Raw genomic sequence first — 478,490 nt, 5'->3', positions numbered from 1 at the left:
GGGATCGGTTGGTAGGACATGTTCTGAGACATGGAGGGATCACCAATTTAGTATAGGAGGGTAGCGTGGAGGGTAAAAATCGAAGAGGGAGACCAAGAGGTGAATACACTAAGCAGATTAAGAAGGATGTGATCTGCAGTAGGTACTGGGAGATGAAGAAGCTTGCACGGGATAGAGTAGCATGGAGAGCTGCATCAAACCAGTCTCAGGACTGAAGACCACAACAACAACGTGGGTGAGTGTTATTATTTATGACAAATTATTTATTATATGATTTGTATTGATAAACGTCTCTATACAAGACGGTTTGATCGGAAATTCCAGCTGTCCCTTTCAATTGTAAGCAGAAATCGATCGACCTAGCCACGGCAAAGAACAAAAGAAAGTAAGACAGGCAGGAATTCCCCCTGGAGTCCTGACTCCGAAGGTTCCAGTTAGTGAGCGTAGCATGCGCCCTGCCTACGGAGGCAGTCTCAAAGTAGTGTGTTGACTATGGTTACGGCCCAGTAAACAGGCAGGGGTGCACACCTCCACTGTCTTTTCGTTGTTTTTCATTCATTTTTGACACCGAACTTCTCCTTGGCTTTAATATTTTGTGCAGCCGTGTTTCTAGAACCGATGCTTGAGATCTTTCATTTCAGTCTTTGGTGATTTTCTGATCTCTGTAATAATTTGCTCGTCTTTTCTGTAAGAAGTAAAATTTTCATAGTGAGGTACAACTAAGTTCTTCTCCGACAAACGGAGGTATCGAATCATCTGCCGACAAAAAAGGAGGTACTGCTTGTATCGTTGGCGAGATCATCTCGATCACCTAAGTAGTGAGAAAGCTACTGCTTGTGTTAAAGGAAACTGTGTTCATCATGTAGTAGGCTTAAAGAATTTTATAAAGAAATCTAGAAAGTCTTAAAACGTTTCACTACATAATTATTTACTTGGTAAGATCACTGATAATATAATTATGGGAATACAGAAATAGAAAACGCGCAACTCTATAGCTTTTGTATGGTATTCTAAACATAACAATTTTTTTTCAGAATATGGTAGGTGTTGCGATCTAGGAAAGTGATAAACGTCTCAATGTCGAGCGTTTTACGTCCCAGTACACTCAATTGACGTGAGGCAACTGTAGAAAGAAAGGCTGAAACAGTCATCCTAACAATTTTCGACAGATGTATGTAGGATCCGTTTTCATTCTCTAGTTCTAGCAACAAATTAGCCTGTTTGACATTCGGATCTTCTCACTCAACTGTCAAATCAGGCTTCGACCGGAGGAGAAGGAAACCCAATTGCAAATATGGGTGACGGGATTTCCAGTACCGGCACTAGCTTGATAACCAAGGAAAGCCCCTCTCCCCCAGGAACTTGTTCTGAACAGGGAGATTGGGATTATTTCAATTATCTGTGACCAATGTTATTAATCATGTCAGAGAAAAAGTAAAATTTAGTCCGTGCATATGCGTGTGTATGTGTGTTTGAGTGTGTGTGTGTGTGTGTGTGTGTGTGTGTGTGTGTCCATGTGTGTGTTTGTGCGTGTGTGTCAGTGTGAGTGTGCTACGAGACTATGTAGTGTGTTTCGCAGGTGCCTTTTGATTACGTACTTATTGTAGGGGAGCGAGTATAATTGATGGATTCCGTAGCTATACTGCCTACCATGTTAAAATTAGTCTTGGAACAGTACATTGTAACGTTCTAAACCCGCTTACTCCAGTTCCGAAATGCTTTTGCCGCTACGTAGATTATAGTTCTAGAATACTTATATGGGATCTGAAGTGTGCTTAGGACGATTGTTGGTATTTACGTTTACTACACACGCGTCTGCTAGGGGTAAAGGGAAAAAGGGTGAGCTTTCCTCCCTCTTTTCATTTATATAAAAACTGTCAAATCTAGGAGATGTGTCGGCCTCCAAGTTGTGCACTGCCCCCACCAACCACCCACGCACTCTCACACACTCCAAATAAATTTGTACTGACACACACCCAGACTACAGCGATAATATGGTTATCGGCACCTTTCTGATTCAAAAATACGTTGCCTTGGAATAAAGTGCGAAATGTTTCCATTATGCGAAACTGCAAAGAGTTGTTTCGATCATGCTAACACGCAATGTGACAGCAACTACATATGATAACAATGTCAACATGTGTCTGAGAAATGTTAATCAAAATTACCAAATGAAAAGTGTGCTACATTAAAAAAGAAACGGGAAACGCATTTTGCCTTTCAAAGCCCAATAAGATATATAACACACAAGAGTGAAGAAGAATTAACAACACCGAAATTATTAAAACAGATATGTTGGTAATTTTCCATCCTGTAAAAAGTTCTAATAATCTTGTGAACATGATGTAGTATAAAGGGTGAATCAGGTAAGACACGTCATCTTATATGTATATGGAAACAGTAAACGTATCGAGCGATGGTTTTCGCAAAATTTTAGCGGAGAGTAAGGAAAATTTCTTGATGGACGCATGTCATTTTTGGCGTTTGTATGTGTCGAATTATGAAACTGATTTTCATTACTGAACTATATGTTCCTCTCTATGGCAATGCAAGAACCTTCGAAGAGAACTTCAACGACATAAAATGTGTAGAAATAGTAAGAACACGACAGTGCCGTAAACCATTGTCCCAACGTCAGGGAAAAAGCTCTCACAAACGCCTTTCTTACTGTACCAAATGTAACCATAGTTATAAATTGGGTACGGTTAATGTGTTTATTATTACGACTGTCACTCAGTGCGTTGACCTCGAACAATGAGATAATCCATAAGGCGATCCTGGACCGAGATTAATGCACACTGAATTTCATCTGGGCTAACAATAGCACATGCTCGTCTAACACATGATTTCATAACGTCGGATGTCTTGTTTTAATTTTTCTACACACGAAAATCGAAAAATGTTAAGTCTAGTGAGATTGTTTCCAAAATGACCAATCCTATTATCTCGAAATGTTTAGAATGACTGTAATTGTCTACGGCTAGTGGAGTGGACACGTTTCATGTCGGTGTTACATGGAATGCCTTAAGTTCAGTGGGATATCTTCCAATCATTGCGGCACCGTATGTGTTAGCAACTGCTGATGCAAAGGCCAGTGAAAACAAAACTAAACAGATTGAAAGAGGTAAGTGAACTGATTACACTACTGGCCATTGAAATTGCTTCACCAAGAAGAAATGCAGATGATAAACGTGTATTCATTGGACAAATATACTAGAACTGATATGTGATTACACTTTCACGCAATTTGGGTGCATAGATCCTGAGAAATCAGTACCCGGAGTAACCACCTCTGGGCATAATAAAGGCCTTGATACGCCTGGGCGTTGACTCAAACAGGGCTTGGATGGCGTGTACAGGTACGCTGCCCCATGCAGCTTCAGCACGATACCACAGTTCATCAGGAGTAGTCACTGGCATATTGTGACGAGCCAGTTGCTCGAACACCATTGACCAGACTTTTCAATTGGTGAGAGATCTGGAGAATGTGCTGGCCAGGGCAGCAGTCGAACATTTTCTGTATCCAGAAAGGGCCGTACAGGACCTGCAACATGCGGTCGTGTATTATCCTGCTAAAATGTAGGGTTTCGCAGGGATCGAATGAAGGGTACAGCCACAGTTAGTAACACATCTGAAATGTAATGTCCACAGTTCGAAGTGCGTCATTGCGAACAAGAGGTGACCGAGACGTGTAAGCAATGCCACCCCGTACCAACACGCAGGGTATGGCGATGACGAATACACGCTTCCAATGTGCGTTCACCGCGATGTCGCCAAACACGGATGCGACCATCATGATGCTGTAGACAGAACCTGGATTCGTCCGAAAAAATGACGTTTTGCCATTCGTGCACCCAGGTTCGTCGTTGAGTACACCATCGCAGGCGCTTCTGTCTGTGATGTAGCGTCAAGGGTAACTGCAGCCACTGTCTCCGAGCTGATAGTCCATGCTGCTGCAAACGTCGTCGAACTGTTCGTGCTGATGGTTGTTGTCTTGCAAACGTCCCCATCTGTTGACTCAGGGATCGAGACGTGGCTGCACGATCCGTTACAGCTATGCGGATAAGATGCCTGCCATCTCGACTGATAGTGATACGAGGCCGTTGGGATCCAGCACGGCGTTCCGTATTACCCTCCTGAACCCACCGATTCGATATTCTGCTAGCAGTCATTGGATCTCGACCAACGCTAGCAGCAGTGTCGCGATACGATAAGCCGCAATCGCGATAAGCTACAATCCGACCTTTATCAAAGTCGGAAACGTGATGGTACGCATTTCTCCTCCTTACACGAGGCAGCACAACAACGTTTCACCCGGCAGCGCCGGTCAACTGCTATTTGGGTATGAGAAATCGGTTGGAAACTTTCCTCATGTCAGCACGTTGTAGGTGTCGCCACCGACGCCAACATTATGTGAATGCTCTGAAAAGCTAATCATTTGCATATCACAGCATCTTCTTCCTGTGGGTTAAATGTCGCGTCTATAGCACGTCATCTTCGTCCCACAGCTGTTAATTCATTTATGGCAATATGAGGCAAGCCGGCCGCTGGTGGCCGAGCGCTTCTGGCGCCAAAGTCTGGAACCCCGCGACCGCTACGGTCGCAGGTTCGAATCCTGCCTCGGGCATGGATGTGTGTGTTGTCCTTCGGTTAGTTGCGTTTAAGTAGTTCTAAGTTTTAGGGGACTTTTGACCTCAGCAGTTGAGTCCCATAGTGCTCACAGCCAGCCACTGAGGCAAGACGATTAGTGCCTTCATGGAAAAATGTTAGCGGTTGTCTACGGACACATGATTGTACCCAGGCGTCCACCTCTTCGTTGGTTGGTTAGTTGATTTGGGGGAGGGGATCGAACAGCGAGGATATCGGTCCCATCCGAATAGGGGACGATGGGGGAGGAAGATGGCTGCACCCTTTCAAAGCAACCATCCTGACACTTGCCTGAAGCTATTTAGGGAAATCACGGAATACCTAAATCAGGGTGGCCGGGTGCGGTTTTGAACTGTTGTCCTCCCCAAAGCGAGTACAGTGTGCTAACCACTGCGCCACCTCGCTCGGTGCATCTCTTCGTCCGAAGCAACTCGACGGACACGGATGGCGAGAGACGGTACAATATAAAGGATACATAAGTGCTTAACAGCGAAACTTCTGCAGCGTAATCGAAATTGCCTTATCAACATTTGTGGGGGGGGGGGGGGGGGCGGGGAAGGGCCCCATTCTGCAACTGAATGAGGCTCCCATTCGTCATCACTGGGCGTTTAGGATTGATGGCGCACTTCAGTCAGGTTTAGCTGAGAAGCCCTTACACATCCTCCAAACAGTCCCTATCACTCGCCATGCGGTTTCCTTGCTTTTGGAGTTCTGAAGAGAGACATTCGTGGCCTCCAATTTGCTTCGGACGAAGAGTTGCACGCTTGGATACAATCTTGGCTCCGTAGACAAACGAAAAGATTTTTCAGTGTAGGAACTGCGCGCCATATAACGCAGTGGGTTAGAGGTATTAACACGTATGACGATTACTTTCGAAATAAAAACAGTTTACTTACGTTTTTTCCACTTATCTCGATTTCATTGGAATATTTACAGCACCCTCTATAAAACAGGCGCAACGACGTGATTCGTGAAAAGCACGCAGCAGACGTTAGCGGAACAAGGATTATACATCTGTCTCAGCGAGCGTGGGTGATCATCTGAATGTACGCGCCTGCACGCAGGATCTGAAACTAATAGCATGGCGTGCGAATAAAGGATAAGAGTAAAACCAGCGACTAAAAAGTATTTCACAAGTTGCGACATACACCTACATCTACATTTATACTCCGCAAGCCACCAAACGGTTTGTGGCGGAGGGCAATTCACGTGCCACTGTCATTACCTCCCTTTCCTGTTCCACTCGCGTACGGTTCGCGGGAAGAACGTCTGCCGAAAAGCCTCCGTGCGCGCTCTAATCTCTCTAATTTTACATTCGTGATCTCCTCGGGAGGTATAAGTAGGGGGAAGCAATATATTCGATACCTCATCCAGAAACGCACCCTGGACAGGAAGCTACACTGCGGAGCAGAACTCCTCTCTCGCAGAGTCTGCCACTTGAGTTGCCTAAACATCTCTGTAACGCTATCACGATTACCATATAACCCTGTGACGAAACGCGCCGCTCACCTTTGGATCTTCTCTATCACCTCTGCCAACCCGATCTGGTACGGATCCCACACTGATGAGCAATACTCAAGTATAGGTCGAACGAGTGTTTTGTAAGCCACCTCCTTTGTTGATGGACTACATTTTCTAAGGACTCTCCCAATGATTCTCAACCTGCCACCTGCCTTACCAACAATTACTTTTATACGATCATTCCACTTCAAATCGTTCCGTACGCATACTCCCAGATATTTTACAGAAGTAATTGCAACCATTCTTTGTTCCGCTATCATATAATCATACAATAAAGGATCCTTCTTTCTATGTATTCGCAATACATTACATTTGTCTACGTTAAGGGTCAGTTGCCACTCCCTGCACCTAGTGCCTATCCGCTGCAGATCTTCCTGCATTTCGCTGCAATTGTCTAATGCTGCAACTTCTCTGTATACTACAGCATCATCCGCGAAAACCGCATAGTCGCAGTAAGGTATTCCAGTGACGCAAGAAAATTTATTATAACTCCAGTCAAAGACCACAAACGTTTATCAATCTGACTGATAAACATTCACTGTCAGTGACTGGATTTATAATAAAATAATAAAGTACTTCACTTCCTCAGTGATTTAAATGGAAATTTGTTTATTCTGTTTTACTTGCCGAAATGTTAGCACACACAGAACTACGTCATTTGATAAACAACTTGAAGATGAGTTTGTGCGTTTATGGGAAGAGATGATAGATAGATAGATAGGTTCATAAAGAGAGAAAGAGAGAGAGAGAGAGAGAGAGAGAGACAGAGGCAAATCCATGAAATAAGAGTGGTGTCAGGAATAACTTTTTGTGGGTTTTTCTCTCGGAATTACTGCAGCCGTTGAAATAGCGCGTCGGTGGTAATGATTCACTCCGTCGGCGACTTCTGTAAAGACAGCTCCCGTAAAGATTCGCGTCGACGAAAAGGCTGATTGTTTCTAATTGGGATTTCTGTGTAGACACCCAAGAAACTTAAAGTTCCCTCCCGTCTCGTGGACTCCCCTTTTCTCAGAACCCTGCTGGCTCGCAACAAGTTCCACGCAATGGCAAATTTGGTAGAGGATTCCAAGGGAAAGAACGAAGACGAGGCCGCAAAGAAGAAAAAAAAAAAAGTTCTTCTCCTGCGCATCCTGCAGGTCGGTCGAAATTTGCTGCGCAGCGTGTATCCTGGAGATAGTCGGACCGAGCTGTAAGAAACGTTTCGCGGGAGAAGGAGATGGCTCCGGATGGGGTACGGATGAGAGGGTGACGAGTGTAGTAGGGGTGAAAGGGGAGTAGGGGGAAGCGTAGGGAGAGAGAGAGAGAGAGAGAGAGACGGAGAGAGGTAGCGATGGGGAGAGGGAAAGGAGAGAAACGGAAGCGTCTGGTCGTACGCCGAGGCAAGACTCTAGCGCGGTGTGGGCCCACGAACCAGTCGGTGATTGGACGTACTCGGCCGGAAGATAGCACCGACGCTGGGAGGGGGTTGCGGGGTGGGGGGAGGGGGGGGGGTGGAGCGAATTAAAATGACTGCTGGCTTCCGTCGTTACCTCCTAAAGTAAATACGAAATGTCTCCTCAGTAGCACTGCAGCCGTGTGACTCCGTCCTGAATGCTAGGAGACCGATTCGGAAGATGTGACAAGGCACAACGAGACTGTTCCGTTCATTTCCTTTAGAAAAGTCAAACACTTAACAGCACCCCTCGTCATTTTCTTCACCACCACCCCCTCCCTCCCTTCCTTTCACACTTACTCTCTCACCCTTCCACCTAAATCCACCAGGCGCCCAACAAAGGCTACGAGTGGGCAATTACATATTTCGTTTTGCAGCGTAGAAGGAGGCAAAGAAATGCATTGCACGGGTGGGGGCGGTTGGGGAGGGGAAGGGTTGCCAGAAACTGGCGCATTTCGGCCCTAATGAAAGCGCCGTCTATGGAAATTATTCATTCAGAAGCGTCCAGTGCCGGGAGTAAGAAGAGAGAGAGAGAGAGAGAGAGAGAGAAATGAAGAGAGAAAGACAGAAAGAGTTAAATTTACTGGCCTTTTTGTGTCTATTTTCCTCCCCTTCTGTGCGCCAGCGAGAACGGTCATTTTACGCGCCAGCTTTGGAGGACAATATTAACCGTTTAAAATGGCCCCTTTATTACGACAATGAAAAGCTGTTGATTACAAACTACTTTCCGGCAGTGGTCTTTGCAGCCAGATTTCTTTTGTATTCGCATATGGTACGCGTGCGCAGCTCGATCTGAATCGTATACTTTTGTCGGAATGACGAATCACACATACAAGTGTATTTGATGTACTTGCCGCCACACTGTGGTGCGACAGCACTAGCTGGTGTCGCTTTAAACTTGTCACGTTCGCAGACTTGCACATATACAGGGTGGTCCATTGATAGTGACCGGGCCAAATATCTCACGAAATAACCATCAAACGAAAGAACTACAAAGAAGGAAACTCGTCTAACTTGAAGGGGGAAACCAGATGGCGCTATGGTTGGCCCGCTAGATAGCGCTGCCAAAGGTCAAAAGGATATCAACTCGGTTTTTTTACATTTTCGTGTAGTACGTTAAGAAATACGAATGTTTTAGTTGGACCTCTTTTTTCGCTTTGTGATATATGGCACTGTAATCGTCACAAACGTATAAGTACGTGGTATCACGTAACACCCCGCCAGTGCGGACGGTATTTGCTTCGTGATACATTACCCGTGCTAAAATGGACCTTTTACCAATTGCGGAAAAGGTCGATATCGTGTTGATGTATGGCTATTGTGATCAAAATGCCCAACTAGCGTGTGCTATGTATGCTGCTCGGTATCCTGGACGACATCATCCAAGCGTCCGGACCGTTCGCCGGATAGTTACGTTATTTAAAGAAACAGGAAGTGTTCAGCCACATGTCAAATGTCGACCACGACCTGCAACAAATGATTATGCCCAACTAGGTGTTTTAGCTGCTGTCGCGGCTAATGCGCACATCAGTAGCAGACAAATTGCTCGAGAATCTGGAATCTCAGAAACGTCGGTGTTGAGACTGCTGCATTAACATCTATTGCAACCGTACCATATTTCTATGCACCAGGAATTGCATGGCGACGACTTTGAACGTCGTGTACAGTTCTGCCCTTGCGCGCAAGACAAATTACCGGACGATGACAGATTTTTTGCACGCGTTCTATTTAGCGATGAAGCGTCATTCACCAACAGCGTTAACATAAACCAACATAATTTGCACTATTGGGCAACGGAAAATCCACGATGGCTGCGACAAGTGGAACATCAGCGACCTTGGCTGGTTAATGTATGGTACGGCATTATGAGAGGAAGGATAATTAGCCCCCATTTTATCCATGGCAATCTAAATGGTGCAATGTATGCTGATTTCCTACGTAATGTTGTACCGATGTCACTACAAGATGTTTCACTGCATGACAGAACGGCGATGAACTTCCAACACGATGGATGTCCGGCACATTGCTCGCGTGCGGTTGAAGCGATATTGAATAGCATATTTCATGACATGTGGATTGGTCGTCGAAGCACCATACCATGGCGCGCACGTTCACCGTATCTGACGTCCCCGGATTTCTTTCTGTGGGGAAAGTTGATGGATATTTGCTATCGTGATACACCAATAACGCCTGACGACATGCGTCAGCGTATTGTGAATGCATGTCCGAACATTACGGAAGGCGAACTACTCGCTGCTGAGAGGAATGTCGTTACACGTATTGCCAAATGCATTGATGTTGACGGACATCATTTTGAACATTTATTACGTTAATGTGGTATTTACAGGTAGTCGCTGTAACAGCATGCGTTCTCAAACGGTTCGAATGGCTCTGAGCACTATGGGACTTAACATCTGTGGTCATCAGTCCCATAGAACTTACAACTACTTAAACCTAACTAACCTAAGGACATCACACACATCCATGCCCGCGGCAGGATTCGAACCTGCGACCGTAGCAGTCCCGCGGTTCCGAACTGAAGCGCCTAGAACCGCACGGCCACCACGGCCGGCAATGCGTTCTCAGAAATGATAAGTTCACAAAGGTACATGTATCACATTGGAATAACCGAAATAAAATGTTCAAACCTACCTACGTTCTGTATTTTAATATAAAAAACCTACCTGTTACCAACTGTTCGTCTAAAATTGTGAGTCATATGTTTGTGACTATTACAGCGCCATCTATCACAAAGCGAGAAAAGTGGTCCAACTAAAACATTCATATTTCTTTACGTACTACACGAATATTTAATAAAAATGGGGGTGCCTATTTAAAAAAAACGCAGTTGACATCTGTTTGACCTATGGCAGCGCCATCTAGCGGGCGAACCATAGCGCATCTGGTTTCCCCCTTCAAGCTAGACAAGTTTCGTTCTCTGTAGTTTTTTCGTTTGACGCTTATTTTGTGAAATATTTTGCCCGGTCACGATTAATGGATCACCCTTTATAGTCAGTTAAGTAAGATCGTAGTCGGGTTAGTCAGCATAAAAATGTATTTCACAACGTAAAAACCATATACGTATATCACATATGAACGTAAGAAAAATGCAAGTGCGTCCAGTCACCCTCAGAGTCGATAATTGCTTGGCATCTCCGAGGCATGCGGCATGCTTGAAACCAAGTTTTCCTCGTATGCACGTGAAAGAGACCTCCAAATGCGTCTAATCTGCGTTGGCAGCTGTTCCAAAGTGAACATATTTTTCCCTTACAACATCTTTTTGATGTAATATCATACTTTGTCAACAGAATCAGCGTCAGGCGACTGTGAAGCGCAATCGAAGGCCAATCCAGTACTGGGACAGCGTTCTGCTTTTCGTGGTCGCTGCAAAGCCTGCTGCAGTATCCAGCCTTCATTTTTGTCAATGAAGCAAAATTTGGCAGTCGACATGAAACATCTTTGGTAAACGCGATGCGTAAGCTGCGCTCGTGTCCCTTCTTGTGTACCTCAATCAAGAATTCAAAGTTAACTAATTATTTGTGGATACTGAATGAAGGACGAAAGTTTCCTCTGTTGGGTTGTGAAAGAACTGAGACGATATCTGTTACCGTCTGTGTGTAATGCTGACCACGCTCTTACTTAACAGACTGTGTTAACCTGAGGTGGGACACAGATTGGTTCTTAACGTGTACTACACTTAGAAGTAGCTGTATATTGAGATTTAGTTCATTTGATGTCAATTGTTATGAGAAGCTAGAGCGTTTCCGGCATTCGTGTGGGGTGATGGAAAGAAAGTACAGATAAATGAGGTCGGAATGGCGCACGAGGATTTGAGCGCTGTTCCTATGGAATAAGTTACTGCATGTAGAAAGAAAGATTAACTTGCCATGGACAACGATGTCAGTGGAGCGCAAACTGGGACAGAACAGGAAATCGGTCTTGCCTTTTCATAGGAACCGTTGCAGCATTCGCCTAGAGCAATTCTGTGGAGGAATGGAAAATATTTGATATTTATGTTCGATTTTATTTGAATCTTCTTTATCCCATAAAGGGTCCTTTGATTGGACTGCTATGTTATCTTTCACCAAAGCAATTCGTTGGTATGATCTGCACGAGAACTGAAGACATTCTCCGTTTCGAGCACAGACATTACATTTACTCATTGTTGTTCTTTTTCTCGATGAGAACGACTGTTATATGTAAGTGAATCTTTATGATAATCAGCAGCCTTTTCTTGTTTATCTATTCTATTCACTGGGTTTAATTTGCAACGTTTTTTCTACTATTTTTCCTTACATTTATTTGTTTCTACTACTATAGCTCTAACATTTACATGTCCGACCACATAAGTAAATGTAGTACAAGTTGCTTGCACGGGCAGAATTCACTACACAACTCTCCGACATTTGCAGTCGATGCTACTGACCTGCTTCGTTTTGCAATACTTTGTACCACTTTGCATTTAAATACTGTTTTAGTTGGGCCGGCCGGAGTGGCCGAGCGGTTAAAGGCGCTACAGTCTGGAACCGCACGACCGCTACGGTCGCAGGTTCGAATCCTGCCTCGGGCATGGATGTGTGTGATGTCCTTAGGTTAGTTAGGTTTAAGTAGTTCTAAGTTCTAGGGGACTTATGACCACAGCAGTTGAGTCCCATAGTGCTCAGAGCCATTTGAACCATTTTGTTTTAGTTGGTAAACATTGTGAGCAGTCACATTAGGTGATGGCTGCGCTGAATAAGTTAGTTGTTGCAATTTGTCTATCACACTGTGTAATTACTCAGCTGTATTTAAATTGTTATATTTTTATTCAATGCAACTGAACCAAATACCAGGAAAATGTGCTTGTCTTACATACTCACTCTCGAAAACGTACATAAAATACTCTCATAATACGGGTAGCAAACGCATGTAAATATTCCTTCTAGATATTGAGTAACCATGCTGCCGTGTTAAGTCATACCTTTGTTTTGTTCCTTTTCCAAAGATTGTTTTAAGATGAATGTTGACGCTGCTATCATAGTTTTGACTCCTTGTGAAGCCTGCATCACCCAATGATGGGACACAGCCACATGCCACGGAGAGGGCACTTGATGATGAACCGCTAAGCTTCGCGGCCCGATTGGCCCTGTTCGACGTTTATGTGCTGTCCATCCTCATGCGATTACTCCTTTCTCACATTATCATACAACACAAACATGGCACAATAGTATAAACACGCTCAGTACAGTCAACTACACTCACCAGATACACCTTAGGCACAATTCGCACACACGGTAACGAAAAGGGCCCATATGTTCGAAAAAACGAAACCCTTCCCAGTTATGCAGCTGAACCTATACCGTTGTTGTTTTGCGGGTAGCAATATAACACGACCCTTTCTTTCATGTCGCAAAATACCGATAATTCATTGCTGTCTCGTTGATTTCTGAGAGCTTTATCCGTTACGACGATGTAACCCACATGACTCGAAAGACAATACCAGAACAGTCGTAGCCCGAGTCAAAAAAATCTCCGCGACTTTCTAAGCTATGGCGGTCTAATGTTAAAATTACGTTAATGTAAATTTGGGAACCAGAACGAAAAATGCTCCTATCGTAGCCCAAAAAAAAAAGGCGAGTATGTCGTGGGAAAAGTTTGGTATGTGCAACAGGGCACTAGCTTTCCGACTTATCTGGCAGTTTCAAAGATATTTAAGTCAGATCAACTTGACGTATTAGCGCTTCTTTGAGAATCAACCACACTTCCCGAGAGCAGTGAACTCTCTTAGTTGCAAAGTGTTGGCGCTTTTGAATCTCGCAATTTGTAGGCTGAAGTTCCTGATCCTGTGCCCAAAATCGAGAAGATTCGTCAGCCGTAGTAAACAGTAGATAATATCATACGGCTGAAGAGCGTGCATGTGATAGGCAAAAGAGTTTTTTCTCGGGGTGGATGCATTATGTTACACGACATGAGTACTAATTCCAACAAGTAGAAAAGCGCGAATATGTAAACGTGTTTTGATTTAAATTCCTTTGAAGCTGCCAGATATGCCGAAAAGCTAGTTCCCTTCTTTTTTATCCGTAACCCCACCCCCCCACCCCCCTTTCCGGACAAGTTCGCGTTTTTTTTTTTTGTGTAATTCATGATGGGTATATTTTGCATTCTGGTTATGATCAGTTTTTCCAGGTGGGATGCAACAAATTAATTTCGTTATTGGATGAGGAATATGAGGACTGAAATTTCGTGGAAAGGCCTCACCGCAACGAGAATCACCTTCGTTTTAATGACTGCCAGTTCTGCTCCATATTATATCCGAGACATTGTCTCCAGTTTCTGTATTTTATAAGTAGTACGGCGGTTGGTATTCCTTTTTTCTACAACTTTATGACCAGTTGCATTCACATCTTGATTTCAGTGATGTATCATGTAGTACAGATGTCTTTTGTGATCATTCTGCAATTTGTGTTTGGTCTTCTGATGACTTTACTAGATGGTAAACATTAGCATCACCTGCAGATATTCTATATTGGCTACCAAGATTGTCTCCTAGATCGTTGAAATACACTATGTGATCAAAAGTATCCGAACAGCTGGCTGAAAATGACTTACAGGTTCGTGGCGCCCTCCATCGGTAATTCTGGAATTCAATATGGTGTTGGCCCACCCTTAGCCTTGATGACAGCTTCCAGTCTTACAGGCATACGTTCAATCAGGTGCTGGAAGGTTTCCTGGGGAATGGCAGCCCATTCTTCATGGAGTGCTGCACTGAGGATAGGCATCGATGACGGTCGGCGAGGCCTGGCACGAGGTCAGCTTTCCAAAACATCCGAAAGGTGTTCTATACTGTTCAGGTCAGGACTCTGTGCAGGCCAGTCCATTACAGGGATGTTATCGTCGTGAAACCACTCCGCCACAGGCCGTAAATTATGAACAGGTGCTCGATGGTGTTGAAAGATGCAATCACCATCCCCGAATTGCTCTTCAACAGTGGGAAGCATGAAGGTGTTTAAAATATCAATGAGGCATGTGCTGTGATAGTGCCACGAAAAAGAACAAGGGGTGCAAGCCCCTTCCATGGAAAACATGACCAAACCGTAACACCACCGGGTCCGAATTTTACTGTTGGCACTACACACCGTGTATTCGCCATACCTGCTGCCTGCCGTCAGATCGCCACATTGTGTACCTTGATTTGTCACTCCACACAACGTTTTTCCACTGTTCAATCGTCCAGTGTTTACGCTCCTTACACAGAGCTGGGCGTAGTCTGGCGTTTACCGCCGTAATTTGTGGCTTATAAGCATCCGCTCGACCTTGAAATACAGGTTTCCTCACTTCCCGCCTAACTGTCATACCACTTGCACTGGGTCCTTATGCAGTTTGGAACTGCTGTGTGATGGTATAGATAGATGTTTACGTATTATAGATTACGACCTTCTTTAATTGTCGGCGGTCTCTCTCAGTCAACAGACGAGGTCGGCCTGTACGCTTTTGTGCTGTACGTGTCCCTTCACGTTTCCACTCCACTATCACATCCGAAACAGTGGGACCTAAGGATATTTGGGAGTGTGGAAATCTCGCGTACAGAAGCACGACACAAGTGACACCCAATCACCTGACCACGTTCGAAGTCCGTTAGTTCCGCGGACGGAACTGCTCTCTCACGACCTCTAATGACTATTGAGGTAAATACTCCGCAATCCTCCATACGGTGCGTGGCGGTACCTCGTACCACAACTAGCATCTCTCCCTGTTTCACTCCCAAACAGAACGTGTGGTGTCACCGCCAGACACCACACTTGCTAGGTGGTAGCCTTTAAATCGGCCGCGGTCCGTTAGTATACGTCGGACCCGCGTGTCGCCACTATCAGTGATTGCAGACCGAGCGCCGCCACACGGCAGGTCTAGAGAGACTTCCTAGCACTCGCCCCAGTTGTACAATCGACTTTGCTAGCGATGGTTCACTGACAAAATACGTTCTGATTTGCCGAGACGATAGTTAGCATAGCCTTCAGCAACGTCATTTGCTACGACCTAGCAAGGCGCCATTATCAGTTGCTATTGATATTGTAAAGAATGTACAGACAAGAGCTACGTTCAACATTAATGGATTAAAGTTAAGTATTCCACCAAGTACCACCTTTTTTCTGAAGTCTAAATTCCTTGTCCTGTTCCAGACCTCACGCCAGCCTGCGTAAGCTTAAACGCGTGCCTTTCGGCTTCCTCCAAACTCCGTGGGTTGGCTCCTGCCAATCCACAACAGAACGAGGGAAAAATGACTGCCTATATGCCTCTGTACTAGCCCTAATCTCTCTTATCTTATCTCTGTGGTCTTTCCGCGAAATATAAAGTTGGCTGCAGTAAAATTTTACTGCAGTCAGCCACAAATGTAGGTTCTCCAAATTTCCTCAACAGGGATTCACGAAAAGAACGCCTCCTTTCCTCCAGAGACTCCCACCCGAGTTCCTGAAGCATTTCCGTAACACTCGTGTGATGATCAAACCTACCAGTAACAAATCTAGCAGCCCGCCTCTGTTTTGCTTCTATGTCCTCCCTCAATCCGACCTGATAGTGTATCCCAAACGCTCGATTAGTAATCAAGAATAGGTCGTATTAGTGTTTTATAAGCGGTCTCCTTTACAGATAAACCACATCTTCCCAAAATTCTACCAATGAACCGAAGACGACTATCCGCCTTCAGCACAAGTGCCATTACATGCTTGTCCCACTTCATATCGCTCTGCAATGTTACGCCCAAATCGACGTGACTGAGTCAAGCGCTACACTACTAATGGAGTATTCAAACACTACGGGATTCTTTTTCCTATTCATGTGCATTAATTTACATTTATCTATATTTAGAGTTAGCTGCCATTCTTTACGCCAATCACAAATCCTGTCCAAGTCATCTTGTATCCTCCTACAGTCATTCAACGACGACACCTTGCCGTACACCACAGCATCATCAGAAAACAGCCGCACATTGGTATCCACCCTATCCAAAACATCATTTATGTAGAAAGAAAACAACAGCGGACCTACCACACTTCCCTCGGGCACTCCAGATGATACCTTCACCTCCGATGAACACTCACCATCGAGGAGAACGAACTGGGTTTTGTTACTTAAGAAGTATTTGGGAACCAATCCCATATGCTCGTACCTTAGTTAGGATTCTTCAGTGGGGCAATGGAAGTCAAGGAATATGGCATCCGTCTGATACCCTTCATCCATGCTTCGCAAGATATCATGTGAAAAAAGGGCGAGTTGCGTTTCTCAAGAGCGATGCTTTCTGAAGCCGTGCTGATGCATGGACAGCAACTTCTCTGTCTCAAGGAAATTCATTATATTCGAACTGAGAATATGTTCGAGAATCCTGCAGCAAACCGATGTTAAGGATATTGGTGTGTAATTTTGAGGATCCGTCCTTCTACTCTTCTTATAAACAGGCGTCACCTGCGCTATTTTCCAGTCGCTCGGGACTTTACGTTGGGCTAGAGATTCGCGATAAATGCAAACTAAGTAAGGAGCCAATGGAGTAGAGTAGTCTCTGTAAAACCGAAATGGGGGTGTCCGCATTCTTTTGATCACATGGTGTAGATTATACAGATCAGAAAAAGCAGAGAGTCCGTAACACTTTTCTGGGGATTTTCATTTGGGATCGGCTACTCCATCTTAGTCCCAAATGCTTGGGGCAGCCTCTATGAACACTCTGCGGATGATGCTGTCTCGTATTAAGATATGACGAGGCGAAGCGATTTCATTTAGTACCGAAGAGGGAGTTGTGCCACAGTGTTCGGGCATCCGGCTGTAAGCAACATCAGAGGGCCCAGAAGAACAAGCCCAAAGGGCTGTTAGGCGCGCGTGTGCGCTGCAAGTCGCGGAGGAGGAATTTAATAAGCCGGCCATGACTGCTGGCACGGCGGCGCTTGGCGGCGGCGCGACCGATATGCAATAACAACTGCGGCGTGGCCTGTCCGCGTACTTGGCACCGGGCGCCGCTACTTGTCAGTTATTAAATTCTCCGCCCCCGCTCCTCGATATCCCCGGCCGCTCTGGCACACGTGGCGGCGATCGTTTCCGGTTCTGGCCTGCGCCGGACACGGGCCGTTTCTTTCCATTAACCCCCACCCGCAGTTCCACACACGACCGGCCCGTTCGCTCTCCACGCCGTCCCCTCAATATCCTCTACCTCAAGCAGTCGCTCACGTGTTTCCGTGTCTTGCTTTCTCTACGCTTTTAGATTAATGCTGAGTGAAATGTGTTTTTCGCAGAGTTGCCAACCACTATTGTGTTTGGGGTCCTTTAGATAATTACTACACTATTTCTCCCACCTCAATATTTCATTTCTCCTGGGCAGACTACTGGATAGCTCATGAAATAAGCCTGTCCGTGCAAGCCCTGTGATACGATATTTTACTTTCACTGAAGATCTTTTCTCCTTTCTTTTTTCGTGTAGTTTTTCTTCTGTTCCCATTCATTTGCACTGACAAATCACCCACTCTCTTCCCTAAATGCTCTCCTTTCCTTTTTCGAACCCGTTTACACTTGTCTCTTTCTTTCACACACTGCTCACACAATTTATTTTCTTAACTTTATTGCTTTTATTTCTCTCTCTCTCTCTCTTATGCATTTCTCTCCTTATTAATATGCGCTATACAGGGTGTTACAAAAAGGTACGGCCAAACTTTCAGGAAACATTCCTCGCACACAAAGAAAGAAAATATGTTATGTGGACATGTGTCCGGAAACGTTTACTTTCCATGTTAGAGCTCATTTTATTACTTCTCTTCAAATCACATTAATCATGGAATGGAAACACAAAGCAACAGAACGTACCAGCGTGACTTCAAACGCTTTGTTACAGGAAATGTTCAAAATGTCATCCGTTAGCATGGAATCCCTGATGCGCTGATGCAGCCCTGGAGAATGGCGTATTGTATCACAGGCGTCCACAATACGAGCACGAAGAGTGTATACATTTGGTACCGGGGTTGTATCGTACTTGTAAAGGCACATGTTCTAGCAGCACAAGTAAAGTATCCCGTATGAAATCATGATAACGTGCTCCATTGAGCGTAGGTGGAAGAACAAACTAAAATGAGCTCTAACATGGAAATTAAGCGTTTCCGGACACATGTACACATAACATCTTTTCTTTATTTGTGTGTGAGGAATGTTTCCTGGAAGTTTGGCAGTACCTTTTTGTAACACCCTGTATATAGTAATGTTTTTTTTTACTCTCCATTGTTCTTATACTTATCTTATAATTTGCGTGTATTAATAACTTCATTAGTTGATTTTTTTCTTTTCATGTTCGTTTGTAATTGCAACTTAACTCGGCCTTGTACACAACCTTCTATCATGACGCGACCGCTTCGGTCGCAGTTTCGAATCCTGCGTCGGGCATAGATGTGTGTGATGTCCTTAGGTTAGTTAGGTTTAAGTAGTTCTAAGTAACGTGTATCCACAGGACATGTGGCCTGTAATTGAAGAAGTGTCATGATGATCTCTCCATTGGCAAAAGATTCCGGAATGGTCCCCCATTCGGATCTCCGGGAGGGGACTGCCAAGGGAGAGGTTACCATGAGAAAAAGATTGAATAATCAACGAAAGGATAACTTTCTACGAGGCGGGGTGTGGAATGTCAGATGCTTGAACGTGGTAGGGAAACTAGAAAATCTGAAAAGGGAAATGCAAAGGCTCAATCTAGATATAGTAGGGGTCAGTGAAGTGAAGTGGAAGGAAGACAAGGATTTCTGGTCAGATGAGTATCGGGTAACATCAACAGCAGCAGAAAATGGTATAACAGGTGTAGGATTCGTTATGAATAAGAAGATGGGGCAGAGGGAGTGTTACTGTGAACAGTTCAGTGACCGGGTTGTTCTAATCAGAATCGACAGCAGACCAACACCGACAACGATAGTTCAGGTATACATGCCGACGTCGCAAGATGAAGATGAACAGATAGAGAAAGTGTATGAGGATATTGAAAGGGTTATGCAGTATGTAAAGGGGGACGAAAATCTAATAGTCATGGGCGACTGGAATGCAGTTGTAGGGGAAGGAGTAGAAGAAAAAGCTACAGCAGGATATGGGCTTGGGACAAGGAATGAAAGGGGAGAAAGACTAATTGAGTTCTGTAACAAGTTTCAGCTAGTAATAGCGAATACCCTGTTCAAGAATCACAAGAGGAGGAGGTATACTTGGAAAAGGGCGGGAGATACGGGAAGATTTCAATTAGATTACATCATGGTCAGACAGAGATTCCGAAATCAGATACTGGATTGTAAGGCGTACCCAGGAGCAGATATAGACTCAGATCACAATATAGTAGTGATGAAGAGTAGGCTGAAGTTCAAGACATTAGTCAGGAAGAATCAGTACGCAAAGAAGTGGGATACGGAAGTATTAAGGAATGACGAGATACGTTTGAAGTTCTCTAACGCTATAGATACAGCAATAAGGAATAGCGCAGTAGGCAGTACAGTTGAAGAGGATTGGACATCTCTAAAAACGACCATCACAGAAGTTGGGAAGGAAAACATAGGTACAAAGAAGGTAGCTGCGAAGAAACAATGGGTAACAGAAGAAATACTTCAGTTGATTGATGAAAGGAGGAAGTACAAACATGTTCCGGGAAGATCAGGAATACAGAAATACAAGTCGCTGAGGAATGAAATAAATAGGAAGTGCAGGGAAGCTAGGACGAAATGGCTGCAGGAAAAATGTGAAGACATCGAAAAAGATATGATTGTCGGAAGGACAGACTCAGCATACAGGAAGGTCAAAACAACCTTTGGTGCCATTAAAAGCAACGGTGGTAACATTAAGAGTGCAACGGGAATTCCACTGTTAAATGCAGAGGAGAGAGCAGATAGGTGGAAAGAATACATTGAAAGCCTCTATGAGGGCGAAGATTTGTCTGATGTGATAGAAGAAGAAACAGGAGTCGATTTAGAAGAGATAGGGGATCCAGTATTAGAATCGGTATTTAAAAGAGCTTTGGGGGACTTACGGTCAAATAAAGCAGAAGGGATAGATAACGTTCCATCAGAATTTCTAAAGTCATTGGGGGAGGTGGCAACAAAACGACTATTCACGTTGGTGTGTAGAATGTATGCTTCTGGCGACATACCATCTGACATTCGGAAAAGCATCATCCACACAATTCCGAAGACGGCAAGAGCTGATAAGTGCGAGAATTATCGCACAATCAGCTTAACATCTCATGCATCGAAGATGCTTACAAGAATAATATACAGAAGAATGGAAAAGAAAATTGAGAATGCGCTAGGTGACGATCAGTTTGGCTTTAGGAAAAGTAAAGGGACGAGAGAGGCAATTCTGACGTTACGGCTAATAAAGGAAGCAAGGCTAAAGAAAAATCAGGACACTTTCATAAGATTTGTCGACCTGGAAAAAGCGTTCGACAATATTAAATGGTGCAAGCTGTTCGAGATTCTGAAAAAAGTAAGGGTAAGGTATAGGGAGACACGGGTCATATACAATATGTACAACAACCAAGAGGGAATAATAAGAGTGGACGATCAAGAACGAAGTGCTCGTATTAAGAAGGGTGTAAGACAAGGCTGTAGCCTTTCGCCCCTACTCTTCAATCTGTACATCGAGGAAGCAATGATGGAAATAAAAGAAAGGTTCAGGAGTGGAAATAAAATACAAGGTGAAAGGATATCAATGATACGAATCGCTGATAACATTGCTATCCTGAGTGAAAGTGAAGAAGAATTAAATGATCTGCTGAACGGAATGAACGGTCTAATGAGTACACAGTTTGGTTTGAGAGGAAATCGGAGGAAGACGAAGGTAATGAGAAGTAGTAGAAAGGAGAACTGCGAGAAACTTAACATCAGGATTGATGGTCACGAAGTCAATGAAGTTAAGGAATTCTGCTACCTAGGCAGTAAAATAACCAATGACGGACGGAGTAAGGAGGACATCAAAAGCAGACTCGCTATGGCAAAAAAGGCATTTCTGGGCAAGAGAAGTCTACTAATATCAAATACCGGCCTTAATTTGAGGAAGAAATTTCTGAGGAGTACATCATTGTATGGTAGTGAAACATGGACTGTGGGAAAACCGGAACAGAAGAGAATCGAAGCATTTGAGATGTGGTTCTATAGACGAATGTTGAAAATTAGGTGGACTGATAAGGTAAGGAATGAGGAGGTTCTACGCAGAATCGGAGAGGAAAGGAATATGTGGAAAACGCTGATAAGGAGAAGGGACAGGATGATAGGACATCTGCTAAGACATGAGGGAATGACTTCCATGGTACTAGAGGGAGCTGTAGAGGGCAAAAAGAGGAAGACAGAGATTGGAATATGTGAAGGAAATAATTGAGGACGTAGGTTGCAAGTGCTACTCTGAGATGAAGAGGTTAGTACAGGAAAGGAATTCGTGGCGGGCCGCATCAAACCAGTCAGTAGACTGATGACCAAAATAAAACAAAACAAAAAGTTCTAGGGGACGAATGACCTCATCAGTTAAGTCCCATAGTGCTCAGAGCCATTTGAACCATTTTTTTTTTATCATGACTCGTCTGCAAAAGGGGTTCGGTTCTGGACAGTTGCATTCGTGCCCTATTTTGAGTAAATAGCCAGCCTAAGTACACCAGTGAATGAATTCAAGTATTTGTCTAAATCACGATCGTTGACAAATGATTTACACCGTCAACAGCTTAGAATGAAAACGTTTTTATTTTACTAAATCACATCCACAAAACAAACTGATGTCCAAGTGATACTATGTCGGCGGCTCTTAGCCGCACCGACGGGCCACGATCCAAAGACCGCGACCTTTGTCCCCTATCCTCTGTCCTGTGTCTGGTCACGTGACACTACATTAGTCAAATATATTATATCTAAAAATGGCCGACATGCATTTACAATGTTACAATATTAAAATAGGTAAAACTAAATAACTTATATTGTTTTCTAGACAATTATCAGATTATTTACATATTTAAGAGCACTCCACTTTTTTGGCAGTTTCACCCCTCTTCTTTGGTTTAATCACGTCTTTGCCTAAAAGGTGTGGCATACGAAATACTCATTTTGCTCTACATAGATCGAAAACTGAACAGTACCTTCCCAATAAATGGTAATAACTTATTATGCAGATGTTCTCAAATATCCTTACAAATTAATTTTTATATAAAACATGTTCTTTAATGTCCAAAATATTATCCCTGCTACTATGCTTTAAATTTGAGTTTTGAACTATTTTGAAGAGCTCTTATGTTTATGGAGTACTCCTATTTCAGTGATCAGATACCCAGGAAATCTAATGATTAGCAAGACAAGCACACCTTACATTATTAACATATGTACAAAGTTATGCACTGAGACACAGGCAATTATGTAACTAAGTAATTCAATGTGAAACTGTTATATGCTGCCTCCTCTCTTTATCAAGAAGGTACTCCATAAATATATTGACTTGTGCTTGCTACACCCCAACTGTTCTTCCACAGTAAACATTACCACATCCAGCAAATCAGTTATACTATTACAGTATTCCTTGTAACCTCACATACTTTTCTTTCGACTTACTTCTTTTCCTGTACTATTATTATTCTTTCTATTTGTTCCCTTTGCACTTTTCTCTTCATTTCCAACAGTCAGTCACACACATCTTCTTTTTAGAATTTTTTTATTCTCTGTTTCTTTTTATTCTCATGCCATAAACACAAACTTTTACTTGTTTGCTGTGATTTTACTTATCATTTCGGTCATTTCTCACTAACGTTCTTTGTTTTCTTTCTCTGTTCTTTTCAGACTTTTCTTTTTATTTACATGCGCTAATCATTCTTATAGTTCGGTTCTATTCTCCGCTCTCTGTATATCCACCATCATACAGATGGTTGCGGTATCTCGGGTGTTCAGTACAGAATGCCGAATAAAAATATTTTTGAGCCGTCCACATTACCAATCCTTAGTTTACTGTGCAATCACTATCGGCGATATATTACGCCGTCTTCAGGCCATCTGAACGTCGTGTAGGAAAATTCCCGCCTCTTGTACTTGACAGAGCGATGCCTTCGATCATCACTTGCCTCTAATGTCCGTAGTAAGCTGTGTAGTGAAACTACATTTGTTGTGCGATTGGCCAATATCGACTCTTAAGTTATTTTCCAGCATCTAAAAATCTACATGAACATTGATGAGTACTACATTAAAATATAAACTATGTGAAATATCGTTAACCATAACTGTAATTGTGGTTTCATTCCTCAGAGGCAGTGTTACTTGTTCAAAAGCAGTACGCTATACTCTCTACAGGTAGCGCCATAGAATCGGAAAACCCATTCCATATGATCATTCATACATGGAATGAAACATCTGCATTGCAATCTGAGAGCGAAAATGTCGTACTGTGAGCAAATAATCACTTCATTTCACGTGTAGATTACCAGACTTCTAGATTCAGACTGGCAGAAATCAGCTGTTCTAATATCCAGTAAAGAATACACTCAAAGATAAGATAAATGACTATAGGTAATGTACCTTTTTGTAGTATACGTGCTCTGCCACTAAGTGCAATCCAAACTTACGTCAAAAATAATTCTTGTGAAACATATGTTACAATTTCAAAATAGATTAGTGAACCATGTGTTACAGCCTCAAGATGTCATACTTAAAATACACGTAATAAAACACTATTTAAAGATACTGAAGGGAGAAAACCAATTATGCATCTTAAGTGACAAACATTACTAGGAGCTACAAAATGAAATAATGCACATAACGCTAATCTTATCAAGGCCAATAGCGATAGCAGAGTGATGCATATCTTCATATTCTTCAACTACAATGCAATATATACACCCATCTTATAGAAATACATCTGCTCAGAAAATTATAATAAATGAATATAATGTCTGTTTTCACCTGCACAGATTCCTGTTATTTCTCATTGTAGTATATTATAGGAGGAACCTATAGTTGAACTGTAGTAGTGTACATTCTTTGTTTACGAAAAAGGTGGGTTACGCAACTGTGGAAGAGCATTTAGTACAAACAGCACATGCCCTTAAAATAGGGCTTTGTAAGACATTCAGTAATTATACTTAAATAATATTTACAAAACACGTTTTTCTAATTATCCATTATATATGGGTTCAGCAAGTAATTTAAGGAAGTAAAGCCATAACATACTTACAGGAGTCATGAATAGTTATTTGTAGGTACATTTATAGCTGGAAGAGGATAAACATGCAGAGGGGGGAAAAGTGGGTCAGGCACATATACTACACCAACTCCACACCACTGAAGTACATTTTAGTCTTCAGCGTATTACCTACATGACATTTTCTAAGAAATTTTTGTTTCTTAAATCAGCTTGTTCCTTGAGCACGCGTTCTAGCTGTTTTGATAAAGGCAGTGAAGATTTCGATTTCTTCTTAAATGTTCATAAGTCTGCCCTTATTACGTAGGTGTAATACTTCTAATGTATCATCTTTGTTAGTTGTACCTTCACTAATACTTAGCTGATTACTGAATTAGGATTTATTATTTATACTGGCAATCGAAATTTCTCTCGGCCTCATAACAAAGCTTCTACCCGTTTGCCTTATATAGAACGTATTAAAATTGTCACATTTATCTTATAAATGCGTGACTCTGTAATAGATAGCAGTTTTTGAGTATCACAGTGCAGGATTTTTTCTTTTTCCATTCCCATTTCCTCTGATATACGTCCATAGAATAGCAATATCGCAATCTTAGCTTTGGTCGCTGGTTGTTCTTTTGTTACGGTAATTAGATCATCAGGTCTCATTTATACTACTCTGGTTTTTCTGGCACATTGTCTTAATCATTCCTTTTTCGTGCCCATTTCTAATCGCTGCTTCTTTCAGTGTACTTAATGCTTTGTGAGTTTCATTTGTGTTAAGCGGAACGATTAAAATCCTACCCACCAAGAAATGAAAGAGAGCTGTTTTATGTGATTGTGGGTGTCAGGAGTTGTTTTGGATAGTTGGATCCTTCGTCATTGGTTTACAATAAACTCCTAAGCGTTTTTTATACACGTGTTTATGGTACGTGGAGTTTAGAACCTAAATAACAATCAGCCAAATCAGTTTGATGTAATTCTCAATAGTGCTCAAGATAATCGACTTCAAGTCACTGAAGTGAAGTCTGTTTTCATGTTGGTAGCTTCAGAGAATGGTAATCGATGGTCCGAATTTTGCTGTGTTCTGTTTTCCGTTCAATTCTAATACCTACTGCATTTAAATATAAAATTTATCATATGTATTCTAATTAACACATATCTAAGCATTATTTAAGAAAAATTCAAGCCTCCTTGTTTCTAACTACATTTCACACTAATCGCAGATTTAAATTCTTCAATATTGATATTATCTGAAAGTTTGATAATAACTAATGTTTTATTAAAAACCTTTCTGAAGCTATTAACACTATTTTATAACGTATCAACAATTAAGCTTTTGTATAAGGTGTATGAAAAAGAATCATCCCATTTTAAAAAATCATAACTATTATGTTATTTGAGATATGTGCGTGAACAACATACGACGGTTACACATGAAACCATGCAAAATTCAGCTACTGCTAGCTCTTCGTGAAAGCCAAGAAGATTTAAAAAAGGATTTCTCAGCCCCTCTTTCTATCAATTATTAGAATATCTAGATTCAAGGATAGAAAATTTTTGTTAGCTGTGTCACAAGTAGCAGTGTTTCTATTATTCTGTAAATAGTATTTACACATGTAGCAAAATATTGTCTTTGAAAAATTATCATTGTTATCAAGTAAATATTAAGCTACTAACAGAAGGTAATCAACGGCTACATGATATAACTCAGAGGTAGCTACGTTTTTCTATGAATCAGTTTTATTTCTAAATCACTCGAGTAAATTTCGACACCATGAAGCTAAGCAATTTGTTGATAGTCAACTGATAATACAGTAGAGAGATAAACTGTGTACGATTTCTTGGTCTTTCGTTAGTGCATACATTGACTCATCCCATACCTGAAGTTTCTCCTTATTGATGGGACCCACGTAACGCAATGAAGGGATAATTAAATTAATTAATTAAAATGAGTAATATGAAGATTACCTCAGGGAGTCACACCTAGTGATTACGTGGTTGGCGACCACGGGGCCCCGAGCTGAGTCCTGGCATTGCTTCCACTTACTTATGCCAGGCTCCTCACTTTTATCTTTCCTGTCTGGCCACCCTCGGCCAGCTCTTGTTCTTTTCCGACCCTGACCCTATTAGGTTTCGAGGGCCAGGGGTCTTACATTTTCCAACCCACACTTCTCATGCAGCGTCTGACCTGGAGTGGGCGGCTGCAAAAGGCGTCTGTATCCCATGTTAGGGGCGGCCTCCAGAACTGCGGAAGGCAACGGAATACCACCGCAGATTATCTTCCCTGCATAATGCAGTCTCCATTTTATGCATAGAAATGGCTTCCTCTCATGTTAAATCAGTGTCCGGAGGTAAAATAGTCTCCCACTCTTTTCAACCTCTACTTGGAAAATATGATTGACCGATGCTCATTAGATGACAAAGGCGTAGAAATTGGAAGAAGAAGAGTAGGGTGTTTGACGTTTGTTGATGACATGGTCCTTCTAGCCACAGGGGAAAAAGAATTACAGGATTTGGTGGACACCATTGAAACCAACGGAAAAAATGGAATGAAAATTAACTCAAATAAAACAAAAGTATTGGCACTAGGAAGAAATAAGGAAATAAAAATTATGCTAAATGGAGAAATACTAGAACAGTTACAAAATTTTAAGTGTCTTGGAAGCAGGATAGACACCGACTGGAACTGCACAACAGAAATTAAAACAAGGATAGCAATGGAAAAAGAGACGTTTTATAAGAAAAGGAGAATTTTCTGCAGCGGTCTGGACAGAGAACTCAGGAAGAGACACTTAAAATGCCTTGTGTGAAGTGTTCCTCTATATGGCGCTGAAGCATAGACTATGAGGAAGAAAGACAGAGATAGGCTGGACGCTTTTGAGATCTGGACATGGGGGAGGATGGAAAGAATAAGTTGGATGGACAGGGTAAAAAATGAAGAGGTACTGGGAAGAGTGGGGGAGAAAAGACAGTTACTAAATGTAATAAAGAGAAGAAAAAGAAATTGGATTGGGCATATATTAAGAAAGAATGACGGACTGATAAAAACAGTTTTAGAAGGTTATGTAGAAGGGAAAAGGAAGCGAGGAAGGAAGAGGTTCCAGATACTGGATGACATGATGGACGGTACAACATACAGCAGCCTTAAGAAGAAAGCAATGGACCGCAGAAAATGGAGAGGGAAAGGACCTGCTAATATAGCAGGTAAATGATGATGAAGAATATGAAGATATAAAACATTTATCAGAAATGCAGTTAACGCAAACCTGCACATAGTTTGTAGCGGCATGGTGACGATAGAACTACAATTGCATCTTTCTTTCAAGCTATTTTAAAAGCTGCATACGCAGTCGAATCGCTGTAGCGCGCTGGATGTCAGAGCATCCGGATATAAAAGCTAGAGCCTGCCTCTCATACGTACTTGTTTGATCATTTTTATTTTTTCGCTCTTTCTCTCGGGAGCTCTGACTGTCCGTCGTGCGCCCAATCATTTGTCGTGTTTTGGAAACAATATGTCAGCCGGCTGTCGACTCTGGGCCAGGCTCTGCGCAGCGCTGAACAAAAAAAATTCTCCCTGACAGCGGCGGCGCCCCTTTCTGCCGAAACGCGAGGTGGTCGCGCACAGTGCGGCTGTGCTCTGGCGCCACGCTTCAGCGCTGACAGCGTTCTGTCAATGGCTGAAATCAGGCGCGACCGAGCCGAGTGCCTCGTTTTAACGCGAAATGTAATACGCGGTGCCCCACACGCTCTCCCGTCAACCTACACATCTAAACGCCCAGACAGGTTACAGAGCTAGAGTGGTACCCCATTACATTTATTTCCTGCACTACGGCCACCGCGGAACACATGAAAAGCTGTTTACCTTATGAAAAGCCGAAAATATATCTGCCTCATTGTTACACTACTGACCATTAAAATTGCTACACCAAGAAGAAACGCAGACGATAAACCGGTATTCATTGGACAAATATATTATGCTAGAACTGACATGTTATTACATTTTCACGCAATTTGGGTGCATTGACCTGAGAAATCAGTACCCAGAACAACCACCTCTGGCAGTGAAAACGGCCTTGATACGCCTGGGCATTTAGTCAAACAGAGCTTGAATGGCGTGTACAGGAATAGCTGCCCATGCAGCTTCAAAGTCATACCACAGTTCATCAAGAGTAGTGACTGGCGTATTGTGACGAGCCAGTTGCTCGGCCACCATTGACCAGACGTTTTCAGTTGGTGAGAGATCTGGAGAATGTGCTGGCCAGGGCAGCAATCGAACATTTTCTGTATCCGGAAAGGCCCGTACAGGACCTGCAACACGCGGTCGTGCATTATCCTGCTGAAATGAAGGGTTTCGCAGTGATCGAGTGAAGGGCAGAGCCACGGGTCGTAACACATCTGAAATGTAACGTCCACTGTTCAAAGTGCCGTCAATGCGAACAAGAGTTGACCGGGACGTGTAACCAATGACACCCCACACCATCACGCCGGGTGATACGCCAGTATGTCGATGACGAATACACGCTTCCATAGTGTGTTTACCACAATGTCGCCAAACACGGATGCGACAATCATGATGCTGTAAACAGAACCTGGATTCATCCGAAAAACTGACGTTTTGCGAATCGTGCACTCAGGTTCGTCGTTGAGTGATGTAGCGTCAAGGGTGACTGCAGCCATGGTCTCCGAGCTGATAGTCCATGCTTCTGCAAACGTCGTCGAACTGTTCGTGCAGATGGTTGTTGTCTTGCAAAATTCCCCATTTGTTGTCTCAGGGATCGAGACGTGGCTGCACGATCCGTTACAGCCATGCGGATAAGATGCCTGTCATCTCGACTGCTAGTGATACGAGACCGTTGGGATCCAGCACGGCGTTCCGTGTTACCCTCCTGAACCCACCGATTCCATATTCTGCTGAAAGTCATTGGATCTCGACCAATGCGAGCAGCCATGTCGCGATACGATAAACCGCAATCGCGATAGTCTACAATCCGACCTTTATCAAAGTCGGAAACGTGATGGTACGCATTTCTCCTCCTTACACGAGACACCGCAACAACGTTTCACCAGGCAACGCCGGTCAACTGCTGTTTGTGTATGAGAAATCGGCTGGAACCTTTCCTCATCTCAGCACGTTGTAGGTGTCGCCACCGGCGCCAACCTTGTCTGAATGCTCTGAAAAGCTAATCATTTGCATATCACAGCATCTTCTTCCTGTCGGTTAAATTCCGCGTCTGTAGCACGTCATCTTCGTGGAGTAGCTATTTTAATGGCCAGTAGTGTATATCCATCAATGACGACGCCAAAGACGAACTAAACAAAAAAAAAAAAAAAAAAAAAAAAAAAGAAATGGTAACAATGCTCTCTAAAATGTATAAGCTAGAGTCAAGGCTATTCAGAGGCAGAACGAATTTGTATTCCAACAGCTAGACAGAATATTAGTAATTTAATTACATGTAACACATTAGTTAGCGATACTTCTGTGCAAGATTCCTTTCCAAGAGTTAAATTTGAATACAAGGACTAGCTCGAGAATATTAACAAAATATGATTCGACCCTACGACCCTACGACTTATCTGAGAAGCTAGATTAAGAAAAGGCAAACCTACGTTTTTAGCATTTGCAGACTTAGAGAAAGCTTTTGACAATCTTGACTGGAATGCTCTCCTTCAAATTCTGGAGGTGGTAGGGGTAAAATACAGGGAGGGAAAGGTTATTTAGAATTTGTACAGAAACCAGATGGCAGTTACAAGAGTCGAGGGGCATGAAAGGGAAGCAGTGGTTGGGAAGGGAGTGAGACAGGGTTGTAGCCTCTCCCCTATGTTATTCGATCTGTATATTGGGCCAGCAGTAAAGGAAACAAAAGAAAAATTCGGAGTAGGAATTAAAATCCATGGAGAAGAAATAAAAACTTAGAGGTTCGCCGATGACATTGTAATTCTGTCAGAGACAGCAAAGGACTTGGAAGAGCAGTTGAACGGAATGGTCAGTGTCATGAAAGGAGGATATAAAATGAACATCAATAAAAGCAAAACGAGGATAATGGAATGTAGCCGATTTAACTCGGGTGATGCTGAGGGAATTAGATTAGGGAATGAGACACTTAAAGTAGTAAAGGAGTTTTGCTATTGGGGGAGCAAAATAACTGATGAGGTTCGAAGTACAGAGGACATAAAATGTAGACTGGCAATGGCAAGGAAAGCGTTTCTGAAAAAGAGAAATTTGTTAACATCGAGTATAGATTTAAGTGTAAGAAAGTCGTTTCTGAAAGTATTTGTTTGGAGTGTAGCCATGTATGGAAGTGAAACATGGATGATACATAGTTTGGACAAGAAGAGAATTGAAGCTTTCGAAATGTGGTGCTACAGAAGAATGCTGAAGATTAGATGGGTAGATCACATAACTAATGAGGAGGTATGGAACAGAATTGGGGATAAGAGGAGTTTGTGCTACAACTTAACTATAAGAGGGGATCGGTTTTTAGGACATGTTCTGAGGCATCAGAGGATACCAATTTAGTATTGGAGGGCAGTGTGGAGGGTAAAAATGGTAAAGGGAGACCAAGAGATGAATACACTAAGCAAATTCAGAAGGATGTAGGCTGCAATACGTACTGGGAGATGAAGCAGCTTGCACAGGATAGAGTTGCACAGAGAGCGGCATCAAACCAGTCTCAGGGCTGAAGACCACAACAACAACAACAACAACAACATGATTAGAAAATGCCAACGTCCTTGCCACAGTGGTAACAGTGGTTGCAGTCAGATCACTGAAGTTTAACGCTGTCGGCCTTGGCTAGCACTTGGATGGGTCACCGTCCAGGTCTGCTGAGTGCTGTTGGCAAGTGGGGAGCAATCAGCCCTTGTGAGGTAAACTGAGGAGCTACTTGACTGAGAAGTAGCGTCTCCGGTACCGAAAACTGGCAACGGCCAGGAGAATGGTGTGCTGACCACATGCCCCTCCGTATCTGCGTCTAGTGACGCCTAAGGTCTGAGCATGACACGGCGGTCGGTCGGTACTGTTTGGCCTTCAAGACCTGTCCAGACGCTATGATTCCAAAAAGGTGATGTCTAATTATCGAGTGCTGAATCAGAAATAACTGGACGATTAATGGGAGACAGACCGACGATGAGACTTTCAGAATTACAAGGGGAGGCCACGACGCTGTAATCACGGATTTACTTCAAATTTAATATACCTTTACTAAGCCACGAAGACAACCCTCCTGCACAGCGCGAACACTAACCACATGACCACAACGACTTCTTACAGCCAGTACCTTCGCACAGACACGTGATTTACCTAACAGACGCGTAAAAAATGGCTCTGAGCACTATGGGACTTAACATCTGAGGGCATCAGTCCCCTAGAACTTAGAACTGCTTAAACCTAACTAACCTAAGGACACCACACACATCCATGCACGAGGCAGGATTCGAACCTGCGGCCATAGCTGTCTTGCGGTTCCAGGCTGAAGCGCCTAGAACCGCTTCCGCTTGGCCACTCTGGCCGGCGACGCGTAAAATTTCTCTTGCGATTTTCTTGGAATTGCCGTGGTTCTGTAGTTCAGTACTTTCAGATTATGATTTTTAATGGCCTACGAAAGGTGTACAAAGTTTGAAGGAAGTCAGTGATCGAAACGTTGTGGCCTCGACTTGTTTGAAGAAGGATGTCAGATATCAATGTTCCGAAGCAATTCGATAACATTCCCGAGAATATCGACTTTACTGTTTTCTGACGAAGTTGCATTTACTAAAATTTAGGTGATTTTTCAAAACTGGACGTGGGCGTTTGGAAAATGGTAATTGGAGAATCAATAAATAACGGGTACGAATGTCTTTTCTTCTTTCGTTCTGTTAATTTCTTTCTGTTCGAATACCTACATAATTCAAATATAAAATTAATGCCCATATACATTTAACACATATCTAATAACATTTTGTTATGAAAAATGAATGTCTTCTGATTGAAATTACATATCATATGTAAAATTCAAATTTCTCATAGCAAATACAGGGTGCATCAATAAGAACCATCCCATATTTCTGAAACTAATAAACATATACAATGAATTTAATTTTCTGATAAACAGCAAACTCAAAATGTTTCTTTTTATATTTTTTCATAGCTGTTTAGTAGTCTTCCCTTGAGATGGACAGCATATGTCAAAGCGGTCCTCAAATTGTTTCCACACTACAGCGAGCATGTCTTGAGTTACAGCTCCTACAGCTGCTGTTATGCGATGTCTCAGTTCATTCGTTGTTGTGGGTAACGTAGGCACATAAACAGTCTGTTATAAGCCCCCACAAGAAATAATCACGTAGAGTCAGGTCCGATGACCTAGGAGTTCAATAATGCAAGGCTCAATCATCTGGCCCAGTGCGACCGATCCATCATTCACTTAAAAAATTCCCGCACTTCCAGATGCCACTGTGGCAGTGCTCATCCTGTTGGTAAATGAAATCGATTGAATCATCCTCCATCTGTGGGAAAAGAAAGTTCTCAAACATATCGAGGTATGTGCTTTTCAGCAAAGAAAAATGGACCATACACATTTCCCCGTGAAACTGCACAATACACATTACGCTTTTGAGAGTGCCTCTCGTGTTGTACAACTTTATGTGGTTGATCCGTACCTCATATTCACACATTATGACGATTCACCTTTCCATTTAAATGGACTGTTGCCCCGTCACTAAACACTAAGTGTGGAAGAAAACTGTCATCCTCCATCATGCTAAGAACGAAATTACTGAACTTCACACGTCGTTGTTTGTCGCCATCACGAAGAGCTTGCAGTAGCTGAATTTTGTATGGTTTCATGCGTAACCATCGTATGTTGTTCAGGCACATATCTCAACTAACATAATAGTTATGATTTCTTTTGTGTTAGCAGAAGAGCCAACACCGTGTTACAAGTGGAGGCCGAAATGCACGCGTTTTAGCTCACGCAGGCAGGCGTGAAGAGGGAAGAACTATACGGACGTGAGGTCTGGAACATGACAAGGAATGAGAATTCAGAAAGCGGATATAAATAGTTTGATACTTAACTTTAATCCATTAATGGTGAACGTCGCTCTTGACGGTACAGGATTCACAATATTATCTGTTCAGAATATATTCTTGAAGTAATTATAGTAACTTAATATGGTGCCTTGCTAGGTCCTAGCAAATGACGTAGCTGAAGGCTATGCTAAACTGTCGTCTCTGCAAATGAGAGCGTATATAGACAGTGAAACATCGCTAGCAAAGTCGGCTGTACAACTGGGGCGAGTGCTGGGGAGTCTCTCTAGACTAGACGTGCCGTATGGCGGCGCTCGGTCTGCAATCGCTGATAGTGGCGACACGCGGGTCCGACGTATACTAACGGACCGCGGCCGATTTAAAGGCTACCACCTAGCAAGTGTGGTGTCTGGCGGTGACACCACAATTTTTTTAAATGGGATGATTCTTTTTCATACACCTTGTACAAAAGCTTAATTGTTGATACGTTATAAAATAGTGTTAATACCTTCAGTGATGTGTCGACAGAAGTGCCGACATAGTGTGGTTTGAGGAGACCGAAATGCACGCTATAAGCTCACGCCGGATGGCGTGAGGTCCGAAACAGGATACGTAATGACTGCTATAAAGAAAAGTACGTAGCTTCTGGAATACTTAATTCTAATTCGTAATTGTAGAACATCGCTCTTGATGATACATGTTATAACCACAATATATATAGCAAAGGATTATGGCACCTTGCTAGGTCGTAGCCATTAACTTAGCTGAAGGCTATTCTAACTATCTTCTCTGCAAATAAACGAGGCTTCGTCAGTGTTGCATCGCTAGCTAAGTCGTCCGTACAACTGGGGCGAGTGCTAGTAAGTCTCTCTAGACCTGCCGTGTGGTGGCGCTCGGTCTGCTATCACTGACAGTGGCGTCACTTGGGTCCGACATGTACTAATGGACCGCGGCCGATTTAAAGCTACCACCTAGCAAGTGTGGTGTCTGGCGGTGACACCACATTCCTCCCCCGCAAATCGGCCAACGGTCGTGTTATAGGGCTTCCGGCCGCCGTGGAGAGGACCCCATGTTGGCGTATGCGATGAGGTGGGGAGCCTAACAACAGGCGAGGCTGTGCCACCCGCACCCGGCCATTCGGTCCGAGGGGAGCTAGGAAACGCCTGAAAACCTAGTCCAGGGTGCACGCCAACATGCGGTGTATGCGCCCGTAAAGAGACAGGAGGGGCCGAAGATTCGACCTCCATCGCGTCGGGGTACCCGACGCGCGAAGACGCCATGTGGTCCGGAGCGGGCAAGAGTTCCATGGCGGAGGACTGCTGGTCACGGGAAGCGATCGGCGGCGCGTGACCCAGGGAGGCGCCTGGCGGCTGCAGCGATGCGTCCACTGCGGGCGGCGCCGGCGGCGGCGCGTCGCCATGGGGCAAAATGGAAGGGAGCGTCCGTAACACCTGGGGATGAGGCGAGCCAGTAGATGGGTCCCCAGGGCGCTGACCGGACGGCACCGTCGCTGAGAGCAGACGGGGAGCGGCAGAACCCAGGCGACGACAGAGGCGCAGCTGATTGAGATGCCGACGCACCTCACCAGAGGCCCCCAAAACCAAATACATCGCGCTGCCGAGGCAGCGAAGAATGCGCCCTGCGAGCCAACGCCGTGAACCTCGATAGTTGCGATAGAATACAACGTCGCCTGGAGCAAAAAATGGAGTCTGCCGCTGCACAGGACGACCGTGGAGCAACTCAGCCGGCGAGCGACCATCTCGGGGCTGAGAGCGAGACGATGACAAAAAGAGCAACAACGCGTCCTCCCGAGAATGCGACTCTTTTAATTTCAACATCTGTGGCTTGAAAGTCCGGACCAATCGTTCAGCGGCACCGTTTGACTGAGGCGAAAACTGCGCGGATGTCAGATGTTGAATACCATTGGCCTTGCAGAATGACTGAAATTCTGCGGACTTAAATTGTGGGCCAGTGTCGGAAACAATAGTCTGTGGAAGACCTTCAATACAAAAGATAGCGGATAACGCTTGGATGGTGGCAGATGACGTCGTGGAAGACATCCGGACAACAAAAGGGAAATTACTGAAAGAATTGGAAGAGGCTTGCGGCACATAGTTAGTTTTCCCAGCACACTCTGTAGCTGCTTCAAATTCTGCGGCGAAGGCAAGTCTTGTATGGCACGGAGGTGCTCTGGACTGGGGTGTATGCCTTGGGCATTTGATTACATGTCCCAAATATAGTAAGTCACGAGCAAAAAACACACATTTGTCCTTCCGCAAGCGAAGACCATTTTGTCGCAAGACCAGAAATAATGTTCGGAGGTTGGCTAAATGTTCTACGTCGGTCTGTCCAGAGATCTCAATATCGTCCAGAGAGTTTGTTGCAGTAGGGACCGACGCATAAACAGTTTGTAAATATTGCTGGAACAATGCAGGGGCGGATGCACACCCGAATGGCAGTCTTTTGAATCTGTACAAACCAAGATGCGTGTTAACCACCAATACGCGCCGGGATTCTTCGTCCACCGGTATTGGCAAGGGCGCATCTGCGAGGCCCAACTTAGAAAAATATTTACCCGGGCACAGTTTGTCAAAACTTCCGGGCGGGGTAATGGATAAGTTGCAATCACTAGTTGTGGATTCACTGTTGCCTTGAAGTCCACACAAAGTCTCAATTTTCCGGAAGGTTGTGGCAAAATTACTAAAGGCGAGGCCCAGAGAGAAGCCTGCACACGTTCAATCACACCTTGTAATTCCAAATCGTGTAATGTTCTTGCGACCTCATCACGCAATGCGTGGGGAACATTGCGCGCTCTGAAAAATGTCGGTTGCGCGTTGACTTTCAGTTCCAAATGTGCTTCATAGTTCTTAGCGGAACCAAGGCCCGGTGCAAAAATGTCTGCAAATTCTTCACAAAGACGAGAAACACTGGCTGAAGGCACAGTCTGGGTCACTGATAGGACCTGATTTACGATAGACAAGTTAAACAACTGAAATAAATCTAAACCAAACAAGTTCACTGCAGAAGAACGAAGAACGTAAAATGACAAGTTTTGTTTGTCCCTTGTATGTTGCATGAAGGCTGCACTGTCGTAACACAGGGATCTTGTGACCTGAATATGTAGTTAGCTTAACATTGGCGGCAGGCAAGGGAGGTGTGCCCAGTTGTTTGTACGTGTCTTTATTGATCAATGAAACTGCAGCTCCGGTATCGAGCTGGAATGCTATCACGTTGCCGTTAATGTCCAAGTCTACAAAAAGTTTATTGTCCTGCTGACGACAAGAGCGACTGTTTTGTGCAACGTGAACAGACGCTGGTACAGAATCACTTGCGACGTGACGTGATTTCCGTCGATGTCGACGCACACTTTTTGTGGGACGAACACAGTCACTGTTAGAAGGAGTGGCACTGGGCGGAGTGGAATTAACTACATGAATGTCCACGGGCGAAGGTTCACGAGCCTGAGCAGTCTTGGTTCGATTCCGGCGCGAAGCAAAGGGCCTGGAATCGTTGTTTTTAGTGTCCGATCTGATCTTTTTCTGACAAACACGCTGAACATGTCCGTTTTTATTACAGAAAAAGCAAATAGCTTGGCGTGACGGGCAATTCTCACGCGAATGTCTAGTAGCACACCGCGGGCAGGACTTTAGTACTGCATTTGCATGCTGGCGCGGGAAACATGGCTGCGCGGATGTGCGCGAGGGCTGTTTACAGTTCCGTGCAGCTCGCCCGGCGGGCCGGTTAATGTGACACACAGCTGGCGAAGTTTCAAATGATTCCTGAGGAAAGTCAAGTGTGTCTTGCCTATCCAATATGTCCATCACTTGGTGAAGGGAGGGATTGACGAGTTTCAAAATTTGCTCCCGTATACGAACATCAGAAACGTTCTGTGCAATTGCATCACGCACCATAGTACCGAGCGAGGTGGCGCAGTGGTTAGCACACTGGACTCGCATTCGGGAGGACGACGGTTCAATCCCGTCTCCGGCCATCCTGATTTAGATTTTCCGTGATTTCCCTAAATCGCTTCAGGCAAATGCCGGGATGGTTCCTTTGAAAGGGCACGGCCGATTTCCTTCCCCATCCTTCCCTCACCCGAGCTTGCGCTCCGTCTCTAATGACCTCGTTGTCGACGGGACGTTAAACACTAATCTCCTCCTCCTCCACCATAGTATCTGAATAAGGGTGTCCACATTCACACTCAAAAGCACAATCCCTTGTAAGGCCTTGCAATGTTGCAACCCACTCCCGATTATTTTGACCGGCCGTACGTTTTGTACGAAAGAAAGTATACCTTTTTGCAACTACATTAACTGATTCCTTGAAATAGGCGTCTAAAGGAGACGAAATTTCTTCGTAGGACAGAGTTGCTACGTCGCGTCGGGGAAATAATTTCACTATCACACGGTACGTCTGCACCCCTACACACGCCAATAAATGAGGCTGCCGCTCGTTACCTTGAATTCTGTAGGCGGCGAGATGAAATCCAAATTGGCGTGACTACTCCGTCCAGCTTTCCATTGCCAGGTCAAATGGCCGGAACGGGGGTGCAACAGATGTTGTGGCTGCGGTAGCGGTGAAGCGGCGGCCGCCGCATCGGTTTGCATTGCACGTTGACCCTGGACTAGCTGTCCAAGGGCATCCAATAACGCCTGCGTCTGCTGATTCTGCAAGCGATAAAATTCGGACAGTACATCTGGAGCTAGTGGCGAAGCCATGACACAAATAAATTAGAGCAATACGAACACTAAATCCTCTTTTAAGCCTCGTCGCCAAAAATGTTGTGGACTGACAAGACAGCCAGTCCACAGTGACGGGTAACCGAAAGGCACGCACTTAAACTCACGCAGGATTGCGTGAGGTCTGAAACAGGATACGTAATGAATGCTATAAAGAAAAGTACGTAGCTTCTGGATACTTAACTTTAATTCGTAATTGTAGAACATCGCTCTTGATGATACATGTTATAACCACAATATATATAGCAGAGGATTATGGCGCCTTGCTAGGTCGTAGCCATTAACTTAGCTGAAGGCTATTCTAACTATCTTCTCTGCAAATAAACGAGGCTTCGTCAGTGTTGCATCGCTAGCTAAGTCGTCCGTACAACTGGGGCGAGTGCTAGTAAGTCTCTCTAGACCTGCCGTGTGGTGGCGCTCGGTCTGCGATCACCGACAGTGGCGACACGCGCGTCCGACATGTACTAATGGACCGCGGCCGATTTAAAGCTACCACCTAGCAAGTGTGGTGTCTGGCGGTGACACCACATTCAGAAAGGTTTTTCATAAAACATTAGTTATTAGCAAACTTTCAGATAATATAGATATTTAAGAATTTAAATTGGCGATTTGTGTGAAATGTAGTTAGAAACAAGGAGGCTTGAATTTTTCTCAAATAATGCTTAGATATGTGTTAATTAGAATACATATGATGAATTTTATATTTAAATATAATAGGTATTAGAATTGAACGGAAAACAGAACACAGCAAATTTCGAACCATCGGTTACCATTCTCTGAAGCTACTAACATGAAAACAGACTTCATCTCGGTGGCCGGCCGCGGTGGCCGTGTGGTTCTAGGCGCTCCAGTCCGGAGCCGCGCTGCTGCTACGGTCGCAGGTTCGAATCCTGCCTCGGGCGTGGGTGTTGTGTGATGTCCTTAGGTTAGTTAGGTTTAAGTAGTTCTAAGTTCTAGGGGACTGATGACCTCAGCAGTTGAGTCCCATAGTGCCCAGAGCCATTTGAACCATTTCATCTCAGTGACTTGAAGTCGATTGTCTTGAGCACAATTGGGAAGAGTTGATTTGGCTGATTGTTATATAGGTTCTAAACTACATGTACCATAAACACATCCATGACGAATGATGCAACTATCCATAACAACTCCTGACACCCACGATCACATAAAAGAGCTCTCATTCATTCCTTGGTGGGTAGGATTTTAATCGTTCCGCTTAACACAAATGAAACTCACGAAGCGTTAAGTACACTGAAAGAAGCAGCGATTAGAAATGGGCACTAAAAAGGAATGATTAAGACAATGTACCAGAGAAACCAGACTAGTATAAATGAGACCTGATGACCTAATTACCGTAACAACCAGAGACCAAAGCTAGGATTGCGATATTGCTATTCTATGGACGTATATCAGAGGAAATGGAAATGGAAAAAGAAAAAATCCTGCACTATGATACTCAAAAAATGTTATCCATGACAGAGTCATGCATTTATATGATTAAATGTGACAATTTTAATACGTTCTATATAAGGGAAACGGGTAGAAACTTTGGTGTGAGGACGAGAGAAATTTTGATTGCCAGTATAAATAATAAATCGTAATTCAGTAATCAGCTAAGTATGAGTAAAGATACAACTAAAAGGGATGATACATTAGTAGTATTACACCTACGTAAGGGCGAACGTAGACCATTTAAGAAGAAATCGAAATCTACACTGCCGGCAGGAGTGGCCGAGCGGTTCTAATCGCTACAGTTTGGAGCCGCGAGACCGCTACAGTCGCAGGTTCGAATTCAGCCTCGGGCATGGATGTGTGTGATGTCCTTAGGTTAATTAGGTTTAAGTAGTTCTAAGTTCTAGGGGAGTGATGACCTCAGCAGTTAAGTCCCATAGTGCTCAGAGCCATTTTTTTAAAATCTACACTGCCTTTAACAAACAGCTAGAACGCATGCTCAAGGAACAAGCCGATTTAACAAACAATAGTTTCTTAGAAAACTTCATGTAGGTAATACTTTGAAGACTAAAATGTAGTTCATTGGTGTGGACTTGATATAGTATATGTGCCTGACCCACTTCCCCCCCCCACCCCTTGCATGTTTATCCTCTTCGAGCTACAAATGTACGTACAAATAACTATTCATGACTCCTGTAAGTATGTTATGGCTTTACTTCCCTAAAATTACTTGCTGAACCCATGGATAATTAGAAAAACGTGTTTTGTAGATGTTATTTAAGTATAATTACTGAATGTCTTACAAAGCCCTATTTTAAGGGCATGTGTCATCAGTAACTAAATGTTCTTCCACAGTTGCTTAACTCACCTTCTTCGTAAATAAGGAATGTACACTACTAAAAATGGTTCAAATGGCTCTGAGCACTATGGGACTTAACTGCTGAGGTCATCAGTCCCCTAGAACTTAGAACTACTTAAACCTAACTAACCTAAGGACATCACACACGGCCGGCCGAACTGGCCGTGCGGTTAAAGGCGCTGCAGTCTGGAACCGCAAGACCGCTACGGTCGCAGGTTCGAATCCTGCCTCGGGCATGGATGTTTGTGATGTCCTTAGGTTAGTTAGGTTTAACTAGTTCTAAGTTCTAGGGGACTAATGACCTCAGCAGTTGAGTCCCATAGTGCTCAGAGCCATTTTTGAACATCACACACGTCCATGCCCGAGGGACGATTCGAACCTGCGACCGTAGCGGTCGCGCGGTCCCAGACTGTAGCGCCTAGAACTGGTCGGCCACTCGGGCCGGCTGTACACTACTACAGTTCAATTATACGTTCATCCTGTAATATACTACAATGAGAAATAACAGGAACCTGTACAGGTGAGAACAGACATTGTATTCATTTATTATAATTCACTAAGCAGATGTATTTCTATAAGATGGGTGTATATATTACATTTTAGTTGAATAATATGAAGATATCGATCCCCGTGCGATCGCTATTGGCCGTGATAAGATTAACGTTAAGTGCATTATTTCATTTTGTAACTCCTCGTAATGTTTGTCACTTAAAATGCATAATTGGTTTTCTCCCTTCAGTATCTTTAAGTAGTATTTTATTACGTGTATTTTAAGTATGCCACCTTGAGGCTGTAACACATGGTTCACTAATCTATTGTGACATTGTAATACATGTTTCACAAGAATTATTTTTAGACGTAAGTTTAGATTGCAGTTAGTGGCAAAGCATGTAATGTACAGAAAGGTACATTATCTATAGTCATTTATCTTATCTTTGAGTGTATTCTTTGCTGGATATTAGAGCAGCTGATTTCTGTCAATCTGAATGTAGGAGTATGGTTATTTACACGTGAAATGAAGTGATTATTTGCTCCTAGTACGACGTTTTCGCTCTCAGATTGCAATGCAGATGTTTCAGTCCATGCATGAATGAACATATGGAATGGTTTTTCCGATTCTATGGCGCTACACGTAGAGAGTATAGCGTACTGCTTTTGAATAATAACACTGCCTCTGAGGAATGAAAACACAATTACAGTTGTGGTTAACGATATTTCACAGCGTATATATTTTAATGTAGTACTCGTCCATGTTCATGTAGTTTTTTAGATGCTGGAAAATGACTTAAGAGTCGATATTGGCCAATCGCACAACAAATGAAGTTTCACTACACAGCTTACTACGGACAATAGAATCAAGTGATGATCGAAGGCATCGCTATGTCAAGTAGTAGAGGCGGGAATCTTCCTACACGACGTTCAGAGGGCCTGAAGACGGCGTAATATATCGCCGAGAGTGGTTGCACAGTAAACTAAGGATTGATGATGTGGACGACTGAAAGATGTTTCGATTCGGCATTCTGTACTGAACACCCGAGATACCGCAACCATCTGTATGAAGGTGGATATACAGAGAGTGCTAGAGACAATGGTTTCTTTCACAAAATTCTTTTAGCTTCTGGACCCACATATGAAAGGCAACCTTTTTAATCTCTGAGCTGCAATTGCAACCTATGTCCTCAATTATTTGTTGGACATATTCCAGGCTCTGTCTTCATCTGTGCCGGCCGACGTGGCCGAGCGGTTCTAGACGCTTCAGTCCGGAACCTCGAGACTGCTACGGTCGCAGGTTCGAATCCTGCCTCGGGCATGGATGTGTGTCATGTCCTTAGGTTAGTTAGATTTAAGTAGTTCCAAGTTCTAGGGGACTGGTAACCTCAGCAGTTAAGTCCCATAGTGCTCAGAGCCATTTTCTTCCTCTGTAGCTTTCACTCCCTACAGCGCTTTCTAGGACGATGGAGGTTATTCCTTGATGTCTTAAGACCTGACCTATCACCCTGTTCGTCCTTCTCGTCAGTGTTTTCCATATATTCGTTCCCTCCCCGATTGTGAGGAGAATGTCTTCATTCCTTACCCTATTGATCGACGTAATTTTCAACATTCTTTTGTAACAGTGCAACTCAAGTGCTCCGACCCTTTTCTCGTCCGGTTCTCCCAAGTCCATGTATCACTGCCATACAATTCTGTGCTCCAAACGTACACTGTCAGAAATTTCTTCCACAAATTGCGACCTATTGTTGATACTTGGTGACTTCACTTATCCAGGAATGCTGTTTTTGATAGTGCTAGTCTGCCATTTATGTCCTTCTTTCAAGGTCCATCGTGGCTTATTTTGATACCTAGGTTGCAGAATACCGTAACTTCGTCTACATGATCCCTTTTTCTGATGTTGTTTCTCGCTGTTATTTCTACTACTTCTCATTGTTTTCATTTTTCTTAGATTTACTCTCAATCCATATTCTGTACTCATTTGACTGTTCATTTCCTTCAACACATCCTGCAGTTCTTCTTCTCTTTCGCCGGCCAGAGTGGCCGAGTGGTTCTAGGCGCTACAGTTTGGAACCGCGCGACCGCTACGGTCGCAGGTTCGAATCCTGTCCCGGGCATGGATGTGTGTGATGTCCTTAGGTTAGTTAGGTTTAAGTAGTTTTCAGTTCTAGAGGACTGATAACCTCAGATGTTAAGTCCCATAGTGCTCAGAGCCATTTGAACCATTTTTTCTTCTTCTCTTTCACTTAAGATTGCAATGTCATCATCATAGAATCGTGCCGTCGATAACCTTTCATCCTCAATTTTAATACCACTTTGGAATCTTACTTTTATTTTAGTCACTGCTTCTTCGATGTATAGACTGAACAATTGCGGCGAAAGCCTAATCCCTGTCATACACCATTTATAATCCTAGCATTTCTCTCTTGGTTTTCCAGTCTTACTGTATCCTTTTGGTTCTTGTACAAAATGTACGTTACCTTTCTTTTCCCATGGCTTACTCCTACTTTTCTCACAATTTCGAATTTCTTGCAGCGTCTGACATTGTCGAACGCTTTTTCCAGGTCTACGAATCCTATGAACGTGTCGTGATTTTTCTTCTGTCGCGATTCCATTACAAACCGCAACATCAGAACAGCTCCACTCGTGCCTTTATCTTTCCTAACGCCAGAATGATCGTCATCTAACAGATCCTTAACTTCATTTTCCTTTCTCCAGTAGACTGGCTTTGGACGTATAAACTGTTAAGCTTATTGTGTGATAATTCTCACACATGTCAGCTTTTTCAATCTACATTGTTGTGTGGATGATCATTTTCTGAAAATCTAGTGGTATATCGCTAGTCTCATGCACCCCACACACCAACGTGAATAGTCGTCCTGTTGTCACCTCCTCCAATGATTTTAGAAATTCCGATCAAATGTTATGTATTCCTTCGATCCTAACTCGTCCAGAGCTTTCTTTAATTCTGGTTCTAATACTGGATCACCTATCTCTTCTTTCTCGACTCCTGTTTCTTCTTCTGTCACGTCATCAGACAACTCTCCCCCTCATAGAGGCCTTCAGTGTACTCTTTCCAGCTAGCCGCTCACTCCTCTGCATTTAACAGTGAAATTCCCATTGCTGTCTTAATGTTACTACCCTTGCTTTTAATTTCTCCGAAGGTTGTTTTCACTTTTCGATATGTTGAGTCAGCCCTTCAGACAATCATTTCTTTTTCGATTTCTCCACATCTTTCATGCAGACATTTCGGCTTATCTTCCCTTTACTTAACCCCGAAGCTTCCAAGCACTTCTTCTTTCTTTCAAGTGACTTGTAATTGTGTATTCCTAAACTAACTGACCATTTTTGTACTTCCTTTTTTCATCAATCACCTGAATTATTTCTTCTGTTACCCATGGTTCTTTGCAGTTACCCTCCTCGTTTCTACTTTTTCTACAAAATTCTGTGATTGCAGTAATGTCGATTCCTCTTCAACTGATCTGCTTACTGAGTTATTCATTATCGCAATATCTATAGCCTCAAAGAACTTCAAGTATATCTCTTCATTCCTTATTACTTTCGTATCCCACTTCTTTAGACACTGATTCTTCCTAACTAATCTCTTAAATTTCAGCCTACTCTTTACCATTACTAAATTGTGATCTGAGTCTATATCTGCAACCGGGTACGCCTTGCAACTTGGAATCCAATTTCTGACCATGATGTAATCTAACTGGACTCTTCCCATTTCTCCCGGCCTTTTCCAAGTGTACCTCTTCCTCTCATGTCTCTTGAACGGAGTATTCACTATTAATTGTTGATATTTATAGTGGAACTCGATTAGTGTTCCTCTTCTCTCGTTCCTACTACTAAGCCCGTATTCTTCAGTATACTTTCCTTCTGCTTCCTCCCCTACAGCCGCATTCTTATCCCCTACAATCATGAGACTTTCATCTCGGTTTAAGTAGTGAATTACCCCTTTAACACCCTCATATACTTTCTCTCTCTCTTCATCTTGCGTCTTCTGCTTGTATGCCTAAACTATCGTTGTGGGTGTTGGTTTGCTGTCAATGCTATAGAGAACAACCCTATCACTAGACGTTCACAGTAAAGCACTCTGTACCCTACCTTCCTATTCATATCGAATCCCACTCCCGTTGTACCGTTTTCTGCTGCTGTTGGTATTATCCTATACTCTGTGACCAGAAATATTGGTCTTGTTTCCATTTCACATCACTGGTCTCCACTATATCTGTACTGAGCCTCTGCTTTTCCCTTTTCTGATTTTCCAGCTTTGCTACCACGTTTAAACTTCTGGCAGTTCGCGCCCCGACTCGAAGAACGTTATCCTTTGGTTGGTGATGCAGTCTTTTTCTCCTGTTCACCACCGTGGCAGTCCCCTCCCAGAGATTCATAAGGAGATTGGTCATGAATCTTATGCCAATGGAGAGATTATCATGAACCTTTTCCATTTACAGTCCACAGGTGCTGCTGATATACGTGATACGTATGCAGTGCGGTGGTTTCCATTGCCATCTACATCGGCTTGCTGTTGATCACTGCTAATTCTTTCTGCCTTTTAGGGATAGTTTCTCCCCCAGGGAAAAAGAGTGACCTGACGAAGATAAAGTATTATGTTATGGCCACCGGTGCTGATGATATTTATTTAAAAGTTAACAGTAGCAATGTTCGAACACACCGTGCTCGTAGATCACATGTGTTTTTTTTTTCCTTTCTAAACGAAAAATAAATTTAAAAAGTTACAAAAATCCGATTGCCAAGCTACGTGCTTGTTACATAATTTTGATACACACATTATACTGACAATCTACTTTCACTGTCACAAAGTGTCAGTATGGTGTCATAAAATTATGAACAGCATTTCATAATAACCTCAGTAATCAACGAGATGCACTTAGAAATTTCTTTATTTTCAAATAAGTCTTTGAATTCTTTGGATGCTGTATACGAAATGTAGATGAGTTCCACTTCTGTTTAATCATTCTTCCTAAATTGGTACATTGTCAGCTAAACAGTCGTTATTTATTCAAAGTCACTGTATGCCACTAAATCACTTACACATTATTAATAGTACGGCACTAAATAATATACGATTAGTAGAAATTCAGTCAGCTTCATGCATATATCTAAATACGACTGATCGACACAGAGCTTGCTTCCATTACGCTTTATTCAAATTTTCAGAATTGCAACACTCACAGTGAATGGTTGTTAATGGGTGAAAAGTTAACTGCATAGTGATTAACAAACTGAAACTGGGGGAAGTTAGCCAATGAGAAACTCCTCAGTCTGCTGTAAGATCCGTGTACCACAAAATTTTGCTGGGTCCACACCCAGCTAATTAAAATTCAGAATAATTAATATAAAACAAAACTGCATTGATAAGAATCACTAACCTGCTAATATTAATAAAAAGATTCAAGTGAATAGGAGAAATAAGCATCTGGAAACGATTTAAGTACACACGATAAATCAAATAATTCAGAGCAAGCAGTAGGTTAAATCGCAGCAAAAAGTAAGATAATCAGACAATAATCGAGAAGTATCAGACCTGTCTTTTGCGCTCCACAAACGTCAGGTTAGATGTACTGAAAGAATCTTGCAAAAAGGGAGGTGTTTGTCTGAGAAACAGTCATCACAGCTTACTGAAAAAAATTTACAAAGTAGTTTTAAACTATGATTTGTTGTTGTCTGTTATTTAGTTATTTAACTCACTTGTAGTATTATTATACTGAGTGCTCAGTTATATTGCGCCGATAAAAAAAAGAAAGTCTTGGGCGTACATTGGAGAAGTTCATACAAACATGCACAATACACACACAAGCATAGAAATAAATAAAAAAAATGGCCATCACAATAAGTCAAAGACTCAGAGATTCGTCCCCATAGCTATGATTCTGTTATTGTGAATACTAACGCCAGGCAGCACTACCCGACATATAAATTTAACTGCATCGTCCTCCGCATGAAACGTGAAACACCCGCAGGCCCCGTGACCACTCAACAAAAAACATAGTTACTAAGACTCGCGAAAACTTCAAGAACACAAAATACATAAACCGCATAGACATAGTAGTGGAGTTATATCATGCGGTGTTAAAGATGGAACTTATGTAAGATGGTGCTGAAATTATACACAGTGAAATTGCAACCTCTTACTAAGTATTGAAAATGTACCCGTGACTAAATTAATAAATAAATAAGAATTCGAGTACCGAACTTGAAACTGAAATAGGAAATCAAAGTCGTATGTGAGTTAGAACAGCTAGACACCATCACACGTTAACACACTTACAAGGGCCAAGTTACTCTTATGTCTATCTTCGCTCACCTAGGGTTCAGTCTCGAGAGAGGAGAGCGCGGTCTCCCTGTAACGCACTTCCCCAGGTAGCTGGAAGAGACCAGAGGGGTCGTTTCCGCCACCAACTTAACTACGGCCGAATGGTTACCGAAAGGGTAGAGATCTCTTTGTGTAGAGAGAGAAAGTACGTTGGCTACACTGTTACTACCACAGCAGACAGCCAGATGCTGAGTGCTACCACATAAAAGACAGATGCAACATGGACACTCACTCAGTCATACACAGGACGAGAGAAAGAAAATTGGGAGCACGAGATGTAGGTAACATACATGGTATTGGGTACTTACTGAAAAAACTGGTACTTTAATGCAGCTTTATACTACTGAATGGGGACAAAGTAGAAAACTAAATCACAAATGACTGAATGGGAACAGCACGAAATACAAGCTAAATAATATGAAACGAATCTAATCGAGAGGCTTCAACAGTTTTTTGTGTGTTTTCACTCTCGGCGAAAATTTTGTTGCTGAGAAAATGATAAACTTTTTGATGATGTGTATTCAACCTTGCACAAGAGCATCGCGTAAATCTAGTTTTAAATTAATTTTTACCATACAATTTCAGCACAGCCTTACTAATCTCAAATACACTTATCTGAAACATACACACACACACACACACACACACACACACACACACACACGTACACACATCTTTTACGACCTCTTGCAGTGCGCCACCCTTGCTGAGCAATTGTCTTAGCGTGGGACGGCACGTGCAGCTTACTTTCTGAACTGTCTAGATGTACAGGGAGTGAGGCAGCTAAGACAATCCAACCCAAACATACCCACAATGAATAAATATATCTAAGTGCTTTTTCCGTGAAGTTACAGAGGAGAATATGGCGACTTTCCTGATGTTCGGCAGTAATTTTTAACATTTGTAGTCGCCGAATGACGACTCCGATTTTATTATTTTCTATTGGTACTGTGTAGTTTCTTTCTGTGACACTTGAACGAAGGTTCTAGGAGAAGTGACATCTATAGGACTCCACTGTCAGGAGAGAAAAAATTAGACAAACGTCTGCCCTATTGTACGAAATGTAAGTTCAGCCCTAATTATAAAATGCCCGAACTTAGAGTGCATCGCAGTATAGGCCTAACTGTGAGTGTTATGAACATCAAGTTACATGTTTACATAGCATCTTCTAGTGGGTTCCCTCAAATGATCGTGACATAGGTTTTTGAACTTGGAACACTTACGAAAGAAACTCACGAGCAAGCAGTGCACCCTCTATATTTAAGAACACAATGAATTCAGCATAAACGCTCTTCATTCACAGTCACAATCAAGTAAGAGCAAACGGGTAGATTATAATATTAAAATGAAAGTATAATCAACGTACACAATGATTAATTATTTTTTTCTCTTTACAATTTTGCGTGTTCGGATGAGCATGGGCCTGTTAAAGATGTGAGCAACAGACATGTAGAATTCTTCTAACGATTCTACTGTTCACCCCTAAGCACGCAGCTATTACTCGTTTATCAGCTGGATCTATATTTAACACAACTAGGATATCAGTGCTTTTAAGGTCACTAACATGTATTATGACTTGATTTGCTACGATTGTGGATAGGTTGAGCCTGGTCACTATTGCGAGTCCGTGGCTACGGTCGCCGAAGAGCGTGCCACGACCAGCACGGACGGCTTTCCCAAAGCCGCTCTACTTATTGGTATCCCTGGCGATACACTCCGAGTAGCAATCATATCAAGTTCCTTTTCTTTGAACATGCTTTTACTAAAAAAAAAAGATAAACAAAAAGAAAATGTACCGTCAAATTTCGAAATGTTAAACGAGACTAATAGCATTAGCAATGAAAAAACACATGTTACGCTGTCCATTGATAACGTTTTCCACTGACGTGGATTGAAAAATGTAGAGATGCGCCTTGCCGGGTGATGTTACTGAATCAGTTTTGAGATATCTTTTCAATGGAACTAATATTTTCCCATGTTCTCATTTGAAATTCTGATGATGAATTTGTATCAAAATTTCCAGCAGCTTCCAGACAATATAATGTTCGGCATTGTATTTGTTCCAAACCGGTTGCCCGAGAGAAAAAGTTCACGTACCGCTGATCTGAGGCAGCATGTAAAACACATCCGTGTGACACAACCAACGTTAGGACTCTCCTGTGGGATAATTTATTCCCCTTTAACTTCATTGTCTGCGTATCATTTGAAAGACTTGTAAGAACAGTTGTTAAGTTTAGCCCCAATTATAAAACGCCCGAACTTAGAATGTATCTCAGTACAGGCCTAACTGTGAGTGGTATGAATATCAAATTACATGCTTACGTAGCATCATCTAGTGGGTTTCCTTAAATAATCGTGACATAGGCTTTTGAAGTATCTGGAACTTGGAACACTTCCACAAGAAACACACAAGCATGCAGTTCACCCTCTATATTTAAGAACACAATGAATTCAACATAAACGATCTTTATTCACTGTCAGAATCAGGTAATAAACTATGTAACTAGTTCCTAACAGAAAAATAAGTTCACGAATAATTGCAAATACTTGGAATACAAGTATTTGTTGAGGAAATAACAGAACGAAAGCATCTACAGTTACAGTTCGTTCTCGACTACCAAATGTTTAAATCCTCGCTCTCGTTCAACAGAGCGCATTGGAACACGCACGTTAGGGTCTATACGAGTTCATAGTTTTTGCAGTCTTGCCAAATATTTATGACACAATACCAACAGATCCAAGAACACTTGCCGAGGTTTCTTTGGTGGCACAGGCGGCGTGCGGTCGACGAGGCTCGGGATCCGGGGGAGACTTCTTCCTTGGCTGGCTGCGTCTTAACTTCAGTGATCGATGAGCCGCGGTACTAAATACCAGCACGGCGGATGTGCACCTCCTGCTGACTGTCTGTACTTGACATTGGTGGATGCAGCAAAAGTTTCATGGCAGAAGCGACCTCTCTTGCTGATTTCAGAAATAGACGAGCCGGAACGTCGTGTAGTCGCAGGGGCTGAGTTGGCAACCAACCCGACAGCGGTGTATTACAGTGTGGCGTCAGCGCCTGACGGCTTTTACGGCGCGCCAGTTTTTACGTCTGATTTTCTGAGCAACCTTTTGCACTAGCTGTTAGGAAAAGGACAATGCAAAAATATTTTATTATATGGTTCAAAGCTGTTTCCCCGGCAAATACTTTCGCCCAGAGGTGTTATTCCAACAATGTATGCTGGAGCAATGTGGAATGTTGGAGATGTGCTGGTGGAGGTGAAGCTATGCATAGACACCCCAAAGCACTAGCCCAAGACAGGCAAGTGTCCCAGTCCGATACACAGTTTTAATGTGCTACACATATTGAAATAGTATACACATATTAAAATACTTTTTCGGATTCTGCCGCCAGACTTTGCCTCACGCTTCCTAGTGAATCACACGAACACAATTTTTGTGTTTAAAAAATATTAGCGAAAAGTTTCATTGCGGAAAGATAGCGACTGGTTGCTGCAATTTTTATATTTCAGTTGATGCTCAATTTTTGATTGGAAAATTTTTCCCAAATTGTTATATGGCTTTCAAAATTAAATGCTTTTATAAAGTAAATGAGGACATCTACTATCCTTCTTTACAATTGATCCTGGAAGTGCGTCACAGTTAGAGAAAAACATTAGGCAGAAAGACTGATCAGCGCCCAGCATTATTTTCGGAAACATAGCAAGAGGAAGGGAAGGCACTGTTATCATCAATCGCATTTTACTTCTAACGCGTGTTAAATCGCGCTACGATTTTCTCGGATTTGTTATTTAAGCGAGCTCTCAAGTGTTGGTATGCGCTGCTTAAATCCTTCATGTTATGTGGCAGTGATGATATTCAGCTACCTAACATTATTCTCTGAATTTCAATTATATGTCGATTCAGCGGTCGATAAAAAAATGGTTCAAATCGCTCTAAGCACTATGAGACTTAACATCTGAGGTCATCAGTCCCCTAGACTTAGAACTACTTAAACCTATCTAACCTAAGGACATCACACACATCCATGCCCGAGGCAGGATTCAAACCTACGACCGCAGCAGCAGCGCGGTTCTGGACTGAAGTGCCTAGAACCGCTCGGCCACAGCGGCCGGCTACGGTTGATAAACAAAATTGCTAGTACACCACGAAAGTGATCTGGCCATAGAGACTTAGTGCAGTCAGTGCAAAATCGAATGTGCTTCTTGTTTCTACATAACGTACAGGGCTCAGAGTAAAGTAGAATTTCTGCCAGACTACGCCACAGAATAGAGCGTGGCACTGCAGCGACGCGAAAGGGCACATACATACACACACACACACACACATACACACCACACACACACACACACACACAACCACGCACTCACACATACACACACACACACACACACACACACACACACACACACACACACACATAGACATACGCGCACATGCACAGTGATCATAAAAGTCTAGCCTGTATTGCACTTAGTGGCGAAAACTGAAAGTGACGCCGTAAAGTTTCAATAAAAAGTGATATATTTCGACCTGAAGTACAGTGCGTCCGAAAAGTCTGGGCTGCGTACTAAGAATATTGGTTACATTGGAGGTTCGAAACAAAGTTGACGGAACACAAGTGGCAGAACTGTTTTTTTGTTGGCATATGTTTGTCGTTTAGTTCTTTCTACTGTTGCGATACACTGGACTGTTTGGCTCTGTTGATGAATGCTACTGAATGAGACGTGTAGTGTTTAGATGTCCAATTAGTTTTAAATTATATTGATTTCAACTGGGGAACGTATTTTTCTTGTTGAAAAAGTGTTCCGACAAGGCGATAAATACACACATTTAGAGCAGAAGGCATTTGCTCAGTGGCCCCAGAAACAGCTGTACCACCATCGTAATGTGGCTCATCGAAGTACTGAGAAATTTCTAGAAACAGACTCAGTGTCAGATGCTGAAGGAAGTGAAAGACCACCGTAATCAAATGAAATTTTTTTAATATATTTCTGAGCCTGTGCAGCAGAGTCCAGCAAAATCATTCTATAAGTTGGCACAAGAAAAGGATGACAGTCTTTCGGTCCTGTATTAAGCAGTTTGACAAACTCTGAAATTGTTTCTGTATAAAGTGATAGCAGTGCACGCAGTAAAACATGCAGATCATGAAGAGCAATTCGCAAACATGTCTGACAGCAACAATGACAAAAAATTTCCAATATATGATGTACACGTCCAACCAGTTGGTGTTAATACACTGAACACATGATTATGGTCAATACGAAAACGTCGTGTTTTACTTGGGACGCCAATTCATGATCAGAAAATGAAAGTGTGGGTAACAACCTCCTGATCACTCATTATTGTACATTTATTTTTTGAAGACATCATGAACAGAGAGCGCTAGTGTTTAATGATCCACAGCTTTTTTTTGGCTAGCGAAAGGAAGACGAAATCAACTACTCACTGTTTGAACAAGGTGGTATTACTGCGCACACGGCTAACAAGACTATGCGTCTTCTTAAGAGGATTTTTGGGTAATCTATCGTCTCTAAAAATCTTTGGCGCCCTCGGTCGCCTGATTTTGTCCACCAGACCGTTCCTCTAAGAGCAAAAAATCTGTAGTGTATCACAATGGACCACACATGGCTTGTGACTTCATAACAGAAATAAGTGTGTACATGAGACTCATATCACAATCAGATCTGCAGCAAGTATTATACAATTAAATTAATCTGGTTCGTCTTGTATAGCCTCCCGTGGGCGTTATTTCCAACATGTACTGATCAGCCAAAACATTAAAACCACCTGCTTGACGGCTTGTTCGTCCGTATTTACAATCTATTACATCATTGATTCTGCGTTTCAGGAATCAGACAGTTTCTTGGTAGGTTTGTGTAGGTATGTGGTACAGGATGTCTTCACACAGGTTCTTTATATCGCAAAAATAACGGGCCGCTGAAGTGCGTACTCGGGATCGAACATGATAGCGACTCATAAAGGTTCCATAGGATTTACATGAGGCGAATTTGGTAGCCAACACATCAACGGGAGTTCACTCTAATACTATTCAAACCACTGTAACACGATTCTAGTTACAAGACACGGGCAATTATACGGCTGAAAAATGACATCGGAGTCGGGGAAGACATCAAGTATGAAGGGATGTGGGTGACTCGCAGCTGTCAGCATATTTTTTATTACTAGCACAGGTCATTTGCAAGCCCAGGAGAATGTCTCCCAGACCATAATATTGCTCCCACCAGCCTGCGTCCTTGGCGCACTTCTCGTTTCGCCTCGATGACGGCGTAAGTGTAGCAAAAATGTGATTTACGTGAAGAGCCAATACTCCTCCATTGATCGACACTCTAATCTCGATGGTCACGTGCGCACTGTAATCGTAATTGACGGTATCGTTGGGGTCAACATGTGTACACGTAGGAGTGGTGTGCTGTGGAGCTCCTTGTTCAACAATGTAGCATGAACGGTGTGCTCCAAAACACTTGTGCGTGCACCATCATTGTGCTCTTTCAACAGAGTTGCCACAGATCACGATCTACCATAGTTTACAGAGCAGACAAGCCTCTGAAACCCACGTTCCGTGAAGAGTCGTGGACGTGCAGCCTAGTGGTGGTTTCAGTGGCCTACTGTCTCGTTCTGTAAATGCTCACGACAGTAGCACGTGAACATTCGACCGCCTTCGCCGGTTTCGAAATACTTGTTCACAGGCATTACGTAATAATAACCTGTCCACTGTCAGAGTTGTTTATCTCAATGGATTTCCTGCCTCGCAGCCCATATCAGGGATAGGGTGATCCCCCGTTCGTGTCTGCTCCGCTTACACACATTTGTTTCCACATGACGTGTCCTCAAAGCCCCCAGGCACCATCCAACGCTACGGTGGCGGTGGACTGTGTTCATAATCTTTCCACTGATCTGTATACGTTATAACTGCACAATTAATTACCTAAAATTACTGAGAGTGGTGTCCCCTCGTGCCACCAGGTCGCGCCTGTGGGCGGCGACGGCGTCGGCGTCGGGGCGCGTGCATGGCGGCGGCGTCGGCGGGCGTCGGGGGGCGTGTCGAGCTCCTGACGGCGGGGCGGCAGCGGCGGCGGCGGCGGGGGCGGGGGCGGTGCCATGAGGCGGCCGTCGGCGCTGCTGCTGGCGGCGGCCGCGGCGCTGCTGGCCGCGTCGGCGTCGGGCTGCCCGCCGGCGTGCGAGTGCAAGTGGCGCTCGGGCAAGGAGGCGGCGTGGTGCCGCAACGTGACGGCCGTGCCCGCCGGCCTGGACGCGGGCACGCAGCTGCTCGACCTCTCGGGCAACGCGCTGGCGCCGCTGGCGGCGCGCGCCTTCGTGTCGCGCGGGCTGGCCCACCTGCAGCGCCTGCACCTGGCGCGCTGCGGGCTGCGCGCGCTCGCCGCCGCCGCGCTCGCCGGGCTCGCCAACCTGGTGGAGCTGGACGTGAGCGGCAACCTGCTGCTGGCCGTGCCCTCGGCCGCCTTCCAGCCCGTGCCCGAGCTGCGCGAGCTGCGCCTCTCCGCCAACCCGCTCGACCGCCTGCCCGCGCGCGCCTTCCACCTGCTGCCCCGGCTCGTGCGCCTCGAGCTCTCCAACTGCCGCATCAGCCGCATCGACCCGCGAGCCTTCGAAGGTGTCGAGTCCTCTCTCGAATGGCTGTGAGTATATCTTCGCTACAACAAGCTCAATACTTTGAACAACATAGCAAGTAGTAGTGGGAAGTTCAGTTCAACTACAAGAAAACTAACTGGTAGCGCCTAGCAAGAAAGTTTGTCATCTCGACATGGCCAGATAGTGATGAAGACATCGATAGGCACGCCGAAGAGCAAGTTGGAGCGATTACGAGAGCGGTGGAGGCAGCAGTACCAACCAGGAGGATGACCGTGGTGGCCTCCCCGTCACCATGGCCCGCTGAACTGCGGCAGATGCGTCAGTCTGTCAGGAGGTCGGGAAGGTACTACCAGCGAAGTGTCGTCTGGGAAGAGAAACAGCGATGACTGCAAATTTATAGGAACGCTAAGGAAGAATTCCAAAGGGAAAAAAAACTTCAGACTCCAAAGCTGGGAAAAGCCAATTGGCTATAGTCCCCTTGGGCACAGCCTAAAAAATAGTTAGAGAAAAGATTCGGTCGCCAATGGTACTTTCAACTGTCAGGGATTACAGGATTACAGGGTAATGGCAGGAAACCGCCGAGGTCCTCCTCCAGTCCCTGCTTCTGGACGACAAGGCCTAATTAGGTGGGCTCTTCAAGAAGAATATCAAAATAACAATGCAGTGTACCCATTCTCAGAGAACGAGGTGGTGACGCACATTAAATCACTTCAAAGAGGTAAAGCCTCAGTCAAGTCCTAGAGATCGATATGTCTGTTGGATCTGCTTGGGAAACTGCTGGAGCGGTTGCTGGCTGACAGGCTGATGGAACACCGCGTGCCCTGTGGGATGAGCAGTAGGCAATTCGGCTCCTGGCCGGGCGTTCTGCGTCTGACGCAGTCGCCATGGCAGCTGAGGTCTGCGGGTCGTCCACACATAAGTACGTAGTTGACATCATGGTGGACATCAGTGGCGCCTTCGACAACTTGTGGTGGCCTTCACTCTTCTCCCACTTGCAGGAGAAAGAGTGTCCAGGGCCGCTATACAGATGTCTTAGGAACTATTATACGGATAGGGAGGTCTGGCTATCAACCCCTAGCGGGAGAGTCTGCAAGAAGATAACGAGGGGGTGTCCACAGGGCTCTGTCCTGGGGCCACTCCTTTGGGATTTTAATATGAAGCTCTCCTTCACACCTTGTAGATCAGTGCAGATGTGTTAGAGGTGGTAGCCTACACTGATGCCTTCCTCCTGAAATAGAATGAAATATGACCATATTGTCGCAATCATGCCACAGGACCAATCTTAAAGTTGCACCAAATAAGTCAACCTATTTGCTCTTAATAGGTCAACTGGCCAGAAACCCAACCATCACGATTGAGGGCACACCGGTAATATGCCGTCCAGAGACACAATACCTGGGAGTTATACTAGATGAGAAATGGATCTCTGCCCAGTACATTGAAGTAACAACACATAGGTCGTTAGAGGTCCTAAATAATCTCATCATGATTGGACATAGGCGATTCCATCTTCCCCCACACCTCATCAAATTGTATCATAACACAATCCTCGCCTCCATTGTGGGCTACAGCCCCGGAGTCTGGGCTCACAGGCTCACGAGGGTCATTCCTGCTATGGCTGTGAGGAGAGTGCAGCGCAACATGCTGTTACGTTCGATCGGAGCCTACTGTACATCCCCAGGAGGAGCACTGCTGATTCTCATGGGGTTTTGCCCCCTAGATGTAAAAATCTTGGGGCAATCTGCATGGCATTGGATAAAAAGTGGACAGATTGAAAAAACTGAGAACATCATGGGGGTTCGAGTAGGGGATAAACCATCGATTGGCAGAAGGGGAGAGGAATTATGACAAGAGCTCTGGGATAGGGATGAGACAGGCAGGAGAACATGCCTGTTACTACCAAACATCCACGAACGTCTACGAATGAAACACTTTCAATCTAGTAAGGGACTGCAGCACTTCCTCACGGGGCATGGTTCGTATCCGGCATGTCTTTGCCGTTTCGGGAAAAGGGCGACTCCCACGTGAGACTGTGGTGTCGGGATAGGTACACCGGACCACGTGGTCTACGAGTGCCCCCAATTTTGATGATGTTGCCACGGATTTAAGGAACTTGCTGCCAAACACAGACACCTTTCATGTGATCAGGAATCCGGTTACCTTTACTATCATCGACAAACTTGCCAGCGAGGTATGCGCCAAAGTCCTGCGAGAATACCGCAGGGAGGTAGAATGATTGATGAGAAATAAAATGACATCACACACCTATCCCATTCCGCAGGGGCGCGTACTGACCGACCGCCGTGACGATCGGGATCCGTCGAGTCCAGGATTAGGGGGAGGGTGTGAACTTACCGCTGATAGACACCACACACTAATTATGACTCAGTAGTTAGAATTTATTAGTAGAAAATAGCTTTTAGGATACTCTTGAAAGACCTGCAGCGATTTTCAATTTTCAATTAATGATGACGTGGAAAATAGTGTGTGTAGACAAAGGACCATTCTTTCGTGTATGTAGTTCTCACCATGTTCAATAATGAATTGTTGAAGAAAAAAATGCGGTACGTTAGTTTTTGGGCAACCCTCGTATTACTGTTCACAGACAGAATGCGCTACAGTAGGGTACGCATTACCATCTGTAGCCAGAGTTGAAATCAAGTTGAATGTCTAACTGCAAGAAAGTCTTCATAACGAAGACGAAAATTACAGAATATCGTCAAAAATGACTGGAATTTCACTACGGCTCGCCTCAGTGTAGCGGCTGGGTCTCACCGTACTCATAACCTGCAAGCAGCGGCTGAAGAGGCTGCAAAATCAGCCATAGGTTTTGTACCAAAACTTGCATCTTCATCTGAGTTGAACTCAGCCAGATGAGAGCGTCTCGTCTCCGAAGTAAAGTGCACCCATTAAGGCTACTGCCAAGAAGTCTGCTGGAGGAGGAGTAACTTTCTGCAACGCGCTTCCAACAAGTAAGATTCGATTCTCTTCATTTTTCTAACGTCACGTAATTTTGGTTGGCTGAGGGAAAAATACTGCGAGTGCAAACCAGTAAGAAATTGTCTTAAAAGACGCTGTCCATCCATTACTAACATATCACGAGATTAAACAGTTACACAATTTGTTATATTTGGCACCACAGAACTGTAGGCTATTCTCCCCCTCGCTCCATCTATGTTCGTCTTCTGGTGAATAAAGGTGGACCTCTGTAAGGACAGCCATGTTCATATTCACACTTCTAGATTATTTAAGTTAACCTGTGGTAGCAGTTTCCACATTTCGTTCAACATTCTGTCTTATAAGAGCTGGTTGTGGCGTCAGTGTCTCATGGTTTTCAAACGTCCATAAAATTTTCTGTTCCCATTCCCATCTATAACACAATGTGTTTCGACGAATTCTGACTGCCTGCAAATATTTCTACAATAGGCGCTCTTCTGGGATTCTGCCAAAAACGGTACACCACCTCAGACCACACACGTCTCACTAAAATCAGTTTTCGTTGCCCCATCACAGTGTGAAGATATTATCTGCGTTGTGACTTTGGGGTGTCCGCCGCCAAGGCAGCTTCTTTCAAGGCACGCCGGTCGCTGTGACCGAGTGGTTCTAATCGCTTCAGTTCGGAACCGCGCGACCGCTACGGTCGTAGGTTCGAATCCTGCCTCGGGCATGGATGTGTGTGATGTCCTTAGGTTAGTTTGGTTTAATTAGTTCTAAGTTCTAGGGGACTGATGACCTCAGATGTTAAGTCCCATAGTGCTCAGAGCCATTTGAATCTTTCAAAGTACTCTCTGCTCCGACCTCAAGGCATGTTCCCTTCCGCTTGGGTGGGGCGAAGCTTCCACGAACTCTGCTGGAGACTTTTACCGAAGTCAGTTTTATGAGCTATGGTGCACCCAATCACAGACAGCCAAGTGCAACTGGATTTCATGGACACTGTTTGTTTTCGTGCACATGGAGCTCAGTGTTGGAATCTACATATCCAGGTACTGCTGATCTCGGTTTTTTTTTTTTTTTTTGGTCATCAGTCTACTGACTGGTTTGATGCGGCCCGCCACGAATTCCTTTCCTCTTCATTTCAGAGTAGCACTTGCAACCTACGTCCTCAATTATTTGCTTGACGTATTCCAATCTCTGTCTTCCTCTACAGTTTTTGCCCTCTAGAGCTCCCTCTAGTACCATGGAAGTCATTCCCTCATGTCTTAGAGGATGTCCTATCATCCTGTCCCTTCTCCTTATCAGTGTTTTCAACATATTCCTTTCCCCTCCGATTCTGTGTAGAACCTCCTCATTCCTTACCTTATCAGTCCACCTAATTTTCAACATTCGTCTATAGCACCACATCTCAAATGCTTCGATTCTCTTCTGTTCCGGTTTTCCCACAGTCCATGTTTCACTACCATACAATGCTGTACTCCAGACGTACATCCTCAGAAATTTCTTCCTCAAATTAAGACCGGTATTTGATATTAGTAGACTTTTTTGCCAAAGCGAGTCTGCTTTTGATGTCCTCCTTGCTCCGTCCGTCATTGGTTATTTTACTGCCTAGGTAGCAGAATTCGTTAACTTCATTGACTTCGTGACCATCAATCCTGATGTTAAGTTTCTCGCTGTTCTCATTTCTACTACTTCTCATTACCTTCGACTTTCTCCGATTTACTCTCAAACCATACTGTGTAATCATTAGACTGTTCATTCCGTTCAGCAGATCATTTAATTCCTCTTCACTTTCACTCAGGATAGCAATGCCATCAGCGAATCGTATCATTGATATCCTTTCACCTTGTATTTTAATTCCACTCCTGAACCTTTCTTTTATTTCCATCATTGCTTCCTCGATGTACAGATTGAAGAGTAGGGGCGAAAGGCTACAGCCTTGTCTTACACCCTTCTTAATACGAGCACTTCGTTCTTGATCGACCACTCTTATTATTCCCTCTTGGTTGTTGTACATACTGTATATGACCCATCTCTCCCTATAGCTTACCCCTACTTTTTTCAGAATCTCGAACAGCTTGCACCATTTTATATTGTCGAACGCTTTTTCCAGGTCGAAAATCCTATGAACGTGTCTTGATTTTTCTTTAGCCTTGCTTCCATTATCAGCCGTAACGTCAGAATTTCCTCTCTCGTCCCTTTACTTTTCCTAAAGCCAAACTGATCGTCACCTAGCGCATTCTCAATTTCCTTTTCCATTCTTCTGTATATTATTCTTGTAAACATCTTCGATGCATGAGCTGTTAAGCTGATGGTGCGATAATTCTCGCACTTGTCAGCTCTTGCCGTCTTCGGAATTGTGTGGATGATGCTTTTCCGATAGTCAGATGGTATGTCGCCAGACTCATATATTCTGCACACCAACGTGAATAGTCGTTTTGTTGCCACTTCCCCCAATGATTTTAGAAATTCTGATGGAATGTTATCTATCCCTTCTGCCTTATTTGACCGTAAGTCCTTCAAAGCTCTTTTGAATTCCGATTCTAATACTGGATCCCCTATCTCTTCTAAATCGACTCCTGTTTTTTTTCCATCACATCAGACAAAACTTCACCCTCATAGAGGCTTTCAATGTATTCTTTCCACGTATCTTCTCTCTCTTCTGCATTTAACAGTGGAATTCCCGTTGCACTCTTAATGTTACGACCGTTGCTTTTAATGTCACCAAAGGTTGTTTTGACTTTCCTGTATGCTGAGTCTGTCCTTCCGACAATCATATCTTTTTCGATGTCTTCACATTTTTCCTGCAGCCATTTCGTCTTAGCTTCCCTGCACTTCCTGTTTATTTCATTCCTCAGCGACTTGTATTTCTGTATTCCTGATTTTCCCGGAACGTGTTTGTACTTCCTCCTTTCATCAATCAACTGAAGTATTTCTTCTGTTACCCATGGTTTCTTCGCAGCTACCTTCTTTGTACCTATGTTTTCCTTCCCAACTTCTGTGATGGCCCGTTTTAGAGATGTCCATTCCTCTTCAACTGTACTGCCTACTACGCTATTCTTCATTGCTGTACCTATAGCGTTAGAGAACTTCAAACGTATATCGTCATTCCTTAGTACTTCCGTATCCCACTTCTTTGCGTATTGGTTCTTCCTGACTAATGTCTTGAACTTCAGCCTACTCTTCATCACTACCATATTGTGATGTGAGTCTATATCTGCTCCTGGGTACGCCTTACAATCCAGTATCTGATTTCGGAATCTCTGTCTGACCATGATGTAATCTAATTGAAATCTTCCCGTATCTCCCGGCTTTTTCCAAGTATACCTCCTCCTCTTGTGATTCTTGAACAGGGTATTCGCTATTACTAGCTGAAACTTGTTACAGAACTCAATTAGTCTTTCTCCTCTTTCATTCCTCGTCCCAAGCCCATATTCTCCTCTAACCTTTTCTTCTACTCCTTCCCCTACAACTGCATTCCAGTCGCCCATGACTACTAGATTTTCGTCCCCATTTACAGACTGCATTACCGTTTCAATATCCTCATACACTTTTTCTATCTGTTCATCTTCAGCTTGCGACGTCGGCATGTATACCTGAACTATCGTTGTCGGTGTTGGCCTGCTGTCGATTCTGATTAGAACAACACGGTCACTGAATTGTTCACAGTAACACACCCTCTGCCCTGCCTTCCTATTCATAACGAATCCTACACCTGTTATACCATTTTCTGCTGCTGTTGATATTACCCGATACTCATCTGACCAGAAATCCTTGTCTTCCTTCCTCTTCACTGACCCCTACTACATCTAGGTTGAGCCTTTGCATTTCCCTTTTCAGATTTCCTAGTTTCCCTACCACGTTCAAGCTTCTGACATTCCACGCCCCGACTCGTAGAACGTTATCCATTCGTTGATTATTCAATCTTTTTCTCATGGTAACCTCCCCCTTGGCAGTCCCCTCCCGGAGATCCGAATGGGGGACTATTCCGGAATCTTTTGCCAATGGACAGATCATCATAACACTTCTTCAATTACAGGCCACATGTCCTGTGGATACACGTTACGTGTCTTTAATGTAGTGGATTCCATTGCCTTCTGCATCCTCATGTCGTTGATCATTTCTGATTCTTCCGCCTTTAGGGGCAATTTCCCACCCCTAGGACAAGAGAGTGCCCTGAACCTCTATCCGCTCCTCCGCCCTCTTTGACAAGACCATTGGCCGAATGAGGCTGACTTCTTATGCCGGAAGTCTTCGGCCGCCAATGCTGATTATTTATCAAAATTTAGGCAGTGGCGGGGATCGAACCCGGGACCGAAGACGTTTTGCTTATGATTCAAAGACGCCACCCCTAGACCACGGGTACCTCCTGATCACGGTTACCGATAAACATTAATTTATTGCAGTTTACCGTGCATTTTTCATACACTTGTTACGTTAGTTTCAGGACAGTTTCGGGTAGACGATTGCGTAACACGTACTCAGTACTAAATTAACTTCTGATGCTTCTCCCAAGGAAGGCACAATTACAACATTTCGCTTTGGAACAATTATAATTGGCTTGCCCATCTGCAGGGGGGAACCAGTTCGATGTGACAATAGGGAGCGGATCATTTGTCTAATTGTTCTGACATGCGTGATCCCTAGTGAAACTATCCCATGGGGCATATTATGCATCGACACTTGAAGACATGCTCTATGTACTGTCATTTTTCTATGTGGCTTGTAGTTTTCACGTAGTCACCTTCTGAAACCGAGAGGTATTTATGAATAATAGCATATACGAGTAGAGCTAATACCTCTACACTCACTCTGTGTATTGTTTAGGTTAATTACTACACTAAGGATAAGTATAACAATTTAAGGCAACATGCCAGTCATCGGGCGTATTAGTTGAGGGAAAATATATTTTGCTCTCTCATTTTCAGAGGACATGTCCCCAGTAACGTGCGTTTGATACCTACATTGCTTCGGTAACCTTGTTCAGCACTTTCAAATAGATACTCCTATTCAGTATTGGATCTGTGAAGGTGAAGGAGCAAAGGCAACATCTGGAACACAATGGCACTAAGTGAATTATGATGATATAGAATTTTCCAAACTCGTTACCTTTGTTGCAAAACGAGTGAGGAGAAATGAAGTTTCGAATGAATTATTTTTACTCCTTCACTGATTATTGTCTTGACTGCATTTGTTAAATATAAGGGGCAATCAAACATTTTCCATTCGAAGGCCAGACTGATACCTGCCTACATATCGGTGCTTATATACCCGCATAGGAGTCACGCTGAGTTGCATTTACGTTGCAGCAACACCCACAGACGGAAACTTTTTGATCACCGCAATATATATCAGTTAATTAGTTTCGACCATAATGCGGACAGACGTCTGCGCAAGATATTTACTAGAACAAGGGTCTGACAAGTGGGTGACCTATTATGGAAACCAGGAATAATTAATCTGGTGCTGAAAGAAGCTGTAGTGAGGAAAAATAAGAATGGCACAGCAAGATGTAAGTATGCAAAGGTCATCATAGAGGATCTTTGGTTTATCAGATGTATAGAGATCAGTACCTTATTAAAGCACAGTAAAAGGTAAATAACAGTATGAAAACACCTTAGATTTAATAACGATCTGTGTAAGGTAAACTCGGGTAACGCCACGAGTAATGTACTCGTACTGGGAGCCACAGCCCGTAAAAACAACGGTAACATGCATCTGTTGCCCAAATGTGTGATTTATTGTACATAGTGTGTTTAGGGATGAAACAGTCACATTAACACTTCTTCAAATTAATGATCACAGCAAAAAATATCATGTTAGCTGTAAAAATATGTTGTCATACATACAAAATTCTCCATTACAAACGCCATGATAAAACGGTCATCGTTACAGAAAGTGCTTAAAACTCTCCCAGAACTCTACTAACAAAACTAACCAGCAAACACAATGAATTCTTAAGTTTTGTAAGCAAAATGAAGTATATAGGTGGCACCAAAGTTGAAAAAGCTCATATTTAAGGTTTAACTCCTTTGAAAAATATCAGTCAGTGGAAGGAAGAACGAAAATGATGCCCTTTAGATGACCTTCAGAAAAAATTGAACAAAATTAGCAAGACAGATCTGTTGTCATCGCTGGCGACTTCAGTGCAAGAGTTGGAAACATATCTATACAAGGAATGTTGGGTTATTTGGAGAAAAACTCTCAATAATAATAAGAGTCACATCAGTTTGCCACATTTAATAATTTTAAAATTACTAACACATTTTACAGAAAGAACGATATTATAAGTTTACATGGAATGCTCGAGGATCAAGGTCTGTGACTGGATTGTATATAAATAAATGCAGAGATGGAGAAACTTGTGTAAGTTTTACGTATTTATGGAGGAAAATACATAGGTAACGACCACGTCATTTTAGGCAGTAAGATGAAGCTACTATCAAAATAGAGGAAAACAAAGAAAGTCCAAAACAAGCGATAAAATGAGATGTTACGAAACTTTAGTAACACTACCACTCAATAAAGGCACCTGTATGTAACAGGATATTATTAATACCTGCATCATCGAAGCAGTCCTAGAAGCACTTCGTAATGGGAAGAAAGCAGGTGGGAAAAACAACTTAGATTTTGGACACTTGAATTACAGAAGAATATTATTAAAAAAACACAGAGTAATCCATGTGGCGTTTATCGACCCCGAGAAGGTTTTTGACCGTGAGAGCCTTCGAAATATGTGGAAGATAATGTGTGAATGTAGATATGCTTATCACCTGATAGAGGTTGTGGAAAGTCTTCAGAAAAATACACGCTTTATAACAAACGCAGTTTGAAATCAACAGGAAGGAGTAATTATGAATGAAAATGAAAGAGAAGTTGTGAACTATTAGCTACCAATTTTTTCAAATTTACGTTGGCTTCATTGTTCGTAAATGGAAACGTAAAGAAATCAAAGGATGTAAGTAAAACTGATGAATGCCTGGATATGCTTCTGCTGCAGATGATATTGTTATTTTTCACGTGAATGAAGATGACCTCCAGACATCATTGTACCGACTGAACAAAACAGGCAAAAAATACAAATTTAAAACATCCAGTAATAAAACGAAAATAATGGGATTCTGGTGAACTGTCGAGCCAGATCAAAAATTGTTTTGGGAAATTCAGTTTTAGACAGTGATACATGTTTTGATTTTGCCTCTGAAGTTGAAAATTACATTCACGAACTCCAATCTGTCTGTGGTACCATTAGCAGAACATTCACGCATAAAGCACAAAAAGAGACCATCATTAAATTCAGTGGGCTGATGGTGGCTCCTGTACTATAATGTAAAAGTCACAGCTGAGTTACAACAACGAAATAAGAAAATGAACTGAGACATCAGAGATGAGGTCCCGAGAGAAGGCTTGTACAACAGGAGATACGATTAGAACCAAAGATATTATAATAGAGTTAAATATTTCAATGAATGAGAAAAATTAAAGGTGTGATGAAGACTGGACAAGAAACCTCACGAGAATGCTAGGACACAGAATTCTCCAGAAAATCATGAAGTGCAAACCAATTGGGAAAAGACAGATAGGATGATCTCGAGAAAAATGGAAATGATTTTGTTTATCAGTTCAGAACAGGCAGCAGCCTGATCGTCGAAAGGAAGCTGATGATATTTTTTCTTTTGGCTTATTTTAGTTGATGTCTCGTAGGTTTTTGTTAATTGAGCTGATTTTTTTTCTATATCTGTAGTATCAAGCTAACACTACAGGAATATGAGTAATGATGCATTTTGTAAATAATTTTCGTCTATTTCATGGCACGATTCGCATAATCGGTCTTAGTTTTCCTTTAAATTTTGGTCCTTTAATTTCCAATATCAACTTATCGTTATAGGTATATTAATAAATACATTTTTTTGTATAATTTTTGTCTTTATTTCCTATTTTTTCGGGTACGCTGGATTGTCATTCAAGGGCGTAATTTCAGATTGTTGAATCAAAATGGTGACATCTATATTAGCATCCACACAAATGATATAAATGTGTGTATGTATTTTCCACATCTCCTGCTAAAGCATTTGATCGTTTCAACCAAACTGGGTACACATATCTTTCAGTGTCTGGAAAGAATCACCATGGGGGTAATAACAACCCACTTACCAAAGGGGTGAGGATGAACAGGCAGTGTAGTGGACGATGCGAGGATACATATATATTAGCATATCTGGGAATGAGAGCACTTAGAGAATTGTAATCAATCCGACACATAATTTCAAACCCTTACGAAATATTTTTCTCGCTGATGACCCTGAAAAATGACGCGTGACGTTTTAATTTATTACCCCATTTATTACTAACAGTGTTCGCATACACTATTCACACGTAACGCTGAAGGTACCAGGAAAAGTGCATTACTGCAAGACACTTAATTCAGTAGCTACGACGTCATAAACAGTTAACGTGTGGAAAGCTAGAGCATCATGCAAGACGTTTAAATTTATTACTTCGTTGCTAAAAACTCTATTTCCAGCACTTTTCACAGAGAGTATCAACATTTGCCACTAAATGTACCTGCAAAAATATGTCATTGTACGGCCTGTAGTCCAAGAGAATGAAATCATAAACGTTAGATGCGTGAGAAACTGACTCATCGTGCATGACGTTTTAATTTATAACTTCTTTACTGCTACCTCTATACACAACGCATTTCGAAGACAGTAGTCATATATACCACTGGATGTATCTAAAAAATTATATCATTTACAGCACATAGTTCAGAAGATACAATGTCATAAACGTAAATCTGCGTGAAAATGAAACTGCAGGGAGAAATTCGCTAGATGTAGAGGTAAAATACGTGACTAATAACGCGTGAAACATGAGAAGTATGAGTGGCATGTTTTTCACATGTGCGTATGCAAGCAAATCCGCAGGAAGAAGGCTCATACTAAATCCTTGGAACGATTTGAATCAAATTTAGTACAAATGTTAGTTACAGTCTAGAAAGAACGATGGTTGGGATAGTAACGTAGAGAGAGAAGGGAGGACAAAGGATGAAGAGAATGCGAGGGTGTTGGAGGAGACAGGCACAGGAGAGAGGAGGAGGAGGTGGAGAGAGAAAGAAAAGAGAGGAGCTGCATAGAGATAGCCAGAGAGAGGAGGGAGAAGGAGATGAAAAGACATAGGGGAGGAGGAAATGGACAAAGAGAGGGAAGAGGAGGAGATGGAAAGAGAGGAGAAGAGGAAGGTATAGGAGGAGATGAACAGAGGAAGAGGAAAAAATTTACAAAAAGGGGAGAGGTAAATATGTAATTAGGCGTGGGAGCAGGAGATGAACAGGAAAGGAAGGAGAAAATGGACAGAAAGGAGAGCAGCAGATAGAGAGAGGGGCAGGGAACAGATGCACAGAAAGAGGGGCACAAGGAGATGGACAGAATGGGGGCAGAGATGGAGTTCTGGAAATGTACTCAGAAATGGGGGGGGGGGGGGGGGGAGGTGATGGACAGGAACTAGGGGATGGATAGAGAGAGGAGGGAGGAGAAGTGGATAAAGTGTGTGGATAGGGACAGGGTGGAGAAGATGGACGGAGAGAGTGGGAAAGTGGTGGTGGAGAGAAAGAGGAGGGAGGAGGAGATAGACTAATAGAAGACTAGAATAAATAAATACTTGATGAATGCCGGGCTTGTCAGCTAGTTGCATACAAGTTTTTGATAGTTGCTGTCAAGTTTAGTTATCGGGACGCCTTTGTTGTGGATTGGCAAGAGGCCATCCACGGAGTTTGGAGGAAGCCGAAAAGGCACGCGTTTAAGCTCACGCAGGCTGGCGTGAGGTCTGGAACAGGACAAGGAAGTTAGACTAGAAAAAAAAGGATGTAACTGGTGGAATACTTAACTTTAATCCATCAATGTTGAACGTAGCTCTTGTCTGTACATTCTTTACAATATCAATAGCAACTGATAATGGCGCCTTGCTAGGTCGTAGCAAATGACGTAGCTGAAGGCTATGCTAACTATCGTCTCGGTAAATGAGAACGTATTTTGTCAGTGAACCATCGCTAGCAAAGTCGGTTGTACAACTGGGGCGAGTGCTAGGAAATCTCTCTAGACCTGCCGTGTGGCGGCGCTCGGTCTGCAATCACTGATAGTGGCGACACGCGGGTCCGACGTATACTAACGGACCGCGGCCGATTTAAAGGCTACCGCCCAGCAAGTGTGGTGTATGGCGGTGACACCACAACCTTAAATTCTCATAAAGAGTCATACAAAAACAGGTAGTTTTAGAATCTTGCCCCCTATTGGATAAATTTCAGTGGACGACCATATTGGTGGAGGACGCTTAACGGTTGCTGCCTGTGTAGGCGACTGGACGGCAACGAGCTGACCGGCACGGAGGCCGGTGCTGGTAGCGCCGGCGCGGCGCCCTCGGCCGCGGCGTCCACTGCCTCCGAGTCCGGGGTGTCGGCGCTGACGACGCTGCGCGCGCTGCACGGCCTGGCGCTGGCCGGCAACCCCTGGAACTGCAGCTGCGTGCTGCGGCCGCTGCGCAGCTGGCTCACCGAGCAGCGCGTGCCCCTGGGCGACGAACCGCCCGCGTGCCGCGAGCCGGCGAGGCTGCGGGGCCGCGCCTGGGACCGCCTGTCCGCCGACGACTTCGCCTGCCGGCCGCGGCCCGCGCCGCCGCCCCTCGTCAGCGCGCAGGAGGGCGGCGCCGCCCAGCTGCGCTGCCCCGTCAGCGCCGACCCGCCGCCCACCGTCAAGTGGCTGTGGCGCGGGCGGCCGCTCGTCAACAGGTGCGCGCTGCAAGTAACCAAAACAACTACTGCACTGTAACAACTTCGGCACAAGTACTGCGTTCCACGCTCCAGACACACACACACACACACACACACACACACACACACACACACATATATATATATATATATATATATATATATATATATATATATACACTCTGATACGTTCTTTATTGTTAGCTGGTACACTGGAATTAAAAATTCGTCTCATCCCATCTTCCTGTAAGCTTCTTCAAGGTGTTTCTCCTTAGTCAGGTGGGAAACGATATAGCTTTAAATTCCCTTTGAAATATTCCCATTTCGGATACCCTTTGCCTCATTCTCAGTCCAATGGCATACCAGCTTAACAGGATGAAGTTTTGTAAGTATCTTCCTGGATTTCATCATTGGGCAATCAAAAAACATAAGATCATTTGCAATATCGATAATGATGTTCACAGTAGACACCAAATGGGCTGTGAGGTTTTAAAAACTTTGAACAAAACACAGAAAGAGAAGGTACATACACATGCCGGTCAGAAACACCCTGAGAAACTAGTAAGTTTGTTCCAACGTAGGCTGCGCTGAGTTAATTTTTAAGAAAAAAATTATATACATTGCCCCATTTCTGAGGCAGTCTGCCCAGCCTACGACGTCCGACATCCGTAATGAAGGGTGACCAGCCAACTCGACGGCGTCTGGTCGTGGTTTCACCTTGGTTTCGCCACGTGTTGAAGAGATTCACCGTAGCACTCCTCTAACATCCGGCAAGTTGTGCTGTTTCCGAAACGCTCGTACCGAGCCTCCGGGCCATTGCAATTTGCCCTGTGCCGAACTCAGATATATTATGCGCCTTCCCCATTCTACATACGGACAGGATGCTCACTGATATTATATGCACCATGCGTGTGTCTGACTAGCAGTGATTCCTCGTCGGGTAACGCTGATATCGCCTGCAGGTGTGAAATATCGATTGTAGGTCGGTGGTCATAATGTTCTGGATGAGAGAGTACGTGTGTAATCGATTTGTGTCATATCTGACTTACATCACATCTGACTGATAATTTATATTTATGCTCGTAAACTAGTAATCCGGTTTATTGTTCCTGGTGCGCGTTACAACGTGCTGGTTTCATGTTTAACGGTTTTCAGGGCCAAAAAAATTGAGTTGTGTTTCATGTAATTATGGACTGAACTTAAAAATTTACAGTTCTATCAAAATCTACTCATTGAAAAGTATAGTCCTATGTTAAAGGTTTAAGACCGTTTGACAAGTATTACAGTTAGAAGCTGTGTAAATATTTACATCGACATCTATATTTATACTCCGCAAGGCACCCAACGGTGTGTGGCGGAGGGCACTTTACGTGCCACTGTCGTTACTTCCTTTTCCTGTTCCAGTCGCGTGTGGTTCGTAGGAAGAACGACTACCGGAAAGCCTCCGTGCGCACTCGAATCTCTCTAATTTTACATTCTTGATCTGCTCGGGAGGTATAAGGAGGGGGAAGCATTATATTCGATACCTCATCCAGAAAAGCACCCTCTCGAAACCTGGACAGCAAGCTACACCGCAATGGAGAGTGCATCTCTAGCAGTGTCTGCCACTTGAGTTTGCTAAACATCTCCGTAACGCCATCACGCTTACCAAATAACCCTGTGACGAAACGCGCCGCTCTTCTTTGGATCTTCTCTATCTCCTCTGTCAACCCGATCTGGTACGGATCCAACACTGATGAGCAATACTCAAGTATAGGTCGAACGAGTGTTTTGTAAGCCACCTCCTTTGTTGATACACTACATTTTCTAAGGGCTCTCCCAATGAATCTCAACCTGGCACCCGCCTTACCAACAATTAGTTTTATATGATCATTCCACTTCAAATCGATCCGTACGTATACTCCCAAATATTTTACAGAAGTAACAGCTACCAGTGTTTGTTCTGCTAATCATAAAATAAAGGTTCCTTCTTTCTATGTATTCGCTACTCATTACATTTGTCTATGTTAAGCATCAGTTGCCACTCCCTGCACCAAGTGCCTATCCGCTGCAGATCTTCCTGCATTTCGCTGCAATTTTCTAATGCTGCCACTTCTCTGAATACTACAGCATCATCTACGAAAAGCCGCATGGAACTTTCGACACTATCTACTAGGTCATTTATATATGTTGTGAAAATATGTCATAAGGCAGCGTAAATAACGGCGGGTAAATACCCAGACTGTATTCACCCTGGATTTGAGAACGAATATACCAAGTGACAAAATTTAAACATAATTCCCAACTTTTATCGGGCTTAGTCTTGGCGACCCTCCCCGACAATTGATGAAAGCAGTAATGTTAATCGCTTACTATATTTTCGCTGTTCACACAGTAAAACTTAAGCCGCAAGCATGACGTTCTGTTTTATTACTAATTTACTATTAATTCAATTTGTAGACAGTGTCCACAAATATAGACTGAATGTACAAGGAAAATTGTACCGTTTGGGAGATACCACATCATAAACATTGAGATGGGAGAAAAACTAGCTTTCCTTTAGAACTTTGTGTCAATTACCCAGACTGTGTTCATCCAGTGTTTGATAATGAGATGCGTCTTCCAACATGATTTAAACATAATTTCAAACCTTTTCTAAACTTTTTCTTGCTTACATGCTGAACACCATTTGTAACAGAATTTTAGAAGCTGTTTTACGCATGGGACCTCAGTTCTTTAAAGGTAATCAATACTGCTTCTGACAAAAGGACCTCCAACCTGGAAAGGACCCACCAGAGCAAGTGATCTCGGAATGCTGTGCATCAAACAGCTTAACGCAACTGAGTACATAACCCTACCAATAGAAACGAATAAAAATCAAAGTCTAGCTTATAAGATTGTACATTACACTACAGTGCACAATCTAATACACATTCATAAAAACTGAAGAAATAACTGTCAAGTTGCACAAGAAACCTCTACAAATAAAATCATGAATTACTATTGAATTACTGCCCAGTTATTTAACAAAAAAAAATAATGAATGATATTTCTCAGTGACTGATACTATCTTATATTTCTGCTTTCATTCTTTCATACCTGAACCTGTGTGATACTAGATAACCTTCTGTGGAAACGCTAGGTTAACTTACCATTTACTGTTTGCAGTAGAACCTTGAATAACAGAGATACACTAATGGAATCCACGATGCAGTCGCATCCCCAAAAGCAGGTGCTACCTATGTGCGTGAATGACGTACAGATCCCATCTTCCCACATTCAGTCAAATAAAAATCAATTAGCGTGACTTGAAAGCATTGAGAAATAGCTTGTACTCCGAAAGTCCGTCTTCTGCTCGTCGAGTTTACACTTCTCTAGGCGTTCTTACGGGTATGTCCATTAGACAAAGCACCTGTTACAATGATCACTAATAACGATTTCTAGCTCAAGATTACGAACTACTGTAACAATTTACATCCAGAAATTTCGCAAATATAGGTAACATTTCGGTTGAAAGATTCCATAGCCATCTCCGCAACACATGTAAATAATGCAGCCACAGTAACGCCACATCAGCTTACATAAAGGAATCAGAAGAAGAGTAACTGACTTGGTACATCTGTTTACAAAGCATAACATCCTCTGAAACTGTTTTTAATACAGTTGTGCAGTGCATAGCGTTAACATAATGAATGAGCAATAGCTAGCAATAGGCTAGGTGCCTCGTGGGTTCAGAAGAGGCACCGCCAAGAAAATGAATTGTAACAATTAATTTTTTGAATCCGATAACAAACGTTACTCAGAATAACAAGTTTGTTTGTGTGGCCATCCTCCGCAGCAAGCATGTAAATACTTGTTTTGTAAATAAAACTGCCTTTTCCTGCTAACTAGCAGCAGGAAAAGGCAGTTTTATTTACAAAACAAGTAGTTACTCAGAATATTCGACTGAGAGATTCTAACGGTAAAAAATGAAATAATAAGTTAATTCTCCTCTCCTGCGAAAACACCGCATGGAAAGAGTAATTACAGTAAACATTTAAGTCACGAGTAAACACCAGACTACTCTTCGCTGTTTCAGCAATACAAATAATTATTTAAATAAAAATGAACTTTAATATCTCTCGTTTTTAAATCTGGTTGAAATGTATAAAATAATCTCTTCTAACCACATACAGATTTCCAATGCTGTACAGATAGTCTTGAAAAACTGTGATTGTGAATTTTTAATAGATTTGAAAATACTTTTAAGATAGGAAACGTAAAACGTTGGGTACATACAACAGATAATCGTAAGGACGTGAACTATTCATAGATCATTTAGTAAGTATTGTAATAGTAAGGAGGTGAAATATTCATGCATCAATTATCTACTGCCAGGGCCCCACGTTTCTCGTTTTAAATTTATAAGTATTTTCAATCGTATTAAAAATCTACAATCACAAATTTGCAAAATTGTCTGCATGGGGAAAGGAGTCTGTATGGGTATAGGAAAAATTATTTAATAATTATCCAGTTTAAAACGTGGAGGATCAAAAATTAATTTTTATTTAAATCGTTATTTTCTGCCTTTTAGTTTTGTGTTTGTAATATTTTTCGGTCTATTTCAAGCATTTAGATGAGATTACAACAAGAACATGTGGTAAATTTCAACTTTGTAACTTAGTCTCAGTTTCTCTCCATCTGACCCAATTAATATTTTGCTTCCTCCTATGCATATCTCGTGAAAAGACACTGAAGGGAAAAATTAGAGAAACTAGAGGTCACACGGAAGTTTACCAGCAATCTTTTTTTCCCATGTACCATTCGTGACTGAAACAGCTACAGGGTGAAATCGCAGTGATACACAAGATACTCTCCACCACACACAAGAGTAGAAGGTTTGTCAACATTGTGTTGTCATTGTCAGGCCTGACCTATCTTTAAGGTTTGAAGTCTCTAGTTCATTGGGAAGTTAGTTTAATATCAGTTCGACAATTTGTACCGAATAGGCAGACAAGAAAGCGATAGCCATCTCATTCCTCCTCTACCTGCTCAACTTCGCCCGTCCGCTTGCATAGCTCCTTGAACGCAATTTAATACTTATCGCACAATAGACGGGGTATCAAAAAGAATAATCTGACTTCAAAACTCTGTATTTTTTGATAAAAATATACCACAAAAATGGGATGAATGGCAAAATACTCACAAAATCTTGAAGTCTTAGCTATGCTATTACAAGTACCCTAGAGGTCAACCGACAGCAGCTTGAACAACTTCTAGACACTAGCTAAATTAGTCATAAACTTTACAGAATGTAGATGCTTTTACAGATGTTATGCCGGCGGTTATTCAGTTCTTCACGTTTTTTCTGCATCAAGAGGTAAAGGAGAGATGAACGTACTTTCCTTTACATATCCGAACAACAACAAAAAAACGCATGGGGTCATGTCTGACGATCTTGGAGCCAGGGATGTAGGGCAGTATCTCGGGGTTCTGTGTTCCCTATCTGGCACTGAACTATCTTCAAATGGTGCAGAAATGATTTTTTCCAACAACTTCTTGAGAATCCGATCACTTAATTTTCCAACATGATGGAGCTTCACCACGCTGGCACAACGTTGGGTGGGGCGCACGGGATACTAAGACACTGCCCTGCATTTCTGGCCTCCAAGATCGTCAGACATGACCCCATGCGATTTTGTGTTGCGAGGATTTGTGACCGAAAGTGTCTTCATCTCCTCTTCACCTCATGACGCAGAAGAAGTGAAGAAAAAAATAAGTCCGCATAGCTTCTGTAAAGAAGCAGATGCATTATGTAAGGTTTATCTACATCTATATCTACATGGATACTCTACAAATCACGTTTAAGGGCCTGAAAGAGGGTTCATCGAACCACCTTCACAATACGTTATTATTCCAGTTTCGTATAGCGAGCGGAGAAAACGAACACCAATACCTTTCCTTGCGAGCTCTGATTACCCTTATTTATGGTGACCGTTACTTCCTAATTAGGTTGACGTCAACAAAATATTTTCGCATCCGGAGGAGAATGTGGGTGATTGAAATTTCGTGAGACGACTCCGCCGCAACGAAAAACGCCTTTGATTTAATGGTGTAAATTCCAAATCCTGTGTCATTTCAGTGACACTCTCTTCCCTATTTCTGGACAATAAAGCGATCAGTTCTTCTTTGAACTTTTTCGATGTGCTCTATCAATTCTATCTGGCAAGGATCCCACACAGCCTAGCATTATGCTAAAAGAGGACGGACAATCGTTGTGTTGGCAGTCTCTTTAGTAGATCTTTTAAATTTTCTAACTGTCCTGCCAATAAAATGCAGTCTTTGGTCAGCCTTCCCACACCTTTTTCTACCTGTTCTTTCCAATTTAAGTTCTTCATCTTTAGTTGAATTTACGGCTTTTAGATTTGACTGATTTATCGTATAATCGAAGTTTAACGGACTCCTTTTAGCACTCATGTGGATGACGTCACACGTTTCGTTATTTACGGTGAACTGCCAATTTTCGCAACATGTGAGCCTTGTTTATGAGGAATTTATTTAGCATCTGGTTGTTACTCGTGCTGCTGCTGGTGGACGCATACAGAATTTGTGTTAGCATAGTTAAAACTTAATTTATCCCATGTTTGTAGTTTGTTTCTATATATAAATATCGAGTTTTGATATCAGGTCATTCTTTTTGAAACACCCTGTGTTCACGGCCTGCAAGACAGCCAGGATGTCAGCCGTTACGAAACTTTTACACCTTCATTACCACAACTACCGAAAGGAGCGGAAAGGAGGGGAGTTAATATTGCTGCCTGTATCGCACCTGGACGTTATTTTGGAATCAATTGCAAAATTTGTGTCGAACTATCAAACAAAAAATCGATCTAATAAAAGCCATTTTTCGATTGGTGCCCTCTCACGCCAGCTACCTATCGTCACACACCTTCCACCTGACACGTGGCTTCCTAGCACGCCACTAGCATGCGACTGGCACACTTCCATATCTGTGACCCAAACGTTTTCCAGGCAGAGGGCAAAAATTTAAAGTTCCTTAAATGAAACGGAAGATCTTTCTGTTTACAATGTCAGTTTGGCACGAAGTATTGTACGAAATTATGAAAGTAGGCACAAATGATAAAAACAAATTTTGAAAATAATCTGTTTTCTTTTAATTTCATTTTTGCAAGTAGGTACCTCTCAATACATATAATGAATTTCTCAATATACGGAGGGATTTGTAATACATATATTTATTCTGCAGTGGACGATAAATCACTCTTACTGGTAACGATAAATGATGATGATAATAAACATGACCAACATAGATGAGGGCCAACATCGTGCAAAGAAGAAGTTCACGATTGGTGCCATCAGATATATTAAATTGAGGTACGCTATTATGGTCTGTATTATCTTATCATTTATTTCTTACTTCAGCAGACTTTTATATTCCTGTTTCCTAAACACATAATCCCTTAACTTTTTTACTGTATCTTCTAGATTTAGACGTTCAGCTGTCTGTTCACTTTAGTATTCTGTGTTATTAACCAGTTATTTCTCAAAGTGAGATGGTATAATGGTTATGTTACAAGAGTCTAAGTTTCACTGTCATTCTGAATTTACCTTTTTATCTAGAATATGCTTATAGTGTCGTTTAATTAATCTACGTATCACTCAGCAAAGTGGAAATTTTACCCGCTTGTGACGCATTTGCCTGGCGCAATGCAATACCACGATGCAATACCACGCGGGGAATTCAGAGTGCTGGAACTACTCCTCTTGACATACGAACTTTGTGTCGAGCACGTACCTGTGCTGTGGTCGAAAGCCGCAGCTTCGTGAAAAATTTCCAGTTTCATGTGGAAGCTTCTTTCAACTGTTTTTAGCAACCCAGAAACTCAATAACAGCACTCTGAGCTGCAGACGTGTGTCAAGAGCAGGCACAAAATTCTCCATCTATGTCCGGCAACAGAATAAAATTAATGCGGATCGGTAATGGCTGGAGTAACTTTACGCTTTATTTTACCCGTAAGATCTTACGAAATCCGTTTACGTTTGTAGGTGTGAGACTTACAAATGGCCGTATGGTTGACGATACGTAAAATAAAGTAATTACGATCCTTTAGAACAACGATCTGTGAGCATTTATACCAACCAGAACATCCATCAGCTTGAGAGATATCAAAATGAAGGCCTGCAGTTAATGTATCCCACTCGGAAGCCGGATTTATCATATCATGTGATTCACTATTTACAAATACCTTGTACAAGAAATGACCTGCAGGAAAAGGAGTGTGTTCTGAGCTCCTTTATATAAGCTATTGAGAAAAATAGCAGGCAACCGTTTTGTATCGAGAGTTGCCTTATATCGTGCCGAAAGTTGGACGCGACGGTAGAAAGAGAAGAAATACTTGGAGGTATTCGAAATGACGATTTGGAAAAGACTAGCTGGTGTGAAACATACAAATGAGGTAAGGAACGAAGTTGTATTACTAAGGAGGGCTGATAAAAGACAAAGGATATATACTGTTGTGACTTGGCAAGACAGCCAAGCCACTAGGAGGTAGCCGAAAGGCACGCGTTTAAGCTCACGCAGGCTGGCGTGAGGTCTGGAACGGTTAAAGGAGTTAAGTCTAGTAAAAAAAGTACGTAGCTTCTGGAATACTTAACTTTAATCCATAATTCGTGAACATCGGTCTGACGGTACATGCATCACAAGATAAATAGCAAATGGTAATGGCGCCTTGCTAGGTCGTAGCAAATGACGTTGCTGAAGGCTATGCTAACTATCGTCTCGGCAAATGAGAACGTAATTTGTCAGTGAACCATTGCTAGCAAAGTCGGCTGTACACCTGGGGCGAGTGCTAGGAAGTCTCTCTAGACCTGCCGTGTGGCGGCGCTCGGTCTGCAATCACTGACAGTGGCGACACGCGGGTCCGACGTATACTAAAGGACCAAGGCCGATTTAAAGGCTACCACCTAGCAAGTGTGGTGCCTGGCGGTGACACCACATATACAATTAAAAGATGGAAAGAAAATTATTTAAGATACTGGATCACGAGTGACTACATCAAGAAAGTTGGACTAGAAGGAATGATGCCTGCGAAAGGGACTAGAAGACGGCAGGGCTGGGGATGATGAATGTGCAATGATAGATACATGGGCAGAAATCATCATGATCGTGGTCATCATCATCATGTGTTGAAAGTCAACATTTAACAAAGTTCGATGATGTCCTAAGCACAAACGAACAACTACTCAACACTAGGTGACATATATTATTTAGCATGTAGAAACTTTGCAAAACCAGAAAGAATCACTCAAATGATATCTATAAATAGACTTAAAAGTCATGATCATGGCAGCTAGCAGTCATAGTAAGGGTTCCACGAGACGCAGAGTGCCCAGCGAACTATCTTGAATCATACCTGCTCAGAAAGTGACCGAATCGGTAGAAACAAATTTGTCTTGGTCACATCTCATTTGAACTCAGTAGGATTGATTTCTAATACCTTGGTGGCTGTAGAAGGATACACATGTTCGTGATCGGGGCCATCATATCGTTCTGGTACAATTCGTTTACGGTAAGACATTGTGTGGTCATATTCAAGGTACACTTACCTCCAGGGCGCACTGAGCGAAGAAACGGATACACATTATAAGGCAATGGGTTCTTATGAGGTTCTCCGATGACAGAATACGACAAACCTATCAGAAACCCGCTACCGAGAATCCTACCACCATCTACGTAAAGTGTACTCAGCTGGCAAACCTGATTCATCCCTACATGTGGTTTATTATTTACTTGTGCTTGTCATTGAGCGTGTCGCAACTGTTACCGCGATACATCTGTGCAGCCGAATTTGATTTTATGCTTCGAGTATCGGTGATTTCCCCTGCCAATCGCTGTACCATGAAATGTGCAGTGTGTAGAGGTGAACGTGCAGGTCTTGGCTTCTATATCCCATACGGTGGGCTGGTTCTGTATAGTATGACTGCTCGCACATTATTGTTGTGTTGCACAGTTCAGAAGTGACTATATACACTGTTGTCATTCATCCGAATCTACAAACTGTGATGGGCGAAAGAGAGCTCAGTATTTGATACATTTCTCCCAGTGCCGGCAGACTCTGGCAGCAACGTTTTTACCCTAATGGAGCTACTCGCGATATATTTCTGACACTATGCACTAGGCCCCCACCTTCACATTCGCTGTAGCGATAGTAGCATGTTGTCTCCGACGCAGCAAATATCGTTAGCCGAAATGATATCTTTAGCCGAAATGATGGTAAGAGTTTCACAAATTAATACAATGATGAAACTGTCTCAGGACTGTTTCCTGGTTATTCCTGTGTTCCATTGTTTTCTCTGGATTCACTTCATTTCTGCGTAGTTCCAATTCTACGGCTACAAACACCGAATGTATAGTTCCGATACAGACACTGTGGGTTCTTTGATTAGTCTGGGAGATACCTTATCAAACTAGAACACATGAACCATTAGTTCACTTTATTACATCAATAAATAAAAGATTTACTTAACTTTGACACACTACTTTTCCACAAGAATATGTAATTTACAAATGTCATTAGCATCACTTGCCATACTAATTAATAAACTGTTCTCCGAAAGCACTATGTTCGACATTTACAACAGTGAAACTTATCTGTAACTTTAACAATTCGTTGGTCCTACATTACGGTGGTGACTGCTGTAACTGAGACCTCGACTGTCTGAGCTTCTGCATATTCAACTCTGTACTGACTTCAACATGAGGATGTTGCTGTTGCAGGGAGGCGGGGGTGGTCTCCTAGAGCGTTGTTGATTGTAGCGATCCCTCCCTAATGGGTGTGATACACACTGAAGAACCAAAGAAACTGTTACACCTGCCTAATGTCGTGTAATGCCCCACGAGCACGCAGAATGATTGGACTAATGTCTAAAGTAGTGCTGGAGGGAATTGACCACATGAATCCTGCAGGGCTGTCTGTAAATTCGTAAGAGTACGAGGGGGTGGTGATCTCTTCTGGACAGCACCTTGCAAAACATCCCTGATATGCGCAATAATGTTCAACTCTGGGGAGTTCGGTGCCCAGAGCAAGTGTTTAAACTCAAAAAAAATGTGCCTGGAGCCACTCTGCTGCAATTCTGGACGAGTGGGGTGTCGCATTGACCTGCTAGATTTGCCCAAATTCATCGGACTGCGCAATAGACATGAAGGATGCATGTGAACAGAGAGGATGCTTAATTACGTGTCACCTGTCAGAGTCGTATCTAGACGTATCAGGGGTCCCATATCACTTCAACTGCACACGCCCCGTTTAATTACAGAGTCTCCACCAACTTGAACAGTCTCCTGATGACATGCATGGTCCGTGGATTTTTGAGGTTGTCTCCATACCCGTACACATCCATCCCCTCGATACAATTTTAAACGAGATTTGTCCGACCAGGCAGCATGTTTGCAGTCCTAAACAGTCCAATGTCGGTGCTGACGGGCCGAGGTAGGTCGTAAAGCTTCGTGTCGTGCACCCATTAAGACTACACGAGTGGCCTTCGGCTTCAAAAGTCCATATCGACGATTTTTCGTTGCATGGTTCGCACGCTGACACTTGTTGATGACCCAGGATTGCGCTTCTGTCACGTTGAACAATTCTCTTCAGTTCTTGCAGGATCTCTTTCCGGCCGCAGCGATGTCGGAGATTTGATGTTTTAGCGGATTTCTGATATTCACGGTACACTAGTGAAATGGTCGTACGGGATTGTGCTGTGTGTCTGCAGCACCACGTTCAAACTAACTTGAAACTTGATAGCCTGCAATTTTAGGAGCAGTCACCGATCCAATAACTGCGCCAGACACATATTGTCTTACATAGGTGTTGCCGACCACACGGCCGTATCTGCGTATTTAGATATATCTGTGTTGGAAAACGCATGCTAGTACCGTTTCTTTGGCGCTTCAGTGTACATTCGAGTTGCCGACTTTGGTGCGGCATCGAAATCTCTGGACGATAACAGAGAAACGATTGTTATGTAACACGATTATATATATCTGAAGATGATCCATAGACGTCGAAACTAAACACAGAGTATAAAAATAATGTGCAAATGGAAGCCGGCCGGTGTGGCCGTGCGGTTCTAGGCACTTCAGTCTGGAGCCGCGTGACCGCTACGGTCGCAGGTTCGAATCCTGCCTCGGGCATGGATATGTGTGATGTCCTTAGGTTAGTTAGGTTAAGTAGTTCTAAGTTCTAGGGCACTGATGGCCACAGTTGTTAAATCCCATAGTGCTCAGAGCCACTTTTGCAAATGGAACTGGAAAATAAAGGGTACATCATTTTTTTGTTATTTCAGATCAATTGATGGTCCCTCTCGGGCCAGTCTCTAGAAAAGAGTGTAACGTAATACTTTCTGAAGAAGGGCACCTGTTAAAGTAAGAAAGAAACATGAGAGGTTAACATCCTACCGTCACTGGAGACGGATTACAAAGTCACATTTGGAAAGAATAGGAATTTGAATGTGTCCTCTGAGTCTTTCGCGACGGCATACAGAATACAACGTTCTCGGTTTTCAAGCCACGTCAATTCGAATAAAATCCTCGAGCTTTGAATAACCATCTCCGCCATCGTCGTCAATAGTTCACTCACTGCCAGGGCTGCTACGTTTTCTCGCTTATATAGGCATGATGACATCATCAGCAGCCAATCAGATGGACCCAATGTGGCGCGAGTAAGACGATCCGAGCAGCTAGTGGAGCTATTGCCCGTGGCAGCACCGGTGAAGTCAGGTGGCACCATGGACAGGCGCCACGTTTGAAACTGCCGCTCCCGCGTCGCGCATCTGTCTCTACTTTCTTTCGATGTCTAACACTCGCCCCCATGCCCTGCTGAGTGTGTACTCCTGCTCTCTGATGAAATTGTTGTTGTTCAAACAAATCTCGGCCGTTTCCTTTATAACGGAGTCCCAATATGTGGATGCATGAGCCAACACTTTTGTATTTTCGAACTGTATTTTATGTCCGTTTTGTAGGCAATGCTCCGCTATGACCGACTTGTCAAGCTCCCTTTTCTTTTATGGCGCTTGGGCTCAGAACAACGCTCATGCATCCACATATTGGGACTCCGTTATAAAGGAAGCGGCCGAGATACGTTTGAACAACAACAATTTCACCAGAGAGCAGGGGTACACACTCAGCAGGGCATGGGGGCGGGCGTTGGACACCGAAAGAAAGCAAAGACAGATGTGCGACGCGGGAGCGGCAGTTTCAAACGTGGCACCTGCCCCTGGCGCCACCTGACGTCGCCGGTGCTGCCACGGGCAATAGCTCCGCCAGCTGCCCGGGACGACTTACGCGCGCGCGCCATATTGGATCGATCTGATTAGCTGTTGATGATGTCATCATGCCTATACAAGCGAGAAACGGTAGCAGCCCCGCCATGACTATTCCCGTGCCAACTGGAATGCCTATCGGAATACCCTCTCCACCCAGGTCGATAGCCACCCCTTCACCTACCACCACCCTGACGATGTAATCCATGCCGCCTCCTTTCTCCAGCAGACCTTGTCTGAGGCCGTGGAGGCCCACGTCCCTACTGTCGCCATTCACCCCCACCGTCCTACCTTACCCCCACAGGCCGTCCTCCTCCGTGGATCCCGCCGTCTCTACCGTGCCTTCCTCCACACGCGTGACCCGGACACACTACGACGCCACCGGCAACTCCAGCGACACATTCGTTATTTGCTCGCGGCTAAGAAACGCCGGGACTGGCGACAGACATGCACCCTTTTAAATGCTACCCTACCTATCAACTCGTCCAAGTTCTGGTCATCCTTCCGTCGCCTTACCGGAACTAAACCCTCCCCCTACTATCCTCTTCTCCATGATGATCACCCCTTCCCTGACACCCTTAGTAAGGCCAATCACTTTGCCTCCTACCTCTCCGATGTGTTTTCCATCCCCGATGATCCCCAGTTCGATTACTTCCTCTTCCCGGATGTCCGCGATCGAAGTGACACCACTGTCCCTCCCCTCGCACCTGGTTCCCAGTACTTGGACAACATTGCACACGTGGAACTCAATGCCCCTATCACTACACAGGATCTCATTGCTACACTCCGCACTAAACGCAACACCGCTCCTGGTCACGATCGTGTCACCTACCGTCACCTTCGTGAAGCTCCTGCCTCTTTCCTCTCCACTCTGGACAGGCTCTACAATGTAGTATTGTCCACCGGTTACTACCCCGACCTGTGGAAAACCTCCCATATCCTGATGTTCCTTAAACCTGGCAAACCGCCGACCGCCGTCTCCTCCTACCGTCCCATCAGCCTTACCTCGGTCTTCAGCAAGGTCCTTGAATCTATCCTCACTCGACGCATCCACCAGCATCTCCGCCAGCACCGCCTCCTTCCCGTTACCCAGTGTGGCTTTCGGCCATCCTTCTCATCCGTCGACCTTCTCCTTCACCTCACTCATCTCCTTTCCGACCAGCTTAATTCCCGTCGCTCCGCAATCTTCCTCTCCCTGGACCTCGAACGTGCTTATGACCACATATGGCATTCCGGTCTCCTCTTCAAGCTCCAAACCTTCGCCCTTCCCATTAACTACGTCCGTCTGATCGGCTCCTTTCTCTCCCGCCGTCCTTCCTGCGTCACCATCCATAACACAGATTCCTACACCTTTTTCCCCTCCACCGGTGTGCCCCAAGGCTCCGTCCTCTCCCCCCTTCTGTACCTTTTGTACACGGCGGACATGCCGCCGCCGTCACCCCCCGTCCACCTTCTCCAGTTTGCCGATGACACCGCCTTCCTTGTCCTTGCCACCACCCTGCAGCGCTACCAACACCTTCTCCAATCCCATCTTGACCAGTTCACCACTTGGTGCAACCAGTGGTTGCTCAAGTTCAATCCCTCCAAAACCCAGGCGATCATTGTAGGCAAAACCACCCCTTCCTTCCACCTCCTTGATTTCTATCTCACCATCTATGGCCATCCTATCACCCTCACTCCCACCCTTAAGCACCTTGACGTCACCCTCGACCGTCGCCTCTCCTGGACTCCCCCTCTCCGGACAATCCAAGCCAAGGCACGCTCCCGACTCCATCTCCTCAAGCTCCTTTCCGGCCGTACGTGGGGTCTGGACCCCTCCACCATCCTCCACACCTATAAATCCCTCATCCGCCCTATCATTTGTTATGCCCATCTGGCCTGGTTCTCTGCCCCCCTACCTTTTATAAATCCCTTCAAATCCTTGAATGCCATGCTCTGTGCCTCACCTATCGCATCCATCTCCCCTCCCCCACGTGGATCCTGTACGATATCATTCCGTTCCCCCACCTCCTCTCTTTCCTTGAAAGGATACGGATCCTGTACACCTCTCGCAAACTCGATCCTCCTCACCCGCTTGTCTCGCCCATCCTCTCCCAACCCACCCCCCCTGCCATGCCTGTATTCCCATGTCCCACCCGGTCTCCATCTCTCCACCCTCCTTACCCTCTCCCAAGGTGACGTCTGCCAGCTCCCCCTCCCTGATGATGTCCTCCTCCCATGTCCTCCTCCCCTCGATATACCCCTCCTACCAACTTTGATCCTCCCTCCCTCTTCCTGTGTCTGTTCCTTTGGGCACCCTCCCTCCCTCCTCCCTTTCTCCCCACTCCTCCCTGGGCGTCCCCTCCCCTGTCTCTCTACTCCTCAGCCATTGACATCTTTGTTCTCCCCTCTCCAGCCTCTCCAACCCCCCCGCCTCACCCTTCTTCCCCTCTTGAGAGCTCCCCAGACTCGCACACGCTAAGTGGACATTCGCGCGCCGGAGATCATCGCCATCAGTGTCTCATGTGTGTGACGTAATTTTGTGTTTTTAGTGTCCGCCGTCACGCTTCTACGTTCACTTGTGCCGTCGGATTCATCAGTGTTATGTGCGCCGTGTCAACGTGTTTTCAGTGTCGTTATCGTCGAGTGTGTATCTGTGACCACTATTTTTTTGCCCGTCACTATGTTCATTCTGATTCTCCATTCTGTGTTCTGTTAATGTCAACACTATGGCTGAAGAGCGGCGTAGCATGCCGCTGACAGCCTACCTGATTGTTCAGGTATTAAAATAACAATAAAGGAAAAAAAAGCAGCCCTGGCTGTCAGTGAACTCCTGACGACGATGGTGGAAATGGTCATCGAAAACTCGAGGATTTTATTTGAACTGACGCGGCTTGAAAACCGAGAACGTTTTATTCAGGAATTCAAATCACGAATGAAACTTTCACTGAGCTTGACATTTGCCTCAAGCGTTTTGGGCGAACCACAGGAAACCCAAATATGGATGTGCGGACAGAAGATGTGATCCATCGTCCTCCTAAGTACGGTATAACTGTGTTATCACTGCTTTACCTCGCTTGGCTCCCTGTTCAACACATGACGTGTATTCGTACTCTCCTACGTGCACTGTTGTTTGGCACTGTGTCTCCTAAACAGTGAGCTGCTAGTTTCTTCCCCGTTCCCGGTTTATCGTTCATGAGCACGTTGCAGCTAAGCACATCTAGGGAATCTAGCAATCTCAAAATTCATCTTAGACTACACTGCATATATTTTGAGCAATTTCTTTTTGCCAAGGAATAACCTCAAGGAGGATTTGCGTATAAGAGTGAAACATCCTATATACAGCAGCAGTTACTGGTAGAAGGCCGTACAGCTTCCTTGTGTATACCTGATACATGACTAACAAAACTCGTACTACCACTGAGGAAAAGTTACTATAATATTAGCTGAGAGTAGCTTTCGCAACTACTTGTGGTTCCAGAACGGAATTTATCTCCAAGAGAATGGTGTGGCAAAGGATTCACGCCTTGCATGCACTTTACCTGATATTTTCATAAACACTTTAGAAAAAAAAATTAGGAGGTTCTCCTGTGCAACTGGAAAAATACTTTATTATTGTAGGTGCAGTACATCGACAACATTCTAAACCTATTCTACGGCAAAGCATGACAGTCAATCACGATTCAGCAATTTACATCATAAAACTGAATTCCCTCTGGGAATATAAAATACAAAAGCATCAACATTTTCGATTTAAACATCTCACACATTCGATATTTTTCGTAAACCCATGAAAAAGACCTCATTATCCTCAACTGATCGTGCCATCCAAGTGCACATGAACAAACGTATTTTCACACTATGATACACAAGCAGGTCAGTTTGCCAATATCAAAAGAAAAAAAAACTGAACAACGAATATTTTCCGCAACGTAGCTACAAATAATGGTTTTCCAGTAGGCTTGGTGGACACAGTATTTAAAAAGAAAACCAATACGATGTGCCCCAACCCTGTACTAGAAATAACCTTAATATCAAATACAAGCGACCTAGAGAAAAACGAAGTTCCTTACGCCCTTTTTTAGGTATAATTTGGGACAAAATAGCTTTTTGTTTCAAGAACACAAAACTAAAATCTAGGTACAGGAACATTAAAAATTTACAAATCCTTCTGAGACATACCACGAAATCAACACTTTTTTCGCAATCAGGAATCCCAAAATTTCCTATTGGACAAATGGGAAGATAGATTAGTACTCGGATAAAGTACACACAACAATAAGCGAATGTAACCCCTCCACCTTTTCTGCACGTTTAAAAGACGCCAGTCGCAAAATACCGAATGTTGATAAATCACTACAGATCCTGAATAAAATACAGAAAGTTAAATTTATGGACGTGATGGAAGAGATAGAAATTTATGTCTTGTGAAAGAGAAAACACGCAACACTGGTGTAATATATTTCAATATTTATTATATTGTAATAAAGACCGGCTTTGGGGTCTCACGCCATCATTAGATACAAAGATAAATATGTGTGACTGTGAGATTTTTGAAGCAACGAAGGTTTCAACTAGTGCTTCCACACTGTATCCCTGTTGGTTCCCAAAGATAACTATTGTCAATGTTTGATTAGGACTAAAACGAGAGGAATTATTTGACTGAAAATGCGATGTATAGCTACTGAACTTAATCGAAATATGTGGCATTAAATAATGAACTATATAACAAATCACATGTTGAACAAATTACTCTTGTCTTCAACGGGTCCAGTATTTCAAACATCTGAAAATAAGCAGGGAGGTGAAGCAGCTACGAATATACAAAGGAAAACAACTGAGCTAGTGAAACTAAAGTAAATAAAGTAAAGAAAAAATTGTGCATGCCAGTAGGAGTAGTAGTTTGCAACATCGCCTGGTTCGGATTATGAGTGGTAACTGCAGTTAGAAGTAGCGAGTTATGAAACTGTCTGATAGTTTATTACCAAGTTTGGGCAAATGGACATACCAGTATGTTTATAAATTTCCTTTATTTCAACATAGTTCATCTTCCTCCTTTACAGATTTGACGCAATACGTCATGTTGCACCTTGTAACTCTGGCTTTCTTGAAACATATGGTCTGCAAAAGTACAGCCTTCTTTCATAAGTTTCCAACTTAATATACTGTTTTCTTCAAATGGGTCCATATTACCCTGCTGGACCGTCCTATACGGAATTGGCACAATTATAAGTGTCACTCTTTACCAAAGCTGAAGTGCTCTGTTCACCTCTGGGCTAAAAGTGACGAATAATAAATATTTTAGTCCATTGCTCCAGTGACGTGAGTGTTTCCTTCATAATGCATGAGATATTATATCCAGAACAGACTGGGCAGTCAATGAAGTTTATATCCATCTGAAGGACTAGTTGGACAGAATTTTACGCGAGCAAAAAGAACTACGCAGCGGAAAATTTCCAGACGGGTTTACGTTAGTTGTAGAGTCAAACCAACCCCAGTCAATGCTATTGCCATGAACACATACACCCACAATACGAACAAGATTATATAACCTTATAATACATGGTGACATTGTAATTTCACATTTTTCTTTCCTGTACCTTTAGTAATAGCGCAGTTTCAAATGTTTGTATACCGAAATCGTGAAGTGTATAGCGTTGCTTTATTTTAATCTACTTGATCTTACTACTTTTAAGTCGATATGGCAGAATAACACCAGTTATGCACCATCTATGTGCGTTGAATGTATCAGCTTTGTATATTTGAGCATTATCAGAATATTATGTGTACAATGACTTATCATTAGTGACTTGCTCCCATAATGACTGAGCTAACGTTTCCATTTTATCACAGGTACGCATAGTCCTAAAGCTTAATAACGAATTAAATATATGCAGGAACAAAATATTTCGTGGTATAATGCATCACAGACAATCTTCTGCAAAGTAAGTTGTAATTTTCCTAGCATATCCTAAGAACTGACAAGCTTCGTGTTTAATTCTTGACTAATCCTAACACATTGTGCATATAATGCTTCTAATTCAGGTACCTGAAAATCGTCTAGTTCAGAGAAGGGCAGCACGTTTTGTATTATTTCGAAAAGGGGGAGGGAGTGTCACTGAAATGACACAGGATTTATGGTGGACATCATCAAAAGAAAGGCGTTTTTCATTGCGGCAGAATATTCTCACGAAATTTCATTCGTCAGTTTTCTTCTCCGAATGCGAAAATGTTTTGTTGACGCCGACCTGCATAGGGAGAAGCGATCATCATAACAAAATAAGGGAAATCAGATCTCGCACGGAAAGATTTACGTGTTCGATTTTTCCGCGCGCTGTACGAGATTTGAATAATAGAGAATTAGTTTGAAGGTTTTTCGATGAACCCTCTGCCAAGCACTTAAAAGTGATTTGCAGAGTATCCGTGTAGATGTAAAGTAGAAGAAATAAAATGGAATGTAAGCTTAATGTCAAAATTCAGGAGCACTCTTTGAACGAAATTAAGCAATTCTGTTACCTTTGGAAGCAAAGTGAAACATAGCACATGAGATTATGAGCACATAAAAGCAGTTCACCGGTACAAAATGGGCATTCATGGCCAAGAGAAGTCTGCTTGTGACAAACATTGGCGGTTGTCTGAGTAAGAAATTTCTGATAATGTACTTTGCATGTTGGTGAATCATTAATAGTGCGAAAACGCGCACAGAAGAGAATCGAAACGTTTGAGATATGATGGTCTGCAAAGATCCTGAAACTGAGGTCGACTGAATAGATGAGGAATTGGCACGTTCTTCGCAGAATGGCCTGAGACAAAAACATATGGAAAACACTGATAAAAAGAAGTAGCAGGATGATGGAACGTGTTTTCAGACTTCTAGGGTAGCAGAGCGAGCTATAGAGGGTAAAATCTGCAGGGGAGGACTGTGAGATCCCCTGCTGTACCAGCAGGACAGCACAAATATTTTAATTTGTGGAAAGGGACCAAAATAAGTGGCTGTCAGTTGCACTCGAACATATTACTTTATTCATTTGACAAACATTACAAGAGTAAAGGAAACATTAAAAACAGAACAATCCAAACATTAATTCCCGGCTAAATGCGCCATTCAATCTCACGGATTAAGGGAAAAACAACATTAATTTAGAATCAGCTGAAGGCTAATAATTTAAGACTCAAAAACAGGAATTCGAATTTAAAAGCCAGAAGGCCTTATCTTAAAATATTTCTCTAAATTAGGCTGAAGGCCCAAACAATCTCATACCTTAAGGGCAAAACAACTATAATTTAAAATAGGCTGAAGGCCAATAACTTAAGACTCAAAAACAGAAATTTGAATTGAAAAGGCAGGAGGGCTTATCTTAAAACATTTATTAAAATCAGGCTGAAGGCCCAAACAGTCTCCCGCCTTAAGGGCAAGACAATTTTAATTTAAAATCGGCTACAAGCCATACATAAACAAACAACAAGGACAAATAAGAAAAGGCAGTACATCAAACGGCGCTTTGAAGTTGCCAAGGCTCGGCCTGGAATTAAAACAGTAACGCTCGCTTAGGTGAGACAGGCAGTCGACCCAACAATTCTCAATCCGACGGCAACCTAACCGACAGATATTCAACAGACCAAGCAACAGGATAACTTCCGCTCCACTCGACCAGCACACAACAGGGAGTTCAATGGAACACGCAGAAAGTATCGGCGCCCACAAGGAATTACACATTCAGCTGTCAAACTACACGACGTGCTGGACAGCCACAACAGGGCGAGGAAAATACATTGCCTGAATTTACGTCAACGGACAGGGCAGGTAGCCGGCCAGAGTGGCCGAGCGGTTCTAGGCGCTTCAGTCTGGAACCGTACGACCGCTACGGCCGCAGGTTCGAATCCTTCCTCGGGCATGGATGTGTGTGATGTCCTTAGGTTCGTTAGGTTTAAGTAGTTCTAAGTTCTAGGGGACTGATGACCTCAGATGCTAAGTCCCATAGTGCTGAGAGCCATTTGAACCATTTTGCACCAGGGCAGGTAACCGGAACGTTAACGGCCACAAGGCAGGAGATTCTGCTGGTGCAATTCAATTCATAAATAATCAAGTTAAGTTATGGGCCCAGTACGCTTCCACAAGATAATGAAGTTAAGTTGAACTCGACAGGAGGGCGGCTAGAATTTTGCCAACCTGTAAACACATGTTGTTGCTCGTGGGAATGTCCTAACAGCCCACAACGAAATTCAGCGACACAATGTGTATAGTTGGGGCTGGCTGGTAGATAAAGTAAAGACTCAACTTTCGTGTCCGAAATCGGAGAGCCATGGACCTCGTAGCAATGGGAACAGCCCCTCACATTCCGACCGTGCGTGGGCGCCGCCAGCGACCCCGGCCGAACTACGCGCCACGGGGACTTCCTCGTTGCTCCACGCCAATCGACCAACTGCCCAGGCCCGTAAACGGTAAAAGGACCAAATATACGGCGGCTGATGAGACGACCAACCGAACGACCAACCAACGGTCGTCCCCCGCTCCAATCTCCCTCCGTCGGACAGTTCATGTGTGTCGCCAGCTGTCTGCGAGCACTGTCTGTCCGCGCCTCATCGGCACTCCTTCCCCGACTATATTTCTGCTGCGTTCCGACTGCACATCTGGTCCGTCTTCAACTGACTGTCAGACACACAACGACCCGGAAATGCTATCGGTCGCTCCAGAGATGGTACGACAGTGCCTCGCTCCAGAGATGGTACGACAGTGCCCTTATCGATAGACGCTGCTGCTGCCGCTCACGGGCAAGTAAGGCAGGAATTTAGTGACGCCAGTAAATGGAACAAGAAAACGAGGCGGCAGTACCATAATGGAAGGTGACAAACAAACAATGGCATGAACGCAGCCGTGCAAGGCTCAGACTGAGATTGAAATAAATCAAACAAATAATTGAGGATGTAGGGTGCAAGTGCTACTCTAAGACGAAGAGGTTAGCGTAGGAGAGGAATTAGAGGTGGGCCGCATCAAACCTGTTGGAAGAATGATGACTCAGAAAGCAAAGAAACAATTAGAAGGAGAAACGGCGGCAAATGTAACCTTAGTCTTGAGAAGAACACAAAGATATACAAACATACAAACATTTTGCACCCTTTTTTTCGCAAACAGGACAGCATGACTAGCAAAAGGTCTGGAAAAAACGTTGTATGGGATTTGCGTTATGAAAGGTAATAGAATAAATACGATATAATGTTCGAAGAAGACCACTTTGTTTTAGAAAAAGCAAACTATATTGACCGTTTGGATTAAGAAATTAGGCATCTAAGTTAAATTGATCATTGGCGTATTAAGGGGAATCGTGGCTTCTACCAAAGCATAAAAGTGAAAGTGAGTGTTAACTGCTGCGCTTCAGTTGCTTCGTTTCTCTGCCTCGTGATGAGTGGGTGTTGTGTGATGTCGTTAGGTTAGTTAGGTTTAAGTAGTTCTAAGTTCTAGGGGACTGATGACCTCAGTAGTTAAGTCCCATAGTGCTCAGAGCCATTTGAACTTGCTTCGCCTTACGTACTACTTCGGAGGTCCATCAACTCGTCTGAGCGTCTTTAGCGCAGCGAATTTCGACAGAATCGAGTTCCTGAGAACGAAACAGATTAACAGCAGGCAAGTCTTGAGTGTTACCAACAGTCTACTGCTTCACGGAAGTAAGTATCAAATGTGCTGTTGTTAATGTAGCTTTATTCCGTCAGTCTGATCGGACAATTTACACACTATAATCTCCCTTAAATATCAACTTTAATTAGCCTAATTATACATAGAACATATTAACAAAGTCGTAATTGTTGCCCTTGCTGTAGGTTGTTGTTGTTGTGGTCTTCAGTCCTGAGGATGGTTTGATGCAGCTCTCCATGCTTCTCTGTCCTGTGCAAGCTGCTTCATCTCCCCGTACGTAATCCAGCCTACATCCTTTTGAATCTGTTTAGTGTATTCATCTCTTGGTCTCCCTCTACCATTTTTACCCTCCACGCTTCCCTCCAATACTAAACTGGTGATCCGTTGATGCCTCAGAACATGTCCTACCAACCGATTCCTTCTTCTAGTCAAGTTGTGCCACAAATTTCTCTTCTCTCCAATTCTATTCAATACCTGCTTATTAGTTATGTGGTCTACTCATCTAATCTTCAGCATTCTTCTGTGGCACCACATTTCGAAAGCTTCTATTCTCTTCTTGTCTAAGCTATTTATCGTCCACGTTTCACTTCCATATATGGCTACACTCCATACAAATACTTTCAGAAACGACTTTCTGACACTTAAATCTATACTCGATGTTAACAAATTTCTCTTCTTCAGAAACGCTTTCCTTGCCATTGCCAGTCTACATTTTATTGCTCCCCAAATAGCAAAACCCCTTCACTACTTTAAGAATTTCATTTCCTAATCTAATTCCCTCAGCATCACCCGAGTTAACTCGACTACATTCCATTATCCTCGTTTTGCTTTTGTTGATGTTCATCTTATATCCGCCTTTCAAGACACTGTCCATTGCGTTCAACTGCTCTTCCAAGTCCTTTGCTGTCTCTGGTGGTAGCTGGAAATGCCTCAATCCGTGCAGTGGCCCTGGTCCAGATCTAACAAACCACATGCTACACGATATCTGACTAAAAGCAATGTTGTGAGGCTGTGAACGTTCCCTCGCTCTCGTACACTGTGGTTATGGCTAATGTGGAGCCTAGTGGAGCAGGGGGAGCGACAGTCTTGGACAATAGCGAACGCTGACTCCCATGGAAATCGCCCTCTTGGAACGCTGCAGCGCAGATCGGGGGCGAAGTCCTGTTGCCAGTTCCGGCTGTGTGACGAAAAGGACGCTCTGTGCCATAAGGCTGCGGGGACCTTTTTGGTCAGCCTATGGCATTTGAAAGCTTTGCGGAAACATACTCCTCCTTGCAGCTGATGTACGATTGGGACATTTTAGTAGACAGACGGAGCGGTATCTGATTCATTCGTATTCATTCTGCTAGTCAGTTTGATTTAACCGGCGTTCTATGTAAAAATATTGTCTGAGGTAGTACCCCAGCTGGAAGAGTTCTAAGTCGGTGCCATTATTATCACATAGACTCAGTCTTCGGTAAAGTACGCGGCAGACTTTGTAGAATGCTAAAGAAATGCAAAAAGTCTATGATGGAGATTGCTTACAAAACACGTGTACCACCCACCCCAAAACGTCGTTTTGTTGTGTGTAGCCGAAAGTGGACCAAATAGGACTAACAGGGAGTGTTTAATGTATTCAAAAGTGAGCGGTACGAATGGTTAGAGGTTTGTTTGACCTGTGGTCGGGAGTGCTACGGAAATGCTGAAAAAAGTGAGCTGGCAGACGCTGGAGATAGACACAAATTACCCCGAGAAAGCCCAATTACGGAAACTTTCAAGAACCAATTTAAAGTGAAGAACCTAGGAATATACAACAACCACTTATATATCACTCCTGTAGGGACTGCGATAGCAAGGCTAATTGCAATGCACACACATGCGTATAAATAATCATTCTTCCCACGTTCAATTAGTGAAAAGGATGTGAAAAAGACCTATGCAATGCGAAGTACCTTTTGTTGTGCAGTCCACAGTGGATTGCAGGTTATGGCTGTAGACGTAAAGTAAGACTTTCTCGGGAGTAACAAGTCGGTGTAAGAACCCTGGGCAGGTCATCAGCCCAGCCTAACATTACTACTCAGTTAGTTAGATAAAAGTCCGCCCCCGGTAGCTGAGCGGTAAGAGAACTTCCACAATGTATAATCACAAAGCTCTTTGAGGCTGTGACACCCCATAGGCTGCACGCACCGAATGATGTGCGAAGGATTAATGCCCGCCTACAGTATGTGAGGAACCTTTCCCTCGAAGCAAGTTATCTTAGTGACGAAATCAGAAGCAACACATGTAACACAGCGCGCGACATCATACTTGAAAGGAAGTTAAATGAGGGCAGACACAAAATTGAAAAGAAATACCCTAATTGAGCCTGGAAGGCTGTATGGCGGAACATCAACTATTAACTATGCCGGCCTATCTACAGATTTTTTTTTTATTTTTTTTTTATTTGTTTTTTTTTTTTTTTTTTCATCAGTCTACTGACTGGTTTGATGCGGCCCGCCACGAATTCCTTTCCTGTGATAACCTCTTCATCTCAGAGTAGCACTTGCAACCTACTCCTCAATTATTTGCTTGACGTATTCCAGTCTCTGTCTTCCTCTACAGTTTTTGCCCTCTACAGCTCCCTCTAGTACCATGGAAGTCATTCCCTCATGTCTTAGCAGATGTCCTATCATCCTGTCCCTTCTCCTTATCAGTGTTTTCCACATATTCCTTTCCTCTCCGATTCTGCGTAGAACCTCCTCATTCCTTACCTTATCAGTCCACCTAATTTTCAACTTCGTCTATAGCACCACATCTCAAATGCTTCGATTCTCTTCTGTTCCGGTTTTCCCACAGTCCATGTTTCACCACCATACAATGCTGTACTCCAGACGTACATCCTCAGAAATTTCTTCCTCAAATTAAGGCCTGTATTTGATATTAGTAGACTTCTCTTGGCCAGAAATGCCTTTTTTTGCCATAGCGAGTCTGCTTTTGATGTCCTCCTTGCTCCGGCCGTCATTGGTTATTTTACTGCCTAGGTAGCAGAATTCCTTAACTTCATTCACTTCGTGACCATCAATCCTGATGTTAAGTTTCTCGCTGTTCTCATTTCTACTACTTCTCATTACCTTCGTCTTTCTCCGATTTACTCTCAAACCATACTGTGTACTCATTAGACTGTTTATTCCGTTCAGCAGATCATTTAATTCTTCTTCACTTTCACTCAGGATAGCAATGTCATCAGCGAATCGTATCATTGATATCCTTTCACCTTGTATTGTAATTCCACTGCTGAACCTTTCTTTTATTTCCATCATTGCTTCCTCGATGTACAGATTGAAGAATAGGGGTGCATGGCTACAGCCTTGTCTTACACCCTTCTTAATACGAGCACTTCGTTCTTGATCGTCCACTCTTATTATTCCATCTTGGTTGTTGTACATATTGTATATGACCCGTCTCTCCCTATAGCTTACCCCTACTTTTTTCAGAATCTCGAACAGCTTGCACCATTTTATATTGTCGAACGCTTTTTCCAGGTCGACAAATCCTATGAAAGTGTCTTGATTTTTCTTTAGCCTTGCTTCCATTATCACCCGTAACGTCAGAATTGCCTCTCTCGTCCCTTTACTTTTCCTAAAGCCAAACTGATCGTCACCTAGCGCATTCTCAATTTTCTTTTCCGTTCTTCTGTATATTACTCTTGTAAGCTGTAAAGCTGATTGTGCGATAATTCTCGCACTTGTCAGCTCTTGCCGTCTTCGGAATTGTGTGGATGATGCTTTCCCGAAAGTCAGACGGTATGTCGCCAGACTCATATATTCTACACACCAACGTGAATAGTCGTTTTGTTGCCACTTCCCCCAATGATTTTAGAAATTCTGATGGAATGCTATCTACCCCTTCTGCCTTATTTGACCGTAAGTCCTCCAAAGCTCTTTTAAATTCCGATTCTAATACTGGATCCCCTATCTCTTCTAAATCGACTCCTGTTTCTTCTTCTATCACATCTGACAAATCTTCACCCTCATAGAGGCTTTCAGTGTATTCTTTCCACCTATCTGCTCTCTCCTCTGCATGTAACAGTGGAATTCCCGTTGCGCTCTTAATGTTACCACCGTTGCTTTTAATGTCACCAAAGGTTGTTTTGACCTTCCTGTATGCTGAGTCTGTCCTTCCGACAATCATACCTTTTTCGATGTCTTCACATTTTTCCTGCAGCCATTTCGTCTTAGCTTCTCTGCACTTCCTATTTATTTCATTCCTCAGTGACTTGTATTTCTGTATTCCTGATTTTCCCGGAACATGTTTGTACTTCCTCCTTTCATCAATCAACTGAAGTATTTCTTCTGTTACCCATGGTTTCTTCGCAGCTACCTTCTTTGTACCTATGTTTTCCTTCCCAACTTCTGTGATGGCCCTTTTTAGAGATGTCCATTCCTCTTCAACTGTACTGCCTACTGCGCTATTCCTTATTGCTGCATCTATAGCGTTAGAGAACTTCAAACGTATCTCGTCATTCCTTAGTACTTCCGTATCCCACTTCTTTGCGTATTGATTCTTCCTGACTAATGTCTTGAACTTCAGCCTACTCTTCATCACTACTATACTGTGATCTGAGACTATATCTGCTCCTGGGTACGCCTTACAATCCAGTATCTGATTTCGAAATCTCTGTCTGACCATGGTGTAATCTAATTGAAATCTTCCCGTATCTCCCGGCCGTTTCCAAGTATACCTCCTCCTCTTGTGATTCTTGGACAGGGTATTCGCTATTACTAGCTGAAACTTGTTACAGAACTCAATTAGTCTTTCTCCTCTTTCATTCCTTGTCCCAAGCCCATATTCTCCTGTAAACTTTTCTTCTACTCCTTCCCCTACAACTGCTTTACAGTCGCCCATGACTATTAGATTTTCGTCCTCCTTTACATACTGCATTACCCTTTCAATATCCTCATACATTTTCTCTATCTGTTCATCTTCTGCTTGCGACGTCGGCATGTACACCTGAAGTATCGTTGTCGGTGTTGGTCTGCTGTCGATTCTGATTAGAACAATCCGGTCACTGAACTGTTCACAGTAACACACCCTCTGCCCTACCTTCCTATTCATAACGAATCCTACACCTGTTTTACCATTTTCTGCTGCTGTTGATATTACCCGATACTCATCTGACCAGAAATCCTTGTCTTCCTTCCACTTCACTGATCCCTGCTATATCTAGATTGAGCCTTTGCATTTCCCTTTTCAGATTTTCTAGCTTCCCTACCACGTTCAAGCTTCTGACATTCCACGCCCCGACTCGTAGAACGTTATCCTTTCGTTGATTATTCAATCTTTTTCTCATGGTAATCTCCCCCTTGGCAGTCCCCTCCCGGAGATCCGAATGGGGGACTATTCCAGAATCTTTTGCCAATGGAGAGATCATCATGACACTTCTTCAATTACAGGCCACATGTCCTGTGGATACACGTTACGTGTCTTTAATGCAGTGGTTTCCATTGCCTTCTCCATCTTCATGTCGTTGATCACTGCTGATTCCTCTGCCTTTAGGGGCAATTTCCCACCCCTAGGACAAGAGAGTGTCCTGAACCTCTATCCGCTCCTCCGCCCTCTTTGACAAGGCCGTTGGCAGAATGAGGCTGACTTCTTATGCCGAAAGTCTTCGGCCGCCAATGCTGATTACTTATCAAAATTTAGGCCGTGGCGGGGATCGAACCCAAGACCGAAGACGTTTTGATTATGAATCAAAGACGCTACTCCTAGACCACGGGTACAAAACATCTGCAGATACACGACATACAACAGTTAACAATGTCATCAGCACCAAAGAGAGACTATATGGGATCGGTTTAAACCAGACACACCTTTGTGGAAAATGCAATCTGGTGGTTACACTTATCCACAGATTCACCTGTGGCGGCAATGTGAATAACTGGAATTGGATCAGGCAACAAATCGCCTTTCTCACCAGATCCTAGACGGAATATATAACGCCATCGCTCCTCCTCACCAGACATGACGTACTTTCCGAAATTAAAAACCAACGCCATTAGCTGGTTACTGGGAAAATATGTTAGTTATGTTATCAACAAACTTGGGTTGGACAATGAGATAGAATTCCGAGTTTACATGAAGTGTGAATACGCAAAAATCAGCACGTATCGCAACCACAAGAAGCACTACGGCAACATGCTGAAGATCATTTTTGAAAGAATGGGTGTCGGTTAAATATGAGGAACCACTACAACACCATGAACGAGAACGAACAGAAGAAAATTAAAAGTCACTTGTCTTCTTATTATTATTTACTATTCCGAAACTTCTATGTTACACGAAGAGATTATTAAAAATATTTTGAGAATTACTCGTGTTCGACTTCCATAGTATTTGTGTGATTCAAGAATAATTATTACGTTCAGTGTTCAGTTTCTTCTCAGAGAAGAGGTTTCTTTGTCTTTCTTACATAGGAGAATGGGAGTTTTGTGTTAAGATTTCTGCACACTTGGTGCTATGTCCCAATAGGGGACATGAAAAATGGGGTAAAAAAATGATGGATAGAGCGTCTGCCATGTAAGCAGGAGATAAAAAAAAGTAGTTAAGGCGAAGTAAAAAAAAGTGTTCAGTGCGACGGACTGTCAATCCTAAGGGCCCGGGTTGGATTCCCGGCTGGGTTGGAGATTTTCTCCGCTCAGAGACTGGGTGTTGTGTAGTCCTAATCATCATCATTTCATCCCCATCGACGAGCAAGTCGCCGAAGTGGCGTCAAATCGAAAGACTTGCACCAGGCGAGCGGTCTACCACACGGGAGGCCCTCGTCGCACGCCATTTTTTTTTTTTTTACTTAGATAAAAAATTTTATTTGACTTTTGAAAACGAAAGATGTTTTTAATCATCCGGTGATTCCTTTGGAATGTAATCACAGTTTATGTCCCCAACAGTCAATATTCGATCGGAGAAGGTTAGAACAAGGCAACTGGAAGACCCAAATTAATTGTTGAATAATTAGGTCCAAGTTTCTTCGTCGCAATTAATAACCTGATGACATTTACACGTGACTTTCAGTTTATTCTTCACAGATGTGGCAGAAATATTCACAGTCCTAGCTTTTCTTTAACAGTCATTGGTTCTATCCGATGTTCGAGATTACTTAGTAACAGATTATGTGAGCGGTGACGTAATGACGAAGCAATGACTAACCGAACTGCCCTCGTGCCAAACTGCCCTCGTGCCAAGAATTGCGCCATACTAACTGACTGGTGAAGCTGATGAAGCTGCTTATATTTATAGAAAGTTAAAAAAAAATATCCAATACTTTGAGAGGTGATAGTACTCATCGAAACAAGAAACACAAGTCCAATAAACATGTGTCCGGAAACGCACGTGTTTATACGAAGAGCTGCGCGAAGCTTGGTGACCAACATTGGCACAAACGCTGAATTGGCGTTACGTCATATTTGTCGGCAGGGTGTTTCTCTGTATTACTCGCAGTGCTCTACCTACTATTAGGGGCTCTGCAGTCCGTTGTATGGTTCGAGTCATGTTATAGGCTACATTAGTTTGTGTGACTTATTGTGCAGTGCTGTCAACCCTGGCTACGTATCATGGTCTTTTATCTTCTCCCAAACGGGGACACACCAATGCGTTTAATGGTGCTGCGCTGTTTGTACGTAGAAATAGTGTAATACATTTATATTTACTCCCTTCCACAAACTTGTTGGCAGTGGGAGCCCACTACTCGACAAGTGAAATGACAGATACGAAAATTCTGCTATGGTTTAGAAAATTGACGTAGCCTGCGACCCCGTGCCCTCTATACTGAAAGATACCCACAGCACAGAGCGCCCTCTGATAAGCTGTTCTGCAGACTCTTCCAGCGTCTGAGAGACACAGGTACCCATGCACCTGTAAGACTGACAGTGGAAGACCCCGCACAGTCCGCACGACTGACATGGAGGTTCGTGTGCTACGTTCGGTGGAAGAAATCCCTGGGACCACCGTGCGACAATTAAAACCAGCAGATGGCGTGTTTCATTCTCTTTATCTGGAGGGGAGGGGGGGGGGGGGGGGTGTACATCATGGACAATTGCAGCACCCATATCGCCTACTGCGCCTTTCAGTCTTTCAAGGATCATCACGGCAGACGGCGGTTCTGTCAGTGGCAGTTGCAGAAGTGTACCAATGATCCACTGTTCACAACCAAGATTTTATACACCGATGATGCACGTTTCACAAGAAGAGATGGTGAGAATTTTCACAAGTCGCATGTATGGGCAGATGTAAATACCCAAGCAATTCAGGATAAAGGGCATCAACTCCGATTCTCAATCAATGTATGGGCGGGCATACTTAGCGATAGATTAACAGGTAAATCCGTGCTACCACAGAGATTAATTGAGCCGCACTATCTGCACTTTTGCATTAATGTGTTGTCTACCTTGCTGGAGGCTGTGCCATTGCAGCAACGAATGCAAATGTGGTTCATGCATGATAGCGCCCAGCACACTTTCATCACAATGTGCGCGAACATCTTACGCAGACATTTCGGGGCCACTGTGTTGGTTTGGGGGGGGGGGGGGGGCAGGGGGGAGAGGGGAGGGCACACCTTGGCCTGCACGTTCGCCAGCCCTCAATCCCCTAGACTTTTTGTGATGGGGACACTTGACGGAATTGATGTACGCCACGCCAATCAACGATATGCGGACACTACAGGGTCGAGTCTACAATGCGTGCCAGCAGGAATAATAACAACTGGGTGTACTTCAAAGGGTGCGTCGTTCCTTACACCGGAGGACTGGGGGCTGCGTTGTCATGAATGGGCGCCACGTTGAACGCCTACCGTAAACACGTGGACTTGTTTTTCTTGTTACGATTAGTATAATCAGCTCTCGAATTATTACCTGACGCTTTTTACGAACACCTGTATATACTGAAGCGCCAAAGAAAGTGGCTTAGGGATGCATATTCAAATACGTAAACAGGCAGAATGCGGCGCTGCAGTCGGCAACGCCTATATAAGACAACAAATGAGTGGCGCTATTGTTACATCGGTTACTGCTGTTACAATGACTGGTTACCCAGATTTAAGTGAGTCTGAACGTTGTGTTATAGTCGGTGCATGAGCGATGACCACAAGTGGGGATTTCCCCGTACACCATTTCACGAGTGTACCGTGAATCCGGTAGTTTGGCAGTTCCAGCAGGACAATGGGACACACCAACGTTCTGAATTGCTACAGAGTGGTTCCAGGAACACTCTTCTGTGTTTAAACACTTCTGCTGGCCACAAAGCTCCCCAGACGTGAAAATTATTGAGCGTATCTGGGGTGTGTTTCAATTTGCTGTTCAGATGATATTTCCATCCTTCGTACTCTAACAGATTTATGGACAGCCCTACAGGATTCTCGGTTTCCATTCCCTCCACCACTACTTCAGACATTAGTTGAGTCCATGCCACGTCATGCTGCGGCACTACTGCGTGCTCGCGGGGGCCCTACATGGTTTTACATTATATAGACAAAATAATCTAAGACCTTCTATATAAGAATCATAAAAACAGGTACTTTAGGTAACCCACAATGACAACTTACGATTTTCAAATGTGACAGTGCTCTCTACAAAAACAAGGAAAAGTCTTTGACGTCAGCTGAATTTTACGAAGGCTTGATATTCTAAGCTAAATTTAGAAAATTTTATCCCTATTGGTTTTCAAAACATCATATTCTGTACTCGTTATATAATTATATTAATTGCTAACGTTTAGACCACATCTCCCTCAGTAGTTCTTATATAGGCTGAGCTGGTTTTCTAGCATGTTTTGCTATATTCTAAAAACACTGTACTAATATTTCTTTGTCATTTCTCTCGAATATTCCAAAGGATAATTTTTACAAGAAAATATCTGCACTGCAAAACCGAAATCCCTCTTCTTATTTTTCTTTAATTTCCTCATAAAAACATTTTTATAAATTAATAAAATTTTGTAATAATGTCCAAGACACGGCCTTGCCGCAGTGGATACATCGGTTCCCGTGCGCTATTGCCATTTTTCGGGGTGCACTCAGCCACGTGATGCCAATTGAGGAGCTACTCGACCGAATAGTAGCGGCTTCGGTCAAGAATACCATCATAACGACCGGGGGAGCGGTATGCTGACCCCACGCCCCTCCTATCCGGATCCTCCCCTGAGGATGACACGGCGGTCGGATGGTCCCTGTAGGCCACTCGTGGCCTGAAGACGGAGTGCTTTTTTTTTAAGAATGTCAAAGACACGTGGTGTTTAACGTCAGTGGACATACGGTTCATTATTTTTTCATATATGTAGTCACGTAAGAATACCACAAACATCTTGTAATATTGATGCATTAATTTGTTCTGAAAGCGGTGCTGATATTCAAGACAATAAAAGCGGGTTAAAAGCTGTGAGCTATTTGGGGAAGTTAACCTTGCATTACTGAGCAGCTGTTTCACCAGGTATCCAGTCTAGCTTACCAAATTCCCAACCAGAGTAACATTAATTATAGTCTTTTAATAGTCATCTTACGACAACCGGTGATATATATATAAAAGAGAATTTAAATAAAAAGAAATAAATCAGTTTATATTTGGACATTTATTTTAACATTGATCACTGTTCCGTTAAAATTTTAGCATATTAAACATGATTCATAAGTAAACTGGTGTCTTATTTAGGATTGTGAAAATGTGAGTTTGTTATCTTACAGAACACATCAAATATGGAGCCAAGATTGGGATACTGCATACAACACTGCATTCATAAAATAACACACGAAGAACGTTGAAACATATGCAAGAGAAAATTAACCACAACCAACCGATTCAATTTTCACCCAAAGAAGTTACGTTCGTAGCGCAATCCTGTCCGTCATGAAATTACCACACACTGGTATACTAAATTCATACTGTCTCTGTGAAATCTTCCCGAAAAGAATAGCTGAGGACTATTCTGATGATTACACTAAATGCTTCACTTGGTCAACTTGGTTTACACAAAGAGTGTAACTCCACAATAATTTTGATAATTAAAATAAATTACATTGAGACACAAATTACAAAATAAAAACCTCGAACTGGTTACTATCGTCTTACTATTAACCTGATGGGTCAAACAATTGTATAAGCACGTGATACTGGTCTTACAAAGTACACCCCACGTGGGTTGAACATAAAGAAAAGTTGCTATATTGAAAAATATTGTCAAGACAAGACGTTATAATCTCACGCACATTCGCATTTAAGATTGATGATCTTAGTTAGAGTTACGGATCCTCAACACATGGTTCCACTTTACTCACAAAGTAGTGACGAAGCAACTACTGGAAGATATTCTGAACTTCACACTCGAATTACACTGCGTTGCAATTTAAGATAACATTAGATATTTTAGATCTAAACCTGAAATAAAGGTGATTAAATTTTCAGTTAGGCTGAATTTAAGAAATCCATTGTCCTTCGGACTTAGCAGAGACACGCTTAGCCGGAGATCTTACAACTTCAGACGCTCGCCGCGGACCGACAGCCCGTGGGCCCCTACCGAGGGTGCTTCCCGATACAAAACGGAAGTGACCAGAGAGGCAGCTTCCCATACCAATATGACAAGGGACGGACAGGACCAAACTAAGAATAGAAACCTCTTTGCTTTTATAAAGCGTAGCTACCTATTCTGACGTTGGTCCTGCTGTTCTCTAGCAGACAGGTTTGTCTGCTACCATCAAGCATGCAACTAGAAATACATTTGCTCACTCATCCTTTCACACAGAAGGGAAGGGGGATGACAGTATCTTATCATATACAGTATATAAAAGAAAGCGGATGTAGGTTCTGTATGAGACTGTGTGACATGAATTACATATAAACTGTGTTTTAAAGTGTAGTAGTGTGACAGATCGTTCTTGATTATGTGTAAAAGTAACACGTTCCACTGCTCAGTCTCCTCCCAGATAGAAACACCACAGTAAATTTTGAAGTGGAATGTATGCCGTAAATGACAAAAATTTTAAAAAATTAACATGAAAGGAATCCAACAGAGACCTTTCAATCTCAGTAAAGTGTATCATGTTGTTTATCGTGTAGCACTACACGTGAGTCTCAGTCAGTTAAATTACACCGCTTTGCCAGGTAGTACCCTTTGCTTTTGCTTTTTGGTGGAGGGGGAGGATTATATGTGATCCCTCACTTCTCGGTATTTATCATCTCGCATCGGTAGTTTCAGTAGTTGCTCCCGGTGAAAGATCTTTGAGAGGAATTGCAGCAGGTGTCGTGCTATGTTATTTCCCGTACTTCCCTGAGACAAGAAAAACCAAAGAAATTTTGGTCGTATGTAAAGTACACAAGCGGCAAGACGCAGTCAATACCTTCGCTGCGCAGTGCCGATGGTACTGTTACCGACGACTGTGCCGCTAAAGCGGAGTTATTGAACGCAGTTTTCCGAAATTCCTTCACCAGGGAAGACGAATGGAATATTCCAGAATTTGAAACACGAACAGCTGCTAGCTTGAGTTTCTTAGAAGTAAATACGTTAGGGGTTGCGAATCGCTTGATACGGGCAAGTCTTCAGGTCCAGATTGTATACCGATTAGGTTTCTTTCAGATTACGCTTATACAATAGCTTCCTACTTAGCAATCATATACAACCACTCGCTCACCGATAGATCTGTACCTACAGATTGGAAAACTGCGCAGGTCGCACCAGTGTTTAACAAGGGTAGTAGGAGTAATCCATCGAACTACACACCTATATCATTGACGTCGGTTTGCAGTAGGGTTTTGAAGCATATACTGTATTCAAACATTATGAATCAAATCGAAGGGAACGATCTATTGATACGTAATTAGCATGGTTTCAGAAAATCATCGTTCTTGTGCAACGCAGCTAGATCTTTATTCGCACGAAGTAATGGCCGCTATCGACAGGGGATCTCGATTCCGTATTTCTAGATATCCGGAAAGCTTTTGACACCGTTCCTCACAAGCGACTTCTAATCAAGCTGCGGGCCTACGGGGTATCGTCTCGGTTGTGCGACTGGATTCGTGATTTCCTGTCAGGAAGGTCGCTGCTCGTATTAATAGACGGCAAATCATCGAGTAAAACTGAAGTGATATGAGGTGTTCCCCAGGGAAGCGTCCTGCTACGTCTGCTGTTTCTGATCTATATAAATGACCTGGGTGACAATCTCAGCAATTCTCTTAGGTTGTTCGCAGATGATGCTGTAATTTAACGTCTAGTAAGGTCATCCGATGACCAGTATGAGTAGCAAAGCGATTTAGAAAAGATTGCTGTATGGTGTGGCAGGTGGCAGTTGACGCTAAATAACGTAATGTGTGAGGTGATCCACATGAGTTCCAAAAGAAAACCGTTGGAATTCGATTACTCGATAAATAGTGCAATTCTAAAGTCTGTCAATTCAACTGGGTGTTAAAATTACGAACAACTTCAGTTGGAAAGACCACATAGATAATATTGTGGGGAAGGTTGCGTTTCATTGGCAGGACACTTGCAAGATGCAACAAGTCCACTATAGAGACAGCTGACACTACACTCGTTTGTCCTCTGCTAGAATATTGCTTCGCGATGTGGGATCCTTACCAGGTGGGACTGACGGAGGACATCGAAAGTTTGGAAAAAAGGGCAGCTCGTTTTGTATTATCACGTAATAGGGGAGAGAGTGTGGCAGATATGATACGCGAGTTGGGATGGAAGTCATTAAAGGAAAGACGTTTTTCGTCGCGGCGAGATCTATTTACGAAATTTCAGTCACCAACTTTCTCTTCCGAATGCGAAAATATTTTGTTGAGCCCAACCTACATAGGTAGGAATGATCACCAAAATAAAATACGAGAAATCAGAGCTCGAACAGAAAGGTTTAGGTGTTCGTTTTTCCCGCGCGCTGTTCGGAAGTAGAATGGTAGAGAGATAGTATGATTGTGGTTCGATGAACCCTCTGGCAAGCACTTAAATGTGAATTGCAGAGTAATCATGTAGATGTAGATATAGACACGGGGTAGTGAGCGCAGTGCAGCGCCGTTTCGCCGGCAGGTCGTCGCCGGGCCGGTACGTGGTGAACGCGTCCGGGGGCGCGCTGACCGTGCTGCGGCTGGAGGCGTCGGACGCGGGCTCCTACCAATGCGTGGGCGAGAACCGCGCGGGCCGCGCGCTGGGCGCCGTCACGCTGGAGGTTCGCCGGCGCGCCGCGGCGCCGCCCCCGGCCGCCGCGCTGTCGGGCCGCGTGCTGGCGGCCGGCGTCGCCGTCGCGGCGCTGCTGGTGCTGGCCGCAGGGCTGCTGGCCGCCTGCGCGCTGCACGGCGCACTCGCCAGGAAGCGCCGCCGCCGCCGGCACGAAGCCGCAGAGGTCAGTGCGCGCCCCGCTCACCGCCAGCTGCGGTGGCAGGGCAAAGTACACTACTGGCCGTTAAAATTGCTACACTACGACGATGACGTGCTCCAGGCGAGAAATTTAACCGACAGGAAGAAGATTGTGTAACATACAAATGCTTAGCTTTTCAGAGCATTCACAATTGGTTGGCGCCGGTGGCGACACCTACAAAGTGCAGGCACGAGGAAAGTTTCCAACCGATTTCTCATACACAAACAGCAGTTGACCGGCGTTGCCTGGTGAAACGTTGTTATGATGCCTTCTGTAAGGAGGAGAAATACGTACCATCACGTTTCCGACTTCGATAATAGTCGGATTGTAGCCTATCGCGATTGCGGTTTATTGTATCGCGACATTGCTCCTCGCGTTCGTCGAGATCCGATGACTGTTAGCAGAACATGGAATCCGTGGGCTTAGGAGCGTAATACGGAACGCCGTGCTAGATCCCAACGGCCTCGTATCACTAGCAGTCGAGATGACAGACATCTTATCCGCATGGGTGTAACGGATCATGCAGCCACGTCTCAATCCCTGAGTCAACAACAATCTGACGAACAGTTCGACGACGTTTGCAGCAGCATGGACTTTCAGCTCGGAGACCATGGCTGCGGTTACCCTTGACGCTGCATCGCAGACAGGAGCGCCTGCGATGGTGTACTCGACGACGAACCTGGGTGCACGCATGGCAAAACGGCACTTTTTCGGTTTAATCCAGGATCTGTTTACAGCATCACGGTGGTTGCATCCGTGTTTGGCGACATCGCGGTGAATGCACATTCGAAGCGTGTATTCGTCATCGCCATACTGGCGAATCACCCTGCGTGATGGTATGGGGTACCATTGGTTACACGTCTCGGTCACCTCTTGTTCGCATTGATGGTACTTTCAACAGTGGACGTTACATTTCAGATGTTTTACGACCCGTGGCTCTACCCTTCATTCGATCCCTGAGAAACCCTACATTTTAGCAGGATAATGCTCGACCACAAGTTGCAGGTCCTGTACGGGCCTTTCTGGATACAGAAAATGTTCGACCGCTGCCCTGGCCAGCACATTCTCCAGATCTCTCACGAATTCAATACGTCTGGTCAATGGTGGCTGAGCAACTGGCTCTTCACAATACGCCAGTCACTACTCTTGATGAACTGTGCTATCGTGTTGAACCTGTATGGGCAGCTGTACCTGTATACGCCATCCAAGCTCTGTTTGACTCAATGCCCAGGTGTATCAAGGCCGTTATTACGGCCAGAGGTGGTTGTACTGGTCACTGATTTCTCAATGTCTATGCACCCAAAATGCGTGAAAATGTAATCACATGTCAGTTCTAGTGTAATATATTGGTTCAATGAATACCCGTTTATCATCTGCATTTCTTCTTGCTGTAGCTTTTTTAATTGCCAGTAATGTAAATCCGTACGGCAGCACAGGCTGGGATTCCCTCTAGAGCAGGCGTCACCAAACTAAGACCGTCAGGCTCGCCGACGATAGTTTAGTTTGCAAATTGCTTGATAAAACGTACGTATGAACACTAGACGTCCTAAAATTTAAAGTTCGCGCACACAAAGTACCAAATGGGCAGTCAGTTGGCGGAGCTGTCATTTTTACTGATGTGACTCATGTGAACAGGTTGCCAACGTGACTATGGCCGCACGACTTGAATTAACTGACTTTGAACGCGGAGTGGTAGTTGGAGCTAAACGCATGGGTCATTCAAGTATTGGAAATCATTAGGGAAATCAATATTCCGAGATATACAGTGTCAAGAGTGCGCAGGGAATACCAAATTTCAGGCAGTACTGGTCACCACTGAAAACGGAGCGGCTAACGCCATTCGCTTAACAACCAAGAACGGCGGAGTTTGCATAGAATTGTCAGTGATTACAGAGAAGCAACATTGTGTGAAATAAAGCAGAAATCAATGTGAGACGTACGACGAGCGTATACGTTTGGACAGTGCGTTGAAATTCGGAGTTATTAGGCTACGGCAGCAGACGATCGACTCGAGTGCCTTTGGTAACAGTACATCTCCTGTAGCGCCTCTAGTGGAGTCGTGACCGTATCGGATGGACCATAGACGATTGGAAAACCGTGCCATGATGAGATGAGTCCAGATCTCAGAGATCTCAGTTGCTAAGAGATGAAACTGTGGTTCGAGTGTGGCGCAGACGCCCGAAGCAATGAACCCAAGTTTTTCTGTTTTTTTTTTTTTTGTTTTTTTTTTTTTGAGTCGTTAGTCTTCTCACTGGTTTGAAGCGGTCCGTCACGAATTCCTCCCCTGTGCCAGTCTCTTAATCTCAGAGCAACACTTGCAACCTACGTACTCAATTCTTTGCTGGATGTATTCCAAATCTCTCTCTTCCTCTGCAGTTTTTAATCTCTGTAGCTCCCTCTGGTACCATGGATGTCATTCCCTGATGTCTCAACAAATGTCCTATCATCCTGTTCCTTCTCCATGTCAGCAGAACCCCGTCATTCTTTACCTTATCACTCCACCTAATTTTCAATATTCGTCTGTAGCACCACATCTCAAATGCTTCGATTTTCTTCTGTTCCGGTTTTCCCATAGTCCATGTTTCGCTATCCATACAATTCTGTCCTCCGAACATACATACTCAGAAATTTCCTCCTCAAATTAAGGCCTTTGTTTGACACTTGGAGAGTTCTCGTGGCCAGGAATGAACTTTCTGCCAGTGCTTATGTACTTTTCATGTCCTCCTTGCTCCGTCCGCCATAGGATATTTTGCTGCCTAGTTAGCAGAATTCCGTAACTTCATCTGCTTCGTGACCACCAATACTGATGTTAAGTTTCTCGCTGTTCTTAGTTCTGGTATTTCTCTTTCGTCTTTTTCGATATTCTGTACTCTTTAGACTGTTAGTTACCTTCATCAGGTCCTGTGCTCTTCTTCACTTTCACTGAGGATTGAAATGTCTTCGTCGAATCTTATTATTGATATCCTTTCAGCTTCAATTTTAATTCCACTTTTGAATATTTCTTTTATTTCCATCATTACCTCTTCGATGTACAAATTGAACAGAAGGAGCAAAAGACTACATCACGGTCGTACACAGTTTTTAATACGGGCACTTCATTCTTGGTGTTCCACTCTTGGCTCTTTTAAATGTTGTATATTACTTCTCTGTCCCTGTAACTTACCTCTGTTTTCCTCTGATTTTCTAACATCTTGCACCGTGTAATAATGTCGAACGCTTTTCCCAGGTCAACAAATCCTATGAACTTGTCTTTATTTTTCTTTAGTCTTGCTTCCATTATCAATCGCAACGTTGCAATTGCCTCTACGACGGGAATTAACAGACTTTGAATGTTAGTTGGAGCTAGACGCATAGGACATAACATTTCGGAAATCGTTAGGTAATTCAGTATTCCGAAAGCGACAGTGTCAAGAGTGTGCCGAGAATACCAAATTTCATGCGTCACATCTCACCACAGACAAAAAAGTGGGCGACGGTCTTCTCTTAACGACTTAGAGCAACGGCGTTTGTGTAGAGTTGCTAGTGCTAAGAGAGAAGCAACAATGCTTGAGAAAACCGTAGAAACGAATACAGGACGTTCGACTTACATATCCAGTGGACACTACGGTGAAATACGGGTATGGCAGCAGACACCCAACGTCAGTGCCTTAGCTAAAAGCACGAAATAGCCTTCAGCGCCTCTCCTGTTGTCGTGACCATATCAGCGGGACCCTACACGACTGGAAGACCGTGGCATGGTGAGATGAGCCACGATTTCAGTTGGTAAGAGGTGAAAGAAGAGTTCGAGTGTAGTGCAGAAACCACGAAGCCTTGGACCAAAGATGTCAATAAGGCTCTCTGCAAGTTGTTGGTACTTTGGGAGTAGGAATGGAACGAACGAGTTTCGTTGCCGGTATATCTTCATAAATTGATATCAGGACTAGCGTTAAGACTCACTGAAAAATTCCAATGCCTGACTATGATTCAATCTCACGTCCTTACGGTCTACGTTCTCGCACTTTACCGCTATTTTGTTTTATTCTGTCTCCTTATCTCTTCTTACAGCCGTTCCATTCGCTCAACTTTAGTTGCCTTCTCGACCTGATTTCTGTGATATTTATTTTGACTGTTAATTTGTAATAATTATCGCGTAAGGAATTAAGAGACATAACTATTTCCTGTCATATGGAAACTTCCTTTTTTATTTATTGAAATAAAGTCTCTTCTTAATTTTAAATTGAATGTCAAGGAAAATACAGCAGTTTGTTAAACTGAAACGTAAAGTAACATCCGCTTCTTCTGAAATCCTTTATCTCTCTTTGTTCTAAAAATGCTTTTTTATTAACGGAAATAGTTGTGATATTTTGAGTAAATTCGACTATTTGGTCATTTGTAAAAACTGATGTTGTTGTTAAGGAAGAGAAAATAAATAAAATTCTCCACTTCCGTGGTAGCTGTGGTCAAGAGCTCGTGAGTTACGTTTAAAATACAAGTAACGTAATTTGTCAGCCCGCCCGGCTAACCGCGCGGTCTAACAAGCTGCTTCCCGAGTGGGAAGGCCTGCCAGTTCCTGGCCAAATCCGCCCGGCAGATTAGTTTCGAGGTCCGGAGTGCCGGCCAGCCTGTGGATGGTTTTTAAGGCGGTTACGCTCGTCCGTTATGCGACATTCCTGGGGGGAGCGGAGGGGTGGGGGTGTTCTACTGTGGGCCGAACCACACAGTAGCCCTGAGTTCGGTGCGGGGCGGTTGGGCTGGGTGGACTGGTGTGGCCTGTTGTGGGGTTGAGAACCACTGAGAGCTACGACGGGACGAAGCATCTCCGTCGTCTCTAGGTCCCCGCTTTAATACACAGTATGTGGTGCCTTCCGGGGAACAGAGTGCCCTAGCCGCCCATCAGAGTTTCCTTCAAGTATCTAAACATTCTGCGTGGTGTCTGTTTGTTCTATATCGTGTCTCCCTACCACTTTCGCGCAACGACGCTCTGAGCGTGTTTTTTTAGGGAATTGACTAGTTTGTACCTGGGACCTGTTGCTGGTAAGGCGACGCCAGACCACACATGACATGTAGAATTCAGAAGAGGTCAGTGAGACTAGCGATGATATAACCAAATACTTAATGATTTCAGCGTCAGCTCTACTGCACTCCCTGTAAAAGAATCTTAATACTAACTAAATTTAGTGGAAGGGGTTCAAGGCTTTCCTATTTTTAGTTAGCTGGTAAAATAACGTCGAAAAAGCAGTTTACCACTGGAAATTTTATTCTTCTCACAAAACATCGTTTATAAATTCCACTATTGACAAAAGGAAATGTTTTAAAACAGGATGGTAAAAACCAACTGCGTTCAACAAAAATGTGAACGAATATTCCCTGAATGTGTTTCCAGGTTCTACAATGGATCGAAGAATGACCTATGCCATATCACATCTATAATCTAGGTTTAAATTAAGTCTCACAAAAAATCAAATTATCAAAATGGTCTACAGTAACCCTCAATTATCTTTAATTACTTATCTAACTTGTCATAAATTACAGTGGCTGATGTGGCTTCTCAGTAACTATATAACAGAAAAATCATCGCGTTTCAGATTTTTACTTCAAGTGGCAAATGTGAACACCATGAGCTTTAATTGACGATCGACACTAGTATTACGCAAAAAGGGGGTGTAACAGATGAGCCTTCTGCAGTTCTGAGTGAAGCCTTATGTGCTGTGATGCGGCATCCCGTGCGTTCATTACCTTGTCGGTGTTCGTCAGGGGGCGGCGGGCAGCACAGCTCCATCCAGCTCGCCCTCTCGGAATTAACTCTCTCCTAACTTCTCCTTACTAAAATTTACCGAAGTTGGTTTAAAAAAAACTATCTGACTGTGTTTTTATCTGACCAATCAGGGTCTCAATGTTACCCTTAAGCTCCGCCTACAAAAATTCTGTCTATCCAGTGAGAAACATTATACTTTTCGTGGTGGGGCAATGTTTTTTAAAGTTTGCAACGTAACTGAGACGCGAAAAGTCTCACGCTAAAACTTGCAGCTGGTGTGGTCCTTTAGTGTTATCGTTACATCTATACTGTTCTTTTGGAGGGCTCTATCTTTTAATATGGGCGGGGGGGGGGGGGGGGTTGTCCTAACGTAACAGAGACGCGAAAAAGTCTCACGCTAAAACTTGCGGGTGGTGTAGCCCTTTTTGTTTTATCGTAAGATCTATACTGTTCTTCTGGAGGGCTCGAGCTTTTAACATTGGCTGGTCTCTTTAATTTGCCTGCAGGCAGTATCTATCTTGCCCCTAGTGAGATAAGCCTCTACATCCTTACATTTATCCTCTAGCCATCCCTGCTTAGCCATTTTGCACTTCCTGTCGATCTCATTTTTGAGACGTTTGTATTCCTTTTTGCCTGCTTCATGTATTGCATTTTTATATTTCCTCTTTTCATCGGTTAAATTCAATATTTCTTGTGTTACCCTAGGATTTCTACTAGCCCTCGTCTTTTTACCTACTTGATCCTCTGCTGCCTTCACTACTTCATCCCTCAAAGCTACCCATTCTTCTTCTACTGTATTGCTTTCCTCCATTCCTGTCAATTGTTCCCTTATGCTCTCCCAGAAACTCTGTACAACCTCTGGTTCCTTCAGTTTATCCAGGTCCCATCTCCTTAAATTCCCACCTTTTTGCGGTTTCTTCAGTTTTAATGTACATGTCATAACCAATAGGTTGTGGTCACAGTCCACATCTGCCCCTGTAAATGTCTTACAATTTAAAACCTGGTTCCTAAATCTCTGTCTTACCATTATCTATCTGATACCTTTTAGTATCTCCAGGATTCTTTCATGTATACAACCTTCTTTCATGATTCTTAAACCAAGTGTTAGCTGTGATTAAGTTGTGCTCTGTGCAAAATTCTACCAGGCGGCTTCCTCTTTCATTTCTTACCCCCAATCCATATCCACCTACTATGTCTCCTTCTCTCCCTTTTCCTACACTCGAATTCCAGTCACCCATGACTATTAAATTTTCATCTCCTTTCACTATCTGAATAATTTCTTTTGTTTCATCATACATTTCTTCAATTTCTACGTCATCTGCAGAGCTAGTTGGCATATAAACTTGTACTACTGTAGTAGGTGTGGGCTTCGTATCTATCTTGGCCACTATAATGTGTTCACTATGCTGTTTGTAGTAGCTTACCCGCATCCCTATTTTCCTATTCTTTATTAAACCTACTCCACCATTACCCCTATTTGACTTTGTATTTATAACCCTGTATTCGCCTGACCAAAAGTCTTGTTCCTCCTGCCACCGAACTTCACTAATTCCCACTATATCTAACTTTAACCTATCCATTTCCCTTTTTAAATTTTCTATCCTACCTGCCCGATTAAGGGATCTGACATTCCACGCTCCGATCCGTAGAACGCCAGTTTTCTTTCTCCTGATAACGACATCCTCTTGAGTGGTCCCCGCCCGGAGTTCCGAATGGGGGACTATTTTACCTCCGGAATATTTTACCCAAGAGGACGCCATCATCATTTAATCATACAGTAAAGCTGCATGCCCTCGGAAAAATTTACGGCCGTAGTTTCCCCTTACTTTCAGCCGTTCGTGACGACATAGTACCATTTATTTCTTTGTTTACTCATGGTTCGAAACGCCTTAAGTTCACCACGTAAGGTGCGTGTAAGGGTTCGAACACTGGTTCGGCATAAAAGTTTTCATAATTTCAATTCAGGCTTTAGCATGAGCACACCTAACTGTTGATGGAAATTCGCTTTGGTTCTTAACGTTTCTTCATTCATTGTCAATATAAATATGTTATAGTTTCGACTCCCAGAGAGAGACAGAGCTTTTCGTCACATCAATTCAAATTCAAACTTGCCACTCCTAGCTAATGGTGAAAGACAATTAGATGAAGTGTCTTCTTGTGAAGTTAACAATGATATGGGGGGGGGGGGAGGGAGGGGTTCGATTTTTAATCGTCACTGTACTCTTCGTTACGCCACTCGTAGTTAAAACATGCGCACATCTTGCTTCTGACGAAAGAAGCTTATATTATATGTCCATTCTCGGCTGGAACACAATGACGACTGGTACCGAGTTCGAATCCTGGGAAGGCATAAATTATTAATTTTCTCGTTGCTCCAGTTATGGCTATGAGCACTGTGGGACTTAACTTCTGAGGTCATCAGTCCCCTAGAACTTAGAACTACTTAAACATAACCAGCCTAAGGACATCACACACATCCATGCCCGAGGCAGGATTCGAACCTGCGACCGTAGCGGTCGCGTGGTTCCAGCCTGAAGCGCCTAAAACCGCTCGGCCACTCCGGCCGGCTACTCCAGTTAGAAACATCTCGATACTGGTGAGAACATTCGATATCTGGCCTTTGTCTGTGCTTGCGTAACAGTCGGGTTTGGTGGGTTCGAATCACCATCCGACACATAAATTACGTCATTCCAAGTTTGTTACTTGGGATTGCAACCCTATTTAACATCTTTCATGGTTCGTTAATAGGGGCAACAAATGGTTCAAATGGCTCTGAGCACTATGGGACTTAACATCTATGGTCATCAGTCCCCTAGAACTTAGAACTACTTAAACCTAACTAACCTAAGGACATCACACAACACCCAGTCATCACGAGGCAGAGAAAATCCCTGACCCCGCCGGGAATAGGGACAACAGCTTTTAGATAGTTGTCCCGACACAGTACAAACATTCTGGAAAATATTTTAGAGAACAAAAGTTCATGAATGACTAGTGTGTTAGAGTTACGGTCATTACACGTGTCAGGAACTAGTGAGAGTGGTAACAATTTACAAATTTCGCTTCTTGTAATAAATCTGGGTTCACAAATTTCAAGAACTGAGTTGAGTATTCCCTGATATTTGTAGCAACGTAGTATTAATTTACATATTGAGTTATTGCCATATAAATCAGTTTTTTACAGTGGTAACTTGTGGTAACAATTTTGAGTCAAATGATTGTACCAAAACAAGATTAGAGAACCGGCAAGACACTTACGTTATGTGGGCTGTATGTAATTGAGGCGAAAACCAACACAGATCGTTCAGATACTTTTAAGCACGATAATACCTGAATAGTGCCATGAAAAATTTCTGTTCTAATGCGCCCAGCACTGTTCTAATGCGCCCTGCTAATATTAAATAGTAGCAAAATTATGGTAATGAACGTTCGAAAACATCTTCGCTGCGCTACATGTCTGTGAGAGGAGAGAATGATGTTTCTTGATATCACCTAACGCATCCATTTTGTTGCAATCTGTTTTTCGACGTGAACCGTTTTCATGAGAGTGATATTCCCGATATTGACTAAAGAATAGGTTTTCATTACAAAGAGACCGAAGCGGTACATCAGATTATTGAGTTAGTTTATCTATTCTTAGGGTCTATTAATATGCTAGAACCACTTCTATCAGTCTACAGCTTTGCAGACGAGAACATATCATTAAACTGCATTTTGATTTGCTGTGTTTTAGTAAGTTGCACTCCGTTGTTGCCTGTAGCAATAGATACCAGTTGTCGATATAAAGTAGCTTTCCTGGAGAACAGGACAGCTGCCTGATTGCTTCCATTTTCGGAAGCATTTTTTATAATATATACGGGGTGTCCCAGCTATCTTGTCCACCCAAAATATCTCTGGAACAATAACAGCTATTGGAAAACGACTTTCACCGGTATCATTATAGGGCTGGGGCCCATGAATGTACATATCTGGAAACATTCTAAAACGAAAGCATATGTGTTTTTTAACACAAACTTATGTTTTTTTTAAATCGACCTCCTATATTTTTTCTTCAGCAATCCATAGCATGACAAAGCACATACACAGTGGCGTTAATTGCATCGCAATATTCCCATTACATCCCGAGATACTGAGACGCGAAGTTGACGCTTGAAACACCCGACACCCGACACCCGACGTCCTGAGGCTCAGGCGTGAACCCCATGCTGCCCGTAATCGCGATGTGATTGACATGCGTAATCACACTTCCATACTTATCAAATGGTCCGAAACGAATAATACGGCTTGCTGCCATCCTGCATTAACGCCGTACATTCCAGCAGGTATTTATCCCATAGGCTAGGGGTGATGCGGTTCTGTAACATATCTGTGTACCGCAACGTTAGTCACAAAGTTAACTTCACTTATCGTAAATCCGTTACTAAAAAGGTAATGCTGTTCAACGTTAAAACTTTACTTTACTGTAGATCTAGCGCAAGTGAGAGTTAATCATTCACTCGTAATAGTAAAATTCATGTTGATGGTTTGAGTGAAACGAGCAAGTGGACTAAAAGTTTTACCGTTGTTTAGGTAAAATGTTTTGATTTGGGAAGTTCAGGTAGGACATGGAAGATGAATGTAAACATGTTTAACCAATTAGTTTTATTATTACATAATTATCAATGTTATGTTTATCTAATGCGTTAAATCACACATTGTTGCAATCAAATGTTTCTTAACATCACTGGGTAAAATGGCCCTTTGTAGAACCTTCCACTGTGATACCAGCACTACATACTAAACATAGCGTTCACATCTCATGCTCAAAGTGATGCCCATTGGCTTGCATACATAGGGTCAATCTGCGGATGAAGGATGCCCTACTTCGTGCTACTGTTTCCTCTTTGAAGGCTGTACAAACATCAATAATGCGTTGCTTCATGTCCTCTAGTGTTGTTGGTTCATGTTGGTAAATAGCATCCTTCACTGCTCCCCAAAGAAAATAATCCAGAGGTATAAGGTCCGGAGATCGGGCAGGCCACCTAACTGGGTCACCTCGTCCCATCCACCTACCAGGGAACTTACGGTTCAGAAGTCATCGTGGTCGTAAGGCGTTATGTGCAAGGCGTCCGTCATGCTGATACCACACGACCATTCTCCGGTTCAGAGGTGCGGTGTCCAAGAGAACAGAAAGAATGTGTCGTATAAATCTGGAGTATTGTCTGCCATTTTGGATGCCATTTATAAAGAAAGGTCCGATAATGGTATCGCCAATAATCCCACACCAAACATTAACTTTCCACGGACGTTGATGCTCTACCTGACGGAGCCATTTTGGATTGTCTGCGGACCAATAATGCATATTCCTCATATTGACAATTCCTTTGTTGGAGAATGATGCCTCGTCGGTAAAGAGAACATCTGCAAAAAATTTGGATTAGTCAGAAGTTTTTGCTGAGCCCACGAACAAAATGTTATCCTATTGCGGAAGTCATTTCCATGACGATCCTGGTGTAAATGAACATGGTAAGAATGAAATTTATGACGTTTGAGAATACGCTATGCACTTGTTTTCGACACACCAACTTCACGTTCAATTTGACTTGTGCTGATTTGAGGATTCACAGCTATGGTAGCGAGCATAGCAACTTCAGCACGTTCATCTGTGCGTGTTCTAGGACGATGTCGAGGTCTTGGATTTAAGCTTCCCGTTTCACGTAGACGAGATGTGAGACGACCAAACATCCGGTGGGAAGGCGATGGCTTGTCAGGGAATCGTCTTCTGTACAGTCGTTCTGCCTGAACAGCATTCCGTCCAGCTACAACAGGGTACAGTACAGGTATGTAGAGTAGGGTAGAAAACAGACATATTAACTTAATAATCATAATGTTCGCTAACAGTAATATCAACAAACAAGCAATCTCATAACGTATTTCCCGTCAACGTAGATTCTCCATAGATCAGCAGCATTTTACCATATCTTCATGTGTGTACATTATACTGTACACTATAAGTTCCACAACACAACGATTATTCACAATGTGTACCACCTCCGTGCCGTCACTAGATTACTCTGATGTACGACTACACTGGCAAGCGGTGTACTGCACGCCAAAGCAACAACAAATGGGATGCTCGGAGGGTGGTGGAGTGCAGGAGTTTGCATGGGTCGCAAATCATAAACAAGGCGAAGTGGTAACTGTGGCAGTAGTGGGAACTACGTTGGACACTTGACTAGGTAGAGCCAGGCCCTGCGCGACAGGCGCAATGGGTCATATAACGCATTAGATAAATCTTATTTTGGGTGTGCAGGATAAATAAGACAACCTGACGGGTGTACACCGATCGGTACTGGTTCATATTGTGTACGTAGATACGTAAAACGTGCAAGAGGGAAACCATTATGTGCTTATGAGAGTTGATGGCAGCAGACCGTATTATTCGTTTCGGACCTCTTGATAAGTATGGAGGTGTGATTACACATGTCAATCACATCGCGATTACGGGCAGCATGAGGTTCACGCCTGAGCTTCAGGATGTGCGCTAGCAGCGCATGTCGGGTGTTTCAAGCGTCGACTTCGCGTCTCAGTATCTCGGGATGTAATGGGAATATTGCGATGCAATCAACGCCATTGTGTATGTGCTTTGTCATGCTATGGATTGCTGAAGAAAAAATATAGGAGGTCAATTTAAAAAAAACGTAAGTTTGTGTTAAAAAACACATATGCTTTCGTTTTAGAATGTTTCCAAATATGTACATTCATGGGCCCCAGCCCTACATTGATACCGGTGAAAGTCGTTTGCCAATAGCTGTTATTGTTCCTGAGATATTTTGGGTGGACAAGATAGCTGGGACACCCTGTATATATTCCAAAGTTCACTACATCTCTGAAATACTTTCGATTGTTTAATGTTTGAGCTTTGTGACACTCGATTATCTTTAATAGATTCGGTCGATTAACTATTTATTGTTCAGTAGCTTCCCATTTCTCATTAAAGCTGACAGATAAAACGCGGCTGGGATATTATTTTACGGTTTTATTAAAGCGGGGCTTCATCGAAATACAGCAGCAAGACGCAGTTAAATTTTTATTAGCTATCTCATGTAAAAATTCTGTCGTAACTGAGCGGCGGACTTAAAGGGGTTGGGGTGAACAGAAACTGACTTCAGTATTCGCGTCTTGTTCTTTCCTTCTGCAAGCGTATCTGCAACGGGAACCTGTCTTCGTATTTTTCGATACGTTGTCCCATAGTTATTCATACTTTATAGACAGTAAAGTTACACGATTTACTATAAATGTCTGAGCATAGAATTTAAAAGAAAGTTAATTATTTTTGTCATCATAAGACATTATACGTAATGCGGAAGTAATTGAATGAATAGTACTTTTGAGTATTAGAGTAGGATAAGTTTAAGCAACAGCTAACAACGCTTTTGGTCGGATAGGTCCCATTATCACAACCCGATTGTGTTGCGGATTAAACATGTTTTCAACTTAATATTTTAAAGTAAATGAATAAAAAGTGAGTATAGTCAAAATGATTGTTGGCTTTGCTGTTGACTTTGTCATAAATCAGCTTAAAACGGGGCATGCTTAGCATTTCAGTGGAAGAAACGTATTTGAATGAGTTTCAAGTATATTTCAAGTAAGAAAACTTGTTATACGTTAACCTCTAGAGATACAAAAAACGTTTAATTTTTACGTATGCCTATTAGTTGGTACTATTGCAATTTACGGAAGAAAGAGACGAATGTAACAAAGGGGTGTACGATGATGGTGTAAAGTGAATAAATGAATTGAAGTTTGTACCACAGCAGGGACTTGAACCCAGGTGTCCTTGCTTAGTGCGGAGAAATGCTGAACATTACACAGCGGCAGCATTATGGCTAACATTGCTGCAGGGACTTCTAAGTCCAATGCCATCCCCAATACAAACTTCAGTTCATATCTTCGGCTTATTTACCCCTTAAATTGTCATTATTGCCAGGGATCTCTGCCATTGGAACAGTACTCCAGCGTTGGGCATAATGGGGAAATCCTGTACCTTAGGTGATCGTATAGATCTTATTATTAAATTTTCCTCGAGACATTTAAGTCTCATCTTTACCTACGATAATGGTGTAAGCCATTTATTCAGGTTACACCATGTCGTAGATGAAGATGAGACTTAAATGCCTGGAGAAAAATTTAAGTATAATATCTATGAACAGGTAGAGAGAAAGTTTGTTTGTATTCTGCAGTAGATGGCATCGAGTTATTCTGAAAATATTTTCCCGATTTAGCAGTACTAAAACATTGTCCAGCTTAGCCAATGTTTTCTGTACAGAATGTGATCAAAACCACAGAAGAAAATAGATACTCTGCTTACAAATATGAATGAACACAGTTCACGCTGTTGAAGATAATTTGTGAAATAAACGTTAGTCTTAAGCTGTACGAAAGAGTAACTATCGGTCGATTGTTCGTTAGCCCTTATATTTATTTCACTCTTTTTAGAAGTGCTTGGCGAAAACATTATTATTTTACACTTCATGAAACAAATATTTCACTCCCGCTACTGCTGATATACACCTAGAGGAAGACACCGCAGCTACTTTAAAAATTAAATTGCATCCCGCCTGAGATGCACAAGTAAGTAATATGTAGCTCTGTGTGAACATACCGTGGACGAGCCGATGTATATATGAAGACAATCAAGAGATGAATAAAAATTACTGTCCTGCTGAGACTATGGAGTACATGATAAAGTACTTAGCTTGACAGTAAATGGAAAGCACCCAGAAATGATGTTATTTCAGTTATTACAAATTCGTCTCAAGTCTACCAAGAACTTGTCTGTATGAACCCACTTATAAGTGTGGGTTGCAACACTTCTTGTCTGGAAGCATGTACCTGAATCCATAAGGTTATCGTAAAGCCGTTGTATTATCTTCAGATACAAACTGGTCCACCACTGATGAAATTTCTTCTTGATATCCTGGATATCGCGACTGGTACTGAATTAATGTCCGAGCTGAAACACATGTTCGATCGGTGACACATCTCCTGACATATGAAGTACCTCAAAATCACTCAGGCAGTTCATAGACACACGCGCTGTTTATGGACGAGCGTTATTCTGTTGAAAACAAATTATGACGGAGGTTGCCCTTGAGTCAGTGACTGTCAGTCCCGAACTCAGCCTTTCCCCTTGTAACTACGGCAGCCTGCGAATGGGATGGTGATTCTCTATTCCGGCTGCTGCTAAATTCCGTTGATGGTATGGAATGACACGTATTGTAGGGGGACCTTTACTTATTCTCGGATGGTAGGAGCAGTTTTGGAGGGGACACCATGCGTTTGATCCTACATTAAGGTTGTTGGACGTGATCACTCGGAACGTTGACAAAAAGTCTCCTTGCCCTTATGTTCCCACGCAGACCAACAATGCGCCACGGGGAAACCCGAATGCCCCACAAATGTGGATATTGGCCGATTCCACCACACGGCCAAATGGAGACCCAGAAATGAGACTTCTGTTATATTCTGTTAGGCGCCGATAACGCTGTCTCACCCGATTAATAGACATCTGCTTGTCTTTTACAAGTATCATTGTATATATGACACTGTTCACACTCCTTCATATACCCTACCACGCCTGGTAACAACATTAACGAGCTGCTAGTGGCCACCTGTTACAGAGTAGGTATTACAACTACGATCATTTTTTTAAAAAAAAAGTTCAAATGTGTGTGAATTCCTAAGGGACCAAACTTCTGAAGGCATCGGCCCCTAGACGTACACACTACTTTAACAAACTTATGCTAAGAACAACATACACACATCCATGCCCGAGGGAGGACTCGAACCTCCAGCGGGAGGGGCCGCGCAATCCGTGACATGACGCCTCAAACCGCGCGGCCACTCAGCGCGGTAATCAATTATATACTCACCCAGTGTGTGTATGTGTACAAAGATACATTGACATCCAACCATGTCTTCTGTGTTGTTCATCTTCTTGTCAGGCAGTGTATTTCGGTTTTAACAATCCGTACTGACGTAGGCATTTCTCATTCTTCAGATATAATAATTAAGATGATTGAGAAATCAACATTCCGTTTAAGGAGACGGTGATGGTCTTGTTGTAAAGTTTTGAATATGGACGAGACAATCACTTAGATGTTACACTCATAACCAGTTTCCGCCCTTAGTGGCCATCTTCTGGTGCTATGGGTAGCGTTTTGAGAACCAATGATCGCATTGTCAAACTTTGATAATACATGAGATTTTGTTCAGCGAATGCCGCCCACAGCATTTGGAATGGCCACTGCGTGCCGAAAACTGTCTAACAGATTATTAAAACACACACATATTTTTGGTTGACTGCACAGTAATTAATGAAAATACGCCGCTGTAGCTCCGTCGACCGTCCATTCGCCTGCATGTATGTTTTACCAACCTTCACGTCATTTGGTTCCAGCCATCAACACAACCCCTGAATAAAATGTGAATCACCAGAAGGGCAGGAGGAAACAACATGAAACTTCACAGGTAGAGAGGGTATTGATGTTATTTTAGTGGTAACAGAATTCAGACAAATTTAGAAAGAACTTGGCAGTAAGAGCCCACTAGTCGATGTAACTTGCAGACCATCTGACCCTAATGTCATAAACCTGTTGTATCCACGCCTGAGGCAAGCTGGCCAACAATTATTGTAACTGGTCGCTGATATACTGGCACTGGGACACCAGAGCTGCTGGTCAGATCTGGGATCCTTGCTAGTTATGCTTGTACTTCAACATCACACAGACATTTCATAGCGGCCAGTACTCCGTGTTAACGAGCGTAGGCCTATTACACTGAAGAAGCAAAGAAACTGGTTCACCTGAATAATACCGTGTAGGGCCCCCGCGAGCACGCAGAAGTGCCGCAACACGAAGTGGCGTGGACTATACTAATGTCTGAAGTACTGCTAGAGGGAACTGACACAATGAATCCTACAGGGCTGTCCATAAATCCGTAAGAGTAAGAGGGGGTGGAAATCTCTGCGGAACGGAACGTTACGAGACATCCTAGATGTGCTCCATAATTTTCATGTCTGGGGAGTTTGGTGGCCGACTGAAGTACTTAAACTCAGAAGAGTATTCCTGGAGCGACTCTGTAGCAATTATGGACGTGTCGGGTGTCGCACTGTCCTGCTGGAGTTGTTCAAGTTCGTCGTAGTGCACAATGGACATGAATGGATGCAGGTGATCAGACAGGATGCTTATGTACGTGCACCTGTCAGAGTCGCATCTAGACTTATCAGGGTCCCATACCACTCCAACTTCATACGCCCCATGCCAATACAGAGCGTCCCCAAATTTGAACTGTCTCCTACTGACATGCTGGGTAGATTGGTTTAATAAAGTTACCTTCATACCCGTTCTATACAATTTCAAATGGTTCACATGGCTCTAAGCACTATGCGACTTAACATCTGAGGTCTTCAGTCCCCTAGACTTAGAAGTACTTAAACCTAACTAACATAAGGACGTCACACACATCCATGCTCGAAGCAGGATTCGAACCTTCCATCGTTGCAGCCGCGTGGTTCCGGACTGAAGCTCGAAGAATCGCTCGACCACAGCGGCCGGCTTGATACAATTTGAAACGAGACTCGTCCGACCAGGCAACATGTTTCCTGTCGTCAACAGTCCAATGTCGGTGTTGAAGGGCCCATGCGAGGCGTAAAGCTTTGTGTCGTGCAGTCATCAAGGAAACAGGAGTGAGCCTTCGGCTTCGAAAGCCCATGTCGATGATGTTTCGTTGAATGGTTCGGACACTGACAGTTGTTGATGGCCCGGCACTGAAATCTGCGGAAGGGTTGCGCTTGTGTTACGTTGAAAAAATCTCTTCAGTCGTCGTTGGTCCCGTTCTTACAGGTTCTTTTTCCGGCCGCAGCGATGTCGGAGAATTGATGTTTTACCGGATTCATGATATTCACGATACACTTGTGAAATGGTCGTACGAGAAAATCCCCACTTCATCGCTACCTCGAGGATGCTGTGTCGCATCGCTCATGTGCCGACTTACACCATGTTCAAACTCACTTAAGTGTTGATAACCATCTATTGTAGCATCAGTAACCGATCTAACAACTGCGCCAGGCAGTTGTCCTATGTAGGCGGTGCCGACCCCAGTGCCGTATTCTGCCTGTTTACATATCTGTATTTGAATTCGCATGCATGTACTAGTTTCTCTGGCGCCTCAGTGTAAGAAATGACGCCACGTTACCTTCTGATACGAGGTAACACATGGGCAGGCTAGAGGTCCGTATCACACCATTGTGGTTTCAGAGTTCCCTCAATCACACTACCAGCCGTGATCTAAACTGATGCTTCCTGGTCACGAATCACTCCAAACTAAGCAGCCTGTGGCGTGGTCTTACCTGCAGCCTACGCATGTGGCGGTAATTTCCTAGTCCCGCTGGCCGGCCGTAGTGGCCGAGCGGTTAAAGGCGCTACAGTCTGGAACCGCACGACCTCTACGGTCGCAGGTTCGAATCCTGCCTTGGGCATGGATGTGTGTGATGTCCTTAGGTTAGTTAGGTTTAAGTAGTTCTAAGTTCAAGGGGACTTATGACCACAGCAGTTGAGCCCCATAGTGCTCAGAGCCATTTGAACCAACCTAGTCCCGCTGATGCTAGTCTCTGGCCAATGTTGCGCGATGACACAGAACATTTCAGGATGTCCATTACTTATTCTTGGGTGGCAGGTGGAGATCTGATAGGGTAAGGATGTGCTCTGTGCACAGTGCAGTGATCCTCCGTTGTCTTGATCAGACTTGGTCGAGCGCAGACTTGATGACCAGTGTGCTCACCGGAACAATGACAGTGCTGATAGCACTGTGTCTTACTTTTATGTGACGTCTCCGCGTCCTTCAAAGCGATCACTCAACATCTGACGTTACCGCGCGCACGATGTGTCTGCTTCCCAGCTAGGTAACAACACCATACACAAACATCACATCAGCACACAGCTGTCCGTTATAGCTGTCACAGAAAACTGCAGCTCTAGTGATTTGCCTGCCTGATGATTGTTTGGACATTTTACCATGTCTTGTGTGCGCTTCACTTTCTTCATGATTCTGTGTATATCTTCTACTGTGGTCTCTCTCCTGATCCATATGTTCGCTTTTCCGTTTGTCGCAACAGTAACTATAATGTATCTCTTCAGTGCTCATATTAGACATATTAGAGTGGTTCTCGCGTTAAAAGCCCATGTCTTCGACCCCTAAGTGAAACTGGTAAAAGCCCTGATAGTGAAATTTTAGTTTCAGAGACATCTAAAAATCTATTTACACTGAGGGGACAAAAGTCGTTGGGTAACGGTATGCACATAGATGGCGGTAGTGTCGTGTGAAACAGCTATAAATGGCTAGTGCATGAGCGGAGCTGTCATTTGCTTCTAGGTGATTAATATGAAACGGTTTCACGATGCGAATTTGCGGACCTTGAATATGGAATGGTCGTTGGAGCTAAACGCATGGCTCATTCAAATTTTGTCAGTAGTTAGCCAATTCAATTTCCGGAGAGCAACATTGTCAAGAGTGCGCCGGGAATACCAGATTTCAGGCATTACTTGTCACCATGGACCATACGGTGGCTTTCACTTAACGGGCGAGAACAGCGACATTTCCGTAGCGTTTCAAGTGCATACAGACAAGTAACACTGTGTGAAATAACCGCAGAAATCAGTAAAGGCTATACGACGAACGTCTCAGTTAGGACAGAACTGCGAAGTTTGGCGTTAATGGGCTGTGGCAGCCGACGACGGACGCGAGTGCCTTTGCTAACAGCACGACAGCATGTGCATCTCTTCTCCTGGGCTCGCCACCATATCGATTGGACTGTAGAAGACTGGAAAACTGTGGCCTGGTCAGACGATGTTACTTATAATCCATCTTGATTGCATAAAAGGTTTATTCACACAACCGGTTTCGGTTCCTCTAGAACCATCTTCAGATCTGCAATTTCGGTTACAGGAGCAACCCGTTACATGTGACGCACCATGTGAAGGTTGCTTTGTGTGGACGGGTTACTCCTTTAACCGAAATTGCAGATCTGAAGATGGATATAGATGAACCGAAACCGGTCATGTGAATAAACATTTTATCCAATCAAGACGGATTATAAGTAACATTGTAAAACCACTGATTGCGGTTATCCCATCAGACACTATGTCTGTTTTTGCTGGTCAGATGAGTCCCGATTTCACTGGGTAAGAGCTGATGGTATGGTTCTAGTGTGGTGCGAACCACACGAAGCCACGTCAAAAGGGCATTGTGCAAGCTCATAATGTCTCCATAATGGTGTGTGCTGTGTTGACATGGAACGGACTCGGTCCTCTGGTCCAACTGAAGCGATCATTGACTGGAAATGTTCATGTTTGGTTACTTGCAGCCGTTCAAGGACTTTGTTTTATGGACAATATGGGTGACTTCCGCTATGTCACCGGAGCATAGTGGTTCGCTTTTGGTTTGATGTACATTCTGGACAATTCGAACGAAGTATTTGGTCAGCCGGATCGCCCGACATTAATTCCATCGAACATTTCCGGGACATAATCTAGAGGTCAGTTCGTGCACAAAATCCTGCACCGGATACACTTTCGCAATTTTGGACAGCTATAGAGGTAGCATGGCTTAGTATTTCTACAAGGGACTTCCTACGACTGGTTGAGCGTACCACGTAGGGCTCCTGCGCAGCGCATGGCGGAAGGAGATCCGTCACGATAGTAGGAAGTATCCCAGAATCTTTGTCACCTCAACGTAATTTATCATACGGTTTGTAGACAATTTTTTTGTCTTGAGGCTCAGCCAGTAATAGTTTTCAATCTGCCGTAAATACAAACATGCACCAACACACCTCTGCGTATGTGGACTGCTACCAGCGCCACCGTGCGACGACCGTAGTTCAAAGGCACCACATGGTCTTACCCCGGGGTGATTTAAGCCAAAAAACCACCCACCAGAGCGTTGTTTCACCACGTATCAGCATTATACTTAATTTATGAGCATGAGTGTAGTGTCCTGAAGAAGCTATGGGCATGGCTGTGGAAGGCCGCATGATGAATTTGGAATTTCGGTTTGCTACTGACTAGGGTTTACATTGGTTTATCGCTGTGGCACTGCTCCTACCAGTTACTCTGGTAAGGAACTTGTTCAGTAGTATACCCTGTGGTATACCAGACTGCCACTGTACCATTTGTAGTGAGCAATGAGATGCTGCCTCATGGTAACGAAAGCATATTGTTATATTCTCGCTGACAACTGTGTAGCCCTCCGGTATCAACAGCGTACTTCATACCAGTTACTTCATGGCTGTTTTGTATGTTGGATGTTGCCGTGATTTTCATGATGATGCAGTAATGTTTAAGTTCTTCTTCCAATTTAGTGATTCCGCCCAGAGGCTGTACGCTAATCCTCAAAGATGGCGTAGCTTCTATTGATGTAGACAGTTTAGGGCAAATCAGCATCGAGGTTCTTAGCGCACTGCGTAGCTCTGAAACGGTGCCAACAACTATTTTTGATCACGTAGTGAGATGTAATATTGTAAGCAGTCTACTATTCTATAATGTGACCTAAAGTAGCAGACTGTGGTCTCACAGTTTAATATGCTCTGGTGACTTCGATCCACGCATCACCGAGCGTGACACAAGTCTACGTGGTAACGTTGCCTAGTTACTAATACCCGAGAAATAGGGTGGGTGCACTTTCTATACTAAAACTGATATTCCTGCTATTGCAAGGCGCAGTTTGGTTGAGATAGTTTGTGCAGTAACGTACTTAAACCTCGTTCCTTATGGCAGTAAACTGTGAAATGGGTAAACTGGAAGCTTGAAGGAGGATGAGTTAGGTTGTAACGTACCGTTGATGACGATGTTATGAGAGACAGCGCACGAATCCATCTTTCTTCGTGATCGCACATTTCGCTAAAGTGATGAACAATAGTTTCCGAGATGTTTCTAGGGAAGAAGGCAGGAAAACTGCTATAGATATTATCTGCAAGTTCAGAGTGTACTCGAAATAGTGTCAAGATCTAGATCACGTAATCCGGCGTTAAATAACGGCCGTAATAATATAAACACTAAGGCACTACGTGCAGCCCTTTATCTATTACAGCTAGATTAAACCACAATTTGCACTGCAACCTTGCGTCGGAATATAAATAGGGCAGCACTGAGTTATTATTACGAGAAAGAACAAAATAATCGATGGAAGATAGCACCCAACAAAGGTTTTCAATTTTTCAACTAATATCATAACTCTTTTTTTAGAATACGCTGCAGAAATTAAAATTTTTTCTCTCCCGTTCATCGTGTTTTATCGCCCTGGTGTATCACAGTCTTATTTCACGCGCTTTGCCACTGTTTAATTCTCCCTCCTATTCTGTGCTACAGTCCGTTATGAGCAACGCAGTTCAAATCAGCTAAAAGCTTTGTGATTCTAGCGAATACATGCTCCTGCCATGACGTAGATTCTATGTGAGGTTTTACTTCAGAATAGAATAGAGACTTGATGTTATTTGTTGAAGGGAAGATGTACTCCTTATTTATATGGGTGTTCTAAATAGTTTCTCATATTTTCAGGGAGGACAGTATTATTCAGAACTATAATATGTACAATCGTGAGTCTGCAACCAAATATGAAATATGGCCCATTTTACCCGTCGAAAGTCATCTGCCTGTCTGCTCTACAGGAGTTGCTCATACTGGTTTCCACTCCTTCATACTCTTACTTCGGCTCTACGTCTCAAAGGAACACATACTAGCGCGAACACACCTCGCTACTTTGGATTTACTCAAACGTATGGAAAACGTTCCTGTAACGCGTGTGTTTGGTCGAAGGGTACGACTCTCTTTAAACGTCCCTGTAGCCAGAAAACTAGGGAGCTAAATTTGTTTTCGGATACGTACCGCCTTGGGCAAATACTTTCTTTTTGTTGGTTTTACCCAGATACGTTTCAATGAAGTGACATTATTATCATATCTTTGTATTAAATAACTGACAAATTGCTGCTTACTGGTTGGTTGTTTTGGGGAAGGCGACCAGACAGTGTGGTCATCGGTCTCATCGGATTAGGGAAGGATGGGGAAGGAAGTCGGCCGTGCCCTCTCAGAGGAACCATCCCGGCATTTGCCTGGAGTGATTTAGTGAAATCACGGAAAACCTCAATCAGGATGGCCGGACGCGGGATTGAACCGTCGTCCTCCTGAATGCGAGTCCAGTGTCTAACCACTGCGCCACCTCGCTCGGTCTGCTGCTTACTCTTTGAACATATAGGATAAGGATAAAGTAAATGTGTCAGGTGTCAGTACCCGGATGGGGGCTCGGACTGTGCCAGACGAAGGTCACGTGTCTTCCCCCGCCCCATCTCTCTCTCTCTCTCTCTCTCTGTCTCTCTCTCTCTCTCTCTCTCTCTCTCTCTCTCTCAGATGTGACAAACCAAGATGGTGGTAAGCCACGACCAGCCAAGTACTCAACTGGCTGTTAAGCTTCAAGAGCCAACCATATCCCACTGATTTACCGTCCAATAAAACGAAACAGACAGTCACAGCCCAATACATTAACAGCCACTAAAACGAAACAGCAAAGCACAACGCAGTATTTTACCAGACATTAAACTGAAACAGACGAACAAATCCCCGTCCTTTACAACCCATTAAAACTAAACAGCCAGACATGCGGTACAGACGACGTGAACTTTGCGTCTGGTCCAAAGAACCCGATTATTTAACACAATACGTAAGGATACTCACCTACCGTATTTCCAAGTCAAAAATATGCGAGATTCTCTAATTTAAGAATTAAGCTGCACTTCTCAGCCAGCGTTGCTCGATTAGTTTACCGCACTCGGTGCAAGGCACAAATGAACGCTAAAATTTAATATTTACACATCTAAAGTGTTGTATTATTTGTTAAAATAATGCGACACTACTACTGATACAACTTACAGGTTAACCAGCTCATGTGGTAAGTGAAGTACGATCTGTGTAACACACTTGATGTAAGGCACATTTAAATATTACATCTACATTATCTTTCAAACTAGATAAGCATTTTATCTTATGCCTATTTGAGGCTATGTTCGTCATGGTACAACGGTCGATTGTAATCACCTCATGTTCTTAGAATGTTTTCAATAATGCATCACCTACGTAAACAGGATTTTAGGATGTAAGACGGTAAAAGCATCATGCGCTACAGTAGAAATAAATAATCGAACTGTGCTAAACACATGTGGCTGAAATAACGAGCTAAACTGTCACTTAATATTGCATCCTAGACGTGACAGGCATTGCACATTCAAGAATTGGCCAAGTCTGTAACTGTATAAAACATATGTGGTCAAAATAACTACCCTAAGAGGCAACCACACAAACAATTGTGGCATTCTGAATTTGTCTTCTGTTAACTGTCTGCTACCAGAAGAATGCAATTAATTTATGACACCGAAACATGACGTCACTCTAAATTAAATGCCACAGTACTCTTTCCGCGTCTATTTTGTTACGTAAAAATACTAAAACATGTGACTAAAAGTAAGGTGCTAAGCAGGCATTTTGCGCTTAAAAGAGGCTGTGTACCAAAGCGAAACTTATCAAGCCTGTAACTGTACTAAACATGGTGGTTAAAATTGCTAACAGGCAACCAGTGTTAGATGATACAAACAAACAGACGAGCTGAATTACTGTACAGTACCCGTCAGCTATTGGAAGAGTGCCATTAATGTGTGACGCTGCTGCGGGGTTCTTCAAAAATACCGGGTGATCAAAAAGTCACTATAAATTTGAAAATAAACCACGGAATAATATAGATAGAGAGGTAAAAATTGACACACATGCTTGGAATGACATGGGGTTTTATAAGAACAAAAAAAGCATTGTTAGATGCGTGAAAGATCTCTTGCGCGCGTCGTTTGGTGATGATCGTGTACTCAGCTGCCACTTTCGTCATGCTTGGCCTCCCAGGTCCCCAGACCTCAGTCCGTGCGATTCTTGGCTTTGGGCTTACCTGAAGTCGCAAGTGTATCGTGATCGATCCACATCTCTAGGGATGCTGAAAGACAACGTCCGACACCAATGCCTCACCACAACTCCGGACATGCTCTACATGTCTCGAACATTCGTCGTACTGTTCATACTAAATGTCTACCTACCTCAGTACGACTTCCCTTCATCCTGCAATCGTAAGTACTTAATAGACGGCGAAAAAGGAGAGTTGAAGAAAACTTCGCCTAATACCTACCTCGCTGAGTTCGCGTAACTTTAGTGGTGGAAACAGTTCCTGTAAGTTGCTATTTATCAAGATTTCGGGAGGTAACATGGTGCATTTTGACTGAAATAAGCGTCCTAAAATTTCAAGACCAGTAATGTTTATTGCTTAATAACACATGTTTATGGCTATCAAGTCCACATTTAGTGAGGTACTATTCTATGCTTCTCAGTTCCCAGTCAAACAACAAATTTCATGCGCAAAGCAGCCAAAAATCTACACACGTCCGACCTGTTCATGTTTGCAACCTCTCAGTCTCTGATTCACCACTATTTGCGATTTCTACGTTCGGTCTCACTCAGTGGTCTTATATAAAAGACCTGCTCGCCAAATACTCCATAAATGAATGCAGAATATGCCACGCAGATTTTCACTAAGGCCGAAAGTCCACACGCAAGTAACTTTCCAATAAAACAATCCAGAAACTTCAAACTTTCATAAAAACAGTGTAAGAGGTCCATGATTAAGGAATTTGTTGCTAGCGCACTCGAGCAGATGTAATTTCGATGGAATGCTCACGCGCTGCCTGCGGTATGTAAGCTGTAAGAGAATCTCAGACCAAAGAGCAGTGTTGGCTGCAGTGGGAACTGTGTAGCCCTTGTATTAGTAGCAGCGATCAGTCGTGTGTATCGAGTTGGCTGGGCCGGTCGTGGGGAGCGATGGCGGAGCCTGAGCGTTGTAGTATAAGGTAAAAGCAGCCTCGCGCATATGTAGTATTGTAATATCGAGTCCCATGTAAATCTTTAAAAAAAATCTCTTAATAATAATCTTTGTTATATATATATATATATATATATATATATATATATATATATATATATATATATATATATATATCATTCACATTCAGGGTAACTAGTGTAACCTCCCCACACTAAAAAATATAAGTATAATAATCACATTCAATGTAACTACCCAACAGACATATTCCGTAACCTACCAATAATAAAAATGTGACTAACCTAATTAAAAGTGTGGCTCACTTATAAACTTTCAATAATTGACTGGGAATTTAAACTGGTAATTTTTGGACGTCAGCAGTGGTGCGTCATGGCCCTGAAAGATCATTCTGAATAAATAGAAAATTCTTACCTCAATAAGGTCGCCGTATAACGCGTATATATCTGCACCTATAAGAAATTTTTCTGGCACAGCTCAGTGCAATGCTGGCCGATAGATTGGTCATGTAAAAAAAGAAACAATTGACTTTTCTTTTCAATATTCGGGATGACCATGGATTGGAGAAATTAGTAAAATCTTTAAATTGAGATGAATGATTGTCAAAAGTTAATTTTTATAGGAAAGATTATTATTAAGAATTTTTTAAAAACATATACATGGGATTTGATATAACAATAGTATATATGCGCGAGGCTGCTTTTACCTTATACTACAACGCTCAGGCTCCGCCATCGCTCCCCACGACCGGCCCAGCCAACTCGATACACACGACTGATCGCTACTACTACTATAATTGCTACAAAGTTCCCACTGCAGCCAACACTGCTCTTTGGTCTGAAATTCTCTTATAGCTTATATGTCGCAGGCAGCGCGTGAGCAATCCATCGAAATTACATCTGTTCGAGTGCGCTAGCAACAAATTCCTTAATCATGGACCTCTTACAACGTTCGAAACTGCGACATCTATAGTCACTACTCGTACTTAACGCGAGAACTCAATATTATTTCATTTTACACATAATGAGCACCGTGACTTTTACCATGACAATTAATAATTTTTTTCATAATGCGGGGCCACAGTCAGTATCGCCATTAGACAGGATTTACATGCCTGATGATACGTACATCATAAATATCTCTTCAAACATCACTGGTTAATTAATGAGTGAGTAGAATAAGTAATTGCACTGTATTGTATTAATTCTGAATTGAGGCAAATAACACAACTTAGAGATGGCCATGTGTTAATTTTACATACAAAGCTGTATATTTACCTACTAAAATGTACTTTAAAAAACATCAGTGACTAGCTGGACTGCTATATTTATGGACGCAGTGAATATTATCGAGAGGTTTGTTACTGTTTATGTTTATGAGCAGGCAACTTCATTTTATACTTAGGTAAACAGGTACTGCATTGATGTAACAACTATCAAAGAAAATAAATTGCTCCTAGCCTTTCCTATCCTATTGGACACTTAGTCCAAAAATTAAAAAAAGGTCACCTGCGTGTAACAGGAATTTGTTTGACCAAGACAATTTGACACGTAGCCAACTGTCATTCAGTCAAGATAGTGTACTCAGTAATGAAACAGAGCAGTGGGCTGTGGCAGAAATATCGACTCTTGGACAATGTGTCTAATAGTGTATTTTAATACGACAGTATGCCATCTTGGGCAATTTATAACACTTGTAAGTAAGCATTACAAATATGGATTCTTATACGGTTACATCCCTTGTTACGCATTTTACGTCTAACCTGCTTTCAGAAAACACTTGATAATGTCACTTTGAGCTGAAATAATGATTGTGTAAGTGTAAATGTGGCACTGTAATTAACAACAGTTTAATGGCAGTACTGACTTTAAAAATTTACCATGACCTTTCGCATCCGACAGCTGTGATCGTCTCTCTCAACGCCTACCCACTCTCTGCATATCTAAGTTTCTGCGCAGGGCAATAGCTTAATCCTGATTGGCTGATCAGTCTGACTGACCAATCAGAATGAACCTTCTAGATCATTCTTGCGGCCAAACTTGCCTCTGCCAACCACATTTGTGTCATTCTAAATGCAAATATTAATATAATGTTTAATAAAAAGACAGAAGAGAAAAATAATCTTGAAATTAATTTAGAAAGCGATTACACTTTAGATTGATATGCTGGCTGCCTTCTTACAAAAACAGTCACACCTTGACATATGTCATCAGTAATGTGGGTACAATACAGCTTTTCTACGAACCAATTGTGTAATGTTTTACAGAAAGTAATATCAAATTTTACGTATGTCCCACATACACACTCTCATTCAGTCCCATTGATTCACTCAATAAAGTAATTTAAAAAAAATATTAATTTTTCCTGAATTTCATACTTCGAAATGCAATGTAATTAATGTTTATGAAAATAAAAATCCCAATTACATGGTTCTACCCATTGAGAATTTTGGTTATGATTTCAAACGATAACAAAAGATAACCCGTTATTGTTCCTAACTGAATTTTACACCCTTAAGTTTCGGTTTTATGGTTTTAGGTAACTTTTTCTATCTCCGAAACTATAATAGAAAGCTGAAATTTTGATTAGATCTTCTACTGAATACCAAGTTATAAAACAATTGGATAATATTTACTATAGTTGATTTAGATAAACGTTCGTACTAGGTGACACGGTAGCCCGATCTCACGGCCACATAGCGTCAGCTGCGCGGTGATTCATAGCTGAGGCGTCTCCTTACCGCTTCCTTACAACCACCGGCTCCACATCTAATTATCTTACTGCAATAAATGTTATCCCGTAATAGCTTGCGACGTCACAGCGCTTAAAGCGTAACTGAGAATTCTCAAATCGAGCAGTAAAATGCTAATTCCAAGTCTGAATTGTCATATAACTATAGAAAGTACATGTGGCTAAAAGTAACATAAGTACCCACTACTGGCCATCATGAGCTCAGTGCCAAAGTACTGAACCTCCTTCGCTCGGTAGTTGAAGTGCCTTGCATTATGCCTAACAGAAAAAAGTCCCTCATGAATTTTCCTACCAGAAACTTCCTTTCGGAGGCTCTCTCCACTCGTGTTCCCCCAAGTCTTTAATGGGCGTGTCCAGACATCTGACAGGACCTCTCAGGTTTGTCTCGCCAGTAATCGACTTTCATATATATATATACAGGGTGAGTCACCTAACGTTACCGATGGATATATTTCGTAAACCACATCAAATATTGACGAATCGATTCCACAGACCGAACGTGAGGAGAGGGGCTATTGTAATTGGTTAATACAAACCATAAAAAAATGCACGGAAGTATGTTTTTTAACACAAACCTACCTTTTTTTAAATGGAACCCCGTTGGTTTTGTTAAGACATCTGAACATATAAACAAATACGTAATCAGTGCCGTTTGTTGCATTGAAAAATGTTAATTACATCCGGAGATATTGTAACCTAAAGTTGACGCTTGAGTACCACTCCTCCGCTGTTCGATCGTGTGTATCGGAGAGCACCGAATTACGTAGGGATCCAAAGGGAACGGAGATGGACCTTAGGTACACACGTGGTTTCCGTTTTCAATTACGGTGTGGAATTGAGTGTGTCCCGACACGTCAGGCCAATAGATGTTCAATGTAGTAGCCATCATTTGCTGCACACAATTGCAACCTCTGGCGTAATGAATGTCGTACACGCCACAGTACATGTGGTGCAATTTCGCCGCAGGCTGCCGCAATACGTTGTTTCATATCCTCTAGGGTTGTAGGCACATCACGGTACACATTCTCGTTTAACGTACCCCACAGAAAGAAGTCCAGAGGTGTAAGATCAGGAAAACGGGCTGGCCAATTTATGCGTCCTCCACGTCCTATGAAACGCCCGTGTACCTCACCCCTCACGGTAATGTACATGCGTGTCAGTGAAAAAGACCAATAAAAGGTGTTAGGATGAGGACGTAATGTGCTGTTCCAGTCTCTTCTGTACCTAAGGTCCATCACCGTTCACTTTGGATCCCTACGTAATCCGATACACACGATCGAACAGCGGAGGAGTGGTACTCAAGCGTCAAATTTAGGTTACAATATCTCCGGATGTAATTAACATTTTACAATGCAACAAACGGCACTGATTACGTATTTGTTTATATGTTCAGATGTCTTAACAAAACCAACGGGGTTCCATTTAAAAAAACGTAGGTTGGTGTTGAAAAACATACTTCCGTGCATTTTTTTATGGTTTGTATTAACCAATTACACTAGCCCCTCTCTTCATGTTCGGTCTGTGGAATCGATTCGTCAGTATTTGATGTGGTTTACGAAATATGTCCAGCGGTAATGTTAGGTGACTCACCCTGTATATAGTTACCAAGAAAGTTTATGTGTGAAAGCCTTTTTAGCGTTATCTGTAAGCGGTATTTTTTTTGTGCAAATGTTTGGAACTTGTAGTCAACCCACCCATGCGCCTGGCACGTGTCTAATCCACCCGGGTGGACAGTGGTTTCTGCAGGACCTCCTGGACCGATTTTCCCTATCAGTGGCAGGTTCCAGATGGACAGACCGCTCTCCCTCCCAGGCAACACATCAAAATATCCGTAGACCGATCCAGCATTCGTCAGACAAATGACTTTTGTTTTTATTTTCCTTCGTATCTGTATCTTGCTTTCTCGAGCGTCATCCATACTGTCAATAATTTAATTGCAGGTACCCACTATTATTTTTGTAACGACGTGCGAGGTCTACGAGCCAGGTCACAACTTTCTAACATATTCGCTACATGGAGATATCGTTCGGCGTTTGGGGATTTTCTCTGTACACGCCAGTTCTCGAAACGAATACTTTGGGTAGAGTAGGTGGTCCTCTTTGCGAAGGCCTGATTTAATATTAGGATGTATGGAGCTAAGGTATTTCAAGATACTGTGAAGTTTATTTACTTTCCAAGTGGTCATACACGAAGCGTGTCGGCCAAGGTCTCTATCGAAGTGAGAAGGGTCCAAAAGAGTTCCCTAAAATATTAGTCGTTCACAAAGTGCATCAAAAAAATTTCGAAAGCGGGCTTTTGTAAAGAGGGAGCCGTCGTCGACTCTGACCTCAGTGCCTTATACGGGAGTGACAACTGATTCAGGTTGTAAACAAATTCAGCAGAATTGGAAATTGAGTATTGGAAAGAGCCAATGCTGCTATTGGCTGGTGGAGTTTATTTTTACATTTGCGGCTGATTTACACAAATGATTGACGTCTAGTTTTGAAGTGAACATTTCAGCTGGAAAACAGAAGAAAGAACCAATGACAGAACTTTGAAATTGTATTTTAACTCAGTGTTTACTTTTAGTTACTGGTCAAAGTCGTTCAGAAAAAACCAGCGAACCACATATCACGTAATAAATAAAACGTACGAGGTGCGACAGTAAAGTAATGAGACTGTTTTTGTTTGCAAGATGTGGCAAACCTGCAGGTTTGCGTAGGCACAATACCTTTTACCATGGTCTATAAGCTGCTTCTAGTCCAAGCGGCACACCAATGCAACTGCTCAGTCATGAGTTATGCTGTAATAAGTTAACACGTGTTTGTGTCTCTCGTCACGGAAATGGAACCGCATAATATTCCGCAACGGCATGCCATTTCTTTTTGCGTTAAATTGGGTGAAAAAGCGACGACAACTTAAAGTAAGCTTCAGAAGGCTTTCGAAGAGGACGTTATGTCAAGAGCCCAAGTTTTTCGTTGGCATAAAATGTTTAGTGAAGGCAGAACGATTGTTGAAGATGAAGACCGCAGTGGACGACCACCAACCTCACAGGCGGATCTCAACTTGGCCAGGGTGTGTGAACTGGTACGATCTGATCGAAGATTATCTGTGAAAATGAATGCAGAAGAACTGAATATCAACCGAGAAACGGTTCGTGTAATAATAACTGAAAATCTTGGTATGAGAAAGATCTGTGCAAAAATGGTCTCCAAAAATCTCACACCACAACAGTGAGAAACACGGGAAAATGTGGCAGCCAATCTGTTAGAGCAAACGGAAATGAATCCAGAACTGTTGAGCCGTGTTATCACTGGTGATGAAAGTTGTTTTTTTCAGTATGATCCAGAGACAACACGCCAGAGATCACAAAGGGATCACCCAGACCAAAAAATCTAGTATGTCAAAGTCAAAAGTGAAATTCATGCTTGTGTGCTTCTTTGATTCCAAGTGAATTGTTCATAAAGAGTGGGTGCCTCCTGGACCAACAGTTAACCAATATTACTACAGAGAAATTTTAGAAAGACTTCGTAAAAGAGTTCTTCGTGTCCATGCCAACATAGCTGATAATTGGATTCTGCATCACGATAACGCGCCATCCCATACTGATCTGTCAGTACAGCAATTTTTAACCTCAAAACAAATTACAGTACTACCACAGACACCTTATTCACCAGATATCACTCCGTGCAACTTTTTTCTATTTCCAATAGTCAAAACGGCGGTCAAGAGAGACCATTTTCAAACAACTCAAGATGTCCAAAAATTCTGTGACGAGGGTCTCGGAGGATATTACAGAAGATGAGTTTCAGAAATGTTACCATCAATGGCAGAAGCGCTGGAAAAAGTGGGTGCAATCAGAAGGGAATTACTCTGAAGGAGACAACACTAAACTTGACTAAAACTGTAAGCAACATTTTTTTTTTCACATCAGTCTCATTACTTTATTGTCGTACCTCGTACCCCGCCACTTGATAAACATTTTTATAGATACCCCCTATCTACCTGTCCCACCTGTCAATTCTGATGTGCAGGCATATAACTCAAAAGTCATTTGTATAGGCTATGAGATGGTGCGTGTGGGAAAAGGTAAGTGCACAGTGCATGAAGGAGACCAAGAAAAGTGCAGGGAGCAGGAGTATGCAGTATTAGGTGTCAAAATTAAAGCCTTGTCAAGGGAGATGACTGAACTTTAAAATTAAAAACCAATAAAACTGATATGTAACACATCTTTGACACAAGTAAACACGTTCTAGGACCATAAAGTAGGCATGAGGTGTGTGACTCGTGTTTAACTGCCGGTGTACGCTAGATACAATCGCCATGCGACAACGCTGTCTTCGAGTGATGTGCGCGTTGCTAGAGTCTTCTAGGACTGAGTAAGGATGTCACGCGTTGTTTCTGAGTTCAGGAGCTGCTGCTGGACAAACCGTCTAAATACATCGTAAAATCTTTAAGGTCAACGGAATTTCTTGAAACACCATGGGTATTTGGTGTTTTGTGTGAGTTGTTCAATGGGTACCCAAAATTTCAAATTCTTCCAGAACGCTCGAACAAATTCTCTCTAAATCGCACAGTAAAATATCAAGATTTTTTTGCCCGGTTTGATGGAAGTCATCACCTATTCTTCTTCTGTGTTAAGTTTTCATCTGAGAATACCTGAGCGAAGTGGCGCAGTGGTCAGCACATTGGGCTCGCATTCGGGAGGAAGACGGTTCAAACACGCGTCCGGCCATCCGGATTTAGGTTCTTTGTGATTTCCCTGAAGAGCTTCGGGTAAATGCCGCGAAGGTTCCTCTGAAAGGGTACTGCCCACTTTCTTCGCCATCCTTACCTAATCCGATGGGACCGAAAATTTCGCTATTTGGTCCCCTCCCCCAAATCAATCAATCAGTCATCTGAGAATAGCACTTCCACTCATATGTAATATCCTCCTGTCCCTTCTTCTTGCCAATAGTTCCTCATCTTTCTCTCCTCACCGAGTCTGCGGACAACCTCTTTATTACATATCTTACCCGTCCACCAAATTTTCAACACCTTTGCATAGCACTACATATCAAACGCTTCTTATTTTCCAGTTTTCCAATCGTATTTCCAGAGAAAATTCATTTTCCTGTGAAGGTCTACTTTTCACGTCCTCCTCTCTCCGCCCGTCGTGGGTTATTTTTCTGCCTAAGTACCAGAATTCCTTAACTTCGTCTACTTATTTGTATCCAGTTTAGATGTTAAGTTTCTCGCTGTTCTCTTTTCTGCTACTTTCATCAGTTTCGTCTTTTTTTCGATCTACTCTCGGTCTATATTCTGTGCTCATTAGACAGTTCATTCCATTCAACAGATCCCGCAATTCTTCCACGCTTTCGCTGAGTATGGCAATGTCAATAGTGTAGTTTATCACTGATATCATTTTATCCTAAATTTATTCTCAATCCTGACTCTTATTTTTATTTCCGTCATTACTTCCTCGATGCAGTAAGAATTGGCAGTTGCCAAGAAAGACTGCGTCTCTGTCACACGTAATTTCTACTGTTAGCCCTTCGTTCTTGGTTCTCCATTCTCATTTTTCCTTTTTGGTTTTTACAGATATTGTGTATTATCCGTCTTTCCAATTTTTCAGTGAATTTCGAACATCTTACACCATTTGAGAATGTCGAACGCTTTTTGTTGGTCGGTAAATCCTATAAATGTGTCTTGATTTTCCTTAAGTCTTCCTCCCGTTAACAAGCGTAATGGCGTAGTGTCTTTCGGCTGCCTTTACCTTTGCTAAAGGCAAACGGATCATTCAGTCGTGTTTTGCTCCTCCGTTGTGCAACATGCCCTTAAAACTGATTTAGAAAATTATACCAGTCTCAGATTAACTATACTGGATTTACTGGACATGCGATGTAGTAAAATTGCACGTTCTTCCTGTTTTACCATCTGTTTTACACTGAGGTTACAAAAACCGTAGCGTACCTCCTGATATCGTGTTGGATCCTCTTTTGTCCGGCCTAGTGCTGCATCTCGATGTGGCATGGACTCAACAAGTCGCTGGAAGTTTCCTGCAGAAGTATTGATCCATGCTGCCACTGTCCATAATAGCGAATGTGTTGCCGGTGAAGAATTTTGTGCAGGAACTGTCTTTACGTCCCATGTCATGTTATCTGTGTTCTGGTTGGCAGGAGAGCCAACACCGTGTTACTAGAGGAGGTCGAAAGGCACGCGTTTTAGCTCACGCAGGCTGGCGTGAGGTCTGGAACAGGACAAGGAAATTAGAATTTGGAAAAACGGACGTAGCTGGTGGAATACTTAACTTTAATCCATTAATGATAAACGTCGCTCTTGACGGTACGTGATTCACAAATTCAATAGTAACTGATTATGGCGCCTTGCTAGGTCGTAGCAAATGACGTAGCTGAAGGCTATGCTAACTATCGTCTCGGCAAATGAGAGCGTATTTTGTCAGTGAACCATCGCTAGCAAAGTCGGCTGTACAACTGGGGCGAGAGCGAGGGAGTCTCTCTAGACCTGCCGTGTGGCGGCGCTCGGTCTGCAATCACTGACAGTGGCGACACGCGGGTCAGACGTATACTACGGGACCGCGGCCGATTTAAAGGCTACCACCGAGCAAGTGTGGTGTCTGGCGGTGACACCACAATCTGGGTGGCCAGTTCATTGGCTACAATTCTCTAGATCTTCAAACTAACACCGAAAAATTGTAGACAGTGACTTGACGCATTGTCATGTATAAAACTTCCATCCTTGTTTGGGAGCTGTAAGTCCATAAATGACTGGAAATAGTCTACAAGTAGACGAACATAGCCTTATCCAGTTAATGATCGGTTCACTTGGACAAGAGAACCGACTCCATTCCCCGTTCAGAGCCCATATCATTTTGGAGCGACTACCAGTTTCCACAGTGCCTTGTTGACAATTTGGGTTCATGGTTTCGTGGGATCTGCGCCATACTCAAGCCGTACGATCAGCTCTTACCAAGTAAAATCGGGACTCATCGTTTTCCTAATCGTCGGGAGTGCAACCGGTATGGTCACGAGCCCAGGAGAGACAAAGGTATTCTCGTTGGTCGTCTGCTGCCATAGCCCATTAACACCAGATTTCGCTGCACTATTCTAATGGATACGTTCGTCGTACGTCCAAAATTGACTTCTGTGCTTATTTCACGCAATGATGCTTGTCTGTTAACACTGACAACAGCCCGCAAACGCCATTCCAACGCGTTGTCCGTGGTGAGAGGGAATGGCTGAAATTTGGTATTCTCGACACACTATTGACACTGTGGGTTTGGGTATACTGAAATCCCAAACTATTTCCGAAATGGAATGACCGATGCGACTGGTTCTAACTACTATTCAATCTGTTAAGTCCTCTCGTGTGGCCATAATCGTGTCGGAAACCTTTTCACATGAGACTGACATGAGTGCGAATGGCACCTCCGCCAATGCACTGCCCTTATGTACCTTGTGTAGGCGAGACTACCGTCATCTGTACGAGGTGCATTCAAGTTCTAAGGCCTCCGATTTTTTTTCTAATTAACTACTCATCCGAAATCGATGAAACTGGCGTTACTTCTCGACGTAATCGCCCTGCAGACGTACACATTTTTCACAACGCTGACGCCGTGATTCCATGGCAGCGGCGAAGGCTTCTTTAGGAGTCTGTTTTGACCACTGGAAAATTGCTGAGGCAATAGCAGCACGGCTGGTGAATGTGCGGCCACGGAGAGTGTCTTTCATTGTTGGAAAAAGCCAAAAGTCACTAGGAGCCAGGTCAGGTGAGTAGCGAGCATGAGGAATCACTTCAAAGTTGTTATCACGAAGAAACTGTTGCGTAACGTTAGCTCGATGTGCGGGTGCGTTGTCTTGGTGAAACAGCAAACGCGCAGCCCTTCCCGGACGTTTTTGTTGCAGTGGAGGAAGGAATTTGTTCTTCAAAATATTTTCGTAGGATGCACCTGTTACCGTAGTGCCCTTTGGAACGCAATGTGTAAGTATTACGCCCTCGCTGTCCCAGAACATGGACACCATCATTTTTTCAGCACTGGCGGTTACCAGAAATTTTTTTGGTGGCGGTTAATCTGTGTGCTTCCATTGAGCTGACTGGCGCTTTGTTTCTGGATTGAAGAATGGCATCCACGTCTCATCCATTGTCACAACCGACGAAAAGAAAGTCCCATTCATGCTGTCATTGCACGTCAACATTGCTTGGCAACATGCCACACGGGCAGCCGTGTGGTCGTCCGTCTGCATTCGTGGCACCCTCGTGGATGACACTTTTCGCATTTTCGGGTCGTCATGAAGGATTGTGTGCACAGAACCCACAGAAATGCCAACTCTGGAGGCGATCTGTTCAACAGTCATTCTGCGATCCCCCAAAACAATTCTCTCCACTCTCTCGATCATGTCGTCAGACCGGCTTGTGCGAGCCCGAGGTTGTTTCGGTTTGTTGTCATGATGTTCTGGCTTCATTAAACTGTCGCTTCCACGAACGCACTTTCGACACATCCATAACTCCATCACCACATGTCTCCTTCAACTGTCGATGAATTTCAATTGGTTTCACACCACGCAAATTCAGAAAACGAACGATTGCACGCTGTTCAAGTAAGTAAAATGTCGCCATTTTAAGTATTTATAACAGTTCTCATTCTCGCCGCTGGCGGTAAAATTCCATCTGCCGTACGGTGCTGCCATCTCTGGGACGTATTAACAATGAACGCGGTCTCATTTTAAAACAATGCGCATGTTTCTATCTCTTTCCAGTCCGGAGAAAAAAAATCGGAGGCCTTAGAACTTGAATGCACCTTGAATATGTGCATATCGGTATCCCGTTGGCGTTTGTCACCTCAGTGGACGTTGAACACTTTATCGAGGGCGATAAATACTCTGCTTGATTTTTCTTAAGGTGTTGTTTGTGTTAACAAAGAGTAACGCGTAATATCGATATGCTGTCCTTATCTTTGCTAAAGGCAGACTGATCACCCAGTGGGGTTGTACTCCTCCGTTGTGCAGCACGCTTTTCGAATGCATTTTGAAAACTGTACCAGTATTAGATTCACTACACTGAATCTAGTGCCCGCTTTATACTGAAAATTTGGATTTTTCTCCAAAGCGACTAATTTAACATTTATGGGAAGGAACTCGCAGCCACATTTTTCGAAATGGCTACAGAGTTACACGTGACACTATTCCTTTACATTACCTACGGATTACACGGGCATTGATGAATATCAGTTGTGAACACTAAGAAATCTATTAAGTTTTCAAAATTCGGGAGATGGACTGTTCATAGCACTGTATATTTAAACAGGTGCTTATTGATATTTAATTTATGTATTTAGGTCGAGAAGGAAGGCTATAAATTACATCCCGTTAACAACGAGGTCGTGAGGGAGTTGTCACATAATCCCCACCGCGCTTTTGACTTTATATGCAGTTTATATGGCATAATATTTTAACTAACTGTATATCGCTTACTGTTGCGAGCATAACAGATAAAATGCGATTCTCACTATTAGTTTCTGCAGCTGAAAATATTTTAACTTTGTGCACCTTGATCTATTACGTGGGTATTCGCACAACACTAAAAGATTATGATCTTTAATTTGCAAACTATTTTTATACAACCCTGATCTGGCTTTTTATAAATGGAACACTGTATCATTACTGTAACTAATTATGAAATTAAACTTGTCCTTCGCTACTTTCATCTCAGAAATGCACTGAAAATTACGCTTATTACATGTACAGAAGTTACTGTATGCTATGTTCGCTAAACGTAAAAGCTGCAGTGGACTTTTTAAATAGATGAACATTATTGATTGCCACGAGTAACACGAGAGCATAAAACTAAAAATGAAATTTGATTTTTGTATTATTAGCCAGAACAGGTTTCATACAGCAGTCTTTGATATCACACAAGTAAAATTTTATTGCTCTGATTTACTTAAATTATTTACATAATTGATTTTCTATAAGCAGTTGCCCACGTCCACCTGAAAATGACATTATAAAAGTCACCATTCACATCTGATGTCTCCGGGAAGCTGAAAGAAATAATTTTATTGTACCGTTACCTGCCCGCTTAATTGCGGGAAAACTGTTTTCATTCAATTTAATTTGAATTTGCCGCGGCAGCGGCTCCCGCGATCCCTGCACAGCTCTGTGTCATGAAAATTCAAAATATGTTGAAAACGGCTAAAAATGTTCAATGAAATACTGGGTACAGAAATGAAATGATAATAATAATAACAATAATACAGAAAAATCTTTCTTTTTTTCGCATATAGGCCTATTACAACAACGATATTGTGAATGTCTTTCCAGGGAACATCACAGAATGATCTCCCGCCCGAGTGAGGAATACGTTGTATGACCGTACGCCACGTTTACTGAATAGAGTAAGCGCTCAGTAGCCGTGTAGTGATCTAATCCCGCTAGGGGAATGAACTAATTTACAGTCTGTGTCCGAAAATACACAATAAAAAGCGAGTACCTGAACGGATAACAGTGCAAGTCCAAATCGAAATCTAAAGCGGAAGTCCGAACCATGGTGAATGACTGTAACCAGGAGAAATTTGGAGGCGCACCGGCTGGACTGGAACTGGCAGCACAGATTTGATTGGGTGGTTGCTAGTGGATGATGGATGGTTACCGGCGAGACGCGTGGTGGTGCTGTTTGCGGCGCCCGCTTCTGACGTCGCATTTTGCAAGCAGCGGCAGACTATCGATATTCCATAGACATCGCAGCATCCGCTCGGTATAACACTTACCGCCACGGTATTCGTCTTAAGCGAAATAGGTAAATTGTGGATAACCTAAATAATGTTGGTCACCCGGGGATCTGAAACTCCGTCTTCGCTCGGTTTCTTTGTGAATGAAAATAATCATCAATAATTTGTGTAATTAAAGACTTTTGTTAAGATACTAGCAGAGTAAACCGGCGTTGTCCAGGTATTTATTTATAGCTGTGGATCCACGTCTGTACCATGCAACAACTGGTCTAGTGCTCAATGTGATGCCTCCTGAACTAGCAGTCGTACAAAGTTACAGTACTGTAGGTACATTCGGGTGCATATGTGGATACTGTCTGCGAAATTTATTGCGAACAGAATTAGCAGCAAAGAAAGTAATAAATTTAAAAGTCATGCATGAGGCGATACTGTTCCACGCATTTGCGCTTTCATTCAGTGGCATATGACTATGCAGTGCACGGTACTTTCAGCGCATGAACAGTGGAAGGGTAGTAAACGATAAATATTTTTCCCTTTCTCGATTCTGTAGGGTTTGTAGCAAATAACTAACTGATCTAATTCTCAAATACTGGCTGAATAAAATTTTGGGAATTTACGCGTCTCGGGCTTTGCTTCTATTTCACCCCTACCCCAACACCTTCGATAAGTCCGCAGACCTTTGCAATAGTGGCGCTACAGCTGATCGCAATGTAAATCTCCTAATTGGAATGAGTCATCGACATCATCTTCTTGAGTGCTTTCATTGAAACGATGTCTATCAATCAATAGATCTAAAATGCCCTACTGGCCTAAAAAACGACACCTTAGCACCTTCGCGGCTGGATGATTACAAAATCACGCATCTCCAGTACATTGTGCCACTTCCAGCATGAGTTTTTCACTGTACAGCGAAGTGCGCCCCGATATGAAAAGTCATGGCAGATAAGACCTGAGAGCCAGACTCGAACCCGGGACATATACACTCCGCGCGCAAATCCTCTACCAACTGTGCTACCAATGTACGACTAAAGACCCATCCTCGCGGCTTTACTTCCGCTAGTGCCTTATCTCCTACGTTGTGAACTTCACGGTAGTTCTCCTGCGTCGCTTGCGGAACTAGGACTCCTCGATGAAGCTTCTGTGAAGTTTGGAAGGTCGGAGATGAGATACTGCTGAAAATAAAGCCGTGAAGACGAGTCGTGAGTCGTCCTTGGAGATGTCATCTGGTAGAACATTTGCCTGCGAAGGCAAAGTCCCCAGACCGGCACAAGTTTTTATCTGCCAGGTCGTTTCATTGTTCCACTCTTTTTCTCTTAATAATTCGTTAATCGATGAAATGAGCGTTAATATCCTGCATGCCATTGTACAGTGCATCGCACCAATGTAATTTCCTATATTTACTTCCTATACAATACACGTGTTTAGCGACGGAAAAATTACTGTCTATGAACACGTGTATGCTCCTTAATTTCTCTCCTTTTTTTTCCCTGAAGTTTCCTACACGAGATATACGTGTGTGGAAATATAATGGTCGCGCAATAATTTTCGAACGCAGATTTTTGAGGTTTACAAGGTTCAAGGAAAAATACGTCGTCTTTCTTCCAAGGACACCAATTCCTCGAACATTTGCGTTACAGTTTTGCTTTAGTCATATCAACGTGTTACGAACCTAGCAGCGCATCTCTGATTTCATTCAATATCTGTTCTCATGCGTAGTAGATAAGGACACCAAATACTGGACCAATATTCTTGGAATTAGTCGCACTAGCGTTCGTGATTTCGATTTCTGATATACAGCATGTTTCCAGAGCCCTTTAAACACTTATCTGTCTTCCACTGACATCTATTTGCGATTTTACCTGATCCCCATCTTTCATATCCCATTTATTAATCTCCGTATTCAGATACCAAACGGTTATTTCTCTTTGACCTAGAGATTAATTTACATTTATCGACATTTAGAGAGAGCTTCTATCCATTACAACACATGTAAATTCTTTCCATGGTTTTTTGAAATTCTTTTGATCTTCCAACGACGGAACTTGCCTGCTCACAACTGCATAGTTAGCGAACAGTCTAATGGTGCTGTTGGTCATATCTGATACATGGTTTACATAAAGGGTGTTTGTTTTAACTTGAGACAAGGAAATGTCTCGAAAACGACACATCGTACGAAAAAAAAGATCTAGTTGAAAAGTTAATTTTAGAAAAGAGGAAATTGTTTGTGAAACAACTGTTCATTTCCTAACCACCTCTCCTGCGTGGCCGGATTCAAATTTGTATTTCAATTGGGACCGCCTCCCCCCCCCCCCCCCCCAATTTTGTAATCTATTCTGATTCTAAACCGAAAAATACGTACAATGTACCAAATCATTGTTTTACATTCGTTGTAGATCGCACTGTAATCGACAAATGTCAACTATGCCTGCTTTTGCAATTAAGAAATTACCTATCTGGTTCTACACTTAATTTACTTCGTAAGTATAAACCTTTGTGTTCTAACGGCTCGTATTGATATTAAAAATTTACTTCACAGTTGCAACTTTGATTGTGCGGTACAGTATGAGTAGCTGATTCAATGTCTGGTGTGAAACTACGTGTAGCTTGATCCAGGACCAACGACGTGGACGTAACAGTTTTCTGTTCCCATTGGGATACTTGACCCTCACTGTCAGGATGTTTGATTTCGGCGAATACCCTTGCCTCTCACCATTGGTGGTGGGGGGGGGGGGGCTTGATTTTAAGGAGCCCCTTCGCCTCTCACGCTCTAGATGATTGATTTCGGTGAGCCGCCTTGCCTTTCACCATCTGGGTGCTTGATTTCGTTGAGTATCCATGACAGGAGCGCATGTGAATATTACTTCATGTACATTTTACGGAAGTAAAATGACTGTCGCTTGTATCCCTCCGATAGCCGCAATTTTTTGCTCCAAAACTCAGTGACAGACGGTCGTCAGCGAGGTTGATCTATAATTCTTTTCAACTGACCATTTGTACTTTTTGTAAACAGGAATGACTTGTGCAGTTTTCCACTCATGTTGAATTAGTCGCTGTGCAAGGAGGTCTCGTTGAATGTGAACCGGCACTGAAGCTAACTCCGCAGCGTATTTGATGAAAAGTCTAAATGGATTCCGTCGGTGCCCGACGCCTAGTTACACTGTTGTTTAGCAATAGTGGGGCTGCTACTTTCAGTAAAGCTCATTCAAAGGGAACCACTTTTCTGCCGGTTACAGTGGAAGGAAAGCTGCAAAGTGCACCACAAAAGTTTATGTAGCCTATAACGATTAATACCCTAAACTCTCCCCGAGCAGCCCATGAAGGCCGAAAGGTACCGACCGGCCGCCGCGTCATCCTAAATCCACAGGCGTCACTGGATGCGGATATGGAGGGAGGGACATGTGGTCAGCACACCGCTCTCCCGGCCGTATGTCAGTTTCCCAGACCGGAGCCGCTACTGCCCGATCAAGTAGCTCCCAAATTTGCCTCACAAGGGCTGAGTGCCAACAACGCTCGGCAGACCGGATGGTCACCCATCCAAGTGCTAGCCCAGCCTGACAGCGCTCATCTTCGGTGATCTGACGGGAACCACTGCGGCAAGGTCGTTGGCATTACTACTCTAAGAGAAGACGCAAACTTTTTCTTTACCTACGACATCCGCTGTCACTTCCCGCCGATATAGAAGCTAATCGCTACTGTGCTAAAATAATTGGATCCACTGTCGTATTCATCAAATGATCATGACGCCAATCATATAAATGTATCAAGATGAGAATCCCCCCCCCCCCCGGAGAACCAGTTGTTACGCGATGGTTGGCTTGCACGCAGCATCTATACAGATCCGTCACAGGACTAAACAGCTTCAGTCAACACTTAAGAAAAAATAGATGGTAACGCAAATTAGTGACAATTTACGATGATTTATTTCTGCAACTAGTTGAGATAAGTCTTGAGGAACACGCTAAGGTACACTAAGGTGACTAAAGTCATGAAATACCACCTAATACCACGTCGGACCTTCTTTAGACCTGCGCAGTGCGGCAACTCGACGAGGAATTTATTCAACGTGTCTCTGGAAGTCTCCTGCAGAAATATGGAGCCATGTTGCCTCCACAGCCGTCCATAAATGCGAAAACGTTGCGGTGCAAAGATTATGTGCACAAAATGACCACTCGATTATGTCCCACATGGAGCACTCTGGATGGGCAAATGATTTGCTCTATTTCCCCAGAATGTTCTTCAAACCAGCCAAAAATAACTGTGGCGCTGTGACTTGGCGCATTATCATCCAAGAGCCGTGCGTGCCTCGTGTTCGTGCCATATCTCATTTCACACCCTTTTTTTTTACTGTACTACCATCTCGTTGTCTTAATTTCAATTACTGGTGTCACTGAGTTGCCGCCTTGCCTGCCCGTGAGCGGCAGCAGCGGCGCTTATCGATATAGGCCCTGGCGTATTACCTATGCTGACTGCTGCTACTTCCCGGTAGTCGTTTGTTAGGAGTTAGTTCGGATCTGCCAGTGAGTTGGAACATACCAGCAGTTAGTTCGGACCTGGCAGTGTTTGAGTTCGGCACGCGGCACAAGTTCAGTCGGGGCGCGGCAGCAGTGAGGTCCGGACAGCCATGACTCGCCCGACGGTTGCCGACGCACGTGATTGGGGTGGCGACGACTGTGGTTGGTCGTCGGTTGGTCGTCTTGCCGGACGACGTGTATTTGGGCGGCTAGCGCTTATGGGTTGGCTGTGTGTGCCGCCTCGTGATTGGTCCCTGTTGTTGTACAGTCACTGCCGCTGGCATTGTCTGGTTCTTCGTGCAAGTGTCCGTGAAACTGTGCCTATTTTGTGTGATTTTGATTGAAAAGTAATTTTAAATGTTGTTGGCGTATTGGCTCTGAGCACTCGGTCGGTTGCTGTGGATCAGCCAGGAAATCTCCGAGCGGCGCTGTGGGCCGGGTCCGCTGGCAGTCTCTAAGCAGTGTCGGAGTGTGGGGGAGTTGTTCCGATTGCTACGAGTTTCGTAGCTCACTGACCCAGGACATAAAAGTTGAGTGCTGGTTTGATTACTGAAGCTAGACTGTTCACATTGTGCCTTTATTTTCATGGTTGACTGTTGTGGGTTATTCCCGTGAGCAAAAGCAAGTGTTTGAGTTGGCGAATGTTTGGCCACCATCCGGTGGAGTTCAACTGTATTTTGGTAATCTGAAGTCCAAGTGCACCGTTTTGTCGCTGTCCAACACGTGCGTGTAGTTTTGACAGCTTATGCATACATGGGTGTGGGCGGATATGCCTTTTATCTTTTGGCTTTGGCATTCCTTTTGCTCTGGTCGGTTAGAAGGCAAGTCGGTGGGTCCGTTGACTGCCTCTTGGTTGGGTCGCTGGCTGATCGGATATAGTTGGGCCGACTACCGGTCGCCCCTAAGCGAACGTTAATATTTCGAGTGCAGTCCGACTCCCGGAAACTTCTGAGCGCCGCTGGCTGTACTACTTTTCCTTATTGATGTTTGATTCTGTATTTTAATGGCTTATAGCCGATGGTTTGAATTTGTATGCTTTTAGTTGGATTTTAAATAATGAGCCTTCAGTTGCTTTAAAACTGAAAGTTCCTTACTTGTCAAGTCTTGCATTGTTTGGGCCTTCAGCCTGTGTAAAATATTGTTTAAAGATAAAACTTAGGGCCTTCTGCCTACTAAAAATTATTTTGTTTTAAGTAATTGGCCTTCATCCGGTTTTTAATTAAAGTTCTTGTCTTTCAAGTATCAGACTGTGTGGGCCTTCAGCCTAATTGAGGATAGGGCCTTCTGCTTGGTGTTTTTTTTAAAATTAATTTTACCTGCAGTCTTAAATCATGGGCTTTCAGCTGTCTTTAAATTAAACTTTTCTGCTTTCCAAGTGTTAGCTTTGTTGGGCCTTCTGCCAAATTATAGAACTTACTTACGTGATGCCTTCCGCCCTCTAAATATTCTGTTTTGAGTCTGAGTTTTGAGTTAATGGCTTTCAGTCGTATTTAAATTTGAGTGGTTGTGCCCTTAAGGCATCAGATAGTGTGGCCTATTCAGCCGATAACTAAGTTCCAAAATTTTTACTCTATTTGTTTGGTCAACTAAATAAAGTTATATGTGTTTGAGTGTAACTGACAGCCCCCTTTAGACCCCTGTCCACAATTCCCACTGCCTGCGGATTTAAGCTGGGCGTTTAAATCAACAAAAATTCAGTTTGGGAACATAAAGTACAGGGGGGGGGATTAAAGGGACCAGACTGCTGCCGTCATCGGTGGAACATAAAGTACAGGAATGGCTGCAAAATGCTCTCCAAGTATTCGGACATAATCGTTTCATGCCAATGATCGGTTCAGTTGGACCAGAGGACCCAGTCCATATCATGTAGACACAGTCCACACCATTATGGAGTCACGACCAGCTCGCACAGTGCTTTGTTGACAATTTGGGTCAGTGGCTTCGGGTGATCTGCGCCACACTCCAACCCTCTCATCAACTCTTACCAAACCGAAATCGGAATTCATCTGACCAGCCCACGGTCTTCCAGTCGTCTAGTGTCTAGTCGGTATGGTCACGAGCCCAGGAGAAGTGCTGCAGGCGACATCGTGCTATCTCCATAGGTACTCGCGTCGTTCGTCTGCTGCCATAGCCCACTAACTCCAGATATCGCCGAACTTTCCTAACGCATACGTTCGTCGTCCTTCCCACATTGATTTCTGCGGTTATTTCTCGCAGTGTTGCTTGTCTGTTGGCAATGACAACTTTAGGCAAACGACGGTGGCTTCGGTCGTTAAGTGAAGGCCAGACGCTAGCGTTGACCGTGATGAGAGATAATGCCTGAAATCTGGTTTTCTCGGCACACTCTTGACCCTGTGAATGTAGGAATATTGAATTCCCTGACGATTTACGAAATGAAATAATCTGTGCGTCTAGCTCCAACTACAATTGCGCGCTGAATGTCTGCTGGTTTCCACATGAGTCACTACAAGTGAAGATCCGCCAGTGTACTGCCCTCTTACACCTTGTGTGTGCGATGCTACCGCCGCCTTTGCATGTGCACATTGCTATCCGGTGACTCTCTGTCTCTTCAGAGTACTGTCCTAATGCCGTATGGCAGTTGTACAACTATTCTCCTTAGATTATGTCTGGTGAGTGGAGCCCAGCGTCTGCTTGTATTCACTCTTTGCGGAAGGGTGTCTGCTAGGGAACTATTTGTGTGAAGTCAGGCAGTTGCATCATGTAGTCTTTGTCGTATGCGCCCTCTCTGGCATTTCATTGTGTGAACCATGACATTATGTTGGAGAAATTACAGTTCTACGGTATAAATGGAACAACATATGAGTGGCTTAAGTCGTATCTACAGAACAAAAAGTGGTTCAGATGGCTCTGAACACTATGGGACCGAACTTCTGAGGTCATCAGTCCCCTAGGACTTAGAACTACTTAAACCTAACTAACCTAAGGACATCACACACATCCATGCCCGAGGCAGGATTCGAACCGGCGTCCGTAGCGGCCGCGCAGTTCCAGACTGTAGCGCCTAGAACCGCTCGGCCACTCCGGCCGCCTATCTACAGAACAGGAAGCAAGAAGTCTCTTTATATGCTTCAAGTGATTCAAAGCAGTTTGCCACTTCATCTAACTGGGGTGAAATTACATTAGGTGTTCCACAAGGTTCGATCATGGGTCCCCTCCTGTTCCTGATATATGTGAATGACCTCCATTCTTATGTGAAACAAGTTGCTGAACTTACACTGTTTGCTGATGATACTAGCATAATTATTAATCCAGTAAAAGAAAGTCCGATAGAAAATGATACAAATAAGGTCTTTGGAAAAGTTACTAATTCTGCGAATGGGCTTGCTCTGAACTTTGAAAAAACACCGTACATCCAATTTTCTGCTGCCAAAAGATTAATTCCTTCAATAAACATAACATATTAAAAGAAGTCAGTAGCCAGGGTAGAGCATATTAAGTTTTTGGGTGTACATATAGATGAGAATCTTAATTGGAATATTCATATTTTGGATCTCCTAAATCAGAATAATTGCCCATTTTGAGGATGTAGAAATTAGTAACCTAACATACTTTGCATACTTCCACTCTCTGATGTCATACGGAATAATATTCTGGGGCAACTCAACACTTAGTGTACGTTTACACTGCTTGTGACGCGATGCGACGCGACGCGATGCGATGCGAGCCATAATGACCAAAGCGATGCAATGCGATGGAGCGTTCACATTGCACACCATACAGCGCGCGCGCGACCTGGCCAGCAATTGAGCAGTCTCGGCACGATGTCGTGTTTCCTCGACCCAGTAAATTCTTTTTTATTAGAAAACAGTGCTCTGAAAATTCAACGCAGTCGTGAATGGGTGCATGAAATCAACAAGGAGTGGAGGGCTTTAGGAGAATTTCATCATTTGTACAGTGACTTGAGAAAAGATGAGGATAAATTTTGGAATTATTTCAGAATGAGTACAGAGACATTTGATTATATAGCGTCGTCTGTTTCAAATAGATTACAGAAGCAAAACACAAATTTCAGAATGGCTATTACCCCTGAAGAGAAAGTTATGATCACTATCAAGTAAGTACACAATATTAAGTTTACAATAATCATTTTATTATGAAAAATTTACAAATTGTCATAGATTCATACTTTCTTTTAATAAATTTTGACGTAGTTGACAATGAGAAGTTAAATACATCACAGCTCACTCACGTAATTATCAAAGTTTTCAGAATCTTGGTGGCTTGAAATAACAATGTCATCAGGTTGAATTTCAGAAATGACTATTTCATTTTGCGGATTTCCAGCAATTACGGTTTCAACTGGATTTTCAGGTGCATAAGGTGACATCAACGAATGTGCAGTGGTTGTGGTTGATTGTTCCAATTCTTCCAAAAGAACCTGCTGAATTTTTATCCTGGCTCTCAACTGAGCTGCTGGTGATAGTTTTCGCATTGCTGGCAGTAAACTCACTACAAAATGATAGCTGTCATCTTGCGTTTCTGATTTCGACATTTGTTGCTCAATTAGCTTCAACTTTTGCTTCTCTATATTTAGCAACTCAGAGTTTGTCGATTTCTTGGATCTCTTATTTTGGTTTGTGTATAGGGTGGGTGAGGGAGGAGGCATCGAAACGCTACCCTCTGAACTTACAGACAGTCTTGGTTGGTTTCATCAGGTGAAACACTCTCTCTCTCTCTCTCTCTCTCTCTGGTGAAAATGGTACGTCGTCGTGTTGCGATGCTGTTCTTTTACTGTGATGAACAATAGTCTTCGTCTTCCGTGGCGTCATTATGTCAGTCAGGAAGGTCATTAGCTCGTACCACGGCCAATTGGATTGGAAAGGCGGCATGCCACCTTCGTCTCCTGAACGTTCAGCACGAGTTTTTTTGAGTTCAGAACGGAAAGTGTCACGTAGGTTCTTCCATTTATTCTTCAGTACCTCGGCTGAAAATATAGACGTGAAAATATGCGTAAATAATTAAATACACTGTGTACTTAATACATTTTTTGTCCTTAGCACATTAACTGCAAATCCTACGGAGATCCTTCACACCTTTCAATTACGCTCATTTCAGTCTTTTTCAGATATTTGTCGGTTGGGATGTCTTTCCATGAACTGTCACAGTCGTTTCGGATGGGTCTAACTACAGTCGCACAATGTGTGCATGAAACGTGCGCCACAATATGTGAAATTCTGAGCCCTGTACATCTGCCTTCTCCTACTATACCACTGCTTCAAACCGCTGCAAAACACATGTATGCCAACTGGAATTTTCCGAATTGTGTGGGAGCCATTGATGGTAAGCATGTTCGGGTTAAATGTACACCTCATTCTGGGACAATGTATTACAATTACAAAAAATATTTTTCGCTTGCTTTACTAGCTGTAGCCGATGCTAATTGCAGTTAATAGCAGTTGACATTGGAGGCTATGGCAAGCAATCAGATGGTGGCACATTTAGAGCAAGTAACTTGTACAATAATATTTTGAACGAAACGGAAAACTGTCCTCCACCGAAAGAACTACCAGGTACTTCAGTAAAAGCCCCATTAGTGTTGGTTGGAGATGAAGCCTTTCCACTACTGGAAAACTTAATGCGCCCTTTCCCTGGACTATCACTGACTGAGGAAGAGAGGTTATTTAACAGGAGGCTATCGAGGGCTAGAACGGTGGTGGAACGCACTTTCGGAATTATGGCCAGCAAGTGGCGTCTTCTCCGAAAGGAAATTGAAACTTCTGTAGAACATGCAGACATTATTATCCAGTGCATCTGCGTCTAGCACAATAAAATAATCGATAAAGATGGGCCTGACATTTCCCTTCAATTGTCTATTGACCAGGACATAACAGAACACAGTGCTTTAGCAGTATGCTTCCAGAATGACAGAGCAAACAGTAGTGCTTCAAGAAGAGCGAGGAGTGTCAGAGAGGCCTTCAAAAACTATTTCAACAGTCATTAATGCAAAAATATTTAATGTCAAAATTATCAAATACTGTAACTATTGTGAACGTCATTTCATTATCAAAATACTGTAATAGTATCTATACACAATTAAAATTAGAAAATAAACGAAGGTGTTTGTGTTACTTATTTCTTGGAGTCTTGTAGCTATTTGTTTTACTTTTTTGTACTTTCTGTCTGTTCCACAATCTTCAGCTATTTCGTTCCATACTTGACGAACAAAATCCCTATTGCGGTAATATTTATTTTTCTGGCCCCACAACACGAGGCGTTCACGCACATTGTTAATTAGCAATTACTCCAGACGCAAGCGCAAACGAGCAATCGCTCCAAACACTCGCGCGAAACGCAAACTCGGTTGCGACTACAGCGGAGTCATCGCATCGCACCGCATCACATCGCTCGGCCCAGCCTGCAGTCAAAACGGTCATCGCTCTGTTGCCACTGTTAAACCAAGCCTGCCCATTGTCACGCGATTTCAGCGCTTCATCGCTCCGCTCGGCTCGGCATCGCATCACATCGCATCGCGGGCAGTGTAAATTTAGCCTTAGGCAGAAGGTGTTCACTGCTCAAAAGCAAGTAGTTAAAACAATGTGTGGGGTTCATAGTCGCACATATTGTTGGCAGCTGTTTAAAAGGTTAGGAATTCTTACAACTGCTTCACAGTACATTTACTCAGTAATGAAATTTTTTCTCAGCAACATGGACCAGTTTAAAATCAACAGCGACATTCATGATTACAATACCAGAAATAAGAAAGACCTACACTATCCTTTACTTAACCTACCTTTGGCACAGAAAGGGGTAAAATATGTTGCTATAAGACTTTTTGATAAATTACCAGATGAATTAAAATGTCTGTCAGACAGCAGTAATAGTTTCAAAAACAAATTGAAATCATACCTCCTTGACAACTCCTTATATATCATAGATGAATTCTTGAATATGAGTAAATAAATCTGGAGATATAATATATGCATTTTATGCCATTTAAGGGAATGGGATAGATAATAAAAATATTTAAGTATAACACCATGATGTAATTAAAAAAAATAAACCCTTGTTTCCTGTGCGCATTTGACACGTTCCACATCATAACGGTTTTTCCGTGCTATTGATCGATGGAACAAGTAATTAGCTAAACTAAACTAAACTCAGGAATCTACGCTTATGCTGGGGCTGAGTTAAAGGCAGATCGGCTGTCTTAAGTGTAGGCATTGTCCCATATCTCCCGGAAGATGCAGCATGTATTGTAAAGTAATTTGTGAGAAGAAAGCGTGCCATCTCGTTTTGTGACGTTGCAGGGTGAGGAGAGCCTGAGTACGCAGGCTGCCGGCGGCTGCGACAGCGGGGGCGGTCTGTCCGGCCCGGGGGCGGGTGGCGGCGGCGGAGGCGGCGGCGGCGGCAGCTACGAGAAGATAGAGCTCAACCACAAGCCGCCGTCGCCCAGGATACTCAACCACCGCGAACAGGTCAGCGCGCGCGTGCCTGAAGCAGCTTGAAATTTATTTACGGGGCACAAGACACTGATATGTGTAATCCACACACTAATAACTTGCATAGCAGAGAATTTGCAGCTACTACTCAACTCGGCCCTTAGCTTATAGTTGTACTATCCTTTCTTCATATTGACAAAATTGTACTTCCACTGCTAATCTTTGCTTCTTTGATTCACTGATGATATTCATCACATGCATAATGTCGACAACTCTCTAAGTTAACGATGCCATATACTCGAGCTGTTAAGCTGTAATACTACATGATGTCAAAAAGAGCAACCAATTAAGGGGGGGATGTATGAGAAAATATATGGGTACACATAACCTAAGGTCAGTTGACAGATAACTGAACCAAATTTTGCACATGTTTACATTACGTTATTGGCAATAATCTGAACCCTTTTTTAAATTTTTTGTCAAACAATTTCATCAGAACTTTGCTGGATTATTTTAGAATATACATACTAGCAAATGAGAAATATTTTCTCAAGGGTCACTTTACTTACCGCTTTAGAAATATCGTAGGTCATTTTCAATATTATGAAAAGAAATATTGCTACTCTCCATATAGCAGAGATACTGAGTCGCAGATACGCACAACAAAAAGACTGTCACAACATAAGCTTTCGCCTATTAAGGCCTTTGTCGAAAACTGACGACAGACACACAGACACACACACACACACACACACACACACACACACACACACACACACTCATAACTGCAACCTCTGGCAGCTGAAGCCACACTGCCAAGTCTGGCTTCAGCTACCAGAGGCTGCAGTCGTGCGTGTGTGAGCTGCGTTTGCGTGCGTGCGTGTGTGTGTGTGTGTGTGTGTGTGTGTGTGTGTGTGTCTGTGTGTGGGTGTGTGTGTTTGTGTGTGTGTGTCTGTGGTCTTTTTTCGACAAAGGCCTTTTTGTTGTGCCTATCTGCGATTCAGAACTCAGTTATATGGTGAGTGGCAGCTTTCCTTTTCATGATGTTACATTCCATCCTGGGTTTTCCACTGTAGGCCATTCTCAGTAATTACATAAACAAAATCTGTGTACCAGTATTTAATATCAGTCTTAGAACACCCTCTACATTCTTTTTAAATTTATGTCTGTGGTATACCGCATTTTTTATTTCACAAAAACTTAAATAAATCTGATAGTAACGCATTTAGAAAAATTTTGCACCACAGGAAGTTGCGTTATAGTTTCTACAAAGTATGTAGCAAATTTCACCCTATCATCCGAATGGTTTATCAGAAAATGTTCCTTATATACTGAAAATTTGAAGTTGTGTGAAAAGCATTTATGCCAGAAACAAGTGCTTAATATTGGGCATAATAATACATTTAGCCGTTTTGGTCTTTTATGTAGCTCGTAACGTCTAGGCTGATCCGTCCGGCGTGCTCTTTTGCCAATATCCTTCACCGCTTACTTTTCGGAACTAACAATACGCACATAATCAGTCTTCTTCAACAAGTTTTCAGTGAAGGAACCAGCATAAAATCCTAGTCTCATAAGCGTCCTGATTCTTCCATAGTTATCATCATTGAACACCAGACAAGCATCATATGAGGAAATTTTAACGACAGTATATGAGCAAAATGTTGCCTTTGGGCGACCCTTCTGAATGAAGTTATTAAAATTCCACCATGTGTGCATATCTTTAATAAATCGAAATTACTCGCATTGTTATGGGGCTCATAGGCCTCTGCAAATTTACCGACGTTTTTCTATGAAGGCAGTAAGCAATAAAATATTGAATACAAGGCCACAAATACGTAGGAGAGAAGAAATGGCATTACGTTAAGAGTAGATTGTCGCACAAATCTCTCTGAAAGCTTCAGTCACCTTCTGTAATGTATTGAAGATACCATTGTAATTATATACTGCAATTACATAAAGCAGGTCTTAGCACATTTCCCCATTATATGTAACAATAGTTCAAGTCTTTCGCCTGCGAGAAATTTCATACCATTCACGACTCTCACAAAATTAATCGAAGTAGTCTTTCCGATTTAATACTGATTCAAAGGTTTAACTGCACTGACGTATTTACTAGTAACAGGTAAAGTTATCGTTTATTTGTATCACTCTGCTGTTTGTTAATACTTGTTGCTTGGCAACCAAAGATGTGAATGCCAAAAACCATTCTACATGACTACGCATGTAAATTGTTTGGATGCTGCGATTATTTGTTCCGTTATTTCTTCTGTGTCGCTGCAATCAAAATGGTGATTCTCCACTTTAAATAGCAGAAATTTTTTGTATTAAAATTATTGATGGTCGCAAAGTGTGTGATGGAATGCTAAAGTTTTTCAGTTTCAAAACTACGAAAGGGTGAACAACGTATGGGAGGCAGTGGCGGATACTGGAGTAGTTGTACTTTCCTATGTAGCACGAGCTTCCGCGTCATCGTATTTTATACGTTTCTGTCTGGCACATAGATAGCTAACATATACGTACGAGAAAAGTCGCGGCTATTCTAGTGATTTCGATACGTTATTCCGTGTGACATTTGTTTGAGAGAAGTCGCGAATATTCTACTGTTTTCTTGTACAGAGAACCTTTGATGCGTAGCGTTATAAATAAGGACTATTCGCCGAATAGGAAGCTAGTTTACATTCAGAAGCAGAAATATTAAGACTGAAGAATGAATATGTAACAAGTCCTAGCCGTAGCAAATGAAGGTGTGGAGATTAGCCAAGAGTGAGAGTGATCGATTGATTGTGAAGTATTAATAATAGCAATTCATAGTAATTTCTCAGTAAAAATATTGTTTTGAGACTCGTAACAATATTTTTACATATAACGTAACAATAGTTTCCCTTACCTAACTCGTAATACTGACTCTGACATTGATTGTCCTATTGACGATGTAATTAACCAATTTGCCAGGAAGAACAGGCGCATGGAATTCATCATTTAAAGAAGAGAACCACAATTGTAACTTTTTTATATCGTAAGAGGGCACTGTCTTGTATATGTGTATAATCAGTTTAAATAAAACTTTCTTAAACTTTGCATGTGACTCGATTATTTTTTATTACGGTAAAACTAAAGGTAGCTCAAGATATCTTTAGCGCCCCCTCCTTGAGGTTTTCCTGAATCCGCCACTGATGGGAGGGTATTCAGTTGGTCTGGATACAAAAGTCACACAAACACTGGCTGTATTTGTATAGATAACACATTCGGTGTTTAATGCAATAAATGTGTGAGATTATTTATTGATTTCACACTCTGCCTTCGAAATGTAACCATATGCAAATATTCATCCTTCTACAAAACTGACTATATAAATTATCAATTATGTAAAGTTGTTTTTGTTGAAGTATTGCACAACGGAAAGATAGATTCCTGATAAGTTACTTTCGAAAGTTATTCTTTGAGCTCCAATAATCATAACTCAAAACACTCTCCACAGAGAAAATTCCTGATGTCTTTTATATTAAATTTATCTATTCTCCTTGCGCAACATATCACCAGTCTCCGTAAAAGCCGCCATATTCCCTCTTTCACAGCTTCATACGACTGCACATTGTCCTTCGTTTTCGTTCACTTCACGCCACATTTCACAGCGACAGTTACTCTTAGTTTCCTTTTGTGTAACGTTTGGCGCTTGCCACACGCACCCCAGTTCAACAGTCGCCTTTACTCGTCTCGCGTGCAACACTTCACTACTTCAGTCGTCCATGTTCTGCTGATTTTACATTATTATTAATTTCTCTGGGCATAGTGGTTCAATTATAGAAATATAAAAATTACATATTTTAGAAAACGTTAAAATATTAATTAAAAATACTTAAATAAATAAAAACACAAAGAAAAATTCCGTCTCAAACTACCTCATGTCGTTAACGTGAGATGAAGATCAAGTTTACACCTTAGCCAGTATCCATGTCTACCATGGCGTAGCAAAATTGTGTTGTGCAGTTGAGGCCGCGGGCACTGTTGCCCATGCACCACCACGTGGGGGTGGGGCAGCTTGGAGATCTTTTGTCTTGCAACTTGGTGTTATACTTCCTTTACTTACAGCAATTACACTTACTTTCTAAAGAGAAATTATCTACTTTGGAAGTTGGAAATATAAATTTATAGCATAATTTAAGAAGAGAATAAAAGAAGAGAGGAAAGAGTAGATAGATACACCTTCACTGACACCCCCTGGGGAAGGGGACTTGGAATTGAACTTCACGTCCAGCGTCCCCATGTGGTGCTTCCAAGTTTAGCAATTATTCACATCCCACTTGGGGAATACTCGATTTGTTCATTTCACTCGGATCGAATATGTCAGTACTGTTTCTTATAGTGCTGTGTTAGTTGATGGTCGTTAGGTTACATAACAACTACGACCAGGTTATTTAGTAAACACGGCTTTGGAACAACATCCTGCTTCAGTGTAATGTAATTAAGCTACTTACTGCTCCTACATAGCTGCTGGAGAAAGAACAAGCCACCACTAACCTAATACCTATCTTACAAAAATATTTTTGTAGTAAAATCTTGAATATTTTGTAAGTAGTAGCTCAACTAATTTTGTATAATTGCGTAATATGCGTTTTGTGTTTCTGTTATGTACTTACACTGTTTTATTTTGCTTGCTTACCTTGTAAAAAAATTATATTACGTTCATATTATTACATTGCAATGATGTGTTCATTTATGTAACTACTTAAGAATGTTGGGTTCAAGTTTAAAGTGGATCCTAGAACAATATCTATCCATGGACTATTCTACTTAGCCGGCCGTTGTGCCCGAGCGGTTCTAGGCGCTTCAGTCTGGAACCGCGCGACCGATACGGTCGCAGGTTCGAATCTTGCCTCGGGCATAGATGTGTGTGATGTCCTTAGGTTAGTTAGGTTTAAGTAGTTCTAAGTTCTAGGGGACTGATGACCTCAGCTGTTAAGTCCCATAGTGCTCACAGCCATTTTTATTCTACTTACTCACACTTTTTACTACATTCATTCATAATAAGATATACACTGCAGCGCCAAAGAAACTGGTATAGGCACGCGTATTCAAATACAGAGATACACTATGATCAAAAGTATCCGGACACCTGGCAGAAAATGACTTACAAGATCGTGGCGCCCTCCTTCGGAAATGTTGGAATTCAATATGGCGCTAGCCCACCCTTAGTCTTGATGACAGCTTAAACTCTCACAGGCGTACGTTCAATCAGGTGCTGGAAGGTTTCTTGGGGAATGGCAGCCCATTCTTCACGGAGTGCTGCACTGAGGAGAGGTATCGATGTCGGTTGGTGAGGCCTGGCACGGAGTCGGCGTACAAAACATCCCAGAAGCGTTCTGTATGTTTTAGGTCAGGACTCTTTGCAGGTCAGTCCATTACAGGGATGGTATTGTCGTGTAACCACTCCGCCACTGGCCGTGCATTATGAACAGGTGCACGACCGTGGTGAAAGATGCAGTCGCCATCCCCAAATTGCTCTTCAATAGTGGGAAGCAATAAGGTGCTTAAAACATCAATGTAGGGCTGTGCTGCGATAGTGCCACGCAAAACAATAAGAGATGCCACCCCCTCAATGCAAGACACGACCACACCATAACACCGCCATCTCCAAATTTTACTGTTGGCACTTCACACGCTGTCAGATGACGTTCACCGGGCATTCGCCATACTCACTCACTGCCGTTGGATCGCCACATTGTATGCCGTGATTCGTCACTCCACTGTTCAATCGTCCAACGTTTACGCTCCTTACACCAAGCGAGGCGTCGTTCGGCATTTACCGTCGTGATGTGGGGCTTATGACCAGCAACTCGACCATGAAATCCCAGTTTTCTCACCTTCCGCCTAACTGTCCTGTACCATGGTATGATGGTATGGATAGGTGTCTGCCTATTACACATTACTACCCTCTTCAAACTGTCGGCGATCTCTGTCAGTCAACAGACGGGGTCAGCTGTACGCTTTTCTGCTGTATTTGTCCCTTCACATTACCACTTCACTATCACATCGGAAACAGTCGACCTAGGGATGTTTAGGAGTGTGAAAATCTCGCGTACAGACGTCTGACACAAGTGACACCCAACCACCTGTCCACGTTTGAACTCCTTGAGTGCCACGGAGCGCCCTGTTCTGTTTCTTACGATGTCTAATGACTACTGAGGTCGCTCATACGGAGTACCTGGCAGAAGGTGGCAGCACAATGCACCTAATATGGAAAACGTATGTTTTTAGGTGTGTCCGGATACTTTTGATCACATGGTGTATGTAAACAGGCAGAATACGGTGCTGCGGTCGGCAACGCCTATAATAGACAACTGTCTGGCGCAATTGTTAGATCGGTTACTGCTGCTGCAACGGCAGGTTATCAAGATTTAAGTGAGTTTGGAAGTGGTGTTACAGTCAGCACATGAGCGATGGAACGCAGTATCTCCGAGGTAGCGATGAGGCGGGGATTTCACCGTACGAGCATTTCACGAGTGTACCGTGAATATTAGGAATTCGGTAAAATATCAAATTTCCGACGTCGCTGCGGCCGGAAAAAGATCCTGCAAGAACGGGATCAACGACAAATAAAGAGAATCGTTCAGCGTGACAGAAAAGCAGCACTTTATCAGATTGCTGTAGATTTCATTGCTGGGCCATCAACAAGTGTCAGCGTGCGAACCATTCAACGAAACATCATCGATATGGGCTTTCGAAGCCGAAGGCCCACTCGTGCACCCATGATGACTGCACGACACAAAGCTTTACGACTCACCTGGGCCCGTCAACACCGAGATTGCACTGTTGATGACTGGAAACATGTTGCCTGGTCAGACGAGTCTCGTTTCGAATTGTATCGACCGGATGGACGCGTACGGGTATGGAGACAACCTCATGAGCCCATGGACACTTCTTATCAGCCGGGAACTGTTCAAGTTGATGTAGGCTCTGTAATAGTGTGGGGCGTGTGCAGTTGGTGTGATGTGGGACCGGCTGATACGTCTAGATATACGACTCTGACAGGTGACACGTACGCAAGCATCCTGTCTGATCACCTGCATCCATTCATGTCCATTGTGCATTCAGACGGACTTGGGCGATTCGAGCAGGACAATGCGACACCCCACATGTCCAGAATTGCTGCAGAGTGGCTCCAGGATCATTTTTTTTTTGTGTTTAAACACTTGCTCTGGGCACCGAACTCCCCAGACTTAAACATTATTGCGCATATCTGAAATGCCTTGAAACGCGCTGCACAGAAGAGATCTCTACCCACTAGTACTCTTACGGAGTTATGGACAGCCCTGCTGGATTCATGGTGTCAGTTCCCTCCAGCACTACTTCAGACATTAGTCGAGTCCATGCTACGTCGTGTTGCGGCACTTTTGCGTACTCGCGGGGCCCTACACGATATTAGGCAGGTGAACCCGTTTCTTTGGCTTTTCGCTGTACCATTTGTGTTAAAACACACTTCATTACGATGTGAACTTGTTGAGAAATCAGTTCGTATATGTAGGTCACTCGACTTTTGTGACATTGAATTACATATAGCGTTAAACAGCATTTTGCCGACAAGCCTCTCCTCTCCATCCCACCCGAATTCCCGTGACCGCTCAATGTTTACACTTCCGTTGTAGCTTCCATAATACCAACATTGTCTAACTACTTGTGCTTGGTCATATCTCTCTTGTATTTCAAGGTCCATTTTTGAGGGCTCCGTACTTCGAAAGGTATAACCGGAGCCCTTACAGGATCACTATGTTTTCCGTCTGTCTATCCATGTATCAAGAACTGTCTTTTTACAGGAATGGGCAGAAGTATCAAGTTCATATTTATGTCAAATACTAAGCTCCACGGTAATAAAAAAAAAATACCGCTACGTATGGCACATAAATTTATTGCTCGCAAAGTCACTCAGCAAAAGCTATAGGATAACTGTTTATGTACATAACTAAGTTTGCATGGAACCCTCAGAGCGATAGTCTTACTCGCTCTTGTCCGGTTTTTCTCATTTAAAGCCACAACTACCGTTAAACATTAGTTGCACGAATCCAAAACCCAAACTACAACAGTCACCGGCTATCCATCCTAGCTCTCAAATAAAAATGTCTTATTCGCGGATGTTGAAATACACGTGAAAGTTCAGTGAAAGAACGATAAGACGGAGCTAGCAAGCCGTGTGTGCTTACTGCAGAAACACAAGCAGAAGTTTTTACGTTACTTTAGATGTATTAATCAGAGAGTATATAATCTTTGTTAACTAGTTACATTGCCACCATCTCGTACCAGCTGTCAAGCCGCCATACAGTTTTAAGTTGTGAAGTTTAATACGAGTCCGTCTCTTGCAATTCTAAGTAGCTCCCATTTTCATCAGCTGGGAACAAACTCTGGCTAATTTTAGCTGTTCACAGCATGCTCTTTCGCTACGGTTCTCGTGTGTTGCAGAAACTTGCACCGTAAGCGGACGCAGTGAAATCCGCTAGGTGTGTAATTCCACGGTTAATTTCACAGTGCAACTGCTAACCCTCCACTGTAGCGTCTGTTTCCTGCGAATGTTTGCACTGTTTCGTGTACACCACAGTGACTGCCTACCCTGCCCTAGAATAAATGCAATCTGTGAGTCCGTTGTAACGTTACCAGTATAGTTTACATTTTGTAGCTGTGTAGCAATGTATTATGCTACTATATTAAATCTAACTGCCTCTTTAGCTTACATATTTTCTGATATTTTTGTGGAATTTTTCTGTCAGTTACATGCACGGCGCTTTATCGTTTTCTACAACCGTTCAGATGGTTCAAATGGCTCTGAGCACTATGGGACTTAACTTCTGAGGTCATCAGTCACCTAGAACTTGGAACTAATTAAACCTAACTAACCTAAGGACATCACAGACATCCATGCCCGAGGCAGGATTCGAACCTGCGACCGTAGCGGTTGCCCGGTTCCAGACTGTAGCGTCAGAACCGCTCGGCCACTCCGGCCGGCAGAAAGAGTATTTTCGTGGTTATCCCACGCATTGGTTATCCCTCACATGCTAATTGCAAATCTGTACGTCAGTCTTGTGATTCGACCTGTTGTGCTGCCATTCGTGAACAACGCTGCCGGGATAAAGCCCCCCACATACTATTGTTGTAATTCAACATTCTCTACAGAGTGCCGCCAGATTGCCTAGAGCTGCACGATCACGTGATCAGTCTTCTGTCGAGCACATGTGGGGTCATCGGACTTCATCTCCAGCGTCAGCCACCTACAGTATTAACCGTCTCTGTACTGACCAACCAAGTGCAGCAGGCATGGTACTGCATGACACACACTGACATCCGGCATACGTACAATATAACGCATGCGCGTTAGCACGCCTGCATTCAACATCCCTAGGTCCACTGTTTCCGATGTGATAGTGAAGTGGAAATGTGAAGGGACAAGTACAGCAGAAAAGCGTACAGCTGACCCCGTCTGTTGACTGACAGAGACCGCCGACAGTTTGAAGAGGGTCGTAATGTGTAATAGGCAGACACCTATTCATACCATCATACCGTCATACAGGACAGTTAGGCGGGAGGTGAGAAAACTGGTATTTCATGGTCGAGTTGCTGCTCATAAGCCCCACATCATGCCGGTAAATGCCGAACGACGCCTCGCTTGGTGTAAGGAGCGTAAACATTGGACGATTGAACAGTGGAGTAACGAATCACGACATACAACGTGGCGATCCAACGGTAGTGAGTGAGTATGGCGAATGCCCGGTGAACGTCATCTGACAGCGTGTGAAGTGCCAACAGTAAAATTCGGAGGTGGCTGTGTTATGGTGTGGTCGCGTTTTTCTTCGAGGGGGCTGGCATCTCTTATTGTTTTGCGTGGCACTATCGCAGCACACGCCTACATTGATGTTTTAAGCACCTTATTGCTTCCCACTATTGAAGAGCGGTTATTGATGTACCAGCATTTCCCATTCGCAATGACTTGCCTAAATTAACCTGCCAATTCGCAATGTTAATCACTAAAATATGCTACCTAGACAAATGTCCTCCAAAAATTTCATTAGTCAACAGTTTGGTGTTGCGATATTTTTCCGTAAATGTTATTTCCAGTGGCATATTTGCGAGTTAGACAGAAGCAAAAGCAATGGGTAACACTTCATTCCGCGACTCCAGGAAGGCATCAGTAAAGAACCAGAAAACTACTCAAGTCGCTTCCTTCCCAATCATACCAGCAATTTTGAAACATCAAATCCACGCTTTTCTGCTGGTAATTATTTTTTATTTTTAATTTTTATTTATCACATTCATACTGGATGTACATATGTATAGTTTTCGTTGCAGATGGTATCTGACTTTATATCCTTTGTATGTGCTCACAATCCGCAAGAGGGGACCGTATTTGACATGGAATACGAAGAATCTCGTGACTTGAAAATGTAGGAATTTGTTTCCAGGTGTCCTTCTTTTGTTCTTCCCGGTTTCTAAGAACACAGAATTATCGCGTGGACGTGCAGCAAGAGATTCGTCCTTGTATGAGAGTATGTGCCAAAAAGGAATTAGAAAATAGCCAGACACAGCTGAACTGTGACACGTTCACGTTGCAGTGGAGGTGAAGATCTGCAGTCTGACTTTCACGTGTATCACATTTCCCTGTTGTTTTACGAAATGTTTCCCTGAACTCCCCTGGCCTGACCCTAAGCTCTTCCTTTACGAGCTACTAAACATATGGTCTAGGGGTAGCGTCTGTGAGTAGTGATCAAAACGTCTTGAGTCCAGGAAACGAACCTGCCACTACTTAAATTTCGAATAAAAAGCGTCACCAATGTCGACCGAAGACGTCCGGATTAGAAATCACCTTCGTTCTTCCAACGACCTTGTCAAAGACGGCAGAGATTCAGAGCACTCTCTTGCCCATAAGGTGGGAAACTGCCTTTGAAAGGTGGAAGAGGCAGCAATGATCAACGGCATGAGTATGCAAAAGAAAAGTAATGAATATCTATAGCATACGCCTGTAGCTGAAGAAGTGTCTCCATGGCAGAAGATACCGGCCTAGTGTCCCATTCCGATCTCCGGGAGGGGACTGACTTAAGGGGACGTCCACATGAAACGTCCCTGATTACCGAATGCAGTAGAAACCCATAAAGACGTAAATAGTAGCGGTTTGAGCATCATGTAAATTAATTCAGAACGTTGTGTCAAAATTTCTTCTAGACTGACCATTTTTTGTTTAGGATGCCAAATAAATACCAGAAATTACTATGTCTCAAAAAGATACGGAAAGGAAATCCCCTACCCCTGTCTAAAGCAATGCCAGAGGTGAATTCTAACGGGAGCCACCAGACATTAAGATGATCAAGGCTTGATATGACAGCCACTTGAAGTGTAAACAGACAGCTTATGGGAGAATGCGAACGTCTGACAAAAAACGTAGAGGATATCAGAGAGATGTTCTAAATAAGCCCATCAAAGGTAGTCCGCCACCCATAACATACCTAAATACACCTTGTTCAACAGTTCACAAGGTGTGCATAAACGACTTCGCTTGCGCCCTTACTAAGCTCAAATTATGCAAGCACTGTACAGAAACGGCTTGGAGCTTCGCCACCAATCGACTATTGTGATATTAGATCGGGTTGGATACAACCTCAACTATTTATAAAATTAAGTTTGCTTTGATGAAACATTCTGCCACACGGGAATGTTAATTAGCACATCATTGGCATCTGCGTTTCGAGTAAGAACCACAGTTTTTGAGAACATGTCAGAGCACCACCATCTAAATAGTCAAAGTGGTCAGAGACACTGAGAATTTTCATGCGTGGTGTGCTCTGATGAAAAACAAAGAGACTTTTTCTTCATCGAGCGAACAGCAACGGGGACCGTTTGTATGGTACATGGTTTAGTAATTTACTGTCCCTCAGTTTCCTCCCCTTCAGCCAGAAATGAACTTGCAGCAGGGTGGTGCACCACCATACTAAAGTTTACATTTTCGTGACTTACTGGACCGAACACTTCCACAGCAATAGATTGGGCGTAATGGACCAACCAAGTGGTCACAGCTGCCTCCGGACATAACCCCTCTAGATTTCATCCTGTGGGATTATGTAAAAGACATTGCGAGTGCCTTGCCTGTATGTGGCCATTGAGATCTCTGTAGAAGATATGTCGATGCAATAGCCTCAATGGCCACACACATGTTGTGCGGATATCGGCTAAGAAAGAATATGGTATAGACATTTTATGACTCACGAAAGGATCCTATTAGAAACTTAACGTTTTGTACAAAACTTTGTGAGTTCATTTACATGATGACATCAGATCAATTACTATTTGTCGACGATAAGCTGACGATTGGCGCAGTGGCTGTCGGGAACGGCCATGGCCCACCACCCGCGTTTTGCGCTCAACACGAAATCAGAGGTGACGTTCTCGGAAATATTGACCGCTTAAGTGACACTTCCGTTGGATATCATATCATCTAATTTGTTGACATATTCATGTTTGAGAGTTTTACCTACAATCTCTGTATTATTTATTTATCAAAAATAATGAAAAATCAACGTAGATGAATGTACAACATACGACACTATGAATGAAAGTCAAACACTGGTTTACGGAACCAGTTTGGACACATCATTTATTGACCACAACACAGTAGTAATGTTTACGAAGTGTAATTAACTGTACCTGACAGAATTGTCGAAATAATGTTCGCTTAAGATCACTGTCATTTGTGTTTGATTCAACATCACTATCATCATCATCATGCTTGAGGGTGTGGCACTGATAACGGCTTCATCCATAGCCACTGTCATTATTCCACCTCGTTTCCAATACTCTTGCTCCAGCTGTTACACTTTCCTGCAGTAACCTTGCCAGTCCTGCACAGTCACTGAAAGAAAAGCAGAATTGACAAGATTCTGCAGTCTTGACCAGTGACATTTATCTCACTAAAATTGTGTTTCATTTTGGTCCATGCCAGTTCTATCGGATTTAGATCGCAGTTGTAAACGGACTACTTTGTGGTTCTGGTCTCAGCGTTTTCACCCACGACGTACATTTTCAAGGCTCGTTTGTTTTCTTTTGTTTTAGATAATAGTTTAGTCTTCCTAACTGAGTCAATAGACGTTCGCATAACTCGCAAGTACTCTAACTTCTTAATCCTGAAATCATGTTTACTAAGCATTCTGTCGAACTTCCTGCAGTGGTATGGCGAGTTATTCGTACAGTCACAGAAATGAGTGGAATATTAGGAACCACCATGAAACTTCCTGGCAGATTAAAGCTGTTTGCCGGACCGAGTTCGAGTCTCTGTCCGGCACACAGTTTTAAACTGCCCAGAAGTTTCATATCAGCGCATACTCCTCTGCAGTGCGAAAATCTCATTCCGGAAACATCCCCCAGGCAGTGTGTGGCTAAGCCATGTCTCCGCAATATCCTTTCTTCGAGGAGTGCTAGTTCTGCAAGGTTCGGAGAAGGGCTTCTGTGAAGTTCGGAAGGTAGGAGACGAGGTACTGGCAGAACTGAAGCTGTGAGGACGGGTCGTGAGTCGTGCTTGGGCAGCTCAGATGATAGAAGACTTCCCCGCAAAAGACAAAGGTCCCGAGTTCGAGTCTCGGTCCGGTACACAGTCTTAATGTGCCAGGAAGTTTCATATCAGTGCACACTCCACTGCAGAATGAAAATCTCATTCTGGAACCACCATATCTGCAATACCCCTCCTCCCGCCGAAGTCCGCTAGTTTCGTCGACTTCTTGAAGTTCGCATATTGGTGGAAACATTGTACCGTTGGGACCCCTAAACACTTATAATTGGCATCACCACCCAAGGAACTGCGAAGTGAGTTTACTGATCAATTTGTTTCTCCAGAAGGGAAAGTAGAATGGCAGCACAGACGTCTTTAAATTTTAGCTGATTTTCTTTAATGTTACCGTAAACCTAAGTGCATTACCTTCGTGATAGCTGGCTTGGGTGGTCGAGCGGTTCTAGGCTCTACAGTCTGGAACCGCGCGACCGCTACGGAACAGGTTCGAGTCCTGCCTCGGGCATGGATGTCTGTGATGTCCTTAGGTTAGTTAGTTCCAGGGGACTCATGACCTCAGAAGTTAAGTCCCATAGTGCTCAGAGCCATTTGAATCATTTTTGAACCCTCGTGATAAAAGTAATAAGTATTGCTTGCAATAACCGAAGAGTAATTAGAAGGCAGTCTCTTGGTGAGATACCGAGCTGCATTTTTATTTCCTATTATCGAATATTTGACTGCACAATAGACTAGAGATGTTGGAAATTTACGTACGACAACCTCAAAGTTTTTATCCAGGTAATTCGCCTGATTACAGTTAACTGAATAGTGTTTCTGGATAACATGAATATGTGCCCCTCTACCATTTTTCCTATTCCTTTATTTTTGTGTTACGTCACTATTTTTTATTCAGTTATAATAATGCAATAACAGTGGCGACTGCTCTGGATTTTAAAAACAACAGCACTTCTGCCACAAGTATTTGCAGCAAGTTCCTGAATTAAACTTTCCCCTGTGACTTGAAGAAGTAAACTTGAGTAAGTTTCTGTTCTAATGGAAACATCTCACCTAGTGCTTACAGAAGTTACTTGCTAGTGAACACAATCCTTTCGCCATACTTCGCATCTAGAGGCAGCTTGACGTTGGCAGCGCTCGTAGACAAACAAATACGTTCTAAAAAAATGTGTGTGAAAGGTTATGGGTCTTAACTGCTAAGGTCATCAGTCCCTAAGCTTACACACTACTTAACCTAAATTATCCTAAGGAGTAACACACACACCCATATCCGAGGGAGGACTCGAACCTCCGCCGGGACCAGCCGCACAGTCCATGACTGCAGCGCCACAGACCGGTCGGAAAATCCCGCACGGCAATACGTTTCAAGTAGGGAAGACTTTCTGTGCTTCTGGCAGCACCTGCGAAATCGCCAAGTTATCGTGGTCAAACAGCATCTTTGTATCTCTGTGTCAGTTTTCTTTTTTTTTAACTGTATTTGAGAATCAGTGAGGCTTCATATGAACATCCTTATACTCGATTTCAGCGTTTGATCTCATATTTTTCGTAATTCATTTGAGAGTAAGATGATCATGGTAACGTTACGAAATGACTGAAAGTTATAATTAGGTAAAATGCTAGTAAATGTTAGCGAGACTTTAAATTACATTTTGTTTTTCAGGTGGGCACGGCCGAAACTGCAGTGGTGTCGCATCCGCGGATGCGCGAGTACCGCGGAGTGCCCGACACTGATGACGAGGACGAAGACGTGGAGGACGAGGCCGGCTACGAGGAGGACGAGCAGGAGACGACCACGCCCTCCGCGGACCTCCACATCCCGCGCATCAACAGCTGGTACGCTCGCCCTCACCTCGCACAGCTTGTTTTCAACTTCTGTACCTGCCATAGCGCTACTACTCTGTGTCACACTCATCTCCGCTTTTCCTGGAGCTTATGACGTGAATGCGTATTCAGAATGTATAGAGTCAATGAGTAACAGCTTCCAAGCTGTCATTAATGAGGTCTGTTTTTACTATTCACTGCCAACACCCTTATCTACGCCAACAGACATACACTACTGGCCACTAAAATTGCTACACCAAGAAGAAAACCAGATGATAAACGGGTATTCATTGGAGAAATATGTTATACTACAACTGATATGTGATTACATTTTCACGCAATTTGGGTGCATAGATCCTGAGAAATCAGTACCAAGAAAAACCTCCTCTGGTCGTAATAACGGCCTTGATACGCCTGGGCATTGAGTCAAACAGACCTTCGATGGCGTGTACAGGTACAGCTGCCCATGCAGTTCATCAAGAGTACTGACTGGCGTATTGTGACGAGCCAGTTGCTGAGCCACCATTGACCAGACATTTTCAATTCGTGAGAGATCTGCAGAATGTGCTGACCAGGGCAGCAGTCGAACATTTTCTGTATCCAGAAAGACCCGTACAGGATCTGCAACATGCGGTCGTGCATTATCCTGCTGAAATGTAGGGTTCGCAGGGATCGAATGAAGGGTGGAGCCGTCAGTGCGAACAAGAGGTGACCGAGACGTTTAACCAATGGCAACCCATACCATCACGCCGGGTGATACGCCAGTATGGCGATGACGGACACACGCTTCCAATGTGCGTTCACCGCGATGTCCCAAACACGGATGCGACCATCATGATGCTGTAAACAGAACTTGGATTCATCCGAAAAAATGACGTTTTGCCATTCGTGCACCCAGGTTCGTCGTTGAGTACACCATCGCAGGCGCTCCTGTCTGTGATGCAGCGTCAAGGGTAACCGCAGCCATAGTCTCAGAGCTGATAGTCCATGCTGCTGCGAACGTCGTCGAACTGCTCGTGCAGAGGGATGTTGTCTTGCAAACGTCCCCATCTGTTGACTCAGGGATCGAAACGTGGCTGCACGATCCGCTACAGCCATGCGGATAAGATGCCTGTCATCTCGGCTGCTAGTGATACGAGGCCGTAGGGATCCAGCACGGCGTCCCGTATTAACCTTCTGAACCCACCGACTCCATGTTCTGTTAACAGTCATTGTATCTCGACCGACGCGAGCAGCAGTGTCGCGATACGACAAACCGCAATCACGATAGGCTCCAATCCAACCTTCATCAAAGTCGGAAACGTGATGGTAAGCATTTCTCCTCCTTACAAGAGGCATGAGAACAACCTTTCAGCAGGCAACGCCGGTCAACTGCTGTTTGTGTATGAGAAATCGGTTGGAAACTTTCCTCGTGTCAGCACGTTGTAGGTGTCGCCCCTGGCGCCAACCTTGTGTGAATGCTCTGGAAAGCTAATCATTTGCACATCACAGCATCTTCTTCCTGTCACATAAATTTCGCGTTTGTAGCACATCATCTTCGTGATGTAGCAATTTTAATGGCCAGTAGTGTAGCTTCCATCTCTTGGCAAGAAGTAGAACAGCTCCTACTTGCCTTCTCATTTCAGTATATCTGTCGTGATCGTAGTAAGCACTCCACACAAACAATTTTTTCACAGCCTGGGAGATATCACACCAGTACCATGTTCTCCAGATTGTAGCGTACATAGCGGTCGCAATTCAGCGAGAAAGCGAGTCCTCAACCATCTTCAGGTAATTAATTTTCTCATGCTGACTAATCAGGAAAAGCGATCTGCTTTGCTGGGTAAAAACCTTGCTACAGCTAATATCTTCATTTACGGACATCTGGTTTCGACGGACTGTGCTGTCATCTTAAGGTCTTCAAAAATTTATGTTATGGAATACATTCATTTTGAGTTGTTCCTCATGCGAAATTGTCATATATTATGTGCTACATTTTATATGCATCATAACAGGGCGTGAGGTACAACTCTAGGATATTACATTTTGAAGACCTGAAGATAATGAAAAGCCTGTCGAAACCGATTGTTTATAAATAAAGAAATATTTGTGGGAGCTTGACTTTAGGAAGTTTTCTTCAGGTATGCCATTTCTGGCTGAAGCCAGTCATTGCTCAGATGCTGTAAAATTACCAAACTGCGGGAGAGATGAGTGCTTCGTTCCGTACACTGTTCCAAATACAGAGAGACATTTTCTGTGCGTTTACGATCGGGTGATTTAACGAGCCTGGGTGTTCGTCAAACCACAAACAATGTGGCCAGCCCTGTGAAGACAGCTGTTCTCGACTTGGATAGCGTGTCTGCAGGATAGTCATCATGAAAGTGTTGAGAAAAATGGTTTTTGTCACCAGTAATGTTGAAATAAATGAAGCTGAATGAGGGGTCCCAATCATGGCACATCGTCCGCCCCTGGTACATGAGTGGGCAGCGCGACGGAATGTCATACCTAACGGCCCAGGTTCGATTCCCGGCTCGGTCGGAGATTTTCTCTGCTCAGGGACTGGGTGTTGTGTTGTACTTCTCATCATTATTTCATCACCATCGACATGCAAGTTGCCGAAGTGGCGTCAACTCGAAAGACTTGCACCAGTCGAAAGGTCTCCTTTCCGGGAAGCCCTAGACACACGAGAATTCCATTTTATGGCACTTCACCTATGGTTTCAGCTGCACCCTCCACGCATTGCGCGTTAAACGAATCATTGGACTATCGTGGCACTGGACATTTCACATCACTTGAAACGATCTAAAATCATGACTTATGACGGACTACATAACACGCCATCAGCCAGCTCTTTCCTTCCTTTTATTTCATTTTCTTTTTCACGCATCAGTGTTCTGGTTGCTTTCATGCGGCCCGCCAGAAATTCCTCTCCTGTGCCAATCCTTTTATCTCAGAGTAGCATTGCAACCTGTTTCCTAAAGTATTTGATGGATGTATTATTACAATTTCTGTCTTCCTCTACGGTTTTTACCCTCTACAACTCCCTCTTGAACCACGGAATTTGTTCCCTGATGTCTTAACAGATATCCTATTATCCTGCCTTATCTTGTCCCTTCTTTTTGGCAGTGTTTTCCATATATTCGTTTCCTCAACGATTCTGCGGAGAAACTCGTCATACCTGACCTTATCAGTTCACACCTCAAATGATTCTGTTGTCTTCTGTTGGCGGTTTTCCCATAGTCCATGTCTCACTGCCATACAATGCTGTGCACCCAAACGTACATTTCCAGAAGTTTCTTCCTCAAATTCAGACCTGTGTTTGATACTAGTAGACTTCTCTTGGCCAGGAAAGCCCTTTTTGCCATTTGTAGTCTGCCTTTTATGTCATCCTCATTCCCTCCGTCATGGGTTATGTTACCGCCTAGATACCAGAATTGCTTTTTCATCTACCTACCGACCAGATGACAAAGGAGTAGAAATTGGAGGAAGAAGAGTAGGGTGCTTGAGATTTGCTGATGACATGGTCCTTGTAGCCACAGGGGAAAAAGAATTACAGGATTTGGTGGACACCATTGCAACTAACGGAAAAAAATATGGAATGAAAATTAACACAAATAAAACAAAAGTATTGGCAATAGGAGGAAATAAGGAAATAAAAATTGTGCTGAATGGTGAAACACTAGAATAGGTTGAACATTTTAAGTATCTTGGAAGCAGGATAGACACCGACTGGAAGTGCACCATAGAAATTAAAATAAGGATAGAAATGGCAAAAGAGGCGTTTTATAAGAAAAGGAGAATCTTCTGCAGCGGTCTGGACAGAGAACTCAGAAAGAGACTCATAAAATGTCTTGTACGGAGTGTTCTTCCGTATGGCGCTGAGTCATGGACTATGAGGAAAAAAGACAGAGAAAGGCTGGAGGCTTTTGAGATCTGGACATGGCGGAAGATGGAAAGAATAAGTTGGATGGACAGAGTAAAAAATGAAGAGGTACTGAGAAGAATGGGAGAGAAAAGACAGTTACTAGATGTAATAAAGACAAGAAAAAGAAATTGGATTGGGCATATATTAAGAAAGAATGACGGACTGATAAAAACAGTTTTAGAAGGTTATGTAGAAGGGAAAAGGAAGCGAGGAAGGAAGAGATTCCAGATACTGGATGACATGATGGACGGTACAACATACAGCAGCCTTAAGAAGGACGCAATGGATTGCAGAAAATGGAGAGGCAAAGGACCTGCTAATATAGCAGTTAACTGATGATGATGACCGACCAGCAGTTTCCGCGACCGAAGTCTACTGACTGTTCTAGACATCGTCAGCTCGAGCTGATGGCGCTGTTCTGAAGATGCCCTAAGACTAGGCCGAAACCTGTCATTTTGAAATAAAATAACCATTGTTATCTAAACTGTTTTTCACCAATTTTTAGTTCGGTATTCTCCGAAAATATTAGTACAAGTATTGAATGCTTCCATACAAACAATTAAGATGTTAATATTCTCACATTTCTGCTGCTTCTGACGACTTTAGTCTTCCTTCGGTTGACTGACAGTCAGTATTCTGTACTCATTAAAACTGTTTATTCCATTCGACAGCTCCTGCAATTCTTCTTGACTTTCACTGAGGATACCAATGCCATCGGCGAATCTTACATTGATATCATTTCACCTTGAATCTTAATGCTACTTCTCAACCTCATTTCTGTCACTGCATCTTCGACGTACAGATCAAACAGTAGGGGCGAAAGATTACATTCTTTTCTTACACCGTTTTTAATCCAGACAGCTGCTGGATAATTTCTGTATTTTTTCGTCAGTTGAAGACACGATTTTTTGTGTTCCTGTCTGAAGAATGTGCTTTAACGAAGTACCCTACTCCTGATGTCCAATGCATGCAGTTACTTTCGCAGTTCCGTTCAGAAACTGTTAGAGGTGGACCTTCATTTTCTAAAACTAAACATTCCTGCCTGGTTTGAAACCGGTTGCCATCAACAAGGCGTTAGTCGTCTCGGTGAGGATCCATTTAAGACCACTAATCATATGCTGTGTTACACGGCCACGAGTAGTAGAGCATTACATATAGACACGTTCGGCAGTCCACGTTGATGCGGCAACAAATTGGACAACTTCACTCGTACTTTGGTAGTAGGCATATCCGAACAAGATAGCTCCATTCTTACATTGAGCCACATTACCTCGTCGACCCATCTGTTACTATGGGTCCATACAAGTAACTGTTACGTACATATTACGTCAGTGGGGAGGTCCGGTCGCCGCCAAACACTAGCCCTACTCAATCTACAGCGCTTCACTGTACTCTGTTGTGTTTACGAAAGTGACAGACATTATCTCCAATGAGTATATTTAAGTCCCTGGAACCGTCAATACAAAACGTTTCGAGCCTGGGTTATCTATAGAATAAGAATCCGATTCATTTGTCAGTAACTTCTTAATTTATTACACGACCGGTTTCGAAGCATCAAGCTTCATATTCAAATGCCACCACCTACGAACAAGACGAGGGGCTACTAGCATACAAAGTCTGTGAGCATGACATGCCAAAACGAAAGCTACAGTTGTGACGAGTGGTGTACTCACCTAACTGTGGCAACAGAAATGTGTGGCGTTCGGGTCAGTCAATCGCCCCACGTCAAACAAACGCATGGAACTGGAACAGAAACACTAATAGTAGTTTTGTAAATAAAACTGCCTTTTCCTGTTGCTACTTCATGTATTCCATACGCGTTTCGCCTTATCTTGTTCTAAGGAATCATCAGTGGGGTCTACAACAGTACCTATTTGTTAGTTTTGGATGATTACACAGTTCACGTCGCGATTTTTTTGTGAAAAAGTATTTACTTAACGATTTTCTGATCTGTTTTTATTACTCCCATATATGCACAACTTTGCGTTCTGACCTTCTTCACCCTGTTCACCATGTTTCTCATTCCTTTTCATGGTGTATTATTGTTCTTTTGCCACTTGATATAACTATTTCGCCGAGAACTGCGTTTCACAACGTAAATATTGTGAGTTAATTACGTGTTTCCTCCTCTTTGGCATGTTTACCTGCTTGTTGCCAACCTAACAAAGTACGAAGTATATGTTGAAGACTAACTTCTATGTGTGTGTGTGTGTGTGTGTGTGTGTGTGTGTGTGTGTGTGTGTGTGAGAGAGAGAGAGAGAGAGAGAGAGAGAGAGAGACGATTATTTTTGTGGCTTGAATTGTATGGTGTTGTAATAGCTGCTGGCGAGTAGTTGAAAATTTTGGTTCCAACTGATTTGGACATAATAATGCAGATAGCATAATAATGCAGATAGCACAAAATAATGGTTACAATAATAACACAGTCACAAAAGTAAACAACAAAATTACAAGTAAAATAAAAGCAGAAATCACCAAACCACAGACAACAACACAAAAGAACCAAACACAAACAGGCAGTCCCATGACAACTAGACAAGATAATCAGAAAAAGATGAAAGAAAACACAAGATGGTACACAATGACATAAAACACAAAGTCACCCCTAAAATCACCAACACTTTCAAAAAAACAGGGAGTAAACATAGCAAAAACACAACAGACAATTCTACACAAAAATGTACCCCGAAACTGAAAAAAAACAGACACATATACCAGAAAGCAGGTAATATCAACAGCGTAACACTTGTGAAGGCAGATACATGGGACACACAGGTAGAACATTTGATATCCGATAAAAAGAACACATGAGAGTGTGTAAATATGGGACAAATCACTCCACATTTGCAGAACACCTAAGAGAACATGACCACAAACCAACCACTAGAAAAGAGGACATGAAAATAATTAGAATCAGAAATAAAAAAACACCTGCTAACCCTGCAAGAAAAGCACGACATACATAAAACCAAAGCAGAAAGGAAAATCTTGTTGAATGACCAAGTATACATGCCAGGCAATTCATTATTTACACTAATTGATAAAATAACAGAATAAAGCTCCCAAAGAGGATTAATATAATAATACTGTCCAATATAAGAATAATAATATCACCCAACATCTTTACACTCACCTATCCATGAACCCCTTCACAGAATATTGAAACTAAAAGTCAAATCAGCTGGCACCAAAATTTTCAACCACTCGCCAACAGCTAATGAAACACCATACAATTGAAACCACAAAAAAATAAAGATAAAGAAAAATAACAAAAAATCTCTCTCTCTCTCTCACACACACACTCACTCACTCACTCACTCACTCACTCATTCTATCTCATACACACACACGAACAGAAGTTAGTCTTGAACATATACTTCGTACTTCGTTAGGTTGGCCACAAGGAGGTAAACATGCCAAAGAGGAAGAAGCACGTAATGGAGTGACAATATCTAAGTTGTGAAAAGCAGTGTCCGGCGAAATAATTATATCAGGTGGCAAAAGAGCAATAGTACACCACGAAAAAGAATGAGAAACATGGTGAACAGGGTGAAGAAGGTTAGGACGCAAAGCTGTGCGTATATGACAGTAATAAAAGTGGCAGTGCGACCGCCCGACCAGATGTGAGGAAACACAGATCAGCAAATCGTACGTAATTACTTTTTTACAAAAAAAATCGCGACGCGAAATGTTTAACAATCTAAAACTAACAAAAATGTACTGCTGTAGGTCCCACTGATGATGCCTTAGAACAAGATAAGGCGAAACGCGTATGGATTAAAAAAATTAAGTAGCAGCAGGAAAACGCAGTTTTATTTAGAAAACAAGTATTTATACGCTTTCTGCGGAAGATGGCGACGCCGGCCGGTGTGGCCGAGCGGTTCTAGGCGCTGTCTGGAACCGTGCGACCGCTACAATCGCAGGTTCGAATCCTGCCTCGGGCTTGGATGTGTGTGATGTCCTTGGGTTATCTAGGTTTAAGTAGTTCTAAGTTCTAGGGGAATGATGACCTCAGATGTCAAGTCCCATAGTGCTTAGAGCCTTCTTGGTTTGAAGATGGCTACACAAACAAGCTTGCATAACAGTATATATAAATAAGTAACTGAACTCATGCGTAGCAGTAGCAGCCACAGCGCCCGGTTGGACAACACAGACGGAATGAGTAGTGCAGACGGCCCAGAAGCCATCCGAGCGCGGCAGCGGAAGCGACTGGAGCCGGGGAACTCAAGTAGATAGCCCCAAAAGAGCGGGAAACGAGTAAACAAATTAAGTTTACGTCTACTGGATGGGATACCTGTGGTTGGCGTACAACAGGATTACTTCAACGACAGAGTCGCTAAAAATAAAATAACATAAACTATATTAGATACGCCGAAGCGTCATCTTTAAGACATGAAAAGTAATATTACATAGACATAAATACCTAAAAGTGAAAGTGGCAAAAGGCATGACATTAAAAAATAAAAGACAGAAATGCAACAAAAGCAGGGGGCACTGATAATATACAAAAAATATATCGAAAACTTCTATAAATACGTTTCTATCTTGCAAATGTTCACTTGATCAATTATTTTGAGCCACTATTAACCAAAAAACGTCAAGGTAATTGCTTTAATGGTTCAGGATTCTATATAGCCTTCCTTACCTGAGCAAAACGCAAAGAGCATACCAGCAACTATTTGAAACTGCTTTAGAATGTGATCAACTCGCACGTGACATTGGTTTCACTATTGACTGTGTCGTCAAAGCCTTGACCATTTATGTGAATTTCTGCACTTTGTCGTTTTATGGTAGGTTCGCATTGATTACTCCCAAGTCTCGTCCGCTGGGATGATTTTTTTTTTCAGAAAAACTGCCCACAATTTGCGTTTCAATCACGTTGCAACAGACATCCACGCGTCGTTATTTTTGTTTTGGATTCAAGGAGCCCGGGACAAACTTAGCACAGACATTTCTATTCTCCAAGACATGGTGGAGAATATCTTGTGCAACTGATTTTGAAGTGTGGCCCCATTGAGATTTGTGACGCAACATCGTTGAAACACCACGGCACGACACCCGCTATTTAACACATAACTGACCTGTTGAATGCACATCCGTTGTTTAGAGTTGTTCGTTCAAGCTGCCATTGTAGTTACTGCGCTGACGTCGCTTGTATGTGAGAAATATAGTCTTGAAACTTTTTACACGGACCACGATTCGTCATATTTTTTATCACAGAAAGCTTTTATCATACGCTGAAGGAGCACATTGCACAGAATTATAAGATACATTTGGTTGAACAGTAGTTTGAACTATGGACGTGACCTTGTCGCAGTATACTCCGGTGTTCTGGAAACAATTATGCCCCGCAGCGTTAACCCTTGCTTGGCCATTCCGAGGATAAAGCTCTCTGAGTTTACAAGAAATGTTTGCGGAATGGTTGAGTATTTTTCGTGAGTTTGGGAACCTCAGAAATTAGGATTAGTAGAAGAGATAGATTAGATTCGAAAAAAAACGCTATAACTTCAAGAAGATTCTCCTCCACCTCCGGTGGCAGACATCACAAGAGAGATGGTGTGTCAGAATTCCGAGAGAAATGGTTCAAATGGCTCTGAGCACTATGGGACTTATCTGCTGAGGTCATCAGTCCCCTAGCACTTAGAACTACTTAAACCTAACTAACCTAAGGACATCACACACATCCATGCCTGAGGCAGGATTCGAACCTGCGACCGTAGCGGTCGTGCGGTTCCAGACTGTAGCGCCTAGAACGTTAAGGGGACAAAAAGGCAATAGTAGCTGGATCCGAAGTGCGTTCGGAAACACACTGTGAGAATCAAATTATAGATACAGATGAAGATGTTCTACTTTCCATAGTCTGGTTTGCCTGACCATGATTTGAAACAAATATCTCATTTAATAATTTTTTCATAATGCGAGGCCACAGTCATAATATATTTCTTTAAAGTCAGTACTGCCGCCGGCCACTGTGGTCGAGTTGTTCTAGGCGCTTCAGTCCGCTACCGCGCTGCTGCTACGGTCGCAGGTTCGAATCCTGCCTCGGGCAAGGATGTGTGTTATGTCCTTAGGTTAGTTAGTTTTACGTAGTTCTTAGTCTAGGGGACTGATGACCTCACATGTTAAGTCCCATAGTGTTTAGAGACATTTGAACCATTTCAGCACCTCCATTAGACTGTTGTTTATTTACAGTTTTAGACTTACACAATCATGATTATGCTTGAAAGTGCCATTATAAATTGCCTAAGATGGCATTCTGTCGTACTAAAATACACTATTAGACTCTTCCACGATGTGTCTAATAGTGTATTTTAATACGACAGTATGCCATCTTAGACAATTTATAACTCTTAAAACACTTGACAATGGCTCTTTGAGGCCGAGATCATGATTATATAAGTGTAAATGTGACACTGTAAATAAACAACAGTCTAATGGCGGTACTGACTTTAAAGAAATATCTCACTTCATTGCCATCATATTCCCAATTAAGGATTTACCGGCGTTGGACAAATAAACAGAAAATTCACTGTCTTAATCATCGCAGCACGATACTCGTTTAAGCAAATGGTAACTACGTTGCAAGGAAAATCTATAGCGCGAATAAGGACAGAAAGTCGGTGCCGCAGGGAAACATTTAAACTTGTAAGCTCCTTGAACGAATTTATTGTAGTGCGTTGCCCTGTTGTTTACTCGGAGTGACGAAGAATAAGGTTCATTAGTTGACAGATAACTGACAAGGAATTATAATCAGATACTTTGGAGCGCATTCGTTCAAGTTTAACTTCGAAACATTGCAAATAATCTTAAGAATGTTCCTTGGTTCAAATGGCTCTGAGCACTATGGGACTTAATATCTGAGGTCATCAGTCCCCTAGAACTTAGAACTACATAAAACTAACTAAGGACATCACACACATCCATGCTCGAGGCAGGATTCGAACCTGCGACCGTAGCGGTCGCGCGATTACAGACTTAAGCGCCTAGAACCACTCGGCCACACCGGCCGGCGAATGATCCTTCCAAATAAGGTTTGTATTCTGCTACTGACGTCATTGGGGGTTGCTACTGTAAAGTGAACAAACCAAGCTAGTTGAAATGCTTAGAAGAAAGAAAATAATTTTACAAACGACACATGTATCTCATCGTTGATTGTTAGTGAAGAAAAGAGCTGTTCTGAAATACGAGGCCTATTCGGGAAGTAAGATCATATCGGTCGCAAAATGGGGACGACAGTGAAAATAAAAAAATGTTTTTCTTTGCAACAGTTTACTACACTATCCAGCAACTTGTCTACATTGACGCCGGTCCGACATAGACATTTGTACAAACTTACTAACACCCGAGTCGTACAAGGCAGCGATCTGTACTTTCATCCAGTTCTCTTCGCTGGTCTTGAAACGTCCCCTTAGAACAATTATACGTGACTGTGCTTAAACTGACACACAATATTTTGTTAGCGCAACGCAATCTGACTTTCAAAATTCCCTACAAAAGAATGGCCCTGACTAGCATTAAACTATACCTTTCACAAATCACTTACCTCACAAAATCTTCGCTGCTCAAGCTACTGCAATACAGCGAGCGCCACTACTGCCAGCTAAATAAAAGATTCAAACTACTGAAGGCACTAACTACTGATAGGGATAGTTAGCAAATGAAAGATATTAATAGAGAACAAACAATGTATTTACCTTGATATCATCATATATAAATATACCAGTTCATGAAAAATTACAAAACTCCGCCATCTCTCTCCCCACATCCACCACTGCTGGCGGCTCACCTCCAACTGCGCAACGCTACGCGCTGTTCACAGCCGGCTGCCGCTGCCCAACACTACAATGGCGAGTATTACAACAATGCAAAGCAGCCACAGACTGCACACAGCACAGCCAGTGATTTTCATATTGAGGGCTACGTAACGTTGCCAATAAGAAAACATAAACAGCCTACTTACATAGAGAAAACATAAACAGCCTACTTACAGTCTTCAGTTTGTCGTCTCTGCCAAAATGTTGTCTTCATAGCCAGCGGTTCATGTGAGCAGAGACGAAAATTAGAGGGAGCCAAGTCCGGGCTCTATCGTGGGTCATCAAGCACCTACCATCGAAAACGCTGCAAGTGGCTCAAATCTCACTAAGCACTATAGGACTTAACATATGAGGTCATCAGTCCCCTAGATTTAGAACTACTTAAACCTAACTAACCTAAGGGCATCACACACAGCCATGCTCGAGGCAGGATGCGAACCTGCGACCGTAGCAGCAGCGCGGTTCCGGACTGAAGCGCCTAGAACCGCTCGGCCACAATAGCCGGCGAGAACGCTGCAGGGGCGTACTCAATGCCCCTGCAGTGAGGGGTCGAGAACTGTCGTGAAGGAGAAAATGCATGACAGGGACTTATGTGAGGTTGCACGAAATCAGACGAAACCTCTCAGCAGCCACCCATACTTGGCGGGAGACACTATTGTTCTGGGCGTCTTTAAGCGCTCGCTGTGTGCCCAGAAATGAAAAGAGCTACTTGACATGATCTACAGGCATGCTAGACGTCCCCCGACACAACTGTACAAAGCTTCATCGGATTTTCGTTGTCGTTACCATTTCGCGACGTATCGAGTCTTATTTTCCGAACAGCCGTCGTGGCAGTAGTAACGATGGATCAAAACGGTGTGTAAGGTGGTGTGGTCTCCTGACCTTCATTTCTTACATATTCTGTCCTCACAATCGTATTGTGCACATCAAGAAGCTTCTTTTGAACCCAAAGTCGATAAGGTAGAGTCAGTTTTGTATGAATTCATGTAAGCGATATGCCGATCTAATAAGTAAATCGCAAGTGTGTACCAAGGTTGTAAAAGTCGAGGCTGGCGTACACAACATGGCGGCCACAGGAATTTTCGTTCTGAAGAGGAAACCAACCTGCTGGGAAGACTGTCCCTTTAGAGGGCTGGGTCAACAACATACCTACTTCGGCCGAATCAACCGCCCTGAGAGAAGACAGCTTTTACAGGAGCGAAGGGATAACGACCCCTGTGTTCGACTTAAAAGCAAATTCCGCTACATTTTGTGGGAGCGCCCAGAAGACGCATTTTTTCATGAACTGACTGCGTAGTTACAGAGTTCTCACAGGAGGACAGTACACACCTAACTGAGCTGCAACAGATTTCCGCATTGGTCGACTTAAACGAAACGTCATTCTCCCGTTTAAAAGAGCAACGCTGACTGGTGGAATACTTCTGACGCAAAGAGTCAGAGGAGTGTGAGAAGGCAGCGAATGATGTACCCTTGCAACTTTTCCAGAAAAAGTGGCCGTTCCATTGATGCTCTTGGAGCAGGAACGTGTAACGAGAGCGAGTGCGCTCGCACGTGTACGCAAAGGGCGAGGAACAAAGTCTCTCCTCAGTACTTCACTGGGAGAGCACCACTGTCGTTAGCAAATGGAAGTGACACACTAAATTGAGTCGCTCGCAATTAATTGTTGTTCACTGTTGCGCCAGAACACTTATTGAAGGGTGCGAACACGGACAGAGTACTAGTTAAACGCCTGCGAGCGAGTATTGAGTGTCATCGCGGTGGACTGGTTATCTGACCAGTGTACCACACCTATAATTAAGACTAGGAGCGGATAGGAGTCCTTGACTTCATCAAGGCGTAGAGAGAGTTTGATTTGCGAACGTCAATCCAGATAGAAAGATATAGTTGTGTTATTTGTCAGCAGCGAGCGATGCAGGCAGCAGTCATCGCAGCGCATGGTATTGTGCGCTACAGTGTATGCGTGCCCTATCTGTCCTCTCTAACAGTGCACTCCACCACATTTCCCACGCGGCAGCCTTGACCGTACCTAGAAAAGTTATTCAAGTTGTGTAGGAGCGGCTCTCAGCCATTGTGTCAAGTAAATAACATTCTTACAGAAAAGGGAGAAAAGAACCTTTCCATACTTTGTAAAATAATAGCATTCCTATCCACAAGAGGCAATCTATGTTCCGAAAAGAACACGGAAATTTATTATTATTTTATATGAAAATGTTTCACTTGATTTCTCGGAATTTTTTGTAATAAATAATATTTTTCGTTCGTTTCATGTTTTTCTTACACTTGCTAGCAATACTCGTGTACCCAAGTATCCCACTAGTTACGTAAGAACATGTAGAATATTTTTGTGTATTTTCCTTACAGCGGACGATTCCAGAAGATATTTGTTGCTGAATGATTTTCAAGCAGTTCTTGTTGGCACATTAGGGGCATCTGTCTGACTTCTGTAGAATTGTGAGGTGGAAACAGTTTCTTGCAGGAGCCAAAGGATACTTGTTGGATCGACCCATTGTGCAACTTGACAGAATAAAACCCACACACTCACAGGTGTATGCGCTGGAAGACCGCAAGATCACTATGTTGAGACATTAGCAATCGAAAGAGAGTACAGCGACAAGTAGGGACTTTGTTATACATTTCATTTTATCTGATTTCTTTACTTATCTCTCGGTTCGCGCTGCTTTAAAACCATTGTTTCACTGAAACTATATCTCACTGTGTAGGCGACGACACACATTATCGGCAAACAAAGAAATTTCTGTAAAAACTCTAATTAATTTTCTGCCCGCCGAACACAGATAAGGTGGATGTTCCGCGGCACGGAAAACGGTACAGCGGTGGCAAAGGCGGAAGCCGCCGCGGCCTCGCGATATGCGGATCACGAACGGTGCACTCTGTTCTGGCTCTTAAATCAAGTCAGATGTCGGCCGCCATTCGGCGCACTCGGAATTTCCGTAACAGAATTGTGAAACGGGTCGCAGTGAGACGGCGCGATTTTTCAATACGGCCCGGCCAGCTCCGGGTGTTCTGCGCCGGCAGCGGTTGGAACCCCCAGTCTCGTCACGTAGCAACGGTCTGTAGCAGGCGGGCGGGCAAAGCAGCGGAAACCCCAGCCGCGGCTACCGGCACTCTCACGCCATAGTTTCACAATGCTGCTCATGCCCGCGGCACGGGGGCGGCAAATCCAGCCAGATTCTCCAAAAAAAAAAAGCAGATATCCGCTTTAATTTGTAGCTATTATTTTTCTCCGTCCGCTTCCTTTTAGCGGAATTCATTCGCAGTCGACGTCAGATGAATGACGCTAGATTAGCTCAGTATTTTAGGAAACTATTGTTAATAAGTGTTAATTGTTACCCATTCTCTGTACCATTTATGTATATCGAGCCAGCAGCATTACGTTAAGCATTCCTTCATGTCTGCACCACTTATTTAAATTTGTTCGTAGGAATGACGACTTGAATTAAAAACTGTAGTGTCAGAAATTTTCGTAACTAAACCGTTCATGGGTGTAATGGCAGTAAAGTTATGAAAATAACACTTTCTCAGTGTTTACTCAGACGTGGCTTTGACATTTGAAAAACCTATTTTCTTCTACATCTACATCTACATTTATAATGGTTCAAATGGCTCTGAGCACTATGGGACTCAACTGCTGAGGTCATTAGTCCCCTAGAACTTAGAACTAGTTAAACCTAACTAACCTAAGGACATCACAAACATCCATGCCCGAGGCAGGATTCGAACCTGCGACCGTAGCGGTCTTGCGGTTCCAGACTGCAGCGCCTTTAACCGCACGGCCACTTCGGCCGGTCTCTACATTTATACTCCGCAAGCCACCCAACGGTGTATGGCGGAGGGAACTTCACGTGCCGCTGTCACTACCTATCTTTCATGTTCCAGTCGCGTATGGTTCGCGGAAAGAACGACTGCCGGAAAGCCTCCGTGCGCGCTCGAATCTCTCTAATTTTAAATTCGTCATCTCCTCGGGAGGTATTAGTAGGGGGAAGCAACCCAGAAACGCACCCTCTCGAAACCTGGACAGCAAGCTACACATCGATGCAGAGCGCCTCTCTTGCAGAGTCTGCCACTTGAGTTTGCTAAACATCTGCGTAACGCTATCACGCTTACCAAATAACCCTGTGACGAAACGCGCCGCTCTTCTTTGGATCTTCTCTATCTTCTCTGTCAACCCGACCTGGTCGGTACGGACCCCACACTGATGAGCAATTCTCAAGTATAGGTCGAACGAGTGTTTTGTAAGCTACCTCCTTTGTTGATGGACTACATTTTCTAAGGACACTCCCAATGAATCGCAACCTGACACCCACCTTACCAACAATTAATTTTATGTGATCATTCCACTTCAAATAGTTCCGTACGCCTTCTCCCAGATATTTTACAAAAGTAACTGCTACCAGTGTTTGTTCCGCTATCATATAATTATAGAATAAAGGATCCATCTTTCTATGTATTCGCAATACATTACATTTGTCTATGTTAAGCATCAGTTGCCACTCCCTGCGCCAAGTGCCTATCCGCTGCAGATCTTCCTGCATTTCGCTGCAATCTTCTAATGCCGCAACTTCTCTGCATACTACAGCATCATCCGCGAAACGCCGCATGGAACTTTCGACACTATCTACTAGGTGTTCTGATTTTCGGTAATTCCCAAGAATGTTTGCCCATCGAAGCCGCGGGCTCCAAACGATAGATATCGAACCTGCGCTTCTAAATCGATCACGCGACTGTGATGGCGGGCACTATGAGCACGTTTATAGTGCTCACTACTGCAAGGACAAAATACTTGTAATTACAAAGGAACCGCCTTACCTCACTCGTCGTCGACGTTGTCGTCACGTAAAAGTCCATTTGATGTGTATGCTACGGGAAAGATTCCCTTTTTGCCGTAACCTGGGTAGACTCTGCCAATGTCAGGTAAAAACATGGGTAAAGTGTCACAAGCGTCAACTTTTCCTTGGAACCGTAAGTTATGGAAATACAGATACTGATTCAAGTAAGATTTCACTGATTTCCACAGCCTCTCGATATTCTGCCTGTACACACTGGGGTCATATGAAGACACGAACTCTACAGAGTGGTTGACGAACTCATGATTGAATCCTTCTGCTTTCAGTGTCTAGTAGGACTGAATGCCGTCTGTAATCACTTTGCTACCGGGCAGTATAAAGTTCTTTATCGAACCGACTAAAGTTACCTTGTCTCTGGAGAACACTGTTGTGTCTAGGCAAGACAGCCTAGACACAATGAGAGGAAGCCGAAAGGCACGCGCTTAAACTCACGCAGGGTGGCGTGAGGTCTGAAACAGGATACGTAATAAATGCTATAAAGAAAAGTACGTAGCTTCTGGAATACTTAACTTTAATCCATAATTGTAGAACATCGCTCTTGATGATACATGCTTCATAATATTAATTAGCAATTGAATACGGCGCTTTGCTAGGTCGTAGCAAATTTAGCTGAAGGCTAGGCTAACTATCGTCTCGGCAATTGAGAGCGTAATTGTCAGTGATCCGCTTCTGGCAAAGTCGTCTGTACAACTGGGGCGAGTGCTAGTAAGTCTCTTGAGACCTGCCGTGTGGTGGCGCTCGGTCTGCGATCACTGACAGTGGCGACACGCGGCTCCGAAGTATACTAACGGACCGCGGCCGATTTAAAGGCTACCACCTAGCAAGTGTGGTGTCTGGCGGTGACACCACAAACACTCTTACCACAAGGCACTTCCGAGACTCTCGTTCTATACCACCGAACTCCCAAATATGTTTGATTTCATTCCTTAAAGGTCGTTCTCTCTGGTTTTCCCTTCTTGCTATTTGCGATTCGTCCACTTGAACAACTTTATTTGGTCCACCAATCGGTACACATTTGTTCGTCACTATTACATAACACACCTCTTTGCAAAACCCGAAATAGTCGCACACGGTATTGTTAGATAATTCAGTTTCCTATGCTGTTGCTTGCAGGTTGTGGTCCCTAATCCAGCAAAATACAAGAATTATATTGGTCTGGATCGATAATTTGGAGTAGCAAACCGTGTACTCTTCCTGGTAGCCTTGTTACAAACCTTTATCGACTTCGCCCCACCGCAGACTAACCAGTTCCTACTTTCGTCATCCAGTATTAGTCCATATTTCCGAAAAAATTCAAACAATTTCTACATTGCATAAGCATGGGACTAGATTCTTCCACCTCAGGCAATCGACCGAAGAAACGTTTATATTACCAGACATACCACTCACAACCGAAAAAATCGTTTGGGTTTCCCTAGCAAATCACTAATAATTTATCATAACGCCCGCCGCCACAGTCGCGTGATCGATTTGGATTCCACGTTAGATACCAATCGTTTGGAGCCCGCGCCTTCGATAGGCAAACATTCTTGGAAATTACCTGATTTTCATGTTCCTATCAGTTTTGCCTAAATATAGATCAGATATTGTTTCAGTGCCATGTTATATAACAGTCGTTACTTAAAATTTATCTATTTATTGTTTTTATTGTATTTCAAACACAAATAATTTTGTTGACAATTTATTTGTACAGAGTGAACAAAATAAAACTGACTTGGGAAATATTTACAACGTATATATGCAGACTAAAGCGATGAATCAAAATTTGTACCAACAGTTGGATTCGAACCCAGGTCACCTGCGCACTATGCAGATGCGCTAATCACTACGCCATCACGGCACAACTTTCGCGCAGTTGCACGGACTACGCGATCATGCATTCCTCCTCGCTCCAAATAACCCTTGCCGGCCGGTGTGACCTAGCGGTTCTAGGCGCTTCAGTCTGGATCCTCGCGATTGCTACGGTCGCAGGTTCGAATCCTGCCTCGTGCATAGATGTTTGTGGTGTCCTTAGGTTAGTTAGGTTTAAGTAGTTCTAAGTTCTAGGGGACTGATGACCTCAGAAGTTAAGTCCCATAGTGCCAGAGCCATTTGAACCAAGCCAAATTACCCTTCATGCCTCAGTCCGTTTGGTATTCTCCCTAAACTCTAACAGCGCTGCACAGGCTTTCCGATTGTAGTGCTATATCCCTCAGCATCGTAAGTGTGCACAGGAATTTGGACTGAGGAAGGAAGCGTTCTAGGATAGTCCGAGGCGCTGTGCAAACGCACTGTGCCACGGTGGCGTAGTGGTTAGCGCATCTGCCTAGTGAGCAGGGGACCTGGGTTTTGAATACCAGCCCTGGTACGAAATTTAGTTCGTCACCTTAGTCTGCATGTATGCATCAAAGATGTTTGTGACTTCAAAAGGTCGCTGGATCCGTACAGTTCCGTTCGAATCTTTTATAAGACTGGCGCGAAATTGTCCGTTATTAATGAAGAGAACTGCCGATCACAGAAAATGCAGAAACTCGTGATTTCCATATACCGTGAGGTTTTTGTCAGATTTCTGCGCTTGCACATATCCAACCTGCTCAGTCACAAGCTCATGACGCTTATAAATTAGTTACACAAAACTAACCTTTCACTGTGAAAAGGGCAAATAATTTACACAGATGTTTGACACAGCAGCGAATGCCTTATATCTTCAACTTTCATTAACGCCTAATGCTGATAACTCGCGACCACTCGCTAGGTGGCATGCGCGAACGAGTTTTTCCGACAGTCATCACGTAGTCATATAATGGTGCAGAGCGTGCGCAGTGTTATTCATGGCTTCATGAATCCAAATCCACTAGACAAACTGTTATTAATTGGAACAATTTTCTCACAAAGGACGCTGGATCACAGTAGGCCAGGAGTCTCTGACGCAGCAGCTGAACAAGTCCAGTAGTCTTATATTCGCAGTCCGGGTAAATGAACGAGACTTGTCATCTTAGAACTGAATATGCATAGTGATATAGGACGGAATGTGTTATGTGGAAGGTATTACGGAAACGTCTGTCACTGAAGCCGTAAAAATTGGAACTGTGGCTAGCTTTAAGAGGAACTGACAAAGAAAAACAAACTGAGTTTTGTACAGAAATGTTTAACGGACAGCATAGTAAAATTGTGTTCGGTGACGAAGCCACGTTCCATATCTGCTGTAAAGTGAACCGTCATAGTGTCGGATATGGGGTGAACAGAAACACGTACGCTGCGAGCTATAACAAGTTTGGCAGTTCTTTCTCTGTTGCAAACCAACCGTAACAGCCATATCGTACCAGGAAATCCATGAAAATTATCTGATGACCCAATTACAATAGGATACAATTTATTTTCCAGCATGATGGCGCGGCACCATATTACGACCGTGAAATTGTCCCGTATGTCCGTAAGAGTGTGCCGGCTTGGCTTGGAAATGGTGAACCAAGCGCTAGTCACCACGAGCATTTAACTAAATTTCCTTCATAGGATTTTGCAAGAAACTGATTACAGACCGGACGTTTCTCATGTTACAAAAGGTAGCGACATTGAAGTTTGTATATGAAACCCGAAAACATATTGCATTGAATTCTGTATATTTATGTAAGCTGTTTACCTTTTCCACATTTAAAGGTTACTTTTGTATAAGTAATTTATAAGCACTCTATACTTCACTTCCTCATCTCATTACGTTTGAGTGAGTGGAAGGGCAGACGTGTTTAGTGACCAGCTGAATGCAGCGCAAAATGATGCTCACGATAAAGCAACGACTGTTCATTCTCGAGTATTATACGAAGCACAGTTCGCGCGGAACTGTTTTCTATGTAGTTTAATACTGGAAATGTTTCTGCCAAAGCTCCAACGAAGTCCGCAATGCAAAACGTAGGTTCTGTAGCGAATAAAAGCCGTGATATTCATTAAGGAGGATCAGTCGCGCGCCAGTATTATTGTAAATACTTTCCGGGAAAGCTTTACGTAGACCATCCTGTAGCTGTACCATTTAAACTGAAAATTCCAGGAAAAGATTTCAGATCCTAACAATAGGTGAAAAATTATACTCCTTCTCGGTAGAACCTTTCTGAACCGACTGTTCGCGATGACGTTATATTGTTTAACTTCAAAAGCTAATGACTGACCTTGAGGAAGGTCGTGTGACAGTACGATTGAAAATTAATTGTAATATGAGCTACATAATGTGTGACCAATATGGCTAATCTGTCTCCATAATGCCGGCCGCGGTGGTCTAGCGGTTCTAGGCGCTCGGTCCGGAGCCGCCCGACTACTACGGTCGCAGGTTCGAATCCTGCCTCGGGCGTGGATGTGTGGGATGTCCTTAGGTTAGTTATGTTTATGTATTTCTAAGTTCTAGGGGACTGATGACCACAGATGTTAAGTCCCATAGTGCTCAGAGCTATTTTTTTTTTTTTGTCTCCATAATTCAAAAATGGTTCAAGTGGCTCTGACCACTATGGGACTTAACTTCTGAGGTCATCACTCCCTTAGAACTTAGAACTACTTAAACCTAACTAACCTAAGGACAGCACACACATCCGTGCCCGAGGCAGGATTCGAACCTTCGTCCGTAGCAGTCGCGCGGTCTGAAGCGCCTAGAGCCACTCGGCCACCACGGCCGGCTCCATAATTCAAATTGAAACGAACAAAAGTGAATGAAAGGTTGAAAGAGACCTCGAATTCTCATGGTAAATAAGATTTTGAAAACGAAAATGTGTCTGAAGCGTAAAATGGAGTCAGTCTATTAAAGTGTTGCTGTACGGCAGTGAAATGTAGACGATCAATCCGTAAATCGATCAGAAACGAATGGCCTGCTCGACTTGAAAGACACAGACGCGTGAGCTGGTTTACCTGGAAAGACATGAAAGTCAAACAAATTTTCTCAAGGAACTTAACTCTTGTACAGGACTGAAATTATGAGTGTAATGAAACGGGAGTGTGCATAACATGTAGCCAAACGAATGGATGGAAGATTATGCAAGGATGTAAGATGTCGATTCCAAGAAATAAGACATAGTCGATGGCTTAAAGGAACATAGAAGACATTAAAGGACGTAGCGGAGGAATATGCATTTGTATAAAAGAAGATTTTATGGCCTTTGTAGAGTAATAGAACTAAAATGGCTAATGAAGATGATGTTAATACCAAATTGACGATAAATATCTCAGATCAAGAACTGTTTTTGTAATCGCAAAACAATAGATGTTGAAGTTATCTTTGAATTCCTAGAAGCAGCACTGTGCTGAAGAAAACTATGACTGTAAAATATCGTTAGTGTGTTAAAAAAGTTTTCTGTAGTTCTATAATGAACAAGTACAGAAATTATTGCATGGTTACTGCCCAGAACAGAGAAGGCAGGTAGCTGAGATACATGATTACTCATGTGGTATGAGGAAGAGGGGTACAACAGTCATATTAAAAAATAATCGGTATAGAAATGAATATTGGGGATTTTGGTCGCAGACGTACAAATAAAATTATTGAAATCAGATTCAAAAAATGAGGAAAAATATCATTTCCTTCGAAGTAAAATGTGGATATCTATGGTCAAATAGTTGTAAACCGTCTTAGAATGAGGTTTAATCTTACAGTTAGACGGTTCACGTTTCTCGAATACGAGGGAATCATGATGAAATGGTATCGTGAGACATCTGGAAATCTGCCTCGAAGCTGTCGCCCATGGTGAGCAATGGTGTCTATTGCGGAACGTACGAACACAGAGAACAATGAAAAAGAAATATGTGCTTTCTTTTGTGAGACAACTGGGCAAACTGCGACAGTACGCAAACATCTTCAATCGATTTGGCCTGTACATGTCTCTTACGAACAACAGAACAAACTAGCAACTTGGTGCGGAAAGGGGGTGAGCCTGGGAACACTTGGAGTGGTACCTGGAACAGAGATATGAAGTTCTCCTTATTGACGCTTGCAGGACACCTGTCCAAACACTGATGATCATCGGATTAGACCGCAGAAGCGACAGAAGCAGCCATACACCACGATTGTGTGCTGTATGAAGTCCCATTGGGTCAACAGGAGGCGGTTCAGCAGTCCCTCGAGTCAATAGCATACATACAATGTCGGCCAACTTTTTCGCTGTCGAGGAAAATGTGATACATGTTAAGTTTCGGTACAGGGTTATCCAATAGATTGTACAGCTGTACAGTTAACATTTCAGTGATGCATTCGTCTTCCGAGACGATTGCGCACGTACACTGCGCGTTCACGTCGTAAACACCTTCCTCCAGGTGGCAGGAATTGACCGAATGGAAAAGCCGGCATTTTCTGTTGAATGAACCCGATTGAACTTGCTTGTGACCAGAAAATAGCAAGAGTTATTGTCATAAGCAGTGACATCTCTGTGTTATTGTGGACAGCATGAAGGCAAGACTCGAAACTGGTTACACTGCACCGAAAGAGTAACATGGTGTCGAATGTTACAGGTGTACTAAGATGTTTACTTTCGAAAAAACTATGAGGGGCGATGAAAACGTTTCCTTTTGAGCTCGTTGCTGCAGCGTCTTTGCAACGTAGCGATGCTTCGACGCGGATATATAAGCACCGACAGGTACTCTAGTGTGGTATTCGTGCCTTTCCGACGTGTGTGTAGTAAATGCGGAAACTTGCACTGTGACGAAGTTATTACCAAATGCGTCCCAACAGGGCCAACGTGCTGTTATTATTTTCTTGGCTGCTGAACAGCAAACACTGGTAGATATCCATCGGTCAATGAAGAATGTGTATGGGACAGCATAGCTGTCGAAAAATGGTGCGCCCAGTTCAGTTCTGGTTGCGATTTGACGCAAGACGCCGTGCGGTATAGGGGGTCACCCATTACAGACAACTCAAGAGGGAGACCTCGAATACCCGCCTATAGTCCCAATTTATCTCCATGTCATTATAGCGCCTTCGGTCCTATAGAAAATGCCGTGAAGGGTCAAGTTACGGACTTCTTCACACAGCACGACACGGCGTTTTACCAAAGGGGTATCTTCAACCTGGTATGTCGGTGAGATGATAGCCTCAATGTTTACGGCGACATTGCTTAGTTGGCATACCGATACTGAACTGTCCGGTCCTTGAACTGAAACTATTTGCTCACCCTTTTTACTAACACATTTAAAATATAAATTTTATTTGATAGTGCAGTATTTATTTTCAGTTTCATAAAGTTACTCTTTCCTTTCAAGCACCCTCTGAATATAGCACACTTTCGTTGATGTCCAGGTGGTCTTAAATACGTTTTCAGTAGTTACATCTAAATCAAAATTATGGTTAGAGAATGAAAACGTACTCCAGGTGGTCTATAATCTGTTCATTATTAGTGCAATTAGCCAATTACAGCTGTGGGTCATTTTCAGTGACATATTTTAAGCTTCACCATTGAAAATGATGTTGTGTGATGTCCTTAGGTTAGTTAGGTTTAAGTAGTTCTAAGTTCTAGGGGACTTATGACCATAGCTGTTAAGTCCCATAGTGCTCAGAGCCATTTGAACCATTTGAACCATTGAAAATGACCCACGGTAGAAATTGGATAATTGCAAGGAAAACAAACAGATTATAGTCTACTTGGACACCTTTTCAATCTCAAAATAGTTTGAGGCTGTGGACAGCCACGAAAACAAAAATTTTGCAATTATGGTCATTGTAGACCTTGTATCTCTTGCGGACTTCAACACTGTATGTTAGGTGTCTCTGGTGTCAGTGATGCTGGACACTGGTCTGTCGTATCTGCAGGGACACGACGCCGAGCACGACGTCGAGCAGCTGGGTGCAGGTGCAGGGGCAGCTCAAGTCGCCGCCGCCGGCGCCGCTGTCCCCGCCGCCCCCGCAGCCGTCCGGCCGCAGCCCGCCGCCGCCTCCGGCGCCATCCTCCGCCCCTGCACCCGCGCTTCTATCCGCCTCCACCCTGACGGCGCACGTGATGCGGCGGCGGGACCTGGGCCCTGGTGGCGGCAACCTGTACACCTCTGTGGACTACCCGGACCTGCTGGCCGGCGGCGGCGCCCAGTGGGGGTCAGGAAGGTCAGTACGCTACACAACAGTACACTACGCCGCAGGACCTACACAAATGGCGGGCAGCAGGACGCATTGGTCGTCCAGGAGATCGGTACACTACATTTCAATAAACTGAACTACATTCCAGCCTTTATGGACTAGCCGGTTATGCTCTCCAGCAGGAATGGACAGATCAGTCCGCTACAATACCTACATTACACTCAAGCCACTTAGATTACACAGATCAACAATCGATGCTGAAATATCACCAATACAGGGCTATTACAAATGATTGAAGCGATTTCATAAATTCACTGTAGCTCCATTCATTGACATATGGTCACGACACACTACAGATACGTAGAAAAACTCATAAAGTTTTGTTCGGCTGAAGCCGCACTTCAGGTTTCTGCCGCCAGAGCGCTCGAGAGCGCAGTGAGACAAAATGGCGACAGGAGACGAGAAAGCGTATGTCGTGCTTGAAATGCACTCACATCAGTCAGTCATAACAGTGCAACGACACTTCAGGACGAAGTTCAACAAAGATCCACCAACTGTTAACTCCATTCGGCGATGGTATGCGCAGTTTAAAGCTTCTGGATGCCTCTGTAAGGGGAAAACAATGGGTCGGCCTGCAGTGAGCGGAGAAACGTTTGATCGCGTGCGGGCAAGTTTCACGCATAGTGATGTGAAAGATTCAGTGTTTAAACCTCCTCTACCAAGAAACGTGCCAGAACTGCGAGCTCGCATCAACAATGCTTTCGAACTCATTGATGGGGACATGCTGCGCCGAGTGTGGGAGGAACTTGATTATCGGCTTGATGTCTGCCGAATCACTAAAGGGGCACATATCGAACATTTGTGAATGCCTAAAAAAACTTTTTGAGTTTTTGTATGTGTGTGCAAAGCATTGTGAAAATATCTCAAATAATAAAGTTATTGTAGAGCTGTGAAATCGCTTCAGTCATTTGTAATAACCCTGTATATCTTTACATTTTAGACATTCTGCCTTCAACATTCTCAACATTGCTTTCCAGGTAATATTATCAAATATCTTTTCCAGATCTACGGTGATAACATAAGTTGGTTTCTTTTTCTATAATTGCTTTCCTCTGCGTGGCAGAATCGTCTCTCTTTTCCCGAAACCACTACCGAATCTAAACTGATTTTCAGTTAGCGTAATCCTGCAGCTTCTTTCCAACTCTCCTGAGTATAATCTTTACGGGATTTCTTTATTCATATGATATTAAGTTTAATGTTCTGCAGTGCTCACATTTTGTAGCTCTCGCCTTTCTCAGTATGGGAACGGTGATACATTTCTGGAAGTCGTTGGTCTCTCTTCTGTGTTATAGATGGACGTGATCTTTTCCTGCAACATTATTTTCATGCTATTGCCAGCATTCTTGAATAATTCTGCGGGAATGTCTCGAATACCAGTTGGTTTCCCCTTCCTCATAATCTTCTAGCAGAGGAAAACGATGATGATACTGCATCTGGCAGATTTGGTGAGATCAACTAGCAGTAAATGCCCTGTGAGCAGGAAAGAAGAAAGCACGTATAAATGAGGGCAATAGAACAGTTATGGCGTCTGTCCTAAGAGATTCGGTGAATCCACGAAAAATGTAAAGCTGAGTGGCTGGACGAGTATTTGAACCGCCGATCTCCCGAAAACCCTTTTTAGGCGGCATCTGATTACACAGCCCTTACTGCAAATCACTGTCATGGAATTTAATCGTCAATGCTCCAGCGAGGGACGGCTAGGCAAATCCGGCTTTGCGGCTAGACCAAAATTACAGTAACCGCCACTAAAGTGTTTTGTGTATGTGTGTGTGTGGTAGCGTAAAGTCTGGATCGTATAAACGCACTTGAGACTGAATGAATGGATCAACAAACCATTAGAAAACTTTCAACGAGAAGGCAGTTGTACTTCAGCGACTGCTACAAGCTGTCGCGTCTGCAAGTCGATTTATAGGAAGTAATCTCACTGTAATGATACAGAGAAGAGAACTGTGATTACACTGAGGTGACAAAAGCCATAGGAAAGCGATGTGTACGTATAAAGATGGAGGTGGTATCACGTAATGTAGGCTACTGGCCATTAAAATTGCTACACCAAGAAGAAATGCAGATGATAAACGTGTTTTCATTGGACAAATATACCATATTAGAACTGACATGGGATTACATTTTGGGTGCATAGATCCTGAGTAATCAGTATGCAGAACAACCACCTCTGGCAGTAATAACGGCCTTGATACGCCTGGGCATTGAGTCAAACAGAGCTTGGATGGCGTGTACAGGTACAGCTGCCCATGCAGCTTCTTCCACACGATACCACAGTTCATCAAGAGTAGTGATTGGCGTATTGTGACGAGCCAGTTGCTCGACCGTCCACTGACCAGACGTTTCCAATTGATGAGAGATCTGGAGAATGAGCTGGCCAGGGCAGCAGTCGAACATTTTCTGTATCCAGAAAGGCTCGTACAGGACCTGCAACATGCGGTTGTGCATTATCCTGCTGAAATGTATTGTTTCGCAGGGATCGAATGAAGGGTAGAGCCACGGGTCGTAACACATCTGAAAAGTAACGTACACTGTTCAAAGTGCCGTCAATGCGAACAAGAGGTGACCGAGACGTGTAACCAATGGCACTCCATTCTATCACGCCGGGTGATACACCAGTATGGCGTTGACGAATACACGCGTTCCAATGTGCGTTCACCGCGATGTCGCCAAACACAGATGCGACCATCATGATGCTGTAAACTGAACCTGGATTCATCCGAAAAAATGACGTTTTGGCATTCGTGCACTAAGGTTCGTCGTTGAGTACACCATCGCAGACGCTCCTGTCTGTGATGCAGCGTCAAGGGTAACGGCAGCCATGGTCTCCGAGCTGATAGCCCATGCTGCGGCAAACGTCGTCGAACTGTTCGTGCAGATGATTGTTGTCTTGCAGACGTCCCCATCTGTTGCCTCAGGGATCGAGACGTGGCTGCACGATCCGTTACAGCCATGCGGATAAGATGCCTGCTATCTCGACTGCTAGTGATACGAGGCCGGTGGGATCCGGCACGGCGCTCCGTATTACCCTCCTGAACCCACCGATTCCATATTCTGCTAACAGTCATTGGATCTCGACCAAAGCGAGCAGCAAAGTCGCGATACGATAAACAGCAATCGCGATACGCTACAGTCCGACCTTTATCAAAGTCGGAAACGTGATGGTTCGTATTTCTCCTCTTTACACGAGGCATCACAACAACGTTTCACCAGGCAACGCCGGTAAACTGCTGTTTGTTTATGAGAAATCGGTTGGAAACTGTCCTCATGTCAGCACGTTGTAGGTGTCGCCATCGGCGCCAGCCTTGTGTGAATGCTCTGAAAAGCTAACCATTTGCATATCACAGCATCTTCTTCTTGTCGGTTAAATTTCGCGTCTGTAGCACGTCATCTTCGTGGTGTAGCAATTTTAGTGACCATAGTGTACATTCCAGGCTTTATGGACTAGCCGGTTATGCTCTCCAGCAGGAATGTACAGATCAGTCCGCTACACTACCTACATTACACTCAAGCCCCTACATCCACTTAGATTACACAGATCTACTGGCCAGGCGGCAGTGTGCAGTGGGGATCTTGGATGTCAGTACACTACACTACATTACGTTACACTACATTCCTGTCTCTACATGTCAGTGTACTACGATGAGCCTTGGATCTGTTGCGATATGTACAGTGGCTCTGGAAGACCACTATGTGGCACCACATCACACTTCACTACGCTAGTCTCATTACACTTCCGCCTGTACGTGCCTAAGATGTCAGTACTCCACACTAAGCTGTGGCCTCTATACGTTGGCAGACTAAACTTGCGGGTGGTGAAGTGTTCCTGTGGTGAACCAAGAGCTCATCATGCTATTGCAGACTACACCACGCTACATTCCAGCATTACATCTATTTGGACTACTGGACGTACTGGCCAGAGGTAGCGTTGTGCTGCACTGGGAGGTTATTATATTACACGAAACCACACTGAATCTTCTACCGGGTCTTTCCAGCCACTGGCAGTCCACAGTGGGTCACTAGGAGGACAGTAAACTGCTCTAACCTACACTACAGTGAACACTCCACACCTTTATAGGATATCTGCACATGATAGCTGGTGGCCACACTCAGTGGCAACCCAAGTAAGTACACTACACCTCATTTCAATGTGGCCTCTACACTTCTGTGAACTATCCGAACCTGGTGGCCACAGAAAGGATTGCAGTGTGTTCCGGGAGGTTAGTACACTACACTGCAATCTACCATTTCTCGTAACGCCCTTTCCGCAGCGGACGGCGTTACATTACAGCATCTCACAATAAACTGCACCAAAATAATACATATTTTCGTTAATTCTCTACCCCTAAAGGTAAAGCTTCTGTTTGTTTTCTTAATTTCTTGCCCCTGAGGCTAGAGCGGGCTCTGATCTGTTGCAGGGTCAGGCTCTTGGCGGCAAATTACCAAACGAGTTTTTAGCAGCCAAAGGAAGTATCAGTTGGGAAAGTCTTGTGTTCCAGAAACTGTCATATAAACCAAGAAGAACTGCCAAGAAACCTGGCTCAAAAGCAAAGATGTGAACTATTTTCAATTTAACACGGGAGCAATATGTCCCACACAAAAATGGAAAACTTCTGTATTATGTAATCGTATTGTTTTCTTTGTATACAGAGCAAAGTCGATGATTTTCTCGTTATGCCTAGTGTATTTTAGTCGCTATGGATCAAAGGCGATTGGATCGAGGCAGACAGTTTACACAATATTCACAAGCTGCGACATGGTTACGAATGGAACAGTGACCCGAAAAAGAAGAATAAATTTCTTTTATTTCACATCTATGGACACAAACATGTAAGTCCACAGACTACTGTTTTTTTTTTGTTTTTTTTTTTTAACGGATATGAAGACGGTCATTGCTGACCAAAACCGGTTGTCTGAGGACCTGTGCTTTCATAGACATGAAACAAAATAAATTTATTTAGTTTACATTATGATTTTTGCCAGCATTGTGTATGAGGTAACAATGCGTTCAGAACATTCTGCTTACGGCGTTAATGCAATATGGAACAAATTTATGTAGATACATACAGAACATATTTATGCACTCAAAAGCCGGCCGCGGTGGTCTCGCGGTTGAGGCGCTCAGATGTTGAGTCCCATAGTGCTCAGAGCCATTTAATAAAAGTTGGAAACAAGAATGTTAGGAACGGTACGTCTCAACCATCAGGCCAGGCACCTCCGCTTCACAGGTTTGGGCAAAGATCAGACGTCTCTACGGATACCAGCCTGCAGGTGTACGTTATGTTATACTGAATGGCGTTGTCTACACTGATCCAGACGCTGTCGCCATATACTTTGTTCTGCATTACGTTCGAGCCTCTGCGACTGAGAATTATCAGTCTGCATTTCGTATGGTAAAACAGCAGATTGAGTGAAAGCAATTATCTTTTACTATAGTCCACATGGAGGTTTCTAATGCTGCATTCAGCGAGTGGGAATTCGACAGTGTCCTAGCCCACTGCCCTGATACAGCCTCAGGGATTGTCAACGTCACATCCTTGCCATCTTCATTGGCAACTGGAGCAAGGGTGAGTTCCCATCACAGTAGCGGAAAACCATTATCGTCCCAGTACTGAAACCAGGTAAGCACCATCTAGAGAAGGACAGTTATCACTCAGTCAGTCTCATCAACGTTCCCTGTAAGTTGCTACAATGCATGGTGAGCTGGCAACTGTGTTAGTTCCTTGAGTGTTGAGGACTTCTCGCTCCATACCAGAGTGGTTTTCGCCTAGGCTGTTCCACTACTGATAATCTGGTTTACCTGGCGTCTGCCATCCCAACAGCTTTTGCCCAATATCAACACCTTATAACTATGTGCAAAAGGGTTATGGAACCATATGGTGTCATCACATCCTTGCTACTTTACACGAGTGGGGTCAATTTTTATCCAGAATTTCCTGTCGCGCCGTATTTGACAGGTTCCAGTTCATACAGGACATACTGAACTGTGCTTCTTGCTGGATGGTTGTAGCGTTTTCACTGCATAGTTGGTGGCCATCTCTTATGTTCTTGATCATATCTGTTCCTGCACCGATAGATCCTTCCTCATATGCAGTGACTCCTTGAGCAGATTGCATGCTCTCGACTAGTGTTACCTTTGCTATGCGTTTTTAATTGCTATCGAGGATTCTCTGTATGCACTTGTAAAATGTGGACGCTCAATGACCTTCCTCTGGACTCCAGGCACGATCAAAATCCCAAGGAATGAACTTGCTGGTAGCCTGGCCGAACTAGCTACCTACAAACTGACTCTTGCGATAGGTGTTCCGGAAACAGACGTCCAAAGGGTATTACGCAATATAGTTTTAGGAATGTGGAATAAAGAATGGATCACTTTGACTTCACCAAACAAACTATGTGTGGAAAAGGAGACTACGAATCTATAGAGGTACTCCTTGCTGATCTCACACAAGGACTCGACCGTCCTTTGCCAATTCCACAATTGGCCATATTTGGCTGATTCATTGTCATCTCCTCCGTCGCGAGGATCCACCCCACTGGCAATGTGGTTCCCTTTGGACGGTGGTCCACATTTTGCTATCCCAATCTAGCCGCCCTGTGACGGGCTCTTAATCTCCCTGACTCTCTACCCCTCATGTTAGGAGAAGATACTCCAGTGGCAGATTTAGTTTTACGTTTTATTCGTGAAGGGGATTTTTAACACTCTCTTTAACGGTGGGCCACTTAAACTATCGGCCCATTGAAGGGTTGAGTGAACACTCTGTTGCCTCCTCTGCCCAAGCTGGACTGCAGCTGTCTGGGCTTCGTGGTCCAGCCCAGTCCTCATCCTACCTGCTGTTTTACTCTTCTCCCCCTACTCATGTAGTCTGTTCGACTTGCTCATCTTCTGTCAGTCCCTCTCTTGCCCTGTTCGAGTTGCTAGTCTTTCCTAGGCATTTCCTCAGTGTGTTACCTCTGGTTAGTGACACGTCTAGGGGTTGTATATACCCAATGTACTCTGCTTTTGGGGGCTTCCCGCTGCTCCCTAGATGGAAAACCTTGTCTTCCTCCCCTACTTTCTCAATTTCCCTTTCTTCTTTTTGTCCCGTATCTCGCCTTCATTGAACTTATAAACCCTGTGATTTTCTTCCCATGTGAATTGTGTGGTAGGCTACCTCTGACCTGGAGTCATACTGACTTGTCTGTTCGAGGCAAAGGGAACTGTGACCTCGTAGTTTGGTCCATTTAATGATCCAACCAACCGACCACTATTGGTTTAATTGTGAAAATGTTTGTTGAAATGGTAAAGAGCTAGGCGTCCTATCCATCTTTACTTTGGACACGTCACTTTCGTTTCTGCCTTTTCCGTCTTCACGATTATAATTCTTCAGTGCTCCTGTTCACATGTGCCCTAAGATTCTCCAGCCTGTCGTATATACACTGACGGAAAAAAAATCTCAATACCAAGAAGGAGTAACGAAAGCTGGTAGGTGTGTTTCTACATCTGAAAGATGATGTCTATTAAAATTTAGCAGCAGATGGCTAACAGTGGCACTTGTAGCCCCATTTTGAGGATAGTAATCAGGTTTGCTTTAGATACACACTATAGAGATCGTGAACGTTAGTTATCTAGGAGACTGTGCTTGAAGAGCTGTTGTTAATCATGAATCCCTTTAAAGTGTCAAAGATGCCATTAGCAACGCCTCATTGAGTTTGAACGAGGTCGTGTAATTGGGCTATGGGAAGCTGGATGTTTCTTCTGCGATATTGCAGAAAGACGTGGGAGAAATGTAGCCACTCTACATTATTGCTGGTAGCGGCAGTCGCAAGAATATATGTTAAGCATATGGGTCTGGCGCATTGTACCGCATCTGCAGCAGCAATTAGAGGAGTAGTTGGCACCACAGTGACGCAACGAACTGTTAGAAGTCGGTTACTACAAGGACAGCTCCGACCCAGACGCCATGTAGAGTGCTTAAAAACTGGCCACAGACTCCCAGCAATGTCAAGCGAGAGCTCATACGAGACCAGGGTGGAGGTCTGTTGTTTTCTGAAGTTTTCTGGAAGTTGTTTCTGCCGCAGTGTCAGTGATGGCCGTGTGTTGATTACAAGGAGGCAGTTGAGAGCCAGCAACCATCCTGTCTGCCAGCGAGACACACTGGATCACCATCTGGTGATGTGGTCTGTTTTGTGATTTCGTATGACAGCAAGAGCATTCTCGTGGTTATTCCACACATTCTGACTGCAAAATTGTACGTTAATCTGGTGATTTGACATGTCATGCTGCAATTCGTGAACAGCTTTCCAACAAGATAACGCTCGTCCACATAACGCTGCTGTAACTGAACGTGCTGCACGGAGTGTCAACATGATGTCTCGACCTGTTCGATCACCAGGCCTGTCTCCAGTCAAGCACGTATCGAGTATCATCTTCAGAGTCATCTACAACCAACATTAACCGTCTACATATTGACCGATGTCTCGGCCTGTTCGATCACCAGGTCTGTCTCCAATCTAGCACTTATGGAACATCATCGGACAACTCCAGCGTCATCTACAACCAACATCGTCTATATAGATTGACCGATCAAGTGCAACAGTCATGGAACTCCATCCCACAAACTGAGATCCGGCACCTGTACAACACAATGTAGGCACGTCTGCGTGCTTGCATTCAACACTTTGGCAGTTACACTAGTTATCTGACATTTGCAATGCCTTATCTCGTGCTTACATTAACCTGTGATCTTGCATCGTTAATCACTTACATACGTTATCTGGACAAATGCATTCCCGAAATTTCATTACTTTACGTTAATTATTCTTTGGCGCTGTGTTTTTTTTCCGGCATTGCTCGTATTTATGCATCGCTTTAAGGAACGATGTCATGCGATTACCGACTGCCATAGATCAGTCTCTCCAGTTCTCAAATATTGCGTAGTATTAAGTCACTAGTGTCGCCTCTAAGAATCTTGATCCCACAGTTCCCAGTTGAGTTTTCATGGTTTTCTTGATACAACTTCAGAAGAGTGGATGGTTGATGAATATAGTTTGTCGACGGCCATGATCTATTCCTGTGTCTGTCGTCTTGCCTTATTAAATGAGAAAGAATTAGCATTTAACGTCTAGACAGTGAAATGGTCTGAACACAAGATCAAGTTGAACAATGATGAGAATTAGTGAAGTCCGCTGTTGGTTTTCAGAGGAAGCACACCGTATTTCATATTATCGATTTAGTTGTACCAACCTGCTGTGTTCATGCTCGTGGGGTAACACAATTCTGAATGGAATTTTTAAAAAAACGTATATTACCCATTATGTGATTAACATTTTCGAAAAGTTTTTGATAAATATTTTATTCGTGCTTCATGATGTAACGTTTTGAACTTTTCATTGTAGATGCGAGCACTTACCGGCGGAAAATGATGAAATATAATTCACACTTTTGTAAATGCGGTTATTGAGTAAAGCTGCTTCTCGTGCAATTCCAGACGCTGTGATCCCTTGACGCATACGTCAGCAATAATGAATGTATTAGTCCTGCTGAAACATGACTTGACAACATCAGAACCAGAGCTTATACCTTATCTATTTATCATCATAAACTAAAACATTATAAGTATCGGACTGAAAATCCCCATTTTACCAGATGTCTCGCAGTTTCAGCTTATCACAAATAGTCAACAAGGGGTCTTAAAAAAAAAAAAAAAAACGTGACGGAATCCTTCGGAGGATAGTAGACAGAGAGCATGTCACATCCTACCATGTCTTCTGCATGCTTCGCTTTCTTGTCAGGCACACTATATTACATTGTCACTAACAAAATGTAACAATCACCGCTGATTTTTGTACATTTTATTATATAATTTATAGCTTCACTGTAGTGGCACAGACTGGATTTTATGGTCTTTGTATCCGTAGTTTTCATACCGCCGCGTAAGGTGTTATGAACAACTAACTGAAACCCCATGAGTCGGAGCCCGCAAGATCAATCGTAGGTAAGGCTCGTTTGAAAATGTTATGTTAACAGTTATACCAGGAAAAGTATTAGCTGCTAATGATGCACCATGAGTATCACAAAGCTGATAGAAAATAAGTGTACTGGAGGTGCAGATATCAACCTTCTATGGTATTTACGTATTACATTTCAAAAAAAGGACGTCGTTGTTATTCCAGAAATGTTTAAAACAAACCATTAACTTGCACCATGAACACCGAATGAAAAATGGCGCGCCTCAGTGATCACAAAAGTTCGAACCATCAAGACTGATGGCGAACTCCTCAGGAATTACAAATAGTCTAGGACGTTCAACTAGGTATCCACCATGAAAGAAAGTTTTTTTTTCTTTTTTTGGTCATCAGTGCTTTTACTGCTTTGACGCAGCCCGCCACAAATTCCTCCCCCATGCCAAACTCCTTATCACAGTATAGCACATGCAACCTAAGTCCTCAATTGTTTGCCGGATGTATTCCAATCTCTGTCTTCCTATACAGTTTTTGTCCTCTGTAACCCATGGAAGTCATTCCCTGATGTCTTAACAGCTGTTCTTCCATCTTGTCTCTTCTCCTTGTCAGTATTTTCCACATATTCCTTTCCTCTCCGATTCTGCGCAGAACCCCCACATTCTTTACCTTACGAGTCCACCTAACTTTCAAAATTCCGTCTGTAGCACCACATCTCAAATGCTTCGATTTTCTTCTGTTCCGGTTTTCCCACAGTCTATGTTTCGGTGCCATGCAACGCTGTACTCCAAAGGTACATTCCCAGCTACTTCTTCCTCAAATTAAGGCCTGTGTTTGATACTAGTTGACTTCTATTGTCCAGGAATGCCCTTTTTGCCAATGCTAGTCTGCTCTTAATATCTTCCTTGCTACATTCGTCAATGGTTATTTTATTACCTAGATAGCAGAATTCCTTAACTTCATCTATTTCGTGACCATGTGTAATCACACCTCCATACTTATCAAGAGGGACGCTTACTTGTCAATCACATCACGATTACGGGCAGCATGGGGTACACGCCTGAGCCTCAGGACGTGCGCTAGCAGCGCATGTCGGGTGTTTCAAGCGTCAACTTCGCGTCTCAATATCTCGGGATGTGATGGGAATATTGCGATGCAATCAACGCCATTGTGTATGTGTTTTGTCATGCTATGGATTGCTGAAGAAAAAATATAGGAGGTCCATTTAAAAAAACATAAGTTTTGTGTTAAAAAACACATATGCTTTCGTTTTAGAATGTTTCCAAATATGTATATTCATGGATCCCAGCCCTACATTGATACCGGTGAAAGTCGTTTTCCAATAGCTGTTATTGTTCCAGAGATATTTTGGGTGTACAAGATAGCTGGGACACCCTGTATACCGCCGACGCACAAAACTGTACCGAGCGAGGTGGCGCAGTGGTTAGACACTGGACTCGCATTCGGGAGGACGACGGTTCAATCCCGCGTCCGGCCATCCTGATTTAGGTTTTCTGTGATTTCCCTAAATCGCTCCAGGCAAATGCCGGGATGGTTCCTTTCAAAGGGCACGGCCGACTTCCTTCCCCATCCTTCCGTAATCCGATGAGACCGATGACCTCGCCGTCTGGTCTCCTTCCCCGAAATAACCAACCAACCAACAAAACTGTATATTTCACTCAGTGGCAAGGGCATAATATAAATAAGGTGAAAATATTTATCAGGCACTAAATTTTGTACGGAAGCAGCTCAGTGGTGCGATATGGCTCTGTAAGAATGAGACGTCGCTGCCAACCTCGACAGCGCCCGCTTCCCACGCGGCTGCGGCTGGTCCTCATCGGCGCCTCGACTTTTCCCCTTCGGCACGCTTCCGCCCCTACTTGCCGTCTCATCGTATTTCACCCTCGTGCTAGCGTCCCACTCGAGTATTTCATCCGCACACCCTCCCATAACCATCTGATACCCCTAACTCTCTGCCCTGGTATCCCGCCCGTATCTCAGATGATCAGTCGTTCCCCCCACCACACAACCGCCACGGCTTCTTTACCCACACTCCCCCTCTAACACCCTCCCCCCCCCTCCTTACACCTCTGGAGCTGGCTGAGTGCGACGTTTTTCTTCCCTCGCGTTAAACTATGCAGAGCGCTCGTTCTGCACGTGTTCTCGACATTATCGTCGGCATACTTCAACGTCCCATTCGCCGTTAGCCGATCAGGGATAGTTTGCTTTGGCCATCAGAAACACCTGCGGCCCTCGGGGCATGTTTACTGCCACATCTGGAGCCCCTAAAACAACATCGTTCGATATCTTCGACCCACTGCACGTTCAGAAGCGGCAACGCACATTCAGAATGATTTTTTATACTTTCGTCGTCGAACGTCACACAACTGAGTGGTGTGATAAGAGACGAAAGGACACACACTTTTTACGCTAACCTACCTACTCTGCCATAGAAATCAAGATTTAAAAAGACAGCTATTTATTTCTTTATTTTCTACTTTCTTTAATCTGTTATCTAGCTAGCTATGAGAACATGTCAAATAGTGCACATGAATTCTGAAACCGTTTAACTTAAATTTCTAAACCATTAGGATTTCTTAGCAGTGTGGTACAGGGGAGTGTGTTGTCCTCAGAACGCTTTTCAGATTTTTGCATCTAGTTAGCGGTGAAACAGATTTTAATATATTTCCCTATTCCATTTTGAGACGATAAAACACAAGTTCAAAACACCGAGTTCTTGGTAATCACACAGAAGTGATATCTACATATACATCTACATACATACTCCGCAATCCACCATACGGTGCGTGGCGGAGGCTATTTCGTACCACAACTAACATCTTCTCTCCCTGTTCCAACCCCAAACAGAACGAGGGAAAAATGACTGCCTATATGCTTCTGTACGAGCCCTAATCTCTCTTATCTTATCTTTGGGGTCTTTCCGCGAAATGTAAGTTGGCGGCAGTAAAATTGTACTGCAGTCAGCCTCAAATGCTCGTTCTCTAAATTTCCTCAGTAGCTATTCACGAAAAGAACGTCTCCTTTCCTCTAGAGACTCCCACCCGCTTTCCTGAAGCAATTCCGTAACACTCGCATGATGATCAAAGCTACCAGTAACAAATCTAGCAGCCCACCTCTGACTTGCTTCTATGTCCTCCCTCAATCCAACCTGATAGGGATACCAAACGCTCGAGCAGTACTCAAGAATAGGTCGTATTAGTGTTTTATAAGCTGTCTCCTTCACAGATGAACCACATCTTCCCAAAATTCTACCCATGAACCGAAGACGACTATCCGCCTTCCACACAAATGCCATTACATGCTTGTCCCGCTTCATATCGCTCTGCAATGTTACGCCCAAATATTTAATCGACGTGACTGTGCCAAGCGCTACACTACTAATGGAGTATTCAAACATTACGGGTTCTTTTTCCTATTCATCTGCATTAATTTACATCTATCTATATTTAGAGTTAGCTGCCATTCATGTAGATTAATACTGAAAAATACTTACTGAACTTTGATTCCATCAGGAACCGTTGTGCACAGGGACTGCAGACTATAAGGAAAGAGAGGGACGCAGCATTCCGTCGCAATCCTATTAGTTCATATTATTCTTGCAGATCTAGATTTTAGCTGTAAATAACCATCTTCAGTGCATTTTCGCTACTATTCAACAGACTCACGCCAGGCCATGTCACCATATGAGTCCTTCAGCTATACACCTGTAAGAACATATGATGGCCGGCCGCTGTGGCCGAGCGGCTCTAGGCGCTTCAGTCCGGAACCGCGGTGCTGCTACGGTCGCAGGTTCGAATCCTGCCTAGGGCATGGATGTGTGTGATGTCCTTAGGTTAGTTATGTTTAAGTAGTTCTAAGTCTAGGGGACTGATGACCGCAGATGTTAAGTCCCATAGTGCTCAGAGCCATCTGAACCATTTGAACATATGGTGACGAACTGCAGCGAGTCTGTTAAATTGTAACGAAAATCCACTGAAGATGGCTATTTACAGACAAAATCTAGCTCTTCAAGAATAAAAAAAACTAATGGGATTGCGACAGACAGCTGTGTGCCTCTCCTTCCAGAAAAATACTTCACTTTAATTGTATATGTTTACAGATCCCCTCTGTAAAAATTTGATTTTGTGTCGTACCGTTGTCACTGTAGGCTTGTACCATGGTAGGCAAGGAGAGTATGTTGTTTGGTGGCCGGTATCCTCGTCTATAACACAAACTGCATGCATGTATTAACAGGATTCTTTTTCACACAAACAAAGAACTACTTACCTTTAAGCTAGTCCATGTGTGACGGTACAAACTCTTCCATAACAGTTCACGTTAGCCTCACTGCTGGTGAAGAACACGTCCCGCTATGAGCTGTGGCGCTGTTCTCTCTCGGCACGGTGGTGATGTCCCTTGCTTGTAATGAAAGCAGTTGTGTTCGTTATCTGTAGATCTTCGTCACTTATAAATGTAGCGACTGCACCACTCGATAACGCGATGCCTCCATTGACCTGAAATAACCAAAAGTCCCTTGCGTGTTCGCGACGGACCCTTAAGTTTACGCGAGCTTGCTGACTAAAGTTCTTATGCCCGGTTTGAGAATCGTTAATCAAACGTTAAAAACAGTGTCCTGAGTCATCATTGCATCACCCTAGCCGAGGCCACATTATGAGTTTTGTAAGGATATTAAGTTGTTTATTATTATTCCTTCGTCAATGCGTCGCTACGTCGCATATTCAACAACTGCACGACGTAATTCCACAGATAACATACCCTTGAGCAGTGTTCAGAATGCGTCGTATTTTTAGTGTAAAGTTATTACTGCTCACAGTTGAATTGTCACTAAATCACTTGGCACTTTTATATTATCAGAACAGTCAGTTAATTTCACTAATACACTTTAAATGTCCATTAAATGATGTAGGCGACACGGAGAATTAAATTTGAATTAAGGCTTATTGTTCTTCGTAATAGTAAAGGAGTTTTGCTATTTGGGGAGCAAAATAACTGATGATGGTCGAAGTAGAGAGGATATAAAATGTAGACTGGCAATGGCACGGAAGGCGTTTCTGAAGAAGAGCAATTTGTTAGCATCGAATATAGATTTGTCAGGAAGTCATTTCTGAAAGTATTTGTATGGAGTGTAGCCATATATGGAAGTGAAACGTGGACGATAAATAGTTTGGACAAGAAGAGAATAGAAGCTTTCGAAATGTGGTGCTACAGAATAATGCTGAAGATTAGATGGGTAGATCACATAACTAATGAGGAGGTATTGAATAGAATTGGGGAGAAGAGAAGTTTGTGGCACAACTTGACTAGAAGAAGGGATCGATTGGTAGGACATGTCCTGAGGCATCAAGGGATCACCAATTTAGTATTGGAGGGCAGCGTGGAGGGTAAAAATCGTAAAGAGAGACCAAGAGATGAATACACTAAGCAGATTCAAAAGGATGTAGGTTGCAGTAGGCACTGGGAGATGAAGAAACTTGCATAGGATAGAGTAGCATGGAGAGGCATCAAACCAGTCTCAGGACTGAAGACCACAACAACAAAGTTCTTCGTAATTATTGTCTGTCCCTATGCGGAGCACACATACCGAAATGTCATTCATGGAATTGCATATATTATCACCAGTAATTCTGACCATGACGTTAACTTCTGACAGCACCGCGAAATTTTAATTTCTTAAAAAAAAAATGGTTCAAATGGCTCTGAGTACTATGGGACTTAACTACCGAGGTCATCAGTCCCCTAGAACTTAGAACTACTTAAACCTAACTAACCTAAGGACATCACAAACATTCATGCCTGAGGCAGGATTCGAACCTGCGACCGTAGCGGTCGCGCGGTTCCAGACTGTAGCACCTAGAACCGCTCGGCCACCCCTCCCGGCTTTAATTTCTTAGTGATTGCCTTTAGTTGTGGCCTGCTCAAGTCTAATAGTCGAGTTTATGTCGGCGATCAGTCTCTTTCTGTGTCCTTTGATGTTCGTGACTATTAAGTATCATGAAGGCTGAGCCCCATCACAAATCAGCAATCACACGTTCACTTCTCTGTCACATACATCAAAATCCCGTTATTTGTCCAGACGGTAAGAAGATACTACTCTAGTCGGACTTCTGACAGATACTTCCAGTCTATATCGTAAAACTTTAAACTTCAGATCGGTTTTAAAACAATCTAGTAGCGGGTAACATGCGTACTACTTTTGCAGAATACATGATAGAAGTGAACATCTCCATTGCCGAGTTAGAGTGTAGTCACAGCGAACAGCTCAGTGCGGCTACAATTCTCTTCTAGGATAAATGTTATCTTTGGTCGATTTATGGTCTGGCCTTTAACCTTCGTAAATAATAATTTTTGAATTCCTTCTTTAAAGTTTCTGTTTTGTACCACATGGTATTCTTTCATTCAGTCCTTTCTTTATGATAAGCATTCGTATTTATATAACATTCCCGTATTGAAACTGAGAAGAGTGTAAATTTTGCTGTCAGTAGCTGCCGTCACTGTCAGGATGACTAATTTTGCGTCTTCTTTTGCAACACAAAGGGTGTTTATTGTGGGTTCTGTATTTGGGGTGTTACAGTACACTGCTCTCGTCGCTAGGTACTGACTGAACCTGTGCGAGAAGCTGAGCTGACTTCAGCTGTGGCTCCCACTGGGCTGCGAGTGATGACTGACCCCTTGACTCTCTGGATGACTGACTGACTGGGCCCTCCAGTCCGTGGCAACGATCTAAATACTGGGGGCCGAGAGGGTGCTGCGGCGTGTTTCTTGCGAGTCTGTCTTTGGCCAATCTCCTGATAGACTCGCTTGCTCCGGTGTCTACTATCGACCTTCTCGCAACCTCTTTGCTGATCGGAGTGCTCCAGACAGCTCACGCCAAAACATTAGAAATTGTTAGAAAGATGTACAAGAATAGCTAATTATAATAATTAATCCTTATTAACGACAGACTCTTTCGGCATTTATCGCTGGTATCAAGTATCTGCGAATACAATTTTGATGAGAACGCTTAGAAATGTGAATACCATTTATTTTAAAGTGACTATAGTGTTTCACATCTGGAATGACGTGACGTCCATATTACGTAGTTAATGAACTCTCCTATAACTGTCGAAGTTTTGAGTATGTTGTCAATGACATAAATAATACGTGAATTGTGGTTTGACAGTTGTTTGATAGTTCGCCGTCTATGACGTTATATGTTTACAAATATTATACAGATGAACAGCGAAACACTCTGTCATTAATTATTTAATTATTACACTTATTATAAGCAGCTATTCTGGTGTATTCTACCAGTAACCACGTTATTATCTGACATATATTGTATTACTGGCCCTGCAAAAATTGGAAATGTTTTTGAGGAAACCAGATTCCTTACTATCCTATCTGTCAGACAGCAGCAAGCTATCTGTAAGACAGCAAGCTATGGTGACTTCAGTGTAGATTTTTTAAGGGATTGTGACGGGAAAAATAATCTCGATACTGTATTTGGTTTCTTCAGTTTGATGTGAGTAATTCTGTTTACAACATGTATGTTGGATAAAGAGAGCAGGACATTAATTGATAACGTTTTCTTTGGTGAAGCTCAAAGCAAGGAAATAACTGTTGACTCAGCAGATGATCATGATGCACAGTTGGATAGGGTAGATAAGATAGTGCTTTACAGTATCAATGATCCTCAGTGGAATCAGTGAGAATAATTAATGACTCCAGGACAAATGATTTTAAGAAGTTTACAAGAGATGACCTGTGATGAAATTTATAGTGAACCAAATGCTATAATAAAATTTAATCTATTCTGTGATAAACTCATTATTTGAAAGTAGAATTCAGCAAAAGCTAATCGAAAACGATGTTAAACAGCCTTGTAAAAAACTATGGTCCTCTGTACGGGCTAAAGTATCTTGTGAAAGGAAAAGAACAAGAACAGATCCTGCAGTAGATACACACTAAAAAAAACTACTCATAATTACGAAGAAAAGATATGAAAAAGTCTAGAAACATAAACATTATGTCAGAAATCAGTAATTCAGCCAACATGTTTAAGGCTACATTGAACGTAGTGGAGCAAGGGACAGGAAAACCAGTCATAGAACAGAATAACATCAATACTGAACTAAATGGAACTTCTCAAAATGATCAGTTACAGGTAGCAATTATATTTGATAACCATAGTAGCAAGAATAAGGACAAACAGTTGTAGATCACAGCAGTGTGTTGAGAAAGTACCTCTCATAAAATTCAGTCATTTAAATGTATCACCAACTTCTCTCAAAAAATGAAAACCCGTCTACTACTGATGATGTTTCCAAAAGAGTACCAAACTTTTTTACCATGCAATGAGCTCTGGCTTATCTTTGAAATATGAAATTCATCTCTAAATCAAGGCATTGTGCAGAAAAACTGAACTATGTACTTGTCAAACACCTCCATAAGAAAGGCGATAGGGAAGATATTAACAGCTACTGACCGGTCACTAGTGACATCACTTTCCAAAATACTTGAGAATGTGATGAATTCTAGAATATTCTATTCTCATAAAAAGTAATGTCCTCAGAATATCACAGTTTGAATTTCAGAAGAGATGCTTTATTGAGAATGCCATGTACATATTCACTCACCAATTTTTATTTACAATAATGATGGGAGCTGAAGAACTCCTTGCTTGCTTGGCAGGTATGCTATAATTGGAGCTCCACAGCACTACAGCTAACATAGCTGCATGGATTACCTTAGCCTAGTGCCCTCCCTAACGCAAACCTCAATTCACATCTGCTGTACTGACTTCTATGGCTGCCTAGTAAGCAAGGAGACCCAATTTCAAGTCCCAACCATGGCAGAAATTTTAAGTCATTTCTGAGGCTTCCATCATTACCGTAGCAAGTAACTGCATTAACCACAGTACTCTCCTAGATTAACTGAAGTTGTATAGAATCAGTGGTATAGCCAATTAATGGATAACATCATATCTAACTGAAAGAGTGCAGGAAGCTGCACTCACTAATTCAAGTGACAGCTTGTAGACATTATTTTGAGTGGCCAGATCTCAGGTTCGGGGTACCCCAAGACTTAGGTCTACTGTTGTTCTTCATACATCGCACCCCACCAAGAAAAGTGAGACAAGCCGAAAACCAACAACTTTAGTTTGTGTGACTGAAAAGCACATGTGAAGTGCCCTGGCGTCGACGAAAATGGTAATGAAATTTCTGCCAACAATACTTACAGTAAATCTAAAATAAACTAAAGTTTTATAGAATTAATTCTTTAAGCGAGTTTCCTCAAGTATTGATTTTTTAACTTGTGTCATTGTTCTTGCCATAGAGCGGTATCTAAACGATCTTCCATCTAATATACAACAAGCGGAATTAGTTCTCTTCGCTGATGACACTGGCATTACAATCATTCGAAGCATAGATGCAAAAACTGAAGAAATGGTAAACAGTGTTCTTAAAAGTATCATTGACTGGTTTCTGTGAGTAGTCTCACACTCAATTTTAAAAAGACACAACACGTTAGGTTCTGCACAGCTAGGGGTACTAAACCAATGGTAAGTATAAACACATGGCGAGGAAATAATAAATAGGATGCTAACTTCAAAATTCTTATGGGTTCGTATTGATGATAACACAAACCGGAAAAAGCACGTTTGCACTGAATCATCATTGCAAATCTTAGGGAGAGACGAAAGAGTAATTGATGTATTTTGCATATTTTCATTCAGTTGTGTCATACGAAACAATGTTCTGTTCTAACTCATCATTAAGACAGAAGGTCTTCATTGTTCAGAAAGTGCTGTTAGATTAATATGTGGTATTCATACACGATCACCTTGTACACATTTCTTTAACGAGTTGGGTGTTCTGTTACTGCTTCAGAGTACATTTATTTCCCTCATGAAATTCGTTGTATGCAATGCTCTTTGATATAAATATATATATATATATATATATATATATAATTAGAATATCACAAGGAAAAATGGCATTCATTAATCCACTTTAAGGTTGTCTGTAGCACAAAAATGTGTGCACAGTGCTAAAAGTAAAATTTTTAACGTAGCCAATGACATAAAACCTCTGACAGACAGCAAAGTAAAATTTGGAAACAAACTGAAAATGTTTCTCCTTGACAAATATTTTTATTTCGTCGAAGAATTTCTATCACTGATTTATGTAAAAGGTCGTAGATAGGAATTTCTAACGCATATATCTATATTAAGGAAAGGGAAAAAGAAAAAGAAGACGTTTTAATGTTCAACATGTAGCCATGTTTACAAATTAATTTTCTATATGATTGTAAAATGAATCGTTCTACATCATCACGATTTGTCATACAAATGTTCCACGTAACATAAAGCTAGCTAACTAAGTAGCATTCACTCAACTAATACATGTTCCAAGGTAAAACATAGTATGTTTCTAGGAAATTATATATTGTATGCAAATTGAAAAGTGTTGCTACGTGATTATATTCTCAGTACTGTATTTCATTGCCTGTGTGGTAAGTTATTACTCTACTGCACTGTAATAATAGCTTATTGAAATCAAATTAAGAAAATGTATCATCAAAAACCAGTTACAAGTTTTTAAAAATTTTTGAAATAAAAGTTACTGGCAACAAACACAGATTTCTATTTCCATGATAGGAAGCATTGTTAAGACACCAAATAAAATCAGTTCAGTTGCAAATACCCTCATTACAGCTGTATTATATCACACAACATTTACAGATGCAGAAATCCTAATGCCTACAATGCTGTGTCATACTGTACCCTTTATTACATTACAGAATTTTAATGCACAGTTGTAGACTACACTATACTATAAAAAACTTTGCTGCATAGCACTACACTACTGCACTTAGTATCAGAGGGAAAACTTCAGTTCCGCAGTTTGTCTGTTGTTTGCCACTAGCGCACTGAGACACAGCGCGGACTCCATATGGTCTGCACTTCTGTGCCACGGAAGGTATAGATAACGTACCTAGCGAAGTAGCAAGTGTAAATGTGGAAGCTCATTTAGAAGTTGGATTCTTTGTGTATTGATCCCAACATCCGAGGAACGTTAAAAATGATCTTTCGCTTGGCCCCAGATTATGTCAGCGTTTCTCTAGAGTGACTTCGGGTTAGGGGAAAGCCAAACTGGTAGAAGGATGACAAGTTTAGTACGTGGTAGCAGGCTGTATCCCGGCGTGGGTGTGCCCCTTTCTGCAGTGCTGTTGCTGCTCCTGCCTTGACATGCGTAATTAGGCCGGACGCTCGCAGAGTCTTCCGCCTACGACGTCGTTGTTCAGCCAGCCGCAGAATGAATATGCAACAGCGGGACTCGAGCCACGATGCAGTTTGCTGTCCGTGATGTCCTGCACCTCGTCACTCTTCATCAAGTGACGTTCACACGCCACAGAACAACAAGTGCCATGTTCATGAGAGCAAGCTGTATTACAGTATTCCTACAGAATATTGTACCTACCGCCAGACGTTGCATTTCGCAAAATAATTGTATATCTTCGTAAACATGAGCAAAATTTCTTACAACCGTCATCACGATTCTGCTTCACAAAGAGTTCTCCGAATTTACTCCGAGTATTGTGAAGGTAAGGACACTCTTCAAGCATCATCATGGTCATTATACTCATCACCAGAAGCAGCAGCAGCGGTAGTAGCAGCCACTATCTTCAGCTTTTCGCATGGAAGTTGCCTTTCTTATTTCCTTATGTCGTCACTCAATGATGATGTCATCAATGTCATTTCATATTACGAGGGATCCCAACATGGAATCTTCTCAGTCTCTCTTCCATCATTTCGTCTCGCCCGTCTCCATTTCAGTTTCGTAAGAGTCGCTATTCTGTCCTGAACTTCCGTCTTTTTTTTTTTTCACCAGTTTGTCTTTTCTTCTTGCAGTGATGCTGGAAAAAGTCACTGAAAAAATAATGATTAATGGATGGAAGACGTATGCACTAATCTTAAGTGCTGTATTCTGGTAGCTACTGTTCACATGTTTTGGAAGACAGACAAATTAATTCATTTCAGTGAAGGAAGGAATGTTTTCAGATAATGAGATTCGAGTGTGAGTACAGTTAGGAGGATCTGCGAAGAAAATAAGCGAAAAACAGGTTCTGGTAGAAGGTACCAGTAGCGAGTGACACAGTCTTAACAATTTACTTTTCTTTACGTGAAAACATTTATGATTGCAGATATTATACTAACACGTATTGTCGGAGTATAATCAGAATACAAAAATGATGATTAGTAATAAACACTGCTCATGGTCACATAATCAGTTTAATTAACATGTCTGGAATTTTCTGTCTCAATTGTAATGATACCATATTTGTTTACCTTCCTAATGACCACTAGAATCAGGAATTAGGTAACAGCTCCATATCAGTGGTAATGATACCAAATGATTTTAATTAAGTACTAACCGATTAGAATCATGCAACAGTTTCAATTTCATTGATATTTACATAAGATGTTCTTTATCTTCTCGCTAACCAATTATTTGCAGGCAACAGCTTTAACTTCCGTTGTAATAGTGCCATTCTTCATATTAACGAATTAGAACCACTTAATAGCTTCAGTTTTAATAATAAGTACACCGGATTTTTTATATTCATATTAACCAATTACGACACTTAACTGCTTCAGGATCAATTATAATGATACCAACTTATTTTTATCTTCATAATAACCAATTAGAATCATGTAACAGCTTCAACTCCTCTTCTTCCTTTGGAATTTTTCTATTTTTCCAGCACTCCATCTCCTCCCCATCTGGTTTTCTCCTTTGTCCGGTCCTTATCATTCCTCATATCCTACTTCTGCGATGAAAGCCTTCTAAATATAGTACCTTTTGGAAAAAATTTTTGTTATTTCCGACTCTGATACTGTTTCTTTCTAGTTATTTCCTTATTTGTTGTAACTCCCTCTCACGTGAAAGGCAAATTGTTATAATTTTGCTGAGATGTAATGATTCATGAGAGGAGTCATTATTTCACTCTGAACCCAGTTATTTTATGGAGATCTGTGTTGAAAATTTCCTTTCAGAGACTAAAAGTAACCTAGATGAACTGCCTTTATTATTATTATTCATTTAATAACTGCTTTGGTTTAGTTATTATTATTATTACTGACTCAAGGAATTAGTTCCTTAGTTTTCAGTATCTCTATGAAAAGTGTTTAGGTCTTTGAAATGAATAAATAACCATACAGATCTCACTAGACGACGTTCATGTCCAGGGGATTGTGCATGGTAGACTAGAGATCTGCTGCTGCACGCTGACTGTAAGCTGTGCTCAATGTCTCTGCCGGTCGTCGAACTGCGAGCTGAATTTGTAGGAATCATAATCTACGTTAACTACGGTCCAGTTCTCCTTTCTATGGAAGCCTGACCGTCGAAGTGGATTTGTTAAAAAGTCTTTAAATGTATGAGCATATAGAGTTTGCAGGTGAGAGCTTCCACAGTCCAGAGAAATGTTTCGTAGGCATGCACAAATATTTGAAAGTATATAATCATAAGATTGCGAATAATCTACGCAATACACACATTGTTTATGCTGCCAAGAAATTGGTTTATTGGCTTATTATTCTCGCCCAAAATCTGTAAATGCCTTTCAATTAAAGATGGCGGTTGCGCATTAATGCCTTCTTCCTCTTACCGAGCGAGGTGGCGCAGTGGTTAGACACTGGACTCGCATTCGGGAGGACGACGGTTCAATTCCGCGTCCGGCCATCCTGATTTGGGTTTTCCGTGATTTCCCTAAACCACTCCAGGCAAATGCCGGGATGGTTCCTCTGAAAGGGCACGGCTGACGTCCTTCCCCATCCTTCCCTAATCCGATGAGACCGATGACCACGCTGTCTGGTCTCCTTCTCCAAACAACCAACCAACCTTCTTGCTCTTAAGTCGTAGTACATTCATCCATACTTATTTAGATCAGAAGCTAGTCTATATCTTTTCACAATAGTAAACATCGAACCAAAGCTCTTTTAGTTCAAAGAATACAGAGAGCGTCAGCGAAAATGCTGCTTTTTCGCAGTCAGTTGCACTTGAGTACGCTTCAAATAATATCTTGTTCCGACACGTATCTTTTACTCTCGCGTGAGATGAACCGCTGCATTGTGCGATCCACGTTATTGTTGATCCATTTTCCAGAATTACAGGAACATTTGTTACGTTAGTCACATTCAATTCGCTGATATGTTAAAGAAGATTTAGCATATCTTTGCCATTACTTGATGTTTTCTTTATATTTTCTTATATCTCCTCATTGCTTCTCATTATCCAACCCTCTGTAGCTTGTATTGCATCAGTTATATTTCTAATAATCTGTCTTTGATGTAACTCTGTTCTGTCCAGCTTAAAGCTCTACAAACCTATAGTCACTCTGCTCTTACCACTGTGGTGTAATGTTTTAGATTTGCTTTTCTAGATACGCACTTCTTGCTGAAGATAGTCTTTTCCAAACCATATGCTCTTCTCAGTTTGTTAAATGTTACATCTACTGCAAATTTTTCTATCTGGTGACAGTTTCTCCGAGATATTGAAGTCTACTAATCCACTGTGTTTTACCTTTTGGTGTTCCTATATATTTTGATGAATTTTACACAATTTTAATGAATTTTGTGTTTTCTGTAACTTCAAATTTTGCGATCAGAGCTATTCACTATTTTTCGTAAAATTTTATTCTGATGTCATATTTTATGAACGTTATGCCCAATCGTGTGCAAAAGACGGTTTACGTTAATGTCATTTGGTTTCCCTCCAGGCTATTGGTTCAGTTTTGTGTTTTTTAGCTGCAAATTCCAGATCCTTACACTTTTCTTCAAAAACACAGTTAAACAGTAATGATAGTAAGCCAACCCCCAGTCTAACAACAGTTCATTTTGCATATCTCCTTTCCTGCTTTTGACAGAAGGTCAGTCTGATATGGAAATTTGCTCCGTTAAGACGAAGATCTCATTAGGCTAACTTTGGGACAGAGGTCAATGGAAGCTGAATTGGTAGTTTTAGCAGACGATAGATATTACTGTGACAATAAAACCCATTAGAGAGATAGCAACAGAAGAAATTGATAATAATGGTTTCCAAGGAGATAATGAGTGGTTCTCAGGAAATGGGATCGCTCTAAATTTTGAGAACACACATTATATTCAGTTCTGTACAACAAATAGTCATACCAACAACTGATGTATCACCTGAACGATAGTATTTAAATAGGGTAAAGATAATCCACGTTTTCTTGTACATATTGATGAAAACTACAACTGAAAGGAGCTATTACTGATTCTTAGTTAGTTAAGGTCAGCTATTTTTGCTCTTCGTGTAATTCCTAGTCCTGGAAACAAACAGCATATTTTGCATATTTCCATTCTATAATGTCTTCTCATATATATTATAAATGCGAAAGTTGGCGTGTGTGTGTCTGTGTATATGTGTGTATTGAATATCTCTGTTATTCCTTCGTGCACAAACGGCTGGACACATTTGGATGAAATTTGAAATGGAGATAGCTTATAACCTGAATTAACAACAGGTTACCTTATATATAGCTACTTACAGAAAAAGGGGGGGGGGGGGGTGAATAAGAAGTGTAGCCCACAATTGGCGAATTGCTTTAGTTGCGTTATTATCAATGACAGTTACTGTATATTAGTTATTATTTATACTAATCAAAACATACTTTATGCATAATTTGCTCATTCATTATTTGAGAATGAGAGCACATAGTTTTAAACTTTTGCGAAACCTCCACAAAATAATGAAAGAAAAGAATTTATAGCTAACTACATTTCCACTTCCCGTGCAATAAAACTGCCGTACGAAGCATTACATGTTAATTTATTACTTCCTTACTACTAAATTTATTAGCGACACATTTCGCAGACGGTATTCACATATACGACTGAAGTTGCCAGAAATATTATATCGTTGCATGACACACAGTTCAGAAGCTATTATGTCTAATACTGAGATTCGTGAGAAATTGAGGCATCATATATGACTTTTCGATTTGTTACTACTTTACTAACAACTCAATTCGCATCACATTTCGCAAATAGTAGCGACATATACCACTGGATGGACCTACAAATTGATATTATTGTATGACCCATAGTTCAGGATACACGAATTATAAACTTTGAGCTGTTTGAAAATGAAGCTGCAGTGCAATATTCCCTAGTGATACAGGTGAAATATTTGTACAAATTCGTGTGAAATATATTAAATGCGTGCAAAATATATTAAATGCGTGCAAAATATATTTGACATTTGCGTATGCGGGCAGAGCCACGGGTAAAATGCAGAGCCATGGGAAAAAAGTTGAGCCTAAACCCGTGGAACGGTTTCGACCAAATTTGCTGCACGCATTAGATACAGTGTCGAACGAAATACTTTGAAGATAAGAAACACCAGCGTTTTATTTGGGTTGGTGTGATCATATGGACAGCGAATGGATCTACATCTACATCTACATACATACTCCACAATCCACCATACGGTGCGTGGTGGAGGGTACCTCGCATCACAACTAGAACTTCCCTCCCTGTTCGACTCCCAAACAGAACGACGGAAAAATGACTGCCTATATGCCTCTGTACGAGCCCTAATCTCTCTTAACTTATCTTTGTGGTCTTTCCGCGAAACATAAGTTGGTGGCAGTAAAATTGTACTGCAGTCAGCCTCAAATGCTGGTTCTCTAAATTTCCTCAGTAGCGATTCACGAAAAGAAAGCCTCCTTTCCTCCAGAGACTCCCACCCGAGTTCCTGAAGCTTTACCGTAACACCCGCGTGATGATCAAACCGACCAGTAACAAATCTAGCAGCCCGCCTCTGAATTTCTTCTATGTTCTCCCTCAATCCGACCTGATAGGGATCCCAAACGCTCGAGAAGTACTCAAGAAAAGGTCGTATTAGTGTTTTAGTGTTTTATAAGCGGTCTCCTTTACAGATGAACCACATCTTCCCAAAATGTCCAGATAACTTCAAAATCACACTCCACTTCGACCTCAGTAGACACAATATTTTTGTCAACTGCAATGAAGACACAACCTCCTACGGTGTCTAATCCGTCTTTCCGATACACGTTCCAACCCTCGCTAAATATTTCAGAACACGAGGATATGGACAGCCAGAGGAAGGAGAATGGAAAGGAGGAGATGAGCAGAATGGGTGAAGGAGATGGTAAGGGAGAGGTGAAGGAGGAGATGGACAGAGGCAGAAGGAGAAAATGGGCTAATAGCAGATTGGAATAAATACACTCCTGGAAATGGAAAAAAGGACACATTGACACCGGTGTGTCAGACGCACCATACTTGCTCCGGACACTGCGAGAGGGCTGTACAAGCAATGATCACACGCACGGCACAGCGGACACACCAGGAACCGCGGTGTTGGCCGTCGAATGGCGCTAGCTGCGCAGCATTTGTGCACCGCCGCCGTCAGTGTCAGCCAGTTTGCCGTGGCATACGGAGCTCCATCGCAGTCTTTAACACTGGTAGCATGCCGCGACAGCGTGGACGTGAGCGGTATGTGCAGTTGACGGACTTTGAGCGAGGGCGTATAGTGGGCATGCGGGAGGCCGGGTGGACGTACCGCCGATTTGCTCAACACGTGGGGCGTGAGGTCTCCACAGTACATCGATGTTGTCGCCAGTGGTCGGCGGAAGGTGCACGTGCCCGTCGACCTGGGACCGGACCACAGCGACGCACGGATGCATGCCAAGACCGTAGGATCCTACGCAGTGCCGTAGGGGACCGCACCGCCACTTCCCAGCAAATTAGGGACACTGTTGCTCCTGGGGTATCGGCGAGGACCATTCGCAACCGTCTCCATGAAGCTGGGCTACGGTCCCGCACGCCGTTAGGCCGTCTTCCGCTCACGCCCCAACATCGTGCAGCCCGCCTCCAGTGGTGTCGCGACAGGCGTGAATGGAGGGACGAATGGAGACGTGTCGTCTTCAGCGATGAGCGTCGCTTCTGCCTTGGTGCCAATGATGGTCGTATGCGTGTTTGGCGCCGTGCAGGTGAGCGCCACAATCAGGACTGCATACGACCGAGGCACACAGGGCCAACACCCGGCATCATGGTGTGGGGAGCGATCTCCTACACTGGCCGTACACCACTGGTGATCGTCGAGGGGACACTGAATAGTGCACGGTACATCCAAACCGTCATCGAACCCATCGTTCTACCATTCCTAGACCGGCAAGGGAACTTGCTGTGCCAACAGGACAATGCATGTCCGCATGTATCCCGTGCCACCCAACGTGCTCTAGAAGGTGTAAGTCAACTACCCTGGCCAGCAAGATCTCCGGATCTGTCCCCCATTGAGCATGTTTGGGACTGGATGAAGCGTCGTCTAACGCGGTCTGCACGTCCAGCACGAACGCTGGTCCAACTGAGGCGCCAGGTGGAAATGGCATGGCAAGCCGTTCCACAGGACTACATCCAGCATCTCTACGATCGTCTCCATGGGAGAATGGCAGCCTGCATTGCGGCGAAAGGTGGATATACGCTGTACTAGTGCCGACATTGTGCATGCTCTGTTGCCTGTGTCTATGTGCCTGTGGTTCTGTCAGTGTGATCATGTGATGTATCTGTCCCCAGGAATGTGTCAATAAAGTTTCCCCTTCCTGGGACAATGAATTCACGGTGTTCTTATTTCAATTTCCAGGAGTGTACAATCGCGCATACTTCTTTTAATAGATAACTGTTTAACAGTGGGTAGCACTGCGGGGTGCAGTTTGTATGGAATAGTTTTTTTTTTTTTTTTTTTTTTTGCGAGACACGTGGGAAGAAAGTACTGACTGCGCAAAAGCGAGCACCAAGTAATATTTACCTGAGGTCATCAGTAGGAATATCTTCAAGGAGTAGGCATTGTAGATGCACCGTCTCAATGCATATATTCGCTAATGAAATTCGACATAAGTAATCCATAACACTTCACAAAGAACAATGATGTCCATACCTAATACTCTAGAGGAAAGATGACCTTTATTACCGATTATAGAGCTGTCAGTGCCTCAGAAAGGAGTTCAATATGCAACAAAATATTTTTTGATCGTTTGCGCAATAACATAAAATATCTGACAAGTATCAAACCAGGTTTTCAGACCAACCTTAATTAATTGCCCCTGTAGGACTTCACTCCATGGACGAATTTCAAATAAAATTTGGTGAAGCAAGAAATGGCAAGCGTACATTTTCAAATACAGAGCGCGGTAAATTGGTGATTTGGGAATTAAATAAAAAAATAATGAACACCTACAAAGTTAAATTTTTTTCTGTCTTAGACAATAAAGGAAGTTTCTGATCAAATGGTTTAAACAGTATTTCTGGCAAATGTCTACCTTCACAACCTACACACTGCCGCAATGGTTTTCTGAAATTCTCATGCACTCTTTCAAGCATTACTTCGTATTCTTGAAATTTCAGCCTCAGTATTGCCCTGTGGGTCTTCCAGGGTGTTGGGACGGTTGCGATGCACCTTTGATTTCAGGTAAACCCAAAGAAAAAAATCGCTTCGAGCTAAGTCTGGTGATCGTGCTGGCCAGTTGAGGTTCCCCATCCGAGAGATGAGCCATCCAGGAAACGTTTGGCTCAAAAACTTCATGGTAAAGCCCGCTGTATGTGCAGTGGCACCGTCTTGTTGAAACCGGGAACCCTGTAATTGCATTGCCTCGAAAGCCGGGTGGAAAAACTCTTGGAGCATAGTTAAGTAACGATCCGATTTCGTAGTTACAGCACAAAGATTTTCCTGGAAAAAATAAGGGCCGATGATGCCTACTCGTGATATGGTACACGTCTGAATGTAGGGGTCTCTGTTGAATTTGCCTGGGTTCGTGTCGCTCCAGCACAGCATATTCTGTTTGTTTACACACCCACTGAGGTGAAAATGTGCCTCATCAGAAAAGAAAGCATGTGCGTCGCGGGGTATTGTTGGAAGCATGTCTTCACAAGATGTTCTTCGTGTTACATAATACCGTACTAACAACTGCAGGACCACGCACATTTTATACGGGTGTTAACTCAGTCCATTATGAAAAATCCGGTGGAGAGAACGTCTTGAAATTCCAAGAGCAAGTGCGTGTTTTGCGAGCAATTTCGGAGATTGCAGTACTGCTGCTCTAGCTCGTTTGACATTTTGTGGTGTTACAACGCTACTCTCAGGGCCTCTTCGCACAGATGACACATCCGCTACTATTCTAAATGCATTTACCCACTTTAAAACTGATTGGCGTCTAGGAACACGTCCGCATGGGGGTACTGCAAATTGCAAACGAAAAGCACGCTGCACTGCAATGATCGAGTGGAAATTCGATAAACACACTCCAAATTATAAAAAAGCAATTTATCGCGCTCGTCCCTGCACAAACACCTAGATCTCTCAAAAGCAAGCAAAATAGTTTTTAACTGTTGTTGAGTAAACAGTACTAAAACTAATGCAGAAATTGTGAAACCCAGCTCGCGCTATTCGTCCACGAGACTCAGAGGGCCATAGACACGGGTTCCCAGGTAGATGCCGTGTTTCTTGACTTCCGCAAGGCGTTTGGTACAGTTCCCCACAGTCGTTTAATGAACAAAGTAAGAGCATATCGACTATCAGACTAATTGTGTGATTGGATTGAAGAGTTCTTAGATAAGATAACGCAGCATATCATTCTCAATGGGGAGAAGTCTTCCGACGTTAGAGTGATATCAGGTGTGCCGCAGGGGAGTTTCGTAGGACCGTTGCTATTCACAATATATATATAAATGACCTTGTGGATAACATCGGAAGTTCACTGCGGCTTTTTGCGGATGATGCTGTAGTATATCGAGTGGTTGTAACAATGGAAAATTGTACTGAAATGCAGGAGGATCTGCAACGAATTGACGCATGGTGCAGGGAATGGCTATTGAATCTCAATGTAGACAAGTGTAACGTGCTGCGAATACACAGAAAGAAAGATCCTTTATCATTTAGCTGCAATATAGTAGCTCAGCGACTGGAAGCAGTTTATTCGATAAATTACTTTGGAGTAGGCATTAGGAGTGATTTAAAATGGAGTGACCATATAAAAGTAATCGTCGGTAAAGCAGATGCCATACTGAGATTCATTGGAAGAATCTTAAGGACATGCAGTCCGAAAACAAAGGAAGTAGGTTAGAGTACACTTGTTCGCCCACTGCTTGATCTGCTCACAGGTGTGGGATCCCTACCAGATAGGGTTGATAGAAGAGATAGAGAAGATCCAACGCTTCGTTACAGTATCATTTAGCAATCGCAAAAGCGTTACGGAGATAATAGATAAACTCCAGTGGAAGACTCTGCTGGAGAGACGCTCAGTAGCTCGGTACGGGCTTTAGTTGAAGTTTCGAGAACATACCTTCACCGAAGAGTCAAGCAGTATATTGCTCCCTCCTAAGTATATCTCGCGAAGAGACCATGAGGATAAAATCAGAGAGATTAGAGCCCACGCAGAGGCATACCGACAATATTTATTTCCACGAACAATACGAGACTGGAACAGAAGGGAGAACCGGTAGAGGTACTCAAGGTACCCTCCGCCACACACCGTCAGGTGGTTTGCGGAGTATGGAGGTAGATGTACATGTAGATGTAGATTGTGGTTAACGGTAATTGTGTATACATATACTGAAAACTTTGTCGTTAAACATAATGTCGTTAAAAGAAGTAAGTGTAGGCGCTCCGGTGGTTCCGGTCGCCTACGGTGGACTGGAGGCCGAGCAGTGACCTCTACAGGTGTCAGAATGCTAGGAAATGAGTGTGGACGCGTCAGAAACGCCAAAGAAACATTATTAATTCATAACACCTTTATTCTTGCCGAGTACAATGTGGTTTGCGTAACACAGGCTGGCTGAGCTTGGTGATATCAGCGACCTTTTCCGAGTCCTCGCTGACTCGTAGCGATGACACCAGCTCCGAGCCGCACCAGTCTTGCTAGCGCAGCGCCGCGTGCTGTGACGTAACGTGGAATGTCCTTACTTCGTACTTTGGCCGCGCGTGTCAGGTGGCGCCCGGCTGGCCGGCCGGCTCGGCGGCGGACTGGAGGCTCCCGGTTGCAGTCCCGGCGCTGTCGGAACGAGAGGCGTTCTCGTAGTGCGGAGTGTACTCTATCCCCCCCCGGTCTTCTTCCCTGCTCCTCCTGGTGGTTCGTCCGCGGTGGACAGGCGGAACGGGCTGCAGTCCCCCAGCGTCGTCGGCTCACCCGGTTGTGACCGCGGATGCACAGGGCCTAGGCCCCGCACGATCTCGACGACGACTCACTGATGTGGTCAGCATTGGCGGCGAGCGAGTCTGCCGCGATGTCTGCTAATCCTGGGTTGATGATTGACAGCGGCAGCAGAGAGGACCAGAGCTGGTACTGTCCCCTCACGTCTGCTGCTGGATGGGCCACCCTTACTGCAACATCTCCTTAATAAAGATTAACATGTCGATCATCGAGCTGAGCGCTACGTAGCGCCCCAGAACACATCTAACTTCAAGTCCAACTGCGAGTGCCTTGTTGCTATCAAAGCTGGCGTATTTAAAGGAAGCACGAGTGACGTCCTGACGTCATGTTCGTTTGTAATGAAAGCATTGGTTCCACTTATAGTGCTAACTTATCTGTCATACTTGCCCCTTAGGTGTTCCTGTGACAGAGTTACGTGTTGTTGCGGCAGACTTACGCGAAGTTGTGAAATGCAGTACATCTGATGCTATACCTCTGTCTTACACCCTACGAAAATCTCCGTCTAACACAAACCCGCGTGCTAAGCAATTCTCTCTCGCCTGTTGTGTGTAACCAGGCCACTGCCCCTGCGTGACGACACATTCCGATACATGTGCAGACCTCTTAGCTCTTGGCTAACCCACTGCCGCTGGCTCTCGGCATAGGCAACGAAACTTTGACAATATTCAACATTTGCAACTCTTTACTATTCCGCAACACTACAAAGCGTTACAGAGATGACAGATAAACTCCAGTGGAAGTGAGACGGTCAGTAGCTCGGTATGGGCTTTTGTTGAAGTGTCGAGAACATACCTTCACCGAGGATTCAAGCAGTATAGTGCTCCCTCCTATGAATATCTCTCAAAGAGACCATGAGGATAAAATCAGAGAGATTAGAGATTACACAGAGACATACCGACAATCTTTCTTTTCTCGAACAATACGAGACTGGAATAAAAGGAAGAATCGCTAGAGGTACTCAAGGTACCCTCCGCCACACACCGTCAGGTGGGTTGCGGAGTATGGATGTAGATGTAGATTGTGGTTAACGCTAATCATGTATACATATACTGAAAACTTAGTCGTTAAACATCACCTCGTTAAAGGAAGTAACTAAGAACCTAAGAACCACCAGTTCCATACGCATGTGACATATAGCCTTTGACATGTTTGGAGTGTGCTAGGTTTTTGAATATTATTGTGAGTCGGCTTGTATGTGTCGACAGCGGCGTTAGCAGCACGCTGCCTCGCCGGGGGCGATACGGCGGCGGTGTCGGCGGCGGCTCTGGCCTGGGTCCGAGCGGGGGCGGCGCGGGGGCGGACAGCAGCCAGTCGCCGCTGCTGGGGGCGTCGCAGCTGTCTCTGCTGCAGCGCCAGCCGCCCCCCAGCCCGCCGTGCCCTGCGCGCGCCGCCGCCGACCTCGCGTCCTACGACTACCACGCACAGCAGCTGGAGCGCTTCCTCATGGAGTACCGCAGCCTCCAGCGGCAGCTGTCGCGCATGAAGATGGCCGTGGACCGCCGCCGCGGACTGGGGGCCGCGTCCACAGCGTCGGCAGCGGCGGGGGCGGCGACGGTGTCTGCGGCGGTGGCGGCGGCCCCCGCCTCCAGTCCGCCCAGTGCCGGAGCCACGTCACCGCCTCCCTACTGGCTGGGGACGGCCAAGGCCACGGCGCCCACCTCCGCCGCTCCACAGCACCGCCGCTTCAGCGGGGGCGACTTCTTCCTGAGCTGAGATCTGCAGCTGCTCGCCCCAGCTGTGCAACACGGAGGAGTCTCTTGCGATGCCCACATGTTTGCAGGCATCCCTATTTTCAATTGGACTCTTATTGTCTCAACTTTTCCAGCAACTCATTCTGTCAGTTTCTGTATTGGGATCAGCTCTGTAGCTGGTCTCTGACTTCCGTGTGATGAACCAGTGTTCAATTCCCTGAATACAACTGAAGAACAATTAGCCCCCAATAATAGACGCCATGACATGATCGATGTCGCAGGTGCTTGCGCAGAAAGAACAGTCGCATACGACATTAATATTAATATATGCTCTGACTGAAGAGAATTGTACTACAATCGAGTAACTCCAATTCTCCAGTCAGTGAAGTGCTTCTCGAATTTGAACTGAAGGAGCTGTCGGTACGACGTCTGATAGTTACATCTTCCTCCACGTTGAGGTCGAATGGAACCCCGCAGTAAACGACAACACTAGCAACTGGCATGGCGTCGTTATCTGTGGAGCTTACTTCAGTTTCTCAGACTAAGAGGACCTCGTTCCAGACCATACCACCAGACAAACATCCTTGATCGTCAGCAGGTACCGAAAAATCGATTTCAGCATTACCAGCGAGAAACATTGACCACTATTTCTCTCAGACAGTCCTACAGTTCTGACTGACGTCTGGGATCTTCAGTTCAGTACTCTATGCAGCTTGCAATCCATGAGAGACTGGTGCTATTAAACAGCGAGTTATCTTTTTATTAGATGGGAACGGTCCAATTTTCTCATTTACATTCAGTTATTTTGTTATTTCACATATTAAATAGCACCAGGAAAACAATCCACAAATGTTCACCCTACTGTTCCGTAAGAATTGTTCATCGTATTTTAAAAAATATGTGAACAGTTTTCTTCGTCTTCTTCTTCTTTTTCTTCTGACCAGGGTTGCCCGGTTTGTCTGCCTCATGCACTGGACCAGCTGCTGCCCCATGTCTTGGATGGTCGTCTGGGCAGTCTTTTCCCTCACAGTCGTTCGTGTTTACAAATTTGAACTAGTCTTCTGAGGTCCATACTTTCCACATGTTCCTACCAATTTCGTTTTCTTGTTTTCGTCCATTTCTTTATATTTTGTATTCTACACTATCCCCTTATCGACACATCTGTTCTTTTCTCCGATGTGGTTACTCACTGCATCTATTTTAGTACCTTTATTTCCATTGCAATTAACTTTTATATTCTTCGTTTCTGCTCCAGTTTCTTCTGCGTACAAATATGTCAAAACAGGAAGCACCATTGTTTTATACATTTTTATTTTCCACTGAGTGGTCACAAATTTGTTTCGCCGTACAGTATTTTCAAGTACTTTGTCACTTGAATTTTCACCTCCATGGTTAAGTATTTATGGCTGGTAATAACACTCCTGAGGTAATTAAAACTCGTCATTTATTGAACTGAACACCATCTACTTCTAATTTATATCATACAATGCTTTTGATATTACCATATACTAAGTTTTTTTAGATATTTCTATGTTATGTTGCTTAGCTGTTTTATTAAACTAGCGAAGTAACCTTTATGAACCATCCTTATTTTCTGCTATCAGTGCAGTAACATCAGCAAAAGAAAAGTACTTACCAGTTTATTTCCCTTTTTATAGCAAGCTTTCTTTCTTCTGTCATCAATGATGTGGTCCATTATTAAGCTGAACAGAAGTGGGCGTCATGAATCTCCTCGTCTAATTCCTTTATCTAGTATAATTTCATCTGTAAATACTTTGCGTATTTTAATTCTCGTTTTATTACCTGTGTGTATCTTCTATGACTTTCAGTAAACCCATTGTTCCTATGTTGTCCATTAAGGTTTCAATTCTATCCTTTTTTCTGACCCTATCAAAGGTTTTTGAAAAGTCAATAACGCATGTAATTCTGCGTTCTGTCTCTAATTACTAATTTTAACGCTGTCAAGGTGGTATTAAGCAGGGTAATTCCCCGTTAATGATCTAAAATTTGCTTATTTCTGTTTTTACAGATTGGGATTGTAATATTCTCTCTCCATTCTCTTGATATTCTACCTTACTTCGTCATATTGTTAAATAAAGTATGAGACTGTTGATGTAACGCATGTCATCCGTATTTGATTAATTATTTATATCAACCATCTGGCGCTGGAGACATTCTACTTTCAAGTCTTTTTATTGCAGTGCATATTTACTCCAATGTGAAGTTTATCTGATTGTCTTGTCTGTACTTTGGTGACTAGTTTCAGTTTCAACTTTTTGTGCCCTTATATTGTAATTTAAAATAATTTTCCCACTGCTATTTGCTTTAGCTCTTATTATCTCAAAGGTAACATCGTCCATAGTCGCTATTCATCTCGTAAAACAATGGTGCTTGTGCTCTACCTACTTCCCTCTCATCATAAGATGAGAGCATTTACAAAACTGTTCCTTACATATAACTTCTTCATCGGCAGCAGAGTTATTGCTCTGGTGAAAACGTACGCATCGATTACTACATTGAAATGGATTGGTGTTGTTGTTAGATAAGTGTTGAAGAACGAGGGAGAACGACCTGCTAATTAATAGATGTTGCAGTATTTTAGGTCATCACTAGATTTGACAAATCCGTCTCGTGTACCGTAGAAACAAAGATCGGCAAAGGCTCTTCAACATTGGTTTCGACCAACATGCTATTTCCAGAACACTTTATGGTGAACGCTATCTGTTTGTGAGCGATCTGACGCTTGATAGTTACCACGTGGAATATAAAAATTCCATGAGAATTCCTTTCTGTTTGCACTACACTCGTTGCCTACACCCGTACTCCAACTTGTCAAATAGGGATTACTTTATTTCTGGAAGTGAAGGAACAATTATGATTACTATTCATTTCTTAAGGTGAGTATTGTTTGACTGCAAAATTTGCAAGATTCAATATTTGGTACAGTCTTATGAGATCAGCACACGGCTTTGGATTCCACAGTCGTTTTCTTTATTCTTTCTCCAAAGCTTGAGTCCAATTCCCATGTTTATATGTTTAGTCGGCTGTTTATTACTCATCTGTGTATGTGGACGAGTGAAACAACGTAGCTTAAGCTATAAGTTGTCAGTTATCATTCGCCTTTCAACAAAAGAAAATTACCTCAGCACTTTTGCCATTCAAACGCTGGATTGAATTTGTTCGGAAATTCATGAATTAAGTGGGTTTTATCCGCAGGAAGTTTCCTTGGTGTTTTGTGTCTCCATTTTAAATACAAGTTTATTTTTCCTTTTTTTCCTTAATGGTTGTTCGAACTCTTCTAATGCATTTGAGTAATTGTTCCTATGACTTCATCTTTCATTATGTTACAACCTCAATGCTAGTCTCACTATTTCACATTGTGAAAAATGATCTGTCCTGCATATGCCCAAATTAACTTTCAGGTGACTTAATAGTACAACAAACATCTTAACAGAGTGGATCTGACCGAGGACATTATCGCTGATGAAATGTGATTTCTCAGTTCTTAGCGGCCAATTTTTCTCCTAGGCCGTTTCTATCTTAAAAGTACTGCAAAATTTTGTCTTTGTTTTCAAGAACGAGAGTAAGATGAATGATGACGACGCATAACGACAAGTTAATGAAATGGGAGACTGAGTGACTGAGAGGTATATTTTTCTCCTCTACATTCCATTACATATCACTGTAAAAATTATCTAGAAGGGCATTATCCGTTCAGTAATCGGTGAACTTGGTGTTAGTGAAGTGTGATTAGTGTGTCGGCGAATACAAATGAATGACGAGCACCAACGAGTGACTTTTTGTGTGCATTGTCGTTCGGAACTTTGCTGCCGGTGTTCTGACTAAGTCAGTGACATGCTGCGCTAAGGGACTTACCTCGTTAGTCTGTAAGGAAACTCTTCACAACTGTCCGTACTTCCTATTTTACATGGACAAAAATTGTCAATTGAAACAGAAGAATGTGTGACAAACTTGCAAAATTCCTGTAACAAAAGTAATGTGCAACCCTCAATAAAAGGAGAGAAACTAGTAAGCATACGTCATCGAAGAGACTGGCAATTGTTCTCGAATTCTCGTTTCTGTGTGAGTGATGACAGATACCATATTCTATAATAAGGAAGATGGTGCCTCGTTATTTTACGGTTAGAGGCGGAATGCAGTTGACTGTTGAGGAACTATTTCAATGTACATCGTTTTACATTAAAACAGTATCTGTGTTTCACCTTTCGTGTTTTGTTTTCTAGTCATGGTGCTATTCCCTATTAACATCTCCACTTTTTCTGAATTTATTGCAGTACAGAGATAACCATCGCAACCAATCATCGACTGGTTTTATCCAAGTATACATACAGTGTGCCTGAGCATAAAAATATTCGACGGTTATTATGTAATTCCTTCATAGTTTACTATAACAATTCTTTTACATGTTAATGAACGGCTTAGATGTTACGCTGAAAGTTATTCTGTTCCTTTTGTTTTACTCTATGCGAAGGTGTTTTCCTTTTTTTTTACTGTATACGAACGTGTTTTCTTTCGCAGCCGAATGGTCAATGAGGATAACTGCCATGTGGCGGACCTGGGTTCGATTCCTTATACCGCCACAGAGTTTTTCTTCATGGGGGGAATGGAACGGGCTGCACTCAACTTTGTGAGGCCAACTGAGTAGCTACGCGAAGGATTAGTACCTGTTCCAAGTTCAACAAACATGACGACGACCGCAAGAGCGGTATGATGAGTGCTTGCCCCTCAATACCTCAACCGTTGATTTCATTGACCGATGATGACAAGGCGGGCGGGCGGACCTGATTGGCCCTTCTAACTCCTGAACTCTGAACTTTACGTTACCTAATCTTTTGCTACTATACTTTACAGGTGTCCGTAAATGGATATAACATTTGTCGCCTTTGCAGTTTTCAGGTTCAGTGGGAGTTCGTTTACAGATGGCAGCACTTCCTGCAGTAATTTCTTGACCTTATGTTGCTTTTGAAACAGACTGCAACACCACGTAAGTTCAACAGTCCCACAAAGATCCTAAGGGAATGAATCGGAAACGGTTTTGTGAAACAGAACTAGCTCTTTACTCACACGAAGTCCTGAGTACTATCCACGAGTGATATTAAATTGGTTCTGTCTTCCCAGAAAGCTTTTGACACTGTACCATACAAATGGCTTATAGTGAAATTCAGTGCGTATGGAATATCGTCTCAGTTATGCCACTGGTTTCGTGATTTCCTGTCACAGGGGTCACAATTCATAGAAATTGACGGAAAGTCATCGACTGAAAGAGAAGTGATTTCTGGCGTTCCTCGACGTAGTGTGATAGGTCAGCGATTTAGGAGACATTCTAAGCTGCCAGCTTTAAGTCGTTTGCAAATAATTCTGTTGTTTGTCGTCTAGCAAAGTCATCAGAAAATAAAAAAAATTACAAAACAATTTAGAAAAGATATCTTTACGGTGCGAAAATTGACAATTGATCCTAAATAATAAAAAGTGTGAGGTCATCCCCATAGGCGCTAAAAGGAAACCTTTAAACTTCGGTTACACGACAAACAAGTCAAATCTAAAGGCCGTAAATACAACTACATGCCTAGGAACTAGAATTACGAGCAACTTAAGTTGGAAAGAAGACATAGAAAATTTTGTGGGGAAGGCAAACCAAAGGCTGCAATTCATTGTCAGAGGACTTAGAAGACGCAACAGATCTATCTTATCCGTAGAAAGATATAGGTGTTCGCTTTTCCGAGCGCTCTTCGAGGGTGCAATAAGAGAGAATTATTGTGATGGTGGTTCGGTGAACTCTCTTGCGGGCACTGAAGTGTGACTTGCATAGTATCCATCTAGATGAATATTTAGATGCAAAATGCCGAGTGAACAGACGGCACAATAAGGCGTTCAACCCACGGTATGTTTATGGTGTAGCTTAGATTGGAGGTAATACTCCTATGGCTTGGGGGTCTTTTTCCTACCATCGCCTCGGCCCAGTCATTCAGGCTGCAGTGATGTTTATTTCAACATCCTCGGTGAACAAATGTTCGCCTTCTTTCTTCAGCGTTTTCGTGACGAGTAGGCTGTAGACACTAACGTCTTCGAAGATAACAATACCCATAGTAGCAGGGCAGCGCGCATACCTTCCTGCTTTGAAGAAGCTTCAAGAACCCTATCATATCGCGACTGGATCAGTTGATCATCAGACGTGAATTCCATACAAGACGCCTGGATCTGTTTGGAACAACAGGCTGAACGAAATGAAACCGCCGTGGCTTGGCCGCTCAAGGAGATCTAAACATCAGTGAGTTGCTTCATCTGAATATGACATATTGTTGTTGTCTTCAGTCCTAAGACTGGTTTGATGCAGCTCTCCATGCTACTCTATCCCGTGCAAGCTTCTTCATCTCCAAATACTTACTGCAACCTACATCCTTCTGATCTGTTTAGTGTATTCATCGCTTTGTCTCCCTCTACGATTTTTACCCTCCACGCTGCCCTCCGGTACTAAATTGACGATCCCTTGATGCCTCAGAACGTGTCCTACCAACCGATCCCTTCTTCCAGTCAAGTTGTGCCACATACTCCTCTTCTCCCCAATTCTATTCAATACCTCCTCATTAGTTACGTGATCTACACATCTAATCTTCAACATTCTTCTGTAGCATCACATTTCGAAAGCTTCTATTCTCTTCTTGTCCAAACTATTTATCGTCCATGTTTCGCTTCCATACATGGCTACACTCCAATACTCCATACAAATACTTTCAGAAACGACTTCCTGACACTTAAATCTATACTCGATGTTAACGAATTTCTCTTCTTCAGAAACGCTTTCCTTGCCATTCCCAGTCTACATTTTATATCCTCTCTACTTCGACCATCATCAGTTACTTTGATCCCCAAATGGCAAAATTCCTTTACTACTTTGAGTGTGTCATTTCCTAATCTAATTCCCTCCCCATCACCCAACGTAATTCGACTGCATTCCATAAGCCTCGTTTTGCTTTTGTTAATGTTCATCTCATATCCTCCTTTCAAGACACTGTCCATTCCGTGCAACTGCTCTTCCCTCTACCAAGTCCTTTGCCGTCTCTGACAGAATTACAATGTCATCGGCCAACCTCAATGTTTTTATTTCTTCTCTTTGGATTTTAATACCTACTCCGAATTTTACTTTGGTTTCCTTTACTGCTTGCTCAATATACAGATTGAATAACATCGGGGATTGGCTACAAGCCTGTCTCATTCCTTTCCCAACCACTGCTTCCCTTTCATGCCCCTCGACTCTTATAACTGCCATCTGGTTCCTGTACAAATTGTAAATAGCCTTTTGCTCCCTGTATTTCACCCCTGCCACCTTCAGTATTTGAAAGAGAGTATTCCCGTCAACATTGTCAAAAGCTTTTTCTAAGTCTACATATGCTAGAAACGTGTGTTTGCCTTTCCTTAATCTATCTCCTAAGATAAGTCGTAGGGTGAGTATTGCCTCACGTGTTCCAATATTTCTGCGGAATCCAAACTGATCTATCCCGAGGTCAGCTTCTACCAGTTTTTCCATCCGTCCGTAAAGAATTCGCGTTAGTATTTTGCAGCCGTGAATTATTAAGCTGTTGGTTCGGTAATTTTCACATCTGTCAACCCCTACTTTCTTTGGGATTGGAATTATTATATTCTTCTTGAAGCATATGAATATGGCATAACTGACAGTTTTGCCGAAGCGAGGCCATTATCAAAATTAAAGATGGTGTTATCCAGTTCCGGTATTATAACTCCTAGGAAAGATCTAATATTTTGTCAGTAGTGCTTGTCAGTTTATTCCGGTTTTTCTTTTTTCAAATTTTTTTTAGCATTCATCATCGAAACGGACTGACTCTGTGTCAATGTTCGAACTGTTAACTTTTGATGTCTTGCATAGATCGTCCAAAATGACAAATACACTGACGGAAAAAGAGGACAACACCAAGTAGGATTCGTGCGACATAAACAAAAGTTAACAAGCGTGATCCTACATCTGAAAGGTGATTTCTGGTTAGATTTCGCACCAGTCTCGTAACCGAGGCGCTATTAGAGCGCTATGAGGATGCAAATCAGGTTAGCTTTAAATACACGATGTAATGGTAGTGACAGCTACCTTTAAGATGGAACTCGACAAAGACGCAAGTATCAGCACCTGATTTAGTTAGAACAAGGTCATGAAATTTGGCTAAGAATACCTAGATGTTCCTTCTGCGATACCACAGTAAGGTCTGGCAGGAATGTAGGTACTGGAATATATGGTAGCGAGAAGACCGGGTTTCGGATGACCACGTGGCACTAACGAGAGGGAAAACCATCGTGTTTGGTGTATACCTCTGGCGCATCGTACTGCATCTGCGGTAGCAATTTTGAGCAGCGGGTGGCACCACAGTGACACATCGAACTGTTGCAAGTCGGTTACTCCAAGGACGGTGCCGAGTATGACGCCCTGTAGTGCACAATATTCCATTGACCCTAAACCACCTTGGGCAACGGCCTTGCCGCAGTGGTTGCACCGGTTCCCGTGAGATCACCAACAGTCGTTTAATGAACAAAGTAAGAGCATATGGACTATCAGTCCAATTGTGTGATTGGATTGAGGAGTTCCTAGATAACAGGACGCAGCATGTCATTCTCAATGGAGAGAAGTCTTCCTAAGTAAGAGTGATTTCAGGTGTGCCGCAGTGGAGTGTCATAGGACCGTTGCTATTCACAATATACATAAATGACCTTGTGGATGACATCGGAAGTTCACTGAGGCTTTTTGCGGATGATGCTGTGGTGTATCGAGAGGTTGTAACAATGGAAAATTGTACTGAAATGCAGGTGGATCTGCAGCGAATTGACGCATGGTGCAGGGAATGGCAATTGAATCTCAATGTAGACAAGTGTAATGTGCTGCGAATACACAGAAAGGTAGATCCTTTATCATTTAGCTACAAAATAGCAGGTCAGCAACTGGAAGCAGTTAATACCATAAATTATCTGGGAGTACGCATTAGGAGTGATTTAAAATGGAATGATCATATAATGTTGATCGTCGGTAAAGCAGATGCCAGACTGAGATTCATTGGAAGAATCCTAAGGAAATGCAATCCGAAAACAAAGGAAGTAGGTTACAGTACGCTTGTTCGCCCACTGCTTGAATACTGCTCAGCAGTGTGGGATCCGTACCAGATAGGGTTGATAGAAGATATAGAGAAGATCCAACGGAGGGCAGCGCGCTTCGTTACAGGATCAGTTAGTAATCGCGAAAGCGTTACGGAGATGATAGATAAACTCCAGTGGAAGACTCTGCAGGAGACACGCTCAGTAGCTCGGTACGGGCTTTTGTCAAAGTTTCGAAAACATACCTTCACCGAAGAGTCAAGCAGTATATTGCTCCCTCCTACGTATATCTCGCGAAGAGACCATGAGGGTAAAATCAGAGAGATTAGAGCCCACACAGAAGCATACCGACAATCCTTCTTTCCACGAACAATACGAGACTGGAATAGAAGGGAGAACCGATAGAGGTACTCAAGGTACCCTCGGCCACACACCGCCAGGTGGCTTGCGGAGTATGGATGTAGATGTAGATGTAGATGTTAAGCGCTGTTGGGCGTGGCCGACACTTTGATGGGAGACCATCCGGGCCGTCTTGCGCTGTTGCCATTTTCGGGGTGCATTCAGCTTCGTGATGCCAATTCAGGAACTACTCGAACGAATTGTAACGGCTCCAGTCAAAGAAAACCATCATCACGACTGGGAGAGCAGTGTGCTGACCACACGCCCATCCTCTCCGCATCCTCAGCTGAGGATGACACCGCGATGGGCCACTTGTGGCCTGAAGACAGAGTGCTCCAACCACCTTCGTTTGGGTCTTAAAAGGTGTCGAGTGAGATCGCATTGGAGGGCAGGGTGGAGGTCTATTTGTGTTTTCTGATGAAAACTGTTTCTGCCTCGGTGGCAGTGAAGGCCGTGTGTTGGTTAAAAGGAGGCAGTTCAGGGTCCCCAAACAACCTGTCTGCTTGCTCGGCACAGTGGACCTAAACCTGGAGTTACGATCCGGGGTGCAATTTCGTATGACAGCTGGAGCGCTCTAGTGGTTATCCCACGCAGTCTGACTGCAAAAATGTACGTCAGTCTGGTGAATCGACCTTTTGTGCTGCCATTCATGAATAGGATTCCAGAGGTGCTTTACAACTGGACATAGGTCGTCCACGCACCGCTGTTGCAGCCCAACATGCTCTACATAGTGCCGACACGTTGTCTTGGCCGGCTCCATCACCAGATTTATCTCCAGTCGAACACATACGGGACATCATCGGATGACGAATCCAGTGTCATCCGCAACCAGCCTTACCTGTCCCTCTGTTCATTGGCCATGGAACTCCATACCACAAACTGACATTTGGCACCTGTACAACACAACGCATGCACGTTTGCATTCTTGTATTCAATATTCTGGCGGTTACTACAGTGATTAATGTACCAGCATGTGAGATTTGTAATGGGATGTCTCACGTTTACGAGCACATTAACCTGTCGTCTTGCGATTTTGGTCACTTAAGTATGTTACCGAAACAAATGTATTCCCGAAATTTAATTACTCTACGTTAATTACTCTACATTAATTATTTTTTGGTGTTGCAATTTGTTTTACTTCATAGTAGTGAAGGGGCAGGTCAGCCTCAAGTAAAATAAAATATGGAAGGCGGTAAAATTAAACGTATCCTAAGAAGGGCAAACCAACATACATCACTGAACCCGGAGTACTTATCATTCGCCTTACGACAGGCGATACAAGCTACGTCTCCCGCACCTGGAATAGGTGATGTAAGCTGGGTTGCTCATCTTACAATCAGCTCATCAAGATGTATAACATTACATTAAAGGTTTAAAACATTAAGTGAAGTATTAAAATTATGAAGTGTCTTGAAGCAGCCCAACTAATGACACTAAAATTACTCGGGCTATATTCATCCAATATTTGAGAATGTGAGCATGTAACGGCTCCCAACAAACTATACACTGACCGTTTTGTAAACTTTTCTCAAAGGTATTCTCAGAAAATACTGAAAGAAAAATCGCTCACGTTATTTCCGCTGCTAATGCAGTAAACCTTCAGAATCAGCCATGACGATTTAATTTATTACAACTTTATTACTAACTCTATTCACAACACAATTTGCAGAGAGTTTCCATATACACTCACGTTCAGAGAAAACAGGACACCTTGAACGACTAGAAATAGGAAGTTTATATTCGTAGGAAATATACTTTAGTATGTTTTGCGGAAATGATTAGCACTTTAGTCACATCGGTTCAGTATGTGTCCTGCTGTTTGGTAGCTGCCATGGGTTCTGATAACTTATTTTATGCGTGATGACATCGACGCGAGTAAGGAGCGAATGACGTCCTGTTGTATAGCCATCCATGTTGCATTCACCAGGCTGTGGTGGTTGGCACAACACTGGACCTGATGCGGTCGCACATCGTCTTGCTGAAAAATGGCGTCTGCAGTTTTCTGTTGAGAGGGTATAACTACGGTCATGTAGGTCACAGCTGTGATTCATGGATGTACCCCACGCCATAACGCCTTGAGGTGTTGCTGTATGTCCTGTGCGAATGCAGTCACTGTGATGCCCTTCCCCCCCCCCCCCTCCCTCCACCCCCCCCCCCCCCCCGTCTGCGACGATCCGAAATGTGGCCATCATTTTCAAACAAACAAAACTTGGATTCGTCGGAAGACATTACGTGATGCCATTCCTGTCCTCAGTCACGTCGTTCAGTACATCACTGCCGTCTAACATGTTTTGCACATGTAGACGAAAAAAAAGACGACCCATGCCACAATAAACGGCTACGGTCTGTCACCCTTACAGTGTAAGATATGTTACTCTTCGACAACTGTGCTAGAGCCGAGTAGGGCGCAGATTTCTCCCGCAATCCCATTGGTATGAGATGTCGATGTCCTTGGGAGACGGAAAGGTGGGAGGGGGGGGGGGGGATGTCTGGTCGATTCTACGGCCTTCCGTGACAATGAGGCAAACACCCATCGCACGGCCGAAACACTTCGTCCCAGCCGGCCGTGGTGGCCGAGCGGCTCTAAGCGCTTCAGTCCTGAACTGCGTGACTGCTACGGCCGCAGGTTCGAATCCTGCCTCGGGCACGGATATGTGTGATGTCCTTAGGTTAGTTAGGTTTGAATAGTTCTAAGTTCTAGGGGACTGATGACCTCAGATGTTTAGTCCCTAAGTGCTCAGAGCCGTTTTTGAACTTCGTCCCACACGGGCAGCAATTTCCCGACTGGATCCAACACATTCTCTCGTGCCAAAAATGCGTACTCTTTCAAACTCTGATTTGAGGGTACGGCTCGCGCATACGTCTGCGAGCCATCTTGCACGTCTGCTCAAGTCACACTAATTCACTACCTTCGGCTTATAGCGATAACGAGAAGCGCAGGAAAATTATACCGTTAGGTGGTGTCGCGCTTGTTATCTATGCTGACCTTGAACCCGCGGGTGGACATGGGTCAAATGGTAATCATTTCTGCAGAACATACTAATGTACATGTCCTGTGAATATGAACGCCATATCTCCTGTCGTTCAATCGTTCAAGGTGCTCTGTTTTTTTTCTGAGCATTAGTGTATATTACAGAATGAACCTGCAAAATTCTATCATTGTACTACATTTAGTTCAGCAAATTTTACGTCATAAACGTGGGAGTTCGACTCCTCAAACACCGTGTGTTGGTTAGGGGGATCTGGATTTTGCTAAGCAGTCTCCTTTTAGATCCGCACAGAATTCAAATTCATAGTTATCTATTTCATATAGTAGTAACATCTTATTTGGTGAGATACTTTATATGGTAGAATAGCAGGACACGGCATGCAGCTGTGGGAGAACCAAATACAAGTCTAGGATAGAGGAGAAATATATTTCTTATTTTTTATTTACCGATACACAGTACATGGCAGCGTGCGTAGAGCAATTTAATTGAGATCAAGTTTTAATTTGAAACAGTTAAGGAAGAGGTGACTTTACAGGGGGCTTAGCAGTGTAAATAGTGAAACAGAGAATCAGAACACACGTTCACAAAGACTTTGATGAAAGCAAAATGTAACTGGAAATAGCTAAGCAGAACATGATTTTACAAAGAGGCTCAACAATTTGACTAGTGAACCACAGTCGAAACAGATGTCCACAGTAACTTTAATTAAAGGAAAATGTGACTAGAAACCTAAAAACGCTAAAAATTGTTCAATGCAATAAAAATAAGCAAATACCGACGTCTGTGACATTTAACAAGCACATTAATTTCACAGATTTGCTTAGAATTTAGATGAAAGGAAATTTTCCAACAAGTTAAGAACAACGTATAAGGAAAACGTTAAACTTTAGTCTGACCGGATCATTACAAAAGGGCACAATTCAAACTGAGACAACTTTAAAGGGTAGATAACAATTACTATAAATCACCTCTAATCGGAGGACTGAAATAGCAAATATTCACCCTGACGTGGATTTAAGAATTAATTAAAAAAAATTCTCCAAAACTCAAATAAACTTTTGAAGAGGAAAATAAACCTTCAGACACGTTCACAATTTGAAAAATTGTAAGGTTACGCTAATCCGTCTTTCAAGGGTTGTAAAAACGTTACAGAGACAGAAGTCTAGGGATTTTAATTATCAGCGTTTAACTGAGAAGTCCGAAGTTACGTAGAAAATGACGTGCTGTAGGGGACTAAAGCCACAGGCACAACAAAGTCACGTCAGATACAACTACACCGAGCCGTTGTAGGAAAAGCAGAATAAACTGCGGGTAGGAGAGCTTGAACAGTAACCACTAAATGGGAGACCCGAAGAACAAGTTCCTACTCAGTATAAAGAGGCTCACCAATGAGGCTAGAAGCTCAGACGTGCTCTATACTGCAGTCAATTCCCTGAGTCGACAAACATTGCCCAGACGAAAGCCACTTCCAGCGTGTGACGCGCTGGTTCTGCGAGACATTCCGACAATCAGCCGCTCCCAGGTTACCACTCTCGTCTGTGCACACGTCTTCCGCCAAGTCTCTCTGTTCCTTCATACACGCTGCCGTTCTGCCGGCAGCCCATTCTACCCTCTCTGTATCGCTCTCCAATACAAGCTGTCCACTATCTACTCTCCACTCTCTCTCCACAACTTCCCGATCCCTTCCTCTTTAGAATCTGCCAACCCAAAGAGATCACTTAACGATGATACCCCCGTGGTAATCTCTCTGGCCAACTACTTATCCAGATCGTACGTATCAATAGACTTAGGGAGAAGTTCTTCTTACTTTGCGTTTTACTAAGCTACATCACTTTCATGACGTAGGAACATGTCTACATATTGGAGTCAAGAAAAAATTTCCAAAAAAGATAGATGACAAGCATAAATTTTCAGTATGGCGGCAGCGGAAATATTAGTCAAAATTGCGAAATCCTCGTTTTCTTCTTAGGAAACAGATAATCGCCCATGTTTCTTTATAATACTGGGAGTTCTTTATTTTTTTTCATTTTGCGTACCTAAACGTTTCCCTGAAAACATTAGCCGCCACGAAATATTAATCTCAGAAGTCATAAGTAACGCCGATATATGTACATACTGTAAGTAGGCTGTTGAGGTTTTTATGTTGGTAACGCCACGTAGCGCTCTGTATGAAAATCACTGACTGTGCTGTGTGCAGTCTGTGCCATGGTTGAAATATTCGCTAGTGTAGTGTTGGGCAGTTGGATGTGAACAGCGCGTAGCGTTGTCCAGTTGGAGCTGAGCCGCCAGCAGTGGTGGATGTGCAGTCTGTGTCATGGTTGGAATATTCGCTAGGGTAGTGTTGGGCAGTTGGATGTGAACTGCGCGTAGCGTTATGCAGTTGGAGGTGAGCCGCCAGCTGTGGTGGATGAGAAGAGAGAGATGCCAGAGTTTTGAGAGGTTACTATAAGCGGACGATCTGGTCATGTGTCCGCCAGATCTTTTATTTAGCTGGCAGTATTGGCGCTCGCTGTATCGCAGTAGTTCGAGTAACGAAGATTTTTGTGAGGTAAGTGATTCATGAAAAGTATAAGTTATAGTTAGTCAGGGCCATTCTTTTGTGGGGATTATTGAAAGTCAGACTGCGTTGCGCTAAAAAAATATTGTGTGTCAGTTTAGTGATGATCAGAATAACTAAAGAGAGAACTGTCTGAGTACGTTCAGTTTTACTCTGCTGACTTTGTATCAAATAATGTAGAAGTTTACCAGCACAGTAATTTATAAGTTTTCTAAGGGGACGTTTCAATATGAGACATTATAGAATTTACAGCAGAATGGTCTGCCCGTGACGAGCATTGTCCGTCATTCAGTTTGCACAAAATTCCGTGGCACGGCGAATTTATCGCCACAAGAGGAGCGTATTACGCAAAAGTCTTTCACTTTCCAATTTCATTCCTGTTTTTCCTACACTTGATCTGTCTTCGACACATTTATCAGTACCGGAAATGTGGAAACACAAGAACATTTGCGTAGTGAAGTCTTTCTGAAAGTAAATGATGAGTTTGGCACGACTATGGTCGGCGCTAAACTGATAAAGATTTTGTGGGTTGCACTAACGCACTTGCTCTAGAGTACTGAATATTGTGCCTTCCTGGTGGATTAAATCTGCGTGACGAGCCAGGACTCGAATTTGGGAATTCTGTTTTACTTGGACAAGTTCTTTTTCACTCATGAAACATCACCTTCTCCGGCGTGGCTTTTTCGCAATTGAAATGAAAAATACTAGTCTTCTTCAAAGCCTTCTTAGTGAAACAATCCCTTCTTGGTGAATTAGAACTTCTTTCCGAGATTAATTCCAACTTCTCGCGAAGCCCTCTTCAACACCCACTTTTAGTCTAAAACTAAGTTATAGAGAAATATTATTTTCCTGCAACTAAGAAAAGATTTCCCTCGCCCTCTTTCACCCAGTTAAAATAATTTTGTAGACGGTCTTCGTGAAAAAAGAGAGAGAAAAGTAAAATCACATTGCGAAATCAAGATCTTTTCTTCAAAGTGTTCTCATCAAGCGACGCTTCTAAAAGAGATAAATAAAATACCTCGCAATTTCCCCAGCATGAGAAAATCCTTCCCAGAAAATGATTTGTTAAAATGTTGGAGTCAGGTCCCTTTCATTTCGTGCTGCTCTTGGCTGACTATATGTAAGACGCACCGTATGCTTCCCTTTAACTCCTACGCTGTTATGTTGACTTCTTGTGCTCCGTAGTAAACTGCATACGCTAGAAAACATTCAGTGACGGACTTCTGTGTCGAGGCAATCCTGTACCAACTCACTGCGTCTGCAATTTTGTTTTAGGTTCGAATATTCCGCAATTAACAATTGCTTATAGACAACAAATGGATGAGATTAGTTTTTCCTGTGGAAAGTGACGAATTCTCCTAGTTTCTGGCTCTTGGATGCACGCACCACTCCGGTTTTGTGATAGGAGCTGATGTAATTAATCAGGGATTCGTGCAGACAGTAAAGGCACCTTTGTAGTGATCCACTTCCATACTTCGAATTGTGCTTTGCATACATATCGGGGGTACTGAGTGTCAATTATTTGGCAATCGTTGCATAAGGATGTTTGCGACTAGTGTATCTTATGTAGTTTTTCCTTTTAGGAGAAGATATCATTAACCACCTCATAACATACCGCTGCCACATTTGATTGCAAGATTGAGTTGTTAATCTGCTCAACACCATTTTCCATTCGATATATGGGCTTTTTAGTTCGGTGGGTTTAGACGGCTTTTCATGAGTTTCGTATAGACGTTTTTCGTTGAGATTTGAAAGGTTGATGCCTGCAGTGAAGTACATTACAAGTAATATTGTCTTACATAAATCAAAATGCGGTGTATAGGTCCAACATCGACTGGATGCACGCAGCTTCTAGGCATTAGTTCCCTGAAGAGGCATTTTGTCATATCGCCACTATTGTTTTGTAAAGTTTTGTACATTTCTTTCACGTTGAGGCCACCCTTTGTGCTTCCCAACTTTTTTGCCCTGTCCTCCTTCGATATTTTGTAACGATATCACGTTAACTTCTATGTTAAAAATACAGCCACACAATACGTACCAATCAGCAATACGTTGAAGAGTTTCTTGATTATTATTGTGGCCAGAAGGTGAGGGGGGGGGGGGGCGGGGTGGGAGGAGGTTTCACGACCAGATTTCTCCGCAATATCTCTATTCCAGAAACGCTACGCCCGCAAGGCAAGCAAGAGAACGTCTGTGAGGTCTAGAAGGAGACGTGATTTCATAGCTCGGTCGGTAGACTACTTGCCCGCGAACGGCAAAGGTTTCGGAATCGAGTACCGATGCAGCACACAGTAACACAGTACATACGCCAAGAAGTTTCATATCAGCGCACACTCTGCTGCAGAGTGAGAATTCATTCTGGTATTGCACGTTCTTATGACTCGGAAGAACAAGGGGATCCAGTCCAACCAAAACTATTTACAGCAACCCCAGTAGGCTATCAGACTGAGAAGAGAGGGGAAACACAATCACCGGATAGAAATTAACGGATTAGCAGATGACCCTGTTCTTTTCGCGTATGGTCTAAATGAACTACAGAAGGTGCAACAGGAGCGCAGTAGAGTGAGTAATCGATTTGACCTTGATGATTAAGGACCTGGAAAAATTACTAGTACACGTAAGATAAGTGATCCCAAAATTTTCATGATATTTAAGAACATCGAACGTTCTTTGGTACACGCACTAACAGTACATACAAAGCATATTAGAACTATCCATCTAAACAACACAGGAGAGATATATATTCTCATTTATACACTTTTTTTTTTTGAAAATCAGAAATCCGCTCCTCAGCGGTTTGCCGCCATAAAACATCACGCACATCCACTTGTGTTATAAATGTGTATTATAAATCTGTTGTTCAGCAGACCGAGTTGCATCTCGAATAGTAAACGCGGCAATGCGACTTCTATAGATCGTTCTCTCTCTTAACATGCCTCGAAGGCTCACGTAACTCTTACAATAAGAGATCCCCAGGGACAGTATAGACATTCTGGAACTAGCTATACAGCAGAGTAGGTTATGATCCTAGGTGTGACGTCCTACGTCCATCCACCCTGCTGAGCCCTCGTTTGCGAGTAATCGACCAAAAAATTAAATAAATAAAAGTTCAGAATTTACAGTGATTCACTAGAGCAGTAACCATCAAACTTTTTTTTTGCTGAAGAGCCAATACTAACACTATTGGAGGACGCAACCTGTGGCCGCATATTGTCGTCGAGGAGGGGAGGGGGGGGGGGGGGGGGGGGCAGGTTAGTTTATCACTCATAAATTTTGAATCTGCATATTATAAAGTATTACATCAATTATTTCCAAGAGAATAAGAAAATGGCTCTGAGCACTATGGGACTTTACTTCTGAGGTCCCCTAGAACTTAGAACTACTTAGACCTAACTAACCTAAGGACATCACACACATCCATGCCCGAGGCAGTATTCGAACCTGCGACCGTAGCGGTCGCGCGGTTCCAGACTGAAGCGCCTAGAACCGCTCGGCCATCACGGCCGGCCAAGAGAATAAGAAAATAATATATTGGAACTAAATGCACTTTTCTGAAGGCATAAACTGTGATTAGTTTTCCTTATCTGAGAGGATACTACGGCCAGTGCTAGTCCAATACGATCCTGTGTTTGTTTTTCTGATTTCCGGAAATACTTTCTAGGCACGCCCGATGTGCATAAAAGAATACCAGTCGGCTGCCATATATCTTTTCCAGTCGAACTGTTGTATTAGACCAAATACGACAGAAAGGAGACGGTTTTAGATAGTGCAAATTAATTAATTCAATGTTGTCACAAAGGGGTAGAATGACAGCTTTGTATGCAAGAAGACCTACGACTTTCTTGTCGCACAAAACAGCTCAAAACACTGTTGCAGAAACAACAACAACAAACCCATGCCAAATCTAAGCGAACGCAAAATCCCCGAGATTGCCAATCGTAACAGAAGCTCGAAATTTAGCCTGGACATCAATGTAAGATGCTTATAAAAGTTTCCAAAACAGAACATTGTTACGAAACCAGGAAGAAAATCCAAAGAAATTCTAGTCGTATGCAAAGTACACTAGCGGCAAGACACAATGACTGCTTTCTCTCCACAATAGCAATGGTAATACTATCGATGACAGTGTTGGTAAAGGAGAGTTACTAAACACAGCCTTCCGAAATTCCTTCACCAAGGAATACGAAGAACGTGAGTAACACAAAAGTAGATATTCTCTGAATAGATAAGCAACTTAAATCGCTTAACAGAAGCAAGTCTTTTGGTCCAGACTATATACCAATGACTTTCCTTTCAGAGTAATGCTGATGCAATAGCTTCACACTTAACAATCGTATACAAGCGCTCGCTCGACGAAAGGTGCGTACTCGATGACTAGAAAGTTGCACGGGCTCCACCAATGTTCAAGAAAGGCGACAGGAGTAATCCACTAAATCACAGGCCCACATCGTTAACGTTGATACGGAGCCGGATTCTGGAGGATATATTGTGTTCGAACACTATGAATTACCTCGAAGAAAATTTCTATTGGCACAAAGTCAACAGGTATTTAGAAAACATCGTTCTTATGAAACGAAACTAGCTCTTTACTCAATCGAAGTGTTGAGTGCTATCGACATTGTATTTCAAACTAACTCCGTATTTCCAGATTTCCAGAGGGCTTTTGGTACCGTACCTCATATGCGACTTGTAATCAGATTGCGTACTTACGGAATGTCATCTCAGTTACGCGACTAGACTCATGTTCCCTTGCATAGAGGTCACAGTTCATAGTAATTGAAGGAAAGTCATCGAGTAAAATAGAAGTGATTTCTGGCCTTCCCCAAGGTAATGTTACAGGCAGTCTGCTGTTTCTTGCCTATATAAATGATTTAGGAGAGACAGTTTGAGCAGCCGTCTTAGGTTGTTTACAGATGATGCTAACCTTTATTCTCTAGCAAAGACATCAGAAGATCAAAACCGATTGCAAAATTCTTTGGATATCTGTATGGTGTGAAAACTGACAATTGATCCTCAATAATGAAAAGTGTGAGGTCATCCATATGAATGCTAAAAGGAATCAGTTAAACTTCGGGTACACGATAAATCAATCAACTCTTAAGGCTGCAAATTCAACTAAACACCTAGGCATTATAATTACGAACAATTTAAATTGGAAAGTACACGCAGAATATCTTGTGGTGAAGGCGAACCAAACACTGCGATTTATTGGCAAACACTTACAAGATGCAACGGGTCTATTAAAGAGACTGCGTACACTACGCTTGTCCTTTTTCGTTTGGAGTAATGCTGCGCGTTATGGAATCCTTACCAGACAGGATCGACGGAATACATCAAGGAGATCAATGAATGGGAGCACGTTTCGTATTATCGAAAAACATGGGAGTGCGTGTCACGGACATCATACAGGATTTGGGGTGGAAATAATTAAAACAATGGCGTTTTTCGAAGAGGCGGGAGCTTCTCACGAAACTGAAACCACAAACATTCTCCTCGGAATGCTAAACATCTTATTGAAGTCGGTCTACATAGGAAGAAACGATCATCATAATAAAATAAGTGAAATCAGAGCTCGCACGCAAAGATATAGGTGTTCTTTTTCCGCGCGTTTTTCAAGAGTGGAATAATAGAGAATTAATATGACATTAGTTCGATGAAGCCTCTGCCAGGCACTTAAGTATGATTTGGAGAGCAGCTGTGCATATGTAGATCTAGACGGATATTATGCGTGTTTTTTGAAAGTAACTATCTCTTATTGGGGTAAACATTTGACCACGTTTCCCGCAGAGTAATGTGGCCACCTTCCTATCCGACGCCACGTCGGCATTAGTGATCCATAGAAGAAACTATCTATGTATAATATGGAAAATGTTTGTAGACCAGGAGACTTTATTTGAACGTTGATAGCGTTAAAAATGGTTACTCCCCATACGAATGGGGTAAAAACAATAATAAAAATATATGACTTATCATCTATCAGAAGACTCAAAAACAAAAAAGTTGGTTCTAAAAAATAATGGACAAGCTTCCTCTGTCAGTCTCTCTGACAACAGTGGCGATGTAAATTAGAACTAGTGTGACGACTTCGGGTGCAGCAGCAGCAGCTCTGTTTAGGGAAAAAAAGAAAAAAAAATATTCAGCTGCCATTTCTCCCGTCCTGGCCACTTTACCACACATTCCCCTACCGACCTTACTATCAATTGGTAACCTACATAAATTAATGTTGTATTAATAACAGTAATTCCAACATGAGGCACGATTACAAACGTTTACTAAACGTTTTGAATGTCATTTTTCTTTTACTCAGTGCAGTGCTTTACAACAGCCGTATTATAATTTCACGTTACTTGCTACGAACATGTATCACATTTGCAGATGACCGTCTCTATCGTGTGCATACACGAATCCGAGTTGCTTCCGTTCCACATTTATATCGTAGTGGCTGACCGGTATTAGCTGCGCACACTCAGCATTGTAAGATAAACAATAAAACATTCCCCTCTCACTTCAATTAACCCCACAGTGGCCAAGCTACATACCACTCTGCCTTGTCGTAAGGGGCAAACTTTACTTAGCTCACTGATGAATTCACTAGTGTCAGTTTAAGTTAAGAAAATCGTAAACTACTATTGTCTCTGTCAGTATTTGTTTAGTTACTGAGGAAGAAAAATAGACTCTTAAGAGGCCCTTAATGTAAGTTGACGTTTTTGGATTCTGCTGTTAGTTGCTAGAAGCTTATTACACGTTTATGCACACCACAGTATGAATTACAGTCTTCTGTGTCAACGAGAACACAAATATTTCCCCATAAATCTATTTTAGTAGCACGCAGAGCCCTCTATATCTTTCCTTTTGATTGCACTTTCTAACTAAATACTTGACAACTTTATCTATAAGCAGTTGGTTAACAATCTGCTACAGATTGATAAGAAGTGAATTATGTTCGTTACACGATTTATAGTATTCCCTACATAGACACTGACACGCTGATGGAGTCTAGGAGGATGTTTCTAGAATGAATTAAGTCACCGACTCTGGTTATTCTAGGATCTCAAGTGGCATCATAAAGGACAGAACAACATTTTGTTGTAGTTGATGATGAAACTTGGCGTTGGAGAACACAGACAGAATCTTGGCTATCGTTAGAGTCATACTCGTCGTCGACCCATACCAACAAAGCACAGCTACAGTGAACGAAACTCTGTTATTCACCATGCATTGTGAGTCCAATCATCCTTTTGACAGCTAACGCCTCACATTACCTGGAAGGTGTTTCCAGTTGTTACGCATGGGCGAGTGCCACTGCGTCATGTTCTACGTATGATATGACACATGTTCCTCCATAGGGAATGCACACCACTTGGACTGGATACAAGGCAGTTCAGATTATGGCCCGTCATCATTTATGCCTTCATGTTGGTTTTTATTGAGTACCTTCTTTTACATCTTTACACCAAAGTCTTTATACACAGATTTAGCACAAATTAACAGGATTGTATAAACAGATCGAATACCGAAATTTAGAACATATAATTTTCCATGTGACCGGTGGGAACGATAGAAAATCGAATCCTCCATAAACATAAAATACTTGCTTAACGCGGATAACAATTAAAACACAAAATAATACAGAAACTTGAGGAAATGAGTTTCACATTAGTGGACCGATTTAAAATATACTCGTAAAATAATATTTTTAATATAGAAAATAAATGTTTTACACAAGCAGATCAGGCACTTAATCACGACCAATCTTACATAATTAGTAACGTTAAAATACAAACAATATACCAAACATTTTATGTGCACTCTTGAATTAGTGGTATCATTGCAGCCTCATTGTTCTTGATTTAACCGCTGGACAGTTGTGAACGAGATCTCACTATATTTTCTTTACAACAGATTACCCTTCACCAGACCTACTTCCAGCTACATTATACAAATTCCCGTTCTTCCAGTTACATTATTACTCGACGCTATTTTTAGCCCATTTTCTACACCTGCCAAAGTGCGTTGTCATTTGACTCTGAGTTACAGCTTAACCTCTGCAAATCTTGAACTGATGAGAAAGAAGTACATGCAATATGCATATGAAAATGAATACATTACTGAATCTGCTCCACCTAAAGGAGAGCCCTATGAAAAATTAAGTGTAAAGCAACTGTACATGTTTTGTTACGGCGTTAATTCAAGTGCCGGCACACCAGTCGGGGACGATAGAGAAGAGATGGTTGTGAGGAGACGTCAGTCAATCGCACGCTGACCGACCTCTCTCCAGGACGACAACGCGACAGCATCGGCCCCTATGCGGAGAAGACATAAGCGCAGCGACCGACTGCTGGCGACCCAGTTCAGTAGCAGCTTCAAGATTAGACTCATTTATAGCTTCATCAACTCTAGTCTCTTCTCCTGCACTCTCTATGTAGCACAGACTTGGTATTGTCTACACTGAAGAAGTTTGCTTGCAACAATCTGTGTAGTAGCAGAAGTTAAGTATTGTAATTTTCATTTTGTAATAAGACTCAGTAACACGGTTTGCGTGAATGTGAGTCTATGGAACCGAGTATGTAAGCTTCCTAAACGAGGACTAGTTCTGTCTTGGGAAAATCTCCTTCACACCACCTGAGAACGGAAATAAAATCATTAAACGGGTGTTGGAATCGTGATAGTGACAACTATTTATTTACAGTTCACAAAAAGTAGATAAAAGCTTCAAAGTTTCGCTGACCTTACGACAAGAAAAAGGAATAAAAGTGAGATAGTGTTAATACTTTCATCCTTCTTTACCTCCTCTGCATTACTGCAGATGACGTGTCACTGAGCACATTTGTACAGAGCATGCAGTACACATGAGGTGCCTAGTTGTTTCCACTGCCCTGTGTGGAATACATAAGTTCTTGTACACTTCACTAACCTGCTGTCTTCATGATGATGATGGCACCAGCGCAGAAAACAGCACGCAGGTCGTGGATTCTTTTTCTTGAGGCTGAAATTAACTTCGCAGGGAACTGCTGCTACGAATAAACTATAACTCATTTGGGATGCCACTCGCGTTTTTATTGATATAGACACGAGCAACTATTCTTCATCACAACGTATTGAAAATATCTTTCCACAGTCATTATATCTGGCTAAAATAACATGAAATACATCCTGCCAAAGACGACATGTCTGTCTACTGGAACCGTCAGAACTGGAGAATAAAATTGGATGAAACAAATACTGCTATAACAGACAACATGTCTGTCTACTGGAACGGTCAGAACTGGAGAGCCGGACTGCCCGAGACACTTCGCGCGCCAAGCCAGCAAGGCGTGACCTGAACGCCACCGAAGTGCATCGGCAGTAATATCGTCAGTCTTTTGTTTTAGTAATACTTTAATTTTAATACTCGTAACTTTGAAATGACTGATTGATAGCTGGCGGTTGAGAGATGTTTATTTAAGAAAATGAATTAATTTGGATGACAGGTTTAATTAATAATAGCAACTAAAGTTTAACCTTTTGGCGCCCTACCGCCGAACACAGCAGCCAATCACAGAGCAGCAGCATCATGCAGGCGGTCTTCCTCACGGGAATGGTTCCGAATCTAACATCTGTCACTGCTACCTCATCCCACATTGCGTCATCTCTATGCTTCTTGCATCTCCACTGCCCTAGGAATAGCTTCCTGGAGCCTAATATGGTGGCTGAATATGCCAGACATATTACAACCTTCGAAGTAGTCAACAGCATTGTGTAAAACCCGTTGCCAGCGATGTACGCTCATGCTCATAAATTAAGGACAATTGCAGAATGTGGTGCCACACAACGTGGCACTACACAAAACTAGCGCTAATAGCATAGGCACATAGGGAACACACACGATACAGATCTGTAAGTCCACCATATTGTTGATAAGTTGAGAAAACCGTCCCAAAACACATGTGCTACAAAGCGCTACTCTTTCCTGCCCATGTACCCCTGTCGTCCTGGAGAGAGGTCGGTCAGCGTGCGATCTCCATGTACACGTACAAAGGCTGCACAACAGATTGGAACACTCTGGATCAGGTGGTCCAGCAGCTGCTGGCGTATAGCCTCCCATTCGTTAATCAGTGCCTGTTGGAGCTCCTGAAGTGTTGTAGGGGTTTGAAGACGTGCAGCTATCGTCGACCGAGACAATCCCAGACGTGCTCTATGGGGTTTAGGTCTGGAGAACATGCAGGCCTCTCCATTCGCCTGATATCTACAGTTTCAGGGTACTCCTCGACGATGGCAGCTCAGTGGGGCCGTGAGTTATCATCCATCAGGAGGAAGGTGGGACCTACTGCACCCCTGAAAAGGTGGACATACTTGTGCAAAATGACGTCCCGATGAACCTGACCTGTTACAGTTCCTCTGACAAAGAAATGCAGGGGTGTACGTGCGCCAATCATAATCCCACCCCACACTATCAAACCACGACCTCCATACAGGTCCCTTTCAAGGGCATTAAGGGGTTGGTATCTGGTTCCTGGTTCACGCCAGATGAAAACCCGACGAGAATCACTGTTCAGACTATACATGGACTCGTCTGCGAACATAACCTGGGACCACTGTTCCAATGACAAAGTACTATGTGCACTGTTCTAGTGGCTGCGGTAAGGTCCCAAGCAAGGCTACCTGTAGTACTCCGTGGCCGTCTGCGGGCACTGATGGTGAGATATCGGTCTTCTTGTGGTGTTGTACACTGTGGAAGTCCCGTACTGTAGCACCTGGACACGTTTCCTGTCTGCTGGAATAGTTGCTATAATCTTGGCACTTTGTGGCACACGGAGGGCGCCTGCTACGAACTGCTGTGTTTGACCAGCCTCCAGTTGCCCTAGTATTCTACCTCTCATAACGTCTACAATATGTGTTATTTGAGCCATTTTCAACACACACTCACCATTAGCACGTCTGAAAACGTCTGCACACTTTCTCGCTGCACCGTACTCTGACATGCACCGACACACCTCTGCGTATGTGAACTGCTTCCAGCGCCACCGTGTAACGACCGCAGGTCAAATACACCGCATGGTCATACCCCGAGGTGATTTGAACCCACAAACCGCCCACCAGAGCGTTGTTTCCCCGTGTATCAGCATTATCCTTAATTTATGAGCATGGGTGTAGGAGGCGTCGTAAAATGACACTGTACGTGTTCTGTCTAAGGAAAAGCTCCTTCACACCACCTGGTAACGGAAATAAAATCATTATACAAGTGTAGGAATTTTAATAGTGGCAACTACTTACTTACGTTTTAAAAAGAGCAGATTCATCCTTAAAGGTTTCGCTGCCCTTCAGAATAGTCAGTAGCATTGTGCATAACTCGATGCTAGCGATGTGAAAGACGTAGGATAAATTCAGCAGCGCCAGTTGTGTCGATAGTTCCAGTAGTGGTGCCTATAGCCCGACGGATCTCTGTAACCATTCGGAAGCAAATGAGGTGAAGTGCTTCCTTCAATTTAGAAATCAAGTTTAAGGCACAGGGGCTTACGTCTCCAGAGTGAGGCAGATGGCTCAGCGCTTCCCAGCGTCATCAAACGAACAAATCAGCCACAATTTGCACACTTTGCGCCCGAGCATTTGCTGCAAAACGGTGGGCGGGACCTGCATAAAACGGTCTCCGCTTCTTTCTCTAAGAAGGTCGTAGGGTGTGTTTCAGAAATGAACAGCTTAGAGGAAAACTCGGTGACACTTTCTGCAGGACCCACCAATGGCTTCGCAGGAGAATGTCTGGGCGCATGTGGCGCAATTTGTGGTTGACTTGTTTCGTAGGATGTGGCTGGGAAGTGCTGTGCCACCCACCACACTCTCGGACTTCAGCGCTTGTGATGTCCGCCCCCGGTAGCTGAGTGGGCCGGCACGGTAGCTCAGCGTGTTCGGTCAGAGGGCTGCGTGCTCTCTGTAATAAAAAACTGAGTCAAGGAAGCAACGATCAATTTGAACGGATGTCTTGCGATGTCCGCCCCGGCCAAACGCAACGAACTATATCGAACAAAATGAGCGACAGGCTATCAATCCTAGGGACCAGGGTTCGATTCCCGGCTGGGTCGGAGATTTTCTCCTCTCAGGGACTGGGTGTTGTGTTGTCCTAATCATCATCATTTCATCCTCATCGACGCGCAAGTCGCCGAAGTGGCGTCAAATCGAAAGACTTGCACCAGGCGAGCCATCTATCCGACGGGAGGCCCTCGTCACACGCCATTTCTTTATTTTAGCGCTTGTGATTTTAACTTGATTCCTTAGCTGAAAGAAACACCTCACGGCATTTGCTTCTGAATTTTTACAGAGATTCGTCAGGCAACAGACGGCTCCACTCGATTTACTAACACCACTGGCACTGCTGTACTGTGACCTCCACATCGCTGACAGCGAACAACTTTGAAGGATCGTAAGACTTAGATATTTGTAACTGTCTTACGTAAGCTGAAATAAATAGCTGCCACCACTGAAGTTCTAACCTTTCCATATTTACAACTAGTGGTTCTGCATCAGGGTACTCGAGAATGAAAGTAATGTTTAAACAACACAAACATAAGGCACTACATCTTCACAACATGTGGCATTCATCTCCCTCCAATCACACTTAATGAACGGAATTTAGACAAAATAATCTTACAAATACGCCATGAAAATAATTATTCTTTCGATACAGATGACAGCTCTCTCTGCCACTACTCTCATTACACATCTGTAGTAATTGAAGGATTACATTACCAAGTTCTTATTAGTACTTACTACAATTATTTTTTAGGTTCTCAACTTCATGTTTAGGTACTCTCCAGCACTCAAGAGTCACCCAATCAGCATATAACAGACAAAAATATAAATCAATACTTCTATCACAGTGTACGTATCTGAAATCATGTTAAAAATTAAAGTGGTAGATCAGTCGCAAGTTGCATGTAACTTTATTTTATAAAGAAAAAGTTCCATATTTCTACTGGTTGCTCTACAATTTTAACTTCTAACGATCACCTTTCCCCTCCTGGCGATCCCTGCACTCGATAAAAATGTTAATATTTAACAACACATGATTGCCACTCATGTACGTGAACTTAAAATAAATTTTAAATCAAATCAAATCGTCTTAAGAAATGTCCCGCTAGCTTCATTCGCAGAAAACCTTTAGATCCGACACATGATGCAGACCTGCTGACATCTTGGTCCTTTAGCGTCTCCTTTACCAATACATTTTCATGCATTATTCGTTCCATCCAGAATGAACCAACGTAAACAGGAAAAAGCTTAGGGACTTAGCTGTACTCGATAATTTGTGAGACTTCAGCAGCAAATTTTTCCCAACGGTGAATGACGTCACTGTGTTGTAACCTTACAACATAATTTACGTTTTCCAGCAGCCAGCTGAATGTTACCTCCACCCAGTTTCACTACATCATGGTACAGTAATTTTGAAAAAGAATGCCACGGAACAGGTGTTCGGCAGTTTACTTATAAGTCGTTCACAGATTTGGATAGAAGAATTCCAAGACCGATGACGACGGTGATAATAAGGAAGGCATATTATCCCAAGTTCTTTCACAACCTGTTATGATGAATTTGATGCAGAATGAAATGTTGAGAAAAAGATTGTTGTGATTTCGCTTCCTGAGTTGTGACCGAAATTGTGGACCACTGTGAGAGGTAGGAAACCCATCGTAGTGGAGAAGAAAATCAGTTTTAATATCCTGATTGCAGCCACAGTGGAATAGAGAGTATGATTATGAGTTCCATGATTCTCGCACAGGTTGGTATAGCAGTGACATAGGAGGCACCGAGACGACATTCGTAATAGGGGCAATAATTATGATATTATGAGAGCGTGATATAACTGAAATCATAGGTGATATGGACATAACCATTATAGCAGGGTTAATGGTGATAATGATAGATGGTGGAGAACAGATTCAGGTTTACGAATAGCTGAAGTGCGATCTGTATGTGTTGAACTTGTTAGCTCAAGAAATTGTTTCAATTATTGGCTTCTGATATCATGAATGATAAAAAAATTAAATAAAAGCATCTAACAGCCCATGTCTAGTGAGTACCTCATGTGTATTAATTACCTTTTAATAAGACATTCTGGACTCGCATTCGGGAGGACGACGGTTCAATCCCGCGTCCGGCCATCCTGATTTAGGTTTTCCGTGATTTCCCTAAATCGCTCCAGGCAAATGCCGGGATGGTTCCTCTGAAAGGGCACGGCCGACTTCCTTCCCCATCCTTCCCTAATCCGATGAGACCGATGACCACGCTGTCTGGTCTCCTTCCCCAAAACCAACCAACCAATAAGACATTCCCACTGAAATTAAACTGAAGATCAGCAGTCACAAACGTAGTAGAAACAGTTTCAATTTCCAACTAACGTATCACATGTATATGTGTTATCTAGTCCTTTCAAGTCACAAAACAAAGTTCTCACCAATTCTGGCAAAAGTGATAGTAAAGAATACAAACCACAATTTCCCCAAATAATCAGCAACCGTCTGAGTATATTAAAGCATCATTTATCACAACTATGCAGATCAACATTCTGAAGCTGTAGAAAATCCTGTTCTCTCACTGCAATATCGGCACCACACAAATACAATGATTGTAAGATGCACAAAAGTGTATGTTCCTGTAGAGAAAGAAATGACTTACGTTGCTGCAGTACTGCGGGATTTCGTTTTAAATCAGAATGTCATCTGAAATAGTATCTTTCTCTTATAGCTGTACAAGCCTTGTTAATGAGTTAACACTGTTGTGAAAAGAGTAGCTAATTATTATTCTGGGAAATAACTTCACATTCTATTTAATCTTTCTGCATAAAGTATTAATTCCACAAGTGTTCACAAATGCCTGTAATTTTTTAACAGGTTCCCTTTTTTGAGTTAAAGAAAACGAAAGAATTTTGACTTGCGCAACACAACTGTTTTATCAGATTACAAGTATCAAGCGAGTAATACATCTATTGACAAGAGGAAATATGAAATGATTAGGGATATTAAAGTACAGTGAATAACATACCTACACATGAATCATGAACACTTCAAATATGAGAAAATTACAGGAAAGAATCCTGAAACCCCCATAATTAACCGATCATAAACATCCCAAAATTCTAAATCGTGCACACTGACAGGATTTGTAGAAAACTAGAACAGCAACATTTCTCGATGTAAGTGTAATTTCCGACACAGTATTGCATTACATATCCTTGTGCTACAGATGAAGAGGATGGGCACCCACAAAGGTGCCCACATATACAAAGAGCCGAAAGGGTGTAGAATGTAGAAGAGTAAACAAAGAATTGATAAAATTCTTTTCAGCAGTATTTTAAACAAGTTTCATTAGACTTCTAGATATTTTCTGTATAAGAAAAGAAATACCAAAAGAATGGAAAATATCGTTCATAAAATCAATCTCAAAGAAGGATGAAAAATCAGTTCCTTAAAATAATAGAGGAACGTCTTTACTGAAATCGATGTTTAAGATATAGAACAATAACCGAAAGACTGAAGCCCATAATGGAGTGTATTCTATCGGAGGAGCAAAATGGCCTGAGAAAAGTAATTAGTTGCATGAACGATAAATTTATAATACAACAAATTATAGAGAAACGCAGGAATATTTCAATAAAGGAAAATAGGCAATTATTATGGAGATATTCACCACAACCAATACGTAGTATACATGTAAAACATCTATAATAGTGGAAGAATCTAAATAATTGGAAATACTGAGAAAATAATAGAGAATATTGACATATGAGTACGACAAGGTGCAGCCTTTCGCCACTGCTCTTTAACATATACCTTCACGAAACTGTACAGTGGTGGAAAGTGACACTATAGAATTTCACTTATCAATTTCAATAAAAAAGGAAAGCAATGGCTTTCTGTGGAGAAAACCTAGCACAGACAAAAACTGTAATAGAAAACGTGCTCATGCAGCAAGTAGATAGCTTGAAATTCTTAGGGACCCTGCTAACGTACATAAGACGCCTAGATCGAAAAAGTGAAACTGAAAAACTGCACTTACCTAAACAGTACCACTGGACCATTAGATCTCTTCGAATTAAGTAAGAACAGAAATTTCGGAAAGTTGTGTTGTTATCTATGTATGGAAGTGAATCTTGGATAGTAAAGAAAAAGAAATAACATAAGATTACAGGGCGACAAATGAAATTCTTTTCGAACATTGCATGATACACAAAGTTAGCTAATAAAGTAAAATAAGACAGTAGGAAGGGATTGAAAATATTTGGTATAAACGAAAAGGTCCAAAAAAATTGGAAGAAATGGATATCCCATCGGTAGTTAATGGAGGAGTCGAGATTACAATGTTGACAATAAACTGAGCAAGGTAGCACAGGCACTGGAAGACCAGCAAATGTGGCTGCAGCAGGTAAACAAGACATAACGGTTGACAGAAGGAGAAAGGAAACAGAGATCTAAGGTGAGGTAGACCATAACATAACTCCTGAACAGTAGTCATAATTTAAGTTGCGCAGATAGATAATGTAAACAAATACATCTACGTTTCTAGAAATAATAAATGAAAAACCAATAACGTCGGTACACAGAGAGGTGCAAGATTCCTGTGTAGAAAACAAACAACAGTGTTCTGTCCATTGCTGTCAGTTTTTATTCCATGACTGTATTCTTTTCGTAAAATAAAGAAATGAACCCATGTAGAAACAGAGCATCATTGCATTTGAAATTCTTTGATTTGTGTTTATAAATGTGCTACACAATGGAAAGTGTGTATATGTACATACACATTTCTACTCATACTTCAAAACCTTGTATCTATATAATGGATTGCTGTATGGTGATGGCCAAATACCATAAAATAATAATAATAGCTAATATTAAAACCATGTATCCACCATTAGGCCGGCCGGTGTCACCGAGCCGTTCTAGGCGCTTCAGTCTGGAACCGCGCGACCGCTACGGTCGCAGGTTCGAATCCTGCCTCGGGCATGGATGTGTGATGTCCTTAGGTTAGTTAAGTTTAAGTAGTTCTAAGTTCTAGGGGACTGATGACCTCAGATGTTAAGTCCCATAGTGCTCAGAGCCATTTGAACCATTTGAACCACCACTAGAAACTGTAAGTTATTTTTCGATTTTCCTTATATTTGTAAACTTATATTCACATCGCGTCGTTTTGTAATACATCACCGTAGCCTTACCAGGACCGGAATTAAGCGAAATTAGGAGAATAAAAAGATGTAGACTATCGAAACATCTGAAGATGAGCCCGCCAGGGTTCGAAATACATCATACATTGAAATAACATCATAATTGTGACTGAAGGGGTTGTTCTTTATTTTACGAATCGTGATCTAGCAGTAAAGAAGTAACTTACTGATTATTTCATTGAAACACGGGAACAGAACTCAAATTCGATGATGACATCGTCGGTACACTTACACACTCGCTTGTGTTTCTGAGAGTTGACTGTTACCAACCTTATATACTGGTTAATGGATGTTTTCAGCCCTTCGATTTCAAGTACCTCCACAAAAACCTCTGCCGTGCAACAGGGTGGCTTGATATAAAGTTTATGTAGCTGGTGCTCCACAGCTTGTAGATGTTTGAACAATGCCATGGTCACCAGCATGATCTCCTGCCAGGATTAACTCTTAAATCGACAAACAGTTATCACACAGATCATTATCACTTGAACGAGTTCACAAATATATCATGTTTTCAGTACGGAAGGACTATCAATGACTTTCTCTTTCATTTCTTGAATAATTTTCAGTGACTGCTCTCTGCTGCCATTTTGTTTAACATCGCTTCGTGATCGTCTTATGATATCTTTGCTGATCATTCGTCATGTGACTTTGTATCAGTTGTAGCAGTATCATTAAAATATTATTCAGCAGTTTGGAGAAAATATCCTTCAACTACCAAACTGTGCTTGAGACAGTTATGTCATAAATCGCACCTGGATTCATTAAATGTCTTGTTTCGCTGTCTAAAATAGTGATCTGAAGCACATCAGTGCAATAAAAGAGAGAAAATTCTGTTTTCAGTTATATGATAAATTAAAACGTGTTTATTATTCATAGGCGAAGAGAGTGGGAACGTATCAGACGTCTCGGGACACGGGGTAACCTCGCCTTTAAAATGGCAATGTACTTACTGCGAAACAATGCACCTTTGATAGTGGATGCGTAGTAATTCTGTCGCGGTCATTCTAGAGCATTAATCATTATATCTGACATCGAAAGAGTGTATTTATCTACGTGAAGGAGTTACAGTAAAGCTAAAGGGAGCAGTAGGGTCGATGTTTGGGAGGAATCATAGTGCGCGTCGCATCCGCAGCTTGGAGTCTCTCCAAGACTTTCCCTGGACGAATCAGCATGACGACTCTCATTGTCACTCATGAGTGTACAGCCTGATTTTCTCCTGCAGTATTATTCAAAGGAACAATACAATACTCCTCTCGTTTCTAGTAGGTATTCATTTTGCTCTGCTCGTTAATTAAAATTGTGAAGAGCTTCTTCAGGCTAGGTTTTATTATGAATTCGTTCATTAAAAGATGAAAGGAAACAAAAGTGTTTCAGGGATTAGTTTTTAGCTCTAAAGAGTCAATGAAAGACGTTCAGGTATGCTGTGCACTGCGGTTACTCGCCCACCCAATTTTTTAGTATCGTTACTTTCTACGTTTTTTTTCTCCGAATCATATTTTCCTGGAGTAAACAGGTACTTAGCACTGGAAAATTTTCAACAACAGAAACGCAACCGTTTCTTTAATATCAGTTCACACTAATGTACAGTTAACTATCCGGTTCAGAAGTTCGCATTAACTACTGGATATTTGCAAGTTTTCTGTTGATAATAAATAATGCTACGACCATGTCAGTGTTTTCGACATTTAATGTCAAATTTGTTTTTGTTGGCAAGTGATCCCTTTGCCTCTGGAACTGCTCGTATTCATCACTTAGTGCATCCCAACGGGGTAAGATAACTGATAGGTCATGTCTGAGATATTTTCTTGCATATTTTCATGTGGTGGAATCTAGTACTAAGTACAGAATATCTTAAATGTCTTCACTGGAACAGTATTATAAGTTTACTGCCACCGAGAAATGCAAATGGCTGCTGCGTTCCACCAAAGACTCTTTTTAACAAATGTGCCTACGGCTCGCTGGTCTGAGGGAAGCAAGAATGGAGTTTAATGTCCCGTCGAAGACATGCTTGGAGATCTGGCTTGCGTTTGATAATTATAGGAAACGATATGGGCTGTCCCTGTTTAACAGGAACCATTTGGACATCTGCCTTATGCGATTCAGGTACAACGTGAATCTACATGGCTCGACCTGGATTTGAGTTGCCGTTGTCCAGAATGCGATACGGATGTCTTAATCGTTGCCCCATCTGACTTGGTTGCTAGTACTATGATGATTTCATACCGTTTGATTCTCACGAAATATCTGAAATGGTGGGACAAGAAGGCGAATCCATAGTGTACAGTAATGCAAAAATTGTAAATTTCTGATGGCGTTGTTGCCTGGGATATGCCACAGGGTGTGTTCAGGCGGCTGTCGGGAAGCTTGTTCTTCCCCCGCGCATTGGTCACTTTCCTTCCGGATATGTGATTTGTGTCGCACGTGTATTTATAGAATGCAGCCGAGTGTAATGGATTCGTGTGTAGCGTAATGTCAGGTTTGTGTTGTGTGATAACGGTGAGAGAAGGGCGAGGGTGAAACCTTGTGCCGGCACATTGCCTATCGTAATATGGGGTGAATAGAAACAGTTTTCAGCTTTACAAGTAAAGAAAGATAATCTGAAAAATAAAAATTAAATTCAATGTTAAACTTGATTGTGGCTGTTGTTCTTAGCTTTAAACGTACAGTTGGTTTTGGAACCTAGCTCATGATCTTTTAACATAAAAAAATGAGAACTTGGTGACTATTCACTCAACATCTACATCTACATCTACAGGGCAATTACAAATGATTGAAGCGATTTCATAAATTCACTGTAGCTCCATTCATTGACGTATGGTAACGACACACTACAAATACGTAGAAAAACTCATAAAGTTTTGTTCGGCTGAAGCCGCACTTCAGGTTTCTGCCGCCAGAGCGCTCGAGAGCGCAGTGAGACAAAATGTCGACAGGAGCCGAGAAAGCGTATGTCGTGCTTGAAATACACTCACATCAGTCAGTCATAACAGTGCAACGATACTTCAGGACGAAGTTCAACAAAGATCCACCAACTGCTGACTCCATTCGGCGATGGTATGCGCAGTTTAAAGCTTCTGGATGCCTGTGTAAGGGGAAATCAACGGGTCGGCCTGCAGTGAGCGAAGAAACGGTTGAACGCGTGCGGGCAAGTTTCACGCGTAGCCCGCGGAAGTCGACGAATAAAGCAAGCAGGGAGCTAAACGTAACACAGCCGACGCTTTGGAAAATCTTACGGAAAAGGCTAAAGCAGAAGCCTTACCGTTTACAATTGCTACAAGCCCTGACGCCCGATGACAAAGTCAAACGCTTTGAATTTTCGGCGCGGTTGCAACAGCTCATGGTGAAGTGAACAGACACAATGTGCGAATCTGGGCGGTGGTGAATCCTCACGCATTCGCGCAGCAAATTCGCAATTCACCAAAGTTAATATGTTTTGTGCAATCTCACGGTTTAAAGTTTACGGCCCCCTTTTCTTCTGCGAAAAAAAACGTTACAGGACACGTGTATCTGGACATGCTGGAAAATTGGCTCATGCCACAACTGGAGACCGACAGTGCCGACTTCATCTTTCAACAGGATGGTGCTCCACCGCACTTCCATCATGATGTTCGGCATTTCTTAAACAGGAGACTGGAAAACCGATGGATCGGTCATGGTGGAGATCATGATCAGCAATTCATGTCATGGCCTCCATGCTTTCCCGACTTAACGCCATGCGATTTCTTTCCGTGGGGTTATGTGAAAAATTCAGTGTTTAAACCTCTTCTACCAAGAATCGTGCCAGAACTGCGAGCTCGCATCAACGACGCTTTCGAACTCATTGATAGGGACATGCTGCGCCGAGTGTGGGAGGAACTTGATTATCGGCTTGATGTCTGCTGAATCACTAAAGGGGCACATATCGAACATTTGTGAATGCCTAAAAAAACTTTTTGAGTTTTTGTATGTGTGTGCAAAGCATTGTGAAAATATCTCAAATAATAAAGTTACTGTAGAGCTGTGAAATCGCTTCAATCATTTGTAATAACCCTGTACATGTACATCCATACTCCGCAAGCCACCTGACGGTGTGTCGCGGAGGGTACCCTGAGTGCCTCTATCGGTTCTCCCTTCTATTCCAGTCTCGTATTGTTCGTGGAAAGAATGATTGTCTGTATGCTTCTGTGTGGGCTCTAATCTCTCTGATTTTATCCTCATGGTCTCTTCGCGAGATATACGTAGGAGGTAGCAATATACTGCTGGACTCTTCGGTGAAGGTATGTTCTCGAAACTTTAACAAAAGCCCGTACCGAGCTACTGAGCGTCTCTCCTGCAGAGTCTTCCACTGGAGTTTATCTATCATCTCTCTAACACCTTCGCGGTTACTAAATGATCCTGTAACGAAGCGCGCTGCTCTCCGTTGGATTTTCTATATCTCTTCTATCAATCCTATCTGGTACAGATCCCACACCGCTGAGCAGTATTGAAGCAGTGGGCAAACAAGCGTACTGTAACCTACTTCCTTTGTTTTCGGATTGCATTTCCTTAGGATTCTTCCAATGAATCTCAGTCTGGCATCTGCTTTACCGACGATCAACTTTATATGATCATTCAATTTTGAATCACTCCTAATGCGTACTCCCAGATAATTTGTGGAATTAACTGCTTCCAGTTGCTGACCTGCTATTTTGTAGCTAAATGATATGGGATCTATCTTTCTATGTATTCGCAGCACATTACACTTGTCTACATTACGATTCAATTGCCATTCCCTGCACCATGCGTCAATTCGCTGCAGATCCTCCTGCATTTCAGTACAATTTTCCATTGTTACAACCTCTAGATACACCACAGCATCATCTGCAAAAAGCCATAGTGAACTTCCGATGTCATCCACCAGGTCATTTATGTATATTGTGAACAGCAACGGTCCCATGACACTCCCCTGTGGCACACCTGAAATCACTCTTACTTCGGAAGACTTCTGTCCATTGAGAATGACGTGCTGCGTTCTGTTATCTAGGAACTCCTCAATCCAATCACACAATTGGTCTGATAGTCCATATGCTCTTACTTTGTTCATTAAACGACTGTGGGGAACTGCAAGCATAAAGGTGTGTGTAGAAGTAGGAGTGTTAATCTTTTTAATGTTTCAGTTATTGGTTCTTTGGCTGAAAAGAGAAATATCCAAATCTGTTTTGGTTCTAGAAAAATTAGAAACAAAATTTTTATAGTTAAAAACTGGTTTAATTTCTGTTCGATTTTCCAAACGAACAGTAGCCCATATGTCAGTACGTTATCCTAACATTACAATGATGACATGGATTGTTTGCTAATGCTCTAAGTCACTGACATTTTCTGCACTGATCTTCAGAAGACAAGCAGAACAATTTGAATGACTAGGAACAGAATATTCATATTCGCAGGACATATACAGTCGTACTTTCTACAGAAAGATTAACATTTCAACCATATCGGCTCGCGGGTTGAGGATCAGCATCGATATCGTGGCGCAAAACCACCTGCCGGTAAAATGTACCTGCGTCTCTCGTTGTCACTATAACCTGACGGTAAAGGATCATTATGATTGAGCAGAGGTGCAGGATGCTTCGCATACGTTTGCGCGAACCGTACCGTAAATTAATGAACTTGAAAGGGGCACATTGTTGGCGTGAAAGAATGTGACGCATCCGTTCGGAAAATTGCTGCTCGTGCGGGACGAAGTGTTTCGGCAGAATGGTCACGGAAGGTCATAGAACACAACGAGATGGGTCAGGTAGCACCACCCAGACCAAGCCCCCCCCCCGGAGAAGATCGACACCTCATCCGAATGGTATTACACGACAGGACAAATCTCGGTCCTTCTCGGCTCTGGCGCAACAGTGTAACATATCTTACGTTCTAAGGGTGACAATCCGTTACCGTTTATTACGCCATGGGTTAGTGCGCTTCGTCCACTTCTCCGTTTACCTTTGACAAATGTGCAGAAACATGCTGTACGGCTCCAGGCTTGCTTGTCTGAAGATGACTGGCGCATTTAGGTTCGCCACAGACAAGCGGAGCTGCATCACAGTAAGAGCATTCGCACAAGACATACAGCGCCCACTGAAGACCATATGGTATGGGTACAACGACAAATCACAATTGTTGCGTATTCAGTGAGCGGTGTGACCTACCATCCTGCTACCTGTCGGCAAACCTTTTCTGCACAACACCCCAGACGCCATATTTCAGCAAGACAATGTACGACCGGGTGTTGCTGTGTGGACACGTGCCTTCTTGGTGTCACAGGGTGTGGGCCTTTTGTCCTGGTCCACCAGATCACCAGTCTTCTCACCAGTCGAAATTGTGTGGCAATGGTGAAACGTGAGGTGCAGTGCTGTGAACCACCACCAGTGAAGAACTTTAGAATCAACTGAATGTAGCATGGATGGCTATACCACTATACCACAGGACGCCATTTGCGCCTTTTAACGTGTAGATGCCATCAGGCATTTTACAGGTTGTCAGGGCCCATGGTGAGCCCTGTGCCTACTAGGCAATAGCACACATGCTGAACCGAGGTGACTGAAATTCTAATCATTTCTGCAGACCGTAGTACATGTCCCGTGAATACGAACGTTCTGTCTCCAGTTGTTGTCTGGTTGTCTGGTTTTCCCGAATATGATTGTATGAATCTACAAGTCGTAGATACCCCAGAAGTGACGGAGAGCTGTTGAACAACATTTCCTTCACTGGAATGTACCTCGTGATCTGTTAAATATAATCGGCCTTGATATTTTTTTTAAATGACTTTTCCATCCGAATAACAAATTCACGGTGGAACGTGGTTCTTCATCTGCGACAAATTCATTGTGTTCTAATAAACACTGGCATTACTGTTTCTATTTGCCCTACAAATTCCGAGCCGGCCGGTGTGGCCGAGCGGTTCTAGACGCTGCAGTCTGCAACCGCGTTACGGTCGCAGGTTCGAATCCTGCCTCGGGCATGGATGTGTGTGATGTCCTTAGGTTAGTTAGGTTTAAGTATTTCTAAGTTCTAGGGGACTGATGACCTCAAAAGTTAAGTCCCATAGTGCTCAGAGCCGTTTGAACCATTTTTTACAAATTTCGAAATCATAACATTACCTTTTCAGTTAGTCGAAACATTTGTACGATTAAAGTATATTTCAAAACTGAACAGTAAGATAGTGAAACGAAATAGCGAAATTACTTTCCAGGTATCTAAATTGAAACAACACAGTTTACATTGATACTTACAGACAGAATTTGAACTGAGCGTATTCAGCACACATCCGATGTTTGCAATACCGTAAACTAAACATAAACTGACAGTGTCGCCAACTTGTAAATTCATAATTTTCGTGTTAGATTGATTCATTAGTAACCTAGAAAACAGGATTTTTGAGTGATAATACCACTTGTCATCCGGCCTGACAGCACAGAAGTTCTTTGTGTTAATATCGTTTCTGTAAACCGCATTGTTTCTGTCCACTTCAGTTTACTGTCTCCTCTCGAACAGCACCAACAGGAAAGCCCAGCTTATCGTCCTCATGTGACGAACGAATAAACATCAACGTATCGCATGTTCTCTCTTCATGAGACATTGCGGAAATGAATGGAATTTGGTGGAGGACATTGGAGTAAATACTAGTCAACAGAAATAGAACATTTGATTAGAACTGTGGTATCGTTCGAAAAAAAAAATAGATTCTACTAAAATGAGACATATCCGAATGCCGGCATTTACTGTCTTCGATTGTCTCCCAGCATCACTATGCACACTGCGTAAAACACTAGAGAATCCGACACTATAGGCTGGTACATCCCGCAGAAAATTCTATGTCCTTGACAGTCTACGTTATAATCGATTAGTCTTACAACAGAAAACGAGGAAGGTCACTCCGTTTGACGAGTAATGTCAACTAGATACGTGACACGATATCGGCGTCTTGCTCCAGCACAGGAGTTTCTGTGTATCCTTTGACACTAGAACATTGTCTGACCAGGAACTGGGCCGGTAGACAACGTCCGAGTTCAAAAACTGCGGGCAACGTTCTGTTAGAGCAGAGCGCCTAGATATTGCTTCTATAAAGGTCAGAGAAAAACATACAAACTTATTTCATATTCTTCGTACATGCATAGTTGAAATGGACAGTGGCACGTCAGCTAGTATCAATTTATATTAAAAATGAAGAAATTCATCCAGCTGTATTTAAGATGTCGATTTTATTTGGCAACTAGTTTCAACGTTGTAACAACGTCATATAACCACCTTCCAGATGGAGCACGACCGTATCTTACCACTGACTTCTAGTATCAGCCGCACGCAGTTGACGTCAACAAGTGTATGTGCCTGAAGATGACGTTGCTACAACGTTGAAACTAGTTGACAAAATAAAATCGACGCCTTAAATACAGATGGAGGAATTTCCTCATTTTTAATATAAATTACATATTCTTTTCAGCACCGAATAACAGAAGATGTAAGCCTAAAAGTCCGAACATTGGAGCTCAGCTAGACGTCGAAAGAGTGAGTGAGGACGCAACACTCGATCATATCGATATTACTGACTGGATAAATCGATCAGTCGGTCACACAGGCCCAGTTGAAGGTTGCCATGAAATGAGTTTCAGAGATAAAAACAAAAACAAAAATTGATTTTCATTATTTTAAAAAATTATTAACATAATTTAAAAATTTGAAATGATGTCAATCTATTCGTTAAGAGGATTAATCTAATGTCAATGGTTTAAAACAGGAAGACAGGTATTAAAGTCAGAAGCTCTCTATATCTTTCACAGCGACATAGCTCATGGCGCGCATTCATCCAGTACGTGAGAATGAGAGTACTTAGAAACTTCCAACAAATTTTACGCATGGTTTCAAATAATTTCGAAACTTTTTCTCACTTCCACTCCCAAGACACCATAAAAGGAAATAACTTATCACTTGGTACGTTTTCGCTGTTTATACAGTAAAACTACAGCTTCAGGCATGACGTTTCTATTTATTACTTCTTTACTGCTAGATCTGTTCACAACTCATTTTTCAGAAGCATTCACAAATATGACCGAATGTACTTACAAAATTATCTCATAATGGAATATATAATTCAGGAGACAATAACTTATTATACATTGAGATGCGTGAAAAATTAGATTTTTCGTTAGTATGTGATTGAATAATCTGAAATTAAAAACAACAATAACTTTTGTGTCTTCATAGTGAACGTTTTACATGCTTAACGTCAAAATCAAACGCGATAACTGATTTTAATGTATTGACACTTCTGGAGTTGTCTTATTCATGGTAGTTAGATTCTTACTGTTGGCTGTGGATCACAACATGGACTTCATTATTATTCATGAATTCCATACAACACTAGAAGAACAACTCACAAAACAAAAATACCAGTATACTAACTAACACCTCACGTAACATTATTCATTCCTGTCTCCCTAACTAAAGGTCGGCAAGACATGGGGAATTGTAGAATAACTGACTACTTCCACCAGCATTAAATAGAAATCATCATAAGTAATTACAATACAATAATATTAGCGTAGAAATCAATAACTGTACGATTGGCAGTTCCTGTCGACTCTTGATCATCAGCATGTATTCCGAATATTTCAATGTGCAGCCTAATAACTGGGGACCTTCAGCAGACGAAAATGAGAAATATACAGCGAAATGGGTAGAAGAACAAGCATCTCATTTGGTTCTTGATACCAAAGACACAAACACTCTCGTTTATCAAGATGACAGAGTGACACAAATCTGCATATAAGCATTATTACGACTGGCTGCTTCTGTTTCCCACCTCTACACACTAGAGAGTGTTGAGGTAGCAATCAGCGTCGGCCTCTAATACGCAACATCGGAATTTGACTACCATTGATTAGGAAGTCCAGAAGATGCAATTTTATAAAGGCCGACAGTGTTACGCGAAATAAATTGCCTGAAATTTACGATGGATAACAGCTAAAAATTATAAACGAGTCCATGGGGTCTCGAAGCTACTACAACGAAACGAAAATGCGCCTCGGATATAGAGGGGGATAGACTCCTTGTTGAAATCTCAGTTTACAAATAACCTTTAAAACGAATGTCAACAATCAGATGATCCTGACAGATGCAGACGGTAAACGGCTCTTAGAAAGTTAGAAGGAAATGATGGAAAATATAAACATCAAGAAGTGGGAAAGCTGTTCCTCTTTTATGATGACAAGGGACGTCAACGCCACTATCGAACCATGCACTTGCAGTTACTCACTCTGTCATAGAGCACCACACTGAAATCCTTACTGAAAAATTCCCTTTGAATCAACGCTTTAAAAAGACATTTGAGTTGGAACTTGAACAGAATAACAAAGAACTACAGTAAACTAAAAACTTTTAGCCATATTTTTCTACTGAAGAGGGGATTAAAACATCAAGGAAAAAAGCTCAAACCAAGGATGCGTGCAAGAAAGATGGAATTTGCCCGAAGTGGTGTAAAATGTAAATCCGCATGCTATAGTTGGTTCACACCATTATACTTCCATATTCTCAACAGTGAAAGAATCACACGCACAACAGTTTCAGATACCTCAAAGTCTAGCAGTAACAAGCCTTAGGAAACCCAGCAATGTCCTAGCAGGTTATTGCTTTTCTCGTCACTCAGTATATTTCTGTTTACAACTGGAGCGGCTAATTGAAAATGAGTATATACAATTTGTGACAGCATAGTACCCCCAAGCACGAAGGACTCTGATCAAATAGTCCTTGTGAGCCCATCTTAGCTCTAACGTCATTTACTGAAATTGGGTTATGAAGACACCAGAAATTTTCCAATGGTATTCGCTGATTCAACTACAGCCTACAACACAGATATTAAGCTTGATATGAACCATGGACCTAGTCGATACATGATAACTCTATCGTACTTGCAATCACAATGGAGGGGTATGTGGGAAGAGACCAGGCAAACCAGAGGTTTCTGAAAATGAGCAGCAGCCTTTTCAGCAGTTGCAAGGACAACAGTCTGGATAATTAACATGTCTGACACTGGAAGTTGGCAGTAGCACCTTCATAAACCACGCTTCTTTCTAGGAAATACGCCAGTCAAAAAATTCCGCACTCCACATTTAATCAAACACACACGCGTATTATCTTCTCCCAGTCGCAGATCACAATCTTGGCGGCAACTGGAAACGAGGCAGTGTGATCATTATTGCTTATTGCGTCGTGCGGTATATTTCTGTTTACAACTAGAATGGCTAATTGCAAATGAATATGTACAATTTGTGACAGCATAGTACCCCCAAAGCACGAAGGACTCTGATCAAATTGTCTGCACCTTCCACTTTGTGCCCAATTGACTACGTTTCGAACTTTGCACCCCACTTACTGCCAGGCATAATGGATACACAAAATAAGTCACACAATTTTATTTCCAAAGACATATTTTGTATATTATTGGTCCAGAACAATACAAAACCCACTTGGTTCAGGTTATTGACACTATTACAGGTTACGGTCCACTTGGCACTTAAAATACGTCTCAATATTGAAATTATTCCAATGATGTTTCCACATTTCAACCGTTTGTATCAATGTTCTATGCCAGTACAAAACACGTGCGAATAAAATAACGTTCTAAACAGACAAGGCAATAATAGTTGACAGTTGTTAAGAGACAAATAATTATTCAGAACTAAAATAATATTCTACTGCTAGGAAGTGATAGAGTGCGTGCCATAACTAAACAGCTACTGCAAGAGAACAGTTGTATCCATTAAATTTGAATAATTATCCACTGTTGAGTAGGTCGCTGAGATAACTATTCACTTAGCTGCTCAGATGTGATTTATTTTCGTGTTTCGGGCTCTACCCGTCATCAGAAATGTGTGCCAACGAACAATTATAATCCATAGCCACAAATGTCTTTAATAACATATCACGCAAAGTAAATTTTACGACAGATCTTACTGAGAGTTCAGAAGGAGACATACCAAAAATAAGAACAAAGCATTCATACAGAATATGGAATCATGTTATCTCCAATCAGTATTAGTACTTAACTGGTAGCTGAACAGCATTACAAAGCTTAAATTGTATCACTTCCTGCCAGGTGTCGTAAATGTATAAGGACAGCGGCGCATTATTGTAACCACAAAATTAGTTGCACGTTCTTCTACAAAAATATAAATAATAGAAGAAAAACTCTAAGTATTAACCTAGAAATACCATAAAACAAGAGTTTTTACAACAGCGCAGGCGGAATACAGGATGAGATAAAAAGCATTACAAAACGCAGCTACCACGAACTGCCACTATTCAGTTAGAGTAAATAAAAAATTACATTACTTGCTCCAAATTAGTGCATTACGTGAGTTTATATTTCAGCTTTAACAACTAATGTGCCGCGCGGGATTAGCCGAGCGGTCTTGGGCGCTGCTGTCATGGACTGTGCGGCTGGTTCCAGCGGAGGTTCAGGTCCTCCCTCGGGCATGGGTGTGTGTGTTTGTCCTTAGGATAATTTAGGTTAAGTAGTGTGTAAGCTTAGGGACTGATGATCTTAGCAGTTAAGTCCCATAAGTTTTCACACACACTACTAATGTGTCGCGAATAACGTCATTTTCAACTGTCTCGCCGCCTAGTGGAATCTCCTGACATCTACTTTTTGCAAAGACGTTTATTGAATCCTGTATTCCCTATGCACTGTTGCATATGCTCTTGTTTTATCATGTTTGTAGGCTTAACTTCGAATATTTTTGTGTTATTTAAATTTTTAATATAAGGTTGTTCAACAACTTTTTTGATTTAAATATATTTCCCCTTTCCTTACACATTCACTCCACACGATGGAAAGTGATATCAGCTAAGCTTTGTAACGCCAGCCTTGTATCAGTGAAGTTATCATACTCATGGGTAATACACATGGCTCCACACTCTGTTTAAAGACTTTGCTGTTATATTTGGAACATCCACTTCTGTAATTTATGTAATATTTTTTGTAAAATTTACTTTAAATGATGTGTTCTTACGTACATTTGTAGTTATAACTTTGCTTTTTTTCTCGGAAGATATTTTTGACAATGATCAGAGACGGAAACACGTAAATGAATCACTCCTGAATAACAAAGTGAATGTGATTCTTCAACTTCTCCCGGCGTATTTCTTTCTCGAACAGTTCACGGGTGTACTGCCGGTCCATAGTGTCCAACGGGCACAATATTTCGGCGATCAGACATGTCACCATCGTCAGGTGCACAGACGAACTGAACTCCTGAGGGCGGGCGGCCGTCCTAAATCCACTTCCCCCGCGAGGTGTTCTCTCCGCGGTCCGCGCCCGCGGCCGAGCGTCGGCGGTCGCTGAGAGGCTGGCATCGGCGTTTGTGGTGGCGTCGGTGTAACTGTCTCGTCCGCCCTGGTCGCTCGTTCGTTTTCATTGCCGAGCCTCTTTTTAATTAGACTCAGTGCTGGTTCCCATGCCTTGCTGAGGTTATAGCCGCAATCTCTGTTGATGAGTCCCTCCCTGGTACGAATTTCGATAGCCTCTCTAACGATGCTGTCCCAGTATTTAGATGTCTGTGCCAAGACCCTGGTATGTTGGTAGTCCATTTCGTGATTTTCGGACAAACAGTGCTCTGCGACTGTCGACTTGTTGGGGTACATAAGTAGAGTGTGCCTCTGATGTTCTCGGCAACGATCTTCGATGGTGCGCACTGTCTTCCCACACTCACAGGGAATCTGGTATATGCCGGCCTTCCGCAAACCGAGATCGTCTTTGACACTTTCCAATAACGCTCGTGTTTTATTGGGAGGGCAAAAGACAGTTCCTACTCGGTGTTTCCTCAATATTCGTCCTATTTTCCCCGATAGTGCGCCAATATATGGTATATAGGCGGTGGCTGTCTCTTCCTCCGTGACTTCGTCTATCTCCACACGCTGTACTGTAGAGGTGGGGCGGAGGGCGCGTCTGATCTGCCATTCCGAGTACACGTTTTTCCGAAATACAGTTTTGAGGTGTTCCGAGATGGTGCCGCCCTGTGCACCAGTGTTTTTAGTACCCCATTCCTCTGTGAAGGGTGATGGCAGCTATTTGCATGCAAATATAGGTCGGTGTGCGTTTTCTTCCTGTATACCCCATGTTTCAGGGTGCCATCCGCTCTTCTTTTGACCATGACGTCCAGGAATGGTAAACTTCCTTCTGCTTCGGTCTCCATAGTGAATTTTATGTTCGGATGTGTGGAGTTCAGGTGTGTAAGGAAGTCTAGGAGCTTGTCCCTTCCATGTGGTCATATCACGAACGTGTCATCAACATAAGGTAGAAACCAAGTAGGTTTCCATTTGGCTGACGTCAAAGCTTCCTCCTCGAAACACTCCATATTGAAATTCGCGACCACGAGCGAAAGTGGGCATTCATTTAACAGAATGCTGCAGAATGAAACAGAGTTTCATTGGAGATATTTATAACCACATAACGGAGACAAGAATCTGGAAATATTCATTATAAACAACTGAGAAACTTCTCTCCAACAGTGCACAGTGTACGTCTTTTTTTCATGGTTGTGAGCAAAACAAAAATCAAATCATGACGGGAATGCTATGTAAGTGTTTGGCAAGTAAAATACCAACCAGTTACAAGAAATAGTGTTAAATTTTCCAGTGTCCGCCCACTCCTGTATGCACGAGATCGTGTTTTTTGTCGTGTCGAGAAAAATATTCAGAGTTGGGAAATATTCTTAATCTGCAGGTCTAAATAATTATATTTCAGAATTTTGAACTGTAATGCATCCGGATGGAGCCTATACTTGGAAAAAGGCAGTGATTGGTGTACTGAGACCTCTAATGAATTGGCAATTCAAGTTTGTTCCCACAAAAATATTAACGAAACAGAGAAGCAAAGAAATAATTGGTATCCATGCTGCAAAAAGGTATTCTACAGAGCTTTAAGAACAAATGCGTGTTTGCAGAAAAGGCAGAAGTATTAAGCAAATGCTTGTTGAGACCCTGCTTTTGTGTATTGCAAATTAGTCTTCAAAAAAGAAAGACATTTTGAGTCTGCTAAATAAGCACTATGGCACCAAGTGGGACACTAATCCAGAGCTTATGTTTAACAAAGAACTGATGGTGTCCTGCCAATTTAACTTAAGACAACAAGACTAGAAAGAAGATTATGAAGAAATGAACGATACAAATTCTGTTTAATATTGTTATTCAACCAAACCATGTTTAGCACATCATAATTTGTTACTTTTAAGCCATATCTAGCCATAAAATGTGTTTGCGTTAATCTTATGCTATATGAATAATGCAAGGTATACTATTTGGGTAACCGTGAGGTCGAAACCATTTCTGAGATTCTATGCAGCAGAGGTGAGCTTGTTCAGTACTGATTATATTAAAAATTACAGTTCAGTTTTAGTAATAGAAAATGAATCTGAAATAGGTGCCCTATTTATAGCCCAAAGTAATTCACATGGGGAGCTAAAATCTTTCACAATTTTTTCGGGAAGGCAGTGCGTTTTTTAATTGCAGTTGTTGTAAACTACAATTTTCATTCAAGAAATACATATATGTTAAATATGTACTATAATAATGCAAAATATTTAACCTGTGTAGCAAAAATCGTAACCAGTTTTAAAGAGAACTCAGAGAGACAGTTTCCTTTTTTTAATCACATTAAGAGCCAAATAATTTTTAAATATGTGTATTGTAAATGGTAATTACATTCGTCATCTCATTATTTTACAATAATTTTTCCTTGAGAATATATACGACTTCAATATTATATCCATTCAAATATGATTGTCACCATGTTTGTTGGTTTCAGAGTGAAATATGTCCTCTAGTAATTTCCAAAAGTGAACATGTGCACCAAATATTTGCTGTTATTTATTAAAAATGGCAATGTATTTTATACCATCTACAGCACATCTGTTTGAAAAACTTGTGCATTTAATTTATTTTTTATACAATTCTTTCGTTTTAATACAAAGTTACCTGATTCTTTCTCCTGTTTTTCTCACTTCCTTTTACAAGCCCATATTCAGTTTTGTAACTAACCATTTGCACCAATACAAAGAATCTTCAAATTCATATATTATAGATCGTCCAGCTATTCGCCAGTGCCTGATACTCCATGTCAGCTACTAGTTAACTTCTAAAAATTACAAATTGGCATCGCCCTTTTCACCTTAATATTTTTAAAGTATATTTGTAAATGCATTAAAGAGCATTATCAAGTATCATTCGATTCATAGAACAATTATAAATTGCAAAACTCGAATCCAGCAGCAAGCTGGAGAGTGGAGGGATCATGAGATGTTTTTCAATCACTCACTTTTCTCTGCTTTCGGAAACTAGGTTGATGCACTTTCAACTACCTAGTTTTGTTACTTCTCAGTGTCACCAGTTCAAGACACAGTGGCTCCTAAAATTAAGTGCCAAAATATTTTTTACATAACACACACACACACACACACACACACACACACACGCACACACACACACACACACACACACACACACACACACACACACTTCTCCTCACCAGGCATCATTTTAGAGGGTAAAAGAATAAAACAGTACATCACATACACTAGATAAAACTGTCCAATGTTATATAAAGGCAGATTAAGGCCATGTTTCTGGGGTGCAAAGACTGAACTTTAATCAAATGGCATTGTTTAGAAGTAGGTACACTATGAGTGTTGCTATGTTTCAAACTGCCCACTTTCAGATACCTTCCAAGATCACACGACTGCTCACTTTCAACTACTATTCCAAGATCATTATCCAAAACACACATGTTGGTTATCATAAACAAGAGATTTCTTGTGGATTTTTGGCAGGTTGACAACGAAGAATAAAATCTTTATTAATTTTTGAATAGCATTATACACAGAAAACAATTATTTCTACATTAATAACTGTTGTAGTCTTAATAGTAACAAGCTTAACTTTTAATTATAATATCTCACTTGAATGATCTAATCATTTTTCTTCAGAGTAATTCAATAAATGCCAAAAAAGTATGCACTCTATTTATAAAACGTATGTTTCTTAATTCCAGTAAACTGTCTTCATTATCTTCCCACCAGTTAGCTTTGTTTCTTCTTGTATTTCTGCTTCATGAGACCATACAGGAATTTTAATGTTGCCAAAAATTTTATATGTTGTACTGTTGTCGAAGCATCCACATTTTTATTGGTTGGACACTGCCAACTCTTTTCTTCTGGGTTTCTGCTGAATATAGAGTCTTAGGTTTTCAACTTTCTCAAATGAATGTCTTTTAAATGAAGTAATTTCATCAGTTTTGAACTCCGCAAACAGCTTTTTCAATTGCTAGAAGCGCACTGTCATGCCCACCACGTTTAGATGCACTGTAACCATCGTTTTTAATCATCATCATCATCATCATCATTTATTGCCTTATCGGGCCTTTAAGGCCTACAGCAAGAAGAACAAAAGGAAAAGTAAAGACAAAAAGACTTACAAAAGTACTCTATACAGTAGTAAAAGTTACATACGTACATTACAGCTTAAAGAAAAACGAAAAAATAAACAGGGCATTCAATCAAAGGTTTAAAAGGCAAGAGGGATACATTACAGAAACAAAAAAAAAAAAAAAAAAAAAAAAAAAAAAAAAAAAAAAAAAAAAAAACACACACGCAGTGTCTGTCAATTACACGAGAGGAGGGAGCTGTTGCAGATGGCAGTCCATCTCATCCGGTCGTTGGCGTCCTCCTCCACGGCCGCTGGTTCCACTTCTTTCAGGATCGTTGTTATCCTATCCTTCCATCGAGTTCTTGGGCGTCCTCTAGGGCGTTTTCCTGTGGGTTGAGAGTGGAGGACTCTGTTTGGAAGGGATCCGTCTGCCCGTAGGATGTGGCCAAACCATTGGAGTCTCTTCTGCGCCAATATTCGTCCAATGTGTGGCTTTCCATACCGCTGGTATAAATCTTCTTTTTTTCTTCGTTCCCATTTACCTTCCATGGCATTGTAGATGGGTCCATATATCTTCCGAACCATCGTTTTTAAGCAGATCTAAATGCGAATGGAGGTGTAGCGACTTTCTAGTATTCCCGATCTATAGAATAATAAAGCAGTTGTTCAGAATAACTTTCATTACTTTAACACTCGAAAAACAACGATAAACATAAACATCTCTAAGTCACTATGCCAACAGTGGCAAAGATTGTGCTCTAATGCGTCAGCGATACGATAGCGTGGCAAATAATGTCAAAGGGTTGTCACATCAGACCCCCTTTATTTTAAAACCGAGTGCTCCCGGTATGTCAGGGAATTTACACTTCACTTTGCTACCTGCTCTTGTAACCACTGTTGGAACCAGATCCTATTCTTCCTGTTTCTCTAAGTGTGCTTCTGGGTTTTCGTCCATGTTCTCTGGCATCACCATGATGGGTTCCTCGTTGGGTGAACGTGAGACCATGAGATGAGTGCTGGGTGTGTCCGCGTGCATGCACGCCGGTTTGAGGCGCTCAGTAGACACTGCTTCTTAATTGCCGTTCTTCTCACTTCTGAACCAGTGTTCACCTCTCTCTATTACTCGGTAGGGGCCACAGTATGGAGAAACGAGTGGTGGGCGTACTGCATCGTCTCTGAGCCACACATGAGATGTTTGCGTCAAGTCTTTATGCACAAACACCTTTCGTTCCTGTTATGTCCGCACTATAACACAACAAATATTCCGTGACAACCAAATTTATTTGACCTTCTGTCACTCAAAACAAAACTTAATTTCGACTACACAACACTTCGCTGGCTGTAGCGCCAAGGAGAAATCAGTTTCACTAGTAGAGAATACAAGTCCAAACCGCTGCCAACCAGTCGATACCGACGCGTTGTAAGTTTCCAGCCAGGGAGGCCACAGTAAGGTTCGGTCGTCGTGAATCTAGCAGCCGGGTAGTAACACAGTCATCGGCGAAGATTGAACTGGTTAAACGGGCTCAGGGAGCTCGCTTAAATCCGCAGGTCCGGCCAATCAGAGTGTGGTAGATGGCGCCCTTATACTGTTGCTCACTCTGGTGGCAAGGGCAGCGCCGCCAGGGTAATCCGTAACGATAGTGGTGTGTACGCTGCCGCTAACCCCGCGACAACGCGTTCACTTGCGCCAGTTGTTGACATCGTGTGCGGCTCCAGCGGTACTCGCTGTGTGGAGCGCGTGTTGTAGCACGCCTCGCCGAGTTGACGGCTGCTGTGCGGCGGCCGATACGACAGTTCCCCATGTCTGACAGCGTTGGTAGGCTGGAGTTTTCGCATTCTACTGCTACGTTGTTGTGCAAACTGCGTGTAATGCTCTGAAGTGGCCAATCGAGAGAATTGTGGATGGGTTAATTCCCCTGGGACTCTCAACTCTTCTCCATAAACTAACTGCGCTGGTGCCTAAAAAATTGATGACGAACATTCGCACCCATTGATGTCCGTCTCAGAAGTTTGGGAAGCTGCAGGGTTGGGTACACTGACGAGCAGAATCGCGGAACCGTTTGTGATACCAGCACCAATGTTCTGACTGGCTCTGAGGAATGTTATTCATGCGTCTTTTCCAGCGTCGGCTCTGTAAATGTTGTTGGTGCTTGGCGACTCGGACGTTAAGTTTTGCTACTTGTGCTACCAATTGTTCCATGACGGATTCTTGCGATGTGTGCTGGTGGTGAGAGGAAGTAATGCCTGAACCGGAATCCACGATGTCTGCCTCTATATTGCTGTGTACTCCCGTGCTTCTATTGTGGTTCGCATTGACTGTTGCACAAGCAGAAGATACTCTTAAATTATTTGCTATGGTGTCTGCCTTCTCTGCTAATGTCGTTAACGGTATATCTGTTTGTGCGGCGATGTTGGCGCGGATGTTGACTGGCAGTTTGTGTAGCCATAGTACCCGTAAAGATTGTTCTGGCAGCAAATCTGAGCCCGCCAATGTGCGTAATGACCTGAGGATTTGCGACGGAAGCTTGTGTTCCACATATTGTTCAGTGAAGATTTTTTGAAGACGTAGTTCTGTAGGTAAAGTGTAGCGTTGTATTAGAGCCTCTGCGTTGTGAAAAGATATCTTCCACTTCTTCTATCACTTTAGACGTGACACCAGAGTGTTGAACTCATCAGTATCACAGGTTACCTTGCATTGTTGAAATATACATTCCGCCTGTGTGAACCACAGTTGTGGCCTCGTTGTCCAGAAAGCAGGGAGTTTGAGATTTCCTTGACCTATAGGCGTACTTCCACGTTCTCCTGTGGAAGAGCTTGCGGCAGGCGACGTACTTTGTTCCTCCTCGAAACTGTTTTCCGCTACTGATGTCGGTGTAGTCATTATTCCGACTTGGTGCGTGTGCTGTTGCGTCTTATTCGCGGGGTCACCACTGTAGCGACTTTCTAGTATGCCCGGAATATAGAATAATAAAGTAGTTGTTCAGAATAACTTTCAGCACTTTAACACTCGAAAAACAACGATAAACATAAACAACTCTAAGTCACTATGCCAACAGCGGCAAAGATTGAGCTCTAATACGTCAGCGATACGATCGCGCTAAACTCAAGTGGCAAAGAATGTCAAAGTGTTTCCACAGAGGTTTAGAAGCAGATGTTACGTGTACTTCTATACGATGAATATCCTCAAATGTTCCACTTACTCTGAGAATTCCAATATGTAAACACTTTACACTGGAATTCACAGTAAATGCTGATATCCTGTATTCATAGCTAAATCCAGATTTTCCCATATAATGTGTTTAACGTAATTTGTGAGGCTTGCTTACAAATGCCATATTCTTTAGTCAGGGAAGACGTAAAATTTTTACATATACATACGTTAACGCGCTTTATAATCTCTATAATATAGTTAATAACATATTTGTGCGCTCATAGACTTGTCAGTTGACAAATGGTTCAAATGGCTCTGAGCACTACGGGACTTAACATCAGTGGTCATCAGTCCCCTAGAACTTAGAACTACTTAAACCTAACTAACCTAAGGACATCACACACATCCAAGCCCGAGGCAGGATTCGAACCTGCGACCGTAGCAGTCGCGCGGTTCCGGACTGAGCGCCTAGAACCGCTAGACCACCGCGGCCGGCTGTCAGTTGACAAATGAAATTGTTATTTGCCTTCATTCCTCAGATTGAGCACATTCGTGTTACACAGCCTGTTCCAACTGTATTATCGCTGTTCACGATCACATTGTTACCTTTTTTTGTAGTCTTCTTACACACAGGAATCATGGTCTGCTATTAAGAAGTATCGTACTTCCACTTTCTTAAAAATTCCTGCAAAATGCTGCATTACATCCAGTTCCATACGGTAACAATGGTCTTCATGGAGCAGCTACAATATCCCAGGCATGCCATCTATTAGTGAAGCCATTTTAGTGTCAGGCAATTACACGTTATGTGCTATAGCCGCAGGATTTTTATATTTCCCGTGTATTAGCGTCTTTTTCCCAATACGCCTTTTGTTGTGAGATTTGTGGAGGAGAAACGGTGCTTTCACATTGATGCAATGTCTCGCAAGAGATCAGCTTTGAGAATTTACCACATGAAAAACTTCTACCCACTGTCGGATGATTGAAGTTCAGTCATTCTATCACCAATAACATAGCCTTGATTTGGCATAAGGTTCTAATAAGAAGCTGTATTAATCTGTCAATGATATCAATCTTTTGCAGAAAATTATGCATTATCTCCCCTACCGCTACAACTCCACTCCAAAACTGTACTTCGTGAGCTGAATCATTACTTAGTTTTTAATTATGCAGTGAGACACCATATAGAAGGTTTCTTCAGTCTTGGAGATTTTGTGCGTGTATGTAGGTGTGTTTGTGTGTGTGTGTGTGTGTGTGAGTGTGTGTGCATGTGTGTGTGTGTGTGTGTGTGTGTGTGTGTGTGTGTGTGTGTGTGTGTGTGTGTGTGTGTATGTGTGTGTGTTTGTGTGTATGTGAGTGGGTGTAACATGGAAATAACACTGTGGTACTTAATTTGAGGGACCATTGCGCCCAGAACATCTGACGCTGAAAAGTAGCTTAAACTAGGTGACTGATAGCATATCAGATATAGCTTTGAGAAGTATCGCTGAAAGTACGTGTTTCGAAGGCTGGTTCAAATGGCTCTGAGCACTATGGGACTTAACTTCTGTGGTCATCAGTCCCCTAGAACTTAGAACTACTTAAACCTAACTAACCTAAGGACATCACACACATCCATGCCCGAGGCAGGATTCGAACCTGCGACCGTAGCAGTCGCGCGGCTCCGGACTGAGCGCCTAGAACCGCGAGACCACCGCGGCCGGCTCCGATGTAATAAGCAAAAAATTTCTCCATAGGAAAATCCTCCATAGTAGCCTTCAAAAGCCAGTTAAGGGAGTTAGAATTAAGCTTAGCATTCTTGTAGCTAAAGGGATAGATAACATTCCATCAGAATTTCTAAAATCATTGGGGGAAGTGGCAACAAAACGACTATTCACGTTGGTGTGTAGAATATATGAGTCTGGCGACATACCAACTGACTTTCGGAAAAGCATCATCCACACAATTCCGAAGACGGCAAGTGCTGACAAGTGCGAGAATTATCGCACAATCAGCTTAACAGCTCATGCATCGAAGCTGCTTACAAGAATAATATACAGAACAATGGAAAAGAAAATTGAGAATGCGCTAGGTGACGATGAGTTTGGCTTTAGGAAAAGTAAAGGGACGAGAGAGGCTATTCTGACGTTACGGCTAATAATGGAAGCAAGGGTAAAGAAGTATCAGGACACTTTCATAGGATTTGTCGACCTGGAAAAAGCGTTCGACAATGTAAAATGGTGCAAGCTGTTCGAGATTCTGAAAAAAGTAGGGGTAAGCTATAGGGAGAGACGGGTCATATACAATATGTACAACAACCAAGAGGGAATAATAAGAGTAGACGATCAAGAACGAAGTGCTCGTATTAAGAAGGGTGTAAGACAAGGCTGTAGCCTTTCGCCCCTACTCTTCAATCTGTACATCGAGGAAGCAATGATGGAAATAAAAGAAAGGTTCAGGAGTGGAATTAAAATACAAGGTGAAAGGATATCAATGATACGATTCGCTGATGACATTGCTATCCTGCGTGAAAGTGAAGAAGAATTAAATGATCTGCTGAACGGAATGAACAGTCTAATGAGTACACAGTATGGTTTGAGAGTAAATTGGAGAAAGACGAAGGTAATGAGAAGTAGTAGAAACGAGAACAGCGAGAAACGTAACATCAGGATTGATGGTCACGAAGTCAATGAAGTTAAGGAATTCAGCTACCTAGCCAGTAAAATAACCAATGACGGACGGAGCAAGGAGGACATCAAAAGCAGACTCGCTATGGCAAAAAAGGCATTTCTGGCCAAGAGAAGTCTACCAATATCAAATACCGGCCTTAATTTGAGGAAGAAATTTTTGAGGATGTACGTCTGGAGTACATCATTGTATGGTAGTGAAACATGGACTGTGGGAAAACCGGAACAGAAGAGAATCGAAGCATTTGAGATGTGGTGCTATAGACGAATGTTGAAAATTAGGTGGACTGATAACGTAAGGAATGAGGAGGTTTTACGCAGAATCGGAGAGGAAAGGAATATGTGGAAAACACTGATAAGGAGATGGGACAGGATGATAGGACATCTGCTAAGACATGAGGGAATGACTTCCATGGTACTAGAGGGAGCTGTAGAGGGCAAAAACTGTAGAGGAAGACAGAGATTGGAATACGTCAAGCAAATAATTGAGGACGTAGGTTGCTAGTGCTACGCTGAGATGAAGAGGTTAGCACAGAAAAGGAATTCGTGGAGGGCCGCATGAAACCAGTCAGTAGACTGATGACCAAAAAAACAAAAAAGCTGTCACTCTCCCCCACCAATCTCTGAATATCCTTATGAAGGGGGCCCAGGTGACATCTTCCTTAACCTTAGCAATGTTTTAGGAATACCCAAGTGGCTACCGATCATGGTGTGTTGTGAAAGTAACGCGATACAGGATAGACAACTTACATGGGAAAACAAATCTTAGGTTCTCGCTTGTCATGGGGACTATAACAAAGTAGGCCATCTGTTAACTTTGTAATAACCCCTCTTTAACCCCTGCTATTCTAGTGCCAAGATCTTGCTTCCCCTTCTAGGTACCTCCGTCAACACCCAGTTGCCCAACCCTCAGAAGACCCCCCCCCCCCTGATCCTGGATCTCCCCTTCGAACATGCGCCTTATGGCATCCTCCGCCTGATTCTTGGGGTCCCTAGTATGCCTGACCTTAAAACGAAATGAGAAAATCCGAATCGCCCAGCGTCCAATTCGTCCAGTCCTCAAGGAAAGTGTTCAAGATAAAAGTTAAATATCTCAGTGCAAAGAGGACAAAAATGGTTCAAATGGATCTGAGCGCTATGGGACTTAACATCTATGGTCATCAGTCACCTAGTACTTAGAACTACTTAAACATTACTAACCTAAGGACAGCACACAACACTCAGTCATCACGAGGCGGAGAAAATCCCTGACCCCGCCGGGAATCAAACCCGGGAACCCTGGCACTGGAAGCAAGAACGCTACCGCACGACCACGAGCTGCGGACGCAAAGAGGACAGCCAATGCATAGAAGCGTAAGATATGGGACGCTTCTCACCATTTTGTTCTTGCAGACGAACGGCAGCCATTCGAGAAGCAAAATCGGTAACAGCTTAGTTGCCTCAAAGGATGCCTCATGACTCTCGCCCCAATGTAAAACAACCCCTTTCTTACGAAGGTCATTAAGGTCGGTTGGTTGGTTGTTTCGGGGAAGGAGACCAGACAGCGAGGTCATCGGTCTCATCGGATTAGGGAAGGACGGGGAAGGAAGTCGGCCGTGCCCTTTGAAAGGAACCATCCCGGCATTTGCCTGGAGCGATTTAGGGAAATCACGGAAAACCTAAATCAGGATGGCCGGACGCGGGATTGAATCGTCGTCCTCCCGAATGCGAGTCCAGTGTCTAACCACTGCGCCACCTCGCTCGGTGGTCATTAAGGGGCCCCACTAATTGAGCAACATTTTCCCATGCCAATAGATCTAGCCACAGCCTTCCTATTATTGAGCACAGAGAATCTACGCATATCCCTAGTGCGTCCTTGATTGATCCTATTACAATCGGCAGAAACTAAATGCTGCAAAATAATATTTGTATTTGCTGGATGGTTTTATGGCCAACCTTGCCTCCCTAAGTTGCTCCAGAATCGCCTCCAGGTGTTTCAAGTGATCAACGAACGTGACACTATAAACCACCATGCTGTCGAAATAGAATCGCCGAAGACATAATCTAAAAGGCAGGAAAAAACCGCCGCACCATTAGACAGGCGAAAAGGGACCCTGTTGAGCTCCTACAAGTTCAGTCAGTACAGGAGGCGGTGATATGATTAGAATACTCAGATATACAGATCTGATAATATTTCTGATTAAGATGAGAGTCAGGCAGTAGTAGCCGACCGCGACAGACGCAGCAACAGATAAGTAAACCGCTTTTGTGACATTTACGAGTTCCTAAGCAGGAGCGAATTTTATTATATCATCTGTGTGCTTCAATAGTTCTTGAGTTTCTGCATGTAAATTTAAAACCTAGTAGCCACAGCTCTCGCGTTTTCGTTTGCGTCAGAAAGTAAACCGATTCTGTGATATATTACATGTTTCTTATCAGGGGCAAATTATTTAGTTTCACCTGAGTCCTTCGGTAGTTAGATTCTTGAATATCTGTGTATTACAAGACGCAGCTAATGAGTTTTCTTCAGGGTCTACAGTAGAGTTGCGCAGCTCGTGCCGATAGTCCGTTTATGTGCATAGTTTAGTTTTCCACGGTCTTTGGTATGGACGGTGACTGCGATTGTTGTGTGCAGATGCGAGCCGAGTTGGTGACACTTCGCTCTCAGCTCCAGGCTGCGATGACTTCGGTTACACAGCTTGAGGCTACAGTGGATGGGCACCACTGTTGTGGGCCAGCCGTGGGGATCCAACGGACGTCCAGCGCATCAGAGTCCTCTGATCTGTCCTCACTGGTGGCCAACCCAGTTACTGGTCGCACTGAGGCTGACTCCTCAACTGTGGTCGAGTGGGAGTTCGCCCCAGGGCGAAAGAGGCGGCGAAAGACTTCCCAGGCGTACGTAAGGCCTCTCCGGTTTGTCTGACAAACAGGTTCCAGGTGTCTGTGGCTGACACTGTCGCTGAGCCAGATGCTGTCGCCTGTCTTGTTTCAGAGGGAACCACTCAGCCTGCAAGATCCGGGCAGTCGCAGACGGTGGGACTGTTGGTACTTGGGAGCTCCAACGTTAGGCGCGTTATGGGGCCCCTTAGGGACTTGGCTGACAAAGAGGGTAAGAAAACCAACGTGCACTCCGTGTGCATACCGGGTGGAGTCATTCCAGATGTGGAAAGGGTCCTCCCGGATGCCATGAAGAGCACAGGATGTAGCCAACTGCAGGCGGTTGCTCACGTCGGTATCAGTGATGTGTGTCGCTTTGGATCAGAAGAGATACTCTCTGGTTTCGAGCGGCTAAGAGAAGTGGTAAAGGCTGCCGGTCTTGCTTGCAAGATGAAAGCAGAGCTGACCATTTGCAGCATAGTCGACAGGACCGATTACGGACCTCTGGTAAGAGCCGAGTAGAGGGTCTGAATCAGAGGCTCAGGCGGTTCTGCAACCGTGTAGGCTGCAGATTCCACTACTTGCGCCGAAGGGTGGTAGCGTTTCGGGTTCCGCTGAATAGGTCAGGTGTCCACTATACGTAGGAGGCGGCTACGTGGGTAGCAGGGGCTGTGTGGCGTGGACTGGGACGTTTTTTAGGTTAGAGGGTCTGGGGAAAACACAAGATGGGCTTCGCCCACAAAGGGTGCAAGCTGAACACAGAAAGAACATAGATACAGGAGCCATTGGTATAACAGTTGTAAATTGTCGTAGCTGTATTGGGAAAGTACCAGAGCTCCAAGCGCTAATAGAAAGCACTGATGCTCAAATCGTTATAGCCACTGAAAGCTGTCTAAAGCCCGATATAAGCTCAGCGGAAATTTTTGCGAAGAACCTAACGGTGTTCCGAAAAGATAGGCTAAACACCGTTGGCGGTGGCGTGTTTGTTGCTCTTAGAAGTAGTTTAACATGTCGCGAAATTGAAGTAGATACTTCCTATGAGTTAGTATGGGCAGAGGCCATTGTTGGCTGGATCCTTTTATCGGCCTCCCAGTTCAGATGATACAGTTGCTGAAACGTTCAAAGAACACTCGAGTTTGATTTCAAACACGTACCCGACTCATACGATAATACTTGGTGGTGACTTTAATTTACCCTCGATATGTTGGTGAAAATACATGTTTAATTCCGGAGGTATGCATAAAATATCGTCCGAAATTGTGCTAAACGCATTTTCTGAAAATTATTTCGAGCAGTTAGTTCATAAACCCACGTGAATTCCGTATTCCTGGATTTCCGGAAGGCTGTTGACACCGTTCCACACAAGCGGGTCGTACTAAAATTGCGTGCTTTTGGAATACCGTCTCAGTTGTGTGACTGGATTTGCGATTTCCTGTCAGAGAGGTCACAGTTCGTAGTAATTGACGGAAAGTTATCGAGTAAAACAGAAGTGGTTTCAGGCGTTCCGCAACGTATTGTTACAGGCCCTTTGCTGTTACTTATCTATATAAACGATTTTGGAGACTGAGCAGCCGTCTTCCGTTGTTTGCAAATGATGCTGTCGTTTATCGACTAAATGAAGTCATCAGAAGATATCTGAATGGTGCGAAAAGTTGCAGTTGACTCTAAATAACAAAAAGTGTGAGGTCATCCACATGAGTATTAAAAGGAACTCGTTAAACTTCTGCCACACGATAAATCAGTCAAATCTAACAGCCATAAATTCAACTAAATACCTAGGTATTACAATTACGAACAACTTAAATTAGAAAGAACACATAGAAAATATTGTGGGGAAGGCTAACAAAAGGCTGCGTGTTATTGACAGGACACTTAGAAAATGTAGCAGACCTACTAAGGAGACTGCCTACAATACGATTGTCCGTCCTCTTTTAGAATACTGCTGCGCGGTGTGGGATCCTTACCAGGTAGGACTGACGGAGTACATCGAAAAAGTTCAAAGAAAGGCAGCGCGTTTTGTATTATCCTGAAATATGGGAGAGAGTGTCAGAAATGATACAGGATTTGGGCTGTAAATCATTATAAGAAAGACGTTTTTCGTTGCGACGGAATCTTCTCACGAAATTCCAATCACCAACGTTACAAATTTGCCCAGCGGGGCACCGACCAACGTAGGGCTTAACGATCACCACGATAAAATAATGGAAATCAGAGCTCGTACGGAAAGATATAGGTGTTCATTCTTTCCGTGAGCTATACGAGATTGGAATAATAGAGAATTGTGAAGGTGGTTCGATGAACCCTCTGCCAGGCACTTAAATTTAATTTGCAGAGTATCCATGTAGATGTAGATGTAGATGGCCCCAGTGGACCACATAAAACAAAGATGTAAATGTGGCAAAGATACAGCTTCTAAAACAATGCTTAACTATACTGTAGTAAACCGCTGGCCAGAGCTCCCCACTCTTGGCTTCTTCTTTCCTTTTTCACTAATCTTCTGATGGGTTTGATACAACCCGCCACGAATTCCTCTCCTTTGTCATCCTCTTCATTTCAGTGTAGCACTTACGAACTACGTCTTCAATTATTTGCAGTATGTGTTCTGACCTCTGTAGCTCCCTCTAGTACCATGGAAGTCATTCCCTACTTTTGTTTGAAGAAGTTGAGCTGTGTTGGCTCCCTTTCCTTTTACATATTGCGTGCCTTGTCAGCGTGAGTTCACGGACATGGTATAGAGTGCTCTGTTCATGTAAGAGGTTTGGTGGTAGTGTCACTGTCAGGGAAGTGAACGTTTCCACGGGGAGGGGTGAGCTGGGAACGGTGGTGCTTGGGCAGCGACGTCCTCCTCTTTCAGTGTCAAAGGAGTACGTGTCTCGAATCTGAGTTTGGGCACTGGAAAGTTTGTGTGTGCACAACGGCTTCCTGGGGTCGGGCACTTTCTTAGTGTAGAGCACACTGAAAGATTCCTGAATTGATTAATTTTCCATGTGGTAAAGTGTTAGCTGATTCTGGGTCGTGGAATTAAGCCCCCTGCTTGTTTGGTCGGCCAGTGTGAATTTTGGCTCCTAGAAATTCACTTCTTGTCTGAAAGCGTAGATCGAACTTCTGCAAGTGAGCTTGCTGTTCAGGCTGTATAAGAATCACACTACTCCACCTATCTCACTTCCAGCACCTTTGTAAATCGGAGAGGAGCCGAGCTGCAAATTTCTGGCTGTTTAGGTTTCTTATCCATGCTCAGCAGTACTTCTGGAATTATTCTTCTATTGTGCAATCTTGTTCTGTTACACCCACAGTGTGTGTGTGTAGTATAACACGTTTACTCAGCTTTAGCCATCTCGACGAACAGTTTAGGCCGCGCGGGATTAGCCGAGCGGTCTTGGGCGCTGCAGTCACAGGCTGTGCGGCTGGTCCCGGCGGAGGTTCGAGTCCTCCCACGGGCATGGGTGTGTATGTTTGTCCTTAGGATAATTTAGGTTAAGTAATGTGTAAGATTAGGGACTGATGACCTTAGCAGTTAAGTCCCATAAGATTTCACACACATTTGAACATTTTTTTAAAATTTGAACAGCGGCAGCGTTCAGTGTGGAGTGGTGGACCAAATTTAGACTCGCCTTTAGTCTGCTCCAGCGACACGGACAGTGTGGTGTGCTGTCTTACGGGACTCCTGGAGCGTAGTGCCATTTCAGCAGTGCTTCTACATGCCACGCTGGCCTGCGCCATCTTCTACAGAGAGGTCGTAGCTCACTATGGGGGGTGTTTGAAAAGTCGGTGCAAAAAGAAAAACTACATACGTGTTTGTGGTAAACCTTCTTTATTTTTCGACATAGTCTCCTTTTACACTTATACACTTCGTCCATCGTTTTTCTAATTTGTTGAACCCTTACGAATAATAGGAATTGTTTAAGTCTGCAAAATAGCTATTAGTTCCTCCAATCACCTCCTCGTTTAAATAAAGTCTTTGTCCAGCCAGCCATTTTTTTCAAATTGGGAAACAAGTAGTAGTCTGAGGGAGCCAAGTCTGTAGAATACGGGAGATGTGAAACGAGCTGGAATCCTATTTCCATGAATTTTGGGAGCACAATTGCTGAGTTGTGTGCTAGTGCATTGTCGTGATGGAAAAGGACTCATTCGCGTCCAATCGCCGGCGATTTTCATGGAGCTCGGTTTTCAAACGGTTCAATAACGATGAATAACATGCACCTGTAATACTTTTACTCTTTTCCAGATAGTCGATGAGGATTATCCCTTGCGAATCCCAAAAGACAGTCGCCATAACCTTTCCGGCCAAAGGAATGGTCTTCGCCTTCTTTGGTGCAGATTCTCCCTTGGTAACCCTTTGTTTAGATTGTTGTTTGGTCTCAGGAGTATAGTAATGTATCCACGTTTCATCCACAGTGACGAAATGACGCTTAAAGTCCTGCGGATTCTTCCTGAATAGCTACAAACCATGCTTGCAACACTTCTCACGATTCCGTTTTTGGTCAAGCGTGAGCAATCGCGGAACCCATCCTGCGGATAGCTTTCTCATGTCCAAACGTTTATGAAAAATATTATGTATCCGTTCATTTGAGATGCCCACAGCACTAGGAATTTCATGCACCTTAACTCTTCTGTCACCATATCATGGATTTTATCAATCATTTCAGGAATCGTAACCTCCACAGGGCGTCCAGAACGTTCAGCACCACTTGTGCCCATATGGCCACTCTGAAAATTTTAAAACCACTTATAAACTGTTCTAATCGAAGGTGCAGAGTCGCCGTAATATTTATCAAGCTTTAGTCTCCTGAGGCGTTTTGCCTTTCATAAAGTAATGTTTAATCACCACACGAAGTTCTTCTTCATCCATTTTTTGACAATCACTTGACTTCCTTGATTCACACAAATGATAAAACAAAGAAATAGGCCAACATGGCTGAAATTTGGTGTGCGTTCTTTCCAAAGATGCTTCTACCTAAACATCGTCTCGCTACGCGCTGGTGGTGCCATCTCTCGGACTTTGCACGGACTTTTCAAACGCCCCTCGTAATTTATGTTATCGTAATATATTAACTGTTTCATGTAACTGCTATTTTCCTCTTTCTAAAGGCCTAAGCACTCAGTGGAGATCGCTACTCGCTCACTTACATAACTGTAATCTAGAAACTCTTTCATGTAACTGCTGTTTTTCTCATTTTAAGGGCCTAAGCGACTAGATGTTCCATGCCAGTTTTGTACACCTTGTTTTAACAGTGTAATATATTTTTACACTTGTCCTACTTTTTTTTAATGAGTATGGGTAGCTACACCTGTTTTTAACCGCTCATTCTCCTGGAATAGTAGTTTATTTAATGTCTAACCCCACCCCCCTGCCCCCTTCATTTAATGTCGGAAAGTCGGGTGCTCTAACGGTAATACCTTTGGACACCTCGCGCATGCTTTGTGTACAGTTGACTGTATTTCGTAGTCGCGTTGCCTAGATGTAAACAGATTGTTTTTAGTATTCCTTATTTTGTCTGGTCATCGCCCTGTTGGGTTCTATTGTGTTTGATGTTAGCAGTCAAATCTTGTAAGAATAAAAGCAAATAATCTGTACTGCGTGCCTATAACTGATTTATCTCTGCCGAACATTCTTGCCGCTTTTGGCTAACTGTAACTTGTTTCGTGTATGTTCCTCGGTAATGAACATTTTTCTTTTTTTAAAGCACCACCATATATTAAATCTATTTTCCAATCATTAAATTCTAAGATTAGTCAGTCCTAAATAAGAGACACGTGCCCTCCGTGATACCGAGAGAGGAGGAAGCCGCTGCTCTAGCACCGCTGATCCCGGCAAACCACTCCACGCACTCAACGCCTCGCTTCTCCGTTCGCGACACCTCTATCAAGCTCGTAGATAAACAGCGCACTTTATATCGCTGCTACGAACTCAGCAGTTTGTAGAATGAAAGGGAGCCGAAACGGCACGGCATCGTTCAGAAAAAGTGGAGATTCAACCCAGCAGATTAACAGGGCACTGTCATTTGAGATCAAAAATCAGAAAATGAACAAAGAAGAGAATACGTCGCGAAATCGTTGGGCATTAGGAAGTTTGTATGTGTACATCGGTATCGGTTTTTTAGTGCAGAGCTCTTTAAAGACTTCCGGAACTGATTAACTGACCATGTGGTAATCTAGCTGTACATGGTATCTGATTCGTGGCCTTGTTCGCCTAGTGTGAATTCTGGCTCAGAGAAATGCACCTTTTGTCTGAAAGGATGTATTGAACTTTTGCAGGTAAGCCTGATTCCAGCGTGTTCCAGCCATGTAAGAGTCTCATTGATCTACCCGCGTCGTCCCCGGTGCTTTGTAACTCGGAGAGGAGTCGAGCTGAGTTAGAAATTTCTGGCTGTGCTGGTTTCTTAGTCCATGCTCGGCATTACTTCTGGAATAATTGTTCTGTCCTATCATCTTTTTTGATACCCACAGTGCGTCTTTACTATGACGCTGACTTAATTTTACCTTTCTCACTAAGCACTGTAACTGCGGAAGTGTTGAACTTTCTGTGGTGGCCTGGACTTACACGCGTCTTTAGTCTGTTCCAGCGTCACGGACAATGTGGTAGGCCGCCGTATGGGGCACTTGGACCGTAGTGCCTTCGCGTCTGTGCTTCTACACGCCATGCTGACCTGCATCATTTTCGCATAGGAGATCGCCGCTCAGCATGTTATGTAATTGTAATCTATTAATTGTTTCATGTAACTGTTGTTTTCATCATCAGAGTGGTGAGTTGAGGTTACCACTCACTAACTACCGTAACTGTAATCAAAAAAATGTTCACATGTGTGTGAATCTTATGGGACGTAACTGCGAAGGTCATCAGTCCCTAAGCTTACACACTACCTAACCTAAATTACCCTAAGGACAAACACACACACCCATGCCCGAGGGAGGACTCAAACCTCCGCCGGGACCAGCCGCACAGTCCACGACTGCAGCGCCTTAGACCGAACTGTAATGCAGTAACTCTTTAGTGTAACTAATGTTCTTCTCGTTTTAAGGGCCTGAGCATTTATTCTACGCTGGTTTTGTATCCCTTGTTTTAACATTGTAATATGTTTTTAAACCTGGCCTAGATTTTTTAATTACTATGGGAAGCTACTCTTGTTGTGGACAGCTCAAGCGTTTGGTTCAATAGTTTATTTAATGTGACAGTCGCCCTGACCCCTTCTCTTAATGTCGGGGGCTGTAACATCTCTGTCTTTAGTGACCTAGCACTTTTTTTGGGCGCAGGTGACTGAATTTAGTAGGCACTGTTCCTAGATGCAAGCAGGTTGTCCTTACTTTCTCAACCTATCACACTGTTGGGTTTTATTTACTGTGTTTGGTGTTAACAGTCACATCTTGCAAGAAGAAAAGCATATAATCTTCATTGTGTGGCTTAAACCTCGTGCTTCAGGAATTTATCTCTGCTGAAAAAACTGGCCGCATGTTGTTAACTGGGAGCGGTCTTGCGCGCTGTTCCTAGCCACTAAACGTTAAAAAAAAGAAAAACAAGTTTTGTGAATACTGAATTCGAAGTCTAGCTACGGCGAAGTAATTTGTTTCTCGGTGGAGATACAGGGGCAGCACCTAGTCTTGACATTTCATATTGGATAGTTGTCTTTAATTCTGATACTCATCCCGTTGCCTCTTAGTTTCATGGTTGTTGAGTCAGCCCCGCGGGGCAAATTTGTAGCGTCCTTATAATAGAAAGTTGTTTCTAACCTAACTACTCCCGTTTCTGTTATCCCGAGCTGTGCCCTTGGTTATAATATACAGGTTGGTCCATTTATAGTGACCGGGCCAAATATCTCACGAAATAAGCATCAAATGAAAAAACTACAAAGAACGAAACTCTTCTAGCTTCAAGGGGGAAACCAGATGGCGCTATGGTTCGCCCGCTAGATGGCGCTGCGATCAATGGACCACCCAGTATACAGTCCGTGGTTTAAATGATAATAACATTTGGTTGTAATTAGACAATTAAGCTTTCACTTTGTGGGCTTGACTATTAGGATTTATAATTTGATAAAACGCCTGTTTCACCTTAAATCTGTTGTTGGTATACAAACTGTTGTTTCCTCTTTAATTGCTGTTTAATATAATTGTTGCTGATCACAGAAACTGTTTATCTTAGTATATAGAGCGTTCTTTTAATGGTAATGAGATTTGTCTAATTGTGAATGATGTGTACTTAAAATTCTGACCAGTCCTTTTGATTAAGCTGCACATTGAAAGGTGGTATTTCATTGAATTTTGTAGTTTTAGTCGCTAAACAGTGAACCTAACACATTACCTTCAAAGCGTTTTATTTATCCATAATTACTAAACCCAAGCGCTGGTAAGCTGGGATGCAGCTTGAGTGGTCCGGAGTAATTTTTTTTTTTTCAAGGATAGCTGCGGCCTCAAGCGATCATGCTCTGTTATCTAGAATCTGGCAAAATTTAAATAAGCGAAAAAGCCTCATCTCATTTCCTGGTATCAAATTAACCCCGGAACCTGCGTCGTCACGGAGTCTAAAGATAACATCCGCTGAGGACAGGCCAGTATAACGGGGAAAGTGCCGCGCACAGCCATTGCCGGTTCTGTGCGAACACTGGAACACGTATACAAGCAGTAATGTGCCACCGTGGCATCATGATGGACCAAGGCGGAATGCCTCCGAGCTGGTGGAGGTATCACGTTGATTACCGACGAAATTTGGGATTTACAAAGTTGGTATAAGCTGTGTAATAACAGTATTCAGTTAACAACTATATAAGAACAGTATTGTTATTATAATGATCTTTGAATTAGTAATTACGTGAGCTGTAACAGAAACACATCGCATAAGTCTGCTTTTGAATCATTAAATTGAAATTCTTATGGCAGGAAGAAGTATGGAGATCTGTGAGTAATAAAGCGGGAAAATTCAAGGCATTGTTCATCTTGGACGACAATCAACGCATACACGTACTATTAGGATCGCACACAGCTAACTATCACTTGGTTGAAAGATTCAGAATGATTAGGTACAGAGCTGTTAAGACGCACGTGCGGTTCTAGGCGCTGCAGTCTGGAACCGCGAGAGCGCTACGGTCGCAGGTTCGAATCCTGCCTCGGGCATGGATGTGTGTGATGTCCTTAGGTTAGTTAGGTTTAACTAGTTCTAAGTTCTAGGGGACTAATGACCTCAGAAGTTGAGTCCCATAGTGCTCAGAGCCATTTGAACCATTTTTTTGTTAAGACGCATTTGCTGAGTACAGTACGAGGATCATTCCCAGTGGCGGTCATGCAACTGAATGAAAGGAATGAGTCATTCACTTAAATTTTATTCTGAGATAATTATATCGTTTAATTTCTCAGTCGCACATTTAAATTTGTCTTGGATAAAGTTTTATGTGTAAAACTGAGCTGCCGTCGAGCACCTAAACGGTAAAATGGTTGCAGCGCGTTCGTAGCTCTTCTCTGAATTATAAACAGACAGCAGTAACAGGGTATCAAAAATCACATTATAATACATGCAGCACTTCGGCTGTAGTCCGACAGTCAAGCGAGCGAACTTCATCGTTGTACTGTTGGTACTGCTGCATTGTTGTTACGCAACATCTCGGACGAGCTCGTCTTTCTTCGGGTCGCGGAATGAGTTTTCTAAGACATTCAAACGTTTGCAGTTACCAGCAGCTGTCTGAATTATTTTTACGTGGGTGTGTTTTCATTACGTACAAAAATTGCGAAATTTTCGGTGAGTATGTAATACGCAAGTCTACCTGTTAGTATAAATATGTAGTGAACCAGAAAAACACGTTTCAGGTGCAATTTCTTTCTTTCAGTTCAGTCTTAGCCGCTCAGATGGGTGGATACAATAACTGCAACTGAAGGTCATTGCCACAGATAAAAGAGAGAACGGTGGCTCCGAGCGAAGAGACAGGGACAGTCTTCGTAACCGTGCTTTTGGAACGCGGTCAGGTGAAGAGAAGAAAAGATGGCGAGTGGAAGATACACACTTACACAAAAAACAACAAGAAAACGAAGTATTGGACACTGCAAAGCCGAAAACTACAATAAAATAAAGTTGTTACCTGGACGTAACAAAGACTTTGAAATCATCTTATTAGCGTCCATGCTATTTTGAAATGAAAACAGTTTATGGCCTGCTTCAGAATTCGATGACATTAATACTTTTAGAAACTGTAAATCATCATGAACACTTACGGTCATATTTTTTCATTGCCTTTGGTACATCAAAAATAGATTTTTAGTCTAATCAGACGCGGAAATTAGACATCCATAGGCAGATTTTAAAACAAAACACAAAAGTTATTCAAAATTTCATTCATGTAGTTACCTTTCTCTCTAAGCAAGAACTTCCATTTCGGGTACGCAGTAAATGAACATTTCGAAAATCTTGGAAACTATGTTGACTTCGTTTTGTTCCTAAGGAAATATGATGAAACAACGGGCCGCCATCTACAGCTAGCAATAATGTCCTCTGGAATATCCAACCTCGTTCAAAATGACCTAATAGATTCTGTCGCTACAGTTCTACCGCAAGAAATTAAGAAAGAGATAAGTTTTACACCCTTTATTACAATCACTGCGGATGAAAACAGTGATGTCATCGAAGCATACTCAGCTCTCTACTGTACTGTAGTACGTATCTGTTAGTGATGAAGTTCGACAAAGATTTTTAGGTTTCGTTAATGTCAGTAGCACAACTTCTCTGGAAAAGTAGGAATGTGTTTCAAAGCTAGTAGCACAACGTGACGATAATGCTGCTGTCGTAGCTGCAGAATTGAACGACCATCAGAACACAGTAAAGGACAAATATCCTGACGCAATTTTCATATATTTGCTTGCTAGCAGGTTCGACCTAGAGCTTTCTCAGTCCGATTATTCCATTCTGGAAATAAAAATATTTTTATGACACTAAGTAGTTTTGCAACCTTTTTGTGTAATTCTACAAAGAGAACTGCTGCGCTTGACAAGGTTGTTAGAAAAACATTTCCAAAAGTGTCTCTCACACGCTGAAACTGTAATGGAAGGCTAGTCGAAAAGGTCTTTAAAACTATTTGACAACATTCTAGACAATCCCGAAAAATGGGAGAGCTCGAGGTTTCGATAATGTCCTTCGAGAATTTTAGTTTCAGTTCTTAGTTTTGAAGACGTACAGGGTGATTATAATTAAAATTGAACTTTCAAACCAAACGTTCTAGTAATATCACCCCTGGTCAGAATGGCGTCAGACTGCAACGGAATATTATCGGAGAAGGGGAAAACGTATGGGAGAAGAAAAAAATGTGAAAATTGATCAGTAGATGGCGCTGTATGGCTCAGTATACGTAAACAAAAACACTTGCCACGCGCACGACCGATTGAATTCGGTATAAACACGCCGGGTACACGGCTTTTCCTCCTTTCGCGTCTGCGACGGTCCCCATGACTGTCTCAATGCACGATTGCGCTCTGCTTATAAAGCTGTATTACAAAAATGATGACTGTGCACACATCGCTCTGCAGAAGTTCCGAACACTGAAGGGTCTTAAAAAGGCGTTGGACCGATGACTGTCGTGAGTCTGGATGGAGAAAATGGTTTGGAAATTAGAAAAGACTGGTTCTTTTGCTGTGCAACCTGGTAGAGGGAGGAAACGAATTGATTCGACGTCGGTGGAAGCCATTGGCACAGAAATGTAGGAAGAAGCGAGCAGTGGTGGGCAAACGTGTAGTGCACGGAGAATTGCCCGAACATTGCACATACACGTAAGCACGGTGCGTAAAATCCTACGAAACGTCCTTCCTTGTTATCCATTCAAAATTACCCATGTGCACGAGCTGCTTCCAGGTGACCTGCCAGCAAGAGAGACCTTTGCTTTAGAATTTCTTGCTCGCATGAAAGTGGACAATGATTGGCCGTGGAAGATTTTGTGGACAGACGAAGCCCACTTCTAAAAGGATACGCCAATACACAGAATTGTGGGAGATGGGCAACGGAAGATCCACACGCAAACCAACCAGTACCACTTCATCCTGAAAAGGTCACTGTGTGGTGCGGGTTTACGGCATCATTTATCGTTGGGCCATATTTTTTTGAAGAGGCAGGTGCTTCTCGTCCTGTTACCTGTACCGTTCACTGATAAGCGCTGTGAGTGTCTTTTGCGCAACCTCGTCATTCCAACTCTCCAACAGCGTGGATGTGTGGATGGGATCATTTTTGTGCAACATGGCGCACCTCCGCACATTGCAAATCCAGTTAAGTAACTGCTGAAGCGCCATTTCGGAAATTCTAGCATTGTCAGCCACCATTTCCCTACAGCCTAGCCGGCCGAATCACCTGATCTTAATGCGTGTAACTTTTGGCTGTGGGTCTACCTGAAAGATGTTGTGCTCAGTGTTCTGTTTGCCAACTTAAGAGCGTTGAAGGCACCCCGGAAACACTTCGATCACTGTGGAACGTGTTGTTTCTCGGTTTCAGCCTCTTGCAGAAAACGGTGGACAGCAGAATGAACATGTTTTACGGCAGTCACACACAAATTAATAATCAGATTTGATTTTTATTTATGCTTTTTAATGGGTTTTTTGACCTCAGGGCAATTAAAAACCTATGTGAATGATGCTTTTTATCCGGTATTTGGCCTCAGGACAATTAAAAACCGATTTTTCCCATCCGATCTGATATTACCTTGCCGTGGTGGTTGGGCATACGTAACTAACAGTATCACACCTGTTCATCCATGCCCACTGAGTAGTACAGTTCGTTTGAAGTCCAGCGTGCATCTTAGGAATTGTTGAATGATTCACTTGTTGTTCGTAGTTAACCACTATTAAATTATGATGATTACAGCGCAATCTATTGCTACATTTTTTAACCGTTTGCTTTTCTTCTGCGACATGCTTTCCCCCTTCTTCTATAATATTCCGTTGCAGTTTGACCTCACTCTGACCGGTAGTTTTATTCCTACAGAGTTTTGAAAGTTTAATTATAATCACCCTGTATTTTAGAGACTGTCACTGTTTTTGAAGTTCCAGAAAATAAAATCCTGTGGGTAAGGTTTTGTTTGGCTGAGGTAGCAGGAACTAAATTGTAATTCGAAGGAGAGACCAGTTCCAGTCACAATTAGGCATCGAAGTAATTCGATGGAAAGTTGAAATTTGTATTGGACCGGGAGTCGAACCCGAATCTACGGATTGACGATAGTGGTTGCCTTAATCGACTCTGCCATCTGGACTCACTTCCCACCTGACTTTAACTTTTAACCTGTCACACGCTGGTAGCGTGCACTCTCCACCCAGTCGCTCACTGTGCGTGCTGTAATTCCAGGAAAGGCACGGACCAGTTGTGCACCCACATTAAAGTTATCTAGGCAGTCGTATATTCAGATATACCATATATATGTGAAGTGTCTGTTCTATCGGATATATCCTACAGAACAGGCATCAACAGTTGTTTGATACAGTGACTGCAAGTACCAAATTTTGAAAGAGGTACAGAATCCAGTTGTAATCGCACATCGAAATAATTGGATGACAGGAATCGCTGCAAGCAAGTAGGTGAATGGTCAGTGGACGCTACTACCGTGCGACAGGTTGAGAATTTGGGTCAGACGAGGAGCTTATTTGGAAGGTCGATGCGGCTAATGCAGCCTCTTGCGTTAAGCAGTAGAGCTGGGTTCGAGTCCGGGTACGGCACATATTTTCATCTTTGACCACCGAATTATTTGAATGCCCGATTGCGGCTGAAGTTCTCTTCTCCGGAATTTGATATTTACGATCTCTGTGTCAAACAACAGTGTGACCACTATTCTGTCGGACGTGTCCGAGATGTAACACTAAGTTGTACGTTCACCAGAAAAGAGATGGGTCTCATGCAGTTTGGTTCAGTTATGAAGAGATCTTATCAGGAGAAAGAATACTGGCGTTCTACGGATCGTAGCGTGGAATGTCAGATCCCTTAATCGGGCAGGTAGGTTAGAAAATTTAAAAAGGAAAATGGATAGGTTAAAGTTAGATATAGTGGGAATACCGAAGTTCGGTGGCAGGAGGAACAAGACTTTTGGTCAGGTGAATACAGGGTTATAAATACAAAATCAAATAGAGGTAATGCAGGGGTAGATTTAATAATGAATAGAAAAAATAGGAGTACGCATAAGCTACTACAAACAGCATAGCGAACGCATTATTGTGGCCAAGATAGACACGAAGCCCATGCCTACTACAGTAGTACAAGTTTATATGCCAACTAGCTCTGCAGATGGCGAAGAAATTGATGAAATGTATGATGAGATAAATGAAATTATTCAAATAGTGAAGGGAGACGAAAATTTAATAGTCATGGGTGACTGTAATTCGAGAGTAGGAAAAGGGAGAGAAGGAAGCATAGTAGGTGAATATGGATTGGGGCTAAGAAATGGAAGAGGAAGCCACCTGGTAGAATTTTGCGCAGAGCATAACTTAATCATAGCTAACACTTGGTTCAAGAATCATGAAAGGAGGTTGTAGACATGGAAGAACCATAGAGATACTAAAATGTATCAGATAGATTATATAATGGTAAGACAGAGATTTTGGAACCAGGTTTTAAATTGTAAGACATTTCCAGGGGCAGATGTGGACTCTGACCACAATATATTGGGTATGAACTGTAGATTAAAACTGAAGAAACTCCAAAAAGGTGGGAATTTAAGGAGATGGGACCTGGATAAACTGAAAGAACCAGAGTTTGTACAGAGTTTCAGCGAGAACATAAGGGAACAATTGACAGGAATGGGGGAAAGAAATACAGTAGAAGAAGAATGGGTAGCTTTGAGGGATGAAATAGTGAAGGCAGGAGAGGATCAAATAAGTACAAAGACAAGGGCTAGTAGAAACCCTTAGGTAACAGAAGAAAAATTTAATTGATGAAAGGAGAAAATATAAAAATGCAGTAAATGAAGCAGGCAAAAAGAAATACAAACGTCTCAAAAATGAGATCGACAGGAAGTGCAAAATGGCTAAGCAGAGATGGCTCGAGAACAAATGCAAGGATGTAGAGGCTTGTCTCACTAGGGGTAAGATAGATACTGCCTACAGGAAAATTAAAGAGACCTTTGGAGAAAAGAGAACCACTTGCATGAATATCAAGAGCTTTGATGGAAACCCTGTTCTAAGCAAAGAAGGGAAAGTAGAAAGATGGAAGGAATATATAGAGTGTCTATACAAGGGCGATGGACTTGAGAGCAATATTATGGAAATGGAAAAGGACGTAAGTTAAGATGAAAACGAGGATAATGGAATGTAGTCGAATTAAGTCGGGTGATGCTGAGGGAATTAGATTAGGAAATGAGACACTTAAAGTAGTAAAGGAGTTTTGCTATTTGGGGAGCAAAATAACTGATGATGGTCGAAGTAGAGAGGATATAAAATGTAGACTGGCAATGGCAAAGAAAGCGTTTCTGAAGAAGAGAAATTTGTTAACATCGAGTATAGATTTAAATGTCAGGAAGACGTTTCTGAAAATATTTGTATGGGGCGCAGCCATGTATGGAAGTGAAACATGGACGATAAATAGTTTAGACAAGAGGAGAATAGAAGCTTTCGAAATGTGGTGTTACAGAAGAATGTTGAATGTAAAATGGGTAGATCGCATAACTAATGAGGAGGTATTGAATAGAATTGGGGAGAAGAGGAGCTTGTGGCACAACTTGACTAGAAGAAGGTATCGGTTGGTAGGACATGTTCTGAGACATCGAGGGATCACCAATTTAGTATTGAAGGGCAGCGTGAAGGGTAAAAATCATAGATGGAGACCAAGAGATGAATACACTAAGCAGATTCAGAAGGATGCAGGCTGCAGTAGGTACTGGGAGATGATGAAGCTTGCACAGGATAGAGTAGCATGGAGAGTTGCATCAAACCAGTCTCAGGACTGAAGACCACAACAGCAACAACAATGAAGAGATCTGCGGGGTGGCCAAGAAAGGACATAATTATCAAGAATATGATCCCAGGACCTATTACCGACGTCTGTTCTAAGTCAGCACGTTATAAATCAGCAGCAGGATGTTAGGTTTGAAGAACTTGAAAAACTGAAGTTTCTTCAATTATTCGATGCTCCAAAGCAAAATGAAATGGTCCTGAGGAAGGACGAATACCTCTCCACGGAAAGGCACCAGATTCTTCCCCACCTGAGGGGTATTGGTTTGTCATGCTCTGCGTTCACTGAATTTATAGCGCTACGTCTTGTTTAACAATACCAATAACCACTGAAATAGCTGAACGTTCTTTTTCTCGGCGTCGCAAAATTCGTAGCTACTACAGAACTCAAAGCGACAAGAAACAGTTTCAAATTTATCTGCACTGTGTATGGGAAAGAAGCTGCTTAAACTATAATTAGTTAAAAGCGAGTAAGAGTTCCGTCGTGTTGTAACTGACGAACTCAGTTGGAAGGAAGGAAGTACTGAATTAATATTCAAGTAAAACAAAGACAGTGATACAAAGAACTAATTTTCGTTCACTGTGTTTTACAAAGTTTATATGGAACAGCCTTCATGTTTCACTGATCTGCTGCTTGAACTCTGAATGTAACACTGAAGTTGTGCAAACATTGTAATTTGCTTCAAAAATTCTCTTAGAAAAGACAGTCCTTCGCCCTTGCTTCCCCTTATCCAAAGGTCACCGCACGAAAATCATCATACCGAAACCAATAGCTCCTATTTCTTTCCGAGAAAAATACAATAGATACAGAAATCACAATAAAACAGTAGCGTAGAGCAATATTTCAGCTACATACTGTCAGTTTTGCACATAATGACCACAATTTTTTGTGCGCTTCTGCCATTGCTAAAGAGGAACCCTCATATTCTTAAAAATATGAACCAGATGAAGTTACCCGCTGCTTAACAGGTTTTACGATAGCATCCGAGATTGTCGGCCACGTACACTCAAAGAGAGAGAATGTGAATGTGCTAAATGAAAAATAATCCGTGCATGAGGCAGTGAGTTTCGTGGTAACAAAACTGTCAAAGATGTCCGGCGTTATCGTTTTGAAAGAGGATGTTTGTCTCTTCCTCTAGTCTGACAGTAGAAATGCAGGCGTTCAGCACTATAGTCAAGTAGCGATCTGAACTGACACTGGCTTTAGTACCCGAGACCGCAAAAAGAACTGCTTCCTGTCTGTCCCTGAAGACTGTTCTCAACATTGTGTCTACAGATGACAGCGCCCTGAACTAGTTCTTGTTTCTTGGAGAAGCTGATTGTCGCCATTCCGTGGGCGGTCTTTTACACATCCGTAAAAACAGACGCCTCACAAATTCAGGGTCTCACTGCTTGTAAGAAAACAGGTCGGAAGAGTCCATGTGAAACTGGAACAAAAATACTCGCGGAACGTAATTGGGACTTCTCGGAAGAAAAACATTTGAAGAACTTGTGTTTTGAAGTACACCGTGTGACACCATTATGCTGCTAGCATTGTATATCTCGCAAAGAGATAATGAGAATAATGTAATAGAGATTAGTGTGTTTACATAGACATACAATAGTCGTCTATCTCTCGCACAGTATGCAAACTTAACAAAGAAAGGAAGTTGATAATGTTGATATGACTGCATCGAACGGTGTCCTGCAGGGTCTATATCTAGGACAGCAGTGCCATCAGCGAATCTTGTCATTGATATCGTTTCTCTCAGAATTTTAATCCCAATTCCAACTATTATTTTATTTCCATCATTGCTTCATCGACAGAGTGAGACAGTACGGGTGATAGGCTACATAAAAGTTATTTTTTTTTTCTTTCATTGAGTCATCAGTCATCTATTGGGCCGGTCACAATTTTCTATCCTCCCAGTCTCTTAATCTCAGAGTAGCACTAATATCCATCATCTTCAGTTTGTGATGGCTATGTACCATGTTGATATTCCTCCTCAGTTTTAGCTCTACGGTTTCCTCCAGTACGATTGAGGTTAGTTCGTGACGACGTAGCAGATGTCCCATCATCTTGCCCCTCCATCTTTACCAATGTTTTCCTCATATTTGTATCCTCGTCGATTGTACAGGCAACTTCCTCATTTCCTATGTTATCGGTCTACCTGTCTTGTACATTCTTCTAACGCTTCGATTTTCTTTTTCTATACTTCCGACACAGTCTAGGATTTACTTCTTTGTAGTATGTGATCCAGACGTAAATTTCAGACATTTCTTCGTCAAATTAATGCCAATGTTTGTCACTAGCAGACTTAACTTTGTCTGGGACGCTTTTTAATATCCGAGTACTTCGTTCTTCGGCTTCCATTATTATAGTTCCCTGTTCGGTTTTGTACATACTGTACATTACCCGTCTATTTCTGGTGCTTACGTACCTGTTTTTTCTTGCTTAGGAAAAAAAACTACCGACGTCACACGACTTAGGGTGACGTTTTCGACGCATTTAGATGAGCTTTGTGGTCGCAATAATGATGATCGACTACTTGTATCCGTAGCCATTGTCTTCCGCTTCTGCAGCAACATCAGCCACCATGAGTTGAGACGGTATGTGTGAGCCAGCGGTGCCGTGGGGCAAGACACATTGGCTGGAGCAGAGATGTTACCGCCGCCACTGTGGCCTGGCGGGTTTAATTAATGCGCCGCGTGCGTAGCGGGTTGCAGCCGCGGCAGCCTGCGGGCGCAGCAGCTGGCGACCTGGAGGCGTCACGCAGCTAATCGGAACAGTCGGGAATTTCTGGTCCCTAGTGTGCAAGCCGTATCCTGCAGTGGTACCAACGGAAACAGCAGCTGTAGTCGGCCACTCACTCTGCAGCCACGGGTTGCAGGTACGGCTGTAAAACACGTGATCTATTCGGATCTACAATTTATAGGAAAAGACAGGTTTGCTACTTACCGTAAAGAAGATACGTCAAGCTACAGTCGGGCTCAATTAAAAGATATTTACATAAAGCTTTCGACCACAGAATTCGTCAGTAAACACACACACACACACACACACACACACACACACACGCCATTCACACACAAATAATGGTGTGCTCGTGTGTGTGTCCCTCTTTTACTGGCGACGGTTGTGGCCGAAAGCTTTCAGCGAGTGTCTTAATTGTGCCTCTCCTCAACTTGACGTGTTTTCTTTACGCTTACAGCAATCTGTCTTTTCCTAGCCAGTCGTTGTGGCCGAGCGGTTCTAGGCGCTGCAGTCCGAAACCACGCGACTGCTACGGTCGCAGGTTCGAATCCTGCCTCGGGCATGGATGTGTGTGATGTCCTTAGGTTAGTTAGATTTATGTAGTTCTAAGTTCTAGGTGAGTGATGACCTCAGATGTTTAGTACCATAGTGCTCAGAGCCATTCTTTAAATGTTTCTTGCATCTAACATCAACTGTTATTTTACTAACAAATTATCAAATCACGTATACTATTTTCACTGCCTCATTTCGTAATCCGATTCCATCATCACTGCCAGATTTAATTCAACTGCATGGCGTTAATGTGGTTTTGATATGCATCTACACCATCACTCGGCAAATAACACTTAAATTATCGCCAGAAAGTTCAGAAGACCACTTTAAAACTATTTCTCGTCTGTTCCAATTTATAACAGAACGTGGAAATAAAAAAAAACTTAATTTTTAAAATTCACATAATTATTGACCTACTTTAAATATTTAGAATGGTGTCATGATTTAGCATCTTAACATAATTAATTATTGAAGTTAGAATTTGTGTATATGTCTTGTGTCAGTATAACTCAGTGTGTGCAAATTACCCAGACTATATTCATCCAGTATTCAGATTTTTTATCCAAACGTTTCCTCGTTGACTCATCCCACTAAATAATAAAAGGAAAAATCATATCTCACCACATTTTTCACTGTTTATGCAGTTAACCTTCATCATCAGGAGCGATGTTTTAATTTATTTCTTCTTGATCACTTACTCTATTTGCTTCGTATTTTATGGACAGTATCCACGTATACCGTTGAATGTAACTGCAAAACTATATCATTGTACGACACAGAACTGGGGAAATACGATGTCGTGAACACGGAGATACGTGATGAAATTCACTGTATTCAGGCATAAAGATTTTTCACACTTCACTTCAAATACTTAACTCATTAAACAAACTGTAGACTAATCAGAAGTTTGAAGATGTTTTTTACATGGAGATTTAAAGATTCGAGCCTTGGTGAAACGGTTTTCTTTTTTGAAGGGGGAGGAGTTTGATGGTGAATACTTAATGTTTCAATACGAGCTGTGATTTGTATCGTTTTATTACGATCGTCATTCGCCGTATATAAGTGAGAGTCACTAAAATGTTTTAGCATTCGGCGGAGAAAATTGGTGATTATAAGTACGTGAAAAACACCTTTGTTTTAATAACTGCCCTCCGAACTCGGTTATCATATCTGCGTCACTCTCTCCCGTGTTTCATGATACTACAAAACAAGCTGCTCTTCTGTAAAAGTTTTCTATGTTGCCCATCATTCCTAACTGGTAACATTCGCACGTCCCGTAAAATTGTCCAGATTAGGACCTACAACTGTAGTGCATGCCGTCTCCTCAGTAGATACATTGCATCTTCTAAGGACTCAGCCAGTATAATGCATTCTTTGGTTTCCCTTCCACACAACAACTCCAATTTAATTTGGTTTTTATTGTAATTCGTGGACAATTAGTTCAGTGAGCAGCTTTTAAATTTGAATAATTTGTCGTGAAATTTAAATTATCTGAAGTTTTTAGCATTCATTTGGCGATATTCCTTGATGGCACAGTGACTACCGAATGACATGTGAAAATTTGGAAAATGGTTTCATCCCAATTATCCAGAGTGACCCTGATTTCTATAACATCTGGTTCATGCAAGACGGAGCTCGTCTCATCGAAACAGGAGAGTGTTTGATGTCCTGGAGGATAACTTTGGGGACAGCATTCTGGCTCTGGGGTACCCAGAGGCCACTGGCATGGGGCCGTGTTCTCCGGATCCGAACACATGCGACTCCTTGTTGTGGGGCTATATTAAAGACAAGGTGTACAGCAATAACCACAAAACCATTACTGAATTGAAAACAGCCATTCAGCAGGTTATCGACAGCATCATGTTCTGAAACTTCATTGGGTCATGCAGAATTTCGCTGCTCGTCTGTGCCACGTCATCGCCAATGATGGCAAGAATATCGAACATGTCATACCCTAAATCCGAACATCTGTAGTGACGTTTACATGTTGTATAAATTGTGTACACGCTGTTATTTGTAACTAATTTACGTTTTATTCATATAGTTCAATAATCGTCACCCTGTGTCTGCAAGGTTTCTCATTTGTGCCGTTCTTCCCTCTGGGTTCGCTATTTCCAATGTTCCTGAGTGAATGTCCGTTGGTCTTGAATTGTTTACCCCGTAAACAGTTTTTTGTACATCATTTTATGAAATGTTGAGTATGTTACGATGTTCACGGCTAGGATGGTAGAAACTAATTTTGCTTTCTGTTGTGCTTTCCTTAATTTTCTTGTAACCGTGTTGACTGCAAAAGGTCTGATATGACAAATCTCTTACCTTATAACTATGAGTAACTTGATATATGTGCTGGCGAAGAGTTCTCGGGCTTCCAGCCGGGTGCCGGTGTCTTCAAACTGCGACGTTTCGACGAGTGACATACTCATCATCTTCTGGCGAAGTGCCGAGACTTTGCGGATGCCGGTCCCTTTATACCTGCAGTGTGCCCCCCCCCCCCCCCCCACCCTGGCCGTGGGAGGCTGGGTCCAGAGGGAAGCGGGTGCGCCGTTCGTGTCTCCGTCAGAGCATTCTGATCGCGTCTCGTGAGCTGGACGGTTCTTGTTGCGTTCCTGGCGTATTGCGGCTAATGCTGGATTCCAGGCCGCGCTCAGTTGATAACCTTCGTCCCTGTTCACAAGATTCTCGTGGACCCGTATTTCTATTGATTCTTTAATGACGCTATCCCAATAGCTCCAGGCTCGGCACAGCACCCTGGTGTTTTCCAAATCAGAGGTGTGGTTTTCTTTGATGCTATGTTCAGCTATAGCAGATTTCTCTATCTGTCCAAGTCGAACATGCCTGATGTGTTCCTCGCACCTTTTAGAGATGCAGCGCTGCGTTTGACCGATGTACTGCACACCACATGCGCAGGCAATGTTGTATATACCAGGTGTGTTTAGTTTGAATGGGTCTTTAGCTGAGCCGAGCAGCTATTTCGTCTTCGGCGGTGGTCGGAAGACGGTATTTATGTTTGATTTTCTTAATAGCCTCCCGATTTTGGCTGATGTGGGCCCCAAATATGGATGAAAGGCGAGTCTCTTGTTAACTTCCTCTTCCTCTTCCTGAAATTTGTCAGCCTGTCTCCTCTTGAAGGCCCTGCCAATCTGTGTTTCACTGTACCCGTTTTTCCGAAATACCTCTCTTAGGTGGTGTAATTCGTCTGAGAGGCTTTCTTTGTCACAAATGACGTGCGCCCTATGTACCAAGGTGGTCAGTACTGACTGGCGTTGCGCCGGATGGTGGCAGCTGGTTGCATGGAGGTACAGGTCTGTGTGCGTCTTTTTTCTATATACTGAATGGCCCAGCGTGCCATCCGCTTTCTTCCTGATCAGTATGTCCAGGAATGGAATACAGCCATTCTCTTCTACTTCCATCGTGAAGGTGATATTCTTATGTATGCCGTTTAGGTGGTCCATAAACTCCTCCAGTGCCTGCCTGCCATGCTGCCAAATCACGAAAGTGTCGTCCACATAGCGGAAGAATTGCCTGGGTTTACGGTGAGCAGTTTGTAGTGCCACCTCCTCAAAGTGTTCCATATAAAGATTCGCGATCCCTGGAGCAAGGGGAGATCCCATGGGCACTCCATCCACTTGTTCATAATGCTCTCCATTGCACTTGAAGTAGGTGGTCGTAAGTGCATATTCAAAGAGCTTCACTGTTTCAGGCTCGAAGTGCTGATTAAGGAGCGCCAAGGCGTCTTGTAGCGGTACTTTCGTGAACAAGGAGGTGACGTCGAAGCTCACGAGTAGGTCATCACTCTGTATTCGGGTGTCCTTCAGTATTCTAACGAAATGCGCGGAGTTTTTCACGTGATGACTGCCGTGTCCCACCAGTGGTTTCAATAGTGTCGCCAGGTATTTGGCCAGTCCATAACTGTGCGAGTTGATAGTGTCCAGAATCGGCTGTAGAGGCACCCCATCTTTGTAAATCTTGGGCAATCCATACAGGCGCGGTGTCGCTGGCGCTCTGGGATACAGCCGTTTCTGCACTGCCACTGGTAGATCTGAGTCCTTCAGTAGCGCCACGGTTTTCCTGGTCATCGTCGATGTAGGGTCCTTGTTGAGCTTCCTGTAGGCTGGGCCTTGCAGCAGAGAGCAGATTTTCTGTTGGTAGTCGACTGTGCGAATCAGCACCGTCGCATTTCCCTTGTCTGCTGGGAGGACCATGATGTCAGCATCATCCCTCAGTGCGCGGATAGCCTCTCGCTCCGGCGCAGTAATGTTAGCTTTAGGGAGTCGTGACTTGTCGATGATCCTGCAGGTCTCCCTTCGGATCTGCTCAGCTTCCTCCTTGGGTAGGCCCCGGATTGCTTCCTCTACGCTGCTGATGATGTCCCGTTTCGGTATGGTCCTTGGTACAGGTGCAAAGTTCAACCCTTTCGTGAGGACAGAAGTTGTGGCTGCATCTAGCACCTTATCTGTCAAATTTACAATAGCTCTGGTGCTATTTGTCACCTTCTGGGTCGACTGAGCTCCAGAGAGTCTGCCAAATTTGTTGATCTGTTTTGCGGCAACATGTCGTTTCTGCACCTCACTGTCGGCGTGAGAGCTGCAGTCAACCCACTCCCAAGTGTGTGCCGGTAATGCTTCTGCCATTTTCAGGTGACATTCGATCAGGATGCGTGCATTCTTGTCCAGTTCTTGGCGTGTGTAGTGAATGTGTTCCCTGACAATGGCCATCCCTGCTCGCCGTAAAATACGTTCGGTTTTCTTCGTTTTCACAGGATATCTTAATTCCGCAAATCGTGGCAAGATGTTCTTGTCTCGGCAACGTTGGAGGAAAGCCAATGAGCTGAGCAATTTGGCTTTCCTGTTGCGTTCTTTCTGCAGCAGCTTGAAGCTACAGAGCATCTCCGCCCCGTAGAGGTGTCGTAAATGTGAATGTATGCTTTCCCGGCGTATACAGCTGGCGAAGAGTTCTCGGGCTTCCAGCCGGGTGGCGGTGTCTTCAAACAGCGACGTTTCGACGAGTGACATACTCATCATCTTCTGGTGAAGTGCCGAGACCTTGCGGATGCCGGTCCCTCTATACCTGCGGTGTGCCCCCCCCCCCCCCCCCCCCGCCTGGCCGCGGGAGGCTGGGTCCAGGCTGGGTCTGGGCCCAGCCTCCCGCGGCCAGATGGAGGGGGGGAGGGCACACCGCGGGTATAAAGGGACCGGCATCCGCAAGGTCTCGGCACTTCACCAGAAGATGATGAGTATGTCACTCGTCGAAACGTCGCTGTTTGAAGACACCGCCACCCGGCTGGAAGCCCGAGAACTCTTCGCCAGCTGTATACGCCGGGAAAGCATACATTCACATTGATATATGTGATTTTACATAGAGCTACCCATTATTCCATGGAGTTAGTTTCCCACAAGGTAGTTTAATTTTTCCAGGTTTCACTCAAACTTTGGGACTCGTACTTATGTTTTTCATGCTTCTTAGGTTTTTATATACTGAACTCTTGCTCCCACGAAGTTATTGGTATTTTTTTTACGAATTTTGAACGTGATATTGGTGATATATGTGTGAATCGTATTTGTATATTTATTTTGAAATAAATTCTGTTGTACACAAAGTCATGTGTACGATATTCCAACATTGCATAATTTATGGTTATTCGCACATTTTATTAATAGTTTCTATGTCTTTAAAGATCCGTTGTTACGCTCTAATTTTGTTTTATACATTTACAGCTGAGAGGAATTATTGTAGCAGTGCCTGTAACTTAGTAATTATATTTGTCCCAGTATTTCGATTAATTCAATTTATGGTTTACTTTTATTGTGTGCCGGCCTGAGTGGCCGAGCGGTTCTGGGCGCTACAGTCTGGAGACGCGCGACCGCTCCGGTCGCAGGTTCGAATCCTGCCTCGGGCATGGATGTATGTCCTGTCCTTAGGTTAGTTAGGTTTAAGTAGTTCTAAGTTCTAGGGGACTGATGGCCACAGTAGTTAAGTCCCATAGTGCTCAGAGCCATTTTTTATTTATTGTGTGTTGAACAATGTCTTAGTCTTTATGCCTTACGGTTAACTTGTAATTGTCAGAATAACATTGGTCATTTTATATTAATATTGTCGAAGAATATCAGTTAAATCGATTATGTGAAGTAGCATAGGTTACATCTCTCTACTGTTGGCTTCGTTGATAAATCGTCTTTGGCATCTGTTTTGACTATACGCTCACTTATGACTTGTTATCTAACAGCTCATTGCTTGCTCTGTGTTGAGCATTTGTTGCCTTGCTAAAGATGCGTGGTTATGTAGAGTCTATAATTAAGATTTGGGTTTCCACGTCAGTAATAGCAGTGACATGTGAGTTATATCAGTCTATTTTCGTAAGTATTGCTTATTGGTCAGTCATTAACCCAAAGATGTATGTTGATGATTTTCTACAATTGCTTTTTCTTTTGGTTGATGGAGATACAGAGATAATATATCACCGAATTCCATAGTAAAATTGAAAAGTATTAATACAGCTCTCTCTCGTGCATTTTTAAAATATATGGGTTTCCTTTTGCTCTGACTGTGATGATTTGTGGTCATTGTATTCCATGTTATCCTAAGGAGAGCTTCTGCTATACCACTCCTGAGCTATTGTGGTGTTTTTTCTTGAATAATAACTAGCCATTATTCCAATGCCTCTGTAATTATTTCTTATTCAGAAAACAGTCATAATTTATATCGCTTTCTTGGTTCAGTACCATCTTTTCATTTACTCTTTGATTAATGTTCGATATAAGCACCCGTGACGGAATACGTTTGCCTCCGGGGAATCGTTGTTTAGACATGCTGCCATCAGCTTATCATAAGACACTTTTTATGTATATATTACAGCATGAATAGGTCCTGTCTGCGCTACAAAGATCTTAGAGACATGTACTAATTCTGAATATGTCGAGAATGACTATTCTAGTTAACGTTTCTTGAGAATATGTCAGTCTATACGACGTGGCGACTATGTCACCATTGCACGCATGCTCCGTATATGGGAGGATGCTACACAGTTTCATATCGTTACAGTGGGCGTTGAATACATAGGACGTAAGTTTAAATTTCTGAAACATATGTTCAAGATCGACTATGTCTACCTTTGCACAATTCAACTTTTTTTTATCTCCAAATAGCTCATAAAAAATGTTACGGCGTTAATATTCATTTATGGGCCAAAATCTTGTGTATCAGGCAATAGTTTCAGGTCATCGATACGAAAGCGACATCAGTTATGTGCTCAGATTAACTTTAAAAAGTAGCTGAGGCTTTAAAAACACATAAAAAGTGTATAAAGATAATGATTATTCTGAATAACAGTATAGGTCACGGTAAACCAGCAACGATTTTGGCAGCGTTAGCCACGCCGAATAAAGCATGGAAGAATATAATGTCGACGATGGTTTCTGTTTCAAGACTAGTGGATTCATTATGGAGACACTGGATCATTTTTCTGACTTTGGAGAAAATGTGATTTCACACATTTCCCAGGAAACCTGTGAGTGCAAATGCTAGTTTAGTCTTTAGTAAGGCTCATTAGAAACAGTTATAACAGGAAATATATTAGTCGCTAATGAATCTAATATGGGCATCAGGCGAAAGGCAGGAAATGAGGGTCTGGTGGTGCAGAGAGAAACCTTCTGTAGGTTGCATGTGTGATACTTTACGAAATGGATGTTGTCGACACTCAAGAAATGTTCAAAAAGCCAATAAATTGCACCATGAACACCGAAAAAACATGGCGCCCCTCAGTGATCACAGATCTTAACACCATCAACATCAACTCCTTTGGAGTTGTAAGTCGTGCAGGGCGTTCAAATAGTCATCCATACTTAAAGAATGCTTATACAGTGATGTTGGTGTAATGGGCTGCTGAGAACTGATGGAATGTGATGGCGCGCAACCGAATGTGAAACAGTTTGTCATTAAGTTTATCACGCAACTGGCTATCCTTTAAGGCGTAGCTGCAGATAGTGCGGTAACATGTTTTGTAGGCACGGATAAAGCAAACATACAGGGGCTGAATTGGTCCAGAGGTTGCAGTTAACATCAATTACAATGTCACACACTTTTCAGGAGGAGTAGTTTGTTCTAGAGAAAGAATCGTAGAGGGCAGAGTACAGCCAACTTCTCACAGGACAATAAATAACTTTCCAGCCACTTTACCATCCGTATTAACAGTCGGCATAACTGTATACGAATGCGTTAAGGAATTGGTGTTAGCTGACATTGATGCAAATCTCTTGGTACTTCTACTTTACAGGGTCCTCTCACATGCGTTTCCTCTTCAAATCCTAATTGGTCGGAGTTGAAAACAAATTCCTTACTGAACGATGGGATGATTTTGTGCATCTCTTCTATAAATATTTGGGCCGATTCCACAGTTTGCTGTGCATCGTCAGGTTGACGCTCTGTTTGAAATTTAGTTATCATACGTCTCTCAATTCTGTAGCACTGTCTGCAGTTACGTACCCATCCATTGCTTCCCTTCCAATCACTGCAATCTGTGTCGAGCGCGTTTTGATGTGGATAACGTGGTAGATCTCTATCACGCACATCCTGTAAATTGTATCGAGTGTCCTTGAAACTGGCAAACACCAGTTTTCGTGACAAGTGCACCTTGTCCTCCTTACGCACTGCGCGGCCATATTGCCGTGGGTTTATTCGAATTCTGTTAGTAATCTTTCTTTTATTATGCTGTGGATGATCTTTCATGTATGTTCAGAAGCCGCTTTGTGGACAACGATTGTCCTTTAGTACCTTGCACTGGAGACAGGGTTTGTGGTTCCCTGTCCAATAAGATTTATGAACTACGTGACTCGACACCTCTTTCAGTATCATTTCCAATACTCAAGTCGTATCATCGTCATTGTACTGTCCGCCCCCGGTAGCTGAGTGGTCTGCGCGACAGAATGTCAATCCCTCGAGCCTAAGTTCGATTCCTGACTGGGTCGGAGATTTTCTCCGCTCAGGGACTGCGTGTTGTGTTGTCCTAATCATCATCATTTCATCCCCCTCGACGCGCAAGTCGCCGAAGTGGCGTCAAATCGAAAGACTTACACCCTGCAAACGGTCTACCCGACGGGAGACCCTAGTCACACGACATTTACACTTCTATCATTGTACTCCGCATGTACGTTATCTGCAAGTCGAGCGTATACGACGTCAAAAATTTCACTGACTCATATTGCAGAACCGCCACTATTTCATATACCACTTCTTTCTCACTCTGCTAAATTCTTTTGATTTCTTTCTGACGAAGTTGATATATATCTAATGCACTGTTTGCTTTGTTTGTCGTTGGCATTGCTCTACTTTGTACCAACACCACTGGCACTGTAACACTGTTCTGAGTTGCTAGTCGACTAAGAAGGTCAACTACGCTTCGTAGCATCAGGGTGTGCTCACCTTTGGATAGCTCCAGCCTCGCCCCTTGTTGACATTAGCAGCCAATATTGTGGCTGCATGGTAAACAATATTTGGTGCGTCGAATGCCGTATACGTCATCTGCGTTTTGAGACCTCGCACTGAAGCGGTTCCTTGTTAGGCAACGGTGTGCGCGCCTGCGGTGAAATTTTGGCTAATCCAAGTGACAAAAATAAGAATCACGACGAAACAAAAGCAGGAGAATGAGAAGGAGTGACGTTTCCATCTGTCTAAAAAAGAAGCAAAGTCTTCGTAGGGAACGTCGCTTGTTCGTCCGTAGAACGGAAGTAGACGATGGTGTGTTTTCGCCTTTGAATACAACAAAAAGTGAGTTTGGTCAAGATGCTGGATACCAGTATAGCATAAAAAGTTCGCCGGCCGGAGCGGTCGAGCGGTTCTAAGCGCTACAGTCTGGAACCGCGCGACCGCTAAGGTCGCAGGTTCGTGTCCTGCTTGAGGTATGGATGTGTGTGATGTCCTTAGGTTAGTTAGGTTTAAGTAGGTCTAAGTTCTAGGGGACTTATGACCTCAGCAGTTGAGTCCCATAGTGCTCAGAGCCTTTTGAACCATAAAAAGTTCATTGATCTCTTTATAAAGTAAAATGTAAGTCCCCTTAAGTATGAGGCTTGTCCACAAATGAACAGTAAAGTATTTAAAAATCAAAAGGCAGTATATTTGTGAAAAATTTATAAATTCATCAATGTACATCGTGCACAATTTTTTGACGTGCATGCCGTCGTTCTAAATGCACTGTGAGAGCCTAGGGATGAGGCCTCTGAGACCTTCGTCAAAAACTTTTCTCGCAGCCTCTTCGGCCCATTGTCTAACGGAAATTTCGACCTCATCGTCGGTATAATACCTCTTCCTACCATAAGCAACTTCGGAGAGGTTAGAAGATGAAAATTTGTAGGTGCCAGATCAGGGCTGCGAGCGGCATGATTGATGAAGTCAACGTTCCAGCCAAATAAATCAAAGAGTTTCTCTGTAGCGTTGGCCGTGAGGGGACGAACATTGTCAGGCAGCAAGGAAATTACTTTCATTAAGATTCCCCTTCTTTTGTACTGTATCGCCCTCCAGTGTTTCTTTTTTTTTTCATCAGTTCAATGGGAAGACTTCATTTATGACCGTAAAAGGCAATTGCAGTATTTCTTGGGCCGAAACAACGGATTTGGAATTTTTAGCTAGGATGGATGTGGCCAGTGCATTGATTTTTCTTTCTTCTCAGGGGTGTTGTGGGCTACCCGTGTTTCGTCACCATCTGCAAAAGAGTCAAGGAGCTGTTAACCTTCATGTCTGAAGCGCTGTAGATATTCCTGAGAAGATACAATTGTTAATTTTGTATTGATCTTTGAGTTGTTTTTGTACCCGCGTAGCACTAAATTTTGGAAAACCAAGTGTTTCAGTAGTGATTTCAAGCAGAAGACATAGAGAGATTTGTGGAATCATTACGCTCTACTCATCTAAACATAGTCAGTGGTCGCCACAAATCATTTATTCGGCCTTGTTCACCATTTTATCTGTCGCATTGGGAAACACCCATTCCTTTGTTCATAATAAAAAATCGTTTTGCTAACTTTAAACTCACGACATCACTAGTACACAATATTACGCCAGCTTGATAAATCGGTTTAATTTTGTTATCCATCTGGAACAGCGCTTTTCCTTCTGCAAGTTGAAACCGTATCTCGCTATTCCCCTCTCAGCTGGTTGGATTCAGAGCAGAGGCACCACAACAAAAAGAGACTACAACAAGACTTTCAGTTGACTGAGACAAAGTTGTGTGCATCTTGCAGGTAATAAGTCATCCCGGAACACAGTGTCGCCAACTATATCGAAAATAACTACCTTTCAGAAATTGTCTCATATTTTCGGATATTTGAATATACTACTCATTTTAAATGTTAAGATAAATAAACGTCAATAAAACTCGTAAAAAATAACCGTTGGAGTTCTGTTAGCATGGTGTTCCTATGGCTGCTTTTTACAGATGTACGAAAGTTGCAGAAAATGCAACAATATTATTTAGCGTTTTCCTGATCCCTCCTCGAATAGCCAAACTTTCGTTAAGCCCAACCTTCAGTTACTCGATTTTTTTTTCTGAGATATCTTAAACTGCTATTATTCATTGTGGCGAGTTTAAAATGCCTAATAAGAATACCAGACACAAACTGTATACGTCATATGTTATATGTTTACCCACCATATGTTGGTGAGCTGACTGCTTGGTGTCCTGCCCTGATGCGCATCAAATACGTCAAGTAAGTTTTAGTGATTCAATGTACAGCTACAACTATCACTTTTTGTAATCTTATGAACGTTATATACAGGGTGGTACATTGATAGTGACCGGGCCAAATATCTCACGAAATAAGCATCAAACGAAAAAGCTACAAAGAACGAAACTCGTCTAGCTTGAAGAGGGAAACCAGATGGCGCTATGGTTGGTCCGCTAGATGGCGTTGCCATAGGTCAAACGGATATCAACTCCGTTTCTTTTAAATAGGAACCCCCATTTTTTGTTACATATCCGTGTGGTCCGTAAAGAAATATAAATGTTTTAGTTGGAACACTTTTTTCGCTTTGTGATAGATGGGGCTGTAATAGCCACAAACGTATAAGTACGTGGTATCACGTAACATTCCGCCAGTGCGGACGGTATTTGCTTCGTGATACATTACCCGTGTTAAAATGGACCGTTTACCAATTGCGTAAAAGGTCGATATCGCGTTGATGTGCGGATATTGTGTTCAAAATGCCCAACGGGCGTGTGCTATGTATGCTGCTAGGTATCCTGGACGACAACATCCAAATGTCCGGACCGTTCGCCGGATAGTTACGTTACTTAAGGGCAGAGGAAGTGTTCAGCCACATGTGAAACGGCAACCACAACCTGCAACAAATGATGATGCCCAAGTAGATGTTTCAGCTGCTTTCGCGGCTAATCCGCGCATCAGTAGCAGACAAATTGCGCGAGAATCGGGAATCTCAAAAACGTCGGTGTTGAGAATGCTACATCAACATCGATTGCAGCCGTACCATATTTCTATGCACCAGGAATTGAATGGCGACGACTTTGAACGTCGTGTACAGTTGTGCCACTGGATACAAGAGAAATTACCGGACGATTTCAGATTTTTTTCACGCCTTCTATTTAGCGACGAAGCGTCATTCACCGACATCGGTAACGTAAACCGGCATAATATGCACTATTGGACAACGGAAAATCCACGATGGCTGCAACAATTGGAACATCAGTGACCTTGGCTGGTTAATGTATGGTGCGCCATTATGGGAGGAAGGACAATTGGAGCCCATTTTATTGATGGCAATCTAAATGGTGCAATGTATGCTGATTTCCTACATAATGTTTCACTGCATGACAGAATGGCGATGTACTTCCAACACGATGGATGTCTGGCACATAGCTCTCGTGCGGTTGAAGCGGTATTGAACAGCATATTTCATGACAGGTGGATTGGTCGTCGAAGCACCATACCATGGCCTGCACGTTCACCGGATCTGACGTCCCCGGATTTCTTCCTGTGGAGAAAGCTGAAGGATATTTGCTATCGTGATCCACCGTCAACGCCTGACAACATGCGTCAGCGCATTGTCAATGTATGTGCGAACATTACGGAAGGCGAACTACTCGCTGTTGAGAGGAACGCCGTTACACGTATTGCCAAATGCATTGAGGTTGACGGACATAATTTTGAGCATTTATTGCATTAATGTGGCATTTACAGGTAATCACGCTGTAACAGCAGGCGTTCTCAGAAATGATAAGTTCACAAAGGTACATGTATCACATTGGAACAACCGAAATAAAATATTCCAACGTACCTACGTTCTGTACTTTAATTTAAAAAATCCCACCTGTTACCAACTGTTCGTCTAAAATTGTGAGCCATATGTTTCTGACTATTACAGCGCCATCTATCACAAAGCGAAAAAAGTGGTTCAACTAAAACATTCATATTTATTTATGTACTACACGAATATGTAGTAAAATGGGGGCTCCTATTTAAAAAAAAAAACAACGCTGTTGATACCCGTTTGACTTATGGCAGCGCCATCTACCATGCCAACCATAGCGCCATCTGGTTTCCCCCTTCAAGGTAGACAAGTTTCGTTCTTTGTAGTTTTTTCGTTTGACGCTTATTGCGTGAGATATTTGGTTCTGTCACGATGAGTGGTCCACCCTCTATAATTTTGTCCTATTCCTCGCAGCGGCCGCTTGAAAATTTCGCAAAATTTGATATTAGCCAGTGGTGGAAGACAATGATTACATTAATTTATCCATTCCCACATTTGTATCTACAAACATACACCGCAAGGCTTCGTACGGTGAATGGCGGAGGATATCACGTACAACCACAGATATTTGTCATTTCCTTCCCTGTTCGACTCGCGAAGAGTGCAAGGGGAAAACGACTGCCGATGAGCCTTCGTAGGAGGCCTAATTTCCCTCATCTTGTCTCATGCTCCTTACGCGAAATGTACGTTGGCGGCAGAAGAAACGATCTGCTGTGGGACTCAAACGCCAGTTCTCTAAAGTTGCGCAATTAGTGCATCTCCGTAATACTCGCGTGCTGATCGAACCTACCCTAAACAACTCTAGCAGCTCCCCTCTGAAATGCTTCGATCTCTTCCTTTAGTCCATCTGGTGAGGATCCCAAACACTCGAGTAGTACTCATGTATGCGTCGCACTAGCACACAACACAGCGACTATTTTATAGACGAGATACACATTAGCAAAATTTCACCAATATAATGAAACCGAACATTTGGCTTCCCGAGTACCAACCCAACGAGTTCCTTTAATCTCATATGGGACTGCAACGTGACACCCAGATATTTATTCGATGTCACTTGTGTCAGGTAGCAAATTACTAACGCTATATTTGAATATTACAGGAATATTTCCCTAATCATCCATATCAACTTACATTTTCCAACATTGCAGAAAGCTGTAATCATTTATCACACCAACTAGAAATTTTTAGTCACATTGTACACTTCTACAGTCACACATCCCGTACATCGCACAGTCATCGGCAAATAGCCGTAAATTGTTGTTCGTCCTCTCCGCCAATCTTTAATGTGTATAGAGAACAAGAACTCCCTGGGGCAGTCCTAACTATATCCAGACTCTCATGAACTTTCGCCGTCGAGGACAACGTTCTGGGTTCTATTACTTAAGAAATCTTCTAGGCACTCACATATATGAGTACTCAGTTCGTATGCTTGTACTTTCGTTAACAGCCTACAGTGGGGCACCGTGTCGAACACTTTTCGGAAATCTTTGAATATAGAATCTGCCTGTTGTCCTACATACATAGTACGCAGGGTATAATGTGACAAAAGGGCAAGTTGAGTTTCACGTTAGCGATGCTGTTTAAATCCATCCTGATTTATATTTATATTCGATGAATTATTCTGATACAATTCTACCCTTGAATGACGTTTACTAATTTTCTATCTTCATACTCGCAGAATCCATGCGCAAAATAGTTTCATACAATAGCTGTGCCATGAGCGCATAATTATTCTTTGTAGTACTCTCTCTGGTGGCTGTTAAAAGAAAAAAAAGCTTCCGAGATTGTCTTCGTGCCGATTAGCCTGAGCTTTGTTTTGAAGAACTGTAATCTGATTATTGAGATTTATCACAGAAGATAACTGATACGAACTGTACGATTAAAAAGGAAATATATATATAGATTGCTCCTTCATACAAAAGGTGTGTATTTGACATTTGGGAATTAATGATATTTATCGATATATTGCGTAGTTGTTAATCAGAAGGGAACTTGCGAAAGACTGGATACGAACCTGCATTTAATAATCCAAGAGCTCCATTACTTCTTCGGAAGGTTAAACTTCATCAAAGCCAAATATCCGCTTGATCTGAGGTTTCCCGACTGATTGTACAACGCTCCCAAAATTATGAGGCATTTTATTTGTACAGATTGGCAGACTGCCGCAAAGCACGAGCCTGCAGAGATGAAGAATCATCGCCTGATTTCATTCTAACAAGTAAAATTTCAGAATCATTTGATTGAATGAGCTATGACTGTGTTTCATATTATGAATGACTGATTGCTCGAACGAATTGAGAACTACATAATCACGTAGATAGGAGGAAAATTACAAGACCTTTTTCTGCCTCAAGGTACTTTATTATATTCGACCTCATTATGAGCTCAAGAATTCTGCGGCAAACCGATTTCAAGGATATTGGTCTGTAATTATACGTGTCCGTTCTCCTACCTTTCTCATATATTGGAGTAGCCTGCGCTTTTTTCCAGTCTCTTGGGAACTGGCCCTGGGAGAGAGAGAAATTCAAAATAAGCAAGGGGACAATGACGTTGGGTAGTCTCCGTAAACCTGAATTGGGATTCCATCTGGACCTGGACTTACTTGCAACTCTTTCAGTCTCTTCTCTATGCCAGGGATGCCTACTTACATGTCCTCCACGTGGGAGGCTGTGCGGTGGTCAAACGACGGTACGTTCGTGCGAGCCTTCTGCGTGAGTTATTTCTTCAACGCGAAATTTCAAATTTAATCTTTCCTTTAGTTGTCTTAACTGACGCACTAGACTGGTTGACGAGTGACTGGATAGTAGCGACATGCATAGTGATTTTACTTATGACCAAAATTTTATCGGGTTCTCGGCAAGACGTTTCGTTAGGGTATGAGGGTGGAAGTCGTTGTAGGTTTGGTGCACTTATCTTCTCATGAACGCACGAATTTTCCTCGCCTGTACCTGTCGAGATTTACACATTCTTTTTTTGAATCGGGAGTTCAACAGTCTATGTTTCCTCAGTTTTGTCGGAATTCGGTTACTAAATGACGGAAGGTTTGTTCCACCCGTAATTCACTTACTCGGCACATATGTCCCCACAGCGCGATTAACTATCACTTTAAACTTTGCGTATGATTCCCACTGCTTATTTCATTGGTTGTTGAACTCCGCGGCTGTGAATTCTATTAGTGGGTAATTTTATTCATTTCTGTAAAATGTAAACTAACATGTCAGTGGATAACACGACGGATGCCGCACTGTCTTTGTGCCTTACACACAGTAAAGGTTTTTGTGCCTCACTTATAAATGCGGAAAATATGAGCAACAACAAGCAGAACGAAAAAGCAGCCGCATCATCCAAATTGGAGTCGATGTTTCTAACTATTTGGTAAATGGAGATGAAAACATTATCTATTACGCCAAATGAAGATGAACGTAAGCCCGAGACGCACATTGGTGACAGTAAAACACATAAAAAAGTGCCCAGTTGCTGACTAGTCGTGTTTTAGGGTAATATTTGGCGGTAGTGGTAATACCGTGAACACTGCTGCAACGTGGATGTTTTCCGGCACGGTTTGGCAATGTTGCTGATGTTGCATGCTGTTGGTGGTAGTTGTCGACGTATTGCCGGGGGTTTTCTATTGTTTCCCACCAAGGGTGGAGATTGTTTCGTATTGCAAGACAATACGTATCTTTTCGCTTGAGTGTAAGTGTTTGCTTCTCGCTCTAATCTTTGTTTCCTACTTCTCTCACCAAAAGCGATGCAGTTACGTGTCCGAACGATAACAATGACATTTCACTTTTGCTCGTCTCTTTACGCATGTACATATAGCTACATTTGTTGCAGTTACTTGTTGTGTAAAGCAGTGGAGAAATGAAAAAAATGGGAGAACTACGAATTTTATAAACGCGATTCATTTAAGACCAGAAAATTTGTGGTCTGCGGTGGTACTGCGCCACGCGTTCAGCTGACGTCAGCATCTCTGGATCACTGTGCAGACGTTTATGTCTGCCATGCCGCCTCTAGACTGCATTCGTGTAAGCCACAGCTATGCCTATTACGCAATTGGCTGTTTTTTATTTATAAATAGATATCTTTCAGCATCTATGTGTCATCAACAGTGGGTACTTTTATTTAGTTCCGTGAAATGGAAACATGTTTTGAGGAACAATACTATATTAGCAAAAGCAGTTTAAGTCTCTTGTGGTTACTATTGAAATTTGTCTGTGTTGTTGTTTAAGAGTAACGTAAAGAGGGTCCTACACAACACAACAACGTAGAAAAGTTAAGGTAATAACCATAACAGACTATTTTTTGGTCTAATTTTGTTAGAGTAATTACCACTTAAATCATGTTTACATTTTACATAACTGAATAAAAGGACCTTCTGATGATGACACAGAAGTGTTGAAACATTTTTGGGCACTTATATCCAACAGTTGTTTGCAAATAGGGGGACCTGAAGTACAGTAATGCATTCATATAATTAGTTAAACTTGGTACACTGTAGATACTTTAATGATTCCTGAAGACAATGAAATTTCCAGAATCAGAGAATTATAAACATTTACCAGCAGCTTTTGGTGGTTTTGACACACGTTTCTCAGTCACTTTGGTATGTCCCGTGTCTGCAACTATTTAGTGTAAGAGTGTATCATACATGCATCAGTGTTGATTGTAGTGGCGTCCTCGTACCGGAGCCTTTTACAATTTACGGTAAGAATCATCAGCATTTAAACAGTTAGCAAAAGTTAAATAAGCTCTGTCACGTACAACCGAAGTATTTTTAGTGGAGGAATAGCACATTCATTTTTGGCCCCATGTAGCTCTTTTGATGATGTTACACTACATGTAGGTGCAAGTTAACGGTATCCCTACACTGACAGTGAACAGGTGTGAGAAAGGGAGCGACTCTCAGTTGTTCGTGAGATCGGGAAGGTAAGGGAGAGCTTCTGTGTGTGGGATGGTTCAAGGTGGTCTGAAGGGCTAGCACAATTTGATACCGAGTTGACAATTTAAAACAGTAATCTGTAAATACATTATGTAGCTATATTATATTTTCTATGATGTTATATCAACACCAGAAACGAAACATCAGTTAAAGCAGTGGGTTGAGTGAAGCTCGTGGCTCAGCAACGAATCAAACATGGACCTTGTGTCATCCGCTGATAAGGGCCACCAGTACTTAGTTGTATGCAGAACAAGAAAAGTATTGAAGGGTGAAAGAGGCTGGACTGTTGTGTAATTTTCGCGAACCAGTATAGAAATTTATTATTGCCCACGTGATTCAGCTTTTGATGGATGACACTCATTTCTCATCGTCGACACGGCTAACTGCAAGAAACGTTATGCACTGTTTAAAAAATATAGATTGATCTTTGAGAAAAACATGTTGCTTTGATGGCATGAGTCTGCTGGCTATTTCAAAGAGCCTTGGTGGAGTCGCACCTTAACTTATTCGATAACTGCGAGTAGCGGCAGTAATAATACTTACCAATATCTTTCTGCTATCAGTTCGTGAATTCTGCTGCGGCTTAAAGCAGTTTTAATCAGATGCGAAACTCATCGTAAAACAGAAGCTGAGAACCTGCTTTCTATTAATAACCCTATCACGGGAGTTCATAGGAGATTATGACCACGATTTTGTGCCCTGAAACGTTACCCGTTTATATCAAATCAGACTCATATAAACTGCCGGAAAAAGAAGCAACACTCCCAAAGACAACGTCGTTTTATCTACAAGTGACAGGTAGTTCGACACTGTAGCAATATAAGATAAATTCTGACCATTAGAAAAATACCCGACACAGTAAAGGGTGCACAAACAGTGTACCTCCCTCTGGAGGCATCACAGACGTTTATCCTCGCGTGAAACCGATCACAAAGTTGCCGAATGGAATCCTGCGAGAGTCTGACCCAAGCACCTTCCGCTTTTTCGTTGTATTTCTGCAGTGATTCGTGGAGGTACTGGAGAATGATTCATTTCAGACTTCACCGTGTCCCATTGTGTTCATGTGGAGAAAGATCTGGGCAGGTGTTGAATACCTCAAAGAGCACGTTGTCTCGCAGCAGCCGTAGGTGGACCTGCATTGTCCTGCTGGAAAGGCGCATCACCTAACTTTTAAGAAATGGCAAGGAGATAACTGCCTGTGTAGTGCAGCGGGCACTGATTTCTTTACCTTGCTGGAACAAAAAACGTACCCGTGAGTTGTAACTGGTGCCCCCCCCCCGCCCCCGCCCCCGCGCCATGACCGTTGGAGTGGGACGTGTGTGTAGTGTGCGAATGTACTCTGGAACAGGCAGCACACCAACATACGCCATACATGTCCATCACTCGTATACAGATAGAACATACTCTCATCACTGAAGTCAACAGAGCGCAATTCCACAACACCAGATGTTATACCGGAGTTTATTAAGGAAATAACTGTGTCAGATACTGTGCTATGTTTAGGAAAGAGAGACTTGCATAAGAAAAGCGAACATTAACGCTGCATTACATCTGACTTTTATTACCTTTGCCGTTAAATGTAATTTTAATGACTCCGATTTTGTTTTAGCCTTGATCAAGACGAAGGGAACTTGTGAATGTTACGTATTACAACTCGATAGTAAAAGTTGCATTTAAGGAAGTAATAAACTAGAACTTTAAAACAATTAGGTGAGGTTAGAACGTACATATTAGTCTTTCTAGACATTCTAATAACTGTAGAAAATTCCAGCTACAAAACGAATTTGCAAATAACCACAGCGACTTTAAACGGATTCAAGAGCAACCAACAAGAAAGCTGCCATGCTCTTTACCATCGAATTACCGTACGACAGAACACACAAAAGCGATTTTAGTTTCAATCGACATTTCAATGCAACATTTGAAAACCAAGAATACATATTAATCTTGTCTATTAAATCAAAAAGTACGGTAAAGTATAACAATATGAAGAGTGACCATGTTCGGCGGTGTCGTGATGTTTCTAGTAGCCTGAACAGTCAGTGATCTTAATCATGCTGGAAGCTGACAGATCGCGATTGTCTCCAATGACATGTAGCTGACAACATGTAAGTGGATTTCGTTCCTGGATGATGTTCAGTCGTCCATCGCTGCTCGCACAGTTTGTGGATCTTGACATGCGGTTGTGCTATGCGCACGTTCCGAACCTGGTCTACAGCTAGGAGAATTTTCCACAGACCACTGCTGAAAGCATCATCACATCATCAGTACAAATAAATGTGCAAAAATCCGTCGATACTTCAGCCCAACTCCTCGCTGGCCCACAATGCGATCTCGTTCAAATTGTTGAAGTTGTTCAATTAGAGTACGTACTCGTAGGTGGGGAATGACTGTACCCTGGAATGAACGATGCAAAGACTGTGCACCTTTATACTCGGGTTCGATACCGACTGGAGAGGCGAAACAGAGGGTGCACAGACAGGCCTCCTGAGCGCCATCTGATCTTCGATGATCGTGACAAACGTATCCCTTAATAATTGGCAACTAGTGCTGTACAACCGCAATAAGGTCATGAGATGTTCAATTGACTCCTTTATTAGAACATGTTACGCGTTTCGGGATTACACCCATCTTCAGACATCACAAACGTCAACTCTTTCCTAACCAGACAGGCGTAAAGCCTTGACAACTTAAAGAAAGTGTCCAATAACTGCGACACAAGCAGTTTTGAAGCAGCTATAGTCATATGTTGTTGGCCACTTTCTTTGAGTTATCACGGCTGTACGCCTGGCTGGTTAGGAAGGAGTTGAAGTTTGTGATGTCTTAAGATGGGTGTAATCCCGAAACGCGTAACATGTTCCAAGAAAAGAGTCAATTGAACATCTCATGACTTTATTGCAATTGTACAGCATTGGTTACCAATTATTAACAAAAAAAATGATCGCAGTCCTCAGACGGGATTTTATGTCCTGTATATCAAACGAATCCCTAGCACCACAACACCTCAGTATGCACATTTTATACCCTGATTCCACTGAACACAGTCCTAGAGGGTGCTGCACTTTCTTTTTTCGCCTATGTGTAAGTAAACGCAGTCTGACCGAGATGATTGAATTTTGGAGTAGGAAGGGCTTTGGCAATGTGCAACAGAAAGAAACAGGGGGATCAATCAGAGACTACCAAGACAAAGTCAAATTGGAATCCTCACTTCTTATCTCATGCATGTACTAACTATGTAGGTCAATAAACTGCACCTTTTAAGTAGGGGGGAGTGTTGTACGTAGCCACAATTTTTCAGATTTTCGCCTCTAGCCAGCTCTGCAATAGAAGTGTCCTATATTTTCTCATTCCCTTTTTAAATAGTGGCATTCACATTTTATGTGTTGCATTCTTTTACAGGAACTCAAAAAACTGCTCCGGTAAGTTACTCATGTGAAAACACGTCCCGTGGTACAAATTGGTCATGCCTAGGAACAAATGCCGGCCGAAGTGGCCGTGCGGTTAAAGGCGCTGCAGTCTGGAACCGCAAGACCGCTACGGTCGCAGGTTCGAATCCTGCCTCGGGCATGGATGTTTGTGATGTCCTTAGGTTAGTTAGGTTTAACTAGTTCTAAGTTCTAGGGGACTAATGACCTCAGCAGTTGAGTCCCATAGTGCTCAGAGCCATTTTTGAACAAATACTCCATTGAAATTGAAAAACAATGGAATCGAGAAAATCGTGTAGATTCCATATACAGCCGTACATCCGTTAAATTATTACTCTACTATACAGAAATAATCGGTAACTGAAACCTGATTAGGCGGAAATATTATAAAAAACCAGATACTGTTTAAACTATTATAAATTAACACAGATTTTTCAAGACAGTAAAATTGTTCGGATTCCAACGAAATCTGTCAATTGGAAATATACCACGTTCCGTGTCGTAAGACATTCTTTCGTTTCTAGGTACAAGATGATGCTCGATCTACGAAGTAAGGCTTTATAGTCTGCACGTTATGTAACTAGTTTTAAAAATATAAGAAATATTTTTTTTATTTGCGTCTTCAGCCTTCTAACTGGTTTAATGTGGTCCGCCACGAATCTCTCTCCCGCGCAAACGTTTTCCTCTTGGATTATCACTTGCAACCCACGCCCTCAATTACTTGTGGATGTATTGCAGTCTCTGTCTTCCTCCACAGTTTTTGCCCTCTACAGCTCTTGCTAGTAGCATGGAAGTTATTCCCAGATGTCTTAACAATGTCCTATCATTGTGTCCCTTTTTCCTGTCAGTGTTATCCATATATATTCCTTTCCTCACCGAACATCCTCATTACTTGTCTTATCGGTTCACCTAATTTTAAAAATTCTTCTGTAGCATCACATTTCAGATGTTTCGATTCTTTTCTATACCGGTTTTTCCACCGTCCATGTCTCAATATGATACAGTGCAATGCTCCATGCGTACATTCTCAGAAATTTATTTCTCCAATTCATTGCTAAGTTCGATACTAGCACACTTCTCTTGGCCAGGAATCACCCTTTTGTCAGTGCTGGTTTGCTTTTTGTGTCCTCATTGCTCCATCCATCATGGTTTATTTTACTGCCTAGGTAGCAGCATTCCTTAATTTCTTCTACTTCATGATCCTCAGTTCTGATGTTAAGCTTCTTGCTGTTCTCATTTTTGCTACTTCTCATTACTTTCGCCTTTCTTCCTCTTACTTTTAGTCCATATTCTGTACTCATTAGACTGTTAATTCCAGTCAGCAGATACTGTAATTCTTCTTAACGTTCACTGAGGATATTAATGTAATCAGCGAATGTGAACTTTGATATTCTTACACCCTGAATTTTAATCCCAATTATGAACTTTTATTTTATTTTCGTCATTACCTCTTCGATGTATAGGTTGAACAGTAGGGGCGAATATCTACATTCCATCTTACACATTTTTAATCAGAGCACTTCGTTCTTGTTCTTCCAGTCTCATTGTTCCCACTTGTTTCTTGTACATATTCCGTATTATCCACCTTTCCTTACAGCTTAGCTCTATTTTTCTCAGAATTTTGAAAATATAGCGCCATTTTGCATTGTCGATTGCTTTTTCCTATACTACAAATCCTATGAACGTGGCTTGATTTTCCTTCAGTCTTGCTTCCGCTATCAACCACAATATTAGAGCTGCCTCTTTGGTACCTTAAACTTTGCTAAAGCCGAACTGATAGCCATATAAAAGATTCTCAGTTTTTTTTCCATTCGTCTGCATATTTACAAATGCTGCACAAAACATTGTCTCACATACAGCAACAACCAAATCTGTAAAAATTAGCGGAAAATGGTCATTGTGGTCTCTAGTACGCATTCATTCAAGTCATTTAAAATGTGTCACTAGACTGAAGAAACGACGAACACACATTATGTGTTCCGAGATACAGTATCCTCCAGCTACAACGTTCTCCCCTAAGATTTGTGCAATGTAAATGTTTCTGCCATGTGTGCACTACGTTAACTAATAATATGGTCCAAAAATAATTCGGTGTCTCCATCTCGACCTGCGCGTGTCTCGTAGTTCAAGAATGGCTGTTTAATGTTTTTTCAACCAGCACTTAAAGCAGGCTGATTCACCCGAACTTAGAATACAATTAAGGTATAGAGCCCGTAGAAGGCAGGGAACGTGTAGAAAGATTCATTACACAACGACCGGGGAGGAGGATAATAAATTCGTATGATCCTAGCTAAATTCAAACGTAATATGATATTAAATATTCAGATGCATGTATAATGTAACGTATACGCAATTACTACTCCATGGACAATATAGTTTTACATTCCGACCGAATACAACATTCGCGCCTTAGCCGATGTGGCAACACTTTGGCACAAAGTGACAGACGTCAACTATCCTAGGATGTTAGTATAAATTCCAAACTCGAACCTTGGATAGTTGAATGAAACGCAGAAACACGAACAAAGGCCTAACATATACCCTGCCAAATACGATTACAAATGCATCATGGTCAGAAACCCAATTCTCCATGATATGAAAGGCCACGTAATTTACAATCACTTAAATGTAGCGCATATGTGCAAAGCCAACAACAATCTTACTACAATGCAGAACTGAACTGGATGTATGGGCCCCTTTCACTATCACAAGACACTTTGACAAATTGAGATGCAATATTATTTAACTGATCAGAGATAAATAATACAGACAGTTAAAAAATGTAAACATACACACACATCAGTTGACAGGAACTTAGAAAGCATTATGCCACAGTTAAATCGATCGCTGAAATAGCTGACCACTTGTTGTGACAATTTCTTATTTACTGACGCGTTTCGGGCACAGCATGTCTTCAGAATATCAGCAATAAAAGTTTTCAAACAATGATGTTGACGGCAGACACATGTCCCTCCATACTTTGTATGAGGACTTTTATGTTTATGCTCTGACGATGGTCTCTTCCCAAAACGCGTCAATGAATAAGAATTTTAGGACAGCAAGCAACCACTTATTCTAGCGACCTATTCAGCAGTGGAGTATATCTGAAGTTTATGTCATGCTCACAGGTCTCTTGCGCAACTTCATGTCGCACCTAAAGTGAACTTGGAGGAATAAAGGTTGAGTAAAGTCAAGAAAGAGCAGTTCACGCTAAGGTAGTGGTAATTCAGGACCACAGTTTGTGACCAGTACTGTTAAAAATTTCCGCGGCAGATTCAGTGAAATAAATGAAAGAAAAATGGCGAAGAGATGTAAAAGTGAAAGTGTAACCGTTATGAGCGCTAAGATTCACGGACGGCATTGCCTTTTGGCAGGATGTAAGGATAAATCAGCTACAACCATCGGCCGGAGGATTCAAAAAGCAATGGAAACCAAGACATTAAAGACAGACAGGGCACATCCACAGGACATGTGTCCTGTAATTGAAAAGTATCATGGTGATTACTCCAATCGCAAAAGATTCCGAATTAATCCCCCTTTCGGATTTCTGGAAGGGGGTTGCTAAGTTGGTGACCATGAGAAAAGGACTGAATAATAAACGAAAATGTAACATTTAACGTGTCCTAACGTCGAGTATCCTAAGTTTGAACGTTGTTGCCAAGTTAGCAAATCCGGAAATAGAAATACCGAGACCACGTATATATTTAGTGGGAATCGGTAAAAAGGGAATGGAATGATTTCTGGTCAGAGGAACACAAAGCAATACCAAGGACAATAGAGGACGGGAGTATGATTCCTAATGAATACGACAGTAGCGTTGGAACTGAATTTTCTTCTGTACTGAGTTCCCTTGTGCAGGTCAGCTTTACTCGTGGTGACCAAGGCAAGCGTGATTAATAGTTCTGCCGCAGGTTTTCGACAGCCGTCCTCGGATACTTTGCACATGAAGAGGTTGAAATGAGGTTAGGACGCGAGCGTAAACTGAGGGCTACAATACCGTTGCCTGCCGGAGCTCAGTCATTAGTCATTTAAAACCAATAGTGGGAAGAGCACCTCGCGTTCCCGCAGTATCTGAGGGCAGCAGATTTCAACATTGCTCTGTGTTACACAAACTGCATTTCAGCACTTGTGACATCACCCACCGTGTTTGCTTGTTGCCTTTAATCGCGCAGTGGCAACACTATGGCATCAAGTGACAGACGTCAACTACACTACTGGCCATTGAAATTGCTGCACCAAGAAGAAATGCGGATGATAAATGGGAATTCATTGGACAAATATATTACAGTAGAACTGACATGTGATTACATTTTCATGCAATTTGGTTGCATAGATCTTGAGAAATCAGGACCCAGAACAACCACCTCTGGCCGTAATAACGGCCTCGATACGCGTGGGAATTGAGTCAAACAGAGCTCGGATGGTGTGTACAGGTACATCTGCCCATGCAGCTTCAACAGGATACCATAGTTCATCAAGAGTAGTGACTTCCGCATTGTGACGAGCCAGTTGCTCGGCCACCATTGATCAGACGTTTCCAATTGGTGAGAGATCTGGATAATGTGCTGGCCAGGGCAGCAGTAGAGCCACAGGTCGTAACACATCTGAAATGTAACGTCCACTGTCCAAAGTGCCGTCAATGCGACCAAGAGGTGACCGAGACGTGTTACCAATGGCAGCCCATACCATCACGCCGGTTGATACGTCAGTATGGCGATGACGAATACACGCTTCCAATGTGCGTTCACTGCGATGTCGGCAAACACGGATGCGACCATCATGATGCTGTAAACAGAACCTGGATTCATCCGAAAAAATGACGTTTTCCCATTCCTGCACCCAGGTTCGTCGTTGAGTTCACCATCGCAGGCGCTCCTGTCTGTGATGCAGCGTCAAGGGTAACCGGAGCCATGGTCTCCGAGCTGATAGTCCATGCTGCTGCAAACGTCGTCGAACTGTTCGTGCAGATGGTTGTTGTCTTGCAAACGTCCCTGTCTGTTCACTCAGTGATCGAGACGTGGCAGCACGATCCATTACAGCCATGCGGATAAGATGCCTGTCATCTCGACTGCTAGTGATACGAGGCCGTTGGGATCCAGCGCGGCGTTCCGTATTACTCTCCTGAAACCACCGATTCCATATTCTGCTAACAGTCATTGGATGTCGACCAACGCGAGCAGCAATGTCGCGATATGATAAACCCCCATCGCGATAGGGTACAATCCGACCTTTATCAAAGTGGGAAACGTGATTGTACGGATTTCTCCTCCTTACACGAGGATCACAACGACGTTTCACCAGGCAACGCTGGTCAAATGCTGTTCGTGTATGATAAATCGGTTGGAAACTTTCCTCATGTCAGCACGTTATAGGTGTCGCCAACTTTGTGTGAATGCTCTGGAAAGCTAATCATTTGCATATCACAGCATCTTCTTCCTGCCGGTTAAATTTCGCGTCTGTAGCACGTCATCTTCGTGGTATAGCAATTTTAATGGCCAGCAGTGTATATTTTAGACGGAATATAGTGAGGCCGTCGCTATAGCAGCATCTGCCGGACACGTTACAGGTAGTTGGTGGAGAGCGGGAGAGGAGTGCCGCGGAGTGTTGCGTGTTGCCTGCTCTCGGGGCTCGCCTCGCACCTGCGCCACCATTTCGCAGCGCGGTTCGGCATAACGCCGGCAGGTACGAGGGGCCACCTCCAGACCACTCAGCTAATTGGTGGCCGACCGCACACTCCCGGCAGACCCTGGACCTCATACCTCCCTCACTCTCTCATTCTCTCCGCCTCCATCGACCTCCTGTGCCGCTGCGGCTGCTCGCATCCACTCGGCAGCCAATGGAGACCAGTCCGTGACGGAAAAGTGGGAAAACTCGCCTGTAATAAAGGGGATGATAGACTGCGAGAGAAGTGCTCGGATTAAAGAGGGATGAAGTCCTTCTAGCCTACTATCCAACGTGTATCTTAAAGAGGTAATAATGGAGACAGGACAAAGTTCCAGCGATGGAATCAAACATTCAAGGTGAAAGATTCCCTGATAACACTGTAACACGCCCGGGTGTACAAAAGGGTTGGGTACTTTAAAGTGGTTGTCGTTCCTTGACCGTGCGCCCTATCCACACCACGTACCTGATAACCCCGCGGCGGTCGTATTGTTCTTCTCCACACTGCTGCTGTCTTGCCTGAAATTATGTATCGATATATGCAAGCGGGTTTAGGGGAGCCGCTTAACGTCAAAACACAACACAGTCTTCCGTTTAGTATGAACAAGTATATTCCGAGACGATAAAAGAAAAACACAGGTTGCCCTGTTTACATTCTAAGTCGTAAATGTTTATCCGAATTAACAATCTTGATGATTATCTGTCAGACGAGCGTACGCGTAACCGACAGGGCGCGGGTGGTTGTTGATGATGCGGAAGCCGAATGATCGAACGAAAGTTCTTACGCTCGTCACACATACAGATATCTGGTAATAGTCCTCATTGACACTAGTAATGATATAACACTGTTCGTAAAGTTAATTTTTCAGTTCTCAGTTCTCACTTGTTCCAGCGTGCGCGTAACCGTCGCGGCGCGGCTGATTGTTGATAATGCGGGAACGCGATGATCGAACGCACGTCCTCACGCTCGCTACAAGACACTGGCACTTGACTGCACTCTTCTACTGATTCACATCAGTTCATTCTGGGAGGCCGAACACGGCACGGATGATTGATACAGCACGGTACGACACGCAACGAGAGGATACACAAATCCGTTATCAGCAGCACTGCTCATTTTTAAATTACTTCTTGACGCACTTTCCTCTGAATCATTTACTTATCTTATCACTTTACTGTAATAGCACTTGTAGCAACACTGCAGCTCCCATAGTAACAATGTCTCTCACATGCAGAGCTACACACTACACATCCTAACAGTTCCGTGTCCCGCGCTCGACTCTGCAGACGTGGCTGCCCTCAAAGATACACCACAACCAAGCCAGCGATATAACAGTAGGCTTACAACACTACCATCGTCAGTGAAAGAAAGACCAACAGGACTTGTTGAATGGAAGGAAGACATACCAGATGTATGCGGATCTAATGCGCCATCGAATGTAATGTGCACCCCAATTCTAAAAATTAAAATCACGAGAAAAGAGTTTGTTGGCACATCACTGGTAGGCAAAATTTATTTTACACAGTAGTGGACATATACTATCAAAGCAACATCAGTTTTTAAGTCACCCATTGTTAAGTGACAGTCATTATTAAAAATAGAATGCCTGACTTCATTACTTACATGACACGCAAACAAACATACCGTAGATTACAGGCGTTATTCATCATTACTCACTAATGTCATCACTACTAACATCATCGGAGGACCCTACATCAGAAACACATTGATTTAGTCTTTCCCCATCATTCTCAGTGTCGTTCCAGAGCACAACATCTTCACTGTTGCTGAGTACTGTGCTTTCTTTCTTTCTTTCTTTCACTGGTGCCATGTCCCGTGCTGACGCAGGATCGGCATTGTTAGGAATGTACTTGGGAAGGTTAGTGGAAAGGGGGTGGCCGGATGCCCCTCCTGCCGCCACCCCGTACCCCCCAGGACGGAATTAGTGTACCCCTGCTGTCTGTGTTGAGTGTAATTAATGAAATCGTGCGAGCGTGTTCAGATGTCTGCGAGTCGTGTAACTGAGCCGGAACGTGGGGACCAGCCCGGTATTCACCTTGCGGGAGGTGGAAAACCGCCTAAAAACCACACTCAGGCTGGCCGGCACACCGACCGACGACGGCAATCCGCCGGGCGGATTCGATCCGGGGCCAGCGCGCCCACCCGAGTTCACGAAGCAGCGCATTAGCGCTCTCGGCTGACCTGGCGGGTTGCTGAGTGCTGTGGTATCAGGCTTGAAAGGGTGGAGTGATTGGTTGTGCTTTGGTCACATATTTTACATAAAATATTTACTGAAACTTTTATTAAATGTAACATCAACCCACTTCAGCATGCCAGAGCCAATTTACATGGACTCTGACTCAAAGCAATATGAATTTAAGAAAAAACTAAAGTTACTGAAAAAATTAGGGCTTCACGTACATGAACCTCTTAACAAAGCAGCCCAGCAAATAATCTCTCATTAAGACAACCTTAGGCAAAATGTTTTTCAATTAATTTACAATTTTTGATAGCAACTCTCATATCAGAAAACAATGTTAGAAAGACTGGCACACAACACAGCAGTCAAAAATTCTTTTTTGAAGAATGAAAGCCGGCCGAAGTGGCCGTGCGGTTAAAGGCGCTGCAGTCTGGAACCGCAAGACCGCTACGGTCGCAGGTTCGAATCCTGCCTCGGGCATGGATGTTTGTGATGTCCTTAGGTTAGTTAGGTTTAACTAGTTCTAAGTTCTAGGGGACTAATGACCTCAGCAGTTGAGTCCCATAGTGCTCAGAGCCATTTGAACCATTTTTGAAGAATGAAATAATGCTTTAGTTATTAATTAACTGACAAATAATAAGTGTGGAGTGAGCCGTGTGCGGCTCGCGGTCATGCCGTTTATTGCTCGTCATCTTGTTTTTATGGTTCTGTCGCCTCTTTCTTATTCAATTTTTTTGGCGTCACTAAGTTGCTGGTTTGATTGCCCATGAGTGGCAGCAGCAGCGCTTATCGGTAAGTGCACTGTCGTACTATCTCTGGAGCGACCGTTAGTATTTCCGTGTCGTCGTCTGTCGGGAGTGCAGTGGGGCGGAGCGCCCGTCAGCTCCGCACAGCCAGTACTCGCCGACCGAAAGCGGCACACAAGAACTGTCCGACGGAAGGAGACTGGAGCGGGAACGACCGTCGGTTGGTCGTCTCATTGGGCGACGTGTATTTGGTAATTCGACCGTTTCTGGGCCTCGTCAGCTGGTCATCTTGCCGGACGTGGGTCGATTCCTTCCTCGTGCAGAGATGTCGTCGCCAATGGGCAACAGTTACCTCTGCTTGGGTGGGTCCGAGCCAGTGTGCCCGGATCGCCGTGTCTCCGAGTTCCGAATGGACATCGATCTGAGTCGGGTTGGAGCTGCATTGAGCTCCGGACAGACAAGACTCGCCCGACCGTTGCCGACACTCGTAAGTCGAGCGGGGACGACCGTGGTTGGTCGTTCGCTCGGTCGCCTCATCGGACGACGTGTATTTGGCCGCCGACCGCTTATGGAAGCTCTGTGTGTGTGTGTGTGTGTGTGTGTGTGTGTGTGTGTGACTTGTCATTTCTCCTTGTTGTTCCATGGTGATTGGTTTTAGGATTGTCCGAGTTCTTGGTGCAAGTGTTTACGTGGAACCGTGTGTAACTTCTGTGATTCACACTGAGCAGATGAATGCTTCTTTAGATGTCAATTATCAAGTCCTAGTGCTGCTGCGATCTTCGTCCTCGCTGATATTTTCGGTTTCGTGCCGTTGGTTGGGTGGAAGGGAATTGGTTAGGTTGTTGGTTGGTTTTTCAGCCGTACCTAGGTCGTGCTGCCACATGATTATTTAGTGTTACGCTTGGCTGCCTGTCTCACCTAACCTGTTGTTGGAGCATCTTCCCCAGGCCCACCCTTGGAACACTTCTGAGCACCACTGTTCTGTTCTTGTTATCGTGATTTTCTTTTGTCACAAGCACTGTTCCAGGCCTTTAGCCGTGTATTAGTTCGTCTGTTCTATGTTCAGTATATGGCCTTCAGGCGAACCTTGAATGAAGTATTTTAAAATTAGGCCTTTAGCTGTGTTTTATTTAAAATTCGTGTTTGCTCTGTATTTAGGCCTTCAGCCGCGTTTGTTATAAAATTTGTGGCTTTCAGCCGTAATGCGTAAATTCCTGTCTGTAAGGTTTCTCTTTAATTATCTTGAATCCTTCTTAAGGTTTGTCTTTGATTATTTTAAATAATTGTTTGGGACTTCAGACGTCAAGATATTTCAAGTTTTCTTAAGATGGTTTTCTGTTGTACTGTGTAAATGCTTGTCTTTAAAAAATGGTTCAAATGGCTCTGAGCACTATGCGACTTAACTTCTGAGGTCATCAGTCGCCTAGAACTTAGAACTAATTAAACCTAACTAACCTAAGGACATCACACACATCCATGCCCGAGGCAGGATTCGAACCTGCGACCGTAGCAGTCGCCCGGATCCAGACTGTAGCGGCCAGAATCGCACGGCCACTCCGGCCGGCTGTCTTTAAAGGTTGCCTTTTATTATGTTGAAATATTATTGGGTTTTCAGCCGAGGAATTAATTTAAATTTCCATAATATGACTTTTAGACGAGATTTGTAAATGTTTACCTTTTAAAGAATTTCCTTTGCTGATGTGAAATATTATTTGGGCCTTTAGCCGATAAGATATTTTAATTTTACTTAAGTAAGGCCTTCAGCCGTTTGTCTAAATCCTTGTGTTTTAAAGGGAATTATTTAAACTTTATTATTGAGAAGTTACATGGGCCAGCAATAAAGCTGTGTGTTCTTGTGTAACTAACAGTAACTTATCTTGGCCCCTTTCCAGAGCCTCATCAGCTCTGTCCTGCGAAAAACAGATTTCATGGTGTATAAACTACGAACTCCTTGAGAAAAAAAAAACTTCAATTAAGACAGGCTGATAAGTGCAGCTTATTTGTAAAAGATTAAATTGGAACACAGGTAACAGACACATACAACCATAACTACCAAAGAAAACTCTCAATCATATGATTCCCTTCGGCAAGTTATTACGCAAACGCAAGGAATGAAGATATTCTGAGACTGTTACAGCAATCACAAGGAAAACTCTCTCTCAGCACGTTCAGCTAACATTAGAAAATGGTTTTATAAGAGGAATAGTAAGTTCATGATAATATAAGGCATAAAGAAGGTTAGCTTCACACTCCTTCCCACATGTGGCAGGCACTTAGAGTATCGATCCTTTCAAATAATAAATGAAAAGGAAATCGAAGCTGCAACAGACTATAATTAATAGCCAGTAATCACTGTTCTTGGCAACGGCCTTGCCGCAGTGGATACACCGGTTCCCGTCAGATCACCAAAGTTAAGCGCTGTCGGGTGTGGCTGGCACTTGGATGGGTGACCATGCACTGTCGCCGTTTTTCGGGGTGCACTCAGCTTCGTGATGCCAACTGAGGACCTACTCGACCGGTCAACGAAAACCATGATAACGACCGGGAGAGCGGTGTGCTGACCACACGCCCCTCCTATCCGCATCCTCAACTGAGGATGACACGGCGATCGGATGGTCCCGATGGGCCACTTGTGGCCTGAAGACGGAGTGCTGATCACTGTTCTTAAGATCACGAGTGTTCAGCACTCCTTCCTTTCATTGCAACTGCTGAATAGCGTAAATATCAGTACAGTACCAGTAGCTAACAGTTAATCACGTGATTGGAACTCAGATTCAGAAAATTGCTAGCAGAAATGTCAGCGCCCCAAGAAACGTTCTGTGTGCTTTGATAGATAAACATAGTCTGTCGGTGGAATCAATACAGCTCACTACCATCTAAGACGGAACTCAGAAACGTGACACTACCTTTTAGCATGAAGAACAAGCACAACCCAGACTCGCTACATACACAGCAAATGCTCAGTCTTCCACCATACAGGCCCAGCAGGCTACAGTCGTTCGTAATACAGTCTGTCAGCGCATAAACTTAAGGGCTGACGCTACATGAGCTGCGGACATCTGTTTACAAGGAAAGCAGTCACAGCTGTCCGCTTCCTCCTGTCGCTCTGTAGTGTCACCGCCCACCCCCTCCTTTTTGACGCACAGATAAACACGCGTTCCTGCAGCGACTTCGTAAATCGCAGACGGTCAGAGTATTGCCAGCTTAGGTCATACGTTGGAAGAGTGCAAGCAATGGCACCCTGCCGTCCAGAGTAATGTGTTTGAAGTACAGGATTTCTTGAATAATTTTACGATCACTGGTGCTTCGGAGTATTTCCAAGAAGCCGAAACCCGGTGTGCTATAATGTGGAGTGTCTCACGATTAATTTTTTCTGTCGGAGTCAGTTCATGGTTTCCCTACTGTTTCTGAAGGTAAACTTCTGAAACGTTTATTTAAACTAAAGTCAAGGCGCTTTAATACACAGGTCATTCCGCCAGGAATAACAACAAGATGACTGGCCAGGCTGTGGAACTTCCTTTTAATGTCGTCAGTGAGAAGACCACGAAATGCATAAAGACAAATAATTGATGGAAGTTTGGGAAGTCAACCACGACGAAGCTCCCATTATTTTTCGGAGGCAGTCAAAGATTAAAGGTTTCAGACATCGATCTCTTCACTTGATTAAAATAATTACGTCATCAGGGAACAGCTTTGCATATGCAGGATCTTCGTGCTTGTTTACTGCTTGAAGATTAAAGAAGGAGGAAGTCTGCAGCCATCTTCTACGATTGCCAGCAATACACTTGTGCGCTGTTTTTCACCCCCTGATGTTTTGGTGGTAACTTCTTTTGCCGTCTCATCAATCGTGTTATTGTGTGGCGAATCAGACAAAACTGGGGTTTCATTAGCGTTGCCTATTTGGCCCAGAGAAAAATTCTTCTCATTGCGAAGTACTAAGACAAATAGCCGAAACTCGTGTGCTCAAAACCCAGTGTAAGGTTTGCATACTGTTGTACGGCGCCGTAGAGATTATGCCGCCCATTTCATGAAGCGATCAGCCCGTCATGGCCAGCCTTAAACTCTTACCTCGGTGCATTAAGAACTACAGCAAACTCTTTCGCTTTGTTGTAATGGTGTCACTATTCAAAGGTTCCCCATTCGTCGTTCTTTCACAACCATTTCCAAAACTATTACTTCAACATCTGGATTTCTACCATCGCGAGGGCCACTGAATTTCTATCTAGTAGCGGTAGTTGCAAATAATGCCAATTACTGTTTCTTGCATAGGCGAACCGTACTCTGAGCTAGACTGAACTTTCGTCCAGCCCTACTGTTAGCACATTTTTCAGCACAAAGAATTTACACATGAAAGTAGCATCATACGATGTTCTTTGCTACTTTCCTTCCATTTCGTGACTACCAAATGCAAACACACAACGCAATAATAGGCTAACAACAAAGTGGCTCCGCTGAGAATTACAACAATGCATTGTGCCGTAAGCAACAATGCCTCAGTTTGAATGAAGTTGTCAGTGAACAAAGCATTGATGATTTGTACTCGAATGTAATGCGCTATCGAATCTTGTTTCCACCCCAAATTTGATTAATGCATATGGCAAAAAGTGCGTATTACATTCTCATAAATACGGTAATAAGGATAGAGAGTAAATGAAAACAAGAGGAAAGTAATGGGTGAGTAGCAGAATTTGGATTAAAGATAAATTTGTCAACAAAATTGGGAAAAATAACGTAGATGGAGTGCAACAGTTTCGTTACCTTGGGAGCAAAGTACAGCATGACCATGAAGCAAGTACGACGTAGGTTGCGAAATTCAACAGAAGGACAAACATGTCATAACAATTTAAATAATGTCAAACACAGGCACCAGTTTGAGAAAGAAATTTCTTAGAATGTACGTCCCGCGCATGGCATTGTATGACAGTGAACTATGGACTGTGAGCACTCGGGGAAAGCGAAGAACCGAGGCTTGGTGTTACGGGAGGATCCCGAAAACTGAGTGGGCTAATAAGAAATTTTGTATCCTGCCTGGAAGGCGGCGCGTGGGTCTGATCCTGAAATCTGACAAAGGAAGCGAGTAGGAGCAGGTGACGTAGGGCACGTCGGTACTGCAAATAAAGAAAAAGAGATTTTTACTGGTGTATGAACATATACAAATGAAAAATCTTTGGTACAGGTGAGCATGTAGGTGCGAAGCCAAGTCCAGATAAGAAAGTCTCAATAGCAAGTTAAGCTAAAGCGATGGTTCTCGGCCGTCTGCTCTTCTTGAAATGGCGAAAGTGGAGCGGTGCTCATAGAGCTGCAAAGCGTCGGCTAGATGGCGCTGCGCTGTCGTCAGTGTAGATCGTCCGCTCTCGTAGAGCCAACCTATGCTGTAGCATCGGAACTATCGATACCACAAGAAATGAGGATCTTGGGATAATCGTCGAGGTTGGGATTATGTAGGAAGGAGGGATAGCACGGTAGGCTACGTGTTAATGCATCAAAGAGTTGCTGTAGTTGGACAAAAGTACGAAAACAGAACGAGAAATGCTTAACTGAACGTATGTGCAGATTCTAGCCAAGTCTGCAGGTTTCGCTGCGGTACTTAAGCATTACAGCCTCCTGTGAAATGTCCTGAATACGTTGCAAGTGGTAGTAGCGGTCAATACAGTGTTTTGTGTAGTTATGAGTGCATTATGTAGGAGCTACGTGGATTCGATCGTCCGAAAATTGTTGGTGCTCACATGGCGGGTGCGTCATTAAAAAAATGGTTCAAATGGCTCTGAGCACTATGGGACTCAACTGCTGTGGTCATAAGTCCCCTAGAACTTAGAACTACTTAAACCTAACTAACCTAAGGACAGCACACAACACCCAGCCATCACGAGGCAGAGAAAATCCCTGACCCCGCCGGGAATCGAACCCGGGAACCCGGGCGTGGGAAGCGAGAACGCTACCGCACGACCACGAGATGCGGGCCGGTGCGTCATTAACTAATCGGCACCGTGTAAAAGACTTATATCGTGTACTGGAAAAGTGGTAAAACATCATCCGCTAAGTTACAATGTAGACGAAAATGTGGTTTATACACACGGACATTAAGCAAGATTTCGAAGAAAAATAAGAGGCCTACAGCTGTAGAACTGTGTGTAGCCCTCGCGAACCCTGTGAGAATCACAAATAAACGAAGATAATTTCATAAGCATCGAGTTGCAAGGTTAGCTTAGTTTGTAAAAAACCGCATCAGTGATTCAAATGGTCGTAACAGGGAAACGCAGTGCCGAAGGATAGAACCTATACTGTTGGGTAATGGAAAAAAAGTGAACTGGTTGAGCAAGTCTTGTTTCACACTGTTTCCGTGTTTGATTAACTGGCCGAGCTTACGGCCCAACAGTGAAAAAAAAATTCAGGGCTTCGGTGCTGATTTTGGTAGCCGTATAATGGTAGTCCATGGGCCCCATGGGTTCTCTGCAAGGTCGTTTTACTGTCAAGCATAATGTTACCATTTTGGCTGATCAGGTCCATCCCAGGGTACAATAGATCTGTTTGTGGAGGAGATCCGCCTTTAGCAAAACACAGTCTTTTCTTCTACTCCCCTGACATGTTTCGTTTATGTTTCAACATCATAACTAGGCCTTTATTTTCTGTTCAGCAGGGAAAATACACTTCACAGCTTGTAAATATATATATTTCCTTTTCCAAGACAGTATTTACCAATCTGAAAACGAGATAAAATTTTGTATATATGCCTTCTTAGCACATGCTGTGGTTTTCCTGCGTTTTTATGTCTTTAGAGCACTTGTTGTGTTTGTAATCTCGAACCAGAATCTAATGTCAGAAAGCTACTTAAATCGAAATTTTTCGAGTGGGGATGTTATGCTTAGAGCTAACATTAACTGATTCTTTGTGGAAGTGTGTGTGTGTGTGTGTGTGTGTGTGTGTGTGTGTGTGTGTGTGTGTTCGCAAACTTTTTTCCCTTTATCTTCATTGTGAAGACCTGCCCTACGTTAAATTGCACTGTCACTGGTTACAAACTATGAAAACAAGACGATAGACAGTTGAACAGTTGAATGTGTTCTGGGCCAAGTTTTGAATCGTCGTGAGGTGTATCTGCCATTTCACGGTGTGAGTATGTTCGTGTGAGAGTGTTAGTGTACGTGTAGTATCTGAAGCTCTGTGAGTTCTGTTTAACTATTCTGTGTGTGTTTGTGGGAGGGTGGGGTTTTTTAGGGGGTTAGTGTTGTCTGATAATTTTTCGAGACTAGAGAACAGAAGTTCCTTGCATAGAGCTGTGCGATCATTTACTATTTGTTTTCCGTCAAGTGTGGCTTTTTTTATTTGATAGTTTTCTTCAATTATTAGTCGTTATCGGAGGCTGTTGCTGCTTTTGAGACTTTTCAAGTCAGTGTTGATGTCTGATGGGCTCCCCTAGTTTCCAGTTTCCTCTGCACTGAGTTATCTCTCCTGTAGGCCATTTTTAGCCCTTGTTTTTTGATTATTTTTCTTAGTCTGTGGGCTGCTTTGTTGTTGTAAGTGAAAGTGTAGCATTTGATTGTGTCTTGTTCACGTGTACTTGTGTGTATTTTTTGTGTTTCTATTCTGCGTGTTTGTGTTCTGTGTGTTAGTGTTCCGTGTGTTTATGTCCTGTGCGTTTATGTTCTGCGTGTTTGTGTTCTGTGTGTTAGTGTTCCGTGTGTTTATGTCCTGTGCGTTTATGTTCTGCGTGTTTATGTTCAGTGTTTCTGTGTTTGTAAGATGGTGACAAGCTGTTCGTTTTGTGTGCTAGGTATCCCTTTATTTTCGTTTTAATTTTACGATTCAGTTTCTCTACAATGTTTGTATAAATCCTTTCTCTACTGCTATTTGTTTGATTTGATGTAATCCATTCTTTTAGCTGTCTTCACAGAGTGGAGTTTTGTTCAGTCTGTGCAGAATGTATTGCAAACCGGCTAGTTTTTGTGCAGTCGGATAAGCAGAGCATTTGTGTATGGCTTTGGGGTAGTGACTTTCCTGAATGTCGAAAATTTTTGTTGGTTGTTGTACCTCTGTGTTTGAGGTCAAGAAAATAAACATAACTTCTAGTCATTTTCCATTTCTAAGGTGAAATTTTATTTTTTGTTTACTGTAATTGTGTCACATTGAAACTGTTGGCTAAGATTGGTTATTTCATGTACAAAGCATGTGATGTCATCTACATAGCGATACCAATATTCGACCCTATATTCTTTAGGCCTTACTACTCTTCCAAATATTTTGTTTTCATTGTGAAACCCATCTTGTTCTGAGTAGAGCTGGTTGTCAAATGATAAATAGTTTTGTTCTGTGATTAGATTTAGAATGCTAGCTATTTCTTATGCATGGGATTTGCAACATCCTTCTGTTACTCCCATTGTTGTTTGATGATTTTTACAGTTTCAGTAGTGGTTGTATTCGTGTACATGGATGTGATGTCGAATGATGGCTGCTGTGGGCATGTTAATGTCTTTAATTTTTTATGTGTCAACTTTCCATTGTCGTGTGTGCTTTGTTGTTTGTATATACATAATGTTTGTGTAAGTGTGTATTCCGCTTGTTAGGTGAAATGTGGGTACCCTTTTAAAATATCCTATTGAGTAAATCGGAATATCCGTCTTGTGGAGCTTTAGCAAGCTATTCGGTGTGGGTTCCATGATACTGTGGTTGTTCCCCAACTGCGATGCTTTATTCCAATACCACATGACCAACGTTCACACAGGTCGCATTGTACAGCTCGAGGATTAATTTTCGCATCTCTCCTGGCCAGCGCAGTGACGAAGTCTCACTATTACTTTGGAGAGAAGGATGAGTAATCACTATCTCCCTCCATAATCGTTACCTGAAGTTCCTTCTATACACATCAAAAAAAGTTTTGCATCATCCCGGTTCCGAGAGTTCCGGAACCTATACAGAAAATTGGAAGAGAGATATACATAAACATCATTTCCGCCCTTTTTGTTGCTCATGAAAGCCACACATTGCATGTTGTACCACCATACAGAGAAACCTTCGTAAGTGGTGGTCCAGACCGCTGTACACACCGGTACCTCTAACACCCAGTAGCACGCCCTCTTGCTTTGATGCGTGCCTGTATTGGTCGTGGCATATTATCCACAAGTTCAACAAGGTACTGTTGGTCCAGATTGTGCCACTACTCAACGGCGATTCGATTCGGCGTAGATCCCTCAGAGTGGTTGGTGGGTCACGTCGTCCATAAACAGCCCTTTTCAATGTATCCCAGGCATGTTCGATAGGGTTTATGGAGAACATGCTGGCCACTCTAGTCGAGCGATGACGTTATCCTGAAGGAAGTCATTCACAAGATGTGCACGACAGGGGCGTGAATTGTTGTCCATGAAGACAAATGCCTCGGCCGGCCGAAGTGGCCGTGCGGTTAAAGGCGCTGCAGTCTGGAACCGCAAGACCGCTACGGTCGCAGGTTCGAATCCTGCCTCGGGCATGGATGTTTGTGAAGTCCTTAGGTTAGTTAGGTTTAACTAGTTCTAAGTTCTAGGGGACTAATGACCTCAGCAGTTGAGTCCCATAGTGCTCAGAGCCATTTTTGAACAAATGCCTCGCCAATATGCTGCCGATATGGTTGCACTATCGCTCGGAGGATGGTAATCACGTATGGTACAGCCGTTACGGCACCTTCCATGCCGACCAGCGGCGTACGTCGGCCACACATAATGACAGCAGGGAACCTCTACCGTGCTGCACTCACTGGACAATCTGTTCCAGCCTCACCGGGTTGCCTCCAAGCACGTTGCCGACGATTGTCTGCTTGGAGGCTTATGCAACACTCATCGGTGAAGAGAACGTGATGCCAATCCTGAGCGGTCCATTCGGTATGTTGTCGGGCCCATCTGTACCGCGTTGCATGGTCTCGTGGTTGCATCGATGGACTTTGCCATGGACGTCGGGAGTACTGCGCACAGTTTGAGTCGTAACTAGACTTGCTGTGGCTGCAAGAAAAGCATTATTCAACATGTGGGCGACACTGTCAGGGTTTCTCTGAGGCATAATCCGGATATCCACTGCAGTAGAAGCCCTTGGGCGGCCTGTGAGAGGGTTGTCATTGACAATTCCTGTCTCTCTGTATCTCCTCCATGTCTGAACAACATCGCTTTGGTTCACACCGAGACGCCTGGACACTTTCCTCGTTGAGAGCCTTTCCTGGCACAAAGTAAGAATGCGGACGCGGTCGAACCGCGGTATTGACCGTCTAGGCATGGTTGAACTACGGACAAGATGAGCCGTATACCTCCATCCTGGTGGAATGACTGGAACTGATCGGCTGTCGGAGCCCCTCCGTCTAATATGTGCTGCTAATGCATGGTTGTTTACATCTTTGAGCGGGTTTAGTGACGCCTCTGGTCAAAGGGACTGTGTCTGTGATACAATATCCACAGTTAACGTCTATCTTCAGGAGTTCTGGGAACCGGATTGATGCAAAACGTTTTCTTATGAGTGTAGATGTGTGGTGAGCTATTAGTGCATCCTAGTTTCTGAACAGATCTTTTCCGCCTAACAATAACCTTCGAGTGGTGTGTCAACAAAATACTGCACGATAAGGCAGGAGCAGAAATCAGGCTTGCTTATGTCACGCTATTACGCAGAAATATTCGGATCTAAATGTAAATAGTTTTTATATTTGGGAGATACTGAGTGATAAGACGTACGCAAGCAATCTCCATAAACTGCAGTATTATTAGACTTGTGAATGTGATTGTGACGGATATCTGACAATGTGTTTAAATAGTGGCAGGCTACTGTTCCTTGAGAGTGCCGTCGTTATGAACACCAGCTGTAAATAACGTTAAGTTTTATATCATCGCCGATTTCAAAGTCCGGCAAATGATTAAATACTGATGTAACAAGTTGGAGAATAGTAAAAGATATTAACAGCTTCGTGGTGGTTATATACAAAAATGTCGTGTATAAAAGCTGTGGAGCATAATTCACACTAGATTTTGTCGGATAAATCAAAGTTTATGGTCAAATCAGAGTGAACGTAGCAACCCACCAAGCTTTGCCGATAACAGAACTGAGCGTATGCGACTGCATCGATAAAAAAGAAAAAAAAATGTACCTGAGCAGATAATTGGTTTCTGTTTCAACCTATCACCAGATCGCGAAAGGAGCAGCGACATACATGATTCGTAATAGCATATACAATGAACTGAAATCGATTAAGGCTGTCATTTCTTCAGTTAGTGTAACATTTATTTCTCTTAACGCAAGGCTAATGAACTGCATACTTAAGGTCGAAGAATTATGCAGTTCTTCGACCCGAAATCTTGGAAGACTCTGAATGACAATTAAATGGACTAACTTCAAATCCAAGAACAGAATCTTCGTTGACGGGAAGTAAAGCTGAGATGAAAGTGATGGACAGTACTCAAAATTTTTGGTAACATTTTCGGGAAAACAGCTATCGTGTAATGAATGTAAAATCAGTGAAAAACAGTCTTGATTACGATGGTTATTTTATTAAAATGACCGGTTTCGGCCTCAGCTTAAGCCATCTTCAGACAGCTGAAGTTGACGACGAGTGAACAGTCAGCTGGCCTCTGTCGTTGAAACTGCTGCAGTTTCATCGACTGAGGTCACGCATAGTTAGCTTCAGCTGATGGTGCTGTCTGAAGATAGCCTAACCTTATGCCGAAACCGGTCATTTTAACAAAATAACCATCGTGATCAAGACTGTTTTTTCACTGATTTTATATTGATGAACTATAGTTGAAAAAAAAAAACAGCTGCTGGCGTAATAAAAAATTGTGACAATCTCGATGGTAGAAGTGGAACAATTCTGTTCTACAATTAGAACAACTACAGAGGAAGGTTGAGAAAAAAATATCAGATTCTGGTACGTAATTCACTGAATGAAAAAGTTCCTGTGAATGTGCCTCTGGTGCGTAGCATCAAGTACAATGTAGGGTGTATCAAGCAAAAATAGAGGAAGAAAAATGAACGAGCGTTTGAAAAGTGTGGCTAACAAGGTTATTAAAATTTTTTATGGCATTTTAAGTGAAAAATTAAGAGGATCTAGAAAAAACAAATGAATAGCAACGTCTTTGTGGAAACGAGACACAGGTACAGGGTATCTTCCATAACATCTACGACTAGCTACCGCAAGAAGAAGTAGCAAAGGGAGAAATTATATCATAAGATTCTGATTATGACGCAGTACAGATTACTAAAGGAATTGCGTCAATTATGAATGCGGACGTTCATACAAGGTTGGTGGAGATGAAAGATGACACTGATTCATATAATTTAATTTATGTGAGTTTTGTTCAAAGTCGTAAGCTGCCGGAGAATGACTAGTAGTTGATACTTGAGACGTTGGATTCGAAGAGTGCTGAAATTTAAGAGTTCCAGAAAGCTGTGAAACAAAGTCGATATATCTGAAATACCTAACAGAACGAAATCTTTAGTTTAAAGTTGTCTTTATCAGTACACAGAATCTAGCACAGTATAGAGCCGATGACAATTTAACAAAGTCCAACAATAGGAGAAAATCAAGTGATTTTCTTTTGAAATCGATTATTCGTAACACTCGTTCTTCAAGATTTAGCCCCCATACTCCCTCAAATTGCCTGTTCTTTTCCTTTCCCTCTTCCTTATTTTTCTCTTCTTTATCTCTACTGTTTTGCCTTTATCTACTCTTAGTAACACTTCTCTTCTGTGTCAATTGCTTTTCCTTCCTAACATTGTGGCTTTATAATCTTTTAGTGTTTTACAGTCAGCACAAATGTCCATCCCCTTTGATAATTCATTTTCTACTAACCTCTTCCTATCACAGCTTGCGATAGAACCTACATTTATATGTAGCTCTCAGTGTCCTAGTGCGTACATATCCGTGCACCGCAAGTGAATGGCATTTGCCTTACAACTGTTTTCGCTGACATTAACAATAATGCACTGAAATATTCTTTGGATACTAGTTAGATCAATCAACAAAGCGAGTGTGACTTTCCGAGCAGTAGAATTTTTTTTTCATGTGTTCACCAGAAATTGTACTGAGAGTAGATTCAGTTCGTATTCTGTGAAGATTATATTACGTCGATACACTACTGTGGCTTATTTACGTACAGCAATAATATTGTCCTCATTATTAGGATGATCAAAAATATACGAGTTGTTGTACAAACCAGCTTTAGTTGTTGACGCCAAGCGGAATAGTTCTTGTGACGGGAAACTATCACAGAATTACTAGAACTGAGAGATGAGAATAAGGCTCTCGAACCTGGTAAAATCATAATTACATTTATCACAAGATATTAAAAGACAAAAGAGTTACACTAGTATGAAGGAACTCATAAAAATAGTGCATATGAGAAAGTAAACAAGCGAATTGAGAATTACACGGCAGATTTTTCATGCTGTCAGGTTGAAACGTAGACAAAGGATAACAGATCAACAAAGGAACTATGTATGTAGCTTCTGGAGAAAGAAGGTTGTTTGGGTCAAACAGATCTAAAATTAAATTATAATGAAGAAGCATAAGATGGTTCCTTAATCAGGTAATAAGCATTTGTCACTGAGACGGCAGTCCTTGACGAGGAGATGGTTTACCGTAGCCTTCGTCCGCCATATTTTGAAGTGCCAGACGTGTATCCGTAACGTGTGATTTACTTATGAGAGCTTGTATAGTGTTGTGTTGTGTTTGTGTTGATAAGGATGAAGGGAGAGGCGAAAGAAGAACTTAATGTTGGTAAACGGTTAACTCCTGTCGAGGAACACCAGAATGGCCGCAGACTTCGACGTGTACTTCCGTCTACTTGCCACACGCCGTTACTTCATGCGGACTGTGTACCGTGTTGAGCGGAGAGGCTTGAGTTAGATGCTGTATGTTACGATGTCCTACCACCATATACAGGCAAATATTTGCAATGAAAATACCTTCTGCGACAGGACTTAACCCAGATACCAACGGGTCAGTACTCACTACATGCATTCGCGAGTGCGGTCTAGACTACGAAAGACATGGAAATACGATTAACGTTCTTCGGAACAAAATAGTGAAGTGAGAGCAAGACAATTTATGAAATGTAGGAGGCCATGAGCAATAAAAATGGTAGGAAGAAAACTACACGACGAAAAAGAATAAAACAGTAAAGGATATATACAGACTTTACGAGTAGATAGCAACAAAGCTTTCTTTTGACACAACAACGGGACAATTTCTCACACGTACGTAATTGTTTCATTATGAGAAACCACTTAGATTAGACTATCTGATATAAAGTATCCGGTCACCTATTAGTTGACATTAATACGAGATGTGTCCACCCTCCGCCTTTATGACGACATAAAATCGGTTGGCGACACTTTCAGTGAGGTATCTGAATTTCTGTGGAGGAATGGCAGCCCAGACTTCCTCAAAAACCGAAAGCAAATAAAGTAGTGATGTTGGACGCTGGTGTCTGGAGCTAAGTCGATGTTCTAACTCATCCCAAAAATATTCCTCTGGGTTCAGGTTGGGACCCAGGGCAGGACGTCCAATTCAGGAATTTTACTGTCCACAAACGATTCTCACAGATACTGCCTCACAACAGGACGAATTCTCATGCTGATACAAACAGATATGGTCCCGAACAGTTCCTCTACTGTACTCAGTACTCTGCGCTGTCAAATGTGCTCATATCCTTTCGCATTTAGCGTTTTCTTATTCGAAATAAGGGAACCGCACACCGAGAAAAGCACCCCAATATTTTAACAGAGCCCGCTCCGTTTTCCACAGTTGGCACTGCACATGACGGCAGGTAATGTTGCTCTGGCATTCACCAAATCCAAACTCTTCCAGTTGATTTCTGCAATGTATGCCCTGATTCATCACTCTAATGTAAGAAAATCCAATATGTAGTGATAACCCTCAATATTTAATTTACTCCGCATTCATTCCATCGATTTTTTGTGCTCTACAGTGCTGCTGTGAGCTATTTTGTTGTATGTTAGCTAGTCATCACTCTTTACACAACCTGCATCACCGCTTAGCACTGGTGAAAGAAATGTATGGCTTAAAAGGAGCTGTTGGACATTTCTAGGCCATACTTTTTAATTCTGTACGCACAGTTACTGTGCTAGATTGACTTTCGGCAGAACTATGAATCTCGTGAATGATTTGAGATATTTTTCCGCAGCTCGCCATTGTGTCGTCGGTCCCAGTCGTTCAGTACTTGAGGCCTGCCGGTCGTAGTTTAGCTTTGTTTGTTGCTTCGCGTTTCCACTTCGCAGTCACATCACCGGCAAACGACTTCTGCAGCTTCAGAAGGTCCTACATGTCCCTGATTTACTCATGTAATATCCAGTAACTATCCAGGTTCAAAGTCACTGAGATCTCCTAATTGAATCATTTTCTACTGACAATGCAATACTACCTGCCTCCTTTTGTACAGGTAAGTAAGGACTGTACAAAGGAAACGAACTTGAAGACAATACTGTAGAAAAAGAAGAGCGAACAGTTTGAGACGAGTTGGGAGACGTGATACATCGAGAATAATTTAACAGAGCACCAAACCACCTAGATCGAAACAAAGGATCTTGAATAGATGATATTCTGTCAAAAAATAGTATTCAGAGTTTGATAATAAGACGGACGTCCGGTCTCTAATACTAAGCGTAGGCGTGAGTCTTAATTTCGAACATTGGAACCACTGCCGACATTTTGCAGAAATTTACTGCTAGTCTCAAAAAACGGGTACTATTAGGTGATGGATGCGAATATAAACCCTCTCTCAACCAAATGTCATCCTCGCCTACTGGTAGTATACTCTGCAAACCTAGCGAGGCTCTGATCACCGCGTATCAGCTGTGTAACGGTAAAATCGAGTGCAGTGGAAATGCTGCACCAATACTTATTGAACGATGAGACCTTACGCTGGTAGGCTCAAGGATGGCAGCCCACTCATCAGATATAACCTTCCTGGGTTGGTAACACATTCAGGGAAATACCAAAATACTCCCAGTTCCGAGAGTTTTGTATGACGAATCCAGCTAGAGAAATTAGAGGAAGTCGATACTGGTAAGTAGGAATAGCTACATGGAGTGCAATAGGAACTACTTCCAAAGAAAAAGAAATAGCAAAGATATTCGCAAAGCAACACACATATTTGGTAGCTGTCTTAGAAACTAAGAAGAAGCTGCAACGTAGTAAATGTATTGGAAAATATGTATTACTTGGTAGCGGAGTACAACAAATAAAGGAATAAGTGAATGTGTTGCGAAATATACAAACATAAAAGTAAATAAATGTATAAGATATTATGAATATGTAAAAGAAACAATGATAATAGCAACGATAAAAGCACAAAGAGAAACCCAACTCTGATAGCAGTTTACGCACTGGAGGAGGTAAGAGTGAGGACTCATGTACGTTTTACGATAACCTACAAAAAATAATGGAGGTGTATAAACAAAAATGTAAAGTTGTTCGCCGAGCTAAATGCAGCTGTAGTAACAACTGGAATGTACGGATATACAACTTTTAATCCAAACTGGCAACTTCTCACATATTTTTCAGTTTTAATAACCTGAAAATAACTAATACGTTTAAAAAAATATATATTCATAAATATGCCTGGAGTGTTAGAGGACAGAGACCAATTAAAGGTTATGTTATAAATTAGAGTGAAATACAAGATCAAGTAAAAGATGCAACAATATACAGCTGTTTTGATGTTGGAACAGATCACTGTCTTGCAACATTTGAAACTGACAGTTCTGTTAAATAGCGACAGAGGAAGCCTTTTACTATTTAGAAGCTAGAAGAGGTCTATGAACTACATCCACTCCACGATGAGAGCATTGAGTGCCTATATGAAAATAGATTAAGAAACTAATTACAACTAGCAGCTTGGGACACCTTTTACCGAGAAATAATAAATGGAAATGTAATGAAAAAGGCTGCAAATGCGCCATTAGGGAAAAAAAGAAATACCGCCGAAGACATGGATTAAAAATTAGGTCAACAGAAATTGCGGGAGCAATACAAAAAAATACGAAAACAAGCAGGTCTACAACAAATAAGGAATTACATCAAAGGAAAGGTGATGGAAGCGCACCAAGCTACATTAGAAAAATAGAACATAATAATCACGGCCTTCAGCAGATAGCATATACAGATTTGCAAACATCAAATAAAACAGAAAAGGATACAATTCGTCTGGATAACGTAACGAAAGAATAGTGGATTAATTACAATAAAAAGGTATGATACAGTTGCAACACACGAGCGGAGAAGGAGAAAGGTTGAGATGTAGAAGTAGAAACGCGTAGCTAACATAACAACAAAATAGCTCACAGCATCACTGAAAAGCACAAAAAATCGATGGAATGAATGAGGAGTAAATTAAATATTGAGGGTTATCACTACATATTGGATTTTCTTACATTTGTTTAAAAATGTGCTGCAACAAAAAAAAAAATGTACCACGAAAATGGAAGAAAGTAAAAGTAATATCGATATATAGAACTGGAGAGAAAAATTTACTTGAAAACTATAGAGCCATAAGTGTACGTGACACAGCATATAAACGTTTATCCAATAATTTGAAACAGAAGACTAAAAGCAACAGCACTAGCAGAAGAACAGGTGGGATTTAGAAACGGACGATCAACGACAGATGCAATTTTTCATTTACGACAGTTTATTCGAATGAGAAATAAGTTACTTTTACAGATTTTGAGATAGCTTTTGATAAGGTAGTTAGAGATAAATTTTTGACAATAACGGAGCACCATTTACAGCTTATATCACCAATAAAAAGTTTGTATAAAAATACCACAAATGTAGATATGGAATGGGTATGTACAGATCCGAGGCAAACAAATAAAGGGGTGGATAAGGCTGTAGGTTATCGTCTACGCTGTTCGCAGTTTGTACGTGGAATTGTAGAATAAACAGTAGGGTGCAACTAAACAATTTGGTATACCTACAATCAGTTCTCTATGCTCATGACTTGTACTATGTACAGAATATAATACGAAAGTATTTTTTAGGAAATGTATGTCATTGGCACATAGTAAAAAATATTCATAACGAAGAAAGTAGCTAGCGAAATGTAGATCAGTAGGTAATATGTTTTAACTATCTTGGATGTAAAATATCGGATGAATAAATATCTGTGGGGAAGTTAACAGAAATTTAAAGCATATAACGCGGAAAGAAACGTGACTGATGTTTCATAAAAGAGTCAATAGCTAACACTAACTATTGATTAGAAAACAAGAACAAGAAATACAAGGAGTAACATGGGATTTCTTACAGAAGTGAAAAGATTTAAAAGAACAGATAAAATACGAAATGGGGGTATTCGAAAGGATACGAAAATTTGGATGAGATCTTGATGAAAACAAAATTGTACCGAATGAACATTAACAAATAATGGATCCAGAGAGACTACTGCATCAGATACAGAACTTTAAACCGAATGGGGAAAGACGTCCTGGCAGACTGAGAAAAATATGGGATCGATAACAGACTACAGCAGACCTCAAATGGATACTGCAGAAGGCGAAAAAATCTATAAGGCAGCTTTCTTAACGTGAGGTGTTGAGCGTACGTCTTGTTATTCTGTACATGTGTGCGTACACGTGAACTCTTACCACGTTTTCGTGCATTAATTCCAGCTAATAAAAGAAGAGTGTTAATTTTCGCGAATGGTTGCTTAAAATAATTGTAGACTATGAACTTGAATTGCTACTTTATTATATGAGTGATGAAGCTTGGTTTCACCTGGGTGACCATGTAGATAGCCAGGTTAGTCCCAGTCCCAGATGGTCCGCCGAAAATTGACACATTGTACATCAAATTTCTCTTTATGATGAAAAGAAGAGTTTTGTGCTACGCTTCTAGTCGTAGAATTATGAGACCTATCTTCTTCGAAACAACTGTTACTAGAGACTTTTGTCTTCAAATTTCCGAGAAATTCTACTCTCAGGAAAGGACACATGAAAAGCCGTAATATTATTTCCAGAAAAATGGAACTATATGCCTTAAGTTTTTTCCACCTTGTGTTCATCAGTGTTTCAAAGAAGAACGCACAATAAGCAATGCTTTGTGGCTGACTCGTTCGCTGTTGACTGAATGTGATCTGATGTGTATATTTAAAGGGAAAAATGTAACAAAACAACCCTAATATTTAGACCAGCTGAAGGAATATGTACGCCAAGCACTGAGACAATAGTTATTACGGATCTGACCAAAGCGACTGTTAATATCATTTTCCGAACATAGAAATGTATAGTGCGGCACGGCGACCGCATTCTACGTAGTTCTCCTGCGAAACAATGTCGCCCACCTTTACTTCAGCAGTAACCAGTATACAGAAAAATATCACATTGCCCACTTGTTATGTTTAAAAAAAAAAACATTTGAAACGTTCCTCTCCTAACAGACAAAGCGGGCTCTTTGACATATGTACCCACTGTTCAGTTGGGAGCTCTGCTATCTCAGTGAACGGGAAGTAGGACAGGACTTTTCAATGGGACTTACTTGCATGACGAGTTTTCCTCGAAACCACGGAAAATCTTAGGAAATATTACAGGGAAGGTAACTGTGGTGAAACCTTGGGTAAAAGATTAAATACTGTAAGTAGGCTATTTTTGTTTTCTCATTGGTAACGCCACGTAGCGCTTTGTATGAAAATCACTGGCTGTGCTGTGTGCAGTCTGTGGCTAGTTTGCATTGTTGTCTGCCGTTGTATTGTTGGGCAGCTGGATGTGAACAGCGCGTAGCGTTGCGCAGTTGGAGGTGAGCCGCCAGCAGTGGTGGATGTGGGGAGAGAAATGCCGGAGTTTTGAAATTTGTAAGACTGGATGTCATGAACTGCTGTGTATATTATGATTTTTCAACACTATTAAGGTAAATACATTGTTTGCTCTCTATTAAAATCTTTCATTTGCTAACTATGCCCATTAGTAGTTAGTGCCTTCAGTAGTTTGAATCTTTTATTAAGCTGGCAGTAGTGGCGCTCGCTGAATTGCAGTAGTTCGAGTAACGAAGATTTTTGTGAGGTAAGTGATCTGTGAAAGCTATAGGTTAATGTTAGTCAGGGCCATTCTTTTGTAGGGATTATTGAAAGTCAGATTGCGTTGCGCTAAAAATATTGTGTGTCAGTTTAAGCACAGTCATGTATAATTGTTATAAGTAAGGGGACGTTTCATATGTCGACCCTTAGCCGAGGATACTTCACTGGAATCTTTTGATTTATTCTTGTAGTTTGTGTAATTAGTGTAGCTTTTGTTTATTGCTAGAGCGTAATTATAGAGAGAATTTCCTTTGTAGTTGTAGTTAGATTTGCACCAAGTATTTCGCAGCTGCGCTTGCAATTAACTAGATATTATTTTCAATGCTATGTTAATGTGTTTTGTTATTTTGCTCTTCAAATTGTTTTTTTCTGTGTTGTCGTGTGAAATATTGTGACAATAATGGCGTGTGAAAAACGTAATACTAGGCTTCAAAGTAAACTGAGAAATGACAGTGAAGACGAAAGCAGTGTGTTAGCGCCGCAGAGTAATGAATTAACAAATGTGCAAAGTAGTAATTTGGTAATTGTGCATAGGGAAATGGAGCGGGCTGCAAACAATGGTGTAGGCAGTAAACAATTAGTGAACAAGGAAGCATTATCGATCGATCGGTCGGCAACAGCTCGCCTCAGGAATCCGAAATGACAGAACACAATATTGCAAATACTGTAGACTCAGGTTTTGGGTCCTCACCGTTTTCTCAAATGAGTCAAGGCACAGTTTATGCTTGTCAAAACGTGAATATTGCCGGTGAAAATGCACTGTCAAAAAGCATAGAGAAACACATTCCAGACACTAATACATTATTATTGCAATTAATGCAACAAATGGAACAAAATCAGAGACAAACACAGCAAAAGCTTCAAAAGTTAGACACAACGGAACACCAGAGACAAACACAGCAACAGTTAGACACAATGGAACAAAGTCTTCAAAAGTTAGACACAATGGAACAAAATCTTCGGAAGTTAGACACCACACGTGAAGATTTAACTACTGAGTTACATAACATTGAATCGAAATGCCTAAAAGTCTGTAATGACGTAAAAAACACAAATTTGTGAGCATTTCCAACCTATTTTTTCGCGTCATGAAAATGCATTACAGAATCACGAAGCAGCCATAAAAGAACTGCAAATTATTGTTCATGAAAATCATGAGACCTTGCAAGCCAAAATTGACTCAGTTGCATCTACCGATTCGGTTACGCAACTTGCAAAAACTCAGGAAAACTTAAAGGACACAGTAGATATGATTTCAACACAAATGGACACTCTGAAACTTGGTTCAGAAAAACACACAGAGGAAATAATTTCACTATCGGATAAAGTAGCCGAACTTTCAGATCAGTTCACTAACTTATCTATAAAGGTAGATGATGATCTGAATGACACAAGACCTGTAGCCTTCACGGACACTGAAGAGTATGAACAAATTAGAAAATTCAAACAAAATCAAAATCAAATCAATACACAGTACAAAAGAGAAATTCGGGAAGTACAAGATCAGTTGGCACAAGCAGTACAAAAATTACATATTTCAGAGGACACTCGCGCTCCAGTATGGGAAGAGGGACATAGTAATATGGAACAACCACAAAATAATAACACAGGACACTTCGGAAATTATTAAAGATATTGGCAAGGTAAACCGAATTTTGAGATGGAACCGCCGAAACGAAGTAACATTGACCGGAATGCTACTTCCCGACATGATGATTTTGACTATAAGCTGTTCATTACTACACGTAAATTCAAAACATTTAAGAATTCTGGCAACGACATTCATCCACAAGCGTGGCTTCATCAGTTCACTCATTGTTTTCCTCCCAACTGGTCATTAGAGCACAGATTAGAATTTATGTGTGGCTATTTAGAGAATGAACCAGCTGTAAGAATGCGATCGGTCATTCACGATTGTCACAGTGAAGGAGAATTTTATCATGCCTTCCTCTCAGCATATTGGTCTCAAGCTACACAAGACCGAGTAAAACATAGCATCATAATGATGAAACATTTCGAACAAGTCTTGTGAAACATTTCGAAGACATGTTGCACACAAATCAGTACCTGTCAAACCCATACAGCCCCTCAGAACTCATCCGCATTTGATTAATCAAATTACCTGAACATTTGCGACATATCATTTTGGCAGGACGTTGCAAAGACGACATTGAAGCTTTTCAGGGACTCTTACAAGAATTAGAAATCGACTCTGACAATCGCGGGACGCGAAAACAGGAGCACAACAATTACAGGTCACATCCGTCACAATTCCGCGATGAAAGAAATAATAACTGGACACGACAAGGCTATTCTCACAACACATATCGTGACCAAAACAGACACCACCCGTATGACAACCGTTGGCAGAGTAGTAATAATTACAGGGAAAGATCACCTCTCTGCGGTAGTGACTATCACAGAGACAATCAGAGAAACAGACAATTTGGGAACCAAAATAATTATTATCAAGGGAGAGAGAATAACTTTAGAGGCAACGGTCCAGCGCGCAGTTACGATTCCGGGAGAAATTCTCCCCCACGTGACCGAGAAAGAAACTATGGAATCTACCGACATGACGACAGACGATATGATCGTAACGACAGACCTGAATTACATCAGAACTGGCGGGATTCAAACAGATCAGGGCCCTCTCGACAAGGTGAATTTGTAGAAGTTAGGTTTCCAAATCCCAATAACGACGCGCGCCAACAAAGAGACAATAGGCAATGACTCATACCGCTGGCAGCCACGAAACGTACGTATGAAACTGACGACGGAGCTGCCGTAGCTAGTAATTACGTAAAAATGGAAGCTATTAGGGACATCTTACTCCAGGAACACGACGTAAAACAGAACAACATTGCATATCCTGTGATTCTCATTACTGTAAATGACGTAAAATTTACGGCAGTACTTGACTCTGGCAGTCCCATTTCAGTAATTAGTGAAACAGCCTTTTGCAAATGTAACAAATCGAACGATTGCCCCACACTTCCGTTACGTAAGATTAAATTACAAGGTGCAATCTTTGGAAAAAGAGTAGACGTACGCCAACAAACCAACTTAGAATTCTTTTGTCAAAGCCACAGCTTCTCTATGAACTTTCTTATTGTTCCATTAGTGTCGATGGAAATCATACTGGGAGTAGACTTTTTGAATGAATACAAAGCAATCTTAAACTTTCCCGATGCTGAAATAAGTTTAGAGAAAGAAGGTAAGTCAATAGGTTTGAAATTTGAAGATTGGCTCTCAAACCATGACGAGGAAATTAATCGGCTTTACCTTCTGTTAGACAACAGTTCGGAATTTTCTACGGAACTAGACACTAACAATCACTCTGCAAGTACTGACAGGGATTATATGTACGGCATATTTGAAACTAATGAGTTAAATCAGAATAAAATTCAAACAATTGACAATTGTAATGATAGTGATAGGCAGGACCTTTTTGAGATTTTACAAGCACATTCCACAGTTTTTACTCACAAAACAGGAACAATCAAGGGGTTTCAATACCAATTTCGTGTTCGTGAGCATACTAAATTTTGTGTTAGACCATACGTAATTCCAGCACATTACAGGGACCGTGTTAGAACAGAAATACAATCTATGCTTGACGAGGGCATTATTGAGCCTGCAGTAAGCTCATACAACAATCCATTACATGTTGTTGCGAAGAAAAATCGATCGATCAGGCTTGTCTTAGATTCGAGACAAATCAATACTATCATTATTCCTGAAACAGACAGGCCGCAAACGTTGGAAGAACTTCTTCAAAATTTTAATGGCGTAAAAGTGTTGTCTTCCATTGATCTCAGATCCAGCTTTTATCAGATCCAACTTCATCCAGAATGTAGATAATACACAGCTTTCCTTTGTTTCGGCGTTTGTTATCAGTTTCGGAAACTTCCTTTTGGTCTGAACATTTCTTCGGCAGCATTCATTCGCGGGCGAAATTCGATATTACCTCAGTTCTTAAAATGTCACATCACCTTACATGTGGACGATATTCTAATAGCAGAAGCTTCATGGGAACAACATAATCGCATCCTCAACAGTTTGTTACATATTTTTGCAGAATCTGGAATTACGGTTAACTTGGAAAAGTCTGAATCCGGTAGGTCAAAAGTGAGGTTTTTGGGACATATTATTTCTTCTGAAGGCAATCAGCCGTATCCTGAAAAGTTAGAAGCAATCAGAGCCATTCCAGTTCCATCCACAAAAAAGATGTCCGCTGTTTGCTAGGTCTCGTAAATTTTTACCGTCGTTTTCCGAATATGCGAATTCTAGTTACACCAAAACTTTGTTCTCTCACTGGAAAAAATACTATTTGGAACTGGGACGAACAAGCACAGTTGGAATTCAATTCTTTGAAAGAATCGCTACTTAACGCGCCAATACTAGCTCATCCAGATCTGTCACAAGATTCTTCTAAAGTCGGTCTTGGTGCCCATTTATTTCAAGAAGCCATAGAAAATGACACTACTGTTCAGAAAACCATTGCTTTTGCTAGCCGAGTGCTAACAAAATCTGAAAAAAATTATTCCATTACTGAATTAGAAGCTTTAGCTATCGTTTGGGCATTTAACAAATTCAGTTTCTTTCTTTCTGGTAAGCACGTAAAAGTATACAGTGATCATCGTGCATTACAATTCCTCATGTCTTCAAAATTAAACCATGACAGGTTAAAACGTTGGGCATTGTTTCTGCAAGAATTCCACTTCACAATAGTCTACATTCCCGGCAAGGAGAACATTGTTGCGGATGCACTGTCACGCGCACCGGCTGGGCTTGAGAAAAGTAACACAGAAGGCAACCTCGAGAAAAATTTCAGTATTCTTTACATTCAGAAAGTCGCCTTTGAAAACTTCATCACCACATCTTTAAAGGACATTGCTCATGAACAAGATAAAGATCCGATTTGGAAAGACATCAAAAGTAAATGGCATGAAAAGACACACACTCACATTCGGCATTATTACCTGGTTAGAAACTACAAACTCTTCAAACGCTGCACTGTTGATGACAAGCTATGGGTACTTTGAATTCCAGACAATTTTGTTAATAAGCTCATTTGGTACATTCATTTCAGCTACGCACATTTTGGTTCTCGAAAATGTTATCATATTCTTCGAAAGACTTGTTATTTTAACAATATGGAAAAGAGAATTCGAAGAGTCTTGTCTATTTGTAAACTTCGTCAAAAGGCGAAACCATCTACTATCTCACATCGTGCTCCGTTGTTTCCTATTATTCCTTCTAAATTTAAAGAATTTGCTGCTGTTGATCTCTTGGGACCGCTTGTCAGAACATCTAATGGATTTTCGTACGTTCTAGTCGCTGTTGAACTTACTTCAAAATTTGTTTCTTTCACACCATTACGTAAAGCCACTGGACGGTCTGTATCCAACGCCTTTGTTAAAAATTTCTTACGTGAAGTTGGACACGTTAGTAAAGTCATTTCAGACAACGGACCGCAATTCAGATCTGCTGTTTGGTCACGCAAGCTTCGGAATCATAAAATCAAACCTGTTTTTATTTCATTGTACTCACCACATTGTACCCCCTGAACGGATTATGAAAGAAATCAATAAGCTTTGCAGACTTTACTGTCACAGAAAGCATCAGCATTGGGACAGATATTTACACTTATTTCAAAATGTGCTGAATGAAATGCCTCATGACTCCACTGCTTTACCACCTACTCTTGTACTGAAGAATGAAGAACCACCGAACAGAATCAGAGAGCTTGTACCTTTCCCGAATACACATAAACTTCGACACAAAGACATAATTGATTTGGCTCTTAAAAATATAAAATCTGCAGCAGACAAAAGGAGAAAACTACACGGTAAAGCAAATGCAAAGAAATTATATATTGGTCAGAAAGTTCTCATTAAAGCTCATTCATTGTCAGATAAGAAGAAACACTTGAGTCACAAATTCTTTCTAGTTTGCAATGGACCTTACAGAATCCGACGTATACCACATGATAATTGCGTTGAAGTTGAAACTCTGCGTACTAGGAAGAGTAAAGGTTTACACCACATTTCACATGTAAAACCGTTTATTGAAAGGTAATCTGCTTTTTAACTTTGTCTTTGCCATATAACTTTTCACTTCACATTTCTAGTATGCATTGTCAGACTTTGAAACTTTTACCATGCAACAATGTTTGAAGTTAAACATCCAGTCAAGAACCTGGGCAACTTATTTAGACAGTAATTACGAATGCATTGTTATAGTGAACAGACAACACAGTGTTTACATTCCTGCAACAAGTTGCACGATTACGTAACGACTATCAGGCTTACATACTTAGAACTTATACTGCTAATGAGATATTAATGCAAGATTTTGGTTTACTTGAAAAGATACTGTTTATTTGAAGTAAATTTGGTGAGATTAAAGATGACTTAGCATTTGGTTTCTTTGATAGCTACACGATTATATCACAATGCTATTAATATGTGACACAATTTACATTGTTGCTTTTGCGGTGTTTCTGTTTTATATCTGCACAGTTTTTCTGAATTATTCTGGGAAGTAAAACATGTTTTAGTAGTAACTTTCGTGGTATAGCTACAATGAGACAGCCTTTTCCGTAGCACAACAATACGTTGCAACACAATAGTTTCTTCATCACGATAATAAGCGTAATAACTAAGATATCTATACGCAAAGCTTTCACTTTTGTTTATCATGAGGTAAGTACATTGACTTCTGCAGAACTTAGCTTTCAGAGGACGATAACTACGACACTTCCACAGAGATTACCTTACAACAAGACGCACAGTTTAGCGCTACAGTACACGTATTTGTGTGATTAATTTTGTACTTAAAACATTTATTTTTAAAGATATTTAAAGTACAATGATACAAAGGTTTTCCGTGATACATTTCATTCCATTGCTGTAATCTGTGACACCTGAGGGTATAATTACATTAATCCTCAGGGGGTACACGCTTACTTTGTGTACCATGTGTTCGGCAAGCACAAGGAGCCCTAGTTAATATGATATTTGCTTATACAACTTTACACATCGGTACCATATTTCTCTAACACACAAATTGCACAGCTATCTGAGAGATAAACATTTTTTTACTACATCAGTGACACATGTTTACGCAATTACACAGCTGGGTAACTTCACACTTATGAACTTGTATTTTGTCTGTACTTTGTGAACTGTTCATATTTTTTTGGAACCATTGTGATACTATGAGAGCTTGGAATGATGTCTTTGGTAAGGGAGCATGATTTTAAAGTACGTTTGAGGTAGATGACACTATTGAAATGAGCAGAGTATTTTTTTTTAGGTTGTGGCATTATTGCAGAAAGCTACGACGTTTTTGAGATTTGACTGAGGTGTTTTGATGTTATTTTTACGACGTCGATGTGTATTATGCTGTTGAGGTATGTTTATGATCAATAAGCTGATGTAACATGAAGAATTTGATTATGCTATGTATTTTTTAAGATCAAATATTGAAGAAGTGTCGACGAATATGTATGTGTGTAATAAGGTAAGGAGTAATGAATAGTGGTTAGGGACTCTGACTTGTGAAAAAGGATGTTGGAAACCAAGAATCGTACTTTAAGAGTTATGAAATGTGTGTAAATGCGTGAACGTATCACAATGCCAGGGAAAATTTTTTGGACACTGTTATATTCATAAGATTTTGTTTCTACACTTTTGCAACGCAAATTCCCGACCTGTGAAATTTTGTATATGAGACTGCCACTGTAGTGCAAACTGGTGTTGTAAATATTTCGGTAAAAAGTTAAGTGACCTTCATGTAATGCGTCGTGGAGGCCATTATCCTCGCTATTGACATTCTATTGTAGAAAGCATCGCAAATACGACACGCTCATTATTTGGAAACATATCGTACTTTGTGCTACTTACTGAAATGCTTATGAATTGATGGGAAATATTCTTACATCTGCAAACCTGATTATGACAAGTGTCTTTCTACGAGAGTTGCGAGATACTGACTTACGAAATGCCACATAGCTATTAAATGATGTTTTTATGCTTTAGTTTGTGTAGTTGCTTATTTCATTTCATATCTGGTTTCCAGCTGTCTTGCAGCATTGGTTTCATAAAATAAAATTAAATGCATTTGCTAATGTGAACACTTTCTGTCAGCAGATCTATTAAATAATTATTTTCTGATCCACATTCTTCGAAAAAGGAGCTCTTGGAATGGAAAGAACAATAAGAAGGGACTAATAACAGTAACTGCATATATAATTTTCTTTTCAAGTACTTGGTAATTTTTTGTAGAATTAGTTTTTGTGGTGCACCACTTTAATTACATAGACATTACGATGTGAATATACATTTCCCTTGTCTGCATTGTTGTCTTTAGTGTAATATTTTTTTTTACTTGAGCTATGTCATGTGTAGATATAAGTTATTGCATTTGCTGCTGCTGTGTGCCAGGCATAGTGCTACTGAATTTCACGTTGTATTACTCTGTTAAGCTAGTTTTACTACTGATTTATTTTTCTTGTTGCTGCAAATTGGCTCATATTAGTTGTAATGTTGCATTGCTTGGTAATTTTTTTTCATTGCTGTTTGTATTAATTGTTTTGTGCTGCTACATTGCCTTGTTCCTTAGTTTAGCATCTGAGCTCAGTAGATTTAAGTTAGCTTAAGATGGGGTAACCTATATGAGAGAACGAGTTGTAATCAATCAGAAGAAATGCATTGAGAAGCTATAAGAAAATGGTTTGGCCAAAAAAGTATTTTGAAAGAGGATATGAGCAAGAAAGTAGGGTTTAGGGACAACAGGTTTACGTAGGATTTTCTTGGAAATAAATGATAAGGTAAGATAATGGAAAATAAATAATGAGGTAAGAAATATGTGAACATATAAATACAGAAAGCATGCTTGGATAGGATTTTTTTTAAACAAATGTTGAAATAAGACGAAAGATCTATGGAATGAAGTTTTAGGTTGGCCTGCAGTACCAAATGTTACACTGAAAACAAACCCTGCCCTTTCCTCTTGTGTTATCCCCCTATCTGTTTGTGTACTCTCGTATATTTGTGTTTTTCCTGTCTTTATGTGTTTAGCTAATAAGAGTTATGTTGTAGAATTTTTCTGATAATATGTTATGTTCTTTGTAAAGATGTTTAGACATTATTTATTCCGTTCTGTTTTAATGTTCATGTGTGAACTTGATGTTTCGAAAGTTATGCTGATCTTTTATGTATGAACTTATGTCATAACTCCTTTAACACTGATGTATATGTATATTTCTATTCTTTTGTAAAGCCTGTATTACTACAAATGTTCTCTGTATGATGTATTTTGTACCTTTGTTATTGTATTCTTATGTTATAAAATTGTAATTGACACCAGTTCATCAAATTAAGTAACTTGTAAGTTACATTTCACTGCACACGTTTCTGTTGGTCATAGTATATGGACAATATGTGAGAAGTAGGGACTGATAGTGTTTGCACGTGTGTTAATAATTCAGCAGAGACTGGATAACAGCACTGCTGGTTCTACGGACATTTCAAACAAATTTTTTGTGAGTGGACAAGTAGTGGTTTATGGACTTGCTATATTCTCCGCAAGACTCTTCGATGGTGATTGTGCACCTGCACAGTCGCAACAGATGGCTGCTGGCCGTCTCTACAAGGACTACAGTGGGTCTGCATCTTTGTTGACCCACCAATACCATTATTTGTACAAGGACTGCAGTGGGTCTGCACCTTTGGTGGCCCACTAATACCATACTCTCTACCAGGACTATAGTGGGTCTGCTCTGTGATGACTTACCTACCAATATTCTTCAAAACGTCGAATGACTCTGCTGTGGGTTTCCTCTGTTGTGGCCTGTCTGCATGTCGACAGTCAGCACTGTCTTTCCGTTGGAAGGACAACACTACTTCTTCAAGGCTACATGGAAATCCTCTACTTCCGTGTGCATTTTCTTTTTCTGCTCAGACTTTGAGAAAAACACTGCAGTTTTACTGTGATGAATGATCAGGACTGTCTTTATGGATTGTGAGAAGATTTTAGCTTTTGACCAACATTGTATCTATAAGTGTGTGCATTTGATATCTTTGTTATTGTTATTATGAAAAATTTTATCAAATCATTGTTGGCCACTGCCCAAAACAATTTGTAAAATTTTTTGTGGGGAGCATGGGGACTATGTAGGTAGGCTGTTTATGTTTTCTTATTGGTAACGCCACGTAGCGCTTTGTATGAAAATCACTGGCTGTGCTGTGTGCAGTCTGTGGTTAATTTGCATTGTTGTCTGCCATTGTAGTGTTGGGCAGATGGATGTGAACAGCGCGTAGCGTTGCGCAGTTGGAGGTGAGCCGCCAGCAGTGGTGGATGTGGGGAGAGAAATGGCGGAGTTTTGAAATTTGTAAGGCTGGATGTCATGAACTGCTATGTATATTATAATTTTTCAACACTATTAAGGTAAATACATTGTTTGTTCTCTATTAAAATCTTTCATTTGCTAACTATGCCTATTAGTAGTTAGTGCCTTCAGTAGTTTGAATCATTTATTAAGCTGGCAGTAGTGCCGCTCGCTGAATTGCAGTAGTTCGAGTAACGAAGATTTTTGGTGAGGTAAATGATTTGTGAAAGGTATAGGTTAATGCTAGTCAGGGCCATTCTTTTGTAGGGATTATTGAAAGTCAGATTGCGTTGCGCTAAAAATATTGTGTGTCAGTTTAAGCACAGTCATGTATAATTGTTCTAAGCAAGGGGACGTTTCAATACCTCAATATACAGACGAAAGAACCAAATACAAGAATGTTCACATATTAATGAAATCGAAAGAAAGTGCAGATAATCTAAAGCAAAACTGTTGCAGGAAAAATGTGAAGAGTAAAGAATATATGGAATTATTTCACTGAGGAACTCTAAGATAGCCACAGACGTTACAGCTGAAGCAACCGGGTTTTCTGTTGTTTTCCAATCTCCAGTTTAACATGACTGGTGAAACCGCTCAAAGCCACCGGTCCCTGATCTAAGAGATTTTTAGGTTTTTTAATTGCTACTATTTCCAGTAATAACTTGTACCTCCAACAAATGTACAAAACCTGCTACGAATGTGAAGGAGTAGGAGGATATCGAATGCTACGTGGTTCAGACCGTGACAGAAATACACTGAAGAGCCAAAGAAATTGATGTACCTGCCTAATATCGTGTAGGGCCCCCGCGAGTACACAGAAGTGCCGTAACACGACGTGGCATTGACTGGAGTGAGTCGACAACACGAATCGTGCAGGACTGTCAATAAATCTGTAAGAGAACGAGAGGGTGGAGATCTCTTCTTGCACGTTGCAAGACAACCGAGACAAGCTAAATAATGTTCATGTCTGGGGATTTTGGTTCAAAATGGTTCAAATGGCTCTGAGCACTATGGGACTTAAATTCTGAGGTCATAATTTCCCCAAAAACTAAGAACTAATTAATCCTAACTAACCTAAGGACATCACACACAGCCATGCCCGAGGCAGGATTCTACCCTGTGACCGTAGCCGTCGCGCGGTTCCAGACTGTAGCGCCTAGAACCGCTAGGCCACTTCGGCCGGCCGGGATTTTGGTGGCTAGTGGAAGTGTTTAAACTCAGCAGAGTGTTACTGGAGTCACTCTCTAGCAATTCTGGACGGGTAGGGTGTCGTATTGTCCTGCTGGAATTGTCCAAGTCTGTCGGAACGCACAATGGGCATGAATGGATGCAGATAATCAAACGGGATGCTTACGTACGTGTCACCTGTCAGAGTCGTATCTACCTAGACGTATCAGGAGTCCCATAAGACTCCTACTGCACACGCCCCACACGATTACAGAGCCTCCACAGCTGCTGAAATGCAGGGTCTATGGATTCACGAGGTTGTCTCTATAACCGCACATCCCATCCGCTCGATAAAACTTAAAACGAAACTCGTCTGACAAGGCAACATGTTCCCAGTCTTCAACAGTCTAATGTGGGTGTTGAAGGGCCCAGGCGAAGCGTATAGCTTTGCGTCCTGCAGTCGTCAAGGGTCACGAGTGGGTCTTCGGGTCCGAAAGCCCATATCGACGAATTTTCTTTGAATGGTTCGCACGCTGATACTTGTTGATGACCCAGCTTTGAATCAGTAGAAGTTCACGGAAGGATTGCATTTCTGTCACGTTGAAAGATTCTCTTCAGTCGCCGTTGGTCCCGTTATTGCATGATCTCTTTCCGGCCTCAGTGATGTCGCAGATTTGATGTTTTAGCGGATTCCTGATATTCACGGTACGCTTGTGAAATGGTCGTACGGGATAATCTCCACTTTATAGCTTCCTCGGAGTATCCCATCGCTCGTGCGCCGACTTAACACCATGTTCAAACTCACTTAAATATTGATAACCTGCCATTGTAGCAGCAGTAACAAATCTAACAACTGCACCAGACACTTGCTGTCTTATATAGGCGTTGCCGACCGCAGCGCCGTAATCTGCCTGTTTACTTATCTCAGTAGAATACGCAAGCCTATAGCAGTTTCTTTGGCGCTTAGCGTGGGTCTCTGTATCTCCAGTAAAGGCGACGAAGATGAAGGAGACGGGTACGACATCGGCAAGAGCGAAAGGGGCACTTTTAATCACTGCGTCTTCACTTTTGTATGGTATCAATTTTTCACCCTGAAGCAACCACAAAATTGAGAGTTCCGTCACTAATTTTGTGGCGGCGTTCGTAGCGACAAGCAATTCGCTGTAGAAACGGCTTACGAAGTCACCGCCACACTTTTAATAGCGGGCCGACCGGTCCGCTGGAACAGTGAACAGAAAGATGAAAACCCAAACACTCTGATTAAATAAAAGTCGGTACTTATCTTTATTAACGAAGATACAGAAACACAGTAGTGAACTCCGTGTCTACAGAAATCTGTCTAGTTCGAGTCGGAGCGGCTAGGTCAGCGTCGGCTTACGACAAACAACAACTCTGCTGCGATGAACACACAACTGACTAGCAAGTACACAATTCGGTGGCGAGTATACAACTGAGCGGCGAATACAGAACTGTCCTAGCGCTCGCGACTCCAGCGCTTAAGAACCCAGAAGCCAGCGGTGGCGCGCGCAGACTTGCGGCGATTTCCTGTCTCGCTGGCGCTGCTTATGCGGACGGCGTCCGGACTTTGATGCTGCCAACCTTTTGGCAGCGGGCTCGGGTGGCATTACTGGCTAGGATATAACACTCCTCCCCCCCAAATCGCCGCACCGTCGTTGAATAATGACGTGGCGAGCGTCGACGGCGGGGAAAGGGTCTGGCCGCAAGCGTAGCAGAAGAGACCGGGGCGGAGACTGTTGTCGGTGGCAGTCCCCGGTCCGCACCCCAGCATTGGCTGCGCGGGGCCTCGGGAAACACCGACTGAAAGCCGAGGTCAGGGTGCACGCCTGTGACCACGGGCGCAGCTTCTGGTACTGGACGCGACGGGGCGTCGGGACGCACGAAGAGAGGCAGCGTCTCCTGACGCTGCGTCGACGGCTGCTGAGTGGGCGCCGGACAAGGCGCTGCGGTGTCAGACTCCTTGGGGGTGCCCAAGGAAAGCGGCTGCAGGACAGGCTGCACAGCCACCGCTTGGGAAGGCGGCCCGGCTGAGGGGTCGACGTCCATCAGCTCCGAAGGCGGTGGCGACTGAAGAGGGACCGCAGGCGACGGAGCGACCACCTGGGGCGCTCCCGGATGAAGCTGCGCGGGAGGCATCAACGGGACGGGCTGTCGGCGTGGTAGCGGCGACGGCTGCTGCTGCTGCCCTGGGGGCGGCAGCGAAGTCGGAAGGCGCGGCTGGAACCCGCCGCGGACCAAATCTGTAGACAAAGAACGAGCGGCAGAATCCGGGCGGCCAGCGCGGCGCAAGTGGTTCTGATGCCTCCTGTGCACCCCAGTAGCACCTTGAACAGTATAAAAACCGCGACCCTGGACACTTATCACGGTACCACGTTCCCAACGACGGCGACCGTGATAAACTCTTAAAAAAACGGCGTCGTTTCGCTGAAAACGCGTGCGATGCTCAGAAGCGGCGGGTCGATCCGGGGGGTGCAACAACCGTAGTAGGGTGCGATGACGACGGCCGTGGAGAAGCTCCGCAGGCGAAGGGCCGTCGCGTGGCGTGGTCCGGTACGACGACAGGAACGTGATGAGGGCGTGCTGACGAGAGTGCGTAGCACGAAGGCGGTCCATATGATCCTTGAATGTGCGTACAAAACGTTCCGCTGCACCATTCGATTGAGGGTGGAACGGCGGAGTAAGAACATGGCGAATGCCATTGGCAGAACAAAAACTTTCAAATTCAGCAGAGGTAAATTGTGGACCATTGTCAGACACTAAAACTTCTGGAAGACCCTCAATACAAAAAATTGAAGTCAACGCCTGTATAGTTTGTGCAGACGTTGTAGACTGCATGGGCACAACAAACGGAAAATTACTAAATGCATCTATCACGATGAGCCAACGAGAATGCCAATATGGACCAGCGAAATCAATATGTACTCGCTGCCAGGGACCGGCAGGGCGTGCCCACTCAAAATAGCGGTGAGGCGGAGCAGCTTGGTGTTCGGCACACGTCGAACAATCTGTAGACATCTGCGTAATCTGCTTATCAATGCCGATCCATGTACAATGACGGCGGGCAAGCTGCTTGGTGCGGACCACTCCCCAATGACCTTGATGCAACAAGTCGAGGACCTTGGATTGGAACACTTGGGGAACCACTACACGAAGCTGGTCATTCTCGGTGCGTAACAGCAAAACTCCGTGCGAAACAGACAACAGATGACGTTGCGGATAATAGCGACGAACCACCGGATCCGATATGTCCTTTGCCTTGGACGGCCAACCACGTTGAACAAAACGTAATAGTAAACTCAGATGAGGATCCGTAGCTGTCTCACGTGCCACCTGACGATAATCAATCGGAAAAACCCGGAGGGATTGAAGCTCATCGGCGTCAATCTGATGGCAAGAGTCGTCAGAGGAATCGAAGACATCATCCGCAGCAATCGGCAATCTAGAAAGCGCGTCAGCGTTTGCATGCTGAGCTGTCGGGCGATACAATATCTCATACTGGTATTGTGATAACAAATGAGCCCAACGTTGTAGTCTCTGCGCTGTCCGCTGAGGAACTGGTTTAGACGGATGAAACAGTGACGTCAGGGGCTTGTGATCTGTTACTAAATAGAATGGTCTACCATAGAGGTAGTGATGGAATTTTGTGACACCGAACACAATAGCCAACGCTTCCTTGTCCAATTGGCTATAATTACACTGAGCTTTGTTTAGCAATTTAGATGCGAACGCAATAGGACGTTCGGTGTTACCGACTCGGTGAGACAACACAGCACCGAGGCCGAAAGAAGAGGCGTCACAAGCTAACACCAGAGGCTTGTTAGGGTCGTAATGGACCAGACAACGATCATTCAATAAAGCCTCTTTAAGCTGCTGAAAGGCTGATTGGCAATCAGCTGACCACACAAACGGAACATTCTTACGGCGAAGACGATGCAACGGTGCAGCAATCTGTGATGCATTAGGTATAAACCTAATATAATATGTCAATTTGCCAAGAACTGCTTGCAATTCATGCAGATTGCGAGGGGCGGGCAAATCACGAATAGCTGCTAAATGTGACTGGGAGGGATGAATGCCTTGAGCATTAATAACATGTCCCAGATACTCCATCTCCGTAAGGAAAAATGAACATTTATCGATGTTGCAACGTAGGCCGGCCTGAGACAACACTGTAAACAAACACTCCAAATTACGCAAATGTTCAACAGGCGTCCGACCGGACACAACAATATCGTCTAAATAGTTGCAACACGATGGCACATTAGCCAGAAGTTGTGACAAAAAACGTTGAAAAACACCTGGAGCTGACGCACAACCAAAAGGCAAACGCAGAAAACGGAACAACCCCAACGACGTGTTTATGACAAAATACTGTTGTGATTGCTCGTCGAGGGGCAATTGCAAATATGCTTCACGGAGATCAATTTTGGAAAAGAAACGAGCTTCTCCTAACTTATCCATCAGCTCGTCCGGTCTAGGCAAAGGAAAAGAATCAATGACAGTCTGAGGATTAACTGTCGACTTAAAATCAGCACACAAACGTAACTTGCCAGACGGTTTCTTTATAATAACTAAGGGAGAAGCCCACTGGCTCGCTGAAACGGGTTGAATAACACCGTTGTTTTGCCAACGACGAAGTTCATCTGCCACAGGTGCCCGGAGGGCGTGAGGCACTGGACGAGCACGAAAAAATCGAGGCTGAGCTTTATCTTTTAACGTAATATGAGCGGCAAAGTTCGCAGCACAACCTAGTTCGTCTTTAAATATGTCACTGTAACGTTTACACAAATCGGTTATGCTGTCTTGAGGAACAACAACAGAATTAATTTGCAACACATTGTCTTGGATAGACAGGCCAAACAAGTCAAAACAGTCTAATCCGAAAATGTTTACACTGTCTGTAGCGCGGAGCACTGTGAATGAAACTGTTTTTGTATTGCCACGGAATGTGGCTGGCACGCTACATACACCTAACACAGGAATTTGTTCGCCACTATAAGTAGCCAAAGAATGTTTTGCCGCTGAAAGTTTAGGGCGGCCGATAGCCGCATACGTAGCACTATTTATGAGAGTCACAGACGCACCAGTGTCTAATTGAAAATTGAAGGTCTTATCCTGGATGCGTAGCTTCACAAATAGTTTATTACACTGTCTCTGGATCGGTGCAGTGGAGGCGGAAGACACAAAATCAGCGCGTTTAGCGCGTGTTCGCTGCTTAAGTCTGTACATTACGTTTTACAGCGTTTGAATTACGCTTGGGTCGCATAGCAGAGGGCTGGGTGGGTGGCTTATTGCGAACAAGTTTATTACCCACACGAACCGTGGAAGAGTCTTTAAACGCGACCTTCTGGGCGGGCTGGCTTTGAAGAACATGAATATCCATGGGCTGGGCAGCACTAGAATTGTTCTTGCGTTTACGCAAACAAACAGTCTGGATGTGTCCTTTCCTTTCACAAAAGTGACAAACCGCGTTTCTTAACGGGCAACGTTCACGAGGATGAGCAAGAACACACTTAGGGCAAGACTTAACTCTATCATTTTGCACACGCGGCTGACGAATGTGTTTAACATGACGCGGCCGGCTAGTGTTTACAGTCTGACTCTGCCGGTGGGGCCGCGGGCGTGACATAACTTGCTTAGCACAGGCAATTTGAGAAATACATGGCTGATCGAACTCACACTCAGCATAGTCAAAAGTATCTTGGGCTTCAATGATGTTCATCACAGTCTCTAATGACGGGTCAGGCAACTTTAAGATAGCAGCACGAATACGAGAATCTGCAATGTTTTGAGTAATAGCGTCTCGTAACATGACATCACTGTAGGAAGCTCCACACACACAATTAAATCGGCACTGACGGGTGAGGCCCCGTAAATCCGTTAACCACTGTTTATTAGATTGATGTGGCAGTTTCTTTAATCTGAAGAACTTGAATCTGGCCGCTGCCACATGAACTCGCGACTCGAAATACTCAGCAAGCTTGTTAACAACAACGTCATAGGCTAAAGCCTCTGGCTTGGATTCCGGGAAGAACTTCCAAAGTAGTCGATAGACTTCCACGCCCGCAGTGGAAATTAAATAAAGCTGCCGCTCAGTACCCGTGATTTTATAGACTGCCATGTGCGCCTGCAACTGCGCGAAATATTCTCGCCATTCTTCTCTTGATGCATCAAAAGCACGGAAAGGTGGTGCTGCCTGTGCTTGTTCCTTTTGTGTTGGAGGATTAGCCGCTTGTTTGGCGATTGCTTCCACCAGACTTTGTATTTGCTGACTCTGTAACAAGATCAACTGTTGTAATTCGGCAGACATAGTGAACACAAATTAAACCAGCCCCCAAAATTTTATCGCTATAATTAGTATAACCAGAAACAAGTTGAACCAGCCCTGCACACGAGTTCGGAAGTCCTCGTCGCCAGTTTTGTGGCGGCGTTCGTAGCGACAAGCAATTCGCTGTAGAAACGGCTTACGAAGTCACCGCCACACTTTTAATAGCGGGCCGACCGGTCCGCTGGAACAGTGAACAGAAAGATGAAAACCCAAACACTCTGATTAAATAAAAGTCGGTACTTATGTTTATTAACGAAGATACAGAAACACAGTAGTGAACTCCGTGTCTACAGAAATCTGTCTAGTTCGAGTCGGAGCGGCTAGGTCAGCATCGGCTGACGACAAACAACAACTCTGCTGCGATGAACACACAACTGACTAGCAAGTACACAATTCGGTGGCGAGTATACAATTGAGCGGCGAATACAGAACTGTCCTAGCGCTCGCGACTCCAGCGCTTAAGAACCCAGAAGCCAGCGGTGGCGCGCGCAGACTTGCGGCGATTTCCTGTCTCGCTGGCGCTTCTTATGCGGACGGCGTCCGGACTTTGATGCTGCCAACCTTTTGGCAACGGGCTCGGGTGGCATTACTGGCTAGGATATAACAACTACCCCATGTTTATTTTATAAGATGAAATAAAATTCAATAAAACGAAAGCAGCAGCTAAGAGAATCAAGAAACGAGCCAGCCTCGCATTGGTACGTGAGAGAGTGCAATTCACCCGCCGGAGCCTTGAGTTTATCTCACAGGAATTACTCAAACTACATTTGCAACTGGCTAGTAAGTTTACTTCTTGTTCCTGGGATTGTATTGATGGTGTCACCTGGGTGTCAGCTGATTCCGCCCATAAGAAGGCTACGGGACGTCAAACAGCTAAGTTCTCACGTCTGCTTGACAAACCATCTCTGCAGGTTCCGTGCAAGACTGTCATCAATTTGAGTGGCATGGTGTTGAGTGATGATGCAGTCTCGGTTTTGCAGAAAGGTCTCAACTTCGCTCCCACCCCCAAGTTCACTCCAGTCGCAGAAATTGTTAGTGCTGTTGAACAGGTTGCAGCTCGACTTCCGCCAGAATCAGCCGAGGAAATACGTCGTGAAACTTGTCGTGCGTTGACGAAATCCAAGCCGATGAAGTCAAATATCAGCAGTAAAGAGATAAAGAGAGGGCGGCCATTCGTGATCTGAGGGAGCGCTCTGAAATTGTTGTCTTACCGGCTGACAAAGGCAATGCTACAGTTGTTGTCTCCCATAAGGACTACACTGGTAAGATGCAGAGCCTGCTAAATGACGATTCCTACCGGAAGATCAGCGTTGATCCTACAAAGAAGGTGGAGAACAAGACGAGGGCGCTTCTCAAGTACGCAGATTTACCGGAGGGTGACGCTAAGAAATTGTTACCCCAAGGTCCAGTACCGCCTAGACTATATGGACTCCCGAAGGTTCACAAAGAGGGGATACCATTACGCCCCATTGTCAGCAACATCAGGGCACCTACATATTTGTTGGCCAAATACCTGACGGGAATATTAAGTCCTTATGTGGGTAAATGCCCTCATCACATCCGTAATTCCGTGGATTTTGTTAAACGCCTTGACAGCTTCAGGTTGGATGAGTCAGATATCATGGTGAGTTTTGACGTCGTTTCCTTGTTTACGAGGGTACCCCTGCGAGAGTCACTAGAATTGATTAGTCAGAAGTTTGACGAGAAGACCACTGAACTTTTTAGGCATGTCTTGACTTCCACGTATTTTCTTTTTAATGGAGAATACTACGAACAAACGGAGGGAGTCGCCACGGGTAGCCCACTCTCACCGGTGGTAGCGAATTTGTACATGGAGAACTTCGAGGAGGAAGCCCTGTCGTCATCCGTATGGAAACCTACTTGCTTTTTTCGTTACGTGGACGACACGTTCGTCATCTGGCCACATGGTATGGATAAACTCCTTGACTTCCTTACACATCTAAACTCCATACACCCCAACATCAAATTCACTATGGAGACTGAAACGGAGGGTAAATTACCTTTCCTTGACGTCTTGGTCAAGAGAAGGGCTGACGGCACCCTAGGTCATGGGGTGTATCGGAAGACCACGCACACTGATCTGTATTTGCACGCAGACAGCTGCCACCACCCTTCACAGAGGAATGGGGCACTTAAAACTCTAGTACATAGGGCGCGCACTATCTCTGACGCAGAGAGTCTACCCCAGGAATTGGAACATCTGAGAACTGTATTTCGAAAAAATGGGTACTCAGAGTGGCAGATTCAACGTGCTCTCCGCCCAACCACTGCAGCACAACCTCTTGAGATGGATGAAGTCACGAGGGAGGAGGTAGGCACTGCATTTATTCCATACACAGGCGCACTCTCGGGGAAAATCGCTCGCATTCTGAAGAAACACCGGGTCGGAACTGTGTTTTGTCCTCCAAATAAAACTCGTGCACTGGTGGGGAGCGCCAAAGATGACCTCGGTTTGAGGAAGGCCGGCGTGTACCAGATTCCGTGTCAATGTGGCAAATCGTATATTGGTCAGACGATGCGTACCGTCGAGGATCGATGCCGTGAACACCAGAGGCACACTCGCCTGATGTATCCGAGCAAGTCGGCGGTCGCTGAACATTGTTTGTCGGAAAATCACGCCATGGAATATGACCGCACGAGGATTCTGGTACAGACGTCGAGATACTGGGACAGCGTGGTTAGAGAGGCCATCGAAATTCGCACCAATGACGACCTCATATACCGTGACTGTGGCTATAATCTTAGCAAGGCTTGGGAACCAGCGATCGGGTTAATAAAGAGTAAATCGAGCAAACGTATAGTTGTGACGACCACGGCGGACAGAGCCATCACTCCGACGTCATCTCAGACGCCGTCGCAATCTGTTCCACCGCGCGACCGTTGCGCGGGGCGCGGACGGCGGAGGGAGCGCGCCGCGGGCGGAGGGTATTTAAATCGACCGCCGCCGCGACCGAACCCAGTTCCCTCTGAGCAGCCATAGCGTACGGATCTACGTGCCGGCACGTTCGCAGGAGCTCAGTCCGTCAGTTCACCTGATGATGGCGACATGTATGATCGCCGAAATATTGTGCCCGTTGGACACTATAGACCGGCAGCACACCCGTGGATATAGATACGTTATTGTTTAGCGATGCTGTAGCGATTCTTAGGTCATGTGTTTGTTGCTTGTTTCTAGCTGTTGGTTTTGTTATTAAAGTAGCTCTGGACCTTTTCTCATTTTCTGTAATATCCTAGTATTTCAGAGCAATCTAAATTCTGCAAATAAAATTAAGTCTTTTGTAAAATAAGAAAATTTAGAAACCAAAAACTTTAGTGCTGGGAAATTGATATGACCTCATACTCGCTCGGGGGTACCCAGAGGCCACTAGCGTGGGCGTCGATTACTCGCCATATTCTCCGGATCTAAACACATGTGACTCCTTTTTGTGGGGCCAGGTGTACAGCAATAGCCCAAAACCATTGTTGCGCTGAAAACAACCTTTCAGGAGGTCACTGACAGCATAGATGTTCCGATACTTAAGCAGGTCATGCAGAATTTCGCTATTCGTCTGCACCACATCATCGCCAATGATGGCAGACATATCGAAAATGTCATAACCTAAATCGAAATGTCTATAGCGACGTTACATGTTGAATAAGGTGTGCGGAAGCCGTAGTTTGTAACCAATTTACGTTATTTCATATAGTTCAATAATTGACACCCTGTACAAAAGTGATTTAGTATTAGAGTGAAAGTTTGACAGAGCTTCTAAAGACTTACTATGGAACTATGGAGAAGGGATGGATAACATTCTTTCGGAATTTCGTTACTCATTGGAGGGAGTAGCAACCAAACGATCATTTAAGTTAGTGTATCCTCAAAATCCCGGAAATAGCAAAGGAGCACTAAGGCCTTAACAGCTCATGCAACCAAATTGCTGATAATAAAAACGTAAAGAACAATGGAAATAAAATTTCATCATCTGTTAAGTGACGACTATTTTGCTTTAGGATAGTTGGAGGCCCCAGAGAGGCAATTATGACAATGCGATTCTTAATTGAAGCCCGGTTTAATGAAAATCACGAACATCTCATAGGGTTTGTTGACTTAAAATTAAGGTTCATTATCGTCAAAAATTTTCATAAAAATCATTAAGCAAGAGGAAATGTCGGTAATAAATACAGAAACCAAGAAGGAGTCAGAAGAACCGAAGCCCGCAAGAAAGACGCTCGGATAAAAAAGGACGTAAATCAGGGATGTGGTATTTTTCGCCTACAGATCCACCTGCAAATGGACGCAATGACGGTAATAATAAAAATGTTCAGGATTGAGGACAAACGAGGGGCGTTGAATGAGTAATGTTACAAACTATTTTTATCGGTCAGTTTCGGGTGGAAAATGTGGTATATGTTGTGGGACATCTCGGAATATCCTGATTGATCCTGCATAGTTTCCTGAAGCTCCTATAGGTGGCAGCGTCATACATAACCTTCACAATGGCGTCTGTAGCGGAGGTGCCTTCCAAGCAGAGTTGTCAATGAGTTCCTTTTGGCAAAAAACGAGAGAATCGCAGATTTTATTACATTTACTGAATGTCTACGGAGACCTGGCAGTGAACAAAAGCACGTTGAGTCGTTGGGCAAGACGTCGTTGTCATAGCAACAACGTCGTGGAAACCTGTCCAGTCTCCCGCGTGCCGACCGACCACACACGACAGTGACTCCTGCAACGTTGGAACGTATGACAATTTCGTTCGACGTGATCGACGGGTCACAATTAAACACCTTACTGTTCAACTGGGCGCCTTTGTTGGTAGTGCTGACACATTCGTCCAGCAGTTGGGGTACTGAAAGGTGTTTAAAGAGCGGGTTTCTTGCTGCCTAACAGAAAACTATAAAGAGCACCGAAGGACCATCTATGCGAAATTGCTTGCGTGTTACAAGGCTGATGGTGACAACTTTTTGTCGAAAATCGTCACAGGCGATGAAAGATGGATTCAGTACTTCGAGCCGGAAACAAACCAGCAATCCATGGAGTGGCGCAACACCATTTCTCCTCCTAAGAAATAGTTCAAAGCCGCACCCTGAGCCTGTAACGTCATGGCGACGGTCTTCTGGGACTCTGAAGGGGTTACTCTGATGTCTACCCTCATGGTGCCACGATCAACACTGAAGTGTATTATGTTAAACTCAGAAAATTGTAGAAGCAACTTCATCCTGTTCGTCGCCACAAAAGTGCAAACGCACGTCTCCTTATCCATGACAACTCAGGGCCTCACACAAGTCTGCACACCCGATAGAAGCTCACAGAACTTCATTGGATAGTTCTTCCTCATCCATCCTACAGACCGGATCTCGCAGCTTTCGACTTGAATCTGTATGGCGCAATGAAGGATGCACTCTGCTGGAAACATTGCGTGGATTTTGCTGATGCAGCAAGACCTAGTACAATACCCTCATTGGCATTGTAGCGAGAAGGAAGTACTTCTCTGGGCGGTATCACTAACCTGGTTTCTTGCTGCTTCGGTAGGTCCCTCGTCGCACAGTTGTATCGCTCAGTCAGAGTCGTTCAAATGGTTCTGAGCACTATGAGGCTTAACATCTGAGGTCATCAGTCCCCTAGGACTTAGAACTACTTAAACCCAACAAACCTAAGGACATCACACACATCCATGCCCGAGGCAGCATTCGAACCTACGACCGTAGCGGTCGCGCGGTTCCAGACTGAAGCACCTAGAACCGCTCGGCCACTCCGGCCGGCAGTATCGCTCAGTCGCCAGGTTCCATGTAGGTGGTGATCCTGCTGGAGTGTTTATGGATGCCAGTTGTTAATCGTCAACAACGTTTGTACTACACTTGTTTTAATACAGAAATTGCTTTGTCACACACGTCACAGAATCAGCATTTGCAATATGGCGGCACTGGACTACGCTGTTATATTAGACCCTTTACATACTAACACAGTTTTCTGAGTAATTAAAACTTCCGGGCTAAGAGGCCGTGGTCCAATAGTGGAAATAATTCTCCCTGACGTTTCGTTGCCAGCTGCGGGCAACATCATCTGAAGTGTGTTCATTACACACGAATTGCAGCTACACCTTTACATCATAGAACTGCAGTCTTACACATTGTTGTTGTGAGGAAAGAACGCTCTGTGTTTGGGGAAAGGAACGCTCTTTGCTACGTGACACTTCATCGAACAAATGACCGTCAACTTGTGGAGAACGCAATACCCACAGGCGTTGCAAGTGGATCTGCACTGCCACCGCACAGCCAACACTGTCAAATCTATTTACGCCTTCACGCTTCTCCCTGGTTCCGCAGCCTCCCAGACATTTCGTTGCAAAGCCGACCCTCTCGGGCGACACCAGGATAACTTCTCCTGCGTCGCTGCCTCCGCTTTGCATCTTAAACGTGCGCACTCTGCGGATCGACCACCCAGCCTAACTGAGCTCAAAGCCGCGCATCCAAGTGGTGGGGCGGGGAAGCAATGGACTGTTTCTCTGCTGAAAGGAATGCTCTCGACGATACGCTCCTAGGTAGCTCGCCAGGCGTGCGGAAGGAAGTCAGCGGGAGGTATGTACACTACTGGTCATTAAAACTGCTACACCACGAAGATGACGTGCTACAGACGCGAAAATTAACCGACAGGAAGAAGATGCTGTGATATGCAAATGATTAGCTTTTCAGAGCATTCACACAAGGTTGGCGCCGGTGGCGACACCTACAACGAGCTGACATCAGGAAAGTTTACAACCGATTTCTCATACACAAACAGCAGTTGACCTCCGTTGCCTGGTGAAACGTTGTTGTGATGCCTCGTGTAAGGCGGAGATATGCGTACCATCACGTTTCCGACTTTGATAAAGGTCGGATTCTAGCCTATCGCGATTGCGGTTTATTGTATCGCGACATTGCTGCTCGAGTTGGTGAGATCCAATGACTGTTAGCGGAATATGGAACCGGTGGTCTCAGCAGGGTAATACGGAACGCCGTGCTGGATCCCAACGGCCTCATATCACTAACAGTCGAGACGACAGGCATTTCATCCGCATGGCTGTAACGGATCGTGCAGCCACGTCTCGATACCTGAGTCAACAGGTGGGGACGTTTGCAAGACAACAACCATCTGCACGAACAGTTCGACGACACTTGCAGCAGCATGGACAATCAGCTTGGAGACCATGGCTGCGGTTACCCTTGACGCTGCATCACAGACTGGAGTGCCTGCGGTTGTGTACTCAACGACGAACCTGGGTGCACGAATGGTAAAACGCCATTTTTCGGATGAATCCAGGTTCTGTTTACAGCATCATGATGGTCGCATCCGTGTTTGGCGACATCGCGGTGAACGCACATTCGAAGCGTGTATTCGTCACCGTCACCCGGCGTGATGGTATGGGGTGCCATTGGTTACACGTCTCGGTCACCTCTTGTTCGCATTGTCGGCACTTTGAACGGTGGACGTTACATTTCAGATGCGTTACGACCCGTGGGTATACCCTTCATTCAGGATAGTGCACGACCGCATGTTGCAGGTCCAGTACGGGCCTTTCTGGATACAGAAATGGTCGACTGCTGCCTTGGCCAACACATTCTCCCGATCTCTCACCAATTGAAAACATCTGGTCAATGGTGGCCGAGCAACTGGCTCGTTACAATGCACCAGTCATTACTCTTGATTGGTATCGTGTTGAAGTTGCTTGGGCAGCTGTACCTGTACACGCCATCCAAGCTCTGACACAATGCCCAGGCGTATCGAGGCCGTTATTACGGCCAGAGGTAGTTGTTCTGGGTACTGATTTCCCAGGATCTATGCTCCCAAATTGTGTGAGAATGTAATCACATGTCAGTTCTAGTATGATATATTTGTCCAATGAATACCCGTTTATCATCTGCATTTCTTCTTGGTGTAGCAATTTTAATGGCCAGTGGTGTAGTTAGAGCAACGTGCAACCCAGTTTCCTTCGCTGTACACACTTCTTAATGCTTTGCAGTCATATTTCTTCTGGTTTCGTTGTCCTTTCTCACGGCATTGGTGTAAAAAGCGTGGTTCGTGCTGTTTTGCCTTCAGAACTACATGTTGAAGCTTAGATGGCGCCAACCTGCGTAGCATGCGCCAGTGGGAAATAAACGTATGACATCTATACCAGAATATGATCGCGTCCACCAGGCGGTAAGAAATTAAGGGAAGGTTGTAATGTTATGTCTGCCTCACTGCTGTTTTTTTAACTAATTTGTGCCTGATATTATTCTGAGAAGCTCAGTAATGTATGTAAATACCGTAAATATGTATGTGATTCAAAATGTACTCGAAGTGAAGTGAAGCGCAGCTGGACAGAAAGAAACTCTTTAGCACGAAATCCCCGCAACGATAGTAGTTGTAAATCTTTGAGTATGAACTGATGATGGCCGAAGTAGAGAGGATATAAAATGTAGAGTGGCAATGGCAAGCGTTTCTGAAAAAGAGGAATTTGTTAACATCGAGTATAGATTTAAGTGTCAGGAAGGCGTTTCTGAAAGTATTTGTATGGAGTGTAGCCATTTATGGAAGTGAAACGTGAACGATAAATAGTTTGGACAAGAAGAGAATAGAAGCTTTCGAAATGTGATGCTACAGAAGAATGCTGAAGATTAGATGGGTAGATCACATAACTAATGAGGAGGTATTGAATAGGATTGGGGAGAAGAGGAGTTTGTGGCACAACGTGACAAGAAGGGATCGGTTGGTAGGACATGTTCTGAGGCATCAAGAGATCACCAATTTCGTATTGGACGGCAGTGTGGAGGGTGACAAACGTAGAGGGAGATCAAGAGATGAACACACTAAGCAGATTCAGAAGGATGTAGGTTGCAGTAAGTACTGGGAGATGAAGAAGCTTGCACAGGATAGAGTAGCATGGAGAGCTGCATCAAACAAGTCTAGGGACTGAAGACAAAAACAACAACATCAACAACTTATTTTTATTAGAAAATTAGAAGTAAAAGGTAGTACTCTAATATCATTTAACAAGGGAGATCTGTAATTTATTTAGTTATCGTTCGACCATAGCAGGAAACGATAGATAACTACTAACAAAAAATTAATGCATTTCCACATAGATACACACAATCTCAACTTTAAAATGGTTCATAGCCCCAATTCCAGCTCTGAAAACCACTCACAAGGGAACCTCCCCATCGCACCCCCATCAGATTTAATTATAAGTTGGCACAGTGGATAGACCGTGAAAAACTGAACACAGATCAATCGAGAAAATTGGAGGTAGTTGTGTGGAACTATGAACAAAATAAGCAAAATGTACGAACTGAGTAGTCCATGCGCGAGATAGGCAACATCAAGGATGGCGTGAACTCAGGAGCGCCGTGGTCCCGTGGTTAGCGTGAGCGGCTGTGGAGTGAGAGGTACTTGGCTCAGGTCTTCCCTCGCGTGAAAAGTTTACTTTTTTAATTTTCGCAAAGTTATGATCTGTCCGTTCGTTCATCGCGTCTCTGCTCACTGTAATAAGTTTAGTGTCTGTGTTTTGCGACCGGACCGCAAAACCGTGCGATTAGTAGACGAAAGGACGTGCCTCTCCAATGGGAACCGGAAAGATTTGATCGTGAGGTCACAGGTCAACCGATTCCTCCACAGGAAAGCACGTCAGATAATAATTGTCGGAAAATAAAAAAAATAACTTTTTACTTGAGGGAAGACTTGAACCAAGGACCTCTCGTTCCACAGCTGCTCACGCAAGCCACAGGACAACGGTGCTCCTGAGCTCACGCTATCCTTGATGTTGCCTATCTTTGCTTATTTTTTTCATAGTTCTACACAACTTCTTCCTGTTTTCTCGACTGATCTGTGTTCAGTTTTTCAAGGCCTATCCATTGTGCCAACTTATAACTAAATCTGAGGGGGGTGCGATGGGTAGGTTCCCTTGTCAGAAATTTCTGCGGAGAAACTGTGAAGGTTTTTCATTGTTCCTTTGGATGTTCTGAGTTATGTTCAAGTGTTATACGATGCTCTGCAGCTTGTCTTCGCCCGAAATGAGGAGAAGGTTTCCATCCTCAGTGGTGCAGCAATGTCCCACAGGTGCTCCAGTCAGTTTCTGATCTGCTTCAGTATGTTCCAGTGTTGTTAGTGTTGATCAGTCAGTATCAATTTATTCTGAGGTTGCCGGCCGCGGTGGTCGTGCGGTTCTAGGCGCTCCAGTCCGGAGCCGCGCTGCTGCTACGGTCGCAGGTTCGAATCCTGCCTCGGGCATGGATGTGTGTGATGTCCTTAGGTTAGTCAGTTAGTTAGTTCTAAGTTCTCGGGGACTGATGACCACAGCAGTTGAGTCCCATAGTGCTCAGAGCCATTTGAACCATTTTTTTTATTCTGAGGTTGTTTTTAATACTTTCACCAATGACTTTGATCTTCATATGGATGGTGATGTAATACTGCTAGGAACCAGTACCCAGTGCACATGAGGCATTTTACTTGATTCAGCTCTATCAGATGGATCAGCAGTATTCTACGGCTGAGTAAGAAAGAGCTCAAGCTCATTTGAGGACTCATGGAATGCAACTGGAGTATATTTTTTTCCGAGTTTTTATTTTGGCTTCTACATTCGAAATATGGATTTTGATTGCCAATTATCTGTCTCGGGTTACACCTCAGTATTTTAGAATGTTGCTGTTCCGGCGTAAAGTTAGGCGCATGCACGCCAGACGGGAACTTTAGAGCAGAGAGGGCTGTGAGACGACGTCAGCCAAATGCACGCTGTTGACCACGTTCCAGGACGACAACGCGACGACAGCGCCCTCTAACGAAGTGGACATAATTGCCGCGCCGCCTAGCCGTGGCCCAGTTCTATGAGTTCTATGAGAAGCATCAAGACCAGTGACCTGGACAGAAGCATCCACCGTATTACTTTACTTGTATTAGGACTTGTATACAGGGTATTACAAAAAGGTACGGCCAAAGTTTCAGGAAACATTCCTCACACACAAAGAATGAAAATATGTTATGTGGACATGTGTCCGGAAACGCTTTGTTTCCATGTTATATCTCATTTTATTACTTCTCTCCAAATCACATTAAGCATGGAATGGAAACACACAGCAACAGAACGCACCAGCGTGACTTCAAACACTTTGTTACAGGAAATGTTCAAAATGTCCTCCGTTAGCGAGGATACATGCATCCACCCTCCGTCGCATGGAATCCCTGATGCGCTGATGCAGCCCTGGAGAATGGCGTATTGTATCACAGCCGTCCACAATACGAGCACGAAGAGTCTCTACATTTGGTACCGGGGTTGCGTCGACAACAGCTTTCAAATGCCCCCATAAATGGAAGTCAAGAGGGTTGAGGTCAGGAAAGCGTGGAGGCCATGGAATCGGTCCGCCTCTTCCAATCCATCGGTCACCGAATCTGTTGTTGAGAAGCGTACGAACACTTCGACTGAAATGTGCATGAGCTCCATCGTGCATGAACCACATGTTGTGTCGTACTTGTAAAGGCACATGTTCTAGCAGCACAGGTAGAGTATCCTGTATGAAATCATGATAACGTGCTCCATTGAGCGTAGGTGGAAGAACATGGGGCCCAATCAAAACATCACCAATAATGCCTGCCCAAACATTCACAGAAAATCTGTGTTGATGACGTGATTACACATTTGCGTGCGGATTCTCGTCAACCCACACATGTTGATTGTGAATATTTACAATTTGATCAAGTTGGAATGAAGCCTCATCCGTAAAGAGAACATTTGCACTGAAATGAGGATTGACACATTGTTGGATGAACCGCAGAAGTGTACCCGTGGAGGCCAATCAGCTGCTGATACTGCCTGCATACGCTGTACATGGTACGGAAACAACTGGTTCTCCCGTAGCACTCTCCATACAGTGACGTGGTCAACGTTACCTTGAACAGCAGCAATTTCTCTGACGCTGACATTAGGGTTATCGTCAACTGCACGAAGAATTGCCTCGTCCATTGCAGGTGTCCTCGTCGTTCTAGGTCTTCCCCAGTCGCGAGTCATAGGCTGGAATGTTCTGTGCTCCCTAAGACGCCGATCAATTGCTTCGAACGTCTTCCTGTCGGGACACCTTCGTTCTGGAAATCTGTCTCGATTCAAACGTACCGCGCCACGGCTATTGCCCCGTGCTAATCCATACATCAAATGGGCATCTGCCAACTCCGCATTTGTAAACATTGCACTGACTGCAAAACCACGTTCGTGATGAACACTAACCTGTTGTTGCTACGTACTGATGTGCTTGATGTTAGTACTGTAGAGCAATGAGTCGCATGTCAACACAAGCACCGAAGTCAACATTACCTTCCTTCAATTTTGCTAACTGGCGGTGAATCGAGGAAGTACAGTACATACTCACGAAACTAAAATGAGCTCTAACATGGAAATTAAGCGTTTCCGGACACATGTCCACGTAACATCTTTTCTTTATTGAGTGTGAGGAATGTTTCCTGAATGTTTGGCCGTACCTTTTTTAACAACCTGTATACAGAAGAGATTTCTTACTTTGTCTGTCGCCCTTTTCACAAAATTAAGTATTGTAATCATTTCCTTTTTTAATAAACTTCATTAATACGATTTGCTTGAACTGTTATCTGGAGATCCGAGAAGCAGGTTTCCTATGCATCCCATATTTGACGAGTAGGCGGGATACAACATTTGTAGCATTGTAGAGTCATATCTCTAAATAGCGTGCTACGTTTGTAGTTTGCTTGTTTATTGCGTAAGTGAAAATTTGACACAACAGTGTTCTCAGCATTTGGTCAGAGAGAATTATGTTTGAAGTGTTGATCCACCATCTTCAGGTCTGAAGTTAGAGCTGCTTTAGCTTCCCTAAAACCTTAATTCTCAGTGGTCAAAGCAATATCATCAGCGTAAATAAATTTCGTGGGTTTTGTTTCTGGAAGGTCGTATATATAAGCTTTAAAATGGAGCAGGACCCACCATAATTTCACTGACATCTCTACTTTTAGAGTACTCTGAGAAACCTGAAGGTGTCTATTGTCTGAAAGTTGTTAATTGGACTGGTTAGTTTCAGAAAGAGGTGAGACTGATGAATCTGAGCAGGAGTGTGTCATTTCAGATGGTACCATAGCCTATAGTGAGGTCTAAGAAGACCCCAACGTTTATCTCCTGCCGTTTTCGATATGAGTTGCTGTTGTAATTACCTGCTCCTCACATCCTCCTCTGGCTTAAAACCAGCTTCCTCATTAGGGATAATTGTTGATCGTACTTACGAGAGCTCCTCTCGAAGATTGGACATGACACTAAGGAGAGCAATGAGACAGAAGTTTTTCCACGTTTGAAGGATCTTTGTTTATATTTAGTATAGCAGAGAGGAAACAGACGACCTAATACGATTGAAAAGTCGGTGTTTAGTAATTTTGATGTAGCAGAACCATATTGAAACAGAAAGTCATGGTAAATACCATCAACGCCTGCTGCCTTTCATGTTCTTCATAGCTTTTACGACCTCATCCAATTGAAATCCGACGGAAAACTCAGACGTTTGTGGGACCGACCATTTCCTTATTTTTAAGAGATGTCTGACTTTTATTTTGATAAATTTATCTCCTGTTGACTTTGAGGAGGAGAAATTATTTACTTTGCTAATCTCAACGGCAAGTGAACTCTAGGCTGCCGGCCAGTGTGGCCGAGCGGTTCTAGGCGCGTCAGTTTCGTACCGCGAGACCGCTACGGTCGCAGGTTCGAATTCTGCCTCGGGCATGGATGTGTGTGATGTCCTTAGGTTAGTTAGGTTTAAGTAGTTCTAAGTTCTAGGGGACTTATAACCTAAGATGTTAAGTCCCATAGTGCTCAGAGCCATTTGAACCATTTTTTTGAACTCTAGGCTGCGAATTAGATTAGGGGTAGTCTTCGTGCGTGCTTTGCAAGGAATTTTCATGTGTTCAAGTGAAATTAACCTGTGGTGCTAAGATCGAATGAGACTAATATAAGCTATAATTATTGCACAGTTTCTGTTAGTAGTTAATTATGCGAAATAAAGTTTGGCACCACAGTTCTGGTTGCTAGACATTGTAGTCTTCATCGAAAGTTCGTTTAGGGCTTAACTTCTTCTACACATAGTTCTAATTTTCTACCGATAATCTGTCTATCGTCTATTCCCGTCCCCCCCCCCCCCCGTCCCTCTCTCATCTAAACTAGTGCCGGAAACCTTGTAAAAGCGTTAGCTGATGACAGTGAGTTCTGTGACACAGAATTAGATTTAGATATCAGCAGCCTTTACGTATTTAAGTACCGTTGTAGCATTCAAATGCGGAAATGTTTACTCTGACGGTCATTGTGCATCACATACTAAGAGCAGGCCTAAATAATTTACATTCTTTCACTACTCAGACTATCTGTTTATTTGTGTGTTTGACTAGGATTGTAGCTAACACTGTTTTCTGCCTGGTCAAATTAGTAACCGTCTTTCAGTCCAGAATTGCGTATTTAACGTGTTATTTATAACTACAGAGGCAAGGAAATAGCATTAAGGTAGTTCACAAATACGTATTGCCACACCTTTGAAGGATGCGTACATATGTGGCACATAACTCTGTAGTACTTGCTATAATATGGCATATATGTGCAGATCTTTTCAAAATTGAGTTAACGATGGGACACTTGGCTACGTACATTCACAAATGTGAAAAATAATTGATTAGAGACCCTGTTGTGCCTTACATCGATCATGGAATATAGATCGCTATATCAATGTGTAATCTGTTGGTGGCGAGAATTAACAGGAGTATGAAGTAACATTTGAATTTACTTTGCATGTTAATTTTTGGAAAATAGCAGCTGCAGTCAATCTCATCTTCAGCAGCTATGTATTTCTAATTCATTAATTAAACTGTATAAGCAAATGCTGGTTTTAACTATTTATGGAGATTATACCTCACACTCATTCTCATTTTCCAAAGTGAAAGCTATACAGTTTCCAACGAAATTTGCGGATGAGATTGGCAAGAAATTCCATTAAGATCTTTTTATAGCGTATGGTGTCTGCGAATAAAAGTGAAGTGAAAGTGAATAATCAAAAGCCTTTATATGCAGTAGTGAATGTTACATTTCCACTTGAAATTGCTCTCATCAAAGCATAATGGACAATTTTAAGGCTAAAATGAGTTATTATTTGCCATTGATTACCTTTACCTTTACCGAACCTGTGGATACCTCTAGATGTTACTTATCAGCAGGATGTACACATATTCGAGAATTCAGTCGTGAGTCTGTAACACTGGTTGCTGTGAGCTGGTAATATATATTATCACAAAACATCTTATCAGGTTGATGTGCCAGCTGCTGCCCTCAAGTTCCTGAAGCAAACGTAACTTGTTTTTTTTTTTTTTAGACTAGTTTATTAAAGTGAGAGAAGTTCTTTTCTCTCGCAACAAATCCTATGCGAGGAGAAGTGGTTCTTATTGAATTATTAAAACTTACCAGATCTTTCCTTTAATTGCCTCTGCCTGAGGTGTTGGTGCAATACCTCATCGTGACTCAGTAACACCATCACATAAATATATCATTTAATTAAACTCATGAGGGTATGAAAGGCAAATAAAGGTAAAAGGTTCTCGTTGACCTTGCAATTCTTATTGGATCTCAAGAACAGAAATATTCCATGCGGAACATTAAGATTAATATTACATGACTCGCGTGGTGCTCTTGGCGCAGTAATACGAGCACGTGCTCTATAAGGTGAATTCGAAAATCATTTAAGATATAGAAATATTCTGGTGAATAAAATGCCAAGCTGCTTAATCCTATCACGAAACAAATACGAACATAGCACGTAAACACATTGGAATCTGTCCCACATTAATCATAACTGCAAATACTTCTCCGCTCTTCATTCGACACCACTGCCTAAGAAATCTTACTTTTCCAAAACGGTTCTTCGAGCATGTAGTTGTAGAAAAATATTACCTTGCGTTTCAGAGTAGAAGCTTGGAGTAGACCAACATTAACTGTGGCCATAACCTGATAAATACAAACCCGTAGCAGCGTTCATACATAGGTCTCTCTCCGTCTCAGTATAATTCAGTGAAGATGCATGAACCGTGATTTATTTTCAAAAAATATTCTTAAGAATTTATTTTATTTACTAGCGATTCATCAAGAACATTAACACATTTAATCACACTATGTAAGCATGGAAGTAGTTGCCAGGGAGTAACTGATGAAATCATAACCAAATTCCTTTTAACAAATGGGAATTTTATTCACTTTAATCGTGCCTAAAAGCATTTTTTAAAGAAACAGATTTAAAATTGTAATCAGAAAGCACCTTCTAAATATGAAAATTACAATTTCTTCAGAGGCAGAAAGAAACAACTTTTGACTGTATGAGCTTTCGGGCAGAGAACCTCGCCACTCCCTTTTGACACGGCCGTAGTTACGACGTCTCACAACAGCCTCTGAACGACTACACTGGTGCAAATCTGCAACACACCAGATAACTTTAAATTAAGAGTTTTAACAATTTACACAAGCACACAAACTATGCACCCTCTCATCCCCATAGGAGGAATGGAAATGGTACAAGACACTAGCAATTAAAATATTAGCCTTGCCACCGAAAGTGCAACTTGATTTTAACTTCTAAGAAAAGTCTTACGGTGAAAGGGTGGCAACTTTATATACTAAAATGATCATTTAAATAAAAGCCCATGAAATGCAATTTTATATAAAATTCTACAAGGTTGGCCAAACAATAGTTAAGATGCTCTACAGTACACAGATACCGCCTCCAAAGATCATTGGAAATAAAATCAAACTTTCCAAAGATCAGAACATATTTCAGGTATTAGGCCGTTACACTCCAAGCAATAAATTCGTTAACATACCAAATCCGACAAACATGACAGAGGCAGCTACTAACGTACGGTAGATTGATAGGGGTATTACCGAACAACCCAAACCGCAGGTTGCTCTAACCCGCCCGTGCTCCACAAGGGAAAAGCGGACCACACAATTTATAAACAACCTCCTTCCCGTGGATGGGCAAACGGAGAAGAATGGTGGAACGATCCTAAAGCAAAACGGCTGGTGACCTCACCAAGAAAACAAGTAGAATTTAACAAGAGTCAATCAAACAACACATCACCAATCACTTCTAATAAACTGCGATTTCTCAAGAAGACCTGGCGCAGCACCCCCAAATCGCTCTCTCGAACCGTCCGCTGCCAGCCGCTTCAACGGACGCAGGAAGGCGCGCCGATCTCCCGTCTCACGGCGTCGCAGCTCGCACCGGCCAGACTGATGTCGTGGGTTGACTCCTTTTGCTCTCATGTCGACCGCGAAGTCTCTATCCCTCGCTATACGGTACGGCCCACTGAACTAACGTGGCGACCTCACATGCGCCTACGCTCAAGACGGACAAGTCATCTTGTGTCTCAGTGCGCGACCGACCAGCCCATCGATCCGACCGCCAATGACCATTGCCTGAGCAAACTCGAGCAGACTGGCGGCCTAACGCGCAGTCTCAGATGCAGGAACTAAGCCCCGACCGGGCGACCACACGCTGAGTTCTCTTACTGGCGGAGTGGAAAGACTCTTCATTTTGCCATCTTTAAAGGTTGATCCGAGCGACGGACATACTAGCACTCCAAACGACAGACAGACAGTAACTGCCTGACAAATACAGACGACAGACCGACTACCAAGCTGGGGATGAGAGACTGACCCAGATTGACCGACTGGCGAGCTCATAGCACCCCTTAAACGCACGTGAACAGGCAACCTTTCCCCTTTCCCACCAGAAGGAGACACCAAAGCTGCGATTGCCACAGCGGTGCCACCGCCAGAAACGGAGGCCGACTGCTTCACACTGCTGCAGCTCAATGCAATCATTAGTACACCTTTTCACACACAGATAAACACACAGATTCACTAAATAATTGTCTCAAATAGAACACACACGAAGAAGGATGCTCTGCTCTTATTCAAAACTCGCAAGTGGGTGGGGCGTCTCAGTGTCCTCGCTTCTCATTGTTTGAGGGCAGTCTCACCACAAAGATCTTAGGAAGAGAAAGTAACGTAGCAAACGCAGCAGTGAATATACCGAAGTTAATCAGTGGGTGCCGATATGCGAATAAGATTGCTCACAAGTAGTAGATGTGTAATAAACACAATATGAGAAAAGGAAGTTAGTAAATATAGTTTGTGATTTTCAGTAGTCAGCAATCAATATGTTATTGTCAATCCTTTTTAACTTGGCGCCATTTCATTCAAGTCAAGTACCACTTACTTTACAGTATTATTGTGTGTGTGTGTGTGTGTGTGTGTGTGTGTGTGTGTGTGTGTGTGTGTGTGGTGTAACGCAGAGGTGTTCACGATGTTGAGATACTGAGAATGTAACTTTTTATAAATAATTCAGGTAATTTCGAATCTTTAGAGCATATTGCAAATATTCAGATACAACATATGTTTTTGAGCGCTGTCGAGATGGTGGCTTGGGGGCTACACTGTGACTGGGTTTTCATCTTAATAGTCACTAAAATAGTACACTGAAATTGGCTCATTCAAAAAAATGGTTCGGAGCACTATGGGACTTAACAGCTATGGTCATCTTGACTCATTCATATAATTGGTAGATAATACTAGGCTCTGACTGGTGGGGCTGTGAGAGGGGTAGGGGGAAGAGAGGGTAAGAATGAGGTGTTACAAATCACAAGCAGTTTAGTCGTACCATCTTGGAATTTCTTATTTCCTACTAGTAACTGGCTTAGATCCATCATCTCGGATTTTGATTGGCTGGAGGGAGTGGGAGGAAGGGGGAGGGGTCTTATAGAGGGTGTAGAAAGTTCCATGTTGCATTTTTAAATTTTCTGCACTGTTACTATTTTGAATTTTCCTCCATCTTGCGTTTTTCAATTTCTTGACTTTCGCCATCTTGGATTTTTAAATTTCACACGTGTGCCATCCTGGAATTTTGAATTGTTCCCCACTACCAACGACTGCAGCCTTGCAATAGTTGCGACGAGTAGTGGTGAAAACTCGAACTGCGGATCAGTTGCCTATAGATATCCTAGTGACAGCATATTCAACTTGTGCAAGCTCATACTACGATTGAGCACATGGTGATGCTTCTTCCATACGAATAAATATATTCTGATGAAGTGGACTTCAACGATGAAATTTATGAGGGTAAGTGTTTTGTAGGGAATTAGTTTATGCACAAGGTATTGAGTTACTTCAGTTGAATTGAAGCCAAGAGTGTATCTAGAAGCCAATTGAAACATATAACTCTTTGTGTACAGTACCGAATGAGAAAGTGCTAGTAATGTGACACAGGAACATGGGATATTAGTCAATAAAACATTAAAGTTCATGATTTGAGTTTGTAATGTGACACAGGAACATGAGATATCAGTTAAGAAAACATTAACTTTGCTAATTACATCCACTGAAACTTTGGAAACTTACATTATTGGCATGACAAAGTATTTGCAATGAAAGACTGCCTCAGAAAAAAAAAATATTTGCGGAGCATCTTACTCTGAATCACATTAACGATTATTATCCACAGTGCTATTACATGGAATATTAAATAAACTTTGTGACAGGGATCAGGATTTATTGGTTAGGACAACACAAGCATGTAATCTCGGATGGAGAGCTATCAACAGAACAGAACTAACTTCAGGTACATTGCAGGGAAGAGCGTCGGCACCATCGTTGTTGATGTGCTTTATTAATGACTTGGCAGTTTGTTCTAATAGTTACCTCAAACTCTTTCAGATGATGCAGTTATCTGTAGTGAAGTAGTATCTGAAAAGCCTTGCAGGATTACGAGTGAGACCTTGATAAGCGTTCAAAGCTGTGCAAAGGCTGATAACTGGTTCTCAATGCGCGTAATTTATACACTTCACAAAACGAAGACAACGATGTACCGTAGGACCAAGATATCAATGAGTCCCAGTAGGATCCAGTCGAATAGTAAATATTTTTAGGTGCCGTGGGATTATGAATATGGGCATTCTCAATCTTAGGTGTGACAGGTGGTAGAAATCAGTTCATTGGTAGCATAATGCAAAAATGCAGTAGTCTAAAAAGAAAATTACTTGCTAGGAAGCTATGTTGCCGTAATGAAATATTGCGGAAGTGTGTGGGACCTGCACCAAATAAAACCAACAGTAGATATTGAATGTGTACAAACAATGGCATCGAGTATGTTTGCAGGTTTGTTTGACTCAAGGGGATGTTGAAAAATCTGGATTGGCAGATGGCTGACGATAGATGCAAATTATTTCGCGAAAGCCCACATGCAGAGTTTGAAGAAGCAGCGTTAAGTGATGAATCTGGAGATTTTTCTTCCCCCTACATATCACTCCAGCAGGGACTGTGAAGAAAAGATTGACTAATCAGAGCATGCACAGAGATATTTAAGCCTGTCTGGAACAGACGTGGCCTCGCTGGAATGAACCCTAAAATATGGAAACATAAACTGAACTGTAACTGTAAATGTAAATCTTATCACATAAAACTGCAACCAGTCACTTTGATTCCGTGAACCAGTTTTCAAACCTTTTCAGGCTCATCTTCAGATGGTTTTCCAGAAGTTATATTTCAGTCATAATTCCATGTGTGTGTGTGTGTGTGTGTGTGTGTGTGTGTGTGTGTGTGTGTGTATGTGTGTGTGTGTGTATATTGTGTATTAAACCATGGACCTAGAAACAACGGAGGGGCTTCGTCCCACCCTAACCCTCAGTGGTTCACAAGCCCACGACAGGCCACAGCAGCCCACCCACCCCACCGCCGCCCCACACCGAACCCAGGGTAATTGTGTGGTTCGGCACCCGAATGGACCCCCCACCCCCGGGAACGTCTCATACCAGACAAGTGTAACACAAAACGTTTGAATGGTGGAGTAATTATGATGTATGCGTACGTGGAGACAGTGTTTGTGCAGCAATCGCCGACATCGTGTAGCAGAGGCGAAATAAGGGGAGCCAGCCAGCATTCGCCGAGGTAGAAGGAAAACGGCCTTAAAAACCATCCACAAGCTGGCTGGCATACCGAACCTCGACTCTAATCTGCCGGGCAGATTCGTGGTGGGTACCGGCATGCCTTCGCTCTCGGGAAGCAGCGTGTTAGACCGCGCGGCTAGCAGGATGGATCATAATGCCAGGTGCTGGCTCTGTGACAACATCAGGGAACACGATTTAATGCATGGCCATAAGTACTGTTTATCTGTCGATTTGGATCTAAAATTTGGTTTTGTACTTGCTGCGCCAATACAGGCAGCTTTTGCTGTTAGAGTCCATCTGTCTGTTTCCATTTTCATGACCATTTGGTACCACATCACTCACTTTTACACAACATGTATGCATATACATTGTGATAACGAAACATGTATTTTACAACTGTTACTCGTTACAAAGATCTTGACACAAAGACATGACACAGGCCTACTTTGCTTAGAGATATTATTTGTTTTTGTTTGCATATACTGAAGTAAACATATGTGCAATACAGGTGTTAACATGGAAGCTCAAAATAAAATGATGAAATAAATTACTGCAAGAACAAATTTCAAGTGATATGGTGTCTTATTTCTATTCATACACTCCTGGAATTGGAAAAAAGAACACATTGACACCGGTGTGTCAGACCCACCATACTTGCTCCGGACACTGCGAGAGGGCTGTACAAGCAATTATCACACGCACGGCACAGCGGACACACCAGGAACCGCGGTGTTGGCCGTCGAATGGCGCTAGCTGCGCAGCATTTGTGCACCGCCGCCGTCAGTGTCAGCCAGTTTGCCGTGGCATACGGAGCTCCATCGCAGTCTTTAACACTGGTAGCATGCCGCGACAGCGTGGACGTGAACCGTATGTGCAGTTGACGGACTTTGAGCGAGGGCGTATAGTGGGCATGCGGGAGGCCGGGTGGACGTACCGCCGAATTGCTCAACACGTGGGGCGTGAGGTCTCCACAGTACATCGATGTTGTCGCCAGTGGTCGGCGGAAGGTGCACGTGCCCGTCGACCTTGGACCGGACCGCAGCAACGCATGGATGCACGCCAAGACCGTAGGATCCTACGCAGTGCCGTAGGGGACCGCACCGCCACTTCCCAGCAAATTAGGGACACTGTTGCTCCTGGGGTATCGGCGAGGACCATTCGCAACCGTCTCCATGAAGCTGGGCTACGGTCCCGCACACCGTTAGGCCGTATTCCGCTCACGCCCCAACATCGTGCAGCCCGCCTCCAGTGGTGTCGCGACAGGCGTGAATGGAGGGACGAATGGAGACGTGTCGTCTTCAGCGATGAGAGTCGCTTCTGCCTTGGTGCCAATGATGGTCGTATGCGTGTTTGGCGCCGTGCAGGTGAGCGCCACAATCAGGACTGCATACGACCGAGGCACACAGGGCCAACACCCGGCATCATGGTGTGGGGAGCGATCTCCTACACTGGCCGTACACCACTGGTGATCGTCGAGGGGACACTGAATAGTGCACGGTACATCCAAACCGTCATCGAACCCATCGTTCTACCATTCCTAGACCGGCAAGGGAACTTGCTGTTCCAACAGGACAATGCACGTCCGCATGTATCCCGTGCCACCCAACGTGCTCTAAAAGGTGTAAGTCAACTACCCTGGCCAGCAAGATCTCCGGATCTGTCCCCCATTGAGCATGTTTGGGACTGGATGAAGCGTCGTCTCACGCGGTCTGCAGGTCCAGCACGAACGCTGGTCCAACTGAGGCGCCAGGTGGAAATGGCATGGCAAGCCGTTCCACAGGACTACATCCAGCATCTCTACGATCGTCTATATGGGAGAATAGTAGCCTGCATTGCTGCGAAAGGTGGATATACACTGTACTAGTGCCGACATTGTGCATGCTCTGTTGCCTGTGTCTATGTGCCTGTGGTTCTGTCAGTGTGATCATGTGATGTATCTGACCCCAGGAATGTGTCAATAAAGTTTCCCCTTCCTGGGACAATGAATTCACGGTGTTCTTATTTCAATTTCCAGGAGTGTATATTAACATATAATACAGTCAATTTATGGGCAAATACTTTAATCAAGATTGGCATTAACATGAATGCCCAGGAATAAAATAATACAGAGTTATAGTATTACCAACGAACTGCAGCTGTTTGCATGACCATGAACTTTAAATTTAAAACGAAACTTACAAAGAATTGCTGTGTTATTTCTGTTCCTACATTAACATGATGTGGAATATTAGTAAAGACAGATTCCATTTATTTCAGCTAAAGGTAATATGTATAAAAGTACTGATTTGTGTTAACAGTAGCGGGCTTTGACAATCACATGTAGTACAGGGTTTATTCTTGGTAGGATATTTACGTTGACACCAGTGTAGTTAGGATGTAAATAGAGGGATAGAGGGGGATGGAGGTTAGGGGAGCAGGGTTGGCAAGGAGGTACGGTCGGTTTGGACTAGCAAGTCATCGAAATTCTGAAGGAAAAAATTATTTCTCAGTTCAGATCAGTCATTGTGTAAGTAGTCAGATGGTGTGTTAGTGTTGATAAAGATTTATATTTCTTCAAGGTGCCTTTGTTGGAAAAATGTAGTATTTGGAGGTTTTATTCGATGTTGTTTGCAGAATGATTGTGCTGGCAAGATGTGAGGCAAAGCGGGATTTGTTCAGGTTGTTAAAATGGAGTGCATCCATATGCTCCTTGAATCTTGTGTAGTTTCTGTTTGTCCAATGTAGAAGCTTGGGCATGAACAAATGAATTTGTGTACACCTGACTTTTAAAACTGTTGTATAGTGATTTTGGCACTGGGTACGATTTTATTTTGTGTTTCATTGTTGGTGAAGAAGCTTATTCTTATGTTGTATGTCTTGAAGAGTTTGGCAGTTTGGTGAGAAATCTTTCCTAGGAAAGGCCAGATTACAAATGTGGTCTTCTTGTTCTGGGTGGTTGTTTAGCATTTGGTTGATTTAATTTTGTTGTATGGATTAATTTATCTGTAATATCAGGATTGCATCCATTTCTGGAGGCAGCTGATTTAATAATTTTTGTTTCTTTTATCTTTCAACTAATCCCATTCGGATTTTAAGCATACAATTAACCATTGTTTTGCGAAATGTCTTTTTTATATTGGTCTGGGTGGCAAGATGAGTTGTCTTTGGTAATAATGGTGGTTGTTGGCTTCCTGAAAATTTTAAAGTTATGCTTTTGATTTTTGTTTGATACTGTTACGATATTTAATGCGTTCTGGTTTCCTTGTTCTACAGAGAGCTCGATTTTGTGGTATAATTTATTCTTTGGCTAGGTTTTCTTTTTAATTTTTTGTTACACTTGACACATATTGCGAACATCACCAACATAGCGTTTGTAATAATGGATCTTGTACTGTATTGTACCACAGAAAGATACAGGGTGATTCAAAAAGAATACCACAACTTTAAAAATGTGTATTTAATGAAAGAAACATAATATAACCTTCTGTTATACATCATTACAAAGAGCATTTAAAAAGGTTTTTTTTTCACTCAAAAACAAGTTCAGAGATGTTCAATATGGCTCCCTCCAGACACTCGAGCAATATCAACCCGATACCCCAACTCGTTCCACACTCTCTGTAGCATATCAGGCGTAACAGTTTGGATAGCTGCTGTTATATCTCGTTTCAAATCATCAATGGTGGGTGGGAGAGGTGGCCGAAACACCATATCCTTAACATACCCCCATAAGAAAAAATCGCAGGGGGTAAGATCAGGGCTTCTTGGAGGCCAGTGATGAAGTGCTCTGTCAAGGGCTGCCTGGCGGCAGCTGCAGACAGTGCTTGAACCAATTTCAGACGATAAGGTTTCATAACTAACCTTTTTCGTAGGACTCTCCATACAGTTGATTGTGGAATTTGCAGCTCTCTGCTAGCTCTGCGAGTCGATTTTCCTGGGTTGCAAACAAATGCTTGCTGGATGCGTGCTACATTTTCATCACTCGTTCTCGGCCGTCCAGAACTTTTCCCTTTGCACAAACACCCATTCTCTGCAAACTGTTTATACCAACGTTTAATACACCACCTATCAGGAGGTTTAACACCATGCTTCGTTCGAAATGCACGCTGAACAACTGTCGTCGATTCACTTCTGCCGTACTCAATAACACAAAAAGCTTTCTGTTGAGCGGTCGCCATCTTAGCATCAACTGACGCTGACGCCTAGTCAACAGCGCCTCAAACGAACAAATGTACAACTAAATGAAACTTTATAGCTCCCTTAATTCGCCGACAGATAGTGCTTAGCTCTGCCTTTTGTCGTTGCAGAGTTTTAAATTCCTAAAGTTGTGGTATTCTTTTTGAATCACCCTGTATTTCATGAACCTGAGAATAACAGTATATCAGCAAGTCAAGCATGAAATAAGTAGTACTCAACACTTACTGACGCACATCGTTCTCTGATGTGATACTATATAAGATGGATTTGGAAAAAATTCAGCGAAATGTAGTGCAAAATTAAAGTAACAAACCGCTGTTCCTCCTGCTGTGTCACGATATAATCATACAAACTGTCAAAATATATCTGTACGATCGTGTTCTGTACGGGAGATAGATTCCTGTCGACGGACAACCACGCCAACGATGATTCTGCCAGACCTATCAAAAGGGGAGTGTCTGCCGAGTAGTCTCACATCCACAATTACTGTGTACACAAATACAGACATTGCAGTACGACACAGAGAAGACGCCCACTAGACTCTCTTCTGTGGAGAGTCGTAAGAAGACTGGAAGAAAGACAGTCGCAAACTGATGTGACCCGATGGCTTAATGTGAATCGTTCTGTTGTTTCTCGAATGTGGCGTCAGTTTATAGACACTGAAACTGGACTCCGAAGATCCGTACAGGCCCGACTACGTGTGACATCGGAAAGAGTGAACCGTCACTTGTATGTAAGGACACGACATTACCACCGAGTACTGCAGACAGCTGCCATCTGACCTAGGAGCATGCACTGGACGTGATATATTGAGGCAAACGGTGTACAGAAGGCTTCAGCGGAGTGGCCTTATTGTCGGAGACCTGTTGTATGTGTGTATCTGAAGCGTCTTCACAAAAGGGAACGTCTAGAGCGGAGTCGTCAACATGTCACCTGAAGGGCCGAGCATTGGGCCATTGTTCTTTTCACAGATGAGTCCCGGTTTGATCTGGAGAGTGATTCGCGACGGATTAGCATCTGGAGAGAAGGTGGAATACGATTTCGTGATCCAAAAATTGTAGAAAGAGACCGATATCGAGGAAGATCCCTAATGGTGTGGGCAGGAATTATATTAACCACTCGAGCACCTGTTCATGAAATTGCACGGGTGAATCGACAAGGTTTAACTGCTGTCAGGTATAGTGACGAGATCTTGGGACCTCATTTGCGATTTGTTGCGCGGTACAGTGGACTCAAGACTTCGTATTGATGGACAATAAGCACCACCTCATAGAGTGCAGGTGGTTGATATTGCACGCATGGCGTAACCAGCTCGGTCTCCCGATTTGAATCCCACACAGCATGTGTGGGATGCACAAGGTAGACGGTTGCATCACTTCAGCATCCACCAGCCACTCTGCAAGACATGCTAGCAGATCTTCAGGGATAATGGACGTTATTGCCTTGGCATGATCTGGATGACATCAGTCAAGCATGCAGCTGCCGAGAATTTTTCCGTGTTGTATGGCCGTGGTTCATGGAACTCTTCAATCCTTGACGTTTCGTCCAAGGCTACGTTGGACATCTTCGGAGGTACTCCTCGTTGTGCTGAGTCTTTCCGACTGACGAGTCGGACGTTGAAGTGCGGCCTAAATACCGTGGAAAATGGGCGTGGTCTGGATTTCACGCGATAGCAGATTCCCCAACGTACCAAATAGCAAGACACCTGGCAACTTGTTTACAACCACGTATTGGCAAAACTGATTCTTATGTAAAGGACTCACGTCATTTTATTGAGAAGCTTGAGGGATTAACTTTGGCTCCTGACGATATTCTTGTCAGTTTTTATATAGTGTCTTTATTTACTATGATTCCGCTTAACGAAGTTATGGTTTATATAGCGGATGTTTTCCCAGCGGATTTGACTGCTCTTTTCAGACACTGCCTTACCTCTTGTCAGTTCCAGTGGGAAGATGAGTTTTATAAGCAGGTTGATGGAGTGGCCATGGTAAAGTATAAATAAAAAAATCCAGTTTACCATGGAAATGGAGAAAGACAGTATAATATCCTTCTTGGATGTCTTCGTCATGAGACAGACTGGATGATAGCTTGAAACATAAAGTCTTTCGGAAGGCTACACATACCGACAGATACTTCCATAAGGATTCCAATCATCATCCATAGCAGAAAAGAGGTGTAATTAAAAGTCTAGTGGACAGAGCGGAAAGGATTTGTTCGCCGGAACACGTGGACGCCGCGTTAAAACATCTGAAGCAGGCTTTTGAGAAGGATGGGCACTCTAGTAAGGAATTAAATGGAGTATCGCGACCGAGTAACAGGAGGCCTAAGGACAACGATAGGACACAGCGATGGAAGAACACGGTTTCTCTACCCTTCATCAAAAAAGTGACCGATCAGGACTGCAAAATTCTAAGGAAACGTGACGTTCGACCCATTTTCAGACCAACTAAGAAAATACCCCAAGCACTTCGTTCCGTTAAGGATAAACGTCCCCCTCTGTCTGCAAGTGGTGTACATAAGATACCGTGTACGTGTGACAAGGTCTACATTGGAACTACAAAGAGAAGTGTGAATACACGGTTGAAGGAACATAAAAGTCTTTACCGACTAGAGAAAACAGACAAATCAGCCGTGGCGGAACATGGTCTTCAATCAGGTGATCACGTAGTGAAATTTTCGGAAACTGAAGTTTTATGTAGTATAACGAACTATTATCGACGGCTATATAGAGAAGCCATCGAAATATAAAACATGGGGATAATTTTAACAGAAAAGAAGAAGCCATGAAACTCAGTGAAATATGGACTGTGGCGCTACGGAATCGATGAGAAGTTTTTGTCATTGGCGTAGTATAATCGATAGTTAAAAAATTTTATATTTGACAATGTTTATCTCTGCTGTCACGTGAAATCCAGACCACGCCCACTTTCCGCGGTATTTAGGCCGCTCTTCGACGTCGGACTCGTCAGTCGGTAAGGCTCAGCATAACCAGGAGCACCTCCGAAGATGTCCAACGCAGCCTTGGACGAAACGTCAGGGATTGAAGAGTTCCATAGACCACGGCCATACAACCCGGAAAAATTCCCAGCAGCTGAAACATCCGGTCGTGAAAGCCTTCATTGTATGACTAGTCACAGCATGACCAGTCGTTGTCAGGCCTGTATTTCTCCCAGAGGTGCTCACATCCCATACTGAGCACATTAACCAGTTCTCGGATCGTGTGTGCAGATCCGTTAAGTTGGAAAGAAACGAAGAACATTTTTGTCTACCGTTATGCATATTGCAGTTGTTTGCCTTCTATTTTCTTTACATTGTCTCTGTGTTAGTATCACCTGTTTACACTGTTTTGTAGGGAAATAAAGTCAACCTTGCAAAATTTCCGTTTGTTGCTTCATTTTGGACACTAGTGTACTTTGCTGAAACGAGGCTGTATAGCTGCAAATTTGGCTGTTTGAAGTTTTACTTCAGTTTTTATCTTAATCTAGATCGCCCCCTAGCTTGACGATTTCAGACGTACAGGGTGGTCCATTGATCGTGACCGGGCCAAATATCTCACGAAATAAGCGCCAATCGAAAAAAGTACAAAGTCGAAACTTGTCTAGCTTGAATGGGGAAACCAGATGTCGCTATGGTTAGCCCGCTAGATAGCGCAGCCATAGGTCAAAAGGATATCAACTGCGTTTTTTAAAATAGGAACACCAATTTTTTATTACATATTCGTGTAACACGTAAAGAAATATGAATGTTTTAGTGGGACCACATTTTTCGCTTTGTGATAGGTGACGCTGTAATAGTCACAAACATATGGCTCACAATTTTAGACGAACAGTTGGTAACAGGTAGGTTTTTGTAAATTAAAATACAGAACGTAGGTACGTTCGAACATTTTATTTCGGTTGTTCCAGTGTGATACATGAACCTTTGTGAACTTACCATTCCTGAGAACGCATACTGGTACAGCGTGACTACCTGTAAATACCACATCAATGCAATAAATGCTCAAAATAATGTCCGTCAACCTCAATGCATTTGGCAATATGTGTAACGACATTCCTCTCAACTGCGAGTAGATCGCCTTCCGAAATGTTCGCATATGCATTGACAATGCGCTGACGCATGTTGTCAGGCGTTGTCGGTGGATCACGATAACAAATATCCTTCAACTTTCCCCACAGAAATAAATTCGGGGGCTTCAGGTCCGGTGAACATGCTTCGACGACCAATCCACCAGTCATGAAATATGCTATTCAATACCGCTTCAACCACACGCGAGCTATGTGCCGGACATCCATCATGTTGGAAGTACATCGCCATTCTGACGTGAAGTGAAACATCATGTAGTAACATCGGTAGAAAATTACGTAAGAAATCAGCATACATTGCACCATTTAGATTGCCATCGATAAAATGGGGGCCAATTATCGTTCCTCCCATAATGCTGCAACAAACATTAACCCGCCAAGTTAGCTGATGTTCCACTTGTTGCAGCCATCGTGGATTTTCCGTTGCCCAATAGTGCATATTATGCCGATTTACGTAACCGCTGTTGGTGAATGACGCTTCGTCGCTAAATAGAACGCGTGCAAAAAATCAGTCATCGTCTCGTAATTTCTCTTGTGCCCAGTGGCAGAACGGTACACGACGTTCAAAGTCGTCGCCTTGCAATTCCTGGTGCATAGAAATATGGTACGGGTGCAATAGATGTTGATGTAGCATTCTCAACACCGACGTTCTTGCGATTCCCGATTCTCGAGCAATTTGTCTGCTATTGATGTGCGGATTAGCCGCGACACAGCTATAACACCTACGTGGGCATAATTTGTTGTAGGTCGTGGTTGACGTTTCACATGTGGCTGAACACTTCCTGTTTCCTTGAATAACGTAACTATCGGGTGAACGGTCCGGGCACTTGGATGATGTCGTCCAGGACACCGATCAGCATACATAGCACACGCTCGTTCGGCATTTTGATCACAATAGTCATACATCGACACGATATCGACTTTTTCCGCAACTGGCTAACGGTCCATTTTAACACGGGTAATGTACCACGAAGCAAATACCCTCCGCACTGGCGGAATGTTACGTGGTACCACGTACTTATACGTTTGTGACTATTACAGCGCCATCTATCACAAAACGAAAAGAGTGGTCCAACTAAAACATTCATATTTCTTTACGTACTACACGAATATGTAATAAAAAATTTGGGTTCCTATTTAAGAAAACGCAGTTGATATCCGTTTGACCTATGGCAGCGCGATCTAGCGGGCCAACCATAGCGCCATCTGGTTTCCCCCTTCAAGCTACACAAATTTTGTTCTTTGTATTTTTTTCGTTTTTATGCTTATTTCGTGAGATATTTGGGCCGGTCACGATCAGTGGACCTCCCTGTATATTATACAATTAATGAAAGCTTGGAATATTATCTTTTTAGTAAATTACGTGAGTAAATTTGATTTGTTTTTAGCAAATCCTGCGAACCATTAATGCTTACTGCACAAGTGTTTTAATATGTGTAGTTAGTTAAGCTTGGATCCTTTTCCATCCTCTCTGACCTTTCCCTCGGCAGGTCCCACCTGGTAGTTTTATTCTTCGTCGTGTGTGCTCCAAGTGGGTTTTAAGTGTGTTGTTTCGGAGTGTTTTTAATACTGTGGCCAACTTTTAACCTGTGCATGCGCATCCAGTGTCTTCTCTGTGTTTTAAGGATCGCCAACTGTGTTTTTTAACTTTCTGGTGACTTTTTTAACTGTCCCCAATGAGCTGCTACATGTCAGTGTATTTTTACCTCCATTTTCTCCCCTTACTCTGTTTTATGTTCCCCTTTTTACCTCCTTATGTATGTATTATTTTATTCTTGTTTTAGTTGTCATGTCACTCGGCTGAAGAGCGGCGGATTGTGCTGCTGACAGCCCTCCCCTGCCCATATGGGGCAGGGGCATGAAATCACAATAAAGAAAAAAAAATAAGCTTGGATATATTCGTAAACAGTGTTATTTTTTGTCAACTAAAGTTCAAATAAATGAAATTTATTTTCAAAACAATATAGTGGTGACACGTCAAAGGTGTCCCTCTAGGCGGTGGAGCTCATGATATCAAGAGAGGACAGTGTAGGCGGATGGTAGTGAACTATTTCTTGTGATTCGGTGATTCTGCCGCCGTGGCAACCCAGCCGACTAGGACTTTCAGCGCTCTGGAAGACATACGTTCGATACTGTGCTTCCTCATTTGGCCGGCGCCCTCCCGGATCTGGAGACCTAAGAGTTGGAGCCGGTGGGCATCAATGGGATCTGCCCCCAGCCGCCACGTCCGCCTCCGGCCTCCGCCTCAGGCAGTCCCGAGGATTGGGTAATCCACAGGGAATCCCGGCTGGCTTAGATGGGGGCTGCCGTAGGCGCTGCAGTTTAATTGCTCCCTCACTACCGGCCCGAGCCTCAGCAAACTGGCCCCAATCCTTTTCCACATCTGTACTTTGTGTGGCGGAGGGTACTTTTCATACGACTATCTTTCCTCCATTACGCTGTTCCATTAGTGAATACCGCTGGGAAGAACGACTGCCGCTAAACTTCCGTGAGAATCAACTATCTCTGTCATCGTGATCGTTACATATGTTGGGAGGACGAAATACGTTTACTGACTTTTCCTGAAAGGCAAATTCTTGGCATTCAACTCTAAATCTCACCGTGAAGCATAACGCTTCTGTGTCTTACTGTGTACCACAGTTGTTTTTTTAGAATCTCCAGAAAGCTTTACAATGGTCCTATTGTGATGTTCCGACGTCTCTTTTCTTACAAACACACTGAATAATACTCACCATCTAAATTCCTCTTTTTTGAATGAGTGGATCTCAGATTCTAGAAATATATTAATAACTTCATGGGAAACTTTTCCATCCTTTCCGCACAGTCAAGACTTTTTGTTGGACGCAGATATTTAAATGATGTACAATTCTTTCCATCTGTTAACAAGTTTATTGGCACAGGGACTTACACGCTTTCAAATTCGAATCACGACAGAGTTGACGTGGCTAACGGCGCTGGTACTTATACAATATGCGACGGTTACAAATGTTTATATTGTTAGAGTTGTAAGCAATCTCTACCACTATATAAAGAGAGGTCGTCGATAGAAGTTGTTACCAAACATCTCGAAATGTGCATTTACTACGTGTTTTTGCACGATACTCTATTAAACATACGGAAGGACATAGGTTACATATATATATATATATATATATATATATATATATATATATATATATATGGTATATAAATGTGTATTTACTATATAACCAGCAAATGCAGTTAACGAAAATCTCTGTAAGTTATTGACAGATTTACTACAGATTTTTACACTATAACGAACCTTCGGAAGGGCATAGGCTACGATTATTTAAATATATGAGGTAGACAAACATATATTTAAAATCTATTCTAGTACAGAAAGACAAGTCGATGTTCAACGTTGTTGCCAAAATTCTCGAAGAGTTCTTGGACGATTTTGAACGCTTCTGTAATAAACTTTCAGACAGTCGTAGCCTACTTATTTTTAGATATGTATGTTATGTAAATATGTATATAATAGTATATAAAGAGGAAATATTGTTAGAAGATCTCTCAAAAAGTTCTTAACCGACTTCCCTCAATTTTTACGCGATATTCAAATAATCATTTGGACGGACATCTGCTATATGATTTAATACACATATTAAGTAAATATAAATGTAATATGAAATATATGTAATAGGGAAAAGTCGTTAAAGTCGTTACCAAAAATATCGAAAACTTCTTGATACAACTTTAAATTTTTTTATACGACACTCTAATACTCATATAGTCATAGGGTACATATTCCTAATATGGTTGTGTATATATAATTTCACAAACACACACACACACACACACACACACATATATATATATATATATATATATATATATATATATATATATATATATATATATATATATATAGTTCGTGATGCACATCTCTAGAGGTTGTAGACAGGAATTAGTAGATCAAGTTTTACATAACAACTCATATCTGGATGCAGAATGATAAAAGTATCAATGGGAAGTTGTGATCCCTGTCCGGTGTCGAACGAGTTGAAAGCTTTAAGTAAAAACCGTTCTCATACCTCTGACTGTGGAGTAATTGTACTACTGCCGTTGTTGCTAAGACTGAAGGGTATGCAACTTTCAGAGGAGGTAATGTGCGCTAAAACAAGGGGATTTATCTAATAAACATGGTCCCTAAAACGGGTACAAAAATGTGTGTCAGATATTATGGGACTGCTAAGGTCATCAGTCCCTAAGCGTACACACTACTTAACCTAAATTATCCTAAGGACAAACACACACACCCATGCCCGAGGGAGGACTCGAACCTCCATAGTGCCAGCCGCACAGTCCGTCACTGCAGCGCCCGAGAATGCTTGTTAATCCCGCACGGCCTAAAACGGGTACCTTAAAGAGTTTGGAGCACTTGATCAATAGAAGAGATGTGTTTCACAGTAACGAACATGAACAATTGCTCGTAGATTCTGAGGTAGGTATTTTAAACTCATGATTAGTTAACATGTTTTCCTTGTTTTGGTCCATTCTGCCACCTCTGAGTGTTGCCTACTATACAATCCTGGCAACAATAGCACCAGTACAAGAATTCTACTGTATCAGAACAGTTTACGCTTATAACTCTCGACTCGTTCGTTTCCAGTACAAGGACCCTGATCTCAAATTGATACATTTATCCTGCTCCATCGTCGTAGAAAGTTTGCAAGATCACGGAATCCCCCTTTACATGCATACTTTCACACGCACCGGCGCCTGTTAGTTTGTCGCTCTGTAGCGTCGTTGGATGACATTCCCGGATATAGGTTGCTATGAAAAACTTGATCTAGTAATGCCCCTCTACAATCTCTAGAATAGTATAACATGAACTTTGCAAACCGTGACAGAATGTATGCCCCACGGAGTGGCCGCGTGGTTTGAGGCGCCATGCACGGATTGCGAGGCCACTTCTGCCGGAGTTTCAAGGCCTCCCTCCGGCATGGGTGTTGTGTTGTTCTTAGCATAATTTAGTTTAAGTAGTGTGTAAGTCTAGGGACCGATGACCGCAGCACTTTGGTCCCTTAGGAATTCACACACACACATATTATGTATATGTTATCTTGAAGTTGTTATCTTTTCACAAAACTATTTCTAAAAATAAATTTTTTCTTGAGCATCAGAGACAACAACTCTCCGCATATTTTCTAGATCAAAAACAACTGCTTAATTTCATTTCAGTTTAGTAATCCCACAAATAATTATTGAGAATTATTGTCTGAAATCGTCTTGAACTGCTACAAGAAACTCTCGGGTGGTACAATATATCAATCTGGGACATCACTTTTTGTCCACACATTTCCCACTATTACCTGTTTTACCAGTTTCATTATCTCAAGAGATCTACTTCATAAACCCATCAGATGTAGTCAGTATACTTTGTCATATTCCAACCAGACTCACAGTAAGACATTACAGTCCTTCATCTTATTGCCGGATACAAGCACGTACTTTACGACACAACTGAACATAGCAGACCACTGTACAGAATAAATTTCGCTAACACACACCAACGTCATCATAATCATCATCGCCAAAAAACTACAGTGAATCCTAAACTTCATCAATAACACATGAAAATGCGAAGACAGTTCCTACATTTCATCATTACAGCATATATACCCCAACTTCAATACCTAGTAACACTCATAGTCAACTCGTGTAATTCAATGTAATTGCTTAACCTATTGTATTCGCATTACAAAATATTCTCATCAAAGTTCATCGATTTTCAAATCATAAGCATGCAGTACACGATCGATAAATTCAACCTCTTCCTGCAACATTTCTAACATTAATCTATTTTACTTATATAATTGCTCATACGTGACGAAGTTCTAACCTATAACAATGTACAAACAATCCTGCTGGAGAACATCCGCAACTGAGCATTATACCAGAGGTTGAAAATATCGCTTCATTCGTAAATTTCTTTTATTATCACACGACCGGTTTCGAGCTCTTATAAGCCCATCCTCAGGTATCGCTCGGGAGATAGCAAGAGCCGGAAGATAATTTTCACACGTCGCAACACACATAAAAACCAAAAATCTCATAAGAAAGTTTTAAAAAACCTTCAAAAACATTTCGAAGCCGCTGGTGGAGCTAGGTGATGTGAAACCTATGGCAGTGCGAAAGTGACACCAGACAGTACTACGGACGACAGTCTGGGTACGGAAATATACAAATGATACCAGGACACTTACGCTTGGTGCTGTGGCCCCCGAGCACCACGGTGGACGTGTACTGGGCGCGGTGTGATACCTATGAGCGCAGAACAGGGAGTAGCGGATGCGAACGAGGAAGCAAATTAGTAAACCAGAGTGGCAAAAGTGCTGCCATCTATGGACGGAGAGAAGAACGCGGGGCCACTGGCTCGGACGTTCGCAATTTGAAATAGTAGTTTACGTTTAAAATGAAGAAAAACAAAAGAATTAAATTTTTTTTATTGCAGTCTTTGACAGTAATATCAATTCTTTTGACGATGACCGGTTTCAGTCAGTAATGACCATCCTCAGATCTTTTCTTCACCATGTCCTAAGGTGGTGTAAAAAAGATCTGAGGATGGTCATTACTGACTGAAACCGGTCATCGCCAAAAGAATCGATGTTGTGATCAAAGACTGGAATAAAACACATTTGACAGTACCTGGATCACTGTTCATATACGCGACTATGTCGCAGCTGGTGACAAAAAAATTACATAAAAATACACGAAATAAGTTAAAAGTGCATTATGCGTAGTATAGGAACATATTGAACAGGTCGGTACAGACCTGTGGTAAAACTGAGTGGAAGCTGCGATGTAAAATTATTACATAAACTGTAAAGCACAACGAAACTTTCCTTTTACATGGGTGGAAAGCAAGTTTTAAATTTAGTGATCAGTTTGGCATTTTGAGCAATCTGAGCTTAAGCACGCAGTCCTGCTGAAAAAACGTTCTTTTTTGAAACAGCGTCGAGCCTCATTTCCTCCTCTTTCTGGTCTCATTACTTTACACCATCAATGTATACTTCTTAATTGAGTCAGTGATTTTTTTCTATTATTTCTGTGGCCTTCAAGAGGCTTAACGGATGTACGGCATATGCCTGTTTCCTAAGGTGAGGTCCGCGAGGTCCACCCAGTTCATTTTACATAGCTGTAAAATTGTCCTCTCTTAATAAAAATGTGCGTGTTTTTCATTTTATCCTATGACTACGGCGCATGATAGTACTGTGGCATTATCTGTGCCATCACTAATTAAAAATTTACATAATAATAATGTAATAAGAATAAATGCGATTATGATTGTTTTTCAATAATTGATTAATCATACTAATCGCTTCATCTCCACAACCATGATGTCCAAAAATTTACATGTTTATCATGATGGAAAATGAGTCTCGGGTCTTATCTCATGTAAGTCTCGATTAGTTATCGACTGTTGGTTAGCAGGTTTTAAACTGACCCCACTTTTAAAGAGTCCTTTTAGCGCTATTGCTGCTAGCTATTAACTGGGACATTACTTTCTGGCAGTATTAACTGTAAGGTTTTGCTGCTTTCCCTGTTGCATCAGTAACGAGAGTTAGTAAATCGGAGCGGCAAATGTGTATGTTTTTTTAAGTGATGAATGTGGCGCGTTGTTTCACGTTGCCACTCATCTATATCCACTAAATTTAAAACTTTTTTGCCACTCATGTAAAAGGAAAATTACATTGCGCTTTATGGTTTATATAATAATTTAATATCCCAGCTTCCACTCAGTTTTACCTCAGAACTGTACCGACCTGTTCAATATGTTCCTTTACTATGTATAATGCACTTTAACTTATTTCTTGTAGTTTTTTGTCACCGGTTGCGACGTAGTCACGTATATGAACAGTGATCCAATACTGTCAAACGTTTTTTGTTCCAGTCTTTGATCACAATATCGATTCTTTTGTCGACGACCGGTTTCATCCAGTAATGACCATCCTCAGATCTTTTCTACACCACTTTAGGACATGGTGTAGAAAAGATCTGAGGATGGTCATTAGTGACTGAAACCGGTCATCGTCAAAAGAACTGATATTGTGATCAAAGACTGGGATGAAAAACATTAAATTTTTTTGTTTTTCTCATTTTAAATGTAAACCACTAACTCAAATTATGAACGTCCGGGCTAGAGGCCCCGCGTTCTCCTCTCCGTCACTAGATGGCAGCACTTTTGCCACTCTGGTTTACTAATTTACTTCCTCGTTCGCATCCGCTACTCCCTGTTCTGCGTAGTACACCGCGTCCATTACACGTCCACCGCGGCGCTCGGGGACCACAGCACAGTGCTGTACAGCTGGTGCTATTTGTATATTTCCCTCCCCAGAGTGTCGTCCATAGTACTGTCTGGTGTCACTTTCGCACTGACATAGGTTTCACATCACCTAGCTCGACCGGCGGTTTCGAAATGGTTTTAAATGTTTTTTAAACCTGTTTATGAAATTTTTTGTTTTTATGTGCACAGCGGCGTGAGAAAATTATCTCCCGTCTCTTGCTGTTTCCAGTGCGACAGCTGAGGATGGGCTTGTAAGAGCCCGAAACTGGTCGTGTGATAACAAAAGAAATTTACAACCGAAGTGGTATTTCCAACCTCTGTTAATATTACAATGTATAAAAATTGCATATGGTATCATAAATAATCTCCTCATTCTAAGTTCTTCTGCTGTAAAATGTACTACAGATAATAGTGAAAAGTTATTAAAGTCTGAAACTTCACCTTAATACCCCTTCTAATCGTAAAATCCTTACCAATGCTTCCATTATGGTAGTTATGTTGAAATGCTGACTACGACTCTTGAAAATATCAGTAGTTTTCAAACAAGTCTGACTTCCTCTATCTGTTATTACAAATAAAGCACAACAGTCCCCAAAACAGACCTAAAATTTCTGTTTAAGCAATTTTCATAACAACATTCTGATACATTCGTTCGATTGCGTACCGTCGTTCGGTTATCAGAGGGAGTGCTACGCCGAACAGGAGCTAGAGGGAGGGCGCGCCGCGCGAGGAAAAAGGAATTTAGGCGGAGCGAGTCGGCAGGCAGTTGGAGAGAGGACGTGGGCGAGAGAGCTGCATCCCGTGGACAGTGTTGCATTCGGAATCACGTGCTGTGTACCCTTCTGTCCAGAGCTACACAATTGGACGTTAAAATTGCTACACCAAGAAGAAATGCAGATGATAAAGGGGTATTCATTAGACGAATATATTATACTAGAACTGACATGCAATTTGGGTGTATAGATCCTGAGAAATCAGTAACCAGAACAACAACCTCTGGCCGTAATAACGACATTGATACGCCTGGGCATTGAGTCACACACAGCTTGGATGGCGTGTACAGGTACAGCTGCCCGTGCGCTTCAACACGATACCACAGTTAACCAAGAGTACTGACTGGCGTATTGTGATGAGCCAGTTGCTCGGCCACCATTGACCAGACGTTTTCAATTGGTGAGAGATCTGAAGAATGAGCTAGCCATGGCAGCAGTCGAACATTTTCTGTATCCAGAAAGGCCCGTACAGGACCTGCAACATGCGGTCGAGCATTATACTGCTGAAATGTAGGGTTTCGACGGGATCGAATGAAGGGTGGAGCCACGGGTCGTAACACATCTGAAATGTAACGTCCACTGTACAAAGTGCCGTCCATGCCAACAATAGGTGACCGAGACGTGTAACCAATGGCACTCCATACCATCACGCTGGGTTATACGCCAATATGGCGATGACGAATACACGCTTACAATGTGCGTTCACCGCGATGTCGCCAAACACGGATGCGACCATCACGATGCTGTAAACAGAACCTGGATTCATCCGCAAAAATGACGTTTTGCCATTCGTGCACCAAGGTTCGCCGTTGAGTACACCATCGCAGGCGCTCCTGTCTGTGATGCAGCGTCAAGGGTACGCGCAGCCATGGTCTCCGAGCTGATAGTCCATGCTCCTGCAAAAGTCGTCGAACTGTTCGTGCAGATGGTGGTTGTCTTGCAAACGTCCCCATCTGTTGACTCAGGGATCGAGACGTGGCTGTACGATCCGTTACAGCCGCTCCCAGGTTCGCCGTTGAGTACACCATCGCAGGCGCTCCTGTCTGTGATGTAGCGTCAAGGGTACGCGCAGCCATGGTCTCCGAGCTGGCAGTCCATGCTCCTGCAAACGTCGTCGAACTGTTCGTGCAGATGGTGGTTGTCTTGCAAACGTCCCCATCTGTTAACTCAGGGATCGAGACGTGGCTGCACGATCCGTTACAGCCATGCGGATAAGATTCCTGTCATCTCGACTGCTAGTGATACGAGGCCGTTGGGATCCAGCACGGCGTTCCGTATTACCCTCCTGAACACACCGAGTCCATATTCTGCTAACAGGCATTGGATCTCGACCAATGCGAGCAGCAATTTCGCGATACGATAAACCGCAATCGCGATAGGCTACAATCCGACCTTTATGAATGTCGTAGACGTGATGGTACGCACTTCTCCTCCTTACACGAGGCACCACAGCAACGATTCTCCAGGGAACGCCGGTCAACTGCTGTTTGTGTATGAGAAATCGGTTGGAAACGTTCCTCATGTCAGCACATTGTAGGTGTCGCCACCGGCGCCAACCTTGTGTGAATGCTCTGAAAAGCTAATCATTTTCATATCACAGCATCTGCTTCCTGTCGGTTAAATTTCGCGTCTGTAGCTCGACATCTTCATGGAGTAGCAATTTTAGTGGCTAATAGTGTATTCCTCCGGGAATTGTGTGTATTTCGTCCTATCTGCGCTGCGCCAGCGCTAGCGACATCGTGAACGTGGGCGTCTGGGCAGTAGTGGCCGTAGCCAACTGACGGAACCGAACATGAGGAGAGTTGCTTAGGGGGACCACACCTTGGTTCAGATCAAAAAATATCGATTATCGGTTTTCATCATATTTCGATAGATTAAGGTTTGATTCAAGTACTCTGAAATGGATTTTGTTGAAATTTTTTTTTTTCGTGCATTTAGAGAGCATTTTCCTACCACGTGTATTTATGTGCCACGCCCACTTTTCTGTCACCCACTGTCAACCCACCCACTGTCAACTCTAAGCCATATGGAGATGCCATTATTAGCAAAATAGAATGTGTAGGCCATGTTCAAAAATGTTTGGGAACAAGGCTGAGAAAACTAACTGTTGGTTTGAGAGGAAAAAAATTATAAGTTGGAAAATTGTTGACCAGACAGGGTACGTTAACTAAAACTGATATAGAAACTTGCAGGTATACTATGGGCAGGCAGTTAGGAGAAATAAAGTAAATCTGGAGGCAATGCAGAGAGATTTTTGGGCCATATTCTTTCATAAGACCTCTACTGATGATAGGCCATGTCATGGATTGTGTCCATCAGGAGAAAATTCGTGGCGCAAATACAATAGGGCTCAGGCAACTGGAGTATCTTATTCTCACCAGCATTCTCTTCCTGCTGCTGTTATTACAGCAATTAAACCTATTTTCAGAGACATGACTCATCCTAACACTCTAACGGAATGTCTGCATGGGCAGACACAGAACCCAAATGAATGTTTCAACAGCATAATTTGGAACCGCCTTCCTAAAACTGTATTTGCAGGCATGCATAAAATGAAACTAGTAGTTCATGATGCTGTTATTACATTCCATTGTGGTAATATTGGAAAGTGTTGGGTACTGAGACAGCTGGGAATTAATCCTGGTGAAAATATGATCACTGGGCAACAACATTGCGATATAATGAAGATAGCCGATGCAGACAGGTCAAGAAAGCAAGACAAATATCCAGGAAGGTGAAAAAGAAACTGGAAGACCTGCTAGAGGCCAAAGAAAGGCCATCATATGCAGCAAGATAGTTTTAATTAACTGTAAGTAACAAATTTCAAAATTTTTCTTTAAAGTCAATTTCCCGCAATCCAAAATTTTTAGTACATATGCTCCATTATATCAGAAACTATCATAGATAAAGGAATGAAATTTTTTGAGACTCTGCATAACATAAAAAGCCACCTCTGGTACTACATTCATTAATATTCGCCTGTTAGGAATTTCACAAAAAATATTTTCTGCAGAAAAAATTTAATATATTTTGTTAATAATTTAAAATAGTATTTCTTAAAAACTATAAAATGGATAAAGTAGATTTTAGTACAGTTGACTCTATTAGCATCACGTGACATACAGTAAAAATATCAAGGTACTGCATCAAACAGTTTTTTCATAAATGGGTCAAATACGACTCAATTAACATAGGTTAGATAGGAAGGGTGTGGTCCCCTTAAGTACAGTATTACCATTTCATGTCCTTGTCTTCGAATTGGTGCTCTCTGGTCAGTTAGGTTGTCTGTCACTTACCTTATTCAGCACGTGCTTTCCAAACGATGTGATCTTGTTCTACTTCTACGAACTAATCAACTTGCTTCATTTTGCTTTAGAAACCCGTCGATCAAGGTGCGTGTATGATCAGTTTTGGAAGCGAGTGTGCTGGCGTACCAGCAGGCGTATTATATCCTTGTTCAACACGCGTCCGCGCCACTCGTTGCGCAACAGATGTCAGAATTTCTACCGGCCGTTCATTACTTTCGCCTCTTGGAGTGGCTGACGTTGCAGCAAACTGTTAAGTTGTGTGTACTTCTTGTAATAACACGACGTATCCTGTCTGTATAAGAATATACGGCACGTGAAGAATAGGTTTTTTGCAATGTTTATTTGCTAGAAACCACTGGTTCAGCGATAGATATTTTGTCGCCAAGATTGTCTGAAGAGTTGTTCATTGCTAAATCCGTCACTCAATAGCTAACTTGTTACCACTATTTAAAAATGTTTGTTATTTCAGTCTGTTAATTTTTTTGTGGGCTAGTGCACTTCGTCTGAGTAAACGATTAAAAGTTTTACTACCACCAAACATGCTATACTTACCTGTCATATTTCCCTAACTAGTGGTTAAGGCCTACGTGCACCCTTATCTTGGCTGCACGTTACTCTTCAAAAATTCAAATTTGAATTTCTTATTTTACGCGAACTAGAGTTCTTCACAAGAACTTAAGTTTACTGTTTATTTTAAAAATGAGTTATTTTCAATTGTTAGTCCAAGATTTAGCAGCTATTTAAATATTTTGTCACTACTGAATCGGGCTACTGTAAGCTGCCAGAGTGCCCTAATTAGTTGCTAAGAACTTCGTCCGCTGTTATATGGATCTGAGCTTACTGCGTTTGAAACTGTAATTTTTCTGTATGCCAATTATAGCTGGCTAGGGCCGTTAGCCTGAGTGTTTGATGTTTTCTTCTAGTAGCACCAGATCTCGTTCCTGTTGCTTATTAAATCTCCTTAATTAACGGCGGCGGGCTAGGTCCTTGTTTTTACTGATTAAAAGTTACTGTTTTAATTATTGCCGTCTATATTTGTTTAATTCATGTGAGCACGCGCTTAACTGACTTTCAATTGTTAACTTTTGTGGGCTAGTGCTCTTGGCTTGAGTACCCGTTTGAATTTTCGTAACGAAATATGCCGGTTGTGCTTACTGACTGTCCGCGAACTAGATGCGGCGAAATATGTCCGCCATTTCATTGGTTAATGGTTAATGTTTAAATCTGTCTATTGGTTACTAAACTACGTAGGTCGGTTCCTTTAGCCTGCCAGTACTAGGTAGTACATGATCTTATGTGTAAGTGTAAGACTGTTTGCTGTCAAATTTAATTTATTGCGCACAGTGTACCACCGCAGTGTTAAGCTCCATTTAAAGCTCGCTGATCTAAACACTACAATGCCTATTTTGAGTCATTTACCTAGTTCCACCAGCTCCGTTCTTGGAAATTTTTTATTGTTATCTAGAAGGGTTGGTACCTAGACATTGACTTTCCGTACGTACTGGTGGTACTGCCACTGTAAGTCTCTTAAGAATTATTGGATTTTTGGTAGAAATAAATATATTGCGAAATGCTCAGGATACCGACGCATGCATAACCATGATGTCTTTTTTGTGTTATCATAATAAAATTTTGGAAATCGAAAACATAGAGAAAGTTCTTAACATACTCCACCACTTCCAAAAACCTCATACAATGGATTTGATGGAGGAACTTGAAACTTTTGTGCACCACAAAAAACAAGGAAAAAAAATTCTCATTGTCAAGCTAGACAACGAATCATTTAATTTGTTCGAATGTTTCTCTTGCAGCTGATAACTCTGACAGTTTTCACAAATATGTACAGGGAGACAATTATTAAACAATATGAAAAGAAACGTAAATTAGTTACAAACTACGGCGTGCATACACTTTATTCAACATGTAAACGTCACTACAGATATTCGGATTTGTGTTATGACATGTTCCATATCCAATCGAGGCTCATTCCATTGGCTTCTGGGTACCTCAGAGCAAAAATATGGTCCCCAAAGTGCTATTCCAGGACGTTAAACACTCTCCTGCTTCGATGATGTCGACCTCCGTCTTTTATGAACCACATCTTGTCGAAGTCAGGGTCACTTTGGATAACGGAGAGGAAATCATCTTCCAAAGCCTTCGCGTACCGTTTGGTGGTCACCGTATCATCAAGGAATTTCGCACCGCTTATTCTGTGACTGGACATTGCACATCACGCAGTCACCCGTTGAGGGTGAAGACTACGGTCGCAGGTTCGATCCTGCCTCGGGCGTGGATGTGTGTGATGTCCTTAGGTTAGGTAGATTTAAGTAGTTCTAAGTTCTAGGGGACTGATGACCTCAGATGTTAAGTCCCATAGTGCTCAGAGCCATTTGAGCCATTTTTTTTTAGTGTGAAGAGACTTCTTAGTCGTGAAATGCGGATTCTCAGTTCTCCAAATGCGCCAATTTTGCTTATTGACGAACCCATCCAAATGAAAGTGGGCTTCGTCGCTAAACCAAACTATGCATGCGCGTACTAATACCCTTCATGGCCCACGGCCAACAGTGTAGTTTGAACATCCTGACGCAAACCTTTCAGAAGTTATGACAATTTTATTTCCTATAGTCATTGTGTAATAATATCTGTGCAGGCACGTTTTTGTAAACAAATAGTGTAAGTGATCATTTGCGTGCGTGTGATATTCTGTATAATGGAAAAGGTACAACACTTGTAAGTAAACAAACGAAAATATCATTTTTATCACTAATATTCAAAACTCCTCAAAAATTCATTTTATCCTATTTTCCGATTGCAGTCTAACCTGGAAAAGGTACATGACATTCAGAAAATCACACATGCAAGAATCACCAAACATATTCATGTAAAAAAAATGCACAAATGCACTTAAAATAACAATAAAGTCTCGAAACGCGTTGTTCTAAGCATCAAAAAATAGCTAACTGCTGCAGTTTTCATTATTTAAAGCATGAATGACACAGCTACAGACGTCTGTTTATCTAAACGAAAGTAGTACGACTTTTGCCACTGTAATTCACTTTTGAATCACAAATATAATTGCAGCATTTGATTTATATTGTAGCTTAGTGCATCACGCGTTATTTTACTTCCAGCGTAGCAGCAGAATTCCTTCACATCTTTTACTACAAGCTTCCGAATTTTGATGTCAGGTTTGTTGCTAATCTCAAATCGATTCTTCTTCTGTCCTATGTTTACTTTCAGGCCACATTCTGTGCTCTGTTCATTCCATTTGTCAGGTGCTGTAACTCTTATTCATTTTCACGAATGATAGTAACGTCAGCAGCGAATCTTATCATTGGCATACTTACACTCCGAATTTTAATCCAATATCTGAACCGTACTCCTTTTATTTCATAATGACTTTGAACTTTGATGTAGGCAAAAACAGACATAATGTCTTATGGGATAACAGCAATCAGTAATTTTATAATGTTGCTTAAAATCCGTCTTGATTGCAATTTTTTTTTATTATTCATATGACCGGTTTCGGTTCATTCAGAACCATCTTCAGATCTGATATTTCCGTTACAGGAGTAACCCGTCCAAATCCAGCAACTTTCACATGCTACGTAGCTGGATTTGGACGGGTTACTCCTGTAACGGAAATATCAGATCTGAAGATGGTTCTGAATGAACCGAAACCGGTCATATGAATAATAAAAAAAATTTGCAATCAAGACGGATTTTAAGTAACATTTGATGTAGGCAATGTACAGTAGCACAGAAGGAATGCTTCCGGATGTTAAACCCTTTTTAATCCGAATAACTGCGTCTAGATCATTCTTTCTTATGGTTCTCTCTTATTGTATCTACTGATTATCTTATCGACAACAGGGATATAAAATATACCAACAAATAACATCGCAGCCATCGAGCCATCACCATAAATCTGTTCCTCAAAGCCATTAAAACGGAGTACCTGACCGGAACGTAGGTTTTCATTAACCTACATGAAATCCGATATTTTTTTGACACCAAGACGAAACTGAAATCAGCAATATGAAGGAAGATTTTAGTTTGGTGTTCACAACTTAATGTCATAATCGTTATACATCGATAATTCTTCAAATGCTTGTTTGATAATGATTTTCTGCTTCTTATTTCGAGTACGGTTATAGAGTAAGCATTAAGCAAACTTGAACAGTGTTTAACCTCCTTCATTGCTGTTTCAATCAGAACACAAACTACGACGAACGCAATATACTACAAGTACTGCCGCAAATAAATCTCCGAAGACGGGTCGCGAGTCGTGCTTGGCTATCTAAGTCGGTAGAGCACTTGGTCACAAAAGGAGAAGGTCCCGGGTTCAAATCTTGGTTCGGCACACAGTTTTAATTTGCCAGGAAGTTTCAATTAAGCGCGCAATCCACTGCAGAGCCAAAAATGTATTCTGGATGTTACAGATATTCCAGCAATCATGTTTGCACTTAAAATCATGATGAAGTCTGGAACAAATTTTATTGAATCCTCTTATAAAATTAATGCGTTTCGAACGTCACCCTCAGACAAATAATGTATCTATTGTATTTACTTCCAGTTCTACTGATATTCGCTGAAGCGTGTTAATTGTAAAAGGTGGCTCGGTACATTGCTATACATACCGGATGTAAATCGGAAAAATCCCATGTTAGGCTGGCTGGTGAGGAATGAGTGCTGTCGCGTAACAAATAAAAGGCTCGATGCTGAAGACGTATTGTAGAAAGATGTGAGTATTGCGATTTCAGCTCGTCAGCTGGGAGTTACATGGTTTGTTCGTCGGTCATAAATGGACATCCGTAGTGTGGGCAGCCGCTGGTTTCGTGGAGCTAGAGAACTGTGCTGCCGCACCCGCAAAGTTTGCTAATAGCCACTTAGTCTAATAATTGCTGTTACACGCCAACGAAATTAAGCTTCACACATACCGTTGCATACAGTTATAACAACAAGCACCGTTTAGTCTCCTTGCGCGTTTAATCTTGTTAGCAATGAAAACGCGATGTTATGTTACTAGTACAAATAAGGCAGCACCTTCACAAGATGGTTTCACAATGGTCGCTGAGGAAAATTTCTTCGAGGCTTGAAATATGACCTCGGTTTCTTATTGTTTCCTACTTTCTACCATCCACTGAGTGCGAATTTTAGAAATAAACTTTTATGTTAACACTAGTCGGAAACAGTAGATTCCAGGACAAGTTCATATAGCATACGGCATCTTACAAGACTGGTGGGAGATTTTCATGCCGGTCGAATCCGCGGGATGGATTAACGGCCGCTGCTTCGGTAAATGGGACAGACTGTGATTTTTAGATGGTTTCCCACGCTCGTTTAGGCATATGCTGGGCGGGTTCCCACTGTACGGCCTGAAAATATGGTACACAAAGAGTCAAATTCTGATACAAAAACACTTGGTCCAGACTACCTCTCACCCTACATCTTGTTATTATATTACCCCATATTATATTACATCATTGATTATATTATGTTACGTCATTTTATGCTCAAAATTGCGCTCCGCCTGATTTTATATGTAACCCAAGAAAGGTAACTACAATACAAGACGTCTGTCCTCTTTTCGATACTGTCGTTTGGCTTTATACAAAATGGTTACTACAACAGACCAACGGAGAAAGCTGTTCAGTATGGCAATCAACCAATCATTCAGTCCCTGTTAACTAACCACGAAATATCTTAAGTATTTTTTATCATAATTAACAAAGAGAGTGCAAATTTAAATTTGAATTGACGTGGCGTAAAGGATCGTGTTGAACGGGGATTCGAAACCAAGAACCTAATAGGATGTTAAGTAAGCACCATCAAATGCTACCGAAATCTTTCATCGAAATGATGAAGCGAAAAGGTTTGGTTTATTGGGATACGAACAGGACACCTATTGTTATCTAGCCATGAAAAGACATTAAATTTCGGATTATTTCACCAGTAGCGAGATGTGCAAGTGCCCGAACTGGAAGTAACGTCAACAAAAGTTCTATGCTGATTGGTAGTCGAAACCTGCACACATCATAATTATTGACCACACACAATGTGATGTTAAACCTCCAATTCTTTTTTACCAGTAACCATGAGATTTTTACCAGTAACCTGAAGTGATAAGTTCTGTGTCTTACTGGAAGTCGAAACCGGCACCAATCCTTAATCCTGGTAACAAACGGACTGATGTTGAGCATCGTAACTACTTGTACGTGTTGTTTGGAGTGCACATGTTACGACTTGAAATGGAAGGACGAAAAGCATTGCGCTCGACTCTAATTCTAACACAGAGACACGTGTTACACGGAGACCTTGTGAATTTATGGGCTTTGAGGAAACGATAAAAACGATGGAACTGTACCTTCCCAAAGAGGTGAATCTGGGGAAAGGGGAGATCTGGATTGTAATTCCAGTTCAGCACCCATACTTTCAACATTTCGAATTCAAATATCATAAGAAATAAGTACTCTGTGATCTTACGTGACTATTTGCTCATTAATACAATGAAATTTATGGTGAACCAAAGCTTACTGGTGACAGAGGTTCAGCTTGCCGCGACTTCCATCTCTCTAGTGACCCAACACACACCGACTCTCCTCCAGCAGGCAACGAAGGTACATCATACTTAATGCTCATTTGGAACCAAGCTGCCATCTTACATTGTTGAAACAGGATTACCAGACGTGAAGAGGTCCTGTTTGTGCTTCTTCAAAAATTTGTCTGATGTGTGAATCGAGCCACCGCCTTAAGCGTTTGATATACATGAAAAGTATTCACAGTTGCGAATATGGACAACCAACAGCTGTAATGGAATGGGGACAACGAAAATTTGAGCCGGACCGGGACTCGAACCCGGATCTCCCGCTTATCACGAGCGGTCGTTTCACCATTAGGCTGCCCCAGAAAGACTCACGGCCAGACCTGAACTCCTGTACGTCGTCAACCACGTGTCTACAGCCTGTATTCCTACATCCATTATGTATATTCCCGTACAGCAGATACATTTCACTTGAAACTCGCTTGACGTTGTCGCTGAATAAATACGATATCGCTGTGCCTGAGTTATTTCGAATTACAATGCAAAGTTTCTTTGGACATGCATGCATGTATCTAGGAAACAACCATAGATGCCGGGCAGGAATCCCGGTAAGCAAACGTTTTTGGGCTCGTCATTTCAATGACGGCCATCTCGACACTTGCGCCAAATTTCAGTACCTAACTTTTGATTGAGCTTAGTTAACAATTCATGTAGCTGCTGTGTTCGTACCCCAGTCCAAAACAGGCCTTTACGTGATGTCACTTCAAGTTCAGACACGTGCACACTTTGTTACTTCTGGCTGAAACAATATTTAAGGTCTTTCATGTTTACTTAACAGGGACAATTGTAGCTGTATTGGAGTCCCAGATCCCAATCTAGTACAAATGTAATTACAATTTTAAAGTTTCTCTTTGCACTAACCTTACTGTGCAGTCAAACGACTCTACGAAAAAGAGAGGAGAGGACCTGCAGACAATTACATCATGTAGCTTGCATGTAAATCAGGCGGAATGCAGTTCACGACGTCATGTACTTTTGAGCATGATGGTGAGTTTGGAACACAGTAAAATATGTCAGCGGATCATGGACTGTGGAAAAACCCAAACAGAATAGAGCGCAAGCGTTTGAGATGTGGTGGTATGGAAGGATGTTAGAAGTAGGTGGACCGATGAGATGAGGAATGAGAAGGTTCCCGTCAGAGTTTGTAAGGAACGAACATATGGGAAACACTAACAGGAAGAAGCAGCAAGACATGTGTTAATACAACAGGTAACAACTTCTGCGATGCTACAGAGATCTGTATCAGGTAAAAACAGTCGGGAAAGGCGGAATTCTGATTACAGCCAACTTAGGTTGCAATTGATACATTTTCTCAAAGTAATCATAATCATAACAGAACAGTCCATGGGTGCGCCGGCGGTTCATAGAGCACAAAGGACACATATATTTTGGGAATCAGAGACGTCACCATCGTCAGATGCGCTGATGTGCTGATGAACTGTTCTCCTAGTGGCGCACGACCAACTTACACTGAAGAGCCAAAGAAACTGGTACACCTGCCTGATGTCATGCAGGGCCACCGCGAGAAAGCAGAAATGCCGCAGCACGACGGGGCATCGAGTCGACAAATGTCTGAAGTAGCGCTGGAGGGAACCACGAATCCTGCAGGGCTGTCCATAAATCCGTAAGAGTACGAGGGGGTGGAGATCTCTTCTGAACAGCACGTTGGAAGGCATCCCAGATATGCTCAATAGTGTTCACGTCTGGGTTGTTTGGTGGTCAATGGAGGTGTTTTAACTCAGAAGAGTGTTGCTGGAGCAGTTATACAGTAATTTTGGACTTGTGGGGTGTCGCATTGTCCAGGTGTAATTGTCCAAGTCCGTCGGAATGCACAATGGACATCAATGGATGCAGGTGATCCTTACATACGTGTTACCTGTCAGAGTATCTAGACGTATCAGGGGTCCCAATCGCTCCCACTGGGCACGCCCCACACTACTGCAGAGACTCCACCAGCTTGAACAGTCCCCTGATAACAAGCAGGGTCCATGGATTCATAAGGTTCTCTCCATACCCCTACACGTCCACCTGCTCGACACAATTTGAAATGAGACTCGTCCGACCAGGCTACAAATTTTCAGTCATCAACAGTTTAATTTCAGTGTGGACTGGCCCAGGCAAGGCGTAAGGCTTTGTGTGATGCAGTCATCAAGTGTAAACGAGTGGGCCTTCGGCTCCGAAAGCCCATGTCGATGATGTTTTCTTGGTGGTCCAGCACTGAAATTTGTGCAGTTTGCGGAAGGCCTGCGCTTCTGTCACGATGAACAATTTTGTAAATAATAGATTTCAGCTATCATTCGTCCTTTTTAAATTTTATTGGCAGATCTAGATTTCAGCTAGAAACTAGCCATTCTCAATGCACTATCACTTTTGATCAATGCATGTAATTCCGGTTGGTATTCAATGAGATGTGGATGAAGACCGACTGATAGCTGAAATCTATTATTTACAAGTCAATATAACAGTCGCTGAGTGCAACAGCCTTCTGAATAGAAGGTAACCTAATGAACAACTTTCATCAGTCGTCCTTGCTCCCGTTCTTGCAGGATCTTCTTCCCGGCGCAGTGATCTCGGAGATTTGATTTTTTACCGGGTTCTTGACATTCACGGTACACTCGTCAAATGGAAGCATGGGAAAATCCCAACTTCACCGCAACCTCGGAGATTGTGTGTCCCATCGCTCGTGCGCCGACTATAACATGACGTTCAAACTCACTTAAATCTTGATAACCTGCCATTGTAGCAGCAGTATCCGATCTAACAACTTCGCCAGACACTTGTCTTATATATAGGCGTTGACGACTGCAGCGCCGTGTTCTGCCTGTTCACATATCTCTGTATCTGAATACGCATGATTATATCAGTGTCTTTGGCGCTTCATGGTATATTCTCTCCCGCGTAAACGGCGCGTGTTGGCTGTCGAGGAAGCGGTCGTTTCGGCGTCAGTAGCTGGGCCACCATGTTGCGCTGGTGCGATTGTAGTTATTTCGTTCGCCTTGACCGCTAGAACGTTGTGTTTGCTAGGTGTCATCTTAATTAGGCCCAGTGCCTGTTCTGAAGCCTTGCTGAGATTATAGCCACAGCCGCGGATTATCAGACGGTCCCTGGTGCATACTTCGATGGCCTCTCTAACGACGCTATCCCAGTATTTGTATGTTTGTGTTAAACCCTGGTACGATCGTATTCGATCGCATGAGACTCGCACAAACAGTGCTCTGCAACTGCCGACCTGGTCGGTTTGTGACGTCTCGTTTCGTCTCGCCTCGATGATGATGGTTGCCCCAATCCAGATGACGTGGAACGGCGTCCGTCGATCACGAAAACGCCAATCTGTAACTGTTATAAAAACAAACTCCTCGCGAGGATTTTACAGATACTGTCTCTCAAAACTGATATCAACGTCTCGATGGAGCAGCACGACGGATTACGTGCACCGCCCTTGCTTGTAATTAAAGCAATGGTGTTCGATGTCTATCGATCTTCTCCACTCGATAACGCGATGACTCCTTTCACCTGAAATGATATCCAAAAGTCCTTTGGCTGTTCGCGACAGACTTTTCAGTTTACGCGAACTTGCTGACTGTAGTTCTTATGCCCGGCTTGAGAATGGGTATTCAAACGTTGAAAATATAAAGTCTTGAATCATCAATCCATCACCGAAGCCGATGCACACCATGATTTTTGCGAGGATATTGAGTTGTTGATTATTATTCCGTTGTCAAGGCATCGCTCCGTCGCGTATTCAACAACTACACGACGTAATTCCAGAGATAACATACCCTTGAGCAATGTTCATAAAACGTCGTATTTCGGTGTTAACTTATTGCTGTTGACAGTTAAATTGTCACTAAATCACTTTTCACTTTTACGTTACCCGAAGAATCAGTTAATTTCACAAATACAGTTTAAATGTCCATTACATGATGTATGCTACACGAAGAATTAAAGTAGAATTAAAGTGTATCGTTCTTCGTAATTATTTGTCCCTACACTGAGCATACACACCGATTTTTCATTCAGGGAATTGCGTCTGTTAGCATCAGCAATTCTGACTTTGACGATAGCTTCTGACAACACAAGTTCTTCGTGTTTGCGTTTATCTGTTGCATACTCAAGTCTACTAATTGGGTTTATGTCGGCGATCAGTCTCTTTCTGTGTCCCTTGATATTAGTGACTATTAAGTATCACGAAGGCTATGTCTCATCACAAATCAGCAATCACACGAGCTATTTTTCTGTCACATCTATCGACTATCCCATTATCTGTCTTAACGGTAAAGATGATTTTATTCCTGTCGGACTTCTGACTAATACTTCCACCAGTAAAACGTTTAAACTTCAGATCGGTTTTAAAACAATCTAGTAGTGCTTAACATGCGTGCCACTATTGCAAGAGAACAAGAGAGAAGTGAAGTTAACATCTCCATTGCCGAATTACACTGTAGTCACAGCGAAGTTACAGCTCGATGCGGCTACAACTCTCTTCTAGGATAAATGTTATCTTTGGTCAATTTATGGTCAGGGTTTTAACCTTCGTAAATAATAATTTTTTTAAATTCTTTCTTTGATGTTTCTGTTTCGTATCATGTGGTATTCTTTCATTCAGTCCTTTCTTTACGATAAGTATAAGTATTTACATAACATTCTCGTTAATCAAACTGTCAAAAGTGCAAATTTTGTTGTCAGTAGCTTTCATCACAGTCAGGATGACTGATTTTTCTATTTCTTTTTGCAACAGAAGGGTGTTCATCATGGGTTCTATAATTGGGGTGTTACAGGCTGCATCAATCGACTGTGCCGCTCGTGTTTGCGGCATCAATCTTCGACGGTGCCCATTGTTCTTCCCGTATATGTATCGCGATATTGACACGAACTGTGGTATACCCCGGACATCTTTGATGCTTACCAGTCATGCCCATGCTTTATTGGACGGGTGAAAGACAGTTTCTACTCGGCGCTCCTTCATTACGCGCCCGGTTTCCCCGGACAGCACGCCGGTGTACGTTTAAAGGCAGTGGCTGGCTCTTTCTCTGTGATTTCTTCCAGCTCCGTAAGTTGTGTTGTAGTGGAGAGTGCGGAGTGCACCCAATCTGCATTCTGAATAACTGTTCTCCTTCAGAAGACAGTTCTTGGCTGTTCCAGTTCCCGGGGAAGACTCTCTGCATCGGAAATGATGTGCGCCCAAAGTTCAGTACCGCAATCATCTGTGCAAAGTGGTGGCAGCTCTTAGCGTGCAAGGTCAACGTGTGTTCTCTTTCGACATCTCTACATCAAATTCACTATGGATAACAGGACAAAAAAAAAGACTACCATTCCTTGGCGTTACGGTCAAGAGAAGAACTGAAAGCACTTTGGCCCACGGTGTGTATAGAAAAAAAACGCAAGTCGGAAGAAATTTAATCACGAACAAAAATAAATGTAAATTAATATTGAGGCAACACGAAATAATTAAATGAAATATAGACCCCATGAGTGAAAATGTCACTAAGACGGCAGCCGTCAGTCGGTTCTTCTCCATAAGATCGTGCAATGGGAAATGGAAATGAGCGTTTGGCGTCATTGGCCGGGAGGCCCCTTGCGGAGCAGGTCCGGTGGCCTTGGTGCAGATCTTATTACATTCGACTGCACACTGGGCGACCTGCGCGCCGGATGGGGATGAAATGATTATGAAGACGACACAGCACCCAGTCCCTGAGCGGAGAAAATCCCCAACAAAGCTGGGAAGCGAACCCGGGCCCGTAGGACTGCAATCCGTTACGCTGACCACTCAGCTATCGGGGCGCACATCGTGGAATGAAGAGCACAAGAAAATAAGTAAATAAATAAAAACGAAATATTGTTAATAATTACCCAGGACGTCAGCTCGTCGGTGCATCCGTGGATCACGACTCGTCTGATTGCCGAAATGTTGTGCCCGTTGGATCATACGAACCGGCAGAGCATCGGTAGGCTGATCAACAATTGCGATGGAAGGAACTGAAGAATGACCGGTATAAGCTGCCAAAATTCTGACTTTGAACGACAGGGATATCCTTTGTGTACGAGTGTTTCTTTGTTATACGCTCACCCGCCGTGAGCAAATGCCTAGAAACAAATAAATATGGTCACGTCATTTCACAAAATGTTAGTCATCCCCTTAAAAGATGAGAGTTACCGAAACACAGCGTTATAGGTGGTGGCGAACTAATACCAGGCAGCTATGTGACGATTCACAGCTGCTTACGTCATGGCAAATAAAAGCTTTACACTGAGGTGACGAAGGTCATGGGATAGCGTTATCCACATATACAGATGGCGGTAGGATGATGTACACTGTTGTGTTGGCAGAAGAGCCAACACCGTGTTACAAGAGGAGGCCGAAATGCACGCGTTTTAGCTCACGCAGGCTGGCTTGAGGAGGCAAGAACTATACTGACGTGAGTCTGGAACATGGCAAGGAATTAGAATTCAGAAATTGGACGTAATTAGGTTGATACTTAACTTTAAGCCATTAATGAAGAACGTCGCTCTTGACGGTACATGATTCACAATATTATCTATTCAGAGGACATAGTAACTGAATATGGCGTCTTGATAGGTCGTAGCAAATGACGCAGCTGAAGGCTATGCTAAACTGTCGTCTCTGCAAATGAGAGCGTATGCAGACAGTGAACCATCGTTAGCAAAGTAGGCTGTACAACTGGGGCGAGAGCTAGGGAGTATCTCTAGACCAGACCTGCCGTGTGGCGGCGCTCGGTCTGCAATCACTGATAGTGGCGACACGCGGGTCCGACGTATACCAACGGCCCGAGGCCGATGTAAAGGCTACCACCTAGCAAGTGTGGTGTCTGGCGGTGACACCACATACACAAGGTGTAAAAGGGCAGTGCATTGGCGGAGCTGCCATTTGTGCTCGGGTGATTCGTGTGAAAAGGTTTCCGACTTGATCATGGCCGCTCGACGGGAGACTTTGTACATGGTATAGTAGTTGGAGCTAAACGCATGGGTCATTCAGATTTTGGAAATCTTTAGGGAATTCGATATTCCGAAATCCGCAGAGCCAAGAGTGTGACGAGGATACTTCATTTCAGGGGATTAGCTCTCACAACTGACAATCCAATAGCCGATGGCCTTCATGTAACGCATAGAGTGCTAACAGGCAAGAAACACTGCGTGAAGTAACCGCAGAAATCAAATGTCCGCTAGGACAGTGCGTCTAAATTTGATGTTAGTGGTCTAGGGTAGTACGACATCGCCTGAATCGCCTCTCGCGACCGTATCACTTGGATCCTAGACGAGTGAAAAACCGTGGCCTGGTCAGATGAGTCACGATTTCAGTTGGTAAAAGCTCACAGTAGGGTTCGGGTGTGGTTCAGACCCCACGAAGCCCTGTTCCCAAGTTGTGAACAGTTACTGTACGAGCTGGTGTGAGCTGTGGTTATATGCAAAGGTGTGGGTCCTCTGTGCCAACTGAACCGATCACTCTACATTTTCATCCATTCATGGACTTCACGTAACCAAACAACGATGGAATTTTCATGAATCAGGGTACTCCATGTCATCTGGTCACAATATTGTTCGCAACAGGTTTGAAGAACATTCTGAACGGTTCTGGCGAATGATATGCTCACTCACATCACCCGACATGAATCCCATCGAAGACTTATGGGACCTAATCGAGAGGTCAGTCTGTGCACACAATCCTGCCCAGACAACACTTTCCCAATTGTAGACACCTACAGAGGCGGCACGGTCCAATATTTCTGCAAGAATCTTCCAGTGACTTGTTGAGTCCATCCCATGTCGTGTTGCTGAACTACGCCGGGCAAAAGAAGGTCTGACACGATTTTAGGAGGTATCCCATGAATTTTGGCATTTCAGTACATATGCTGACCTGCGATGAGCAAAAGGCTAGGATTAAATTAATAAGTGTGTCATTTTTAACGGAAGAGTTATTGGTCATCCCTTAAAAAACCAGAGTTATCGATTTGCATGGTCAAATTAGTGTAGCACTAATACAAGGCAGTTATGTGATCTTTCACGACTAACATATGTCATTGCAGTTACGAGCTTGTTAGGTGTGTGCCACTCTGTTGTACGGTATCAGTGTAGCAATATGGGCTGTTGAGTTTGGACTTGACAGTTTCTGCTGTGTAGTACTTCATACGCAGTGGTAAAGAGAGATGGGCATAGGGTTTTGCAGCAGTTGTAGTAGGGAAGCTGAACAGGAGCAGAAGTGATTAGCGAATCCATAAATACAGTAAACATTGGTTCTACTTATAACTGTTGTGAAGAAACTTCACGAAAGAAAAAGTTAAAAAAGAAAAAAAAAACAGCAATAAAGTCCATTTACTACAAGAGACAAAAGAGTGACGTGCAGTGCGAGGCTCCCGCTACTAAGGCACGAGCGACATGTCGGAGGCTGATTCAAACTGAAGACTGTTGGAGCCTGCGACTGAGACTGGGCCGCGTAGCTGGCGCCGGCCATCCTACATCGCAGCGGCAGTGGGCGTTCGTAGTGGGAGCCACCGAAGGCGTGGCTCAGTGGGCACACATCATTGGTTCCGCCAGGTCCCTGCACAACTGCTATCGGCGTCTGTCTAAAACGCGCGTTTCCGTTGCCTGCTGTGAGAGTGGTATCGATCTATGATACCACGGTTTCCACACCTCGAATGAAGCTGTTGATGTATCAATGCGTGCTGTCCAATATGTCTGGAGCGGATAGCGTACCACTCGCGGCCACATAACGCACCTTAATAACAGTGGTCGTAACCAGAGATGAGTATGACGCCTGGTTAATGACAATCGGTGTCAAACCAGACAGGAATTCCTACTTTCAGTGTATACTGCTCCGTCTCAGCCAATTTCCGAGCTAGCATTGTGAAAGGAACTGTCCATAATGGACATTTAGGATAATTTTCATCACAAAAGGCACATCTGCACATGAAGTTACGCGCTTCCACTGGACCAGTCAACCCAGAACCTGGACAATAACAATGAAGCAGTCTATTGTGATCTGATGATTTTGAATTTCTTTCACTTTTCAAAGTGAGACGTTTGACATGTAGCAGGGTTCATTTCACACTGGAGACTGTTCTCCGAAGTTCCTGGTGAATTGTTATTATCAGGAATTGGGACTACTCGTAAAGATTATCGCGAATGTCTACATCTGCATTTACATACATACTCTGATAGCCACTGCAACTGGTCTGATGGAAAGTGCCTTGTACCACTATTGCTCATTTTCTTTCTGGTTCCAGATGGATGACGTGTTGAGAATAAATTTATCATTTTCAGGTTAGTTTCCTTATTAAAATTGTTCTTTTTTCTGCTCTTTTAATAAGACTGGTCGCAGAAAGATCTCCTTACGAGCCTTAACGTCCCTAATCTTCTTGGTTCTTACGTAAAATTTACGTTTGTGGCTGTAGAATCGTTCTAAAGTCACCTTCAAATGTTGGTTCTCTAAGTTTTCCCAACAGCGCTCCGCTAAAAGAACTCTTCCCTCCAGTGGCCGGCCGGTGGGGCCAAGCGGTTCTAGGCGCTTCAGTCTGTAACCACGCGATCGCTACGGTCGCAGGTTCGAATCCTGCCTCGGGCATGGATGTGTGGGTTGTCCTTAGGTTAGTTAGGCTTAAGTAGTTCTAAGTTCTACGGAACTGATGACCTCAGATGTTGAGTCCCATAGTGCTTAGAGCCATTTGAACCCTCCAGTGATTCCAACTTAAGTTTACGAAGCACCTCCGTAAAACTTACGTGTCGATCCGTTTTGTCAGGACTGGCTCTCCCAATCTCTCAAGGCTGTCAGTAGTTCTAATGGAATGTTGTCTACTCCCGGGGCCTGAAGGTGAAAGGGGTAAAATGCAGAGGGCCAAAGGCTATTTACAATTTGTACAGAAACCAGATGGCAGTTATAAGAGTCGAGGGACATGAAAGGGAAGCAGTGGTTGGGAAGGGAGTGAGACAGGGTTGTAGCCTCTCCCCGATGTTATTCAATCTGTACATTGAGCCAGCAGTGAAGGAAACAAATGAAAAATTCGGAGTAGGTATTAAAATCTATGGAGAAGAAATAAAAGCTTTGAGGTTCGCCGATGACATTATGATTCTTTCAGAGAGAGCAAAGGACTTGGAAGAGCAGTTGAATGAAATGGACAGAGTTTTTAAAGGAGGATATAAGATGAACATCAACAAAAGCAAAACGAGGATAATGGAATGTAGTCGGATCAAGTCGGGTGATGCTGAGGCAATTAGATTAGGAAATGAGACACTTAAAGTAGTAAAGGAGTTTTGCTGTTTGGGGAGCAAAATAACTAATGATGGTCGAAGTAGAGAGGTTATAAAATGTAGCCTGAAATGGCAACGAAAGCGTTTCTGAAGAAGAGAAATTTGTTAACGTCGAGTATAGATTTAACTGTCAGGAAGTCGTTTTTGAAAATATTTGTGTGGAGTGTAGGCATGTATGGAAGTGAAACATGGACGATAAGCAGTTTGGACAAGAAAATAGAAGCTTTTGAAATGTGGTGCTACAGAAGAATGCTGTAAATTAGATGGGTAGATCACATAACTAATGAGGAGGTACTGAATAGAATTGGGGAGAAGAGAAATTTGTGGCACGACTTGACTAGAAGAAGGGATCAGTTGGTAGGACATGTTCTGAGACATCAAGGGATCACCAATTTAGTATATGAGGGTAGCGTGGAGGCTAAAAATCGTAGAGGGAGACGAAGAGATGAATGCACTAAGCAGATTCAGAAGGATGTAGGTGGCAGTAGGTACTGGGAGATGAAGAAGCTTGCACAGGATAGAGTAGCATGGAAAAATGCATCAAACCAGTCTCAGGACTGCAGACCACAACAACAACAACATTCATTCCCTTGTTCTCCCATATAGATTTTCACTAGCTGTCTACCCAATGCGTGTATTAGATTTTACTTTTTAATCAATGACATTAAATCAGATAGCAGCGAACTGCAAGAACTGGAAGCACGGTAGGATGCGGGAATTTCCCCTGGAAGTGTGGCTTTCCACTTTTAAATTTGTTCTGACGGAGGTATTTACATTCACTCATAAATATAGCCCGGGTTCCCGGGTTCGATTCCCGGCGGGGTCAGGGATCTTCTCTGTCTCGTGATGACTGGGTGTTGTGTGATGTCCTTAGGTTCGTTAGGTTTAAGTAGTTCTAAGTTCTAGGGGACTGATGACCATAGATGTTAAGTCCCATAGTGCTCAGAGCCATTTGAACCATTTGAACCATAAATATAGCCCGGTGTAAACGTAAAGGCCAGACATGGAGCACACACGTATCTTTACGTTCTTTACATATTTCGTGTGACTCAGTGCCGTGCTGCAAGTCTATTGGATGCCACTTCGGTGATTTGCGTCTCCCTAACCTACCCCAATTATCCAGTCGGGCAAAGAGGAACTACAGTTTAACGTGCACTCCTTACATCGCTGAGAGGTGAAAGAAAGGTTAAAACAAAGTCTCATAAATCCATGACTGAAAATCGATCCCACGACATCTCGGTATGCAGACGCACGCTTTACCACTAAACCATTAGGACCAAAATAGCGATTGTTTCTTCATCTGCAGAATGTGATGCTTGAGATTGCGAGTAACAATATACACTCCTGGAAATTGAAATAAGAACACCGTGAATTCATTGTCCCAGGAAGGGGAAACTTTATTGACACATTCCTGGGGTCAGATACATCACATGATCACACTGACAGAACCACAGGCACATAGACACAGGCAATAGAGCATGCACAATGTCGGCACTAGTACAGTGTATATCCACCTTTCGCAGCAATGCAGGCTGCTATTCTCCCATGGAGACGATCGTAGATATGCTGGATGTAGTCCTGTGGAACGGCTTGCCATGCCGTTTCCACCTGGCGCCTCAGTTGGACCAGCGTTCGTGCTGGACGTGCAGACCGCGTGAGACGACGCTTCATCCAGTCCCAAACATGCTCAATGGGGGACAGATCCGGAGATCTTGCTGGCCAGGGTAGTTGACTTACACCTTCTAGAGCACGTTGGGTGGCACGGGATACATGCGGACGTGCATTGTCCTGTTGGAACACCAAGTTCCCTTGCCGGTCTAGAAATGGTAGAACGATGGGTTCGATGACGGTTTGGATGTACCGTGCACTATTCAGTGTCCCCTCGACGATCACCAGTGGTGTGCGGCCAGTGTAGGAGATCGCTCCCCACACCATGATGCCGGGTGTTGGCCCTGTGTGCCTCGGTCGTATGCAGTCCTGATTGTGGCGCTCACCTGCACGGCGCCAAACACGCATACGACCATCATTGGCACCAAGGCAGAAGCGACTCTCATCGCTGAAGACGACACGTCTGCATTCGTCCCTCCATTCACGCCTGTCGCGACACCACTGGAGGCGGGCTGCACGATGTTGGGGCGTGAGCGGAAGATGGCCTAACGGTGTGCGGGACCGTAGCCCAGCTTCATGGAGACGGTTGCGAATGGTCCTCGCCGATACCCCATGAGCAACAGTGTCCCTACTTTGCTGGGAAGTGGCGGTGCGGTCCCCTACGGCACTGCGTAGGATCCTACGGTCTTGGCGTGCATCCGTGCGTCGCTGCGGTCCGGTCCCAGGTCGACGGGCACGTGCACCTTCCGCCGACCACTGGCGACAACATCGATGTACTGTGGAGACCTCACGCCCCACATGTTGAGCAATTCGGCGGTACGTCCACCCGGCCTCCCGCTTGTCCACTATACGCCCTCGCTCAAAGTCCGTCAACTGCACATACTGTTCACGTCCACGCTGTCGCGGCATGCTACCAGTGTTAAAGACTGCGATGGAGCTCCGTATGCCACGGCAAACTGGCTGACACTGACGGCGGCGGTGCACAAATGCTGCGCAGCTAGCGCCATTCGACGGCCAACACCGCGGTTCCTGGTGTGTCCGCTGTGCCGTGCGTGTGATCATTGCTTGTACAGCCCTCTCGCAGTGTCCGGAGCAAGTATGGTGGGTCTGACACACCGGTGTCAATGTGTTCTTTTTTCCATTTCCAGGAGTGTATGTGGTGTGTATCATCGTATCTTTTGATCGCATTGAGTTAAAAGACTAAATTGTTTTCATCGTCAAGGGAACATGGACTTCAGTATTTGGCATCAATTTCAGTTTGATACTTTTACCCGTTCTTGAGAAAAAGCGATATTCGCAGACGACCATATCTGTCGATTGCATTGAACTAGAACTTTAAATTTTTACGCCGCTAAGGGAACTTAGACATTAATATTTGAAATAAATTTCAACTAAATACCTCTACCCGTTCTGGGAAAAAGAGGACGTAAAAGATGACAGATAGACGAGCAACAAATGGCAAAAAAGTCGATTTAAGGAAATAACGGAAAACCTGCATAATCATCAGGATGGTCAGATGGAGATATGAACCATTGCGTATTAACTTCAGAAACAGAAAATAATGGTTTGACCCTAACAACACGGAAACATATGCCAGTGTGAGTACTCAAATGTAATTTTATGCATCTATTGGCACAAACAAGATGTTTTGTGTTAATAACTGTACCCCAGAGGTGTGCCCATGGCAGCTGGCAGCTGTTTCAACAACTGAGGCACCTTGCAGTCCGAACATACGAAGAGAGACCTAGGAAACTGCAACTAGTGTTGCTACTGCACAAGAACGGCTGTCTACATTCTGCCAATGTCACAAAGGAACCTATTCAGGAGCTTGCCTGGAAAGCAATCCTCACTGTACTTCTGTTTCAGCGATGAGTCTTAAGATGGTGATGTGAAGGTTTTCTTAATGGTCTTTGATCTGGAAGCTTATAGTTCGGTAAGAGAAGACTAAAAAGAAGTCGAAAAGCTTCTTCTTCTTGCAAGATTAGAACGTAGGGCTAACGCTACGTTCCCTCCCCCCCCCCCCCCCCCCCCACTACGCAAAGTGGTCACGTTACCAGTTAGCTAGTGAGCCGGTGCTGTTAAGAGCCGATCTCACTGCGGTATTGTTGGTAGAAAAATAATTAGTAATGTTAAATATGATAATAGTTATTGATTCGTGTGGAATGGTCCTGCTGAAGTCAAATAATACATTTGACAGCCCAGTGTCAAACCAAAAGTCAGAATCTTCCAGACAACGGAATATCACGCAAATTTAGGATAACGGTTCTGAACCAAGCCAGGAAGTACATGGACGATCACGTAGTTGCCAGACGTATTCTACAATGTTGCCAGTTCTCCATCAGCCTAGCAACAGGAGGAATATATTTGCTCCGCAGACGTACAAAGCTGGCTACCAGTTGTGAAGCTCACCTTTCGGAAACGCGGCGACGCTGGCTACTGCGGCGTTTACTGGCAGCCGAAATTCTGAAGCATAGCCCAACGATTTTGGTCCGAAGGATATTTATGAATAATATCCAGACTTATCTACTGTAACTCAAACACCATAAATATAGAGCAGCGGGAATTATTTAGACCTCCTCTTCAATAGCTGTCGTAATTACATTTTTCGGCCGAAATGAGTAACTTACTCGCCAGATGCGATTCACTTCTGTTTATTTTCCAACATCACCGACGTTTATACTGTAAATATTGAGCCGTGGTAAAAAATGCTCTTTTGAAGAGGGCGCCGCAGCGCGTAGTATGAAGCAGTCACCCTCCGTTTCTGGCGGTGGCGCCGCTATGGCAATCGCAGCTTTGGTGTCTCCCTCTGGTGGGAAAGGGGAAAGGCTGCCTGTTCACGTGCATTTAAGGGGCGCTATAAGCTCGCCAGTCACTCAGTCTGGGTCAGTCTCTCGTCCCCAGCTTGCTAGTCTGTCTCTCGTCCGCATTCGTTAGGCAGTAGAGAACTCATCGAGTGGTCGCCCGGTCGGGGCTTAGTTTCTGCATCTGAGTCTGCTCGTTAGGCCGCCAGTCTGCTCGAGTTTGGTCAGGCAGCGGTCAGTGGCGGTTGGATCGATCGGGTGGTCGGTCGCGCACTGAGACACTAGATGACTTGTCCGTCTAGAGCGTCGGCGCGTGTGAGGTCGTCACGTGAGTCCAGTGGGCCGCGCCGTATAGCGTGGGGTCGACAAGAGAGCAACAGGAGTCAACCCACGACATTAGTCTGGCCGGTGCGATCTGCGACGCCGTGAGACGGGAGATCGGCGCGCCTTCCTGCGTCCGTTGAAGCGGCTGGCAGCGGACGGTTCGGGAGAGCGATTTGGGGGTGCTGCGTCAGGCCTTCTCGAGAAATCGCAGTTTATTAGGTGATATGTTGTTTGATTTACTATTGTTAAATTTTACTGATTTTCTTGGGAGGTCATAAGCCGTTTCGCTTTGGGGTCGTCCCACCATTCTTCTCCGTTTGCCCACCCGCGGGAAGGTGGTTGTTTAGAAATTGAGTGGTCCGTTTTCCCTTGTGGAGTAGGGGTGGGTTAGAGCAACCTGCGGTTCGGGTTGTTCGGTAATCCCCCTATCAATCTACAGTACGTTAGTAGCTGCCTCTGTCATGTTTGTCGGATTTGGTGTGTTAACGATTTTATTGCTTGGAGTGTAACGGCCTAATACCTTAAATATGTTTTGATCTTTGGAAACTTTGATACTGTTGCCTATGATCCTGAAAGGCGGTACTGTAGAACATCTTAACTATTGTTTGGCCAACCTTGTAGAATGTTATATAAGATTGCATTTCATGGGCTTTTATTTAAATGATCATTTTAGTATATAAAGTTGCCACCATTTCACAGTAAGAATTTTCTCAGAAGTTAAAATCATGTTGCACCTTCGGTGGCAAGGTTAATGTTTTAATTGTTAGTGTTTTGTACCATTTTCATTCCTCCTACCGGGGGTGCATAGTTTGTGTGCCTGTGTAAATTGTTAAAACTCTTAATTTAAAGTTATCTGGTTTGTCGCAGATTTACACCTGTGTAGCCTTTCAGAGGCTGTTGTGAGCGGTTGTAACTACGGGCGTATCAAAAGGGGGTGGCAAGGTTCTCTGCCCGAAAGCTCATACAGTCAAAACTTGTTTCTTTCTGCTTCTGAATAAATTGCAACTTTGATATTTAGAGGGTGCTTTCTGATTATAATTTTAAATCTGTTTCTTTTAAAAAAAATGCTTTTAGGCACTATTAAAGTAAATAAAAGTCCGATTTGTTAAAAGGAATTTGGTTATGATTTCATCAGTTACTTTCTGGCAACTATTTCCACGCTTACAGAGTGTGATTAAATGTGTTGATGTTCTTGATGAATCGCCAGTAAATAAAATAAATTCTTAAGAATATTCTTTGAAAATAAATCACGGTTCAAATTTTATAAGGAGACTTTCTATTCTTCTGGTTATTATGAACATACAAACAATTTTTCTTCAGAATACTTTCAGTGTCATAGCATACAGTTTCAGATCAAGGAAGCGAAGTGGACTCAAGAACTCGCAAAGAAATGGTTCGGGCGGCGGGGTACGAAGCAAATCCGATTCGTGTTTCTGGAACACGAAGCGAGAAACAGATGTCATCAGACATTCAAAAAGAAACATAAAAATCTGGCAGTATTGTCTCTATTGGCTAAAATATGCTCTCATTAAGCGATACTGCCTTCTGCCTGCAGTAACCAAAATTACGAATAGTATCGTCTACTTTTATTAATTAAAGTATAATCGCTCATACTGCTTTGTCAATGAAAGCGATATCTGTCTGATGAATAGCCGTGTCAACATGCAGTACACTTCGGACGGAGGGAAACCAGCGTAACAGGTCCATTAATCTGAGTTTGGGGTGAAGTTTCTACGCATCGCTTCGCAACTGGCGAATTTGCTTTACTATTATTCCCGATTTTCATCTTAGCGAAGCGTCTAGAATATAAGAAATTTCGTATGAAATTTAACATAGTGTAATTGTTAAAACATAATACTACGTTAAATAGTCCTTCACTTGTGTCTGAATATGACTCAATCGGTGAACCGAGTTTTAATTTCATTTCATCTTCTGATCATATACAGAATGAGTCCAAAGTGCTCTGAAAGTAGCCTTGCCGTGTTGTATCGGCTGACAGTCAGAAATGATTGCAGTCATACGCCTAACTCGTCATTCTTGTGCGGGATCATCTCTTCTAAGCTACTTGTTGGTTGCTCCCGTAATTTCTTGCTTGCTACAGTTATTGTGTTAATTTCAGGGATGGTTCGAGGATTCCAGAAAACGTTTTCACACAAGCGATTTGCCATAAGGCGTCCCCCCCCCCCCCCATACACAGTTCTCCCCCCTTACCCCTCAAGAATTCCCATCCGCGTCAGTTTTAGCTGCCAACTGCGATGTGCACAGTACACAAATCTGCACGCGGCCGCTACTGACTATGTCGGTCCTGTATACAAATCTCACTATTGTGACGCCTCTGGCAACTATCTCAGCTTGGCAAGCGGCGGCTTGTGTTGCCTGGGCCTGAAACCGCTCTTCTTAATTCATAGATAATTTGCATAACAAATGTTATCGTCTCGCGCACAAAAGAAATAATGGTCACTGCACATGTTCCGCGTCTTATAATGTGCTAAATAATCACATAATTAACGTTCAGAATTGCATAGAAAGTTGGGGCGTCCTGCATGGAAGTTCCCAAGAGTATAATACACACATAAAAAAAAAAAAGAAATTGCATCACCCAGCTTCCCAGAACTCCTGAAGATACACGTTGACTGTGGATATTGTATCACAGACACGGTCCCTTTGACTGTTCAGAGATGCCACTAAAGCTGCCCAAAGATGTAAACTACCACGCACGAGCACCGCGTATTAGACTGAGGCGGTCCGACAGCCAATCAGTTCCAGTCATTCCACCAGGAGGAAGGTACAGGGCTCGTGTTGTCTGTAGTTCGACCATGCCTAGTCGGTCAATACCGCGGTTCTACCGCGTCCGCATTGTTACTTTGTGCCAGGAAGGGCTCTCAACAAGGGAATTGACCAGGCCTCTCGGTGTGAATCAAAGCGATGTTGTTCGGTCATGGAGGAGATACAGAGAGAGACTAACTGTCAATGACATGCCTCGTTCAGGTCGCGGAAGGGCTACTACTGCAGTGGATGATGACCGCTACCTACGGATTATGGCTCGGAGGAACCCAGACAGCAACGCTACCATGTTGAATAACGCTTTTCGTGCAACCACAGGACGTCGTGTTACGACTAAAACAGTGCGAAATAGGCTGCATGATGCCTAACTTCACCCTCGACGTCCATGGCGAGGTCCATATTTTCAACCACGACACCATGCAGCGCGGTACGGATGGGCCCAACAACATGCCGAATGGACCACTCAGGATTGTCATCGCGTACACTTCACCGACGAGTGTCGCATATACCTTAAACGAGACAATCGTCAGAGACGTGTTTGGAGGCAATCCGGTCAGGCTGAACGCCTTAGACGCACTGTCCAGCGAGTGCAGCACGGTGGAGGTTCCCTGCTGTTTTGGGGTGCCACTATGTGGAGCCGACGAACGGCGCTGGTGGTCATGGAATGCGCCGCAATGGCTGTACGATACGTGAATGCCATCCTCTGACCGATTGTAAAACCATATTGGCTGCATATTGGCGATGCATTCGTCTTCATAGACGACAATTCACGCCCCAATCGTGCACATCTTGTGAATGACTTCCTTCAGGATAACGACATCGCTCGACTAGAGTGGCCAGCATGTTCTCCAGACATGAACCCTATCGACATGCCTGGGATAGATTGAAAAGGGCTGTTTGTGGACGACGTGACCGACCAACCACTCTGTGGGATCTACGCCGAATCGCCGTTGAGGAGTGGGACAATCTGGACCAACAGTGCCTTGATGAACTTCTGGATAGTATGCTCTGACGAATACAGGTATGCGTCAATGTAAGAGGACGTGCTACTGGGTATTAGAGGTACCGATGTGTACAGCAGTCTGGATCACCACCTCTGAAGGTTTCGCTGTATGATGGTACAACACTCAATGTGTGGTTTTCATGAGCAATAAAAAGTACAGAAATGATGTTTATGTTGATCTCTATTCCAATTTTCTGTACGGGTTCCGGAACTCTCGGAACCGAGGTGATGCAAAACATTTCTTGTTGTGTGTACATTTTTGTAATTTCCAACTGCACCTCACCTCTGATGCACTATCTTGACCTCAGATATCAACACCTCTTTAAAAAAGCCCAAGACAACTGCCGAAAGCCGAGATACTGGCTGCGTTTCATTGCTTTATCAAACCAGATAATTCCTAATGTTTTCTATTAGAATGGCTCAGTCTAAAAATGTACACAATAGTTTTCATCATCGACAATGTTTTTGGCGCAATCATATTTTCATTTGAAAATATGGTTGTGCCACGGAAACTGGAAACTGGAAGAGAGCCGATTCGTTTGAGGTGTGGTTTTATACAAGAATGGTGAAAATTGTCTGATAAAATACGAAACGAGGAGCTTTGTTGCAGAAACGACGGGAAAGGAATACGTGGAAAATATTAATTAAAGGACAGAAAACGAGTTGAGAAATAGGAGAAAGCATCCATAGTACCAGAAAGAGCTGCAGAGGACAGAAGCTGTAATGGTGGATATACATGCATCACATAACTGAAAACTTTTAGTGCAAATGGAGATGTTGGCACAGGGGAGGAAGTCATGATGAGCTGCGTCAGATCATTCAGAAGGCTGAGGGAACAAAGCACTTCATCAGAGAATTATGTTGTTGCTATTTCGCAGTTGTGGTCTTCAGTCCGAAGACTGGTATGATACAGTTCTCCACAATAATCCACCAAGTCCATTATGCCTAAATGAGTGCCCCAATCTTCTGCCACTTGGTCCCTCTTCCTATATTCAAACCATGGACTTTCTCAACTGTTCTCCCCCCTCCCCCTCTCCCCACTCCCCGACCCCTCGTTCCCTCCACATATTTCCATTCTTTACCAAATCACGATACCCTGATGTCTCACGACGTGTCCTGTTGTCTTCTCAAACGGTCCCTACTTTTAGTCAAATTAAAAAACAAACATTCTTCCTTCCCATAACGATTCAGTACTCGCTCATTCCCTTACCTATCTTTCTAATCTTCAGCATTCTGCTAAGCACCACCTTTCAAAAGCTTCTATTTTCTTCTCGTGTCAGTTCCGTTCAAGGTTAACTCCAGACAAATATTTCCAGAAAAGACGTTCCAACATTTAAATTTATAATGGATGTTAACTAGTTTTTTTCAGAAATGTTTTTCTTCCTATTGCACCGTGCTTTTTCTGTTCTTTCTACGTCAACCAGTTTCACTTACTTTGCTGCCTAAATAACAAAACTCATCTACTACTTTCAACGTCGTATTTCTTAATCTAATTCACCCAGCATCACCAGAATTAATTCGGCTACTTTTCGATATCTCTGTTTTACGTTTGTAGATATTTGTCATATTAGCTCTCTTCACGACGCTGTCCCATTATTCAGTTGTTCCTCTAGGTCTCTTACCGTTAGCGACAGAATTACAATGGCACCAGCAAATGTCAAACTACACTTTTTTTCTCTGAACTTTAATTTCCTTTACAAATTTCCCCGTGTTTTCCTTGACTGGTTGCTCTGTGCACAAATTGAATAACATCTGGACTAGGCTACAACACTCACTGCCTTCTCAACAACTGCTACCATTCATTTCTTTCAGTCACGTTCTGGTTTTTAACGAACTGTAAATAACCTTAGGTACACTGGATTTTATCCTGCTGCCTTCAAAATATCAGTCTGTCCTCCAGAAAATATTTTTAAATGTTTCCTCAAAATCGATGAACGTTAGAAACGTAAGTTTACCTTTCTTCAACATACTTTCTAAGATAGGGTCAGTATTGCCTCACTTCTTCTCCGGAATCCAAATTGATCTTCCATGAGCCAGGCTTTCTCTAGTTATTTTCTTTGATAAATCCGTAAATAATTTCGCAATATTTTGCAAGCTGACTTATTAGTCAGCAACTGCCACCTTTGGCACTGGAATTCTGACGTTTTCTTGGGGATATTTTTCCTGTTGCACTTACCTTACATATCCAATGGACTAGTTCTGTCGTTGTGTTTTCTCCTTAGTATCTCAATAATTTTGAGGGAATGTTTCGACTTATATAATTCAGTGCTTTGTCAGTTCAGTTCAGTGTCTCGTCTGTTATTCAAGGACTTTGTTTATCTACCACTAAAGCTACTGGCAATATTAATCCTTGCAGCAATAATTCTTAATCAACTGGATTTAGTTCCCAAAGGAATTTACATTCAGATAAACTAACAATAGACGGTGTAAATAATTTACGAGTATTTACCATCCATAATGAGTTGCCTTGTAGTAAGTGGGGTCTCGGGGTGTCGATGCAATGCAGTTAACATTTAGTTTAGCAGTTTTTACTCTGTCAAAGATTATGAGTTACAACTACGCAGAAACAGCTGCTGCTGAATTGTGTCCAGCAAATGAACTTTCCCTGTTTGCAGTACGTATAAGACAAAGAAAAATAACAACAGCTACTGGTGAATTTTAATATCCAAATATTTCCCCCTAATCTTAACTTATGGCGTGTCGGCTGCAGTCGGTGAATCTGAAAACTATTAATAATTACTGTTTAGCTTCGTTCCCTAGATCAAGTAATGCAAATAAAATTCATTGACCTATGCATTTGGTTAACTATGCAGCTTCCTGCTCTATGTCTTTAAAAAAGCAAGTGGGAGACGCAAAAGATACAGCTTAGCTGCCACTAGCTAGTGACACGACGTCCTAGAATATACGCTCGTATTTAGCAACACTGTGACATTCGACTTACTTCTTCAGTGGAAGAGAATTATCCTTCTCTATTTCTATGATATTTTCTTATCATTTTGATCAGATGTTCTAAATGGTTCACTTAAGCGTTGACATAAAGATAGAAAATTAGTGTTTTTGAATCCAGTAAGCTCGTTCCAAGCCGAAACTAAAACCACTCTCGTCTTTCACACTGCAAATTATCCTTCTTGTCCATCATTAGGGCAAAGAGAGAACTATATGCGACAGTTGACCACTAGTATTTGCGAGCTGTAGTAGCGTAGTAGGTAAGGCAACGAACTGCAGTGTCGAAGGTCGTAGGTTCGCATATCGCTTGATACCAAAATAATGATTGCCTGCACTGTAGCTGAACGTGTTCGGTCAGAGGAAAAAAAAAGTGCATGGATCAACGAAGAACCTGAACGGGTGTCATCAGGCGTCCGTCCCGATCGCATTCATCGACCAATATAGAACAAAATGGGATAAAAAGAAAGCTCAGTGGTAAAGTGTTTAGATTGAAAGGGAAGGCTGTGGAAGCCGTGCGTTGAAATCTTTCTAAAGACAAGATTTTTTACTTCTTCTGTGACAAAACAACAGTCAGGCAAATCGAGAATCAGCAAAGGAATCTTTAGAAAACTCCTCCATCTTACATCATTTTGCTACCTGCATTTAGTACATTGCAGATCTAAAAATGAAAAAAATTACAGATTTACACATTTGTTATTGCTCCTTTTTCTATCGTTATGTGTCTGTGTGCTCTGCTGCTTTTCCATACTTTAATGGTAGTCCGATAAATCTTCTTCAGCATGACGATGGACGTCACATAGTCACAGATGGTTGCATCCAAAAGGTGCATAATATCGTGCTAATTCGTAACAGTTTTGGACGATTGTCTTATGGGTACACTGTTTTAGTACCGAAGATTTCAGTAATAAGGTCACCATGGTAAGTTGTAATTCATTTCTATTAGCACAATGTACACTTCATAGCGTCTTTACATTACTTCAATGAAGACGGCAAACAAACATATTGAATACGTTATTCATAAGCAACGTAGTCTCCCACATCACCTATCATTATTGAAATTGCACTGTACTTATTCACTTGTTTCGTTTTCTTCACTGATATTTGAGTTGTGTTTTATGACCATTAAGAAATATTTCGCTGCACTCTTTGCTTTTCTGATTTCAAACTGTTGTTTTTTGCAGCGTATGAACTACCTTTGTCGATGTTAGTGTTTTGTACCAGTGTTATCTTGTCTTTTCATTTGTGTTGTTAGTCGTTAGAAGTGGTGCCAATGAAAGTATTCTTAAGGAAAGTTGCTTTATATGAATAATATTAAAAACAATGTTATTTATTCGTAATATTAATTGTGTCATCCGACAGTAAAAACGTCAATCACTTCTCCTGAACGAACATCAAGTTTTCAGTACACGTAAGATACAAAAAAGCAAAAGTAGCTACAACTACTGAAGACTAGGGCCATCCAAATAATTCCCCCTGCTTTTTGTTTATGATGTTTGAGCTACAGTCGATGAGTGTAAACATTACTTGTAACTACGCTTTAGATCAAATTTCTTTAGAGATGTGAAAATAAAACTCACTTGGCTATGCTTCAGATTTATCGGCTACCGTCAATATGGTAGCAGCAGGCTTGGCAGCATTTTCTACAGGCGAGCTTCCCGACTACTATCCAGTTCAGCACATTACCTAAATAAATCTGTTCTTCCTGTCGCTATTATAATGGAAAATTGACAACATTGTAGAATACATTTGGCAACTATTACCTTCGCGGTCTGGTTCACAACTGTTATGCTCAACTCAGTTGATATGTCGTTCTCATTTGCGATAAGTAATCTGACTGTTCCCACTTAAAGTGCAACATTCGCTTTCACTTATTATTTGATTCCAGGAAGGCCATTCCCCAGAAAATCTGTATCTAATCCCATATTTAACGCAACCAACTATATGTCAATCAACAAAACCGGAGTGGGAGCTCACTTTTAGCAGCACTGACTCGCTAGCAAGGTGGTAATGAGGCCACTTTGTAAAGAGGAACTGTGTGTTAGCAGTAGGTTCTGACGTCGCACGAGGCCTCAACATTTCGTCCGATTTTTACGTCTCCTCTTACCGGGGTATATGCCTCCAGATCGAAAACCATCACGAAAATCTTAACTTCACCATCTTAAATGTTATTACAATTTCGATTTAATAACCCCAAGATCTAAAGATGAAAAATTAAAAAACAATATGGTCTTGGATCATTCTTAAAACTTACCTATTTCTTAAAGCGTTTATTATTGATTCCGTCAGCAAATGCATTTTTTGTACTAAGCGACTGGTTTCGAAGCTTACGGGTTCATTTACAAACCTAGCATACTGAGGCCGCACTGACAGTGCCTGATCTGGAAACACATGCTGTATGCAGAATGAATGCCACAGTCCACACGTGCCTCTTACCAAGTCAATATCAAACTCATTTGTTTGCATTCACCGACGCACATTTTTGTTTTTGTGAATATACAGTTCTTTAGATAATATGTAGCACTGAATTATTTTTTAACTGTGTTTCTTTTTGGGTCTGTTTTCATTGTAGGGTTTATACATTTTTGTGGGAATCCCGAATTGCTTCTGGGGTAAGTCACAGAACTGTACTAGACGCACACCGCATCAGGCTCAAAACTGCGTAATATCTCCCTAATGCATTACGATTTGGGCTGGTTCGCGATGCAGATAGTTCTGATCTACTACATTAGAGATTTGTCATCAGGGTGTCCTGTTAAATTGCACTTCATTTGCATTTGAACAGAGCATATTTTATAGCGTTCCTCGTTGATTTACTGAACCTAACAGAAAAACACAAGAGCGAAATTAATCGTCAGTAATACGGGGTGTTCAAAAAGTCTCTCTTCAGTGCCGTATGATTGTTAGCCGTGCGAACCGTATGCCGCAGTGAATATACCGAAATGAAACTCAGTGAAATATTGGATATTGATTTTTACTTACAAATTTTTGCATTAAATGTTGAAAGTGTCTCCCCTGTTGTTGAATGCACAATTCAGTTCGTCTAATCATGTTTCCAAACACAATCTGTAACATTTCTTCTGTAACAGAAGCAGTGAAAGTGGATATTGCAGTTTTCAGTTCATGGATGGATTTTGAACGGTTTTTATAGACAGTTGCTTTCGCTGCACCCCAGAAGAAAAAGTCAGGCGGTGTTACGTCAGGCGATCGTGGAGGCCAAAGTCCCTGTGAAATTATGCGATCACAAAAAACATCAGTAAACAGTGACATTGAAACGCGAGCTGTATGCGCGGTTGCACCATCTTGTTGAAAATAACCTTTCAGTATTTCACTTAACACTAGTTCTCCTATGAACGGGTACAGAATACACTGAAGTATCGTTGTGCGTTTATTGTTTCGTTGAAAAATATGGGACCCACAATCCGACGTCTAGAAATTCCAATCCAAACCTATATTTTCACAGAATGAAGTGGTTCCGCATGCATACAGAATGGATTTGCAGTACTCCACATACGAGAATTTTGCGAGTTCATGTACCTGGATAAATGAAACCACGCCTCATCAGTGAAAAACGTTTCACTAAGAATATCCCTTCCATTATGCTGAACGAAATTTTTGAACCATTGACAATATTTTTCCGTTCTTGCACGAGTGTCACTTTGCATAGCAGAAGTTCTAATATTTTCCTTACAGCTGTGTGGGCCGTTCCGACACTAACTTCGGTTTCCTGGCCGAGTTTTATTACTGACTTGTTCGGACTCATGGACATTTCATCGGAAATATCGAGTAGTTTATCCTCAGACAAAACGCTAGGACGACCACTTCTCGGTGCATCTGTTACTGAACCCGTAATGCGAAATTTCTTAATCAAATCTCGCACAGTATCGCGATGTGGGAGTGTTGTCTCCGGGAAAAACTGAATTAAATGTTTGACGAACTTAAACTGTGTATTTACCGCCAGCTTTGAACACTTGTTCGACTAAAAACACACGTCCTTCAACGGGTAGCATTTTAACAGTGACAAAAACGAAACAAACGAACAAAGGGACTAAACTTAAACGTTCACTTCAACACGTAACGACACACACCAACGATACTACTGACGCTGGCTGAGATAAACTAAACAGTTTGATGTTGGGAGAGTCCACTTGATGTGAAGTAACCCAGACAGGCGAAAAATCATACGGCACGCGCGGCTAACAACCAAACGGCACTGCGGAGAGACTTTTTGAACACCCCATCCTCATACCTTTATTAATTAATACAGTGAGTCGATGGAAAGGCAGGTTTTGGATTATATGCATGTAGAAAGCTACTGGTTTGTGGATGAGATGTCTTCAATCCCAGTTTAAAGAGTATTTTCGTAGAGAATGAAATTTTCTTAATGGTTACTCAATGAGGAGCGAAAAGGTTAAACGCCTGAAAGTTCTACTTCAGAATAAGTGCATCAGGGATTCCTTTCCAGCCAAGCTCATTTATAGGCTCTTTTGTGAAATGAGTAGAGTGTAGAAGGGCGTCTCGAACAGCAGTAACACCATTTGCAGTATCCTAAGTCGCTTTTCGCTTGTTGCGGCTCCAAGGCGCCTCAGTTGCTGAACCATACGCGAACTGTGATGGAGACACCTCTGGGACGAAGGTATAAACACAAAGATGCTAGAACTATGTTTTGCGGACTCAAACTAGAGTATGTTTCCGTGTTTTTAGGGTGAACTGTTATTTTCTGTTTATGAAGTTAATACGCAGTGGTGCAAATCCCGATCTGACATCCTGATGATATGTAGGTTTTTCGATATTTTTTTATATCGACACTTTTTGGCCATTTGTCGTCTTTTATGACCTCTTTTTCTAGGAACGGGTAGAGGAATCGAGTAGAAATTTATTTTAAATACTAGTGTCTAAGATCCCTTGGTGGTAAAAAAAATTTAAGGTTCTAGTTCAATGCAATCAAAAGGTACGGCCGTATGCAAAGTTCCCTTTTTCTTAACGTTGGGTAGATGTATCACGCTGAAATTAATATCGAATACTGAGGTCTACGGTTCTTTGAGGGTGTAAATAATTTAAGCTTCTAAGTCAATGCAATCTAAAGATCTTGTATGTCTTATATTTTCTTACGCAGTCATTAAATACTGCAGATGAATTCACTGAAACTATTTTGATCTTGACGATTTAGTGATAAAGTGTGTGTGTGCGTACTGAGAGGTCGCAGGATCAATTCTTGGTAGGATCACAGAGTTTTGAGACTTCCATTTGCCTGGCCTTCACCTCTCACCGATGAGGAGTCCACGTCAAACTGTAAATCTCCTTTCCCGTCTGGATAACTGGGGTAGGTTAGGGCCACGCAACTCACGGAGGTGATGTTGAAAAAGTATTCTTATTTACGTTTTCAAGAAATATTTTTTATGTTATGAAGAACATTGTCTTTTGTTTTCAAACAGTAGATATTTTCATTTGTTTTACCATTACCAGCAACATTTTGTTTATATAGTAGGTGTTAATTTTATTTCTCTGCATGGAAGACATTCTACTTTATTTCAAGAAATCATCTACTTATCTGATCCAAGACACTTCTGTTACAGAAATAGGAATAATAATGGCGACGAGGAAACACCGACAAAGATGCTTACGCCGGCCGAAGTGGCCGCGCGGTTCTGGCGCTGCAGTCTGGAACCGCGAGACCGCTACGGTCGCAGGTTCGAATCCTGCCTCGGGCATGGATGTGTGTGATGTCCGTAGGTTAGTTAGGTTTAACTAGTTCTAAGTTCTAGGGGACTAATGACTTCAGCAGTTGAGTCCCATAGTGCTCAGAGCCATTTGAACCATTTAAAAAAAAAAGATGCTTACGGCGAGCGTAAGCCCTTATATCAAGCAAAGAAGACCGTAAATAAATTTAAAAAAATAAAAACAGAAAAATCTAATAAAACATCAAAATAGTGTCGCCCAATAGAAAGACTTACACCAGCGCATTGATCCACACGAAATTGTTATTACAATAACTATTAATATTATCTACAAACATAATTAAGTTTGTACGGAATTGTCAGACAGCGAGTCTCATTCGAGCTTGTCTTCCACTTTTCGTAAAATTTGCGGTGGTGGATTACATGCAGCATTACTCTTCACATAATATGCTGCGTCAGAAAATGCAGTTTAAAAACATAAAGATGAGACGGCGCTCGATATCTGATCATGGGGTTACAGTGCGCCTTATATAAGAGTAGAACATAAATACGTACAATAGCACAGAATCACAAGTGGAAAGCGATAGCCCCAGCTGAAAATTCCACATCCTACCGTGTAGCTAGTTCGTAAAGCTGGCTGCTCTGTGTCTACTTTAGAAGAGTCTGTGTAGGATGGGGCACGTAAGAGGGGGTAGTTGGAGTAAGTAAAAACTGTGTAATGAGGCGGGTTCTTACAAGATGTGTTTTTATTTATGAGTGAATCGTCATGTACACTACTGGCCATTAAAACCGATACACCACGAAGATGACTTGCTACAGACGAGAAATTTAACCGACAGGAAGAAGAGGCTGTGATATGCAAATGATTAGCTTTTCAGAGCGTTCACACAAGGTTGGCGCCAGTGGCGACACCTACAACTTGCTGACATGAGGAAAGTTTCCAACCGATTTCTCATACACAAACAGCAGTTGACCGGCGTTGCCTGGTGAAACGTTGTTGTGATGCCTCGTACAAAGAGGAGAAATGCGTACCATCACGTTTCCGAATTTGATAAAGGTAGGATTGTAGCCTATCGCGATTTCCGTTTATCGTATCGCGACATTGTTGCTCCAATGACTGTTAGCACAATATGGAATCGGTGGGTTCAGAAGGTTAATACGGAACGCCGCGCTGGATCGCATGGGCCTCGTATCACTAGCAGTCGAGATGACAGGCATCTTCTACGCATGGCTGTAACGGATCGTACAGCCACGTCTCGATCCCTGAGTCAACAACCATCTGCACAAACAGTTCGACGACGTTTGCAGCAGCATGGACTATCAGCTGCGAGACCGTGGCTGCGGTTACCCTTGACGCTACATCACAGACAGGAGCGCCTGCGATGGTGTACTCAACGATGAACCTGGGTGCACGAATGGCAAAACGTCATTTTTTCGGATGAATCCAGGTTCTGTTTACAGCATCACGATGGTCGCATCCGTGTTTGGCGACATCGCGGAGAACGCACATTGGAAGTGTGTATTCGTCATCGCCATACTGGGGTATCACCCGGCGTGATGGTATGGGGTGCCATTGGTTACACGTCTCGGTCACCTCTTGTTCGCATTGACAACACTTTGAACAGTGGACGTTACATTTCAGATGTGTTACGACCCGTGGCTCTACCCTTCATTCGATCCCTGCGAAACCCTACATTTCAGCAGGATAATGCACGACCGCATGTTGCAGGTCCTGTACGGGTCTTTCTGGATACAGAAAATGTTTGACTGCTGTCCTGGCCAGCACATTCTCCAGATCTCTCACCAATTGAAAACGTCTGGTTAATGGTAGCCGAACAACTGGCTCGTCACAATACCCCAGTCTATACTCTTGATGAACTGTGGTATCGTGTTGAAGCAGCATTGGCAGCTGTACCACCTAAACGCCATCCAAGCTCTGTTTGACTTAATGCCCAGGCGTATCAAGGCCGTTATTACGGAAAGAGGTGGTTGTTCTGGGTACTGATTTCTCAGGATCTATGCACCCAAATTGCGTGAAAATGTAATCGCATGTCAGTTCTAGTAATTTAGTGTTACGGAATAGTAAAGAGTTGGAAAACGTGGAATATTATCAAAGTTTCTTTGCCTATGCCGAAAGCCAGAGGCAGTAGGTTAGCCAAGAGGTAAGAGGATTGCACGTGTATGGAATGTGTCGTCACGCAGGGGCAATGGCGTGGTTACACACAACAGGTGGGAGAGAATTGCTTAGCACGCGGGTTTGTGTTAGACGGAGACTTTCGTAGAGTGCAGGCCAGAGGTATGGCGTCAGCTGTACTGCATTTCACAACTTCGCGTAAGTCAGGCCGTAACAACACGTAACTCTGTCGCAAGAACACCCAAGGGGCGAGTACGACAGATGAATCAGCAGTATAAGTGGAATGAATGCGTTCATTACAAATGAGCATGACCTCAGGATGTCTCTGATGCTTCCTTTAAATACGCCAGCTTTGATAGCAAAAAGGCACTCGCAGTTGGACTTGCAGTTAGATGTGTACTGGGTCTTTGCGTAGCGCTCAGCTATGTGATCGACATGTTAATCTTTATTAAGGAGATGCAGTAAGGGCGGCCCATCCAGCAGCAGACGTGAGAGGACAGCACCAGCTCTGGTCCTCTCTGCTGCCGCTGTCAATCATCAACCCAGGATTAGCAGACATTGTGGCAGACTCGCTCGCCGCTAATGCTGACCACATCAGTGAGCCGTCGTCGATATCGTGAGGGGCCTAGGCCCTGTACATCTGCCGTCACAACCGGGTGAGCCGACGACGGTGGGGATAGAGTACACTCCGCACTACGAGAACGCTTCTCTTGCCGACAGCGCAGGGACTCCAACCCGGAGCCTCCTATGCGCAGCGGCTTGCTGTCCGCAGCCGAGCCGGCCGGCCAGCCGGGCGCCACCAGCCACGTGTGGCTGAAGTACGAAGTAAGGACATTCCTTCGATACGTCACAGCACGCGGCGCTGCGCTAGCAAGACTGTGTGGCCCGGAGCTCGTGTCATCGCTATGAGTCAGCGAGGACTCGGAGAAGGTCGTTGATATCACGCAAGCCACATTGTACTCAGCAGGAATAAAGGTGTTATGAATTAATAATGTTTCTTTGGCGTTTCTGACGCTTCTACAGTCATTTCCTAGCATCCTGACAACTGGAGAGGTCACCGCTCGGCCTACAGTCCACCGTAGGCGACCAGGACCACCGGGGCGCCTACAGTATGATATATTTGTCCAATGAATACCCGTTTATCATCTGCATTTCTTCTTGGTGTAGCAATTTTAATGACCAGTAGAGGAACTTCGGTGGGCACTTATTTCCTATTGCAACTGACTTTGAGATATTGAAAATTCTGTTGCTGGACTTGGATTGGAAATCAGATTTCTCCTTTCACTGGGTTTGACGCCTTTAAGACGATACAATTCCATAGTCACAGTGTTACCCAAATATTCTGATCTCCCCAACGTCTCCACGAAGTGCGTGTCTCGGTTCGAATCCTGATGTGCCACAGAAGTTTCCATCGTGTCATTTCAAGTTGTAGCATGCGCACACCAAACTACAGGTGATAAATGGTTTGATTTTTGTGGTGTCACCGCCAGACACCACACTTGCTAGGTGGTAGCTTAAATCGGCCGTGGTCCATTTAGTACATGTCGGACCCGCGTGTCGCCACTGTGTGATCGCAGACCTAGCGCCACCACAAGGCAGGTCTCGATATACGATAGAGCACTCGCCCCAGTTGTACGGACGACATTGCTAGCGACAATACGGACGAAGCCTTCCTCTCATTTGCCGAGAGTCAGTTAGAATAGCCTTCTGCTAAGTCCATGGCTACGACCTAGCAAGGCGCCATTAGCCTTACCTAGTTTGAGAGTTATCGTATAAATGTCTCAAGAAGAACGATGTATACAACAAAGATTAAAAGTTGAGTATAAAGCAGCTACGTACTTTTCTTGCTACCATTCAATACTATCCTGTTCCAGAATTCACGCCAGTCGCCGTGTGTGTACGCGTGCCTTTCTTTCGGCTCCCTTCCCAGTGTGGCGTAGCAAGCTTGTTACGCCACAACAATTTTTATCACGACTCCATGCGTTTTCATCTCTAACGGTTTGTTCCGGTTTCGAGTGCTGGTGAGAGACGGACCATTTCGTCATATCACTTCACGTTCAAACATGCTACTCTTAGTTACTGGTGAAAAAGAATACGAATTCGATAGTAAACGTCTCTTTGTGTGTATTCAGAGAGGGTGGTAAGTCCAGGGTTAGACTCCCAGTCAGCACAGAACTTTACGTAATGTTATTTTCAGTTTAGACATGTGCACGTCTCGCTAATGCTGAAGTAGACCGATTTCTAATGTATATTCATGACTAGAAGTCAGTGACGATAGGTAATGGATTCCAATCCCAGTAGGTAAAAACTTATTCGTCTTGTCATTTCAGTTTGTCTGCTCACTATTGGTAAAAATTTACACTTTCTGTCATTTGACTGTGTTTAGTTAACAATCCGACGAAGTACTGGGTTCGAGATCCCGTCCAACACGAAACACTATGCCTTCTCATTTCAAGTTTAAACCTGTGCAAACTTTGTTACTTGGAAATAAAATCATATTTAAGATTTTAAGATCTTTGGTTAACAGGAAAAACTGTTACTTGATTGGAGTGCAAGGCCCCAGTTCAGTACGAAAACGTTCATAAAATAATTTCAATTTGAAACTTGCTTTCTAAAATATCTTTTCTGTAATAAATATGAGTTTACCCGCTTAGTTGTGACATATCCAATAACGTGTTTTCCATATTTGCATTATCGTGATATTAATCTTCATCTGGAACAATATCCATAAGAGGAATTACCTCTTGTGGTCCCTTCTACGAGGGTAATCCCGAAGGTGTGGTCTCTTATTTTTTATAAGCACATAACGTGTTATTTCTACTATGGTTTACATCAGTTTACAACTTGAACATTTAGCTATTTTTAAACATAATCACCATTTCTGTCGATGCATTTTTGTAGACGCTGTGGCAGTTTTTGTATGCCCATGTGACACCAGCTCGCCGCCATACTGTTCTGAAAGTTATGAACCTCGTCTTTCACCTCGTCGTCGTAGCTGTATCGCTTTCCGGCCAAGTGTTCTTTTCACCTAGGGAACAGGTGATAGTCAGAACTATAGGGTTGGTGGGTGATTATGTTCCACTGAAACTGTTGCAGGAGAGCAACGGTTTGCCGAACGATGTGTGGGCTCAACATACTTCTTCTCCGGTTCTGAATTGCCCGTTTGAGTGTTTTCAGTCTCACAGTACCTGACAGCGTTAATTGTGGTCCCAGCGAGTCAGCTCCGACGACGAGGTGAATGAAGAGGTTCGTAACTTTCTGAGCAACATGGCGGTGAGCTGGTATGACATGGGCATACAAAAACTGCCACAGCATCTACAAAAATTCATCGACAGAAATGGTGATTATGTCGAAAAATAGCTAAATGCTCAAGTGTAAACTGATGTAAACCATTGTAGAAATAAACAGGGCTATGTACATATAAAAACAGGAGACCTTACTTTTGGGATTACCCTCGTAGTAACCATTCTGTATAGTCAAACAATTCTACCAAAAAGAGATCGGAGGATCTGCAACACAGTTACGTTATGTGAGGTGCATACAAATCACGCGAAGCAGAATTCAGATTGTTCGAATTTTTTGTGCATGATAGTACACTATCCGTTGAGGAACACGCACTGAGATCTAATACTTAATAAATCTTCGAGCCACTGCCATATCTCGTACCTTCTTTAACAGTCTGCAATGGGGCGCCGTGTCGAAAACTTTTCGGGGCTCTAGGAATATAGACTCTGCCTGTTACCCTTCATCCATTATTCGCAGGAGATCATGTGAGATAAGGGAAAGCGGAGTTTCGCACGGGCGACGTTTTCCAAAACTATGCTGATTTGTGAACAGATCTTCTGTCTCAAAGAAATTTATTACCTTCGGACAGAGAATATGTTCAAGAATTTTGCAGGAAACCGATGTTCAAGATATTAGTCTGTAATTTTGCTGGTCCGTTCATTTACCGCTTTTATGTACTGGAGTCGTCAGCGCTTTTTCAGAATGCTCTGGGACTTTGCGCTAGGCGAGAGATTCTTCAAAAATGCAAGGCGGTAAGAGACCAACACAGTAAAATACCCTCTGTAAAACCGAACTGACATTCCATCCAGAACTGACGACTTATTTCTTTTAAACTCTTTCAGTTGCTTCTCCGCGCCAGGGATGCCTATTAGTGTGTCCTCCATAACCGGATGTATAATTTGATATTCTCGGGGACCGACTGTAGGCTTTTCGCCGACATCTTCATTATGTGTATGTTGAGGAGACTTCAAGATGACAACTCTCTTCACAGGGCTGCACGCAGGCGTACCTGGTTTGAACAACACATAAGCACATTATACGACCCGATTCTCCCTCTGTGTTGCTACATCTTAATTCCACAGCAAACGTCTGGGACTATTAAGAACAGCGTACGTGTCCATATCCTAGCCACATGGTTGACCGTTTGGGATCCAGTCATCAATGCGTGGGTTCAGTTGCATATAGCATGTTTAAGAAGCTTGTGGACACAATTCCACGCCGAATTGACGCCGTTACCGAAGCTGAAGGCACTTCTACAAGGTGTAAGCGCGATATCCCTTGCTGATAACTGATTTTTCGTCCAGTATGTGTATTCACTAAATGATCTGTGGAGTTACTGTCGTGTCGGAAACTATCGTGGTGAGACTATCACTATCAGAAAATTCGGATTAATTCTTCCAATAAAATAAAATCAGGAACCATTAACTGTTAATAATGGTATTTATCAAAGTAAATAGCACCGTTCATAGTCTTTAACCTACTCGTTCATCATTTGATTGCTGTTCACATGTGCATCTTATATTGTAGAAGTGATGTTTGCTGACATTGATATTCCTTTGGACAGTATGAAAAACCAGTATTTTACGGTCATTGGATCCAACGATGAAAAACTGAAACACACACACACAGACACAGACGTGGACACACACAGAATGGAAACATGCGGAATACATTAAAAATTCCTGGACGTCAAACCAAAACAAAACACTAAACAACATGATGGTCAAAAGCTCATCAGAGACATAAATGTATGCAGCGAAACGTGTGCCCAAGCCAAAGCAATATAACTGCACGCCATATTTACAAACGATCAGGAGCAAACGTGAGTAAACAGTGTCAAAATACTAAAGATAATCCATGAATAACAAACTACACGAAATAGTTGGCCACACCTAAGCAAAACTTTTATCGATGTCCGCTGGTTGAACCCAACGATTCATAACACGTCTGATACATAAAAACAAACTTGTCACAATTAAGGACTACCAAAATACTACAATGGTAAGACATAAACGGGCATATGCCACGAATTTTTCCAGAACATAAATTTCAGAGATTGGTTAATAAACAAAAACTTCAGTGCAGACGATTTTCTAACCTCCTTCATATTTGCCAATGACGTGGTGTACTAATTTAAGCCTGTGGCTGATTGTGGTTGGTAGCCACAGAAAAGGCACAAAGTTAAATAAAAGGTAAAGTGCACATACAATTTAAATGATGTACCATATTCATTAACCTAAATGTAACCTGCCTGTATGTATTTCAGGAAAATAATAGAAAAACAACAAGCAAGCTACAACTGTAGTGAAACATGTTTGAGTGATAAAACAATAATTTTGTATGGGAACGAAGTTTTTCGCGACGGCTCTTATATGTAAAACATTCTCGGTATTCTTGCCGCGTCAGTTCCGGATAAAATCTCGAGCTTTCGACGATTACCTCCGTCGTCAGGAGCAACTGACTGTCTTCACTGCTGCTGCGGTAACCTTTTCTATAGCTAGCGGACGGCTTCTGATTAGTCGGCGATTACGTACTGATGTCGCAAACGGTGTCACTGTGTGCGCCGGTGGCGCCACCGTTTCCGTTGGAACGTAAACCGTGGAAGGAACGTCTCTGCTGCCCCTCTGCATCCAGCGCTCATTTCTATGCACAGTTCCGATGGTATCCGCTATCGCTGTTAAAGTTCTTCTGGCTAATTTTTATTTCAACAGCCTCCTTAATATCAGAATCCCAGTACGTGGAGGCATGGGACAGAATTTTTGTTTCATCGAACAATATTTTATGTTAGTTCGCGAGGCTGTGCTCTGCAATTGCCGATTTCTCCAGTTCTTTATTTTTAATATGGCGTTGGTGTTCTGCACAGCGGTCGGAAACGGTACGAATCGTCTGACCTATATAATTGCTTCCACACTCACAGGGTATATTATAAACTCCAGGGACCCTGAAGCCAAGACTTTTCTTAACAGGGCGCATCATCTCCTTAATTTTCTTAGGAGGACGAAAAATTGGTGTTATATCTCGTCTACGCAGGGTTCTTCCTATTTTATCTAGAACTGACGCTGCAAGAATACCGAGAATGTTTTACAAATAACTGTGTACTTGCAAAAAGGAGAACCCATCCTTAATTCATTATTATAATATGTACTCTAGACTGCAGGGAGTGTGCAGTTGAGAAATTGACTTAGAAACTAACACTGTATCTACAACCATTACCCAGACTTAGAAAGGTAGCAATTTTTCTTGTCCCTGTTCGATATAAAGTATCCAACAAAGAGGAAATTTTACAACAGCCTTCATGGATGAATTTCATTTGTAACTATATTGGCAAGAGGCTTATCCACTTGCAATGAGAACAGAATAAGAATATAGGGATTGCAGCATAAACGGAAAACAGTGCATTCAAGAATATACAGTGTTGAAGCAGGCAATAAATAAAACACTTGAGCTCGATATACAGGGTGAGTCACCTAACATTACCGCTGGATATATTTCGTAAACCACATCAAATGCTGACGAATCGATTCCACAGACCGAACGTGAGGAGAGGGGCTAGTGTAACTGGTTAATACAAAACATAAAAAAATGCACGGAAGTGTGTTTTTTAACACAAACCTACGTTTTTTTAAATGGAACCCCGTTAGTTTTGTTAGCACATCTGAACATATAAACAAATACGTAATCAGTGCCGTTTGTTGCATTGTAAAATGTTAATTAAATCCGGAGATATTGTAACCTAAAGTTGACGCTTGAGTACCACTCCTCCGCTGTTCGATCATGTGTATTGGAGAGAACCGAATTACGTATGGATCTAAAGGGAACGGTGATGGACCTTAGGTACAGAAGAGACTGGAACAGCACATTACGTCCACATGCTAACACCTTTTTATTGGTCTTTTTCATAGACGCACATGTACATTACCATTAGGGGTGAGGTACACGTATACACGTGGTTTCCGTTTTCAATTACGGAGTGGAATAGAGTGTGTCCCGAGATGTCAGGCCAATGTTCAATGCGGTGGCCATCATTTGCTGCACACAATTGCAATCTCTGGCGTAATGAATGTCGTACACGCCGCAGTACATCTGGTGTAATGTCGCCGCAGGCTGCCACAATACGTTGTTTCATATCCTCTGGGGTTGTAGGCATATCACGGTACACATTCTCCTTTAACGTACCCCACAGAAAGAAGTCCAGAGGTGTAAGATCAGGAGAAACACGGTCGTCATCGTAAACATGTCCCTGCAGATGCTGCTCGCCGACCGTGGCCCGTGTTTGTTACAACACGCAGCTGAACGTCGGAGGTTTCAAGCGTCAACTTGAGAATACAATATCTCCGGATATAATTAACATTTTACAAAGCAACAAACGGCACTGATTACGTATTTGTTTATATGTTCAGATGTGCTAACAGAACTGACGTGGTTCCATTTAAAAAAAACGTAGGTTTGTGTTAAAAAGATACTTCCGTGCATTTTTGTATGGTTTGTATTAAACAATTACACTAGCCCCTCTCCTCACGTTCGGTCTGTGGAATCGGTTCGTCAGTATTTGATGTGGTTTACGAAATATATGCAGCGGTAACGTTAGGTGACTCACCCTGTATAATTATCCTCCTGCAAGGGAAGAGAAATCTGCGCATGTCGGAGTTTGGGGACAACGCGAATGCGGACTGCGGCGGCAGCGGTTTAGTTCCGCCGGTGTGGGCAGGGACACGCGCTGGATATGGACCGTGCAGTATTCAGGGCGGCTGGAGGCAGGTTATCATGCGCTCGTCGCTCCAGATCCAGGGCGCTGGAGGGTGGCGGGAGAGCACGGGCGGGGAGCTGAATTCTTTATCGGGCGAGTGACAGCTGAGGTGAGGGACGTGTGTTTGTCGGCGGCGCCGCTCATCGCAAATCGATGTCGCTTCCTCCTGGAATCCCGCCGTGGCACGCGCGCCCTACTGCACGCCTCAGCACTGTAACGGCGACGCCACGACAGCAGGTGTTACGTTTGCTGCGACTATCGAACAGGTGCTCGTATTGTGACATCCTGAACTTTTCGGCTCTGTGACGTCAGTTGTGACGTCCTTTGGGATTCGTTACGTCACATACAAAAAAATTATTACATATATATATTTTATATATTTTTATTTTTTATTTATCAACATGATTCTTTCTCTCAGGGATATTGTCTTTTATTATCACTTTTATTTACGTGCATAAGTAAATATGAAACGGGTTCTTGAATTGTCTCAGTTATTCATGTACCAACTGTAGATTTTGAACGTGATGACTAAAATATAGTTGCCGTTAACTGAATTGAATGTAATTTTGTTGATTTCTATTTATTGATTGCAAAGCAAGGCTTGAGAGAATTTCGATTGTTGCCGTGGAGCGGCCTAGATAAAACTTACTGAACTCATGGAATCTGTATAGTTTAAAACCATGAACTTTAACGCAAATTAATTATCTGTTGCAATTTAAAAAGGTTCTTATGACGAAATCTCTCGCATTTACAGTTACTGTTAACACTGAAAAATAAATGAATACTTCGGCGCGTAATGGCCGACCAGAGGCTGCATCGGAAGATGAGCTTCTCGCCGCGCAAATTACTGAAAAAAATGCTTATTAAAAATAATTAGCCACTGCGAGCATTTGAGGTGACAACTGATACAAAGAAATTCATTTTGTAATAATAATAACAAGTTTATTTTAGCAATAAATACGAATAACTTACATAAAATATGTGTAGCCGCTCAATGGCTGCCTTCCGTATAGAGAAACAAAACAGTGTGTGTACCACAAAATACGTCCTTCCTCCTCGGCCGTACAATCGCGTCTCTTTTGATCCTTTTTTATTTTCATAGACATTAAATAAAGATGGTATCGCTGCATATCCGTCGTTTAAAGAACATTAACTATATCTTTTACACTAATTATATTCATAAAATACGTAAACTACGATTTACAACCGCTAAAAATGTCAATATTTATGTGACGTACCGTCACAGCTCGAAATTACAGATGTGGATAAATGGCTGCGTGAATAATGCTGTATACTGCTCAACAAATACATTTTAAAGATATCAGTTTGAAATGTAGTATTATTCCTGGCTGTTACAATTTGCTATGCCATTGACTGCATTTTAACTGCAAATGGTCGTATTAAGGACTGATTCAGCATGTAGTAAACTCAAAGCAAACTTCTGTGAAATGAAAAGCAAGGGTGGAAGCATTAGGGCTACAATGGGAACAAGCGGTAAGGGGTCACAATATCGTCCCTGCTACTAATTATCCCTCGCTAGTAATTTCCGGTTTCCAGAGTTGTCAAGAATTGTTTAACTGTACCTGCACACGTTAGATCAGTCTGTAGTTTGTTGAGAGAGTCTGTTGTGTGCAGCATTTTTAGCTTCCACGTACGAGGGACTTCACCTTCTACCCCGAGGTGAGTTAGTACAGCAGGAAAATTAACAGCATGCTATTCCCACAATGAGCACAGCTTTGTGTTCAAATATTGGGCATTATTTCAGTACCGTATTGTAGTTCCTGGCGCTATTTCCAACGGTCTGGCCTATGTTGCGGTCGTTTTAAGACATCTAGCGATGTTCGTAATATTGGTCCCACTAGCAAAAAATGGTTCAAATGGCTCTGAGCACTATGGGATATAACGTCCGTCATCAGTCCCCTAGAACTTAGAACTACTTAAACCTAACTAACCTAAGAACATCACACACATCCATGCCCGAGGCAGGATTCGAACCTGCGACCGTAGCGGTTCCAGACTGTAGCGCCTAGAACCGTTCGGCCACTCCGGGCGGCGGTCCCATTAGTAGCTCCTATTTCAGTCCTATGGGTGAAATTTGGAACTGCTGTTAATAATTTATTTCCTGTTTACAAAATTTATTTTAATTTTTCCTATGAAAAAACGGACGCAGAAATGAATGGATTCGCTGCAAAACAAATGCTTGGTTTGTTATCATGGAACATGCTCTACGTCTACCCAGACATATAAATTCATACATAACATGTTTGGAAGGCTGAAAATAAACTGAAAACATGGTTCATTCATGGTCTTCAGGTGATAATAATAATGAAAGTATTTTGCCACGGTGTAATGGAATTAATTGTATTTTTGGGAATTTATATGGGAGACGAAATTGCGAACACGTTTTGTATTTCTGTTTTTGTACTGTTAGCGATTACGTTAAATAGTGACTTTAGTGTGTTACAATAATTTAATTGTAAATTGCCTGGAAGTGGATGATAAATTCAAGAATATATATACTAATTTGTAGCATTTGCCATGATCTTTCAGGGCTTATACAGGTTGTAACCTAGTACAGTGAGAAATTTGGGCCCCATATCCTACCAATGTTGAACGCATAAGTGAGAGCGAATAGGTGGAAAGACTACTTCGAAGGACTGTATGAGGGGGGAGGAGTTGTCTGATGTCGTGACAAAAGAAGAAATAGGCGTTCATATGGAAGAGATAGGGGACCCAGTATTGCGGCCGAAACTGAAAAAAAGCAGTGGAAGGATCGAAACCAAATAAGGCAGAAGGAATGGATAACATTCCGTTAGAACTTTTATAATCACTGGGGGTGTGGCAAACCAAACGACTGTTCAAGATGAATGTATGAGACTGGCGACGTACCATCAAACTTTGCGAAAAAATTATCTATCACCCATACAGTTCCGAAGACAGCTATCACACAGTCAGCTTAACAGCTCGTGCTCCCAAGTTGCTGACAAGAATAATGTACAAAAGAATGGAAACGTACTCTGGCGGTGTGGTACATGTCGAAAACAAACCCGTAATGTTCTGATACAGCATTTGTAGTGTGGTACCTGATACAGTCACATTGTTAAAATACGTTGGAAAGCGATATGGAATGGAACGAGCATTTTAGGACTGTGGTAGGGAAGGCGAATGGACTATTTCGAGTTTTTGGGAGAATTCTAGGAAAGTGTGTTTCATCTGTAAAGGACATCTCATATAGGACGCTAGTGCGACCTATTCTTGAGTACTGCTCGAGTGTTTGGGATTAAAAGAAGACATCGAAGCAGTTCAGTAGCGGGCTGCTAGATTTGTTGCTGGTCGGTCAGGAAAACACGAAGGTGTTAGGAACGAATCAGGAACTCATATAGGAATACCTGGAGGGAAGGCGACATCCTTTTCGAGAAACAATATTAGGAAATTTAGATAACTGGCATTTGAAGCTGACTGCCAAACATTTCTACTACCTCAAACATACTTTGCGCGTAAGAATCACGAAGATAAGATACGAGAAATTAGAGTTCATACGGAAGCATATAGATCCGTTTATCCCTCGCTTATTTGCGAGTGTAACACGAAAGAAAATGGATAGCAGTGGTAGCTTCCGTTACGCCCTGTATGGTGGATTGTGGAATATCCATGTACATGTAGATGTAGATGTAGATCAGTTTGGCTTTAGGAAAGGTGAAGGCATCAGAGCCAGTTCTGGCGTTGTGGTTGATAATAGAAGCAAGATTAAAGAAGAAATCGAGACACCTTCATAGGATTTGTCCACCCGGAAAAAAAGTTTGACAATGTACAAAGGAGTAAGATATTGGAAATCCTGAGAAAACAGATGTAAGTCATAGGGAAAGACCGGTAATATAAAGTGTGCACAAGAACCAAAAGGGAGCAATAAGACTGGAAGACGAAGAACAAAGTTCTCGGATTAAACAAGATGTAAGGCAGGGGTGTAGTCTTTCGCCCCTACTATTCAATCTGTACATCGAAGAAGCAATGACAAAAAAGGGTAGAAGAAGCGAAAGGACATTAAGAATAAGATTCGCAGGAGATCTTGCAATCCTCAGTGAAATTGAACAAGAAGTACAGGATCTGTTGAATGGAATGAACAGTCTAACAAATAGAGAATAAGAATTGAAAGTAAACCGAAGGAAGACAGGAGTAATGGGAAGTTTGCAGAAATGAGAATATCAGCGAATTTAATACCAAAATTGTGAGCACGAAGTAGACGAAGTTAAGGAACTCTGCTCCCTTGATAGCAAAATAACCCATGACGCACAAATCAACGAAGACAAATAAAGCAGGCTAGTACAGGCAAAAAGTGCCTTCCTGGCCAAAACAAGTGTACTATTGTCAAACATAAGCCATAATTTGAGGAAGAGATTTCTGAGAATGTACACTATGTGATCAAAAGTATCCGTATACCTGGCTGAAAATGACTTACAAGTTCGTGGCACCCTCCATCGGTAATGCTGGAATACAAAACAGTGTTGGACCACCCCTAGCCTTGATGACAGCTTCCACTCTCACAAGCACACGTTCAGTCAGGTGCTGGAAGGTTTCTTGGGGAATGGCAGCCCATTCTTCACGAAGTGCTGCACTGAGGACAGGTACCGATATCGGTCGGTGAGGCCTGGCACGAAATGGATATGCACGACGAGATTAGCAATAGCTTTCCCATATTTTTATAAAGACTTTCACAGGTTTAATCACCATTTTAGTTAAAACTATGGACGAAATGGTCTTTTGTGAGCCACTCAGAAGCTGATAAATATACGCGTAATTGCTATGCGCTCGAAACGGAAGATTAATTGGTAAGTGGCAGTTGTGACACCCCTAAAGAGGAAATGCGACATTCATGCCCCCTCTCAGTGCCGTTGCTGATCATAGTAATAGAAACTGCACCGTATAGCCGGCCGGAGTGGCCGTGCGGTTCTAGGCGCTACAGTCTGGAGCCGAGCGGCCGCTACGGTCGCAGGTTCGAATCCTGCCTCGGGCATGGATGTGTGTGATGTCCTTAGGTTGATTAGATTTAATTAGTTCTAAGTTCTAGGGGACTGATGACCATGGATGTTAAGTCCCATAGTGCTCAGAGCCAATTGAACCATTTTTTAACCCAGGCGTCCCTTCAAGTTGCGAAGCACAGTCGTCTGCGCTAATACGGTTTAGTGGTCGAGCTCACGAATCGTATGGCGTGGATCGCTCTCCACTAACGCGGCAACAGCATCTACTTTTTCTCCAGAGATGCTAGGACGACCTGCTCGATGCATGTCTGCCACACTTTGCCGATCTTCGTTGTAGGCTTTTACCCAATGTGCCACTTTTCTGTACGGTAATGCCGATTCCCCGCAAGCTGCTTGAAAAACTTGATGACACCGTCGTGCAGTACGACCTCTGGTACATTCAATCATAATCCAAATCCGTTGTTCCTGTTTCGAAATAATAGTAACACCGTTACGTTAGACCACTCGCTCACAAGTGACTGTGTTTCCCTCGATTGTGCGCACGCCGGTGACGTGGGACGGGCGAGTCCATTTGCTCGGAGGTAGGGTAGGTATGTCAACAACGTGTGCTATCAGTGACAACAGTAGATTCCATTGCATAGTGTCTCCAACCTACGTATTCAACAAGGCACTTTCAAAAAATAGGCTTTGAGAAGTTATAAAGGCCTTTACTCAAAGCCAAATGTAGTATAGACATCGGTATATTACTTCTTGAACGGTATAACATTGTGTGTTGACGCAAGAAATAACGAAGAACTAGTCGCTAGGATAATAAATAAGGACGTCAAGCGTGTCATCAACGACGCTCCCAAGAGGGAAGTTGCTGCATCAGACTGACTGCTCATAGATTTTTACGAAGTGTTGGGGTGTCATATTAGAGGAATTCACAGAAATGTATAATGAACTCTCAACATATATCGTCCTCCACCCATAATGTAAGGAGGAATGTATTGTTATGACACCAAAGAGTGTCCAGAGTAATAGACTGGAAAATTTCCGTCCTCTTACGTTGCTCAAAGCCGACATCCAAATTCTAACATACCTTATAAACAATAGAACAAAGCACATTCTATGTAGAGCTATTGGGACGTACCGAGCAAGTGCAGCTCCCGCATGTTCAATGACCAATATCTGAACCGAGTAGCGAGATGTTGTTTATTTAAAATGGATATGCACGACGAGATTAGCAATAGCTTTCCTATATTTTTATAAAGACTTTGACAGGTCTAATCACCATTTTTAGTTAAAACTATGGACGAAATGGGCTTTTGTGAGCCACTCAGAAGCTGATAAAGATACGCGTAATTGCTATGCGCTCGAAACGGAAGATTAATGGGTAAGTGGCAGTTCTGATGTCCCTTAAGAGGAAATGCGACATTGATGCGCCCTCTCAGTGCCGTTGCTGATCATAGTAATAGAAACTGCACTGTATAGCCGGCCGGAGTGGCCGTGCGGTTCTAGGCGCTACAGTCTGGAGCCGAGCGGCCGCTACGGTCGCAGGTTCGAATCCTGCCTCGGGCATGGATGTATGTGATGTCCTTAGGTTGGTTAGGTTTAAGTAGTTCAGTCTGCTTTCGGCCGGTGAGCGGCGAGGACGTCTTGTTTACGTCCCGTCCGCAGAGTCGCGGTACCGTCCGCAGAGTCGCGAGCGCGCGTAGTTTGTTTACTTCCCCGCCGCAGCTAATACTCGCGTCCGTTAACACTGAGTCGCCATGGCTCATTCGTACAGAAAAGCTACCATCAAGATCAGCTTCCAGCCCGACTACGCACGACCACGAACCTTTGAAGTCGAATCATTTATCCGTGACGAAGTTCAAACACCAACACAGCACATCATCGGTATCCACCTATCCATCACAAGCAGCGTCGTTTACGTCAAGATGGTCGATGACGAGTTATGTCACGCAGTTGTGAACAGATGCGCGAACAATCTCACATCGGAGAGGTTACTGTTGACCATGCTGGACTAGGATTACGCACACTAAGAGTCTTCGAACTCCCTTTCGAAGTACCACCGGACGTCGTTACCTCAGCTTTCTGCCCTTAAGGGACGGTAATTAGCCACGTGGCCGAAAAATGGAACACCTTCGAGACGTACCAAGTCCTCAACGGCATCCGACAAGTGAAAATTGAATTAAAGAAACATGTGCCGTCCTACTTAGTCATAGGTGGCTGTCGAGCAATAATAATGTACGACGGCCAACCTCGTACTTGTTCTGGTTGCGGCCAGGAGGGTCATGTGCGCTCGGCGTGTATTCAACGTCGGGTTACACAACTTCCATTGCATGACACGACACCACCTCCTACGCTCACGGCCCTCCCCCTCAATTACGCAGAGGTGACACGATCGATCGTCATGACAGACGACAACCCCCCCGGAAGACAGGAAGCGTTAGAATGCGCACCTGTCGCCGGTCCTGGATTGACCAACACCATTACGGTGTCTGCAGGGGTTGAAGAACGCCGCCCATCGACTCCACAAGAAGATTCGGACGAGAGAATGGAACTCGACGCTAGGATTGTACCGACCTCTGCCTTTCTCCCTGAGGGGGATGCTATACGAGAACCACAAACTTTTTCGGACTCAGAAACCCACGTCCGCAAGCAAAGGTCACCGAGAAAACATAAAAAGCGACGTCGCACACCCTCAGACGATTGCCTCCAGCGGACGTCTTCTCCAGTTGACGACCGTACGGCCGACGAAACGACGAGGAGAATGGATGACACGAGATCGCCCTCACCTGTCACTTTGTCTGATTTTGTCAAATCCGATTCCGCTCCCTCGGACAAACGGATGGCCAGCACAGCGCCCGCCGTTGGTACACAACCGGAAACAACTGCGGATTCACCCTTAGTCACTCAGCCCACAAGTGTTCTACCGCAGCAACCGTTAACTTGCGGACCTTGGGCGGATGACATTGAAGACGATTCTACGGCCGCTGTGGTGGATGAGGAGAGGGGTCTCTCCTCCCACACCTCGGCCCCTCCCGAGTAGCAACAGATGACGGCGCGGACGCGGCCAGCAGATCACAGGCCCCACCTTTTACGGCGACACTGACGGCAGCCCCCACCGCAGGAGACGGTCTACAAACCTATCGCTTAACGACCATCAACATTAACGTACGAAGTTGTCGCTGCTCCAAGACATGCTCAATGCAGCAGACGTTGACATTGTCTTTCTCCAAGAAGTCTTCGTCGACGATTTCCCGGGTATGTATGGTTATACGGCTCATGTGTCCCACGCCTCGCCAACCAACAGTGGAGTCGCTGTTCTCCTCAGAGAGGGCCTCGAGGCGGACGGAGTCCGATATCTCCCCGACGCTAGAGGAATGGCCGTAACGGTGCAAGGCGTCCGGTTTATCAATGTGTACGCCCCTTCCGGAACGAATCGCCGTCGTGACCGATCGCTCTTCTTCGCAGAAGGAATAGCACCGCTTTTTCATGGCAGGCACGATGACTTGATATTAGGGGGCGATTTCAATTGCACCCAAGCACCTAAAGATCAGCTGCCACGCCATTCACCGTGCCCCGAACTTGGGACACTCATCGGCGATCTCCAGCTAGTAGATACATGGGATCATGTCCGAGGAAATAGACCGGGATACACCCATTTCACGAGTCACTCGTCTAGTCGCATCGATAGGATTTAAGTCTCCCGTTCTCTCGCGGCAACGGTGAGTGACGCGGAGGTGTAGCCAGTAGCCTTTTCTGATCACGAGGCCTATATATGTGCCGTCACCCTTCGTCGCCAACGGGTGTGGCGCAGCCGACATCCCTGGAAATTAAACCTTGCCCATCTCGCTTCTCAGGATTGTCGACGCGCCATCGAAGACACGTGGAGTTTGTGCGTCCGCCGCCTCCCAACGCATCCTACGTCGATTAGTTGGTGGTTAACCTGCGCCAAGCCGGCCCTACGGCGAACCTTTATTACGTATGGTCGTGAGACTGCTGCTTGGAGGCGGCAGACCCTTGATTTTTATTTCACCGTCCTTCGCGAATGCGCCTCCTTGCCACCCACACCGGAACGACAGCTGACAGTTCAGCGTGCGAAAGCACAGATCGTAGCCCATATGCGCCGACACCTCGAAGGGACTATCGTCCGAGCGCGGACACAAGACAGACTCGCAACGGAACGACCCACCATGTACCACGTCATCCGAGAACGTACACTGCGAAGACGGGCGCTGATACATGCCATCACCACTGAGGACGGCCGTCATCACACCACACAACGCGATATTGCTGCACCCTTCTTCGACCATTACGCACGACTTTATTCTGCTCAATGTTCCGACCCGATGACGGTGACAGCAGTCTCACAACTGGTTTACGGCATTGTCCCACAGGATTTACAAACTAAATTATTGAACGACATTACGGAAGACGAAGTTATCGACTCCATCGGTAAAGGAGCGGCGAATAAGTCTCCTGGCCCCGACGGGCTCCCTGTAGAGTTATAGAACTTTCCAGTATTTACTGGGTCCCAAGTTAACAGACATCTGTCGGGAGCTTATGTCCCCCGCGGTGCCGCTCCCTGCGACCTTCGTAGAAGGAATAATTATACCGGTTTACAAGCCTAAAGGTGGAGCTCGAATACAAGATTACCGCCCGCTAACACTCGTCAACTGCGACATGAAGATATTCACCAGACTATTAGCAAACGGTCTACGACCGACCCTACCTTACGTCATCTCACCAGATCAGACTTCCCTAGGGGGTATCAACAACATCCACACAGCACTGTGTCGATACCGTGACTTAATAGCCCTAGCCAGGGCACGCCGCGTCCCGGGAGCGCTGGCATCACTAGATTTTAGCCAAGCGTTTGATCGAGTGGATCACGCGTACCTATCGTCCGTTCTCCAGCACATGCAGTACCCACAGCAATTCACAGCCGTCGTGATGCGCCTACTCCGAGGAGCGACTTCCAAAGTGCTCGTTAACGGGCGTCTCACGCAGTCCCTCCCGATTTTCCGCTCCGTCCGTCAAGGCTGCCCGTTGTCGACGTTACTATATGCTCTGGCACTGGAACCGCTCCTCTGTGGTCTCCGTCAACGCCTCACCGGTCTTACCCTACGTGACGTCACATTTCGCTGTACAGCATATGCAGACGACCTGGTTCTCGTGTTCCGCAATCGCGATGATGTCAACAGAGCACTAGAATGGATTACCACGTACGGTGTGGCTTCCGGCAGCTGTCTCAACGTCGCCAAATCGGTCGCCATGGCCATAGGAGACGGTTTGACCCCAGCGTGTGTCGAACCCCTACAGCTTCGTGGCACTATCAAATGTCTCGGAATAGAGTTTCACGACGACATACGGCGCACCGCGGCTCTTAACTACCGCCGCTTATTACAACAAAATCGGGTCCAGATCTTCAACCTTCGTCTGCGGACCCTCGACATTCTCCAAAGGACACACTTCGTTAATGTTTACCTCGCATCGCGCCTTCCACACATAGCGCGTGTTCTCCCAATACCGTTACTGATGGCTCGACGTCTATTAGCGGCATTCGGAGCCTACGTCAGTACAGGCATGCTCTTCAAAGTCAGTTATGAGTCACTGACCCTTCCCCCAGAAAGGGGAGGTCTTGGCCTAGTCCATGTCCACGACAGAGCTGTGGCCCTGTATGTCAGCTCACACATCAAGCTGTGGCGCCACCACCCGGAAAGTTTGACAGGTTTGCTGTTGGAGTCCTTAGCTCCGCCGTCCATTATGCCCCCACTGACGACGCAAGACATACCCCCACCCTTCTACTACTTCGGGAATTTTTACATTGAACACAGCTATTTCCGTATCGCAGTACCACCGACGAAACAGGCGTCGGCGCGGGATATATATCATGTCCTACAGCAGAGGCGCCCACCAAAAAACGTGGAGACGAAAAGCCCTCAGGTTAATTGGAAGGTGGTGTGGAAGACGATTCACGTGATTCCACTGGACACAGCCGTCCGATCCACATGGTACATCACAGTCAATGTTAAACAGATCACCCGATCACGCCTCCACTAGATAAACATGGCGGAATCGCCTCTCTGCGTAGACTGCGGGGTACCAGACACGGACGAACACCGTCTCACATGTGGCGCGGCAGAAGACGTATGGCGGTTGGTGCGACAAATTTTGTCGTATTTTCTACGAGTGACTCCGGAACACATTACACCTCGGTTTCTACTATTTCCTGATCAACAGTATTTCCCGCGCGCCAAGACCAACGCTGTCACGTGGATCCGTGCGCATGCGGTACACTACTTATTTCACGATGAACCTAAAGATGTATTAGACTTTTGGAACTACCTACAAGAACGTCATTGCAAGTTCGTACGGAACCCAAAATACAGACAGTATTTTTCTAATTACTTAGGGAGTGCCCTACGCGACCCTCCGCGCAGCTGGATCATCAACAGGTAGGAGAAGATACCCATTGAGTGAGCTGACATGACTAAGTTCGATTCTCGGTGGAACAACATGATATACGTGAAGACGTACCTGGATGATGAAGCGTAAGGAGAGTAGCGACACACCCTTCTGCATCCTGTATGAAGCACTTTTTTTTTCGTTTTCCCCACATACATTACCTCGGTGTAGGAACGTGCCGAGATATTGTTTTCTTTTTCTCAGAGCACGATGCGGTGCTAGATACATTTATTTTTGTTGTGGTATAAAGTAAAACCACATTAAGAATGTATTAAAACAGTAAATAAAAATAAATAAATAAATAATAATTCCCACAAAAGATTTCCCCTTCCCATCCCTGATTCCTTGACGGACGAGGGGGACACTGAGACCAGGCCTCGGGTTACGACCCCTGATCGCTCTGCCTTCCGCGCCCTCCCCCACCTTCTTAAAAAATAAAAATAAAAAATAAAAGGTCCTTGGTTCAAATCTTCCATCGAGTGAAAAGTTAATTTTTTATTTTCAGTTTAAGTGAAAAAAATAGAAAAAAAAGTAGTTCTAAGTTCTAGGGGACTGATGACGTTCAAAGTGCACGGTTGGGGCGGGGCATGATGGGAATTTTTGTTTTTGTTTTTGGTCATCAGTCTGCTGACTGGTTTGATGCGGACCGCCACGAATTCCTCTCCTGTGCTAACCTCTTCATCTCAGAGTAGCACTTGCAACCTACGTCCTCAATTATTTGCTTGACGTATTCCAATCTCTGTCTTCCTCTACAGTTTTTGCCCTCTACAGCTCCCTCTAGTACCATGGAAGTCATTCCCTCATGTCTTAGCAGATGTCCTATCATCCTGTCCCTTCTCCTTATAAGTGTTTTCCACATATTCCTTTCCTCTCCGATTCTGCGTAGAACCTCCTCATTCCTTACCTTATCAGTCCACCTAATTTTCAACTTTCGTCTATAGCACCACATCTCAAATGCTTCGATTCTCTTCTGTTCCGGTTTTCCCACAATCCATGTTTCACTACCATACAATGCTGTACTCCAGACGTACATCCTCAGAAATTTCTTCCTCAAATTAAGGCCGGTATTTGATATTAGTAGACTTCTCTTGGCCAGAAATGCCTTTTTTGCCATAGCGAGTCTGCTTTTGATGTCCTCCTTGCTCCGTCCGTCATTGGTTATTTTACTGCCTAGGTAGCAGAATTTCTTAACTTCATTGACTTCGTGACCATCAATCCTGATGTTAAGTTTCTCGCTGTTCTCATTTCTACTACTTCTCATTACCTTCGTGTTTCTCCGATTTTTCTCCGATTAGTTCCCTACAGGGCCTTAAAGCCGTATTCTAAGATTATTCAAATAACATGAGCGTGATCGTCAGTTCCAGAAGACAGTAACACAGACGGATAACCGGCTACCGCGCATTAAAGAGATTAAAATCTAGGGATTACACTGACCCAGAAACCAAAACATATGATCAAAGTGACTGGAAAATGAAACTTATCATACTGTGGAATTCTATCAAAGAGCACAGTATGAGGAATTATAACCGAATACACCGTCACTTTTCTCCTTATCTACGTGTTTAGCAATATATACCATATACTTCCCTTTACAAAGATTGGAGCAAATAAATATTAACGCTGTCTCATTGGTGTGTTTGGAAGGGAAAAATCCTTGAAATCTGCTACAAAACAATATCCTTAGGCAGACTAGGCAATCATTACAAATAAATTATCTGCTATTTGAGATCCTAACGACCGGACCCAACCAACGTTACTCACATGGACATGAGGATGAATATATTATTCGATGTTTCACGAGAATCGGTTACATGCAACACAGCCCACAACAGCTTAATACCAACGAGTCTTTCCCAAAGTCACAGATGATTAACAGCATCAAAGACAAGTATCCTCACAGTAATTGGAAATTCATATTGTACAATATTAACATTTTCAGGAGAAGTTCAACCACAGATCAACTGTTGTACCACGTGGCAAACGAAATAGTTCACACAGATAAAAATCTGTATGAGAAGAACCTCAAGTCGAGCCCATACTGTGAAAAGTGTCACGTCCTTACGTTAGCACACACTTTCAGTTGCAGCGATCGTAGCGGTATATGGATGTGGACTATAAAAAGAATAGGCACACATTAAGCGACATCAGAGACATCGATAATGGTCTAAAGTATTAAAAATCCGACTGTGAGTCACACTTTACTACAAAGAATGAGATATCTGGATCGCCGGGCAGTATGTTTATTATGAGACAAAAGAAGAGCCAGAACGCTTGGAATATATAACTTACGTCTTGCAGGGTCACCACCGTATAGTTGTGCATCTCAAATATCATGAATAATTTCTGAGATTTTTAGTTCAGTTATCACAAGAAGATTTTTTTTATTTATTTATTCGTATGGCTCACATGCATAATACTGTAGATAGCAGTAATATAAAAACACAAAACTAGATGTAAAAGTAACTAAATGTCAATATCTAGGTTCCTAATCCATATAAGAGCGTATCATCAGCTTTCATGAGCTCGCTCCAACTCCCCTGGTACATTTTTCTTGGTTACGAGCATGAAGCTTTTATTTTTAACTCATTAGACTTCTGACGGTTCGATGCAGGCCACCGCAACTTATTATCATCATATCAGAGTTGCACTTGCACCCTACATCCTCACTTATTTGTTGGATGTACTCAAATCTCTATCGTCCCCTACAGTTTTTATCCTACACAGTTCCCTCTAGTATAAGAGGCAGTCCAATGAAAACCGAACACTTGTCACAATTGCACCATGGAATGGTTCACCAGACACGTTAAGATATTTATCCCACTGGGAAACGAAGCGATCAGTTCCTGTTTTGTAATACGCAGTCTGCCGCTGATGGATCCACAACCGCACCCACTCTGGCCTTTCCTCGTCAGAGTGAAATCGACGTCCACGGATGTCTTTCTTCAGGTCGCGAAAGATGTGAAAATCACACGATGAAAGATCTGGGCTGTACGGAGAATGTTGTAGTGTTTCCCAGCCAAATCACTGAAGTGCAGCCTTCGTCCGATTGGCAGTGTGGGGTCGAGAGTGATCGTGCAACAGGGCGATCCCGTCCGACAGCATTCCTGCGTTGACTTTATGGTGGATCGCAGTTCCTCTGCATATGGATTGTGGTTCCACGCTGGAGGAACTCGACAAGAAGAGAAGCCCCTGCAGTCAAAGCAGGCCGTCATGACCTTACCAGATCTTGCAAAAATAGCTTTGGGTTTCTTTGATGGGGGAGATGTGAGATGTTTCCACCGCTTGCCGTTTGCCCTGAGGCTGTCGGAAAGCTGTTGGGTGGAATCCTGTTGCACGACCCACACTGTCAATCAGACGGACGCTACGCTTCAGCGACTTGCTTGGGAATCACTGCAACATCCCCCGCACAGCCTAGATTCTTCACCGTGTGGTTGTCATACCTTTGGCTACCTGAAGAATCACATGTATGGTCGTCAGTTTCGGACGAGGAACTACAAGAATGGCTGCAGTTGTGGATGCGTCAGTGCATGACCGAGTTCTAGAAAACGGGAATTGATCGACTCGTTTCCCAGTGGACTACATTTCTTAATGCGTGAGGTGACTACTTTTGAATGTTGGCCCCGTTGTGGTAAGTGTTCGTTTTTCATTTGATTTACCCTCACATCACGGAGGCTATATCTTGATGCATTGTGACATGTCCTACCAAATTGTCCCTTCTTCATGCCAGTGTTTTTCATATGTTCACTCCTTCACAGATTCTGCAGAGAACGTACTCATCTCAAGCGTTTCGATTCTCTCCTGTTCTGGTTTACCCACTGTCCAATTTTCAATACCATACAACGCCGTGCTCCAAACGTACATTCTCGGAAATTTCTTCCTCAAATTAAGGCCTATGTTTGATACCAGTAGACTTCTCTTTTCCAAGAACGCCCTCTTTGACTCTGCTACTCTGCTTTTTATGTTCCCCTTGCTTCGTTCGCCATTGTTAATTTTACACCCAGCGTTGCACAATTCCATCGCCTGCTTCGTGATCCCCAACGTTGGTGCTAAGTTTCTTTCTTTTCTAATTTTTGCTACATATCATTCACTACCTTAGTATTTTTCCGATTTACTCTAAATCCATATTCTGTACTCGCCATACTGTTCATTCCACCTAACAGATCCTGTATGTCTCCTTCATATTCACTGCGGGTGGCAATGTTATCTACAAATCTTATCATTGATATCCCTCCATCCTAAATTTGAAAACCACCTTTGAAACTCTCTTTTTTTCCCCTCATTGGTTCATTGAACAGCACAGAGAAAAGACTTCATCCCTGTCTTTCACCGTATTGAACCTGAGCACTTTGCTCTTTGTTTTCCAATCTTAGTGTTCCCTCATGGTTCTTGTTTATATTATCCGTCTTTCCCTGCAGCTTACTTCTATTTTTTTCAAAATATCGAACATCTTGCGCTATTTTGC

At 42.9% G+C, this 478,490-nt stretch overlaps 1 protein-coding gene across 1 annotated transcript; it reads left to right on the top strand.

Annotated features, from left to right (window-relative positions):
• Positions 1 to 54,777: 54,777 nt before the first annotated feature.
• LOC124620260 (leucine-rich repeat-containing protein 24-like) lies at positions 54,778 to 372,704 on the top strand (the record flags this gene model as incomplete). Its single annotated transcript, XM_047146927.1, has 9 exons — positions 54,778 to 55,259; positions 68,498 to 68,531; positions 68,589 to 68,929; positions 105,831 to 106,143; positions 157,162 to 157,251; positions 172,401 to 172,573; positions 196,898 to 196,981; positions 230,695 to 230,929; positions 372,303 to 372,704. Coding segments are annotated over 9 exons (2,154 nt in total), but the record flags the coding sequence as incomplete, so codon positions are not given.
• Between the last annotated feature and the right edge of the window lie 105,786 nt (positions 372,705 to 478,490).

The sequence above is a fragment of the Schistocerca americana genome, chromosome 6 (genome assembly GCF_021461395.2).
Source record: "Schistocerca americana isolate TAMUIC-IGC-003095 chromosome 6, iqSchAmer2.1, whole genome shotgun sequence".
Taxonomy (NCBI): domain Eukaryota; kingdom Metazoa; phylum Arthropoda; class Insecta; order Orthoptera; family Acrididae; genus Schistocerca; species Schistocerca americana.
Note: the sequence above shows the minus strand (reverse complement) of the source record. Positions and strands in the feature narration are given on the sequence as shown.